The following is a 490,978-nucleotide window of genomic DNA, read 5'->3' on the forward strand; positions in this document are numbered from 1 at the left end:
CTGAGTGTTTGGAGCAGGAGCTGTGTTCAGTGCTGAGTGTTTGGAGCAGGAGCTGTGTTCAGTGCTGAGTGTTTGGAGCAGGAGCTGTGTTCAGTGCTGAGTGTTTGGAGCAGGAGCTGTGTTCAGTGCTGAGTGTTTGGAGCAGGAGCTGTGTTCAGTGCTGAGTGTTTGGAGCAGGAGCTGTGTTCAGTGCTGAGTGTTTGGAGCAGGAGCTGTGTTCAGTGCTGAGTGTTTGGAGCAGGAGCTGTGTTCAGTGCTGAGTGTTTGGAGCAGGAGCTGTGTTCAGTGCTGAGTGTTTGGAGCAGGAGCTGTGTTCAGTGCTGAGTGTTTGGAGCAGGAGCTGTGTTCAGTGCTGAGTGTTTGGAGCAGGAGCTGTGTTCAGTGCTGAGTGTTTGGAGCAGGAGCTGTGTTCAGTGCTGAGTGTTTGGAGCAGGAGCTGTGTTCAGTGCTGAGTGTTTGGAGCAGGAGCTGTGTTCAGTGCTGAGTGTTTGGAGCAGGAGCTGTGTTCAGTGCTGAGTGTTTGGAGCAGGAGCTGTGTTCAGTGCTGAGTGTTTGGAGCAGGAGCTGTGTTCAGTGCTGAGTGTTTGGAGCAGGAGCTGTGTTCAGTGCTGAGTGTTTGGAGCAGGAGCTGTGTTCAGTGCTGAGTGTTTGGAGCAGGAGCTGTGTTCAGTGCTGAGTGTTTGGAGCAGGAGCTGTGTTCAGTGCTGAGTGTTTGGAGCAGGAGCTGTGTTCAGTGCTGAGTGTTTGGAGCAGGAGCTGTGTTCAGTGCTGAGTGTTTGGAGCAGGAGCTGTGTTCAGTGCTGAGTGTTTGGAGCAGGAGCTGTGTTCAGTGCTGAGTGTTTGGAGCAGGAGCTGTGTTCAGTGCTGAGTGTTTGGAGCAGGAGCTGTGTTCAGTGCTGAGTGTTTGGAGCAGGAGCTGTGTTCAGTGCTGAGTGTTTGGAGCAGGAGCTGTGTTCAGTGCTGAGTGTTTGGAGCAGGAGCTGTGTTCAGTGCTGAGTGTTTGGAGCAGGAGCTGTGTTCAGTGCTGAGTGTTTGGAGCAGGAGCTGTGTTCAGTGCTGAGTGTTTGGAGCAGGAGCTGTGTTCAGTGCTGAGTGTTTGGAGCAGGAGCTGTGTTCAGTGCTGAGTGTTTGGAGCAGGAGCTGTGTTCAGTGCTGAGTGTTTGGAGCAGGAGCTGTGTTCAGTGCTGAGTGTTTGGAGCAGGAGCTGTGTTCAGTGCTGAGTGTTTGGAGCAGGAGCTGTGTTCAGTGCTGAGTGTTTGGAGCAGGAGCTGTGTTCAGTGCTGAGTGTTTGGAGCAGGAGCTGTGTTCAGTGCTGAGTGTTTGGAGCAGGAGCTGTGTTCAGTGCTGAGTGTTTGGAGCAGGAGCTGTGTTCAGTGCTGAGTGTTTGGAGCAGGAGCTGTGTTCAGTGCTGAGTGTTTGGAGCAGGAGCTGTGTTCAGTGCTGAGTGTTTGGAGCAGGAGCTGTGTTCAGTGCTGAGTGTTTGGAGCAGGAGCTGTGTTCAGTGCTGAGTGTTTGGAGCAGGAGCTGTGTTCAGTGCTGAGTGTTTGGAGCAGGAGCTGTGTTCAGTGCTGAGTGTTTGGAGCAGGAGCTGTGTTCAGTGCTGAGTGTTTGGAGCAGGAGCTGTGTTCAGTGCTGAGTGTTTGGAGCAGGAGCTGTGTTCAGTGCTGAGTGTTTGGAGCAGGAGCTGTGTTCAGTGCTGAGTGTTTGGAGCAGGAGCTGTGTTCAGTGCTGAGTGTTTGGAGCAGGAGCTGTGTTCAGTGCTGAGTGTTTGGAGCAGGAGCTGTGTTCAGTGCTGAGTGTTTGGAGCAGGAGCTGTGTTCAGTGCTGAGTGTTTGGAGCAGGAGCTGTGTTCAGTGCTGAGTGTTTGGAGCAGGAGCTGTGTTCAGTGCTGAGTGTTTGGAGCAGGAGCTGTGTTCAGTGCTGAGTGTTTGGAGCAGGAGCTGTGTTCAGTGCTGAGTGTTTGGAGCAGGAGCTGTGTTCAGTGCTGAGTGTTTGGAGCAGGAGCTGTGTTCAGTGCTGAGTGTTTGGAGCAGGAGCTGTGTTCAGTGCTGAGTGTTTGGAGCAGGAGCTGTGTTCAGTGCTGAGTGTTTGGAGCAGGAGCTGTGTTCAGTGCTGAGTGTTTGGAGCAGGAGCTGTGTTCAGTGCTGAGTGTTTGGAGCAGGAGCTGTGTTCAGTGCTGAGTGTTTGGAGCAGGAGCTGTGTTCAGTGCTGAGTGTTTGGAGCAGGAGCTGTGTTCAGTGCTGAGTGTTTGGAGCAGGAGCTGTGTTCAGTGCTGAGTGTTTGGAGCAGGAGCTGTGTTCAGTGCTGAGTGTTTGGAGCAGGAGCTGTGTTCAGTGCTGAGTGTTTGGAGCAGGAGCTGTGTTCAGTGCTGAGTGTTTGGAGCAGGAGCTGTGTTCAGTGCTGAGTGTTTGGAGCAGGAGCTGTGTTCAGTGCTGAGTGTTTGGAGCAGGAGCTGTGTTCAGTGCTGAGTGTTTGGAGCAGGAGCTGTGTTCAGTGCTGAGTGTTTGGAGCAGGAGCTGTGTTCAGTGCTGAGTGTTTGGAGCAGGAGCTGTGTTCAGTGCTGAGTGTTTGGAGCAGGAGCTGTGTTCAGTGCTGAGTGTTTGGAGCAGGAGCTGTGTTCAGTGCTGAGTGTTTGGAGCAGGAGCTGTGTTCAGTGCTGAGTGTTTGGAGCAGGAGCTGTGTTCAGTGCTGAGTGTTTGGAGCAGGAGCTGTGTTCAGTGCTGAGTGTTTGGAGCAGGAGCTGTGTTCAGTGCTGAGTGTTTGGAGCAGGAGCTGTGTTCAGTGCTGAGTGTTTGGAGCAGGAGCTGTGTTCAGTGCTGAGTGTTTGGAGCAGGAGCTGTGTTCAGTGCTGAGTGTTTGGAGCAGGAGCTGTGTTCAGTGCTGAGTGTTTGGAGCAGGAGCTGTGTTCAGTGCTGAGTGTTTGGAGCAGGAGCTGTGTTCAGTGCTGAGTGTTTGGAGCAGGAGCTGTGTTCAGTGCTGAGTGTTTGGAGCAGGAGCTGTGTTCAGTGCTGAGTGTTTGGAGCAGGAGCTGTGTTCAGTGCTGAGTGTTTGGAGCAGGAGCTGTGTTCAGTGCTGAGTGTTTGGAGCAGGAGCTGTGTTCAGTGCTGAGTGTTTGGAGCAGGAGCTGTGTTCAGTGCTGAGTGTTTGGAGCAGGAGCTGTGTTCAGTGCTGAGTGTTTGGAGCAGGAGCTGTGTTGAGTGCTGAGTGTTTGGAGCAGGAGCTGCGTTCAGTGCTGAGTGTTTGGAGCAGGAGCTGCGTTCAGTGCTGAGTGTTTGGAGCAGGAGCTGTGTTCAGTGCTGAGTGTTTGGAGCAGGAGCTGTGTTCAGTGCTGAGTGTTTGGAGCAGGAGCTGTGTTCAGTGCTGAGTGTTTGGAGCAGGAGCTGTGTTCAGTGCTGAGTGTTTGGAGCAGGAGCTGTGTTCAGTGCTGAGTGTTTGGAGCAGGAGCTGTGTTCAGTGCTGAGTGTTTGGAGCAGGAGCTTTGTTCAGTGCTTACTGTTTGGAGCAGGACTTGTGTTCAGTGCTGAGTGTTTGGAGCAGGAGCTGTGTTCAGTGCTGAGTGTTTGGAGCAGGAGCTGTGTTCAGTGCTGAGTGTTTGGAGCAGGAGCTGTGTTCAGTGCTGAGTGTTTGGAGCAGGAGCTGCGTTGAGTGCTGAGTGTTTGGAGCAGGAGCTGCGTTGAGTGCTGAGTGTTTGGAGCAGGAGCTGCGTTGAGTGCTGAGTGTTTGGAGCAGGAGCTGCGTTGAGTGCTGAGTGTTTGGAGCAGGAGCTGCGTTGAGTGCTGAGTGTTTGGAGCAGGAGCTGTGTTGAGTGCTGAGTGTTTGGAGCAGGAGCTGTGTTCAGTGCTGAGTGTTTGGAGCAGGAGCTGTGTTCAGTGCTGAGTGTTTGGAGCAGGAGCTGTGTTCAGTGCAGAGTGTTTGGAGCAGGAGCTGTGTTCAGTGCTGAGTGTTTGGAGCAGGATCTGTGTTCAGTGCTGAGTGTTTGGAGCAGGAGCTGTGTTCAGTGCTGAGTGTTTGGAGCAGGAGCTGTGTTCAGTGCTGAGTGTTTGGAGCAGGAGCTGTGTTCAGTGCTGAGTGTTTGGAGCAGGAGCTGTGTTCAGTGCTGAGTGTTTGGAGCAGGAGCTGTGTTCAGTGCTGAGTGTTTGGAGCAGGAGCTGCGTTGAGTGCTGAGTGTTTGGAGCAGGAGCTGCGTTGAGTGCTGAGTGTTTGGAGCAGGAGCTGCGTTGAGTGCTGAGTGTTTGGAGCAGGAGCTGTGATCAGTGCTGAGTGTTTGGAGCAGGAGCTGCGTTGAGTGCTGAGTGTTTGGAGCAGGAGCTGTGTTCAGTGCTGAGTGTTTGGAGCAGGAGCTGTGTTCAGTGCTGAGTGTTTGGAGCAGGAGCTGTGTTCAGTGCTGAGTGTTTGGAGCAGGAGCTGTGTTCAGTGCTGAGTGTTTGGAGCAGGAGCTGCGTTGAGTGCTGAGTGTTTGGAGCAGGAGCTGCGTTGAGTGCTGAGTGTTTGGAGCAGGAGCTGCGTTGAGTGCTGTGTGTTTGGAGCAGGAGCTGTGTTCAGTGCTGAGTGTTTGGAGCAGGAGCTGCGTTGAGTGCTGAGTGTTTGGAGCAGGAGCTGTGTTCAGTGCTGAGTGTTTGGAGCAGGAGCTGTGTTCAGTGCTGAGTGTTTGGAGCAGGAGCTGTGTTCAGTGCTGAGTGTTTGGAGCAGGAGCTGTGTTCAGTGCTGAGTGTTTGGAGCAGGAGCTGTGTTCAGTGCTGAGTGTTTGGAGCAGGAGCTGTGTTCAGTGCTGAGTGTTTGGAGCAGGAGCTGTGTTCAGTGCTGAGTGTTTGGAGCAGGAGCTGTGTTCAGTGCTGAGTGTTTGGAGCAGGAGCTGTGTTCAGTGCTGAGTGTTTGGAGCAGGAGCTGTGTGCAGTGCTGAGTGTTTGGAGCAGGAGCTGTGTTCAGTGCTGAGTGTTTGGAGCAGGAGCTGTGTTCAGTGCTGAGTGTTTGGAGCAGGAGCTGTGTTCAGTGCTGAGTGTTTGGAGCAGGAGCTGTGTTCAGTGCTGAGTGTTTGGAGCAGGAGCTGTGTTCAGTGCTGAGTGTTTGGAGCAGGAGCTGCGTTGAGTGCTGAGTGTTTGGAGCAGGAGCTGTGTTCAGTGCTGAGTGTTTGGAGCAGGAGCTGTGATCAGTGCTGAGTGTTTGGAGCAGGAGCTGCGTTGAGTGCTGAGTGTTTGGAGCAGGAGCTGTGTTCAGTGCTGAGTGTTTGGAGCAGGAGCTGCGTTCAGTGCTGAGTGTTTGGAGCAGGAGCTGCGTTGAGTGCTGAGTGTTTGGAGCAGGAGCTGTGTTCAGTGCTGAGTGTTTGGAGCAGGAGCTGTGCTTCAGTGCTGAGTGTTTGGAGCAGGAGCTGTGTTCAGTGCTGAGTGTTTGGAGCAGGAGCTGTGTTCAGTGCTGAGTGTTTGGAGCAGGAGCTGTGTTCAGTGCTGAGTGTTTGGAGCAGGAGCTGTGTTCAGTGCTGAGTGTTTGGAGCAGGAGCTGTGTTCAGTGCTGAGTGTTTGGAGCAGGAGCTGCGTTGAGTGAGTGTTTGGAGCAGGAGCTGTGTTCAGTGCTGAGTGTTTGGAGCAGGAGCTGTGTTCAGTGCTGAGTGTTTGGAGCAGGAGCTGTGTTCAGTGCTGAGTGTTTGGAGCAGGAGCTGCGTTGAGTGAGTGTTTGGAGCAGGAGCTGTGTTCAGTGCTGAGTGTTTGGAGCAGGAGCTGCGTTGAGTGAGTGTTTGGAGCAGGAGCTGTGATCAGTGCTGAGTGTTTGGAGCAGGAGCTGTGTTCACTGCTGAGTGTTTGGAGCAGGAGCTGTGTTCAGTGCTGAGTGTTTGGAGCAGGAGCTGTGTTCAGTGCTGTGTGTTTGGAGCAGGAGCTGTGTTCAGTGCTGAGTGTTTGGAGCAGGAGCTGCGTTGAGTGAGTGTTTGGAGCAGGAGCTGCGTTGAGTGAGTGTTTGGAGCAGGAGCTGTGATCAGTGCTGAGTGTTTGGAGCAGGAGCTGTGTTCAGTGCTGAGTGTTTGGAGCAGGAGCTGTGTTCAGTGCTGAGTGTTTGGAGCAGGAGCTGTGTTCAGTGCTGAGTGTTTGGAGCAGGAGCTGTGTTCAGTGCTGAGTGTTTGGAGCAGGAGCTGTGATCACTGCTGAGTGTTTGGAGCAGGAGCTGTGTTCAGTGCTGAGTGTTTGGAGCAGGAGCTGTGTTCACTGCTGAGTGGTTGGAGCAGGAGCTGCGTTGAGTGCTGAGTGTTTGGAGCAGGAGCTGTGTTCAGTGCTGAGTGTTTGGAGCAGGAGCTGTGTTCAGTGCTGAGTGTTTGGAGCAGGAGCTGTGTTCAGTGCTGAGTGTTTGGAGCAGGAGCTGTGTTCAGTGCTGAGTGTTTGGAGCAGGAGCTGTGTTCAGTGCTGAGTGTTTGGAGCAGGAGCTGTGTTCAGTGCTGAGTGTTTGGAGCAGGAGCTGTGTTCAGTGCTGAGTGTTTGGAGCAGGAGCTGCGTTCAGTGCTGAGTGTTTGGAGCAGGAGCTGTGTTCAGTGCTGTGTGCTTGGTGCAGGAGCTGTGTTCAGTGCTGAGTGTTTGGAGCAGGAGCTGTGTTCAGTGCTGAGTGTTTGGAGCAGGAGCTGTGTTCAGTGCTGAGTGTTTGGAGCAGGAGCTGTGTTCAGTGCTGAGTGTTTGGAGCAGGAGCTGTGTTCAGTGCTGAGTGTTTGGAGCAGGAGCTGTGTTGAGTGCTGAGTGTTTGGAGCAGGAGCTGTGTTCAGTGCTGAGTGTTTGGAGCAGGATCTGTGTTGAGTGCTGAGTGTTTGGAGCAGGAGCTGCGTTGAGTGCTGTGTGTTTGGAGCAGGAGCTGTGTTCAGTGCTGAGTGTTTGGAGCAGGAGCTGTGATCAGTGCTGAGTGTTTGGAGCAGGAGCTGTGTTCAGTGCTGAGTGTTTGGAGCAGGAGCTGTGTTCAGTGCTGAGTGTTTGGAGCAGGAGCTGTGTTCAGTGCTGAGTGTTTGGAGCAGGAGCTGTGTTCAGTGCTGAGTGTTTGGAGCAGGAGCTGTGTTGAGTGCTGAGTGTTTGGAGCAGGAGCTGTGTTGAGTGCTGAGTGTTTGGAGCAGGAGCTGTGTTCAGTGCTGAGTGTTTGGAGCAGGAGCTGTGTTCAGTGCTGAGTGTTTGGAGCAGGAGCTGTGTTCAGTGCTGAGTGTTTGGAGCAGGAGCTGTGTTCAGTGCTGAGTGTTTGTAGCAGGAGCTGTGTTCAGTGCTGAGTGTTTGGAGCAGGAGCTGCGTTGAGTGCTGAGTGTTTGGAGCAGGAGCTGTGTTCAGTGCTGAGTGTTTGGAGCAGGAGCTGTGTTCAGTGCTGAGTGTTTGGAGCAGGAGCTGTGTTCAGTGCTGAGTGTTTGGAGCAGGAGCTGTGTTGAGTGCTGAGTGTTTGGAGCAGGAGCTGCGTTGAGTGCTGTGTGTTTGGAGCAGGAGCTGTGTTCAGTGCTGAGTGTTTGGAGCAGGAGCTGTGATCAGTGCTGAGTGTTTGGAGCAGGAGCTGTGTTCAGTGCTGAGTGTTTGGAGCAGGAGCTGCGTTGAGTGCTGAGTGTTTGGAGCAGGAGCTGTGATCAGTGCTGAGTGTTTGGAGCAGGAGCTGTGTTCAGTGCTGAGTGTTTGGAGCAGGAGCTGTGTTCAGTGCTGAGTGTTTGGAGCAGGAGCTGTGATCAGTGCTGAGTGTTTGGAGCAGGAGCTGTGTTCAGTGCTGAGTGTTTGGAGCAGGAGCTGTGTTCAGTGCTGAGTGTTTGGAGCAGGAGCTGCGTTGAGTGCTGAGTGTTTGGAGCAGGAGCTGTGTTCAGTGCTGTGTGTTTGGAGCAGGAGCTGTGTTCAGTGCTGAGTGTTTGGAGCAGGAGCTGTGTTCAGTGCTGAGTGTTTGGAGCAGGAGCTGTGTTCAGTGCTGAGTGTTTGGAGCAGGAGCTGTGTTCAGTGCTGAGTGTTTGGAGCAGGAGCTGCGTTGAGTGAGTGTTTGGAGCAGGAGCTGTGATCAGTGCTGAGTGTTTGGAGCAGGAGCTGTGATCAGTGCTGAGTGTTTGGAGCAGGAGCTGTGTTCAGTGCTGAGTGTTTGAAGCAGGAGCTGTGCTCAGTGCTGAGTGTTTGGAGCAGGAGCTGTGTTCAGTGCTCAGTGTTTGGAGCAGGAGCTGTGTTCAGTGCTCAGTGTTTGGAGCAGGAGCTGCGTTCAGTGCTGAGTGTTTGGAGCAGGAGCTGTGTTCAGTGCAGAGTGTTTGGAGCAGGAGCTGTGTTCAGTGCTGAGTGTTTGGAGCAGGAGCTGTGATCAGTGCAGAGTGTTTGGAGCAGGAGCTGTGTTCAGTGCTGAGTGTTTGGAGCAGGAGCTGTGTTCAGTGCTGAGTGTTTGGAGCAGGAGCTGTGTTCAGTGCTGAGTGTTTGGAGCAGGATCTGTGATCAGTGCTGTGTGTTTCGAGCAGGAGCTGTGTTCAGTGCTGAGTGTTTGGAGCAGGAGCTGTGTTCAGTGCTGAGTGTTTGGAGCAGGAGCTGTGTTCAGGGCTGTGTGTTTGGAGCAGGAGCTGTGTTCAGTGCTGAGTGTTTGGAGCAGGAGCTGTGTTCAGTGCTGAGTATTTGGAGCAGGAGCTGCGTTGAGTGCTGAGTGTTTGGAGCAGGAGCTGCGTTGAGTGCTGAGTGTTTGGAGCAGGAGCTGCGTTCAGTGCTGAGTGTTTGGAGCAGGAGCTGCGTTGAGTGCTGAGTGTTTGGAGCAGGAGCTGTGTTCAGTGCTGTGTGTTTGGAGCAGGAGTTGTGTTCAGTGCTGAGTGTTTGGAGCAGGAGTTGTGTTCAGTGCTGAGTGTTTGGAGCAGGAGCTGTGTTCAGTGCTGAGTGTTTGGAGCAGGAGCTGTGTTCAGTGCTGAGTGTTTGGAGCAGGAGCTGTGTTCAGTGCTGAGTGTTTGGAGCAGGAGCTGCGTTGAGTGCTGAGTGTTTGGAGCAGGAGCTGCGTTGAGTGCTGAGTGTTTGGAGCAGGAGCTGCGTTGAGTGCTGTGTGTTTGGAGCAGGAGCTGTGATCAGTGCTGAGTGTTTGGAGCAGGAGCTGCGTTGAGTGCTGAGTGTTTGGAGCAGGAGCTGTGTTCAGTGCTGAGTGTTTGGAGCAGGAGCTGTGTTCAGTGCTGAGTGTTTGGAGCAGGAGCTGTGTTCAGTGCTGAGTGTTTGGAGCAGGAGCTGTGCTCAGTGCTGAGTGTTTGGAGCAGGAGCTGTGTTCAGTGCTGAGTGTTTGGAGCAGGAGCTGTGTTCAGTGCTGAGTGTTTGGAGCAGGAGCTGTGTTCAGTGCTGAGTGTTTGGAGCAGGAGCTGTGTTCAGTGCTGAGTGTTTGGAGCAGGAGCTGTGTTCAGTGCTGAGTGTTTGGAGCAGGAGCTGCGTTGAGTGCTGAGTGTTTGGAGCAGGAGCTGCGTTGAGTGCTGAGTGTTTGGAGCAGGAGCTGCGTTGAGTGCTGTGTGTTTGGAGCAGGAGCTGTGTTCAGTGCTGAGTGTTTGGAGCAGGAGCTGCGTTGAGTGCTGAGTGTTTGGAGCAGGAGCTGTGTTCAGTGCTGAGTGTTTGGAGCAGGAGCTGTGTTCAGTGCTGAGTGTTTGGAGCAGGAGCTGTGTTCAGTGCTGAGTGTTTGGAGCAGGAGCTGTGCTCAGTGCTGAGTGTTTGGAGCAGGAGCTGTGTTCAGTGCTGAGTGTTTGGAGCAGGAGCTGTGTTCAGTGCTGAGTGTTTGGAGCAGGAGCTGTGTTCAGTGCTGAGTGTTTGGAGCAGGAGCTGTGTTCAGTGCTGAGTGTTTGGAGCAGGAGCTGTGTTCAGTGCTGAGTGTTTGGAGCAGGAGCTGTGTTCAGTGCTGAGTGTTTGGAGCAGGAGCTGTGTTCAGTGCTGAGTGTTTGGAGCAGGAGCTGTGTTCAGTGCTGAGTGTTTGGAGCAGGAGCTGTGTTCAGTGCTGAGTGTTTGGAGCAGGAGCTGTGTTCAGTGCTGAGTGTTTGGAGCAGGAGCTGTGTTCAGTGCTGAGTGTTTGGAGCAGGAGCTGTGTTCAGTGCTGAGTGTTTGGAGCAGGAGCTGTGTTCAGTGCTGAGTGTTTGGAGCAGGAGCTGCGTTGAGTGCTGTGTGTTTGGAGCAGGAGCTGTGTTCAGTGCTGAGTGTTTGGAGCAGGAGCTGTGATCAGTGCTGAGTGTTTGGAGCAGGAGCTGCGTTGAGTGCTGAGTGTTTGGAGCAGGAGCTGTGTTCAGTGCTGAGTGTTTGGAGCAGGAGCTGCGTTGAGTGCTGAGTGTTTGGAGCAGGAGCTGTGTTCAGTGCTGAGTGTTTGGAGCAGGAGCTGTGTTCAGTGCTGAGTGTTTGGAGCAGGAGCTGTGTTCAGTGCTGAGTGTTTGGAGCAGGAGCTGTGTTCAGTGCTGAGTGTTTGGAGCAGGAGCTGTGTTCAGTGCTGAGTGTTTGGAGCAGGAGCTGTGTTCAGTGCTGAGTGTTTGGAGCAGGAGCTGTGTTCAGTGCTGAGTGTTTGGAGCAGGAGCTGTGTTCAGTGCTGAGTGTTTGGAGCAGGAGCTGTGTTCAGTGCTGAGTGTTTGGAGCAGGAGCTGTGTTCAGTGCTGAGTGTTTGGAGCAGGAGCTGTGTTCAGTGCTGAGTGTTTGGAGCAGGAGCTGTGTTCAGTGCTGAGTGTTTGGAGCAGGAGCTGTGTTCAGTGCTGAGTGTTTGGAGCAGGAGCTGTGTTCAGTGCTGAGTGTTTGGAGCAGGAGCTGTGTTCAGTGCTGAGTGTTTGGAGCAGGAGCTGTGTTCAGTGCTGAGTGTTTGGAGCAGGAGCTGTGTTCAGTGCTGAGTGTTTGGAGCAGGAGCTGTGTTCAGTGCTGAGTGTTTGGAGCAGGAGCTGTGTTCAGTGCTGAGTGTTTGGAGCAGGAGCTGTGTTCAGTGCTGAGTGTTTGGAGCAGGAGCTGTGTTCAGTGCTGAGTGTTTGGAGCAGGAGCTGTGTTCAGTGCTGAGTGTTTGGAGCAGGAGCTGTGTTCAGTGCTGAGTGTTTGGAGCAGGAGCTGTGTTCAGTGCTGAGTGTTTGGAGCAGGAGCTGTGTTCAGTGCTGAGTGTTTGGAGCAGGAGCTGTGTTGAGTGCTGAGTGTTTGGAGCAGGAGCTGTGTTCAGTGCTGAGTGTTTGGAGCAGGAGCTGTGTTCAGTGCTGAGTGTTTGGAGCAGGAGCTGCGTTGAGTGCTGTGTGTTTGGAGCAGGAGCTGTGTTCAGTGCTGAGTGTTTGGAGCAGGAGCTGTGTTCAGTGCTGAGTGTTTGGAGCAGGAGCTGTGTTCAGTGCTGAGTGTTTGGAGCAGGAGCTGTGTTCAGTGCTGAGTGTTTGGAGCAGGAGCTGTGTTCAGTGCTGAGTGTTTGGAGCAGGAGCTGTGTTCAGTGCTGAGTGTTTGGAGCAGGAGCTGTGTTCAGTGCTGAGTGTTTGGAGCAGGAGCTGTGTTCAGTGCTGAGTGTTTGGAGCAGGAGCTGCGTTGAGTGCTGAGTGTTTGGAGCAGGAGCTGTGTTCAGTGCTGAGTGTTTGGAGCAGGAGCTGTGTTCAGTGCTGAGTGTTTGGAGCAGGAGCTGTGTTCAGTGCTGAGTGTTTGGAGCAGGAGCTGTGTTCAGTGCTGAGTGTTTGGAGCAGGAGCTGTGTTCAGTGCTGAGTGTTTGGAGCAGGAGCTGTGTTCAGTGCTGAGTGTTTGGAGCAGGAGCTGTGTTCAGTGCTGAGTGTTTGGAGCAGGAGCTGTGTTCAGTGCTGAGTGTTTGGAGCAGGAGCTGTGTTCAGTGCTGAGTGTTTGGAGCAGGAGCTGTGTTCAGTGCTGAGTGTTTGGAGCAGGAGCTGTGTTCAGTGCTGAGTGTTTGGAGCAGGAGCTGTGTTCAGTGCTGAGTGTTTGGAGCAGGAGCTGTGTTCAGTGCTGAGTGTTTGGAGCAGGAGCTGTGTTCAGTGCTGAGTGTTTGGAGCAGGAGCTGTGTTCAGTGCTGAGTGTTTGGAGCAGGAGCTGTGTTCAGTGCTGAGTGTTTGGAGCAGGAGCTGTGTTCAGTGCTGAGTGTTTGGAGCAGGAGCTGTGTTCAGTGCTGAGTGTTTGGAGCAGGAGCTGTGTTCAGTGCTGAGTGTTTGGAGCAGGAGCTGTGTTCAGTGCTGAGTGTTTGGAGCAGGAGCTGTGTTCAGTGCTGAGTGTTTGGAGCAGGAGCTGCGTTGATTGCTGAGTGTTTGGAGCAGGAGCTGTGTTGACTGCTGAGTGTTTCGAGCAGGATCTGTGTTCAGTGCTGAGTATTTGGAGCAGGAGCTGTGTTCAGTGCTGAGTGTTTGGAGCAGGAGCTGTGTTCAGTGCTGAGTGTTTGGAGCAGGAGCTGTGTTCAGTGCTGAGTGTTTGGAGCAGGAGCTGTGTTCAGTGCTGAGTGTTTGGAGCAGGAGCTGTGTTCAGTGCTGAGTGTTTGGAGCAGGAGCTGTGTTCAGTGCTGAGTGTTTGGAGCAGGAGCTGTGTTCAGTGCTGAGTGTTTGGAGCAGGAGCTGTGTTCAGTGCTGAGTGTTTGGAGCAGGAGCTGTGTTCAGTGCTGAGTGTTTGGAGCAGGAGCTGTGTTCAGTGCTGAGTGTTTGGAGCAGGAGCTGTGTTCAGTGCTGAGTGTTTGGAGCAGGAGCTGTGTTCAGTGCTGAGTGTTTGGAGCAGGAGCTGTGTTCAGTGCTGAGTGTTTGGAGCAGGAGCTGTGTTCAGTGCTGAGTGTTTGGAGCAGGAGCTGTGTTCAGTGCTGAGTGTTTGGAGCAGGAGCTGTGTTCAGTGCTGAGTGTTTGGAGCAGGAGCTGTGTTCAGTGCTGAGTGTTTGGAGCAGGAGCTGTGTTCAGTGCTGAGTGTTTGGAGCAGGAGCTGTGTTCAGTGCTGAGTGTTTGGAGCAGGAGCTGTGTTCAGTGCTGAGTGTTTGGAGCAGGAGCTGTGTTCAGTGCTGAGTGTTTGGAGCAGGAGCTGTGTTCAGTGCTGAGTGTTTGGAGCAGGAGCTGTGTTCAGTGCTGAGTGTTTGGAGCAGGAGCTGTGTTCAGTGCTGAGTGTTTGGAGCAGGAGCTGTGTTCAGTGCTGAGTGTTTGGAGCAGGAGCTGTGTTCAGTGCTGAGTGTTTGGAGCAGGAGCTGTGTTCAGTGCTGAGTGTTTGGAGCAGGAGCTGTGTTCAGTGCTGAGTGTTTGGAGCAGGAGCTGTGTTCAGTGCTGAGTGTTTGGAGCAGGAGCTGTGTTCAGTGCTGAGTGTTTGGAGCAGGAGCTGTGTTCAGTGCTGAGTGTTTGGAGCAGGAGCTGTGTTCAGTGCTGAGTGTTTGGAGCAGGAGCTGTGTTCAGTGCTGAGTGTTTGGAGCAGGAGCTGTGTTCAGTGCTGAGTGTTTGGAGCAGGAGCTGTGTTCAGTGCTGAGTGTTTGGAGCAGGAGCTGTGTTCAGTGCTGAGTGTTTGGAGCAGGAGCTGTGTTCAGTGCTGAGTGTTTGGAGCAGGAGCTGTGTTCAGTGCTGAGTGTTTGGAGCAGGAGCTGTGTTCAGTGCTGAGTGTTTGGAGCAGGAGCTGTGTTCAGTGCTGAGTGTTTGGAGCAGGAGCTGTGTTCAGTGCTGAGTGTTTGGAGCAGGAGCTGTGTTCAGTGCTGAGTGTTTGGAGCAGGAGCTGCGTTGAGTGCTGAGTGTTTGGAGCAGGAGCTGTGTTCAGTGCTGAGTGTTTGGAGCAGGAGCTGTGTTCAGTGCTGAGTGTTTGGAGCAGGAGCTGTGTTCAGTGCTGAGTGTTTGGAGCAGGAGCTGTGTTCAGTGCTGAGTGTTTGGAGCAGGAGCTGTGTTGAGTGCTGAGTGTTTGGAGCAGGAGCTGTGTTCAGTGCTGAGTGTTTGGAGCAGGAGCTGTGTTCAGTGCTGAGTGTTTGGAGCAGGAGCTGTGTTCAGTGCTGAGTGTTTGGAGCAGGAGCTGTGTTCAGTGCTGAGTGTTTGGAGCAGGAGCTGTGTTCAGTGCTGAGTGTTTGGAGCAGGAGCTGTGTTCAGTGCTGAGTGTTTGGAGCAGGAGCTGTGTTCAGTGCTGAGTGTTTGGAGCAGGAGCTGTGTTCAGTGCTGAGTGTTTGGAGCAGGAGCTGTGTTCAGTGCTGAGTGTTTGGAGCAGGAGCTGTGTTCAGTGCTGAGTGTTTGGAGCAGGAGCTGTGTTCAGTGCTGAGTGTTTGGAGCAGGAGCTGCGTTGAGTGCTGAGTGTTTGGAGCAGGAGCTGCGTTGAGTGCTGAGTGTTTGGAGCAGGAGCTGTGTTGAGTGCTGAGTGTTTGGAGCAGGAGCTGTGTTCAGTGCTGAGTGTTTGGAGCAGGAGCTGCGTTGAGTGCTGAGTGTTTGGAGCAGGAGCTGCGTTGAGTGCTGAGTGTTTGGAGCAGGAGCTGCGTTGAGTGCTGAGTGTTTGGAGCAGGAGCTGTGTTCAGTGCTGAGTGTTTGGAGCAGGAGCTGTGTTCAGTGCTGAGTGTTTGGAGCAGGAGCTGCGTTGAGTGCTGAGTGTTTGGAGCAGGAGCTGCGTTCAGTGCTGAGTGTTTGGAGCAGGAGCTGTGTTCAGTGCTGAGTGTTTGGAGCAGGAGCTGCGTTCAGTGCTGAGTGTTTGGAGCAGGAGCTGTGTTCAGTGCTGAGTGTTTGGAGCAGGAGCTGTGTTCAGTGCTGAGTGTTTGGAGCAGGAGCTGTGTTCAGTGCTGAGTGTTTGGAGCAGGAGCTGTGTTCAGTGCTGAGTGTTTGGAGCAGGAGCTGTGTTCAGTGCTGAGTGTTTGGAGCAGGAGCTGTGTTCAGTGCTGAGTGTTTGGAGCAGGAGCTGTGTTCAGTGCTGAGTGTTTGGAGCAGGAGCTGTGTTCAGTGCTGAGTGTTTGGAGCAGGAGCTGTGTTCAGTGCTGAGTGTTTGGAGCAGGAGCTGTGTTCAGTGCTGAGTGTTTGGAGCAGGAGCTGTGTTCAGTGCTGAGTGTTTGGAGCAGGAGCTGTGTTCAGTGCTGAGTGTTTGGAGCAGGAGCTGTGTTCAGTGCTGAGTGTTTGGAGCAGGAGCTGTGTTCAGTGCTGAGTGTTTGGAGCAGGAGCTGTGTTCAGTGCTGAGTGTTTGGAGCAGGAGCTGTGTTCAGTGCTGAGTGTTTGGAGCAGGAGCTGTGTTCAGTGCTGAGTGTTTGGAGCAGGAGCTGTGTTCAGTGCTGAGTGTTTGGAGCAGGAGCTGTGTTCAGTGCTGAGTGTTTGGAGCAGGAGCTGTGTTCAGTGCTGAGTGTTTGGAGCAGGAGCTGTGTTCAGTGCTGAGTGTTTGGAGCAGGAGCTGTGTTCAGTGCTGAGTGTTTGGAGCAGGAGCTGTGTTCAGTGCTGAGTGTTTGGAGCAGGAGCTGTGTTCAGTGCTGAGTGTTTGGAGCAGGAGCTGTGTTCAGTGCTGAGTGTTTGGAGCAGGAGCTGTGTTCAGTGCTGAGTGTTTGGAGCAGGAGCTGTGTTCAGTGCTGAGTGTTTGGAGCAGGAGCTGTGTTCAGTGCTGAGTGTTTGGAGCAGGAGCTGTGTTCAGTGCTGAGTGTTTGGAGCAGGAGCTGTGTTCAGTGCTGAGTGTTTGGAGCAGGAGCTGTGTTCAGTGCTGAGTGTTTGGAGCAGGAGCTGTGTTCAGTGCTGAGTGTTTGGAGCAGGAGCTGTGTTCAGTGCTGAGTGTTTGGAGCAGGAGCTGTGTTCAGTGCTGAGTGTTTGGAGCAGGAGCTGTGTTCAGTGCTGAGTGTTTGGAGCAGGAGCTGTGTTCAGTGCTGAGTGTTTGGAGCAGGAGCTGTGTTCAGTGCTGAGTGTTTGGAGCAGGAGCTGTGTTCAGTGCTGAGTGTTTGGAGCAGGAGCTGTGTTCAGTGCTGAGTGTTTGGAGCAGGAGCTGTGTTCAGTGCTGAGTGTTTGGAGCAGGAGCTGCGTTGAGTGCTGAGTGTTTGGAGCAGGAGCTGTGTTCAGTGCTGAGTGTTTGGAGCAGGAGCTGTGTTCAGTGCTGAGTGTTTGGAGCAGGAGCTGTGTTCAGTGCTGAGTGTTTGGAGCAGGAGCTGTGTTCAGTGCTGAGTGTTTGGAGCAGGAGCTGTGTTCAGTGCTGAGTGTTTGGAGCAGGAGCTGTGTTCAGTGCTGAGTGTTTGGAGCAGGAGCTGTGTTCAGTGCTGAGTGTTTGGAGCAGGAGCTGTGTTCAGTGCTGAGTGTTTGGAGCAGGAGCTGTGTTCAGTGCTGAGTGTTTGGAGCAGGAGCTGTGTTCAGTGCTGAGTGTTTGGAGCAGGAGCTGTGTTCAGTGCTGAGTGTTTGGAGCAGGAGCTGTGTTCAGTGCTGAGTGTTTGGAGCAGGAGCTGTGTTCAGTGCTGAGTGTTTGGAGCAGGAGCTGTGTTCAGTGCTGAGTGTTTGGAGCAGGAGCTGTGTTCAGTGCTGAGTGTTTGGAGCAGGAGCTGTGTTCAGTGCTGAGTGTTTGGAGCAGGAGCTGTGTTCAGTGCTGAGTGTTTGGAGCAGGAGCTGTGTTCAGTGCTGAGTGTTTGGAGCAGGAGCTGTGTTCAGTGCTGAGTGTTTGGAGCAGGAGCTGTGTTCAGTGCTGAGTGTTTGGAGCAGGAGCTGTGTTCAGTGCTGAGTGTTTGGAGCAGGAGCTGTGTTCAGTGCTGAGTGTTTGGAGCAGGAGCTGTGTTGAGTGCTGAGTGTTTGGAGCAGGAGCTGTGTTCAGTGCTGAGTGTTTGGAGCAGGAGCTGTGTTCAGTGCTGAGTGTTTGGAGCAGGAGCTGTGTTGAGTGCTGAGTGTTTGGAGCAGGAGCTGTGTTCAGTGCTGAGTGTTTGGAGCAGGAGCTGTGTTCAGTGCTGAGTGTTTGGAGCAGGAGCTGAGTTCAGTGCTGAGTGTTTGGAGCAGGAGCTGTGTTCAGTGCTGAGTGTTTGGAGCAGGAGCTGTGTTCAGTGCTGAGTGTTTGGAGCAGGAGCTGTGTTCAGTGCTGAGTGTTTGGAGCAGGAGCTGTGTTCAGTGCTGAGTGTTTGGAGCAGGAGCTGTGTTCAGTGCTGAGTGTTTGGAGCAGGAGCTGTGTTCAGTGCTGAGTGTTTGGAGCAGGAGCTGCGTTCAGTGCTGAGTGTTTGGAGCAGGAGCTGTGTTCAGTGCTGAGTGTTTGGAGCAGGAGCTGTGTTCAGTGCTGAGTGTTTGGAGCAGGAGCTGTGTTCAGTGCTGAGTGTTTGGAGCAGGAGCTGTGTTCAGTGCTGAGTGTTTGGAGCAGGAGCTGCGTTGAGTGCTGAGTGTTTGGAGCAGGAGCTGTGTTCAGTGCTGAGTGTTTGGAGCAGGAGCTGTGTTCAGTGCTGAGTGTTTGGAGCAGGAGCTGTGTTCAGTGCTGAGTGTTTGGAGCAGGAGCTGTGTTCAGTGCTGAGTGTTTGGAGCAGGAGCTGTGTTCAGTGCTGAGTGTTTGGAGCAGGAGCTGTGTTCAGTGCTGAGTGTTTGGAGCAGGAGCTGTGTTCAGTGCTGAGTGTTTGGAGCAGGAGCTGTGTTCAGTGCTGAGTGTTTGGAGCAGGAGCTGTGTTCAGTGCTGAGTGTTTGGAGCAGGAGCTGTGTTCAGTGCTGAGTGTTTGGAGCAGGAGCTGTGTTCAGTGCTGAGTGTTTGGAGCAGGAGCTGTGTTCAGTGCTGAGTGTTTGGAGCAGGAGCTGTGTTCAGTGCTGAGTGTTTGGAGCAGGAGCTGTGTTCAGTGCTGAGTGTTTGGAGCAGGAGCTGTGTTCAGTGCTGAGTGTTTGGAGCAGGAGCTGTGTTCAGTGCTGAGTGTTTGGAGCAGGAGCTGTGTTCAGTGCTGAGTGTTTGGAGCAGGAGCTGTGTTCAGTGCTGAGTGTTTGGAGCAGGAGCTGTGTTCAGTGCTGAGTGTTTGGAGCAGGAGCTGTGTTCAGTGCTGAGTGTTTGGAGCAGGAGCTGTGTTCAGTGCTGAGTGTTTGGAGCAGGAGCTGTGTTCAGTGCTGAGTGTTTGGAGCAGGAGCTGTGTTCAGTGCTGAGTGTTTGGAGCAGGAGCTGTGTTCAGTGCTGAGTGTTTGGAGCAGGAGCTGTGTTCAGTGCTGAGTGTTTGGAGCAGGAGCTGTGTTCAGTGCTGAGTGTTTGGAGCAGGAGCTGTGTTCAGTGCTGAGTGTTTGGAGCAGGAGCTGTGTTCAGTGCTGAGTGTTTGGAGCAGGAGCTGTGTTCAGTGCTGAGTGTTTGGAGCAGGAGCTGTGTTCAGTGCTGAGTGTTTGGAGCAGGAGCTGTGTTCAGTGCTGAGTGTTTGGAGCAGGAGCTGTGTTCAGTGCTGAGTGTTTGGAGCAGGAGCTGTGTTCAGTGCTGAGTGTTTGGAGCAGGAGCTGTGTTCAGTGCTGAGTGTTTGGAGCAGGAGCTGTGTTCAGTGCTGAGTGTTTGGAGCAGGAGCTGTGTTCAGTGCTGAGTGTTTGGAGCAGGAGCTGTGTTCAGTGCTGAGTGTTTGGAGCAGGAGCTGTGTTCAGTGCTGAGTGTTTGGAGCAGGAGCTGTGTTCAGTGCTGAGTGTTTGGAGCAGGAGCTGTGTTCAGTGCTGAGTGTTTGGAGCAGGAGCTGTGTTCAGTGCTGAGTGTTTGGAGCAGGAGCTGTGTTCAGTGCTGAGTGTTTGGAGCAGGAGCTGTGTTCAGTGCTGAGTGTTTGGAGCAGGAGCTGTGTTCAGTGCTGAGTGTTTGGAGCAGGAGCTGTGTTCAGTGCTGAGTGTTTGGAGCAGGAGCTGTGTTCAGTGCTGAGTGTTTGGAGCAGGAGCTGTGTTCAGTGCTGAGTGTTTGGAGCAGGAGCTGTGTTCAGTGCTGAGTGTTTGGAGCAGGAGCTGTGTTCAGTGCTGAGTGTTTGGAGCAGGAGCTGTGTTCAGTGCTGAGTGTTTGGAGCAGGAGCTGTGTTCAGTGCTGAGTGTTTGGAGCAGGAGCTGTGTTCAGTGCTGAGTGTTTGGAGCAGGAGCTGTGTTCAGTGCTGAGTGTTTGGAGCAGGAGCTGTGTTCAGTGCTGAGTGTTTGGAGCAGGAGCTGTGTTCAGTGCTGAGTGTTTGGAGCAGGAGCTGTGTTCAGTGCTGAGTGTTTGGAGCAGGAGCTGTGTTCAGTGCTGAGTGTTTGGAGCAGGAGCTGTGTTCAGTGCTGAGTGTTTGGAGCAGGAGCTGTGTTCAGTGCTGAGTGTTTGGAGCAGGAGCTGTGTTCAGTGCTGAGTGTTTGGAGCAGGAGCTGTGTTCAGTGCTGAGTGTTTGGAGCAGGAGCTGTGTTCAGTGCTGAGTGTTTGGAGCAGGAGCTGTGTTCAGTGCTGAGTGTTTGGAGCAGGAGCTGTGTTCAGTGCTGAGTGTTTGGAGCAGGAGCTGTGTTCAGTGCTGAGTGTTTGGAGCAGGAGCTGTGTTCAGTGCTGAGTGTTTGGAGCAGGAGCTGTGTTCAGTGCTGAGTGTTTGGAGCAGGAGCTGTGTTCAGTGCTGAGTGTTTGGAGCAGGAGCTGTGTTCAGTGCTGAGTGTTTGGAGCAGGAGCTGTGTTCAGTGCTGAGTGTTTGGAGCAGGAGCTGTGTTCAGTGCTGAGTGTTTGGAGCAGGAGCTGTGTTCAGTGCTGAGTGTTTGGAGCAGGAGCTGTGTTCAGTGCTGAGTGTTTGGAGCAGGAGCTGTGTTCAGTGCTGAGTGTTTGGAGCAGGAGCTGTGTTCAGTGCTGAGTGTTTGGAGCAGGAGCTGTGTTCAGTGCTGAGTGTTTGGAGCAGGAGCTGTGTTCAGTGCTGAGTGTTTGGAGCAGGAGCTGTGTTCAGTGCTGAGTGTTTGGAGCAGGAGCTGTGTTCAGTGCTGAGTGTTTGGAGCAGGAGCTGTGTTCAGTGCTGAGTGTTTGGAGCAGGAGCTGTGTTCAGTGCTGAGTGTTTGGAGCAGGAGCTGTGTTCAGTGCTGAGTGTTTGGAGCAGGAGCTGTGTTCAGTGCTGAGTGTTTGGAGCAGGAGCTGTGTTCAGTGCTGAGTGTTTGGAGCAGGAGCTGTGTTCAGTGCTGAGTGTTTGGAGCAGGAGCTGTGTTCAGTGCTGAGTGTTTGGAGCAGGAGCTGTGTTCAGTGCTGAGTGTTTGGAGCAGGAGCTGTGTTCAGTGCTGAGTGTTTGGAGCAGGAGCTGTGTTCAGTGCTGAGTGTTTGGAGCAGGAGCTGTGTTCAGTGCTGAGTGTTTGGAGCAGGAGCTGTGTTCAGTGCTGAGTGTTTGGAGCAGGAGCTGTGTTCAGTGCTGAGTGTTTGGAGCAGGAGCTGTGTTCAGTGCTGAGTGTTTGGAGCAGGAGCTGTGTTCAGTGCTGAGTGTTTGGAGCAGGAGCTGTGTTCAGTGCTGAGTGTTTGGAGCAGGAGCTGTGTTCAGTGCTGAGTGTTTGGAGCAGGAGCTGTGTTCAGTGCTGAGTGTTTGGAGCAGGAGCTGTGTTCAGTGCTGAGTGTTTGGAGCAGGAGCTGTGTTCAGTGCTGAGTGTTTGGAGCAGGAGCTGTGTTCAGTGCTGAGTGTTTGGAGCAGGAGCTGTGTTCAGTGCTGAGTGTTTGGAGCAGGAGCTGTGTTCAGTGCTGAGTGTTTGGAGCAGGAGCTGTGTTCAGTGCTGAGTGTTTGGAGCAGGAGCTGTGTTCAGTGCTGAGTGTTTGGAGCAGGAGCTGTGTTCAGTGCTGAGTGTTTGGAGCAGGAGCTGTGTTCAGTGCTGAGTGTTTGGAGCAGGAGCTGTGTTCAGTGCTGAGTGTTTGGAGCAGGAGCTGTGTTCAGTGCTGAGTGTTTGGAGCAGGAGCTGTGTTCAGTGCTGAGTGTTTGGAGCAGGAGCTGTGTTCAGTGCTGAGTGTTTGGAGCAGGAGCTGTGTTCAGTGCTGAGTGTTTGGAGCAGGAGCTGTGTTCAGTGCTGAGTGTTTGGAGCAGGAGCTGTGTTCAGTGCTGAGTGTTTGGAGCAGGAGCTGTGTTCAGTGCTGAGTGTTTGGAGCAGGAGCTGTGTTCAGTGCTGAGTGTTTGGAGCAGGAGCTGTGTTCAGTGCTGAGTGTTTGGAGCAGGAGCTGTGTTCAGTGCTGAGTGTTTGGAGCAGGAGCTGTGTTCAGTGCTGAGTGTTTGGAGCAGGAGCTGTGTTCAGTGCTGAGTGTTTGGAGCAGGAGCTGTGTTCAGTGCTGAGTGTTTGGAGCAGGAGCTGTGTTCAGTGCTGAGTGTTTGGAGCAGGAGCTGTGTTCAGTGCTGAGTGTTTGGAGCAGGAGCTGTGTTCAGTGCTGAGTGTTTGGAGCAGGAGCTGTGTTCAGTGCTGAGTGTTTGGAGCAGGAGCTGTGTTCAGTGCTGAGTGTTTGGAGCAGGAGCTGTGTTCAGTGCTGAGTGTTTGGAGCAGGAGCTGTGTTCAGTGCTGAGTGTTTGGAGCAGGAGCTGTGTTCAGTGCTGAGTGTTTGGAGCAGGAGCTGTGTTCAGTGCTGAGTGTTTGGAGCAGGAGCTGTGTTCAGTGCTGAGTGTTTGGAGCAGGAGCTGTGTTCAGTGCTGAGTGTTTGGAGCAGGAGCTGTGTTCAGTGCTGAGTGTTTGGAGCAGGAGCTGTGTTCAGTGCTGAGTGTTTGGAGCAGGAGCTGTGTTCAGTGCTGAGTGTTTGGAGCAGGAGCTGTGTTCAGTGCTGAGTGTTTGGAGCAGGAGCTGTGTTCAGTGCTGAGTGTTTGGAGCAGGAGCTGTGTTCAGTGCTGAGTGTTTGGAGCAGGAGCTGTGTTCAGTGCTGAGTGTTTGGAGCAGGAGCTGTGTTCAGTGCTGAGTGTTTGGAGCAGGAGCTGTGTTCAGTGCTGAGTGTTTGGAGCAGGAGCTGTGTTCAGTGCTGAGTGTTTGGAGCAGGAGCTGTGTTCAGTGCTGAGTGTTTGGAGCAGGAGCTGTGTTCAGTGCTGAGTGTTTGGAGCAGGAGCTGTGTTCAGTGCTGAGTGTTTGGAGCAGGAGCTGTGTTCAGTGCTGAGTGTTTGGAGCAGGAGCTGTGTTCAGTGCTGAGTGTTTGGAGCAGGAGCTGTGTTCAGTGCTGAGTGTTTGGAGCAGGAGCTGTGTTCAGTGCTGAGTGTTTGGAGCAGGAGCTGTGTTCAGTGCTGAGTGTTTGGAGCAGGAGCTGTGTTCAGTGCTGAGTGTTTGGAGCAGGAGCTGTGTTCAGTGCTGAGTGTTTGGAGCAGGAGCTGTGTTCAGTGCTGAGTGTTTGGAGCAGGAGCTGTGTTCAGTGCTGAGTGTTTGGAGCAGGAGCTGTGTTCAGTGCTGAGTGTTTGGAGCAGGAGCTGTGTTCAGTGCTGAGTGTTTGGAGCAGGAGCTGTGTTCAGTGCTGAGTGTTTGGAGCAGGAGCTGTGTTCAGTGCTGAGTGTTTGGAGCAGGAGCTGTGTTCAGTGCTGAGTGTTTGGAGCAGGAGCTGTGTTCAGTGCTGAGTGTTTGGAGCAGGAGCTGTGTTCAGTGCTGAGTGTTTGGAGCAGGAGCTGTGTTCAGTGCTGAGTGTTTGGAGCAGGAGCTGTGTTCAGTGCTGAGTGTTTGGAGCAGGAGCTGTGTTCAGTGCTGAGTGTTTGGAGCAGGAGCTGTGTTCAGTGCTGAGTGTTTGGAGCAGGAGCTGTGTTCAGTGCTGAGTGTTTGGAGCAGGAGCTGTGTTCAGTGCTGAGTGTTTGGAGCAGGAGCTGTGTTCAGTGCTGAGTGTTTGGAGCAGGAGCTGTGTTCAGTGCTGAGTGTTTGGAGCAGGAGCTGTGTTCAGTGCTGAGTGTTTGGAGCAGGAGCTGTGTTCAGTGCTGAGTGTTTGGAGCAGGAGCTGTGTTCAGTGCTGAGTGTTTGGAGCAGGAGCTGTGTTCAGTGCTGAGTGTTTGGAGCAGGAGCTGTGTTCAGTGCTGAGTGTTTGGAGCAGGAGCTGTGTTCAGTGCTGAGTGTTTGGAGCAGGAGCTGTGTTCAGTGCTGAGTGTTTGGAGCAGGAGCTGTGTTCAGTGCTGAGTGTTTGGAGCAGGAGCTGTGTTCAGTGCTGAGTGTTTGGAGCAGGAGCTGTGTTCAGTGCTGAGTGTTTGGAGCAGGAGCTGTGTTCAGTGCTGAGTGTTTGGAGCAGGAGCTGTGTTCAGTGCTGAGTGTTTGGAGCAGGAGCTGTGTTCAGTGCTGAGTGTTTGGAGCAGGAGCTGTGTTCAGTGCTGAGTGTTTGGAGCAGGAGCTGTGTTCAGTGCTGAGTGTTTGGAGCAGGAGCTGTGTTCAGTGCTGAGTGTTTGGAGCAGGAGCTGTGTTCAGTGCTGAGTGTTTGGAGCAGGAGCTGTGTTCAGTGCTGAGTGTTTGGAGCAGGAGCTGTGTTCAGTGCTGAGTGTTTGGAGCAGGAGCTGTGTTCAGTGCTGAGTGTTTGGAGCAGGAGCTGTGTTCAGTGCTGAGTGTTTGGAGCAGGAGCTGTGTTCAGTGCTGAGTGTTTGGAGCAGGAGCTGTGTTCAGTGCTGAGTGTTTGGAGCAGGAGCTGTGTTCAGTGCTGAGTGTTTGGAGCAGGAGCTGTGTTCAGTGCTGAGTGTTTGGAGCAGGAGCTGTGTTCAGTGCTGAGTGTTTGGAGCAGGAGCTGTGTTCAGTGCTGAGTGTTTGGAGCAGGAGCTGTGTTCAGTGCTGAGTGTTTGGAGCAGGAGCTGTGTTCAGTGCTGAGTGTTTGGAGCAGGAGCTGTGTTCAGTGCTGAGTGTTTGGAGCAGGAGCTGTGTTCAGTGCTGAGTGTTTGGAGCAGGAGCTGTGTTCAGTGCTGAGTGTTTGGAGCAGGAGCTGTGTTCAGTGCTGAGTGTTTGGAGCAGGAGCTGTGTTCAGTGCTGAGTGTTTGGAGCAGGAGCTGTGTTCAGTGCTGAGTGTTTGGAGCAGGAGCTGTGTTCAGTGCTGAGTGTTTGGAGCAGGAGCTGTGTTCAGTGCTGAGTGTTTGGAGCAGGAGCTGTGTTCAGTGCTGAGTGTTTGGAGCAGGAGCTGTGTTCAGTGCTGAGTGTTTGGAGCAGGAGCTGTGTTCAGTGCTGAGTGTTTGGAGCAGGAGCTGTGTTCAGTGCTGAGTGTTTGGAGCAGGAGCTGTGTTCAGTGCTGAGTGTTTGGAGCAGGAGCTGTGTTCAGTGCTGAGTGTTTGGAGCAGGAGCTGTGTTCAGTGCTGAGTGTTTGGAGCAGGAGCTGTGTTCAGTGCTGAGTGTTTGGAGCAGGAGCTGTGTTCAGTGCTGAGTGTTTGGAGCAGGAGCTGTGTTCAGTGCTGAGTGTTTGGAGCAGGAGCTGTGTTCAGTGCTGAGTGTTTGGAGCAGGAGCTGTGTTCAGTGCTGAGTGTTTGGAGCAGGAGCTGTGTTCAGTGCTGAGTGTTTGGAGCAGGAGCTGTGTTCAGTGCTGAGTGTTTGGAGCAGGAGCTGTGTTCAGTGCTGAGTGTTTGGAGCAGGAGCTGTGTTCAGTGCTGAGTGTTTGGAGCAGGAGCTGTGTTCAGTGCTGAGTGTTTGGAGCAGGAGCTGTGTTCAGTGCTGAGTGTTTGGAGCAGGAGCTGTGTTCAGTGCTGAGTGTTTGGAGCAGGAGCTGTGTTCAGTGCTGAGTGTTTGGAGCAGGAGCTGTGTTCAGTGCTGAGTGTTTGGAGCAGGAGCTGTGTTCAGTGCTGAGTGTTTGGAGCAGGAGCTGTGTTCAGTGCTGAGTTTTTGGAGCAGGAGCTGTGTTTTTTGCTGAGTGTTTGGAGAAGGAGCTGTGTTCAGTGCTGAGTGTTTGGAGCAGGAGCTGTGTTCAGTGCTGAGTGTTTGGAGCAGGAGCTGTGTTCAGTGCTGAGTGTTTGGAGCAGGAGCTGTGTTCAGTGCTGAGTGTTTGGAGCAGGAGCTGTGTTCAGTGCTGAGTGTTTGGAGCAGGAGCTGTGTTCAGTGCTGAGTGTTTGGAGCAGGAGCTGTGTTCAGTGCTGAGTGTTTGGAGCAGGAGCTGTGTTCAGTGCTGATTGTTTGGAGCAGGAGCTGTTGTCAGTGCTGAGTGTTTGGAGCAGGAGCTGTGTTCAGTGCTGAGTGTTTGGAGCAGGAGCTGTGTTCAGTGCTGAGTGTTTGGAGCAGGAGCTGTGTTCAGTGCTGAGTGTTTGGAGCAGGAGCTGTGTTCAGTGCTGAGTGTTTGGAGCAGGAGCTGTGTTCAGTGCTGAGTGTTTGGAGCAGGAGCTGTGTTCAGTGCTGAGTGTTTGGAGCAGGAGCTGTGTTCAGTGCTGAGTGTTTGGAGCAGGAGCTGTGTTCAGTGCTGAGTGTTTGGAGCAGGAGCTGTGTTCAGTGCTGAGTGTTTGGAGCAGGAGCTGTGTTCAGTGCTGAGTGTTTGGAGCAGGAGCTGTGTTCAGTGCTGAGTGTTTGGAGCAGGAGCTGTGTTCAGTGCTGAGTGTTTGGAGCAGGAGCTGTGTTCAGTGCTGAGTGTTTGGAGCAGGAGCTGTGTTCAGTGCTGAGTGTTTGGAGCAGGAGCTGTGTTCAGTGCTGAGTGTTTGGAGCAGGAGCTGTGTTCAGTGCTGAGTGTTTGGAGCAGGAGCTGTGTTCAGTGCTGAGTGTTTGGAGCAGGAGCTGTGTTCAGTGCTGAGTGTTTGGAGCAGGAGCTGTGTTCAGTGCTGAGTGTTTGGAGCAGGAGCTGTGTTCAGTGCTGAGTGTTTGGAGCAGGAGCTGTGTTCAGTGCTGAGTGTTTGGAGCAGGAGCTGTGTTCAGTGCTGAGTGTTTGGAGCAGGAGCTGTGTTCAGTGCTGAGTGTTTGGAGCAGGAGCTGTGTTCAGTGCTGAGTGTTTGGAGCAGGAGCTGTGTTCAGTGCTGAGTGTTTGGAGCAGGAGCTGTGTTCAGTGCTGAGTGTTTGGAGCAGGAGCTGTGTTCAGTGCTGAGTGTTTGGAGCAGGAGCTGTGTTCAGTGCTGAGTGTTTGGAGCAGGAGCTGTGTTCAGTGCTGAGTGTTTGGAGCAGGAGCTGTGTTCAGTGCTGAGTGTTTGGAGCAGGAGCTGTGTTCAGTGCTGAGTGTTTGGAGCAGGAGCTGTGTTCAGTGCTGAGTGTTTGGAGCAGGAGCTGTGTTCAGTGCTGAGTGTTTGGAGCAGGAGCTGTGTTCAGTGCTGAGTGTTTGGAGCAGGAGCTGTGTTCAGTGCTGAGTGTTTGGAGCAGGAGCTGTGTTCAGTGCTGAGTGTTTGGAGCAGGAGCTGTGTTCAGTGCTGAGTGTTTGGAGCAGGAGCTGTGTTCAGTGCTGAGTGTTTGGAGCAGGAGCTGTGTTCAGTGCTGAGTGTTTGGAGCAGGAGCTGTGTTCAGTGCTGAGTGTTTGGAGCAGGAGCTGTGTTCAGTGCTGAGTGTTTGGAGCAGGAGCTGTGTTCAGTGCTGAGTGTTTGGAGCAGGAGCTGTGTTCAGTGCTGAGTGTTTGGAGCAGGAGCTGTGTTCAGTGCTGAGTGTTTGGAGCAGGAGCTGTGTTCAGTGCTGAGTGTTTGGAGCAGGAGCTGTGTTCAGTGCTGAGTGTTTGGAGCAGGAGCTGTGTTCAGTGCTGAGTGTTTGGAGCAGGAGCTGTGTTCAGTGCTGAGTGTTTGGAGCAGGAGCTGTGTTCAGTGCTGAGTGTTTGGAGCAGGAGCTGTGTTCAGTGCTGAGTGTTTGGAGCAGGAGCTGTGTTCAGTGCTGAGTGTTTGGAGCAGGAGCTGTGTTCAGTGCTGAGTGTTTGGAGCAGGAGCTGTGTTCAGTGCTGAGTGTTTGGAGCAGGAGCTGTGTTCAGTGCTGAGTGTTTGGAGCAGGAGCTGTGTTCAGTGCTGAGTGTTTGGAGCAGGAGCTGTGTTCAGTGCTGAGTGTTTGGAGCAGGAGCTGTGTTCAGTGCTGAGTGTTTGGAGCAGGAGCTGTGTTCAGTGCTGAGTGTTTGGAGCAGGAGCTGTGTTCAGTGCTGAGTGTTTGGAGCAGGAGCTGTGTTCAGTGCTGAGTGTTTGGAGCAGGAGCTGTGTTCAGTGCTGAGTGTTTGGAGCAGGAGCTGTGTTCAGTGCTGAGTGTTTGGAGCAGGAGCTGTGTTCAGTGCTGAGTGTTTGGAGCAGGAGCTGTGTTCAGTGCTGAGTGTTTGGAGCAGGAGCTGTGTTCAGTGCTGAGTGTTTGGAGCAGGAGCTGTGTTCAGTGCTGAGTGTTTGGAGCAGGAGCTGTGTTCAGTGCTGAGTGTTTGGAGCAGGAGCTGTGTTCAGTGCTGAGTGTTTGGAGCAGGAGCTGTGTTCAGTGCTGAGTGTTTGGAGCAGGAGCTGTGTTCAGTGCTGAGTGTTTGGAGCAGGAGCTGTGTTCAGTGCTGAGTGTTTGGAGCAGGAGCTGTGTTCAGTGCTGAGTGTTTGGAGCAGGAGCTGTGTTCAGTGCTGAGTGTTTGGAGCAGGAGCTGTGTTCAGTGCTGAGTGTTTGGAGCAGGAGCTGTGTTCAGTGCTGAGTGTTTGGAGCAGGAGCTGTGTTCAGTGCTGAGTGTTTGGAGCAGGAGCTGTGTTCAGTGCTGAGTGTTTGGAGCAGGAGCTGTGTTCAGTGCTGAGTGTTTGGAGCAGGAGCTGTGTTCAGTGCTGAGTGTTTGGAGCAGGAGCTGTGTTCAGTGCTGAGTGTTTGGAGCAGGAGCTGTGTTCAGTGCTGAGTGTTTGGAGCAGGAGCTGTGTTCAGTGCTGAGTGTTTGGAGCAGGAGCTGTGTTCAGTGCTGAGTGTTTGGAGCAGGAGCTGTGTTCAGTGCTGAGTGTTTGGAGCAGGAGCTGTGTTCAGTGCTGAGTGTTTGGAGCAGGAGCTGTGTTCAGTGCTGAGTGTTTGGAGCAGGAGCTGTGTTCAGTGCTGAGTGTTTGGAGCAGGAGCTGTGTTCAGTGCTGAGTGTTTGGAGCAGGAGCTGTGTTCAGTGCTGAGTGTTTGGAGCAGGAGCTGTGTTCAGTGCTGAGTGTTTGGAGCAGGAGCTGTGTTCAGTGCTGAGTGTTTGGAGCAGGAGCTGTGTTCAGTGCTGAGTGTTTGGAGCAGGAGCTGTGTTCAGTGCTGAGTGTTTGGAGCAGGAGCTGTGTTCAGTGCTGAGTGTTTGGAGCAGGAGCTGTGTTCAGTGCTGAGTGTTTGGAGCAGGAGCTGTGTTCAGTGCTGAGTGTTTGGAGCAGGAGCTGTGTTCAGTGCTGAGTGTTTGGAGCAGGAGCTGTGTTCAGTGCTGAGTGTTTGGAGCAGGAGCTGTGTTCAGTGCTGAGTGTTTGGAGCAGGAGCTGTGTTCAGTGCTGAGTGTTTGGAGCAGGAGCTGTGTTCAGTGCTGAGTGTTTGGAGCAGGAGCTGTGTTCAGTGCTGAGTGTTTGGAGCAGGAGCTGTGTTCAGTGCTGAGTGTTTGGAGCAGGAGCTGTGTTCAGTGCTGAGTGTTTGGAGCAGGAGCTGTGTGCTGAGTGTTTGGAGCAGGAGCTGTGTTCAGTGCTGAGTGTTTGGAGCAGGAGCTGTGTTCAGTGCTGAGTGTTTGGAGCAGGAGCTGTGTTCAGTGCTGAGTGTTTGGAGCAGGAGCTGTGTTCAGTGCTGAGTGTTTGGAGCAGGAGCTGTGTTCAGTGCTGAGTGTTTGGAGCAGGAGCTGTGTTCAGTGCTGAGTGTTTGGAGCAGGAGCTGTGTTCAGTGCTGAGTGTTTGGAGCAGGAGCTGTGTTCAGTGCTGAGTGTTTGGAGCAGGAGCTGTGTTCAGTGCTGAGTGTTTGGAGCAGGAGCTGTGTTCAGTGCTGAGTGTTTGGAGCAGGAGCTGTGTTCAGTGCTGAGTGTTTGGAGCAGGAGCTGTGTTCAGTGCTGAGTGTTTGGAGCAGGAGCTGTGTTCAGTGCTGAGTGTTTGGAGCAGGAGCTGTGTTCAGTGCTGAGTGTTTGGAGCAGGAGCTGTGTTCAGTGCTGAGTGTTTGGAGCAGGAGCTGTGTTCAGTGCTGAGTGTTTGGAGCAGGAGCTGTGTTCAGTGCTGAGTGTTTGGAGCAGGAGCTGTGTTCAGTGCTGAGTGTTTGGAGCAGGAGCTGTGTTCAGTGCTGAGTGTTTGGAGCAGGAGCTGTGTTCAGTGCTGAGTGTTTGGAGCAGGAGCTGTGTTCAGTGCTGAGTGTTTGGAGCAGGAGCTGTGTTCAGTGCTGAGTGTTTGGAGCAGGAGCTGTGTTCAGTGCTGAGTGTTTGGAGCAGGAGCTGTGTTCAGTGCTGAGTGTTTGGAGCAGGAGCTGTGTTCAGTGCTGAGTGTTTGGAGCAGGAGCTGTGTTCAGTGCTGAGTGTTTGGAGCAGGAGCTGTGTTCAGTGCTGAGTGTTTGGAGCAGGAGCTGTGTTCAGTGCTGAGTGTTTGGAGCAGGAGCTGTGTTCAGTGCTGAGTGTTTGGAGCAGGAGCTGTGTTCAGTGCTGAGTGTTTGGAGCAGGAGCTGTGTTCAGTGCTGAGTGTTTGGAGCAGGAGCTGTGTTCAGTGCTGAGTGTTTGGAGCAGGAGCTGTGTTCAGTGCTGAGTGTTTGGAGCAGGAGCTGTGTTCAGTGCTGAGTGTTTGGAGCAGGAGCTGTGTTCAGTGCTGAGTGTTTGGAGCAGGAGCTGTGTTCAGTGCTGAGTGTTTGGAGCAGGAGCTGTGTTCAGTGCTGAGTGTTTGGAGCAGGAGCTGTGTTCAGTGCTGAGTGTTTGGAGCAGGAGCTGTGTTCAGTGCTGAGTGTTTGGAGCAGGAGCTGTGTTCAGTGCTGAGTGTTTGGAGCAGGAGCTGTGTTCAGTGCTGAGTGTTTGGAGCAGGAGCTGTGTTCAGTGCTGAGTGTTTGGAGCAGGAGCTGTGTTCAGTGCTGAGTGTTTGGAGCAGGAGCTGTGTTCAGTGCTGAGTGTTTGGAGCAGGAGCTGTGTTCAGTGCTGAGTGTTTGGAGCAGGAGCTGTGTTCAGTGCTGAGTGTTTGGAGCAGGAGCTGTGTTCAGTGCTGAGTGTTTGGAGCAGGAGCTGTGTTCAGTGCTGAGTGTTTGGAGCAGGAGCTGTGTTCAGTGCTGAGTGTTTGGAGCAGGAGCTGTGTTCAGTGCTGAGTGTTTGGAGCAGGAGCTGTGTTCAGTGCTGAGTGTTTGGAGCAGGAGCTGTGTTCAGTGCTGAGTGTTTGGAGCAGGAGCTGTGTTCAGTGCTGAGTGTTTGGAGCAGGAGCTGTGTTCAGTGCTGAGTGTTTGGAGCAGGAGCTGTGTTCAGTGCTGAGTGTTTGGAGCAGGAGCTGTGTTCAGTGCTGAGTGTTTGGAGCAGGAGCTGTGTTCAGTGCTGAGTGTTTGGAGCAGGAGCTGTGTTCAGTGCTGAGTGTTTGGAGCAGGAGCTGTGTTCAGTGCTGAGTGTTTGGAGCAGGAGCTGTGTTCAGTGCTGAGTGTTTGGAGCAGGAGCTGTGTTCAGTGCTGAGTGTTTGGAGCAGGAGCTGTGTTCAGTGCTGAGTGTTTGGAGCAGGAGCTGTGTTCAGTGCTGAGTGTTTGGAGCAGGAGCTGTGTTCAGTGCTGAGTGTTTGGAGCAGGAGCTGTGTTCAGTGCTGAGTGTTTGGAGCAGGAGCTGTGTTCAGTGCTGAGTGTTTGGAGCAGGAGCTGTGTTCAGTGCTGAGTGTTTGGAGCAGGAGCTGTGTTCAGTGCTGAGTGTTTGGAGCAGGAGCTGTGTTCAGTGCTGAGTGTTTGGAGCAGGAGCTGTGTTCAGTGCTGAGTGTTTGGAGCAGGAGCTGTGTTCAGTGCTGAGTGTTTGGAGCAGGAGCTGTGTTCAGTGCTGAGTGTTTGGAGCAGGAGCTGTGTTCAGTGCTGAGTGTTTGGAGCAGGAGCTGTGTTCAGTGCTGAGTGTTTGGAGCAGGAGCTGTGTTCAGTGCTGAGTGTTTGGAGCAGGAGCTGTGTTCAGTGCTGAGTGTTTGGAGCAGGAGCTGTGTTCAGTGCTGAGTGTTTGGAGCAGGAGCTGTGTTCAGTGCTGAGTGTTTGGAGCAGGAGCTGTGTTCAGTGCTGAGTGTTTGGAGCAGGAGCTGTGTTCAGTGCTGAGTGTTTGGAGCAGGAGCTGTGTTCAGTGCTGAGTGTTTGGAGCAGGAGCTGTGTTCAGTGCTGAGTGTTTGGAGCAGGAGCTGTGTTCAGTGCTGAGTGTTTGGAGCAGGAGCTGTGTTCAGTGCTGAGTGTTTGGAGCAGGAGCTGTGTTCAGTGCTGAGTGTTTGGAGCAGGAGCTGTGTTCAGTGCTGAGTGTTTGGAGCAGGAGCTGTGTTCAGTGCTGAGTGTTTGGAGCAGGAGCTGTGTTCAGTGCTGAGTGTTTGGAGCAGGAGCTGTGTTCAGTGCTGAGTGTTTGGAGCAGGAGCTGTGTTCAGTGCTGAGTGTTTGGAGCAGGAGCTGTGTTCAGTGCTGAGTGTTTGGAGCAGGAGCTGTGTTCAGTGCTGAGTGTTTGGAGCAGGAGCTGTGTTCAGTGCTGAGTGTTTGGAGCAGGAGCTGTGTTCAGTGCTGAGTGTTTGGAGCAGGAGCTGTGTTCAGTGCTGAGTGTTTGGAGCAGGAGCTGTGTTCAGTGCTGAGTGTTTGGAGCAGGAGCTGTGTTCAGTGCTGAGTGTTTGGAGCAGGAGCTGTGTTCAGTGCTGAGTGTTTGGAGCAGGAGCTGTGTTCAGTGCTGAGTGTTTGGAGCAGGAGCTGTGTTCAGTGCTGAGTGTTTGGAGCAGGAGCTGTGTTCAGTGCTGAGTGTTTGGAGCAGGAGCTGTGTTCAGTGCTGAGTGTTTGGAGCAGGAGCTGTGTTCAGTGCTGAGTGTTTGGAGCAGGAGCTGTGTTCAGTGCTGAGTGTTTGGAGCAGGAGCTGTGTTCAGTGCTGAGTGTTTGGAGCAGGAGCTGTGTTCAGTGCTGAGTGTTTGGAGCAGGAGCTGTGTTCAGTGCTGAGTGTTTGGAGCAGGAGCTGTGTTCAGTGCTGAGTGTTTGGAGCAGGAGCTGTGTTCAGTGCTGAGTGTTTGGAGCAGGAGCTGTGTTCAGTGCTGAGTGTTTGGAGCAGGAGCTGTGTTCAGTGCTGAGTGTTTGGAGCAGGAGCTGTGTTCAGTGCTGAGTGTTTGGAGCAGGAGCTGTGTTCAGTGCTGAGTGTTTGGAGCAGGAGCTGTGTTCAGTGCTGAGTGTTTGGAGCAGGAGCTGTGTTCAGTGCTGAGTGTTTGGAGCAGGAGCTGTGTTCAGTGCTGAGTGTTTGGAGCAGGAGCTGTGTTCAGTGCTGAGTGTTTGGAGCAGGAGCTGTGTTCAGTGCTGAGTGTTTGGAGCAGGAGCTGTGTTCAGTGCTGAGTGTTTGGAGCAGGAGCTGTGTTCAGTGCTGAGTGTTTGGAGCAGGAGCTGTGTTCAGTGCTGAGTGTTTGGAGCAGGAGCTGTGTTCAGTGCTGAGTGTTTGGAGCAGGAGCTGTGTTCAGTGCTGAGTGTTTGGAGCAGGAGCTGTGTTCAGTGCTGAGTGTTTGGAGCAGGAGCTGTGTTCAGTGCTGAGTGTTTGGAGCAGGAGCTGTGTTCAGTGCTGAGTGTTTGGAGCAGGAGCTGTGTTCAGTGCTGAGTGTTTGGAGCAGGAGCTGTGTTCAGTGCTGAGTGTTTGGAGCAGGAGCTGTGTTCAGTGCTGAGTGTTTGGAGCAGGAGCTGTGTTCAGTGCTGAGTGTTTGGAGCAGGAGCTGTGTTCAGTGCTGAGTGTTTGGAGCAGGAGCTGTGTTCAGTGCTGAGTGTTTGGAGCAGGAGCTGTGTTCAGTGCTGAGTGTTTGGAGCAGGAGCTGTGTTCAGTGCTGAGTGTTTGGAGCAGGAGCTGTGTTCAGTGCTGAGTGTTTGGAGCAGGAGCTGTGTTCAGTGCTGAGTGTTTGGAGCAGGAGCTGTGTTCAGTGCTGAGTGTTTGGAGCAGGAGCTGTGTTCAGTGCTGAGTGTTTGGAGCAGGAGCTGTGTTCAGTGCTGAGTGTTTGGAGCAGGAGCTGTGTTCAGTGCTGAGTGTTTGGAGCAGGAGCTGTGTTCAGTGCTGAGTGTTTGGAGCAGGAGCTGTGTTCAGTGCTGAGTGTTTGGAGCAGGAGCTGTGTTCAGTGCTGAGTGTTTGGAGCAGGAGCTGTGTTCAGTGCTGAGTGTTTGGAGCAGGAGCTGTGTTCAGTGCTGAGTGTTTGGAGCAGGAGCTGTGTTCAGTGCTGAGTGTTTGGAGCAGGAGCTGTGTTCAGTGCTGAGTGTTTGGAGCAGGAGCTGTGTTCAGTGCTGAGTGTTTGGAGCAGGAGCTGTGTTCAGTGCTGAGTGTTTGGAGCAGGAGCTGTGTTCAGTGCTGAGTGTTTGGAGCAGGAGCTGTGTTCAGTGCTGAGTGTTTGGAGCAGGAGCTGTGTTCAGTGCTGAGTGTTTGGAGCAGGAGCTGTGTTCAGTGCTGAGTGTTTGGAGCAGGAGCTGTGTTCAGTGCTGAGTGTTTGGAGCAGGAGCTGTGTTCAGTGCTGAGTGTTTGGAGCAGGAGCTGTGTTCAGTGCTGAGTGTTTGGAGCAGGAGCTGTGTTCAGTGCTGAGTGTTTGGAGCAGGAGCTGTGTTCAGTGCTGAGTGTTTGGAGCAGGAGCTGTGTTCAGTGCTGAGTGTTTGGAGCAGGAGCTGTGTTCAGTGCTGAGTGTTTGGAGCAGGAGCTGTGTTCAGTGCTGAGTGTTTGGAGCAGGAGCTGTGTTCAGTGCTGAGTGTTTGGAGCAGGAGCTGTGTTCAGTGCTGAGTGTTTGGAGCAGGAGCTGTGTTCAGTGCTGAGTGTTTGGAGCAGGAGCTGTGTTCAGTGCTGAGTGTTTGGAGCAGGAGCTGTGTTCAGTGCTGAGTGTTTGGAGCAGGAGCTGTGTTCAGTGCTGAGTGTTTGGAGCAGGAGCTGTGTTCAGTGCTGAGTGTTTGGAGCAGGAGCTGTGTTCAGTGCTGAGTGTTTGGAGCAGGAGCTGTGTTCAGTGCTGAGTGTTTGGAGCAGGAGCTGTGTTCAGTGCTGAGTGTTTGGAGCAGGAGCTGTGTTCAGTGCTGAGTGTTTGGAGCAGGAGCTGTGTTCAGTGCTGAGTGTTTGGAGCAGGAGCTGTGTTCAGTGCTGAGTGTTTGGAGCAGGAGCTGTGTTCAGTGCTGAGTGTTTGGAGCAGGAGCTGTGTTCAGTGCTGAGTGTTTGGAGCAGGAGCTGTGTTCAGTGCTGAGTGTTTGGAGCAGGAGCTGTGTTCAGTGCTGAGTGTTTGGAGCAGGAGCTGTGTTCAGTGCTGAGTGTTTGGAGCAGGAGCTGTGTTCAGTGCTGAGTGTTTGGAGCAGGAGCTGTGTTCAGTGCTGAGTGTTTGGAGCAGGAGCTGTGTTCAGTGCTGAGTGTTTGGAGCAGGAGCTGTGTTCAGTGCTGAGTGTTTGGAGCAGGAGCTGTGTTCAGTGCTGAGTGTTTGGAGCAGGAGCTGTGTTCAGTGCTGAGTGTTTGGAGCAGGAGCTGTGTTCAGTGCTGAGTGTTTGGAGCAGGAGCTGTGTTCAGTGCTGAGTGTTTGGAGCAGGAGCTGTGTTCAGTGCTGAGTGTTTGGAGCAGGAGCTGTGTTCAGTGCTGAGTGTTTGGAGCAGGAGCTGTGTTCAGTGCTGAGTGTTTGGAGCAGGAGCTGTGTTCAGTGCTGAGTGTTTGGAGCAGGAGCTGTGTTCAGTGCTGAGTGTTTGGAGCAGGAGCTGTGTTCAGTGCTGAGTGTTTGGAGCAGGAGCTGTGTTCAGTGCTGAGTGTTTGGAGCAGGAGCTGTGTTCAGTGCTGAGTGTTTGGAGCAGGAGCTGTGTTCAGTGCTGAGTGTTTGGAGCAGGAGCTGTGTTCAGTGCTGAGTGTTTGGAGCAGGAGCTGTGTTCAGTGCTGAGTGTTTGGAGCAGGAGCTGTGTTCAGTGCTGAGTGTTTGGAGCAGGAGCTGTGTTCAGTGCTGAGTGTTTGGAGCAGGAGCTGTGTTCAGTGCTGAGTGTTTGGAGCAGGAGCTGTGTTCAGTGCTGAGTGTTTGGAGCAGGAGCTGTGTTCAGTGCTGAGTGTTTGGAGCAGGAGCTGTGTTCAGTGCTGAGTGTTTGGAGCAGGAGCTGTGTTCAGTGCTGAGTGTTTGGAGCAGGAGCTGTGTTCAGTGCTGAGTGTTTGGAGCAGGAGCTGTGTTCAGTGCTGAGTGTTTGGAGCAGGAGCTGTGTTCAGTGCTGAGTGTTTGGAGCAGGAGCTGTGTTCAGTGCTGAGTGTTTGGAGCAGGAGCTGTGTTCAGTGCTGAGTGTTTGGAGCAGGAGCTGTGTTCAGTGCTGAGTGTTTGGAGCAGGAGCTGTGTTCAGTGCTGAGTGTTTGGAGCAGGAGCTGTGTTCAGTGCTGAGTGTTTGGAGCAGGAGCTGTGTTCAGTGCTGAGTGTTTGGAGCAGGAGCTGTGTTCAGTGCTGAGTGTTTGGAGCAGGAGCTGTGTTCAGTGCTGAGTGTTTGGAGCAGGAGCTGTGTTCAGTGCTGAGTGTTTGGAGCAGGAGCTGTGTTCAGTGCTGAGTGTTTGGAGCAGGAGCTGTGTTCAGTGCTGAGTGTTTGGAGCAGGAGCTGTGTTCAGTGCTGAGTGTTTGGAGCAGGAGCTGTGTTCAGTGCTGAGTGTTTGGAGCAGGAGCTGTGTTCAGTGCTGAGTGTTTGGAGCAGGAGCTGTGTTCAGTGCTGAGTGTTTGGAGCAGGAGCTGTGTTCAGTGCTGAGTGTTTGGAGCAGGAGCTGTGTTCAGTGCTGAGTGTTTGGAGCAGGAGCTGTGTTCAGTGTGCTGAGTGTTTGGAGCAGGAGCTGTGTTCAGTGCTGAGTGTTTGGAGCAGGAGCTGTGTTCAGTGCTGAGTGTTTGGAGCAGGAGCTGTGTTCAGTGCTGAGTGTTTGGAGCAGGAGCTGTGTTCAGTGCTGAGTGTTTGGAGCAGGAGCTGTGTTCAGTGCTGAGTGTTTGGAGCAGGAGCTGTGTTCAGTGCTGAGTGTTTGGAGCAGGAGCTGTGTTCAGTGCTGAGTGTTTGGAGCAGGAGCTGTGTTCAGTGCTGAGTGTTTGGAGCAGGAGCTGTGTTCAGTGCTGAGTGTTTGGAGCAGGAGCTGTGTTCAGTGCTGAGTGTTTGGAGCAGGAGCTGTGTTCAGTGCTGAGTGTTTGGAGCAGGAGCTGTGTTCAGTGCTGAGTGTTTGGAGCAGGAGCTGTGTTCAGTGCTGAGTGTTTGGAGCAGGAGCTGTGTTCAGTGCTGAGTGTTTGGAGCAGGAGCTGTGTTCAGTGCTGAGTGTTTGGAGCAGGAGCTGTGTTCAGTGCTGAGTGTTTGGAGCAGGAGCTGTGTTCAGTGCTGAGTGTTTGGAGCAGGAGCTGTGTTCAGTGCTGAGTGTTTGGAGCAGGAGCTGTGTTCAGTGCTGAGTGTTTGGAGCAGGAGCTGTGTTCAGTGCTGAGTGTTTGGAGCAGGAGCTGTGTTCAGTGCTGAGTGTTTGGAGCAGGAGCTGTGTTCAGTGCTGAGTGTTTGGAGCAGGAGCTGTGTTCAGTGCTGAGTGTTTGGAGCAGGAGCTGTGTTCAGTGCTGAGTGTTTGGAGCAGGAGCTGTGTTCAGTGCTGAGTGTTTGGAGCAGGAGCTGTGTTCAGTGCTGAGTGTTTGGAGCAGGAGCTGTGTTCAGTGCTGAGTGTTTGGAGCAGGAGCTGTGTTCAGTGCTGAGTGTTTGGAGCAGGAGCTGTGTTCAGTGCTGAGTGTTTGGAGCAGGAGCTGTGTTCAGTGCTGAGTGTTTGGAGCAGGAGCTGTGTTCAGTGCTGAGTGTTTGGAGCAGGAGCTGTGTTCAGTGCTGAGTGTTTGGAGCAGGAGCTGTGTTCAGTGCTGAGTGTTTGGAGCAGGAGCTGTGTTCAGTGCTGAGTGTTTGGAGCAGGAGCTGTGTTCAGTGCTGAGTGTTTGGAGCAGGAGCTGTGTTCAGTGCTGAGTGTTTGGAGCAGGAGCTGTGTTCAGTGCTGAGTGTTTGGAGCAGGAGCTGTGTTCAGTGCTGAGTGTTTGGAGCAGGAGCTGTGTTCAGTGCTGAGTGTTTGGAGCAGGAGCTGTGTTCAGTGCTGAGTGTTTGGAGCAGGAGCTGTGTTCAGTGCTGAGTGTTTGGAGCAGGAGCTGTGTTCAGTGCTGAGTGTTTGGAGCAGGAGCTGTGTTCAGTGCTGAGTGTTTGGAGCAGGAGCTGTGTTCAGTGCTGAGTGTTTGGAGCAGGAGCTGTGTTCAGTGCTGAGTGTTTGGAGCAGGAGCTGTGTTCAGTGCTGAGTGTTTGGAGCAGGAGCTGTGTTCAGTGCTGAGTGTTTGGAGCAGGAGCTGTGTTCAGTGCTGAGTGTTTGGAGCAGGAGCTGTGTTCAGTGCTGAGTGTTTGGAGCAGGAGCTGTGTTCAGTGCTGAGTGTTTGGAGCAGGAGCTGTGTTCAGTGCTGAGTGTTTGGAGCAGGAGCTGTGTTCAGTGCTGAGTGTTTGGAGCAGGAGCTGTGTTCAGTGCTGAGTGTTTGGAGCAGGAGCTGTGTTCAGTGCTGAGTGTTTGGAGCAGGAGCTGTGTTCAGTGCTGAGTGTTTGGAGCAGGAGCTGTGTTCAGTGCTGAGTGTTTGGAGCAGGAGCTGTGTTCAGTGCTGAGTGTTTGGAGCAGGAGCTGTGTTCAGTGCTGAGTGTTTGGAGCAGGAGCTGTGTTCAGTGCTGAGTGTTTGGAGCAGGAGCTGTGTTCAGTGCTGAGTGTTTGGAGCAGGAGCTGTGTTCAGTGCTGAGTGTTTGGAGCAGGAGCTGTGTTCAGTGCTGAGTGTTTGGAGCAGGAGCTGTGTTCAGTGCTGAGTGTTTGGAGCAGGAGCTGTGTTCAGTGCTGAGTGTTTGGAGCAGGAGCTGTGTTCAGTGCTGAGTGTTTGGAGCAGGAGCTGTGTTCAGTGCTGAGTGTTTGGAGCAGGAGCTGTGTTCAGTGCTGAGTGTTTGGAGCAGGAGCTGTGTTCAGTGCTGAGTGTTTGGAGCAGGAGCTGTGTTCAGTGCTGAGTGTTTGGAGCAGGAGCTGTGTTCAGTGCTGAGTGTTTGGAGCAGGAGCTGTGTTCAGTGCTGAGTGTTTGGAGCAGGAGCTGTGTTCAGTGCTGAGTGTTTGGAGCAGGAGCTGTGTTCAGTGCTGAGTGTTTGGAGCAGGAGCTGTGTTCAGTGCTGAGTGTTTGGAGCAGGAGCTGTGTTCAGTGCTGAGTGTTTGGAGCAGGAGCTGTGTTCAGTGCTGAGTGTTTGGAGCAGGAGCTGTGTTCAGTGCTGAGTGTTTGGAGCAGGAGCTGTGTTCAGTGCTGAGTGTTTGGAGCAGGAGCTGTGTTCAGTGCTGAGTGTTTGGAGCAGGAGCTGTGTTCAGTGCTGAGTGTTTGGAGCAGGAGCTGTGTTCAGTGCTGAGTGTTTGGAGCAGGAGCTGTGTTCAGTGCTGAGTGTTTGGAGCAGGAGCTGTGTTCAGTGCTGAGTGTTTGGAGCAGGAGCTGTGTTCAGTGCTGAGTGTTTGGAGCAGGAGCTGTGTTCAGTGCTGAGTGTTTGGAGCAGGAGCTGTGTTCAGTGCTGAGTGTTTGGAGCAGGAGCTGTGTTCAGTGCTGAGTGTTTGGAGCAGGAGCTGTGTTCAGTGCTGAGTGTTTGGAGCAGGAGCTGTGTTCAGTGCTGAGTGTTTGGAGCAGGAGCTGTGTTCAGTGCTGAGTGTTTGGAGCAGGAGCTGTGTTCAGTGCTGAGTGTTTGGAGCAGGAGCTGTGTTCAGTGCTGAGTGTTTGGAGCAGGAGCTGTGTTCAGTGCTGAGTGTTTGGAGCAGGAGCTGTGTTCAGTGCTGAGTGTTTGGAGCAGGAGCTGTGTTCAGTGCTGAGTGTTTGGAGCAGGAGCTGTGTTCAGTGCTGAGTGTTTGGAGCAGGAGCTGTGTTCAGTGCTGAGTGTTTGGAGCAGGAGCTGTGTTCAGTGCTGAGTGTTTGGAGCAGGAGCTGTGTTCAGTGCTGAGTGTTTGGAGCAGGAGCTGTGTTCAGTGCTGAGTGTTTGGAGCAGGAGCTGTGTTCAGTGCTGAGTGTTTGGAGCAGGAGCTGTGTTCAGTGCTGAGTGTTTGGAGCAGGAGCTGTGTTCAGTGCTGAGTGTTTGGAGCAGGAGCTGTGTTCAGTGCTGAGTGTTTGGAGCAGGAGCTGTGTTCAGTGCTGAGTGTTTGGAGCAGGAGCTGTGTTCAGTGCTGAGTGTTTGGAGCAGGAGCTGTGTTCAGTGCTGAGTGTTTGGAGCAGGAGCTGTGTTCAGTGCTGAGTGTTTGGAGCAGGAGCTGTGTTCAGTGCTGAGTGTTTGGAGCAGGAGCTGTGTTCAGTGCTGAGTGTTTGGAGCAGGAGCTGTGTTCAGTGCTGAGTGTTTGGAGCAGGAGCTGTGTTCAGTGCTGAGTGTTTGGAGCAGGAGCTGTGTTCAGTGCTGAGTGTTTGGAGCAGGAGCTGTGTTCAGTGCTGAGTGTTTGGAGCAGGAGCTGTGTTCAGTGCTGAGTGTTTGGAGCAGGAGCTGTGTTCAGTGCTGAGTGTTTGGAGCAGGAGCTGTGTTCAGTGCTGAGTGTTTGGAGCAGGAGCTGTGTTCAGTGCTGAGTGTTTGGAGCAGGAGCTGTGTTCAGTGCTGAGTGTTTGGAGCAGGAGCTGTGTTCAGTGCTGAGTGTTTGGAGCAGGAGCTGTGTTCAGTGCTGAGTGTTTGGAGCAGGAGCTGTGTTCAGTGCTGAGTGTTTGGAGCAGGAGCTGTGTTCAGTGCTGAGTGTTTGGAGCAGGAGCTGTGTTCAGTGCTGAGTGTTTGGAGCAGGAGCTGTGTTCAGTGCTGAGTGTTTGGAGCAGGAGCTGTGTTCAGTGCTGAGTGTTTGGAGCAGGAGCTGTGTTCAGTGCTGAGTGTTTGGAGCAGGAGCTGTGTTCAGTGCTGAGTGTTTGGAGCAGGAGCTGTGTTCAGTGCTGAGTGTTTGGAGCAGGAGCTGTGTTCAGTGCTGAGTGTTTGGAGCAGGAGCTGTGTTCAGTGCTGAGTGTTTGGAGCAGGAGCTGTGTTCAGTGCTGAGTGTTTGGAGCAGGAGCTGTGTTCAGTGCTGAGTGTTTGGAGCAGGAGCTGTGTTCAGTGCTGAGTGTTTGGAGCAGGAGCTGTGTTCAGTGCTGAGTGTTTGGAGCAGGAGCTGTGTTCAGTGCTGAGTGTTTGGAGCAGGAGCTGTGTTCAGTGCTGAGTGTTTGGAGCAGGAGCTGTGTTCAGTGCTGAGTGTTTGGAGCAGGAGCTGTGTTCAGTGCTGAGTGTTTGGAGCAGGAGCTGTGTTCAGTGCTGAGTGTTTGGAGCAGGAGCTGTGTTCAGTGCTGAGTGTTTGGAGCAGGAGCTGTGTTCAGTGCTGAGTGTTTGGAGCAGGAGCTGTGTTCAGTGCTGAGTGTTTGGAGCAGGAGCTGTGTTCAGTGCTGAGTGTTTGGAGCAGGAGCTGTGTTCAGTGCTGAGTGTTTGGAGCAGGAGCTGTGTTCAGTGCTGAGTGTTTGGAGCAGGAGCTGTGTTCAGTGCTGAGTGTTTGGAGCAGGAGCTGTGTTCAGTGCTGAGTGTTTGGAGCAGGAGCTGTGTTCAGTGCTGAGTGTTTGGAGCAGGAGCTGTGTTCAGTGCTGAGTGTTTGGAGCAGGAGCTGTGTTCAGTGCTGAGTGTTTGGAGCAGGAGCTGTGTTCAGTGCTGAGTGTTTGGAGCAGGAGCTGTGTTCAGTGCTGAGTGTTTGGAGCAGGAGCTGTGTTCAGTGCTGAGTGTTTGGAGCAGGAGCTGTGTTCAGTGCTGAGTGTTTGGAGCAGGAGCTGTGTTCAGTGCTGAGTGTTTGGAGCAGGAGCTGTGTTCAGTGCTGAGTGTTTGGAGCAGGAGCTGTGTTCAGTGCTGAGTGTTTGGAGCAGGAGCTGTGTTCAGTGCTGAGTGTTTGGAGCAGGAGCTGTGTTCAGTGCTGAGTGTTTGGAGCAGGAGCTGTGTTCAGTGCTGAGTGTTTGGAGCAGGAGCTGTGTTCAGTGCTGAGTGTTTGGAGCAGGAGCTGTGTTCAGTGCTGAGTGTTTGGAGCAGGAGCTGTGTTCAGTGCTGAGTGTTTGGAGCAGGAGCTGTGTTCAGTGCTGAGTGTTTGGAGCAGGAGCTGTGTTCAGTGCTGAGTGTTTGGAGCAGGAGCTGTGTTCAGTGCTGAGTGTTTGGAGCAGGAGCTGTGTTCAGTGCTGAGTGTTTGGAGCAGGAGCTGTGTTCAGTGCTGAGTGTTTGGAGCAGGAGCTGTGTTCAGTGCTGAGTGTTTGGAGCAGGAGCTGTGTTCAGTGCTGAGTGTTTGGAGCAGGAGCTGTGTTCAGTGCTGAGTGTTTGGAGCAGGAGCTGTGTTCAGTGCTGAGTGTTTGGAGCAGGAGCTGTGTTCAGTGCTGAGTGTTTGGAGCAGGAGCTGTGTTCAGTGCTGAGTGTTTGGAGCAGGAGCTGTGTTCAGTGCTGAGTGTTTGGAGCAGGAGCTGTGTTCAGTGCTGAGTGTTTGGAGCAGGAGCTGTGTTCAGTGCTGAGTGTTTGGAGCAGGAGCTGTGTTCAGTGCTGAGTGTTTGGAGCAGGAGCTGTGTTCAGTGCTGAGTGTTTGGAGCAGGAGCTGTGTTCAGTGCTGAGTGTTTGGAGCAGGAGCTGTGTTCAGTGCTGAGTGTTTGGAGCAGGAGCTGTGTTCAGTGCTGAGTGTTTGGAGCAGGAGCTGTGTTCAGTGCTGAGTGTTTGGAGCAGGAGCTGTGTTCAGTGCTGAGTGTTTGGAGCAGGAGCTGTGTTCAGTGCTGAGTGTTTGGAGCAGGAGCTGTGTTCAGTGCTGAGTGTTTGGAGCAGGAGCTGTGTTCAGTGCTGAGTGTTTGGAGCAGGAGCTGTGTTCAGTGCTGAGTGTTTGGAGCAGGAGCTGTGTTCAGTGCTGAGTGTTTGGAGCAGGAGCTGTGTTCAGTGCTGAGTGTTTGGAGCAGGAGCTGTGTTCAGTGCTGAGTGTTTGGAGCAGGAGCTGTGTTCAGTGCTGAGTGTTTGGAGCAGGAGCTGTGTTCAGTGCTGAGTGTTTGGAGCAGGAGCTGTGTTCAGTGCTGAGTGTTTGGAGCAGGAGCTGTGTTCAGTGCTGAGTGTTTGGAGCAGGAGCTGTGTTCAGTGCTGAGTGTTTGGAGCAGGAGCTGTGTTCAGTGCTGAGTGTTTGGAGCAGGAGCTGTGTTCAGTGCTGAGTGTTTGGAGCAGGAGCTGTGTTCAGTGCTGAGTGTTTGGAGCAGGAGCTGTGTTCAGTGCTGAGTGTTTGGAGCAGGAGCTGTGTTCAGTGCTGAGTGTTTGGAGCAGGAGCTGTGTTCAGTGCTGAGTGTTTGGAGCAGGAGCTGTGTTCAGTGCTGAGTGTTTGGAGCAGGAGCTGTGTTCAGTGCTGAGTGTTTGGAGCAGGAGCTGTGTTCAGTGCTGAGTGTTTGGAGCAGGAGCTGTGTTCAGTGCTGAGTGTTTGGAGCAGGAGCTGTGTTCAGTGCTGAGTGTTTGGAGCAGGAGCTGTGTTCAGTGCTGAGTGTTTGGAGCAGGAGCTGTGTTCAGTGCTGAGTGTTTGGAGCAGGAGCTGTGTTCAGTGCTGAGTGTTTGGAGCAGGAGCTGTGTTCAGTGCTGAGTGTTTGGAGCAGGAGCTGTGTTCAGTGCTGAGTGTTTGGAGCAGGAGCTGTGTTCAGTGCTGAGTGTTTGGAGCAGGAGCTGTGTTCAGTGCTGAGTGTTTGGAGCAGGAGCTGTGTTCAGTGCTGAGTGTTTGGAGCAGGAGCTGTGTTCAGTGCTGAGTGTTTGGAGCAGGAGCTGTGTTCAGTGCTGAGTGTTTGGAGCAGGAGCTGTGTTCAGTGCTGAGTGTTTGGAGCAGGAGCTGTGTTCAGTGCTGAGTGTTTGGAGCAGGAGCTGTGTTCAGTGCTGAGTGTTTGGAGCAGGAGCTGTGTTCAGTGCTGAGTGTTTGGAGCAGGAGCTGTGTTCAGTGCTGAGTGTTTGGAGCAGGAGCTGTGTTCAGTGCTGAGTGTTTGGAGCAGGAGCTGTGTTCAGTGCTGAGTGTTTGGAGCAGGAGCTGTGTTCAGTGCTGAGTGTTTGGAGCAGGAGCTGTGTTCAGTGCTGAGTGTTTGGAGCAGGAGCTGTGTTCAGTGCTGAGTGTTTGGAGCAGGAGCTGTGTTCAGTGCTGAGTGTTTGGAGCAGGAGCTGTGTTCAGTGCTGAGTGTTTGGAGCAGGAGCTGTGTTCAGTGCTGAGTGTTTGGAGCAGGAGCTGTGTTCAGTGCTGAGTGTTTGGAGCAGGAGCTGTGTTCAGTGCTGAGTGTTTGGAGCAGGAGCTGTGTTCAGTGCTGAGTGTTTGGAGCAGGAGCTGTGTTCAGTGCTGAGTGTTTGGAGCAGGAGCTGTGTTCAGTGCTGAGTGTTTGGAGCAGGAGCTGTGTTCAGTGCTGAGTGTTTGGAGCAGGAGCTGTGTTCAGTGCTGAGTGTTTGGAGCAGGAGCTGTGTTCAGTGCTGAGTGTTTGGAGCAGGAGCTGTGTTCAGTGCTGAGTGTTTGGAGCAGGAGCTGTGTTCAGTGCTGAGTGTTTGGAGCAGGAGCTGTGTTCAGTGCTGAGTGTTTGGAGCAGGAGCTGTGTTCAGTGCTGAGTGTTTGGAGCAGGAGCTGTGTTCAGTGCTGAGTGTTTGGAGCAGGAGCTGTGTTCAGTGCTGAGTGTTTGGAGCAGGAGCTGTGTTCAGTGCTGAGTGTTTGGAGCAGGAGCTGTGTTCAGTGCTGAGTGTTTGGAGCAGGAGCTGTGTTCAGTGCTGAGTGTTTGGAGCAGGAGCTGTGTTCAGTGCTGAGTGTTTGGAGCAGGAGCTGTGTTCAGTGCTGAGTGTTTGGAGCAGGAGCTGTGTTCAGTGCTGAGTGTTTGGAGCAGGAGCTGTGTTCAGTGCTGAGTGTTTGGAGCAGGAGCTGTGTTCAGTGCTGAGTGTTTGGAGCAGGAGCTGTGTTCAGTGCTGAGTGTTTGGAGCAGGAGCTGTGTTCAGTGCTGAGTGTTTGGAGCAGGAGCTGTGTTCAGTGCTGAGTGTTTGGAGCAGGAGCTGTGTTCAGTGCTGAGTGTTTGGAGCAGGAGCTGTGTTCAGTGCTGAGTGTTTGGAGCAGGAGCTGTGTTCAGTGCTGAGTGTTTGGAGCAGGAGCTGTGTTCAGTGCTGAGTGTTTGGAGCAGGAGCTGTGTTCAGTGCTGAGTGTTTGGAGCAGGAGCTGTGTTCAGTGCTGAGTGTTTGGAGCAGGAGCTGTGTTCAGTGCTGAGTGTTTGGAGCAGGAGCTGTGTTCAGTGCTGAGTGTTTGGAGCAGGAGCTGTGTTCAGTGCTGAGTGTTTGGAGCAGGAGCTGTGTTCAGTGCTGAGTGTTTGGAGCAGGAGCTGTGTTCAGTGCTGAGTGTTTGGAGCAGGAGCTGTGTTCAGTGCTGAGTGTTTGGAGCAGGAGCTGTGTTCAGTGCTGAGTGTTTGGAGCAGGAGCTGTGTTCAGTGCTGAGTGTTTGGAGCAGGAGCTGTGTTCAGTGCTGAGTGTTTGGAGCAGGAGCTGTGTTCAGTGCTGAGTGTTTGGAGCAGGAGCTGTGTTCAGTGCTGAGTGTTTGGAGCAGGAGCTGTGTTCAGTGCTGAGTGTTTGGAGCAGGAGCTGTGTTCAGTGCTGAGTGTTTGGAGCAGGAGCTGTGTTCAGTGCTGAGTGTTTGGAGCAGGAGCTGTGTTCAGTGCTGAGTGTTTGGAGCAGGAGCTGTGTTCAGTGCTGAGTGTTTGGAGCAGGAGCTGTGTTCAGTGCTGAGTGTTTGGAGCAGGAGCTGTGTTCAGTGCTGAGTGTTTGGAGCAGGAGCTGTGTTCAGTGCTGAGTGTTTGGAGCAGGAGCTGTGTTCAGTGCTGAGTGTTTGGAGCAGGAGCTGTGTTCAGTGCTGAGTGTTTGGAGCAGGAGCTGTGTTCAGTGCTGAGTGTTTGGAGCAGGAGCTGTGTTCAGTGCTGAGTGTTTGGAGCAGGAGCTGTGTTCAGTGCTGAGTGTTTGGAGCAGGAGCTGTGTTCAGTGCTGAGTGTTTGGAGCAGGAGCTGTGTTCAGTGCTGAGTGTTTGGAGCAGGAGCTGTGTTCAGTGCTGAGTGTTTGGAGCAGGAGCTGTGTTCAGTGCTGAGTGTTTGGAGCAGGAGCTGTGTTCAGTGCTGAGTGTTTGGAGCAGGAGCTGTGTTCAGTGCTGAGTGTTTGGAGCAGGAGCTGTGTTCAGTGCTGAGTGTTTGGAGCAGGAGCTGTGTTCAGTGCTGAGTGTTTGGAGCAGGAGCTGTGTTCAGTGCTGAGTGTTTGGAGCAGGAGCTGTGTTCAGTGCTGAGTGTTTGGAGCAGGAGCTGTGTTCAGTGCTGAGTGTTTGGAGCAGGAGCTGTGTTCAGTGCTGAGTGTTTGGAGCAGGAGCTGTGTTCAGTGCTGAGTGTTTGGAGCAGGAGCTGTGTTCAGTGCTGAGTGTTTGGAGCAGGAGCTGTGTTCAGTGCTGAGTGTTTGGAGCAGGAGCTGTGTTCAGTGCTGAGTGTTTGGAGCAGGAGCTGTGTTCAGTGCTGAGTGTTTGGAGCAGGAGCTGTGTTCAGTGCTGAGTGTTTGGAGCAGGAGCTGTGTTCAGTGCTGAGTGTTTGGAGCAGGAGCTGTGTTCAGTGCTGAGTGTTTGGAGCAGGAGCTGTGTTCAGTGCTGAGTGTTTGGAGCAGGAGCTGTGTTCAGTGCTGAGTGTTTGGAGCAGGAGCTGTGTTCAGTGCTGAGTGTTTGGAGCAGGAGCTGTGTTCAGTGCTGAGTGTTTGGAGCAGGAGCTGTGTTCAGTGCTGAGTGTTTGGAGCAGGAGCTGTGTTCAGTGCTGAGTGTTTGGAGCAGGAGCTGTGTTCAGTGCTGAGTGTTTGGAGCAGGAGCTGTGTTCAGTGCTGAGTGTTTGGAGCAGGAGCTGTGTTCAGTGCTGAGTGTTTGGAGCAGGAGCTGTGTTCAGTGCTGAGTGTTTGGAGCAGGAGCTGTGTTCAGTGCTGAGTGTTTGGAGCAGGAGCTGTGTTCAGTGCTGAGTGTTTGGAGCAGGAGCTGTGTTCAGTGCTGAGTGTTTGGAGCAGGAGCTGTGTTCAGTGCTGAGTGTTTGGAGCAGGAGCTGTGTTCAGTGCTGAGTGTTTGGAGCAGGAGCTGTGTTCAGTGCTGAGTGTTTGGAGCAGGAGCTGTGTTCAGTGCTGAGTGTTTGGAGCAGGAGCTGTGTTCAGTGCTGAGTGTTTGGAGCAGGAGCTGTGTTCAGTGCTGAGTGTTTGGAGCAGGAGCTGTGTTCAGTGCTGAGTGTTTGGAGCAGGAGCTGTGTTCAGTGCTGAGTGTTTGGAGCAGGAGCTGTGTTCAGTGCTGAGTGTTTGGAGCAGGAGCTGTGTTCAGTGCTGAGTGTTTGGAGCAGGAGCTGTGTTCAGTGCTGAGTGTTTGGAGCAGGAGCTGTGTTCAGTGCTGAGTGTTTGGAGCAGGAGCTGTGTTCAGTGCTGAGTGTTTGGAGCAGGAGCTGTGTTCAGTGCTGAGTGTTTGGAGCAGGAGCTGTGTTCAGTGCTGAGTGTTTGGAGCAGGAGCTGTGTTCAGTGCTGAGTGTTTGGAGCAGGAGCTGTGTTCAGTGCTGAGTGTTTGGAGCAGGAGCTGTGTTCAGTGCTGAGTGTTTGGAGCAGGAGCTGTGTTCAGTGCTGAGTGTTTGGAGCAGGAGCTGTGTTCAGTGCTGAGTGTTTGGAGCAGGAGCTGTGTTCAGTGCTGAGTGTTTGGAGCAGGAGCTGTGTTCAGTGCTGAGTGTTTGGAGCAGGAGCTGTGTTCAGTGCTGAGTGTTTGGAGCAGGAGCTGTGTTCAGTGCTGAGTGTTTGGAGCAGGAGCTGTGTTCAGTGCTGAGTGTTTGGAGCAGGAGCTGTGTTCAGTGCTGAGTGTTTGGAGCAGGAGCTGTGTTCAGTGCTGAGTGTTTGGAGCAGGAGCTGTGTTCAGTGCTGAGTGTTTGGAGCAGGAGCTGTGTTCAGTGCTGAGTGTTTGGAGCAGGAGCTGTGTTCAGTGCTGAGTGTTTGGAGCAGGAGCTGTGTTCAGTGCTGAGTGTTTGGAGCAGGAGCTGTGTTCAGTGCTGAGTGTTTGGAGCAGGAGCTGTGTTCAGTGCTGAGTGTTTGGAGCAGGAGCTGTGTTCAGTGCTGAGTGTTTGGAGCAGGAGCTGTGTTCAGTGCTGAGTGTTTGGAGCAGGAGCTGTGTTCAGTGCTGAGTGTTTGGAGCAGGAGCTGTGTTCAGTGCTGAGTGTTTGGAGCAGGAGCTGTGTTCAGTGCTGAGTGTTTGGAGCAGGAGCTGTGTTCAGTGCTGAGTGTTTGGAGCAGGAGCTGTGTTCAGTGCTGAGTGTTTGGAGCAGGAGCTGTGTTCAGTGCTGAGTGTTTGGAGCAGGAGCTGTGTTCAGTGCTGAGTGTTTGGAGCAGGAGCTGTGTTCAGTGCTGAGTGTTTGGAGCAGGAGCTGTGTTCAGTGCTGAGTGTTTGGAGCAGGAGCTGTGTTCAGTGCTGAGTGTTTGGAGCAGGAGCTGTGTTCAGTGCTGAGTGTTTGGAGCAGGAGCTGTGTTCAGTGCTGAGTGTTTGGAGCAGGAGCTGTGTTCAGTGCTGAGTGTTTGGAGCAGGAGCTGTGTTCAGTGCTGAGTGTTTGGAGCAGGAGCTGTGTTCAGTGCTGAGTGTTTGGAGCAGGAGCTGTGTTCAGTGCTGAGTGTTTGGAGCAGGAGCTGTGTTCAGTGCTGAGTGTTTGGAGCAGGAGCTGTGTTCAGTGCTGAGTGTTTGGAGCAGGAGCTGTGTTCAGTGCTGAGTGTTTGGAGCAGGAGCTGTGTTCAGTGCTGAGTGTTTGGAGCAGGAGCTGTGTTCAGTGCTGAGTGTTTGGAGCAGGAGCTGTGTTCAGTGCTGAGTGTTTGGAGCAGGAGCTGTGTTCAGTGCTGAGTGTTTGGAGCAGGAGCTGTGTTCAGTGCTGAGTGTTTGGAGCAGGAGCTGTGTTCAGTGCTGAGTGTTTGGAGCAGGAGCTGTGTTCAGTGCTGAGTGTTTGGAGCAGGAGCTGTGTTCAGTGCTGAGTGTTTGGAGCAGGAGCTGTGTTCAGTGCTGAGTGTTTGGAGCAGGAGCTGTGTTCAGTGCTGAGTGTTTGGAGCAGGAGCTGTGTTCAGTGCTGAGTGTTTGGAGCAGGAGCTGTGTTCAGTGCTGAGTGTTTGGAGCAGGAGCTGTGTTCAGTGCTGAGTGTTTGGAGCAGGAGCTGTGTTCAGTGCTGAGTGTTTGGAGCAGGAGCTGTGTTCAGTGCTGAGTGTTTGGAGCAGGAGCTGTGTTCAGTGCTGAGTGTTTGGAGCAGGAGCTGTGTTCAGTGCTGAGTGTTTGGAGCAGGAGCTGTGTTCAGTGCTGAGTGTTTGGAGCAGGAGCTGTGTTCAGTGCTGAGTGTTTGGAGCAGGAGCTGTGTTCAGTGCTGAGTGTTTGGAGCAGGAGCTGTGTTCAGTGCTGAGTGTTTGGAGCAGGAGCTGTGTTCAGTGCTGAGTGTTTGGAGCAGGAGCTGTGTTCAGTGCTGAGTGTTTGGAGCAGGAGCTGTGTTCAGTGCTGAGTGTTTGGAGCAGGAGCTGTGTTCAGTGCTGAGTGTTTGGAGCAGGAGCTGTGTTCAGTGCTGAGTGTTTGGAGCAGGAGCTGTGTTCAGTGCTGAGTGTTTGGAGCAGGAGCTGTGTTCAGTGCTGAGTGTTTGGAGCAGGAGCTGTGTTCAGTGCTGAGTGTTTGGAGCAGGAGCTGTGTTCAGTGCTGAGTGTTTGGAGCAGGAGCTGTGTTCAGTGCTGAGTGTTTGGAGCAGGAGCTGTGTTCAGTGCTGAGTGTTTGGAGCAGGAGCTGTGTTCAGTGCTGAGTGTTTGGAGCAGGAGCTGTGTTCAGTGCTGAGTGTTTGGAGCAGGAGCTGTGTTCAGTGCTGAGTGTTTGGAGCAGGAGCTGTGTTCAGTGCTGAGTGTTTGGAGCAGGAGCTGTGTTCAGTGCTGAGTGTTTGGAGCAGGAGCTGTGTTCAGTGCTGAGTGTTTGGAGCAGGAGCTGTGTTCAGTGCTGAGTGTTTGGAGCAGGAGCTGTGTTCAGTGCTGAGTGTTTGGAGCAGGAGCTGTGTTCAGTGCTGAGTGTTTGGAGCAGGAGCTGTGTTCAGTGCTGAGTGTTTGGAGCAGGAGCTGTGTTCAGTGCTGAGTGTTTGGAGCAGGAGCTGTGTTCAGTGCTGAGTGTTTGGAGCAGGAGCTGTGTTCAGTGCTGAGTGTTTGGAGCAGGAGCTGTGTTCAGTGCTGAGTGTTTGGAGCAGGAGCTGTGTTCAGTGCTGAGTGTTTGGAGCAGGAGCTGTGTTCAGTGCTGAGTGTTTGGAGCAGGAGCTGTGTTCAGTGCTGAGTGTTTGGAGCAGGAGCTGTGTTCAGTGCTGAGTGTTTGGAGCAGGAGCTGTGTTCAGTGCTGAGTGTTTGGAGCAGGAGCTGTGTTCAGTGCTGAGTGTTTGGAGCAGGAGCTGTGTTCAGTGCTGAGTGTTTGGAGCAGGAGCTGTGTTCAGTGCTGAGTGTTTGGAGCAGGAGCTGTGTTCAGTGCTGAGTGTTTGGAGCAGGAGCTGTGTTCAGTGCTGAGTGTTTGGAGCAGGAGCTGTGTTCAGTGCTGAGTGTTTGGAGCAGGAGCTGTGTTCAGTGCTGAGTGTTTGGAGCAGGAGCTGTGTTCAGTGCTGAGTGTTTGGAGCAGGAGCTGTGTTCAGTGCTGAGTGTTTGGAGCAGGAGCTGTGTTCAGTGCTGAGTGTTTGGAGCAGGAGCTGTGTTCAGTGCTGAGTGTTTGGAGCAGGAGCTGTGTTCAGTGCTGAGTGTTTGGAGCAGGAGCTGTGTTCAGTGCTGAGTGTTTGGAGCAGGAGCTGTGTTCAGTGCTGAGTGTTTGGAGCAGGAGCTGTGTTCAGTGCTGAGTGTTTGGAGCAGGAGCTGTGTTCAGTGCTGAGTGTTTGGAGCAGGAGCTGTGTTCAGTGCTGAGTGTTTGGAGCAGGAGCTGTGTTCAGTGCTGAGTGTTTGGAGCAGGAGCTGTGTTCAGTGCTGAGTGTTTGGAGCAGGAGCTGTGTTCAGTGCTGAGTGTTTGGAGCAGGAGCTGTGTTCAGTGCTGAGTGTTTGGAGCAGGAGCTGTGTTCAGTGCTGAGTGTTTGGAGCAGGAGCTGTGTTCAGTGCTGAGTGTTTGGAGCAGGAGCTGTGTTCAGTGCTGAGTGTTTGGAGCAGGAGCTGTGTTCAGTGCTGAGTGTTTGGAGCAGGAGCTGTGTTCAGTGCTGAGTGTTTGGAGCAGGAGCTGTGTTCAGTGCTGAGTGTTTGGAGCAGGAGCTGTGTTCAGTGCTGAGTGTTTGGAGCAGGAGCTGTGTTCAGTGCTGAGTGTTTGGAGCAGGAGCTGTGTTCAGTGCTGAGTGTTTGGAGCAGGAGCTGTGTTCAGTGCTGAGTGTTTGGAGCAGGAGCTGTGTTCAGTGCTGAGTGTTTGGAGCAGGAGCTGTGTTCAGTGCTGAGTGTTTGGAGCAGGAGCTGTGTTCAGTGCTGAGTGTTTGGAGCAGGAGCTGTGTTCAGTGCTGAGTGTTTGGAGCAGGAGCTGTGTTCAGTGCTGAGTGTTTGGAGCAGGAGCTGTGTTCAGTGCTGAGTGTTTGGAGCAGGAGCTGTGTTCAGTGCTGAGTGTTTGGAGCAGGAGCTGTGTTCAGTGCTGAGTGTTTGGAGCAGGAGCTGTGTTCAGTGCTGAGTGTTTGGAGCAGGAGCTGTGTTCAGTGCTGAGTGTTTGGAGCAGGAGCTGTGTTCAGTGCTGAGTGTTTGGAGCAGGAGCTGTGTTCAGTGCTGAGTGTTTGGAGCAGGAGCTGTGTTCAGTGCTGAGTGTTTGGAGCAGGAGCTGTGTTCAGTGCTGAGTGTTTGGAGCAGGAGCTGTGTTCAGTGCTGAGTGTTTGGAGCAGGAGCTGTGTTCAGTGCTGAGTGTTTGGAGCAGGAGCTGTGTTCAGTGCTGAGTGTTTGGAGCAGGAGCTGTGTTCAGTGCTGAGTGTTTGGAGCAGGAGCTGTGTTCAGTGCTGAGTGTTTGGAGCAGGAGCTGTGTTCAGTGCTGAGTGTTTGGAGCAGGAGCTGTGTTCAGTGCTGAGTGTTTGGAGCAGGAGCTGTGTTCAGTGCTGAGTGTTTGGAGCAGGAGCTGTGTTCAGTGCTGAGTGTTTGGAGCAGGAGCTGTGTTCAGTGCTGAGTGTTTGGAGCAGGAGCTGTGTTCAGTGCTGAGTGTTTGGAGCAGGAGCTGTGTTCAGTGCTGAGTGTTTGGAGCAGGAGCTGTGTTCAGTGCTGAGTGTTTGGAGCAGGAGCTGTGTTCAGTGCTGAGTGTTTGGAGCAGGAGCTGTGTTCAGTGCTGAGTGTTTGGAGCAGGAGCTGTGTTCAGTGCTGAGTGTTTGGAGCAGGAGCTGTGTTCAGTGCTGAGTGTTTGGAGCAGGAGCTGTGTTCAGTGCTGAGTGTTTGGAGCAGGAGCTGTGTTCAGTGCTGAGTGTTTGGAGCAGGAGCTGTGTTCAGTGCTGAGTGTTTGGAGCAGGAGCTGTGTTCAGTGCTGAGTGTTTGGAGCAGGAGCTGTGTTCAGTGCTGAGTGTTTGGAGCAGGAGCTGTGTTCAGTGCTGAGTGTTTGGAGCAGGAGCTGTGTTCAGTGCTGAGTGTTTGGAGCAGGAGCTGTGTTCAGTGCTGAGTGTTTGGAGCAGGAGCTGTGTTCAGTGCTGAGTGTTTGGAGCAGGAGCTGTGTTCAGTGCTGAGTGTTTGGAGCAGGAGCTGTGTTCAGTGCTGAGTGTTTGGAGCAGGAGCTGTGTTCAGTGCTGAGTGTTTGGAGCAGGAGCTGTGTTCAGTGCTGAGTGTTTGGAGCAGGAGCTGTGTTCAGTGCTGAGTGTTTGGAGCAGGAGCTGTGTTCAGTGCTGAGTGTTTGGAGCAGGAGCTGTGTTCAGTGCTGAGTGTTTGGAGCAGGAGCTGTGTTCAGTGCTGAGTGTTTGGAGCAGGAGCTGTGTTCAGTGCTGAGTGTTTGGAGCAGGAGCTGTGTTCAGTGCTGAGTGTTTGGAGCAGGAGCTGTGTTCAGTGCTGAGTGTTTGGAGCAGGAGCTGTGTTCAGTGCTGAGTGTTTGGAGCAGGAGCTGTGTTCAGTGCTGAGTGTTTGGAGCAGGAGCTGTGTTCAGTGCTGAGTGTTTGGAGCAGGAGCTGTGTTCAGTGCTGAGTGTTTGGAGCAGGAGCTGTGTTCAGTGCTGAGTGTTTGGAGCAGGAGCTGTGTTCAGTGCTGAGTGTTTGGAGCAGGAGCTGTGTTCAGTGCTGAGTGTTTGGAGCAGGAGCTGTGTTCAGTGCTGAGTGTTTGGAGCAGGAGCTGTGTTCAGTGCTGAGTGTTTGGAGCAGGAGCTGTGTTCAGTGCTGAGTGTTTGGAGCAGGAGCTGTGTTCAGTGCTGAGTGTTTGGAGCAGGAGCTGTGTTCAGTGCTGAGTGTTTGGAGCAGGAGCTGTGTTCAGTGCTGAGTGTTTGGAGCAGGAGCTGTGTTCAGTGCTGAGTGTTTGGAGCAGGAGCTGTGTTCAGTGCTGAGTGTTTGGAGCAGGAGCTGTGTTCAGTGCTGAGTGTTTGGAGCAGGAGCTGTGTTCAGTGCTGAGTGTTTGGAGCAGGAGCTGTGTTCAGTGCTGAGTGTTTGGAGCAGGAGCTGTGTTCAGTGCTGAGTGTTTGGAGCAGGAGCTGTGTTCAGTGCTGAGTGTTTGGAGCAGGAGCTGTGTTCAGTGCTGAGTGTTTGGAGCAGGAGCTGTGTTCAGTGCTGAGTGTTTGGAGCAGGAGCTGTGTTCAGTGCTGAGTGTTTGGAGCAGGAGCTGTGTTCAGTGCTGAGTGTTTGGAGCAGGAGCTGTGTTCAGTGCTGAGTGTTTGGAGCAGGAGCTGTGTTCAGTGCTGAGTGTTTGGAGCAGGAGCTGTGTTCAGTGCTGAGTGTTTGGAGCAGGAGCTGTGTTCAGTGCTGAGTGTTTGGAGCAGGAGCTGTGTTCAGTGCTGAGTGTTTGGAGCAGGAGCTGTGTTCAGTGCTGAGTGTTTGGAGCAGGAGCTGTGTTCAGTGCTGAGTGTTTGGAGCAGGAGCTGTGTTCAGTGCTGAGTGTTTGGAGCAGGAGCTGTGTTCAGTGCTGAGTGTTTGGAGCAGGAGCTGTGTTCAGTGCTGAGTGTTTGGAGCAGGAGCTGTGTTCAGTGCTGAGTGTTTGGAGCAGGAGCTGTGTTCAGTGCTGAGTGTTTGGAGCAGGAGCTGTGTTCAGTGCTGAGTGTTTGGAGCAGGAGCTGTGTTCAGTGCTGAGTGTTTGGAGCAGGAGCTGTGTTCAGTGCTGAGTGTTTGGAGCAGGAGCTGTGTTCAGTGCTGAGTGTTTGGAGCAGGAGCTGTGTTCAGTGCTGAGTGTTTGGAGCAGGAGCTGTGTTCAGTGCTGAGTGTTTGGAGCAGGAGCTGTGTTCAGTGCTGAGTGTTTGGAGCAGGAGCTGTGTTCAGTGCTGAGTGTTTGGAGCAGGAGCTGTGTTCAGTGCTGAGTGTTTGGAGCAGGAGCTGTGTTCAGTGCTGAGTGTTTGGAGCAGGAGCTGTGTTCAGTGCTGAGTGTTTGGAGCAGGAGCTGTGTTCAGTGCTGAGTGTTTGGAGCAGGAGCTGTGTTCAGTGCTGAGTGTTTGGAGCAGGAGCTGTGTTCAGTGCTGAGTGTTTGGAGCAGGAGCTGTGTTCAGTGCTGAGTGTTTGGAGCAGGAGCTGTGTTCAGTGCTGAGTGTTTGGAGCAGGAGCTGTGTTCAGTGCTGAGTGTTTGGAGCAGGAGCTGTGTTCAGTGCTGAGTGTTTGGAGCAGGAGCTGTGTTCAGTGCTGAGTGTTTGGAGCAGGAGCTGTGTTCAGTGCTGAGTGTTTGGAGCAGGAGCTGTGTTCAGTGCTGAGTGTTTGGAGCAGGAGCTGTGTTCAGTGCTGAGTGTTTGGAGCAGGAGCTGTGTTCAGTGCTGAGTGTTTGGAGCAGGAGCTGTGTTCAGTGCTGAGTGTTTGGAGCAGGAGCTGTGTTCAGTGCTGAGTGTTTGGAGCAGGAGCTGTGTTCAGTGCTGAGTGTTTGGAGCAGGAGCTGTGTTCAGTGCTGAGTGTTTGGAGCAGGAGCTGTGTTCAGTGCTGAGTGTTTGGAGCAGGAGCTGTGTTCAGTGCTGAGTGTTTGGAGCAGGAGCTGTGTTCAGTGCTGAGTGTTTGGAGCAGGAGCTGTGTTCAGTGCTGAGTGTTTGGAGCAGGAGCTGTGTTCAGTGCTGAGTGTTTGGAGCAGGAGCTGTGTTCAGTGCTGAGTGTTTGGAGCAGGAGCTGTGTTCAGTGCTGAGTGTTTGGAGCAGGAGCTGTGTTCAGTGCTGAGTGTTTGGAGCAGGAGCTGTGTTCAGTGCTGAGTGTTTGGAGCAGGAGCTGTGTTCAGTGCTGAGTGTTTGGAGCAGGAGCTGTGTTCAGTGCTGAGTGTTTGGAGCAGGAGCTGTGTTCAGTGCTGAGTGTTTGGAGCAGGAGCTGTGTTCAGTGCTGAGTGTTTGGAGCAGGAGCTGTGTTCAGTGCTGAGTGTTTGGAGCAGGAGCTGTGTTCAGTGCTGAGTGTTTGGAGCAGGAGCTGTGTTCAGTGCTGAGTGTTTGGAGCAGGAGCTGTGTTCAGTGCTGAGTGTTTGGAGCAGGAGCTGTGTTCAGTGCTGAGTGTTTGGAGCAGGAGCTGTGTTCAGTGCTGAGTGTTTGGAGCAGGAGCTGTGTTCAGTGCTGAGTGTTTGGAGCAGGAGCTGTGTTCAGTGCTGAGTGTTTGGAGCAGGAGCTGTGTTCAGTGCTGAGTGTTTGGAGCAGGAGCTGTGTTCAGTGCTGAGTGTTTGGAGCAGGAGCTGTGTTCAGTGCTGAGTGTTTGGAGCAGGAGCTGTGTTCAGTGCTGAGTGTTTGGAGCAGGAGCTGTGTTCAGTGCTGAGTGTTTGGAGCAGGAGCTGTGTTCAGTGCTGAGTGTTTGGAGCAGGAGCTGTGTTCAGTGCTGAGTGTTTGGAGCAGGAGCTGTGTTCAGTGCTGAGTGTTTGGAGCAGGAGCTGTGTTCAGTGCTGAGTGTTTGGAGCAGGAGCTGTGTTCAGTGCTGAGTGTTTGGAGCAGGAGCTGTGTTCAGTGCTGAGTGTTTGGAGCAGGAGCTGTGTTCAGTGCTGAGTGTTTGGAGCAGGAGCTGTGTTCAGTGCTGAGTGTTTGGAGCAGGAGCTGTGTTCAGTGCTGAGTGTTTGGAGCAGGAGCTGTGTTCAGTGCTGAGTGTTTGGAGCAGGAGCTGTGTTCAGTGCTGAGTGTTTGGAGCAGGAGCTGTGTTCAGTGCTGAGTGTTTGGAGCAGGAGCTGTGTTCAGTGCTGAGTGTTTGGAGCAGGAGCTGTGTTCAGTGCTGAGTGTTTGGAGCAGGAGCTGTGTTCAGTGCTGAGTGTTTGGAGCAGGAGCTGTGTTCAGTGCTGAGTGTTTGGAGCAGGAGCTGTGTTCAGTGCTGAGTGTTTGGAGCAGGAGCTGTGTTCAGTGCTGAGTGTTTGGAGCAGGAGCTGTGTTCAGTGCTGAGTGTTTGGAGCAGGAGCTGTGTTCAGTGCTGAGTGTTTGGAGCAGGAGCTGTGTTCAGTGCTGAGTGTTTGGAGCAGGAGCTGTGTTCAGTGCTGAGTGTTTGGAGCAGGAGCTGTGTTCAGTGCTGAGTGTTTGGAGCAGGAGCTGTGTTCAGTGCTGAGTGTTTGGAGCAGGAGCTGTGTTCAGTGCTGAGTGTTTGGAGCAGGAGCTGTGTTCAGTGCTGAGTGTTTGGAGCAGGAGCTGTGTTCAGTGCTGAGTGTTTGGAGCAGGAGCTGTGTTCAGTGCTGAGTGTTTGGAGCAGGAGCTGTGTTCAGTGCTGAGTGTTTGGAGCAGGAGCTGTGTTCAGTGCTGAGTGTTTGGAGCAGGAGCTGTGTTCAGTGCTGAGTGTTTGGAGCAGGAGCTGTGTTCAGTGCTGAGTGTTTGGAGCAGGAGCTGTGTTCAGTGCTGAGTGTTTGGAGCAGGAGCTGTGTTCAGTGCTGAGTGTTTGGAGCAGGAGCTGTGTTCAGTGCTGAGTGTTTGGAGCAGGAGCTGTGTTCAGTGCTGAGTGTTTGGAGCAGGAGCTGTGTTCAGTGCTGAGTGTTTGGAGCAGGAGCTGTGTTCAGTGCTGAGTGTTTGGAGCAGGAGCTGTGTTCAGTGCTGAGTGTTTGGAGCAGGAGCTGTGTTCAGTGCTGAGTGTTTGGAGCAGGAGCTGTGTTCAGTGCTGAGTGTTTGGAGCAGGAGCTGTGTTCAGTGCTGAGTGTTTGGAGCAGGAGCTGTGTTCAGTGCTGAGTGTTTGGAGCAGGAGCTGTGTTCAGTGCTGAGTGTTTGGAGCAGGAGCTGTGTTCAGTGCTGAGTGTTTGGAGCAGGAGCTGTGTTCAGTGCTGAGTGTTTGGAGCAGGAGCTGTGTTCAGTGCTGAGTGTTTGGAGCAGGAGCTGTGTTCAGTGCTGAGTGTTTGGAGCAGGAGCTGTGTTCAGTGCTGAGTGTTTGGAGCAGGAGCTGTGTTCAGTGCTGAGTGTTTGGAGCAGGAGCTGTGTTCAGTGCTGAGTGTTTGGAGCAGGAGCTGTGTTCAGTGCTGAGTGTTTGGAGCAGGAGCTGTGTTCAGTGCTGAGTGTTTGGAGCAGGAGCTGTGTTCAGTGCTGAGTGTTTGGAGCAGGAGCTGTGTTCAGTGCTGAGTGTTTGGAGCAGGAGCTGTGTTCAGTGCTGAGTGTTTGGAGCAGGAGCTGTGTTCAGTGCTGAGTGTTTGGAGCAGGAGCTGTGTTCAGTGCTGAGTGTTTGGAGCAGGAGCTGTGTTCAGTGCTGAGTGTTTGGAGCAGGAGCTGTGTTCAGTGCTGAGTGTTTGGAGCAGGAGCTGTGTTCAGTGCTGAGTGTTTGGAGCAGGAGCTGTGTTCAGTGCTGAGTGTTTGGAGCAGGAGCTGTGTTCAGTGCTGAGTGTTTGGAGCAGGAGCTGTGTTCAGTGCTGAGTGTTTGGAGCAGGAGCTGTGTTCAGTGCTGAGTGTTTGGAGCAGGAGCTGTGTTCAGTGCTGAGTGTTTGGAGCAGGAGCTGTGTTCAGTGCTGAGTGTTTGGAGCAGGAGCTGTGTTCAGTGCTGAGTGTTTGGAGCAGGAGCTGTGTTCAGTGCTGAGTGTTTGGAGCAGGAGCTGTGTTCAGTGCTGAGTGTTTGGAGCAGGAGCTGTGTTCAGTGCTGAGTGTTTGGAGCAGGAGCTGTGTTCAGTGCTGAGTGTTTGGAGCAGGAGCTGTGTTCAGTGCTGAGTGTTTGGAGCAGGAGCTGTGTTCAGTGCTGAGTGTTTGGAGCAGGAGCTGTGTTCAGTGCTGAGTGTTTGGAGCAGGAGCTGTGTTCAGTGCTGAGTGTTTGGAGCAGGAGCTGTGTTCAGTGCTGAGTGTTTGGAGCAGGAGCTGTGTTCAGTGCTGAGTGTTTGGAGCAGGAGCTGTGTTCAGTGCTGAGTGTTTGGAGCAGGAGCTGTGTTCAGTGCTGAGTGTTTGGAGCAGGAGCTGTGTTCAGTGCTGAGTGTTTGGAGCAGGAGCTGTGTTCAGTGCTGAGTGTTTGGAGCAGGAGCTGTGTTCAGTGCTGAGTGTTTGGAGCAGGAGCTGTGTTCAGTGCTGAGTGTTTGGAGCAGGAGCTGTGTTCAGTGCTGAGTGTTTGGAGCAGGAGCTGTGTTCAGTGCTGAGTGTTTGGAGCAGGAGCTGTGTTCAGTGCTGAGTGTTTGGAGCAGGAGCTGTGTTCAGTGCTGAGTGTTTGGAGCAGGAGCTGTGTTCAGTGCTGAGTGTTTGGAGCAGGAGCTGTGTTCAGTGCTGAGTGTTTGGAGCAGGAGCTGTGTTCAGTGCTGAGTGTTTGGAGCAGGAGCTGTGTTCAGTGCTGAGTGTTTGGAGCAGGAGCTGTGTTCAGTGCTGAGTGTTTGGAGCAGGAGCTGTGTTCAGTGCTGAGTGTTTGGAGCAGGAGCTGTGTTCAGTGCTGAGTGTTTGGAGCAGGAGCTGTGTTCAGTGCTGAGTGTTTGGAGCAGGAGCTGTGTTCAGTGCTGAGTGTTTGGAGCAGGAGCTGTGTTCAGTGCTGAGTGTTTGGAGCAGGAGCTGTGTTCAGTGCTGAGTGTTTGGAGCAGGAGCTGTGTTCAGTGCTGAGTGTTTGGAGCAGGAGCTGTGTTCAGTGCTGAGTGTTTGGAGCAGGAGCTGTGTTCAGTGCTGAGTGTTTGGAGCAGGAGCTGTGTTCAGTGCTGAGTGTTTGGAGCAGGAGCTGTGTTCAGTGCTGAGTGTTTGGAGCAGGAGCTGTGTTCAGTGCTGAGTGTTTGGAGCAGGAGCTGTGTTCAGTGCTGAGTGTTTGGAGCAGGAGCTGTGTTCAGTGCTGAGTGTTTGGAGCAGGAGCTGTGTTCAGTGCTGAGTGTTTGGAGCAGGAGCTGTGTTCAGTGCTGAGTGTTTGGAGCAGGAGCTGTGTTCAGTGCTGAGTGTTTGGAGCAGGAGCTGTGTTCAGTGCTGAGTGTTTGGAGCAGGAGCTGTGTTCAGTGCTGAGTGTTTGGAGCAGGAGCTGTGTTCAGTGCTGAGTGTTTGGAGCAGGAGCTGTGTTCAGTGCTGAGTGTTTGGAGCAGGAGCTGTGTTCAGTGCTGAGTGTTTGGAGCAGGAGCTGTGTTCAGTGCTGAGTGTTTGGAGCAGGAGCTGTGTTCAGTGCTGAGTGTTTGGAGCAGGAGCTGTGTTCAGTGCTGAGTGTTTGGAGCAGGAGCTGTGTTCAGTGCTGAGTGTTTGGAGCAGGAGCTGTGTTCAGTGCTGAGTGTTTGGAGCAGGAGCTGTGTTCAGTGCTGAGTGTTTGGAGCAGGAGCTGTGTTCAGTGCTGAGTGTTTGGAGCAGGAGCTGTGTTCAGTGCTGAGTGTTTGGAGCAGGAGCTGTGTTCAGTGCTGAGTGTTTGGAGCAGGAGCTGTGTTCAGTGCTGAGTGTTTGGAGCAGGAGCTGTGTTCAGTGCTGAGTGTTTGGAGCAGGAGCTGTGTTCAGTGCTGAGTGTTTGGAGCAGGAGCTGTGTTCAGTGCTGAGTGTTTGGAGCAGGAGCTGTGTTCAGTGCTGAGTGTTTGGAGCAGGAGCTGTGTTCAGTGCTGAGTGTTTGGAGCAGGAGCTGTGTTCAGTGCTGAGTGTTTGGAGCAGGAGCTGTGTTCAGTGCTGAGTGTTTGGAGCAGGAGCTGTGTTCAGTGCTGAGTGTTTGGAGCAGGAGCTGTGTTCAGTGCTGAGTGTTTGGAGCAGGAGCTGTGTTCAGTGCTGAGTGTTTGGAGCAGGAGCTGTGTTCAGTGCTGAGTGTTTGGAGCAGGAGCTGTGTTCAGTGCTGAGTGTTTGGAGCAGGAGCTGTGTTCAGTGCTGAGTGTTTGGAGCAGGAGCTGTGTTCAGTGCTGAGTGTTTGGAGCAGGAGCTGTGTTCAGTGCTGAGTGTTTGGAGCAGGAGCTGTGTTCAGTGCTGAGTGTTTGGAGCAGGAGCTGTGTTCAGTGCTGAGTGTTTGGAGCAGGAGCTGTGTTCAGTGCTGAGTGTTTGGAGCAGGAGCTGTGTTCAGTGCTGAGTGTTTGGAGCAGGAGCTGTGTTCAGTGCTGAGTGTTTGGAGCAGGAGCTGTGTTCAGTGCTGAGTGTTTGGAGCAGGAGCTGTGTTCAGTGCTGAGTGTTTGGAGCAGGAGCTGTGTTCAGTGCTGAGTGTTTGGAGCAGGAGCTGTGTTCAGTGCTGAGTGTTTGGAGCAGGAGCTGTGTTCAGTGCTGAGTGTTTGGAGCAGGAGCTGTGTTCAGTGCTGAGTGTTTGGAGCAGGAGCTGTGTTCAGTGCTGAGTGTTTGGAGCAGGAGCTGTGTTCAGTGCTGAGTGTTTGGAGCAGGAGCTGTGTTCAGTGCTGAGTGTTTGGAGCAGGAGCTGTGTTCAGTGCTGAGTGTTTGGAGCAGGAGCTGTGTTCAGTGCTGAGTGTTTGGAGCAGGAGCTGTGTTCAGTGCTGAGTGTTTGGAGCAGGAGCTGTGTTCAGTGCTGAGTGTTTGGAGCAGGAGCTGTGTTCAGTGCTGAGTGTTTGGAGCAGGAGCTGTGTTCAGTGCTGAGTGTTTGGAGCAGGAGCTGTGTTCAGTGCTGAGTGTTTGGAGCAGGAGCTGTGTTCAGTGCTGAGTGTTTGGAGCAGGAGCTGTGTTCAGTGCTGAGTGTTTGGAGCAGGAGCTGTGTTCAGTGCTGAGTGTTTGGAGCAGGAGCTGTGTTCAGTGCTGAGTGTTTGGAGCAGGAGCTGTGTTCAGTGCTGAGTGTTTGGAGCAGGAGCTGTGTTCAGTGCTGAGTGTTTGGAGCAGGAGCTGTGTTCAGTGCTGAGTGTTTGGAGCAGGAGCTGTGTTCAGTGCTGAGTGTTTGGAGCAGGAGCTGTGTTCAGTGCTGAGTGTTTGGAGCAGGAGCTGTGTTCAGTGCTGAGTGTTTGGAGCAGGAGCTGTGTTCAGTGCTGAGTGTTTGGAGCAGGAGCTGTGTTCAGTGCTGAGTGTTTGGAGCAGGAGCTGTGTTCAGTGCTGAGTGTTTGGAGCAGGAGCTGTGTTCAGTGCTGAGTGTTTGGAGCAGGAGCTGTGTTCAGTGCTGAGTGTTTGGAGCAGGAGCTGTGTTCAGTGCTGAGTGTTTGGAGCAGGAGCTGTGTTCAGTGCTGAGTGTTTGGAGCAGGAGCTGTGTTCAGTGCTGAGTGTTTGGAGCAGGAGCTGTGTTCAGTGCTGAGTGTTTGGAGCAGGAGCTGTGTTCAGTGCTGAGTGTTTGGAGCAGGAGCTGTGTTCAGTGCTGAGTGTTTGGAGCAGGAGCTGTGTTCAGTGCTGAGTGTTTGGAGCAGGAGCTGTGTTCAGTGCTGAGTGTTTGGAGCAGGAGCTGTGTTCAGTGCTGAGTGTTTGGAGCAGGAGCTGTGTTCAGTGCTGAGTGTTTGGAGCAGGAGCTGTGTTCAGTGCTGAGTGTTTGGAGCAGGAGCTGTGTTCAGTGCTGAGTGTTTGGAGCAGGAGCTGTGTTCAGTGCTGAGTGTTTGGAGCAGGAGCTGTGTTCAGTGCTGAGTGTTTGGAGCAGGAGCTGTGTTCAGTGCTGAGTGTTTGGAGCAGGAGCTGTGTTCAGTGCTGAGTGTTTGGAGCAGGAGCTGTGTTCAGTGCTGAGTGTTTGGAGCAGGAGCTGTGTTCAGTGCTGAGTGTTTGGAGCAGGAGCTGTGTTCAGTGCTGAGTGTTTGGAGCAGGAGCTGTGTTCAGTGCTGAGTGTTTGGAGCAGGAGCTGTGTTCAGTGCTGAGTGTTTGGAGCAGGAGCTGTGTTCAGTGCTGAGTGTTTGGAGCAGGAGCTGTGTTCAGTGCTGAGTGTTTGGAGCAGGAGCTGTGTTCAGTGCTGAGTGTTTGGAGCAGGAGCTGTGTTCAGTGCTGAGTGTTTGGAGCAGGAGCTGTGTTCAGTGCTGAGTGTTTGGAGCAGGAGCTGTGTTCAGTGCTGAGTGTTTGGAGCAGGAGCTGTGTTCAGTGCTGAGTGTTTGGAGCAGGAGCTGTGTTCAGTGCTGAGTGTTTGGAGCAGGAGCTGTGTTCAGTGCTGAGTGTTTGGAGCAGGAGCTGTGTTCAGTGCTGAGTGTTTGGAGCAGGAGCTGTGTTCAGTGCTGAGTGTTTGGAGCAGGAGCTGTGTTCAGTGCTGAGTGTTTGGAGCAGGAGCTGTGTTCAGTGCTGAGTGTTTGGAGCAGGAGCTGTGTTCAGTGCTGAGTGTTTGGAGCAGGAGCTGTGTTCAGTGCTGAGTGTTTGGAGCAGGAGCTGTGTTCAGTGCTGAGTGTTTGGAGCAGGAGCTGTGTTCAGTGCTGAGTGTTTGGAGCAGGAGCTGTGTTCAGTGCTGAGTGTTTGGAGCAGGAGCTGTGTTCAGTGCTGAGTGTTTGGAGCAGGAGCTGTGTTCAGTGCTGAGTGTTTGGAGCAGGAGCTGTGTTCAGTGCTGAGTGTTTGGAGCAGGAGCTGTGTTCAGTGCTGAGTGTTTGGAGCAGGAGCTGTGTTCAGTGCTGAGTGTTTGGAGCAGGAGCTGTGTTCAGTGCTGAGTGTTTGGAGCAGGAGCTGTGTTCAGTGCTGAGTGTTTGGAGCAGGAGCTGTGTTCAGTGCTGAGTGTTTGGAGCAGGAGCTGTGTTCAGTGCTGAGTGTTTGGAGCAGGAGCTGTGTTCAGTGCTGAGTGTTTGGAGCAGGAGCTGTGTTCAGTGCTGAGTGTTTGGAGCAGGAGCTGTGTTCAGTGCTGAGTGTTTGGAGCAGGAGCTGTGTTCAGTGCTGAGTGTTTGGAGCAGGAGCTGTGTTCAGTGCTGAGTGTTTGGAGCAGGAGCTGTGTTCAGTGCTGAGTGTTTGGAGCAGGAGCTGTGTTCAGTGCTGAGTGTTTGGAGCAGGAGCTGTGTTCAGTGCTGAGTGTTTGGAGCAGGAGCTGTGTTCAGTGCTGAGTGTTTGGAGCAGGAGCTGTGTTCAGTGCTGAGTGTTTGGAGCAGGAGCTGTGTTCAGTGCTGAGTGTTTGGAGCAGGAGCTGTGTTCAGTGCTGAGTGTTTGGAGCAGGAGCTGTGTTCAGTGCTGAGTGTTTGGAGCAGGAGCTGTGTTCAGTGCTGAGTGTTTGGAGCAGGAGCTGTGTTCAGTGCTGAGTGTTTGGAGCAGGAGCTGTGTTCAGTGCTGAGTGTTTGGAGCAGGAGCTGTGTTCAGTGCTGAGTGTTTGGAGCAGGAGCTGTGTTCAGTGCTGAGTGTTTGGAGCAGGAGCTGTGTTCAGTGCTGAGTGTTTGGAGCAGGAGCTGTGTTCAGTGCTGAGTGTTTGGAGCAGGAGCTGTGTTCAGTGCTGAGTGTTTGGAGCAGGAGCTGTGTTCAGTGCTGAGTGTTTGGAGCAGGAGCTGTGTTCAGTGCTGAGTGTTTGGAGCAGGAGCTGTGTTCAGTGCTGAGTGTTTGGAGCAGGAGCTGTGTTCAGTGCTGAGTGTTTGGAGCAGGAGCTGTGTTCAGTGCTGAGTGTTTGGAGCAGGAGCTGTGTTCAGTGCTGAGTGTTTGGAGCAGGAGCTGTGTTCAGTGCTGAGTGTTTGGAGCAGGAGCTGTGTTCAGTGCTGAGTGTTTGGAGCAGGAGCTGTGTTCAGTGCTGAGTGTTTGGAGCAGGAGCTGTGTTCAGTGCTGAGTGTTTGGAGCAGGAGCTGTGTTCAGTGCTGAGTGTTTGGAGCAGGAGCTGTGTTCAGTGCTGAGTGTTTGGAGCAGGAGCTGTGTTCAGTGCTGAGTGTTTGGAGCAGGAGCTGTGTTCAGTGCTGAGTGTTTGGAGCAGGAGCTGTGTTCAGTGCTGAGTGTTTGGAGCAGGAGCTGTGTTCAGTGCTGAGTGTTTGGAGCAGGAGCTGTGTTCAGTGCTGAGTGTTTGGAGCAGGAGCTGTGTTCAGTGCTGAGTGTTTGGAGCAGGAGCTGTGTTCAGTGCTGAGTGTTTGGAGCAGGAGCTGTGTTCAGTGCTGAGTGTTTGGAGCAGGAGCTGTGTTCAGTGCTGAGTGTTTGGAGCAGGAGCTGTGTTCAGTGCTGAGTGTTTGGAGCAGGAGCTGTGTTCAGTGCTGAGTGTTTGGAGCAGGAGCTGTGTTCAGTGCTGAGTGTTTGGAGCAGGAGCTGTGTTCAGTGCTGAGTGTTTGGAGCAGGAGCTGTGTTCAGTGCTGAGTGTTTGGAGCAGGAGCTGTGTTCAGTGCTGAGTGTTTGGAGCAGGAGCTGTGTTCAGTGCTGAGTGTTTGGAGCAGGAGCTGTGTTCAGTGCTGAGTGTTTGGAGCAGGAGCTGTGTTCAGTGCTGAGTGTTTGGAGCAGGAGCTGTGTTCAGTGCTGAGTGTTTGGAGCAGGAGCTGTGTTCAGTGCTGAGTGTTTGGAGCAGGAGCTGTGTTCAGTGCTGAGTGTTTGGAGCAGGAGCTGTGTTCAGTGCTGAGTGTTTGGAGCAGGAGCTGTGTTCAGTGCTGAGTGTTTGGAGCAGGAGCTGTGTTCAGTGCTGAGTGTTTGGAGCAGGAGCTGTGTTCAGTGCTGAGTGTTTGGAGCAGGAGCTGTGTTCAGTGCTGAGTGTTTGGAGCAGGAGCTGTGTTCAGTGCTGAGTGTTTGGAGCAGGAGCTGTGTTCAGTGCTGAGTGTTTGGAGCAGGAGCTGTGTTCAGTGCTGAGTGTTTGGAGCAGGAGCTGTGTTCAGTGCTGAGTGTTTGGAGCAGGAGCTGTGTTCAGTGCTGAGTGTTTGGAGCAGGAGCTGTGTTCAGTGCTGAGTGTTTGGAGCAGGAGCTGTGTTCAGTGCTGAGTGTTTGGAGCAGGAGCTGTGTTCAGTGCTGAGTGTTTGGAGCAGGAGCTGTGTTCAGTGCTGAGTGTTTGGAGCAGGAGCTGTGTTCAGTGCTGAGTGTTTGGAGCAGGAGCTGTGTTCAGTGCTGAGTGTTTGGAGCAGGAGCTGTGTTCAGTGCTGAGTGTTTGGAGCAGGAGCTGTGTTCAGTGCTGAGTGTTTGGAGCAGGAGCTGTGTTCAGTGCTGAGTGTTTGGAGCAGGAGCTGTGTTCAGTGCTGAGTGTTTGGAGCAGGAGCTGTGTTCAGTGCTGAGTGTTTGGAGCAGGAGCTGTGTTCAGTGCTGAGTGTTTGGAGCAGGAGCTGTGTTCAGTGCTGAGTGTTTGGAGCAGGAGCTGTGTTCAGTGCTGAGTGTTTGGAGCAGGAGCTGTGTTCAGTGCTGAGTGTTTGGAGCAGGAGCTGTGTTCAGTGCTGAGTGTTTGGAGCAGGAGCTGTGTTCAGTGCTGAGTGTTTGGAGCAGGAGCTGTGTTCAGTGCTGAGTGTTTGGAGCAGGAGCTGTGTTCAGTGCTGAGTGTTTGGAGCAGGAGCTGTGTTCAGTGCTGAGTGTTTGGAGCAGGAGCTGTGTTCAGTGCTGAGTGTTTGGAGCAGGAGCTGTGTTCAGTGCTGAGTGTTTGGAGCAGGAGCTGTGTTCAGTGCTGAGTGTTTGGAGCAGGAGCTGTGTTCAGTGCTGAGTGTTTGGAGCAGGAGCTGTGTTCAGTGCTGAGTGTTTGGAGCAGGAGCTGTGTTCAGTGCTGAGTGTTTGGAGCAGGAGCTGTGTTCAGTGCTGAGTGTTTGGAGCAGGAGCTGTGTTCAGTGCTGAGTGTTTGGAGCAGGAGCTGTGTTCAGTGCTGAGTGTTTGGAGCAGGAGCTGTGTTCAGTGCTGAGTGTTTGGAGCAGGAGCTGTGTTCAGTGCTGAGTGTTTGGAGCAGGAGCTGTGTTCAGTGCTGAGTGTTTGGAGCAGGAGCTGTGTTCAGTGCTGAGTGTTTGGAGCAGGAGCTGTGTTCAGTGCTGAGTGTTTGGAGCAGGAGCTGTGTTCAGTGCTGAGTGTTTGGAGCAGGAGCTGTGTTCAGTGCTGAGTGTTTGGAGCAGGAGCTGTGTTCAGTGCTGAGTGTTTGGAGCAGGAGCTGTGTTCAGTGCTGAGTGTTTGGAGCAGGAGCTGTGTTCAGTGCTGAGTGTTTGGAGCAGGAGCTGTGTTCAGTGCTGAGTGTTTGGAGCAGGAGCTGTGTTCAGTGCTGAGTGTTTGGAGCAGGAGCTGTGTTCAGTGCTGAGTGTTTGGAGCAGGAGCTGTGTTCAGTGCTGAGTGTTTGGAGCAGGAGCTGTGTTCAGTGCTGAGTGTTTGGAGCAGGAGCTGTGTTCAGTGCTGAGTGTTTGGAGCAGGAGCTGTGTTCAGTGCTGAGTGTTTGGAGCAGGAGCTGTGTTCAGTGCTGAGTGTTTGGAGCAGGAGCTGTGTTCAGTGCTGAGTGTTTGGAGCAGGAGCTGTGTTCAGTGCTGAGTGTTTGGAGCAGGAGCTGTGTTCAGTGCTGAGTGTTTGGAGCAGGAGCTGTGTTCAGTGCTGAGTGTTTGGAGCAGGAGCTGTGTTCAGTGCTGAGTGTTTGGAGCAGGAGCTGTGTTCAGTGCTGAGTGTTTGGAGCAGGAGCTGTGTTCAGTGCTGAGTGTTTGGAGCAGGAGCTGTGTTCAGTGCTGAGTGTTTGGAGCAGGAGCTGTGTTCAGTGCTGAGTGTTTGGAGCAGGAGCTGTGTTCAGTGCTGAGTGTTTGGAGCAGGAGCTGTGTTCAGTGCTGAGTGTTTGGAGCAGGAGCTGTGTTCAGTGCTGAGTGTTTGGAGCAGGAGCTGTGTTCAGTGCTGAGTGTTTGGAGCAGGAGCTGTGTTCAGTGCTGAGTGTTTGGAGCAGGAGCTGTGTTCAGTGCTGAGTGTTTGGAGCAGGAGCTGTGTTCAGTGCTGAGTGTTTGGAGCAGGAGCTGTGTTCAGTGCTGAGTGTTTGGAGCAGGAGCTGTGTTCAGTGCTGAGTGTTTGGAGCAGGAGCTGTGTTCAGTGCTGAGTGTTTGGAGCAGGAGCTGTGTTCAGTGCTGAGTGTTTGGAGCAGGAGCTGTGTTCAGTGCTGAGTGTTTGGAGCAGGAGCTGTGTTCAGTGCTGAGTGTTTGGAGCAGGAGCTGTGTTCAGTGCTGAGTGTTTGGAGCAGGAGCTGTGTTCAGTGCTGAGTGTTTGGAGCAGGAGCTGTGTTCAGTGCTGAGTGTTTGGAGCAGGAGCTGTGTTCAGTGCTGAGTGTTTGGAGCAGGAGCTGTGTTCAGTGCTGAGTGTTTGGAGCAGGAGCTGTGTTCAGTGCTGAGTGTTTGGAGCAGGAGCTGTGTTCAGTGCTGAGTGTTTGGAGCAGGAGCTGTGTTCAGTGCTGAGTGTTTGGAGCAGGAGCTGTGTTCAGTGCTGAGTGTTTGGAGCAGGAGCTGTGTTCAGTGCTGAGTGTTTGGAGCAGGAGCTGTGTTCAGTGCTGAGTGTTTGGAGCAGGAGCTGTGTTCAGTGCTGAGTGTTTGGAGCAGGAGCTGTGTTCAGTGCTGAGTGTTTGGAGCAGGAGCTGTGTTCAGTGCTGAGTGTTTGGAGCAGGAGCTGTGTTCAGTGCTGAGTGTTTGGAGCAGGAGCTGTGTTCAGTGCTGAGTGTTTGGAGCAGGAGCTGTGTTCAGTGCTGAGTGTTTGGAGCAGGAGCTGTGTTCAGTGCTGAGTGTTTGGAGCAGGAGCTGTGTTCAGTGCTGAGTGTTTGGAGCAGGAGCTGTGTTCAGTGCTGAGTGTTTGGAGCAGGAGCTGTGTTCAGTGCTGAGTGTTTGGAGCAGGAGCTGTGTTCAGTGCTGAGTGTTTGGAGCAGGAGCTGTGTTCAGTGCTGAGTGTTTGGAGCAGGAGCTGTGTTCAGTGCTGAGTGTTTGGAGCAGGAGCTGTGTTCAGTGCTGAGTGTTTGGAGCAGGAGCTGTGTTCAGTGCTGAGTGTTTGGAGCAGGAGCTGTGTTCAGTGCTGAGTGTTTGGAGCAGGAGCTGTGTTCAGTGCTGAGTGTTTGGAGCAGGAGCTGTGTTCAGTGCTGAGTGTTTGGAGCAGGAGCTGTGTTCAGTGCTGAGTGTTTGGAGCAGGAGCTGTGTTCAGTGCTGAGTGTTTGGAGCAGGAGCTGTGTTCAGTGCTGAGTGTTTGGAGCAGGAGCTGTGTTCAGTGCTGAGTGTTTGGAGCAGGAGCTGTGTTCAGTGCTGAGTGTTTGGAGCAGGAGCTGTGTTCAGTGCTGAGTGTTTGGAGCAGGAGCTGTGTTCAGTGCTGAGTGTTTGGAGCAGGAGCTGTGTTCAGTGCTGAGTGTTTGGAGCAGGAGCTGTGTTCAGTGCTGAGTGTTTGGAGCAGGAGCTGTGTTCAGTGCTGAGTGTTTGGAGCAGGAGCTGTGTTCAGTGCTGAGTGTTTGGAGCAGGAGCTGTGTTCAGTGCTGAGTGTTTGGAGCAGGAGCTGTGTTCAGTGCTGAGTGTTTGGAGCAGGAGCTGTGTTCAGTGCTGAGTGTTTGGAGCAGGAGCTGTGTTCAGTGCTGAGTGTTTGGAGCAGGAGCTGTGTTCAGTGCTGAGTGTTTGGAGCAGGAGCTGTGTTCAGTGCTGAGTGTTTGGAGCAGGAGCTGTGTTCAGTGCTGAGTGTTTGGAGCAGGAGCTGTGTTCAGTGCTGAGTGTTTGGAGCAGGAGCTGTGTTCAGTGCTGAGTGTTTGGAGCAGGAGCTGTGTTCAGTGCTGAGTGTTTGGAGCAGGAGCTGTGTTCAGTGCTGAGTGTTTGGAGCAGGAGCTGTGTTCAGTGCTGAGTGTTTGGAGCAGGAGCTGTGTTCAGTGCTGAGTGTTTGGAGCAGGAGCTGTGTTCAGTGCTGAGTGTTTGGAGCAGGAGCTGTGTTCAGTGCTGAGTGTTTGGAGCAGGAGCTGTGTTCAGTGCTGAGTGTTTGGAGCAGGAGCTGTGTTCAGTGCTGAGTGTTTGGAGCAGGAGCTGTGTTCAGTGCTGAGTGTTTGGAGCAGGAGCTGTGTTCAGTGCTGAGTGTTTGGAGCAGGAGCTGTGTTCAGTGCTGAGTGTTTGGAGCAGGAGCTGTGTTCAGTGCTGAGTGTTTGGAGCAGGAGCTGTGTTCAGTGCTGAGTGTTTGGAGCAGGAGCTGTGTTCAGTGCTGAGTGTTTGGAGCAGGAGCTGTGTTCAGTGCTGAGTGTTTGGAGCAGGAGCTGTGTTCAGTGCTGAGTGTTTGGAGCAGGAGCTGTGTTCAGTGCTGAGTGTTTGGAGCAGGAGCTGTGTTCAGTGCTGAGTGTTTGGAGCAGGAGCTGTGTTCAGTGCTGAGTGTTTGGAGCAGGAGCTGTGTTCAGTGCTGAGTGTTTGGAGCAGGAGCTGTGTTCAGTGCTGAGTGTTTGGAGCAGGAGCTGCGTTGAGTGCTGAGTGTTTGGAGCAGGAGCTGTGTTCAGTGTTTGGAGCAGGAGCTGTGTTCAGTGCTGAGTGTTTGGAGCAGGAGCTGTGTTCAGTGCTGAGTGTTTGGAGCAGGAGCTGTGTTCAGTGCTGAGTGTTTGGAGCAGGAGCTGTGTTCAGTGCTGAGTGTTTGGAGCAGGAGCTGTGTTCAGTGCTGAGTGTTTGGAGCAGGAGCTGTGTTCAGTGCTGAGTGTTTGGAGCAGGAGCTGTGTTCAGTGCTGAGTGTTTGGAGCAGGAGCTGTGTTCAGTGCTGAGTGTTTGGAGCAGGAGCTGTGTTCAGTGCTGAGTGTTTGGAGCAGGAGCTGTGTTCAGTGCTGAGTGTTTGGAGCAGGAGCTGTGTTCAGTGCTGAGTGTTTGGAGCAGGAGCTGTGTTCAGTGCTGAGTGTTTGGAGCAGGAGCTGTGTTCAGTGCTGAGTGTTTGGAGCAGGAGCTGTGTTCAGTGCTGAGTGTTTGGAGCAGGAGCTGTGTTCAGTGCTGAGTGTTTGGAGCAGGAGCTGTGTTCAGTGCTGAGTGTTTGGAGCAGGAGCTGTGTTCAGTGCTGAGTGTTTGGAGCAGGAGCTGTGTTCAGTGCTGAGTGTTTGGAGCAGGAGCTGTGTTCAGTGCTGAGTGTTTGGAGCAGGAGCTGTGTTCAGTGCTGAGTGTTTGGAGCAGGAGCTGTGTTCAGTGCTGAGTGTTTGGAGCAGGAGCTGTGTTCAGTGCTGAGTGTTTGGAGCAGGAGCTGTGTTCAGTGCTGAGTGTTTGGAGCAGGAGCTGTGTTCAGTGCTGAGTGTTTGGAGCAGGAGCTGCGTTCAGTGCTGAGTGTTTGGAGCAGGAGCTGCGTTGAGTGCTGAGTGTTTGGAGCAGGAGCTGTGTTCAGTGCTGAGTGTTTGGAGCAGGAGCTGTGTTCAGTGCTGAGTGTTTGGAGCAGGAGCTGTGTTCAGTGCTGAGTGTTTGGAGCAGGAGCTGTGTTCAGTGCTGAGTGTTTGGAGCAGGAGCTGTGTTCAGTGCTGAGTGTTTGGAGCAGGAGCTGTGTTCAGTGCTGAGTGTTTGGAGCAGGAGCTGCGTTCAGTGCTGAGTGTTTGGAGCAGGAGCTGTGTTCAGTGCTGAGTGTTTGGAGCAGGAGCTGTGTTCAGTGCTGAGTGTTTGGAGCAGGAGCTGTGTTCAGTGCTGAGTGTTTGGAGCAGGAGCTGTGTTCAGTGCTGAGTGTTTGGAGCAGGAGCTGTGTTCAGTGCTGAGTGTTTGGAGCAGGAGCTGTGTTCAGTGCTGAGTGTTTGGAGCAGGAGCTGTGTTCAGTGCTGAGTGTTTGGAGCAGGAGCTGTGTTCAGTGCTGAGTGTTTGGAGCAGGAGCTGTGTTCAGTGCTGAGTGTTTGGAGCAGGAGCTGTGTTCAGTGCTGAGTGTTTGGAGCAGGAGCTGTGTTCAGTGCTGAGTGTTTGGAGCAGGAGCTGTGTTCAGTGCTGAGTGTTTGGAGCAGGAGCTGTGTTCAGTGCTGAGTGTTTGGAGCAGGAGCTGTGTTCAGTGCTGAGTGTTTGGAGCAGGAGCTGTGTTCAGTGCTGAGTGTTTGGAGCAGGAGCTGTGTTCAGTGCTGAGTGTTTGGAGCAGGAGCTGTGTTCAGTGCTGAGTGTTTGGAGCAGGAGCTGTGTTCAGTGCTGAGTGTTTGGAGCAGGAGCTGTGTTCAGTGCTGAGTGTTTGGAGCAGGAGCTGTGTTCAGTGCTGAGTGTTTGGAGCAGGAGCTGTGTTCAGTGCTGAGTGTTTGGAGCAGGAGCTGTGTTCAGTGCTGAGTGTTTGGAGCAGGAGCTGTGTTCAGTGCTGAGTGTTTGGAGCAGGAGCTGTGTTCAGTGCTGAGTGTTTGGAGCAGGAGCTGTGTTCAGTGCTGAGTGTTTGGAGCAGGAGCTGTGTTCAGTGCTGAGTGTTTGGAGCAGGAGCTGTGTTCAGTGCTGAGTGTTTGGAGCAGGAGCTGTGTTCAGTGCTGAGTGTTTGGAGCAGGAGCTGTGTTCAGTGCTGAGTGTTTGGAGCAGGAGCTGTGTTCAGTGCTGAGTGTTTGGAGCAGGAGCTGTGTTCAGTGCTGAGTGTTTGGAGCAGGAGCTGTGTTCAGTGCTGAGTGTTTGGAGCAGGAGCTGTGTTCAGTGCTGAGTGTTTGGAGCAGGAGCTGTGTTCAGTGCTGAGTGTTTGGAGCAGGAGCTGTGTTCAGTGCTGAGTGTTTGGAGCAGGAGCTGTGTTCAGTGCTGAGTGTTTGGAGCAGGAGCTGTGTTCAGTGCTGAGTGTTTGGAGCAGGAGCTGTGTTCAGTGCTGAGTGTTTGGAGCAGGAGCTGTGTTCAGTGCTGAGTGTTTGGAGCAGGAGCTGTGTTCAGTGCTGAGTGTTTGGAGCAGGAGCTGTGTTCAGTGCTGAGTGTTTGGAGCAGGAGCTGTGTTCAGTGCTGAGTGTTTGGAGCAGGAGCTGTGTTCAGTGCTGAGTGTTTGGAGCAGGAGCTGTGTTCAGTGCTGAGTGTTTGGAGCAGGAGCTGTGTTCAGTGCTGAGTGTTTGGAGCAGGAGCTGTGTTCAGTGCTGAGTGTTTGGAGCAGGAGCTGTGTTCAGTGCTGAGTGTTTGGAGCAGGAGCTGTGTTCAGTGCTGAGTGTTTGGAGCAGGAGCTGTGTTCAGTGCTGAGTGTTTGGAGCAGGAGCTGTGTTCAGTGCTGAGTGTTTGGAGCAGGAGCTGTGTTCAGTGCTGAGTGTTTGGAGCAGGAGCTGTGTTCAGTGCTGAGTGTTTGGAGCAGGAGCTGTGTTCAGTGCTGAGTGTTTGGAGCAGGAGCTGCGTTCAGTGCTGAGTGTTTGGAGCAGGAGCTGTGTTCATTGCTGAGTGTTTGGAGCAGGAGCTGTGTTCAGTGCTGAGTGTTTGGAGCAGGAGCTGTGTTCAGTGCTGAGTGTTTGGAGCAGGAGCTGTGTTCAGTGCTGAGTGTTTGGAGCAGGAGCTGTGTTCAGTGCTGAGTGTTTGGAGCAGGAGCTGTGTTCAGTGCTGAGTGTTTGGAGCAGGAGCTGTGTTCAGTGCTGAGTGTTTGGAGCAGGAGCTGTGTTCAGTGCTGAGTGTTTGGAGCAGGAGCTGTGTTCAGTGCTGAGTGTTTGGAGCAGGAGCTGTGTTCAGTGCTGAGTGTTTGGAGCAGGAGCTGTGTTCAGTGCTGAGTGTTTGGAGCAGGAGCTGTGTTCAGTGCTGAGTGTTTGGAGCAGGAGCTGTGTTCAGTGCTGAGTGTTTGGAGCAGGAGCTGTGTTCAGTGCTGAGTGTTTGGAGCAGGAGCTGTGTTCAGTGCTGAGTGTTTGGAGCAGGAGCTGTGTTCAGTGCTGAGTGTTTGGAGCAGGAGCTGTGTTCAGTGCTGAGTGTTTGGAGCAGGAGCTGTGTTCAGTGCTGAGTGTTTGGAGCAGGAGCTGTGTTCAGTGCTGAGTGTTTGGAGCAGGAGCTGTGTTCAGTGCTGAGTGTTTGGAGCAGGAGCTGTGTTCAGTGCTGAGTGTTTGGAGCAGGAGCTGTGTTCAGTGCTGAGTGTTTGGAGCAGGAGCTGTGTTCAGTGCTGAGTGTTTGGAGCAGGAGCTGTGTTCAGTGCTGAGTGTTTGGAGCAGGAGCTGTGTTCAGTGCTGAGTGTTTGGAGCAGGAGCTGTGTTCAGTGCTGAGTGTTTGGAGCAGGAGCTGTGTTCAGTGCTGAGTGTTTGGAGCAGGAGCTGTGTTCAGTGCTGAGTGTTTGGAGCAGGAGCTGTGTTCAGTGCTGAGTGTTTGGAGCAGGAGCTGTGTTCAGTGCTGAGTGTTTGGAGCAGGAGCTGTGTTCAGTGCTGAGTGTTTGGAGCAGGAGCTGTGTTCAGTGCTGAGTGTTTGGAGCAGGAGCTGTGTTCAGTGCTGAGTGTTTGGAGCAGGAGCTGTGTTCAGTGCTGAGTGTTTGGAGCAGGAGCTGTGTTCAGTGCTGAGTGTTTGGAGCAGGAGCTGTGTTCAGTGCTGAGTGTTTGGAGCAGGAGCTGTGTTCAGTGCTGAGTGTTTGGAGCAGGAGCTGTGTTCAGTGCTGAGTGTTTGGAGCAGGAGCTGTGTTCAGTGCTGAGTGTTTGGAGCAGGAGCTGTGTTCAGTGCTGAGTGTTTGGAGCAGGAGCTGTGTTCAGTGCTGAGTGTTTGGAGCAGGAGCTGTGTTCAGTGCTGAGTGTTTGGAGCAGGAGCTGTGTTCAGTGCTGAGTGTTTGGAGCAGGAGCTGTGTTCAGTGCTGAGTGTTTGGAGCAGGAGCTGTGTTCAGTGCTGAGTGTTTGGAGCAGGAGCTGTGTTCAGTGCTGAGTGTTTGGAGCAGGAGCTGTGTTCAGTGCTGAGTGTTTGGAGCAGGAGCTGTGTTCAGTGCTGAGTGTTTGGAGCAGGAGCTGTGTTCAGTGCTGAGTGTTTGGAGCAGGAGCTGTGTTCAGTGCTGAGTGTTTGGAGCAGGAGCTGTGTTCAGTGCTGAGTGTTTGGAGCAGGAGCTGTGTTCAGTGCTGAGTGTTTGGAGCAGGAGCTGTGTTCAGTGCTGAGTGTTTGGAGCAGGAGCTGTGTTCAGTGCTGAGTGTTTGGAGCAGGAGCTGTGTTCAGTGCTGAGTGTTTGGAGCAGGAGCTGTGTTCAGTGCTGAGTGTTTGGAGCAGGAGCTGTGTTCAGTGCTGAGTGTTTGGAGCAGGAGCTGTGTTCAGTGCTGAGTGTTTGGAGCAGGAGCTGTGTTCAGTGCTGAGTGTTTGGAGCAGGAGCTGTGTTCAGTGCTGAGTGTTTGGAGCAGGAGCTGTGTTCAGTGCTGAGTGTTTGGAGCAGGAGCTGTGTTCAGTGCTGAGTGTTTGGAGCAGGAGCTGTGTTCAGTGCTGAGTGTTTGGAGCAGGAGCTGTGTTCAGTGCTGAGTGTTTGGAGCAGGAGCTGTGTTCAGTGCTGAGTGTTTGGAGCAGGAGCTGTGTTCAGTGCTGAGTGTTTGGAGCAGGAGCTGTGTTCAGTGCTGAGTGTTTGGAGCAGGAGCTGTGTTCAGTGCTGAGTGTTTGGAGCAGGAGCTGTGTTCAGTGCTGAGTGTTTGGAGCAGGAGCTGTGTTCAGTGCTGAGTGTTTGGAGCAGGAGCTGTGTTCAGTGCTGAGTGTTTGGAGCAGGAGCTGTGTTCAGTGCTGAGTGTTTGGAGCAGGAGCTGTGTTCAGTGCTGAGTGTTTGGAGCAGGAGCTGTGTTCAGTGCTGAGTGTTTGGAGCAGGAGCTGTGTTCAGTGCTGAGTGTTTGGAGCAGGAGCTGTGTTCAGTGCTGAGTGTTTGGAGCAGGAGCTGTGTTCAGTGCTGAGTGTTTGGAGCAGGAGCTGTGTTCAGTGCTGAGTGTTTGGAGCAGGAGCTGTGTTCAGTGCTGAGTGTTTGGAGCAGGAGCTGTGTTCAGTGCTGAGTGTTTGGAGCAGGAGCTGTGTTCAGTGCTGAGTGTTTGGAGCAGGAGCTGTGTTCAGTGCTGAGTGTTTGGAGCAGGAGCTGTGTTCAGTGCTGAGTGTTTGGAGCAGGAGCTGTGTTCAGTGCTGAGTGTTTGGAGCAGGAGCTGTGTTCAGTGCTGAGTGTTTGGAGCAGGAGCTGTGTTCAGTGCTGAGTGTTTGGAGCAGGAGCTGTGTTCAGTGCTGAGTGTTTGGAGCAGGAGCTGTGTTCAGTGCTGAGTGTTTGGAGCAGGAGCTGTGTTCAGTGCTGAGTGTTTGGAGCAGGAGCTGTGTTCAGTGCTGAGTGTTTGGAGCAGGAGCTGTGTTCAGTGCTGAGTGTTTGGAGCAGGAGCTGTGTTCAGTGCTGAGTGTTTGGAGCAGGAGCTGTGTTCAGTGCTGAGTGTTTGGAGCAGGAGCTGTGTTCAGTGCTGAGTGTTTGGAGCAGGAGCTGTGTTCAGTGCTGAGTGTTTGGAGCAGGAGCTGTGTTCAGTGCTGAGTGTTTGGAGCAGGAGCTGTGTTCAGTGCTGAGTGTTTGGAGCAGGAGCTGTGTTCAGTGCTGAGTGTTTGGAGCAGGAGCTGTGTTCAGTGCTGAGTGTTTGGAGCAGGAGCTGTGTTCAGTGCTGAGTGTTTGGAGCAGGAGCTGTGTTCAGTGCTGAGTGTTTGGAGCAGGAGCTGTGTTCAGTGCTGAGTGTTTGGAGCAGGAGCTGTGTTCAGTGCTGAGTGTTTGGAGCAGGAGCTGTGTTCAGTGCTGAGTGTTTGGAGCAGGAGCTGTGTTCAGTGCTGAGTGTTTGGAGCAGGAGCTGTGTTCAGTGCTGAGTGTTTGGAGCAGGAGCTGTGTTCAGTGCTGAGTGTTTGGAGCAGGAGCTGTGTTCAGTGCTGAGTGTTTGGAGCAGGAGCTGTGTTCAGTGCTGAGTGTTTGGAGCAGGAGCTGTGTTCAGTGCTGAGTGTTTGGAGCAGGAGCTGTGTTCAGTGCTGAGTGTTTGGAGCAGGAGCTGTGTTCAGTGCTGAGTGTTTGGAGCAGGAGCTGTGTTCAGTGCTGAGTGTTTGGAGCAGGAGCTGTGTTCAGTGCTGAGTGTTTGGAGCAGGAGCTGTGTTCAGTGCTGAGTGTTTGGAGCAGGAGCTGTGTTCAGTGCTGAGTGTTTGGAGCAGGAGCTGCGTTGAGTGCTGTGTGTTTGGAGCAGGAGCTGTGTTCAGTGCTGAGTGTTTGGAGCAGGAGCTGTGTTCAGTGCTGAGTGTTTGGAGCAGGAGCTGTGTTCAGTGCTGAGTGTTTGGAGCAGGAGCTGTGTTCAGTGCTGAGTGTTTGGAGCAGGAGCTGTGTTCAGTGCTGAGTGTTTGGAGCAGGAGCTGTGTTCAGTGCTGAGTGTTTGGAGCAGGAGCTGTGTTCAGTGCTGAGTGTTTGGAGCAGGAGCTGTGTTCAGTGCTGAGTGTTTGGAGCAGGAGCTGTGTTCAGTGCTGAGTGTTTGGAGCAGGAGCTGTGTTCAGTGCTGAGTGTTTGGAGCAGGAGCTGTGTTCAGTGCTGAGTGTTTGGAGCAGGAGCTGTGTTCAGTGCTGAGTGTTTGGAGCAGGAGCTGTGTTCAGTGCTGAGTGTTTGGAGCAGGAGCTGTGTTCAGTGCTGAGTGTTTGGAGCAGGAGCTGTGTTCAGTGCTGAGTGTTTGGAGCAGGAGCTGTGTTCAGTGCTGAGTGTTTGGAGCAGGAGCTGTGTTCAGTGCTGAGTGTTTGGAGCAGGAGCTGTGTTCAGTGCTGAGTGTTTGGAGCAGGAGCTGTGTTGAGTGCTGAGTGTTTGGAGCAGGAGCTGTGTTCAGTGCTGAGTGTTTGGAGCAGGAGCTGTGTTCAGTGCTGAGTGTTTGGAGCAGGAGCTGTGTTCAGTGCTGAGTGTTTGGAGCAGGAGCTGTGTTCAGTGCTGAGTGTTTGGAGCAGGAGCTGTGTTGAGTGCTGAGTGTTTGGAGCAGGAGCTGCGTTGAGTGCTGAGTGTTTCGAGCAGGAGCTGTGTTCAGTGCTGAGTGTTTGGAGCAGGAGCTGTGTTCGGTGCTGAGTGTTTGGAGCAGGAGCTGTGTTCGGTGCTGAGTGTTTGGAGCAGGAGCTGTGATCAGTGCTGAGTGTTTGGAGCAGGAGCTGTGTTCAGTGCTGAGTGTTTGGAGCAGGAGCTGTGTTCAGTGCTGAGTGTTTGGAGCAGGAGCTGTGTTCAGTGCTGAGTGTTTGGAGCAGGAGCTGTGTTCAGTGCTGAGTGTTTGGAGCAGGAGCTGTGTTCAGTGCTGAGTGTTTGGAGCAGGAGCTGTGTTCAGTGCTGAGTGTTTGGAGCAGGAGCTGTGTTCAGTGCTGAGTGTTTGGAGCAGGAGCTGTGTTCAGTGCTGAGTGTTTGGAGCAGGAGCTGTGTTCAGTGCTGAGTGTTTGGAGCAGGAGCTGTGTTCAGTGCTGAGTGTTTGGAGCAGGAGCTGTGTTCAGTGCTGAGTGTTTGGAGCAGGAGCTGTGTTCAGTGCTGAGTGTTTGGAGCAGGAGCTGTGTTCAGTGCTGAGTGTTTGGAGCAGGAGCTGTGTTCAGTGCTGAGTGTTTGGAGCAGGAGCTGTGTTCAGTGCTGTGTATTTGGAGCAGGAGCTGCGTTGACTGCTGAGTGGTTCGAGCAGGATCTGTGTTCAGTGCTGAGTATTTGGAGCAGGATCTTTGTTCAGTGCTGAGTGTTTGGAGCAGGAGCTGTGTTCAGTGCTGAGTGTTTGGAGCAGGAGCTGTGTTCAGTGCTGAGTGTTTGGAGCAGGAGCTGTGTTCAGTGCTGAGTGTTTGGAGCAGGAGCTGTGTTCAGTGCTGAGTGTTTGGAGCAGGAGCTGTGTTCAGTGCTGAGTGTTTGGAGCAGGAGCTGTGTTCAGTGCTGAGTGTTTGGAGCAGGAGCTGTGTTCAGTGCTGAGTGTTTGGAGCAGGAGCTGTGTTCAGTGCTGAGTGTTTGGAGCAGGAGCTGTGTTCAGTGCTGAGTGTTTGGAGCAGGAGCTGTGTTCAGTGCTGAGTGTTTGGAGCAGGAGCTGTGTTCAGTGCTGAGTGTTTGGAGCAGGAGCTGTGTTCAGTGCTGAGTGTTTGGAGCAGGAGCTGCGTTCAGTGCTGAGTGTTTGGAGCAGGAGCTGTGTTCAGTGCTGAGTGTTTGGAGCAGGAGCTGTGTTCAGTGCTGAGTGTTTGGAGCAGGAGCTGTGTTCAGTGCTGAGTGTTTGGAGCAGGAGCTGTGTTCAGTGCTGAGTGTTTGGAGCAGGAGCTGTGTTCAGTGCTGAGTGTTTGGAGCAGGAGCTGTGTTCAGTGCTGAGTGTTTGGAGCAGGAGCTGTGTTCAGTGCTGAGTGTTTGGAGCAGGAGCTGTGTTCAGTGCTGAGTGTTTGGAGCAGGAGCTGTGTTCAGTGCTGAGTGTTTGGAGCAGGAGCTGTGTTCAGTGCTGAGTGTTTGGAGCAGGAGCTGTGTTCAGTGCTGAGTGTTTGGAGCAGGAGCTGTGTTCAGTGCTGAGTGTTTGGAGCAGGAGCTGTGTTCAGTGCTGAGTGTTTGGAGCAGGAGCTGTGTTCAGTGCTGAGTGTTTGGAGCAGGAGCTGTGTTCAGTGCTGAGTGTTTGGAGCAGGAGCTGTGTTCAGTGCTGAGTGTTTGGAGCAGGAGCTGTGTTCAGTGCTGAGTGTTTGGAGCAGGAGCTGTGTTCAGTGCTGAGTGTTTGGAGCAGGAGCTGTGTTCAGTGCTGAGTGTTTGGAGCAGGAGCTGTGTTCAGTGCTGAGTGTTTGGAGCAGGAGCTGTGTTCAGTGCTGAGTGTTTGGAGCAGGAGCTGTGTTCAGTGCTGAGTGTTTGGAGCAGGAGCTGTGTTCAGTGCTGAGTGTTTGGAGCAGGAGCTGTGTTCAGTGCTGAGTGTTTGGAGCAGGAGCTGTGTTCAGTGCTGAGTGTTTGGAGCAGGAGCTGTGTTCAGTGCTGAGTGTTTGGAGCAGGAGCTGTGTTCAGTGCTGAGTGTTTGGAGCAGGAGCTGTGTTCAGTGCTGAGTGTTTGGAGCAGGAGCTGTGTTCAGTGCTGAGTGTTTGGAGCAGGAGCTGTGTTCAGTGCTGAGTGTTTGGAGCAGGAGCTGTGTTCAGTGCTGAGTGTTTGGAGCAGGAGCTGTGTTCAGTGCTGAGTGTTTGGAGCAGGAGCTGTGTTCAGTGCTGAGTGTTTGGAGCAGGAGCTGTGTTCAGTGCTGAGTGTTTGGAGCAGGAGCTGTGTTCAGTGCTGAGTGTTTGGAGCAGGAGCTGTGTTCAGTGCTGAGTGTTTGGAGCAGGAGCTGTGTTCAGTGCTGAGTGTTTGGAGCAGGAGCTGTGTTCAGTGCTGAGTGTTTGGAGCAGGAGCTGTGTTCAGTGCTGAGTGTTTGGAGCAGGAGCTGTGTTCAGTGCTGAGTGTTTGGAGCAGGAGCTGTGTTCAGTGCTGAGTGTTTGGAGCAGGAGCTGTGTTCAGTGCTGAGTGTTTGGAGCAGGAGCTGTGTTCAGTGCTGAGTGTTTGGAGCAGGAGCTGTGTTCAGTGCTGAGTGTTTGGAGCAGGAGCTGTGTTCAGTGCTGAGTGTTTGGAGCAGGAGCTGTGTTCAGTGCTGAGTGTTTGGAGCAGGAGCTGTGTTCAGTGCTGAGTGTTTGGAGCAGGAGCTGTGTTCAGTGCTGAGTGTTTGGAGCAGGAGCTGTGTTCAGTGCTGAGTGTTTGGAGCAGGAGCTGTGTTCAGTGCTGAGTGTTTGGAGCAGGAGCTGTGTTCAGTGCTGAGTGTTTGGAGCAGGAGCTGTGTTCAGTGCTGAGTGTTTGGAGCAGGAGCTGTGTTCAGTGCTGAGTGTTTGGAGCAGGAGCTGTGTTCAGTGCTGAGTGTTTGGAGCAGGAGCTGTGTTCAGTGCTGAGTGTTTGGAGCAGGAGCTGTGTTCAGTGCTGAGTGTTTGGAGCAGGAGCTGTGTTCAGTGCTGAGTGTTTGGAGCAGGAGCTGTGTTCAGTGCTGAGTGTTTGGAGCAGGAGCTGTGTTCAGTGCTGAGTGTTTGGAGCAGGAGCTGTGTTCAGTGCTGAGTGTTTGGAGCAGGAGCTGTGTTCAGTGCTGAGTGTTTGGAGCAGGAGCTGTGTTCAGTGCTGAGTGTTTGGAGCAGGAGCTGTGATCAGTGCTGAGTGTTTGGAGCAGGAGCTGTGTTCAGTGCTGAGTGTTTGGAGCAGGAGCTGTGTTCAGTGCTGAGTGTTTGGAGCAGGAGCTGTGTTCAGTGCTGAGTGTTTGGAGCAGGAGCTGTGTTCAGTGCTGAGTGTTTGGAGCAGGAGCTGTGTTGAGTGCTGAGTGTTTGGAGCAGGAGCTGTGTTCAGTGCTGAGTGTTTGGAGCAGGAGCTGTGTTCAGTGCTGAGTGTTTGGAGCAGGAGCTGTGTTCAGTGCTGAGTGTTTGGAGCAGGAGCTGTGTTCAGTGCTGAGTGTTTGGAGCAGGAGCTGTGTTCAGTGCTGAGTGTTTGGAGCAGGAGCTGTGTTCAGTGCTGAGTGTTTGGAGCAGGAGCTGTGTTCAGTGCTGAGTGTTTGGAGCAGGAGCTGTGTTCAGTGCTGAGTGTTTGGAGCAGGAGCTGTGTTCAGTGCTGAGTGTTTGGAGCAGGAGCTGTGTTCAGTGCTGAGTGTTTGGAGCAGGAGCTGTGTTCAGTGCTGAGTGTTTGGAGCAGGAGCTGTGTTCAGTGCTGAGTGTTTGGAGCAGGAGCTGTGTTCAGTGCTGAGTGTTTGGAGCAGGAGCTGTGTTCAGTGCTGAGTGTTTGGAGCAGGAGCTGTGTTCAGTGCAGAGTGTTTGGAGCAGGAGCTGTGTTCAGTGCTGAGTGTTTGGAGCAGGAGCTGTGTTCAGTGCTGAGTGTTTGGAGCAGGAGCTGCGTTGAGTGCTGAGTGTTTGGAGCAGGAGCTGTGTTCAGTGCTGAGTGTTTGGAGCAGGAGCTGTGTTCAGTGCTGAGTGTTTGGAGCAGGAGCTGTGTTCAGTGCTGAGTGTTTGGAGCAGGAGCTGCGTTCAGTGCTGAGTGTTTGGAGCAGGAGCTGTGTTCAGTGCTGAGTGTTTGGAGCAGGAGCTGTGTTCAGTGCTGAGTGTTTGGAGCAGGAGCTGTGTTCAGTGCTGAGTGTTTGGAGCAGGAGCTGTGTTGAGTGCTGTGTGTTTGGAGCAGGAGCTGTGTTCAGTGCTGAGTGTTTGGAGCAGGAGCTGTGTTCAGTGCTGAGTGTTTGGAGCAGGAGCTGTGTTCAGTGCTGAGTGTTTGGAGCAGGAGCTGTGTTCAGTGCTGAGTGTTTGGAGCAGGAGCTGTGTTCAGTGCTGAGTGTTTGGAGCAGGAGCTGTGTTCAGTGCTGAGTGTTTGGAGCAGGAGCTGTGTTCAGTGCTGAGTGTTTGGAGCAGGAGCTGCGTTGAGTGCTGAGTGTTTGGAGCAGGAGCTGTGTTCAGTGCTGAGTGTTTGGAGCAGGAGCTGTGTTCAGTGCTGAGTGTTTGGAGCAGGAGCTGCGTTGAGTGAGTGTTTGGAGCAGGAGCTGTGTTCAGTGCTGAGTGTTTGGAGCAGGAGCTGTGTTCAGTGCTGAGTGTTTGGAGCAGGAGCTGTGTTCAGTGCTGAGTGTTTGGAGCAGGAGCTGTGTTCAGTGCTGAGTGTTTGGAGCAGGAGCTGTGTTCAGTGCTGAGTGTTTGGAGCAGGAGCTGTGTTCAGTGCTGAGTGTTTGGAGCAGGAGCTGTGTTCAGTGCTGAGTGTTTGGAGCAGGAGCTGTGTTCAGTGCTGAGTGTTTGGAGCAGGAGCTGTGTTCAGTGCTGAGTGTTTGGAGCAGGAGCTGTGTTCAGTGCTGAGTGTTTGGAGCAGGAGCTGTGTTCAGTGCTGAGTGTTTGGAGCAGGAGCTGTGTTCAGTGCTGAGTGTTTGGAGCAGGAGCTGTGTTCAGTGCTGAGTGTTTGGAGCAGGAGCTGTGTTCAGTGCTGAGTGTTTGGAGCAGGAGCTGTGTTCAGTGCTGAGTGTTTGGAGCAGGAGCTGTGTTCAGTGCTGAGTGTTTGGAGCAGGAGCTGTGATCAGTGCTGAGTGTTTGGAGCAGGAGCTGCGTTGAGTGTTTGGAGCAGGAGCTGTGTTCAGTGCTGAGTGTTTGGAGCAGGAGCTGTGTTCAGTGCTGAGTGTTTGGAGCAGGAGCTGTGTTCAGTGCTGAGTGTTTGGAGCAGGAGCTGCGTTGAGTGAGTGTTTGGAGCAGGAGCTGCGTTGAGTGAGTGTTTGGAGCAGGAGCTGTGTTCAGTGTTGTGTGTTTGTAGCAGGAGCTGTGTTCAGTGCTGTGTGTTTGGAGCAGGAGCTGTGTTCAGTGTTGAGTGTTTGTAGCAGGAGCTGTGCTGAGTGTTTGTAGCAGGAGCTGTGCTGAATGTTTGGATCAGGAGCTGTGTTGAGTGTTTGTAGCAGGAGCTGTGCTGAGTGTTTGTAGCAGGAGCAATGTTGAGTCTTTGGAGCAGTAGCTGTGTTGGATACTCGGAGCAGAAGCTTTGTTGAGTGCTCGTTGCAGGAGCTGCGTTGAGTGTTCGGAGCAGGAACTGTGCTGAGTGTTTGGAGCAGCAGCTGTGCTGAGTGTTTGGAGCAGGAGCTGTATTGCTTGTTCGGAGCAGGAGCTGTGTAGATTGTTTGGAGCAGCATCTGTGTACAGTGCTGGGGGCTACAGCTGTATTCACTGCTGAGTTTGGAGCAGGAGCTGTGTTCAGTGTTTGGAGCAGGAGCTGTGCTGAGTGTTTGGAACAGAAGCTGTGCTGAGTGCCTGGAGCAGGAGCTGTGCTGAGTGTTCGGAGCAGGAGCTGTGCTGAGTGTTTGGAACAGGAGCTGTGCTGAGTGTTTGGATCAGGAGCTGTGCTGAGTGCCTGGAGCAGGAGCTGTGCTGAGTGTTGGGAGCAGGAGCTGTGTAGAGTGTTGGGTGCAGCAGCTGTGTAGAGTGTTGGGTGCAGCAGCTGTGTAGAGTGTTGGGTGCAGCAGCTGTGTAGAGTGTTGGGAGCAGGAGCTGTGTAGAGTGTTGGGAGCAGCAGCTGTGTAGAGTGTTGGGTGCAGCAGCTGTGTAGAGTGTTGGGTGCAGCAGCTGTGTAGAGTGTTGGGAGCAGCAGCTGTGTAGAGTGTTGGGTGCAGCAGCTGTGTAGAGTGTTGGGAGCAGCAGCTGTGTAGAGTGTTGGGAGCAGCAGCTGTGTAGAGTGTTGGGAGCAGCAGCTGTGTAGAGTGTTGGGTGCAGCAGCTGTGTAGAGTGTTGGGAGCAGCAGCTGTGTAGAGTGTTGGGAGCAGCAGCTGTGTAGAGTGTTGGGTGCAGCAGCTGTGTAGAGTGTTGGGTGCAGCAGCTGTGTAGAGTGTTGGGAGCAGCAGCTGTGTAGAGTGTTGGGAGCAGCAGCTGTGTAGAGTGTTGGGAGCAGCAGCTGTGTAGAGTGTTGGGTGCAGCAGCTGTGTAGAGTGTTGGGAGCAGCAGCTGTGTAGAGTGTTGGGAGCAGCAGCTGTGTAGAGTGTTGGGAGCAGCAGCTGTGTAGAGTGTTGGGTGCAGCAGCTGTGTAGAGTGTTGGGTGCAGCAGCTGTGTAGAGTGTTGGGAGCAGCAGCTGTGTAGAGTGTTGGGAGCAGCAGCTGTGTAGAGTGTTGGGTGCAGCAGCTGTGTAGAGTGTTGGGTGCAGCAGCTGTGTAGAGTGTTGGGTGCAGCAGCTGTGTAGAGTGTTGGGTGCAGCAGCTGTGTAGAGTGTTGGGTGCAGCAGCTGTGTAGAGTGTTGGGAGCAGCAGCTGTGTAGAGTGTTGGGTGCAGCAGCTGTGTAGAGTGTTGGGAGCAGCAGCTGTGTAGAGTGTTGGGTGCAGCAGCTGTGTAGAGTGTTGGGAGCAGCAGCTGTGTAGAGTGTTGGGAGCAGCAGCTGTGTAGAGTGTTGGGAGCAGCAGCTGTGTAGAGTGTTGGGAGCAGCAGCTGTGTAGAGTGTTGGGAGCAGCAGCTGTGTAGAGTGTTGGGAGCAGCAGCTGTGTAGAGTGTTGGGAGCAGCAGCTGTGTAGAGTGTTGGGAGCAGCAGCTGTGTAGAGTGTTGGGAGAAGCAGCTGTGTAGAGTGTTGGGAGCAGCAGCTGTGTAGAGTGTTGGGAGAAGCAGCTGTGTAGAGTGTTGGGTGCAGCAGCTGTGTAGAGTGTTGGGTGCAGCAGCTGTGTAGAGTGTTGGGAGAAGCAGCTGTGTAGAGTGTTGGGAGAAGCAGCTGTGTAGAGTGTTGGGAGAAGCAGCTGTGTAGAGTGTTGGGAGCCGCGGCTGTGTAGAGTGTTGGGAGCCGCAGCTGTGTAGAGTGTTGGGAGCAGCAGCTGTGTAGAGTGTTGGGTGCAGCAGCTGTGTAGAGTGTTGGGAGCAGCAGCTGTGTAGAGTGTTGGGAGCAGCAGCTGTGTAGAGTGTTGGGTGCAGCAGCTGTGTAGAGTGTTGGGTGCAGCAGCTGTGTAGAGTGTTGGGTGCAGCAGCTGTGTAGAGTGTTGGGTGCAGCAGCTGTGTAGAGTGTTGGGTGCAGCAGTTGTGTAGAGTGTTGGGAGCAGCAGCTGTGTAGAGTGTTGGGTGCAGCAGCTGTGTAGAGTGTTGGGAGCAGCAGCTGTGTAGAGTGTTGGGTGCAGCAGCTGTGTAGAGTGTTGGGAGCAGCAGCTGTGTAGAGTGTTGGGAGCAGCAGCTGTGTAGAGTGTTGGGAGCAGCAGCTGTGTAGAGTGTTGGGAGCAGCAGCTGTGTAGAGTGTTGGGAGCAGCAGCTGTGTAGAGTGTTGGGAGCAGCAGCTGTGTAGAGTGTTGGGAGCAGCAGCTGTGTAGAGTGTTGGGTGCAGCAGCTGTGTAGAGTGTTGGGTGCAGCAGCTGTGTAGAGTGTTGGGTGCAGCAGCTGTGTAGAGTGTTGGGTGCAGCAGCTGTGTAGAGTGTTGGGTGCAGCAGCTGTGTAGAGTGTTGGGTGCAGCAGCTGTGTAGAGTGTTGGGTGCAGCAGCTGTGTAGAGTGTTGGGTGCAGCAGCTGTGTAGAGTGTTGGGTGCAGCAGCTGTGTAGAGTGTTGGGAGCAGCAGCTGTGTAGAGTGTTGGGTGCAGCAGCTGTGTAGAGTGTTGGGAGCAGCAGCTGTGTAGAGTGTTGGGTGCAGCAGCTGTGTAGAGTGTTGGGTGCAGCAGCTGTGTAGAGTGTTGGGAGAAGCAGCTGTGTAGAGTGTTGGGTGCAGCAGCTGTGTAGAGTGTTGGGAGCAGCAGCTGTGTAGAGTGTTGGGAGCAGCAGCTGTGTAGAGTGTTGGGAGCAGCAGCTGTGTAGAGTGTTGGGAGCAGCAGCTGTGTAGAGTGTTGGGAGCAGCAGCTGTGTAGAGTGTTGGGAGCAGCAGCTGTGTAGAGTGTTGGGAGCAGCAGCTGTGTAGAGTGTTGGGAGAAGCAGCTGTGTAGATTGTTTGGAGCAGCATCTGACTTCAGTGTTGGGAGCTACAGCTGTATTCACTGCTGAGTTTGGAGCAGGAGCTGTGTTCAGTGTTTGGAACAGGAGCTGTGTTCAGTGTTTGGAACAGGAGCTGTGCTGAGTGCCTGGAGCAGGAGCTGTGCTGAGTGTTTGGAGCAGAAGCTGTGCTGAGTGTTTGGAGCAGGAGCTGTATTGCGTGGTCTGAGCAGGAGCTGTGTAGATTGTTTGGAGCAGCATCTGTGTACAGTGTTGGGAGCTACAGCTGTATTCACTGCTGAGCTTGGAGCAGGAGCTGTGTTCAGTGTTTGGAGCAGGAGCTGTGTTCAGTGCTGAGTGTTTGGAGCAGGAGCTGTGTTGAGTGCTGAGTGTTTGGAGCAGGAGCTGTGTTCAGTGCTGAGTGTTTGGAGCAGGAGCTGTGTTCAGTGCTGAGTGTTTGGAGCAGGAGCTGTGTTCAGTGCTGTGTGTTTGGAGCAGGAGCTGTGTTCAGTGCTGAGTGTTTGGAGCAGGAGCTGTGTTCAGTGCTGAGTGTTTGGAGCAGGAGCTGTGTTCAGTGCTGAGTGTTTGGAGCAGGAGCTGTGTTCAGTGCTGAGTGTTTGGAGCAGGAGCTGTGTTCAGTGCTGAGTGTTTGGAGCAGGAGCTGTGTTCAGTGTTTGGAGCAGGAGCTGTGTTCAGTGCTGAGTGTTTGGAGCAGGAGCTGTGTTCAGTGCTGAGTGTTTGGAGCAGGAGCTGTGTTCAGTGCTGAGTGTTTGGAGCAGGAGCTGTGTTCAGTGCTGAGTGTTTGGAGCAGGAGCTGTGTTCAGTGCTGAGTGTTTGGAGCAGGAGCTGTGTTCAGTGCTGAGTGTTTGGAGCAGGAGCTGTGTTCAGTGCTGAGTGTTTGGAGCAGGAGCTGTGTTCAGTGCTGAGTGTTTGGAGCAGGAGCTGTGTTCAGTGCTGAGTGTTTGGAGCAGGAGCTGTGTTCAGTGCTGAGTGTTTGGAGCAGGAGCTGTGTTCAGTGCTGAGTGTTTGGAGCAGGAGCTGTGTTCAGTGCTGAGTGTTTGGAGCAGGAGCTGTGTTCAGTGCTGAGTGTTTGGAGCAGGAGCTGTGTTCAGTGCTGAGTGTTTGGAGCAGGAGCTGTGTTCAGTGCTGAGTGTTTGGAGCAGGAGCTGTGTTCAGTGCTGAGTGTTTGGAGCAGGAGCTGTGTTCAGTGCTGAGTGTTTGGAGCAGGAGCTGTGTTCAGTGCTGAGTGTTTGGAGCAGGAGCTGTGTTCAGTGCTGAGTGTTTGGAGCAGGAGCTGTGTTCAGTGCTGAGTGTTTGGAGCAGGAGCTGTGTTCAGTGCTGAGTGTTTGGAGCAGGAGCTGTGTTCAGTGCTGAGTGTTTGGAGCAGGAGCTGTGTTCAGTGCTGAGTGTTTGGAGCAGGAGCTGTGTTCAGTGCTGAGTGTTTGGAGCAGGAGCTGTGTTCAGTGCTGAGTGTTTGGAGCAGGAGCTGTGTTCAGTGCTGAGTGTTTGGAGCAGGAGCTGTGTTCAGTGCTGAGTGTTTGGAGCAGGAGCTGCGTTCAGTGCTGAGTGTTTGGAGCAGGAGCTGTGTTCAGTGCTGAGTGTTTGGAGCAGGAGCTGTGTTCAGTGCTGAGTGTTTGGAGCAGGAGCTGTGTTCAGTGCTGAGTGTTTGGAGCAGGAGCTGTGTTCAGTGCTGAGTGTTTGGAGCAGGAGCTGCGTTGAGTGCTGAGTGTTTGGAGCAGGAGCTGTGTTCAGTGCTGAGTGTTTGGAGCAGGAGCTGTGTTCAGTGCTGAGTGTTTGGAGCAGGAGCTGTGTTCAGTGCTGAGTGTTTGGAGCAGGAGCTGCGTTGAGTGCTGAGTGTTTGGAGCAGGAGCTGTGTTCAGTGCTGAGTGTTTGGAGCAGGAGCTGTGTTCAGTGCTGAGTGTTTGGAGCAGGAGCTGTGTTCAGTGCTGAGTGTTTGGAGCAGGAGCTGTGTTCAGTGCTGAGTGTTTGGAGCAGGAGCTGTGTTCAGTGCTGAGTGTTTGGAGCAGGAGCTGTGTTCAGTGCTGAGTGTTTGGAGCAGGAGCTGCGTTAGTGCTGAGTGTTTGGAGCAGGAGCTGTGTTCAGTGCTGAGTGTTTGGAGCAGGAGCTGGGTTCAGTGCTGAGTGTTTGGAGCAGGAGCTGTGTTCAGTGCTGAGTGTTTGGAGCAGGAGCTGCGTTGAGTGTTTGGAGCAGGAGCTGTGTTCAGTGCTGAGTGTTTGGAGCAGGAGCTGCGTTGAGTGCTGAGTGTTTGGAGCAGGAGCTGTGTTCAGTGCTGAGTGTTTGGAGCAGGAGCTGTGTTCAGTGCTGAGTGTTTGGAGCAGGAGCTGCGTTGAGTGAGTGTTTGGAGCAGGAGCTGCGTTGAGTGAGTGTTTGGAGCAGGAGCTGCGTTGAGTGCTGTGTGTTTGGAGCAGGAGCTGTGCTGAGTGTTTGGAGCAGGAGCTGTGATCAGTGCTGAGTGTTTGGAGCAGGAGCTGTGCTGAGTGTTTGGAGCAGGAGCTGCGTTGAGTGAGTGTTTGGAGCAGGAGCTGTGTTCAGTGCTGAGTGTTTGGAGCAGGAGCTGCGTTGAGTGCTGAGTGTTTGGAGCAGGAGCTGCGTTGAGTGCTGAGGGTTTGGAGCAGGAGCTGTGTTCAGTGCTGAGTGTTTGGAGCAGGAGCTGTGTTCAGTGCTGAGTGTTTGGAGCAGGAGCTGTGTTCAGTGCTGAGTGTTTGGAGCAGGAGCTGTGTTCAGTGCTGAGTGTTTGGAGCAGGAGCTGTGTTCAGTGCTGAGTGTTTGGAGCAGGAGCTGTGTTCAGTGCTGAGTGTTTGGAGCAGGAGCTGTGTTCAGTGCTGAGTGTTTGGAGCAGGAGCTGTGTTCAGTGCTGAGTGTTTGGAGCAGGAGCTGTGTTCAGTGCTGAGTGTTTGGAGCAGGAGCTGTGTTCAGTGCTGAGTGTTTGGAGCAGGAGCTGTGTTCAGTGCTGAGTGTTTGGAGCAGGAGCTGTGTTCAGTGCTGAGTGTTTGGAGCAGGAGCTGTGTTCAGTGCTGAGTGTTTGGAGCAGGAGCTGTGTTCAGTGCTGAGTGTTTGGAGCAGGAGCTGTGTTCAGTGCTGAGTGTTTGGAGCAGGAGCTGTGTTCAGTGCTGAGTGTTTGGAGCAGGAGCTGTGTTCAGTGCTGAGTGTTTGGAGCAGGAGCTGTGTTCAGTGCTGAGTGTTTGGAGCAGGAGCTGTGTTCAGTGCTGAGTGTTTGGAGCAGGAGCTGTGTTCAGTGCTGAGTGTTTGGAGCAGGAGCTGTGTTCAGTGCTGAGTGTTTGGAGCAGGAGCTGTGTTCAGTGCTGAGTGTTTGGAGCAGGAGCTGTGTTCAGTGCTGAGTGTTTGGAGCAGGAGCTGCGTTCAGTGCTGAGTGTTTGGAGCAGGAGCTGTGTTCAGTGCTGAGTGTTTGGAGCAGGAGCTGTGTTCAGTGCTGAGTGTTTGGAGCAGGAGCTGTGTTCAGTGCTGAGTGTTTGGAGCAGGAGCTGTGTTCAGTGCTGAGTGTTTGGAGCAGGAGCTGTGTTCAGTGCTGAGTGTTTGGAGCAGGAGCTGTGTTCAGTGCTGAGTGTTTGGAGCAGGAGCTGTGTTCAGTGCTGAGTGTTTGGAGCAGGAGCTGTGTTCAGTGCTGAGTGTTTGGAGCAGGAGCTGTGTTCAGTGCTGAGTGTTTGGAGCAGGAGCTGTGTTCAGTGCTGAGTGTTTGGAGCAGGAGCTGTGTTCAGTGCTGAGTGTTTGGAGCAGGAGCTGTGTTCAGTGCTGAGTGTTTGGAGCAGGATCTGTGATCAGTGCTGAGTGTTTGGAGCAGGAGCTGCGTTGAGTGCTGAGTGTTTGGAGCAGGAGCTGTGTTCAGTGCTGAGTGTTTGGAGCAGGAGCTGTGTTCAGTGCTGAGTGTTTGGAGCAGGAGCTGTGTTCAGTGCTGAGTGTTTGGAGCAGGAGCTGTGTTCAGTGCTGAGTGTTTGGAGCAGGAGCTGTGTTCAGTGCTGAGTGTTTGGAGCAGGAGCTGTGTTCAGTGCTGAGTGTTTGGAGCAGGAGCTGTGTTCAGTGCTGAGTGTTTGGAGCAGGAGCTGTGTTCAGTGCTGAGTGTTTGGAGCAGGAGCTGTGTTCAGTGCTGAGTGTTTGGAGCAGGAGCTGTGTTCAGTGCTGTGTGTTTGGAGCAGGAGCTGTGTTCAGTGCTGAGTGTTTGTAGCAGGAGCTGTGTTCAGTGCTGTGTGTTTGGATCAGGAGCTGTGTTCAGTGTTGAGTGTTTGTAGCAGGAGCTGTGTTCAGTGCTGTGTGTTTGGATCAGGAGCTGTGTTCAGTTTTGAGTGTTTGTAGCAGGAGCTGTGCTGAGTGTTTGTAGCAGGAGCAATGTTGAGTCTTTGGAGCAGTAGCTGTGTTGGATACTCGGAGCAGAAGCTGTGTTGAGTGCTCGCTGCAGGAGCTGCGTTGAATGTTCGGAGCAGGAACTGTGCTGAGTGTTTGGAGCAGCAGCTGTGCTGAGTGTTTGGAGCAGCAGCTGTGCTGAGTGTTTGGAGCAGCAGCTGTGCTGAGTGTTTGGAGCAGCAGCTGTGCTGAGTGTTTGGAGCAGGAGCTGTGCTGAGTGTTTGGAGCAGCAGCTGTGCTGAGTGTTTGGAGCAGCAGCTGTGCTGAGTGTTTGGAGCAGCAGCTGTGCTGAGTGTTTGGAGCAGGAGCTGTATTGCTTGTTCAGAGCAGGAGCTGTGTAGATTGTTTGGGGCAGCATCTGTGTACAGTGCTGGGGGCTACAGCTGTATTCACTGCTGAGTTTGGAGCAGGAGCTGTGTTCAGTGTTTGGAGCAGGAGCTGTGCTGAGTGTTTGGAACAGAAGCTGTGCTGAGTGTTGGGTGCAGCAGCTGTGTAGAGTGTTGGGAGCAGCAGCTGTGTAGAGTGTTGGGAGAAGCAGCTGTGTAGATTGTTTGGAGCAGCATCTGTGTACATTGTTGGGAGCTACAGCTGTATTCACTGCTGAGCTTGGAGCAGGAGCTGTGTTCAGTGTTTGGAGCAGGAGCTGTGTTCAGTGCTGAGTGTTTGGAGCAGGAGCTGTGTTCAGTGCTGAGTGTTTGGAGCAGGAGCTGTGTTCAGTGCTGAGTGTTTGGAGCAGGAGCTGTGTTCAGTGCTGAGTGTTTGGAGCAGGAGCTGTGTTCAGTGTTTGGAGCAGGAGCTGTGTTCAGTGCTGAGTGTTTGGAGCAGGAGCTGTGTTCAGTGCTGAGTGTTTGGAGCAGGAGCTGTGTTCAGTGCTGAGTGTTTGGAGCAGGAGCTGTGTTCAGTGCTGAGTGTTTGGAGCAGGAGCTGTGTTCAGTGCTGAGTGTTTGGAGCAGGAGCTGTGTTCAGTGCTGAGTGTTTGGAGCAGGAGCTGTGTTCAGTGCTGAGTGTTTGGAGCAGGAGCTGTGTTCAGTGCTGAGTGTTTGGAGCAGGAGCTGTGTTCAGTGCTGAGTGTTTGGAGCAGGAGCTGTGTTCAGTGCTGAGTGTTTGGAGCAGGAGCTGTGTTCAGTGCTGAGTGTTTGGAGCAGGAGCTGTGTTCAGTGCTGAGTGTTTGGAGCAGGAGCTGTGTTCAGTGCTGAGTGTTTGGAGCAGGAGCTGTGTTCAGTGCTGAGTGTTTGGAGCAGGAGCTGTGTTCAGTGCTGAGTGTTTGGAGCAGGAGCTGTGTTCAGTGCTGAGTGTTTGGAGCAGGAGCTGTGTTCAGTGCTGAGTGTTTGGAGCAGGAGCTGTGTTCAGTGCTGAGTGTTTGGAGCAGGAGCTGTGTTCAGTGCTGAGTGTTTGGAGCAGGAGCTGCGTTCAGTGCTGAGTGTTTGGAGCAGGAGCTGTGTTCAGTGCTGAGTGTTTGGAGCAGGAGCTGTGTTCAGTGCTGAGTGTTTGGAGCAGGAGCTGTGTTCAGTGCTGAGTGTTTGGAGCAGGAGCTGTGTTCAGTGCTGAGTGTTTCGAGCAGGAGCTGTGTTTTTTGCTGAGTGTTTGGAGCAGGAGCTGTGTTCAGTGCTGAGTGTTTGGAGCAGGAGCTGTGTTCAGTGCTGAGTTTTTGGAGCAGGAGCTGTGTTTTTTGCTGAGTGTTTGGAGCAGCAGCTGCGTTGAGTGCTGAGTGTTTGGAGCAGGAGCTGCGTTCAGTGCTGAGTGTTTCGAGCAGGAGCTGTGTTCAGTGCTGAGTGTTTGGAGCAGGAGCTGTGTTCAGTGCTGAGTGTTTGGAGCAGGAGCTGTGTTCAGTGCTGAGTGTTTGGAGCAGGAGCTGTGTTCAGTGCTGAGTGTTTCGAGCAGGAGCTGTGTTCAGTGTTTGGAGCAGGAGCTGTGTTCAGTGCTGAGTGTTTGGAGCAGGAGCTGTGTTCAGTGCTGAGTGTTTGGAGCAGGAGCTGCGTTGAGTGCTGAGTGTTTGGAGCAGGAGCTGTGTTCAGTGCTGAGTGTTTGGAGCAGGAGCTGTGTTCAGTGCTGAGTGTTTGGAGCAGGAGCTGTGTTCAGTGCTGAGTGTTTGGAGCAGGAGCTGTGTTCAGTGCTGAGTGTTTGGAGCAGGAGCTGTGTTCAGTGCTGAGTGTTTGGAGCAGGAGCTGTGTTCAGTGCTGAGTGTTTGGAGCAGGAGCTGTGATCAGTGCTGAGTGTTTGGAGCAGGAGCTGTGTTCAGTGCTGAGTGTTTGGAGCAGGAGCTGTGTTCAGTGCTGAGTGTTTGGAGCAGGAGCTGTGTTCAGTGCTGAGTGTTTGGAGCAGGAGCTGTGTTCAGTGCTGAGTGTTTGGAGCAGGAGCTGTGTTCAGTGCTGAGTGTTTGGAGCAGGAGCTGTGTTCAGTGCTGAGTGTTTGGAGCAGGAGCTGTGTTCAGTGCTGAGTGTTTGGAGCAGGAGCTGTGTTCAGTGCTGAGTGTTTGGAGCAGGAGCTGTGTTCAGTGCTGAGTGTTTGGAGCAGGAGCTGTGTTCAGTGCTGAGTGTTTGGAGCAGGAGCTGTGTTCAGTGCTGAGTGTTTGGAGCAGGAGCTGTGTTCAGTGCTGAGTGTTTGGAGCAGGAGCTGTGTTCAGTGCTGAGTGTTTGGAGCAGGAGCTGTGATCAGTGCTGAGTGTTTGGAGCAGGAGCTGTGTTCAGTGCTGAGTGTTTGGAGCAGGAGCTGCGTTCAGTGCTGAGTGTTTGGAGCAGGAGCTGTGTTCAGTGCTGAGTGTTTGGAGCAGGAGCTGCGTTGAGTGCTGAGTGTTTGGAGCAGGAGCTGTGTTCAGTGCTGAGTGTTTGGAGCAGGAGCTGTGTTCAGTGCTGAGTGTTTGGAGCAGGAGCTGTGTTCAGTGCTGAGTGTTTGGAGCAGGAGCTGCGTTGAGTGCTGAGTGTTTGGAGCAGGAGCTGTGTTCAGTGCTGAGTGTTTGGAGCAGGAGCTGTGTTCAGTGCTGTGTGTTTGGAGCAGGAGCTGTGTTCAGTGCTGTGTGTTTGGAGCAGGAGCTGTGTTCAGTGCTGAGTGTTTGGAGCAGGAGCTGTGTTCAGTGCTGAGTGTTTGGAGCAGGAGCTGCGTTGAGTGCTGAGTGTTTGGAGCAGGAGCTGTGTTCAGTGCTGAGTGTTTGGAGCAGGAGCTGTGTTCAGTGCTGAGTGTTTGGAGCAGGAGCTGTGTTCAGTGCTGAGTGTTTGGAGCAGGAGCTGCGTTGAGTGCTGAGTGTTTGGAGCAGGAGCTGTGTTCAGTGCTGAGTGTTTGGAGCAGGAGCTGTGTTCAGTGCTGAGTGTTTGGAGCAGGAGCTGTGTTCAGTGCTGAGTGTTTGGAGCAGGAGCTGTGTTCAGTGCTGAGTGTTTGGAGCAGGAGCTGTGTTCAGTGCTGAGTGTTTGGAGCAGGAGCTGTGTTCAGTGCTGAGTGTTTGGAGCAGGAGCTGTGTTCAGTGCTGAGTGTTTGGAGCAGGAGCTGTGTTCAGTGCTGAGTGTTTGGAGCAGGAGCTGTGTTCAGTGCTGAGTGTTTGGAGCAGGAGCTGTGTTCAGTGCTGAGTGTTTGGAGCAGGAGCTGTGTTCAGTGCTGAGTGTTTGGAGCAGGAGCTGTGTTCAGTGCTGAGTGTTTGGAGCAGGAGCTGTGTTCAGTGCTGAGTGTTTGGAGCAGGAGCTGTGTTCAGTGCTGAGTGTTTGGAGCAGGAGCTGTGTTCAGTGCTGAGTGTTTGGAGCAGGAGCTGTGTTCAGTGCTGAGTGTTTGGAGCAGGAGCTGTGTTCAGTGCTGAGTGTTTGGAGCAGGAGCTGTGTTCAGTGCTGAGTGTTTGGAGCAGGAGCTGTGTTCAGTGCTGAGTGTTTGGAGCAGGAGCTGTGTTCAGTGCTGAGTGTTTGGAGCAGGAGCTGTGTTCAGTGCTGAGTGTTTGGAGCAGGAGCTGTGTTCAGTGCTGAGTGTTTGGAGCAGGAGCTGTGTTCAGTGCTGAGTGTTTGGAGCAGGAGCTGTGTTCAGTGCTGAGTGTTTGGAGCAGGAGCTGTGTTCAGTGCTGAGTGTTTGGAGCAGGAGCTGTGTTCAGTGCTGAGTGTTTGGAGCAGGAGCTGTGTTCAGTGCTGAGTGTTTGGAGCAGGAGCTGCGTTCAGTGCTGAGTGTTTGGAGCAGGAGCTGTGTTCAGTGCTGAGTGTTTGGAGCAGGAGCTGTGTTCAGTGCTGAGTGTTTGGAGCAGGAGCTGTGTTCAGTGCTGAGTGTTTGGAGCAGGAGCTGTGTTGAGTGCTGAGTGTTTGGAGCAGGAGCTGTGTTCAGTGCTGAGTGTTTGGAGCAGGAGCTGTGTTCAGTGCTGAGTGTTTGGAGCAGGAGCTGTGTTCAGTGCTGAGTGTTTGGAGCAGGAGCTGTGTTCAGTGCTGAGTGTTTGGAGCAGGAGCTGTGTTCAGTGCTGAGTGTTTGGAGCAGGAGCTGTGTTCAGTGCTGAGTGTTTGGAGCAGGAGCTGTGTTCAGTGCTGAGTGTTTGGAGCAGGAGCTGTGTTCAGTGCTGAGTGTTTGGAGCAGGAGCTGTGTTCAGTGCTGAGTGTTTGGAGCAGGAGCTGTGTTCAGTGCTGAGTGTTTGGAGCAGGAGCTGTGTTCAGTGCTGAGTGTTTGGAGCAGGAGCTGTGTTCAGTGCTGAGTGTTTGGAGCAGGAGCTGCGTTGAGTGCTGAGTGTTTGGAGCAGGAGCTGTGTTCAGTGCTGAGTGTTTGGAGCAGGAGCTGTGTTCAGTGCTGAGTGTTTGGAGCAGGAGCTGTGTTCAGTGCTGAGTGTTTGGAGCAGGAGCTGTGTTCAGTGCTGAGTGTTTGGAGCAGGAGCTGTGTTCAGTGCTGAGTGTTTGGAGCAGGAGCTGCGTTGAGTGCTGAGTGTTTGGAGCAGGAGCTGTGTGGATTGGGGATTCTGCTGAAGGTCACAGTCTCTCTCTCTCTCTCACTCACACACACACACACACACACACGGAGCTGGAGCTCAGCGCAGCGCATGCGTTCCCCCCGCCCCGCAGCGGCTCCGACTCACAATGGCGAGAATGCCTGCGAGCGGCGAAACGGCGGCGCAGGGCGGCCTGGCTGCCCCGCACTTGCGCCGCTGTTTCCGCCAGCGCCGCCGGGAGGAAGAGGCGGAGGAGGAGGAAGAGGAGGCGGAGGAGGAAGAGGAAGAAGAGGGTGAGGACGAAGAGGAGGCGGAGGAGGAGGAGGAGGCGGCGGTGGCAGCAGCAGCGCAGCGGTTTGCGCCGGGCGGAAGGGAAAATCCGGCGCAGCCCAGCGGCCGCCTGAGCGAGAACACCCGGCTGGCCACCCGCTACGCCGTGAAGATTTTCCGGGACTACCTGAGCGAGAAGGAGCAGCCGGCGGAATTCGAGCGGCTGGGCAAGGAGGAGCTGTGCCGGGCGCTGCGCTCGTTTTACGCCGAGGCCAGGTCCAAGAGCGGCCAGGTCTACAGCAAGTCGTCCCTCATCAGCATCCGCTCGTCCCTCAACCGCTACCTGAACGAACCCCCTTACAGCCGGACCCTGGACCTCACCAAAGACCCCGAGCTCCGCAGCGCCAATCTTACGCTGGCCGCGGTCATCAGGAAACTGGAGGAGCAGGGAGCGGGACCCGTCATCCAGAAACAAGCCATCACCAGGTAGAACACCTCAACCGGAGCCATCCAGGGGAACTGAGTTCCCTTCATCCAACAACTAAACCCCCCACCCACCCACCCACCAACCCATCCTACCTACCTCCTCATTCAGGGCATTCCCTCTTCCCAGAGATTATTATGCATTTTGGTATTTTCATGTGTACTTCACTCATGGCAATCAGGGATCAGTCTGCAAAGTTTCCTTTTGATGCTCTGGTACCTGCAGAGTTGTCCAAAAAAAAAGGTGCTGCATTCAACCAGCCAAGACCCCCCCTCCCTACCCTACCCTACCCTCCTCCCCCCTTCGGTGGACCGGTTCAGAACCAGCCGGTGTAGATTTTTGGTGCTAACGGTTGGGGGGGGTGGGGTGAGTTTTTTGTTTTCACCCAGAGGGTTTGGGGGTTCTGGAGCTCGGCGCCTGAAAGGGCGGTCGGGGACAACAAAAATAACCCCCCCCCCCCCCCACTCGGAGATGTTTGAACAAAACACTCGACCGTATGCTCGGGGTGCTGTAAACCAACACGGCTGCAGACCGGAGGCTGTGGTGTGGGATTAGGCTGGACAGCCCTTTATTGGCTGGCACAGGCGCGATGGGCTGAATGGCCTCCTCCTGGGCTGTTAACTTTCACGTTTCTCTGATGGAGGTCAGCACTTCAATGTTGGAATCTGGGTGAATTTTAAATCACCCTGAGTTAGCTGTATGTGGGTGTATAGACTATTAATGTACGTACACACACACACACTCATTTCTAACGTTGAAGCTTAGGCTGTGCACTAACTCCCTAACTTGTTGAATCTCATCGATTCTGTGCCAATATTTGACTGTGACCCCTTGCGCCCCCCCCCCCCCCAACCCCAAGTGGAAATCACGATGCTGACCACTGGTTCCCTAATAACCCAGCTCATTATCGTTTAATTTTTCTTTTGTTCTGCCCTTTTAGGTAAAAGCATTTCAATTTATTACCCTGATGGGGACGCAACCACTTGCCCAGTTCACATTTAGTAATGTCAGTTCAATGGATTGGAATTTGGAGGGTAATTTCCCTTCCTTGGCCAAATTGACACAAATTGCTATTTTTACTACAATGGGAAATGCTGAATTAATCCGTATGCCTTGTCTGCCGGCGAGAAGTAGAAACATTAAATAGCTGGAGGTGAAATATTTTTGATATTTTCAGCAATAACATGAGAATCTCCGACCACCGTTATATGTTTTATAACGAGTCTTTAAATTGTCAGTAGCTTAAGTCCCTCCCCTCCCAGAGTGGGTGTCAAGAGAACAAAAATTACACCTTTTAAGTCCTTCCAGGAACCTGCAAGGGAAAATTTCAGGGTCATTTGTAGGAAATAGCATTTGGAGTGTAAGGGATAGCTATAAATTATGATACTGAAGCTGTTGTTGAGTTGCACCTACACAGTCGCCTAAAATTGGCTGGCTACTGATCTTGACAAATTCCTCAGTAAAATCCAAGTATTCCAAGATTGTGATATGACAGCCCAGGTTAGCTTCTGTTTTCCTGTTGTTGATAATCAGAAAGTGCGATTATCATCCAGATCAATATGAGACAATGCGTGAAGTACCATGATTTCAAAGCATTCTTTCTTTTTAACCCATTAGCACCTGGCCAAATGCTTCTGTTCCATAAGAACTGTCAAACGCAGATGTTGCTGGACCTTCCAGGGATGGGTGTCAGTCTATGGTGGCTATTTCAGGTGCTAATTGGTAATATGTAGAGAGTTCTATTACTGTGGCCATGTCACCTTATTGTACATATAAAGGATGCAATAGTTTTGGCAGAAGCAAAATGCAAACCAATTTAAAGCATGGTAATGTTCCGTGATGTATGCACCTTTTTACATGAACGCTACCAGGACCATTGCAGGAAAATGAGATGGTGGTGGCCAGTATTGATTAGCACCTAGTGATTATCTTTTTTTAAAAAAAAAAGAAATCATACTCTTTTTCCCAACAATTACTGTACCATGTCATCAAGACAAATCATATCGTGACATCCCTATCACCAGGTCCGACCTGAGGAAACTCTACACATCCAACGCCTTCGATACGAACGCTCCATTTGGATTACTCAATAAGGTCTGGTTCGAGATCTGCATGTACTTCTGCACAAGGGGGAGGGAGAACCAGAGAGAACTGGAGGAGGACTCCTTTGGCTTGGCCGCCGATGAGGATGGGCGAAGATTTGTCTATTATAAAGCGTGTGGACCTTACCATAAATCTCGCTCGGTAACTTGGAGCAAGAAAAGAATGGTGAATGATGAGGAGAACTTCCCTAGGATGTATGAAACGGGCACAGAGTTCTGCCCTTACTCCAGCTTTGTTAAGTATATTTCAAAACGTAACCCTCTGTGTAAGGCTTTCTTTCAAAGACCAAGGGATCATTGCAGTGAAAGTGATGTGACCTGGTATGAGAACAAAGCCATTGGCAAGAACCTGCTGGGCACGCGAATGCAGATGTTGTCCAAAGCAGCTAAGCTGTCCAAGACGTACACTAACCACTGTATAGGAGCAGTATCCATAGCCACTCTGAGCAGCATTGCAGGTATTGGCAGCAGGTTGGTCCCTCACAGATCTCCCCCGAACACAAACGGGTCCCACCAGCACCTCCAGCAGTCATGCCCGTACGCCCTCCAAAACCATGACGGAGAGGTTGTAGGGGTGAAAGTGGAGCAAGTCATCACCCCCGCTCTTTATGAACCTATGCACTCAGATGAGCCGTGTTCACCTTCACCAAAAAGACTATGTATTCGATCCTCTGTAAATTCCCAGACTGTGATTCCAAAAAGAAACAACTCTCAGGAATCTATGCTTCAGGAATCCACTAACCAGCTTGGGACCACTGCATCCGTAACCATATCAACAAACCAGGTAATGCTTTGCAATCATAGGTTTATTATATCATCTGAATTCTCTCAACTACGCTTTGAATTTTTTTATTAAAAAGCTGTGATATGTCTTGTATAGTATTTGTTTTATAAAAATTGTCGTCTTGGTTTAAAGTAATTTAGGAGGTGAACATCTATATTTGTTTTAGGGCAATCATTTTTTAGCATTGCAGCTTAAGCGTGAGATTGCTGTATTTCACCCAGTGTCCGATATCAGTTTAACTTAGTCTCCAGGGGCATGTTTGTTTGAAAGCCTTTTGGAAGGTTTAAGAATGTCATAGGTACATTTTGCAACAATTGGTAACTTGATCGGGTAAACTTATTGCGATTTAAATCTGGATGAGTTTTTTATTTTCAGCTTGTAGTTTTAGATTCCCGTGAGAAGCATCTCGTTCCCGTCTCTGGCTGAGAAAATCTGCGTAGTAGCAGGAGGTGGGCGTTCAGTCCATCGAGCTTGTCCTGCCGTTCAAATCTGATCTATTTTTTTTTTTAGGTACCTCTGTTTTGTTTACACGCCTTTGGGGGCACATGTAGGTTATCGGGGGGGGTAGGTGGGAATGTGGAGTTGGGGGCCACAGTCAGATCAGCCATGATCTTCTGGACTGGCAGAGCAGGCTCGAGGGGCCGAATGGCCTACTCCCACTGCTAATCTGTATGTTCTTATCTCTCTGGCTACTTCCAGCTGAATAGAAATCTGTCAATCCCAGCCCTGAAAATTTCAATTTGCCCAGAATCCACAGCCTTCGTGGGGACAAGAGTTGCAGATTTTCACCCTCCTTTGTGCATGGAAATAGCTTTTCTCGTTCATTCACGGGATGTGGGTGTCGCTGGCTGGGCCAACATTTATTGCCCATCCCTAATTGCCCCTTGAGAAGATGGTGGTGAGCTGCCATCTTGAACCGCTGCAGTCCATGTGGCGTAGCTACGCCCACAGTTGGGGGGGGGGTGGGGGGGGCGATGGCATAGTATTGTCACGGGGCTCGTAACCCAGAGACCCCAGGGTAATGCTCTGGGGACCCGGGTTCGAATCCCAACCACGGCAGCTGGTGGGATTGGAATTCAATAAAAATCTGGAATTAAATGTCTGATGTTGACCACAGGAACCATGGTCAATTGTCGTAAAAACCCATCTGGGTCACTAATGCCCCTTAGGGAAGGAAATCTGCTGTCCTTACCTGGTCTGGCCTACATGTGACTCCAGATCCACAGCAATGTCCTTAAATGCCCTCTGAACTAGGGGGCAACTAGGGATAAATGCTAGTGATGCCCACATCCCATGAATGAATTTTTAAAAAATACACCCCCCCCCACCCGCCCCCCAGCCAAAAAGCTCCCTAACAGCACTGAGCATGGAAGACTGAGTATAAATCAAAAAGCAAAATACTACGGATGCCGGAAATCTGAAATAAAATCGGAGAAGGCTGGAAATACTCAGCAGGTGAAGAAAGTGGAGAGAGAGAGAGAGAGAGAGACAAGAGTTACTGTTCCTCTCAACAGAGAGGGCCACAACCTGCTGGGTATTTCCAGCATTTTCCATTTTTTATTATGTAAAAAGTACTTCCTGATTTTACCCGTGAGAAGTACCATTCGAGACTGGATGGATGGATGAGGAGTGAGCAAAATGGCATTTACTTGTATTGAGAATACTGTTGACTGTGAAATTTTAATGCAGGGACCTTGTTATCATACTTTAATAAACATATTCATATATAAATAAATGCATTTTTTTCCCCCCACAAGAGAACAAGTTCAGCCTATTCCACTCCATGGTAAACTGATAGAAGGATTAGAGGGTAATTGAGCAGGAATCTTTTCACCCAGTGGGGTTATGGGGGGGGGGTCTGAAATGGTGGTAGATGCTGAAACCTTCATCACATTTTAAAAAAAACTTGGAGAGACACCTTGAAGTGCTGTAACCTGCAGGGCAATGGATCAAGAGCTGGAGTGTGGGATTAGGCTGTGTTGTTCGTTCTTAATGCAGCACAGATATGAGAGGCTGAATGGCCTCCTTCTGTGCTGCAGCTTTCTCTATCTTTCCGTAATGTTAAGATAGAGAGACTTCCATTTATGTAGCTCCTTTCACGACGGCCAGAGGTCTCAAAGCACTTTACAGTCAAAGAAGTACTTTTCGAGTGTAGTCACCGTTGTGATGTATGAAATGAGGCAGCCAATTTGCAGACAGCAAGATCCCACAATGTGATAATGACCAGATAGTCTGTTTTTGTGATGAGGGACTGGCCAGGGCACCAGGGTTAACTCCGCCTGCTCCTCTTCTTCCAAGTAGTGCCATGGAGCCTTCTAGATCACGAGTGCCCGAGTTTTTTGTGTGAGGGGTCACGCTTCAATATTTTTCTCATTCACAGGGGCCAGTAAGCCAATTTCAGAAAGAGAAGGCATCTCTCTCTCTCTCTCTCTCTCTCTCTCTCTCTCTCTCTCTCACTCTCCTCGCCTTTCCCACTCTGTCTGTCTCTCACTCTCTCCCTTCCCATTCTTCCTCCCACTCGCCCTCTCTCCTCCCCCACTCGCCCCCCTCCTCCCCGCCCCGTCTCCGTTCCCCACTCTCTCCCACTTACTCTCTCTCCATTCCCATTACCCAGCACATGCCAAAAATTAATCTCTCTAACCTCCAAAAATCGCCACCAGCGCCGTCACCCCTGACTGTTGCATGTTCAAAGTCGCCTTGGGGATCAGTGAATTTTTTTTCTCTCTCTGAGCTGATATTTATCCCCCACACAGTGTCACCAGCAATTTCCATTCAGTTCAGCAAAAGGAGATTTCTCCTTAGCCAAGCACATTCTTCCAAACAGGAGCTCCATTACGCCATGTACACGCTGGAGCACATTCAAACTGAAGTATCCCTGATTGTCTATTCTGTCAAAACGTTCCCTTTGATACACCTTTCAGCGCCCCGATTAGCCAATCAGGGCAGCAAAAAGTTGTCCTATTGCGTACCCTTTGGGGCGAAAAAATTTTGTTAGTGGGTTGGATACAAACATTTTGGCAGGCTGGATTGCAGCAAGGCCTGGACAATATCCAGGCTTGGTCTGACAAGTGACAAGTAACATTCACACCACACAAGTGTCAGGCAATGACCATCTCCAACAACAGAGAATCTAACCTTTGCCCTTTGACATTCAATGGCATTACCATCACTGAATCCCTCACTATCAACATCCTGGGCGTTACCATTGACCAGAAGCTGAACTGGACCAGTCATATAAATACTGTGTCTACAAGACCAGGCCAGAGGCTAGGAATCCTGCAGCGAGTAACTCACCTCCTGACTCCCTAAAGACTGTCCGCCATAGACAAGGCACAAATCAGGAATGTGATGGAATACTCTCCTCTTACCTGGATGAGTGCAGCTCCAACAACACGCAAGAAGCTTGACACCATCCAGGATAAAGCAGACGTTTGATTGACACCCCATCCACAAACATTCACTCCCTCCACCATCGATGCACAGTAGCAGCAGTGTGTACCATCTACAAGATGCACTGCAGAAAATCACAAAGGCTCCTTAGACAGTGTCTTCCAAACCCATGACCACTACCATCTAGAAGGACAAGGGCAGCAGATAGATGGGAACACCACCACCTGCAAGTTCCCCTCCAAGTCACTCATCATTCTGACTTGGAAATATATCACCGTTCCTTCACTGTCACTGGGTCAAAATAATGGAACTCCCTCCCTAACAGCACAGTGGGTGTACCTACCCCATACATACAAAATCCTGGAACTCCCTACGTAACAGTGCTGTGGGTGTACCTACACCACATGGACTGCAGCGGTTCAAGAAGGCAGCTCACACCATCTTCTCAAGGGCAATTTAGGATGGGCAATAAATGCTGGCCTGACCAGCGAAGCCCCCATCCTGTGAATGAATAAAACAATAACTTTGGACAGCCCTGTTTTACATCCTCCTGAGGGGGCAGGTGGGGCCTCGTTTTAACGTCTCATCCAAAAGACAGCACCTCCTGCAGTGTGGCATTCTGTCTGCACTGGACTGGAGTGTCAGCCTTGATTTTTGTGACGATGTTTAGGGCTTGCACTACAACAACATCTTGTATTTATATAGCAGCGTTGATGTAGCAAAGTGTCCCAAGTGCACCTGTGAGTATAAACCCTAGGTCAGATGCTATAACATATACAAACAGGAGAAAATTGACCTTCCAATTTGCTATCTGCATGTTGCTTGAGGAAGGGCTGATGGAAGAGGATTGCAGTTGACTTGTGTTGCTTAGAGTGGTGTTTTCCAGCTGTTGTGGAGTTTCATCCGTCCTAAGTGTTCAACATGGGGAAAGAAGGGAGGGGGGATTAAAATAACCTAAGATTTGTGTGTGTTATATTTTTCCCTCTTATTATCAGTAACGAACAATCCTGGGTGCGCCCTGTGCTCTTTTCTTCACAACATATGAGAGAGGGAATGTAAGCATCGTCCCGGACTGAAGAGCAGCTCAAATGAAGCAGAAACCAGGTCCTGTGCTAGCCATCGCCTTTTCCCCTTTGAGAAGCCTGTGACCGGGCCATTAACACATGACTCCGTCTGGGATCTTGCTGTGTGCGATTTGGCTGCTGCATTCCAACAAGGTCTGCACTTCAAAACAGTAACCTTCGGCTGTAAAGTACTCTGGGATGCCCTTGGGTCTTGTGAGGTGCTATATAAACTCAATTTCTTTCTTTCTTTCCCGTCCCTTTCATGCTGACTTTTGCAGAGCAGGGTGGCTCTAATTCTACACCTCTTGCGTTATTATCACACACAACTTTTCTGAGATATGCTGAACTGAATTCAATTCAAAGAGGTTTCTTCTTGCATTGTTAGCCTGCACAGGCTTTGAAATCGGGTATCAAAAGAGGAAGGGCTTTATTCTGTAGCTCACTCCAGTATAGCCATATAAATACTGTGGCTACAAGAGAAGGTCGGAGGCTCGGAATTGTGTGACAAGTAACTCACCTCCTGACTCCCCAAAGCCTGTCCATCATCTACAAGGCACAAGTCAGGAGTGTGACGGAATACTCCCCACTTGCCTGGATGAGTGCAGCTCCAACAATATTCGAGAAGCTTGACAGCATCCAGGACAAAGCAGCCCACTTGATTGGCACCCCATCTACAAACATTCACTTCCTCCACCACCGACACACAGTAGCAGCAGTGTGCATGATGCACTGCAGGAACGCACCAAGGCTCCTTGGACAGCACCTTCCAAACCCATGACCACTATCATCTAGAAGGACAAGGGCAGCAGATGGATGGGAACACCACCACCTGGAAATTCCCCTCCAGGTCACTCACCATTCTGACTTGGAAATATATCGCCGTTCCTTCACTGTCGCTGGGTCAAACTCCTGGAACAGCACTGTGGGTGTACCTACACCACAGGGGCTGCAGTGGTTCAAGAAGGCAGCTCACCACCACCTTTTCAAGGGGCAATTAAGGATGGGCAATAAATGCTGGCCCAGCCAGCGAAACCCACATCCAGCAAATGATTTTAAAAAAGCAGTCATTCTGGTCACTCCGTAGACCCATTGGGCTTGATTTTGTCTCTGTGCATGTGGATGGGTTTTGAATGAGTTAAAATTGGGCCCATTGTCTTTCTGGCGTGCTGCAACGATAGAAACCAACTGAGCCAATCTGGAACTCTGTTTTCATTCTTGGATTCTGTTGTCTGCTATGTTATTTATCCATTGCAACCGGTTAAGGGGAGACAATGGCACTGGACTAGTAATGAAAAGGCCCAGACCAATGCCAAGTCCCACCAAGGCAGCTGGTGTAATTTAAATTCAGATAATTAATTTTAAAAAATCTGGAATTGAAAGCTAATTTCGGTAATGACGGCCATGACAACTGTCATCGATTGTTGTAAAAACCCATCTCATTCACTAATGCCCTGTAGGGAAGGAAATCTGCTCTCCTTGGCTGATCTGGCTTACATGTGACTCCAGACCTACAGCGATGTGGTTGACTCTTAACTGCCCTCTGAAGTGGCCTAGCCAGCCACTCAGTTCAAGGGTGTTTAGAGCCAGACAAGTGCTGGCCTTGCCTACACTCCAGCAAAGAATAAAAAAAGATTGAGTAGGTATAAAGGAGCATTTTTGATTGACTGAAAGCCTTTTCTCTTGTTCGTTCGCAGGATGTGGGCTTCGCTGGCTGGGCCGGCATTTATTGTCCATTCCTAGTTGCCCTTGAGAAGGTGGTGGTGGTGATCTGCCTTCTTGAACCCCTGCAGTCCATGTGGTGTAGGTACACCCACAGTGCTGTTAGGGAGGGAGTTCCAGGATTTTGACCCAGCGACAGTGAAGGAACGGCCGATATATTTCCAAGTCAGGATGGTGAGTGACTTGGAGGGGAACTTGCAGGTGGTGGTGTTCCCATCTTTCTGCTGCCCTTGTGCTTCTAGGTCAGGGATGGGGAACCTTATTCTTACCAAGGGCCATTCACACATCGACAAAATCAGTCACGGCCCCACACACACAAAAACCAACTTAATTTACTTTTTTTCTAAGAGAGAATGCAGAAATGTTCAACTCACACGCACACCACTTTAATGCGGTGGCTAAGTTTGCTTTTCCTTAATAACAAGCACGGCTTCTGCATCTCAATCGCAGCCCTCCTGAAATTCAGCCCCACTTTTTGCTTGCTTCCCTTTCTCACTCCTTTCTTTCTTTCTTTCTTTCTTTCTTTCTTTCTTTCTTTCTTTCTTTCTTTCTTTCTCTCTCGCTCCCTTCCCATTTTTGGCTGTGTCTCTGTCTCTCTCCCTCTCCTTTCCCACTTCCTGTCCTGGTTGTCCCGCTCCCTAGCTCCCCCCGCCCCTGGTCGCTCACAGTTCATCACCAGAACGGCAGCCGGCAGCCTCCCTGCTCGGAGCTCCGGCTCCTGGATCTCGGGCCTCGTTCTCTCCACGCAGCCTGGGCCTCGGGTGATTGCAGCTGAGGCTCAGGCATCTGAACGTGGCAGTGGCTGGCCCAGAGTGTGGCGGGCGCCGGTCGGCGGGGCGAGGTTTTGGAATCTCCCCGTGGGCTGGATGAAAAAGTTCATGGAAAAGACCTGGCCCCCAGGTCAGAGGTTCCCCACCCTTGTTAGAGGTAAAAGACGGGGGTTTGGAAGGCACTGTCGAAGGAGCTTTGGTGAGTTGCTGCAGGGTATCTTGTAAGTGTACCTGCTGCTGTCCCAGTGCGCTGGTGGTGAATGGGGTGCCAGTCAAGTGGGCAGCTTTGTCCTGATGGTGAGTACTTATCCAGGCAAGTGAGGATTATTCCATCACATTCCTGATTTGTGCCTTGTAGATGATGGACAGGCTTTGGGGGGTCAGGAGGTGAGTTACACGCGTCAGAGTTCCCAACCTCTGACCTGTTCTTGTAGTGTTTGTATGACTGATCCAAAACAGTTTCTGGTCAATGGTAACCCCCCCCAGAATGTTGATACTGGGGGCTTCAGCGATGTTAATACCGTTGAATGACAATGGGAGATGTTTAGATGCTCTCTTGTTGGAGATGGTCATTGCCTGGCACTTGTGTGGCATGAATGTTACTTGCCACTTGTCAGCCCAAGCCTAGATATTGTCCAGGCCTTGCTGCATTTGGACATGGACTGCTTCAGTATCTGAGGAGTTGTGAATGGTGCTGAACATTTTGCAATCATCAGCGAACATCCCCACTTCTGACCTTATGATGGAAGGAAGGTCATTGATGAAGCAGCTGAAGATGGTTGGGTCTAGGACACTACCCTGAGGGACTCCTGCAGTGATGTCCTGGAGCTGAGATGATTGACCTCCAACAACCAGAACCATCATCCTTTGTGCTAGGTATGACTCCAACCAGCGGATAGTTTTCCCCCTGATTCCCGTTGACTCCAGTTTTGCTGGGGCTCCTTGATGCCACACTCAGTCAAATGCTGCCTTGATGTCAAGGGCAGTCACTGTTTTGCATGTTCAGTGTTAGCTGTGACTCGGTTGGTAACACTCTCACCTTGGTGTCAGAAGGTTGTGGCTTCAACTTTCACTCCAAGGACTTGATGCCTAACCTGGATGGTTGCCTCAGTGCCAGCCCAGGGAGAACCACACATCTCCCCCAAGCCTGAAGTTGCTGGATCCTTTATTCATTAATAATGGTTCGTGCCAATAAACCTCAGTTATTTTGACAGCAAAATTTGACCTATTATTTTTGTTTCTTTAGTTGGCTGCAGCAGCAGCAGATTATGAGGAAGTAGTTATTTTTCAATGGGGAGGATCCCATTCTCTTGCTTGGCATGTTCATTTCACAACCGGTCCTGTTACTTCGAGGGTAATCCTCCTTGTTTTGGGAAAATGACGATGACCTCAGCAACACGTCCATGGACCTTGCTCACCAGGAGCTTTTTTAAACGCACAGGCTCTGTTTGGTTAATGTGTAACCAGAAGCTGTGGTGTTCTAAAAGCAGTCCCCACTCGGTTAAATTCCATCAGCCCACTGACTCGCACAGTTACCGTGACTACACTTCCTCACACTCTTCCCGTAAAGACTCGATTCCGTTCACCCAGTTTCCCCCTCTCCGACAGGTCTGCTCTCACTTTGCTTTACCAGTCCAATACGTTTTCCTTCTCCCTCAACCAAGGGTTCCCTTGAAGCGTGATTGTCAGCGTCCTCCAACGTACCAGTTCCATTTCGCACCCTTCTGCTCTCAGCCCTTCCCCGGAATGTGCTAGGGTTCCGCTCGTCCTCAACATGCACCCAACCGGCCTTCACCAGTCTTCCCACTTCCACCACCATTCCAGCACTTCACCTTCCAGCGTTCCAAAGGATCCGGAGATTGTCACATCCACAGCAAAAATAATCCGCAGCTCGGTCACCCCCAGCACCCTGTCCCCTGCCCAGTGGCACATTGCCGTGCGAGTGAAGGACATACAGCACCTGCCATCTTATCTCCTCCCCTCTCATCTTCCAAGGCCCCAAACACTCCTCCTAGGTGAAGTCCATGTTCAAATGCAGCAAGACGTGGACAATATCCGAGCTTGGGCTGATAAGTGGCAAGTAACATTCGCACCACACAAGTGTCAGGCAATGACCATCTCCAACAAGAGAGAATCCAACCATCGCCTCTTGCTATTCTATGGCGTTACCATCACTGAATGAATCCCCCACAACAACATCCTGGGGGTTACCATTGACCACAAACTGAACTGGGCCAGCCATATAAACACTGTGCCTGCAAGAGCAAGTCAGAGGCTGGGAATCCTATAGTGAGCAACTCACCTCCTGACCTCCCCGCCCCGCCCCCAAAGCCGGTCCACCATCTACGAGGCACAAGTCAGGAGTGTGATGGAATAATATCCACTTGTCTGGATGAGTGCAGCTCTCGCAACATTCAAGAAGCTTGACACTGTCCAGGACAAACTAGCCCAGTTGATTGGCACCACATTCATAAACATTCATTCCCTCCACCACTGACACACAGTAGCAGCAGTGTGTGTACCATCTACAAGATGCACTGCAGAAATTCACCAAGGCTCTTTAGATGGCACCTTCCAAACCCATGACCACTACCATCTAGAGGGACAAGGGCAGCAGATACATGGGAACACCACCGCCTGGAAGTTCCCCTCCAAGTCACTCACCATCCTGATTTGGAAATATATCGCCATTCCTTCACTGTCGCTGAGTCAAAATCCTGGAACTCCCTTGCTAACACCACATGGACTGCAGCGGTTCAAGAAGGCAGCTCACCACCACCTTCTCAAGGGAAGCTAGGGATGGGCAATAAATGCTGGCCCAGCCAGCGATGCCCACATCCCATGAATGAAAAATTTAAAAAAAAAATTGTCCTTATGAGTGAAAGGCAAAAAGCTCCGACAAAAAAAATGTATTCTTTCTGCCACATTCCCATGTACACCTCCTCTAGACCCATCTATTGTTACTTGTTCCATTCCCACCTGCACCATCATCCCATTTCTCACTTAATCCCTCCTGTATCCCACCCTGTCACAGGCCTTCCCTTTTGTTCTCCCCTCCCCAGTCCCTGAACTTGCTTCCAATCTGTTACTTCTCTAATATTTCCAAGTCCGATGAAAGGTCATTGACCTGAACGTTTAACTCTGTTTCCCTCTCCAGAGATGTTGCCCGTCCTGCTGAGTACTTTCAGCTCTTCCTGGTTTTAATGAAGTAGAATTCTTTGTTTGAAAGCCAAAAAAATGAACTTGAATTTATATTTCACAACCTCGTGGCACCCCAAATTTCTCTTCAGTCAATGTTTACCTTTTAAATGCACTTTTTTGAAATAATATTTTATGGGATCGCTGGCAAGGCCAGCATTTGTTGCCCATCCCTAATTGCCCTTGAACTGAGTGGCTTGCTCGGCCATTTCAGAGGGCAGTTCAGAGTCAACCACATTGCTGTAGGTCTGGACTCGCATGTAGGCTGGACCAGACCAGGTAAGGATGGCAGATTTCCTCCCCTAAGGGGCATTAGTGAACCAAATGGGTAAAGTGTAACCAATGTTGTAACGTAAGAATTGTGGGAGCATGATCCCAGAGACAGCAACCTGATAATGGCCAGATCGCCTGCCTTTCCTCTGCCTCCATACTTGAGCGTTGGCCGCACTATGAACAATCTTTCTCCACTGATCTCTAGCCTCTGCTGCTCTCTCTGCCTGCCCATAGAGAGGCCAGTCCACATTCCGATATTATCCGTCCAGGCCATCTTGGGTCTTCCCTGTGTACGTTTTCCAGGTGTGTTTGCCTCGTATTACCCCCTTTTCCAAACACTGCCCCGCTGTTCACATCGCGTGTCCAAAATATATGAGAGCTTCCTTGATATCACTGCCGCAAACAAGTTCCTCTGAACACCAGCTTTCTCCAGCACCCACTCGTTTGCATCCAGCTCATCTATTTTTAGTTATGTTGCTTGAGGGATTAACGTTGGCCAGGACCTCAGGCAGTTGTGGAATCTTTACATCCACCTGAGAAGGCAGGCTTGGTTTCAGCTGAAGAATGGCACCTATGGCAGTGCTACAAATCCAACAATGCAACGCTCCCTTGGTACTGTCCTTCCAGCAGTGCAGCACTCCCCCCATATTGACCCTCTGATAGTGCACTGCTCCCTCAGTACTAATAGTCTCTGACAGTGCAGCACCTTCTCTGTACTGTCCCTCTGACAGTGCACTGCTCATTCAGTACTTGCCCTCTGACAGTGCAGCGCCCCCCTCGGTGCTGACCCTCCGGCAGTGCAGCGCCCCCCTCGGTGCTGACCCTCCGGCAGTGCAGCTCCCCCCTCGGTGCTGACCCTCCGGCAGTGCAGCGCCCCCTGGGTGCTCACCCTCCGGCAGTGCAGCGCCCCCCTCGGTGCTGACCCTCCGGCAGTGCAGCGCCCCCCTCGGTGCTGACCCTCCGGCAGTGCAGCTCCCCCCTCAGTGCTGACCCTCCGGCAGTGCAGCGCCCCCTGGGTGCTCACCCTCCGGCAGCGCAGCGCCCCCCTTGGTGCTGACCCTCCGGCAGTGCAGCGCTCCCCTCGGTGCTGACCCTCCGGCAGTGCAGCGCCCCCCTCGGTGCTGACCCTCCGGCAGTGCAGTGCCCCCATCGGTGCTGACCCTCCGGCAGTGCAGCGCCCCCCTCGGTGCTGACCCTCCGGCAGTGCAGCGCTCCCCTCGGTGCTGACCCTCCGGCAGTGCAGCGCTCCCCTCGGTGCTGACCCTCCGGCAGTGCAGCGCCCCCCTGGATGCTGACCCTCCGGCAGTGCAGCTCCCCCCTCAGTGCTGACCCTCCGGCAGTGCAGCGCCCCCTGGGTGCTCACCCTCCGGCAGCGCAGCGCCCCCCTTGGTGCTGACCCTCCGGCAGTGCAGCGCTCCCCTCGGTGCTGACCCTCCGGCAGTGCAGCGCCCCCCTCGGTGCTGACCCTCCGGCAGTGCAGTGCCCCCATCAGTGCTGACCCTCCGGCAGTGCAGCGCCCCCCTCGGTGCTGACCCTCCGGCAGTGCAGCGCTCCCCTCGGTGCTGACCCTCCGGCAGTGCAGCGCCCCCCTGGATGCTGACCCTCCGGCAGTGCAGCGCCCCCCTGGGTGCTGACCCTCCGGCAGTGCAGCGCCCCCTGGGTGCTGACCCTCCGGCAGTGCAGCGCCCCCTGGGTGCTGACCCTCCGGCAGTGCAGCGCCCCCCTGGGTGCTGACCCTCCGGCAGTGCAGCGCCCCCCTGGGTGCTGACCCTCCGGCAGTGCAGCGCCCCCTGGGTGCTGACCCTCCGGCAGTGCAGCGCCCCCTGGGTGCTGACCCTCCGGCAGTGCAGCGCCCCCCGGGTGCTGACCCTCCGGCAGCACTGCGACTGTCATGCTGGGTCATGGGCTGAAGTACCTTGTGGTTGTTTTGAGTCCACAAGGGAGCTACCCACTGAACCGTGTCTGACCCTGTAGCTGTAACTGTTGGTTGCATCATCGTACAGATAAAATCTCTCAAAAGTTTTTCTCTTCAGATAATTGTCCAATTCTCTCTTGAAAGGCACACTTCAGTCTGCCTCCACCACTCTCTCAGACAGTGCATTCCAGACCCAACCACTTGCTGCACAAAAGTGTTTTTGCTCATGCCTAGTCTTATTTCTTGTGTCACTTTTGATTCTTTTGCTATTCAACTTAAATCAGTATCTTCTGGATCTCGAATCTTCCACTAATGGGAACAGTTTATCCCCATCTACTGTGTCCAACCCCCTCATGATTTTGAATACCTCTCTCATATCTCCTGGCAACCCCAGCTTCTCCAATCCAAGTAACTGAAGACTCTCATCCTCTGAACCATCCTTGAAAATCTTTCCTGCACTCTTTAATGCCTTCACATTTTTCCTGAAATGCCCTGCCCAGAATTGGACACACTATTCCAATTGAGGCCGAACCAGTGTTTTATAATGTTCCAGGGCGCTTTGCATGAGTGTTATCAGGCAGTGAGCCGAATGAGGAAATATTATGACAGACTTGGAGCCAAAGCCTGGCCACCATTTACGAGGCATGAGTCTGGAGTGTGATGGAATACTCTCCGCTTGCCTGGATGAGTGCAGCTCCAACCACATTCAAGAAGCTTGACACCATCCAGGACAAAGCAGCCCGTTTGATTGGCACCACATCCACAAACATTCACTCCCCCCACCATCGATGCACAGTAGCAGCAGTGTGTGTGTACCATCTACAAGATGCACTGCAGGAATTCACCAAGGCTCCTTCGACAGCATCTTCCAAACCCACGACCACTACCATCTAGAAAGACAAGGGCAGCAGATACATGGGAACACCACCACCTGCAAGTTCCCTTCCAAGCTACACAAAATCCTGACTTGGAAATATATCGGCCATTCCTTAACTGTCGCTGAGTCAAAATCCTGGAACTCCCTCCCTAACAGCACTGTGGGTGTACCTACACCACATGGACTGCAGCGGTTCAAGAAGGCAGCTCACCACCACCTTCTCAAGGGCAACTAGGGATGGGCAATAAATGCTGGCCCAGCCAACGACACCCACATCCTGTGAACTAATAAATGTTTAAAAATGTGTCTCTGCTGGAATTGAGGACCGTATTACCTGATGCAGGCAGTATTTACAGACCTGTAGTGAATGGGGGAACTACCTTGGCCTTTGACCATGACACAGCTTTATCTTAGCATTGCTGAGTAAAGCAGCCTTTATCTTGGGCACGGGTACCTGAAAGAGCAGCGGTGTCATCGCTGGTTTGTGCCACCTGCAATGTCTACAGTGTCACAGCACCCAAGCCAAGCGAATGTTAGAGAATTGTCGTTTAAAGAGAAGTTTTGAAAAAAAAAAAAATTGCGTTGCATAGGAGGTTAATACCAAGAGTGTGAAGGTGAGATGAGGAGAGAATCTTTATGCAGTGAATTGTTGTGATTTGGAATGGATTGCCCGAGGCAGATTCAATAGTAATTTACAGAAAGGGGATTTGGACAGATACTTGGGTGAGGATAAATGGGGTCATTTTCAAGTTGGCAAACTGTAAATGGGGTGCCACACATCAGTGCTGGGGTCTCAGCTATTTACAGTCTATATTAGTGTCATATTAAAGGAAGGATATACTTGCATTACAGGCATCTCAGAGAAGGTTCGCCAGGTTAATGTTTGTGATGAAGGCATTGCCTTATGAGGAAAGGTTGAGCTGGTGGTGTTTAGAAGAACGAGAGGTGACCTTATCAAAATGTATAAGCTTCTGTGGAGGATTGACAGGGTGGATGTTGAGAGGACTTGCCCCCCACCCCCCCCCCCAACCCCACGGGGGAATCTAGAAACGGGGACATAATGAGTCTCCCGTTTAAGACAAAGATGAATCGTGGAATTGTTTACAGAACCGAAGGAGGCCATTCGAGCCATTGAGTCCATACCAGCTCCCATGGAGCAATCCCACTCCCTCACCCGAACCCCGTAGCCCTACTGGTTTATTTCCTTCAAGTGCCCGGCCAATATCTTTTGAAATCGTTCACTTGTCTCTGCTTCCACCGCCCTCATGTGCAACAAGTTCCAGACCATTGCCACTTGCGTTGTAAAAGATAAAAAAAAGTTCTTCCTCCCATCCCCCTGCATCTCTTGCCCAAAATATTAACTCTGTCTCCCCTAGTCCTTGTACCATCAGCCAATTTGAAGAGTTGTTCCTTGTCTACTTTATCTCGGCCTGTCATAATCTTGTACACTACTCCAAGGAGGACACACACCCCCCCCCACCGCCACCTTCCCCCCCCCCCCCCCCAGCTTCTCCAACCTAACCTTGTGACTAAAATCCCTCATCCCTGGGACTATTCTGATAACACTGTCACTCTTCCTAAAGCCTGATGACCAGAACTGGATGCAGTACCCTGCTTTTGGCCTGACCAGAGCTTTATAAAGGTTCAGCATAAATTCTCTGCTTTTGTTCTTGATGCCTCTATAGTTTTGATCTCCTTAGTTAAGAAAGGATGTAGGTACATTTCAGAGAAGGTTCACTTGACTGGCTCCTGGGCTGGGGGTGGTGAGGTGGTGGGGGGGTGGGGGGTGGGGGGAGGTGCGCAGTGTGGCGGGGTTGGTTTATTGGACAGCCTGGGCCTGTATCCATTGGCGTTTACAGGATTGAGAGGTAATCTTATTGAAACACTTAAGATTCTGAGGGGAGTTGACAGGGCGCATGCTGAGTGGATGTTTACCCTTGCGGGAGAGACTAGAACTAGGGGACACAGTTTCAAAATAAGGGGTCTCCCAGATAAGACTGAGACGAGGAGAAATTATCCAATTCTCATGAGTCTTTGGAATTCTCTTCCCCCAGAGAGTGGTGGGGGGGGGGGGCGGGGGCTGTTTTGGGGGTCATTGAATATTTTTTAAGGCAGAGGTAAATACATTCTTGACTAACAAAGGAGTCAGAGGTTATCAGGGGTAGGTGGGAATGTGTAGTTGAGGCCACAATCAGATCAGCCATGATCTTATTGAATGGCGGAGCAGGCTCGAGGGGCCGAATGGCCTACTCCTGCTCCTAATTCGTACGTTCGTATTTGTGAAGCCCCAAGATCCCAGGATCTTGGAAGAGGAATTTCTCTCACAGGGTCATGAACCTTTGGAATTTTTTACTCCAGAGAACAATGAAGGCTGAGTCAAGACTTAAGATAGACCGGTTCTTGACTAACAAAGGGGTCAAAGGTGACCGGGGGGGCAGGTGGGAACCTGGAATTCAGGCCACAATCAGATCAGGCCATGGTCTTATCGAGTGGTGGAGCAGGCCCCAAGGGCTGTATGCCCTACTCCTGCTCCTAATTCCTCCTGTTCTCATATTTTGGGAAAAGGTTTAAAGGGGTATGGGGAAAGGGCAGGAGATTGGGGCTAATTTGCTAGCTCTTTCCCAGAGCTGGCACAGGCGTGATGAGCTCACCTCCGTGTCATTCCATATTTACCTTTCACTTGGAAAATTTTGGGCGACAGCTCCATTTTCAAATATACCTTTGTTAATTAAGGGTTGAAAACTGGAATGTCTTAAATTATACTCGATTGCTTTTCACAAAGAATGTTCCATCACAGGGTTTGAGAGCTGATTAAAGCACAAAGGCCCATATTCTGGACTAAAACACACTGGAATGATTAGTTATAACCACTTCTAAACTTGTTCTGCAATATGTGATCTGCTTGTGGAAAAGAAAACTTTCACCATAATGCAGGACTGGTTGTCTCCGCCGTTGCTCAGTGTGTAGCATCAGCAATTCCTCATGTCGAGGATGATTCATTCTTGAGGAAAGCTGGGTGGCAGAGAGATCTCGGTGTTGGTTTACGAGTCCTTTCTTGGCCTTACTTGCTCTCCCACAGTGAGGACATCAGTTATCGGCCGATAGAGATGGTGATGGATAGTTGGCTCAGGTTGCTGCCTCCTCTTGCCATGTCTCTTGCTGTTCTCTCTCTCTCCGTGGCTGCTGTTGTTGACTGGAAGGTCTTGGCACCATTTTTGATGATGAGTCACCATCTTGGCCATGATTGGGCATCTGCTTCCCATGTGTTGATGCTAACAGAGCAGACCTTCATGGAGGCTTCCGGATTGTCCTTGAAATGTTTTGTTTGGTCCCCGTGTGAGCGGATTCCCTGGTGTAGCCCTGAGTAGGGCACCCGATTGGACAGCTTCAAGTCGGACATCCTGACAATGTGACCCGTCCCCCTCAGCTGATGTGAGGTTATCATGGTGTCTCTACCGGGCAGATCTGCCTATTGGAGGACGCTCATGTTTATTCTTTTGACACCCCCACTTGATCTGCAAGATCCTTCTAAGATAGCATTGATCTCTGGCCTTGATATGGTGTCTTTAACTTGTCTCAGCTTCAGCATCATAAAGATTCGTGGGGAGAATCACTGGCCAGAAGACTTCACAAGTTTCACTCCTGTAGCACTCTCACCTCAAGAGTCAGGACTGTGGGTTCAAGTCCCAGGCCAGAGACTTGAGCGCGTAATCCAGGCCTGCACTCCCAGTGCAGGGATGGGGGAGTGCTGCATGTTGGGAGGTGCCATCCCTTGGATGAAACTCAACCATCGGCCCTCGCTGATGCCAAGGCCACTATTTTGGAGAAGGCAAGGGAGCTTGTAGAGTCATAGAATTGTTACAGAACAGAAGGAGGCCATTTGGCCAAATGTGTCTGTGCCTTGGGCCTGTGGCGTCTATGTCTTGCTCTCTGCAAGAGCAACTCACCAAGGCCCCCAACCCCGCCATTTCCTCATATCGCTGCAAATTTTTTTTATCTTCAGACATCCAGTTCTCTTTGATTGAATCTGCCTCCACCATACTCTCAAGACAAAAGATAGGAGCAGAAGTAGGCCCACTGAGCCTGCTTCACCTTTCATTATGACTAGACTGATCTTGGGCTTTAGCTCCACTTTACTGCCCTCTCCCCATATACCTTAATTCCCTGAGATACCAAACATCTGTAGCCCAGACTTAAATACGTTCAACAATGGGGCAGAGACAACCCTCTGGGGTAGAGACTTCCAAAGATTCATAACCTTTTTGAGTGAAGAAACTTCTCCTCGCCACAGTCCTAAATGATCACCCTGTTACCCTGAGACTGTGCTCCTGGGTTTTAGGTGCTGCAGTCAGCGAAAACGATCTCTCCGTTTCTACCCCCTGTCAAGCCGCTTCAGAATCTCATATGTTTCAATGAGATCATCTCTTCTAAACTGCAGAGAATATAGGCCCAATTTACTCAACCTCTCATCTCAGGGATCAATCTAGCAAACCTTTACTGAACCACCTCCAATGCAAGTATATCCTTCCTTAAATATGGCAACCAAAACTGCACACAGTATTCCAGATGTGGTCTCACCAAAGCCTTATTCTTGAACTCCAATCCCAATGTAATAAAGGCCAATATACAATTTACCACCTTCATTGCTTGCCGCATGTACATGTTAACTCTGAGTTCCTTGTACAAGAACACCCAAGTCTCTCTGAACATCCGCATTTACAAGCTTCACACCTTATAAAAAAAATTGCTACTTTTCTCTTCTCACGACCAAAGTGAACAACTTCACACTCTCCCCCCCCCCCCCCCCCCCCCCCCAATTAAACTCCATCTGCCATCTTGTTGCCCATTCTTTTAACTTGTCTATATCTCTTTGCAGCCTCTCTGTGTCCTCCCCACAACTTACCTTCCTCACCTAGCTTTGTATCATCAGCAAACTGAGGTACGTTACTCTCTGCCTCTTCATCTAAGTCATTAATATAGATTGTAAATAGTTGAGGCCCAGCACTGATCCTTGTGGCACTGCACTATTCACTGCCTCCCAACTTAAAAAAGCCCCATTTATGCCCACCCTCTGCTTTCTATCCATTAACCAATGCTCTACCCATGCTAATATATTACCCTAACTCCATCAGCCCTTATCTTGCCCATAAACCTTTTGTGTTGCACTTTAAAAGGCTGTGCATTCCAGACCCTAACCACTCACTGGCACAGTGTAAAAGTGAGAGGTCTGCCATTTAAGACGGAGACGAGGAGAAATATTTTCTCTCCAAGGGTCTTTAGTATGTGGAATTCTGTCTCCCAGAAAGCAGTGGAGGCTGGGTCAGTGAATTTACTCAAGATTGTCTTTTGATCTACAGGGGAGTCAAGGGTTATGGGGAGGGGCAGGCAGCACAGTGGAGTTGAGGCCACAACCAGATCAGCCATGGTCTTATTAAGTGGTGGAGCAAACTGGAATGGCTCCTGTTCCTAACTCCTATGTTTCTTTTAAAAAAAAAGTTTTTCCTCCTCATCTTGCCATTGCTATTTTGTCAGTCACCTTCTCCCCAATGCCCTGGCCAACATCATCTTAAGTGACAAGAAAAAAGATAATCTGCTCATTATCGCCTTACTGTTTAGGTGACCTTGCTGTACACGAATTCACAGAATCACAGAACTGTTGCAGTGCAGAAGAAGGCCATTCGGCCCATCGTGCCTGCATCGGCTCTCCAAGCGAGCAGGTCGCTCCGTACCACTCCCCCGTCTTCTCGCAGGAAACCCTGCACGTTTTTCCTTCATAGGTAACCGTCCAATTCCCTTTCGAATGCTTCAAGTGACCCTGCCCCCACCATATTTCCTGCATTGCGACAGCGTACATTTCAAAAGTGTTTCATTGGTTCTGAAGCATTTTGGTGGGTTCAGAGGTTGTGAAAGTTGCTGTAGAAATGTTTTCTTTGATGCCCTTCCTTGCTCCAGCCTTTTACCAGCTATTACTGCCTAAACTAAAATGCTGGTCGGATCACTTTCCACCAAAAGTATTCAAAAGCCGCTCGATGCAGGCCCGACTGTCTAAAACGTTACTGTACTTAACCATTTCACACCCTCTTGCTCCTAAAGGATTTTCCAAATAGCATTGCCCATTTTGTGTCAAACGCAACGTAACAGAGAGGTAGACAGGCAGGTGCCGGGATGTACTGACCTTGATATCCATTACTGAAAGGTGACTCAATCCGTTAGTCTGGGCTGGGTTAGCATCCTGACTCAAAAAGATGCAATGGCACCACAACAAACAAAGAAACAAACAAACACACACACACACACACACACACACACACACACACACACACACACACACACACACACACACACACACACACACACACACAGTTCCGTTCCTGTAATTACTGCCACATCAACAAAGACTCAGTCCTTTCAACATTAACTGGAGCCTTCTGACATGTGAAATCTATCTTAGTGGCATTAGAAATATTGACTTAAAGGATAAGTCACTGTTTTGCTGCAATGATTTAATTAGTTTTACCGATATTTACACTGGTGGCTGATTTGAACATAAGCTGATGGATAACTTTAGTTCAGGTCCCCTGTAAGGGGTTAGAATCTTATGTGCCCTTATCCTGTTAGTAAATGATTCTTGTATAACGATGAGATGATTGAACTTCCATCAGTGTCTATTCATTAAAAACAATTTTGGAAAAGACTTGCATTTCTTTAGCACCTTTCATGACCTCAGGATGTCTCCAAAGTGCTTTATAGCCAATGAAGCGTTTTTGAAGTGTGGTCACTGTTGTGTTGTACGAAATGTGGTGACCAATCTGTGCACAGCAAGCTCCCACAAACAGCAATGTACAATGACCGGATAATATCTTATTTTGAAGAGATTGTTGCTTGAAGGATAAATGTTGGCCTGGAAGAATTCCACTGCTCTTTTTCAAAAAAGTCCCATGAAATCTTATACATCCACCTGAGAGAGCACCTGAAAGAGGACACCTCCAACAGTGCAGCTCTCCCTCAGTAGCGCACTGGAAGAGTCAGCCTACATTTTGCACTCAAGCCTCCGCTGTGGGGTTTGAACCCACGACCCTCTTGAGTCGGAAGCAGGAGTGCGACACACTGAGCCACGATTGACAGCTTGAACGGCTTGATAATATTTTATGATCCATCGATAAATTTAATAGAAAATGAGGAGGTTGGTGATGGGGAGTATTCTGGTGAAAGTTTAGGACAACCCCAATAGAGTGCATTCTCCTCCTGTCAAATGTTTGAGTGTACTAGCTGGACGGGTGCACCTGTTAACAGCGTAAGTGGAAAATTGGCAAGTGATTTCATTTTGGACTTCCTCATGGTTAAGGAAGCACGCTGTGCAAACCAACTCCCTTTCCAAGTTTGTTAGAGTCAACAGTGCCTCAGTGGGTAGCACGCTCATCTCTTAGTCAGAAGGTTCTTAAGGATCCTTGGTGAGTTGCTGCCATGCATCTTATGCATGGTAAAAATGTCTACCACTTTGTGTTGGTGGTGGAAGGAGTTAGTCTTTAAGATGGTAGATGGAATGCCAATCAATTGGAGTCACACTCCTGACTTGTGCCTTGTAGATGGTGGACAGACTTTGGGGAGTCAGGGGATGAGTTACTTGCTGCAGAATTCCCAGTCTCTGACCTGCTCTTGTAGCCACAGTATTTACATGGCTGGTTCAGTTCAGTTTCTGGTCGATGGTAAGGCCCCCCCACCCCCCACAGGGTGTCATTGGTTGGAGATTCCGTAATGATAATGCCATCGAATGCCATGGGGAAATGGTTCGATTCTCTGTTCAGCTCTAAAGAGAGTGCAGGAACAGAGGGACCTAGATGAACCTGCACCTGAAGTGCTGTAACCTGCAAGGCTACGGACCAGGCACTGGAAAGTGGGATTAAAACGAGCGGCTAGTTTCTTTTTTCTCTTTTTGACTGGCGCAGAGATGATGGGCTGAATGGCCTCTTTCTGCACCGTTACCTTTCTTTGGTTCTGTGGGTGTATAGGTGCATAAATCATTGAAGGCAACAGGGCAGGTTGAGAGAGTGGTTAAAAAAATACAGTATCCTGGGCTTTATTAATAGGTCCATAGAGTACAAGAGCAAGGAGGTTATGTCAAACTTGTATGAAGCGCTAGTTCTGCCTCATGGAGTATTGTGTCCAGTTCTGGGCACCACACTTTAGGAAGGAGGTAAAGGCATTGGAGAGAGTGCAGAAAAGATTCACCAGAATGGTTCCAGGGATGAAGAACTTCAGTTATGAAGATAAATTGGAGGAGTTAGGATTGTTTTCCTTGGAGAAAAGAAGGCTGAGGGGAGATGTGACAGAGATGCTCAAACTCATTAGGGGTCTGGAGAGAGTAGATAGGGAGAAACTGTTCACACGTGAAAGGATTGAGAACGAGAGGGCACAGATTTAAAGTCGTTAGTAAAAGAAGCAAAAGCGATATGAGAAAAAACCTTCTTCATGCAACGAGCAGTTAGGGCCTGGAACACGTTGCCTTGAGGCAGGTTCAACTGAGGCATTCAGAAGGAATTAGACTGTTATCTGAAAAGGAAGAATGCAGGGTTACAACAGGGAGAAGGTGGGACAATGGCAGTAGATGACAAATACGGCATAGAGGTAAGATAGCAGCCTTTATGCCACTATCAGCACCTTCTTTAGTCTTTAACACCACCATTATCACTCCCTTTGCCTTGCCTCCATGACACCTTTGTCAAATATCTCCCGAGCTCCCTGACCTATTTTGCTCCACCTGCTCCAACCCCCCCGCTCCCTTCAACAGTATAAAATCCATCACATTTCTACCCCTCTTTTAGCTCTGAAGAAGAGTCATACGGACTCGAAACATTAACCCTGTTTCTCTCTCCACAGATGCTGCCAGACCTGCTGAGTTTTTCCAGCATTTTCTCTTTTCATTTCCAGTATCGGGCAGTTTTTCGCTTTTCTTTTAATTAAATATAAAGCTAGTCTCATTAACGGCAACCACAAAACTATCCTCGATTGGCATAAAAACCCCATCTGGTTCACTGATGTCCTTTAGGGAAGGAAACCTGTTGTCCTTACTTGGTCTGGCCTACGTGTGACTCCTGACCCACGGGCAATGCGGTTGACTCGGAAGTTGGCCTGGCCAGCCACTCAGTTTTATGGAGGTGGGTCACAAACGCTGGCTTTGCCAGCAATGGCCACGCTTTGTGAATAAGCGAAAGGACAGCGTTTAAGGTCCAAGTGGTTATGACTTTCAACCGTGACTGTTGCGTCACGTGAGGATCCAGAGCACACCAGGAAGGCTTCTTCACGGGTGCAAGTTTGTTTATGTCAAAATAAATACGAGGCAGTTCCAACTGATGGAGTTAATCCCGTTTCTGTGTCTCCTTCAAACATGACTATTGTGCCAACCTGCAACACTGTAATAAAACAGCAGTCAGCTGAGGAAGGGTGGGAAGATCTGGTTTGAAAGCGGAGCAGCACTGCTGTATAAGTAATATTAAACCAACACTACAGAGACTATCATGCACAGTGATACTGTTCCATTGTTTTTGGAACCTTGCAGCCACTCCCTCAGGTTTTTATTTCTGGTCTGAGAGGCAACTCATTTGACTGTCCTTAATTAATCTGTGCTTCTCTAAAAGATGGTTTATATTGTCTCAGAGCGCTTTCCAATGATTAGGGCCATCGCAGAGTTGGGACTTTTCAACCTGAGTGTCCTACCACCCCGCCTTGCAGCTTGGACAAGCTTCCCTCAACTCCTTGTTTCAGTAACCGTAAAATCACTTGACGCTTGTAAGTCGTTCAATAGAAATCTACAGCAAAGAAACCGGGCATTCGGCTCAACTGGTACATGCTGCACACAAACCTCCACCAACCTGTTTTCCCCTTATGTACTCACCTCCCTTTCCCTTAAATTCATCTATGCTGGGGGGGAAATGGGGGACAGTGGGGGGGCCATGAAAGGTGGTGGCGTAACGGTAATGTCACTGGACTAGTAATCCAGAGGCCCAGGCTAATGCTCTGGGGACAAGGGTTCAAATCCCACCACAGCGGCTAGTGGAATTTAAATTCAGTGAATAAAATTTGGAATATAAAGCTAGTGTCAGTAATGGTGACCATGAAACCATTGCAGATTGTTGTTAAAAAAAAACATCTGGGTCACTGATGCCTTTTAGGGAAGGAAATCTGCCGTCCTTACCTGGTCTGGCCTACATGTGACTCCAGACCCACAGCAATGTGGTTGACTCTTAACTGCCCTCTGAAATGGCCCAGCAAACCGCTCAGCTCAAGGGCAATCGGAGATGGGAAATTGATGCTGGCCTTGTAAGTGACACCTGCATCCTGTGAAACAATAAAGAAAAAAAAACCTATGCTATTCACCTCAACCACATTCTGACAACACGTAAATTAAGTCCATAGAACCATAGAAAAGTTACAGCACAGGAGGAGGCCATTTGGCCCATCTTGTCCATGCCAGTCCTAGGACACCCAGGTGCCCTTTCTAATCCCACCTTCCTGCACCCGGCCCATAGCCCTGCAGCTTACAGCACTTAAGGTGCAGATCCAGGTCCTTTTTAAAAGAGTTTAAAGTTTCTGCCTCTACCACCAACTTGGGCAGCGAATTCCAGACACCCACTACCCTCTGTATAAAAAAGTTCTTCCTCATGTCCCCCCTACACCTTCTGCCACTTATCTTGAATCTATGTCCCCTGGTTCTAGAATTCTCCACCAAGGGAAACAATTTTATCCTGTCCACTCTATCTATTCCCCTCATAATTTTGTACACCTCAATCAAGTCACCTTTCAGCCTTCTTTGTTCCAAGGAAAATAATTCAAACCTATCCAATCTCTCCTCATAGCTACACTTTTTTCTAACCCTGGCAACATTCTTGTAAACCTCCTCTGCACTCCCTCCAGAGCTATTACGTCCTTCCTGTAATGTGGTGACCAGAACTGCACACAATACTCCAGTTGTGATCTCACCAGTGTTTTATATAATTCCAAAATTATATCCTTACTTTTATATTCTATACCTCTGCCAATGAAGGAGAGCATTCCATATGCCTTCTTTACAACCTTGTCTACTTGAACTGCTGCCTTCAGGGACCTGTGTACTTGTACGCCAAGATCTCTCACTTCATCTACCCCTCTTAGTATTTATTGTGTAATCCCTATAACTGTTTGACCTCCCTAAATGGATGACCTCACACTTCTCTATGTTAAAATCCATCTGCCACTTTACCACCCACTCCTCCAACCCATCTATATTATTTTGGACATTATGGCTATCCTCTACACTATCCACTACTCAGCCAATCTTTGTGTCATCTGCAAATTTCCCAATCGTGCCCCCCAGGTTCACATCCAAATCGTTAATATATAACATAAACAGCAAGGGTCCCAACACTGAGCCCTGTGGAACGCCACTTGAGACAACTTTCCATTCACAAGGGTATTCATCGACCATTATCCTTTGTTTCCTGTTACAAAGCCAACCTGTTATCCAGTTTGCCACATTACCCTGAATCCCATGGGCTTTTACTTTCCTGATCAATCTGCCATGTGGGACCTTGTCAAATGCCTTGCTAAAATCCATGTACACAACATCCACTGCACTACCATCATCAACCCTTCCTGTCACTTCCTCAAAGAATTCAATCAAATTTGTGAAGCAAGACCTTCCTTTAACAAATCCATGCTGACCATCCCTGACTGGTCCACGCCTTTCCACATGACAGTTAATCCTCTCTCTCAGGATTGATTCTACTAACTTGCTCACCACCGATGTAAGACTAACTGGCCTATAATTGTTTGGTGTTTCCTTTGACCCCTTTTTAAACAATGGAACTACGTTTGCATTTCTCCAATCCTCCGGTACCTCCCCTGTATCTAGTGAAGATAGGAAAATCATCCTCTGAGCATCTGCTATCTCCTCCCTGACTTCCTGCAGCAGCCTCGGAAACAATCCATCTGGTCCTGGTGACTTATCAACTTTCAAGGATTTCAACCCTTCGAGTACTTCCTCTCTCTTTATGACTATCCCGTCCAATATCTCGCAGTGTTCCTCCTGGACTACTATATCTACATCCTCCCTTTCCTTTGTAAACACTGAGACAAAATATTCATTCAAAACCCTTCCCACAGCCTCTGCGTCTACACACAAGTTTCCATCTTCATCTCTGATAGGTCCCACTTTTTCCTTAACTAACCTTTTAGCACTAATGTATTGGTAAAACATCTTTGAGTTATCTTTAACTTTAATTGCTAATCTTTTTTCATGCCCTCTCTTTGATTTCCTTATTTCATTTTTTAATTCATCCCTGCACTTCCTATATTCGTCTAGGCTATCTGTAGTGCTTAGTTCTTTGTGCCTACCGTACTTAAAATTATTGACCCACTAAAATATTTCATCTATGCCTGGGCTGGCCATTTTTTCTTTATTCATTCATGGGATGTGGGTTTCGCTGGCTGGTCCAGCATTTATTATCCATCTCTAGTTGCCCTTGAGAAGGTGGTAGTGAGCTGCCTTCTTGAACCACTGCAGCCCATGTGGTATGGGTACACCCACAGTGCTGGTAGGGAGGGAGCTCCGGGATTTTGACCCAGCGACAGTGAAGGAACAGCGATATATTTCCAAGTCAGGATGGTGAGCGACTTGGAGGGGAACTTCCAGGTGGCGACATTCCTATCTATCTGCTGCCCTTGACCTTCTAGTGGTCGTGGGTTTGGAAGGTGCTGTCTAAGGAACCTTTGTGAGTTCCTGCAGTACATCTTGTAGATGGTACACACTGCTGCCACTGTGCGTCGATGGTGGAGTGAGTGAATGTTTGTGGATGTGGTGCCAATCAAGTGGGTTGCTTTGTCCTGGATGGTGTTAAGCTTCTTGAGTGTTGTGGGAGCTGCATCACACTCCTGACTTGTGCCTTGTAGATGGTTTGACTGCTCCAATGGATAATACAGCAGGAAGATCAAGCGACTGCACTCTTTATGATCCTTCTCAACCCTCAAGAGTCTCATTACTGCCTTTTGCCTTGCTCAGCCAGGTAATGAGCACCCCGGGGGTAGCAATGGCCAGAATGCCCTCCAAAGTGATGATATCATCGCATTTGTAAAGTTTCCTTTAAATCTGGCTTTCAGTTTCAGTTTATTCTTGGGCGTTGGGGGTGGGGGGGTGGGTGAGGGGGGTGGTGTCTGGCCTTTTGGTTGAAAGAGTTTGTCAGTCTGCAGGGAGAATCCCACTCATGTTTATGCATGGTCGAATTAAGCAGTGAGCAATACTCACTGACCACTATCTGCTCGCAAAACATCAGCGAGCCGGAGCCAGGATGGAAATTTTCCCCGTTTCCTGGACCTCCCAGGTGTTTATTTTAACATGCCCTCCAAAATCGACCTGTCTGCGCGCCATCCCTCTTTACAGCGAAATTAGATTTGAAGAGGAAACTTGCATTTTTCTTTTTGCCATATCTAATTCAAATAAAACGTTGGGGCAATGAGCGGGCCTCCTCGCCCATTTTTGAGTTAATTCCCCCCCCCCCCCCCCCCCACCTTCCACAATCTGGTGCTGCGCTTGGCTTCGAATCTTCTTGGGGAAGGGGAGGAAAGGCACAGCTCGGACTGGCAGCCTGGCCGGCTAAACCCTGGGTCGTGAATGGGAAACGCCGCCTCTCGGGGAGTTGAACTGCGCGCCAAGTATATCTCTCCTTGCGTTTCCAACTCTTGTCTCCTGGGGACGTGCTCAGTGTACCAGCGGATAAGTGTGAATTGTAGCACCCGAGCAAGGACACCATAATGTAGCAAAAGAGTTTTTAAGGAGGCCGTGCCTCCATTTGTTTTGTTCCCGCAGAAGCTGCTTTCTTTTAATCGTGAAAAATTACATCTATTTTTCATTATGTCTGCTATTTATAACAATTGTGAAACCAAATGCGTACAGCATCCAGCTTTTGAAATTCATTTTGTGTACATGCCCATAGGCATGCAAGTAATCTATTGGGTGTATAAAAAAAAACAAAACACAGACAAGACTTGAGACGTTGGTGGGGAGTGAGTTTCAGCTATCGACACATGATGTGAAGAAACAGGCCATTTGGCCCAACTTGTCTATGCTGGTGTTCGTGGTCCATGTCAGCCTCCACCCCCTCCTCCCACCCTATTTCACTCATCTCTTTACCAGTATACCCTTCTATTCCATCCCCCCCCCCACCAATCATGTACTTATCCAGCCTTATCTCAGGAGCAGTAATAACGAGCTAGCCACTGGCCGAATGCGATAAGGAACTTGGGAGAGATTTCTTTACCCAGAGAGTGTTGAGAACGTGGAACTTGCCGCCGCAGGGAGTGGTTGAGGTGAATAGTATAGATGCCTGAAAGGGGAAGCTAACTAGCTTTGTGAGGGAGAAAGGTATTTAAGGATGTGCTGATTGGGTTAAATGAAGAGGGAAGTGAGGAGGCCGATATGACTCTCCTTCAGAACTGGACTACTGGGCGAACTGTCCTGTTTCTGTTGTGCACATAGTTTGTAATACTTTCCCTTAAATGCATCATTGCTATCCTCCTCAGTCACTCCCTGCGGTAGTGAGTGCCACATTTTACCCAATCTCTGGGCAAAGAAACTTCTCCTGAATTCCCTGTTGGATTTATTAGTAACGGTCCTGTGCTTATGACCCCTGGTCCTGGTCTACCGCACGTCTACTTTATCAAACCCCCTTCGTAAGTTTAAAGGGCTCTATCAGTTCGTCTTCCAATCTCTACTTTTCACAGAATGCCCGAGCACCAGAGGAGGCCATTCAGCCCAATGTGCCTGCTGCTGGCACAACCTAGGTGGAGGTGGAGGGTGGGGGCAAAAAAAACATTGAGGTAATACCAAAAATTATGTTTTTTAAAAGAAAATCTTTGAACAGTTTGGTTAGTAATGATTTAAAAAGAAACCTGATATGGCAAAAAAAACAAAATCTGTTTGACTGACGGTCAAGAATCATCCAATCAGGTAAAGGCGAGTCTATTCGCTTTCCAACTTGCCAGGAGAAAGTGGGTCATTACGAGAGTGTGGGTGTTGAGTGACTAATGGGGGGGGGCGGGGGGGGCTGCAGGAGGGGATGGGGGGGGTGGTTGTTGCCGAGGGTGGGAGGGATGGTGGTGGTGGTAGGGTGTTTGGAATCCAGAAGTCATATGGTGAGACCTCCAGGGACATGGCCTGCCCGAGTTGGCAACCTGAGTGGCAAGGTGCATTTTTCTAAATGGTTGGGAGCTCGGAACTGTGCAGGAGCAGAGGGTATTTTCTGTACTAAAACAAAAGTACAAATAAAATTAAAAAGGCTAATGGAATATTTGCCTTTATCTCAAGAGGCTTGAAAGCCTTACAACAGCTGTACAAAGCACTGGTTAGCCGCTGCCTGGAGTGCTGCATCCAGTTCTAGGTACTACATCTCAAGAAGCATATATTGGTTTTGGAGGAGGTGCAGAGCACACCGAGGTCAACGGGGTTAAATGGTGATGACCAGTTTAATGGACTCTGCCGGTATTCTTTTGAATATAGAAGATTTACGGGTAATCTAATTTATTTTTTATTCATTCATGGGATGTGGGCTTCACTGGCTGGGCCAGCATTTATTGCCCATACCGAGTTGCCCTTGAGAAGGTGGTGGTGAGCTGCCTTCTTGAACCGCTGCAGTCCATGTGGTGTAGGTACACCCACAGTGCTGTTAGGGAGGGGGTTCCAGGATTTTGACCCAGTGACAGTGAAGGAATGGCCGATATATTTCCAAGTCAGGATGGTGAGTGACTTGGAGGGGAATATGCAGATGGTGGCGTTCCCATCCATTTATCTCCTGCCCTTGTCCTTCTAGATGGTAGTGGTCGTGGGTTTGGAAGGTGCTGTCGAAGGAGCCTTGGTGAATTCCTGCAGTGCATCTTGAAGATGGTACACACTGCTGCTACTGTGCATCAGTGGTGGAGGGAGTGAATGTTTGTGGATGTGTTGCCAGTCAAGTGGGCTGCTTTGTCCTGGATGGTGTCAAGCTTCTTGAGTGTTGTGGGAGCTGAACTCATCCAGACAAGTGGAGAGAATTCCATCACACTCCTGACTTGTGCCTTATAGATGGTGGACAGGCTTTGGGGAGTTAGGTGGTGAGTTACTCTCCGCAGGATTCCCAGACTCTGACCTGCTCTTGTAGCCACAGTATTTATATGGCTCATCCAGTTCAGTTTCTGGTCAATGGTAAACCCCCCCAGGATGTTGATAGTGGGGGATTCAGCGATGGTAATGCCATGAACAGCAAAGGCGATGGTTAGATTCTCCCTTGTTGAGGCACTAAGATGATCAAAAGAGTTGTTTCCTCCAGAACACGGAGGAATAACCTTAAAATTGGAGCTAGGCCTATTAGAAGTTATGACGGGCAGCACCTCTTCACACAAAGGGTAATAGAAATCTGGAACACTCTTCCCTCATTGAGCTGTTTAATTTGGTGGTCAGTTGAATATGTCGTGCAGAATTTTGCTTCGGGATTTGGGAGCCTGACGTCTGGACCCATTGGACTCCTGAACCTACACGTTGACGCTGGCAGTCAAACCCGGGCTCAGCGGTATTCCTGCAATCGTTTTCCTGATCGGCCACCTCAAGACTTGGCGTCCAATTTAGGATGGGTAGGCGGAGGGTAGATGCTGCCCGCCCAACGAGAAGGCCAGCCCCACACGGGAGGAGGTGAGCACTGCCGGGGCAGGTAGAAGATCAAGAGAGCGCGCCTCGACATGCAGGTGCTCTCGGAGAGGTAAGTTACAAATTAAAGTCCGAGGGGCCAGGCAGGCGGGCAGGCCCCCTTGAAAAGGCCCCTTCGGCCTTCCCTGCCTGCGGCCCCCTTTTAGCCTACAGCTTCTGTGGGCCCTCCCCGAGTCCGTTCACAAGGAAGCTGCCAGCGGCCCCCGTGTGTTGGGAGTCCGCTTGCTATCGGTAAATCCCGGCAGCCTGCGGCGATCCCCTTAGTTGGACCTTTAATTATTTATATAAGCCGCCTGCCGCCAGACAACTGACCCGTGTCCAGTCCCACCGCTGGGGAACACTGCGGTGGCAGCACCACAGTAACGAGCTGTCTCGACAAGGCTCCCCCACTACTTTCCTGGCCCGGCCCAGCCCAGCGTCCAGGGGCCAGGAAAATCCTGCCCATCACATTTGAGATGAATTGATTTCTATCAGGTGGGGGTGTTAAAGGTTACAGACCCAAGGTGGGTAAAGTACAGGTCAGCCATGATCTTATTGAATCTTGGAACAGGGCTGGAAGGGGCTGAATGGCCTCCTGCTTGTTCCTATTATTGGCCTCTTGTGCCTCACGCCATCGCTGGCTGTACCTTCAGCTGCCTCAGCCCTGAGCTCTGGAATTCCATCCCTAAAACTCTCCTTTTAAGACGTTCCGTAAAACCGACCTCTGTGGCCCAGATTTTGGCCCCCTTTCCTAATATCTCTCTACTTGCGCTCTGTGTCGAACTTTGCTTGAGGAAGCGTTCGCGTGAAACACTTTGGCAAATTTTGCCGCCTTGAAGGGTTGCTGTATGAATGCGCGTTGGTGGTGTCGATACACCTGTGCTTTTGCAAGCAAGCCAACGCAGAGCAGCCACATCTTTTTAATTCACTGTGCACCGACTTACCCTGTTCTGGAGTGGGCCCTTGGGAGGTCATTCTAAGATCGTACTCCAAGGTCATTGCTGACAGTATAAAACATTTACACTCTTCCACACTGCTCATTAACCCTAAACAGGAAACCTAATCCAGACATACCGTGCCACTTTGGAGATGCTGGTTGAAGGTGCTTTTATTTATTTATTTATTTATTTTTGACAGTTTGCGCAATGATACGCTATCTTTCATCTCGTTCATTTCCATGTGGTCTGCCCAAAGGCAGGTCCTCGGCTCGCTGTCTGCGGATGCTTCATCCTGAGCTGCTTTCTTGGCCAGTTGTGGTTTGCCGCGCTGTCTGTCTGCAGATGCTGCCTTGGCCCTTTTTGCCAGTTGTGGTTTGCCGTCCGCTCTCGGGGAGGTCCCTCAGCCGGAACGGGGATTGAACTCGCCATGGCTGCCGCTGTTCTGAGCCACGCAGCTGGTCTCCTGGGCAACTGAGGTACGTTTATCTTAGCCCCGATATGTAATCTTTCGAGTACATAAGGTATCACATTTTATCATGTTTTTTTGAGTTCTGCTATTGAAGTGAAGACTTTGCACCACTGAGTGCGTCACAGAGACAGGCCATTCAGCCCCGCTGGTCCATGCTGGTTATCTATGCTCCACCTTAGCCTCCTTTCACCCTACGTCATCTTACCCCATCAACTTATTCTCTATTCCTTTCTCCTTCATGTACCTGCTTAGCTTCCTTTTAAACGGATCTGTGCTATTAGCCTCAAATACCCCATGCGCCAGCAAGTTCCACTCTGTGTAAAGAGGTTTCTCTTGAATTATCCCAGTGCCCTGCACAAATGTATACAGAAATAGGATGGTAAAGCGGGTGACTGAGTGGATTGAGAGATCATGCATGAGCGGAGGTCCTGGGGCATTGGGATCAGCTATGGGGGAGATGGGAACTGTGTAGGTGGGACACCTAAGTGAAGCCGGAACCAATTTCCTTCCTTGGGAAGGATTTAAACTAACTTGGCAGGAGCGTGGGAGACAGGAGGTAATACTAGAGAGGAACATCGAGGTACACAGGATTTTATCTGAAAAGGAAAAACGTGCAGGGATACGGGGAGAAGGCAAGGAAGTGGCGCTAGGTGAATTGCCCCTTCAGAGAGCCAGCACAGACACGACGGGCTGAATAGCCGCCTTCTGAGCTGTAATCATTCTGTGATTCTATGAACCCCCTGTTGGATTTATTAGTGACTATCTTATATTGACGCCTTCCAGTTTTGGACTCCCCTTCAAGTAGAAATACCTTCCCTACATCTAAAAGCAAAAAAGGACTTGCATCGAAATAGTAACTTCCACAACCACGTGACAGTGCGGTACTTTTGAATCCATGAGCCCCTGTCAAACCCTTTCGGAATTTTAAAGGCCTCTCTCAGGTCAGCCTCCAGTCTCTCTCTTCTGGAGAAAGGAGCCTCAGCCGTTGTGATCTTTCCTAATAGCTATACTGTCTTTAGTATGTTCTGGTAACATTCTTGTAAACCTTCTCTAAACTTTCTCCACTGCTTTCGTATCCTTTTATAAAGTTGAGAGTAGACGGTAACTCCCAGGGTGATCTAACTGATACAAATCTAACATAACTTCTCCACAGACTTGCCTTTGATCTTCCAGATTGCAAGTTCTAGCCTTTTAATGACTTGATCTGTTTTCTTTTAGATCCTCTCTGTACCACCTGATTGCCCACGCATTCTATGTTTGTTTTGTCTCCTTACCTCAGTCACAGTGCAGTGTATTCTGATTCTGGCTAGCCATAGAATGGTTACAGCACAGGAGAAGGATATTCAATCTGTTGTCCCCCATGTTGGCTCTCTGAAAGAGATACCCACCTGGTGCCATCCCTCTGCCTTTTCCCCATGGCCCTGTGACTTTTCATTTTCAGGCAATGGTCAGAATCCCTTTCGAAAGCCTCGGTTGAACCTGCCTCCACACGCTCACGGGCAGTGTACTCCAGATCCCAACCACCCGCTGCGTGAAAAGGCTTCTCCTCGCGTTGCCGGTGCTTCTTTGGCCAGTCGCCTTAGATCTGTGCCCTCTGCTTCCCAATCAAGTTTGTAGAAGAAAAGCCTGAATTGGGATCAGTTAGTGCAAATTAACCCAAACCTAAAGCAGACAGGTTCTGCTATTGCACAGAGTGTGGGAGCACAGAGTGCGAAGAGGAGCGAGTGCGAACTTGGGAATTCGGTACAGAGAGGGAAGGAGTTGCTGCTTTTTGTATTTTTTTTTCCCAGTCTCCAAAAACTGGCTAGTGTTCGAAGCTTTAATTAGGTGAGCAAATAGATATTGCTTGATAAGCTTTTAAGGGTTTATCCCTCTAAATGCAGGCAGTGGCTTAAACCAGGACTGGGGAGATGTAAGTATTGTATTAAATTTATAGCATAACTAGTTAAACTTCTTGGTATAACTACAGACAACAATTGAATGATATTTCTAGACTTGAAACCTAATTAGTTAGGTTAAACGCAACAAAGATGGCAGGGCAGGTGATGGGTTGCAGCTGTAGCATGTGGTGGGGCTGGTGGACACCAGTATGATCTCGGACAACCACATCTGCAGCTCGAGGAACTTCGGCTCCAAGTTAGGAAGCTATACTTCCAAGTTGGACCATAAGACCATCATCAGCATAAGACATATTCGTCCCATCGAGTCTGCTCCGCCACTCAATGAGATCATGGCTGATCTGATAATCTTCAGCTGCATTTTCCTGCCTTTTCCCCGTAAGCCTTGATTCCCTTACTGATTAGAAACCTGTCTATCTCAGCCACGAATATACTTAGCAACCCAGCCTCTACAGCCCTCTGCAGTAAAGAATTCCACAGATTGACTACCCTCTGAGAGAAGAAATTCCTCCTCATCTCTGTTTTAAATAGGTGATCCCTTACTCTGAGATTATGCCCTCTGGACCTGGACTCTCCCACAAGGGGAAACAGCCTCTCAGCATCTAGCCTGTCAAGCCCCCTAAGAATCTTACATCTTTCAATAAGGCCACCACTCATTCTTCTAAACTCCAATGAACACAGGCTTGACCGACTCAACCTCTCCTGATAAGAAAATCCCTCCGTACCCATGAAGGAGGGGGAAAGTTAACCGGAACACTTTGTTCTGAGAGGCAGATGTGACGACTATTGAGGCAGGTGTGGGGAATCCAGGAGATAGATTCCTCCAGAAGATGGAGGAGCCTCAGCTGTTGCAGTTGTCCCACAGGTTCAAGGCTCTTGTAGCTGGTGTGGATGAGAGACAGGATTGCAGGGAGGATAAGCAAACTGATCACAGCGCCGTGGTGCGGAGAGCCATTCGATTGGAGGAGCAAAAAGGAACATAGTGGTAGTAGGGGATAGTACATAGTTATGGCAGATACTGTGCTCTGCAGCCGTGAGCGTGAGTCCCGAAGGCTGTGTTGCCTGCCCGGTGCCAGGGTTAAGGACACCTCCTCAGGGCTGGAGAGGAACTTGGAGCGGGAGGGGAAGGATCCAGTTGTCGTGGTCCACGTGAGTTCCAACGACATGTGTAGGGCTAAGAAAGTGGTTCTGCTGAGGGAGTATGGGCAGCGAGGGGACAAAATTAAAAAGCAGAACCACAAAGATAATAATCTCTGGATTACTACCTTATCCCGAGCAAATTATCTGCTAATTTCGCAGGGAGTTGGCTCAATTTCCTTGTTTGCTACTTACAAGCAGTGTCGTAACAGTACAACAACAACTTGCTTTTACATAGCACCTTCAATATAGTTAAAAACGTCGCGTTTTCACAGGACCTCCTGTCCACTAATTGTGCATCTTCCCAAATCTGGCAGATGCCGTGGGCATTATCTCTTTAGAATTCTGAGGAATTTTGTGAGGAGATGTGAGAAATCATTTCCAGTGGCCGGAGGGTCAGTAACCAGAGGACACAGATTTAACATGATTGACAAAGTATCTACATTTGGTGGGGGTGTGTGGTGCGCGGTTACAGGAATGAGGAGAATTTTCTTTTTAAGGAACAAGCTGTTGCGATCTGGAATGCGTTGCCTGAAAGGGTGTTGGAGGCAGATTCAATAGTGACTTTCCAGAGAGAAAGAGACAGGTGCGTATTTGACTAGAGGAAGTTTGCATAGCTTTGTGGAAAGAGCAGAGAATTGAGAATGCTTACAATTATATCAAATAAACAGCAAAGAAACAGGCCATTCAGCCCAACTGGTCCATACTGGTGATCATGCTCCACAAAACCCACCTCCTCCCCCCCCCCCCCCCAATCTGTCTCCATCGGCAAAACCCTCTCTTCCTTGCTCCCTCATGTGCTTTCCCTTTAAATGCATCCAAACAATTCATCTTAACCACTCCCTGTGGGTAGTTGAGTTTCACATTCTCACCATTCTCTGGATAAAGAAGTTTCTTCTGAATTCCGAATGGGATAACAAGGTGACTATCTTATATTAATGGGCCTCTAGTTTTGCTCCCCCACCCCCAACCCCACCTCCAGTGTAACGCACTCTCTGCAATCGCTCTTGTCAAAACGTTTCATAATTTTATTAAGTCCCCCACCTTGGCAGCCTTTTTGTTCAAGGGAGTAGAGATCCAGCCTCTTCATCCTACTAATTTGGTAGCTCTTTCAAAGAGTCGGTCTCTTTCTGTGCTGATTCATTCTGTAAACTGATTTCCAAAAAGGTACAGCAGCCCCACTCTGATCCTGTAAATGGATTTCCAAGCACCCCTCTTATTGTGCTTTGTTAATCCAACACAATGGGGAGGATTTTAACCACAGCCCTCAGGAGTCCCTGATGTCAGGACCAGAACAGGAGTCCTGAGATAACCCCTCCCCCCAACCACCAGTGCAATCGCAATCCCCCAGCTAGGCGGCGTCCTTATTGGGTCACCTCTGTGCTCCTCTGTCCTATTAAGGATAGCAGGCGGTACTGCCGTCCAGTCAGAGGGCCAGCGGCTCTGGAGTCCCCACACCCCCCTTGGCAGCCCTGCCGGGGAAAGGTGGCCGCTGCCAAGGCAGGTCGGCGATCGCGAGGGCACTCTCGACATGGAGGCTCCCTTGGGAGTCATACGGGCAAGTCACAAATTCGGGGGGCTCTCGAACGAGCCCGTTCACTCGTTGGAGCGAAAGGGGAAGGTCCTCCGGCTGGACCGTTCGGGCGAGAAGCCTCAAGCTCCAATATCCTCCCTTGTCCGGCACAGGGAGACTGCCTCCATTGAGCTGGAGCGCTCCACACGTGGTGGTGGGGGGGGAGGACTCTGCCACCAGAGAATTGCCACTGAGAATGCAGAATGATCCCTAATTGCGGCCATAGCTATGTTAATTGGCTGCCCCCCCCCCCCACCCCACCTCCAAACAGCCAATCAGCTTCCCTCTCCGCTCCAAGAAAGTTCCCTGACCTCAGGAGCGAGTCAGGGAATCATCCTGGTACGGCTCCCCCTATCTTCCTGGCATCCAGGCTCTTGGCCATGTTTTGGGGATGGGGTGGGGGGGCAGAAAAATTCAGCCCCTATACTTACTGACAGGACGTGAGATCGTGATTTGAGAGCCCAGAAATAAAATGATGAGAAAAATCTTAAAGGCTGAAGATCTGAATTAAAAACAGAAAATACTGAGATACTTATCAGCGTCCGAGAAAGAAAAGGTGGATTAATGTTTCAGATAAAGGCTCTTAATCAGAACTGGGTTGAACTGGCTTTCCTGATGAATTAACAGTCTAATAACATCAATAACTAATGGCACCGCCACACAAAAAGCACAAGTTCAAAAAAACAGTCCTTAAATATCAGTCATTTATTCTAATTTACATTTTTCAATTTCCTGAACTTCACGTTTAAAAATTGGAGGGTAAAAATCTGTTGGGTAAGATCCCTACTGCGTACTTCCTCTGTATTCAGTCTTGTCTCAGTGGATGGCACTCTCCCCTCCGAGGGACATTCGCCATGCCGGCACTGCAGGAGTGCTGTGTTGTCAGAGGTGCTGTCTTTGGGTTGAGGCGGTAAACTAAGGCCTCTCTCTCTCTGCCTGCCCTCTCAGTTGGACGTCAAGGATCCCGTGGCCACTATTTCGAAGAACAGCAGGGGAGTTCTTCCTGGTGTCCTGGAGCCAATGTTTACCGTCCAACTGAAGTCACAAAATGGCGTCTCGCTGCTATTTGGGGGCGCTGGCCGTGCACAAATTAGTTGCCACATTACGACAGTCACCACAGTTCAAAAATAGTTCGTCGGCTGTTAACCTGCTTTTGGAAGTTCTGAATTTGATCTCGTTTAATAGGATAGATAGGTAGATGTTCCCCTCCCCCCTCGTTTTTTTTTATATTCGTTCATGGGATGTGGGCGTCATTGGCTAGGCCAGCATTTATTGTCCATCCCTAATTGCCCTTGAGAAGGTGGTGGTGAGCTGCCTTCTTGAACCGCTGCAGTCCATGTGGTGTAGGTACTCCCACTGTGCTGTTAGAGAGGGAGTTCCAAGATTTTGTCCGTGTGGTATAGGTACTCCCACTGTGCTGTTAGGGAGGGAGTTCAAGGATTTTGTCCGTGTGGTGTAGGTACTCCCACTGTGCTATTAGGGAGGGAGTTCCAGGATTTTGACCCAGCGACAGTGAAGGAACGGCCAATATAATGCCATTGAATGTCAGGGGGCAATGGTTAGATTCACTCTTGTTGGAGATGGCAATTGCCGACAAGAGAGAATCTAACCAAGTTTCCCTTCGTGGGGATATCTAGAACTCGGGGGGGCGCGCGGGTTCTCAGTTTAAAAATAAGGAGATGATAATGACAAAGATGAGGAGGAATTTCGTCTCTGAGGGTCATTAGTGTTTGGAATTCTCTTCCCCAGAGAGTAATGGAGGCTGGGCCATTGAAGATATCAAGGCCAAGATAGACAGATTTTTGATTGACACGTGAGTCGAGGGTCACGGGGTGGTGGGGGGGGCGGGCAGGGGCGGTGTTCAGACAGGAAAGTGGAGTTAAAGCTAAAAATCAGATCAGCCATGATCCTATTGAATGGCGAGTCAGTTCGAGGGGCCGAATGGCCTACTCCTCCTATTTCTAATGTTCTCGTGTTCCAAGGCACAATTGTTCTTGTTGCCTCTTTTACTTGCTTATCATTTGCAGTCCTTTATAAATTTTGAAAACAGGCCAATATTTTAGGCTGTTCTGTATTCCCTTGACAGCCTGAGCCTGTTCTCAGTCCATCCATATTCGAATTGTAACAGAATAAACATGTTTACCTCAGATATTTTGATCAGCTTTTGTTTGGGAAAAAAAAAACAGAAACATTCTGCTTCTATTATCCCTTAAATTGCTGAATGCATAAATGTTCTTCTCTCCAAAGGGCATTCGTCCCTCCAGGCCAAGTAAGCCTTGTGTGCCTGTGTTCTATGAGGCTTGGAGTAACAAAGCCAACGGGTTACGTGCACAGCAACCAGCATTTATAAGTCTCAGTTCCCTTGGTGATTAAAGAATAAGTTGGACTGAAGTGCCGCACAATAGATGCAATAAACCATCTCTTGCGAGGAAAACTTTCTATTGAGGCTGGGGAGAAGTTGGTCTCTGAGTGTAAGACGGGGCTCAGTTGGGTGGCATTCTCTCACCTCCCAGCCAAGGGGTCGTGGGTTCCGGTCCCACTCCGGAGACTTGAGTACACAATCGAGGCTGAGGCTCCGAGCGCAGTACTGAAAGAGCGCTGCACTGTCAGAGGTGCTGTCTTTCAGGTGAGGTGCAAAAGCCAAGGAGCCAGAAGGATGTACGGCATTACTTAAAAATTTGGGGGAGTTATCCCGCGTATCCTTCCCAACATTCATGCCTCAACCAACAGCACCAAAACAGATTATCTGGTCGTTATCACATTGTTGTTTGGAGGAGCTTTCTGCGTACAAATTGGCTCTCTTTCTCCTGCATCACAACAGTGACTCTGCTTCAATAGGTAGTGCACAATAGAGTTGTAGGCTTAACTAAGCTTGTGTACCCTTTGTTCTGCAGATCTAAAAGGACTGTCCGATATTTATTGCATAATTTGAAGTGTACGGTGTAATCTATTGTGGTTTATCATCCCCCATTGCAGACCTTGGTTGCCGGGAGTTCAGTAGTGTCAGTGGGATACCCTGACTGGTTCAAGGCCTGTGCCTTGTTGGCAATTTGCCATTGGGCTGCAGGTGAAAAATGAGTGTGCCTTCAGCCTGCCAACAGCACTCTCGCAAGGTGCAGCTGGCCTGGAAGAAGATATATCTGTAGTCGCCTTCTCTGTTCTCCTCCCCACCGTGCCCCCCCCCACCCCCCACCACCCCCCCACCACCCCCAATATCCTAACTCGCACCAAATCCCAGTCACCCTGTACTCACTGACCAACTTTGACTCCTGGTCCAGCCATGACTCAAATTTAAAATTCTTATCCTTGTTTCCTTCCTCGGCTTTGCCCTTCCCTATATCTGTAACCTCCCGCAGCCCAAAAATCCTCTGGGATATCTGCACTTCTGGCCTCTTGCACACCCCCCCCCAGTTTTCATCACCCCACCATTGATGGCTCTACCTTTAGCTGCCTGGGCCCTAACTGGAAGTAAATTGATGCCCAGCGCCAGCATAAAATGAACACAACTGATGTACAATTAATGGTAAGCTCTTGAGCTTCCTCTCAAACTCTCCACCTCTCTCCTTTGAAGGTGCTCCTTAGAATGCACCTCTTTGACCAGACCTTACCTGATGTCCCCTTGCGTGTCTTAGTATCACGTGTTGTCTGCTAACGCTCCTGTGAAGCACCTTGGAATGTTTTGCTGCATTAAAGATGCTATATAAAAGCTAATTGTATTGCTCTGCTGTGGCACACTTTTCATGCACTGTGCTTATATTGTTCCTGAACAGCATCAGGCCCATAATGTCAAGCATTCTCCGCACGCTAATATATATCATCATCTCTGTATCATACTAGACAAACCGAGGGTGTGCCACTTCTGGGAAGAGATTTGTTTTACAAATGAGAAATAAATTGACTCTACTGTTTCCATAAAGCCGTACAACCTCCTCATGTCATTTCGTTCCAATCGCTCCTGGTACTTTTTCTTCGGTGTACTCCAGTGAAGTGACCCTGTTACCCGGTTCATAATTTTCGGTGCCCTGAATAATATTTGAGGGCAAGACGTGTGGATTCTCACATTGAACCGCATCAAGCCCACGGCAGCCTGTTCAACTTTCTACACCGGTGCTCCTGCCGCACGCCAGCCTCTGCCCATCCCTCTTCATCAAACTCTATCAGCATGTCCTTCTATTCCTTTTTCCCTCATGAGTATGTCTAGCTTCCCTTTTATCTTGCTGCAGCTGATCTGTGGAAGTACAAACAATGACGAAGGATGAGCCAAGTTACCTTTATGTGACCTCTTTCACATCCTGAGGATGTTTCAATGAGCTCCACGGCCAATCAATTACTTTCTGAAATGCTATTTAATATTATTTTATCAAATACTGTAGACTGTTTGTGTGCAGCAGGGTCCTGCACACACCAGTTTTATTCTATTATATCACAGATGTGGGCATCGCTGGCTGGGCCAGCATTTATTGCCCATCTCAAATTGCCCCTTGAGAAGGTGGGGGTGAGCTGCCTTCTTGGAACGCTGCAGTCCGTGTGGTGTAGCTACACCCACAGTGCCGTTAGGGAGGGAGTTCCAGGATTTTGACCCAGCGACAGTGAAGGAACGGCCGATATATTTCCAAGTCAGGATGGTGAGTAACTTGGAGGGAAACTTCCAGGTGGTGGTGTTCCCATGTGTCTGCTGCCCTTGTCCTTCTAGATGGTAGTGGTTGTGGGTTTGGAAGGTGCTGTCAAAGGAGCCTTGATGAGTTGCTGCAGTGCATGTTGTAGATCGTAAACACTGCTGCTACTGTGCATTGGTGATGGAGGGAGTGAATGTTTGTGGATGTGGTGCCAATCAAGTGGGCTGGTTTATCCTGGACGGTGTTGAGCTTCTTGAGTGTTGTGGGAGCTGCACTCATCCAGGGAAGTGAGAGTATTCCATCGCACTCCTGACTTGTGCCTTGTAGATGGTGGACAGGCTTTGGGGAGTCAGGAGGTGAGTTACTCACCGCAGGATTCCTAGCTTCTGACCTGTTGGGATATGTTGATCAGCTTTTGCTGATGACGATTGAGGGAACAACGTTCTTGGAGTATTGCCATAGGATCTTTTACATCCACCTCATCATGTAGTCATAGCCTTCAGTTTAATTAAATGAAAAAGCTTTTGATCCTTGGATGAAAAATACACAGGAACAAGAGGAAACAATTCAGCCTCTCAATTCAATTAGATCTTGGCTGCTCTGTATCTTTGCTCCATCTACCCACCTTGGTTCCATAAACTTCAATACTCTTATCCAACAAAAATCTATCAATCTCAATTTTGCAATTTTCAATTGACCTCCAGCCTCAGCAGCTTTTAAGTGGACAGAATTCCAGATTTCCACTCTCCTGTGTGGAAAGCAGTGTTTCCTAACTTTACCCCGATCGTCCTGGCTCTAATTTTAAGATTTTTCCCCTCGTTCTAGACTCCTCTCCTCCCACCACCCACCGCCCCCCCACCCCTCCTCCCCCATTCGCTGTTCAATTCCTATGTGGGGTGTGGTCACAAGAACATGATAGGAACAGCATTAGGCCACAAAGCCCCTCGAGCCCACCTCAACTCCAATTTTCCGCCCTTTCCTCATATCGCTTGATTCCCTTCATGTCCAAAAATGTAATTGAGTTGGTCACTAGACAACCAATGAGTTTAGAGTCCTTGTTCGTTCAGACTCTTCAGTGTGGTAGGGCTAAGTATAAACACCTTGAACTTTACTTGAGGTTCCCCTTGCTAATTGTATTCAAGTGATTGTCATTAACTGGGGATTAGCTTATGTTCAAAAGAGTATATAGGAATTGTGGTTGTTGGGTTTGGAGTTGCATGTTTATAATGTGTGTCTCCATAAATAAAAAACAGTAGGTGTGTAAAGATTGGCTCCTGTTCTATCCTTCAAGGCTTGGGTACCTCGTCATCAGCCATCGTGACTTCAGATTGGCATGTATATGCAGTCTTTGCACTAAGGTTACAGTGGCCTGTCATCAGAGACGTCAAGGAAAGTCCCAGTGAAAATGTCTTCCAAATCCTGACCACGTTCCATAACCATCAAATCTTAAATTTAGAGGGGAAACATTTTTGGCAAAGTAGAAATTGACTTTGAAGCGATAATGAACATTTGGGGGAGGCGATGGCATAATGATATTGTCGCTGGACTAGTAATCCAGAGACCCAGGGTAACGCTCTGGGGACCAGGGTCCCGCCACAGCAGATGGTGGAATTTGAATTCAATAAAAATCTGGAATTAAAAGTTCATGATGACCATGAAACCATTGTCGACTGTTGTAAAAAAAAATAAACCCACCTGGTTCACTAATGCCCTTTAGGGAAGGAAACCTGCCATCCTTACCTGGTCTGGGCCTACATGTGACTCCAGACCCACAGCTATGTGGCTGACTCTTAAATGCTCTCTGAACAAGGGGCAATTAGGGATGGGCAATAAATGCTGACTTACCCAGTGATGCCCACATCCCATGAATGAATAAATTAAAAAAAATATATATCAACCTCCGACCCAGAAAGTAAATGTGGAGACTCATTCTTTCAGGTTGGGAATTGTTGTTGGAGATTTTAAAAATGTCAATTTTTGATTTTTTTTTCTTACTGTTCCTTTCTGCCCCTTTTTCTTAGACCAATTTTCCATTCCTTTATTTCTCTTCCTGTACCCTCTTCTGTTGTTCCTCTGTTTATCTCTGATTCATTAAATCTCATTGTTAAAGTAGACGGACTATTTTCACGCTTTGTGTCTTTTTTTTTAATTAATGAGGAGCTTGGGGAGCCTATCGTTCTCCGTTGCTTTCTCCGTGGAAGTGCCTCAGCCAGTCAGAGTCGATTTTCCAACCAATCAGCATCCTTTTTCCCTGCGGTACGCATTTTTTTGTGATGGTTTAAAATTTGGCATTCTTGCGTTTGTCCCGATGAGTACAAGACACAAAAGCTTTAGCAACGCGTCTCTCTCTTCAGCAATATTGAAGACAGAACTATTGCCCCCATAGTTCATCGGCTTTGCCCTTGCCCTTTGCTGCACCATTATCATTTCATATTTCCCACTTTGGAGGGGGCGGGGGGGGGGGGGGGGGGGGGGGTGCGCGGGGGTGGCAGGGGGGCAAAAACTTATGTAAAGCCCCCCCCCCCCCCAACAAACGTGCATAAGCGAGTCTAGCTCTTGGGGCGGGCTGCAAGATGAACCAGCTTTGGCAGCGTGTGTTAGATTGGGGCGTGAGAATGGAAGCGCGTCTCGGGGGAAATCGTGTACGCCACCCCCGCAAGCCTGACGTTGTTGCTGCTGCTCGGTGACAAGCCTTGTACTCCTGCGCTGTCGGGATATTTCCTTTTAGCACTGTCAGCCCAGAAAGAAAAGGGTTTTCTTCGACATGATGATCATCATCATCTTCAAGGTGCAGCAGTTTGCTTACCACCCTGGTGTATCACCCTGCGCATCAGTTACAATGCACATCCACCAGTCCGTGCTACTTGAACATCACCGACTCCCAAAAGCCCAGAAAGCAAGTGCGTACCTGCAGGTAATCTACCCAGTGGGATTTGAAAAGTGTATAGACGTTCTGCAGTGGTGCTGGCTTTCAGAATACTAATAGTTCCGGCTCTAATCGTGGAAGCAACAGAGGCCCCTTTGGGCTCGTTATATTTTAGCTGCAGGGATTTTCCACCCTACCTGCAGAGATTAAGAACTAGTTACCAACGGTACATTGGGTCAGTGCAAGCAAGTTACAGTGTGAAATATTGCGTAGTGTTTTAAAATACTGTGTCATTTTATCTTTGTTCTCTGAACACTGTATCTCTACCTTCTAATCTCACCCAGCAGCCCCCCCCCAACTCCCCCCCACCGCCCCTATTCAATTCAGAGACGATGAATGGTTCCTGTCTGGCTGGCTCTGTCTCTATCCAGTCAGAGACTGGGAATGTGGACAATGTCTAAAATTATCCATTCAAATGTCAGTGAGCCTTATGTTGCTGAAATTTCAATGGGAGGAGGTGCAATTTTCAAGTTTCTTTCTCTACCGTTGGTTTCTCCCGAAACTGTCACGATGGGCACCACGTGGACCGTGGCACAAGGCGGAGACGGTGGCATTGCAGTAATGTCACTGGACCAGTAACCCAGAGGCCCAGCAGATGCTCTGGGGACGTGGGTTCAAATCCCACCACGGCAGCTGGTGGAATTTAAATTCAATTAATAAAATCTGGAATTGGAAGCTGCTACTCTGGACCATGATGACTGCCCCGCTGATTGTTGTAAAAACCCAACTAGTTCGCTAATGTCCTTTGGGGAAGGAAATCTGCCATCCTTACCTGGTCTGGCCTACATGTGACTCCAGACCCACAGCAATGAGGTTGATTCTTAATTGCCCTCTGAAATGGTCTAGTCAGCCACTCAGTTCAGGGGCAGTTAAGTTTTGGCAACAAATGCTGGCCTTGCCAATAATGCCCACGTCCCGTCAAAGAAATGTTATAAGTTGCTGTTTGAAGATAATCGTACTTGAGCACCACAGGTACATTTCCACCAAACTTGATCAGTTACATTGCCTTCATCAAGCTCTCAGCTTCGTGCCGCACCTTTTCACATTAATTCACGGGATGTGGGCGTCTCTAGCGAGGCCAGGATTTATTGCCCATCCCCAATTGCCCCTTGAGAAGGTGGTGGTGAGCTGCTGCCTTGAGCCGCTGCAGTCCATGTAGTGTAGGTGCACCCACGGTGCTGTTAGGAAGGGAGTTCCAGGATCTTGACAGTGAGGATTGGCCAATATATTTCCAAGTCAGGCTGGTGAGTGACTTGGAGAGGAACTTGCAGCTGGTGGTGTTCCCATCTATCTGCTGCCCTTATCCTTCTAAACGGTAGCAGTCATGGGTTTGGAAGGTGCTGCCTAAGGAGCCTTTGTGAGTTACTGCATCTTGTAGATGGTACACACTGCTGCTACTGTGCGTCGGTGGTGGAGGGAGTAAATATTTATGGATAGGGTGCCAATCAAGCGGGCTGCTTTGCCCTGGATGGTGTCCAGCTTCTTGGGTGTTGTTGTTGCTGCACTCACCCAGGCAAGTGGGGAGTATTCCATCACACTCCTGACTTGTGCCTTGTAGATGGTGGACAGGCTTTTGGGGGAGTCAGGAGGTGAGTTACTTGTCTTAGGATTCCTAGCCTCTGACCTGCTTTTGCAGCCACAGTATTTTTATGGCTAGTCCAGTTCAATTTCTGGTCAATGGCACCCCCCAGGATGTTGATAGTGGGGGATTCAGCGATGGTAATGCCATTGAACGTCAGAGGGTGATGGTTAGATAAAGTTGGCATATTAAAACTTCAAAGTGTTGTACAAATGCAGGGTACTGTTTACATTGAGTGTACAGCAGAGAAACAAGCCACTCAGCCATTCCATTGTTCATGCTGCACACTCTCTTCCTGCTTCCGACTTTGCCTCGCCCCCAAGATCGTACCCTTCCGTTCCTTTCTCCCTCATGCTTATGTAGTTTTTCCTTAAAGGCATCCGTTCGAGATGCCTCAACTGCACCAGTTGATAGCGCATTCCACATTCTTCAAGGAAAGAACCCGAGTCTCTTTCAAGCCATCGAGTTGCAAAGCTACGGGAGGGAGGCTGTTTGGCCCTTTGCTTCCGTGCCAACTCTCTGTTGAGCAGTCGGGTCAGTCCCGTCCCCTGCTCCATCCCCATAGCCCTGCAAGTTAATTTCCCTCAAGCGCCTGTCCAGGTTCCTTTTGAAACCATTGATTGGTGTCAACCGTGGCTCAGTTGGGTAGCTTTGTGAGCTCAAATCGCACTCTAAATTTTAGCTTGAATTCACTGCTGGTGCAGCACTGAGAGTGCGTTGCACTGTCAGAGGTGCCCGTCTTTGGGATGAAACATTAAGCTGAGACCCTGTCTGCCGTCTTATGGGGCCATCTGGTCATTATCATAAGGCCATAAGACATAGGAAATTAGGCCATGGCTGATAAGTTTCTCAACCCCATTCTCCCGCCTTCTCCCCGTAACCTTTGATCCCCTTACCAATCAAGAACCTGTCTATCTCAGTCTTAAATACACTCAATGACCTGGCCTCCACAGCCTTCTGTGGTAATGAATTCCATAGATTCACCACTCTTCAGCTAAAGAAGTTTCTCCTCATCTCTGTTCTAAAAGGTCTTCCCTTTACTCTGAGGCTGTGCCCTCGGGTCCTAGTCTCTCCTACTAATGGAAACACCTTCCCTACGTCCACTCTATCCAGGCCTTTCAGTATTCTGTAAGTTTCAATCAGATCCCCACTCATTATCACTAATCTGTTTGAGGGATCTTGCTATGCACAAATTGGCTGCCACGTTTCCTGTGTTACAACAGTGGCTACGTTTTGAAAGTTCTTCATTTGGCTGTAAGATGCTTTGGGATGTTGTGAAAGGCACCATGTAAATGCAAGTTCTTTTATTAATGTTCTTTGGCATTGTTTTCATTGACTCAGTTTTCTCTAAAAATCACTGTAAAAGGTACAGTTATCTTGTGTTGGACTGAAGGCTGCTGAAATATGATGTGGGAGCTGACAGCACCTTCAGAGTTTCTAGTCCTCAGTTTAAAACTTGCTCCTTTCTGAGTTGCATCTCCAGTTAATAATATTAAATCTGCTTAAGTTTGCTATTTGCAAAAGTTGCCACAATTCTAAGGCAGCAAACCTGTCAGTGGCTCTATTAATACCTTTTAGAGGAAACAACTTAAGAGGTTTGTTTAATGCAGAACAGGGCAGGGTTTGAGTAAATTTTGCAAAGTTACCTAGTGAGTATAACCTGTCCTTTTTCATTTAAGCCTCGAGTGTTGTTAATCTCACGTTAAAACGCTTTGCTCTGAATTTGCAGCTCTAACTTAGCCAGGTGGGTTTGACTGACTGACTGTGACCATTTCCTTACAGGACAGTCGACACAACATGTCAAGACCCCTGCTGACCAGGTCTCCCGTATCTCCGCTGACTAATCAGGGGATCCCAACCCCAGCGCAACTCACCAAATCCAACGCCCCGGTGCACATTGATGTGGGAGGTCACATGTATACCAGTAGCTTGGCAACGCTAACTAAGTTTTCTGATTCAAGGTAAACATGGAAAAAGATTGTAAAGTGGCACATATTTGCTTACAACTGACTGTTTGGTAGCACAGAGCTTAAATATTGCTGAAAAGAGGGACCTGTCGTCAAAGCTTTTCACCTTGCCCTCATCAGGACAAATGCAAGAATGCCAAATTTCAAACTATCACAACAATTTATACTACAAGGGAAGAGGGTGCTGAAGTTTCAGCAACATGTCTGTCTCTTTAGCAATATACATATTTGTTTCTTTAAAATCGTTATGATGTATGTTCTGGGGTGAACCATGCCACCCTTAGAATAAAATTAGGAACAGGAAAGAGGCCATTTAGCCCCTCGAGCCTGTTCTGCTATTCACTGAGATCATGACTGATCTGTAACCTAACTCCATTGTCCCTTATCCCTTAATACTTTTGGTAACAAAAGTCTATCAATCTAAGTTTTAAAATGAACGCTTAATCTAGCATTGGTTATGGCTTCTGGAAGAGAGTTCCAAATTTCTACCCTCCTTTGCATGTAGAGGTGTTTCCTAGTTTCACTCCTGAAAGGCCTGATTTTAACTATGATCCCCCTAATCCTAGATTCCCCAGCCGGTAGAAATAGTTTCTCTCTCTCTGTTCTCTTTAAAACCATGAAAACTATGATCAAACCACCCTGTTAGCATTCTGAATTCCAGGGAACACAGCCCTAATTTGTGTGATTTCTCTTCGTAAAATAACCCTTAAGATAACAGGTATCATTCTGGTAAATCGACACTGCACTCCCTCTGAAGCAAAAAAAAATATCCACCCAGACCCCATTTTCTCATCCTCACTGCGAGCTGGGAATTGATAACTGTAGCTACCTGCATTTATATAGCACCTTTTGCTAAAAACGTCCCAAGGCATTCCACAGGAGTAGTTATCAGACAAAATTGGATGCTGAATCACACAAGATGATGTTAGGATAGATGACCAATGACCAATAAGCTTGGTTGAAAAGGTGGGTTTTAAGGGGGTAGAGAGGGAATTTTAGATTTTGGGCCTTGGCAGCCCAGTGAAGCGAACAAAGTCCACAATGTGCAAGAGGCCGGAATTCGAGGAGCGCAGAGATATGGTAGAACTGATGAAGATCACAGAGATAGGAAGGGAGTGGGGCTCCAGAGAGGTTTGAAAACAAGGATGAGAATTTTAAAATTGAGGTTATGCCAGACTTAGTGGGAGGTCAGCGAGCACAGGTGGTGGGGTGGGCGAGGGGGGTGATGGGTGAACAAGACTTGATGCGAGTTAGGAGATGGCATCAGAGCTTCGGATGAGATTATCTCTGGAGAAGGTCAAAGATGAGAGGCTGGCCTGGGAGATCCAGAGTGTAGACGTGGAGTTCGTAGTCCAGTACATATACTTTGTGGGTTCCTGAATGGAGATTTCTACAAACTAGATCCAACTAATTTGGACTTCCAGGAAAATAATTTTTTTCCAAGGTTTTTCAGATCTTCCTGTGGCCACAGCATCAATCCAGACAGAAGACCTGCTGGTATAAGGTCGGTTTGTATGGTGTCAGCCGCCCTCAGTTAGGAAGCCGTGGGTTCAAGCTGCACTCCAGAGGCTTGAGCATAATCCAGATGATCTCAGTGCCAGGACTAAGTGAGTGCAGCACGATGAGGGGCATTGCCTTTTGAGTTGAGATTTGAAACCAAGGCCATGAATGCACTCCCAGGTGGACACAAAGGCTCCACAGCACAATCTTGAGTAAGAGTAGAGGGAGATCTCCCCAGTGTCCTGACCGATAGTTATCATGTTGCTGTTTGTGGGATCTTGCTCTCTGTATATTGACTACCACATTTCCTATATTAAGACGTTGTACACACCCCAAGAGTACCTCACTGGCTGTGTAGTGCTTTGGAGCATTGCAAGGCTGTGCAAGGGTCTATATAAATGCCAGTACCCCCTTTCTTTCTGTATGTGCTTTCCCAAGTGTCTCTCTCTCCTTTTTAAATCATAGAATGGTTACAACACAAGGAGGCTATTCAGCCATTGCATCTATGCCAGCTCTAAGAGCTCCACCTCCCATATTTTCCCTGTGGCCCTGTGACTTTTTTCTCTTCAGATAATTACCCCGTTTCCTTTTGAAAGCCATGATCAAACCTGCCTCCACCACACTCTCAGGCCATGCGTTCCAGACCCTATAACCATTCGCTGCATAAAAATGTTTTCCCTCATATCACCCTTCATTCTTTTGCCAATGACCTTAATTCTGTGTGCTCCGATTTTTGACCCGATCTACTCTGCCCAGACTCCTCCATGGTTTTGAACACCTCGAACCAATCTCCTCTCGGCCTTCTCTAAAGCAAGCCACCCTCCCCAGTCTAACCACACAACTCCTCATCCCTGGAAACGTTCCCATGAATCATTTCTGCACCCTCTCTAATGGCCTTGACATCCTCCCTAAAGCATGCTGCCCAGAACTGGGCACAGTGCTCCAGTTGAGGCTGAAACCAGCCTGAGAGATTAACCATGACTCCCTTGGTATTCATGCATATACGTAAACCCAGATCAGCCATGATCTTATTGAATGGTAGAGCAGGTCTCGAAGGGCCGAATGGCCTACTCCTGCTCCTAAGCCCTATGTTCCGACAGATGAGTGATCTTACAGATGCTCCGGTGATTTTTAATGTGTCCCCCTTCTATCTTGCTTTTCTTACACATTGCTGTCCAATGTGATCACCTTTAAAGTTATTGATGCAAAATAGAAGCTGCAAGATGTGTACAACCTTGTACTGATTTTTCATTTTGCGTAAATGTCATCTGTGCCCTTTGTGTGCATGATTTAAACACAGCCCATTTCTCTCTGAGAATTGGGAATCATTCGTCAGTTGGTTGTTTCACTGTTGAGAAGACTACAGGGGGCTCCTCGAGAATAATGTTCCCTCAGACGAAACCCACTTAACTTGGTAACTGGGCTGGAGGATCCAGACAAGGGCTAAGCTAGCGCGTTATAAATCAGTGGCTCAAAGCGCAGCCAGAGTCCTGCACCAAATTTTGGGAGCCACGCTCTAGAACAAAATGTCAAGGCCTTGGAGAAGGTGCAGAGGAGATCGACTAGAAGGGAACCAGGATGAATGACTGCACAGAAAGCCAGATGGTCTGCCCTGGAGATGATGATAGCTGAGGGCACTGGGGAGAACTCCCCTCCCCTCCCTCCTCCTCTTCACAATAGTGTCCATGGGGTCTTTTGCATCCACCTGAGAGGGCAAATGGGGCCTCGGTTTAACACCCCATCTATTAGTGCGGCACTCTCACTACTGCCCCTCGGGCAGTGCTCCCTCGACACTGGCCCTTCGGGTGGTGCTCCCTCGACGCCGGCCCCTCACGTGGCGCGCCCTCAACACCGGCCCCTCACGTGGCGCTCCCTCGACACCGGCCCCTCACGTGGCGCTCCTTCGACACCGGCCCCTCACGTGGCACTCCCTCGACACCGGCCCCTCACGTGGCGCTCCCTTAACACTGGCCCCTCACGTGGCACTCCCTCGACACCGGCCCCTCACGTGGCGCTCCCTCGACACCGGCCCCTCACACGGCGCTCCCTCGACACCGGCCCCTCACACGGCGCTCCCTCGACACCGGCCCCTCACACGGCGCTCCCTCGACACCGGCCCCTCACACGGCGCTCCCTCGACACCGGCCCCTCCCATGGCGCTCCCTCGGCACTGGCCCCTCATACGGTGCTCCCTCGGCACCGGCCCCTCACGCAGCGCTCCCTCAACACCGGCCCCTCACACAGCGCTCCCTCAACACCGGCCCCTCACACGGCGCTCCCTCGGCACCGGCCCCTCATGCAGCACTCCCTCGGCACCAGCCCCTCACACGGCGCTCCCTCGGCACCAGCCCCTCACACGGCGCTCCCTCAACACCGGCCCCTCACACAGCGCTCCCTCAACACCGGCCCCTCACACGGCGCTCCCTCAACACCGGCCCCTCATACAGCGCTCCCTCAACACCGGCCCCTCACACGGCGCTCCCTCGACAAATGCCCAGAATTTATTTATTTTTTTTACTTAAAGCTATGGGTTTGAACTTGAAGCCATGACCTTCTGACTCCGAAACCAGTGTGTTAGCCACTGAGGTGGGGCTGAGATCAGCTTTGGACAGACAGGGCTTACAGTTTGAAGACCCCTGCTCTGCCTTGCAGGAGCAACCAATCCACAGTGACCATGGCTCCTTCCCAAAACCAGGAGTGGGCATCTTTTCCTTAGCAGATGGGTTATTTCTATTGTCCTTGGGAGATCTGGCTCTGAGGGTTGGAGATTTCAGACTGGCTGCTCGTTGCTAACCTGATCGCCAGAGATTACTTGCAGGCGAGAAAAAGTTATCTAGCAGTGGCCCTGTTAGAAAGCCAGCCATTGGCAGCTTTTGTGGGTCCCACTTCTGGTCAAGGTTGGTGGGGGGGGGGGGGAGCATGAGAATGTTTTTCTAAGCCGCGAGGTGTTTGTGATCCGGAATGCACTGCCTTGGTGGAAGCATATTCAATAGTAACTCTCAAAAAAAAAGCATTGGACGAGTACTTGGAGGGGTAAAAATGCAGGGCCGTGGGGAATGAGCAGGCGGGAGTGGGGCTAATAGTGTAGCTCTTTCAAAGGGGCAGCACAGGCTCAGCGGGCTGAATAGTCTCCTCCTGTGCCGGTACCATTCTGTTAACGGAATGAAAGAGTTTAAGGCTTGAACAAATAATTAAGAAACAGGTGACGCAGCCCGACGTTAACTTAAGAGCAACTCCTTGCCAACTTGCCTTTGCTTTTGTGAAATATTCTGCCCCGTTTCTGTTGCCTCCCCCAATAACTTGTCATCAGCCTAAGTTTGTCTTTAGGCACCATCCGGATGTCCAACGCTTGAGTTCTCTCGTTGCAGGATTGGTCGTCTCTTCGATGGAACCGAACCCATCGTCCTGGACAGCCTGAAGCAGCATTACTTCATTGACAGGGATGGTCAGATGTTCCGTTACATTTTAAACTTCCTTCGCACTTCAAAACTCCTCATTCCTGACGATTTCAAGGTACGTTGCCACGCCCAGAAACCTCCGCTAACGTACAAAGATGCAGTTTTAGAATTGGGGACCTGGCGGTGAAATTCTCCCCACAATTTCCATCGAGCTACAGCACTGGCAATAAGCTCACTGGGGGTAATGGACAGGGTGGATAAGGAGCAGCCCTTCCCCTTAGTTGAAGGGTCAGTCACGAGGTTCAAGGTGAGGGGCAGGAGGTTTAGGGTGGGGGGGGGACATGAGGGAAAACTCTTTTACCCAGAGGGTGGTGACGGTCTGGACTGCGCTGCCTGGGAGGGTGGTGGAGGCGGGTTGCCTCACATCCTTTAAAAAGTACCTGGATGAGCACTTGGCACTGTCATAACATTCAAGGCTATGGGCCAAGCGCTGGTAAATGGGATTAGGTAGGTAGGTCAGGTGTTTCTCACGTGTCGGTGCAGACTCGATGGGCCGAAGGGCCTCTTCTGCACTGTGTGATCCTGTAATGTTTGACTTTATTTATTCAGGACTTCAGTTTATTTCGGAGTTTAGAAGAGCAAGAGGCAACTTGATTGAAACCTTTAAAGCCCTGACGGGTCTCGACAGGGTGGGGGTGGAGAGAATGTTTCCTTTTGAGGAAGAATCTAGAACGAGGGGGTCACTGTTTAAAAATAAGGGGTCACCCATTGGAGCAGAGATGAGGAGGAGTTTTCTTCTCTCAGAGGATGGTGAGTCTTTGGAACTCTCTCCCTGAAAAGGTGGTGGAAGCAGAGTCCTTGAATATTTTTAAGGCAGAAGTGGATAGATTCTTGGTTAGCAATAGGTTATCGGTAGGGTAGGTGGGATGCAGATTTCAGGTTACTATCAGATCAGCCATGATCATATTAGAAACAGGCTCGCGGGGCTGAATGGCCTACTCCTGCTCTTTATTTGTATATTCGTAAATCTCCTATCTCTCCTGTGCCATAAGATCCTAAACAGGAAATCAGCTCCAGTGGTCTCAGGTCTCAGAGCTACGGCTCTGAACGTGTAATACATTAACAACTTAATGTAAAAAGTATCCCATTACAGGAGCAGTACATGCAGTGTTATTACGGCACATGGCCAGAAGCTTGGTCAAAGAGCTAGGTTTTGAGGAATGTCTTAAAGGAAGAGAAAGAGATGGAGAGGCAGAGAGGCTTGTGGAGGGTGTTTCAGACCTTAGGGGCTGGACAGCTGAAGGCATGAGCTCCAATGTTGGAGCGATTAGAATTAGGGATAGAGAAGAAGTCAGAATTAGATGAGTGCATATATGTCAGAGGATTATGGGGCTGGAGGAGATTAATCATGTACAACCACACGAATACCTGTTGTAGGAAAATGAAACATCTCTGCTCTTGTGTTTGCCAAAAGCTGGTTTTCGATGCATTGTTGAAGCCATGGAGATGGATTTTGATTCTACATCTGCCCATGATATCCTAACCTGGAAGCATCTGATGTTGACGCTGGTTGACAAAAATAGGATAATGTTTCATTCACTGGTAATATCTGTCAAATCGATAAGAATAAATATTTTAACATAGAATTGTTTCATGCACAATTCTGGGACATGCAGAGAAATCTCAACAAGTCAGTTTTACAGTAAAGATAAACACCCAGGAACAGGTGAAGGCCCTTCAACCCACCAAACATGTCCTATTATTCAATTAGATCATGGCTGATGTGTATTTTAAATCCAATTACCCGTCTTGAATCCATAACAAAACTCTACCAATCGCAGTTTTAACATTTTCATTGGACCCCCAACCCCAGTCTAAAGCTTGTTGTGGGGAAGAGTTCCAGATTTAAAATACTCTTTGTCTGGGGAGGTGTTCCCTGGTTTCACCCCTGAATGACCTGTCTCTAATCGTAATGTCATCCCCCCCCCTTGTTCTGGACTTCCCAAGCCCCTCCTATCCCCACAAGAGGAAATAGTTTCTCTCTATCTACCCTATCAGTTACTTTAATCATCTCAAGCACCTCAATTCAATCACCCCTTAATATTCAAGGGAATACAAGCCTTGTTTTTGCAACTTGCACTCAGAACCCCAACCCTAATGCACCCTTTAAACGCTCTTATCAGTGAATCTGCATTGCACCCTCTCCAAGGCTAGTGGAATCCTTCCTGAGGAGTGGTGCCCAAAATGGAACACAGAGCTCCGAATGGATCCAACCAGAGCTTCACACACCTTCAGATAACTTCTACCCTTAGCATTGCAGCCTTCTTGAGATAGAGGCCAACATTCCAATTCACTTTTTTTTCTGAACCTGCTCAAGTCATTTTCATCATTTCTCTGCATGGATCCCTCAATGTCTCTTTTCTCTGCTCAGAACACACTGATCTTTCTTTCTCAGGTCTGTTTTTATTTCTGATTTCCAGCATCTATAGTGTTAGGCAAAAGCACTCAGGGTTATAGAACCAAGGCGAGCAAATGGAGTTAAGATACAGAGCAACCATGGTCTAGTTGAATGATGGAAAAGATTTGAAGGACTGATTGGCCACCTCCTGTTCCTATCCAAATATGAGTGTTAATTACCCCTTTGTTAATTTGTAAAAAGATGCTTCCTTAACTCTCAAACAAATAGATGTATTTTTCTACTTTTTAAAATTTATTAATTCTTAAGATTTGGGTGTCGCTGGCTGGGCCAGCATTTATTGCCCATAACGAGTTGCCCTTGAGAAGGTGGCGGTGAGCTGCCTTCTTGAGCCGCAGCAGTCCATGTGGTGTAGGTACACCCACAGTGCTGTTAGGGAGGGAGTTCCAGGATTTTGACCCAGCGACAGTGAAGGAACGGGGATATATTTCCAAGCCAGGATGACTTAGAGGGGAACTTCCAGGTGGTGGTGTTCCCATCTATCTGCTGCCCTTGTCCTTCTTGATGGTAGAGGTCACGGGTTTGGAAGGTGCTGTTGAAGGAGGCTTGGTGAGTTGCTGCAGGGCATCCTGTAGATGGTACACACACTGCTGTCACTGTCAGTTATGGAGGGAGTAAATGTTTAACGTGGTTCCAATCAAGTGGGCTGCTTTGTCCTGGATTGTGCCAAGCTTCTTGAGTGTTGTTGGAGCTGCACTCATCCGAGCAGGTGGGGAGTATTCCATCACACTCCTGACTTGTGCCTTGTAGATGGTGGACAGGCTTTGGGGAGTCAGGAGGTGTTATTGGCCGCAGATGTCCCAGCACCTGACCTGCTCTTATAGCCACAGTATTTATATGGCTAGTCCAGTTCAGTTTCTGGTCAATGGTAACCCCCAGGATGTTGATAGTGGGGGGATTCAGTGATGGTAATGCTATTGAATGTCAAGGGGAGATGGTTAGATTCTCTCTTGTTGGAAATGGCCATTGCCTGGCACATGTGTGGCACAAATATTTCCTGCCACTTGTCAGCCCAAGCCTGGATGTTGTCCAGGTCTTGCTACATATGGAGATGGATTGCTTCAGTATCTGAAGAGTTCGAATGGTGCTGAACATTGTACGAACACTCCACTTCTGACCTTAAGATGTTGGGAAAGTCATTGATGAAGCAGCTGAAGATGTTTGGGCCCAGGATACTACCCTGAGGAACTCCTGCAGTGATGTCCTGGAGCTGAGATGATTGACTTGCAACTACCACAACCATCTCCCTTTGTGCTAGATATGACTCCAACCAGTGAAGAGCTTTTCCCTCTGATTCCCAACTCGGTCAAATTCTGCCTTGATACCAAGAGCAGTCACTCTCACCTCACCTCTGGAGTTCAGCTCTTTTGTCCATATTTGGATCAAGGCTGTAATGAGGTCAGGAGCTGGGTGGCCCTGGCAGAACCCAAACTGAGTACCAGTGAGCAGAATATTGCTGAGTAAGTGCCGCTTGATAGCCCAGTTAACAGCCCTTCCATCACTTTACTGGTGATTGAGAGTAGACTGATGGTGTGGTAATTGGCCGGGTTGGATTTGTCCTGCTTTTTGCGGACAGGACACACTGGGGCAATTTTCCACGTAGCTGGGTGGATGCCAGTGTTGTGGCTGTACTGAAACAGCGTGGCTAGAGGTGTGACAAGTTCTGGAGCATGAATATTCAGTACTATTGCCGGAATGTTGTCAGGGCCCATAGCCTTTGCAATAGCCAGTGCCTTCAGCAGTTTCTTGATATCACATGGAGTGAATCAAATTGGCTAAAGATCTGTAATGCTGGAGACCTCAGGAGGCTGAGATGGATCATCCATTCGGCACTTATGGCTGAAGATTGTTGCAAATGCTTCAGCCTTGTCATTTGCACTGATGTGTGAGGCTCCCCCATCATTGAGGATGGGGCTATTTGTAGAGGTTCCTCCTCTATTTAGTTGTTTAATTGTTCTCCACCATTCACGACTGGATGTGGCAGGACCACAGAACTTAGATCTGGTCAGTTGGTTGTTGGATCACTTAGCTCTCTCTCTCGCATGCTGCTTCCAGTGTTTGGCATGCCACTGGTCCTGTGTTATAGCTTCGCCAGGTTGACATCTCATTTCTAGGTATGCCTGGTGCTGCTCTTGGCCTAGTCCTGCTCCTGATTCTGGTGTTCGTATGTATGCCCTCCTGCACTCTTCACTGAACAAGGGTTGATCCCCCGGCTTGATGGTAATGGTAGAGTGGGGGATATTCCTGTCACGAGACTACAGATTGTGCCTCGTGTGCCCACTTTTGAGTTGTTAGGTCTGTTTGAAATCCTATCTGATGGGGATGGTAAGTTCTCCCAGTGTCCTGGCCAATATTTACCTGTCAAGCAGCATCTCTTAAAAAAAAAATAAACAGACCTGGTCACCATCTCTTTGGTGTTTGTGGCATCTTGCTGTCTGCAAACTGTTTACCACGATTGCTACTTACAACAGTGGCTACACTTCAAAATGTCACTGACTGCAAGAAGCTTTGGGACTTCCTGAGGTGGTGAAAGGCCTTAATCTAAACGTACCCCTGTTCCAGCCGCTGAGTTGGAGGCAAGGCAGAGCTATCAGCCTAGGGAGACTATTTACAGAGTCGACTGAAGATTCAGCAGCAAACATTACCAAAGTTGCCGCAATGCCTCCCAATAGATGATTGTTGCAGGGATACAAATTGATCATTTCTCCAGTAAAGTGCGTCAAGTGGAGATTGTGTAGAATCAAGGCTGGTAACCCTGACTGACAAAGGAGGCAAGAAATAAGAGCAGGAGGAGGAGCTGTGGCCCCTCGAGGCTGCTCCACCCTTCATCACGATCGTGACTGACCTTCTGCCTCAACTACCTTCCACACCATCTCCATATCCCTTAATTCTTTTAGTGTGGAAAAAATCAATCGACCTCTGGCTTGAATATATTCCACCACAGTAGCACACTGGGGTAGAGAATTCCAAAGATCCACAACCCTTTGAGTGAAGAAATTTCCCCTCATCTCAGTCCTATAGGGCCGACCTCTTATTCTGAGGCTGTAACCCCAGCCAGGGGGAAACATTTTCTCGGCATCTGTCCTTAAGAATGTTATATGTTGCAGCTAGATCACCCCTCGCTTCTAAACTCCAGAATATGCCTTGTTTACTCGATCTCTCCTCTGGAAACAACCCCCTCATCCCATGAACAAGTCTGTGAAGGGGAGTCATACGGACTCACAACGTTAACTCTGTTTCTCTCTCCACAGACGCTGACAGACCTGCTGAGCATTTCCAGCATGTTCTGTTTTTGTTTCTGATTCCCAGCATCCGCAGCATTTTGCTTTTATCTGAAGAACCCTCATTGCACTCCCTCTAGGGCAATGTAACCCTTTTCAAGAACATACATACGTAGGAATTAGGAGCAGGAGTAGGCCATTCGGTTCCTCAAGCCTGCCCCGCCGTTCAATAGGACCATGGCTGACCTGATTGGAGCCTCAACCCCACTTCCCTGTCTACCCCTGATAACCTTTGACTCCCTTGTCAATCAAGACTCTATCTAACTCAGCCTTAAAAATATTCACAACAGCCTCCACTGCTCCCTGGGGAAGAGAATTCCACAGGCTAATGACCCCCCGCAAGAGAAAAATTTCCCTTCATCTCCATCTTAAATGGGAGCGCCCTTATTTTTAACCGAGGTCCCTAGATCCGGTCTCTCTCAGGAAGGGAAACACCCTTTTAGTATCCGCCCTGTCAAGTCCCCTCTGGATCTTTTTGGATAAGGAGACTAAAACTGTACACGTTACTCCAGGTGTGTGGCCTTATCATTGTAAGTATAATAAAATCTTTATTCCAATGCTCCAACCCCATTGTAACAAATACTACGATATCATTTTGTCTTTCAAATTGCTTGCCACACCTGTTTGGCGCTTTACGTATAAGGACACCCAGGTCCCTCCAAATGCAAGCGTTGAGCACAAAAATCGAGGCTGACACTGCAGTGCAGCACTGAGGGAGTGCTGCGCAGCTGGGAGTGCCGTCTGTCGGATGAGACGTTAAACCGAGGCCCCCTCTGTTTGCTTGGGTGGATGTAAAAATTCATGGCACTATTTTGAAGAGTGTCCTGCCCAAAGATTTATCTCTCGCTCCACATCACAGAAACCGATGATCTGGTCATTATCATATTGCTATTTGTGGGAGCTTGCTGTGCACAAATTGGTTGCTGCATTTCCTGCCTCGCAACAAGGGCTAGACTTAATTGGCTGTAAAGTGCTTTGAAACATTCGGTGGTCATGTAAAGCGCTATATAAATGCAAGCCTTGACTTTTTTCTCTTTCAATTACCTAACCACCTCCATTCAGCTGGGACCAGGTATGTCACTGATTGGAGCCTTAACGTAAATGCAAGTCTTTCATTTTTTTTTTATGTGTATCTGTGGTGTCAGTAAGTCTATCACTGCATGTAGTGCAAATGCCTGAGGATGTATTTTAGTATTAGCCAACTTTCTAAAGCACCTTTTGTTGCTTGTGCTGTGTTTAGGATTACAGTTTGCTATACGAAGAGGCCAAGTACTTCCATTTGCAGCCCATGCTAATTGAGCTGGAGCGGTGGAAACAGGAGAGGGAGCTGGGCCGGTTCTCACGGCCATGTGAGTGTCTGGTGGTGCGAGTGGCCCCCGACTTAGGGGAGCGGATTACTCTGAGCGGAGACAAGGCCCTGATCGAGGAGGTGTTCCCGGAAATTGGGGACGTGATGTGTAACTCCATCAACGCTGGCTGGAATCACGACTCCACACATGTCATCCGCTTCCCCCTCAATGGCTACTGCCACCTCAACTCTGTCCAGGTATGGTTCGTTTCGTTTCTTCACACGTACTTTTCCTTCGCTCTTTAGGGAATAGTGGGGAAATGTTGGACGAATTAGGAGGCTGATTGTCAGAGCTGTTTGAACCGTGTCATGGACACTCCTTCTGCGGCCAACGAGTCCTGGAGCGGGACTTGAACCCTGAGCTGAGAGACAGGGACGCCACCCAGTGACCCACAAGACTTTCCAGGTATAGTTAAAACTGCTGATGGACAAATATTGTATGTTGGAAGGAGTAGCACTAAATTCAGGCCTTGCAGTTGAATCATTTCTGTAAACTTGAGCTCATCCAAAACTGCTGCCCTGTGTCTTAACTCGCAGCAAGTCCTGTTCCCTTATCACCCTTGTGCTCGCTGACCTACATTGAACCCCCTGTCAAGCAGTGCCTTGATTTTAAAATTCTCAACCTTGTTTTCAAATCACCCCAGGGCCTTGCCCCTCCCTATCTCGGTAATCTCCTCCAGCTCCACAACCCTCCGAGATATCTGTGCTGCCCTAATTCTGGCCTCCTGTACATTCCGAATCATAATCATTCCAACATTGGCTGTTCCTTTAGCTGCCTAGGTCACAAGCTTTGGAAGACCCCCCCCCCCCACCCCCATGCACCTCTCCACCTCATGTTCCCCCCTTTAAAAGATTCCTGAAAATCCACCTCATTGATTAAGCTTTAGAACCTCTAACCTGATTATTTCCTATGTGGCTCAGTCTCATACTTGGTTTTCTAATGCTCCTGTCAAGTGCTTTGGGGCATTTTATAATGCTAAAGACTTCATAACGATACATTTCTATTGTTCACCCAATCACAGAATGGTTACAGCACAAGAGAAGGCCATTCCGCCCATCGAGTCTGTGCAGGCTCTCCAAAGGAGCAGTTCACCTGCTGCCACTTTCCTGCCTCCTCCCCATAGCCCTGTGCATTCTTCCTTTTCAGATAATAATCCTTAATTGAACCTGCCTCCCACCACACTCTCAAATGGCGCATTCCAGATCCTAACCACTCACTGCACGAAAAGTTTTTCCTCATGTCTCTGTTGCTTCTAGTAGTGTAAGGGTATCTGGCACAGCAAGGGTTAACGTGGGACTGGGGAACAATACCGCACACAGTGTCTTGTAAAGAGACATATGACCTGAGGCTAGAAAGTTGTGGACTCGACAGAGACCTATGTACAGGCAAGCAGGAGTTAGTTCATAGCTTGGGCTGTACCCTGAATGTACGTACATAGATATGTGTTATCAATAAACATTTAATGTTCAACCAAGTAAGACTCTGACCCTCTTCATGAGACCTACTGCACAGACATACAACGTGGTGCATACGAATTAGGAACAAGAGGAGGCCACTCTGCCCCTCGAGCCTGCTCCACCGTTCAATAATACCATGGCTGATCTAATTGCAACCTCAACTCCACCTTCCACCGACCCCTGATAACCTTTCACCCCCTTGCTTATCAAGAATCTATCTACCTCTGCCTTAAAGAATGTCAAAGACTCTGCTTCCACCGCCTCTTGAGGAAAGGAGTTCCAAAGACTCTCCGCCCTCTGAGAGAAAAGAGTTCGCCTCATCTCTGTCTTAAATGGGCAGCCCCTTATTTTTAAACAGTGACTCTTAGGTCTAGATTCTCCCACAAGAGGAAACATTCTCTCCACATCCCCCCTGTCAAGACCCCTCAGGATGTTTTGATCAAATCGCTTCTTACACTACTAAACTCCAGTGGATACAAGCCTAGTCTGTCCAACTTTTCCTCGTAAGACAACCCACCCATTCCAGATATTATTGTAGTAAACTTTCTCTGAACTGCTTCCGACGCATTTACATCCTTCCGTAAATAAGGAGACCAACACTGTACACAATACTCCACATGTGGTCTCACCAGTGCCCTGTATAACTGAAGCATAACCTCCCTACTTTTGTATTTAATTCCCCTCACAATAAACAATAACATTCTATTAGCTTTCCTAATTATCTGCTGTACCTGCACACTAACCTTTTGTGGTTCTTTTTTTTATTTATTCATGGGATGTGGACCTCACTGGCTAGGCCAGCATTTATTGCCCATCCCTAATTGCCCCTTGAGAAGGTGGTGGTGAGCTGCCTTCTTGAGCCGCTGCAGAACATGTGGTGTAGGTACACCCACAGTGCTGTTAGAGAGGGAGTTCCAGGATTTTGACCCAGCGGCATTGAAGGAACGGCCGATATATTTCCAATCAGGATGGTGAGTGGCTTGGAGGGAAACTTGCAGGTGGTGGCGTTCCCATGTGTCTGCTGCCTTTGTCCTTCTAGATAATAGTAGTCGTGGAAGGTGCTGCCTAAGGAGTCTCTGAAGCGCACCTTGTAGATGGTACACACTGCTGCTACTGTGTGTCGGTGGTGAAAGAAGTGAATGTTTGTGGAAGGGGTGTCAATCAAGCAGCTGGTTTGTCCTGGACAGTGTTAAGCTTCTTGAGTGTTGTTGGAGCTGCACTCATTCAGCCAACTGGGGAGTATTCCATCACACTCCTGATTTGTGCCTTGTAGATGGTGGACAGGCTTCGGGATGTCAGGAGGTGAGTTACTCACCATGGGATTCTGAGCCTCTAACCTGCCCTTATAGCCACAGTATTTATATGGTTGGTCCAGTTCAGTTTCTGGTCAATGGTAACCCCCACTCCAGGTTGTTGATAGTGGGGAATTCAGTGACGGTAATGCCATTGAATGTCAATAGACAATGGTTAGATTCTCTCTTGTAGGAGATGGTCATTGCCTGGCACTCCTGTAGCGTGAATGTTACTTGTGACTTATCAGCCCAAGCCTGGATATTGTCCAGGTCTTGCTGCATTTGGACATGGACTGTTTCAGTATCTGAGGAGCCATGAATTATGCTGAACATTGTGCAATCATCAGTAAACATCCCCACTTCTGACCTTATGATGGAAGGAAGGTCATTGATGAAGCAGCTGAAGATGGTTGGGTCGAGGACACTACCCTGAGGAACTCCTGCAGTGATGTCCTAGAACTGAGGTGATTGACTTCCAACAACCACAAGCATCTTTCTTTGTGCTGGATATGACTCCAACCAGCGGAGAGTTTTCCCCCTGATTCCCATTGACTCCAGTTTATCTAGGGCTCCTTGATGCCACACTCGGTCAAATGCTGCCTTGATGTCGAGGGCAGTCACTCTCACCTCACCTTGGGAGTTCAGCTCGTTTGTCCATGTTTGAACCAAGGCTGTAATGAGGTCAGGAGTTGAGTGGCCCTGGCGGAACCCAAACTGAGCAGTTCAGTTATGCAGCTCACTAGATCACTGGTCCCAGCACGGCTCAGGTGTAGACCATCCCAATGGTATAGCCCTTGCTTTTCCCAATACTGGTGCCAGTGCCCCAGGAACCGGAGCCCACTTCTCCCATGCCAGTCTTTGAACCACACATTCATTTGCACATGGCTCAGGTAAAATTCCAGAACCTTTGAGGTTCTGACTGTTTCTTTGGTGCTTAGCTCCTCATACTGACTATGCACAATCTTGTTTCTTGTCCTGCCTATGTCGTTGAAGTTGAATCCGAAACTAGGGTCTTGGATCTAAATAAAGGGAACTACGAGGATGTGAGACGCGAGTTGGCAATGATGGATTGGGGAACCTTACTGAAAGGGTTGACAGTGGATAGGTAATGGCTAATATTTAAGGAACGTATGCTTGAGTTACAGCAATTATTCATTCCTGTCTGGCGCAAAAGCAAAACAGGAAAGGTGGCTCAACCATGGATTACAAAAGAAATTAAGGGTAGAATTAGATCCAAAGAGGAGATGTATAAAATTGCCAGAAAAAGCAGCAAGCCTGAGGATTGGGAACAGTTTAGAATTCAGTAAAAGTGGACAAAAAGATTGATCAAAAAGGGGAAAATGGAGTATGAGAGTAAACTTGCAGGGAACATAAAAACTGACTGTAAAAGCATCTATAAATACGTGAAGAGAAAAAGATTAGCAAAGACAAGTGTGGGTCCCTTACAGTCAGAAATGGGGGAAATTATAATGGGGAACAAAGAAATGGCAGAAGAACTGAACACATATTTTGTTTCTGTCTTCACAACAGGGGACGCATAACTTCCCAGAACTGTTGGGGAACCAAGGGTCTAGTGAGAGGGAGGAATTGAAGAAAATCAGTATTAGTAAAAAAAAATGGTGCTAGAGAAATTAATGGGGTTAAAGGTTGAAAAATCCCCAGGGCCTGATAATCTACATCCCAGAGCACTAAAGGAAGTGGCCCTGGAATTATTGGATGCATTGGTGGTCATCTTCCAAAATTCTATAGACTCTGGAGCAGTTCCTACAGATTGGAGGGTGGCAAATGTAACCCCACTATTTAAAAAAGGAGGGAGAGAAAAAACATAGAATTACAGACCAGTTAGCCTAACATCAGTTAAAAACAAAATACTGCAGATGCTGGAAATCTAGAACAAAAACAAAAATACCCGGAAAAGCTCAGCAGGTCTGACAGCCTCTGTGGAGAGGGATACAGTTAACGTTTAGAGTCCGAATGACTCTTCATCAGAACTAAGGAAAAATAGAAAAGAGGTGAAATATAAGCTGGTTTAAGGGGGGGTGGGACAGGTAGAGCTGGATAGAGGGCCAGTGATAGGTGGAGATAACCAAAAGATGTCATAGACAAAAGGACAAAGGTGTTGACGGTGGTGATATTATCTAAGAAATGTGCTAATGGGGACATTAAAGGTGGAAGCAGCATTTCACTTGCACTTCCCTCAATTTAGCCTACTGCATTCGCTGCTCCCAATGTGGTTTCCTCTACACTGGAGAGACCAAACGCAGACTGGGTGACTGCTTTGCGGAACACCTTCGGTCTGTCCACAAGCATGACCCAGACCTCCCTGTCGCTTGCCATTTCAACACTCCACCCTGCTCTCATGCTCACATTTCTGTCATTGGCTTGCTGCATTGTTCCAGTGCAACTCAACGCAAACTGGAGGAACAGCACCTCATCTTCCGACTAGGCACTTTACAGCCTTCCGGACTGAATATTGAGTTCAACAACTTTAGATCATATACTCTCTTTTCCTTCCCCACCCCCTTTCCGATCCCCCATTTTCCAATAATTTATATATATTTTTCTTTTCCCACCTATTTCCATTATTTTTAAATGTATTTCCATCCATTGTTTTATCTCTACCTTTTAGCCTATTTTGATTCCCACCCACCCCACCCCCACTAGGGTTATCTGCCCCTCGCTCGTCGGAGAGAATCGGCTGTAGAACTGGCAGCTGAGACAGCATTTGGGCTGAGATGTCCGATAACATGTAGAATTACATTGGAGATACAGCACAGAAACAACCCATTTGCCTCAAATGGTCTAAGTTGGTGTTTATGCTTCACATGGAGTTTCCGCCAACTTTACTTCATCCCATCCCACTGACGCAACCTTCAATTCCTTTCTCCTTTGTGCACTTAGCTTGAGTGTATCTATACTTTTCGCCTCAACTACTCACTATGGTAGCGAGTTCCATTTTTCTCATCACTCTGTATAAAGAAGTCCCCCCTGAATTTCCTTCAGGATTTTACAGTGCCTCCTTATATTTATGGCCAAAAGCTTCCCAAGCAGGAGCATCTTCCCTATCTCTATTCTTTGGAATACCTTTCAGAATTTAATTCAAGCGTCTGCCCTTCCCAGCCTTCTCTTTTCTAGAGAAGAAGTGATGTTGCTCCATAAAGACAGGCCTTTTGAAGACCTGGGGCCAATTTGAGGACCCATTGAGAAATATTCCCAGGTCTTCAAAGCTACATCATCGTCCTTTAAACAACGGCCTCCCTGTGCGGTGCCACCACAAGTGTCCAACTGAGTAGCTTCCTCACCTTCATTGAAGAGCCTCTCTCCGAAGAGCGGTTTTCACCAGCACATGGAATCGGTCTGAGCTGAAAAAGCAAATCAGAGCTACAGAAGAATCAGTCTCCCAACCCTCCCCCCACCACCTCATAACATCCCCCATCCCCAAATTCAGGGCAAGAGGGTTATCTGGTTGTTGAAGTAAAAATGGAAAATTACTGGACTGGATTTTGGATTGCTTTTGCCCAGTAATTCTCAACAGGACAATTGCTGATGAATTTGAGAACTAGGGCGTTACTGTTTAAAAGTAAAGAGTTGCCCATTTAAGACAGAGATAAGGAGAAATTTTTTCTCTTGAGTCTTTGGAACTCTTGTCCTCAAAAGGCAATGGAAGCAGAATCTTTGAATATTTTAAAGGCAGAGGTAGATGGATTCTTGACTAACAAGGGGGTGAAAGGTTATTGGGAGTAGTCAGGAATGCGGGGCTGAGGTGACATTCGGATTAGCCGTCATCTTATTGAATGGCGGAGCAGGCTTGAGGGCCGAGTGGCCTACTCCTTCTAATTCGTATGTTCGCATGGATTGATTGTGCTGATTGGGTGCAATGAAGTAGGGAGGGCGATGGTCAATTGTGGCGTAAACACCAGTGTGGACCAGTTGGGCCCGAATGGTCTGTTTTTGTGTTGGTCGGTTTCTATGCTGTGAATTCTATGTAAATGGAATGAGGATTTGAATTAGAAGAATTGGTGCAATTTTCCCACATCCGCCCCCGCCCCCAAGAAACTTCTGAGTACTTTGTACTTGGAATCTATTTAGCTTTCTTGGTCAGCAAGAATATTTCCCAAACATTTAGGTAAGTTTTTAACATATTCAGTAGCAACACGAGTGGTGTTTTCCACTAACAGGATGCTGCCATTGAGCCAAAAAGACATTCTGCCTATCACACAAATGAGTAATATGGCGTGTGAATTTCAGTGCCTGTGTGGTCAGGATACATAGGCAGTATGTCCCAGTCACTAGTGGGTCGTGTCAAACAGCACGTCCCTTCTGCTGTTCGCAGTAGGCAGAGTACTGACCGTGTTCAACCAACCTGTGCTTGCAAAACTCAGAACATAATGTCCACCATTCGGTGTGATCCTACACTTGGTTAGCACTTGTTAAACAGCCCCGAGTCTGCTAAGAATCTAACAACTAATTTAAGATTATCGGTTGTGATTGGTTGAGGCGTTGTCATGGAGAATGTACCAGGGAACTTTTGTGCCCCATGCTTTTGTTTAATTGGAAAGAAGGGCAATGCCATAATATCAAATTATATGGGGCATGGATAGGGTAGACAGGAAGGAACTTTTCCCCTTGGTGGAGGGATCAATAACCAGGGGACATAGATTTAAGGTAAGGGGCAGGAGGTTTAGAGGGGATGTGAGGAAGAATTTTTTCACCCAGAGGGTGGTTGGAATCTGGAACTCACTGCCTGAAAGGGTGGTTGAGGCAGAAGCCCTCATAACATTTAAGAAGTGTTTGGATGTGCACTTGCGATGCCATGGCAAACGAGGCTATGGGCCTAGTGCTGGAAAATGGGATTAGAATAGTTAGATATTTGTTTGACCGGCCCAGACTTGATGGGCTGAAGGGCCTTTTTCTGTTCTGGAGTCCTCCAGGACTCTGGTGTGCTGACAATGTGGCTCACTTGTGCTTGCCATTCATATACAGGATCCTGTCCTCTCCAGGCAGAAGGAACATGTCCAGGCATTGCGCTTCTTTCGAATTCAACAAAAGCATGGGGGCACAATAGTTCCCTGGCAGATTCTCCATGACAATGCCTTGACCAATCAGAGTCGACTTGCCAACCAACCAGCACCCCTTTTCTCATGCAGTATAAATCATTGTTCCCTTTAAAATTTGATATTCTTGCGTCTGACCTGATGAGTACAAACAAAAAGGTTCAATAGCTTATCGCTTTTTCAGAAATACTCAATTTCTGTGCTATCAAACGACTGTTAAGGGTTATGCTCATTTGATACCCAAGTACGCAAACTATAAAAACTGTTTTAAAATTGGGAAGTGATCAAATGCACTTCAGCATCTCAGTGCCACAACTGAAGGGACAGCACCTCACCTTCCGGATAGGCACTTTACAGCCTTCCGGACTTGACGTTGAGTTCAACAACTTCAGACCATGTACTCGCTCCTCTTGCTTCACCCTTTCTTTTTATCCCTTTTTAAAATATTTTTTTTTTTATCTACTCGTTTTTATTTTTACCTATCATTGTTTTATCCCCCCTTTATCCCCTTTTCTATCCTTTTTTCCCCAACCACCGCTCCCTCCCCCACCCCCAAAAGACCCATCTGTTACTTGTTCCATATTGTTATTTCAAAGAACCCTGACCAGTGTTCCGCTATTAACACATTCTGCTTTCTTACCTTTATGCTACTATTAGCACCTCCTTTAGTCCTTACCACTACAATTAACACTCCCTTTGTCTTTCTATTCATGACAACTTTGTCAATCTCTTCTTAACCCCCGCATATCGCTGACCTTCTATCCACTTTCACCTGCTCCATGCCCTTAAACTGTATAAATTCTGTCATGTTTCTACCTCACTTTAGCTCTGAAGAAGGGTCATACAGACTCAAAACATTAACTCTGTTTCTCGCTCCACAGATGCTGTCAGCTCTGTTTCTCGCCCCACAGATGCTGCCAAACCTTCTGAGTTTTCCTAGATTTTCTGCTTTTATCTCAGTGCAGTTGTGCTGCAAGTGTGTGAAGACCCAGAGGACATCTCTTAGGTTTAAATTCTTCACCGGTTTTTAATCAAGTTTCATATTACTTTCCCTGTCAATCACTGGGTTTACAGTCAAATTAGATCATCATCTTCTCTCACACTCCATTGTAGAACCATAGAAAAGTTACGGTCCAGAAAGAGGCCATTCAGCCCATCATGTCTGCACCCGCCAAAAAAGAGAAAAAAATTAGCCGGCCATTTTAATCCCATGTTCCAGCGCCTGGTCGGGAGCCTTGCAGGTTCCAGCACTTCAGATGCAGATCCAGGTACCTTGTAAATGTGTTGAGCGTTTCAGCCTCACCCACCAACTTAGGCAGCGAGTTGGTGTTGCAGACACAATGGGCCGAATGGCCTCCTTTTGCACCGTAACAAGTCTGTGATTCTGATCCCAGAGAGTTGTCGGGCTGGAGGGGATAACAGAGACAGAGAAGGACAAGGACACGAAGGGATTTGAAATGGATGAGAATCTTAAAGTTGTGGCATTGCTTAACCAAGGGCCAATGTAGGTCATCAAACAAGGAATGATGGGTGAACAGTACTTGGCGCAAGTTAGGACATGGGCAACAGGATTTGGATCGTCCAAGGTTTTGAGGTTGGGAGGGCACCCATGGGAATAGTCAAGTCTTGGAGGTATAGCATAGAATAAGGGTTTCGACAGCAGTGGGAGAGTAGAGTCGGGAGATGTTACAGAGGCAGTCTTTGTGATGTCGTGGCTATGTAGTCAGAAGCTCATCTCAGGATCAATATCTGGGCGTCCATGAGGCACTGTGGGACATCAGCAGCAGCATTGCATATACCACAATCTGTAACCTCATAGCCCTGCATATCCCCAACACTCCCATTCCAACCAAGCCAAGGAATCAACCCTGGTTCAATGAAGAGTGCAGGAGGGCATGCCAGGAGCAGCACCAGGCATACATGAAAATGAAGTGTCAACCTGGTGAAGCTATAACACAGGATTACTTGTGTGCCAAACAGCAGAAGCAGCAAGTGATAGACAGAGCTAAGTGATCCTGTAACCAACGGATCAGATCTAAGCTCTGCAGTCCTGCCACATCCAGTCGTGAATGGTGGTGGACAATTAACCAACTCACTGGAGGAGGAGGCTCCATAAATATCCCCATCCCCAATGATGGGGGAGCCCAGCAAAAGGTAAGGCTGAAGCATTTGCAACAGTCTTCAGCCAGAAGTGCCAAGTAGATGATCCATCTGGGCCTCCTCTTGAGTACCCCAGCATCACACATGCCAGTCTTCAGCCAATTCGATTCACTCCACATATCAAAAAGCAGCTGAAGGCACTGGATACTGCAAAGACAATGGGCCCTGACAATATTCCAGTACAGCCACAACACTGGCACCTACCCAACAAAGTGGAAAATTGCCCAGGTATGTCCAGAAAGCAGGACAAATCTAACCCGGCCAATTACTGCCCCATCAGTCTACTCTCAATCTTCAGCAAAATCATGTAGGGTAGGGAAACTTCTAGAAACAATAATTAGGGGCAAAATTAGTCATCATATGGATGAATGCGGGTTAATAAAATGAAATCAGCGTGGATTTCTTAAGGGAAAATCATGTTCAACTAACTCGCTGGAGTTTTTTGAAGAGATAACAGAGAGAATTGATGAAGGCAATGCTGTCGATGTGGTGTGTGCATGGACTTCCAAAAGGCATTTGATACAGTGCCACACAACAAACTTGTGAGAAAAGTTATAGCTCATGGGATAAAAGGGTCAGAAACAACACGGATACAAAATTAGCTGACAGGAAACAGTGAGTAGTGGTTAATGTATGTTTTTTGGGCAGGAGGAATGTTTGGAGCAGAGTTCCCCAAGGGTCAATTTGGAACCCTCGATTTCTGGATATATATTAATGACCTGGACCTTGGTGTACAGGGCACAATTTCAAAATTTGCAGACCATACAGAACTTGGAAGCATGTGAACCATGAGGAGGATAGTGTAGAACTTCAAAAGGACATCAACACGTCGGTGGAATGGGCAGACAAACGGCAAATGAAACTCAACGCAGAGCAGTGGGAAGTGATTCATTTTTGTGAAAAGAACATGGAGAGACAACATAAAATAAGGGGTACATCGCTAAAGGGGGTGCAGGAGCAGAGGGACCTGGGTGTATATGTGCATAAGTCATTGAAGGTAGCAGGACAGGTTGAGAGAGCAGTTAATAAAGCCAACAGTATCTTAGGCTTGATTAATAGGGGCATGGAGTACAAGAGCAAGGGGGTTAAGTTGAACTTCTATAAAAAAAAATTTCAGCCTCAGCTGGAGGATTACTTCCAGTTCTGGGCACCGAATTTAGGAAGGAGGTGAAGGCATTGGAGAGAGTGCAGAAAAGATTCACAAGAACAGTTCCAGGGATAAGGAACTTCAGTTGTGAAGATGGATCAGAGAAGTTAGGACTGTTTTCCTTGGAGAAGATAAGGCTAAGAGGAGATTTGATAGAGGTGTTCAAAACCATGAGGGGTCTGGACGGAGCAGATAGGGAGAAACTGTTCCCACTCATGAAAGGATTGAGAATGAAAGGGCACAGATTTCAAGTAATTGGCAAAAGAGGTAAAGGTGAAATGAGAAAAGACTTCTTCACACAGCGAGCATTTAGGGTCTGGAATTCACTGCCTGACAGTGTGGTTGAGGCAGGTGCAATCGAGGTATTGCAAAGGAAATTAGACCGTTATCTGAAAAGGAAGACTATGCAGGGTTATGGAGAGAAGGGAACTAAGTGAAATGCTTGTTCCGAGAGCCAGTGCATTTACGATGGGACAAATGACTCCCTTCTGGACTGCAGCAATTATGAAATTCTATGTCATCGAGAGGGTATCAAGCAGCACTTACACAGCAATAACTTGCTCACTGACACTCAGTTTGGGTTCCGCCAGGGTCACTCACCCCCTGACCTCATCACAGCCTTGGTCTAAACATGGACAAAAGAGCTGAGCACCCGAGGGGTGGTGAGAATAACTGGCCTTGACATCAAGGCAGCATTTGACCCGAGTGTGGCATCAAGGAGCCCGAGCAAAACTGGAGTCAATGGGAATCGGGGAAAACTCTCCACTGGTTGGAGTCATACCTAGCACAAAGGAAGATGGTTGTGGCTTTTGGAAATCAATCAACTGAATCCCAGGAAATCACTGCAGTGCACTACCTTAGGGTAGTGTCCTAGGCCCAACCATCTTCCGTTGCTTCATCAATGACCTTCCTTCCATCATAAGGTCAGAAGTGGGGATGTTCGCTGATGATTGCACAATGTTCAGCACCATTCGCGACTCCTCAGATACTGAAGCAGTCCACGTCCAAATGCAGCAAGACCTGGACAATATCCAGGCTTAGGCTGACAAGTGGCAAGTTACATTCGCACCTCTCAAGTGCCAGGCAATGACCATCTCCAACAAGAGAGGATCTAACCATATCCCCTTGACATTCAATGGCATTACCATCACTGAAACCCCCACTATCAACATCCTGGGGATTACCTTTGACCTGAAACTGAACTGCACCAGCCACAACCAGTACTGTGACTACAAGAGCAGGTCAGGCCTGCGGTGAAGTATGAAGATGGTTGTGCCTCAGACACTACCCTGAGGAACTCCTGCAGTGATGTCCTGGGATTGAAATAATTGACCTCCAACAACCACAACCATCTTCCTTTGTGCTAGGTATGGCTCCAACCACTGGAGAACCTTTCCATTGACTCCAGTCTTGCTGGGGCTCCTTGATGCCACACTCTGTCTAATGCAGACTTGATGTTAAGACCAGTCACTCTTGCCTCGCCTCTTGAGTTCAGCATTTTTGGCCAAGTTTGAACCAAGGCTGTAATGAGGTCAGGAGATGAGACCTTCTGGCAAAACCCAAACTGAGTGTCAGTGAGCAGGTTATTGCTGAGTAAGTGCCGCTTGATAGCACTGTTGATGACCCATTTCATCACTTTACTGATGATCGAGAGTGGATTGATGGGGTGGTCACTGGCCGAGTTGGATTTGTCCTGCTTTTTGTGTACAGGACATACCTGGGCAATTTTCCACATAGCCAGTTAGATGCAGGTTTTGTAGCTGCATTGGAACTAGTGGCGCGGCAAGTTCTGGAGCACAGGTCTTCAGTATTGTTGCTGGAATTTTGTCAGGTTCCATATCCTTTGCAGTGTCCAGTGCCTTCAGGTTTTTGTTGATGTCATGTGGAGTGAATCAAATTAGCTGAAGACTGGCATCTTCTGCAGGGGGCCTCTGGAGGAGGCTGAGATGGATCATCCACTTGACACTTCTGGCTGAAGATTGTTGCAAATGCTTCAGCCTTATCTTTTGCACTGATGTTCTGGGCTCCTCCATCATTGAGGATGGGGATATTTGTGGAGCCTCCTCCTCCAGTGAGTTGTTTATTTGCCCACCACCATTCACAACTGAATGTGGCAGGACTGCAGATACTAGATCTGACCCGTTGGTTGTGGGATCGATTAGCTCTATCACTTGCTGCTTATGCTGTTTGGCACACAGGTAGTCCTGTGCTATAGCTTCACCAGATTGACACCTCATTTTTTAGGTATGCCTGGTGCTGCTCCTGGCTTTTGCACTCTTCACTGAACCAGGATTGATGCCCTGGCTTGGTGGTAATGGTAGAGTTGGGGATATGCCAGGTCATGAGGTTACAGATTGTGGTTGTATATAATTCTGCTGCTGCTGATGGCCCACAATGCCTCATGGATGCCCAGTTTTCTTTTGCTAGATCTGTTTGAAATCTAGCCCATTTAGCACGGTGGTAGTGCCACACAACACGATGGAGGGTTTCCTCAACGTGAAGACGGGACTTCGTCTCCACAGTGACTGTGCGGTGGTCACTCTTACCGATACTGTCATGGACAGATGCATTTGTGACAGGCTGGTTGGTGAAGATGAGGTAATCAGGGGAGGCGATGGCACAGTGGCATTGTCGCTGGACTAGTAATCCATCGAGCCAGGGTAATGCTCTGGGGACCTGGGTTCACATCCCACAAAGGCAGATGGTGAAATTTGAATTTAAAAAAATCTGGACTTAAAAGTCTAATGATAATTAGATTGTTGTTCATTAATGCCCTTTAGGGAAGGAAATCTGCTGTCCTTATCTGGTCAAGGCCTAGATGTGACTCCAGACCCACAACAATGTCATTGACTCTTTAAAAAATGCCCTCTGAAATGGTCTAGCAAACCACTCAGTTGCTACCACCTCCTTCTCAAGGGCAACTAGGCCAGCCTGCAAAGCCAGAAGCCCATATCTCATGACTGAATACTAATAATGGTTTCCTTGCCCATGTTTGACCTGTTGTCATGAGACTTCATGGGGTCCGGAGTCGATGTTGAGGACTCCCAGGGCAATTCCCTCCCGACTGTATATCACTGTGTCACCACCTCAGGTGGGTCTGTCCTGTCGGTGGGAGATGGTGGTGTCTCGGACATTGTTTGTAAAGTATGATTCCGTGAGGGTGACTATGTCAGGCTGTTGCTTGACTAGTCTGTGAGACAGCTCGCCCAATTTTGGCACAAACCCCCAGGTGTTAATGTGGAGGACTTTGCAGAGTCAACAGGGCTGAGTTTGCTGTTATTGTTTCTGCTGCCAAAGTCGATGCTGGGTAATCCATGGAGCTTCTTGTGTCTCCAGATCCAAAGCAATGTGGTTGGCTCTCAAATGCCCTTTGAAATGGCCTAGCAAGCCGCTCTGTTGTATCAACCAGCTATAGAGTCTAAAAGGAATGAAACCAGACGGACCGCCTGGCATCGACCTAGGCACTGGAAGCGACAATAGCAAACTCAGCCTTGTCGACCTGGAACCCCGCCTCCCTTACAGCACTGTGGGTGTAAGGGCAATTCGAGATGGGCAATAAGTGTTGGCTGGCCTAGCCAGTGACACCCACATCCCATGAACGAATAAAATAAAAATTAGCCTGGGCCTCTGAGTTACTGATCTGGTGCCATTGTCAATACGCCACCACCTCTCCCAACACTCTCGACTTGCATGAATGAATGTGGCTTCAATAGCACACAAGAATCTCGACAAACATCCCATCCACCACCTTAAACATTCACTCCCTCCACGACCGACGCACAGTAGCGGCAGTGTATGTACCATCGACAAGATGCACTGCAGCAACTCGCCAAAGCTCCTTCAGCAGCACCTTCCAAACCCATGACTGCTACCATCTAGAAGGGCAAGGGCAGCAGACACATGGGAACACCACCATCTGCAAGCTCCCCTCCAAATCACTCACCATCCTGACTTGGAAATATATCGGCCGTTCCTTCACTGTCGCTGGGTCAAAATCCTGGAACTCCCTCCCTAACAGCACTGTGGGTGTACCTACACCACGTGGACTGCAGTGGTTCAAGAAGGCAGCTCACTTAGCCAGGGATGCCCACATCCCATGAACAAACTTTCAAAAAAAAATGCTCTCCGGCTGATTGAGTGTGCGCCAGCTCTTTCGAAGAGTAATCTAATCAGATCCACTCCCACCCTTTCCCCAGATCTCTGCAGTTTGTTTGCCCTACAAATATTTACCCAGCTCCCTTTTGAGAGCTACTATTGAATCTGCTTCATCAGTAACATAAAAGCAGAACACTGCGGATGCTGGAAATCTGAAAAAAAAAACAGAAAATCCTGGAAAAACTCAGCAGGTCTGGCAGCAACTGTGAAGAGAGAGAAACGGAGCTAGTATTTCAAGTCCGTGTGACCCCTTCTTCAGATCCTTTTTAATCTGCTTCCACTGTCCTGTCAGGCAGCACTTCCCAAATACTGTACAATCACCCTCTCCTTCCCAAAGGAGCCAATTACTAATGAATTCAGGGAAGCCTTCAGTGGCCAATTTAGAGGTCTTAGCCAAAATAGTCCCGTATTAGTTGAGGTTTGTGATATTTGCTGTTCATCTCAGGGGAAATGCATCAAAAAGTGTCTTGTGATGCCTTGGAAGGGTGTTTTTTCTCTTTCTGTTACAAAAATAGCAGCTTGGATTCATTATATTCTGTGATTTGCCAAAAGTCAGTTTAAGATGACGACTTTCCCAAACATTGAATGAATAATAGAAATTGTTAACATAAGCCAATCTTTTGGGTGGCCTGGAGCTGTAGTGGTGGCCCTGGCGACGGAAAGCTGGCTTTGAGATCTGCAGCGTTTCTCTGGCGCGATGAGGACATGTAAATTTAATGCGGTTGTGTGCTTCACATCTCTTAATTTCCTTCGGCAGGTCTTGGAACGATTACAGCTGAAGGGATTTGAAATCGTTGGCTCCAGTGGCGGTGGCGTTGACTCTTCCCAGTTTAGCGAATATGTACTGAAGCGGGAAATCAGGCGATTATCCCGTGTGCCACCTGTCATTCGAATAAAACAGGAACCACTGGACTGAACGGACACAAACACGTCGAGAGAAAGAGAGAGAGAGAGAAGAGAGCAAAAATTAAAAAAAAATTATAAAAAAAATAAATTAATTAAAAAAAAACACATTTCCTGTGCATTTGGTTAAAGATATTAACTGTTGGTCACCAAACTGGATATGGCAACATGCCATTTCCAGAGACTGCATCTAAATCCACTGTTGAAGCTTGTGGGACATCTATGAAATATTTATCATTTTGTTGGAAGAGGCTTTTTTTTTTGTTCATGAAAGTGACTTGGCATGTCTTCAGGCAACATTCTTCCCCCCCCCCGACCCAGAACAGAAATCTTTGCGTTTGAAGCTGTCCATTCCTGAAACCTCTTTTTTAAAAAAAAATATAATTTTCTATTTTGTCAATTTGGAAAACCTCGGAATAGAACGGTTTGCTCGCTGCGCGTTTCGACAAAGCCAGGGAAACGTGTATAAATCGCTTTCAGGAGCATTAGCCCATCCGAAGCTGGAAGTGGGAAATGGGTCCTGGATTTTTCCGAGGGTTATCGGTGGGGGAGGGGGAGGGGGGTGGGGGGATGCAGTCAGGGAAGCGGAATCGGGGCCATGATCAGATCAGCCTGGCAGAGAAGGCTCGAGGGGCCGAATGGCCCACTCCTCCCGTTCCGGATGTTTTTATGGGTCATGTTTTTGTAGCTGCAGTAATAAATGCTCGACTGCTTTCTGCCTAAAGGGAATCAGTTGGGGTAAATGTCATCTTGGAAAATATCACCGATCTCATCCAGGTCTCAAGATTTAACTGCTTGAGGCTTGTTGTTGCATTTTCTTTGCTAATAGCAGTTCCCAATTTATTGAATTTTAATGTGTAGAAAATAATTTTTTTTACTTTTTAAAGTTGCTTTCAGATCTCATTGTTTTGTCCTAGAATATCCAGATACAAGTAAGCTTTTGCTATTTGATGCACAGAAGTCTTTATTACAGCATAGTAGGAGCCCTGCCTCAATATTCTGCTATTTCAGTCAAATAAGGTTTGTTAATACACACAATTGGGGGGGGACATGATTTGAACCTAACGCACCCATTGGTGGAATTGGGAGAGGGTCTGCACTGATTTTACATCCCGCTCAATTTCACACTCAGTAGAAGTTGACACTAGAGAGCGCGATCGAAAATTGTGTAAATTCAGCCTTCCACCTGACCTCTGGTCTCCCCCACCAAACTGCTGCTTTCCAAAGAGTCATGCCCTGAAGCACTCGGCGATTATGTAGCCTTGATCCACGGTGCTGAAGACGTGGCATTCTCGGGAACAAAGGATTGAAATTCCAATGATACACCAGCCTTTCAGTCTTTTATAGCTTTCATTTAAAGCTATACCAGGGATTAAAAGAAAGGCTTGCATTTATATAGCGCTTTTCAGCCAATGAAGCACTTTTGAAGTGTGGTCACTGTTGAAATATAGTCAATATGCATGCAGCAAGCTCCCACAAACAGAAATATGATAACAACCACATAAATCTGTTTTTGTGATGTCAGCTGAGGGATAAATAGAACTCCGGCTCTTCTTCAAAATAGTGCCACAGGATCTTTTTCATCTGCCCACACAGGCAGATGGTTCCTCGATTTAACATCTGATCTGAAAGAAGGCACCTCCAGCAGTGCAGCATTCCCTCTGAACTACGCTGGGATGTCAGCCTTGATCTTCATGCTCCGGTCTCCAGGGTGGGGCTTGAACCTGTGACTTAGAGGTGAGAGTGTTTACCAACTAAGGCACAGTTGACACTGGGCTTGAAATGTAGCCAAATAGATAAGGAAGCAATGTGTGTAAAGAATCAAGCTGTGGGGAGGCGTAAATTTCTATATCAAAAGTACATCCCCAACGAGCTGCAATTCCTTCTACAGCTTGTGGCGAAACTTCCTTGAACATAATTCGAAGGGCAGCTCCCTCATTCAACTGCCTTAGTGGGGACATCAGGTAGTCTAACTTAGTTTCATAGAATAGTGCAACACAGAAGGAGGTCTTCCACTCTTTTGAAGAGCCATTCAGTTAGTTCGACCCCCAGCCCCTCTTCCCTAAGTCCTGCATTATTTTTGAATCCTGTACCCACCACCCTTTCAGATGGCGAATTCTAAATCATAACCACTCAGTGCGTAAAAAAGCAGGTCACCTTTATCTATTGGAAACAGTTTCCCTTTATTGACTTCATCTGAATCCCGAATGATTTTAAGCACCTATGTCAAATCTCCTCTTGGCTCTCAGGAGAAGATGGTAGTTTAGTGGGAATGTCACTGGGTTAGTCATCCAGAGGACCAGGCTAATTCTCTGGGGGCATAGGTTCAAATCCCGCCACGGTGGCTGGTGGAATTTAAATCTGGAACTATAAAGCTAGGCAACTGACCATAGCAACCATCATTGATTGTTGTAAAAACCCACCTCGGAAATCTGCCTTTACCTGGTCTGGCCTACATGTGACTCCAGACCCACAGCAATGTGGCTGACTCTTAACAGCCCCCTGAGAATGGGCCTAGTAAGCCAATCAGTTCAGGGGGCAATTAAGGATGGGCAACAAACACTGCCCTTGCTGGTCACACCCACATCCTATGGAAGAATAAGGGGAGAGAAAGGGTAAACCTCAGCTTCTCCAGCTGACCTGTGTTTGCTTGAAAGCAGTCAACAAAAAGTACAAACTAGATGTAGGAACCTTTATTCAGATTAAATCCATGGATGGGACCAAATAGGTCACTTGTGCTCTATGATTCTGTAAGTACACTTTGGACAAGGAAATGTTATTTCTTCATTTGCATACAGAATTCATTTTAAGAAATGTTTGAGACAAAGTATGCAGGGTAAAGATCCTCTCCTGGATTATTGCTATGAGCGAGTATATTACTTCCTTACGTGACAACGTTTCAAAATTACTTCATTGGCTGCAGTCTTCATTCAGACATCCTGAGGTCATGAGAAGTAGCTCTATAAATACAAAATTCTTTTAATTGAGTGTATGCACTGAACCTTATGATTCGTTACATCTTTCAAAAAAATTTCTTTCTTCCCTGCATCCCATCTTTAGTCTCCCTCATTCACTCAACGAGCAATCAGACCAGCAGATCAGTCAATAACTGAGCACAAGGAGATGAACTAATGAGCCTTTTGTGATTCTTCATTCCACCACAACCCAGCCACTTCCCTCTGGTGAAATAGGAGCAGGGGCAGACCATTCAGCCCTGCTGAGGCTGTCCCACTATTCAGCTAGATCGTGGCTGATCTTGTATCTAAACTCCACATACCCATCTTAGTTCCATAACTTCAAGGTAAGTGGCAGAAGGCGTAGGGGGGACAAGAGGAAGGACTTTTTTACGCAGAGGGTAGTGGGTGTCTGGAATTCGCTGCCCAAGTTGGTGGTAGAGGCAGAATCTTTAAACTCTTTTAAAAAGTACCTGGATCTGCACCTTAAGTGCTGTAAGCTGCAGGGCTATGGTCCGGTCCGGGTGCAGGAAGGTGGGATTAGAAAGGGCACCTGGGTGTCCTCGGGCTGGCATGGACAAGATGGGCTGAATGGCCTTCTTCTGTGCTGTAACTTTTCTATGGTCCTAACTCTTAACCTCACCTAGCAAAAACCTATCAGTCTCAGTTTTGAAATTTTTAATTGATACCACAGCCTCGACAGGTTTATGGGGGAGACGGTGCCAGATTTCCACCATGCTTTTTGTGAAGAAGTGCTTCCTGACATTACCTGTGAATGAATGTCCGGTTGGCTTCCTTCCAGCCTGACTGCAATTGAGATCATGGAAAGGTACAACATTGGAGGCCATCTGGTCCATAAAGTCTGCAATGGCTCTTTCAAAGAGCAATCCAGTTCGTCCCACTCCCCTGTTCTTCCACCATATCCCTGCAATTACTTTCTCCTTCAAGTATTTACCCAATTCCCTTGTCACCCTGTCATGTTGTCCAAATCGTTACTACTTGTTGCCTGGAAAGGTTTATCCACATGTCGTCTCTGGTTCTTTTGCTAATCACCTTAAACCTGTACCCTCTGGATATTGAGCCTTCAGCCATGGGGAACAGTATCTGTTTATTTACTCTCATCTAAACTATTCATGATACTAAATGCCTATACCAAATCTCCTCTTAGCCTTTGCTGCTCTAAGGAGGACAACTCTAGCCTTTTCCACTCTATCCACATAACTGGAACCCTTCCTCCTTGGGACCATCCTAGTAAATCTCTTGTGCCCCCTCGCCAAATCCTTCTCCTGAATTCCTTGCTGGATTTGGGCTTGGATTCCTCTGAAGAGTGGGAACCGAACTGCGTCGGTCACTGAATTGAAGGCGCCTTTTATACAACATTCTTGTCAAGCCAGCAGAATCCTGTTGAAATGCATTTTACACAGGCAGCCAGGAAACCTGGGTTGTGCTTATAGGATGAGATTCTGCTGGCTATCAGTCCCATTGCATATTCGCTGCTGTGAGGTTATCAGTGTAACTGTTGGACACAAATTACACCACAGCTTTTCAGATTTACACCAGCCCCCTCTGTTGTCAAAATGGACTGGCTGATCCAGAGGTTTAAACCTCTGCAGATTGCAAACTCTTAAGGTATATTGTACCTTGAGCGGAACCATGCACTGGAGCTCTACCATTGCATTGCAGTAAATTGCAATTCGATCAGAACTGTGGTTTTCTACAGTAATTACAGCTTAAGCTGATACTTAGTGTCTGAAATTAATGACTTAAAATGTATCAGTCAAATTAATTGAAAGTAGTATTAGAAGAATGCTCTATTTACGTTAAACTGATTATTGTACAAGACTGTTTTTGACCATTTTTGATGTACTTCTGTACAAAGAGGAAAATAGGTCAGCGTTGGTGTCACAATTTTCACGTTCATCGATTATCTTTAAACTTAAGTCTTGCCTTTTGCATATTGTAATGTATGGTCATTTTTGGGTATAGCATATACTTTGAACTTGAAAAAAATGGGTTTATTAGAAAATTGGCTCCAGTGTCATTAAATCACATCTTACCACTATCAGCCCAACATGGGAGAGTAACGCAGTGCATTGATTTATAGAGAATATTTAGCCGAGAAATCAGTCCAACTGGTCCATGCTGGTGCTTCCACTCCACATGAACCAATTCCCAATTGAATTCATCCAACCCTGTCAGCATCTCCTTCTATTCCGTTCTCCATTGTGCACTTATCTAGCTTCCCCTTAAATACCTTCACAACTCCCTGTGGTAGTGAGTTACACATCCTCAACACGCTCTGGGTAAAGGAGATTCTGATAGCTATCGGTCCTGTTGTGCATTCGCTGCTGTGAGGTTTTCAGTGTAACTGTTGGACACCAATCACACCAGCCTTTCAGATTTACACCACCCTCCCTTGTCAAAATTAATTGCCTTTTTCTTTTGTTGGAAAGAATTGTGTAGACATAACTGAGTAATTTTCTAAAATAGTTCTGCAATCTATGTTTCAGAATTCCTTTCAGTGAAAATGGATGTATGCTTATGTTTGTCGAGTATGAAATACCGATGTTTCTGGAAAGCATTCAAAGGTGTTTTTGAGCAGCAAGTTTAGTCTTTTTTTTATTCATTAAGCGTTGTAAGTTGAGCTCAGTTTAATGAAATGCACACTAACTCCACATCAGAAAACCTTACGATGACAGGATCCGAGCATTAAGTTTGGCAGAGTTTCAGCTAAACTCTCCTTAACTTAAGGTATTCTCCGCCGAGTGAAAATTGTCTGCTTGGGCTTTAGTTTCCTTTTTTTTTGGTGTGTATGTCTCAGCAAATGCAAAGCTTCTGTACCTGAATATGCCAGGACATGACAATGACTTAATTGTGTATCATTATCTAACATTCCAACTGTAAAGCAACAGGCATGCCAAAATACTGTGGGTCTAGAACTGATTTTCTGAGTGGCCAGACCATGCACTTTCATAGATTTATAATTGCTTTCCTTTTTCTCCTAAACTACACCAAAACTATATTATATTCACTATTTCAATTTTGAATTTGAAAACCGGCCAGGAACGTAGTATATCATTCACAGTCAATAAAATGGTACTTGGAAGATTCTTCCACTTACTCTGCTGTAGCAATGCAGACCCAACAATTGCCATTTTTAGGAACCAGCAACAAACTCTGCACTTTGTAAAGACTCCAAAGATGTGTAACAAGTTATTATTCTGTCATAGTCACGACATATTCTTAATAAATGTTTCATTTGATTGAACATTTTGGGTAACATTGCCAGCACTGATTTTATATGCGAGCGCGATGCAGAGCTGATAATCCTTGGCAGAGAAAATAAGCATTATAGGTTAAAAGCAAAATACTGCGGATCCTTTAACCAAAACAGAAAATGTTGGAAAAGCTCAGCAGGTCTGGCAGCATCTATGGAAAGAGAAAGAGTCCGCATGACCCTTCTTCAGAGCTGAAGAGAGGTAGAGATGTGATGGATTTTATACTGTGTAAGGGTGGGGGGCGGCTAGAGCAGGATAGGAGGTCAGGGATAGGTGAGGGCTAAGGAGAGATTGACAAAGATGTCATGGGCACAAGACAAAGGAAGTGTTCATGGCAGTGTTGAAGACTAAAGAAGGTGCTGATAGTGGCATAAAGGTAGGAAAGCAGAATGTGTTAATAGCAGGACAAGGGCCAGCACTCTGGCATAATTTGTTTTCCCACTTCTCTGTCAAATTGTACAAAATCCCATTTTGCAAAGTTTTATCATAGAATCTTACCCTTTAATATCTGTGAATGTTGCCCAATATTCAGTATTTCTAAAGTCACAATGATCTTCACTCGCTAGCAATGTGTTTAAAAGAGAGTGTCCATTGAGAGGAGACTACCTGTCAACATTCTTAATGGAAAACTTTTACAGCGCCTTATTTTATGTCAGTAATTAACATGTAATTTCATTAACAATGCCATTACTGAGGTAGCTCAAACAGAAGTTTAGATTTATGTGCCTCCAGCCACCCATCCATCCATTCACACGTTGCTTCTCCTGGTGAGGGTAGCGGAGGCAGTAAACTGAGCAGAACCGACCAGACTTCCCTTCCCTCAGCCACAGGTTCCAGCTCCTCCTGGGAATCCCTCCAGGCGTTCCCAAGAGAAGTAACCCCCCCACCCAGGGTGTCTGGGGTCGGCCTCGAGGTCTCCACCCTGTGGGCCGTGCCCGGTAAAGCTGCAGCGGGAGCCTGCCAAGAGGGGGGGGCACACTTAATGATGCCCAAAGCGCTTCAACTGGCCCCCTCTCGATCCGAAGGAGCAGCAGCTCCACTCCGAGGCTCTCCCTGGATTGCTGAACCCCCTCACCCTGTCACGGGAGAATACACCCAGCAACTCTGCGGGGAAACCTCATTTCCGCCGCTTGTACCCGCAACCTTATCCTTTCGGTCATCACCCACAGTTCGTGACCAAAGGTGAGAATGGGGACATTGACCGACCGGTAAAACCGAAAGCTTTGTCCTAAAACTCAGCTCCCGCTTCACCTCCACGGACTGGTAAAGCATCGGCAGAACCACAGCCACTGCACCAATCTGCGGATCAACCTCACGTCCCCCGCACCCTCACTCGCGAGCAAGATCCCGAGATACTTCAACTCCTCCACTAAGGGAAGCTGCTCCTCCCCACCCACCCCCCCCCCCCCCACCCCCTCCCCCTCCTCACCTGGAGGGAGCAACCCACTCTTTTTCCGGGAGAGAACCATGACCTCAGATTTGGGAGGCGCTGATCCCTGTCCCAGCCACGCCTCACTCGGCAACTAAACATTCCGAGTGCGCGCTGGAGATCCCAGCCGAATGAGGCAAGAAGCACAACATCATCTACAAACAGCGGCGCTACCACCCTCAAGTCCCCAAACCGGATACTCTCCGTACCTGGGCTGCACCTTGATATCCTGTCCATGAAAATCCCAACAACAGGAGTGAAGATACGACGCACACCACTTGGAGGAGTCCAACGCCCAACCTTGAACGAATTTGACGTAACGCCGAGAATGCGGACACAACTCTCGCTCCGTGAATCGAGGGCCCTGACAACATGCAGGAGTGACACTAACAACTCATAATCCCCCGCAGCACCTCCCACAAAATGCACCAAGCAACATGGCCGTGTGCTGTCTCCAAGTCTCCAAAACAGAGGTCGACCGGATTAGCAAACTCCCACAAATCCTCAAATATCCATGAGAGGGCAAAGAGCTGGTCCCACTGTTCCACAGCCGGGCCAGAATCCGCGTTGTTCCTCCTGAATCCGAGGTTCAACTGACGGATGTCGCCTCCTCTCCAGCACTCTGGCATCGGCTTTGCCGGAGAAGCTGAGGAGTGCGATCCCTCGATAATTGGAACCCACCCTCTGGTCCCCCTTTCTTAAAGATGGGGGGTCCCAGTTTGCCAATCCAGCGGTATTGACCCGGCTTCCACACAACATTGAGGAGGCGCGTTAACCACGACACCCCAACATTGTCCAGCGCCTTCAACATCTCCGGACGAATCTCGCCCACCCCTGCCACCTTACCGCTACGGAGGCCCTTGACCACTGCAGTGACCTCAGCAACGGCGATAGATCCAATCTCACCGGAGGGCTCTGGCGCTGCCTCCTGTAAGGAGGCCGTGTCCGCGGGGTTGGTTGCGGAGGTCCTCAAAGTGCCCCTTCCACCTCTTGCCGATCTTCCCGGTTGCGATCAGAGTTTCCCCCACCCTTGCTGAGAACAGCTTGGATGACATCCCACCGACCCCTCCTAAGGTGTTGAGTGGTTTGCCAGAACAACTTTGATGCCGTCCAGTGGTCAGTCTCCACGGCTTCACTAAATTCCTCCCAAGCCCAAGCTTTCACTTCAGTGACTGCCGCTGCTGTAACCTTCCCAGCCTGCCGCTACCTCTCAATCCAATCAGTAGACCCATCCACGAGCATTGCCCAGAAGGCCTCCTTCTTCAATTTGCCAGCCTCCCTCAACACTGGTGTCCACCAACGGGTCCTAGAGTTGCTGCCATGACAGGCACTGACCACCTTCAAGCCAGAGCCTTTCACAGCCGCCTCAACAAATCCATTCAGACGCAATGTCCTTGATCTTACCCAGGGTGCAAGAGAAATTCTTCCGGAGCTGGGAGTTGAAATAATTTCACACAGAAATGTCCGCCACAAGTCCCAGGTGACCTTCATGTTTGGGCCTCCCATGATTGTCTGGCCCGTGTCCTGCGCACCGCATCCAACTCAGCACCGAGCGGTGATCAGTTGACAGCTCCACCCCTCTCTCCGCCTGAGTGTCCAGAACATATGGCCTTAGGTCTGACGACACAGCTAAAAAGTCAATCATTGACCTTTGACCCAAGGTGCCCTGGTACCAGGTACACTTATCAGCATCCTCGTGTTCGAACATGGTGCTCTCTATAGACAATCCATGATTAGCACAGGAATCCAATAACAACCGACCACTCGGGTTCAGATCTGGGAGGCCATTCCTCACAATCACCCCTCTCCAGGAATACCCATTGTTCCCCAGGTGAAGTCCCCCAGTAAGACGACAGAGTCGGTGGGTGGCACCCTATCGAGCACCAATCCCACCGTCTCTAAACAGGCCGGGTACTCCAAGCTGTGGTTCGGTGCATAAACACAAACAACAGTCAAAACTTTCCTCTCTGAGACCCGAAGCCTCATTGGGGGGTGACGCACTGGTCCACTGGGACAAACTCCAACTGTGTGACACCCAAGCCAGGGGCTTGTGGGTATCCCCACACCTGCCCAGGGTCTCTCACAGAGGTCCACTCCAGTGTAAGAGAGAGACCGCCCTCAATCAAGAAGTTTGGTTCCAGAGCTAACGCTAAGCATGGAGGTTAAGAAGGCAAATGCAACCTTGGCATTTATTTCGAGAGGACTAGAATATAAAAGCAGGGATGTGCTGCTGAGGCTTTACAAGGCTCTGGTCAGACCACATTTAGAATATTGTGAGCAATTTTGGGCCCCATATCTCAGGAAGGATGTTCTGGCCCTGGAGAGGGTCTGGAGAAGGTTCACAAGAACGAGCCCAGGAATGAAAGGCTTAACATATGAGGAACGTTTGAGGACTCTGTGTCCATACTCGATGGAGTTTAGAAGGATGAGGGGGGGATCTGATTGAAACTTACAGAATACTGAAAGGCCTGGATAGAGTGGACATGGGGAAGATGTTTCCATTAGTAGGAGAGACTAGGACCCGAGGGCACAGCCTCAGAGTAAAGGGAAGACCTTTTAGAACAGAGATGAGGAGAAACTTCTTTAGCCAGAGACTGGTGAATCTATGGAATTCATTGCCACAGGAGGCTGTGGAGGCCGGGTCATTGAGTGTATTTAAGATCGAGATAGATAGGTTCTTGATTGGTAAGGGGATCAAAGGTTACGGGGAGAAGGCGGGAGAATGGGGTTGAGAAACTTATCAGCCATGACTGAATGGTGGAGCAGACTCGATGGGCTGAATGGCCTAATTTCTGCTCCTATGTCTTATGGTCTTATGGAGGTGAGACCAACCGTATCTAATTGATGCCTCGCCACCTCCTCCACCAGCTCCGACTCCTTCCCCGCCAGTGAGGTGACCTTCCACGTTCCAAGAGCCAGTTTCCATTGCCGAGGCCTAGTCTTGATCTATCTCGCTCTCACTCACTGCCAAACTGGCATCGCACCCGACCCCCACCCTTCGCCTTGTGGGTGGTGGATCCACGAGGCAGTTTCACGAAGTCACTTCAGGCTGAGCCCGGCTGGGTTACGTGGGCGGCCCAGTCAGCAGACATCACCAGCGAACACCACCCCCCAGGCCTGGCTCCGGGAGTGGGTCCCCATACCCCTGTTCCAGGTGAGGTTCTCCCTGTTATTTCTAGAACCAGCATGGGGTGGCGTGGGTGGTCTTTGGTGGATCACTCTTTGTCTGGAACCTCACCTTAGACCTGTCCGCTGAGGGGGACCCTGCCAGAAGTTCTAGCCTGCAGACCATAGAACCATAGAAAAGTTACAGCACAGAAGGAGGCCATTTAGCCCATCTTGCCCATGCCAGCCTGAGGACACCCAGGTGTCCTTTCTAATCCCACCTTCCTGCACCCGGCCCATAGCCCTGCAGCTTACAGCACTTTAGGTGCAGATCCAGGTACTTTTTAAAAGAGTTTAAAGTTTCTGCCTCTACCACCAACTTGGGCAGTGAATTCCAGACACCCACTACCCTTCGCGTAAAAAAGTTCTTCCTCATGTTCCCCCCTACACCTTCTGCCACTTATTTTGTATCTATGTACCCTGGTTCTAGAATTCTCCACCAAGGGAAACAATTTTATCCTGTCCACTCTATCTATTCCCCTCGTAATTTTGTACACCTCAATCAAGTCACCTCTCAGCCTTCTTTGTTCCAAGGAAAATAACTCCAACCTATCCAATCCTCGTCGCTACACTTTTCTAACCCTGGCAACATAGCTCCAAGGTTCATTGGATCACACATGCCCCACTCCCACCACAATAAGGTTATGATCCTCTGTGGGGTGTGCCTCCAGCTCCGATTGTAACGTTTGATTAAATTATTCCCCTCTACCCTCTTGGAAGCTAAACCTGCCAGGATGGCTCATCGATCATGGTAATCTGTTAATCGCGCTGGGAAACACTGGCCCTACTTTTGTGGCCTGTCTGGTACACTTTCACCTGAAGCTATGTTGTGACTTTTCATCTGCTCATGTAGCCCTTGTCCGTCCAGTTTCAAACTGCAGACTCAATTACTCCAATGAGTTCCTGACCAGCTTTCCACCTCGAATCTTCTGTTAACTGAATTGTGGAGAAAAGATTCACAAGAAAGGTTCCAGGGATGAGAAACTTTAATTTATAGGTAGGTTGCAGAAGTTGGGGTTGTTCTCCTTGGAGAAGAGAAGGCTGAGAGGAGATTCGATAGAGGTGTCCAAAATCATGAGGGGTCAGGGCAGAGTCGATAGGGAGAAACTGTTCCCACTCGTGAAAGGATCAAGAACGAGAGGGCAAACATTTAAATTAATTGGCAAAAGAAGCAAGAATGACATGAGGAAAAACTTTCACACAGCAAGTGGTTAGTGCCTCGAAGGCACTGCCTGAGAGTGTTTTTTTTAAAGTTTTTCATGGGATGTGAGCATCGCTGGCTGGGCCAGCATTTATTGCCCATCCCTAATTGCCCTTGAGAGGGTGGTGGTGAGCTGCCTTCCTGAACCTCAGCAGTTATGGTGGGTTGGGGGCAGGTTCGTTCAGGGAATTCAACTGTTTTCTAAAAAGGAAGTATGTGCCGGGTTACAGTTGGGGGAGGCAAGGGAATAGCACTAGGTAAGTTGCTCATTCGGAGAGCCGGTGCAGACAGGATGGGCTGAATGGCCTCCTTCTGTGCTGTGATTCCGTGAACTTGAGCTCATGCAAACTCTGCCCTCCCTCTCTCCCGGCTCCTGTTCACTGCTGCCCCTGTGCTCACTGACCTCCGGATCTGGATTTTATAATTGTCTTCCCTATGATGGAGCGTACCCGGTCCTATACCTCTCCTGGATCTCTGCAAGCCTCCAGTTCTGGCCTCCTACACATGCCTGATTTTAATCACCGAACCATTGGCAGCCATGCGCTCAGCCGACACAGCACTAAGTCATGGAAGTCCCACCCTAAACCTCCCCAGGCCTATTTCCTCCTTAAGACTTTTCTCAAAACGTAGCCCTTTGACCAGGCTTTTGCCTCTGGAGAGTGGGGCATCTGCCAGACCCCAAACAAAACCTCTTCTGAAAGAGACATTGAAGCACAGTTGGGGAGAGTGTAGCGTAGTGGTGATATCACTGGACTGTTAATCTAGAGACCCAGCCTAATGCTCCAGGGACCCAGGTTCAAATCCCACCATGGCTGCTGGTGGAATTTAAAGTTGATTAATTTTTAAAAAAATCTGGAATATAAAGCTAGCCTCAGTAATGGTGACTATGAAACTATCATTGATTGTCATAAAACCCATCTGGTTCACTAACACCCCTTTAGGAAAGGAAATCTGCTGTCCTTATCTGGTCTGGCCTACATGTGACTCCAAGCCCACACCAATGTGGTTGACTTCTTAATTGCCCACTGTTCCAGGGTAAGCAGGGGGGTGGACAACAAATGCTGGCCTTGCCAGTGATGCCCACATCCCATCAAAGAATAAGGGGGGTGGGGGGAGGAAAAGAAAGCAAAGACGTTTGAAGTGTTGATGTAGTGGTATTGTCACTGGAGACCCAGGGAAATTGCTCTGGGGTCTCAGGTTCAAATCCCACCATGGCAGAAGGTGAAATTTGAATTCAGTAACACAAAACCTGGATTGAAAAGTCTAATAGTGATGGTGAATGTCATTGTTGTAAAATCCCCATCTGGTTCACTAATGCACCTTGGGGAAGGGAAACCTGCTGCCCTTACCGGGTCTGGCCTACATGTGACTCCAGACCCACAGCAGTGTGGTTGACTCTCAAATGGCCGAGCAAGACTCTTGGTTCTCAAGGGCAATTAGGGATAGGAATAAAATAAAAACCTCAGCACATTCCCTCCCCATCATTTCCCAGCCAGGCATCTGGAGTTGCCAACTCTGGTTAGGTGCATTTCTGGGAGTTTCATCTCATGACCTCCCAACTTGAACAATCATGCCATTGGTTGATCCTCCACGTGCTGCTGACAATGGGAACAGGAACAGATTCTTTCATTACCGAATCACGATAAACTTTCTGGGACAAGCTGTATTTCCCCCATCGGCAATATTTTTAGAACTAATAAAGAAAAGCATCCAAAGAAAATTGAAAATGAAACATGATATCTCTCCTGCGGGTTACCATCAGTATCCTGGGTGTTGGCGCTCAATTCCAGGAACCTCAAGGGTACACCTGGAGAGTTGGCTGTCTTCCAGCCCTCTAGCAAATGGGTATCAGGGATGCAAATCTGGAACATTGCTGAAAAGAGAGATCTGTCACCAGAGCTTTTTGTCTTGCACTCATCAGGACAAATGCAAGAATGCCAAATTTCATAGTATCAGAACAATTTCTACTACAGGGGAAACGGGCACTGATCCAGAAATGTCCCTCCTCCTCACCCTAGACTTCACTAATTGTGTCGATGGGCATCCATCATATAATCGTTTTGCAGTAAAGAACTTGAGTACTGCTGAAAAAAGAGACATGTTGAAGCTTTTCATCTGGTACTCATCAGGACATGTCGCAAGAATTTACTAGGCTTTCCTCTTAAAACTTATTTCATACAAAATTAAATGTTAGTTTTACAACCTATAGCACTGTCACGAGAATGGTGCCAGCAAATCTTTCTCCAGCTCCACTATCTCTAACATCTTTAGGTAATGACTGCCCAATCCAGCGCTAGTACATGTTACATAAGAACAGAATTAATAGGAGCAGGAGTAGGCCATTCAGCCCATCGAGCTTGCTGCGCCATTCAATGCGATCATGGCTGATCTGATCATGGCCTTAACTCCACCAACAATGAAAACTGCGATTCTATTAGCACTCCCGGCCTTCTGCAAAAGAAAACCGACAGCGTCAACAGAGATGAAGACTCGCTTAGCCTCAGCTGTGGCTCTGTATCATGGGACTCGGGTGAGCAGTGAGTTTCAAAATAAATACAGAAAATTGCTGGAAATACTCAGCTGTTCAGGTAGCATCTGAAGAGAGAGGAACCAGAGTTAACATTTCAGTTCCACAGCATACAGCAAAGAATTAGGAGCAAGAGCAGGCCATTCAATCCTTCCAGCCTGCTCATGGTTGATCGTTGACCTCAAAGCTACTGACCCACCTAATCCGATATCCCTTTATTTCTCCCTAGAATCCAAAAATCTGTTGATCTCTGTCTTGAATGTACTCGATGACTGAGTACACGTAGCCTCCTGGGGGTAGAGAATTCCAGAGGTTCACAGCCCTCTGAGTCCGAGAAACCCGACTCTGCGCCCGAATAAATGGTGGCCTGAGCTCGCTCCGGACAATGAAAAGAAAACAACTAATTAAAAATTAATCACGACTGAGCAGGAAGCTCTAAAAACTCAGCAAAAGCCGGGACTGACTCTTCCAAGACCCGAGGACATTGCACTAAAGCGAGAAGACTCTAACCAGTCAACCCAGACAGCCATTGTTGCAAAATTTAAACGCTGAGATCAAAAACACCATTGCTGCAGGAGCCCACCAAAACCAGCAAGCAAGGGTAAACTCTTTGTGCAGAATCTTTGGAATTCTCTACCCCAGGAGGCTACGTGTGCTAAATCATCGAATACAGCGGAGCCATCTTTGATTTTTGGAAACGTCTTAAAGCCGAACGTGCAATTTAAAAATTTTAACCATGGATCAGAAATACACCCTTCCAGATCAATTTCGGCTTATCCAAGGCCTGGATCAATCACTATTACCATCTCTGAGTCCCCCACATCCCGTGAATGAATAAGAAAAAAAGATCAGTCACAAAATTGGAGACTTTGGAGAAAGAGATTCCTTGGATGCATGATTGCTTCAAGTCTGGGTGAAAAGATAGAAGCTGAACAAGTTAACACGCTGCTTTATTCAGTAGGCCCAACAGCCGATGATATAATAGCTCGACAAGGACTCAACAAATCACCTGCAAAATTTGATGACATTTTAAAATCATTCAACACTTATTTTAACCTCATTAATGATATCCGTGAAAGGGCTACATTTAATAAACGTGTCCAGCAGCCAGGAGAACCTGCCAACTCCTTCGTTAACGAACTGTACAGAATGGCTGAAGGCTGTGATTATGGTGACCTTAAATCTGAGCTAATCAGGGGAAGGATAGTTGGAGGGCGATGCACTCTCAGACATGCTTCAAGTGAAGTAAGATCTAACCCTCGAGAAGCCATCCAGATCGTCAGGCAGTCTGAAAGCGCTTGCAGCACAGACCCATATTAAGGGAGTAAACAAACTGTGGTACAAAGGAAACCCCATTGCCTTGTTAGTGAAACAGCAAAGAAACAGGGACACTCCAGGCCCAGGGAAGTAATACCCTAGCCGACCAGTCGGGTAGAGCTGTGGAGTAAAGTGCCCCCACAGGCGTGATCGAGGTTCAGCATTTTCAGTCCAGTGCTTTCAGTGTAACCTACAAGGGCGCTTGGGAAGCTGTGCAAAGTCAAAACATCAAAATGCACAGAATATCCTAACAGGATTCATGAGGCCGAGACTACACAGCAAGAGGACACACAGCCATGCTTCTTAGGCGAGGTCAGAGATCCTGGATTTTCATTCCGGAATGCGGACATCTCTCTCGGTTAATGGCCATCTCACAAACTTTAAATCAGACACGCAAGCCAGTGTTAACGTGCCTATTGGACAAAGAACTATGGCTGAGAGACCTCTGGCGACGAACAACGGACAGACCGCTCTATGGGCCCCAAGGAATCTGACTTCCAGCCATAGGTATGATCCTGGAACCTTTAAGGTATGGCAGCAAGCAAACCTGTGACCTGATGGACGTCATCCGTAACGAGTCTGTTTGTCTCTTGACTGGAGATGCCTGTGTAGCCCTGAATCCCCCCAAAACAGCATCAGATGTCAAGACAGCCACACAGAATACACACACAACTGCAAACTCCCGAGAGCCCCAACAAGAGAAACTTTCTCGACTGGGACTTCAGCTCTGAATTCTCTTTTTGCAGAGGAAGTTAGCCAACTTTCCAGAAGCCCCTCATTGGTCAGACCAGCCAACCATTCAGATGGTTACCAAGACACCTCTGTGAGATAACAGTCAAGAGAGGAGCCAGCAATGAGGCCTAACCTCCCTACTTTTGTAATCAATCCCCCTCGCAATAAATGATAACATTCTATTAGCTTTCCAAATTACCTGCTGTACCTGAATACTAACCTTTTGTGATTCATGCACTGGGACACCCAGATCCCTCTGCGTCTCAGAGCTCTGCAACCTCTCACCATTGAGATAACAAGCTTCCCTTTTCAGTCCAGGGAGGAACCAGCAATGAGGAGAACCTCGGCCTTCGACTCCCGACGCCAAGTTGGAGTGATAAAACCAGCAGCTGCAACCCCAGCCAGCTACTGGAACCCAGGAGCGGCCACCCAATGGCAACAGCACACACACAGCCAAACGCAGAGGTGAGCTTCCTGCCAAATCACACCCTCACGACAGGAAGAGTCCTCCTCCATCCCAGCATCCACCATGGCCAGCCACACATGAAGGAAGAAGAGAAATAAAAAAAACACTATAGAGTCTGTCTGCCCATGTGAAGAGCGGGATAAACCAACCGCTCTTCAACAAGTGGCGAGTGAGATAGTTGATGCGTTGGTTTTGATTTTCCAAAACTCCCCTAGATTCGGGGAAGGTTCCGTTAGATTGGAAAATAGTGAAGGTAACTGCTTCATTCAAGAAAAGGGAGGAAGGCAGGAAGCAGGAGACTATAGGCCAGTTAGCCTAACACCTGTCGGAGGGAAAATGTTAGGAGCTGTTATTAAAGATGTTATATATTTACAGTGCAGAAGGAGGCCATTCAGCCCATCGAGTCTGCACTGACTGTCTGAAAGAGCATTCTACCTACTCCCCTGCCTTATTCCCATAACCTTGCACATTCTTTCTTTTCAAGCCTTGTGGTTTTGCAAGAGGGAAACCCTGTTTAACCAACTTATTGGAGCTCTTTGAAGAAACAACATGTGCTGTGGATAAAGGGGAACCGGCGGACGTGGTGCACTTGGACCTCAAGAAGGCATTTGATACGGTGCCATATCAAATATTATTGTGGGAAATAAAAGCTTATGGTGTAGGGGGTAACATATTCACATGGAGAGAAGGTTGGCTGACTAACAGGAAACAGAGAGCTGGCGTAAATGGGTCATTTTTGGTTGACAGGATGTGGCGGGTCACAGGGATCAGTGCTGGGGCTACAAACTTTTACAATTTATACAAATGACCTGGATGAAGGGACCAAAGGTGTGGTTGCTCAATTTGCTGATGACACGAACATAGGTAGGAAAGTAGTAAGTTGTGAAGAGGACATAAAGAGGCTACATGGGGACATAGACAGGTTAAGTGAGTGGGCAAAGATCTGGCAAATGGAGTACAATGTGGGCAAATGTGAAATTGTTCATTTTGGCAGGAAGAATAAAAAAGAAGCTTATTATCTAAATGGTGAGTGTTTGCAGAGCTCTGAGATTCAGAGGGATCTGGGTGTCCTAGTGCATGGATCACAAAAGGCTAGTGTGCAGGTACATCAGGTAATTAGGAAAGCTAATAGAATGTTATCATTTACTGTGAGGGGAATTGATTACAAAAGTAGTGAGGTTATGCTTCAGTTATACGGTAACTAATGAGAGCACATCTGGAATACTGTATACAGTATTGATCTCCTTATTTAACGAAGGATGTAAATGCATCAGAAGCACTTAGGAATAGGTTTACTAGACTAATACCTGGAATGGGTGGGTTGTCCTATGAGGAAAGGTTGGACAGGTTAGGCTTGTGTCCGCTAGAGTTTAGAAGAGTAAGAGGCGACTTGATTGAAACGTACAAGACCCTGAGGGGACTCGACAGGGTGGATGTGCAGAGGATGTTTCCTCTTGTGGGAGAATCTAGAACGAGGGGGTCACTGTTTAAAAATAAGGGGTCGCTCATTTAAGACAGAGATGAGGAGAAATGTTTTCTTTCAGAGGGTCATGAATCTTTGGAGCTCTCTTCCTGGAAAAGCGGTGGAAGCAGAGCCTTTGAATATTTTTAAGGCAGAGCAAGATAGATTCACAGAATCACAGAATCTTTACAGTGCAGAAGGAGGCCATTCGGCCCATCATGTCTGCACTGGCTCTCTGAAAGAACATTCTACCCACTCCCCTGCCTTATCCCTGTAACCTTGCACATTCTTTCTTTTCAGGTAGAAATCCAATTCCCCTTCGAACACCTCGATTGAACCTGCCTCCATGACCCTTTCAGGAAGTTCATTCCAGACTCCAACCACCCTCTGGGTGAAAATTTTTTTCCTCACATCACATTTATTCCTTTCACCAATTATTTTGAATCTGTGCCCTCTAGTCCTTGATGCTTCCTTGAGCGGGAACAGTTTCTCACTATCTACCCTCTCCGTACCCCTCAGGATCTTGAATTCCTCTATCAAGTCTCCTCTCAGCTTCCTTTTCTCCAGCACAGAAAGCAGGAAACTACAGGCCAGTTAGCTAAACATCTGTCTTAGGGAAATTGTTCGAAGCTGTTATTAAAGACGTTACAGCAGGGCACCGACTGGCCTGTAGTTGCTTCCTTTAACCTTGCAACTCTTTTTGAACAAGGGTGTGATGTTCGCAATTCTCCAGTCCTCTGGCACCTGCCCTGTGCCTAAGGAAGATTGGAGATTATCACCAGTGCCTCTGTAATCTCCACTCTCACTTCCCTCAGTACCCTTGGGTGCACCTCATGCTGTCCTGGTACCTGATCTATTTTAAGTAAAGATGGCCTTTCTAACACCTCCTCCTTCCCAATTGTAAGTTCTTCTAGTGTACCAGTTACCCCCTCTCTCACATCGGCGTGAGTAGCATCTTCTTCCCTTTGTAAAGACAAATGCAAAGTACCTGCATAGTACCTCCGCTATTTCTCCTACCTCCACGTGCAAGTCCCCTTTTTATTTTATCCCTAATCAGCCCTACTCTTTCTTTTACCACCCGTTTATAAGCAAGGGGGTGAAAGGTTATCGGGGGTAGGTGGGAATGTGGAGTTGAGGTTACAGTCGGTTCAGCCACGAAGGACGGAGCAGGCTCGAGGGGGGCTGGGTGGCCTGCTCGTATGTCCGGCATCTGTCACTACAACTGGGGCATCGACAAAGAGCGAGTCAGTGCCAAAGAACGGAAAAAGAGGATGAAAAGACACCCAGATGCTAGAACAATCTCCCACTCCACAAAGTTTAGCTGCAGCGACAGAGACTACCACTCCTCCGACACTAGTGAGAACAAGAAATGGAAGGGTTACAAGGCCTCCAGACCGCCTGAACCTGTGAACTCAGAGACCCGAGGCGGAGAGATGGGGTAGTAGTAATAACGTAAATACATGGGATAAACTGGGAGAACTTGTAAATATGTTGAATAAAGACTTGGGGGTGGGGGGGGGGTGTAGTATAAGGGTCTGGCACATGAAGGGTTAATGCGAGACTGAGTACAGTACTGCCAACAGTGATGTAAGAGAACACGTGACCTGCACCTAGAGGTCAGTGTGGAGCGTTGGACAGAGCCATATGTAGAAGCAAGCATGGAGACAGCTCCTAGCTTGGACTTTTACTCTAACTATGCATATACTTTCTAGCAATTAATAAATACTTACCGTTGAACCACCTAAGACCACAAATACCTTAATAAGACCTATCAAACTACGTTCAACACCTTACCACAAATACCTTAATAAGACCTATCAAACTACGTTCAACACCTTACCATAAATACCTTAATAAGACCTATCAAACTACGTTCAACACCTTACAACAATTAGGTTGAGTGACCAAAAACTGGGTCGAAGACCTAGGTTGTAAGGAGAGTCTTAAAGGGGGAGAGAGAGGCTTAGGGAGGGAATTACTGAAAAAAACGGAAGAGGTTAAGGAAAGGAAGGAATGAAGAAATATATTTAAAAGATTAGTACCAATAACCTGAGAAATCCCTGGCCTATGTCAGGATGGTGGGGTAACAATGTCAATTATCATCCTTCCACCCAACCATCAAACTCAGATGTTTAGTAATATTGCATTTTCCCTTGTTATCACTTAAGCAAAAGAATGTGTCTGCTTTCCTGAGGTTGAAAGTGCCGCATCTGAATGCTAATTCTAATCTTTAGCCCCAAGGTCAGTAATAATAGGAAATAGAAAATGAAGAGATTAGATGCGAAATGGCCAGGCTGGAGGTGTACTCACCAGATCTATAGACCGAATGGGGGAGCGGAACCTGGGCTTTTGAAAAATTATACACTTTAACAGAATGGACAGATATTCCCTTGCTGAACTCTACAGTGATCCACCAATTTAAGCTCTTGTTGCTTTGACGATGCTAATATTTTTCTATTTTTTGCAAAGAATTCTACATGGTTGATTTTTTTTTATTCATTCACAGGATGTGGGCGTCACTGGCTGGGCCAGCATTTATTGACCATCCCTAGTTGCCCTTGAGAAGGTGGTGCTGAGCTGCCTTCTTGAGCAGCTGCAGTCCATGCGGTGTAGGTACACCCACCGTGCTATTAGGGAGGGAGTACCAGGATTTTGACCCAGCGACAGTGAAGGAACGGCCGATATATTTCCAAGTCAGGATGGTGTGTGGCTTGGAGGGGAACATGCAGTTGGTGATGTTCCCATCTATCTGCTGCCCTTGTCCTTCTAGGGATAATTGATGGAGCAACAGTTCCAGGCATTACTTGTACAGGCAAACTTTTATTTCACCCACATTCAACAACCATGACAGAGCTAGCACACAGCAATAGGGTTGCCAACCCGCCAGGATTTTCCTGGAGTCTCCTCAGGAATTTTACAGCTAACCTCCTGGACATGGCTGAGAGCTAAATCTCAGGGGGGAAAGGTTGGACAGGCAATAAAAAAAATTGTGTGATTTGTTTTCGATTTCTTTTGAGGCTTTCACTCACTAGTTATGAAAATCATGGAGGTGGTGGGGGTGGTGAAAGGCTATTCAACTGGGTGAGGTGGCTGGAGGCAGGAGGCCGGATGATGAAACCTCCAGGAATGAGTCCAACCACAGTTGGCAACTCCTGCGCAACCACCTCCAAACAGAACAAATTGTCATGGTCATTCATGTCAAAGCCCACTCGACTCCTTTTAGAGACGGCAGAAGAAATGAGCTGGCAAAAATGATTATATTGTTTGGATCAGTGCATAATATATGTGCTCCATGGAAACAGGCCATTTGGCCTGTCTAGTCTGTCTTGGCGTTTATCCTCCACACAATACCCCTCCAACCCTGTCAACGTGCCCTTCTACTTCTTCCTCCCTCATATGTTTATCTAGATTTCATTCCCCTTAAATGTATCTCTGCCATTCACCTCAACCACTCTCTGTGGTAGTGAGTTCCACATTCTCATCACTCTCAGGGTAACGGTGTTTTCTCGAATTCCCCGTTAGATTTATTAGTGACTATTTCTTATCTTTGGCACCCAGTTCTGGCCCTCACCCCCCACAAGTCTTCTTTCCAGCTACCTTATTGAACCCATTCAAGATGACTTCAAGACTTTGTTCGGTTCACCCATCAGCCTTCTCTTTAGAAAGGAGCCTCAGCCTTTCCTGATAGGGTTAACCTCTTCGTTCTGCTATCCTGGTTGTTAATGCTTTTAGCAGACTCCACCGAACTTTACGGCTTCACTTTGCTACCATTCCACCCACAGCCTGGGGCTCATCGTGGCTCGGTATCTCTGTCGAGGCTTTGTGTGAAAGCCCATTCATAATCTGTAGTAACTGTAGCTTTAAGGAATGTAGTGACTGTAGCTTTAAGACTTATTGTACTGTGTAGTATCATGTGACAGTGTGAATGAATCAGCCCTAAGCGGGGGATCCTTTAGGGGCGAATTTTGTGTCTAGTTGTGGATCTTGATGGAAGCATGTAACTGCTGCTGAAGCCCTGTAAATAAAGTTCATTGTTTCTTATGAGAAATCTATCTGAAGATCAAGTTCATGACATAATACTTGCTTTTTCAGCCCACCCAACTCGTCCCTAACTCATCCCACACACCACACACCTCCCCACCCCATCCCATCTCCAATCGCTCTCCCAAACAACACAACTGTGGAAACTTTCTGTCTTTAGCCATCTTCCTGATTAACTATTATCCAAAAATACATTTTTAATTACCTCTCAAGTAATTGGAAACATTTCACGTCTGCATTATAATACATCTGCACTTCTAATCCTACTCGACTCAACCAAATAATGAATGTGCTTAAGTGAGGTATTTATGGTGTGTGTGATTGAGTCCGGGGACACTTCAAAGCATAAAAGGGCTATAAAGGAGAGGGAGGAATGCAGACATTTCATCCTGGTTTCTTCAAACTGAAGGTTCTCTCAGTTTGCAGGCTGAACTGATGGCCAACGATTAACCTCTAATTGACTTCAAGATATCCTGCCCGCCGCAGATTTGACCATACGACATTACAAGGTGGACAGAAATAAAACAAAGCTGCACCTTAGCAGCAGAATAATGCACTGTCCAGGGTACAATATTCATGGTGTTATGGATCATCTCAGGTGAAACCACAGGGGAACTGTTCAAACCCATTGAAATACTAGAACATTAAGACAGCGGGAGAGACTTGCCATTTATATAGCACCGTTCATAACCCAGGATGTCCCAAAGAGCTTTACAGCCAATGAGATAGTTTTGAAGTTCTGTCAATGCTGTAATGTGGCAGCCAATATACGCACAGCAAGATCCCACAATCAGAAATGCGATCATCTGTTTTGTCAGTGTATCAACTGAAAGACAACATCTCCGGCAGTGCAGCACTCCCTCACTATTATACTGGAATGTTTAATCCTTTTTTAAAAATTCTTTCATGGGATATGGGCATTGGCATTTGTTGCCCTAAGCTAATTGCCCTTCTTGAAATGTTGCTGTGTGGTGTAAGTACACCCAAAGTGCATTTTTCTGTAGCAGTTTGATACAACTGAGCGGCTTGTGAGGCCATTTCTGGGGCAGTTAAGAGTTTGGAGTCACATGTAAGCTAGACTAGGTAACAACAGATTTGAATTTAAACTCCCCATCAACACTCCCCCCCTGCCCCCTCCACCGTTGCAATGGTGGGATTTGAACTTATCTCTCCAGATCATTAGTCTAGGCATCTTGTGGCGCAGTGGGTAATGTTCCTGCCTCTGGGTCGGAGTCCCACTATGGAGCTTGTTGACCAAGGGAAGTGCGCTCATAACATGGCCAAACAGGTTGAGGGTCAACCTGAAAATCCTTCCAACACGTGCAGTGCCAGGCGGTAAGAGCTGGGGAGATTCCTGGTCAGCCATGTAATGGAAAGGAATTGGAGCCTCTACCATCACTGTCCATAGCTCCAGGCTACAACATGCATGTAAAAGCACGTGTTGCCAAAGCAACTCAGGCCCCCTGAGTGAACTGTAACACGCCGCCAACATAATCATAATCACTGCACCCATGATTTTTAAAGATTCATTCTGTCATGGGGTTGTGGGTGTCACTGGCAAGGCAAGCATTCATTGCCCGTCCATAATTGCCCACGAACTGAGCGGCTTGCTAGGTCATTTCAGAAGGCAGGTGAGCGTCAACCCTATTACCAAGGGTCTTGAGTCACATGTAGGCCAGGCCAGGTAAGGTCGGCAGATTTCCTTTCCTGACGCCTTTAATGTTGAGGTTACTCTTGGCCATGGCCATCAGCCTGAACAAACTAAAACTGAGGAAATGTGGATGAAATTATAATCATCCAAAAGGTGCCTGAGTTAGTGTACCGTGCACCGTTCCAGCCTCTATTTTATACAAAGGATTTAGAGGGCCTGGAAATGGTGCAAAAACTAACCAGAAAGATGATACCAGAACTGAGAGGTTATCTGTATCAGGGAAGATTTTCTCTAGAAAAGAGAAGTCTGATAGAGGCCTTTCAAATTTCAAAGGAATTTGATGGGATAGAGGTAGAAAAAATGTCTCCATTTGCAAAGCAGTCCAAAACTATGGCCTATAAATGTAAGCTCGTCGCTCATACATCCAACAGGGAATCGAGGTGCAGCTTCTTTACCCAGAGAGTGGGCGAGAATGTGGAACTCGCTACCACATGGTTGAGGTGAATAGTGTAGATGCATTTATGGAGAAACTGGTGAGGGAGAACGGAAGGCCTTGCTGGTAAAGTGAAATGAAGTAGGATTGGAGGAGGGTCATGTGGAGCATAAACACTGGCATAAACCCGTTGGGCTGAATGGCCTGTTTCTGTGGTGTAATTTCAATGTAGTTGAAAGAGCGAACACAATGGTTTCTTTAAAAAGAAATCCTGTAAATAAGCCTTAGGGTTACTTGCGGACAGTAGATTTCAGTCTCCCTCTCATCTACATTCAGTCACCAACACCATCAATCCAATTAGGCTGATGACTTCTGGCACAGGTCTAGCTCTGTCTGCTCGATGGAAATCCAAGGATATTGCTACAGCACCCACAGGACAAAGTGCCCGTAGAGAAGGAAATAATGAATCAACTCATGTTCCAAGCAGATTATCACCTGCTCTCCCACGTGACACATTTCTATTCCCACTTGTCAAGCTAAGTACGTTTCTTGCGAGGAGCTTTGTAAATGGAAATAAAACTGATATCATTCAGGGGGACAAGAGACACTCTCACCTCTTTTTTCTCGTTTTGTACCATTTTTGTCTTTTTCCTGCTAATATTTCTTCACCTGGGTTTCAGCTGAAATGCTAACACAGCTGCGATTGGTTCAATTTGTTCCTAAATTATATTATTTGCATTGGGTGAAAAAGTGAAGACTTTTAAGAATCATGTCATGGATACATGGAGGATACATACAGCACAGAAGGCGTCCATTCCAGCCCATCGCAGCCTGCTGGCTCTCTGCACCAACAACTCAGCCGGCCCTACTCCCCTGCCTTTTTGTCATAGTCCTGCAAACTTCTCCTCTCTTCAGGTTCTCATCCCAATTGTCTGTTGAAAGCCTTGATTGAATCGGCCTCCACCACACTCTCAAGCAGCCCACTCTTTCCCCTTCCAGACACAATGGGCCAAACGATGCTGTATCCATCTGTGATTCTAAATGCCTCACTTCTCAGTGAAGTTCGTTTTTGGCTACAGTCCTTTTCCTGAATCGTAACAATTCCAAAAAAAAAGGATTTACCTTTGATGTCGATGAGTCAGTAGACGCTACACTTTTCCAATTTTATCTTGCAAAGATTTTGAGTACCTTGTCTTATTGAGTTGAAGGTATGTTGTTAATTTAATGAGATTTAGGTGTGCGTTTAAATCTTTAAGTTTCAATTATTTTCATTTCATCTATTTTCTGATGTAATTAGTATCTTCATTTGGTGTCTATTCAAGATATACAGGAAAATGGATCAAAATTGCATCCTTTGTATATAGGTTTGGACATGCTGTCTATGCACTGTTAAATGGATTATGTTCATATTGTGTAAAGCAAAACCCAAAGGGTTTTTTTTTACGGCCCACTTTGGTAGCTTAATTCTTGCAGGAGATTTGCCTGAATTTTATCAATTTTGTTTTCCTCCAAGTTCCTCCATGACCCTGCCTCTCCCTATCTCGGTAACCTCCTCCAGCCCAACATCCCTCGAGGGCTCAGAATGGAAAGCTAGTACGCAACGTTGAGTGAATTGTGCTTGACTAACTTGATTGAGTTTTTTTTTGATGAGGTAACAGAGAGTGGCGTTGAGGGCAATATAGTTGATGCTGTACTTATGGACTCCCAAACACGGTTTAATAAAGTACTATACTTCAGGCTTGTTCGCAAATCCGAAACCCACGGGATGAAAGCAACAGCAAGATTACAAAATGGTCAAGGGGTAGAAAATAGAGAGTCATGGTGAATGGCTGTTTTTATGACTGGAGTTGTGCTCATCCTGGATGAGTGCAGCTCCAACAACACTCAAGAAGCTCGACACCATCCAGGACAAAGCAGCCCACTTGATTGGCACCCCATCACCACCAACGATGCACAGTGGCAGCAGTTTGCCAAGGCTCCTTAGGCATCACCTTTCAAACCCACGACCACTACCATCTAGAAGGACAAGGGCAGCAGATAGATGGGAACACCACCACCTGCAAGTTCCCTCCAAGTCACTCACCATCCTGACTTGGAAATATATTGGCCATTCCTTCACTGTCGCTGGGTCAAAATCTTGGAACCCCCCTCCCTAACAGCACTGGGGGTGTACCTACACCACAGGGACTGCAGCGGTTCAAGAAGGCAGCTCACCACCGCCTTCTCAAGGGCAATTAGGGATGGGCAATAAATGCTGGCCTGGCCAATGATGCCCGGATCCCAATTAATAAAAGGAGAGGTATGCAATGGAGATCCCCAAGGTTCAGTGCAAGGACAATGCTGCTTTTTTGATATACATTACTGACTTTAACGGTTACAGGACACAATTTTGAAATTTGCAGATGATACAAAACTTGTAAACGTAGTAAATATGTGGAAGAAATTAATAGACTTCAAGAGGACAGAGGTGGGCTGGTAGAATAGGCAAACAAGTGGCAGATGAAATTTAATGCAGTGAAGAGGGGCAGGAAGTGTTTCCCAGCTGATCCGTGCAGTATCACGTGACCCTGGTCTCATTAATTACGCAGTCAGGGGTTTCACAATGGTTTTCACAGCGGGGCAGGTTCATTGTTATGCCGCTTTGTCGTCATATATCCGGGCACCATATTTAAAAGGTGCCCGGACTGTAACTTACCCACTGCTGAAGGAGGAGATGGCCAGAAGAGGAACCTCAGCTCTGGCAGCCAAGTTCAGCAACGCCCTTCCTGGGGATCCTTCTCCATCAAGCGGAGGCCAAGAGGGCGTCCTCCATCTAGGGGGAGGGGACGGGGGTGAGGGTGGGGACGGGGGTGGGGGCAGGAGAGAGGGTGTCCTCTATCCAGGGGGAGGGAAGAGGAGGCTGAGCAGGGAGAAGGACTCGGCACGGGAGCAAGTCTCCAGGGCAGCCAGTGCCCAGGGCCTCCAGTGGAGGACTGGCCTGCAATACTGGCAAATGGACGAATGGCCTCATCCGGTCTACCAGGGTAAGTGAACCCTCAGCTGCTCACACTCACCTCACTGAATGATACAGGGGGCATCAGCCTCAGTGGCAACGTGATAAGGCCCACTGCAGTCCATCTACTCTGCAGGTGGAGAGGCCCCTGGGGTCGCTCACACTTCCACCCAGAGAGCCCTGGAAAGATAGAAGGTGGCGGGAAGTGGGGGAGAATGGGGGTGTGGGGGGAGGTGGGGGGAAGGGGCTCAGGCATTGAGGACACCAGCAAGCACTGCAAATAACATCCCTCTCTGAGCCTTATCCTTCAATCTGTATGGGCTGCCTGCTCTGGACAGTGTTGGCCCAGAATGTGGACAACCTGCTTTTCATCAATCAGATGGCACACAATCCAGTGAGTTATTTGTTAGTCTGGAAGCATGGGAAAGATAATGAAACCCAATTGCTCTCATTCCCATCTTCTCTCTTTGCGCAGAAGTTAAGCCATAATCATAGAGAGAGGGAGAAGATGGAGGGGGTCATCCACACTTAAAAGAAATGACTGACTTCGAGGAGCAGGCGGTCCATGGGTGGAGCGGGACAGATCCATCAGCGATGGATGATTGGCCTGCAGCCTCCATCCAGTAAGGGTCCATGCATGTCACAGAAACCTCAGGGTCAAGGGTGCCCCCATGTTAGAGGCAGCCCAGGCAGTCACTCGCTCTCTCTCCTCTCTCGCTGACAGGTGACACCAGGAAGACGGCAAGGCCAGAAAGTGAGGAAGCCCTGTCGAGCTCGAGGACAAGCCTGGAGAGGAGCGAGGACATCGCTGATGACCTGTAGAGGCATCACAGCAGACACCTGCACATTCCGCCAACCCAGAGACACACACCTCGGTGGGTATTCGTTCCGGTTTAGGAAGGTTATCACATTCTGATGGTCACTGCACGGGCACTTGTCCGCAGCAGGAGCAGACAGGGTCAATGAAGCTCACCGGCACTTGGAGGATGCTGGGGAAGAGGCATCTGCGAGGCTTGCCCCCGATGACAGGCCTCTGGAATTAGCCTTCCAGGAGATGCAGGAGAGGCAGCAAGAGACGGGGGGAAATCAGGAAGAGATGTCGGAGGCCCTCAACAGAATGGCACGCAAGGAGGAGGAGTTCGTCCGCCTGCTCTCTGATGAAGTGGTGCCGAGCTGTGCAACGTGTGGAGGTCTCCATGGGGAGGGTGGTGGCCTCCATGGAGAGCCTGGTCCAGCAGATTCTGCCAGAGGTGCGCACAGACCTGCACTCCATCGCTGTAGACATGGGTGAGCTTCGGCAGCGGCAACGCAAAAGGGGGATGGGCACATTGACCTCCCACCAGGTGCCCCTTATGCTCAAGGAGTCAGGCAGGGACCTTCTGGCACTTAAAGGGTGGAGGAGCAGCAGCTGAATATCCCAGGACCTCCACTCTGGACTCTCCGAGGTTGTCCGGCCACTCCAAAACCCCTTTGCCTGTGACCCCTTCAGTGTCGTCCTCTGTGACTGCAGGGGGAGAAGCTGCCCCACAGCAGGACAGCCATAGTAAGCCCTCCAGGCCTCAGGTCTTCAGAGGACGGCTGCCAACAGGACAAACTGGTCAGCAGGCTGCCTCCACTCCTGCTGCGGACATCAGGGGAATAGTTTGAAGAATTGGTAGGGAGAGAGACGTTTCGGAGTTCTGAAGTCGCAAATGATTGCAGGGTGCACAATGAATGTCACATGTATCAAACCTTTGTAAATATAGTTCACTCGTGTCTGATGTGGTTTATCTGCAATAGTCCTTAAGCCTTTGTGCACCCCCCACTTCATCTTCCAAGGAGCACCCCATGTCCCCCAGAATCATATATGTGTAGGGGGGCAAAGTTCTTAGGCAGGGCCCTCACGTGACGTGTGCAAGAAGCCTCCAGCGCACACTGAGCATTTGTCCTTCACACTCTCATCCATCCCAGGGTCCTGGCATTGTAAAAATGACATGCTGCCTGAAGATCCGAATTCCGGGAGAAGTTTCTGGTTGACATTCCGAACCCTGGGAGAGGTTTCTGGTTGAAGATCTGATCCCTGGGTGAAGTTTCTGGTTGAAGATCTGATCCCTGGGTGAAGTTTCTGGTTGAAGATATGAACCCTGGGAGAAGTTTCTGGTTGAAGATCCAAACCCTGGGTGAAGTTTCTGGTTGAAGATCCGATCCCTGGGAGAAGTTTCTGGTTGAAGATCCGATCCCTGGGTGAAGTTTCTGGTTGAAGATCCGATCCCTGGGTGACGTTTCTGGTTGAAGATCCAAACCCTGGGAGAAGTTTCTGGTTGAAGATATGAACCCTGGGAGAAGTTTCTGGTTGAAGATACAAATCCTGGGTGAAGTTTCTGGTTGAAGATACGAACCCTGGGTGAAGGTTCTGGTTGAAGATATGAACCCTGGGAGAAGTTTCCGGTTGAAGATCCGATCCCTGGGAGAAGTTTCTGGTTGAAGATCTGATCCCTGGAATAAGTTTCTGGTTGAAGATCCGATCCCTGGGTGAAGGTTCTGGTTGAAGATCCGAACCTTGTCCTTCGAGGTGGTAGACGTTTTTGCGCCTTGGTGAATTGCTGCAGTGTATCTTGTAGATGAAGTACCAAAACCTTTGTGAAGGTTGGATTGAAGTTATCGTTTCAGCAATATCTCACAACACAGGAGCCACTGCAGAAGGAGCAGTATTCCTGTTCAGCCCTTTGATGGAGGTATACCTTCGATCTGTAGGTACACTTAAGGTACAATGTCTGTTCCAGCATTCTCTGGCAACCCAGTGGTCACCATTAATCCTAATCCTAACCTCCTACAGCCTACACAAAAGCATAGGAAATGGCCAGATGGCCCTCTGAGTCCGCTCCACCATTCAACAAGACCGAGGCTGCCTCAACTCCACTTTCCCACTCTATCCCTTAATTCCCTTAGTGCTCAAAAATCTACCAACCTCAGTCTTGAGTGCACTCAGCAGCTGAGCATCCAGAACTCCCTGGGGTAGAGAATTCCAAAGACTCACAGCCGTCTGAATGAAGACATTTCTCCTCATCTCCGTCCTAAATGACTGACCCCTGACCCTGAGACTGTTACCCCTGAGTTCTAGACTCTCCACCCAGAATTGTTGAGGTTTACTGAAGATTTGTGTCACCAACACAATGGCAAGGATTGGTTTCTTGGGCTGTAAAGAGCTTTAAGTGTTCCCAAGGTCGTGAAAGGTGCTAGACATGTACAGCCTCTTAATTTTTCATTTGCATGAATGAGAGGCTGAGTAAAGAAATAGGTTTGTTTCATTTACTGATAATGCTAAAGAGACAAAGGGAAACATTTTTTACTTAATGGACAAGTTCTGATTGTCTAGATGAATGAGGAATTTTTTTTATTAATTCTTGGGATGTGGGCTTCGCTGGCTGGGCCAGCATTTATTGCCCATCCCTAATTGCCCCTTGAGAAGGTAGTGTGAGCTGCCTTCTTGAACCGATGCAGTCCATGTGGTGTAGGTACACCCACAGTGCTGTTAGGGAGGGAGTTCCAGGATTTTGACCCAGCGACAGTGAAGGAATGGCGATTTATTTCCAAGTCAGTATGGTGAGTGGCTTGGAGGGGAATATCCAGATGGTGGTGTTTCCATGTGTCTGTTGTTCTTGTCTTTCTAGGTGGTAAAGGTTGCGGGTTTGGAAGGTGCTGTCTAAGGAACCTTCATGAGTTGCTGCAGTTGCTTCACCTTGTAGATGGTACACACTGCTGCCATTGTACATCGGGAAGGGTGTGATTTTTGAAGGTGGTGCATGGGGTGCCAATCAAGTGGGGTGCTTTGTCCTGGATGGCGTTGAGCTTCTTGAGTGTTGTTGGAGCTACCCAGGCAAGTGGAGTGTAGTCCATCACGCTCCTGACTTGTGCTCTGTAGAAGGTGTTATTTATAAGCAAAACAGAAACAGAAATACCTGGAGAAACTCAGCAGGTCTGCTGGCATCGGCGAAGAAGAGTACAGTTGACGTTTCGAGTCCTCATGACCATTCAACAGAACTAAGTAAAAATAGGAAAGGGGTGAAATATAAGCTTATATAAGCTTTCCTATTTTTACTTAGTTGTGTTGAAGGGTCATGAGGACTCGAAACGTCAACTGTGCTCTTCTCCACCGATGCTGCCAGACCTGCGGAGTTTTTCCAGGTATTTCTGTTTCTGTTTTTGCTTTGGATTTCCAGCATCCGCAGTTTTTTGTTTTTATCTCAATGTTATTTATAAGCCTGTATATTTATCCACGATATTGATATATATGATGAAAAGATGAGGCCCCAGTACAGTACATATTTGCATTGGAATGTGATTCCCCTCCCAGCCAATCTCCAATGATCAGCAATAATCTCCTTTTATTTATTCATTCATGGGGTGTGGGCAATGCCAGGAAGGCCAGCATTTATTGACTGAAACCTCAATCCTGGGCAGCCATCCACAATGAGCAGCTCATAAGGTAGACCTCAGGAATTTGTGTGACTCAGCTTCAGAGCTGAGAATGGAAAATTTACTCTGTCAGGTATCTTGCCAGCATTATTTTTAACTCATTCGCTTACCTCAAATCCTATCCTTTACATTTGTTTCAAACTCTTGGCTTTTATAAACAATAATATTTCTGCCTTCAAGGCACCTTAATCAAAGATGAATGACATCAAGTGTTCGATTGGGTAAGTATTTTCTGAACATGACAAGGAACCATGATAGAGCTCCGTTTACAATGACAGAGGTGAGTAGCAACTATACAGAGCTCCGCAGATGCTGTCAGACCTGCTGAGTTTTTCCAGCTATTTTGGTTTTTGTATACAGAGCTCCTTCAAAGGTGAAGGAACTTGATTGTGATGACCTGGCATTGCATGACTTCGTTCCATCAGTCCACTCACCCAACTATCTCTGTAACCTCCTCCAGCCCTACAACCATCTGAGATCCCTGCGCGCCTCCAATTCTGACATCTTTTCACAGCCCCTGATGTCAATCCCACACCAATGGCGGCTGTACCTTCAAGTGCCTGGGCCCTAAGCTCTGGAATTCTCTCCCTAAACTTACCAGCCTCTCTTTTCCTTAAGTAGTTTTTAAGGATTGTATTAAAGGAGGGAAGAGGAGGGGCTTTAATTTGCTCCCGGAATATGAGGATTGATAACCCTGCTTAAAACCGACCTCTTTTCTGCCCTAACAGGTAAGGTCACCTCTTACCATCATATTATCACATAACAACTGAGCTGCATAAACTGACACCATTCTTCACAAACAGGATAAGATGCTTAGGTAATCTTCCTGTCAAGCACTGCTGTAAGTGACTCTGATTGGTTCTGAATGCAGAATTTGTACAATGCAACAATCCTCCACTGACTGCATTTTGCTGGAGAAATAATCGATCAGTATTACCTAACTTTCTCAAGGTCAGTTGGGGATGGGCAATTACTGCTGGCCTTGCCAGTGAGGCCCACACCCAATGAATAGTTTTAAATAAACTGTGTTTTGCTGGAGAAATAATCAATTTGTATTCCGTTACTATCCTCCACTCACAGCATTTTGCTGAAGAAATCACCCTGCTTTTATCGGGTGGTGTTGCTGCAGATTCAGCACCGAGTTCATTGAGATTCTTTTTATGTAGATTATGCAAACAGACCTTTGCTTGAACATAAAAAATAGAATCAGGGGCTAGCGCCCTTCAAGCCTGTACCACCATTCTTTACTTATACTTTGCAGTCTTCTGCACAACATTCTATTTCTTTCAGGGGATGTGGGCATCACTGGCAAGGCCAGCATTTGTTGCCCATCCCTAATTGCCCTTGAACTGAATGGCTTGCCAGGCCATTTCAGAGGGGCAAGTTAAGAGTCAACCACATTGCTGTGGGTCTGGAGTCACAATTTCTAAGACCAGTTTCAATCCCAGATTTATTAATTTAAATTCCATCAGCTGCTGTGGTGGGATTTGAACCTGGCATTAGCCTGGGTCTACTGGATTACTAGTCCAGCGACGTCACCACCATCTCCCTGTTTCCCATCACTCCTGCTGTAACCGGCCTGGCCTCCAACTTGTTGGCTGAAGCACTGATGTCAATAGTTGCTTCGATGCATTCACAACAAGTTAATCTACCCCAAATTCAACAGCAGGATGTGAATGGAGGAGGCACTGAAAAACTGGACTTTGCAGTTCCTCAGATGTCATCGAGGAGGGAAGAGACTGAGGATTTGCCCTAGGACAGCAAACTCGTACAACAACAATTTGCATTTATCAAGCCCCTAATGCTCTTCAAAGGAGCATTACTAGCCAAAATTTGGCACCGAGCCTCAAGGAGGAATTTGGGCAGATGATCAAATGTTTGGTCAAATAGGTAGTTTTTAAGGATCGTATTAAAGGAGGGGAGGGAGTTTAGTGAGGGAATTCCAGAGCTTAGGGGCTTTAATTTGCTCCTGGAATATGAGGGTTGATAGCAAAAGCAGCATTTATTGCACATCTCTAATTGCCCTTGAGAAGGTGGCAGTGAACCTTGTTCTTGAACCGTTGCAGTCCATGTGTTGTAGATACATCCACAGTGCTGTTAGGTAGGGAGTTCCAGGACTTTGGTCCAGTGACAGTGAAGGAACGGCGATATATTTCCAAGTCAGGATGATGAGTGACTTGGAGCGGAACTTGCAGGTGGTGGTGTTCCCATCTATCCGCTACCCTTGAGGCCCTGGATTTGGAAGGTGCTGTAGAAGGGGCCTTGGAGAGTTGCTGCAGTGCATCTTGTAGGTGGTACAAACTGCTGCCACTGTGCGTCAGTGGTGGAGGGAGTGAATGTTTGTGGCTAGGGTGCCAATCAAGCAGGCTGCTTTGTCCTGGCTGGAGTCAAGCTTCTTGCTTGTGGTTGGAGCTGCACTGATCCAGGCAGGTGAAGCACCCATCCAAAGTATGTTCTGTACCCTTGGTACCCTCAGTGCTTCCTCCCAGTGGTGTTCAATATGGAGAAGCACTGATTCATGAACTGAGTGGGAGTGGAGGGGGCATGGTAAGTGGTAACCAGAAAGAGGTTTCCTTGCCCACGTTGTGCTGATGTCATAGGAACTCATGGGGTCTGGAGTCAATGTTCAGGTCTCTGAGGGCCAAACCCACTTTAGAATTGTACTCTTTATTTCATATTGCATCTCCTTGATCTCTCTCCCTAAATGTATTACTTCACATATCTCTGAATTTCATCTGCCGTGTGTGCATCCATTCCACCAGCCTGTCTATATCCTCTTGAAGTCTATCACTACCCTCCTTACAGTCCACAATACTTCCAAGTTTTGTGTCATGTGCAAATTTTGAAATTGTGCCCTGCGCATCCATCTAGGTTATTAACATAGATTATGAAATGCTGACCCTGGGGAACCCTATTGCTAAACACCTTCCTCAACTCTGAAAAACAACTGTTTCCTGTCACTCAGCCAAGTCCAGCTCGATGCTGTACTGCCTGTTTTATTCCATAGGCTCTGACTTTGCTGACAAGTCTGTTATGAGGCACTTTATCAAATGCCTTTTGAAAGTCCATATACACATGTGTCATCCTCATCAACACTCTGTTACCTATTCATAAAGCTTTGAAGGTCAATCATTTCAGTTCCAGGACATCACTGCAGGATTTCTATAGGGTAGTGCCCTTGGCCCAACCATCTTCAGCTGCTTCATCAATGACCTTCCCTCCGTCATAAGGTCAGAAGTGGGGATCTTTCAGTGCATTTGAGAAAGGGCTTGTGTTTTGTGTCATATTTCAACTAGCTGGAAGTCCCCAAAAAGTTATGCAGAATTCCTCAATCAAGGAGCGACGGAGGTCATCTCACTTTCCAACACTTTACTCCCATCTCTTCATCTACACACAGTACAGGGCAAGCAGTTATTGATACACAAAGGCCTGGTTAACAGTGGCTGCAATTAAACATCACATAAACTGGATTGTCAACAGAAGTACCATCAACATTATTCCCTCAGTAAATTGGACAATAATAAACTCACTGGGTTTATAGCGTTAGGATATTGTGCAGTCGTTATTTTCTTTTCCATATTTGAATTCAGCCGAGTTCCTTCTGCACTCAGTTTGTCAGAACACAATATCATTGTAATTGCTCCATTGTAACAGAATGCTTGCCCAGGGGATTGTGTGTGTGTGGTTGAGATTCTTTCATATACATCTGCTTCTCTTCAGGGACAGAGAGTTTCCCAAATTAGATTCCGTGCAATTTGAGCTGTTGCACATCCCCAGTTTTCAACAATCTTTCTTTGGCAGTCATGTAGCTGCTAGATCTTTAAACCCTCAAATTCCACGCCCCCAAACCTTTCTGCCTCTCCCACTCTTCCCTTTCCCTCATTTAGGACATTCCTTAAAGTCTATTTCTTTGACTGGACTTTTGGTCTCGTATCCCCTCATGTAACACAGTGTCAAATTGTGTTTGACAACCGCCATGTGAAATGCCTTGAGACGTAGATTTCAAGGGACATCTTAAAGGAGGAGACCAAGTAGAAGAGGAAGTTTAGGGAGGGAATTCCAGACCTTAGAGCCCAGGAAGCTGAAGGCACAGCGACTAATGATGGAGTGATTAAAACGGAGGATGCTCAACAGGACGGGATTGGAGGAGGGAAGAAATCCTGGGGTTTTTTTTTAAGGCTGGAGGCCACTAGAGATCAGGAAGAGGTGAGGCCATGGAGGGATTTGAAAAATAGATCAGCAAGATTTCCCTATGGGGAGACAGGTCTGTATTCTCTCGAGTTTAGAAGAATGAGAGGTGACCTCATTGAAGTGTACAAAATTCTTACAGGGCTCGACAGGGTAGATGCAGGAAGTATACTTCCCCTGGCTGGGGGTGGTTTAGAACCAGGGGGCACAGTCTCAGAATAAGGGGTAGGCCATTAAGAACCAAGATGAGGAGGAATCTCTTCAGCCATAGGGTGGTGAATCTTTGGAATTCTCTACCCCAGAGGCCAGTGGAGGCTCAGTCATCGTGTGCAAAGCTGTGGCGATAGATTTCTAGAAACCAATGACATCAAGGGATATGGGGATAGTACGAGATGGTGGCATTGAGGTGGATGATCAGCCACGATCTGGTGGAATGGCTCCTTTCACTTCTTAGGGGAAATAAATGAGCCCGTCTTTTGGATTAATTATCTCGGCTATCATCTAAAACGCAAGAAAATAATCAGGTTCTGACTTGCACGTTCACTCATTACCATAGAAAAGTTACAGCACAAAAGGAGGCCATTCGGCCCATCTTGTCCATGCCAGCCCGAGGACACCCAGGTGCCCTTTTTAATCCCACCTTCCTGCATCCTGCCCATAGCCCTGCAGCTTACAGCACTTAAGGTGCAGATCCAGGTACTTTTTAAAAGAGTTTAAAGTTTCTGCCTCTACCACCAACTTGGGCAGCGAATTCCAGACACCCACTACCCTCTGCGTAAAAAAGTTCTTCCTCATGTCCCCCCTACACCTTCTGCCATTTATCTTGAATCTATGTCCCCTGGTTCTAGAATTCTCCACCAAGGGAAACAATTTTATCCTGTCCACTCTATCTATTCCCCTCATAATTTTGTACACCTCAATCAAGTCACCTCTCAGCCTTCTTTGTTCTAAGGAAAATAACCCCAACCTCTCCAATCTCTCCTCGTAGCTACACTTTTCTAACCCAGGCAACATTTTTGTAAACCTGCTCTGCACTCTCTCCAGAGCTATTACATCCTTCCTGTAATGTGGTGACCAGAACTGCACACAATACTCCAGTTGTGGCCTCACCAGTGTTTTATATAATTCCAAAATTATATCCTTACTTTTATATTCTATACCTCTGCCAATGAAGGAGAGCATTCCAGTTGCCTTCTTTATAACCTTGTCTACTTGAACTGCTGCCTTCAGGGACCTGTGTACTTGTACGCCAAGATCTCTCACTTCATCTACCCCTCTTAGTATTTATTGTGTAATCCCTATAACTGTTTGACCTCCCTAAATGTATGACCTCACACGTCTCTATGTTAAAATCCATCTGCCACTTTACCGCCCACTCCTCCAACCCATCTATATCGTTTTGGAGATTATGGCTATCCTCTACACTATCCATTACTCGGCCAATCTTTGTGTCATCTGCAAATTTCCCAATCGTGCCCCCCATGTTCACGTCCAAATCGTTAATATATAACACAAAAAGCAAGGGTCCCAACACTGAGCCCTGTGGAACACCACTTGAGACAACTTTCCATTCACAAGGGCATCCATCGACCATTAGCCTTTGTTTCCTGTTACAAAGCAAACCTTTTATCCAGTTTGCCACATTACCCTGAATCCCATGGGCTTTTACTTTCCTGACCAATCTGCCATGTGGGACCTTGTCAAATGCCTTGCTAAAATCCATGTACACAACATCCATTGCACTACCTTCATCAACCCTTCTTGTCACTTCCTCAAAGAATTCAAATTTGAGAGGCAAGACCTTCCTTTAACAAATCCATGCTGACCATCCCTGACTAGTCCATGCCTTTCCACATATCAGTTAATCCTCTCTCTCAGGATTGATTCTACTAATTTGCTCACCACTGATGTAAGACTAACAGGCCTATAATTGTTTGGTGTTTCCTTTGACCCCTTTTTAAACAATGGAACTATGTTTGCATTTCTCCAGTCCTCCGGTATCTCCCCTGTATCTAGTGAAGATGGAAAATCATCCTCAGAGCATCTGCTATCTCCTCCCTGACTTCCTGCAGCAGCCTCGCACACAATCCATCTGGCCCTGGTGATTTATCAACTTTCAAGGATTTCAACCCTTCGAGTACTTCCTCTCCCTAATGACTATCCCATCCAATATCTCGCAGTATTCCTCTTGGACTACCAAATTTACATCCTCCCTTTCCTTTGGAAACATGGAGAAGAAATATTCATTCAAAACCCTTCCCGTAGCCTCTGCATCTACACACAAGTTTCCATTTTCATCTCTGATAGGTCCCGCTTTTTCCTTAACTAACCTTTTAGCATTAAAGTATAAAAACATCTTTGGGTTATCTTTAACTTTACATGCTAATCTTTTTTCATGCCCTTTGATTTCCTTATTTACTTCGCCTCTGCACTTCCTATATTGGTCTAGGCTATCTGCAGTGCTTAGTTCTTTGTGCCTATTGTACGCTTTCTTTTTCTGTTTGATCTTCCCCTGTATCCCTCTAGACAACCAGGGGGGTCTAGATTTGGCAGTACCGTCCTTATTTTTGTAGGGGACGTGTCTACTTTGTACAATTAGGATCTAGCGTTTTGGTGCTTTCCACTGGTTTTCCACTGTTTTATCCTCCAGCAGTGCTGTCCAGTCCACCTCAGCCAAGTCCCTTCTCATTTCTGCAAAATTTGCCTTCCCCCAGTTCAAGACTTTGCTCCTGCCTTATCTCTGTCCTTTTCCATGGTACTGCTAAATCCAACTGAATTGTGATCACTGTCCCTGATACGGTCACCAACTGTCACTTCACCCACTTGCCCTTCTTCATTCCCCAAGACTAGGTCTAGAATTGCATCTCCTCTCATTCGGTTTGTCACTAATTGGTTGAAAATATTTTCCTGGACACACTACATAAATTTTTCTCCCTCAGTGCCCCTTGTATTGTTTGAATCACAGTTGATATTAGGATAGTTGAAGTCTCCTACTCTTATTGCCCTTTTGTTCTTACAAGCAGAAATTTGCCTACATATTTGTTCTTCTATCTCCCTTTCACTATTTGGGGGTGTGTAGTATACTCCCAGTCTTGTGATTGCCTTTTTTATTTCTAAGCTCAATCCATAAAGCCTCGTTTGTTGACCCACTTAGTATATCATCCCTTCTCACATCTGGAATTGATTCTTTAATCATAATTGCTACCCCCGCCCCCTCCTTTTTTTATCTCCTATACTCTATAACCAGGGATATTTAGCTGCCAGTTTTGCCCCTCCTTTAGCCAGGCCTCTGTTATACAATGACATGCTGCTGCCATGTGTCTACCTGTGCCCTTACCTCATGCACCTTGTTTGTAATGCTCCTTGCATTGAAGTATAAACAGTTTAACCCCATCAATTTCCCTTGTTGGACACTTTTTAAACTTTGTTTCTCCTGTAGCTCCATATCTATCACAACGACCCTAGCTAATGTTCTACCTCCGTTTTTCTGATCTGAATCTGACCTATCTGATCTTACTCCTGGGATCCATCCCCCTGTGCTCACAGACCTACATGGACTCCCAATTCTGCAGTAGCTCAATTTTAAAATTCTTATCCTAGTTTTCAAATCCCTGCATGGCTTTGCCACTTTCCCTATCTCAGTAACTTCCTTCAGCCCGATTTGATCTTGGACCAGACCCCACAAATGTTTGGGACGATCAAGTTAGGGACCAGTAGCTTTTTTGTTTTGAGCAAGTTTCAGATTCAAAACACTTGCTAAGAAAATAAAGCCAGAAGATAGCTTGGGTTTTGAACAAAAATAAATGTTACACCAGCTCAGAAAGATAAAAACATTTACAATGACTATTTTGTACTCCAACATACAGGATTAATATGAGGTACATGTTAATTATCAGGCAAACTGTGGTTGAACACATCACTTGCAGAATATATGGCAGATGCGGCCAAGACAAATTCCATGGGTTTCTCAACAACCCACCCAGATTTCAGTAAACACTGAATCAACCAATTTTGTTGAAACACTCTCTCTCTCACGGGATTCCAGTCTTCACCTTCAAAGGTCTCGCCTTGGAATTCTTTCCAAAAGTCGCTCCAACTCGGACAGCCTCAACGCTGCTCCACCTCGCAGGGTTTCAAATCTTGGTCTCCTGAAACTTTGTTCTCCTGAATTCCAGAGTCTGCACTCCAACATTAACTCTTAAACCGAACTTCAGCTCTTCAGCCATGCCAAGCAGAATACTATTACTCAAAACGGTTACTTCTGTGTCATCGGCTGCAGCACAGAGTCACCAACCTCCTGCTGCCTTCTTTGACTGCCAGGGCTTTTCCCGAGCCCCCTTCAATTGCCAGGGCTTTCCCTAAGCCATCACCACAAAGTTTGGCAACCGTAGCTCTTTTCAGCCTGGAGCCTCTTTTTTTCTGCTCCTTTCCTCCTTCTTAACTGGCATCTCTCCCCCCATCCCTTCTCCCTGTGCCCAGCCGGGGACTCTTCTTCCAAGCAGCGCCCTGCTTCCGGGTCGCGTTACCAGGGTTTTCATGCTGTTTCTTCTTTTTCTCTCTTCAGGCAGGCACACTGGGCTCAGTCCTCGGTCTGAAGAACCACAAAACACTCTGCTGTGCACGCGCAGCCTGCTCCCAGTCCGACCTTGCACGAGAACTCGAGGCCCGCTGGGAGCTGCAGTTGCCAGCCTTCCGCCAACGAGATCATTCTGGATTTCACAACACCCTACCCCTTGGAAGAACAAAAGCTTCATCATTGTGAAGGTTTCTGTACAATGGCTTTACAATTTATTTACAAGTAGTACTTAACATCATAAATGTCTAAAAAAAATAGATTATCACATATTATACAGGTAACCTTTACATTTTTTTTACACAATTACTCATATCATATTATTAAGTTATAAAGGCTTAACCGAAACAAAAGCCAGTACATGTGACAAATAGGATTAGCAGGATTCAAACATCGCAGATTTACCATAACTCAGAACCTTCCTTCTCCTCTACAGCCTTTCATTAACTCTGGACATCATTAACAATTACAGGTGGTGGTGTTCCCACATGTCTGCTGCCTTTGTCCTTCTAGGTGGTAGAGGTCACAGGTTTGGAAGGTGCTGTTGAAGGAGCCTTGGTGAGTTGCTGCATCTTGTAGATGGTACACACTGCTGCCACTGTGCGTCAGTGGTGAAGGAAATGGATATTGAAGGTGGTGGATGGGGTGCCAGTCAAGCAGGTTGCTTTGTTCTGGATGGTGTCAAGTATCTTGAGTGCTGTGGGAGCTGCACTCATCCAGGCAAGTGGGGAGTATTCCATTGCACTCCTGACTTGTGCCTTGTAGATGGAGGACAGACTTTGGGGAATCAGGAAGTGAGCAGTCAGGAAGTGAGTTACTCTCCACAGAACTCCAAGTCTCCGACCTGCTCTTGTAGCCACATATTTATATGGCTAGTCCATTTCAGCTGTTGGTCAATGGTAACCTCAAGATATTGATAGTGAGGGAGTTTTTTCCATAATCTTTTCAGGGTTAACCAAAGGTCATGACGATAAAGTTTTTTTTAGGAGCATCTTGGCCAGCTTGTATGATGGGTTTTCAACCTTTCTGGTAAAACTGAAAACCATTACTGTGGTGGTCTGCACCTCTTCACATATGGATGCATATCAATCGTGCTATATGCTACAAATGACTTTCATATTTGTTTCTCAACTTTAATATGAAGAACATGGGTTTTTCTTAGCACTCCTCTTAATTGAAAGATGCCTTCATTGGGTCCTTTAGGTTTGCTACAGAAATCATGACAACAGCTTTAAAATCATCATCCTCCATGTCACATTTTATCGTCTCAATATTTTGTTCAACACCAGATGAATAAACCTCCAGCAAGGGAGTTTTTTTTTCAAGTCATTTTCTAGCTTATCTAAGAGATGCACTACCGCCTTCCGCACGTTTGTATTCTTCCTGTTGCTGCTTGAAAAATATTCGCCACAGAATTTCCAGCCCCTGACCTGCTCTTGTTGCCACAGTATTTAAATGGCTAGTCCAGTTCAGCCGCTGGTCAATGGTAACCCCAGGATGTTGATAGTGGGGGATTCAGTGATGGTAATGCCATTGAACATCATGGGGAGATGGCTGGATTCTCTCATGTTGGAGATGGTCATTGCCTGGCACGAATGTTAGTTGCCACTTATCAGCCCAAGCCTGAATGTTGGCGAGGTCTTGCTGCATATTGGCACAGACTGCTTCAGTATCTGAGGGGTTGTGAATGGTGAACAGATCAGCAAACATCTCCAATTCTGATCTTATTATGGAAGGAAGGTCATCGGTGAAGCAGCTAAAGATCGTTGGGCCTAGGACATTACCCTGAGGAACTCCTGCAGTGCTGTCCTGGAGCTGGGGGTGACTGACCAACAACCATAACCATCTTCCTTTGTGCTAAGTATAGCTCCAACCAGAGGAGAATATTCCTTCTGATTCCCACTGACTCCAGTTTTGCTAGGGCTCCTTGATGTCACACTTGGTCAAGTGCAGCCTTGATATCAAGAGCAGTCACCCCTTGAGTTCAGCTCTTTAGTCCATGTTTAGACTAAGGCTATAATGAGATCAGCGGCAGCGTTTCCCTGGCAGAGCCCCAAAATGAGCATCAGTGAGCAGGTTATTTCTGAGTAAGTGCTTCTTGATAGAAAGGGTTGTCAACAGTGCTATCACTCTGAAGATGATCAAGAGTAGACTGATTGGGCATTAATTGGCTGGATTGGATTTGTCCTGCTTTCTGTGGACAGGAACTACCTGGGCAATCCTCCACATTGCTGGGTAGTTGCCCGTGTTGTAGCTGTACTGGAACAGCTTGGCTAGTGGCACAGCTAGTTCTGGAGCACAAGTCTTCAACACTATTGCTGGAATATTGTTAGGGCCCGTAGTCTTTGCAGTATCCAGTGCTTTCAGCCATTTCTTGATATCACGTGGAGTGAATCGAATTGGCTGAAGGCTGGCAGTGATGCTGGGGACATTAGGAGGAGGCTAAGATGGATTGTCCATTTGGCACTTCTGATGGAAGATTATTGCTGCTTCACCCTCCTTGTCTTTTGCACTGATGTGGTGGGCTCCTCCATCATTGAGGATGGGGTTTTTGTGGAGCCTCCTCCTCCTGTTAAGTAGTTTAATTGTCCACCACCATTCACGACTGGATGTGGCAGGACCGCAGAGCTTAGATCTGAGCTGTTAGTTGTGGGATCACATAGCTCTAGCGCACACCACTATCACTATTATACTCTAATGTTCAGGGTTAATATGAAGTACATATAAATGAACTGAAACTATGGTCGAGCACATCACACTACACAATAAATGGCATATGTAACAAAGGCAGATTCCATAGATTTCTCAACCACTCACCCAGAAGTCAGTAGACACTGAATCAACCAATCTTGTTGAAACTTTGTGTCTCTCATGAGGGATTGTAGTCTTCACCTTCGAAGATCTCATCTTGGAATTCTTTCCAAACGTTGTTCCAACTCAAACTGCCCAAATTGCAGGTTTCAGTCTCATCTCCCGAGACTCCATCTCCCTGGGTTCCTGAGTTTGCTCTCCAGCACTTAACTCTCAAACACAACTTCAGATCTTCGGCTTGTTGAGCAGAATACTGCTGCTCCAAAGAATTACCTTTGCCCCAAAGGCCAGCTACACGGAGTCGCCAACTTTCTGCTGCCTTGTTCGATCGCCAGGGCTTCTCCTGAGCCGTCACCGCTTAAAACTCTGCCTTCTGCTTGGAGCCTCTTTCTCTGCTGCTCCTGTTCTTTCTTTCTTAACTGTGGCCACACCCTGTGCCGACTCTTTTTTGAGACCTCTCCCTGTCCCCAGCCTGGGTCTCTTCTCCAAAATGGTGGCTCGCTTCTGAGAAACGTGGCCAGGGTTTTCACGCCTTTTCTCTTAATGCAGCACAAAACTTTGTGCTGTTCATGCGCGGCCCACTCCCAGTCTGCACGTGAGAAAACTCCTGAGGTCCGCTGGGAGTTGTAGTTCTCCGACGATGAGGTGAGTCTGGATTTCATAACAAGCCCTACAAACATCCATGGCTTCTCCAGTTGTGATCTCTGATGCACCCTTTCCCCACTATTTCCATTGGCGGCCACACTTTCTATGCCTAAGCCCTGCAATTCCTTCCCTAAATCTCTCCCTCAACACACTCCTTAAATTCCACCTTTGGCCAAACTTTTAGCCACTTGTTCCAATATCTCACGGAGCTCAGTGCCAGATTTTGCTTTGACAACATTTCCTGTGAAGCACCTTGGAACACGTTATTGTTAAAGGCGCTGCATAAATGCAAATTGTTGTATGGTGCAGCAACATGCATTCCTTTAGACTGTGTTAATACGTTACGGTGTAGGACAAACATGGCCAAGTTACGCACCACGTAACTTATTCTGACCCAAGTTTTCATTTATCATAGATATTAAATGCTAAAAACAAATGTAAAATCATTGGCAGAAGATTGATGGGAGGAACTTTCTTCACTGAACTCTTCACTGATCTGGAATGCTCAAACTGAGAAGGTGGCAGAGCCTGATTCTATAAGTAGTTTTAAAAAGGAAGTTGGAATATTTAAGATTGAGGAACTTAGTGTTATGGACAAAAAGTGAGGATGTGGAAAGGAGTCAGCGCAAGTACAACAGGCCAAATGGCCCTTATGTGCTGTAAGTTTTAAGTTCTATGAATACTCACCCAGCAATTAAAAAACCTGAAAAACATGATATTCACACCATAGTTCAGCACAGTAAAGATTTAAATTATGTACAGACAATAAAAGATATGGAAACATGGTCACAGACTACACAAATGGCATTTACTGCCAATCAGCAGCTGATCAGAATCTCACTCCTGACCCAAGATAGAATCTCGATCCCTGAAGAATCTCTTAGACGGTTAACTGCGATGTCCTGTAAGAGCCAAGTTCACAAAATACGCTACATCCATCCTATTTTAAACTTTGTACAAACTAGAATTGGGGAAATAGAACAGGGGAGGGAGACTAATTGGATCGCTTTTCAAAAAGCTAGCACAGGTACAAAAGGCAGAATGGCCTCACCCTCTGCTATATGATTTAATCTTAATTTGCGTGCAAGTAGTGGGAAACTCATTAAACTAGGCTTCTTCAGCTGAGCTAGCAGTGGGACTGGACTGAAAGGTCAGATGTTTTGTTAAATAAATCCAACATGGCAGAAGCAAACATTTAAGGGTAAAATTAATGTCAAGTTACTGTAGCTTTCAAGGTTCAGTTAGCGACTCAAACATTACAGACTGTACGAGGGGGAAAAAACCCTGGATTGCCATATGCCAATATAGGGTGCCTTTCTTTAAGATGCAAACGATTCCTTTATTTCAGAACCGTGGATTACTTTGGCAATCAACTGCAGGCAAACATTATACAGCTACAATCACTTGTCAAAAAGTCAAAATTTATTTTGTATATGTACTATTAAAAGACAAAAATTTCCAGCTTTTCTTTTAACAAAGGGAATTAAACCACAACATAAATGGTGACCAATATAATCACAGCCACATGTACCAGGGATCAACAGAAGTGAGGTGGAGAATGATTTTCTTTATTCCTTCATGGGAGGTGGGTGTCACTGGCAAGACTAACATTTGTTGCCCATCCCGTCCCTAAATTGCACTTTGTACTTTTTCCCAAAATCCCGGGATGTTCTGAAGCACTTTACAGCCAACGAAGTGCTTTGCTTTGAAGTGCAGTCCCTGTTGTGATGTACAGAAATGCAGCAGTGAAGTTACACACAGCAAGGAGCCGAAAACCAGGCCATCTGCTCTGATGTTGATTGAAGAATAAGGTTGATCAGGAAGTTGGAGAGATATTTAAGGATGAGATAACACATCCTTACTTTTCTTCAAATCATGCTGAGGGATCCAGTACAGGAGAACATAATAGGCAGCCAGACAGCCCCTCAATTCCACTCCACCATTCAATAGCTTCATTCTTTTGTGATAGAGAAGTAGTGTTTAACTAATTTACTAGAATTTCTTTGAGGAAACAACAAGCAAGGTGGATAAAGGAGAACCTGTAGATGTGGTTCACTTGGATTTCTATACGGGCATTTGATAAGGTGCCGCATCAAAGGTTACTACACAAAGTAAGAGCTCATGGTGTAGGTGCTAACATATTAGCCTGGATAAAGGACTGGTTAGTTAACAGGAAGCAGTGCTGCAGCCTTAGTTACTCACTTGATTGAAACATAGAAGATCCTGAGGGGTCTTGACAGGGTGGATGTGGAGAGGATGTTTCCTCTTGTGGGAGAGTCTAGACAGAGATGAGATGAAATTTTTTCTCCGAGGGTCGTGAATCTTGGAACTCTCTTCCTGAAAAGGGTGGTGGAAGTAGAGTCTTTGGATATTTTTAAGGCAGAGGTGGATAGATTCTTGATATGCATGGGAGTGGTAGGTTATCGGGGGTAGGTGGAATGCATATTTGAGGTTACTATCAGATCAGCGGTGATCTTATTATATGGCAGAGCAGGCTCGAGGGGCCAAATGGCCTAATCCTGCTCCTTATCCATATGGTCGTTTGTACTATCTACATCCATTTTTCTCTGAGGGTTGTTAGCCTGTGGAATTCTCTTCCTCAAAAAGCAGTGGATGGCAGGTCATTGAATTTATTCAAGGCTGAATCAGACAGACTTTTGATAGACAAGAGAATCAAGGGTTATGAGGGTAGGCAGGAAAGGAGTTGCGACCATAACCAGATCAGCCACTATTTTACGGAATGGAGGAACATGCTCAAAGGGCCAAATGGCCTGTTCCTACGTGTGATCTAACTCAGCTCCACTTTCCCACTCTATCACCCTATTTCTCAATAGTGTCCAAAAATCTTTAATGTACACATCAACTGAGCACTCACAAGCCTCTGGGATTAAGAATTCCAAAGGTTCACAATCCTCCGAGTGAAAAGGTTTCTCCTAACCTCCCACCTAAATAGCCAACCCCTTATCCTGAGATTTTGACCCTAGTTCTACACTCTCCAGCCAGAGGAAAGAGTCTCTCAACATCTGCCTTTTCAAGTCCTCTAAGAACTTCCCAAGTTTCAATGAGACCCTCGGAGATACAAACCCATTTTATTCTCCCCTCTTGGGGTAATCCTCCCATCCCAGAAATCATGCTCTCATTCCTGAAGCCACTATTGTGAGCCTTCGCTGCACCAACTATGAGGTAAGGTGACTTACCATAGGGAAAAATAAATGGGACCTTGGATTAACATCTCATCTGAAAGACAACACCTCAGAATGTGACGCTCCCACAGTTCCACACAAAGTGGCAGCCCAGATTATGTGAATGCTTTGAAGCAAGGAATGAACCCATGGCCTTCTGACTCAAAAGGAGAGAGCGTTACCCACTGAGCCACAACCGATTCTTTATGCAGCAATGAAGTACCTTAAATGCGTGTATTTTTGGAATTCATCTTGTTACAAATGCAACTATAACCATGCTATGCTTGCTTTCATCTTTATGAATTTTATTTTTTATTTGAGAGTTTATTGATATGCAAATGGAAGTTGTTGTTTACTGCAAGGGGAATGGAATATTAAAGTAGGGAAGCTTTGCTGCAGTCATAGAGGGCCTTGGTGAGATCACATCTGGAATACTGTGTACAGTTTTGGTCTCAGTACTTAAGAAAGGATATACTTGCATTGGAAACAGCTCAGAAGATTCATTCGACTGATTCCTGGGGTGAAGGGGTTGTCTTATGAGAAAAGGTTGGACAGGTTGGGCCTGAATCCATTTGAGTTTAGAAGAATGAGATGCAACCTTATTAAAACATAAGATCCGGATGGGATTTGGCAGAGTGGATGCTGAAAGGATGTTTCCCCTTGTGAGAGAGACTAGAACTAGGGCTTAAAAATAAAGAGTATAAGAGGAAGGGAGGAAAGTTGAGTTGAGGCCACATCTGATCAGTTATGATCTGATCAAATGGCAGAGCAGGCTCGAGGGGCTGAATGGCCTACTCCTGCTCCTAATTCATATTTTATGCAAAACCTGTGTGTAGACACACACACACATACACACACACATACACACACAGACACCCCCACATAGGGGCATCTGAAAATAAAGAAAGTTTTATACAAAAGTTGAAAGCATCAACATAACTACAGTTAAAGAAATGAAGTTTATATACATCACAATAAAAATAATTTTACACAGCATATGCTGCCTGGAAGACTGTACAAATAAAGAAACCTGATACCAGTAATAATGCACAAGGGTCAAAACATTCTTTTATATATAACTTTGGCTGACATCTCGTTTTACTATTTACTGAGCCAATGCCCAGTTTGATTCGGCTCAAAGGTGCTCTAAGTGTTTAAAAAAAAAATTTGCAGGTGACATCATAAGGAACATCATTAGTTTCTTTGTACCTCCTCCAACTTCCAAAAATGTTGAAGGTAACTATAAACTGCCAGAGGCATGAAAACTATTTCACATTTCACACAGTTAACCATCTCTACATTATGGAAAATAAAAATCACTTTCTATATATTACTCAAAATGGCATCAAAATTATATTTCTGTTGCAGAATATCCCCAAGGAACAGAGCTTTTTAATAAATACACATATCAAAAAACTCCATCTACCCTTAACAGAGGAGAAAAACACTCCTAAACATCGCTCTGGATGTGTTAAAGTGGCTGAATAATGTTTTGAACATCAAATTGCCACTGTGCTTTAACATGATTACTGCAACTCTTCCCTCCCACCCCTTCCCAAGTCTAGTTTGCCTGAATATAACAATGGGCTGGGAGGGGAAGTGAGGGAAACCCAACAAGGAACAGAAAAGAAGGTGGCGATATCAAAATGAACATTACTCAAGGATGTCTCTTCCACATGAACAAATTGTTTTGGAAACACAGTCTCTGTGCACAGGAGGATGGGCGCTGGTGGAAGAGATGACAGCCGAAAAGATCCCAAGATGTTCTGGCATTGGTCTGACCAGCTCGTCTTGACACTTGGTGACATCTTGCTCATAGGAGACTCTCTCTGCTGGCATTTCAATCATCGAACACCACAGCTTGGGTAGAAGCCTGTCTAAGCGTTGCACTCATTAGGAGCTGCCTCGCATTGCTGGAATAACCTTGCTGAGAATTTCCTCACGGGTTCTCCCAAATTGGCAGGCGCAACTTTGGTCCCAAGATTGGAGCTGGACACCGTAATCAATCCTGCGATCTTCCTGGCTTCTGAAGAGGAGGACTTACGAGGGGGTTTCTGACGTCAAGCAGAGCACTGCAATTCCTTGTTCTTTCACCCATCTAACCCAAAAGGGGGTGGGAGGGGGCACGTTTGGAAGAGAATTACAAGGATGCCACTTGCTTTCAGACATGTGGGCAGTTCTTTCCCTCCCTACATTATCAAAAAAATGCACTCACCATCGCCAGTATGTCTACTCAAAAAGATATCAGTATGAGATCAATACCAAGTGAGCCTAATGGGAGCGATCATAGCTGGCAGGGGTAAATGTAATTAGCACAGCCATTTATTTACAGATCAGCTATGCTCCTTTGTGTTTATGGACTTGTAGTGGAGAAAAACCACCTGCCCAGACAGGAAAGTTGGAAATATGAGATTTGAGTGCAGTTATTCACAAAATAATGATTCTGAATGTCAAACTAAGTCACCTAATATCGCCTCCATTTGCTATGCTTCAAATACAATGGATAAATAGAATATCAGCTGCTTGTAGGTGGTACAGGGTAGGCGGATGCAAAATCCTGACACGCTGTACTTCTTTCTAGGCAGTTACCCCATGTAAGTAACGGAATGGCTTGTTACAGTTCACCTCCAATTTTTATTTTTCAATTGTGGCCACTGATGCTTTATGAGAAAATATGATTGCACAGGTTCAAAGTCAGTAAATAAATGGCCAGTTAACACGGGTCAGGGTGGACACCAGGGGAACGGCTTCTTCAAATAATGCCCTGTGGACTTTTCACGTCCGCAGACAGACAGACCCCCATGACAATACAGCACTCTCTCGGCATGGCACTGGGTGTAGAGCCAAAGCTTATTTTGCTTAAACCCTGGACTGAATGTACAAACTACTGACTGAAAGGAAAGCAGGTTAACTGCTGAGCCAAACTAACACTTTAATGATTACAAATGGACAACATGCCTGAAATGTGTCTGGATCTAGCATAGAAAATGCCCTAATTCAAATGCTCCGAGATGGTCTCCGACAATCCATCACAAAAGGCCGAATTAGATGGCAAATCCAGAACGCTGGATGCAATATCAAAACATTGGGAATGATGGTCAGTAGCACACCTCAGTTCAACAGCTTCACACATGTGCTGGATGTGAGGTTAAAATGTCAAGGCTCTAATCTCAGTAGCTTATTATGGAAACACGAGGCTATAAAATTTAATACTCTGACAGAGTCAAGTGTAGGTGACTGCTCAAGTCACTATATTGGCTCCTGCGCTCTTCTGGGTGTGTGTGTGCTGGGGGGGTGGTGTGGAGGGGAGGATTTCAGCATGATTGGTGAGTGACTCAGTTTAAGACGTATTTAAGATTGGTCTAAGCCAGTGATTAACTAGTAAGTGTAGCGAGAGGTATAACATCACTGTCTCATCTAACCATTTTTCATATCTGTTGGAATGTGATTTTCTTTTGAATTTCACATTTCTTCTGAAAGCCCACACTAGGCTTCTCAGAAGGCAAAGTTGTAACTGCGACCCTGAGGAAGGCAGACAAAATAACAAGATTGGCCAGGAATAGGAGACTTTTTCTTGCAGTTAGCCCATAAGAAATGAGCACCAGCCTGCTCAAACAGTTAAACACATCATGTAAAATTAACTGGCCTGAGTCCGAAAACCAATACAGTACCAACTATACAGACTTAAATTCTCTGGCCAAGGGGAGCATGACTTAGACCGATGTTAAGAACAAGCACTGAAGAGGAATGGCAGATGCACCTGTTACGTAGGGTAGGAAGAAAAGGATTACAAAGCTGCAAAAACCTCAAAAGAGAAAAAGTAGACACTCGTCCATGAATTTACCCTGAAGGAGCAACACATCCCATAGCAGATGAAGCACGAGGGGAAGTAAACATTTCAAGTTGTTTAACAACGCTCTGTATCATAATCATCAGTTATTAGGGAACTTGGAACAATTGCAGTTTTTTAATAAATAATATATACCTATACCATCCCGGTTTTCCGAATCTTTCAACGGGAGGAAACAAAATTTCACAAGTGATGTTGGAAAATTCTACATAATCAACGCCTCGCCTTTAGCTTCACCCTGAAACAAAAATCAAAGTTTTACCCGTCAGTATTTTTTTTTTAAAAAAAGAAATGTCACGAGAGTAAACAAGGACAACCAAGGTCCAGAATCACAGATTCCTGAAGCAATGTCTAGAAATCATTTCGCAGAACCATCTGTGCAACCAGCATAAAATCCAGCATATACGTTTTCTCCTCTTCACTTGAGATAGGCTCGGTACAAGAGCAGCGAGTGTTTTTTTGCCTGGTCCTGCTCCAAGCAGAGGATGAGATCCCTGAGATTGACTCGCGTTATCCTCTGTCGTAGGTAGGGTCGGGCTTGTGCTGCTCTGAGACCACCAGATGCACTCCCGCTGCCGCTCAAGCCCTGCAGGCAGGAACAGAAAAGGCACATGGTTAGCCGTGAGGTCAGAAAGAGTGGGCTAAGTGGATACACACAATGCTATCAAAAGCAGCGGCCACCATCGTACACAGTCCCTCTCCTCTCATTTCTGTGGCGTCAAAAACATCCAAGTATTACTGAAAAAAAAAGAGATGCCTAAGCTTTTCATCTTGCCCTCAGCAGGACACTCGTAAGAATACCAATATTAGGGGGAAAACAACAATTTATACTGTATGTGAAGAGAGTGCTGATTGGTTGGCAAGTGGCATTGCCATGGAGAATGCACCACTGATGGTGTTAACTGTCAAGCATTGTCTGACATTTAAACTAGGCAGCTTCACCAATTAATCAGCGAATGGCTCACTTATTTCGTTTAGCTCAAACAGGCGCAATGTGTGTACAGGTTTTTTTCGGTCTGCTAAGGACAGGGCCCTGTGTATTAATATATGTGGCCTCCAGTACACACAAATGCACCACATTGTGAGCCCGACTGACAATCTTAAATTGGTTGGCAGCGCAATGCTTGGTGCACTGGCAATTATTTAGCAAATGTTGTCCAACTGCAGATGGGGGTTGGGCATGCTGCTCGATATGATCTGCCAGTCCTTGGGACGTATGGCCTACGTACCTAGCATCACACTGGCACTGCGGGCAGGGCAGCAAGGCAGATCAGCAATACTTCTTTCATCATTTGACTAGATTTTGAATGCAGCTGAGACCAAAGGACACTAAGTCCTCCCTCTCTCTCTCTAGCTAATTGCCTTATATGAAATGAGTTTGAGCAGTCTCAATCTAGTTCTACTGGATGCGGGATACCGTGAATAATTAATAAAGTCTCTCTGTTGTTGGGAAATTCCTAGCATCTATCTTTAACTGTAGACAGTGCCCAAACACAGCCAGCATAGATTTGTAAAGGGTAGCTCATGCCTGATGCACCAGATTGAATATTTTGAAAAGATGCCTAAAGTAGTGGTCAGGGGATGGTCCATGTATGTTATTTATATAGATTGCCAGAAGGTATTTGGTAAAGTCCCTCATAAGAGGTTGATCATTATCAACAATTCCTCATGTCAAGGATGATTCTTTCTTCTTGAGGATAGCTAGGTGGCAGCGAGATCTGAATGTTGTTTGTGGGTTCACTGATGCTTCCTATCTTAGCCTTACAGGCTCTCCCACATTCAGGAGATCAGCTATTAGCTGGTAGAGATGGAGATGGATAGTTGACTTGAGCCACTGCCTTCTCTTTCTGTGTCTTTTGCTGTTCTCTCTCTGTGGCTGCTCTTAATGACTGGAAGTTTTTGACACCATTGCTGAAGATGGATCACCATTTTGGTCACAATTGGGCATCTGCTTCCCTTGCACTGATGTTAATACAACAGACCTTCATGGTCGCTTTGAGATAGTCTTTGAAACATTTTTGCCCCAGTGTGAGCAGATTCCCTGGTGTAGATCTAAGTAGAGCACCTGCATGACATGTCTCACCTCAGCTGCTGAGATTCTCATGGCCCCTATAATCAGGTTTGTCTGCATATTGGACAACACATGTTTGTCCTGTTGCCCTCCCACTTGATTCACTGGTTCCTTCTAAGACAGGTTGATGTTGTTGTTCTAGGACCTTGAGATGATGTCTGCAAGTTGTTCAAGTTTCAGCATGGTAGAGAAGCATAGGGAGGACTACTGCCCAATAGATTTCGACTTTAGTGTCAGATATCACAATTCTCGAAAACCAGAGCATTGAATTCGGAAATTACTCACTAATTTTAAGTGTTTATGGATTGATATCTTTCTAAAATCTAATTCGGGTGTTGCATTTAACATTAATTTAACATTAAGACCGAAAGAAATTATAAGTTAGTCGGTGGTAAACAAACTGCCTGCAAGTGGCAGCTGCACAGTGAGTTAATTAGGTGGCTAGTTAGAACTAAATTCCTTAGTCAATACAGTCCGACTCAGGGATTAAGAATTTCAGTTAGTCTGAACGCAGGAGGTTTTCGCTCATGCACAGACTAAGTAGCATAGATGCCAACTGGATGGAGTAAAGCTTTGACAGAGTACTAAACCTGAGAATTTGGTGAGTGAGGGAATTTGACGCCGTGAGGGAGAGGTGCTGTTCTGATCTTTTACAGAATACAAAAAAAAAGTCTGAGAGAGGGAGGAGGACACAGCGAGACCAGAGAGCTTGAACAGGCAAGCAGGCAGGTGATTGGTTGGTGAGGGTTACAGTTTCTTTTTGTTCCCTAAACTAGGGCAGCAGTTTAAACTAGTACCTGGGGGAAGGGTGGGCAGTAGATAAAAGCCTCGTATTAAAATTATGCTTTAACTAGTTAAACTTAAAATAACAAATTATCAGTGATATTTCTAAATTTGTAGTGCTAAATAAACAAATTACAACAAAGATGTCAGGAGAGGTGATGTATTGCAGCTGCAGCATGTGGGTGCTAGTGTGATCCACATCAACCACAATTGCAGTGGGTGCTGATGTGACCCACATCAACCACACCTGCAGTGTCCACATGAAAACTAAACTATCTCCCACAGTAAATTTTAGCTTTGCTATGAATATCATGATTCAATTTCTGACTACTCTGGTTCTTTTCTACCTTCCCCTCTAAGTTTGGAAACACCAGACTTGAACCTTGTATGAATGCGATGGCTCATCAGTAAACACTGGTGTTGAACCAGTAGTTGCATGAGTCGTTGTATGATAACTGAGAAGAAAACACAAAATTAGAGTTTCTAACATACCTTCGGATCACTTCCTCCTTCCTGATTTGAAAGTTTGCACTGCTCTTTCTGCTAACCCATTGGATGAGGGATGATATGGTGCTGTTTTAATATGTTTAATATGTTTAATTCCATTTAAACCCATGAATCTCTGATTTTCAATAGCTGCACCCGATATCGGTGATCTAACTTCATACACATCCATCCACTTAGAAAGCGCATCGATGACCAATAAAAATGGACCCACATGGTCTACATATAGTCTAACCCAGGGTCGAACAGGCCACTCCCATGGATGCTGTGGAGCTGAAACGGGCAACTTCTGTTGTTACTGACACTGGAGACAGTGTGTGACCATGCTTTCAATGTACTGTCTATACCTGGCCACCAGACATAGCATCACACAAGCTTCTTCATCTTCAATATGCCTGGACGTGCACTGTGAAGCTCTATCAAGAATGGTTCTCTTCCTTGCGAAGGGACGATGACTCTTGATATCCACAACAAGATTTCATACTGACAACTTAAAACTGGCATGGAATGGTCTTATTTCTTCAGACACTGGTGAATTCTAGCATCCTTGCAATTCCTGGTCTCAGACTTTTGACAAAATTGGATCCTGGTTTGTTCAATTCCTTATTTGCTTTGCACAGACCGGCGAAGAGTCCAATAAATTCAACACAAGTACAACTTCTTGTGGCACTGAAGCATGTACAACGCGATCTGGCAATGGAAGACGACTCAGTGTGCCTGCATTTGCTATATGCACACCAGGACAGTGCATAAAGGTGTACTCACACACCGATAAAATCAAAGCCCAACGTTGAATTCTTCCGAGGATATTAGTGGAATGGCTTTATCCTCACTAAATCAACCCTTTAGTCCGACACTATGGTGAAATGTCGACCATGCAGATACTGATGGAATTTCTTTGCTTCAAATATCACTGATAAACCTTCCTTTTCAAGTTGGGAATAACCTTTCTTGGCTGCAGAGAGGGCTCTGGAGACATAGCCTATTGGCCTTTCAAAACCATATTCCATCCTGTGACACAACACCATTTCCACTCCATAGGGAGATACATCACAGGTTAATATTAATTCTTTTGACGCGTCATAATGTACTAGTAGACATGATGAGTGTAATAGCTTCTTGACCTTTACAAAGGCTTCTTCTTGTTGCACCCTCCATGACCAACCATGGTTCTTTTTCCATAGTAAGTGTAAAGACGCTAACACTGTTGACAAGTTTGGAAAGAAGTGACTACAATAATTTATCATGCCCAAAAAAAGACTCGAGTTCAGTGACACTGGTAGGAGAAGACGCTTCTTTGATTGCCCTGACTTTCTCCTCTACTGGATGCATCCACTCGATGACCCAAGTAAGAGGCTTCAGTCGCTTGGAAAGCACACTTCTCTTTCTTCAACCGTACACCAGCTTCTAAAAATCATCTTAAAACCTCTTCTAGGTTGGCCAAATGTTCAGCTTCCGTTAATCCTGTGATCAGAACATCACTCAGATACACTACTACTCAGGGAAGTCCTTGCAATAGGCTTCCCAAGGTCCTTTGGAAAATTGGACAGGAAAATGATACACCAAAGCGCAGGCATGTATATTGATACAGGCCCTTATGGTTATATACCATCTAGATGTGCTATTCAGCTCCAGCTGTCGGTATGCATGGCTCACATCCAGTTTAGCGTAGGATTTTCCTCCAGCTAGCTTAGCATAAAAATCTTCAATTCGGGATAGGATATTTATCCAATTTAGCAGCCTTGCTCACAGTTAACTTGTAATCTCTGCAAATGCGAATAGTTTGATTTGGTTTCATCACAGGGACTATAGGTGCTGCACATTCTGAAAATTGGACTGGCTGGATGATGCCGAGCTTCTCTAAGCGGCACATTCTGCATCCACCTTCCCCTTTAGGGCATACAGCACAGGTCTGGCCTTAGAGGCATGGGGTATTGCCTCTGAGTTTTGCTCGTAAGCCTTTTATCTTTCCCAATTTGACAAAACACGCTGTTGTACTTCCTTAACAAATCAGGAATTCCTCCTGCTCTCACTTGAAACATTTCTGACTGGTTGAGCTTAAATTTTTGTAACCAATCCTGGCCCAGAAGTCGAGGTCCTTCACCTGTTACAATGATGACAGGAAGCTGGGCTGTCTGTTGCTATAGGACACAGTGTGGCAATGCCTTTTACCTGTATTGACTCGCCAGTGTATGTCTCCAGCTGCGCCATGGTTTGTTCCAGATTCCCACCACTGTGGTCGATGCTCTCGTGTCTACCTCTATGACTAGAGGCTTCCCATTCACTTGAAGGGTGACAGCGTTTGGTTCAGTTTTTACTACTTTGACATTGTATAGGGAATAGATATCAGTATCATCAGCTTCTGGTTCTGTTGCATTGTGCACTTCAATCATCTTGGTCTGCTGTCTTATTGGCTGTCTCAATTTTACCCTGTATTGCTTTATTACATGCTCTATTTTGTGGCAGTCATGGCATTCTGCCTCTGGTTTGCGGTACATGGTTACCCCCACATCAGTAACAGATTAATCCGAATTGCTGGTGAGATGCTTCCACTATGCCTTTTCGCTTTTCAAGCAGCAGAGACTGTTTCCCGCTTCGCTGCTGTCTCTCTGGTTTTCACACCACGCCTGGCGGTAGGTTCCCGCCCCAACTGAAGAACAGTGCCTTGTTGCACAATCGGCAAAGCCTGTGAGTCCCTCTCGGCACTCTCCATTGCTAGCGCTAACTCCATGGCGCGCTTCAAATCAATATTAACTTCTGCAAGTAAACGGCACTGGATGGCATCATCAGGTTCTCCACAAACCAAGCAATCTTGCAACATATCATTGAGTGTACCTCCGAAGTCAACAGTACTCAGCCAACTGTTTCAACTTCACGCTGCAGGTTGCGATGGACTCACCCGGGGCCTTTACTCTTAGGTTAAACTTAAACCTCTGCATAATCACTGATAGCTTTGTCTGAAAATGCATTTTCACGAGGCCTACCAGCTCGATAAAAGATTTAGAATTGAGCATGCTCAATTCGTGACGAATTGGGAAAGATAAAAGGCTTACGAGCAAAAATATATGTAGACCCGGGCACTTAAAAGGATTGCTTTCTGCTTCTCCTCTGCTGTTATTTCATTCCCCTTGAAATAAAAACCAAGGCACTATGTACTGGCTCCAGTCTTCCACAGACGAGTCATGAGGGTCGATTCTGCCATAGAGTGGCATACATTTACTTTTCTTTCTTTCCTTAAGAATTGAGGTACTCACATTCATGAGGCGAGGAGCAGCGTCGGAGTTATCCCACCCTCGTCGCCAAATGTAATTAACTCGATGCACCAGACAGGTTTCTTATTTGAAACAAGAGAACTTCACTACAGAGCTCTTTTGGAAGCTACATGCTTGAACCAGGTCCATGACTAGAAAGCTCAGCCGCTCAGATTACCTGCGCTTAGGGCTCATTCGTCAGTACAATCACATGACCCCGAAAGGCAGTAGGAAAGGTTTTACCTACAATCACTGCAGGCATGGTCTAACAAAGCTAGAGCCAGACCTTCCAGAAGTGAAATTAGGAAACACTTCTTCACACAAAGGTAGTAATAGTTTGGAACACTTTAACAAAGAGATCTTGGTTAACCAAAGACTTTAACAAGGGACATGGAGCAAACACAGGTACATGGAGTTAGGTTACAGATCAGCCATGATCTCAATGAAGGCAGAACAGGGTTGAGGGACTGAATGACCTCTAAATGCGCCTATGTTCCATAATGCTAATACTTGAGGGGATGAATAGTGCAGGGAATAGAAAATGTCACATTGATGCAGGGTAAGATATTTTTTATCAGGACACATACTCAGTACTTTAGTTTGCAACGCATCATGACATCTAACCTGTTGTGGACACCCAGTAAGCAGATATCATGTCAAGAAATTCCACAGAACCATAGAAAAGTTACAGTGCAGAAAGAGGCCATTCAGCCCATTGTGCATACAGCAGCCAAAAAGAGAAAAAAGTAAACCAGCCGCTCATGTTAATTCCACTTCCCAGCACTTGGCCCATAGCCTTGCAAGTTACAGCACTTCAGATGCAGTTTTGGCCCACCAATTTGAGTCAGTTTTTTTCTTGTGTTTAAATTCCTTCATGGCCACTCTCCCTATCCCAGTCTGACCCAACAATATTTCCCCCATCTGCCACATCCCAACTCTGTTCGTACCCTGGCCTCTTCAGCGTCCCCGATTTCCATCGCTTCTTTATTGGCAGCTCCTGGGCTCAGGAATTTCTTCCTCAAGCTTCTCTAACTCTTTTCCACTGCCTCCTTCAAATTAAATTGCTGGGCGGCCAGGAGCTGGTGTCAGCCAGCAAGGAGTGACGGGTGTGCAGAACTTGATGCGGGATAGGGTACAGGCCGGAGTTTGGACCAGTTAAAACATACAGTGGGTGGCTGGAGGCAGGAAGGCAAGGGAGACTGGAAGCGGCAAAAGAGTGGTCGAGGGTCTCAGCAGCAGAGAGCCGAGGTGTGGCAGAGATGTGCGGTGGTGGGGAGATGTTGATGGCTGAACTCAGTGACCTTGACTATGGTGAGGCTGGAGAGAGATGGAAATGATTGTGGGATGGTGGGTAGGGATGAAGCAGACTGCTGAGCTAAAACATTAAATATGGGGTACCATTGCCAAATTGTTGCTACTGCTTGAAACACTGGACATTGCACCTCTTTGGGGGAAAAATGAACCATATTGAACTATATTCCCCTCGAGGGTATATATGGGAGACACTTTACCTCAAAGAGCTGAATATTTAATCAAACAGCAAGTGGAATATCTGTCAATGATAAACTTAAGAGGCTGAAGGGATCCCACACATTGGGAACCTACACAACCATCTAATTTTATTTATTTACAAAATATTTTTAAAAGCCTATATATTTTTGATCTTGAAAGTTGTGCATCAGGTTATTAAACACACATGAATTAGGAGCAGGGGTGCTTGTGGTGAATTGTTCCAAATGTGTACGGTAACACGGTTCACAATCACCACTTATAAAGAACCATCGGTCGTCAACCAGCACAAGCATTAACTGCCTAGCTTTGGGCTATAGCCTCCCTGGTAACCTAGTGAGAGGGGGATCTTGGGTGATGACTGAATTTATATTGTCTTAAGTGAAAGCCAGGGTACGTGGTCCATTTTCGGCCACGAGAACAATTTCCTGAGCTTCTGAGTCAACAAATAACTGAGCGGTTTTTTTTTTTGTTGTGCATGTAGGGAGGGGAACTAATCATGAGACTCAGCATGCTACATCTCGCTTCAAAGCTCACAGGAGTTTCTCAAACATCTCAGATTCGCAAGAGGAAGGCCGGTATGTATGTTGGATTGCAGGTAAAATGTACACACGCACACAGAGAAAGGTTGAAGTTCAAGCCAGCGAGTCATGTGACTAACTGGAACACCGTCAATAGAAAACTGCGCTCTGCACAACTGTCAGTGCAGGGTTGAAAAGGAGGTCACTCCAACAGGATGGAGTGAAAGGCCCGAGGCAACGTTATAAATGAAACACAACCACTGGGGATTTTCTGTGGCCCAGCAGCATTGTCCTTTAACAATTCACAGTCGTCGCCCAAACTACAGGGAAGTGAAAGCAATGTTTTTTTTTACAAATGCAACCATTAACTCTGGTTGCAATTTCTCAAAAATTAACCCAGGGTGAGAGAAAGTAATGATAGCCTATCCTATCCAACCCACTGTGGCTTTGCAGCTCAAGTAAGAACAGGCATTTTTTTTTAAATGAGGAAGTGCTAATCATGTCGAACATAGTTCCATTACTTTTACACCACTCACACCGGTGTGTGTGTGTGTGTGTGTGTGTGGAGGGGGGAGAGATAGGAAAAACAAAACAAATCCAAATTGACTGAAGACATTCAAGGCTTCAGACTGTAAAGCTTATTAAAAACTTAACAGTTCAAACCACGCAAAGAATTTCATTAACAGGCTCAGCATCAATTGTGCAGCAAGAAAGATTTGAATCGAGTGACATACAAAGAGCTTCAAATGAAGGATCCTCTTGACCAATTCATGAACTACAAGCTTGAATGAATTAAATCAAATGGTGTCTTCCCCTCCAACCATTAGCAGAGCAAACCTTGCAAGGTCTAGTTAGGAGGATTAACAACAAATAAAGAGATGCAGGCGATATTCCATCAGATTTCGCAGCAGAACAAAGCACAAAAGCTCACTCCATCACAATCCGAAGTACCCTGAAGACTGAACTCTCAAACTATGCCCTTCACACTCTGCTACTACTACTCCTTTTTGAGACCTACATTATTGTATCTTACTGCAGTGTATAACACATCTCTACTCGCAACTAAAGAAATTGCAGCTTAAAGAAAGGGCAGATTTGCATTTATATAACATCTTTCACAACCACTGGATGCTCCAGAACACTTTATAGCCAATGAAGTACTTTGAAATGTAGCCACTGTTGTAACAAGGCACAGCAAGATCCCACAAACAGCAAAATGATAATGGCCAGGGATAACTTCTGTACCAGGCAATCATTTTCATCCACCTGAGAGGTGGTTTAACATCTCACCCAACGTTAAGCATCTCTCTCAGTGCTGCACTTGAGTGTCGGCCTTGATTGTTACGCTCAAGCTCGTGGTGGGACTTGAACCAACACCCTTCTGGCTCAGAAGCAAATACGTCAACAACTGAGTCAGGGCTAACAAAGATGCAAATTGTACTTCAGGTTACATGACAACTTTCTCAAGTTATTCTCATCTCCCCTCAAGTGCTGACACTCAGACTTGTACATTTCTGTGTTGCTGGCAGCCTTGTGGTGCCTCATTTTTACAAAAAAACCCACAGCGAGTGCCTTTTGGCTGTTCACCATGAAGGACATCACAGCTGACCCCCACCCCACAATGAATTGAGCTAAGCTGCGATATCCTACGTTCCATATATTTATATTTCCGAACATGAGTCACTGAATACTGTTTAGGTATAAGAGTCTTGGCTGATTTTCTTTTCCTTTTGCAGAGTTCAGAGGGGAAGCGAACCATTTAATTGGTGCTTCAACATAGTGCAATTCTTGGTTAAGAATGAGTATGCATTCACATCTAGAGTGTCATAGAGGTCTACAGCACAGAAAAAGGCCCTTCGGCCCATCGACTCTGCGCCAGTCAAACAAGTAACTAACTATTCTAATCCCACTTTCCAGCACTAGGCCCATAGCCTTGTATGTCATGGCATCGCAAGTGCACATCCAAACACTTCTTAAATGTTATGAGGGTTTCTGCCTCAACCACCCTTTCAGGCAGAGAGTTCCAGATTCCCACCACCCTCTAGGTGAAAAAATTCTTCCTCACATCCCCTCTAAACCTCCTGCCCCTTACCTTAAATCTATGCCCCCTGGTTGATCCCTCCACCAAGGGGAAAAGTTCCTTCCTGTCTAGCCTATCTATGTCCCTCATAATTTTATACACCTCAATCATGTCCCCCCTCAATCTCATCTGCTCCAGGGAAAATAACCCCAGTCTATCTCTCCTCATAACTAAAACTCTCCAGCCCAGGCAACATTCTGGTAAATCTCCTCTGCACTCTCTCTAGTGCAATCACATCCTTCCTATAATGCAGATTCCAGAACTGCACACAATAATCTAGCTGCGGCCTAACCAGCTTTTTACACTGTTCCAGCATAATCTCCCTGCTCTTATATTCTATGCCTCGGCTAATAAAGGCAGGTATCCCATATGCCTTCTTAACCACCTTATCTACCTGTCCCGCTACCTTAAGGGACTGGTGGACATGTACACCAAGGTCCTTCTGATCCTCAGTGCTTCCCAGGGTTCTACCATTCATCCTGTACTCCCGTGCCTTGTTTGTCCTGCCCAAGTGCATCAACTTACACTTACCCAGATTAAATTTCATTTTCCATTGATCAGCCCATCTGACCAGCCTGTCTACATCCTCCTGTTGTCTAAGGCTATCCTCCTCACTATTTACCAACCCACCAATTTTCGTGTCATCCACGAACTTATTGATCAACCCTCCGACATTCAAGTATAAATCGTTCATATATACCACAAACAGCAACAGACCCAACACCGATCCCTGTGGAACCCCACTGCACACAGGCATCCAGTCATAAAAACACCCCTCGACCATTACCCTCTGCTTCCTGTAGGTTTAAAAGCACATCAAATCAATACAGCCGTTTCTGGAAAGACCCCCTTGGAGGTGACGCAGACAAGATTTACTAGCATGGCACCAAGGATGAGGGCATTAGTCATGTGGAAAGATTGCAGACACTTTCAACACAAATCGCACAGTGATATTTGGCTGGTCAGCATCAGCTGTGGCTCCATTGGTAGCACGCTTGCCTCTGAATCACAGGGCTCCAGCCTCAGGTTCCACTCCAGGGTTGGAACACAAAAGCCGACACTGCAGTGCGGTCCTGAGGGAGCAATACACTGTCAGAGGTGCCGTGTTTTGGGTGCGACATTAAACCAAGGCTTCATCGGCCTGCGTGGGTGGATGTGAAAGATCCCATGGCACTATTGTGAAGAGGAGCAGGGGAGTTATTCCCGGTGTCCTGGCAAATATTCACTCCTCAGTCAACATCGCTAAAAACAGATTATCCAGTCATTATCACAACTGCTGTTTTTTGGGAGTTTGTGAACTATGTTTCCTATATTAAAACACTAGAAAAAGTACATAATTGAATGTACAGGGCACTGAGATGTCCAGTCGTTGCAAAAAGTGCAAGCTTGTCTTTTCTTTACCTTTCTCAATTTTACAAGCACACATGGTTACTCTCTCATGGTTAATATGCAAATATATATATGCCATGAATTGGAAAGAACGTCGTTAGTTACTCCTGTTAGTTTGGTGAGAACCAGTTCATGCAGAATTATATTGCTAATGATAGATTAAAGAGATACGGCCCATAACAATGCATTTCAATATGAATTAACCTTGCTGGAGCTGCAGTTCACTTGTGCCAGCAATATATTTGGTTTTATGGATGCGCAGTTCAGGGCTGTTGTATAATTTCTTTTTATTCATTCTACGTGGTCTGGGCAACACTGGCAAGGCCAGCATTTGTTGCCCATCTCTAACTATTTGAGAAAGTGGTAATGAGTCACTTTCTTGAATACAACTGAGTAGTTTGCTAGGGCTGCCAAAAGTCAGCCACATTGCCGTAGGTCTGAAGTCACATGTAGGCCAGAACAGGTAAGGATGGCCGATTTCCTTCCCTAAAGGACATTAGTGAACCAGATGGGATTTTTAAAAAATAAAACCGGCAGTTATATGGTCACCATTTCTCCTAGTTTCTCCACTGATTTCTTTGCCAATTACTTTATATCTGTGTTCTCTAGTTATTGACCCTCCTGCCACTGGAAACACTTGTTCGTCAACTCAAATCCTTTGTACTTCTGAACACTCCTATTAAAGCTCCACTGAATCTGCTTAGCTCCAAGAACAAAATACAGTAAATCTCCTCTGCACTCTCTCCATGGCTTTGACATCTTTTCTAAAACGTGGTGCCCAGAATTGGACAACAAGCTAGCTGGGGCCTAATGAGTGACTTATACAGGCTCACCATAACTACATCGCTTTTGTACTCTTATGCCTCTTATTTATAAAGCTTAGGGTCACATATTGCAGCCTTCATCAACTTTCTCCATCAAAGGCTTGTGTAAATAATCAAAACATGAGAAACAGAGCTGGAGTAGGCCATTCAGCCCTTCAAGCCTACTCCGCCGTTCAGTAAGATCATGGCTGATCATCTACTTCAACACCATTTTCCTGCACTACCCCCGTAACCCTTAATGTTTTTAATATGTGGAAATCTTTCGATCTGCCTTGAACATACTCAATGACTGAGCCTCCATCACCCTGAGTGAAGAAATTCCTCCTTACCAATAGGCTCTCTCTACTCCTACAACCCGGGGGGTTCCCAAACCATGGGTCACGAGCCCAATGTATTTGGAGTCACAAGCTCGGAGGCAGTAACGGCTGACTACCAAGTGGAGAATCTGGCGAACACTCCTGTGATAGGTACCAAGGCTCCATTTCATGCGGGTGCACGATTCTTGGCTCTGAGGCCTCAGAGTCTTCAGTAAAGTTGAGGGCAAAACTATTGGCCCCTGCTCAACAACTCTCCCTTGGGGTTGCACCAATTTTCAAGCATTAAAATGGGGTCACAGTGGGGGGGAAAAGTTTGGCAAGCACTGCAATGTAGCCTCTTTTAAAATTATACCATTTAGTCTAGAGTGTCTCTGCTCTTTGCTCCTTCCAAAATGCATGAGTTTACACTTTTCTGCCATTAAGCTCCATCTATCATGTTTTCAATCCACAAGAATAAAAACTTTGATTTAATTTCCTTTAAATATGGCCTCCTCCTGTACCGCAAATGGCCCTATAACTACTAAATATCACTCTGACAGCTCTAAGAAATGGGAACTCTCTACTTGCACCCACTAACTCTGCATGGGCAAGGAAACAGTGCAACATTATGAAGGCTGGTATATTATTCAGATGGCTATTGATATCAGCCCCAGAGGGCTCTTACTGGGTTCTTTGTTCGAATAGGGCTTTGAATAGAGATGGATACTGGCTGTTAATGGATATCTAGAGAGAGAAAAAATACATTGCTCTGGCAGGAAACAAGTTCCTCGGGCAATCTGAAACTTAATTCCAAAAACAGAGTTCAATACTTAAGTTGGACGTATCCAGGATATCTCCAGAGTTACCCAGAGGCTCAGCTGTGAGAATGAAGGCTTTTCAGCCCCTTGGTCTACCCCACGCTTCACAACGGGATCCTCACCAGCTACTTACTCATCTACAGCAACATATATAGGGATAAGAAGGCGCTTCACTAGAAAACAAAGACAGACACACAAGAACTAGGAGGAGTAGGCCATTTGACCCCTTGAGTGTTCTCTGCCATTCATGGTTGATCTGATTGTGGCCTCAATTCCACTTTCCTGTCTGCACTACACCTGCTCCACCCCAGACCCCCCCCACCAATAATCCTTGTTGATAAAAAATCTACATAATTCAGCCTCGAATATATGACCCAGCCTCTCTGTGGAAGAGAATTCCACAGACTAATGACCCTGTGAGAGAAGAAATCCTCCTCATCTCCAACTTAGATGGAGGGGGCCCTTAATTTTTTAAAGTGTGTCCCGGACAGTGCGCTACCGAGTGGGCCACTTGGACACCAGGCCACATGAGGAGATATTGGATCAGATGACCAACAGCTTGGTCAAAGGTGAAGGTCTTGGGGCACATCTTGCAGGAAATCGAGATAGAGAGGTGAAGAAATTTAGGGAGGGGATTCCAGAGCTTAGGGCCAAGGCAGCTGAAGGCAGCCATCAATGATGACGTGGTTAAAAATCAAGAATGCTCATGAGGCCAGGGTTACGTAAGAAAGGCAAACACTGTACCTTGAAACGCTCACCATTTAAAAAAGTCTGTGTAGCACACTGACTTTAAAATGTTATCAAAATAATTATTTGGCAAGAATAGACAATTTCTGCTCATTCCACATTCAGGCTGCAGCTCTCCTGAGATGAGGTTTCTGCTTAAGCTGAGGAGCCTGGCATTCAATTATTTTAAAAGAAAATGGGTTTTACATTGTTAATTATTCACTGACATCAAAAAGTTATTTGTAAAACTGAATTCATCTTGATTTTTCACACTTCACAAATCACAGACTGCTTCAAAAGGCAGCACCACACAATGAATAAATGTGCTTGAACTGGAGCGAATCAGTGCCATTCAGCACTTGCATCTTTTTGCACCTGAGCAGAATAGGGTCTAGTTTCTACAAAATGGGTTTGTTTTTGCAGTCCTTGCTATTTTTTTTTTTAAATATGATTTTTAAGAAGTGACAGCAGTACAAATAGAATTGATTGTATTTGCACAAGTTATTTATTATCTAAATAATAAATGCCATTTATTCAGGATTGCCAGAAGTTAATGGCCCATAACTTCCGTGCTCCCCAGCATCGGATTTGGGGGGTGCCCCTAAAGATGGGCTGTGGGGTCCCTCTGGCAAGTTCCTAGGTAGGGTTTGCACGGCAATTGCCCAGAAGTGCTAACCTCCTCCGGACAAATGCACTGCACTGGGAACCATCCAAAAATGCAGATTAAATCACAAACTTCAATGGTTCCGCTGGGGTTATACCATAATTACCTAAAAAAAGTTAGAAGAATTAAAACAGTTTCTAACTTCTAAGCAACTATTGTAAAGACTGACCCCACAGGACTACCCCCCACCCTGGAACTCCCCCCACAACCCCCAGACCTCCGACAACCCCACCTTACCCACCACAACTGATTTCACCCCACCCCGCCACAACCAAACTCAGACCCCCATGCCAATATTTATGCTCCTCATAAGCCTCTACCCACCCTTTTCCATCTCACCCTCTATCTACACATCCTTCTATCCCTTTATCCAGCTTCCTGTTAAATGTATCAGTACTATTCACCTCAACCACTCCCTGTGGTAGTGAGTTCCACATTCTCACCACTCTCCTGGTAACGAAGTTTCACCTGAAACCCCTCTTGAAATTATTCATGACCATCTTATATTTAATGGAAAAAAGCTAGTATTTCACTCTTGATCACTTTCCACTTTCTTTCTGCACAAGGTTGTCAGACATACGTACATCCATCCAGCCGTGCTTGACACAAGAACACGAGAAATAGGAGGACTAGATCAAATAGCCCGTCAACCTTGCTCCGCCACTCAATACGATCATGGTTTACAACATCATGGGGAGATGAGCCCAAATTTCCACCAGTTACATAGAATTCAATTCAACGGGTTGAACCCATGCCAGGGCTTACACCCCACACAAGCCCCCATCAACTCTCCTCTTCATCTCACCCCATCATCATATCCTTCTATTCCTTTTTCCCTTATGTGCTTATCTAGCTTCCCCTTAAATGCATCTATGCTATTCGCCTCAACCAACCCTGTGACAACGATAATAATAAAGGCAAAGTGCTGGAAAAAGTCATCAGACAGTAGAGTGCGTGAGGGAGGGCGCAGGAGAAGAGAGGCGTGAGAGAGAAAGCGCACAAAAGAGAAAGACACACAAACAGAGTTAATATTTTGAGTCCAATATAAAAACCTCTCAGAATTGTGGTAGCAAGTTCAACAATGTAATCTGGAAAAACTCAGCAGGTCTGGCAGCATCGGCGGAGAAGAACAAAGTTGACGTTTCGAGTTCTCTTGACCCTTCAACAGAACTGAGTAAAAACAGGAGAGGGGTGAAATATAAGCTGGTTTAAGGTGGGGGGCGGGGGCGGTGGTTGTAGGGACAAGCAAGCAGTGATAGGAGCAGATAATCAAAGATGTCACAGACAAAAGAACAAAGAGATGTTGAAGGTGGTGATATTATCTAAGAGAATGTGCTAATTAAGAATGGATGGCAGGACACGCAAGGTACAGCTCTAGTGGGGGGGTGGGGCGAAATAAGACTAACAGGGCATAAAAGGTATAGATTTAAAAATAACGGAAATTGGTGGGAAAAGAAAAATCTATATAAAGTTTTGGAAAAAACAAAAGGGAGGGGGAAGAAACGGAAAGGGGGTAGGGATGGGGGAGGGAGTTCAAGATTCCCTCCACCCCTCTCCTATTTTTACTCAGTTCTGTTGAAGGGTCATGAGGACTCGAAACGTCAACTTCGTTCTTCCCCGCCGATGCTGCCAGACCTGCTGAGTTTTTCCAGGTAATTCTGTTCTTGTTTTGGATTTCCAGCATCCGCAGTTTTTTGTTTTTATTTCACAATGTAATCGCTCTCTGGATACACATTCTACCTCCCACTCTCATCTCTGTCCCTGGTCTCGCATACTGTTCTACTGAACGTAAGTTTGAGGATCTGCACCTCATCTTTCTATTAAGCACTTGGCAGCTTACCGGCCTTAAAATTTAGATATTAACCACTGCTCCCATTTTCTTGAATGGCGGGTGCTGGTAATGGAGGATGGCTAATGCCGGCCAGTCTTTTCACAGCTTCATAGCAATCTGTGTGAAAGAAAAATAAGTTTTTCCTGCTTTTTGCCCTGAATCTCTAGGAACTAATCTTTTATCTATGTTCTTTTCATTCTCTTCATTACAGGAAGCAATCTGTTCCCATTTACCATGTCCCATCCCAGAATAACTTTAAATACCACATGGTGCTTCTAATATCTTGTGAATCTCAACACCCAAATCCCTCTGCTCTTTTGCATCAAAATATCATGTTAATATGTTTTTTAACATAAAAAAGGTACCACTTCACCTTTACTGGCATTGAAATTCCATTGTTTTTTTTTGCTCATTTTTATCATCTTATCAAGAGTCTCCCTTCCAGATTTCTTTGGGCCTCAACTATTTACAATGCCTATTTTAGGGTTGCCGCAGAATTTGAGCATCATTGCATTAAGTCATTGATGAAGACAGTGAATGAAATCCTATGGGTTATCGCTACCCACTTGCAACCAATCTGAGGAACTATTCTCAACAACTACCATTTCTCAATGTGGCTTATTTACGCTTGCTAGAAGCGACACAGAGTCATGCACAGGGATCTCTGCAAACAAAAGGAATATGTTCAAGTCTAGCACTTTATTTGAATTACTCGGGAGCTTCGAGACCCAAACGTTTCCCGTTGATTCCTCCAAAGCAACGCCTCAGCCAATCAGACTTCTCTTGCCAACCAATCAGCACCCTTTTTGCCAGTAGTATAAATGATTTGAAATTTGACATTCTTGCGTTTCTCCTGATGATTGCAAGTGCAAAAACTCTGGTAACATCTTTCTTATCAGCCATAGTCCAGTTCTGCACTACCAAATGACTATTTAACTTCTGTTTCCTCCCCTCCAACCAATTTTTAAAATTTAATTTGCCACCCTCTCCCAAAAACAGCACCTTTTGATCTTCTCACAATTTCTTGTTTGGTACCATGTCAAAGTCTGAAAGTCTAGATACACAGCATCCACTGCATTTTACTTATCCACTGTATTGGTCACAGGTCTTTCAGGTCATCAAATACAATCTTCCTTTCTCAACCCATGTTCACTGCACCCCACTGTTTTCTCTTGCATCTAGGTAAATTATATCTTGAATTTTATCTTGAAAGTTGCTCATGCTGGCAACAGGCATGTGCAACACTTAACACCATGAGCTACCCGTAACACAAAGCAGGTACTAATTATAGAGACTGGGCACTCCAATGCTCTTCTAGGTCATTCATGAATATTTTAATAAGCTCCCATTAGCAACAGCATGGGCAGTGTCAGCAAGCCCCAATCTTGACTAAACTGCAGTGAAGTCTTCACAAACAACTAGCATTTACATAGTTCCTAGAACAATAAAATGTCCCAAGCTCTTTCACAGGAACAATTAATTTCACACGGAGCCACACAAGGAGATACATTAGGACCGGCAACCAAAAACTTGGACAAAGAGGTAGGAGTTCCTGAAAAGAGTATAGAGGTGGATAGCTTTAGGGAGGAAATTGCAGGGTGTTTTTTTCTTTATTCAGTTATGGGATGTGGGCGTCACTGGCAAGGCCAGCATTTGTTGCCCATCCCTAATTGCCCTTGAACTGAATGGCTTGCTTGGCCATTTCAGAGGGCAGTTAAGAGTCAGCCGTATTGCTGTGGGTCCGTAGTCACTTGTAGGCCAGGCCAGGTAAAGATGGCAGATTTCCTTCCCAAAAGGACATCAATGAACCAGGCTGGTTTTTGCAACAACCAATGATCGTTGTCATGGTCACCATTATTGAGGCTAGCTTTCATTTTCCCGTGGCGGGATTTGAACCCATCTGCCTAAAGCATTCGCCTGGTCCTCTGGATTACTAGTTCAGTGACATTACCACTATGCCACCATTTCTTCCTAGACTTCAGGCCCAGGGCAGCTGAAAACATAGCTGTCAATGGTGGCAGGGTTGCCTGGAGAAGGCAGGAGAACGTTTAGAAGGGAATTGCTCATTTGGACATCTGCTGTAGACATGATGGGTCAAATGGCCTCCTTGTGCGCTGTAATAATTCTGCGACTGTGATTAAGGCTGGAGATGTTTAAGGGGTGCGAACTCTAACAAACATCATTCTAACAATCACAGAACAGAAGTTGAGCAAATTTAGGGCCAACAATTACATCTTGCAGTCCAGGTTTCCAGAGGTTTGCCAACATTCACTAGTAAGTTTCAGGTTTCCACTTATTTCGATGTGACTACCTGAATGGCATGACGGTGCAATCTAAGCTCCAGAACTTGAGGCTTGACTCTTACTGGCGGATCCAGAGAACTCCCAGTTGCCTTTAAAAGGCCAATCAATTCTTTGCAGTTTTCAACACATCCGTAGATAAATCAAATAAACCCTAATATTACAGCAATAAATCATACTAGAGTGAAAAGTCCACCTAAATATTATTCTTAAATTACACTGCTCCTGGAAAATTTGCCCAGCTCAGTGCTGCACCTTTGAAAGAGGCACAAGTCCCAGCATTTTGAATTTACACGGGTGTCATAATTAACCCCTGGTACAAAGGCCCAGAATTGCTCAGACGAGTTTAAGCAGGCAGGGGCACCTGAAGTATGACTCTGGCTAAACCTATATGACAGGGTAGCAATTATATTAACATGCACTTATCCAGCTTTCCTTCAAAAGCCTTCTGCCACTTGTCTTAATTACTCCATGTGGTAGCTATTTCCACATCTGCTCTCTGGGTAAAAGAAGCTTCTCCTCTGCATTTATTTGGCCTCTTTCACGCCCAGATGTCACAAAGCACCTCTCTGACAATGAACTATTTTTGAAGTGTAGTCACTGTGGTAATAAAGTAATGGAAGGGGTCATCAACAGTGCTATCAAGTGGCACTTGCTCAGCAATAACCTACTCACTGACACCCAGTTTGGGTTTCGCCAGGGCCACTCAGCTCCTGACCTCATTACAGCCTTGGTTCAAACATAGACAAAAAAGCTGTACTTCCGAGGTGAGGTAAGAGTGACTGCCCTTGGATCAAGGCAGCATTTGGCCGAATGTGGCATCAAGGAGCCCTAGCAAAACTGGAGTCAATGGGAATCAGGGGGAAAGCTTTCTACTGGTTGGAGTCATACCTAGCATAAAGGAAAATGGCTGTGGATGTTGCAGGTCAGTCATGTCAGCTCCAGGACAGTTCCTCAGGGTAGTGTCCTTGGCCCAGCCATCTTCAGCTGCTTCATCAATGACTTTCCTCCCACCATAAGGTCAGAAGTGGGGATAAAAACAAAAAACTACAGATGCTGGAAATCCAAAACAAAAACAGAATTACCTGGAAGGGTCATGAGGACTCGAAACGTCAATTCTTTTCTTCTCCGCCGATGCTGCCAGACCTGCTGAGTTTTTCCAGGTAATTCTGTTTTTGTTTCAGAAGTGGGGATGTTTGTTGATGACTGCACAATGTTCAGCACCATTCATGACTCCTCAGATACTGAAGCAGTCCATGTCCAAATGCAGCAAGACCTTGACAGGCTCAGGCTGACAAGTGGCAAGTAATATTCACGCCACAGAAGTGTCAAGCAATGACCATCTCTAACAAGAGATAGTCCAGCCATTGCCCCTTGAAGTTCAATGACATTATCATCACTGAATCCCCCACTACCAACATTCTGGGGGGGGAATTACCATTCATAAGAAACTGAGCTGGACTAGCCATATAAATACCGCGGCTACAAGAGCAGGTCAGAGGCTAGGAGTCATGTGATGAGTAACTGACCTCCTGACTCCCCATAGCCTGTCCACCATCTACAAGGCACAAGTCGAGTGTGATGAAATACTCCACACTTGCCTGACTTATGCAGCTCCCACAACACAAGAAGTTTATCACCATCCAGGACAAAGCAGCCTGCTTGATTGACACCACATCCACAAACATTCTCTCCCTCCACTACCGACACACAGTAGCAGCAGTGTGTACCATCTACAAGTTGCACTGCAGGAATTCACCTTAGAGAGCACCTTCCAAAACCGCAACCACTACCATCTAGAAGGAGAAGGGCAGCAGATAGATGAGAACACCGCCAAGTCACTCACCATCCTGAGTTGGAAATATATTGCCGTTCCTTCACTGTCACTAGGTCAAAATCCTGGAACTCCCTTCCTAACAGCACTGTGGGTGTACCTACACCACTTGGACTGCAGCGGTTCAAGAAGGCAGCTCACCACCACCTTCTCAAGGGCAATAAATGCTGGCCCAGCCAGCAAAACCCACATCCCGTGAATGAATAAAAGAAGGAAATGTAATAGCCCATTATAACGGCGCATAATAAACTACCACTAACAGTCATTTATTTAGATTAGATAATCTTCCCCCCATCCCGCCCCACCCCAGGCCTCATGGTGTTGATTTTAGGATAAATATTGTCCATAGGAACACAGGAGCAGGAGGTGGCCATTTGGCCCATCAAGTTTGCTCCGCCATTCAATTTAACCATGGCTGATCATCCGCCACTTTCCCGTGCTATCCCCATATCCCTTGATGCCATTAGTATCCAGGAATTTATCGATCCCTGTCTAAGACACCTGGTAAAGCCGCTCTGTTTTTCTTCTGAGCAGTGGCACAGAATCTTGCAGCTCCACCTGAGGTGATAGGTGGGGCCTCCATTTAACATCTCATCTGTTTGTTAAGACCGCAGATTCATGGTGCTTTGATGGTTCATTACAATCTAGTGAAATGGTGAGCATCTCTGAATCTAACACTCTTTTGCCCACCTGGCCAGTCAAGGCTTTAGAATTTGGAAGGTTTCTAAAGTAGCATTAAAGACATTTACAAACTTCATCTGCAGAGATCAACAGAGATTATATTTGTAAGTGAATATAACTGCTCTGAAAAACTTTTATCACTTTGTCTCTGGGGTAGGGGTGGGGGAAGAGGCAGGGGAAAGGACTGTCCTTGACTTTCAAACAACAGCTCACTAAGAAAAACGTCTCTCGAGACATTCCCTTAAAAGGAACACTACAATGCCTGCAACTCGAGACATTTCAGGATTCTTTGTGGGACAATCTCTTGCTATACAGGAACGCTGCCCTACCGATTTCTTTTAAAAGTAAGGTTAATTGAACTGGCAGGTTATTCAACATGTTTCGGTTGCGTCATTCGGGTCATAAATCTCACATTCAAGGGTGTTTTACAAAGCTACATAATGAGAAAATATTAAGAATTATTCACAAAAAACTGAAGGTATCAACATTAAGTGTTTGCACTGCACCTTCAAAGAGGATAACTTGCTAAACTGAGCAGTTTATAGATCTTATATATTTAGAAATATGTCAACAATGGCAAGTTACATTTTATGCCTTGCCTGGCACCAAAGGACAAATTCTACACCTGTGGGAATGCAAATGGTACACCATCACCTCCCCATCAAGGAGTTGAAAATCCAAGCTATCGGCTCCACTCCCAATGCTGCACACTGCCCAGTCCTGCATATCTGAGAGAGAGAGGGGAACTAAGTGAAAGTTCTTAGACAATAACACCCTACTCATCAATTCGGTCCAGACAAAATCCTCTCATTTTAGACAGCCCAATGAGCAAAGTTAGCTCATGCTGATTTGGCCAAGAGAAATGTTCAAGGGCAATAGAGATGCAAGTTTGTTCTTCATAGAGCCTTTCGGGACCTCACAATATTCAAATGTGCTTTACAGCCAACGAAGTACTTTTTGAAACCGTCATTTGAAATGTAGAAAATATGGCAACTAACACATGCACAAGTTCCCGCAAACAGCAATGTGGTAATGACCAGTTAATCTGTTTTTTGTGATGCGAGTTGAGGAATATTGGACAACCCCCTGCTCTCCTTTGTAATAGTGGCCCTGACATTTTTTTTTAAACTTTCACCCGAGACTGCAGACAGGGCCTCAGTTCACCATCTCACCCAAAAGATGAGACCTGCGACAGCGCAGCACACTCTCACTACTGCACTGGGAACATCATTTTGTTCTAGTCTCTGGAGTTGGGCCTTGAATCTGCAACCCTTTGGCTCCAGGAGCGCTACTTACTGAACCATGGTTGACATCAAGTCTGTTCTTTATGTGGATAAAAGACAATATGTAAATATGCACAGGAAAGCTCCTCCAGGCTCCACAAAGAAAGCTTGGACCATGACAGGAATTGGGGCTGCTCTTCCAGTCCCCAGCCGAGGACTCTTGCCACCTCAAACCCTGCTCCTACTGGCTAAGGCTTCATTTTTTTCTCTTTTATGGGATCAGGGCATTGCTGGCAAGACCAGCATTTTGGTGCCCATCCCTGATTGTTCTTGAGAAGGTTCTCCACGGGATTCAGGCAGGAGACTTGGCAAGTCAGCAAGCAGCGAGCTTGGGCTTGGGGGGGTGGGGGTGGGGCGGAGGGGAGGGAAGGGACTGTTTGGCACTCAAGCCCATACTGGGAGTTCAAATCTAGGCAGCTGCTCCTTCAATGATTCTTCCCAATGATGTCAAATAAAGGAATTTTAAAAAAATAGTAGCTTTAATAACATTTTAAACCTGTTATTCATCTATGACAGTATTAAGCACGGAGCTCTTCAAAAAGAAGCTGACACTTAAAATCAAGAGAGCTTGCAGCTCAAGGAATACTTTTGAGCTCCAGGTAATGCAAAAAGCAAAACAAAACACTTCCTTAGCAGAACGTTGAAGGATAATTACTCATCGAGGATGGGGCCATCCAGCCCTTCAAGGCAGTTTTACCATTCAGTTAATGGTTAATCTGTTCCTCAACTCCATTTACTGACCTCTGATCCAAAGCAGGGTAACCCTGACCAATAAAATCTGTTGATATCAGTCTGAAAAATTTCAGTTGAACCTCAGCACTTGCAGCCTCGCTTGTGAAACACAAGTGACTCAGCTCTAATTCTATTATACCCACGAGTTAAAGATTCCTTACTAGAGGAATGCTGCTCCGAATCTACTCTATCAAATCCATCTATCGTTTAAAACATAACAAGATCAACCTACGTTCTTATTAGATTCTTGTTAGGCAAGGGAATCAAAGGTTAGAGGGAGATGGCAACGTGGAATTCGAAACACAAGCAGATCCGCCATGATCTTATTGAATGGTGGATCAGGCTCAAGGGGTCGAATGGCCTATACCTGTTCCTATTTCTCATGTTCTAACTCTCAACCTTTTAAACTCAGGGATGGCAGAGCAGTGGGCAAGCAGAGCTGCTCTTGCAGAGAGCCAACACATACATAATGGTTGAAATGGCCTCCTCCTGTACTAATTTTGTTTTCTTGTTCCCAAATCTCACCATGACCTCGCCCCTCCCAATCAATGTAATCTCCTCCAGCCCCACAACTCTGAGATATCAATTCTGGCCTTTTAAGCATCCCCAATTTTAATCACTCCACCATTAGTGGCCATGCATTCAGCTGCCTGGGCTCTAAGAGACAGAGTCAGAGTGTCTGGAATTCCTTCACTACACCTCTCTATCTTGCTTTCCTCCTTTTAGGCACTCCTTAAAACCTACCTCTTTGAGCAAGTTTTGGATCATGTGCCCTAATGTCACCTTCTCAAGGGCAATTAGGGATGGGCAATACATGTTGGCCTAGGCAGCAATGCCCACATCTTGTGAAAGAATTAACGAAATGGCCCAGTGTTAATTTGTGTTATAATGTCACTGTGAAGTGCCTTGAGATTTTATTTTAAAGACACTGAAGAAATACAAGTTGTTGTTATAACCATTCTATAATTTTATGAACCCAAGCCTATGCAAACCTAACCCTTTAAGCTTCCGCTATTTTTCCGGTGTGGGATAAATATGGATCCAGGACACTTGGACATGATAGAACATCGAACCACATAGAGATATTAGATCAGATGACCAAGAGCTTGGTCACACAGCATGGATTTTAAGGAGTGTCTTAACAGAGGAAAGTGAAATAGAGAAGCAAAGAGGGGTAAGGAGGCTATTCCAGAGCTAGGGGCCCAAGCAACTGAAGGCACAGCCACCAATGGTGGGGCAATTATAATTGTAGATGTACAAGAGGCCAGAATTAGAGTGCAGATATCTTAGCAGGTTATGGGGTTGGAGGAGATTACAAAGATAGGGAAGGGCAGGGCCATGGAGGGATTTATAAACAGAAAGATGAGAATTTTAAAATCAAGCCGCTACTTGCCCGGGAAAAAATGCAGGTCAGTCAGCAAAGGGAGCACAGGGGATCGGGACTTGCTGTGAGTTGGGGCAGGGACAGAGATTTGGATGACCTCAAGTTTATGGAGGATAGAATGTGGGAGACCAGCCAGGAGTGTGTTGCAATAGTTGGTTCTCGAGGTAACAAGGCACAAGTGAGGGTTTCAGCATCAGAGGAGCCGAGACGGGGCGGGGTGAGGGGTAGTTAAGGAGGTGGAAATAGGCAGGCTAAGTGATAGCACAAATGAGGTCGTTAGCTCACCTCAGGGATCAAATGCAACACCAAGTTTGCGAGCAGAATTTGGAGGAGGGACCCAAAACAATGGCTTCCTAATATTTAGATATTTAATAATTTAAGACACATCTTAAAACATACCTCTCTGATGAAGATTTAGTCACCTGTCCTAATATCTTATGTGGTTTGATTTTAAATTTTGTCCAATAATGCTCCTGTGAAGCACTCCTTTTTACTGTTAAAGGCACTGTATAGTCAGCTGCTATCGGCTGCAAAAGCAACTGGCCAACCTGGGGCTTGTACTCGTAACCCAGTTCCGCCATGACAGTACCATCAACTGACCTCCAGCTTAAGAGGCGCTTTGGCTGGACTGTACCAAAAATAAGTTTCCTGCACAACCCTCTTCCTGCTCTGCAACATGGTTAAGGCATTGTTTAGAAGAATGAACCATTCCCGAAAAGCTACAGAAAGGCTGTGGCAATGGTGATCGAAGATGAATGAAAATAAAGTCATTTTTTTATTCATTCACGTGATGTGGGCTTTGCTGGCTGGGCCAGCATTTATTGCCCATCCCTAGTTGATGTCGAGAAGGTGGTGGTGAGCTGACTTCTTGAACTGTTGCAGTCCATGTGGTGTAGGTATACCCACAACCCTCTTCCTGCTCAGCAACATGGTTAAGGCATTGTTTAAAAGAATGAACCTGTTCATGAGGGAGTTCCAGGGTTTTGACCCAGCAACAGTGAAGGAACGGTGATATATTTCCATGTCAGAAAGGTGAGTAGCTTGGAGAGGAACTTCCAGGTGGTGGTATTCCCATCTATCTGCTGCCCTTGTCCTTCCAGACGGTAGCAGTTGTGGGTTTGGAAGGTGCTGTCAAAGGAGCCTTGGTGAATTTCTGCAGTGCATCTTGAAGATGGTACACACTGCTACTACTGTGCTTTCGTGGTGGAGGGAGTGAATGTTTGTGGATGTGGTTCCAATCAAGCGGACTGCTTTGTCCTGGATGGTGTCAAGCTTCGTGTGTTATTGGAGTTATTGCACTCATCCAGGCAAACGGGGAGTATTCCATTGTGCTCCTGACTTGTGCCTTGTAGGTGGTGGACAGGCTTTGGGGAGTCAGGAGTTACACGTTGCAGGATTCCTAGTCTCTGACCTGCTCTTGTAGCCACAGTATTTATATGGCCAGTCCAGTTCAGTTTCTGGTCAATGGTGACCCCCAGGATTCAGTGATGGTAATGCTGTTCAACTGCTACCCTAAAACAATCCATTAATTTGTCCTAACTGAAAGCAAAAAGTGCTGGAAATGCTCAGCAGGTCTGGCAGCATCTGTAGAGGGAGAGAAACAGAGTTAATGCTTCAGATCTAATAAGACTCAGAAACTCTTCTGACGAAGGGCCTCGAAATGTTAACTCTCTTTCTCTTTCTGCAGGTGTTGTCAGGCTTGAGTATTTCCAGCACTCAAGTTTTTATTTCAAATTTCCAGCATCCACAAGTATTTAGCTTTTAAATTCATTTGTCCTGTTTCTTTAATGCATTAGGTTTCCAAAGTTTTTTTGACAAGATTCCCACCCACTGTTGTAAATAAGATGCAAGAGAATTACTGGCACATCACCATGAAGGAAGCTTTGCTCGTGGTAGTTTGGCAATCTATCAAGCTTATGTTATTCAGAGTAATTGAGGGGAGAGGGAGAAAGGAATAGAAGGATATGCTGATAGGATGAGGTGTACAAGGTGGGGGGAGGCACGTGTGGAGCACAAACACCAGGATGGACCAATTGGGCCAAATGGCCTGTTTCTGTGCTCTAACTTCTACGTAACAATGTGTAACACTACGTGAACAGTAACTGAGCGGGCAGGAAAGTGGATAGGTGGAAGCTTAAAAATAATGTGCATTTCCCAGTCGGAAAGTAAGCTCTCCGAAAAAAATGCCAAATGACCCACTGTTTTGTCTTGCTAATATTTCCCAATTAGAGATATTAAACACATTATTTACAACCAAGTACCGACTGCCTGCAATTTTATTAAATAAGTGTTATTACACTGCAAGGGCGAGCAGCAATAGTTTGGTCTTAAATGGCCATGGAAGGTAAAGAATAGGATTTCATGGAATGCTTTCTCAACAATTGTATTTTACTTTATAAAGAGGGTCTCATAAAGCTTTTTTTTTTTAAAAAGAGGGCTCAACCGTATGGGTTAAAATTCCCACCCAAGGCTTTCATTAAATACTTTAGTAACTATGGAGAGATTGTTGAAGCAATAGTTCTGGAAGGTGGGTGGAATTGCTCCAGAGACTTGGTCAGTTATTCTGTATCTTCCTTATGCAAAACCTTACAGGTTATGTTTATGAATTCTAAAATAAGAGATTTTATTTAATGTGCTCACAGGACATGAGTGTCAATGGCCAGGCCATTGTTTATTGTTTAACCCTAAATGCCTCAGAGAAGGTGGCGGTGAGCCAAACAATAATTAGGTAATCAGGGGCCAGGATTTCAAAAAAAGAGAGACTGCATTTATATGGTGCTTTTCATGACCAGTGGTCTTCTCAAAGCATTTTAAAGATAACAACACATTTCTGAAGTTGTAATGTAATGTAGGAAACAACGCAGGCATGTTACACACAGCAAGCTCCAACATACAGCAGTGTGATAATGACCAGACACTGTAATCTGTTTTTTTTGTAACGTTGATTGAGAGATAAAACTTTGGTCCAGGACACCAGGAATAACTCCCCTGCTGCTCTTCTTCAAAATAGTATCACGGGGTCTTTTATGTCCACCCAAGAGGGACAGGGCTTCACTTTAATGTCTCATCTGAAAGACAGCACCTCAATGTAGCACTCCTGCAGTGCGTACAGCATTGGAGCATTGATTTTTGTGCTCAGGTCCGGGAGTGGGACTTGAACCCAAAACATTACAGCATTGACTATGCTTCAAAGAAGTACTTAATTGCTTGTAAAACACTTTGGTACATGCTGAGGCTGTGACAGGTGCCATATAAATACAAAAAATGTCTTTCATCTCACCCCATCAGCACAACTTCCTATCCCTTTCTCCCTCCGATGTTTAATTTGGCTTCACCTCACATTCAGAGCAAATAACCTGCTGCATCTGCCTCAAAGGTTGGCTTCCTGGCCTGATTTAGCTTCGAAGATGCCAGAACTCTTGCCAATCCCACTTTTGAATGATGGCTTCCCATTTTAAATAGCACCATCATGAAGGAAAGTAAAAAATATATACCTTAGTTAATCTGCTGTGACACTGTACATGGGGAGTCAAGGCCAAATATCGTGTTCAGGTGATGCAGATTTTCAGGCAACCAGCTAAATGGGCTGGAACCAAAAGTAATTCAATACCCCATTTAAAAAGTCATACACAGAATCCTTAATATTTAATCAAAAGACAAAAATCTACAGCACAGGAGGCGGCCATTAGGCCCATTGTGTCCGTGCTGGCTCTTTGAAATCATGTTTAGTCCCACATCCCCACCGTTTGTCTGTAAGTTCATTATTCCCCAATTCCCTTTGAAAGTTATTTATGGAATCAGCTTCCACTGCCTTTACAGGAAAAGCATTCCAACAGATCAGTGAAAAAAATTCCTCCTCAACTCCCCTCTCGATCTTTTGCCAATGTTTTAAAATTTTTGACCTGTGGTTAATGACCCTCTGTCCCCACGACAGAGGAAATCAGTTCATTTTGAGCCTTAAAACCTCTCATCTTGAAATCTATCAGATCACCTCTTAGCCGTCTCTGTTCCAAAGAGAACAGTCCTAACTTTTCCAACCTCTCCTCATAATTAAAGGCCCACATCTTTGGTAACATCTTGGCAAGCCACCTCTGTACCTTACACATAGTTTTCACTTGGTATCTCTTCGATAGCTCTATACCAAAACTCAACAGTTTAGAAAGCAGAGTGTTTACTGGAGAACAGGAGCTTCTTGGGAAAAGGGTTGAGGAACTGGGAGATGCCTGACAGAGGCGAAATAGCATTCCTTTAGTGGAAGGGCGTAACAACAGTGTGACACGTTTACACAGGAATTTTGTAATAAATGCCGTGGCGAATGTAGAATGAGAAACAGTGAACGCAGAAATGTGCCACTGGCTTGTTGGCAGCCACAAACCACTCATTGCAATGTTATTCATGGTAATTTGCTTTATAGTGTATATTAAACTGCAAAAAGATGTATCGAGGTGCTTCATAGAACTGTAATGGGATCAGGCAAAAATGGACAGCGCCAAAACAACATTGGGGGGAGCAACCAAAAGCTTATCATGAGGGATAGGTTTTAAGGATTGTCTTGAAGGAGGAGACAGCAATGGAGAGGTAGAGGGGCTGAGGAAGGGAATTCCTTGGGGCTAGAAACAGTCTGAGGATAAAGTGACAGTGAAAATGACATGCTTACAGCATCCCAATGAGTCACTGCACACAATAAACTCAGTACCAGTCTCATGGGCACGGTATTGACTCAATGGAGAGTTTTGACCGGACATCTGTTAGGGGTACAGCGTAAATGGCTGTTCTATAAAAATCCATACGTATATAAAGTTTGGATTGAAGATTATTAGGAAGCTCAAAAGAAATCAACACATTTTAATTGCAAGAGATGGTGAAAGATTGGAAAAACAAACATGAGTCAGTCGTCTTGTATAAAAAATGTGATGCACAATTGAGGTGGACACAAATGGGCAAAGTTATACAAAGAACCAGATAAGACAGAGGGAGAGACAACAGGAATGAAAGAACAATCTCGTATTTCTACAGCATCTTTTAAGATGTTTCAGCACACCAAAGCCAAATAAGTACAAGTGAACTACCGTCACTGCTGCAATGTTCCAAATGTAGCAATCAATTCACACGTAGCAAGCTCTCAAAGAGCAATGAAATAAATGAACAGGTAATCTGTTTTTATCAAGTGATGCTATTTGAAGGATAACATAGAAATATAGAAACTAGGAGCAGGAGTAGGCCATTCGGCCCTTCGAGCCTGCTCCGCCATTCATTATGATCATGGCTGCTCATCCAACTCAATAGCCTGCTCCCACTTTCTCCCCATATCCTTTGATTCCTTTCGCCCCAAGAGCTATATCTAACTCCTTCTTGAAAACATACAACGTTTTGGCCTCAACTACTTTCTATGGTAGCGAATTCCACAGGCTCACCACTCTTTGGGTGAAGAAATTTCTCCTCATCTCAGTCCTAAATGGTCTACTCTGTATCCTCAGACTGTGATGCCTCGGTTCTGGGCTCCCCCACCATCGGGAACATCCTTCCTGCATCTACCCTGTCTAGTCCTGTTAGAATTTTATAGGTTTCTATGAGATCCCCGCATATTCTTCTGAACTCCAGCAAATATAATCCTAATCGACTCAATCTCTCCTCATATGTCAGTCCCGCCATCCCAGGAATCAGTCTGGTAAACCTTCGCTGCACTCCCTCTATAGCAAGAACACCCTTCCTCAGATAAGGAGACCAAAACTGCACACAATATTCCAGGTGTGGACTCACCAAGGCCCTGTATAATTGCAGCAAGACATTCCTGCTCCTGTACTCGAATCCTCTGGCTATGAAGGCCAACATACCATTTGCCTTCTTTATTGCCTGCTGCACCTGCATGCTTACCTTCAGTGACTGGTGTTTGAGGACACCCAGATCTTGTTGCACATTCCCCTCTCTCAATTTATAGCCATTCAGACAATAATTTACCTTCCTGTTTTTGCTACCAAAGTGGATAACCTCACATTTATCCACATTATATTGCATCTGCCATGCATTTGCCCACTCACTCAGCTTGTCCAAATCAAACTGAAGCATCTCTGCATCCTCTTCACAGTTCACCCTCCCACCCAGCTTTGTCTCATCTGCAAATTTGGAGATACTACATTTAGTTCCCTCATGTAAACCATTAATATATATTGTGAATATCTGGGGCCCCAGCACCGATCCCTGTGGTACCCCACTAGTCACTGCCTGCCATTCAGGAAAAGACCAGTTTATTACTACTCTTTGTTTCCTGTTTGCCAACCAGTTTTCTATCCATCTCAATACACTACCCCCAATCCCATGCGCTTTAATTTTACACGCTAATCTCTTATGTGGGACTTTGTCGAAAGCCTTCTGAAAGTCCAAATAAACCACATCCACTGGCTCCCCCTCATCAACTCTACTAGACAGAACCAAAGTATGTATTTAGTTGGTCAGCCATTTCTTTGTTCTCCATTATGAATTCCCCTGTTTCTGACTGTAAGGGACCCACAACTGTCTTCATCAAACTTTTTCTCTTCACATACCTATAGAAACTTTTACAGTCAGTTTTTATGTTCCCCGCAAGCTTACTTTCGTACTCTATTTTCCCCTTCTTAATCAATCCCTTGGTCCTCCTTTGCGGAATTCTAAACTGCTCCCAATCCTCAGGTCTGTTGTTTTTTTCTGGCCAATTTGTATGCCTCTTCCTTGGACTTAATACTATCTCTAATTTCCCTTGTAAGCCATGGTTTGGCCACCTTTCCTGTTTTACTTTTGCACCAGACAGGAATAAACAATTGTTGCAGTTCACCCATGCGCTCTTTGAACATTTGCCATTGCCTATCCACCGTCATCCCTTTAAGTAACGTTTCCCAATCCATCATAGCCAACCCACACCTCGTACCATCGTAATTTACTTTATTAAGATTCAGGACCCAAGTCTCAGAATCAACTAGTTCACACTCCATCTTGATGAAGAATTCTATCATATTATGGTCGCTCATCCCCAAGGGGCCACGCACAACTAGATTGCCAATTATTCCTTTCTCATTACACAATACCCAGTCTAGGATGGCCTGTTCTCTAGTTGGTTCCTCAACATATTGGTCCAGAAAACCATCCCGTATACACTCCAGGAATTCCTCCTCTACGGTATTGTTACTAATTTGATTTGCCCAATCTATATGCAGATTAAAGTCACCCATAATTATAGATGTTCCTTTATTACATGCTTCTCTAATTTCCTGTTTAATGCCATTCCCAACATCACGACTACAGTTTGGGGGTCTATATGCAACCCCCATTAACGCTTTTTCCCTTCAGTGTTTCTCAGCTCTATCCATACATATTCCACATCGTCGGAGCTAATATCTTTCCTCACTATTGCGTTAATTTCCTCTTTGACCAGCAATGCAACTCCACCACCTTTTCCTTTTTGTCTGTCCTTCCCAAATGCTGAATGCCCCTGGATGTTCAGTTCCCATATGCCTGGTCACCCTGCAGCCATGTCTCCGTTATCCCGACATATCATACCTGTTTACACCTATTTGCGCGTTTAATTCACCCACTTTATTGCGAATGCTCCTCACGTTAAGGCATAAAGCCTTAAGGCTTGTGTTTTAACATTACTTATTGTGTTCCCACTATTTTTCACTGAGGCTCTGTTTGATTCTTGCCCTTGATTTCTCTGCCTATCGCTTTCCTTATTCCTTTTTGTCTTTTGTTCTTGTCCTTAATTCTTCCTTCTCTGACTCTTTGCATAGGTTCTCATCCCCCTGTCATTTTAGGTTAAACCTTCCTCAACCACTTTAGCAAATATTCCCCCAAGGACATCAGTCCCAGTCCTGTCCAGGTGTAACCCGTCCAGTTTGTACTGGCCCCACCTCCCCTGGAACCGGTCCCAATGTCCCAGGAATCTGAAACCCTCCCCCCCCCCACACCATCTCTTCAGCCACGTATTCATCCGATATATCCAGCTATTTCTACTCTGACTAGCACGTGGCACTGGTAGTAATCCTGAGATCACTACCTTTGAGGTCCTACTTTTCAACATACTTCCTAACTCCCTATATTCTGCTTTTAGGACCTCATCGCTTTTTTTTTTAAACTATGCTGTTTGTACCAATGTGTACCATGACCACTGGCTGTTCACCCTCCCTCCTTCAGAATGTCCTACAGCTGTTCTGAGACACCTTGAACCTAGCACCAGAAAGGCAACATATCATCCTGGAATCTCGTTTACGGCCACAGAAACACCTGTCTATTCCCTTACAATTGAATCCCCTATAACTAGTGCATTCCCACACTATTTACTCCTCCTCTGTGCAGCTGAGCCAACCGTGGTGCAATGAATTTGGCTGTTGCTGCTTTCCCCTGAGAGGCCATTCCCCCCGACAGTATCCAAAGCGGTATACCTGTTTTGCAGGGGAATAGCCACAGGAGATTCCTGCACTGCCTGCCTAGTCCTCTTGCTCTGTCTGGTGGTCACGCATTCTCTTCCTGCCTGTGGACTCAGCTTGCGGTGTGCTCATCTCTCTATACGTGTTATCCACGATACTCTTCACTTTGCGGACGCTCCACAGCGATCCCAGCTGCCGCTCCAGCTCCAAAACCCGGGCTTCCAGGAGCTGCAGCTGGAGACACTTCCCACACACATGCTGGCCTCAGGCACTGCAAATGTTCCCAGCTTCCCACATAGAGCAGGAGGCGCACACCACAACTTTGAGCTCTCCTGCCATGACTTACCCCTTTAAATTAAATTAAACCTTTCGGAAGATATTTAATATCAAATAACATCAATTACTCTAGGGCCCTTCTTCCCTGCTCCTCGCTGTTACAGAATATAGCCCATAAAAATTATAAACCACAAAATAAGACCTTAAAAACTATAAATGATAAAAGGAGTAAATACTTACCTGACCGTACTCACGGTACTCAAAGGATCACCTTGTTCCCTCCTCACCGAACTCCCTCAGCCACCAAACTCCAACTTAAGAACTCTACTGCTGCCCAAAGCAGCACTCCAGTCCAGACAACATCAGCACTGTAAGATTGCCTGTTTTTACACTCTGAAATCTCGCCTCTGAAAACCTGTGTAAGCCAGTTATCTAATTAACTAGTTGTAGCTGCAAGCAGAGCCTGTATAAACCCTGTTTTAAAGCTGGCCTAAAACTCAACTTCTTCCAACCCAAACAGCAACTTTTAGTTAATTACTAAATTAAAGACAGACTAGACCTTAGATAGAAATTAACCTTTAATTTCCCTCAGTCACCAAACTCCAACTTAAGCACTCTACTGCAGCCCAAAGCAGCACTCCAGTGCAAATAAATTGTGTTCTAGACACCAAGAAAGACAGAGGGGGAATCCACCCTTGCTCTTTTTTGAATTGTGCTCAGAGACCTTTAATAGAATCCTTACTCAAAATATGTAATTTTAAAAATCCGGAAACTGAAAACAAAGGGTAGGGAAATAGATTTCAAAAAGTAAGGTCATGCTTGATCAACCCTATTGAATTCTTTGTAGTAACAGAAAGGGTAGACAAGGGTAATATAGTACACTCGATATTTTTGTACTTTCAGAAGATTTTTAAAAAGGGACAAAGTAATAAACTCAGAAGACTCCTAGTGTCCTCTTCACAACTTATTCTCTTACCTAACTTTGTCATCAGCTAATTTAACAACCAGGTATTCGGTCCCTTCATCCAAGTCATTGATATAGATCGTAAATTGTCGAGGCCCCAGCACGGATCCTTGTGGTACCCCACTCCATCTTGCCAACCTGAAAATGACCCATTCATCTCCACTTACTTCCCTGTTAGCTAACCAATCCCCTATCCATGCCAATATGTTACCCCTTACACCAAAAGCTCCTATTTTGTGTAGCAACCTTCTATGTGGCACCTTCTCAAATGCTTTTGGAAATCCAAGTACACCACATCTACACGTTCCCCTTGTTACTTCTTCAAAGAACTCTAATAAATTAATCAAACATGGTTTCCCTTTCACAGAACTCTGTTGATTTTGCCTGATTGCATTAAGATTTTCTAAGTGTCCTGCTATAACCTCCTTACTAATAGATGTTAGCATTTCCCAGTGACAGATGTTAGGCTAACTAGCTCGTAGTTTCCTGCTTCCTATCCCCCTTCTTTCTTGAATAGTGGAGTTAAATTCGCTATTTTTCAATATGATGGGATCTTTCCAGAATCCAGGGAATTTTGGGAGATTGAAAGCTATACTGCTACTATCTCAATAGTGGCTTTTTTCAAGACCCTAGGATGAAGTCCATCAGGACCTAGGGACTTGTCAGCCTTTAGTTCTAACAATTTTCTCAACACTCTTTCCCTTGTGATTGTAATTGTTTTAAGTTCTTCTCTCCCTTTCATGTCATGATTAACAATTATCTCTGGAATGCTATTTGTCTCTTGGTGAAAACAGACCAAATATCTGTTCGATACGTCTGCTGTTTCCTCATTTCCCATTATTAATTCCCCAGACACTCTTTAGAGGACCAACGTTCACTTTAGTTACTCTTTTCCTTTTTAATTACCTGTAGAAACTCTCATTGTCTGTTTTTATATTTCTAGCTAGCTTTCTCTCATTTCTCCATTTTTTTTAAGTCATGCTATGCTGGTTTTGAAATTCTGTCCAACCTTCTCATTTATCACTAATTTTTGCATAATTGTATGGTTGTTCTTTCAATTTGATACTATCTTTAACTTCCTTAGTCAGCCACAAGTGATGCATTCCTCTCCCAGGGTCTTTCTTTCTCTCTTACTGGAGCACAACTTTGCTGAGTGTCATGAAATATCTCCTTAAATATCTTACACTGGATCTCTATTGAACTATCCCTTAACCTAATTTCCAGTTCACTTTAGCCAGCCGACTTCATGTCCTCCTAATTGCCTTTATTTAAATTTAAAACACTAGACTTAGATCCAACTTGCTCTCTCTCAAAGTGAATGTGAAATCCAATGTTATGATCACTGCTACCTTTACTGACATCATTAATTAAGCACGACTCATTGCACATGACCTGGTCTAAACAGCTGGATCTCTAGTTAGCTCTAGAACGTGCTGCTCTAAGAGCCTGTCTGGAAAACACTCTTATGAACTCATCTTCCAGGCTATCTTTGCCACTCTGATTTATCTAACCTATATGTGGATTAAAATGGTACTGCGGATGCTGGAAATCTGAAATAATAACAAAATGCTGTAAAAGCTCAGCAAAGTTTGTATGGCTCTTCTAAGAGTCACACAGACTCGAAACATTAACTCTGTTTCTCTCTCCATTGTTGCTGCCAGACTGGAGTTTTTCCAGTATTTTCTGTTTTTATTTAAAATCATCCATGGTTATTACAGTGCCTTTCTTACAAGCCACCATTATGTCTTCCTGTATACCCTGTCTTAGTGTAGTTACTGCTAGGGAACCTATAAACTACTCCCACAAGTAATATCTTACCTTTGTTATTTGTTATTTCTATCAAAACTGATTCTACATCTTGCTCTTTAGAATGAAGGTCATCCCTCATTATTGTACTAATGTTGTGCCATATTAGCAGAACTACCCCACCACCTTTTCATAGCTTCCTGCCTTTCCAAAATGTCACGTTTGGTTGAATATTAAGGTCCCAGCCTTTGTCGGTGCTGCGATTACTGTTGTTCACCATTTACGTAATGGAGTTGGACTTGGGAAACAGAAGCACGATTTGAAAACAAGCAGACAACACCAAACTGGGAGGCGTCGTGAATGCAGAAGATGAAAGCAACAAAATATAGGTGGGCATTAATAACTTTCCACAATGGGCATATAACAGGCAAATGAACAGTTCTGTCGAAGGGTCATGAGGACTCGAAACGTCAACTCTTTTCTTCTCCGCCGATGCTGCCAGACCTGCTGAGTTTTTCCAGATAATTCTGTTTTTGTTTTTATTATGAATGAACAAGTGTTATTTGGTATCTTTTGGCAGGCAGAATAAAGGAGCCATGTACTCCTTGGAAAATGAGTATTAAATGGTGCAGAGGGACCTGGGGCACAGCTCACAGGCATAATCACAAAATGGTGAAGCAGGTTTAACATGGCAATAAAATAAACTAACTAGGTTTCATTCCTAAGGAAATAGGAGTAAATAGAGATGTGTTAAACTTGCAAAGGACCATGGTTAGATCACTTGGAGTTGTGAACTGTTCTGGTCTCCATGTTATAAAAAGCACATATCGGTGGTGCAGAAGGTACAAAAATGATTTGCTGGAACTAAGAGATTATACCTATCAGGAAAACTTGAGATTGGGAGCTCTTTTCTTTGGAAAAGAAACTGAGTGGTCAGAAAAGACTGACAGAGGTCTTCGGGATCATGAAAGGGTTGAATTAGAGATGACGTTTCCACTTGTGTGGGGGAAGAAAGAGACCATAACTAGGAGTCACAAACATAAGATGCTCATAAATAAATCCAATCAGAATTCAGGGGAAACTTCTTTATCCAGTGGAAAGGTGGAACTTGTTACCGCATGGACTAGCTGAGGCAAAGGGTATAGATGTATTTAAGGGAGAACTAGAAAAGCAAATGGAGGGAATGGAAGGATATGTTGATGGTATTAAATGAAAAAGGGTGAGGATGCGGCCTGTGTGCAGCATGTACACCAGCAAAGACCTTTTAGGTCGAACAGCCTATTTCTGTGCTGTAATTTCTAAGTAACAATTTGTAATAGTAAAATGAAACTTAAAAAAAAAAGCCAGGCCAGGGTGTTTGGAATTTCCCCGAGCAGATGCCTTATTTGAGTACTAATGTTGTCCAGGTTACATTACTAATTAAAGAGCCACCCACTGCGATGCAGGTGTGTATCACTGCTCACAAAAGCTAGTCAGGCAATGAATTCCCATAGTTTGCATTAAATAGAAGTTAAATTTAATAAGGAAGAGAGGTTGGTGCTCTCTGCGACTCCGTTGTTGATAGCAAGATTTACTTCCTCAATAAAGCAGCAGTCTTAAAGAAGCCAAAAGGAGTGACAGATTTTAATCGATTCCACACTGCAACAGTGGCTACATGATCAAAAGTATCTCAATGGCTGTGAAGCATTTTGAGATGTCCTGTAACTGTCAAAGGCTCTGTAGAAATACAAGTCTCCCTTTTTAAAAAAATATATAAACCTACAGCTGCAACACACGATGTAGCACAAAGGCCATGAAATGTACACAAAATGAAAGGAGCCGCTTTTAAATTCCAGTTATAATGGTTAAAAAAACCCTGAAAATATAGCATTTGGATTGAATTATTGACCCCTGAAAGCATTCAGTTCAATGTAAAACTTAAGGTTAATGGATCACAGAGGTTATTTATGACACCTTAAAATTGTCATTCTAACTTTGAATAGATCAAAGAAATATTTATATAGTCTCTTAAGCGTAATAATACATTCCAAGGCACTTAACAGGAGTGCTACAGGGTAAAATTAGACAGCGAGCCACATCAGGCAATATTAGGGCAAAAGACTGGTCAAAGAGGTGGGTATCGCAAAGTGTCTTAAAATAAGGAGGCAGAGAGACAGGGGGAGGGAATTAGAGTTCACGACCCAGGCAGCTGAAGACACGGCCACCAATTGTGGAGCGATGAAAATCATGGATGCTTAAGAGGCCAAAATTAGATGAGTGCAGGGATTTCAGAGGGTTGTAGGGCTGGGGGAGATTACAGACACAGTGTGGTGGGGGAGGGGGGGGCGGTGAGACGACCATGGAGGGACATGAAAACAAGGATGAGAATTTCAACATCACTGCTGAGAAGATAGTGAGAATATTGTCCAATTTCAGGCAAACAAAATTTCAAAAATATTTTCTTCCTGGCTTCCTCTTATGCAATACCTCCAGAGTTAAGACTGCTTACTGGTTGCTTATTTCAAAGCATCTGTACCATGCGTTATAGTTCTACATTAACCATCCACCCCTCCAATTGGAATGCATTCAGTGTTAGAAGCATAAGAATTATTCTAAGATGGAGGTTCTTTATAAAGAATTGACTCAGAACTTAACTTTTTTTTCCCATTGGAGAAGAGGTGGCTGGAGGGAGGGAGGGAGGGAGGGGTGGGGGGGGGGGGTTGATCTAGGTCTTTTAAATGCTGAGAGGCACAGATAATGTAGATGTAAGCAGGTTATTTAATTTGGACTGTGAGCGCAGAACTAGAGGACGAATATAAAATTAGTCAGCCTCAGGCAAGACTAAAGATTTTTCCCACAGAGCAGTAGATATGTGGAACAGACTCCCAGCAAAAGCAGTTAGTGCTTTAGCGATTAACTCCTTCATAATTAAAAAAGAGAAAATTGGACAAATACCTGGTTACTAACAGGACCGAAGGACGTATGAGAGAGATGACTAAATAACCTATGGAATAGGATAGCTCCCAAATTGATGAATGCAGGATGTCATGCTAAAGATGACATCGAACGCGAAGGGTTGCTGCCAATAACTTGCATTTTTATAGCACTTCTAACATTGATAAAAAGTCCCAAGGTCCTTGACTGGAGCAAACTAAAATTGACAGCTAATATCTCCTTATGTGGCTAGCTAGGTCATGGAGGTAAGGTATAAGGTGTGCCTTAAGAAAGAGAGAGAGAGAGAGGGCTAGAGAGGCAATGAGGTTTAAAGAGGGAACAGCAGAGCTTAGGACCCAGGCAGCTGAAGGTACAACTGCCAATGGTGGAGCATCAAGAATCAGAGGTGCAAGAGGCCAGAATTGGACAAGCGCAGAGATCGGAGTGTTGTAGGGCTGGCAGAGGTTACAGAAATGGGGAGGGAGTGAAGACCTGCAGGGATTTGAAAAAAATTATTATTTTTTTTAAATCAAGGCATTGTTTAACTCGGAACCAATGTAGGTCAGCGAGCACAGGGATGATGGGTGAACAGGATGGGCCAGAATTAGCCTGGAGTCTTCAGGAATTAAATATTAATCTCCTGGGCAATGCTACAGGCAGAAGAAAATAATTGGACGTTAATAAGTGTTTTTGTCTATGTTCTTTGAAAGCTTTTGTTTATTAGCCGTAAAAATATTGGAGATAGGATGTTGGTGGGGTGGGTGAGAGGGAAGCCGGCAGTTTGCTTAGGTCAGGCAGCTGGAGGGCCACGCAATAAAACCTCTAGGAATATCAGAAACAGGATAAAAAAGGGACGGGTTGCAAGGATTTTTAGACCTGGAGGTGGTTTGCAGTGACACTGTTCCATCAGGGTCAGTTTTGGGACATTACACATTCCCATTTTTTTCTTTAAAAACAGCTGAGACTTGTGTGTATGGATTAAAAAACATCCTGTGTGGCAGTGGCAAAGGCAAACCTATCCTCATTTTCTCAACCTGTCTGCAGCCTTTGACACGGTCGAACGTATCAGCCTCCTCCAACGCCTTCCCCCACCCCTCCAATGTTGACAAGCTGGGAGGGACTGCTCTCAGTGCGGTTCCATTCTATTTATCTAATCGTAGCCAGAATATCACTTGCAATGGCTTCTCTTCCTGCTCCTGCGCCGTTACCTCTGTTGTGTCTCCAAGGATCCATCCTTGGCTCCGTGTTATTTCTCATCTACATTCTGTCACTTGGTGGTGTCCTCCGAAAGAATGTTAATTTTCAGCGATGACACCCAGCTCCTCTTCATCACCACTTCTACTGAGTACCCTTTCTGTACCCTCAACTTTCTCCTGCTTACTTGAAAGCACTGAGGGAAGGAGGACGATTACCAGCTACTTCTGGAAACAAGGTGAAACTGCAGAGCCTTTCCTTGGCAGGTGCCATTAAATTGGGTACTACCCCTGATGGGGCGAATGTCCTTGCTTGGTGGAAGAACAGGCTGAATGGCCTTCTTCCGTTCCAAGCTTAATGCGGAGAAGAGGCTGGCATCAAATATACCGCAGTCCATGTGGCGAATTTAAATCAAAATTCAGCTCAGTGGATATTTAAGCAACTTCAGCAAGTAAGGAACCAAAGGCATTAAATATCATCTTAAAAGAAAAATCAGGTCAAACTTTTCACAAAAATACAACTGCAATGCGAGCGCCAAGGCAAGTCTAAAAAAGGAACACAAAAGAATTGTTTAGTTATTTTTAGAAAAATGCCGTGCAAAGAAAATAAATTAGAAATTGTGGAACGTGAAATGGACCACAGACTTTAAAAAGAAATTAGAGGGAACAAAAGACGACAGAAAATGAAAAAGATTGCTATCGTGCGCATGCAGCTTCTCTTCATCCCTACATGTTCATCCTTCAAATCTCATTTAAGATCAATTGTTTTTAGACCAAATTTAAAATATTCTTCAGGGTTTCACTGTGCCATTTCAAGAGATATCGGTCTGCTTCAGATTGGCTCAGCAATAACGTTTATCAAACACCGGGTAGTTAAAATATTCACAAGGAGAAAGGAACACTTCTCTCAACTAATAGCAGACACAGCAAAAAAAAAAGGAAAATTGGCTTTGAAGCACTTAAAATATTCAGGGGTCAACCAGATATATTCACATCAAAAATCTCTGCAACATGTTTAAAATATCAACCAATGTAATCCAAGATAAACATTCCTGAAATGCCTTTTTTGTCATTCTTATTTCAGAAAAGGATTATTCTTCTCCTTCCTGAGAGCATTACAACACTGGAATTGAGGAATCAAGCAGTTTATAAATGCCACCCAAAGCCCAACAGTTTAACAGCTCTGATTTTGATCCAATTTGAGCACGTGAAGCAGTTTAGGCTCAGCAAATTTATGCCAAGGGTCATTTAGTGAGACCTACAAATCAAGAAGTTAGTACTTTTTTTAAGTCAAAGGTTCAATCCCTGGTTTTTGCCAAGTTAGTTGATTTCAGCCGGGGGAAGAGGTAGGAGTTGGTAGGGTGTACCATACCCTACTAAAGCATCATTAATGTAGCAAAGTGTCCCAACTGCACTCCAGAAGGAATGGAGGGGGAGGAGGAAATATAGCCAACAGGAACATTAGAAGTGTCAGGGGAGGCAAAGTGATAAGCCCTGAGGCTTCTAAAGATGGGAAGAGATGTGGCAAATTCAAGGATTTTAAGAAAGGTCCTTCAACCATCAAGGAGTTGCAGTCATAGAGTCATTAAACACAGGAGGCCATTCTGCCCATTGTGTCCATGCAGGCTCTCTGTAGAGCAATCCATTCAGTCCCATCCCTGCCGTCACACCCCCACCCCCACCCCCATAGCCTTGCAAGTTTATTTCCTTTAAGTGCCCATTCAATTTCCTTTCAAAATCATTGATCATCTCTGCTTCCACCATCCTCCTAGCCCCTGCCTCCCAGATCATTACCACTTGTTGTGTAAAAAAAGTCCCCTCCCACATAGCCCCCTGCATCTCTTGTCCAAAATCTTAAATCTGTGTCCCCTAGCCCTTGTACCAGCAGCTAATGGGAACAGCTTTTCTTTCTCTACCTTACCCTAAACCTGCCATAATCTTATATACCGCTAGAAAGTCCTCCCCCAAGATCCTCCAAATTCAGTGGCAAGGCAGCATCCTCCCCCAAGCCAACATGCACACCGAAGGCCAGGCAAGCTTGTGTATAACAGACCACTGTCAACAAATAACTGGCACAGATAACTGGACTGGAAGCAGCAGAGCACCAGGGATACATGACTTGCAAAGGAGGAGCAGGGGTTCAAAATCAATACATTGAGGTACAGCAATTCGCACAGGCAGTAGTGGCCCAGTGGCTAGCAATCCCACCTCCAAGACAGATGATTACGGGTTCAAATTCCACTCCAGACACCATGGGATCTTTTAAGTCCACCCAAGTAGGCAGGTAGGGCCTTGGTTTAACATCATATTCAAGACAGCACCTCCAACAGTGCAGCACTCCCTTAGTAATGCACTGGAGTATCAGTCTTGATTTCTGTGCTCGAGCCCTGGGGTGGGGCTTGAACCCTGAACTTTGCGACTCAAGAGGCGAGCTGCTACAGCTAAGCCAATGCTGACACTAAATTTCAAGATGGACAAAGCTCTCACTGGCCCTCGACAACACAGTGACTGACATCAGAATCGAGGACAGAAAGGTGAGGGCAAATGTGGAAAAGCCCTCCTTAACTCCTTGGCGGGTCGGGACAAGAAGGGAGGAGAGAAATTGCAATACCTCGTTTCCCGTTCGGAGACCGGGTGAGTCGGGCGTTTTCCTTTTTCTTGGTCCGATGGCAGCCAGTGCCGCGAGATTTGCTTCCCGCTGCTGCAACTGTGCAAGTTCCAATTGTTGCATCTGTTCAAAAGCAAGGTCACATTTTTATTTCCAAAGCTACATAAAATTTACAGCACAAAAATAGGCTATTCAGCCCAACAGGTCAATTAATTAATCGCCCACACAAGCCTCCTCCCATCTTACTTCACATCGAATCCTATCAACATGTCCGCTATTCCTTTCTTCCTTACGTTCTTACCTAGCTTCCCCTTAAATGCATCTATGCTATTCGCCTCAACTACTCACTCTGTGCCACATTTTCACCACACTCTGGGTGAATAAGTTTTTTCCTGAATTTCTCTATTTGGTTTATTAGTTATTGTCTTATATTTAGGCACCCAGGGAAGTAAAAACTTCTTCGCTACATCAACTGAGCTCCCTTGGTAATTTTAAAGGCCTAGATTAGGCCAACTCTCTTTACGAGAGAAAAAAGCCCCAGTCTTCGCAATCTTTCCCGATAGTTATGTAGTTACTCTGGAGGGGGACGAGATGACAGGCTTGGTTGAGCCTGCAGGCTCTTCTCATTAACAGCACTGGGTGACACACTGTGACAGGGAAATCCAACCTCCGAGCTGTGGGCCACTTCCAACCACAACCGTAAAGTAAATCAGCCCTTTGAGAACAAGGGGACACAATACTAAAGTATACGGGAAGATAATCTGGCCACTTTTTTGTGAAGTCCTAATCAGAGTGGAGAAGATTTCTATAGGTCAAAGTAGAATCACAATTGAAGACAGAATGAATCCTTAACAGGAGCACTTCCACCCAAATTTGGACCGTCAATATACATCGTAACACCACCCTGAAGGACTCAAGTGTTAAATGTATACAGGTGCAGGGCATTAACTGGGGATCCACTTGTGCTCCTATATATAGGAGCAGACTGAAACTGTGGTTTTTGGGTTTGGAGGTGCAAGCTTGTAATCTGTGTATCTCTGTAAATAAAAGCCTCAAGTGTGTAAAGATTAGGCTCCAGTTCTATCCTTCAGCACCTGGCTATTTAGAATTTGCACACAGCTTGACACACATCTGATTCACATTCAATTTACACTGCCATTTGGAGTAATTTTGCACTTAGAAATATTAGCTTAGGCATGCTAGGAGTTATCAAGCAAAAATCTAGCACATGGCAGAAGGTATACATGCATATTGCCACTGCGTTGAAGGCTTATTTGAAGTGGTCGTGCGTGCTGTATCAGAGGTATAACACAAACCACACAGAACAAACTGCAAAGTCTTGAATGTGAACTGTGCCACCACGTCTAAGGTAACTACTCCCTTGTAGGGGTGGGGTAAGGCAGAGTGGGTAGAACAAATGACCGACACACACAGCGATACAGCAGATGGCTCCTGTTTATCATTAGACTGCTGAATTATCAGGTTGCGGGGGTCATAAGATTCAGAAGGAAACTTGTTAACAGCCAGTGACAAAATAAATTTTGGAACAAAGCTTCCCAGACAGTTCTGAAATAGCAGGGTTGCACAAGCAATAAACAGGCAAGAGACCCGAATAGCAGGGTAGGCATGGCAAGCAGCCCTTGGTTAAGTCTGTCCTGATAATGAATAACAAATCAGTGAAAAAGCTTTCTGTCCACCAGGTTCCATTTTCACATGGAGAATGTTAACACAGACAGCTACTTCAAAAAAGTATTAGTTTAAGACACAGTTGTTGTAGTAGCTGGGGGGAGGTGGGGGGAACTACTGGGGAGGGGGTGTCCATGGAAACTAATTCCTTCAGCTCCACAGCCTTCATCAAACACTAGCATTGTCTTTATTAGCATCTGTCGTCAAATCTTTAATCACGAAATGCGAACAGGCTCGATGATTTATTCAGCAGGGAAAAGAATCTGTAGGTCAAGTGAAAAATTTCACACACAGCACGAACATCGGGCACTTTCATTTGCTTCCATTCCCCAACTGCCAGGGGCGAGCACTAGTGAGCTCCAATATTAAGGCTCAATTAAAATAGGGTCCAATTAGTGGAGGTTTTCCTCCCGGGCAACAAGAGTCAGGAAATGGATATTGGGAAAATGTAAAAGTGAGCTACTGCAAGGCGGCAGAAGCAGCAGACATAAATGAACTTATTTGTTGGTTTCTACAGTTGCTGTGCTGGACCCTCTGGGAGGAAAAGCTTAAACCAGTCTAAGCTATAAAATAAAAAAAAACCCTGGAGCTAAACATGAACTGTGTGAAACAAGGGCTCCATCACAGTACAGAAAAAAAAAAACTGCTGGGTTTAGAAAATTAAAAGCCAGAGGCACTTTCCATTTACAACTAAATCCTAGTTCCACCTCTGAGCAGAGGAATTATAAGCAGTAACAGATTTACAAAATGAGCATTTATCCTAAAATATGTAACCCATTGTGATATTCCCAAATAACAAATCCTGAACTTTAATGCAAGAATTGCATTCAGTTCTCAATTATCGAATGTACAGCTGGAATTCTTCAGATAACTTTTTTTTTAAAAAAGAAGAGAAACTGAAGGAACACCCAGCCCCTCCTCCCGCACAATGACCTTGTTTGATGTGTTGCCCTTGCCTTCAGCGGTTCCTGTCCTTGCCCCAGGCTCCGCACAGAAAATGGCATGCAACGACTACACAAATCCTGACCTAAATACCAGGAGGCTGCTGCCAAAAGAAAAAAAAACAACCCTCCAGTCGCAAAAAACAAGCAACAGAGAAAACAAATGAAACAAGCAAAGAGGTAAATCACACTCGGCTCACCTCTTTGGCTCTTTGTTTTAACCTAAGTTGTTCTGGGTCTTCGTGCTTGGCCCGACTCTGGTGGTGATTGAAAGACACGAAAAGTAGAATGAAAAATTAAATCAAATTTTCAACATTCAAACTCCCTCTGTCACCTTCATATTTCTTTCCCCCTTAATGTTTCCTGAATGCAGTCTTTGGAACCAGATTTCTCTGGTAAATTTGTCAAAATCCTTTCAATTAAAAACAAAATGGTCCCCAAGTTAATAGGCTGACTGTACCAATGAGTTTAATATATACATCTATGGATACATGGCAAGAATAAATGCATTCCCATTTAATTTTCACAAAATTTCAGGAACAGGATGCCAGCAATCCCATTCATTTTCCAAAATATTAGAACCAATTCCTCATTAGAAAATGTCATCTGTTCCAGACAATGAAAGAAACCCATGAAATGTAATTTCATTGAAAAAAGCCATCAAGTGGATCTCAGGATTGAAAGGAAACATCGTTGGATTTCAACATTCTCCACAACAAGCAACTGATAATTTCATGCCAAATTAAGTAAATAATTTTTGTAGCATATATGTACTTCATTGTTGCAACTACCTGATAAACAGGTAGGTACAATTCTGAACACTGCTGGGAACCATTAAAGAGTTAATAGCTGGGTGCAAAGCAACTCCAAAAATGCCTATTCTTTTCATCTTATACCACACATTTTTGGATACCTGACATTCTGAGCTGAATACTGCAGATGCAACATACCTTTAGCTGGTAACTGTGCTTCTTATCTTATATACACATATATCAATATGTATGTACACACATGCATATATTGTTATGACACAGCAGTTGGCAAAGGCTGTTATTTAAAATTCCAGAGGGAAACTTGAAACAACTATCATACCTATATTTTCAATTGAGATGCAGCTTTAAATTCAGGAATAAGACCACCAGGTCTCTAGAGGTTTTTATATCCAACTACATGAGACATTTATTGAATTTACACAAGTTAACCATATAGGTATGGCTACAAATTACTACGATGATAGCTTTTAACAAACTCCCAAACTAATCTCCATTAAGGCAACAGCAACCCACAGATTTAACCAGATACCAAACAAAACATTTTCACCTTACAAATTCAAAATGAGGTTCCTTTCACTTTGGTGCCTTTGCAGGCAGTTGTAGGCTTACTACTGCTTTGATGTTACATGCCTTTGCCCTGCACACACAAAAACTCCCTTCTCTGTTATGCGCATCACTTCTCTTTGAACATAAATTCTCATTGTATCATCAGGCCCTTTGAACTCCACCTCTAACAAAATAAACCCTTTCATAGTCTCGATTTTACTAGTAATATAAACATTGCTTGGTGTCTCCTAGCTAGGTGCAAGATTTCACTCCCACTCTTGAATGCTATATTCAACAAAATGCAAATATACCTCTACCTTTACATCTCAAAGCTACTGTACATAAAAGCACCCATACTAGCTGGCTTTAATCCAATTAAGACACACAAAGACACATTAAAACAAATAATTTCCAATAACATTAGGGACAATTCCATTTTGGGAACGGTCACAATACAGGGCTTCAAGGCTACGTGGAAAGTGGGATCGTTGGCCACCTTCTCATTCTTTCAAACTCATTGCATCTGTGCCGCCTCCTTGAAAGAACTTTTCAATTCGTCCCACTCCTCCTGTTCTTTCCCCATAGCCCTGAAAAATTTTCCCCTTCAAGTATTTACAGAATTTCCTTTTGAAAGTTATGATTGAATCTCTTTCCGCTATACTTTCAGGCCTTGCTTTTCAGATCGTAACTTGTTATGTAAAAAAACTCATCTCCCCTTTGCTTCCTTTGCCTATTACCTTAAATGTGTCCTCTGGTTACTGACCCACCTGTCACCTAAAATGGTTTCACCTCATTAACTTTATCAAAACCCCTCTGTCACTCTGAATATCTTCCCTGTTCAAAGGAGAACCCCCTGCCTTCGAAGGCAGTGTTACACAATATCTTTACCTCAACTGGGCTCAGAGGGCATGTACCTCTTGAGGGAATGCTACACTATTGTATGGATGAGATATTTCGAATGAGATATTAAATAGGAGGCCCCATTTATTCGTGGGGGAATGTAAAAGATCCCATGGTCATTATTTCAAAGAGGAGCAGGGAATTATTCTTGTTCAATTTATCCCTCAATCAAAAAAAATGATCTGGCTATGATCACATTGCTGTTTTTGGGATCTTGCTGTGTGCAAATTGGCTGTCAGGTTTCTTGCATTACAACAGCAATTACACTTAAAATAATACTTACTTGGCTGCAAATTGCTTTACATGCTGAGATTGTGAAAGTCGCAAGACCTTTTCTTTTCGGAGAGCAGGTAGCTAGTACCCAGTTTCTGTCATTACAGGGAGTATTTGTTGACTGTCCAGAATTGTCACAAGACCATTGAGAGTCAACCATATAGATAATTTGGATTTGCCAGAACCTGGCCTGATGGAGATGGGACACAGTGAACTAGTTAGGTTCTTGATGACAAAACAGCAACTTCCTGGTCATTTACTTGAATTGGTCCACAAATGGGCAGATTTATTGGATTCAGCTTCACATTTGCCATGGCAAGATCTGAACTTTACTGCCTCTGGGTTATACTAACATTATTATAACTACCCAGTTACTGCATTGCTGCCCTTCAACACATTTCTACTCTTCAACAAACTACAAGAGCAACCAGCTGATGACTCTCTCCAATTTTCCTTCCCTATAGAGAGCGCCAACATGGGGGGGAGGGGGGGGGGAGAATGTGTTTGGTGCCAGACTCAAGTGGGTAGTTCTTTCAAAGAGCCAACACAGACACAACTGGCTAAATGGCTGACATCTGTACTGCACTGCCCCACGGTTCTGAGATTCCACTATTACACAATACAGATCATCTTCCAACCCTTCAACCTCCCTTTATTACAATCATTTCTTTCTTTTAAAGCTTACCTATATCATTTTGCACTCTCCAAACAAAATAATTTTAAGAGTTAAAATTAAATCTCCTGCACCATAAACAAGAGGCTATTCCCCCATCCCCCCGCAAGTGCCAAAAGGGAAGTTTAGTGTATGTATTCAATGTGAGGAAAAGCTGAGCAGCAGTAATTACACCTGCTCCATTTTGACACAAGGTTGTTCGAGTATTTTAGGGTCCTCTGCCCGAAGGTAGGTCCAGCTAGAACAAGGATCAAATCCCATGCTGTTGGCACCAATCTGATCCACACCAGCTGTCCAGCCAACAGCTCCCCAAGGAATCACAGTTGCTATGGCAACAGACTACAACACACATGTAAAGTTGAGAGTTATGGATTGTGATGGTAGAGGCTCTAATTTTCATTCCAACACATGCCTGACCAGGAATCTCTCCCATTCTTGCTGCCTGCAAGATGTTGGGAGGGTTTGCAGGTTGACACTCAACCTGTTTGGCTATGTTACGAATGCACCTCCCTTGGCCATCAAGTCCTAGGGTGGTTCTCAAACCCAGAGCTTCGAGCTCAGAGGTAGGGATCCTGGAACTCCTTTCCTAACAGCACTTTGGGTGTACATGCACCACAAAGCCCGAGTTTCAATTCTACCTCTGGGGAAACAAGGGAGATGGTGAGGGGGTGGCAAAGTGGAGTTGAAGCCCAAGGTCAGCCATGAAGATCTTGAATGGCAGAGCAGGCTCAATGGGCCATGTGGTCTATGCCTACTTCTATTTGTGTGTTGTGTTTCGTGCCCACATAATTTTTGAAGGTGTAATTGAGAACTTACCTTGATACACTAAATGTTAACAGCACAGAGTTAGGTCCAGTGGCCCAACTGTCCCATGCCAGGTGTTTATGCTTCCCATCAGCATCCTCATACACCACCTCATCCCAACCCACCAACGTTACCTTTTTCCAGTTTCGGCCCTGATGAAAGGTCGTTGACCTGAAACACCAAGTCTCTCTCTCCACAGATGCTGCGGGACCTGAGCATTTCCAGCATTTTCTGTTTTTATTCCTTTCTCCCTCACGAGTTTATCTCGCATTCCCACAAACAAATCTATGCTATTCACCTCAACTACTTCATTTGGTGGCGAGCTACCTTTGTCTTAATGAGCTCAATCTACACTCTTCTGCTACAATCACGTTACATCCATCCTTTCTGGAATTCATTAGAGAAGATAAATATGGGAAAGGATATTCTCAGATTGCTTGGTCTTATGGGTAAAAGTATGTTCCAAAGAGAAGTGGGAAACATATTTTTAAAGGGTTTTATTTCTGTTATGGGGAGTTGTACTGGTGTATAGGCTTTCTTATCCGAAGGACATGCATTTTAAACATGTATAACATTTACCACCAATAGCAGGAGATCCCAAATCACTTTACAGCTAATGAAGTACTTTTGAAATCTAGTCGCTGTTGTAATGTAGGAAACACAGCAGCCAATTTGTGCATAAGGCTTCACTAACAGTACCGAGATAATGGCCAGATAGTTTGTTGCAGTGACGTTTATCGAGGGATAAATATTGGCCAGGGCACTGGGAGGACCTCCCCTGCTCTTCACTCGTGCTGCAGAATATTTAGCATCCACCTGACAGGGCAGACAGGGCCTCAGTTCAATCTCATCCAAAAGGCAACACCCCCGACAGTACAAGTCCTCCAGCACAGTAGAGTGCCAGGTTAGACGCTAGGCTTTAGTAAGTCTCTGAAGTGGAACTTGAGCCCACAAGCTTACGGCTGGAGAGTTGAGAGAACGACCCACTGAGCTGGAGCTGACCCATACAACTAGACAATTACTTTGGAACTAAAAGCAAAAATACTGCAGATGCTAAAAATCAAACAAAAACAAAAAGAGCTGAAAAACTCAGCAGGTCTGACAGCATCTATGGAGAGGGAAACAGGGTTAATGGTGAATCCAATATGACTCTTCTTCAGAACTCAGAAGTGGTTTCAAAGAAGAGTTATACTGGACTCGAAACATTAACTACATTTTGGTTCTGGTGTCCCAATTGGAACCTTTGGCTCATTCCAGACACAAGAACCTGAAATCTTTCATTTTAAAGGAAAGATGCAAGTTGTATTGCGCACAGTAACATTACCTAGTAAGACCATTAGACTGCTTGATATTATCTCAAGCTGCGGGGACTATTACCAAAGCACTATAGGAAACAAATCAGAAATATTGCCCATTACATACCCAGCAACACTCAAAATGTTCTCTCTAGACCAGGAGAGCAATCAAGTGTAGAAGTATAAACAGTGAACTACTGCACTGTTAGTGTTTGTGGGATTGACATTAATTGGATCTCTCTTTTGGAGAACTCGCACAGGCATCAGGGGCCGAATGGGCTCCTTCTACGGTATAGAGAAAGTTTACAAACTGGCCCACAATCTTGTGAAAGTTGCTGGGTATAAGCGCAAAAGGTGGGAAAAGTATATAGGAAGTTTTCCACTGAGACTGTTAAATGCTAATGTCAGGCTGACTGGCCTATCGTTCCCGGTTTTCTCTCTCCCTCCTTTCTCGAACAGCAGTTTTACATTTGCTAACATCCAATCCGCTGGGACTGTTCTAGAATCTTGGGAATTTAGGAAAACCACAATCAGTACATCCACTATCTCTGCAGCTTCTTAAAAAATTAATTCATGAGATGTGGGCATCGCTGGATAGGCCAGCATTTATTGTCCATCACTAACTGCCCTCGAGAAAGTGATGGGGAGCTGCCTTCTTGAGCCGCTGCAGTCCATGTAGTGTAGGTACACCCACAGTACTGTTAGGGAGGGTGTTCCAGGATTTTGACCCAGCGACAGGGAAGAAACGGAGATATATTTCCAAGTCAGGATGGTGAGTGGCTTGGAGGAGAAATTCCAGGTGGTGGTGTTCCCATGTGTCTGGTGGCCTTATCCTTCCAGATGGTAGCGGTTGTGGGTTTTGAAGGTGCTGTCGAAGGATCCTGGGTGCACTCCTGCAATGCATCTTGGAGATGGTACACACTGATACCACTGTGCACCAGCGGTGGAGGGAGTGAATGTTTGTGGATGGAGTGCCAATCAAGCAGGCTGCTTTGTCCTGGATGGTGCCAAGCTTCTTGAATGTTGTTGGAGCTGTACTCATCCAGGCGAGTGAGAGCATTCCATCACACTCCTGACTTGTGCCTTGTAGATGGTGGACAGGCTTTGGGCAGTCAGGTGGTGAGTCACCACCGGATTCCGATATATGGCTAGTCCAGTTCAGTTTCTGCTCAATGGTAGCCTCCCAGAATGATGATAGTAGGGGATTCAGCAATGATAATGTCCTTGAATGTTAAGGGGCGATGGTTAGATTCTCTCTTGTTGGAGATGGCCATTGCCTGACACTTGTGTGGCCTGAATGTTACTCACAACTTAGCCTAAGCCTGGATAACATCCAAGTCTTGCTGTATTTGGACATGGATTGCTTCAGTATCTGAGGAGTCACGAATGGTGCTGAACGTTGTGCAATCATCAGCGAACATCCCTACTTCTGACCTCATGATGGAAGGTCGGTCATTGATGAAGCAGCTGGAGATGGTTGGGCCTAGGACGCTACCCTGAGGAGCTCCTGGAGTGATGTCCTGGAACTGAGATAACTTACTTCCAACAACCACAACCACCTTCCTTCCTACTATGTATGATTCCAACCAGCGGAGCGTTCCTCACAATCCCACCCCCGCCACCCAATTCCTATTGACTCCAGTTTTGCTCGGGCTCCTTGATGCCACACTCGGTCAAATGCTGCCTTGATGTCAAAGGCAGTCACTCTCATCTCACCTCTTTTGTCCATGTTTGAACCAAGGCTGTATTGAGGTCAGGAGCTGAGTGACCCTGGCGGAACCCAAGCTGGCAGTCAGTGAGCAGGTTATTGCTAAGCAAGTGCCGCTTAATAGGGGTCGATGGCCCCTTCCATTACTTTACTGATGATTGAGAGTAGACTGATGGGGTGGTAATTGGCTGGATTGGATTTGTCCTGCTTTTTGTGTACAGGACATACCTGGGCAATTGTCCACATTGTTGAGTAAATGCCAGTGTTATAGCTGTACTGGAACAGCTTGACTCAGGGCACATAAAGTTCCGGAGCAGAAATCTACAACTGTACGGTGGTCACTCCTACCGATACTGTCATGGACAGATGCATCTGCAGCAGATAGGTTGGTGAGGATGAGGTCAAATATGTTTCTCCCTCTTGTTGGTTCCCTCACCACCTGCTGCAGACCCAGTCTAGCAGCTATGTCCTTTAGGACTCGGCCAGCTTGGTCTATAGTGGTACTACTGAGCCGCTCTTGGTGATGGACATTGAAGTACCCCACCCAGAGTACATACTATGCCTTGCCACCCTCAAGTGCTTTCTCCAAGTGGTGTTCAACATGGAAGAGCACTGATTCATTGGTGGGTGAGGGCAGTACATGGTTCCTGATGTCATGTGGCTTCATAGACTCCAGAATCTATGTTGAAGACTCCCAGGGCAACTCCCTCCTGACTGTACACCAGTGTGTCGGCACCTTTGCTGGGTCTGTCCTCCCAGCGATAGCGGTGCCTGGAACATTGTCTGGAAGGTACGGTTCCGTGAGTATGACTGTCAGGCTGTTGTTTGACTAGTCAGTGAGACAGTTCTCCCAATTTTGGTACTAGCCCCTAGATGAGGACTTTGCAGGGTTGGAAGGGTCTGGGTTTGCCATTGCCATTTCTGGTGCTTAGGTTGATGCCAGTCCATTCCTTTTAGGCTTTTTAGTGGATTGATACAACTGAGTTTCTTGCTAGGCCATTTGAGGATAAGAGTTAAGAGTCAACAATTAACAGTCAAGCTCTGTGGAAATAAATGAACTAGATTGTTTTTTGTGACAGTTAAGAATGGTTTCATGGTCATCATTAGACTTTTAATTCCAGATTTTTATTGAATTCAAGTTCCATCATCTGCTGTGGTGGGATTCAAACCCGGGTTCCCCAGAGCATTACCCTGGGTCTCTGGATTACTATTCCAGCGACAATACAACTACGCCACCATCTCCCCTGTCAGCTGCCTTTTTTAGAATCCGAGGGCATAGTCCATCAGCTCCTGGCGGCGGCTGGAATAACTGCCACTCCTGGGGATAACTGAAGTCAACGAAGGGATGATAGTGGAGAAATTTGTTTGGAGTTTCCAATGGCTGCTCCAAAGATTTTGTGGCAAGTGTACACTTAGAGAAATTGGTCCATTTGTCTCCCTCCACTGGTGTTACTCAGGTTGCTCAGTGTGCTGGGTTATACTCCCCCACACCAGTTCTCACCAGCTCTTGGTAGCCTTCAGCACATACCCTTTACATAAAAAACAACTGTATTTTTTTGTTTGAAAGCCAGAAAGAGAAACATTCAAAAAGAAATGGGAGAATTTAATGAGGAGCTGTTTGCAGCAGAATTCTAAAAAGGCTAGTGACAGTAGCTCTTCCAAGTTACTCTGCAGTTATTTTTATTCAAAACTAATTGAATCGCTTTGTACCCACCAGACAGAAAGCCTCAAGGGTGAAGAGGAGAAAAACTACAGATGCATTTCTGATTCAGACTGAGCAAAGACAATGAAGTTCCAGCATTGCAGCAGCGAGCAGGAGCCTGTAATAAGCCACAGAGCCCATGGGACTCTCCGACTAAGGTACAGCAAACCAGGCCAGGACACTGTCTGGATGGGACACCATCCGGACGGAGCAGACTGCACATCAGAATAGGGAATGACTGTATGGCACAAAACACAAACTAAGCACATGTTTTCGTAAATTTAATGAGAGCTGCGAGGAAATTTTTACCAACAGCCAAGTCCCAACCTGTCTCTTTCACACATTGCATTTGGGAATAAAGAACAGGCACAAAAAAAAATGTAGAAATAAGGCCCATCCAAAATTAGATTCCTAACTCTAGTCATTAAAGCTGCAAAAGTAAACAGAAGTGGTTGGTCATCCACGTGCCCATGCCTATTACTTTTTGAAGCAACAGTTTTAACAAAATCTATCACTGCATGCCTTAGGCCTTGAAGCATCCCTTTTGGGCAAGCTGACTGGAGAGTAAAGAACTGGGGTCAAAGTCTCATGAAAAGGGGCCAACCATTTAGGATGTACAAGAGGAGAAATTCCTTTGGCATTTGCTACCGCAGGGAGCTGTGGATGCTCCACGGTTGAGTCGCTTCACCACAGGGGCCGGTAGGTATTTTTTTTTTGTTCTCGGCATGCCTCCAGCTGCATAGATGGACAAGTAGCAACTGAAATCCGTCGGGTGCGTGGCGCACTTTTGCTGAAGGCTGAAGAGACCAACTCCACGAGAGGCCGGTTTCTGCTCCAAGTTCCACATGTGAGGCCTTGTTGTGGGCCGTTGTTCCGTGCTGGTGCCCCTTGCTGAGCGGCTGTAGCCACTGAGCATCAGGATGGTGCACACCATTCCACAGGTGGTGGTCATTTTCCTCTGTTGTCAGCTAAGGAATCTGAAGCATAAGGGCATAGTGGAGCAAGGTGGAGATGAGGGAGAGTGCCAGAGCAGGCATGAGGAGCTAAATGGCCTACCTGTTATTATACTCTTCGGTGATTGCTCAATTTTCAGGTGTGTTTTTTTATTCATTCATGGGATGTGGACATCCCTAGCTGCGCGGCTTGCTAGGCCATTCCAGGGGGCATTTAAGAGTCAAGCACATTGTTGTGGGTCTGGACTCACATGCAGACCTGACCAGGTAAGGGTGGCAGATTTCCTTCCCAGGTGTGTTTTTACGACAATCAACAATGGTTTCATGGTCGTCATCATCAGACTTTTAATTCCAGATTTTTGAATTCAAATTTCACCTTCTGCCGATGGTACATTACCCTGTGTATCTGGGATACTAGCCCAGTGACAATATCAACAGGCCACCGCTTTCCTTTGGCTTGGTTTGGCTATTTAAAAAATGATTCCAGAAAAAAACCTCTCAGCTTAAGAGCAGAGGATTTCTAAGTGTCTCGTCACATGCAGCACTGTTTGCACGATGAGAGGTTGAAGCCTGCGTGAGGCTGAAGTCTGCTGAGCAACAGATGAATTATTAGGACAGCAGTATATCAGAATTCTGAAAGAAGTGGTAGATTTTTACCGAATGTCTTTTGAAATCCATGTGCATCGCATCGACAGCATTACCCTCATCGATCCTCTTTGTTGCCTCAAAAAAACTAGTTAAAAGCAATTTGCCTGTCACAAATCTATGGGCGGGGTTTTCTGCACCCGCCCACCGCCGGGATATTCTGGTCCCGCTGCAAGGCGATGGACTTCTGGCTGGGGCGCCGCCTCGCATGTGGCGGGTCCTGCCCACAATGGGGCCAGAAAATCCCAGCCTGTGTTTGCTTTCCTTAGCTAAATCTATATTTATCCAAGTGACTATAATTTTCTCCCAGATTATAGTTTCTAAAAGCCTCCCCACCGCCATGTTTAAACCAACTGGTCGAGAGTTGCTCGACTTATCTTTACACCCTTGTTTGAACAATTTACAATTCTCTAGCTCTCTGGGACCACCTCTATATCTAAAGAGGATCGGATGATTATTGCCAGTGCTTCTGCAATTACCACTTCTACTTTCCTCAGTATTCTCAGATGCATATCGTCAAGTCCTGGTGACTTATCAACTTTAAATACAGCCAGCCCATCTAATATGTTAATCAATTTTTAGCCCACCCCTGTCTCAACTCCCTTCTCTTTCACTATGAATTTGGCAGCTGCATCTTCATCCTTGATAAAGGCAGATACAAAATACTCAATCCGTATTTCAGCCATGCCCTCTGCCTCTTTAAACTGGACTCAGGGCGTGAAGTGAATTTCAAAGCTCGAGATTGAGTTGAAGATCCATTTAGCTCCACATTATTGTGCAGGACAGCTCCTGCACATTTCTAGGAAGGAGGTGAAGGTGAGTGTTGTGGCATTTGTACAGCTGTCCTACATACTTTGCCCTGCAGTTCTGGCAAAAGAAGTCCAAGTGGTAATCGAAAAGCAACTCAACATACTAAGCTGATATGACATTTAAAAAAAAACAGAGACTTTGATCAGCACTCAAAGGACTGTTTGCTCCCTCCCCAGGTGCGCATAATTCCTGCCACACAGTTAACTCACAGAGCAAATGTGCGGCACTGTTACAGCACAACTGGTACAGATGTCAGAATTGTTATAGCGCAGGAGGCAGACATTCGGACCGTGTTTGCACCAGCTCTCTGAATGGCACGTGAAAAGGACATTCTTCTGCCCTCTCCCCCATAACCCTGCACAATGTTTCTTTTCAAATAACAGTCTGAGTCCCTTATGAATGTTTCAATTGAACCTGCCTCCATTACGATCTCAGGCAGTGCATTCCAGACCCTAAACACTCGCTGAGAGAGAAAGCTTTTTTCTCACATCGTTTTTGCTTCTTCTACCAATTATTTTAAATCTGTGCCCTCTGGTTCTTGATTCTTCCACCAATGCAAACAGTTTCTCCATATCTACTTTGTCCTGATCCCTCATGATTTTGAATACCTCTATCAAATTTCCTCTGGACCTTTTTTTCCTAGAGAGACGAAGTCTGAATTTCTCCAATCTGTCTTCATAACTGAAGCTCCTCATCCCTGGAACCATTCTCAAACCTCTTCTGTGTTCTCTCCAATGCCTTCACATCCTTCCAAAAATGCAGAACTATACACTATACTCCAACTGAAGTCTAACTAATGTCTTATACAAGCTCAACATAACCTCCTTCCTCTTGTATTCTATATTTCCCTATCAATAAAGTATAGGATACCGTATGTTTTATTAACTGCTCCCTCAAGCTGTCCTGCCACCTTCAATGACTTATGGACACATACACTCAGGTCCATGCACTCCCTTTAGAGCTGTACTCATTTTATATCGTTTCTCCCCGCTCTTCCCAACAAAATATATCACCTCACATTTCTCCGTATTGAACTTCATTTGCAACCTGCCCTCCCATTCCAAATTGTCTATGCTTTTCTGAAGTACTACGCCATTCCTCCCCATAGTTTACAATGCTTCCAAGTTTTGTACTATTCCCCCTCAGCTGATGAATCAATACTGCATGTTGAACACTTGAAGGAAGCACCAAGGGTGCAGAATGTACTCTGGGTGGGCCGCTTCAATGTCCATCACCAAGAGTGGCTCAATAGCACCACAACTGACCGAGCTAGCTGAGTCCTAAAGAACATAGCTGCTGGACTTGGTCTGCGGCAGGTGGTGAGGGAACAACATTGCTGACCTAATCCTCACCAGCTACCTGCCGCAGACAGTATTGATAGGAGTGACCACCGCATAGTCCTGCCTTCACATTGAGGATACCCTCCATCGTGTTATATGGCATTACCACCATGCTGAACGAGATATATTTCCAACAGGTCTAGCAATTCAAGACTGGACAACCATGAGGCACCATGGGCCATTAAAAGAATTATACTCAAACACAATCTGTAACCTCATGGCCTGGCATATCCCCCACTCTACCATTACCACCAGGCCAGGGAAATCAATACTGGTTCAATGAAGAATGTAGGTACGCATGTCAGAAGCAGCAACAGACATACCTAAAAATGAGTTGTCAACCTGGTGAAGCTATAACACAGGACTACTTGCATGACAAACAGCATAAGCAGCAAATGATAGACAGAGCTAAGCAATCCCAAAACCAACAGACCATATCTACGCTCTGTAGTCCTACAACATCCTTTTATGAATGGTGGTGGACAATTAAACAACTCACTGGAGGAGTAGGCAGCATCACAAATGACACCATCCTCAATGATGGGTGAGCCCTGCACAGTGCAAAAGATAAGGCTGAAGCATTTGCAATAATCTTCAGCCAGAAATACCGAGTGGATGATCCACCTCTGCCTCCTCTGGAGGTCCCCAGCATCACAGGTACCAGTCTTCAGTCAATTTGATTCACTCTACATGATATCACGAAACGGCTGAAGACACTGGATACTGCAAAGGTCCTGACAATATTCTGCCAAGAGTACTGAAGACTTGTGCTCCAGAACCTGCTGCGCCCCTGGCCAAGCTGTTCCAGTACAGGTACAACACCGGCATCTACCCAGCAATATGTAAAATTGCCCAGGTATGTCCTGTAAAAAAAAAAGGACAAATCCAACCCAGCCATTTACCATACCATCAGTCCACACTTGATCATTAGTAAAGTGATGGAAGGGGTCATCAACAGTGCTATCAAGAGGAACTTGCTTAGCAATAACCTGCTCACTGACGCTCAGTTTAGGTCCGCTAGGGTCACTTAGCTCCTGACATCACTACAGCCTTGGTTCAAACATGGTCAAAAGAACTGAACTGCAGGGCGAGGTGAGAGTGACTGCCTTGACATCAAGGCAGCATTCGACCATGCGTGGCATCAAGAAGCCCTAGCAAACTGGAGTCAATGGGAATCAAGGGGAAAACTCAGCTGGGTGGAGTCATACCTAGCACAAAAGAAGATGGTTGTGGTTGTTGGAGGTCAGTTATCTCAGCTCCAGGACATCACTGCAGTAGTTCCTCATGGTAGTGCCCTCAGCCCAACCATCTTCGGTTGCTTCACCAATGACCTTCCTTCCATCATAAGGTCAGAAGTGAGGAAGTTTGCTGATGATTGCACAATGTTCAGCACCATTCACGGCTCCTCAGATAATGAAGCAGTCCATGTCCAAATGCCAGACATTGGCTGACAAGTGGCCATCTCCAACAAGAGAGAATCCAACCATCGTCCCATGACATTGAATGGCATTACCACCACTGAATCCCCCACTATCAACATCCTGGGCGTTACCACTGATCAGAAGCTGAACTGGACTAGCCATATAAATACTGTGGCTATGACAGCAGGTCAGAGGCTTGGAATCCTGTGACAAGTAATTCACTTCCTGACACCCCAAAGCCTGTCCACCATTTAGAAGGCACAAGTCAGGAGTGTGATGGAATACTCCCCAATTGCCTGGATGAGTGCAGCTCCAACAATACTCAAGAAGCTTGACACTGTCCAGGACAAAGCAGCCCCGCTTGATTGGCACTACAGGCAGTGGCGTAGTGGTACTGGCACTGGAATGGTAACCCAGAGGCCCAAGGTAGTGTTCTGGGGACCCGGGTTCGAATTTCACCACAAATTTGAATTCAATAAAACAAAACCTGGAATTAAAGGTCTGATGATGACCACAAAACCATTGTCGATTGTTGTAAAATCCCATCTGGTTCACTAATGTCCGTTAGGGAAGGAAATCTGCTGTCCTTACCTGGTCTGGCCTACATGTGACTCCAGGCCCACAGCAATGTGCCTGACTCTTAAATGCTCTGTGAACGAGGGCAATTAGGGGAGGGTGATAAATACTGGCCTAACCAGCAACGCCCATATCTCATGAACAAATAGTTTTAAAAAAAATTCACTCCCTCCACCACCACATAAAGTAGCAGCAGTGTGTACCATCTACAAGATGCACTGCAGGAATTCACCAAGGCCCCTCAGGCGGTACCATCTAGAAGGAGAAGGGCAGCAGATAAATGGGAACACCACCACTTGAAGCTCCCCTCCAAGCCACTCACCATCCTGACTTGGAAATATATCAGCCGTTCCTTCACTGTCACTGGGTCAAAATCCTGGAACTCCCTCCCTAACAGCGCTGTGGGTGTACCAACACCACATGGACTGCAGCGGCTCAAGAAGGCAGCTCACCACCACCTTCTCAAGGTCAGCTAGGGATGGGTAATAAATGCTGGCCCAGCCAGCGAAGCCCACATCATATGAATGAATTAAAAAAAAAATCGAGTGACAGATGCCACCCGAAGCAGATGATACGGATTTTTCAGCAACTCCTCTAAACACTGGTCACACTGTGAGTCGACTGGTGGCACGGAAACTCGACTTTCACACAAGGGTTTCTAATCGCCACAGTCAAAGAACTCGCCTTGGAATCTTCTCCCAAACGACACGTTCTCTCGGATGCCTTCAACAAGGATCCACCTCCAGGTTTTTGATCTCCCCTTCTGACACTCCTCTCCCCTGCATCACCGCATGCATTCAGCTTCCATGCACTCTGAGACTCAGCCATGCCAACAGAACTCATCTGCTTAACAGGCCTGCAGTAAGGAATCACCAACCTTTGGCTGTCTCCTCTGATATTCTGGCCTTTTGCAAGCCCACACTGCCTTGAATCTGCCCGCTGCAGCTTTGTGCCTTTAATTCGGAGCCTTTTCCTCTGCTCCTTACTTGAACTTCAATGAACAGGACCCGTTTCCGATTCCTGTTCTAGTTCCTTGCCTTAGCCATCTTGCTGGAACTTTCTTCTGTCCCTCTCCCTGGTTTCTGGGACTTTCCTCTTTCCTTCTGGAAACTCTGCCCTCGGTAGCTCCCACATGCCCAACTTCTTCTGTGTCTCTCTGTGTAATGGCGTTTTTCTTTCGAGTCATCTGATCTTTTTGTCCTGTCTCACTTTTGCTTTCGTTTCCTCTTCTGCGCAGGGTTAGCGTTAAATAAAAACAAACGAAAGAAAAACAAACTGCGCCCGTGTACAGGGCCTGAAGACATGAACCTACCCAACTGTGCATGTGCGGCCATTTTCAGGCCGGCACATGCACAGAACCAGAAGGTCGTAAAAAAGAACTATCTACGTATGTGCAGCCATTCTAGCGCCGGCGCACTCGCAGAAACCTCGGAAGCCTATTTGGAACTGTAGTTCCCAGTCTCAGAGGGCCCGAACTTGGTGTTTAAAAGAGTTAAGTTTTCTTTTATTCCTTCTCTCGGACTTGCAACATTGTCCAGAAACTGAACTGGGCTAGCCATATAAATACTGTTCCTACAAGAGGCTGGGAATCTTGTGGCAAGTAACTCACCTAACTTCCCAAAGCCTGTCCGCCATCTACAAGGCACAAGTCAGGGGTGCGATGGAATACTCTGCACTTGCCTGAATGAGTGCAGATCCAACAATGCTTAAGAAGCTTGACAGGGCAAAGCAGCCCCCTTGACTGGCACCACATCCACTCCCTCCACCACCAATACACAGTGGCAGCACTATGTACCATCTACAAGATGCACTGCAGAAATTCACCAAACCTCCTGAGACTGCACTTTCCAAACCCATGACTGCTACTACCTCGGAGGACAAGGGCAGCAGACACATGGAAACACCACCATCTGCAAGTTCCTTCCAAGCAACTCACCATCCTGACTTGGAAATATATCGCCGTTCCTTCACTGTCGCTGGGTCAAAATCCTGGAACTCACTCCCTAACAGCACTATGGGTGCACCTACACCACATGGACTGCAGCGGTTCAAGAAGACAGCTCACCGCCACCTTCTCAAGGGTAACTAGGGATGGGCAACAAATGCTGGTCCAGCCAGCGACACCCACATCCCGTGAATGAATAAAGGAAAGTTTTTGTATTGTCTACAAATTTTGAAATTGCTCCCTATACACCAAGGTCTAGATCATTAACATCTATCATGAAAAGCAGGGTCCCAATACTGACCCCTGGGGAACTCTAGTACAAAATTTGCTCCAGCCCAAGAAACATCCATTAATCAATACTCTGTTCAGTTGTACATCTGCACTCCATTTATATGGAATGCAAGAGAATGACACGGCTCCACTGTACCAAAATGGGCCCACTGCCACTTTCCAGAGCCACCTTGGCCAACACAGAAACACCATCACCTGCAAGTTCCCCTCCAAGTCACTCACCATGCTGACTTGGAAATATATCACAGTTCCTTCACTGTGACTGGGTCAAGATCGTGGAACTCCCTACCCAACAGCACTGGGGGTGTACCTACACCACATGGACTGCAGTGGTTCAGGAAGGCAGCTCACCACCACCTTCTCAAGGTCAGCTAGGGATGGGTAATAAATGCTGGCCCAGCCAGCGAAGCCCGCAACCCTTGACTAAAGAAAAAAATTTATGAGAGGGGTCAAAAGCAATTTTCCACAGACAGGAACCCACGATGCTAAGTTTTCACAGTTTAGATGCCATAACTTCCAAAATGGTGGATTTTTCTGGCAACTACTGTCACATTATCCCTCCTCGCACCATTTTCCACTTCACTTTTATTGTTCAACTTTTGCCATTGGCCTCCCAACTGGCACTTTTAAACTTCTGATTTAAGCATTTGCGAGCTTAACCAGCCCAATGGCTTTCTGGTCAGGTATACCTTTCGTCATCTTTGGGCTTCAGCCTAGCTGGCTGGCCGGCAGGTATTTGACCTTAAAACACTGCAGTGTCCCTTTTGCAACTGTTTATGCAACACTTATTCCCTTTTGTAATCAAAGGAACACATAACATTAACAAATGTTGTCCAGCCAAAATGTAATTTCAGGTGGTGGACAAAAATCCAACTCAAACATTCCTTTTAAACGCTCTTTGCATTGAGCTCCTTTGAGTAGAAGTGCAGCTTGTCCATGAGCAGTTTACATTTTGAAAGGTCACTGCTATCGTTAATTTCTCCCAAGGAAACTAACAGGCCTCTCAACTTCAAAGTGCAAGACAGCCCAGGTTGCTGGTGCCTATGCATCCGCTTATCTTAGAGGAGCGTTGTTCAAGACAGACAAATTAACCGCAAAACAGAGTCAGGAGTACAGATACACCACGACACAGCAAGTCACTGAAGCCTGTCAGTATCTAGATCAACTAAAAGCTATCCTTACCTTTGCTAATCTCAGCAGCGCTTCTCTTTCATCTTCATCTTTCCGCTGCTTCTCCAGCCGATCCAACTGCTCGAAAAACTTCAGCTGTGACCGGGTATCGTTCAACAGGCTGTATCGGTCATCATCCTACAGGAAAAAGATTAACAGCGAGTGAGTCAAGCTGTGAAATGCTACTCTTATTGAATATAGGTTGCTTAAATTAATTTGGGAGTGAATTTTATTTTCCAACTCATTCATGGGGTGTGGCAGTCGCTGGCAAGGCCAGCATTTATTGATCATTGCCCTCAAGGGCATTTCAGAGTCAAGCACATTGCTGTGGGTCCAGAGTCACATACAGACCAAACCAGGTAAGGACAGCACATTTCCTTTCCATAAAGACATTAATAAACTGGATGGGTTTCCACAACAATCCAGTACTTGTCACAGTCACCATTCCTGAGATTAGATTTTTATTCCTAATTTTTTTAATTAATTGAATTTAAATTCCCTGAGCTGCCATGGTGGGATTTGAACTCATGTTCCTGGGTCATTAATCCAGGCCTCTGGATGACTGTACCCATGCAATACAAGCACATTATCTTATAATTAACCACAAAACAAGCTACTTAACCTCTATTCATCACATTCCAATCTAACAATGCCTCTTTTTTAAAAAAAAAAGCACAAAATTGTCGAGACGCTTAATGGAGATTAAACGACCTGGACCAAAATCCATTTGCACTGCCTTCTGGACTACAATGTCAGTCTAGGATTGTAAACTCAGAGTACTGCTCCCTGGTTTCATAATGGGATGTTAGTGATCTCAACTTGGGTTCTGACATGCCCTCGCTTAGTGCCTATGGGAAGCCTGTGAAATACAATTTTGCCAGCAATATAGCAGAGTTGAAATAGGAGGACATCGTTTAGCCACCCAAGACTGTTCCACCGCTCAATGGGATCATGGTTGAACCATATCTCCACTCAATCCACCCATCTTGACTTCATATCAGATAGTACCCTTGGCTTGTGAAAAATGTGTCAAACTCAGATTTAGAATTGCTATTTCAGTTTGTATTTATTGGGGTTTTTTTTTGGAGGTTGCTTCTCTTTTTAAAAGCACTGTCCTTCCCACAAACTGAATTATTCATCATGGTAAATTTCCTCTAACTGAGCGCCTTTGCAGGCCTTTGAGAAGGATCTTGAAATTGCTTTATTTGCAATCCCCCACCCCCCAGCCTTTGAGCTAATGTTGATATCAAAGATCAATTTTATTTAATAACATGATTTTTCCGGAAAACTGAAACCAGTGAGGTAATTACTTCCCCACTACTTGCTTCTACTTAGCATACTGCTTCCTCTGTCTCCCATCAGCAATCCTCACTATCGGCCAAGAGGGTGCATTTCATTCAGGAATGTGAGACGCTGTCACAATGGCACCTTTCTTTTGTTGCCCATCCCTAACCGCCCTTGAGCCAGGTGGCTTGCTAGACGGCAGCTAACAGTCAACCACGTCACTGTGGGTCGAGAGTCACGTAGGTCAGACCAGGTAAGGACGGCAGATTTCCTTCCCTCAAGGACATTAGTGAACCAGATGGGGCTGTTTTTTTTTTTAAAACGACAATCGACGATAGTTTCGCGGTCACCGTTACAGAGGTGAGCTTTCAATTCCAGATTTTTATGAATTGAATTTGAACTCCACCAGCTGCCAGGGTGGGATTTGAACCCATGTCCCCAGAGCATTAGCCAGGGCCTCTGGATTATGAGTGCAGTGACATCACCACTGTGCCGCCGTTCCCCCCCACCGCCTCCCCGACCCCCCTTAAGTTCCAGCTCGTGATACAACACAGGAGTGGGCCATGTGGCCCATCGTGCCTGTGCTGGCTCTCTGAAAACGCTATCAACTTTCTCTTTGTCCACAGCTCTGTATTTTTTTTTCCCCTCTAAGTACGTATCCACTTCCCTTTTGAAAGCTATTAATCGCTTACTCCACCCTTTCAGGCAGTGAATTCCAGATCATAAGTCAGCTTTTAAAAAAAAAATCATCAACCCCCTGGCTTTATTGCCAATTATCTTAAATCTGTGTCCTCTGGTTACCAATTCTCCTCCTTCTGGTTTTCTGTCGAAATCAAAATTGGTTCTGTGTCTGGTTTTGGGGATTAGAGATTTCCTGATATCCTTTATATAAAATAAAACCCAAGTAAAAATATATTAGTTACTCCCAAAGGCTATAATTAGAACTAAAGAACATATGAGTTTGCCCAATGGCTGTAGATAAATGGAGTGCATGATGCAATACGGAGTCACGTAGACCAGAAAGCTTTGCATTTAGTTTAGTAGTCTGAGAGAAGTCAGGTGATTTACCTGAAGCAGGCGTGGTGTTTATATGCCTGACCCCATGATTCTAAGAAAAGATGGGAGCCAGAAGGAGGACGACAGAGGAGCGATATTGGATGTTGTGAAAAAATTAACGCCCAGAGGACACAGTTATTAGTCACTTGGCAAAAGAACCACAGGGCACACAGGGAAACCTTTATTGCTCTTGAACTGAAAGGTAAAAGGAGTGACTGTGGATGCACTGCCTGAAAAGAGGCAGCAGAAGCAGATTCAATAACAACTTTCAAAGGGGAATCGGATAAATATCTGAAAAGGAAAAGGAAGCATAGATTGGGGGAGGAGCAGGGGTTATAGTATTAATTGAATAGTTCCTTCAAAGAGCCAGCACAGGCACAATGGGCCAAATGGCCCTCAATGCTGTTGTATCATTGGATGATCTTAAAAGGGACTTTTTGGAGGGGGTGGTGGGATGTGGGTGGTCAGTGGGGCGAAGGGGAAGTGAAGGAAGAGAGGACAATGTGAATTCTCTTCCTGCTTGCTATCCAATATCCTCTGCTGCTAGTCAGCCTGTGTGATACTGGGAAAAGCCTTAGCTGTGATGCACAGTCCTTGCTTAGACCAGAGGCCTGGGCACTTGAGCACCGATGCCTAAATTTCCCTGCATCAATCACTGCCTTTCGGAGTGGTAAAGGGGCAAAATATTTGAGGGAATAAAAAGACCATGGGGAGAAACACACAACTTCTGCACATCCTTACCATGAAAGTAAACCAGGCAATCAGTCCAACCAGTCCAGGCTGATGTTTATCTACCACTCAGGCAGTTAGTCCTACCTCTTGTTTACCCAGCATGTTCCCATATCCTTTCATCCTTGGCTTTCATCCAGTCTCCAAATGTTGACAGCCATTAAACATTAAACCAGGAAGTGAATTCTCAACTAGGGAACTTCCGGCTCCCCTCAGTTCTGAACCCCTTTCCATTTAGTTTTCTGTCTAGGTCCCTTGCTCTTGATTCCCCTGCACCAAGTACTGGAAATGGACATTTTTTTTCAATACAAAAAAAACTATCCGTCCTTTCAGCGTTTTAATCAAGCTGAGAAGAAAAACCACCCCATTTAGCTGAGCTAACTTTTCCTTCTGCCACAGGACTTGCACAGGTCATTTACATTTTCCTCTCACTGGGAAAGAGAACATCAACAGCTTCCAGTAACTTAGGCTGCACACTGAATTAGGGCTCCCACAGTAATGAAAACCCAACAGTGACATTTCCAAATTGGATGGAGAAGTGCAGAGACATAACTCATCAATTGTGCACCGCACACAGTCAAAAATTAGATTTACACAGAATTTTAAAGTACAGAAAAGGCCACTTGGTCCTACAGATCTATCCCCATATAAATGTTCCAGACAAGCCTCCTCCCACTCTTTCTCCTCTCACCCTGATAAGAGCATCCTTCCATTCCTTTCTCGCTCATGTGTCTATCTAGCTTCCACCGCCCCCCCACCCAAATAAAATGTATCTATGCCATTTTCCTCAACCACTGGTAGAAGGTTTAACCGGTCTCTGGGTCAAGAAGTTTCTCTTGAATTCCTTACTGGATTTATTAATGACCACTGTGTGTTCATGGCCCCGAGTTTTGGGCTCTCCCTCAAGTGGAACCGTCCCCTGTTAAACTCCATAGTTTTGACGATAAATTAGTACAGCTGCTGCATTAAGAGTTCAGATTTTATTTATTTTCTCCTGCCAAGTTCAGTCGATACAGCAGCACATCAAATACACATTATTGAGCCCTGGTAGCAGATACAACAAAATTCATGAGTTGCTCGAAGGCAATTAACCTCCCTTTGGAAATTACTTAATTTTACTAATCTTTCTCTTTATAAATTATTTCAGCAGGATGTCGGCCCTCAAACATATAATTGTCTGTGTGGTTTTGGAGTTAAACTTAAAAGCACATTGCTCTGGATTGGAGAATTGCAGCCTGTGGTTGAAGACGATATGTAATATGTTGCTAGCTCGGACATGAATTTTAAAAACTTCAATGAAGCTTAAAGTCATAAAAAAAAGGATAGTTTTTAATGTAAAAAAATAAAAGACGAGGTGGATTTTTGAGATATCTGACACAAGAGATCTTGACCAGAAAAATTCACTTTGTGATGACCACATGTCAAAACAGCAGGCTCCCAACAGCTCAGTCCCATCGTCCACTGACGGCAATTTGAGACACCCCCACCAAAGCAGACAAAAGTCACAGTTTAACACCGTAAATTCAGCATCCCTGGCCTCTGGCACATTCACTATTTGCACCATCCTGCTTGGGGCAGCTGGGCTTTCAGTGGCCTGGGTCACTGAAAGCACAAGATAAGATCACACGGAGTTAGAGGTAATGTATTAGGTTGGATAGAGGATTGGCTAACCAACAGAAAGCAGAGAGTCGGGATAAATGGGTCTTTTTCTGGATAGCGAGCTGTAACTAGTGGGGTGCCATGGGGTTCGGTCCTTGGGCCCTACTATTTACAATCTATATTAATGACTTGGATTCAGGGATAGAAGGTACTGTAGCTAAATTTGCAGGTGACACCAAAATAGGTGGGAAAGTAAATTGCAATGAGGAAATAAGAAATTTACAAATGGATATGGACAAGTTAGGTGAATGGGCCAAAATTTGGCAGATGGAGTTTAACGTGGTTAAGCGTGAGGTTATCCATTTTGGTCGGAAGAATAAAAAGGCAACTTATTATTCAAATGGAGAGAAACTTCAGAATGTTTCAGTGCAGAGGGATCTGGGTGTCCTTGTGCATGAATCACTGAAAGCTAGTATGCAGGTAACAAGGAAGGCAAATGGAATTTTGGCATTTATTGCTAAAGGAATAGAGTATAAAAATAGAGAAGTGTTGTTGCAACTGTACAAGGCATTGGTGAGACCGCCCCTGGAGTACTGCGCACAGTTTTGGTCCCCTTACTTGAGGAAGGATGTAGTTGCATTGGAGGTGGTTCAGAGGAGGTTCACTAGATTGATTCTAGAAATGCGGGGCTTGTCTTATGAGGAGAGGTTGAGCAGTTTAGGCCTACACTTGCTAACTTGCTACAGTTTAGAAGGATGAGAGGAGATCTAATTGAGGTATATAAGATGATAAAGGGGATAGACAAATTAGACGTGAGGCGGATGTTTCCCCTTGCGGGGCATTCTAGAACGAGAGGCCATAGTTTTAGGCTAAGGGGTGGTAGATTTAAATCGGAGATGAGGAGGAATTACTTTTCTCAAAGGGACGTGAATCTGTGGAATTCAGTACCTCAGAGTGCAGTGGATGCCGGGACGCTGAATAAATTTTAGGAGATAGACAGATTTTTAACCAGTACTGGGTTGGAAGGTTATGGGGAGAGGGCGGGAAATTGGAGTTGAGGCCGAAACGAGATCAGCCATGATCGTAATGAATGGCGGGGCAGGCTCGAGGGGCTGAATTGCCTACTCCTGCTCCTAGTTCTTATGTTCTTGGTGCTAAACTTTGGAATTCGCTCCCTAAACCTCTCAAGCTCCCTCTCCTCCTTTAAGGTGCTTCTTAAAATCTACCTCTCTGACCACACTTTGGGTCACCTGTCCTAATATTGCCTTATGGGGCAACGTGTCAATTTTTTTGTCAGAAACCCTCCCACGAAGCACCTTGGGTGCGTGTTACTATGCCAAAATAAATTCAAATGGTTATCAAGGAAATGAGCCCCCCTGATTAAATTAGCATCCATAAAATAGATGGTGATCTTCGGAATTCTCTACCCAAGAGGGTATGTGGATGCTCCATCACTGAATATATTCAAGGCTCAGAAGAGATATTTCTGGTCACTCAGAGAACCATGGGATATAGGTGGGCAAAGAGAGTTGAGGCAGAAGATGAGCCAAGATTGTACTGAATGACGGAGCAGGCTTGAGGGGCCATATGACATACTCCTGCTCCTATTTTTATGTTCTTATCCATTCCAAAAGTAAATGGCAGTGACTAATTGGCTCAGTAGTTTATTCCATTGAAGACCAAAAACTCGGACCCATCCGTGGCTCACCCATGAATTTAAAGATAGTATTAGATTAAAAGAAGAGGCTTACAGTGTTTCAAAAAAAAAAGTAGCAAGTCTGAGGATTGGAAGTGCTTTAGAAACCAGCAAAGGGCCACCAAAAATTGATAAAATGGGGGAAAAATGAGTAAATTATTTAGAAATACAAAAACCAGATTGTAAGAGCTTTTATAAGTACATAAAAAGGAAAAGAGTAGCTAAAGTAAATGTTGGTCCATTAGAAGCAGAGGCAGGAGAAACTATCAAGGGGAATGAGGAAATGCCAGAGGCACTGAATAATTTTGTCTGGCTTCACAGTAGAATACAGGTTTCATTCCAGAAACGGACAATGACCTAGGGGCTAAAAACTGTGAGGAAAGTAAGGAAGTTAATATCAGCAGAGATAAAGTACTGGAGAAACTTAAGGGACTAAAATCCAACAAATCCCCAGGACCTGACACCTATAGCCCAGGGTTTTAAAAGAGACAGCTGCAGAGATAGTGGATGGGCTAGTTACAATTCTCCAAAATTTCTTAGATTCAGGAACAGTCCCACTAGATTGGAAGCTGGAAAATGTCGCACCACTTTTCAAGAAAGAAGGGAGAGAGAAAACAGTGAGCTACAGGTCAGTTAGCCTAATATCAGTTGTTGGGAAAATGCTGGAATCTATTAAAGAAGTCTTAACAATGTGCTTAGTAAGGCATAGTATGATTAGAACAAGTAAACATGATTTTACTAAAGGGAAATCCTGTTTGACAATTTTATTAAGAGTTTTTTTGAGGATGTAGGGACTGGAGGAGGTTCCAGAGATCGGGAGGGTTGTAGGGGTTGAGGGAGGTTTCAGAGATATGTAGGGATTGTGGAAAGTTACACAGATAGAGAGGGGTGAGGCCATGGAGTTATTTTAACACAGGGATGAGAATTCCAAAACTGATGCACAGCAGGTTTTTAAAGTGAGGAGAGTCAAATAGGAAACAAACAGGGAAGTGTTCCATATGATAAAATGTTTTCACCCAGAGGGTTGTGGGGGTGTCTGGAACTCCCTGCCTGAAATAGTAGGGGCAGAAACCCTCAACTCATTTAAAAGGTGTCTGGATGTGTACCTGAAGTTCTGTAACCTCCAGGGCCAAGGAGGAAGTGCTGGAAAATGGGGTGAGGCTTGGTTGGGGGGTTGCTTTTCAGCTGACATAGGCACAATGGGCAGAGTGGCCTCATTCTCTACTGCTAACTTTTCTACATTTTATAAATGTGGGGAGGAGGAATGTGCAGGGATGTGGGGAAGAGGGTGGCAGAGTGACAGTATGCTCCTGAGCAGAGCCAGAATGGACATGATGGACTGAATGGCCTTCTTCTATGCTGCAACAATTCTATGTAACTAGTCGGGTAGATAAGGGGAACTAAATATAGTGTACCTTGATTTCCAAAAGACATTTTATAAGGGGCTGCACAAAAGGTTAATAGGTAAGATAAACTCATGGAGCTGGGAGATGACATTTTAGCCTGGACAGAGGATTGGTTAACGGATAGAAAGCAGAGGGTGGGCATAAACGGGACCTTTTCAAGTTGGCAGGCAGTGAATAGTGAAGTGCCATAAGGATCAGTGCTGGGGCCTCAGATATTTACAGTCCATAGAGGGATGCTGTGGCATAGTGATATCGTCACTGGACTGGTATTCCAGAGACCCGAGCTCAAATGCCACCACGGTAGATGGTGAAATTTGAATTTAATTAAAAAAAATCTGGAATTAAAAGTCTGATGATCACCATGAAACCATTGCCGATTGTCGTTAAAAAAAACCATTTGGTTCACTAATGCCCTTGCTTGGTCCGGCCGACATATGACTCCAGGCCCCACCAGCAATGTGGTTGACTCTTAAATGCCCTCTGAACAAGGGCAACAAATGCTACACCCACATCCCATGAGCTAATAAAAAAAAAAATCTATATCAATGACTTAGATACATTGCTCTTGATCTATTTGTCTAAGTTGCTGATGACACCAAGCTGGGTGGAAAGGTAAGCTGTGGGGAGGACAGAGAGAGGCTGCAGAGAGATATAGACCTGTTAAGTGACTGGGCAACAAGATGGCAGATGGAGTATATGGGTGAGGGGACCAAATTAGTGAACCTTCGCTGCTCTGCCTCCAATGAAAGTACATCCTCTCTTAAATGCGGAGACCAAAACTGCGCGCACAACTCCAGATGCCAAAACATTGGTCGTAAGAATAAAAAAGCAGAATGTCTTTTAAAAGGTGAGAAATTTTTAAGTGCCTTGGGCGTGCTTGTACAAGGAACGCAGAAGGTTAGCTTGCAGCTGTAGCAAGCAATTAGGAAAGCAAATGGCATATTGGTCTTTACTACACGGGGATTGGAGTACCGGAATAAAGACTTGCTACAATCCTACAGGGTTTTGGCGAGGCCGCATCTGGAGTTGTGCGCGCAGTTTTGGTCTCCACATTTAAAAAAGGATATACTTTCATTGGAAGCAGAACAGTGAAGGTTCACTAATTTGGTCCCTGGGATGAGGGGTTTGTCCTATGACAGGCCGAGTAAATTGGGTCTATATTCTCTAGAGTTTAGAAGCATGAGAGGCAATCTCGACGAAACCTACAAAATTCTGAAGAGGCTCGATAGGGTGGACACAGAATTTGTTTGCGCCTGTCGGGGAATCTAAAATACGGGGCACAGTGGCTCTCTCAACTTGAAAAAGCCCCACTTTATGCCCAATCTGTTTTCTATCCATTAACCAATCCTCTATCTACGCTAATATATTACCCCAAAGTGGCTCTGAAGACAACTCATACGGGCTCAAAACGTCAGGTGCTGCTAGACCTGCTGAGTATTCTCTCAGAATTTTCTGTTTTCCTCTGGGAGCAGAGTCTCAGGATAAGGGGCAGATCATTTAGGACTGAGATGAAGAGAACTGACTTCACTCAAAGAATTATGAATCTTTGGAAGTCTATCCCGGAGGGTCGTGGATGCTCCATCATACATTTAAGACTGGGATAAACAGATTTTTGGTCTCTCAGGGAATTAAGGGATATGGGGAGCGGGAGGAAAAATGGAGTTGAAGCCCAAGATCAGCTATGATCGTATTGAATGGGGGAGCAGGCTCGATGGGCCGTGTGGTCTATTCCTGCTCCCAAGTGTTCCAGTGAGACTCAAATAACGTCAGTTCACATGTTAAAGACATGCTGGAAGAATTGAAAAACCACCAGGATGAATGTGACCATCTCAAAGGAAAAAAATTCACCACTGGTGTCACATAGGATACCAAAAGGCAATATTCCAGTTTACAGACAAGCCTCAAATCCCTCTCTAAAATTTACAATTCGCAATTTAGTTTTCAAATTGCTCCATGGCCTTTCTCCCTTCCTATCTCCAACCTGCACCACCCCAACACCCTCCAAAATCTGTGTTCCTCAATTTCCGGCCTCATGCACATCACCCAATTTTCATCACTGCACCTTCAGTTGCCTGGGCCCATAATTTTGGAATTCCCTCCCTAAACCTTACCACTCATCTTCTCCTTAGACCTTGCCTGACCTGTCCTAATGGCTTACACAGCTCTGTGAAATTGTTTTTGATAAGCACTCGTGGAGAATTACTAATACTCAAAATAAAAGTGGAAACCTTAAGCACACGCGGCTTTCTTCAGGCTCAGGTGATGCCAGGAGCCTGTAGCTGCCCGGGAAGCTGAGCTGGGTTGAGCCGTCACCCGGTGGCAAAGAAATCCCATTCTCCAAACAGCATCTGGGACTAGGTTTCCCTGACCAAATTAAGACGTAACGATAAGCAGATAGCAAAGAAAGCAAGGTAGAGATTTATAAACAAATCAAGATGAACTACTTGAAATCAAATCATAGAACGATAAAGCACAGGAGGTCATTCAGCCCAGTGTGCCTGTGCTGGCTCTTTGAAAGAGCTAATTAGTCCCACTCCCCTGTTCTAGACCTCAAGCCTGCAAATTTCCTTTCAATCGTTTATCAAAATTATCCTTTCGATACTATTGATTCTGCTTTCACCGCCCTTTCAGGGAGTGCATTCTGAATCACAACAACATTTCGCTGTGTGAAAACTCTCTCGTTACATTTTGTGCTTTTGCCATTTACCTACTGTCCTCTGATTACCAAGCATTCAGCCACTGGAAACTGTTTCTCCTTACTTGTTCAACTCAAAACGCTTCATGATTTTGAACACCTGTATGAAATCTTGCCTTAACCTCCGCTGCTCTAAGGAGAACAAGCCCAACTTCTCCAGTCTCTCCATGTTACCTCAAAAGTTCCTCATCCCTGGTACCATTCCAGTCAATCCACTCTGCACCCTCTCCAAGGCCTTAAAGTGTGGTGCCCAGAATTAAAGGAGGACTTACATTTCTATTGTGCTTTACATGACTACCAATATCTCCAAGTGCTTTACAGTCAATGCAGTCACTGTTGCAATCTAGAAAACACCAGTTTGTGCACAAGCTCCCACAAACAGCAATGTAATAATGACCAGATAATCTGCTTTTGTGATGTGTTGATTGAAGGATAAACATTGGCCAGGACACTGGGAATAATACCCCAGCTCTTCTTTTACCATGGAATATTTTACATCCATTTCAGCAGGCAGATGGAGGTCTCAGTTCAACATCTCAACCAAAAGACACTCTCAGCTGACAGTGCAGCACTCCCTCAGCACTGCACTGGAATGCCAACCTACATTTTTGCACACTTTCCAAATTCTTCAGGCGGGGTCTAATCGGTGATCTGTAAATGTTTTGTATAATTGACTAGCATTTGCACTCTGCACTCTTATTTATAAAGCCATGGATCCCTTATGCAAATTCTCAGTAGATGCTTAAGTGGGCTCTTTACCATCGATACAAACATAAGATGGCAAACCTTGTATGTCGCCATCCGATGCTGTGCAATTACAGTGAGCTTTTCCACGAGTTCCCGTAAATGCTCTTGCGTTGCGTGAGATATGGTGCTCAACACGTCAGAATTCACCTCTGTCACACCGTGTTTCTTCCCTGCAGGAGGAGGAGGAGCAATGCGTCATTTATTACTGCACGACTCAAAGCAAAACCCCAGCATTAACTTCCCTTCAAGCCCTGGTTCCTTGGAAAATGGCAAACTCAACGCCTCCTATTATTAACAACTTACATTCATAAGGAAACAGAAAACGCTGGTAAAACTCAGCAGGTCTGGCAACATCTGTGGAGAGAGAAAAACAGAGTTAACATTTCGAGCCCAATATGACTCTTCTTTGGAAACGTTAACTGTGTCTCTCCCCTCAGATGCTGCCAAACCCACTGAGTTTTTCCAACACTTTTTATTTCAGATCTCCAGCATCCGCATTATTTTGGTTTTACACTGCATTTATATAGCATCTTTTAACTTGTTAAGATGTCCCAAGATGCTTCATGGGAGCGACTATCAAGCAAAATTTGACACCGATTCCCCCATAAGGAGCTACGAGGACAGATGACCAAAGACTTGGTCAAAGAGGTTGGTTTTATGGAGCATCTTAAAGAAGGGGAGAGGAGGTAGAGGTGTGGAGAGGTTTAGGGAGGAAACGCCAGAGTTTAGCGCTAAGGCAATCGAAGGTTCTGCCGCCAATGGTGCTGTGATTTTAATCAGGGATGCACAAAAAGCACAGTTCTCCTGAAAATGAGAATCATAAAATGCTATGCCCTGATACAAAAAGTATGTCATTGATTGAAAGGGCAGAGGATCAGGATTCTTATAACGATACAGCTTCAAATAACTATTCATCTCACAACCAAAAAGCTGGCTCTAAGCACTGGGAAATATACATATTTTATTTTGCCTTAAGCACTCTATTTCGAGGTCACTTGGAAGGCGAGTATGGTATTAAAATGATCACAAGAGGAAAAGCATAGCTTGGGTGGAAATGGGTAAAGAGAGCATCAGAAACAAGTATTTATTTAAAATGGTTGCAACTAATTTTTTTTTATATATAATACACAGAAACACACCCCATGTTACCAACATTGAGATGAAATGTTTAAAAAACAATTAAAAAGCAAAAAACTGTTCCTGAAACAGGAATTACCTCAGACAATTTATTTCTAAAGTATGGGGTTTTAGCTTAGTGGAATAAATTGACAAGATGACAAAAACAGCAAAAATAAAAAGATATCACAGTGGGCATTTTAGCTCTGGCACCATGCGGCTGACCTCATGTTAAAAGTTATTTTTAGCCCTATTTACTGTTGTGGAAGCTGGTTTATTTACAGCAACAACTTGTGTTTATATAGTTTTCTTAATGTCTTAAAACATTCCAAGGCGCTTCACAGAAGCGTTAGCAAACAGAATTTGACACGAAGCCATTTGAGGAGATATTAGGATGGGTCATCAAAAGCTTAGTCTAAGAGGTAACTTTGAGGGGGAATTTTAAAGGATGAGAGAGAGAGACAAGAGCCAGAGAGGCTTAGAAAGGGAATAACAGAGCTAAAGGCCTTGGCAGCTTAAGGCACGACTGCCATCAGTGGAGCGATTAAAAACAGCGATGCACAGAAGACCAGAATTGGAGGAATGCAGAGATCTCGGAGGGCGGTAGGGCTGGTGAAGGTTACATAGATAGGGAGGGACAAAGTGATGGAGGGAGCTGGGAATGAGGATGAGAATTTTTTATCAAGTAAGTACTGCCAGACTAGGAGCCAATGTGTGTCAGTGAGCATGGGGTATAGGGTGAGTGGGACTTGGTGCTAGTTAGAATATGGGCAGCAGAGTTTTAGATGAGCTCAAATTACAGAAAGCTGCTACAGGATAACATAGATTGAGACCTGAACCTGGATATTGAAGGGTATGTGACATTTAGGAAAGAAAAGAAGTTAGGAAAAGGTGGAAGGGTAGTTCTGTTAATTCATGATGCTATTAGCATGAGAGAGAGGGATGACCTAAGTTTTGGAAACCAGGATGTAAGAGCAGTTTGGGTTGAGATGAGGAATGATAAAGGCAAGAAGCCACTTGTGGGAATGGTGCACAGGCCCCCTAATTGTAACTACCCAACAGGACAGAGTATAAAAGAGATAAAGGGAGCTTGCCAGAAAGGTATAGCAATAATCATGGAACATTTTAATCGACATGTAGGCTGGAAAAATCAGATAGACAAAGATGAGGACTTCATGGAATGTTTTAAGATAGTTTCTGAGAACAGCACGTTCTGGAGCCAACCAGAGAGCAGGCCTGGTAATGAGCAATGAGATGGGATTAATTGATAATCTCTTAATGAAGGCACCCCTAGTTAGCAGTGATCATAATATGATTGAATTTTACATTCATTTTGAGGAAGAAATGAGTGCTTCCAAGACTACTATTTTAAACTTATATAAGGGCAATTATGAGGGCATGAAAGTAGAGCTAACTAAACTGAACTGGCAAATGAGGTTACGGGATAAGTCGACAGAAGTTCAGTGACAGACATTTAAAGGGATATTTCAGAATACACGGAACATTTATATTCCAATGAGAAAGGAAAATTCCAAGGGAAGGGCCCACCATCCATGGTTAACAAAAAAAGTTAAAGACAGTACCAAACTTAAAAGAAAAAGCATATAATTACGCAAAGATGGGTGGCAGGTCAGAGGAGAGTGAGAGGAGGACAACCCTGGGACAGGCAGTCAGCAGCGACCTAGAAGATACAGTCTATTGAGAGGATCTATCATCTAGACTATACTCAAGTAGGAGCAAGGGAAAAATAAAAGCAAGGGTCCATATTCTATTTAGTTAAGATATGTCTGGGGAGCTCAGTCCAAAACCTTGCACATCCTGAGCTATGTGGGAAATCCTAGACACTCCTGGCAGTCTGAATGACTGTGTGCAGGAGGCTACTTGAGCTCCCGGTTTCGGAGCTTAAGTGGCAGCTGGGATCTCTACAGTGCATTCACGAAGCTGAAAAGTTCATGGACAGCATGTTTCAGGACGTGGTCACCCCGCAGCTTAAGGAAGTGCAAGCAGAGGGGGAATGGGTGACTGCCAGACTGAAGGGGACCAGGCAGGTAGTGAGGGAATCTCCTGAGTGTATCTCACTCACAAACCGTTTCTTGGCCTTGGAAAACGGTGAGATGACGATTTTCTGTTGAGGCCTACCAGAACAAAGGCCATGGCACTGTGGGTGGTCCAGCTGCTCAGGGCGGGAAATGTGGAAGGGCAATAGTGGTAGGGGATTCGTTAGTGAAGGGAGTAGACAGGCGCTTCTGCAGCCATAGGCATGGCTCCAGGATGGTATATTTCCTCCCGGGTGCCAGGGTCAAGGATGTTATGGAACGGCTGCAGAACGTTCTGAAAGGGGAGGGCAAACAGCCAGAGGTCGTGATCCATGTTGGGTCCAATGGCATAGGAAGAAAGAGAAATGAGGTCCTGCAAGCAGACTTTGGGGAGTTAGGCAGGAAATTGAAAAGCAGAGCTTCAAAGGTAGTAATCTCCGGATTATTCCCGACGCCACACAGTAGTGAGTATAGGAACAGAAGGATAGAATGCATGGCTAGAGAGATGGTGCAGGAGGGAGGGCTTTAGATTCCTGGGGCATTGGGACTGTTTCTGGGGGAGGGTGGGACCTGTACAAGTTGGACAGGTTACATCTGAACAGGAATTGGACCAACATTCTTGCGGGGAGGTTTGCATGTTGGGGCGGATTTAAACTAAATTGGCAGGGAGATGGGATCGTGAAAAGTAGTTCAGAGGGGAGAGAAGCTGAGATGGAATTAGAAGTTAAAACACTAGTAAGTGGGTCTGGCGGGCAGAGGAAACATAGGCTAGATAAGAAAGTGAGTTCGGCAAGGCTAAATGGAACAAATTTTAATATGCAAGGTGCCTGAGGAGAAAGACAGGTGTGCTGAGGGCACAGATAGGCATGTTGGTGTATGATATCATAGCTATGACCAACACTTGGCTAAAAGGGCAGGATTGGCAGCTCAATATTCCTGGTTATTCAGATGATATAGAGTGGGACAGAAGAGGCAGCCCAACCAAAGGAGGGGGGCAGTTCAGGACCTAATATTCAGAAATGAGCCTGGGCAGGTGGAAGGTGTATCAGTAGGGAAGCATTTTGGAGATAGTGAACACAACTTAGTTAGATTTAGGATAGTTATGGAAAAGGATAAGGTTGGGCCAGGAATAAAAGTTCTAAACTGTGGAAAGGCTAATTTTACTAAAATGAGATATGATTTGGCTCAACTGGACTGGGAGCAGCTACTTGCAGATGAAACTGTCTCAGAGCAGTGGGAGGCATTCAAGGAGGAAAGAGCTCGAGTACAGGGCAAATATGTTCCCGTAAAGACAAAGAAGGGAACCAAGTCCAGAGAACCCTGGATGTCAAGGGACACAAAGATTAGGATTAAGTAAAAAAGAGAAGCTTATGGCAGATTCCGAGGGCTCAATATGCCAAAATCCTTAGAGGAGTATAAAAAGTGCAGAGGGGAACTTAAAAAGGAAATTAGGAAAGCTAAGAGAGTGCATGAGAAAGCATTGGTGGGTAGAATAAAGGAAAACCCAAAGGGTTTATTTAAATATATACAGAGCAAGAGAATAACTAGGGAAAGAATAGGGCCAATTAAGGACCATAAAGGTAATTGGTGTGTGGAGCCAGAAGACATGGGTGCAGTCTCAATGAATATTTTGCGTCGGTCTACACAATGGAAAAGAATGACATCAGGATGGAGGAGTGTGAAATATTAGAGGAGATTAGCATGGAGAGGAGGTACTAGCGGGTTTATTGGTCTCAAAAGTGGATAAATCCACAGGCCTGGGTGAGATGTATCCTAGGCTGTTGAGGGAGGCAAAGAAAGAGATATTAGGGGCCCTGCCAGTAACTTTCAATTCCTCTCTGCCCACAGGTGAGGTGCCAGAGGATTGGAGGACTGCTAACCTTGCCCCATTACTAAAAAACGAGAGGAAGGGACAGTCCAGGAAACTACAGATCAGTCAATCTAACCTTGGTCGTGGGGAAGTTACTAGAAAGAATTCTGAGGGACTTGTTAAGGGAAGGTTGTGTTTGACAAAATTGATCGAACTTTTTGAGGAGGTGACCATGACTGTTGATGAGGGTAATGTGTTTGATGTGGACTACATGGACTTTAGCAAGGCTTTTGATAAGCTCCCTCATGGCAGACTGGTCAAGGAAGAAAAAGCCCATGAGATCCAAGGCAAAGTGGCATGTTGGACCAAAATTAGCTGAGAGGCAGGAAGCAGAGGGTGATGGTAGAGGGATGTTTCGGTGACTGGAAGTCTGTTTCCAGTGGGGATCCGCAGGGCTCAGTGCTGGGACCCTTGCTGTTTGTGGTGTACATAAATGACTTGGACTTAAATGTAGGGGGTATGATCAAGAAGTTTGCGAATGGCACGAAAATTGGTCGGGTGGTAAATAGTGAGGAGGATAGCTGTCAACTGCTGGAGGATATCAATTGGCTGGTCAGGTGGGCAGAGCAGTGGCAAATGGAACTCAACACGGAAAAGTGTGAGGTAATCACTTTGGGGAGGACTAACAAGGCAAGAGATTATACTATGAATGGCAGAGCCCTGGAAAGTACTAAAGATCAGAGGGACCTTGCTGTGCATATCCATAGATCCTAAAGGTAGCAGGGCAGGTAGGTAATGTGGTTAAGGTGGCATATGGGATACTTGCCTTTATTAGCCGAGACATAGAATACAAGGGCAGGGAGGCTATGCTGGAACTGCATAAAACGCTGGTTAGGCCACAACTGGAGTACTGTGTATTCTGGTCACCACATTATAGGAAGGATGTGATTGCACTGGAGAGGATGCAGAGGGGATTTCCTAAGATGCTGCCTGGTCTGGAGGGTCTGACCTACGTGGAAAGATTGGACAGGCTGGCATCGTTTTCCTTGGAGCAGCCAAGATTGAGAGGGGTCCTGATAGAGGATTATGAGGGGCATAGATAGGGTGGATAGGAAGGCACTTCATCCATTAGTAGAGGGATCAATAACCAGAGGGCATAGGTTTAAGGTAACAGGCAGTAGGCTAAGAGGGGCATTGAGGAGAAATTTTTTTCACCCAGAGCATGGTGGGAGTCTGGAACTCACTCGCCTGAAAGGGTGGTTGAGTCAGAAACTCTCGTAACATTTAAGAAATATTTAGAAATTCGCTTGCGTTGCCATAGCCTCCAGGGGTATGTGCCAAACGCTGGAAAATATCAGTGTCGTCAGATCTTAGGTGACCGGCGTGGACACGATGGGTTGAACGGGCTCCTTCTGTGCTGTAGATGTCAATGAGTCAGAAGATTAGGTAGAATATAAAGAACAGCAAAGAGTGACAAAAACATTAACAAGGAGGGAAAAAATAGAGTATGAGAGAAAGCTAGCTAGTAATATAAAGACGGATAGTAAGGAGTTTCTATAGATATTTAAATAAGAAAAAAAGTTAAAGTCAGCTTTGGTCCTATAAAGTGCGCATCTGGGGAATTGATAATGGAAAGTAGAGAGATGGCAGACGAATTAAACAGGTATTTTGCTTCAGTCTTCACTGTAGAGGACAAAAGTAACATCCCAGAAATAGCTATAAATCAGGAAATGGAAGGAAGGGAGGAACTCAGGAAAATTACAATCACCACGGAAGAGGTATTGAACAAATTGTTGGGGCTGTGGGATGACAAATCCCCAGGTCTAGGTTCACTTCACCCTAAAGTCATGAAAGTGGCTAGAGGCAGAGTTGATGCATTTTCCAAAATTCCCTCGATTCAGGGAAGGTTCCATTAGATTGGAAAATAGCAAATATAACTCCTTTATTCAAAAAGGGAGGGAGACAGAAAGCAGGAAACTATAGGCCAGTTAGCCTAACATCTGTCATCAGAAAAATGTTAGGAGCTATTATTAAAGATGTTATAGCAGGGCACTTAGAAAAAGGCAACCAGACAGAGGCAACATGGTTCTGTAAAAGGAAAATCATGTTTAACCAATTTAATGGAGTTCTTTGAAGGAGTCACATGTGCTGTGGATAAAGGGGAATCGGTGGATGTGCTGTACTTAGATTTTCAGAAGGCATTTACATCAAAGGTTATTGCAGAAAATAAAAGCTCATGGTGTAAGGGGTAACATTGGCATGGATAGAAGATTGGCTAGCTAACAGGATGCAGCGGGATGGCATAAATAGGACTTTTTGTGGTTGGCAGGATGTGATGAATGGTGTGCCACAGGGATCAGTGCTGGGGCCTCAACTTTTTACAATTAAATAAATGACTTGGATGAAGGGGCCAAAGGAATGGTGGTTAAATTTGCTGATGACACAAAGATAGGTAGGAAAGTAAATTGTGAAGAGGACGTAAGTGACATAGATAGGTAAAGTGAGTGGGCAAAGATCTGACAAATGGAGTATAATGTGGGCAAATGTGAAATCATTCATTTTGGTAGAAAGAATAAAAAAGAAACTTATTACCTAAATGGTGAGAGATTGCAGAGTCAAGGATTCAGAGGGGTCTAGGTATCCTAGTGCACGAATCACAAAAGGTTAGTATGCAGGTAATTAGGAAAGCCAATAGAATGTTATCATTTATTGTGAGGTGAAATGATTACAAAAGAAGGGAGGTTATGCTTCAGTTGTACAGGGCATTGGTGGGACTGTTAGGAAAGAGAGTTATATTTGAATTTGTGGGTGTTAGGAATGAGTTTTAGCTTTAAAGTTTAAGTTTGATTTGTATTTCTGCATCTGTGGATTAAAAGAGGTCAAATGGAGTTTTAGTTAGGATCTATCAGGCTGGGTTCCATCTTGGGATCAGGCTTGTCCAGGGGTAATCTCGGCTGGGGATCATAACAGGGGCCACATCTGGAGTAGTGTACACAGTACTGGTCTCCTTATTTAAAGATAGATCTAAATGTGTTAGAAGCAGTTCAGAGAATATTTACTAGACTAATACCAGAAATGGGTGGGTTGTCCAATGAGGAAAGGCTGGACAGGTTAGGCTTGTATCCACTGAAATTTAGAAGAGTAAGGGGTGACTTGATTGAAACTTTTAAGATCCTGAGGGGTCTCGACAGGGTGGATGTGGAGAGGATGGTTCCTCTTGTGGGTGAATCTAGAACCAGGGGTCACTGTTTAAAAGTAAGGGGTCGCTCATTTAAGACAGAGAAGAGGAGAATTGTTTTCTCAGAGGGTTGTGAGTCTTTGGAATTTTCTTCCTCAAAAGGCAGTGGAAGCAGAGTCTTTGAATATTTTTAAGGTAGAGCTAAATAGATTCTTGATTAACAAAAGGGTGAAAGGTTATCTGGGGTAGCCAGGAATGTGGTGTTGAGGTTACATTCAGCAATGACCTTATTGAATGGCAGAGCAGGCTCGAGGGGCCGAAAGGCTTACTCCTGCTCCTAATTCGTATGCAGTACAAAGGGATATGGGTGTCCTTGTATATGAATCACAAAAAGTTAGAATGCAGGTACAGCAAGTAATTAGAAAGGTAAATGGAATGTTGTCCTTTATTCAAAGGGGACAGAGTATAAAAGCAGGGAAGTCTTGCTGCAACTGTACAGGGCATTGATGAGGCCACACTTGGAGTACTTTGTACAGTTTTGGTCTCCTTAAGGAAGGATATACTTGCAATAGAAGCAGTTCAGAGAAGGTTTACTAGGCTGATCCTGGGATGAATGGATTGTCTTATGAAGAAAGATTGAGCAGTTTGGGCCTATACTCTATGCAATTTAGAAGAATAAGAGGTGATCTAAAGATTCTGCGGGGACTTGACAAAGTAAATGCCGGGAGGATGCTTCCCCTCCTGGGGGAATCTAGAGCTAGGGGGAACGGTCTTAAAATAAGGGGTCTCCCTTTAAGACAGAGACGAGGAGGAATTTACTCTGATTAGTCTTTATAATCCTCTTCCCCAGTAAGCAGTGGAGGCTGGGTCATTAAATATATTCAAGGCTGAGTTAGACAGATTTTTGATCTACAAGGGGGTCGAGGGTTATAGGGGACAGGCAGGAAAGTGGAGGTGAGGCCAGAATCTGGTCATCCATGATCTTACTACATGAAGGAGAAAGCTTGAGGATCCAAATGGCTAATCCTGCTCCTATGGCTTCTGCTCTAATGTTTACTTTTTATATTGAGCACACAGCATTTAGGTGAGAGGCAGTCAATAGTAGAGGCGTGGGACCAATAGACAGAAGGTGAACCGGGCATGGGGCAGAATGTGGCTGGGAGGGGAGTAGAGCAAAAGGAAGCACTCATGTAACAGTAAAGGAGCTGGTGGGGTACAGAGAAAAAACTATTGCCTCTAGAAGCAAAGCCTAGAACAGGGGAACATAACCTTCAAATCAAAACTCAACCATGGAGGGGTGAAATCAGAAAGCATTTCTTCACACAAGATGGTAGCAGAAATGTGGAACTCTTCCCAAAAAAGCCCCTGAAGGCTTTTCTGCCATTCAATGACATCACAGCTGATCTGTTTCTAAGCTCCATAGTATTTTATGCTCTTATCCAGCAAAAATCTATCAAGTTATTAGAATTGATCATTAAGGAGGTTACAGTTGGGCACTTAGAAGAGCACAAGGCAATTGGGAAGAGTTAGCATGGTTTTGTGAAAGGAAAATCATTTTTAGCCAATTTATTGGAGGTTTTTTTTGAAGGAGTAACATGCGCAGTGAATAAAGGGGAGCCTGTAGATGTACTATACTTGGATTTCCAGAAGGCATTTGATAAGGTGCCACATCAAAGATTACTACAGAAAATAAAAGTGCATGGTGTTGTGGGTAACATATTATCATGGACAGGAGATTGGCTGGCTGGCAGAAAGCAGAGAGTATGCATAAATGGGTCTTTTCCTGATTGGCAGGGTGTGATTAGTGGCATCCCACAGGGAACTGTACTGGGGCCTCAACTTTTTACGATTTACATCAATTACTTAGATGAGGGGAGTGAAGACATGGTAGCTAAATTTGCAGATAACACAAAGATAGGTAGGAAAGTATGTTGTGAAGAGGACATGAGGAATTTGCAGATGGATATAGATAGGTTGAGTGAGTGGGCAAAGATCTGGCAAATGAAGTTTAATGTGCGAAAATGTGAAGTTGTTCACTTTGGCAGGAAGAACAAAAAAGCAGGGTGTCACTTAAATGGAGAACAGCTGCATAATTCTGAGGTGCTGAGGGATCTAGGTGATCTAGTAGATGAGTCACAAAAGGTTAGTATGCAGGTACAGCAAGTAATTAAGAAGGCTAATGAAATGCTGCCCTTTATTACAAGAGGGACTGAACATAGGAGTAAAGATGTTATGCTTCAGTTATACAAGGCGTTGGTGAGACCGCACTTCGAATGCTGTGTGCAGTTTTGGTCTTTTTATTTAAGGAAGGATGGAAATGCTTGGGAGGCAGTTCAGAGGAGGTTTACTAGATTGATACCTGGAATGAGTGGGTTGTCTTATAAGGAAAAGTTGGACAGACTGGGCTTGTTTCCACTGCAGTTTAGAAGAGTGAGGGGTGTTTTGATTGAAGTATACAAGATCCTGAACGGCCTTGACAAGGTGGACGTGGAAAGGATGTTTCCTCTTGTGGGTGAGTCCAGAACAAGGGGGCACTGTTTTAAAATTTGGGGTTACCCTTTTAGGACGGAGATGAGGAGAAATTTTTTCTCAAGAGGGTTGTGCGACTTTAGAATTCTGTATCTAGAAGGTGGAGGAGGCGGGGTTATTGAATATTTTTAAGGCAGAGGTAGATTAATTCCCTTGCCTAACAAGAATCTAAGGTTATCATGGTTAGATGGGAATGTGGAAGTCGAAACACAAGATGATCAGCCATGATCTTATTGAATGGCGAAGCAGGTTCGTGGGGCTACTTCTGTTCCTATTTCTTATGTTCTTGTATCTCAGATTTAGAATTATTTTGAGCCTCAGCATTTACTGCTTTCTGCGGGAGACAGTTGCACATTTCTACCACCCTTTTTGTGAAGAGCGTTTCCTAGCTTCACCCTCGAGTGGCCTGGTTCTGATTTTAAGACTACATCCCCTAATCCTAGACTCCCTGGCCAGCAAAGGTTCTTACCCTACCCCAGCAGTTTTAACTCAAAGACCTAAAAACTCAATTAAACCCACTGTTAGCCTTTCCTACTTCAGGGTGTGAAGGACATGAACAAAGGTGGGTTAGGGTTATGATACAGTCAGCAAGGATCTAACTGAATGTGGAACAGGCAGAAGGATCTGAACGGCCTCGTCCTGTTCCTGTGCTCTAACCAGCAGCTGAAGATTCGAGCACTCAACTCTGCTTTTCTCAGTCGCCAGGCAGACTGAAGATCTTGACAAAGTAGCAATTATGTCTTTGACATTGCTACATGATTAATTAGTCACTTGGTAGTACATAACTTGAGTTATTGATGAAAAGAGAGACATGCTGTCAGAGTTTTTGGTCTTGCACTCATCAGGACAGATGCAAGAATACCAAATTTCAAAGAGAGCAACAATTTATACTGCATGAGAAAAGTATACCGATTGGTTGGAAAGTTGATTGATTGGTCAAGGCATTGCCATGGAGAATATGTACAATATAATTCATACGCAATGATATATGATCAAGACGGGTAGCAGGAACTACCAAACTGAAGGAAGGAATAAATGAATGTAATATTGTATTTGTGCCATTGGAATTTGTTGGGAACTATCTTTGGGGTGTAGGCTCCTCTAGTATTACCAGCTATCTCTGGTAACTGTACAGGCCACTTCTACACTTGCTTCAATTTACACATTTAGTACAAATGTAATATTCACCTTAAACGTGTGGAACACAGATTCCTTGAGGAGCAAGGCATAGATTTGTTTAAGGGGAACCTGGATAAGCACAGGAGCAAGTAAAGAGAAGGAGGTGCTGATGGGGTGAGATGGAGGGGGATGGAAGGAAGGGGTGGAGCACGGAACCAAAAGCAAAATACTGTGGATGCTGAAAATCTGAAATTTAAGAAAAAAAATGCTGGAAACGCTCAGTAGGCCAGGCAGCACTGGTGGATAGGAGGGACAGAATTAAGGTTTCAGGTCAATGGCATTCCGTCAACACCGGCATTGACCAGATGGACTGAATAGCCTGTTTCTGTACTGCAAAATTCTATGTGGTACAATTGATAACCGACACAGGTGGGAAAACCAATGAGAAAAAGACAAACCATGAAAAAAAGAAAGGAAATAAGGCACATTAAAAATAAAATTGCTGCAGTGATAGATAAATGCTGATGGATTTCCCAGGATGCTGCTTATAAATTATTCAAGGCACAGCAAGGACAAGAATGTTATGCTTTGTGATGCATAATGCATTATCCTGCTGCTAAGAAGCTTAAAGGTTCGAAGAAGAACCTTTAGGACTACAGGTTCAATTGTCAGTTAAGTGAAAGCTGGGCAAGCTCACAGTTCAATTGGGCCAAAATCCTTGCTTTGATTTTTTTTTTTAAGTTTGATTGGCAGGGTCAATGATGAGGTTGCAGATATTCAAACTCTGGTATATTCTGTTACAAAGGTAACGCGGGAGAAAAGGGAGTGGATGGAAGTTTAGATCCCTTCCCCAAACCCTGTAAGCACAAGAGATTTACAATAAAAGGCCTCCTGTAGCCAGGCGACCTGCGGGTGGGTGACTGGCAGAATAAGGTCAGATGGGCCTGCAGACCAGCTGAGTGCATCGGGGCCCAAAAGGGCACAATCAGGTAGCGGAGAGATCGTGAGGTCAAGGTGGTTAAAATAGGAGGATGCGAGCAGAGGGGGGAAAGAAAAGGAACGCCACTGGGTGTGAGGTTGGGTCTAAGGTCAATGGAGGAAGATAATGGGAAACAGAGTGCTCCCGAAAATTTGAGGGTAACTGTGCGTTAAAAAATGAGAAACATTTTAACAGAGTGTTTCTGTCCCATTTTACCGTACACAGACCAGGGCTCCCCATCAGTAAGAAGTCCCAGAAGCACACCCCATCCCTGAAATTGCTGCACTATGGCTTGAACTTGCTCAGAATTTCTCCCCAGATCATTGCACTCTGCATGGAAAGTTTTCCTTTACTTCCACTTATTACACATGCATGCATGCTCTGTTTCTAAATTCTGATCTCCCAGCAGACGCGCCATGAGAACACAGTCCAGCAGCCAGCAAGCTGAGAACGCCAAGAGAGTGTTTTCCCTAGTGGGCGAGTCTAGAACTAGGGGCCAGAGTTTCAAATTAAGTGGTTTCCATTTAAGACAGAGGTGAGCAGGATTTTCTTCTCAGAGAGTAGTCAGTCTTTGGAATGCTCCCCCCATCCACAAACAGTGGAGGCTGGGTGATTGAATATATTCAAGGCTGAGTTGGACAGATTTTTAATTGACAAGGGAATCAAAGGGGAGGAAGAGAGGCCGGAAAGTGGAATTGAGATCATAGATCGGCCATGATCTCACTGAAGAGTGGAGCACGTTTGATGGGCCAAAAGGCTTATTCCTGCTCCTAATACTTATGTTCTTACAATGTCCCCAGGTCAAAACCTCTTATTTGGGGAAATGTCCTGGCACCTCTGGAGACCTGGGGTTTGGAGTGACCAAAGCAGAAATTTACAGCACAGAAACGGTCCATTTGGGTCAATTGGTTTATCATCTATGTGAGCCTCATCCAACTACTGGAGTGTCCCCAATGGACAGCCTCTTCCCCAGCAATCCTAAGTATTACGGAGTGGTGGGGGAGCAGGTGGAGAAACAAAAGACGGATGTCAAAGTCCCACTCAGAGGTCCTCTGATTACTCCTCCACACTGCAGGTGACCAAACACACAGCCCGTGCTGAGGGAATGCAGTGACTTAGGAGAAATGAAGAGGGGCTGGAAACTCTGGCAGACGGCATAACCAACAAGAATTATTGACTATCGGAGATGGTCCAGTTTGGCATGCAACGTAAACCTACCGGTGCACACAAGGCCTGCTTATCCACCAACAAAAAAACGGCAAAGAGCGTCATAGCTAAAAAAGGATAGCTTCACTCCACTTGGTCAAGCCTGAAGAGTTAAATAACAGCGATGAATTGATTTTATTTTGGCCGGTGGCTCAGGACGTACCAAGGAAGTTGGGGAAAATCTGCTGCTCCTCAGGCAGTTTATTAGTGTGAACGAATTACACACAGACAAACCACCCTCCCAGCAACAAGCTACACGCCTTTCAGTCAACGGAAGCAACACTCGGGATCAAGCAGGTGCCCTTGGGGAATTCCACAAACTCTGTTGAGCCAATTGTTTCTGCTGGGGGTTGGGGGTGGGCAGCTAATGAAACACCATGGGTGGGTGGGGAGTGAAATAATTGAAACCTGCATCATCTTAACTGGAAGGGTCACTCAAGTAACCATTTAAAATCAAGTTCCATGATATACAAAAAGCCAATGTCTACAGATAAAGAGCATTCACTTCTCCCTTCCAGATTGCTGCTATACAGTTAAGCAATTACATGAAAAGCAGTGTGAAAATGAGAACAGTGGGCCTAAAGAAACACCAACATAATAGATGGGGGTGTGGGGGGTGGGGGGAGGGGGCAGGGGGGCGGTGCAGAAACAACTCATTAAACTGGCACCTTGGGCATTTGCTGTTTTTCACAGGCTCCACAAAAACTCGCTCAGGGGAAAAGTGAGATCAAGCTACAGTCAAAGAAGAAAGCTGTAAAGCATACCAGAACAAATCAGACTTCCCTATTCAGTTACCACTTTGTTAAAAGCCAAGTATACAGGAACAGTTTGCAGACTTAGTACATGCAATACACTCGCAAGTCAACTTTACTTTCTTTTTTTGAAGAAAAAAAAATTCCTGGAAGAAATGGAATAAAAAAAAACAAGTTGACTTTTGAAAACAAAGGCCTCTGTTTTAAAATTAACTTTTCCTTTTTGGCACAAGGTGAGAGGCAAACCACTGCAACTCTTCCTTTATTTACTGGTTTATAAATCAAAAAATTGCAACTGAATTAAATATGTATTCAAACCTGCCTCGCATAAAACAAGGGCAGGATTTTTTTATTAACAAATTACCTGGGCAGAACTCAGCTGGAATTAAATTAGCTCCAGTTACAGGGGCCACATTCACTCAAGGCTTCAAAAAAAAAGTAAAGGGCCACTGGGAGATTCTGAAGTCACACCCATAGGCTTAGTGTGGGATGAAGCCAAAATAAAGACAATAACAGCACATTCTATCTATTATCAGGGCTGTTAAAATAAGGCTTAAGGCCTTAGACTTCAGCACTTTCAGCTGTATTAATTCAAGAACGCTCAAAACAATTCTATATTCATCGTGCTTTTAATCACAACCTTTGGAAAGCAAGAGCAAACTACTGCAAATACTGGAAATCAGAAATAAATACAGAAAATGCTGGAAATGCTCAGCAGATCTGACAGCATCAGTGGAGAGAGAAACAGAGTTAACGTTTCAGGATCCTGGCCTTTTACCAGAACGGGAAAAAAAAGTTAGAAATGTACATAAGACTTAAGAACAGGAGTCAGCCATTCAGCACGTTGAGCCCAATCCGTCATTCAGAAAGATCACAGGTGATCTAGTTGTGACCTCAATTCTACTTTGCCATCTGTCCTCCCACAAACCCCGGTGTCTCCATTTATTAAAAACCTAACTCCGCCTTAAATAAATTCAATGATCCAGCCTCCAATGCTTTCACATACAAACGACCCTCAGAAAAAATTCTCATCTTCATCTTAAATAGTATACCTGTCATTCTTAAACCGTGTCCCCTGGTCCTAGTCTCTCCCACAAGTGGAAATATCTTCCCTGTATCTACTCTATCAAATCCCCTCAGGACCTTCTGCGGTTTAATATGTAAAAAATAGTAATAAAAATAATAAATCTAATAATAAGTGCAATAAGTTTTAAGCAAATGAAAGGGGATGGGTAAGGGAAAAGGAACAAAATCAGGGGTCTGTGATCAGGTGGAAGATTGGAGAGATTAAATAACAAAAGGCTTCATGGTGCAAGGCCAAAGGGAGGAGTAATGGGACAAGTCAAGAACCAAAAGGTGTGTTTAGAGTAGGTATGAATGGCAGAACGATGAACCACTGCTGTCTAAGAGCAAAAATAAGGGTAAAGTCAAAACCTGCATAGTAAAAGGAAGCAAAATGGGGACAGAGGTTGCAGTCTGAAATTGTTGAACTCAACAGCAATTCCAGAAGACTGATGAAGGTACTGTTCCTCGAGTTTGCATTGAGCTTCACTGGAACATTGCAGGAGGTCAATGACAAAGAGGTCAGAGTGGGAGCTTGGTTGAGAATTAAAACAGCAGGCAACCGGAAGCTCAGGACTGAACAGAGGTCAGCTGCAAAGCAGTCACCCAACCTGCATTTGGTCTCCCAAATGCAGGGAGCATTGCATTATGAGCAGTGAATACAATATACTAAATTGAAAGGAGCATACGTAAATCAATTCTTCACCTGGAAGGAGTGTCTGGAGCCTGGGACAGTGAGGGGGCAGAAAGTAAAAGAACAAGTGTTGCATCTCCTGCATTTCCATGAAAAGGTACCGTGGGAAAGGGAGGGGCTGTTGGGGTAATTGAGGAGTGGGCCAGAGTATCGCAAAGGGAATATGCTAGAAGTGGAAGGCAGAGGATCAGGTGCTGTTGGTGGCATCATGCCAAAGGTGGCGCAAATGACAAAGGATGATCTGTTGAATACAGAAGCCAGTGGGATGAAAGGCGAGGACAAAGAGAGCCTGATCATGGTTCTGGGAGGGAGGGTAACAGGTGAGAGCAGAAGTGTGGGAAAAGGGACTGACATGGTCCCCTTCTGATGAAAGGTCACCAACCTGAAATGTTAACTGTTTCTCTCTCCACAGATGCCACCTGATCTGCTAAGTACTCATTGTTACTTTGGGAAATAGATATTTATATGCACTGTGTATACATAGTGCGGCATATAACAAGCATATTGAGGCATTGTTGAGGTTGCAAAAAGATTTAGGAGGATGGTACGACAATGGTTTATACATATCAAGTAAGTCTGAACAGGCCTGGGCTCCTCTGTAGGGAAAAACAATGAGAGAAAAAACTAAGCAGTGACCTGATATAGATCAAGATTATGAAAGGGTTTCCTATATACACGCAGAAAAGGTGTTTCCACTTGTGGTGAGGCCAGAATTAGGGGACCATAAATAAAAGAAAGTCACTAACAAATCCAGGAAGAAGAATCACCATCACACGAACACCTTCTAAAAGACAATTAAAGATGGGCAACAAATGTTGGCCATGCCTGTGACGTTTACATCCGAAGAATTAATAAAGAAATCTTCACCCAGAGGGAGGCTACAATGTGGAACTCATGGCTACAGGGAGTAGTTGAGTTGAAGAGTAGGCCACAGGTGTATTTGGTGAAGCTAGATGAGGAGGGAGAAAGGAATATGAAATGTTGATCAGGTTAGACAGAGGGCTGTGAGAAGGCTCATATGAGGCCAAAACATACGGTGATGCCAGTTTCTGTACTGCAAATACTGTGCAGATCAAAATTACATGGTTTCATTGCCAAAATGAAAAGCATGTCCAACATGACACTTGGACAAGTTCAGATTACAAGGCAAATCACAGAAGTCACAGCTGCAGTAATGTGTGCTTATCAGCAACACCAAGTCAGTTGTCCTCTTGTTGCCTCCAACAAAACCAAAGGCCAATTCTCAGCCAAGCATTTCAAACTCCCTACTGGCTGTGGGTATGAAGGAAGTCAAAGAAAGGAACCACAAGCAGAAGAGACAAAATACAAAATAAGCACATTTCCTGACCTCAGGGCATCCCAAAATGTTTTATAGCCAATGAAGCACTTCTGAGATGCAGTCACTGCTGTAACAAAGGAAATGTGTCAGCCAACTTGCATACAGCAAGCTCCCACAAACAGCAATGCAATAATGACCAGATATTGTGTTTGAAGTGACGTGGATTCAAGGTTAAATATTGGCCAGGGCAATTGGAAGAAATCTCCCATTATATCAAGGCATTTCAAAAAACGTCAAGGTGCAAAACAAATTGATTTGCAGGTAAGGCTACTATTTTGTATTTAGATAATTAGGTCACATGATGGGAGGAATGTGGGGGCATTATCCTATCAAAGTTAATGACAGATTTTTTTTTTTTTCTTTTTCTTTCATGGGATGTGGGCGTTGCTGGCAAGGCCAGCATTTGTTGCCCATCCCTAATTACCCTTGAACAGAGTGGCTTGCTCAGCAATTTCAGAGGGCAGTTTTAAGAGTCAATCGCATTGCTGTGGGTCTGGAGTCACATGTAGGGCAGACCTGGTAAGGACAGCAGATTTCCTTCCCTAAAGGACATAAGTGAAACAGATGGATTTTTACAACAATCAATGATAGTAATGGTGATCATGAAACTGAGGCTAGTATTCAATTCCAGGCTTTATTAATTGAATTTAAATTCCACTAGTTGTCATGATGGACTTTGAACCTGCGTCCCTAGAGCCTGGGCCTCTGGACATGACCATATATCCCAGTGACATGACCATATATCTCCCCATAAAAAGAATCAGATGTGCAAACCTAGACACTCTCATTAAATCCAGTGAAAAGTAGGCCTCTTGGAAAAGTCCGAAGGTAACTGTAGTTAACTTTGGATGAGAAGGCGTGTTTGTAGTTATATCGGAGACCAACATTAGTATCAAATGCCTTCTCGTAAATAAGCATGAATTGTTCCAAATTCGCTAACAGTTATCCCTACAGCCTCTAATTTAAGTGGACAATTTAATACCAAATTAATGCAAGACCTGGATTTAAAAAGTTACATGCAAAATCTCACCGACATTTATACGGCACCTTTTTAAAGAAATATTCTTTCATGGGATGTGGGAATCACTGGCAAGGCCAGCATTTGTTGTCCATCCCTAATTGGCCTTGAACTGAGTGGCTTGCTGGGCCATTTCAGAGGGTAGTTAAGAGTCAACCACTTTGCTGTGGGACTGGAGTCGCGTGTAGGCCAGGCTAGGTAAGGACGGCAGATTTCCTTCCCTGAAGGACATTATTGAACATGATGGGTTGTTTTTTAAAAAGCGACAATTGGTGGTAGTTTCACGGTCACCATCAATTCCAGATCTATTAATTGAATTTAAATTCCACCAGCTGCCATGGTAGAATTTGAACCTGTGTAATGTCCCAAGAGCCTGAGCCTCTGGATTTCTACTCCTGTGACCTTATCACTATGGCTCCCAAAGTAGTAAAAATAGCAGTAAGTAGCACTTCATAGGAATGTCCCTAGACAGCATTTGACACAGTGGGGAGAATTTTCTCTCCCCATCGGTGGGGGGGGCGGGGGGCGCTGAGTGGGAGCAGGCTTGCAGCTGATCGCTGTCCAGGATTGGCTGGGCCCTGCCATTTTACGTGGGTGGGCCAATTAAGGCCCGGCCAGCGTGACACGCGGCCGGAATGTGCTGAGCGCTCCGTGTGGGCCTGGGGGAGGAGGCGCAATCAGGGCCTGCGCTCTTTCACACGGTAATCTCCGAGGCATGGACCCTGCCTCAGGGAGTTTAATTTCACTGCTCAAAATTGAAATAAAGGAGGGGAAAAATTATTTATTTATTTTTTACAGCGTGTCACATGACCTGGGACATGTCAATGAACTCGAATAAAAAATTTTATTCATTTTGTTAACACTTCATGGAACCTCATCCCACCCGTGGATGAGGTTTCACAAAAAATGCAAAGGCCGCCTGGGCTCTTTGCCTGCCGCCGCCAACCCCAAGGTTGGATGGGCAGCTCCATTAAGTATTTTAATTAGTTTTTAAAAAGGCCTTAACAGGCCTTTGACAGTTTGGCAGGCACGCAGCCGACTCCAGTGCACGCCTGCCGAACTGAAAATCGGAATGCCGCATCCCGACCTCACCGTGCGTCATTTGACGTGTCAGTAAACGGGGCCCACTCCCGCATGCCGACCCGAAGATTCTGGCCAGTGATGTTGGGACAAAAAAGTGAAAAGCCTGGTCAGACAGTTAGGTTTTAAAAAGTGTCTTTAAACAGGAGACAGGGGTACAGGTGGAGAGACTTAGGGAGGGAATTCCAGAGCTTACTTAGCACCTCAGGAGCCCAAATTGGGGAAATAGAAATCCGGCTGATCGAAAGTCAGAACTGGAGGAACCCAAAGATCACAGAGGGTTTTTTAAAATTCATTTACAGGATGTGGGTGTCGCTGGCTGGGCCAGCGTTTCTTGCCCATCCCTAATTGTCCTTGAGAAGCTGGTGGTGAGCTGCCTTCTTGAGCCGCTGCAGTCTATGTGGTGTGGGTACACCCACAGTGCTGTTAGGGAGGGAGTTCCAGGATTTTGACCCAGTGAAGGAACGGCAATATATTTCCAAGTCAGGATGATGAGTGATTTGGAGGAGAGCTTCCAGATGGTGGTGTTCCCATCTATCTGCTGCCTCTGTCCTTCTAGATGGCAGTGGTTGTGGTTTTGGATAGTGTTGCCTAAGGAGCCTTGGTGAGTTTCTGCATTGCATCTTGTAGGTGAGGCACACTGCTGCCACTGTTCATTGGCGGCAGAAGGAGTGAATGTTTGTCCAAGTTATGCCAATCAAACGGGCTGCTTTGTCCTGGACGGTGTCAAGCTTCTTGAGTGCTGTTGGAGCTGCACTCATCCAGGTAAGCGGAGAGTATTCCATCACACTCCTGACTTGTGCCTTGTAGGTGGTGGACAGGCTGTGGGGAGTCAGGTGGTGAGTATTTGTATGGCTGGTCCAATTCAGTTTCTGGTCAATGGTAACTCCCAGGATATTCATAGTGGGGGATTCAGTGATGGTAATGTCAAGACAAGATGGTTAGATTCTCTCTTGTTGGAGATGTTCATTGCCTAACACTTGTGTGGCGCAAATGTTACTTGCCACTTGTCAGCCAAAGTCTAGATATTGCCCAGGTCTTGCTTCATATGGACATGGGCTGCTTCAGTATCTGAGGAGTCGCGAATGGTGAACATCGCAAAATCATCAGCAAACGTCCCCACTTCTGACCTTATGCAGGGCTGGAGGAGATTACAGAGATAGGGCAGGGCAAGAGCCATAGAGGGATTTGGAAACAAGGGTGAGAATTTTGAAACAGAGGCATTGTCAGGCCAGAGTACAATGTAGGTCAGCAAGCACAGGGGCTGATAGGGGTTTGGAACTTGGCACAAGTTAGGATACATGCAGATTCAGGGCTGAGCTCAAGCTTATGAAGAGTGTAAGGCGAGGTGCAACAAATTGGAAGAGTTGAGTGTGGAGGTAACAAAGGCATGCAGTATCCACCTCCTACCTGTTGAAGTCAATTGTGTAACAGGCAGTTGATCTAATTCCACCCATTCCTGTGCTCCCAATGGCGAATCTTACCACCTATACCTCTTGAAAATTGTGCTGGGATTTAGTTACCTACCTATTTCTAAAGCTTTTTTCTGAAGGGATACAGAGGAGAGAAACGCTTCATCTTTACAGGATCGGATTATAGTGCCCACCAACTCGGAGTTTGTTGCAAGGATGCGGGCATTTTCTTCACTGATGTTGACACCGGCCATAGAGGCCACATCATTGATGTCATCCTCATCCCTGGAGAATTAAAACAGACACTTAGTTGAGGAGGGAGAAGGCTATTACCTACCACACACACACAACAAAACAAAAATGTCAAACCCAATTGCAAGTCCCTTTTGTGAAGAAAAATGTATAGAATTACATAAAATAAACAGCACCTAGTGTGCTGTTTATTTTTAAGTTTATTCTTTGATGGGGATCTGGGCATTGCTGGCAAGGCCAGCATTTGTTGCCCAACAGAAACAGAAAATGCTGGGAAAACTCAGCAGGTCTAACAGCATCTGTGGAGAGAAAGACAGAGTTGACATTTCGGGTCCTTATGACTCTTCTTCAGAGCTGAAGAAGAGTCATAAGGACCTGAAACGTCAACCGTGTTTTTTTCTTTCCACAGATGCTGTTAGACCTGCTGAGTTTTTCCAGCATTTTCTGTTTTTTGTTTCAGATTTCCAGCATCCGCAGTATTTTGCTTTTATCTTATTTGTTGCGTAGCCCTGGCTGCCCTTGAACTGAGTGGCTTGCTGAGCCATGAGGGCAGAGGGCAGTTAAGAGTCAACTGCATTGCTGTGGGTCTGGAGTCACAACTAGGTTCAGACTGAGTAAGGACATCAGATTTCCTTCCCTAAAGGACATTAGTGAACCAGATGGATTTTTAGGTCAACTGATGATAGTTTCATGGTCACCATTACTGAGACTAGTTTTATATTCCAGATTTATTAACATAATTTAAATTCCACCAGCTATCATGGTGCGATTTGAACCCATGTCCCAATTATTAGCCTGCACCAGTGACATTACACTGTGCCACCAATCTACCGCTAAACACCATATTTCTCCAATTCCATTCCCTTCATCTCAACCCTTCAGCATTTCTTTCCATTCCCTTTTTCTCTCATCGACTCAACTAATTTTATTTTTGAAAGCTTCTAATCTATTTTGCCTCAACCACTTCCTATGGTAGCGAGTTCCACATCTAACCACCGAGTAATGATATTTCTCCTCGGTATTCTATTGAATTTATTAGTCACTATCTTGGATTTGCTTGGTTTTGAATTCTCCCACAAATAGAAACATTCTCCCCACATCCATCCAACCCATTTATGATTTTAAAAAATCAAAAGGCAGATTGACTTGTATTTCTATAATGTCAAAGTACTTTACAGCCAATTAAATAAGTTTTGAAGTACAGGCACTGTTACCAAATGAAGTGTGGCAGCCAATTTGAACAGAGCCAGCTCCCACAAACAGCAACGTGATAATGACCAGATAATCTGTTTCAAGTTGGTTGAAGGATAAATATTGAACTGAACAAATGGGGAAACCTCCCTTGCTCTTCCTCACAATAGTGCTGTGACAGGTCAGTTTAACATCTCATCCAAAAGGCACCCCCGTGCAGTACTCCCTCAGTCCTGCACTGGGTGTCAGCCTAGATCTTGTATGTGCTCAAGTATCTGGAGTGGGACTTGTGCCTACAGCTCTTCTGACTCAGAAGCATGAGCCAAGGGTGGTAAATCAACACTTTGCAGTGGCCTTGAAAGAAGTACTTTTAAGATAGCACCTTCTCATGACCTCAGGACATCCTCAACACTTTACAGCCAATTAAATATTTTTGAAATGTAATGTGGAAATGCGGCAGCCAATTTCTGCACAAGGTCCCATAAACAGCAACAGGATAATGACCAGTTCATCTGTTTTAGTGATGTTGATTGAGGGACAAGTATTGGCCAGAACAGTGTTCTTCAAAATAGTGACCCTGGGATACTACACAGCCACAGAAGGCTGCAGACTCGTACAAATAAGCCCTTGGGGTTATTTCAGACTTTTCACCAACACAAACAAAACTGGACTTGAAACCAACAGGACCAACCAGAAGAATATAAAGCCTCGTAGAACCTTACAGCAAAGGAGGCCAGTCAGCCCCTTGTGCTGGCTCTTTGAAAGAGCTATCCCATTAGTCCCACTCCCTCCTGCTCTTTCCCCACAGCCTTGCAAGCTTTACGTTTTTAAGCAAATCTTCAATTCCCTTTTCCCAAAGTTACTGCTGAATCTGCTTCCAGCACCCTTTGAGGCAGAGTGTTCCAGATGATAACAGGCTGAGTAAAAAAAATAAATAAATTCTCACCTATCCTCTGGATATCTAAACAGACCTTCAGAATTTGTTCTTGGGGGGGGGAAAAAAAATGCTGAGTGGCCCCCTACTGCTTCACTAAGGTAATGCTAGAGAAAGGTGGAAACTCAAAATGACATATTTATCGTCACTGTATACTGTGGCACCCCTTAGTGGTTGATCACAGCATATTACTTTCCAGCAGCGATTTTTCTACTTTGCAAAACACTTCAAAATAAGCAAACTTTGGGAGAAAGAGGAGAAAATATATCCAGTTAGCTCCACAGCACAAAATGCTCTAGCAGCAATAGTGGACTGTAGGAATTTAAGTCATTCACTATACTTTTAAATCACTAAGGAAAAGTAAAGGAACACAGGTTTATTTTCACGTCTTGGCAATGTATATAGAATTAGGTATGATTTTACAGCACAGAAATAGGCCATTCAACCCAACTAGTCTGTGTTGTCTTTATGCTCCACAAAAGAATGGTGAGAGATTGCAGAGTTCTTAGATTCAGAGGAATCTGGGTGTCCTATAAGACATAGGAGCAGAAATTAGGCCATTCGGCCCATCAAGTCTGCTCTGCCGTTCAATCATGGCTGAATAATTTCTCAACCCCATTCTCCCGCCTTCTCCCTGTAACCTTTGATCCCCTTACCAATCAAGAACCTATCTATCTCAGTCTTAACCACACTCAATGACCTGGCCTCCATAGCATTCTGTGGCAATGGATTCCATAGATTCACCACTCTCTGGCTAAAGAAGTTTCTCCTCATCTCTGTTCTAAAAGGTCTTCCCTTTACTCTGAGGCTGTGCCCTCGGGTCCTAGTCTCTCCTACTAATGGAAACATCTTCTTCACGTCCACTCCATCCAGGCCTTTCAGTATTCTGTAAGTTTCAATCAGATCCCCCCTCATCCTTCTAAACTCCATCGAGTATAGACCCAGAGTCCTCAAATGTTCCTCATATGTTAAACCTTTCATTCCTGGGATCATTCTCATGAACCTCCTCTGGACCCTCTCCAGGGCCAGAGCATCCTTCCTGAGATACGGGGCCCAAAATTGCTCACAATATTCTAAATGTGGTCTGACCAGAGCCTTATAAAGCCTCAGCAGCACATCCCTGCTTTTATATTCTAGTCCTCTCGAAATAAATGCCAACATTGCATTTGCCTTCCTAACTACCGACTCAACCTGCAAGTTAACCTTGAGAGAATCCGGGACTAGGACTCCCAAGTCTCTTCAGAATTCTCTCCCCATTTAGAAAATAGTCTATGCCTCTATTCTTCCTACCAAAGTGCATGACCTCACACTTCCCCACGTTGTATTCCATCTGCCACTTCTTTGCCCATTCTCCTACCCTGTCCTAGTGCATGATCACAAAATGCTAGTATGCAGGTACAGCAGATAACTAGGAAAGCTAATATAATGCTATCATTTACTGAAAGGGAATTGATTACAAATATAGGGAGGTTATGCTTCAGATGTCCAGGGCATTGGTGAGACCACATCTGGAGATTTGTGTACAGTACTGGTCTCCTTATTTAAGCAAAGCTGTAATTGCGCTAGAAGCAGTTCAGAGAAGTTTTACTAGACTAATACCAGATATAGGCGGGTTGTCATGAGGAAAGGTTGGACAGGTTAGGCTTGTCTCCACTGGAATTTAGAAGGGTGAGAGGCGACTTAATTGAAACCTTTAAGATCCTGACAGGGGGGATGCGGAGAGGATGTTTCCCCCCCTTGTTTGCTGCTGACAGGCTCACTAGTGCAAGTCGACCTGGTGACCAGTTTCAGGTTTCTCGCTCACTCTCACCATCACACACCGACACATACACATGCACTCACTCACTCAGTGGGTGAGGGTGAGCAACTGAGCACCGAGGCTGGAAGTGAGCCAGGGTCACACACTCGTCATTTTTATTAATTATTCTTTTTTTAGTTAACAATTTATTGCTATGACATTGCTGTACTTTTGCTCAGCAATTGCTTCTTTCCTTAAAACCTCAATTTTTTTTTTGAAATTCAGTTTATTGTTGTGCCAAACCTCATCTTTCTGAAACTTGCTCATTGGCTTGTTGGGTGAGAAAAATATTCAAATATAGCCCACCAAGCAAAATTGTTGGACAAGCCTGCTCTCCACCCTCACCAAGGCCATGACATCCTTCCTAAATTGGATATAATACTCTGGCAAACATGTAATCAGTGATTTATTAAGGCTGAGGGGCGGAGGGGCCTCAGACTTTGCAATTGTCAAACAGGTTTGAGGTGTTCAAAACTTGTGGACGAAAGCGAGATTTACAAGGTGGATGAGCAGGCTGACCCTGGCACAGGAAGCCATTCAAGCAGCAGGAGTAAACAGCAACGAAGCAGTGGCAAGGGACAGTATAGTGAGGGGGATTGACACTGTTCTCTGTAGCAAAGAGCAAGGGTCTAGACAGCTGTGTCGCCTGCCCAGGGCCAGACTTCGGGACATCTACCCAGGGCTGGAGAGGAACTTGCAGTTGGGGTCGTCATGGTCTGTGTAGGTACCAATGACTTAGGTAGAACTAGGAAAGAGGTTCTGCATAGTCAGTATGAGGAGCGAGGCATCAAATTGAGAAGTAGAACCTCAAAGGTAATAATCTCTGGGTTATTACCTGAGCCACGTGCAAAATTGGCATAGGGCAAATAGGATTAGACAGATGAATGCGTGGCTCAAAGACTGATGTGGGAGAAGTGGGTTCTGGTTTGTGAAGCACTGACATCAGTACTGAGGAAAGTGGGGGCTGTACCTTTGGGACGGTCTACACCTGAACCATGCCAGGGCTGAGGTTCTAGCAAACCACATAACTAGGGAAGCAGATGGGGCTTTAAACTAAATGAGGTGGGGGGGGGTAATGGGGGATCAAACTTGGGTAGATGTTGCAAATCATGAGATAGAGTTAGTCAAAGCAGGAGAGTAAAATAGTCATATGGGAAATGAGGGTTAGAGAATGGCAGGAAGGGGAAGGGAAAGTGAGAAAAACCTAAGAATGCACCAGTAGTCAAGATTAGATGTTACAAAGACAACAAGGTAACAAAACTAAAGGCTCTGTATCTAAATGCACAGAACATTCATAACAAAGTAAATGAATCGATAGTGCACACTGAAGTAAATAAATGATCTGATAGCCATTACAGGGACCTGGCTGCTGGATGACAAGGTTTGGGTCCTGAATATTGAAGGGTATATGATATTCAAGAATAATAGGAAGCTAGGTAAAGGTGGAGGGGTAGCACTGTTAAACAAAGGTGGCACTGATGCTATAGTTAGAGATGACTTTGGTTCAGGATATAGAATCAGTTTGGGTAAAGATGAGGAATAGTAGGGGAAACAAGTCACCAGTGGGAGTGGTCGACAGGCTCCCCAACAGTAGCCACAATGTAGGACAAAGTATACAAGAAGAAATATTGGGTGCTTGTGATAAAGGGACTGCAATAATCATGGGTGATTTTAATCTACATGTAAACTGGAAAGATCAGATTGGCAGTAGCAGCCTGGATGAGGAGTTCATGGATGCTTTCAAAATAGTTTCAGAGTAGCACATTCTGGAACCAAGCAGAGAGCAGGTTATATTAGAGTCGGTATTGGGGAATGTGACAGGGTTAAAGACCTCAGAATAAAGGCACCCCTAGGTAGCAGTGTCCACAATATGCTGAATTTTACATCCAGTTTGAAAGAGAGAAGAGTTGATTTAAGATTAGTATTTTAAAAAGGGCAACAATGTGGGCATGAAAGCTGAGCAAGATGAACTGAATTGGGATACTAGGCTAGGGAATAGATCAATAGAGGAGCAGTGGGAGACATTTAAGGGGATAATTCAGAATACTTAGAATAAGTATATTCCTACTATAAAGAAATATTCTAAGGGGAGGGTCCACCATCCCTGGTTAATTAAAGTAGTTAAGGAAAACACCAAACTTAAGGAAAAAGCATACAACTGTGCAAAGATGAGTGGCAGGTCAGCTGATTGGTCAGAATATAAAGAACAGCAGAGAATGACTAAAATGTTAATTAGGAGGAATAAATTAGTGTGAGATGATGCTAGCTAGAAATGTGAAAACAGAAAGTAAGAACTTCTTCAGGTATTTAAAAATGGAAAGATTGAAATTGATGAAATTACAATCACGAGGGAAGCTTTAACTGAGCAAATTGTTGGAGCTGTGGGCTGACAATCTACAGGTCCTGATGGACTTCATCCTAGGGTCTTAAAGGAGGTGGCTAATGAGATAGTCGATGTGTTGGTGTTAATTTTCTAAAATTCACTAGGTTCTGGAAAGGTTCCATCAGACTGGAAAGAAGCAAATATAATCCCTCCATTCAAGAATGGAAGGAGGCAGAAAACAGGCCAGTTAGCCTGATGTCTGTAGTGGGAAGGGTGCTAGAATGGATCATTGAGGAGGAAGAACTCAAGGTAATTTGGGAAGAGTCAGCATGGTTTTGTGAAAGAGAAATCATGTTTAACCAATTTATTGGAGTTCTTTGAAGGAGTAACTTGCCCCATAGATAAAGGGGAGCCTACAGACATGCTGTACTTGGATTCTCAGAAGGCATTTGATAAGGTGCCACGTCAAAGGTTATTGTGGAAAATAAAAGCTCATGAGGATAACACAATAGCACAGATGGTAGATTTGCCGGCTGGTAGAAAATAGAGTATGCATAAATTGGTCATTTTCTGATTGGTTGGATGTAACAAGTGGAGTCCTGCAGGGGTCTGGGGCCTCAACTTTTTACAATTTATATCAATGACTTAGATGAGGGGCGAGAAGCATGGTAGCTCAATTTGCGGACGACACAAAGATAGGTAGGAAAATATGTTCAGGAGGGGGCATAAGGAGGTTGCAGACGAATATGGATAGGTTCAGTGAGTGGGCAAAAATCTGACATATGAGTATAATGTAGGAAAATGAGAAGTTGTTCATTTTGGCAGGAAGAATAAAAAAGCAGAGTATTACTTAAATGGAGAAATACTGAAGAATTGAGGTTCTAGTACACGAGACACAAAAAGTTAGTACACAGGTACAAGTAATTAAGGCAGCTAATGGAATGCTATCCTTTATTACTAGAGGAATTTAATATAAAAGTAAGGATGTTATGCTCGAGTTATACAGGGCATAAGTGACACTGCATCTTGAATACTGTGTGCAGTTTTGGTCTCCATATTTAATAAAGGATGTACATGTGTTAGAGACGGTTCAGGGGAGGTTTACTAGATTGATACCTGGAATGAGTGGGCTGTCTTAAGAGGAAAGGTTGGACAGACTGGGCTCGTTTCCACTGGAGTTTAAAGAGAGAGGGTTCACTTGATTGACGTATATAAGACCCTGAATGGCCTTGACAAGGTGGACTCAAAAATGATGTTTCCTCTTGTGAGTGAGTCTAGAACAAGGGGCCACCCTTTTAGGGGGGAGATGAGGAGATTTTTTTTTTTCTCTGAGGGTTGAGACACTTTGGAACGCTCTGACTCAGAAGGTACTGGAGGCGGGGTCATTCAATATCTTTAAGGCAGAGGTAGCTAGATTCCTGTTAGGCAAGGGAATCAAAGGTTATCAGGGGTAGATGGGAATATGGAATTAGAAGTACAAACAGACCAGCCACAAACTTATTGAATGGCACAGCAGGCTCGAGGGGCCAAATGGCCTACTTCTACTCCTATTTCATATGTTCGTATGAGTTCTCCCTGGTGTCCTGGCCAATATCTATCCATCAATCAACAGAACATGAAAACCTAGCTCATTGGCTGTAAAGCAGTTTGTGAAGTCTGGTGGTTATTAAAAGCGTTATATAAATAACAATACCTAGACCATAAGACATAGGAGCAGAAATTAGGCCATTCGGCCCATCGAGACTGCTCCGCCATTCAATCATGGCTGATAAGTTTCTCAACTGCATTCTCCCGCCTTCTCCCTGTAACCTTTGATCCCCTTACCAATCAAGAACTTAATCTATCTCAGTCTTAACTACACTCAATGACCTGGCCTCCACAGCCTTCTGTGGCAATGAATTCCACAGATTCACCACTCTCTGGCTAAAGAAGTTTCTCCTCATTTCTGTTTTAAAAGGTCTTCCCTTTACTCTGAGGCTGTGCACTCGGGTCCTAGTCTCTCCTACTAATGGAAACATCTTCCCCAAGTCCACTCTATCCAGGCCTTTCAGTATTCTCTAAGTTTCAGTCAGATCCCACCTCATCCTTCTAAACTCCATCGAGTATAGACCCACAGCCCGCAAACGTTCCTCGTATGTTAAGCCTTTCATTCCTGGGATCATTCTCGTGAACAGAATTACCTGGAAAAACTCAGCAGGTCTGGCAGCATCGGCGGAGAAGAAAAGAGTTGACGTTTTCTTCTCCGCCGATGCTGCCAGACCTGCTGAGTTTTTCCAGGTAATTCTGTTTTTGTTTTGGATTTCCCGCATCCGCAGTTTTTTTGTTTTTATCATTCTCGTGAACCTCATCTGGACCCTCTCCAGGGCCAGAGCATCCTTCCTGAGATACGGGGCCCAAAATTGCTCACAATATTCTAAATGTGGTCTGACCAGAACCTTATAAAGCCTCAACAGCACATCCCTGCTTTTATATTCTAGTTCTCTTGAAATAAATGCCAACATTGCATTTTCCTTCCTAACTACCAACTCAACCTGCAAGTTAACCTTAAGAGAATCCTGGACTAGGACTCCCAAGTCCCTTTGCACTCCAGATTTCTGAGTTCTCTCCCCATTTAGAAAATAATCTATGCCTCTGTTCTTCCTACCAGAGTGCATGACCTCACACTTGCCCACGTTGTATTCCATCTGCCACTTCTTTGCCCATTCTCCTAACCTGTCCAAATCCTTCTGCAGCCTCCCTGTCTCCTCAATACCACCTGTCCCTCCACCTATCTTTGTATGATCTGCAAACTTAGCCAGGATGCCCTCAGTTCCTTCATCTAGATCATTAATGTATAAAGTGAAAAGTTGTGGTCCCAACACTGACCTCTGCAGAACTCCACTAGTCACCGGCTGCCATCCTGAGAAGGACCCCCTTTATCCCCACTCTCTGTCTTCTGCCGGACAGCCAATCTTCTATCCATGCTAGTACCTTGCCTCTAACACCATGGGCTCTTATCTTACTGAGCAACCTCTATTTATAAAGCCCCCATGCATAACAAGCAAATATCTAGATATTTGAGGTATGGAAAGTATTCTACATAGTTCTAAAACTATACATTACAACTTAAGTTTGGATAACTTTGGATGATGGCTCTATCGTCTGATAACTTATCACCACTATTACCAATCCGGCAGCCAGTAAACCAATTCTGGAAATTATTTGAAACTACATTTTGTGGCATCGCACACTTGCAGCGCACAAGTCCAGAAATAAAACTTGCCTCAATTGATGGCCTCATAGCTGTTTAATAACTTGGAAAACAATATCATGCAACTTACAACTTTTCCTGTCAACCATCCTCTGTTCAGTTACATCAACAACTTCAAAAGATGCTTTACATTGTGATGTCAGAGTACAACAAATCCATTATTGCAGCACTCAAGTTAAAAATATACCCAGCACTTTTCATGACCTCAGGATGTCCCAAAGTGATTTACAGCCAGTAAAGTACTTTAGTGAAGTCACTGTTGTAATGTCAGAAACACAGCAGCCAATTTGCTTACAGCAAGCTCCCACAAACAACAATGACTAGATAACCTGTTTTGGTGACACTGATTGAGGAATAAATATTAACCAGGACACCAGGAACGCCAGCCTTCAGACAATTTGATTCACTCCTTGTACCATTACGAAACAGTTGAAGGCACTGGATACAGCAAAGGCTAGCGGCCCAGACAACTTCACAGCTATAGTACTGAAGACGCGTGCTCCAGAATTAGCCACACCCTTAGCCAAAATGTTCCAGTACAGCTACAACACTAGCAGCTACAGGACAATGTAGATAATTGTCCATTTATATCCTGTACACAAACAATAGCTCAAATCCAATCCTTCTAATTACCACCCTATCAGTCTACTTTGAATCATCGGCAAAGTGATGCAAGGTGTTGTTGACAATGCTATCAAGTGGCACTTACATCGCAAAAACCTGCTCACTGATGCTCATTTTGGGCCACAGCTCCTGACCTCATTACTGCCTTGGTCCAAACTTGGACAAAAGAGGTGAATTCTAGAAGGCTACAGGAAGATTTAACAGAAGTGTTCACAATTATGAGTGTTCTTGATGTAATACGCCAGAGGACTCCAGACCCCATGAAGTCTCATAGCATCAGGTCAAAAATGGGTAAGGAAACCTCCTGCTGATTATCATGTACCACCCTCCCTCAGCTGATGAATCAGTGCTCCTCCATGTTGAATATCACTTGGAGGGAATACTGAAGATGCCAAGGGCGCAGAATGTATTCTGGATGGGAGACTTCGATGCCCACCACCAAGAGTGGCTCAGTAGCACCACTACTGACCAAACTGGCCAAGTCCTAAATGACATGGTTGGGTCTTCGACAGGGGGTGAAGGAACCAAGAGGAAAAACATACTTGACCTCATCCTCACCATCCTGCTTGCCGCAGATGCATCTGTCCATGACGGTATTGGTAGGAGTGACCACCGCATAGTCATTGTGGAGACGAAGTCCCACCTTCACATTGAGGATACCCTCCATCATGTTGTGCGGCACTACCACCATGCTAAATGGGATAGATTTCAAACAGATCTAGCAACTCAAGACTGGGCATCCATGAGGCGCATTGGGCCAGCAGCAGCAGCAGAATTGTACTCAAACACAATCTGCAACCTCATGGCCTGGCAAATCCCCCATTCTACTATTACCATCAAGCCAGGGGGTCAACCCTGGTTCAATGAAGAGTGCAGGAGGGCATGCCAAGAGCAGCACCAGGCACACCTAAAAATGAGGTATCAACTTGGTGAAGCTATAACACAGGACTACTTGCGTGCCAAACAGCATAAGCAGCAATAGACAGAGCAAAGTGATCCCACAACCAGTCGTGAATGGTGGTGGATAATTAAACAACTCACTGGAGGCGGCAGCTCCACCAATACCCCCGTTCTCAATGATGGGAGAGCTCAGCACATCAATGCAAAAGATAAGGCTGAAGTATTTGCCACAATCTTCAGCCAGAAGTGCCGAGCGTATGATCCATTTCAGCTGTCTCCAGAGATCCCCAGCATCACAGATGCCAGTCTTCAGCCAATTCAATTCACTCCACGTGATATTAAGAAATGGCTGAAGGCAGTGGACAGTGCCTTGGTTCAAAATGGACAAAAGAGCTGAACTCCCGAGGTGATCTGAGAGTGACTGCCCTTGTATCAGGGGGAAGCTCTCCGCTGGTTGGAGTCAAACCTAGCACAAAGGAAGAAGCCCGTGGTTGTTGGAGGTCAATCATCTCAGCTCCAGAACAAAACTGCAGGAGTTCCTCAGGCCCTCGGCCCAATCATCTTCAGCTGCCTCAGCAATGACCTGCCTTCCATCATAAGGCCAGAAGTGGGGATGTTCGCTGATGATTGCACTATGTTCAGTACCATTCATGGACTGCTTCAGTATCTTAGGAGTCATGCCCAAATGCAGCAAGCCCTGGATAATATCCAGGCTTTGGTGACAAGTGGTAAGTAACATTTGCGCCAGAGAAGTGTCAGGCAATGATCATCTCTAACAAGAGAGAATCTAAACATCGCCCCTTGACGTTCAATGGCATTAGCATCATTGAATCCCCCACTAGCAACATCCTGGGGGCTTACCATTGACCAGAAACTGAACTGGATTAGCCATATAAATACTGTGGCTACAAGAGAAGGTCAGAGGCTAGGAATCCTGCAGCGAGTAGTTCACCTCCTGACTCCCCAAAGCCTGTCCACCATCTATACAGCGCAAGTGTGATGGAATACTCCCTACTTGCCTGGATGAGTGCAGCTCCAACAACACGCAAGAAGCTCAACACCATCTAGGACAAAGCAGCCTAGCTTGATTCACAGCATATTCACAAACATTCACTCCCTCCTTCACTGACGCACAGTAGCAGTAGTGTGTACCATCTACAAGACGCAATGCAGGAATTCATCAGGGCTCCTTAGACAACACCTTCCAAACCCATGACCACTGCCATCTAGAAGGATAAGGACAGCAGATAGATGTAAGGAACACACCTTCTCATTTCTGTTGTAAAGAACATATCTTTTTATTTTCTGCTGACTGCAGATTAGAATTACAATGTCTGCAGATTGAAAGACATGACCAGTGGAACAGGATGTGATATATATACAATTTTGCAGTCCTGGAACAGTGTGCGCCATGAAAGCCAGGATGGTGCCAGAAAGGAGTGCTGGACCAAGGGAGCTGCCTGACAACAGCAGTTTAATTGGCTCCTGATTAGGTGACTAGGGGTTGTGTAAAGAGCTGTGCAGCCAAATAGCTCCTAGCCTGAAAGGAACAAATCTAAAACCTCTCTCTCCTGTGTATGGAAGATTCCAATAATTCCACAGTAATAGCAAGTTGTTTTTTTTTCTCCTCATATCTCTATAGCATGCTCTCTCTCTCTCGGAAAACCCCTGTCAAGAGGCAAAGGGGAAATCACTGTTAGAGACATTGAAAAACAAGTTCTCAACCAGTGAACTAAATACTGAAAGTGCTGGAAGACCACCTCATGTCATCAACAGGAACTGAAAGGAATTTGGAAGGCATCAATCAAAATCAACCCATCAAATCCTATACTCCAGAATTGGTGCTATTGAACTGTTTTATCCCACCCATAAAATCCATGCTTTTGTGTGTCTTATGTGTCTTGTATGTGTGTGTATAGGGATTTAAGGAGTAGAGTTTAAGTTATAGTGTTAGAAATTAGCAGCTCATTTTTTTTTTGCCACTGGTTAACGACAGTTTGTTCAATAAACCGTTGTTTACCTGTTAAGTTTACAAACCTGGTGCTCGTATTCTGTTAACCTAAATTAAACAATTAGGTAGAATTGGGGCAATCTGGCAGAATGATCAAACTTTTTCACGTTTGTTGGCTCAGGGAACAGTGGGACTTTGCATTAAAGCGCAATACCTGAGTCGCGATAAGTTAGTCACCATCCTGACTTGGAAATATATCGTCGTTCCTTCACTATCGCTGGGTCAAAATCCAGGAACTCCCTCTCTAACAGCACTGTGGGTGTACCTACACCACATGGACTGCAGCGGTTCAAGAAGGCAGCTCACCACCACCTTCAATGGAAATTAGGGATGGACAATAAAGGCTGGCCCAGCCAGCGAAGCCCACATCCCGTGAACGAATTTTTTTTTTAAAAATCTGCTTCCGATGGCAGGAGAGTCAGTCACTAGAGGCAACAGATTTAAGGTAATCAGGGGAGAATTTTTTAGTCCACACAGCAGGTTATAATAATTTGAAATGCACTGCCTGAAAGAATGGCAGAAGCAGATTCAATAGTAACAAGCTCATGAATGACAATAAATGCAGATGCCGTGCAGAGGAATTTTTGTCTAGGGTCATCAAGGCTTAAGTTCGCCACCTCTGCTTCAGAAGAGAGCCCCATCAAGGGTTACTACTTCTGCTATAGGATAATCTGGAATGGATACAGCTCTTCCCAGAAAGCTGTCATTTACCACAGCAGAAAAAAGAGTTGGAATTACTATGATCAGTGGGTGGCGGAAATCTGGAACACTCCCACTCAAAAAGCTGGGGAGTCAATTAAAAATCTAACAAGCTCAAGTTTTAAACTTGAGTGTTGTTGGAAAGAGAGATAAGTTGCTGAAGCTATTCATCTTGCACTCATCAACTACAAGTAGCTATACAAATCCCAAAGCAAATACTGGCCGGTGAACGTAGGCCTGCAGTAGATAGTAGTAGTGGAGATCCCATTAGCAGATCCCTCAACTAGCACATTGAAAAAAGGGAGCATATTAGACTGCTCCATCTCAAAAGCAAATCTAAGTGTAGGGTGAAGCGTCTTAAACATGTGTGAGGAAATCCTTCCACATGGCTGTAGATTCAAAGATCGTTAATGTATGACCCACCTATCAGAAACATACACTGGGTAGGTGGATCGGGCTCATTCCATGAAAAATACGTTTCTCATGGTAATTGATGAAAATACTAGCAAGCGATGTACCTAGAGGAGCGCTCATGGTTACACCATTGATTTGAGGACACATGGTGTCATTGAAAGCAAACTTGCCAGCCCTTTCCTCCTGTAATATAAATTGTAATAGTTTGAAATTTGGCATTCTTGCATTTGTCCTGATGAGTGGAATACGAAAAGCTTCAGCACCATGTCTTCCTTTTCAGCAAAGACAGGAGAAAGCTTTTGTATGGGACGAGAGACATCTAAGCCACCACAAAGAACATCTACCACTGCCAGATTGTAACGCACACACAGATCAAGATAACAGTTTGCTCGCAAGATGCAGTATTTTCATTAATTTCCTCAAGTTAAAAAAAGAGGCACCAGGTGAGCCACGTGCATGCCTTGCACAGGTGGTAGTGTAACGTTAAAACAGGTAATGGTCCTCCAGCCCCTCGAACATATTCTGCCTTTCATTCAGATCAGGCTATCAGTATCTTAATTTGATTGATCTGCCTTGGTTCCATATTCTTCAATACCCTTATTCAACAAAAATCTATCCATCTCAAGCTTTGACATTTTCAGTTGACTCCTCAGCCTCAACAGCTTTTTGAGTGCGAGTGTTCGATTTCTACTACCCACTGATCATAGCAATTCCATGACTTTTGTCTTGTTACTGACAAACAGTCCGTGTGAAATAAAAGTATCTTAACCATTAGTATCTGGCCTCAGTATCCAGGTGTCCAACAGGTTAATACGATGTGTCTAGTGTGTGGGTGAAGAGAGTTCTGTTTTTTTGCGTGCCAGATTGCTTCTCACTTGCAACTTATACCGCTGGCTAGCAGCAATGTGAAAAGACAGTGTCATTTGTAGGTCTCCCTCTATCAGTACACAGCATCTCCAACGACAAGTCAACTGTGCTTCCTCATGGCGACACACAGAAACTGGGTCCCTCATGGCCCCAGGTTAATGCTTCAGAGGAACTCAGAGGTTTGACCACCAGACATGCAGTGCGCCAGTCAACTGGCATGTGGACACACCCTGACACACAAAATTCCCAGCTATGGGCAAATAGTTCTACTGCTTTGTGGACACCCTGGGAGGGCTGAAGGCTATAGGAGTAAACATGAAGAAAAAAATCTGAAGTGGAGCCAAAGGCGGACTGATGCCTAACTCTTATCACCTTTCTGCCAACGCCTGCAACCAAGCTGGTGCAAAATGTGGTGCGTGGCATTCCTTTGGAGCCATCCAGGGAGGCCAAGAGGGGGACCATGATGATTGGACAATTCAGGGTTTTCAAAAATTGCGCCCTGGAGAGGACACTAATATCATTGAACACAGTCGGCCACCAAGAAACAAACAATCGCCTCATGAAATGGATGGCAGCCAAAGGGAGTATCCGGTCTCATCTCCACAAGTGGGTTCACAGCCCACCTTCAAAAAGAAAAGGATTCATGGGATATGTGGAGGATTGTATGAGAGACATGAATAACTGGCTCAGAACAAGAGGGTACCACTGCAACACTCCTGGATTATGTCCTTCTGTAGAAAAATATCATGCTGCCAGAGCGAACTCCAGTACACAAAGGAAGTGGTATTTACTTTCCTGAGCAACTGACACCAGTGAACCAAAAGAGAATTTGATGCACACTAGAACATAAGGAATAGAAGGGGTAAACATGGCCCCTGCAGCCTGCTTCATCATTTATTACGATTACGATTGATCCTCTACCTGAACTCAACATGTCCACCCCATCCCTGCATCCCTCACCAAAGATCTTTCGATCTCAGCCTGGACTATACTAAACAACTGAGCAGCCACAGCTCTCTGGGGTAGAGAATTCCAAAGATTCACTAACTTCTACGTGAAGAAATTTCTCATCTCAGTCTGAAATGGCCGACGCCTTATCCACAACCCCTATAGATTCTCCAGCCAGAGGAAACACAGTCTCTCAGCATTTACCCCTTCAAGCCCTCTCGGGATTTTATGCATTTAAATGAGGTGAAAAGGAAAGTTTTACAGGACTTTGAGGAAAGAGCAGTGAAACTAATTGGACAAGAATGATGGGCTAAGAGGCCTCCTTCTGGTCTGCAAGATGCTAAGTGTTAAGCTGAGGCCCCATCACTACTCAGGTAAAAGATCCTATGATACAAGGAGCACAGTGGTCTCCTAATGTCCAGAGGCTAAAATTCCTCATCCAAACTTGCACATGCACCCACTGTACTGTGGGTTCAGCCATACAAGTCTTGTGAAGATGCCTCTGAAAGTGCTTCAGAAGATACCTCAATCCAATAAATACTGCATAATTCCACATGTTTTATTGTTTTACGCTATACACTCAGATTAAATGGACCAATTCAGTCGCAGGTGATCATAAACACATGCACAGTTTAAAATCAGGTTTATGGCTTTCAAAGGGCTGATGCAGACCAGCACAAACACAGCTGGTTAAAAGGCCAGTTTTCATTACGTGAAAGGAATTTTAGTCTTAAGGTTCTGCTCTCCTGCTGTTGCACACCAAGCCAGAAGTATATACAGGTGTTCTAACCACCAGCCCCACAACAATTACAGATTCTCGGAATCATTTCTCATTGAGCAGGCCTCGATTTGGCAATTCCACAAGCGCAAATATAAAACATATCGTGCTTCCATTTTGAGAGCTCTAACTCTGGATCAGGTTCAAAGGGGCTGAATGACCTCTTCTGTGTGGTCATTTCTAGTGATTCTCTAAAGCTGATGTCAACCCAGCGCACTCATCAGAAAATGGGCTTACCGGCAATTAAAATCACCTGTGGGGCATCACGGTAGCAATCCGCCTGGTGCCCATGAGTTAAGATAAAGAGCAGGTTAGAGAGATGCTGAATTAAAATATCTGGACAGTAATGAAGTATTCCGCATTTAATGATTGCCCATCATTTGTGACAGTCTCTAGGACCAGGCTTCACTATATCCTAAGGTCATTCACAGCTAGCTGCTACACTGTACTCAAATATGACAGTCACATCAGACCCTGCAGCAGTCATTCTGACTTGTGGTACAATTAATTGTGTGAAATTAAAAGCATAATTCCATTACATGCTTTGGCACATGCAATGATCATTTTTGAGACACTTGTTCTAACAGTTTTTACCTGAAGGTGATGCCTCCAGCTTCTTTTTTGATTATTTGACCAGGTGAGGTTTGCAGTAGAACACTTGTTGGATTCTTGTTCACTTGTGCGAGCGATACTTTTGTAACCAAAGTTGCAGCACCTGGTTAAGGAAAGCAAAGTTTATTCTTTTGAGCAGGTAACAGCTCTCACCTGGAAAACACAGCAGATAAATTGTCAGCCCACTATTATGCTCATATCTCTTTGCACTTTCTGGACAAATTGCGATATACTGGACTTACGAATAAATGCAAATGAAACATTTTCTAAAACTTAGCGAAAGATTTGCATTTGCAACCAAAGAAGCGATTTTTGACGTGCAGTCAGTATGGCAACGCAGGAAACACAGCAACTGATTTGCACACAGAAAGATCCCATAAACAGCAAACAACCAACCATCCAGATAATCTGGTTTTAGGTATTGGTCAGGGCACTGTGGAGAACTTTTAAATAGTGACCCAGGGTCCTATACATCCATTTGAGGGGGCAGACAGGAGCCTCAGTTTAACCTATCAAAAGGCCAGCGCCTCCAACAGTTTAGCACTCCCTCAGCTCCAGAACAGGGAGGATCAATCTAGATTTTTGTGCTCAAGCATCTGGCGGTAGGTTTGGAATCCACAACCTTCTGACTCAGGTGAGGATGCTACCCACTAAGCCACAGCTGGAGCTCAACAGGACAAGCCTGGCTACAATGGTGGAGATGGAGTGAACAATTCTGTCATGGTTGCAATGCACACAGGGTATGCAGACAATTAGTTTTTGTCGCATTTATATTTCAGTGGCCAAAGTGTTGCATTGTGATGTCAACAATTATTTTACGTTCCATAAATCATGCCTGTATGTCTTGGGCTGCTAACTACAGGTTATTATTTGTAACGTGTTTTAGTGATCAGTCAGATATACAAACCAAAATAAAACAAATTAACAGAACAAATGCCATGCCTGCTGTTGTGCGCGCCAAACTTCAGAACGTAATTGGATTGCACTTGTTCCGAACGTAACTGCATTTGCCGATACATATCAGAGAAGAGGACATTCAGCCTGTCATGTCTATGCTGGCTCTTTGAAAGAGCTATCCAGTTAGTTCCATTCCCCTACACTTTCCTCAATGCCCTGTATTTTTTTCCCTACAGGTATTTATCCAATTCCCTTTCCAAAGTTACCACTGAATCTGCGTCCGCCACCCTTTCAGGACACGTTCCAGATCATAGCAATTCGCTGCATAAAAAAATTCCTCACGTCATCTCTGGTTCTTTTGCCAATCACCTCAAATCTGCGTTATATCACCCCTCTGCCACTCGAAATAGGTCCTTCTTATTTACTCTAAAAAACCCTTATTGATTCTGGACACCGTTAATCAAATTTCGTCATAACCTTCTCTGCTCGAAGGAGAACAATCCAAACTCCTCCAGTCTCTCCATGTTCCTGAGGTCCCTCATCTTTGGTACCATCCTGATAAATCTCTGCACCCTCCCAGAGGCATCAACAGCCTTCCCAAGTTAAGGAAAGTTCAGCATAATTTCTTTGTTTTTATAGCTTATTCCCCTCTAGTTGTGACAAAGCAAGCAATTCCTTTTAAAAAAAGCCGCCTTCTCAATCTATCAGCCACCTTCGAGGATCTGTTATGCACACACCCAGATGTCTCTATTCTTACAGCCCCTCATTTAGCTCATAATGCCTCTCCTCAAAATGTATCGTGTAAAATGTATCGTGTTACACTAGTATAAATTTTTGTCTGTCATCTTCCTCATTGTTTACCCATTGTGTACCCAACTCCAGGTCATCAGTACATGTCAAATCTTGAACAGAACAGGGAAATCTTTCAAATCAGCATTAAAGCACTCGGCCAAGCGTTGTTGTCGTCGTCGTCGTGGGGGGGTGGTGTGGTGGTGGTGGTGGCGGTGGTGGTGGTGGGGGGGGGGTGTTGTTGGAGAGTAGGAGAACATTTTAAAATTAAATCAAGTCAGAATCTTTATGGAATGGGAGGGTGCCATTTGGCCCATCGAGTCCATGCTGGCTTTCGAAGGACCAATCCAGTCCAGTCAGTCCCAGTCTCTCGCTCTATCCCAATGTCCTGCAGGTTTATTTCCCCCAAGTACCCATCCAATTCCTTTTGAAATCATTCATCGTTTTCACTTCCACCACCCTTGTAGGCAGCGAATTTCAGGTCATTAGGCACTTGCTGCATCAAAAAAGTTCTTCCACTCATTCCTCCCCACATCTCTTGCCCAAAACCTTAAATCTGTCTCTCTTGGCCCTTGTACCAACAACTAATGGGAACAACTTTTCTTTGTCTACCTTATCCAAACCTGCAATAATATTGTACATCTCTATCAAATCGCCCTTCAATCCGCTTAGCTCCAAGAAAAACAATGCCAGCTTCTCCAACCTAACCTTGTAGCTAAAATTCCTAATCCTCGGAACCATTCTGGTAAATCACCACTGCACGCTTTCACATACATACGAACATACAAAATGAGAGCAGAGCAGGCCATTCGGCCCCTTGAGATTGCTCCACCATTCATTAAGATCATGGCTGATCTGGCTGTTTCAAATTCCACATTCCCATCTACCCCCAATAACCTTTGATTCCCTTGACTAACAAGAATCAATCTACTAAGATAAAAGCAAAATACTGCGGATGCTGGAAATCTGAAACAAAAACAAAAATTGCTGGAAAAGCTCAGCAGGTCTGACAGCATCTGTGGAAAGGAAGACAAAGTTAATGTTTCGAGTCCACATGACTCTTCATCAGAGCTAAAGAGGAATAAGAAATATGGTGAAAAAAAGCTGTTAAGGGGTAGAGCTGGATAGGGCCAGTGATAAGTGGAGGCAAAGAAGAGATTGCCAAAGATGTCATAGACAAAAGGACAAAGGGGTGTTGACGGTGATGATATTAGCTGAAGCATGTGCTAATGGTGACATTAAGGGTAGAAAGCAGGACGAGCAACTGACAGATGGCCCTAGTGGGGGTGGGGTGGGAAGGGATCGAAATAGGCTAAAAAGTATGGATGGAACAATGGATGGAAATACATTTTAAAAATAATAATGGAAATAGGTGGGAAAAGAAAAAAAATATATTGTAATTATTAGAAAAAAGGGGATCAAAAAGGGGTGAGGATGGAGGAAAGAGAGTTCATGATGTAAAGTTGTTGAACTCAATGTTGAGTCCAGAAGGCTGTAAAGTGCCTAGTTGGAAGATGAGGTGTTGTTCCTCCAGTTTACGTTGAGCTTCACTGGAACATTGCAGCAGGCCAAGGACAGACATGTGGGCATGAGAGCAGGGTGGAGGGTTGAAATGGCAAGCGACAGGGAGGTCTGGGTAATGCTTCCGGACAGACCGAAAGCATTCAGCAAAGCGGTCACCCAGTCTGTGTTTGGTCTCTCCAATGTAGAGGAAACCGCATTGGGAGCAGCGAATGCAGTAGACTGAGTTGAGGGAAGTGCAAGTGAAATGCTGCTTCAATTGAAAAGAGTATTTGGGCCCTTGGACGGTGAGGAGAGGGGAAGTAAATGGGCAGGTGTTGCACCTTCTGCGGTTGCATGGGAAGGTGCCAGGGAGGAGGTTGAGGTGTATGGGGTGACGGAGCAGTGGACCAGGGTGTCCCGGAGGGAATGGTCCCTATGGAATGCCGACAGGTGGGGTGAAGGGAAGATGTGTTTGGTGGTGGCATCATGCAGGAGTTGGTGGAAATGGCGGAGGATGATCCTTTGAGTGCAGAGGCTGGTGGGGTGATAAGTGAAGACAAGGGGGACCCTATCATGGTTCTGGAAGGGGGAAGAAAGTGTGAGGGCAGATGCACGGGAGATGGGCCAGACACAGTTGAGGGCCCTGTCAACCACTATGGGTGGAAAACCTCGGTTAAGGATGAAGGAAGATATGTCAAAAGAACTGTTTTGGAAAGTAGCATCATCGGAACAGATGCGACGGAGGCGAAGGAACTGAGAGAATGGGATGGAGTACTTACAGGAACGGGGTGTGAGGAGTTGTAGTCGAAGTAGCAGTGGGAGTCGGTAGGCTTGTAATGAATATTAGTGGATAGATTATCACCAGAAATTGAGACAGGGAGGCCAAGGGAGGGAAGGACCATGTGAAAATGATGGAAGGGTGGAAATTGGAAGCAAAATTAATACATTTTTCCTCTTTTTATCTAATAATTATTATATATTTATATATTTTTTTCTTTTCCCACCTATTTCCATTATTATTTTTAAAATGTATTTCCATCCATTGTTTTATCTCCACCTTTTAGCCTATTTCGATCCCTTCTCCCCACCCCAACCCCACTAGGGCCATCTGTCACTTGCTCGCCGCTTTCTATCTTAATGTCACCATTAGCACACCCTTTGGCTAAAATCACTGCCGTCAACACCCCTTTGTCCTATTGTTTATGACATCTTTGGCAATCTCTCCTTTGCCTCCACCTATCACTGGTCCTCTACCCAGCTCCACCTGTTCTCCACCCCCCGTCCCCACTTAAACAGCTTATATTTCACCACATTTCTTATTCCTCTTTAGTTCTGATGAAGAGTCATGTGGACTCAAAGTGTTAACTGTGTTCCTCTCCACAGATGCTGTCAGGCCTGCTGAGTTTTTCCAGCAATTTTTGGTCTTGTTTACCTCCGCCTTAAAGATATTCGATGACCCCACCTCCACCGCCTTCTGAGGCAGAGAGTTCCAAAGTCACACAACCCTCAAGAGAAAAATTCTCCTCGTCTCTGCCCTAAAAGGACAACCTCTAACTTTAAAACGAGGAGTTGAATCCTTCTTAAAAAGTGTGACGACCAGTACTGGAGATAATACTCTGGCTATCTATGCTCATATGCCTCCACCTTTCCTGACATAACTGTTCCTCTTTAGTCCCTTTTGAGGCATGTCATTTGCAGCCAGGAGCAGCGAATTCCACGGGTGCAGGCAATGCCACTTTAGTTCAATATCTCTTCACAGCAATATAGCAGGGATTAGAAACTCAAACTGGGAGACCATCAAACTCAACATTTCCCCCCACCCCCCCCCCCCCCCCCCCCCCCTCCCCCCTCCCCCCTTCAGGCCATGATAGCTTGAGTTGGTGCTTTACAGGACCACTTAATTATGGAGGAACCATTTGGCCTTTATTTTCTCCCTGTTCAAGTTCTAAAAATAACACAGTCAGTAGAAGCAGCTCATCAGTGTGTGACATGTTTAGCAGATTAACAAGTGAAGAATAATGATACCAGCACCAATGAAATTAATGCCATTATTTGGTGTTTGGAAACTATTTTCGCACATGTCCTTACCTGCTTGAGTTTCTTTGACCTGATTTTTTGATACAGGCACAATGATGTGGTTTGGGGTCCTTTGTAAAGTCACTGTTTGAGTCCTTGGCAGGGTGCTTGCTTGTGACTTTATAAGTACTCCAGACTGTTGGACGACCTACAAGTGAAGCAAATTACAGCAGCTAGCAGGCAGACAAACTTGGTTTGGCTGCTGTACAGAAACTTCCTTATAATAAATTCTATTGCTTTGGTAGCTTCTCTATAACAATGAGAACCTAAGAGTCTGGCACCATAATCACATCTTTTCATGAAATAATGTATATTTCTCCATCAGTTCACATTTTGCATTTTTAAAAAATTGTCAGATTACTGTACACAAAGACAGAGTCCTACAGAAGAGGCCATTTGCCCCATCATGCCTCTGCCAGCTCTTTGAAGGATTGGCTAATTAGCCCACCATTCCCCTGCTAAGACACATTTCTTCTTTTTAGCTATATGTCCAATTTTCTTTTACCACCCTCTCTTTTTTTTCCTTGTCCGTTACTTTTAAAGGTGATATGGAATTTCTGTATAATCCTACTTGCTCGAAATGGTTTCTAACTAGCATCCCCAACAATTCAATTGATATATACTGGCATTAGGGTGTAACAGGAATGTGTTTGTTTCTTACCATCTGTGGCGATGGCAAGGTCTGCAGGACTTTTGCCTGCTGTGAAGCACTAGTTACTGTGATGGTCTTTGTTGCCTGCCCTGGGTTGGCTTGTTTCGATGCTCCAGATACAGCTGCAAGAGTAGAGGCTGGAGTTGCAGGTTTCTGTAGGCACTGTTGAATGAAAGCCTGGGAGTTCGGCATCAACTTCCGCAAGGCAGGTAAACTTCGCTAGGGAAAATTGAAATACGCAAGGCAATAAAATTGTTTTCCTTTAATGGAATCAAGAGCTCTAAAAGCGAATCCTTTCAGCATTAATTCCTTAAAATAGATCCCTTTCTACCCAAACCTAAAACACACATCTAAAATACAGATGCAGCAACTTCAGGGATATTCAACTCATCTATCGGATGACATTCATTTCACCTGAATTAGGAAATAAAACCTTAATTCTTAAAGCCTCTATCAGGTCACTCATATTTTAAACCACTTGCTGTTTATGGGATCTTGCTGTGCATAAGCTGGCTGCATTTGCTTGAACAGTGACCGCACTCAAAAAAGGGCCGAGGTAAATGCAAATTCTTCCTAAACTCAGGGTCATCTTTTAGTCACGTCTATCACCCGAATGTTTTTTCCTTTTTTTAAAAAATTCATTCAGGAGATGTGGGCATCGCTGGCTGGGCTAGCATTTATTGCCCTTGAGGAGGTGGTGGTGAGCTGCCTTCTTGAACCGCTGCAGTCCATGTGGTGTAGGTACACCCACAGTGCAGTTAGGGAGGGAGTTCCAGGATTTTAACCCAGCGAAAGTGAAGGAACGGATGGTGAGTGACTTGGAGGGGAACTTGCATGTGATGGTGTTCCAATCTATCTGCTGCCCTTGTCCTTCTAGGTGGTAGTGGTCGTGGGTTTGGAAGGTGCTGTCTAAGGAGTCTTGGTGAGTTCCTGCAGTCTTGTAGATGGTACACACAGCTGCTACTGTGCGTCGGTGGTGGAGGGAGTGAATGTTTGTGGATGTGGTGCCAATCAAGCGGGCTTCTTTGTCCTGGACATTGTCAAGCTTCTTGAGTGTTTTTGGAGCTGCACTTATCCAGGCAAGTGGGCAGTATTCCATCACACTCCTGACTTGTGCCTTGTAGTTGGTGGTCAGGCTTTGGGGAGTCAGGTGGTGAGTTACTCGTCACATGATTCCTGGCCTCTGACCTGCTCTTGTGGCCCCATGTATTTATATGGCTGGTCCAGTTCAGTTTCTGGTCAATGGTAAGCAGGTCTCGAGGGGTTTAATTATGAAGAGAGAGTACATAAACTAGGTTTCCATTCCTTGAACATAGAAGGTTAACTGGTGATTTGATGGAGATGTTTTTGTAGGTTTTGAAAGGAATTTGCAGTTCAGAAAAGATTCACTCAACAGACTCCTGGAGTGAAGGAGTTATCTTGGGGAAAGATTGAGCAGGTTGGCCCCAACCCCACTGGAGGTTAGAAGAATGAGAGGTGATCTTATAGAAACGTAAGACAGAGTAGATGCTGAAAGGATGTTTCACCTTGTGGGAGAATCTAGAGCTTGGGGGCAGGGGGCGGGGACGGGGGCGGCGTGTGTGTGTGTGTGTGAGGGCAGAGTTTAAAAATTAGGAGAATTTCTTCTCTGAGGGTCATTAGTCCGTGAAATTCTCTTCCTAACGAGCAGTGGAGGCTGGGTCATTGAATATATTCATGGCTAAGTTAGATTTTCGATCTGACAAGGGAGTCGAGGGTTATGGAGGGGCAGACAGGAAAGTGGAGTTGAGCCCACAATCAGATCAGCCATGATCTTATTGAAAGGCACGCAGGCCTGTGGGCCCGAATGGCCTACTCCTGCTCCTAGTTTGTGTGTGTTCTTCATAGGGTAGATGCAGAGAAACCTTTTCCCCCACTGGTGGGAGAATCTCGGGCAATGGACATAACAATACAATCAGAACCACTGAGGAGTTAGAAAACACTTCATGCTAAAGCGTGGTAACAATGTCAAACTCTCTACCATGTTAAAAAAAAAACAAAAGGATGCTAGCTTAATCCATAGCTTTAAATCAGAGATCAATAGATCTTTGCTAGCCTAAGGGTATTAAAAAGAATACAGGACCAAAGTGAGTGGATGGAATTCAGATGTAGATCAGCCATGATCTGCATGGCAGAACAGGTTCAAAGCGTTGAATGGTCTGTTCCTGTCCCTACGTGTCTTTTGTGGATTACGTTTCCCCAGCACGTTCCCAACAGAGAGGGGGATTAAATCAGTTGCTTAAGGCAAGTACATGTGGAACGAGTAGAAGGTTAGGAACATATATTACATGACTCGGCTTTGTATTTCTCACCTCTCCTAAGCACGTCTCATTTGCAGATTTAAACCCAGTCTTTAACGAGATGCAAAATTTGAGTCTCTCTTAAATTTCCTTACTTTCACATCCACCCCATGTAAAGTGGATCAACTGCAGGAACGGCAACCGGGACCCATTCAGTTTCAGCAACGGAATGTTCATTAGTTACTTTTTTTATTATTCATCCATGGGATGTGGGTGTCGCTGGTTTGGCCAGCATTTATTACCCACCCACAATTGCGCTTGTTCAGAGGGCATTCAAGAGTCGCCAGGCCAGGTAGGGATGACTGGTTTCCTTCCCTAATGGACATTAGTGATGGGTTTTTATGACAATGAGCAATGGTTTCATAGTCATCATGATATTTCTAATTCAGGATTTTTACTGGATTCAAATTCTGTCGTGGTGGGATTTGAACCCGGATCCCCAGAGCATTACCTTGGGTTTCTGGATTACTGGTCCAGTGCAATACCACTACACCACCGCCTCCCCTGCATGCTGTAGTGCTGGATCTCCACCACTGACTATTCTCAGAACAGACAGAGAGACACTTGGTTACACTGAAATCAAAAAGCACTCAAGGAAAAATCCATTCACCTATCATCCTGCTCTCTTCGTTGCCTGTACCCTCTTCCCCAATATGTTCCCGGATTAGTAACCCACTGGCTAGGACTAATCATCCAGAGAATCTCACTATGGCGATGAAACAATTTGAATTTAGTACTTTTCCACCCACCAAGTGACCACAAAGCTATCAGATTTTTCTTAAAACTACAACTGGTTCACTAAATTCCTTTAGCGACTCACCCAGTTGCATTGAAATGCAACACAGCAGTTCAGGAAGGTGGCTCACACCACAACTTCTCAGGGAAACCAATGCTGATCTCATCATGATGTTCACGTCTGGAGATGGAAATAAACCTCTCTAGTTGTGAACTTCCTCTCTCAGGAAATCAAGTGGATGGAGCTAAGTTCTACCACCAATACTTCCTGATCCCTAAACTAAAAATCAAACAAATCTCCGAGATTTGAGGCTGTTGAAACTTCATTTGTAATGGGAAAGGCTTGTGACCTTAAAGAATCAATGGCTTTCCATAAATTTGCTGCGAGAATTAATTTTTTGACGAAAGATGTGTTCAAAGAGTCAGAAACTCAGCCTAATTGTAAAAAGATATTGGGAACATCAGGCTGAAAAGAAAAAGTTAATGGCAGTTAGAGGCGAGTTAAAGCCATGTGAATGAAAAATGCAGGAAAACATGAGCAAGGTGTAGCAAAGCAGGTAGCAACAGTACTCAAAGGAAAGGGGCGCTTGAAAGAAGGTGGGGGGGGGGAAGTTTGAAATCCGTGCTGACACTAAGAGCGGAATTTTACAGCCCTTCTCACTGGTAGGATCCTCCAATCCTGAAGTCAATGGCGTTTTGAACAGTTGGCCACATTGGGGCTGTAAAGTTCTACCCTACAGAGCTGTAAGGAACGATACATGTCCTTGAACACAAATTAAAACTTCAGAATGAAGAGGCAATTTCTCTTGCTAGAAAGGAATTAGGCAAGGCTCGAATTCAATGAGAGGACAGACAGAAATGATAAAAATTCATGAAATAAAAAAAAGAGTAGCAGGCTCTCTTAGCTAGGCATCAAAATAACCTTACCCAAGTTCTTAAAGCAGCTACAAAGGATTTTACTCAACAGAAAATGAACTGCTTGCACAAAAGGAGGCAGTGTTAAAACTGTGTCTCCTGGAAAGAAAACCCAAGTATTAAATCAGGGAAAAGAACATAAAGTTAAAAATGATACAGAATTTAGACGGGATGAGGTGAATTCAATTGTTATGAAGGACTGGTTGAAACTTTATTCAAAGCACTGGACATTAAAAAAACCATGCAGACACAGAAGAAAATGGAGATCACAAATTTAAAAACTGAACAGAGTGGGTCAGAGTCAAAACCCTGATGATAATTTAGTGTCTGGCTTTAAAGAAGGACAAAGGAAATTGCTGAATCCAGATGGTAAGAAGCCATACAACAGGGGGTTTCTCCTTGGATTCCAATTCACAGTCACCAGTACTCAAAGTAAGATGGTTTGCCAGTAATCAGTAATGTTGTTCTTAGCAAAATTAATCAGATCAAACAAATTGTGAAACCTTGAGGCCCATCACAATTACTATCCTGGGGTCCAGACTTTGCATAGTCCAACAGAGATTTTAAACAGCAACATGAAGAATGTATAACCAGGGCACCATCTTGTAACCAAGGACATGAAAAAACTATACAGGCTACTCAAAACAAAAAAAGAGGATTTTTTTTGTATTTATTAGAAGAAAGTGAATAGATCAGTAGTAAAATAAAGCTTCATTTACAAGAACTCTCTCGAATTGGACTTGAAATCCCAATTGTTGCATTCGGTTGGTTTTGGTGTGGGTTAAGCCTTAAAATATTGCCAAGACAATTTTTAACAGTGAAGTTATGACAAGAGGGAAACTGTTAACTGTGCCTGTGTAATCAGTTAGTTGTTAAAATGTTAAAATTGTTGTGTTTTGATAGTTAAATAATTTTTAGGGGGAGGAGTTATGAACATCGAACTTCGCAAAACGATTATTTTTCAAAATATCCCCTTTAACTTAAGGTAAAATGAAATGTTCTGAAAAGGAATTGGGGGGGGGGGGGAAGCGGGATTGGATTGTGAATTCCTGATAAACACCTCAGTTCTGGGAAATGCCCAAGCTGACCCAGTTGCCACGGGCAGAGAGACACAAACGGAGACAGTTTAACACCTTTCACAGTCTCACAGGAAAACGACATCTATTGTTTGAGAGGCAGACAATGGAGCTAGTGCTATGGGAAAGCCGGGTGAACTGTTATGTTAACAGCCAAGCAGGATGCTTTTGAGAGTTCGATTTCTTTCCAAAGAAAATGAAATAGAGCAGACGAGGCTCCTGAAGATTTAAAGAACAGGGAATTGTTGAAGTGTGCCTTGATGGTGTTAACTGTGCTTGGAAAAAGACAGCCTGATTAGACAGAAGCTTTGAGCCGGTGTGGCGAGGAGAAATGAAATTCCACTGGTGAGCTGAGAATGACTGTGAGGCTACTCCTGTAATGTTACATATCTGCCAGAAGCATGGTGCACAATGAAAAGGTTTCTTTCGGCATATTTAAATTACATTCGTTGGTTAATGCAAAAGTGTCTCTTTAATTTGAGGTATTAGGAGCCGTTAAATTATTTATGTTGATTTTAGTTTGCTTGCCACAGTAAAAGTCTTAGAAAGTGAAACCTTGTTTTTCGATTCTTTCCATTGGTCGTTAAGAAATTAATCTAAAAGTCATTGGTCTCCAGGGGGACTGTAACACCACACGACCCATCGAGCCTGCTCTGCCATTCAGTACAATCAGAACTGATCTTGGGCTTCAACTCCACTTACTCACCTGCTCCCCGTATCCCTTGATTACCTGAAACACCAAAAATCTGTCTATCACTGCCTTAAGTAAACTCAACGATGGAGCATAAAGATGAGAATTCCAGATTCACAGCACTCTTGAGTGAAGAAATTTCTCATCGCTTATGATGAGCCCCTTATCCTGAAACTGCATCCCTGCATTCTGGATTCCCAGTCAGAGGAAGCAACCTCTCCACCTGTCTAAACTATCAAGCCCCTTTAGAATCCAGCATACTTCAATGAGATCACCCCTCATACTTCTAAATTCCAGAGAATATAAATCCAATTCTGAACCCCATATAATAAAGAGGATATAGAGGCATTGGTCAGTGTGCAAAAAATCTTTACTAAGGTGAGACCAGAACTGAAAAAGTACAACGGCTGGAGCTCTTTTCTCTCGAAATATGACATGATAGAGGTCTATAAAAATATGGGTGTGTTTGATAGGATAGATGTCAAAATTTCCACTTGGGTGAGAGCATGAAACCAGGAAATATAAATCCAAGGCAGGCATTAATAAATCCAAAAGGGAATTCTGGAGAAACTACCCAAAGAGTGGTTAGAAAGTGGAACCCCCTACCACATGGAGTGGTTGTGCTGAATAGCAGATGCATTTAAGAGGAAGCCAGACAAATACATGAGAGAAAAAGGAGTAGAAGATTATGCTGATAGGGTGAGGTGAAGTAGGGTGGGAGGAGGCTTATGTGGAGCAGAAATGTTCATGTGAAGCTGAAAGGCCGCTTCTATCTGTAAATTTTATTGAATTATGGTTTTAATTAAAATATAATTGGAACTTGTGGTGCTTGATTTTCAAAGATGCCTAAAGACGATTGTAATGACATAGAATGTTTTTGGTTAGTCAATGTGCACATTGCACAAAACAGTGAGTCATAAAGCACTTCCTTCTTTACCTGTGGCTCAGGACAACAGCACTGTGCCCAAGGATTCTGTCCCTCTCCAACCACACCACAAAACTTTGCACTGATTTTTATTTCTCAAGTCAAAACTATTGGCAGAACTGAACACTTGACTTAATGTTTGTACATAAAGTTCATACTTTAATCTATTCTTCAATGGGTGCATGGGAACAATGTAGAGAATCATTTGTCATCTAACCACCTATGTCATATAAATACATACAAACATACAAATGCAGGAGCAGACCACTTCCAATTCCTGATTCACAGCTATTTCTGGGATGTTATTTGTATCCTCTATAGTGAAGAGCAATTCAAAATACCTGTTCAGTTCATCCACCATTTCTATTTTTCAATATTAATTCCCCAGACTCACTTTCTATAGGATCAATGCTCACTTTGTTAATTCTTTACTTATTTAAGTATCCATAGATACTATTCTCGCCCCCTCCCCATGTCAGTAAAATCCTCCGAGACCACTGAATTTCTCCAATTCTGGCCTCTTAAGCATCCACAATTTTCATTACTACCACCAATGGAGGATGCTCCTTCAGCTGCCTGGGGACTAAGCGCTGGAATTCCCTCCCTAAACCCCTCCACTTCTCTCCTCCTTTTAAGACTATTTAAAACCTACCCCCTAGCCACATTTTTGGTCACTTGTTCCAATATCTCCTTCTGTGGCTCAACGTCAAATTTTGTTGGATAATTGCTTCAATGATGTGCTGTGGAGCTTTTTAACTAGGTTAAAAGGTGCTATAGCAATATAAGCTGTTGTTCAAAAGTGAAACACTGCAGATGATGGAAATGTGAAATAACAACAGAAAATGCTGAAAAGACTCAGCAGGGGCTGAGTAAACCCTTGGCACTTGGTTACAGAAAGAGTAACTTGTAAACTACACTGGAGAACCTATATTTAAGTTTAAGGAAAGCTTGCACAAAGGATTGTTGACAGATTCAGTATGCATCCTTGGGAGGCGAGCCTTCAGCAACTTTATTTAAACGGCGCTTCAGGCTTTGGCACGGACTATAGAGGCTCAAATTACAGAACAAAATGAAGGTCTATGACTGTGTACAGGTTATCTCACAACCAAAGCGAGTTAATGGTCTCGCACATTTCACATAAATCCAACTGTTTCAATGTTCAAATTGCTCGACAATTAACGAAAGTATGATGATACATCACAGGATGGTCTGTCTCATTTGCCAAATGGAGTTATACCACTCGCCTCGGAGCTCAAACCACTAGGTGACAGTTTTGTGCAGAGGGCAAAGTGCCTCATGGTTTCAGCTCACTCTGTGGTCTCCATTATGGAATAGGAAGCAGCCATTCGGCCTGTCAAGTCTGTGCTGGTTCTTATGAAGAGCAATCCACTTGATCCCACTGCCTGCTCTTTTGTGTGGAAAAATGTGAAAGTTATCCATTTTGGTTGGAAAAAGAGAAATGCAGAGTATTTCTTAAATAGGGAGAGATTGAGAAGTGTTGATGTCCAAAAGGACTTGGGGGCTTTTGTTCAAGTCACTGAAAGCTAACATGCAGGTGCAACAAGCAAGTAGGAAGGCAAATAGTATGTTAGCAAGTGATTCAAGTATAGGAGTAAGGAAATCTCGCAGTTGTATAGACCCATGGTAAGACCACACCTGGAACAGTGTGTGCAGTGTTAGTCTCCTTACCAAAGGAAGGATATACTTGCCATAGAGGGAGTGCAACAAAGGTTCAGCAGACTAATCCCTGGGACGGCAGGATTGTTTTATGCAGAAAGTTTGAGGAGACTGGGCCTGTATTCTCTAGAGTTTAGAAGAAAGAGGTGATCTCATTGAAGTGTACAAAATTCTTACAATGGACGCTTCCCCTGTTTGGAGGGTCTAGGACCAAGGAACAGAGTCTCAGAATAAGAGATAGGCCATTTAGGACCGAGATGAGGAAGAATTTCTTCACTCGGTGGGGCGGTAAATCTTTGGAATTCTCTACCCCAGAGGGTTGTGGAAGTTCATTCATTGAGTATGTTCAAAGCAGAGGTTGATACATTTCTATACATACCAATGACATCAAAGGATATGGGAATAGTGCAGGAAGATGATGTTGAGGTAGAAGATTAGCCATGATCTAGTTAAATGGCAGAGCAGGCCTGAGGGGCCGAATGGCCTGCTCCTGCTCCTGTTCCTATTTTCACGTTTCCCTGCAAACTTTTCTCCTTCCAAGCATCTAGTTTTCACCTGGAAGCTACTACCCAATTTGTATCCATCACTTTATCAGGCATTGCATTCCAAATCCTAACCACTCATTGGCTCTTTTGCCAATCAACTTAAAATTAATATACAATGAAAGCTGCTTTCCATCCATGCAAAGGGGTTAGTGTAAGTGGAATCACAGAATGGCTTGGGAATAGGTGGTGGCCAGTCAGCCCATTGTGTTTATGTCTGTTCTTCGCAAGAACAACTGATCTGATGCCACTCCCCCACCCTTTACCCATAGCCTGCCAGCTTTCCTTCTCAGATAATGATCCAATCCTCTTCTGAAGGTCTTGATTGACTCTATCTCCACTACACCGCTACAGCAGTGCATTCCAGATCCTAACCACTCGCTGCATAAAAGCTATTTTCTTCATGTCACTGGTCATCTTAAATAACCACTCCCTGGTTCCTGACCCTTCCATCAACGGGAACAGTTTGTCCCCATCTATCCTGTCCAAACCCACCCCCTATGATCTTGAACGCCTCTATCAAATCTCGTCTCAGCTTTCTCTTCTCCAAGGAGAACAGTCTCAGCTTCTCCAATTTATCCATGTAGCTGAAGTGTGATATAATAGCTTCAAGCTTTAAAATCTGCCACATCATAGCAAGCTAATATTATGGTTACCTTAAGAAAAGGCACAAGGTAAGGCTGTGGTGAAGACTTGAGTTCTTTGTATAACTGGTTTGTGAACTCCTCTACTTCCACCTTCCCATCCTGAAGGAAAACAGATTGCATTCCACAATTATACACTTTATGATGGCATAATAAATTGACTAAAACTTTGCTCAGATCTATTTATTACTTCAACAAGAATGCTGAAAGAGAACAGCATGGAGATTTGGGTACTCCAACCTACAGCAGCAAAATCAGAGCCTAAGCAGCGCAACACAAATTGTACCGTATGTTTAATATCAGATGAAATAGCCTTAGTGAAAATCAAGTTTGTTCGAGCTTCCCACATATAACAGATTAACAAATTAGATTGGAGGCTCTGCTTTAAAGATAGTCCTGCAGTCAAATTTCAGAACTGATGTGTAAGTTTACAATACTGCAGTGACTGCACTTCAGAAGCACTTCATTGGCGGTGAAATGTTCTGAGGTTTTAAAAGGCACTATAAAATGCATTTTTTTTTAAATTGCTACTCTCAACATAGAAGGTTCATGGCTAGGTTAATGGAAAACTTTAAAACCAAGATTGATAGAATTAGTCGGTTGGTAGCACAGAACTGGAGTATTGCTTATAAAAGAGACACGTCAAAGCTTTTCATCTTGCACTCATCAGGACACTTTACAAGAATACTAATATGAGAGGAAAATAATTTATACTGTATGTGAAGAGAGTGCTGACTGGTCGACAAGTAGACTGATTGGCAGATGCATTGCCATGGAGAATGCACCACTGACGATGACTGACAGTTAACTGTCAAGCACTGTCTGAAATTTAAACCCGGACAGCTTGACCCTGAATTCCTCAGGGCAATGCCTTGACTAATGAGTCAGCGAATGGCTGTTACTTATTTTGTTTAGCTGAAACAGGTGCAATGTGTGTACATGTTCTTTCTGTCTGCAAAGAACAGGGCCCTGTGTATGAACATATGTTGCTTCCACTTCACACAAATGTGCCACACTACAAGCCCGAGTGAATCTTAAATTGGTTGTCAGTGTACTTCTTAGCACATTGAGGATTATTTAGCAAATGTTGCTCAATCGTGAAATCATAACTAATGTCAGACACTGTCTTTCGAGTCTTGCAAGCACGGGCTGGTTGGATACAGTCTGTACCATTGTGAACAGGGGCTGGGACATGCTGTTTGAGTTGAACGGCCAAATTTTTGAGATAGATTACCCTGGAAGGGCAAGGTGAGGTAGACTGGGCACTTTTCAGGGCTGAACGTGACGGCCTTAGGCCATTCATGAGTTTGCATATGTCAAAAATTTGAGCAACAAGTGAGACTTGCTGTTTCACACTGCTACTACGCAGTAGCAACAAGTGGTATTTGCCACTAACAGGATGCTGCCATCAAGCCAAAAAGACAGTGTGCTTACCACACAAATGAGTAACGCGGTATATGAATTTCAGTGCCAGTGTGATGCTAGGTATGTAGATCGTACACCCCAAAGACAGGCAGATCATGTCAAACAGCATGTCCCACCTGCTGTTCATAATGGGTCAGGTACAGGCCGTACCCAACCAGCCCGTGCTTGCAAAACTCAAAACACACTGTACAACATTAGATGTGATTCCACATTTGGATGACATTTGCTGAATAATCCTCAGTGTGCTAACAATCACGCTGACAACCAATTTAAGATAGTCAGTCGGGCACGCAGTATGGTGTAGTTGCATGTATTGGAAGCTACATATTAATACACAGGGACCTGTTCTTTGCAGACAGAAAGAACATGTATATACATTGCACCAGTTTCAGCTAAACAAAATAAGTGACAGCCATTCGCTGACTCATTCCTCATTCCTTGACCAATCAGCATCAAACTACCTGGTTTAAATTTCAAACAATGCCTGACAGTTAACCGTCAGTCACTATCACTGTTGCATATTCCATGGCAATGCCTCTGCCAATTGGATTCCAATCAGCACTCTCTTCACATACAGTGTAAATTGTTTTTTTCCCCCTTGTATTGGTATTCTTGTGAAGTGTCCTGATGAAGACAAGATGAAAAGCTTCAACATGTCTCTTTTTTCAGCAATAATCGATAGATTTGTTAGACAAGACAATTCAGGGTTATGGACCCAAAGCTGATAGATGAAGCTGAGATATATCAGCCATGCTCTAATTCAGCAGAACAGGTTGGAGGGGCTGAATGGCCTACTTGCTTTCCTGTGTTCCTTCTTACTTTTGTCAGTAGCCTACATCAGTTTTTCTGCACAAAAAATCTCACTGACTCTTTTGCCACTGGACCTGTTTTTTAAAAAAAAATCTCACTCTAGTTTTCATATCCCAAGGCCTTACCTCCTCCATGTCTCTGTACACAACCCTAGCCCCACAACCCTCCAAGATCTCTGTGCTCCTGTAATTCTGGCCTCTTGTGCACCCCTGATTTTTATTGCTCCACCATGGACGGTCATGCCTCAAGCGCTGGAATTTCCTCTCTAAGCTTCTTTACCTCGCCACCTCACTTTTTTCCTTTAAGGCACTCTCCTCAAAGTCCAACTCTTCGACCAAGCTTCTGGTCATGTGACCCAATATCACTGAGTGGCTTGGTGTCACACTGTGTTTTATAAAGATCCTGTATGTGTCGTGGGACATTTTATTATCCTAAAGGTGCTATAATGAATATAAGTTGTTGTTCCCAAGCTTGGCGTAATAGGCAAAAAAATTTCATTTCAATCCTGCCAGGTCTGCTTAATCTTCAAAATCACACTGAAATCAAGAATTTGCCTCCATGCCTTTGGGACTGCAATCTGGATACAGGGTCACCTCCTAAAGGAGTACCATCAGGAAAACTAACTCCTCATTAACATAATTTATTTGCCCTGCTACGTATCTTTATTTCCACCTATGTCTACGAATGTGGTAGAGCTCCAAAGTACAATGAAGTTACATTGCTCTGTTAGAGAATAAGCAATTGCTCAGTGGGTACTGCAAGCCCCACTGAAACACGGCTTTTGCGCAAAAGCACCAACAGCTCGCCCACATATGGGTGAGGGTGTGTAAGATACACGCGCAGAGAGACACACAAAACTTACGTCCCACAGTCCCATTCAATTCGATAAGAGACATACTGCCAAAGCTTTTCAAACTATCACAACAATTTATACTACAGGGGGAAAAAGGCACTGACTGGTTGGCAAATCAACTCTGATTGTTTCTCCATGACAACACCCTGGCCAAACAGGGAACTAGGGGCTCTGCAAGCTCCTGGGTGATTCAAAACAGGTACAAGGCTTGAGGGTATTACTTTCATTTATTGAAATTAGGTCTCGGCATATGAATGTACGCTGCTTCTAACCAGCGTAAATGAGGCGCGTTACAAAATTCTGCATTCTGGTGTGTTTGCCCTGATGAGTACAAGATGGAAAGCTTCAGCAACATGTCCCTCCTTTCAGCAATATCCAAATTATTTATCTGTTGAAAAGTTATCAAAAAGAGCAGACGTAGATAATGTTAAAGGGAAACTAATCTCACCAGTAATTTCTGCACTAAAGTCTTCACGTTACCAGACATTTGTGGTGAGTGGGATCCACTGGAAGCCAGTTTAATTAACGTTGCAAGGAAGTTCTTGCATTTCTTCACATTTTCCAAAGTTTCCTACACGAAGCAAAGGAATTACATACAACTGCATTAAGACAAATTGAAGAAAGAGAATACTTGACAAAAGACTGCAAGTCTTGTGCCACTCTTGGTCTGGGTTCCCCCAGCAGAAGAAATAACGTCTCTATGAACCTCGTCCTTCCTTTTAAACCATCTTAAAATACCTCAACTAAATCACCTCTTTTCAACATGCAAGTGAATACAAGTCAAGTCTATGCTCTTAATTTAACCCTTTTAGACCCAAAAGCCTCACACTTTAAATGGAGACAGACTGCAGAACTTGGTGGTACAGAGGGATCTGGGAGTCCTGGTACATGAATCAAAAAGGTTAGTCTGCAGGTTCCGCAAGTGGTTAGGAAGGCAAATGGAATGTTGGCATTTATTGCAAGGGGAATGGAATATAAAATTAGGGAAGTTTTACTGCAGCTGTATAGAGGCTTGGCATCTGGAATACTGTGTACAGTTTTAGTCTGCTTATGCACTCAAAATTGTTCCCATAAAGTTTATTGGACTCAATTCCTGGGATGAAGGGCTTATGTTATGAAAAAGGTTGAACAGGTTGGGCCTATACGCATTGGAGTTTAGAAGAATGAGGTGCGATCTAATTGAAACATATAAGATCCTGAGGGGGTTTGATAGGGTAGATACCAGGATGCCCCCACTTGTGGGAGAGACGAGAACCAAGGGGCACAGTTTAAGCATATGAAGGTCTACCATTTAAGACGGAGAGGAGGAGAACATTTTTTTCTGAGGTTCATTAGTCTGTGGAATTCTCTTCTCCAGAAAACTGGAGGCTAGCTCATTGAATTTATTCAAGTCTGAGTTAGACAGATTTTTGATAGTCAAGAGTTATGGGAGTGGAGTTCAGACCACAAGATCAACCATGATCTGGCTGAATGGTTGAGCAGGTTCAAAGAGCTGAAAGGCATGTTCCTTTTTTAAAAATAATTCATTTTCACGATGTGGGCTTCACTGGCTAGGCCAGCATTTATTGCCCATCCCTAGTTGCCTTTGAGAAGGTGAGCTGCTTTCTTGAACCACTGCATTCCATGTGGTGTAGGTACACCCACAGTGCTGTTAGGGAGTTCTAGGATTTTGATCCAATGACAGTGAAGGAATGGCCGATATATTTCAAAGTCAGGGTGGTGAGTTACTTGGAGGGGAACATCCAGAGGGTGGTGTTCCCATCTATCTGCTGCCCTTGCCGTTCCAGGTGGTAGAGGTCATGGGTTTGGAAGGTGCAGTCTAAGGAGCGTTCGTGAATTCCTGCAGTGCATCTTGTAGATGGTACATACTGCTGCTACTGTGCGTCAGTGGTGGAGGGGGTGAATGTTTGTGGATATGGTGCCAATCAAGCGGGCTTTGTCCTGGACGATGTCCAGCTTCTTGAGTGTTGTGGGAGCCACACACATCCAGGCAACTGGGAGTAATCCGTCACACTCCTGACTTGCGTCTTGTGGATGGAGGACAGGCTTTGGGGAGTCAGGAGGTGAGTTACTAGTCACACGATTCCTAGCCTCTGACCTGCTCTTGGCTAGTCCAGTTCAGTTTCTGGTCAATAGTAACCCTCAGGATGTTGATACTGGGGGAATTCAATGATGGTAATGCCATTGAACATCAAGGGGCTATAGTTAGATTCTCTCTTGTTGGAGATGGTCATTGCCTGACACTTGTCAGCCCAAGCCTGGATATTGTCCAGGTCTTGTTGCATTTGGACATGGACTGCTTCAGTATCTGAGGAGTTGCGAATGGTGCTGAATATTGCGCAATCATCAGGGAATATCCCCATTTCTGACCTTATGATGGAAGGAAAGTCATTGATGAGGCAGCTGAAGATGATTGTGCCTAGGACACTACCCTGAGGAACTCCTGCAGTGACGTCCTGGAACTGAGATGACTGACCTCCAACAACCACAACCATCGTCCTTTGTGCTAGGTATGACTCCAACCAGCAGGGAGTTTTCCCCATAATTCCCACTGACTCCAGTTTTAGGGCTCCTTGATGCCACACTCTGTCAAATAATTTCAAAGGCAGTCACACTTACCTCTGCTCCTATGTTCCTAAAGTTCTGGTGAAATCTGCACTGCGCACACTTCCAGGAAACTATCTCCCCTTGCCAATGGGTCAGTAACCTGGCATCATAACTTTAAATTCTGGGTGAAATCCGGGAACTCCCTTAACAGCACCATGAGTGTACTTACACCACATGGACTGCAGCGGTTCAAGGTGGCAGCTTACCACCACCTCCTCAAGGGCAACTAAGGGCGGGTGATAAATGCTGGCCCGCATCCCGTGGATGAATTTTAAAACTAATAATAATAATTAGAGCCGTTGGAAAGCAGAGACGGACGGCAGTGCTACCAGGGAATGGGTTGTCAAAAAGGAGACGACACATATTGGTGAAACCAGCTAAATGGGGATACTCGATAGACTGAAGATGGAAAAAAAATAGTAAGAAAGCCTCTAAATGTCCTCAGCAGATTAGAATAATGAACAGTTACCAAGCACAGTCTAATAAACCAGAAGGAAACAGGTTACATGTAAAGTCAAGAGAAAGTACCGTGGACAAAGATGCAGACCAGAAAGCACAGTCACAGCTTACTCATCGTTGAGGAAAGTGGAGAACCATGTGAATGACATATAATAGAATGGTGCTTTTTTTTTTTTAATATTCATTCCTGAATTAAAACCAAAAGCCTGGGAGGCAATAGCTCCCTGGTGCATTCTCCATGGTGACGCTTTGACCACAATCAACTTGCCAACCAATCAGCACCTTTTCACGTGCAGTATAACCTGTTGTGCCCTTTGAAATTTGGCATTCTTGTGCCTGCCCTGATGAGTTTCAACAGCATGTCTCTTCAGCAATTCTTGCATTTACAGAGCACTTTAATGACCTCAGCATGTACAGCCCAATGAATTATATTCACTGCTGTAATGCAAGAAATGCAGCAACCAGTTTTTTTTTAAAAACAGATGATTGAGGAATAAATATTGGCCAGGACACTGGGCACTGAACTTCTCTGCCGTCCTTCAGTCTCCACCTGGTGCTATCTTCTCCTTAAATTGTGCAGCTCTTCCTCGATACGGCACAGAGCTATCAAGTGGGTTTTTTTGTGCTCAGGTTTCTGGAGCTGGACTTGAACTTGCAACATTCTTGATTCAGAAACAAGAATGCTAACCACTGGCACAATCAGATGAAATGCAACATGCACAAGCATGACATCTTCCGCAAAGGAACTAAGTGGACACACTGTGAATGGTGTCAAAATGGGACACTGAAGTTGAAAGAGATCTGGGGGCACAGTTTAGACAGCTATGCCAAAACATCTAAATTCACTTGCCTCCCCTGTGGCAGAATATTCACTCAGCCAACTTTACATCGGTCGTGGCTCAACTGATCGTACTCTTGTCTGAGTCAGAAGGCTGTTGGTTCAAGGCCCACTCCAGGTGATGAGCATAAAAATCAAGGCTGATATCTCATGTTAGCACTGAGGGAGCACTGCACTGCTGGAGGTGTTGTCTTTCAGATAAAATGTTGTAACCGAGGCCTGGCCTTAGTGCCCTCTCAAACAGATGCAATAGAGTCCGTGGCACTATTCCGAAGAGGAGCGGTAAAGTTCTCCTTGGTCACCTGGTCAATATTTATTTAAATATCATTTATGGGATGAGGGCTTCGTTGGCTAGGCCAGCATTTATTATCCATCCCTCAGTGCCCTTGAAAAGGCAATGAGCTACATTCTTGAACCGCTGCAGTCCATGTGGTGTAGGTACATCCACAGTGCTGTTAGGAAGGGAGTTCCAGGATTTTGACCCAGCGACAGTGAAGGAACGGCGATATATTTCCTTTTCAGGATGGTGAGTGACTTGGAGAGGGACTTCCAGGTGGTGGTGTTCCCATCTATCTGCTGCCTTTGTCCTTCTAGATGGTAGTGGTCGTGGGTTTTGAAGGAGCCTTGGTGAGTTTCTGCAGTAAATCTTGTAGATGGTACACACTGCTGTTACTGTGTGTCGGTGGTGGAGGGAGTGAATGTTTGTGGATGTAGTGCCAATCAAGCAGGATTGCTTTGTCCTGGATGGTCTCAAGCTTAATGAGTGTTGTGGGAGTTGCACTCATCCAGGCAAGTGGGGAGTATTCCATCACACTCCTGACTTGTGCCTTGTAGATGGTGGACAGGCTTTGGGGAGTCGGGAAGTGAGATACTCAATGCAGGATTCCTAGCCTCTGACCTGCTCTTGTAGCCACAGTATGTATAGAGCTAAGGTAATTCAGTTTTTGGTCAATGGCAAGGGATTCAGTGGTGGTAATGCCATTGAATATCAAGGGGCAATGGTTAAATTCTCTCTTGTTGGAAATGGCCATTGCCTGGCACTTGTGTGGCATGAATGTTACTTATCCCTCAATCATCATCACAAAAAACAGGTTATCAGGTCATTATCACACAGCTGTTTCTGGAGGTTTGCTACGTGTAAACATTACAACAGTGACTGTTTGTCCACAAAAAGGAAGACAAACCCAACACAGCCAATTACCACTCCATCAGTTTACTCTTGATCATCAGCAAACTGACGGAAGGGGTCGTCAACAGCGCTATCAAGCAGCACTTATTCAGGAAAACCCACTTAATGATGCTCAGTTTGGGTTCTGCCAGGGCCACAACTCCTGACCTTATTACAGCCTAGGTCCAAATCTGAATTCCAGAGGTGAGGTGAGTGTGGCTGCTCTTGGTATCAAGGCAGCATTTGACAGAATGTGGCATCTAAACTCCTGTTTTGCTGGGGCTTCAACGGGAAGCGGGGGGGGGGAATGGGGGCTCTCCATTGGTTGGAGTCATACCTAACACAAAGAAAGATGGTTGTGGTTGTTGGAGGTCTGTCATCTTAGCTCCAGGACATCGCTGCAGAAGCTCCTCATGGTAGTGTCTCGGCCCAACCATCTTCAGCTGCTTCCTTCCATCATAAAATCAGAAGTGAGGATGTTCAATGATAATTGTACAACGTTCAGCACCATTTGCGACTCCTCAAATGCTGAAGCTGTTCATATGCAGCAAGAGTTGGACAACATTCAGGACTGGGCTGATAAGCGGCAAGTAACATTCACGCCACACAAATGCCAGGCAATGGACATCTCCAACAAGATAATCTAACCATCTCATCCTGACATTCAATGGTATTATCACTGCTGAATCCCCCACTATCAACATCCTGGCAGGTTACCACTAAACAGCAGGTCAGAGGCTGAGGATTCTGCAGAGAGTAACTCACTTCCTGACTCCTCAAATCTGTCCACCATCTACAAGGCATAAGTCAGGAGTGTGATGGAATACTCTCCACTTGCCTGGATCAGTGCAGATCCAACAACACTGAAGCTCAACACCATCCAAGAAAAGCAGTCCACTTGCTTGGCACCCCATCATCACCTTCAACATTCACTCCCTCCACTGTCAAGGAATGGTCATATTTTTCTTAATATTACTGTGGGATACTTTAAAGCAGGCGAGTGTGTGTGTGTGTGTGTGTGTGTGTGTGTGTGTGTGTGTCAGTGTGAGACAGTGTGTGCGTCAGTGTGAGAGTGAGGCGCTAATTTAGTTAAACTATGGTTAGACTAAGGGCTATATTAGCAAAAGAAGTGAAGTGTAAAACAGGCATTTAAAATGGAGATGAGTAAGATGATGATATCTCAGCAGAGACAGTGAGAATGAAATCTGCATTTTTAGATACCTGGAGGAGTATTTGATTTTCAAAAGGGGCATGAAAAATATTCACAACTGACAAGATAAGGCAAAGTGATTATGTTGACTTTTCCCAAAAGTGCTGGCCGTAATGATAAGATGAAAGATTCTATATTCTGGGAAAAGTAGCTTCTAAAGGCAAGCTAAAACAATGGGATTTACAGATCAAAAAAGGGAGAAATATATTTAAAGAAGGATGGAAGGCTATGTGAGGTGTGGCCACCTGAGATCTTGAAAGACGACTGTGTGAAAGACTTGAAAAGCCTCTAGCCACGCTGAAGAAGTTTGCTATTCCAGTAACCAAAATTGTGTTAAAAGCTTTTGGAAATCCATTGCCAAGGGGGTGCTTGTGGTAATATTGCTAGATGACTTTATAAATTTGGAATCTATTTGGACTGTTGCCTTAAAGGGGGTGTAGAGTTGGGAGTTTGGTTAAGTAAAAATTTTGTGAACTGTAATTTTGTGTTTGTTTTTTCCTTTTGTTAATAAGTGTTTTAACTTAATCTTTAAAATCGCTAATGGTGGCAGTGGACTCATTACTTCTGGCTTCAGTGCACAAGCCTTCTCGTAATAAATACAAATTCTAAAATCGTTGTAATCGCGTGGCCAAATTTCCCTCATGGTTTTGGTCAGCCAGGTAAATACCACCTGCCATATCGCCACAAAATTGGGGGCTCTTTGCTGGATTTTTAATTCTTTGATTGGTTTGGAGTTGTTAAGTTTTAAGGCTACAATTATAAGAACATTGAACTCAAGAGTTAGTGTTGAGAGATTTTAAAAGTGGTTTCGACTGAAAATATGGTTTTATCCATAGCTAAGACTTTTCTGGGAGTAGATGATGTAAACCTGATTGATTTACAAAAAGTAACTAAGGCACAGTTAACAGAATTGGCAGACAGGTTGCAGTTGGGCTTAACCACAGGGGCCAAGAAAGCGGACATAGTTGAAATAATAGCACAGCATTTGAAATTGGAAGGGATACCTGAAACTAGTGAGTCACAGCTGGAGGTAGTGAGACTTCAGCTGCAAATGAAAAAAAAATTTGAATTAGAGGCAAAAGAAAAGGAAAAGGAATTGCAATTTAGAAGGCTAGAGGTAAAGGAAAAGGAAAGAGAGCATTTCAAAGAGAGATAGAAATGAGAAAACTTGACCTCCAGAGGGAGAAGTTAGCAATAGAGGAAAAGGGAAAAGGAAGGGAATATCAGCTTAAAAGGCTGAGGATGGGTCTGATGTGGAAACAGCCACCTCTAACCTAAAGCCAAGTGGGGAAATGTTTAAATATGTGCACAATCTTCGGAAGTTTGAGGAAAGGGATATAGGGGCATTCTTTATTTCGTTTGAGGAGATAGCTGAGCGAATGGAATGGCCGCAAGAAACCTGGGCATTGCTTTCACAGTCTAGGTTGGTAGGTAGAGCTCCAGGTATATGCATCGCTGTCAGAGGGAGTATCAGTGGATTATGAAGCAGTAAAAAGGCTACTTTGGGTGCATACGAGTTGGTTCCTGAGGCGCACAGGCAGAAATTTTGGAATGTAAGGAAACAGCCTGGTCAGACATATATTGAGTTTGAGAGAGTAAAGCACAGTAATTTTGACCAGTGGATACAGGCATTAAAAGGTAGAGCAACTTATGCAGCTCTTCAAGAAGTAATTCTTTTGAAAGAATTTAAAGGTTCAATTCCTTCAGCGGTGAGAACTCATGTGGAACTATGGACTAGGTGCAGGTCAATGGGACTAACGGAATAATATTTCAGCACAGACTAGAAGGGCCGAAGGTTCTGTTTTCTGTGCTGTAGTGTTCAATGGAAGGACAAAAGGGTTAAAACAGCTAGGCAAGCAGCAGAGACAGCTGATGATTATGAGCTAGGCCATGGGTCAAAACCTTTTTTCCGTCACCTTTTTAAATCCGAGGGTAGAAAGAGGGAAGGTGAAAGGAAGGCAGTTAGTCAGGGAAGTGGAGCAGTCGAAAGTTTTCAGGAAGTTTCTCCTCAGACCAGAAAGGAAGGTGCTGAGGGAAGAAGTGACACTCAAAGACTTCAATGTTTTCACTGTAATGTGAGGCACATGAAGTCAATGTGTTGGGAGGTTACAGGGAAAACTTAATGCAGAAGTTGGAACGCAGAAATGGCAGTACTGTGTGCTCTGAGATCCAGGAGCAAAAAAACCAGTGGTTTGTGTACAGGTGAAGCAGGAAGACTCAGTGGTAGGTAAAGAATTGGGAATGTGTTCACAATTTACCCAAGGGGGATCTGAAGGGCAGGTTACGGAAATGTTTAAAGATTTTGTGTGTGGAGGGAAAGTCTTTCCATGTGTACACGGTGGGACAGGCAAAGATATTAAAATTTTTAAGGGAAATAGGGGCCAGTCAGTCCTTAATGTTATAAGATAGTGCTATTTGTTGTCCAGGGGAGTATTGCAGGAAAGAATTGCAGGAAAGAGCGGTAATACATGGAATTCATGGAGATACTAAACCACTGTGGAAGGTAAATTTTAAAAGTAAATTGAAAACAGGTGAGGTGATGATTGGGAGTAGTGGAAAAATTGCTCATTGCAGTGGTTCAATTTATCTTGGGAAATGATATAGCTGGGTCACAGATACTGGTGATGTCTACTGTAGCTGAGCAACCTGTGGAGATGCATTCAACAGGGGTGTTACAGAAAGAACATCCTGAATTGTTTCCAGGTTGTGTAGTAACAAGGTCACAAACTCACTGGTTGAAACAGGAGGAACAGGAATCCAAAAGGCAGGGGAAGGATGCTGACATCCAGTTAGCTGGATCTGTCCTTGAAAATAGTGTGCAGGAAGAGAAGGTTGAAAAGAATGAGGCAGAAATGTTTAGCTCAGTGAAATTGGTAGAGTTACAACAAAAGGATCCACAAATAAATAAGTTATATCAGAAAAGCTCGTTCAGAAACAGAGGCAGAATGGATTCCAGAATGTTATTACCTTAAAAGTAATGTGTTAATGAGCAAATGGAGGCTGCCTCTTTTTCCAGCAGGTGAGAAATGGGCAGTAACACATCAAATAATTATACCATCTGGATACAGAAAAGAAATATTGAGAGCAGCTTTTGAAATTCCAATAGCTAGACATTTAGGAATTAGAAAAACTCAGGCAAAACTACAAAAACATTTTTATTAGCCTGGAGTAGTGGTGCTACTGAGCCACTCTTGGTGGTGGGCATCGAAGTCTCCCATCCAGAATACATTCTGTGCCCTTGGAATCTTCAGTACTCTCTCCAAGTGATATTCAACATGGAGGAGCACTGATTCATCAGCTGAGGGAGGGTGGTATGTGATAATCAGCAGGAGGTTTCCTTACCCATTTTTGACCTGATGCCATGAGATTTCATGGGGTCTGGAGTCCTCTGGCGTATTACATCAAGAACACTCATAATTGTGAACACTTCTATTAAATCTTCCTGTAGCCTTCTAGAATTCACCTCTTTTGTCCAAGTTTGGACCAAGGCAGTAATGAGGTCAGGAGCTGTGGCCCAAAATGAGCATCAGCGAGCAGGTTTTTGCGATGTAAGTGCCACTTGATAGCATTGTCAGCAACACCTTGCATCACTTTGCTGATGATTCAAAGTAGACTGATAGGGTGGTAATTAGAAGGATTGGATTTGTCTATTGTTTGTGTACAGGATATAAATGGACAATTATCTACATTGTCCTGTAGCTGCTAGTGTTGTAGCTGTACTGGAACATTTTGGCTAAGGGTGTGGCTAATTCTGGAGCACGCGTCTTCAGTACTATAGCTGTGAAGTTGTCTGGGCCGCTAGCCTTTGCTGTATCCAGTGCCTTCAACTGTTTCGTAATAGCACAAGGAGTGAATCAAATTGTCTGAAGGCTGGCGTTCCTGGTGTCCTGGTTAATATTTATTCCTCAATCAGTGTCACCAAAACAGGTTATCTAGTCATTGTTGTTTGTGGGAGCTTGCTGTAAGCAAATTGGCTGCTGTGTTTCTGACATTACAACAGTGACTTCACTAAAGTACTTTACTGGCTGTAAATCACTTTGGGACATCCTGAGGTCATGAAAAGTGCTGGGTATATTTTTAACTTGAGTGTTGCAATAATGGATTTGTTCTACTCTGACATCACAATGTAAAGCATCTTTTGAAGTTGTTGATGTAACTGAACAGAGGATGGTTGACAGGAAAAGTTGTAAGTTGCATGATGTTGTTTTCCAAGTTATTAAACAGCTATGATGCCATCAATTGAGGCAAGTTTTATTTCTGGACTTGTGCGCTGCAAGTGTGCAATGCCACAAAATGTAGTTTCAAATAATTTCCAGAATTGGTTTACTGGCTGCCGGATTGGTAATAGTGGTGATAAGTTATCAGACGATAGAGCCATCATCCAAAGTTATCCAAACTTAAGTTGTAATGTATAGTTTTAGAACTATGTGGAATACTTTCCATACCTCAAATATCTAAATATTTGCTTGTTATGCATGGGGGCTTTATAAATAGAGGTTGCTCAGTAAGATAAGAGCCCATGGTGTTAGAGGCAAGGTACTAGCATGGATAGAAGATTGGCTGTCCGGCAGAAGACAGAGAGTGGGGATAAAGGGGGTCCTTCTCAGGATGGTGGCTGTTGACTAGTGGAGTTCCACAGGGGTCAGTGTTGGGACCACAACTTTTCACTTTATACATTAATGATCTAGATGAAGGAACTGAGGGCATCCTGGCTAAGTTTGCAGATGATACAAAGATACGTGGAGGGACAGGTAGTATTGAGGAGGCGGGGAGGGTGCAGAAGGATTCGGAAAGGTTAGGAGAACGGACAAAGAAGTGGCAGATGGAATGGAACATGGGGAAGTGTGAGGTCATGCACTCTGGTAGGAAGAATAGAGGCATAGACTATTTTCTAAATGGGGAGAGAACTCAGAAATCTGGAGTGCAAAGGGACTTGGGAGTCCTAGTCCAGGATTCTCTTAAGGTTAACTTGCAGGTTGAGTCGGTAGTTAGGAAGGCAAATGCAATGTTGGCATTTATTTTGAGAGGACTAGAATATAAAAGCAGGGATGTGCTGCTGAGGCTTTATAAGGCTCTGGTCAGACCACATTTAGAATATTGTGAGCAATTTTGGGCCCTGTATCTCAGGAAGGATGCTCTGGCCCTGGAGAGGGTCCAGAGGAAGTTCACGAGAATGAGTCCAGGAATGAAAGGCTTAACATATGAGGAATGTTTGAGGGCTCTGGGTCTATACTCAATGGAGTTTAGAAGGATGAGGGGGGATCGGATTGAAACTTACAGAATACTGAAAGGCCTGGAAAGAGTGGACGTGGGGAAGATGTTTCAATTAGGAGAGACTAGGACTCGAGGGCACAGCCTCAGAGTAAAGGGAAGACCTTTTAGAACAAAAATGAGGAGAAACTTCTTTAGCCAGAGAGTGGTGAATCTATGGAATTCATTGCCACAGAAGGCTGTGGTGGCCCAGTTTTTGAGTGTATTTAAAACTGAGATAGAAAGGTTCTTGATTGGTAAGGGGATCAAAGGTTACAGGGAGAAGGCAGGAGAATGGGTTTGAGAAACTTATCAGCCATGATTGAATGGCGGAGCAAACTTGATGGGCCGAATGGCCTAATTTCTGCTCCTATGTCTTATGGTTATGGACTGCATAAAGATACAGTCAAATTCTGTAGATCATGTCACACATGTCAGATGACAGGAAAACCTCAAGCAGTGATTAAACCTGTACCTTTAATTCCGTTTCAAGCATTTGAGGAACCTTTTACCAGCCTGACTGATTGTGTAGGGCCCCTTCCAAAGACCAAGAGGAAATCAGTACTTGCTGACAATCATGGATGTGTCTACTAGGTTTTTGGAAGTGATATCTTCACAAAATATTATAGCAGAGAATTGTAGATGAGTTGACCAAGTTTTTTTATATATGTTTACATAAGATACAGGTTACCAAAATAAATACAGCCAGATCAGGGTTCGAATTTCATGCCACAGCTGTTATAGGAAGTAATGAACGGCCTGGGAATAAAACAGTAAGTCATCAGCTTATCACCCTGAATCACAAGGTGCTTTAGAGAGGTAGCATTTCAAAATTTTCAAAACTATGATGAGGGCTTATAGTCAATAATACCCACAGGACTGGGTTCGGATGATTCCATTCTTGTGATTTGCTATTAGGGATACCCCTAATGAATCGACAGGGTTTAGTCCGTTTGAATTAGTCAATGGTCATGAAGTAAGGGGACCACTGAACTTGATTCAGGAGAAGCTAGTGGGTCAGAGTTCAGGAATTACTCTCCTGGATTGTGTGTCAAAATTTCGAGAAAGATTGAACATGGCATGAGAGTGAGCTAAGGAATGTTTAAAGATATCAAAGCTGGTGATGAAGTCAAAGACAGATATGAGGGCAAAAGCTTGTAGTTTTGTTGCTGGGGAAAAGATGTTAGTTTTGTTACCAGTGGCAGGTGAACCATTAAAGGCAAGATTTAGTGGGCCTTACAGGACTAAAAAGAGACTGAGTGAAGTAAATTTAATAAACACCCCAGATAAAAGAAAGAAGCAGAGGGTGTGTCATGTAAATATGCTTCAAAAGTAATTGGACAGGGAAGATAACCAAAAGTAGGTATTAGTGGTGATAGATAAAGAGAAAGGTAGAAATGAAGGATTCTGAAATTGATTTTCCTCTAATCAAGTTGGACAATGAGGAGGTACTTAAAAATTTAAATGTAATATTGGAGTTACCTTCTAGGCAAGTGTCAAAATGATTTGGAAAAGCTATTGCAATCACACAAAGCTATTTGTGGGAATAAGCTGGGGAAAACACATTTAGCTACACAAGACGTGGATGTGGGAGATTCACTTTCAATAAGACAATATCCGCAGAGATTAAATCCAGTAAAGTTAGTTTATGTAGAAAAAAATTGAATTCATGCTTCAGAAATGACATCATGCAGTCTAGCTGCAGTAACTGGAGTTCACCTATTGTGAAGGTGCCGAAACCAGATGGAACACTAAGATGGTGTGTGGATTATCAAAAAGCGAAAGCAGTAACAAAAGCGGATTCATATCCTATTCCACGGCTGGAAGGTTGTATTGAGAAAGCAGGACAGGCAGAGTTTATCACAAAGACTGACTTGCTGCGAGGATATTGGTAAGTACCCTTATCGGAAAGAGCAAAAGAGATATTGGCTTTGGTAACACCAGGTGGACTGTGTCAGTTTAAAGTTATGCCATTTGGTAACAAAAATGCACCAGTGACATTTCAAAGGCTAAGAAAGTAATTGCAGGATTGAGCAATTGCGCTGTTTATATTGATGACTTGGTAGTTTTCAGTCAAACACGGGAGGTACATTTACATCATATGAAAGAACTGTTTGATTACTGCAAGAAGCTAATTTGGTGGTTAACTTGGTGAAGAATGTTTTTGCAAAAGTGCAAGGTACATATCTAGGCCATACCATTGGACATGGTCAGGTGGCTCCAAGAGATAAGAAAGTAAAAGCCATCATGTATTTCCCAGTGCCTACAACAAAACTGGAAATTTTGAGATTTCTGGGCATGAGTGAGTTTTACCAGATATTTGTACCAAATTTTGGCAGCGCGGTTGCTCCATTTAATTAAAAAAGAGCAAGAAATTTCAATGGGCACAGGAGTGTCAGAATGCATTTGACAGTTTAAAAGCTGTGTTGACTACTACACCAGTTTTGGCAGTACCTAATTATGCCAAGCAGTTCAAATTGGCAATTGATGCAAGTGATTTGGGTATTGGCGCTGTGTTGTTACAAGATGATATTTTTCACAGAAGCTGACTGTACATCAGAAAAGATAGCCAACCATTGAGAGAGACTCTAGATCTGGTGTTAGCATTGCAAAGCTTATGTTGCAAGCAATTCTTCAGAAATAATTATTTATGCAGACCACAATCCTTAAAAATTTCTGGACAAATTGAGACCGAAGTGCAAGACTGTTCAGATGGAGTTTATTGCTGCAACAGTTTAATTTACAGATTATACTTGTGGCTGGACAAGAAAATTTAATTGCAGATGCGCAGTCAAGAGTTTAAGACTCAAAGGAAATTGGGCAACTGAAACATTGACATGAAATTGAAAATACCTCTTGTGCAATAGTTTTGTGTATATAACCAATATAAGATGGGCTGAGACAATAAAGCTTTTTTAAAATTACGACAGTTCATTTTTCCATTAAGAATGGAGGTGCAAAGGAACTATCATATTTTTCTTAATGTTACTGTGGGATACTTTAAAGGAGGCGTATACACACACAGTTGTGTGTTTGGGGCTAATTTAATTAAACTGAAGACGATTAGACTGTAAGGTTTAAATTAAATTATCACAAGAAGTTAGGCGTTAAATGGGTATTTGAAATGGAGGATGAGATTTCAGCAGAGACAGTGTGAATGATACATGGAGAAGTTTTAGATACGTGGAGAAGTGTTTGGTTTTCAAAAGGGGCATGGACATGAAAATGTTTACAACTGGCAAGATAAATGAGACAAAGTGATGGCATTGATTCTTCCTCAAAAGTGCTGACCATAAAGATAGCATGAAAGGTTTCTGTATTCTGGGAAAAGTAACTTCTAAGGCCAAGCTAAAACAATGGGATTTACAGATCAAAAAGGGAGAATATATTTAAAGAAGGCTGTGAGGGATGTGGCCATGCAAGACCTTGAAAGATGACTGTGAAACAGGCTCAGAAAAAGTCTCTAGCCACAAGAATTTTTCTTTTCCTGTAACCAAAGTCGCATTAAAAGCATTTGGAAGTCCATTGTTCAATGGGTGCTTGTGGTCATATAGCTGGGTAACGTTATAAATTTGGAATCTATTTGGACTGTTGCTGGGTAGCTAGGAATTTGGTTAAGTAGAAATTTTGGGAACTGTTATAATTGTGTAACTGTAATCTTGTGTGCTCGTTTAAGTTTTTTTCTTCTTTTGTTAATAAATGTTTTAATTTAATCTTTAAAATCTCCAATGGTGGTAGTGGACTCATTACTTCTGACTTCAGTGCACCAGCCTTCTCGTAATAAATACAAATTGCAAAATCGTTGTGATAGCTTGGCCAAGCTTTCCTTGTGGATTTGGTCAGCTGGGCAAATATCACTTGCCATATCATAACACCACCACCAATGCACAGTGGCAGCAGTGTGTACCATCTACAAGATGCACTGCAGCAACTCACCAAGGCTCCTTCGACAGCGCCTTCCACACAGACAGCCTCTACCATCTAGAGGGTTTAGGGCAGCAGGTGCATGGGAACACCACTACCTGCAAGTTCCCCTCCAAGCCACATGCCATCCTGACTTGCAAATATATCGCTGTTCCTTCACTGCCGCTGGATCAAAATCCTGGAACTCCCTCCCTAACAGCACCCTGGGTGTGCCTACACCACATGGACTGCAACTGTTCAAGAAGGCAGCTCACCACCACCTTCTCAAGGGGCAATTAGAGATGGACAATAATTGTTGGCCTACCCAGCAACACCCACACCTGTGAATGAATAAAAATACTTCAAAACCGCATAATTGGCTGTAAAACAGTGATATCTGATGATGAAAAATGCTATACAAATGCAAATCTTTATTTTTTAGTCACAAAAAGACTGCCTTCAATTTCCATTCCCTTCGATAACTCTTACCGGCGATGCACTGGCCTGCACAACTGGCACAGTGGCTGAACGGTCTGCTGGTGCCGATGCTTGCTTTTGGGTGACTGTTGATATGGCCTTTGGTGCAATTGCTCCACCCGCCGTCTGTGGCTTAATGATATTAAAAGTAGCAATTAAAAGCTGGCGCACATACCATGCTGTGCATTTAATTGTTAGAAATAAATTTCATCATGCATTAAGAAACAAGATAACGTTCATCACAAAAAGCAGGATAATTATTAGCAGACACATGAGAACACCACCACCTGCAGGTTCCCCTCTAAGTTACACACCCCATCCTGATTTGGAACTATATCTCTGCTCCTTCGCTGTCGCTGGGCCAAAATCCTGGAACTTGAACTTACTTTCCAGTGGCACTGTGGGCATACCTACACTTGCTCATTTAGAATCATAGACTAGTACAGCACAGAAGGCGGCCGTTCAGCCCAACAGGTCTGCACCGACTCTTTTGAAGAGCAATCCAATTGGTCCCATTGCCCTGCTCCTTCCCCAAATCTCTGCAATCTTTTCTCTCTCAAATATTCATCTAATTCTCTTTTTGAAATTTACAATTGAATTTATTTCCACCACCCTACCAGACAGAGTACTCCAAATCCTAACCACCTGTTGGATAATTTATGTCGATTCAATTTCACTTCGGTATACAACGGGAAATTCATAAGGAAATTAAATTTAGGTAACACTGCTTGTTTGTCAAAACAAATGACACAATAAATAAATAATAACAATCAAACAAAATTACCTTATCACAGCAATCTAATGCAAATTAAATGCGTATTAAAAACTACTCAAATGCATTAGAATAATCAGTCGGAGTGTCCCATCCCGAATATATAGCTTTGCCCATATCAACCTCCTGTTAAAATTTCTTATGTAGAGAAGGGTACAAACGGATTCAAGAACTGATTTGTCCTGCATCTGAGGGATTGTAGCCTTTTCCCCTGAATGCAACACCACATGGGCAGAGGCTCAAGAAGGTGACTCTCAACCACCTCCTTGTAGGAGTGGACAGCAAATGCTGGGCTGGGCAGGGCAGCAACACACACACCCCATGAACGCACATGTATGTTGGACTACATGTATTAGACTTAAGTAGGTCTGGAGATGCACAAAGTACTTCTATAAAAAAAATTACAAAGCAATAATTTGGAACCAGTAGTAAAAACAGAGAGAGGGCAATGCTTTTTCATCAGAACTGAAAAAGGTTAATGAAACATTAACTCTGTTTCTTTCTCCATGGGTGCTGCCTGGCCTCCTGAGTTTTTCCAGGACATTTTGTGTTTTATTATTATATGCTGCCACAATTTGATTTGAACCATGGTGGCAACAAATGGGCTAAAACAAAGAAAAAAAAATCAGAATTTGACACATTACTGCAATTTTTTATAAAAATAGATCGTCTTCAAAATGGTGAGACTGAGAAATGTTGGTATTCAGAGGGGCCTGGTTGTCCATGTACGTGATCACAGGAAGTTAACATGCAGGGACAGAAAGCAATTAGGAAATCAAATGGTATTATAAAAGGGATCAGAATATGAATGTGAAGAAGTCTTACTTCAATTACAAAGGGCCTTGGTAAGACCACACTTGGAGTATTGTGCACAATTTTGGTCTCTTGCCTAAGGAAGAATTATACCTGCCCAAGAGATAATGAAATGAAGATTCACTAGACCAATTCCTGGGGTAAAAGGGTTATCCTGAGGAAAGATCAAGTAGACTAGGACTATATTCACTGGAGTTAAGAAGAATGAGGGGCGATCTCATTGAAACATGAAATTCTTTCAGGGGCTTGACAGGGTGGATGCTGGGTGAATGTTTCCTCTGGCTTGGAAATTTAGCATACAGGATCATAGTCTCAAATAAGGGGTCAGTCATTTTGTGCTCAGATAAGGAGAAATTTCTTCACTCGGGAATGTGAATCTTAGAAATTCGCTACCCCAGAGAGCCTGTGGATCCTCAGTTAAGTATATTAAAATCACAGACTAATAGGCTTTCGAGGCAACTGCGATATGGAAATTGTGCAGGAAGGTGGAGTTGGGATATATCAGCCATGATTGCACCGAATGGCAGAGCAGACTTGAAGGGAAGTAGGGTCTACTCCTAATCTTATTTCTTAAAAGCTTTATAGCAATCCTTTTTTTAAAAAAGTTCTCACCTGTACGACTGTGATGCGTGGTGATGCAGCACTTGTCTGGCCTCCAGCTTGTATTTGATTTACCTGCTGGACAGCAGGTGGCCTCACTTGATTGGGAGTTCTCTGGGCCCCAGCTGCCTAGTATCAACAATCACCCCCAAAGAGAAAGAAAAATCAGCCAAATTTTAAAACAGTCGACAACGATTTAAGATGGATCACAGGAATTGTCAATACGCTTACCTGTACGGTGGAAATTCGGACCAAAGATGCGCCACTAGGTGCTGCAGACGAGGTGTTCCCAGCTCCTTGAGCCCAGGCTTTGGCCTGAGCAATGGCTTTCTGTGGAACTAGCACTAGCTGTCCACTGTCACTTCGAGCAAGCACCATGCCTGTAGGGCAACACAGACAAGTTACAGAACGCCACAAGTAAAATGGAACTGAATCGGACTGTTGAAAACTCATCTCTTTTCAAACCATTCCTCGACAATGGGCAGCTGCAACATCCTTGTACTATTAGATCACCCTGGACAGGACATGAGCTCAGCTGTCTGTAGGTGCAAACTTTTACATCACCCTGTCCCAAAACTTGCAACGCTCCATAAACGTAAATAATGACCGTCATGGTTAGCTTATGATCGGCACAGTATCTGACAGCATCAGATTCTCATTTTCAGTTCTTATTATGCTGACTATTGTAATGAGAAAAACTTATTTACAGAGCACCTGGCACAACGCCCCAAAATGCTTTCCCACCACTGAAGTGTGTTTTTCCTGTAAGTCTAGTCACTGTTGTAATATAGGAAAAGCTGCACCCAATTTATGCACAGCAAGCTCCCACAAACAACAATGTGATAAAACAATCAAATATTCTATTTTAGTGATGTTGATTGAATGATAATCATTGGCCAGCACACTGGGGATAACCCCTGCTCTTCTTTGAAATAGTGCAACGGGATAGGATACTTTAGCTCCATCTCAGTGGGCAGCGGAGACCTCCGATTAGCGTCTCTGCTGAAAAACAGCGCTCTCAACAGTGTAGCACACCCTCCATATTGCACTGCAACCATAAACCTAGATTTCTGTGGTCAAGTTTGTGGAGTGGGGCTTAAATCCACAACCTTCCGATTCCAAGGTAAGAATTTTACCCACCAGGTCACAGCTGACACTGAGAAATTCACATCAACATGTGCAGCAAGTCAATGACGGAGCTGACTCAGCTTTCCTTCAGTAGCTCTTTCAAGCGGGCACCTTTCATACAAGTCTAAATAACAGCAGCCAGTATATTAGGAATAGTGGTGGGGGGGGGGAAATCAGAATCCACTCCTGTTCTCAATGGCAATAACCAAACTCTTCACAGGTCACAAGATCTAATCAGAAACAGAATCAGTACTCCTTTTTAATGAGAAACAGAATCAGTACCCCTTTTTAATGAGGTCAGCTGGTTAAGTTTGGACCAGGGATCAAACTCAAAACTCTGATTTACGCAGCTCAATTTTACAGTGAGCACTGCATGCAAAACGTCAGCAAGTGCATTAGTTTGTACTTTAGAACAATTTTGTCAATAAATGTCAAAATGCGGGGATTTCAGGACAGAAGGGAGACTTTGGCCCAATATTCTGATTTAAATCAGAGACTTCGGATGAATCCAATTCTCTTAACAGAATAGTTACTGAGGAAAAGTTACAGGTTAAAACCACTTCAAAATCCTGGATAACTATAGTAGTGCCACTCCTCACAACCCACAGCCCTATACTCCCCACAACTCCGACCACCGCCCCCCCCCCCCCAATCCTACCCACCTACCTTCTCCCGGCTTCTCAAAGTGACTGGGACCTTTAAATGTACCTGGTTTATGATAGTTAGTGCTGTAAAAAGGAGGCTTGGCTTCACTTCCCCCAATGCTGCTGGCCTGTACAAAAGAGTCCCAGGCCTGACTTAGAAGGTCAGGGGAGAAATGTGCAGCTCCTGATTAAGTAAACTGGAGCAGGGTGGCAATCAGGCTGTGATTGCCAGTCTTCAGAGGCCCTTTATTACTACCTTTCCCTGTCAGTTTCCAACGGCAAAAACACTTTTCAAATTTATTAGCAATCGCCGTGTGTGTTCCTGGCCAGTATTTATCGCTCAATTAGCAATAAGTAGGAGGCGATGGCCTAGTGGTATTGTCGTTGGGCTATTAATCCAGAGACTTGGGTAATGCTCTGGGGACCTGGGTTCGAATCCTGCCACAACAGATGTTGGGTTTTGAATTCAATAAAAATATGGAATTGAAAATGAAACCATTGTTGTAAAAACCCATCTGGTTCAATAATGTCCTTTAGGGAAGGAAATCTGTTGTCCTTGCCTGGCCTACACCCAACTCCAGACCCACAACTATGTGGTTGACTCCTAACTGCCCTCTGAATAAGGACATTTAGGGATGGGCAATAAATGCTGGCCTAGCCAGCGACTCCCACATCCCATGAGTTAGTTTTTTTTTAAATCATTGAAATAGGTGGTCCGGTCATTATCACATTGCTGTTCATGGGAGCTTGCTGTGTGCAAATTGGTTGCTGTGCCTTCTACAACAGTAACTACACTTCAAAAAGCACTTTGTAACACCTCCCATTAAAAGGTATCCCACATTGGCATTTATGGCATCTCCATCCCATTAATGAACACCAACATCATGTAGAAAATACCAAATCATGTACGTTTCCAATGCAGTAATCTATTTTAATGACAGGATGCCTGTCTAGCTTTGTTCTGCTCTAGAGAAAAAGATAGGAAGGCAGTCTGACTCCCATCAGAATGTGAAGGGCAAGCTACACAATGACTTGGTTTGCTGTAATTACGACCAGTATGGTACAAACAAAATACTATCAGCTACTTTCTCGTGGACATATAGAGTGTTTCTAACAGCTGTCAATCACAGGACCATGTATACACTCAAAGCTCATCATACTCCCATTTCACAACAACTGTGAACTGCAGCTAAGAGGGGTAAGACTATTTCCCCAAAGCCTGTCCACCACTTACAAGGCACAAGTCAGGAGTGTGGCCGAATACTCCCCACTTGCCTGGATGAGTGCAGCTCCAACAACACTCTAAGCTTGACAACATCCGGACAAAGCAGGCTGCTTGATCGTTTGTGGAAAGGGTGCCATTCACGCCTTCCACCACTGATGCACAGTAGCAGCAGTGTGTGTACCATCTACAAGATGCACTGCAGGGACTCACTAAGGCTCCTTAAGCAGCAACTTCCAAACCCACGACCACTACTACCTAGAAGGACAAGTGCAGCAAATAGATGGGAACACCACCATCTGGAAGTTCCCCACCAAGTCACTCACCATCCTAACTTGGAAATATATCGCCGTTCCTACACTGTTGCTAGGTCAAAACCCTGGAACTCCCTTCCTAACAGCACTGTGGGTGTACCTACACCACATGGACTGCAGCAGTTCAAGGAGGCAGCTCACAACCACCTTCACAAGGGCAACGAGGGATGGGCAACAAAATGCTGGCCTAACCAGTGACACCCACGTGGCACTACTTCAAAGAGCAGGGCTGTTATCCCCAAAGTCTCTCTTTCTGTTGTATGGTGTGTAAATGGACTTGAGTCTTTATATGGTAACAGATAGGAGATTATTAGAGAAGATTAAAGATATTAATTGAGGAGCGGGGAGCAGGAGGAAGAGAATAAGAGATTGATCAGAAGTGAGAAAATAGAATAACAGGCAGTTTTGAAGTGACTAGTGGTGTCCACAGGGTCAATTCTGGTGTCACTACCACTCCCACTCACCATTTAGACTATTTTCCAAATGGGAAGAGAATTCAGAAATCTGGAGTGCAAAGGGACTTGGGAGTCCTAGTCCAGGATTCTCTTAAGGTTAACTTGCAGGTTGAGTCGGTAGTTAGGAAGGCAAATGCAATGCTGGCATTTATTTTGAGAGGACTAGAATATAAAAGCAGGGATGTGCTGCTGAGGCTTTATAAGGCTCTGGTCAGACCACATTTAGAATATTGTGAGCAATTTTGGGCCCCGTATTTCAGGAAGGATGTTCTGGCCCTGGAGAGGGTCCAGAGGAGGTTCACGAGAATGATCCCAGGAATGAAAGGCTTAACATATGAGGACCGTTTGAGGACTCTGGGTCTATACACAATGGAGTCTAAAAGGATGAGGGGGGATCTGATTGAAACTTACAGAATACTGAAAGGCCTGGATAGAGTGGACATGGGGAAGATGTTTCCATTAGTAGGAGAGACTAGGATCCGAGGGCACAGCCTCAGAGTACAGGGAAGACCTTTTAGAACAGAGATGAGGAGAAACTTCTTTAGCCAGAGAGTGGTGAATCTATGCCACAGAAGGCTGTGGAGGCCAGGTCATTGGGTGTATTTAAGACCGAAAAAGATAGGTTTTTGATTGGTAAGGGGATCAAAGGTTACGGGGAGAAGGCAGGAGAATGGGGTTGAGAAACTTAGCAGCCATGATTGAATGGCAGAGCAGACTCGATGGGCTGAATGGCATAATTGCTGCTCCTATGTCTTTAGGTCTTCAATGTCCTGGCATATAATTAACAAGCAATATCGCAAAAACAGTTTATCCAGCTGTCGTCGCGTTGTTGATTATGGGAGCTTGCTATGCTCAAATGGGCAGCCACGTTTCCTATGTTACAACAGCAACTATGCTTCAAAAGGATTTGATTGGCTGAGACATCTGGTGATCGTGAAAGGCGCTATATAAATCTAAGTCTCTCTTTCTGTTGTATGGTGTGTAAATGGACTCGAGTCTTTATACGGTAACAGCTAGGAGATTATTAGAGAAGATTAAAGATTTTAATTGAGGAGCGGGGAGCAGGAGGAAGCGAATAAGAGATTGATCAGAAGTGAGAAAATAGAATAACAGGCAGTTTTGAAGTGACTAGTAGTGTCCACAGGGTCAATTCTGGTGTCAATCCCACTCACCATTTTCCCCAATGATTTCAATATGCGCCCAAGGGGTAGCTGTGTTAAATTTTGCAGATGATTCCAAAATATGGGAGGTATAAATAATTCCTTGGAGGACCAAACAAAACTGTGGAAGATGTCCACAAGATAGGGCATTGGGCTAAAAAGTGGAATTCAATGTCTGCATGAGACGATACATTTTCGTCAATGAAACAGCAGCATTAAATATACCCTGATTTTTTTTTTTCCCTTTTACAGGGTGTGGGCCTCGCTAACCAGACCAGCATTTGTTGCCCATCCCTAATTACCCAACACCACCTCTTGAACCGCAGCAGTCCATGTGGTATATGTACACACACAGGTCTGTTAGGAAGGGAGAGTACAAGCAGGCTTAATGCTGTGCAAAAGCAGTACAACTAGGGGTGCGGATGGGGGTGGGGGTGCAGGTTTCACTGTGCAAGTAGTAAATGGAATTGAAGTTCTTTTACCGTAAGAATTACAAAACATAAAATCCCAGAGGTAGTGGTCAACCTATCAAAAGCCTTAATAAGGTCTCATTTAGAGCAGTGTGTGAAATATTGGGTACCGCACTGTAGCCAGGATAGAGCACAGCACAGACTCACCATTATGTAGTTTGGTACACTGGTACAAGACAATGAAAATATGAAAAGTTGGCACTTTTCCTATTGGAACACAGATGACAGGGTGATAATAGTTTTTTTTTAATTCGTCCATGGAATGAGGGCCTCACTGGCTAGGCCAGCATTTATTGCCCATCTCTAATTGCCCTTGAGAAGGCGGTGGTGAGCCGCCGTCTTGAACCACTGCAGTCCATGTGGTGTAGGTACACTCACAGTGCTGTTAGGGAGGGAGTTCCAGGATTTTGACCCAGCGACAGTGAAGGAACGGCGATATATTTCCAAATCAGGATGGTGAGTGACTTGACGGGGAACTTCCAAGTGGCGGTGTTCCCATGAGTCTACTGCCCTCGTCCTTCTAGATGGTAGCAGTCATGGATTTGAAAGGTGCTGCCTAAGGAGCCTTGGTGAATTCCTGCAGTGCATCTTGTAGATGGTACGCACTGCTGCTACTGTGCACCAGTGGTGGAGGTAGCAAATGTTTGTGGATGGGGTGCCAATCAAACAGGCTGCTTTGTCCTGGATAGTGTCAAGCTTCTTGAGTGTTGTTGGATCTAGGCAAGTGGGGAGCATTCCATCACACTCTTGACTTGTGCCATGCAGATGATGGAAAGGTTTTGGGGAGTCAGGTGATGAGTTACACCCCACAGAATTCCCAGCCTCTAAACTGCCCTTCTAGCCACAGTATTTATATGGCTAGTCCTGTCCATCATCAATTATGTTGATAGTGGGGGGATTCAGTGATGGTAATGTCGATGAATATCAAGAGCCGATGGTTAGATTCTCACTTGTTGGAGGTTTAAATGGACAAAAACTTCAGAATGTTTCAGTGCAGAGGGATCTGGGTGTCCTCGTGCACGAATCGCTGAAAGCTAGTGTGCAGGTACAGTAGGTAACAAGGAGGGCAAATGGAATTTTGGCATTTATTGCTAAAGGAATAGAGTATAAAAATAGGGAACTGTACAAGGCATTGGTGAGACCGCACCTGGAGTACTGTGCACAGTTTTGGTCCCCTTACTTGAGGAAGGATGTAGTTGCATTGGAGGTGGTTCAGAGAAGGTTCACTGGATTGATTCTAGAGATGCGGGGCTTGTCTTATGAGGAGAAATTAAGCAGTTTAGGCCTATACTTGCTAGAGTTTAAAAGGATAAGAGGAGATCTAATTGAGGTATAGAGGTATATAAGATGCTAAAGGGGATAGACAAAGTAGATGTGGAGCGGATGTTTCCCCTTGTGGGGCATTCTAGAACGAGAGGCCATAGTTTTAGGCTAAGGGGTGGTAGCTTTAAATCAGAGATGAGGAGGAATTACTTTTCTCAAAGGGTCGTGAATCTGTGGAACTCACTACCTCAGAGTGCAGTGGATGCCGGGACGCTGAATAAATTTGAGGAGGAGATAGACAGATTTTTAATTAGTAACGGGTTGAAAGGTTATGGGGAGAGGGCGGGAAATTGGAGTTGAGGCCAAACTGAGATCAGCCATAACCGCATTGAATGGAGGGGCAGGCTCGGGGGGTTGAATTGCCTACTCCTGCTCCTAGTTCTTATGTTATGTTCTTATGATCATTGCCTGGCACGAATGTGCTGAAATATGCTTATGAATGGGATAGGGTGACAAGCAAGGTGCCTTGTTAAATGCAAGACATTTAAACAGAAGACAGTGGAAACTTCTTCGGAATAACAAGGCTGTGGAATTCACTTCAATTGATGCTGAAGTTTAAGTTGGACAGGTGGTGAAGTAGTGGATTAGACACAGGAACAGGGTGGGTAAATATGATTGGAACCATTTACTCTTACAGGAGGTAACTGCCAACACAGACCCAGTTGGACTAAATGACTTCCCCCCCCAACCCCTCCCCAAGTCTCATCTTAAACTTACATTATGTAAAAGTTGGAATTCCACCAAATGGTGGAAACTTCTCATCCCTCAAACATAGCCAAAAGGGCTGAATTCAAGAGGTGAGGGGAGCGTGACAGCCTTTGACATCAGGGCAGCATTTGACCGTGTGGCATCAAGGAGCCCCAGCAAAACTGTAGTCAATGGGAACTGGGAGGAAAACGTTCTTGGGGTTGGAGTCATAGATATCACTGCAGGAGTTCCTCAGGGTAGTGTCTGAAGCCCAATCATTTCAGCTGCTTCATCAAGGAGCTTCGCTCCATTACATGGTCAGAAGCGGGGATGTTTGCTGATGCTTGCATCAAGTTCAGCATAATTCGTAACTCTTCAGATTCTGAAGCAGTCCACATCCAGATACAGAGAGACCTGATCAACTGCAGACTTGGGTAGCCAGTAGCATTTGTGCCAGGCAATGACCAGCTCCAACAACAGGTAATTCAGCCAACTCCCCCTACCCCCCATTAACAACATCTTGGGGTTACCATTGACCAGAAACTGAACTCGATCAGCCATATAAACACTGTGGCTACAAAAGCAGGTCAGTGGCTGGGAGCTCTGCAGCCAGTAACTCACCTCCTGACTCCCCAAAACCTGTCCGCCATCTACAAGGTGCAAGTCAGGAGTGTGTGGAATTCTCTCCACTTGCCTAGATGAGTGCAGCTCCAAAAACACAAGCAGCTCAACACCATCCAGGACAAAACAGCCCGCATAATCAGTACCCAGTCCATCACCTTGAACATTCACTCCCTCCACTAACATCACACAGTGGCAGCAGTGTATATCATGTACAAGATGCACTGCAGCAACTCACCAAGCCTCCTTTGACAGCACCTTCCAAACCCACAACCTCTACCATCTAGAAGGGCAAGGACAGCAAATGCTTGGGGACACCACCCTCTAAGTTCCTCTCCAAGCCACTCACCATTCTGACTTGGAAAATCCTGGAACTCCCCCCCCAACAGCGCTGTGGGTGTACCTACACCACATGGACTGCAGCAGCTCATCACCACCTTCTCGAGGGCAATTAGGGACGGGCAATAAATGCTGGCCTAGCCAACGACACCCACAACCCATGAACAAAAGAAAAGGAACAACCCTATATAACCACCAGGTGTATAAAATCTGTTCTTGGGATGCAGAAATCTCTGGCAATGCCAGCATTTAGTACCCATTCCTTGCTGCTTTCAACGCAGCGCTTTGTTGAACTATTGAGGTCCATGTGGTGAAGGTGTTCCCACAGTACTGTTAGGTTAGGAAGGTCCAGGATTCTGACACAATGAAGAAGAAATGGCTGATACACATCCAAGCCAGGACGGTCTAGTGATCTGCGGGGAATTCTATGTAAGGGATTGAAACAAAGGGCTGCAATTAAAACTTGGATCATCTTCAACTTAGTGAAGTCGCAATCTTGCTTTATCCTTGACTTGGACTGTTCCATTAAGTTACAGCTCTATTAACTTACTATGAGGCCGTACGTTAATCTTAGTGCTTATAAATTACCCAAAGTAAAGTTTCACTGATGCAAAATGCCTGATAAAATACATGCACAAAAGACATCAAGACTGAAATAAGACAATCAGTAACAGCAAGTGTTTAGCTTTCTGGCAGCGCATAACTGCAGATAAAGCAAAGGTTTCATAAATTACAGTTAATACGAAAGTCAACTGCCCTATTGGCTCTTCGTTATCCTTAAAGGATAACTGAATGCTGTTTGAATGGAACACTTCAGGCATGTGCCTCTTGAACACAAAGCAGGGAGTCAGCACTCAGTTCTGTCAAGGCCCCACTTATAACATTTAACCGTCCTAACCCACGTGCAATTTCCATGCTCCATCATTTCTGCATTTGCTGAACAATTGGTCACAGCAGGAGAATCCCAGGGAACAGCAGAAACACTTTAGGGATGTCCTCAAAGCATCCCTGAAGTCATCAAACATTCAAATCATGGGAGACCCTGCCTTGTGACCAAGCAAAATGGAGAAGGCTCATTCAGGAAGGCACCAAACACATCGGGAGACTTTGTTGGAAGCGTGCAGAGGCGATGTCGAGGCATCGGAGGGAGCGCACGAACCTCCAAACAACCCATCTACCCAAGCATCCAAGCTCCCCCTGCCCCATCATGTGGGATCACACATTGGGTTCTGAGATAGCTGATAAAAATGTTATAAACACTATACAAATCCAAATTGTGGTACATCTAATAGAACTGCGGACTTGGTTTTACTCTGATCAAAAAAATCATTGCAAAAATCAAAATTGTCACAGCACAGGAGGCGGCCAGTCAGCTTCTGTCTGCACTGGTTCCCTGAATGAGCAACTCACCTTGTGTCATTCATCTACCTTCACCTCATAACCCTGCACATTCTTCCTTTTCAGATAACAATCTAATTCCGTTTGGAGATGCTTTGATTGCACCTGCTCCACCACGCTCAGGCTGTGGAAGCAACTCAACCCCGATCCCATGGCACTGCCTAAACAGCAGCTTGCTGAAGGTCCATCCAACTCCCTACATCCTTCCAAGATCATTGTTCAAAGTTGCACCTTCAGCTGTCTCAGTCCCAAGTTCTGGAATTCCCTAAATCTCTCCCCTTCAAGATATTCCTTAAAACCTACTCGGTTGTTGTCTTAATATTGCCATAGGAGACGGTAGCATGGTGATAATGTCGCTGTGCTAGTAATACAGAGGCGCAGGCTAATGCTCTGGGGACACAGGTTCAAATCCCACCATGGCAGCAGCTGGTGCAATTTAAATTCAGTTAATATAAGGCTATTCTCAGTAATGATGAGCATGACAACTACCACCAATTGCTGTAAAGGCACATTTAGTTCACAAATCCCTTCAAGGAGGAAATCTGCCATCCTTACCCAGGCTGACCACGGCAATGTGCTTGGCTCTTAACTGCCCTCTGAAATGGCCTAGCTAGCCACTCAGTTCAAGGGCAATTAGGGATGGGCAACAAATGCCTTGCCAGCAATGCCCACATCCCATAAAATAACAAAATCACAGAATTGTTATGGTGCAGAAGGAAGCCATTCAGCCCATCGCATCTGCACCACTGTCAAATATTGTTCAATAAACTCCTGGGGAAGCACCTCAAGACTGTTTAAAATGTTATAAACACTATACAAAGCCAAATTGTAGTACAGCTAATAGAACTGTGGCCTTGGCTTTACTTTGATCTAAAAACATCACTGCAAAAATCAGAATTGTTGCAGCACAGGAGGCGGCCATTCGGCTTATGAGCAACTCACCTTGTGCCATTCATCTACCTTCACCTTGTAACCCTGCAAATTCTTCCTTTTCAGATAACAGTCTAATTCCCTTTGGAGTTGCTTTGATTGAACCTGCTCCACCACACACTCAGGCTGTGCATAACCGCTCGCTCTGAAGTTTCTCCTCTCATTCTCAATCGTTTCACAAGTGGGGACAGTTTCTCCGTAACTATTCTGTCTGGACACCTCACGATTTTGAATACCTCTCGACCTTCTCTTCTCCAAGGAAAACAGTCATAACTTATCCAGCCTACCGTCATAACCGAAGTTCCTTGTCCCTGGAAGTACTCTCTCGAATCTGTTCCACACCCTCTCCAATGCCTTCACATCCTCCGTATAAAGTGAAGCTCCCAGAACTGGGTGCAATACTAATTCAGCTGAGGCTGAATTACTAACTTAGACAAATTCCCCGCACTGCACTGCTCCGCTCTTCTACCCTTTGCCCCTATTAATAAAGCCCAGGATACCGTATGCTTTATTAAATGCTCTCTCTCTCCACCTGTCACTTTCACTGAACCTATGCAAGTATACACCAAGGCGAAGTCCTCGACACAAATTCAAGCTATTGTCGGTGATACAGAATGGTGCGTTTTTGATTTAAAAGCCCCCCCTCCCCCCCAAAAAAGCGTGTCAAAGATAGCTCTTATAAGAGATGAGTTTCCAACTTGAGCGGGTGCAGAGCTGCAGCCCTCGCACACGCCCACCTTGCGACCACGTGTGGGGAGGGCAGTGCAATATTAAAAGATGCCAGGAGCCTTTCAGGCAAGAGGCGCTTCTCCTTACCTGCTGGGACCTGGAAGTTTTGCAGAAGGGGGACAGTCGTCTGGCCGAGCTGAGGGGCTTTGACGTGCGGGGAGGAGACGGTGATCCTTTGGACGGTGGCGGCAGGGGTGCGGGAGGCTGGCAGCGGGTGGTTGCCTGGGGCTGGGGTCGGGGCCGGGGCCGGAGCCGGAGCCGCCGCCGTCTTCACCATCGCCGCGGGCGTCGGCGAGGCCAGGAACCCGCCGGCCCCCTGGCTGGGCCGGGGCTGACCGCCTGCGCCGGTGCTGGGCCCCGCCTGACTCTGGCGCAGGTGCTCGGGCAGCAGGACGACTTTGAGCGCGGGGGAAGGGCAGGCGGACGAGGGGCCCGGGGCCGCCGGGGCGCTGACCGGCTCCGCGGCCGAGGCGCAGGCGGCGGCGGCGGCGGCGGGCGGGACTCCCGCCCCGCCGTTCACCAGCGGCTCGCCCGGCACCAGCCCGTTGCTGGCCGCCGCGGGCCGGGGGCTGGGCTGGGGGTTGGAGGAGGAGGAGGAAGGGGCAGGCGGCTCGGCGCTGACCGTCGAGGCGGGGAGTCCGCCGCTCCCCGGGGTCTGTTGGCCCGCCGGCCGCGCGATATTGGCGGGTTCGGGGGTGGGCATGATTGAAGGAGAGGGGGGTGGTCGGCGGGCTCCCCCGCGCCGCCGCCTCTCCCCTGTCACTTGGTGCCCACTCTGGCTCTCTCCCGGAGAGTCAGGGCCCGGCCTGGATTCGCTGCCATGGCCGCTCGGGCTTCTCCTCAGCCAAACCGCCGTGCCGGCGCCGCCATCTTGTTAGTGACGCATGGCAGCTTGCTGCGCATGCGCCGCCCGCCCCTTCGCCGGCTGGAGGCTCGATGCGCATGCGTCCCTCTACGCCTCTGGTCGTGTGGGAAGCTGGACGCGCATGCTCTGCCCTCGGGGCCCCCCCCACTTTCGGGGCGTTTGGTGGGTTCGGGCGCATGCGTAATGATGGCGCTTGGATTCGCGACTCAGGCCCCGCCCCTCGTTCCCATTGGTCAAGAAGAACGAAGCAGCAGCAGTAGCAAGGAGCATGCGCCCTACAGTCAGCACCTACCACAGAATAGTTATATTTACATGGTAAAACATTCCAATTGCTCATTACCACATGCACAAACTGTGTGAAATCAACTTCCAACAAGATTTGCATTTATGATAGCATATTTAATTGAGCAAAACATTCCAATTGCCCAGCACTGCAAGCACAAACTGTTCAGGCAACTTCCAGCAACCTGGGTTTAAATGTCACACTTTTAACTTAGTAAATGCCCCAATTGCCCAGCCACACGTGCACCAGTTGTATTCTTTTCGAAAATAAGACTTGAGCATAAAATGGGCTGCCCTATTTGTTTTTTCATGATTCAGGGGAAGGGTGGTGCAGTGGTAGTGTCAGTGGACTAATAATCCTGAGACCTCCCCCCCCCCCCCCACCAAATTAATGTCCTGGGGAATGTGGGTTCAAATCCCGCCATGGTGTCACGATTCACTGAGGATAGTGAGCTGCAATATCGCGGCCCAACTGCTTCCCCGAGCCTTGACAAATGTGAAAAAGTTTGATCAACCCACCCTCTAACGTCTGCTTGTGGTATTACTTTGACCTCTGGTAATGGACTTTGTTTAGCCATTGCCCTGGCCACCAGACATGACAGAAAAGTACCAGGAACTTGTTCTTGTAACTGCTCCATCTCTTTAGCCTCTCTCAGACATTCCGTAATGATAGCAAAGCTATAACCTTCACTCCTGCCAAGTTATTACCCAAGAATAAATCAACTCCATCCACAGGTAATTTATTAACCACGCCTACAACCACCGATCAAGACAACAAATCACACACCAATTGCACCTTGTACAACGGAACCAGGATATACCCTCCACTTATCCCATTTGCCAATAATTTAGCTTTAATTGAACTCTCTGGAGGGAAACCAAGTCCTTCTCCAGCAAAAGAGTTTGAATGTGTCCCTTTAAAAAGTTATGGATTTAGCTGCATCATTTGATGAAAAAGGGGTTATTTTTCCTTTATACAAAAATTGTTTATATCTCTCATCTACCTTATTCACTTTGCCTGCTTTCACAGCAATGAACTCCAGAACTTATTTGTAGTTAAAGCTACAATTTGATCTTTGGCATTTTCTTTTTGAGTTCCCTTTTTAAACTCACTCTTACGAACTACAATAAGTCCCATGGGCTTCCCTCACAACTTCCAATATTCTGAATGAATGTGTCCCACTTTATTACAACTTTATTACTTAGGCCTTCGAGTTTCACCTCCACCCTCAGTACCTTCCTTCCTGATATGGGGAGGAGATCGCAAGGTATCGCCAACTATCCATTCTTTACCCTGGTTACTTGCCTTCCTTTTACTGTCCCACTCTATTCTTTTCAAATTTATGGGGGTGATGGAAAAAATGTTTAGTTTTATGGATCAACTCATAACCATCAGCTGTTACTGCTGCCTGTCTAGCAGTTCACAGAATCACAGAGTGCAGAAGAGGCCCTTTGGCCCATCGAGTCTGCACCGACATGTGAGAAACACCCGACCTACTTACCTAATCCCATTTACCAGCACTCGGCCCATAGACTTGAATCTTATGACGTGCCAAGTGCTCATCCAGGTACTTTTTAAAGGATGTGAGGCAACCTGCCTCCACCACCCTCCCAGGCAGTGCATTCCAGACCGTCACCACCCTCTGGGTAAAAAAGTTTTTCCTCTCAACCTCCTGCCCCTCACCTTGAACTTATGTCCCCTCGTGACTGATCCTTCAACTAAAGGGAACAGCTGCTCCCTGTCCATGTTCCTCATAGTTTTGTACACCTCGATCAGGTCGCCCCTCAGTCTTCTCTGCTTCAACAAAAACAACCTAAGTCTATCCAACCTGTCTTCATAACTTAAATGTTTCATCCCAGGCAACATCCTGGTGAATCTCCGCTGCACCCCCTCCAGTGCAATCACATCCTTCCTATAATGTGGTGACCAGAACTGCACACAGTACTCCAGCTGTGGCCTCACCAAGGTTCTGTACAACTCCAACATGACCTCCCTACTTTTGTAATCTATGCCTCGATTGATAAAGGCAAGTGTCCCATATGCCTTTTTCACCACCCCACTAACGTGCCCCTCCACCTTCAGAGATCTATGGACACAAATGCCAAGGTCCCTTTGTTCCTCAGAACTTCCTCGTGTCTTGCCATTCATTGAATACTTCCTTGTCAAATTATTCCTTCCAAAGTGTATCACCTCACACCTTTCACGGTTAAATTCCATCTGCCACTTATCTGCCCATTTGACCATCCCTTTGGTCTTCAGCATGGGCTCTTATTACAGAAGGTAGGGATTTTTTAAATTCTTCCAGGAGAATGGTCTCTGAGAACTTCAGAGGTAGTTTCAACTCTTAATGCTCATATTCACTTGTTCAAAACAACTGTACTTAATCTTTTCAAATTCAATGTAAGTTTTGCCCAGGCTGTTTCATTTAGTTTTGAAACTTTTGTCTGTGTGCTTCAGGGACCAACTCATATGCACCCAAAATGGCCTTTTTCACCAGCTCATAATCGCTAGAAACCTCCTCTGAAAGTGAAGCATAAATTTCCTGTGCTCTACCCGTCAATTTGTTCTGCATGGGCGATGCCCAGTTTTCCTTTGGCCAGTTCGTCTGTTTAGCTATCTTCTCAAATGAAATAAGGAATGCTTCAACGTCACTTTCCTTAAACCTTGGGAGGGCTTGTACAAATTTAAACATCTCCCCATTGGGATCTGAACTGGAAATAAGTCCTGCCTCACTTACTGGTGTCTCTTTTTTAACTGCCAGCATTCCAAGCTGAAACTCTTGTCCTTTTTTTTTTCCCTTTCTGTTCTTTTGTGTTCAAGTTTATGTTTGTCCATTTCTAACCTCACAATTTCTAATTGCCTCTGGAGATCGAGTTTTTGCATTTCCATTTCTCTTTCCTTTTCTGCTTCCTCTAGTTCCAATTTTTTTTTTATTTGCAACTGAATTTGAGCCCATTCCAGTGAACCACCCCTTGGAGCATTCGATCTCTTGGGCATTCCTTCCAGTTTTAAATGCTGTGCCATCTCTTTGATTATCTCTGCCTTCCAAGCTTTGGCAGGCAATCCTACTCTTCGTTTACTTGCCAAATCAATTAACCTGCCTTTGGGGATCCTTTATAAGATCGTCAGGGACATCTCTTCCATTTACAGGGAAGTTTTAGCAGTTTCCAGTGCAATCTTAGTTTTGATAAATTAACCTGGGCTTTCCTTTTAGCTTTTATTACTTACTAAATCTACACGCAACTAGTCGTTGTCTCGTGTTCCAAAATATCCTGGACCCGAGCCCCCAAACTTTGTCATGACTCACTGGGGATAGTGAGCTGCAATATCGAGCCCCACTGCTCCCTGAGTCTCGACAAACATGAACAAGTTTGCTCAACCTACCTAATTGTTTAGGTTAACAGAATATGAGCACCAGGTTTGTAAAGTACATAACTGTTTATTGAACAAACTGTCTTTAACCATTGGCAAAATAAAGGAATATGAACAGCTAATTTCTAACTCTATAACCTAAACTCTATCCCTTCTTAAATCCCACACACGAGACACAAAAACATGGATTTCAAGGGTGGGATAAAACAGTTCAATAGCACCAATTCTGGAGTACAGGATTCGATAGGTTGATTTGGATTGATGTCTTCCAAATTCCTTTCAGTTCTTTGTTGGTGACATGAGGTAGTCTCCCAGCATTTTCAGCCTTTAGTTTACTGGCTGAGCACTTGCCTTTCAATGTCTCTAACAGTGATTTTCCCCATTGCCTCTTGACAGGGGTTTTCAGAGAGAGAGAGCCGGTTATCGAGGTATGAGGAGGAAAAGCCAGCTAGCTATTATTGTAGAATTACTGGAATCTTGCACAGACATGAAAGAGAGAGGTTTTAGGTCTTTTTGCTTTCAGGCTAGGAGCTATTCCTGCTGCTCTGCTCTCACAAACCCGGGTCACCTGGTTAGGAACCAATTAAAATGTTGTTACCAGGCAGTTCCCTATTAGACCAGACTCTTCCTCGGCACCATAAAAGTTATGTTATTTACAATAGCCGCTCATAAAGTTCAACTTCAATTAACAAATCTGGAATATAAAGTTAGTCTCAATAATGGTGATCGTGAAACGAACATTGGAGTTCAACAATTTTAGATCTTAAACTCCCTCTTCCATCCCCACCCCCTTTCCATTTCTTCCCCCTCCTTTTTGTTTTTTTCAATAATTTAGATAGATTTTTTTTCCCACCTCTTTCCATTATTTTTAATGTATTCCACCGATCATTTATCTATACCTTTTTTGCCCTTTTAGTTTTATTTCACCCCACCCCCACTAGAGCTATCTGTACCTTGCTTGTCCTTCATCCATTCTTAATTAGCACATTCTTTTAGATAATATCACCACCTTCAACACCTCTTTGTTCTTTTGTCTGTGACAGCTTTTGGTAATCTCCTCCTATCACTGCTTGCTTGTCCCAACAACCACCACCACCCCACCTCCCCCCCCCCCCCCCCCCCCCCCCCCCCCCCCAAGCCCCCGGCAAACCAGCTTATATTTCACCCCTCTCCTATTTTTACTTAGTTCTGTTGAAAGGTCATGAGGACTCGAAACATCAACTGTACTCTTCTTCGCCGATGCTGCCAGAGCTGCTGAGTTTTTCCAGGTATTTTTTATTTTTTGTTTTGGATTTCCGGCATCCGCAGTAATTTGTTTTTATCTCTGTGTTTAATTGACTGCCTGCCACTTCTCTTCAAGATATGCTTACCTTGAAGAAGTTTTGTTCTACTCTCCGTCAGGATTTTCGAATCTCTCTCTTGCCTTGTTCACCTTCATTGCTTTCCATTTCTCTCCTGGTGTTTGACAAGGTGTTTACTAAAACCCGCTTTCACAGCCATATCTCCTTTCACAGTGACTGTCTCCGTCTCTGACTTACCCCACGTGGATTTCAATTGAAGTTCCATCCCTCATGTTTCCAACCCACCCACGATTACAGGTATCCCCGGGACATACAACGTTCCTGGGATTGCTGTTCCCGACGCATCCTGAGATCCACACTCAGTGCCATGCGCCGCCATATGAACACACTCGACCTCTCCCTCCAGCAGCACCGCCGTACCCTTTTTCAAAGCTGCACGTGCCCCCAGTTTCATTTTATCCTTCGGCTCATCCGACGCTTCAACAAGAAACTTTTTCTCTTTCTCTCAAGTGCTGAGGAACGCAAGCTCCAACAACTCATCGACACCAACACCCATCTAGGACCCTCCACCCCTGCCTGTCCCTCCGTCCCCACCCCATCTTCCAATCCCAGCCCCAGCCGGGTATTCACTATACCCCCTGACCTTCCCCTCTCCGATGCTGAACGTTCAGTGCTCAGCAAAGGACTTAGTTTCATACCCTTATGCCCTCATCTCAATGAATTTCGGGCTCGGCACGATGCTGAACTCTTCTTCCACCGTCTTCGTCTCCATGCTCACTTCTTTGGGCAGGAGTCCTCTCCCCGTTCAACGGATCCCTTTACCCACCTCCAATATTCTCCCTCCACCTGGACCCCTCCCTCTGGATTCTTACCTTCTCTTGATCTTTTCATTGAGAACTGTTGGCGTGACATTAGTCGTCTCAATTTTTCTGCTCCTTTCACCCATTCTAACCTGTCTCTCTCTGAACTTACTGCACTCTGTTCTCTCAGGTCCAACCCTGACATTGTCGTCAAACCCGCTGACAAGGGTGGTGCTGTTGTTGTCTGGCGCACTGACCTCTACCCCATGGAGGCTGAGCATCAACTTGCAGACACTTCCTCCTACCTCTCCCTGGACCATGATCCCACCACTGAACATCAAGCCATTGTTTCCAGGACTGTTACTGACCTCATCTCCTCTGGAGAGCTTCCTTCCACAGCTTCCAACCTGATAGTCTCCCAACCTCGGACGGCCCACTTCTACCTCCTACCCAAAATCCACAAACAGGACTGTCCTGGCAGACCGATCGTGTCAGCCTGTTCCTGCCCCACGGAACTCATTTCTCGCTATCTTGATTCCCTTCTCTCTCCCCTTGTCCAGTCCCTTCCCACCTACATCCATGATTCCTCTGACACCTTACGTCACATCAACAATTCCAGTTCCCTGGCCCCAACCACTTCCTCTTCACCATGGACGTCCAATCCCTCTACACCTCCATCCCCCACCGGGATGGTCTGAGGGCCCTTAGCTTCTTGCTCGAACAGAGGCCCGAACAATCCCCATCCACCACTACTCTCCTCCGTCTGGCTGAACTTGATCTCATACTGAACGATTTCTCCTTTAACTCCTCTCACTCCCTCCAAATAAAAGGTGTGGCTATGGGTACCCACATGGGCCCCAGCTATGCCTGTCTCTTTATGGGGTATGTGTAACATTCCTTGTTCCAGTCCTACTCCGGCCCCCTTCCACAACTCTTTCTCCGGTACATCGATGATTACTTCGGTGCTGCTTCATGCTCTCATTGGGACCTGGAAAAATTTATTAATTTTGCTTCCAATCTCCATCGATTTCACATGGTCCATCTCTGACACTTCCCTTCCCTTCCTTGACCTCTCTGTCTCAATTTCTGGTGATAGACTGTCCACCAATATCCATTACAAGCATACTGACTCCCACAGCTACCTCGACTACAGCTCCTCACACCCCGCTTCCTGTAAGGACTCCATCCCATTCTCTCAGTTCCTTCGCCTCCGTCGCATCTGTTCTGATGATGCCACTTTCCAAAACAGTTCCTCTGACATGTCCTCCTTCTTCCTTAACCGAGGTTTTCCACCCATGGTCGTTGACAGGGCCTCAACCGTATCCAGCCCTTCTCCCGCGCATCCGCCCTCACGCCTTCTCCTCCCTTCCAGAAATATGATAGGGTCCCCCTTGTCCTCACTTATTACCCCACCAGCCTCCGCCATTTCCGCCAACTCCAGCATGATGCCACCACCAAACACATCTTCCCTTCACCCCCCCTGGCGGCATTCCGTAGGGATCGTTCCCTCCGGGACACCCTGGTCCACTCCTCCGTCACCCCCTACACCTCAACCCCCTCCTATGGCACCTCCCCATGCGAACGCAAGATATGCAACACCTGCCCCTTCACTTCCTCTCTCCTCACCGTCCAAGGGCCCAAACACTCCTTTCAAGTGAAGCAGCATTTCACTTGCATTTTCTTCAACTTAGTCTACTGCATTCATTGCTCCCAATGCGGTTTCCTCTACGTTGGAGAGACCAAACGCAGATTGGGTGACCGATTTGCAGAACACCTTCGGTCTTTCCGCAAGAATGACCCAGAGCTCCCTGTCGTTTGCCATTTTAACACTCCACCCTGCTCCCTTGCCCACGTGTGTCCTCGGCCTGCTGCATTGTTCCAGTGAAGCTTGATGCAAACTGGAGGAACAGCACTTCATCTTCTGACTAGGCACTTCACAGCCTTCCGGAATGAATATTTGAGTTCAACAATTTTAGATCATGAAATCTCTCCTCCATCCCCACCCCCTTTCCGTTTCTTCCCCCTTCCTTTTTGTTTTTTCCAATAATTTATATAGATTTTTTTCCCACCTATTTCCATTGTTTTTAATGTATTCCACCAATCATTTATCTATACCTCTTATGCCCTTTTAATCTTATTTCACCCCGACCCCACTAGAGCTATTATACCTTGCTTGTCCTGCTATCCATTCTTAATTAGCACATTCTTTTAGATAATATCACCACCTTCAACACCTCTTTGTTCTTTTGTCTGTGACAGCTTTTGGTTATCTCCTCCTATCACTCATTGCTTGTGCCAACAACCACCATCCCCCCACCCTTCGCCCCACCCCACCCCTCCCCTTAAACCAGCTTATATTTCACCCCTCTCCTATTTTTACTTAGTTCTGTTGAAGGGTTATGAGGACTCGAAATGTCAACTGTACTCTTCTCCGCTGATGCTGCCACACCTGCTGAGTTTTTCCAGGTATTTTTTTTGTATTTGTTGTTAAAAACCCATTTTGCTCACTTTACAGAAGGAATTCCATGATCCTTATTTGGTCTGGCCTGGCCCAGGTGTGACTCCAGACCCACAGCAACATGGTTGACTCTTAACTGCCCTCTGAAATGGCCTGGCAAGCCACTCAGTTCAAAAGAAATTAGCAATGGGCAAGAAATGCTCGTTTTACCAGCGAACCCCACATCCCATGAACAAATAAATAAAAATGTGGCTGTCACTGGTTGTTATTTGTTGCCAATCCCTAACTGTCCTTGAGAAAGTGGTGGTGAGCTGTCTTCTTGAACCGCTGCAGTCCAGGAAGAGGAGGTACACCCACACTGGTGTTAGGGAGAGAGTTCCAGAAGTTTGATCCAGTGACAGAAACAATGATTCTCGTTCCAAGTCAGGAAGGCGCCTCCCTTGGATTTCTAGCATCCGCAGTTTTTTGTTTTTCTTACTTAAATTCTGTACTCCAGAGGTTATTAACCTGGAGCTTTTTAATTTAATTCCTAACTCCTCAGTCTTGATATGTTTGAGCACTGAGGCCACCTATCATTCCTGTCACAATGTCTTTCTTTGTCCCATACAATAACCCCATAACCACTGAACTTGTGTCTCCTCTATGTTGGAGACACCAAACACAGACTGGGTGACCGCAAGCCTGACCCAGACCTCCCTATCGCTTGCCATTTCAACACTCCACCCTGCTCTCATGCCCACATGTCCGTCCTTGGCCTGCTACAATGTTCCAGTGAAGCTCAATGCAAAGTGGAGGAACAGCATCTCATCTTCCGACTAGGCACTTTACAGCCTTCCGGACTTAACATTGAGTTCAACAGCTTGAGACCATGAACGCTGTCCTCCATCCCCAGCCCCCTTTTTTCCATAGTCAGTTTTATACTTTTTTATTCTTTTTTTAAAAATATTTTCATTAATTTTTTTGCCCCACTCATTTTCATCATTATTTTTAAAATTTATTTCCATTTTCATTCATTGTTTTATCGCCAGCTTTTAGCCTATTTTCGAAGTTTCTGCCCCCACCCAATCCCCACTAGGGCCATCGGTCAATTTCTAGAGTGCTTACCCTGGTCCGGCCATTATCACATTTTGCTTTCTTAATATCACCATTAGCACCTCCTTTAGTGCATACAACCACCATTAATAACCTTTTGTTTATGACATCTTTTGCCATCTCTCCTTTGCCTCGACCTATCGCTGGCCTTCTATCCAGCTTCAACGGTACCAACCGCTTAATCTGTATATATTTCACATCTCTACCTCCCTTTAGATCTGAAGGAGAGTCATACCGACTCGAAACTTTATCTGTCTCTCTCTCCACAGATGCTGTCAGACCTGCTGAGTTTTTCCAGCATTTTTTGTTTTTGTTTGAACTTTTGACAGACTCGGAACTGTCACAGACCCTACACTCAATCCGCAAAGTGCAAGTTGAATTGCCAGCACTGAGCGCCTCGTGCTCATTTGCAAAAACTCCTAGCAAATCCCAAGAAAAGCTGTGCTCCAAACTGTGCAGGGGCAATTTGCCACACCACTATTCCAGACACTCAGCGTTGTCACCTACCATTTTAACAGCTGCTGAATCATTCAAAGCGTGAATCGGCTCTCACTTACTGATGGTTTGCCTGCAATTATAATTCTTCAATTGGCAGACTGCACAAAGAATTGTTTAATGAATTCGTATAAACAAATTAAAATTTTCAAAGAGAGTCCTGGAGTCATTGACATCCTGCAAGCAAAATTCAATATTTATTTAAACCAATGCACAATTGTAACAACAACTCAAAATGTATGCACAGCAAAAGTGTGCCGATCACTAAATTAACACTAAAGTTAACAAACCATACAACCTTCCAAGTTTTGAAATACTTTTTTTGTAAACAGGCATAATACTGTGCTTTCTTTTGAGATACCATTTAAAAGGCTGACGCTACAACATTACGTTATCCCCATCTTTCTCCCTTCTTCAACTGAAGGTCGTGATTTGGGACAGAGTAGAGTTCCAGATCGGTAACATCTCTGGAAACCCTTACCCAAATAGTGTTATTTCCCTAGTGAATACTGGCTGTCTATTTGTTCACTCATTTACAGCACTTTCAATAGCAATCACTGGATAGCTATAAGAAATGTGCGCCCAGGCTAATTTCCACCCCTTCCCAGCCAGAGACAACTGCAATGCCCTCCAACAACAGGGATAATCGAGCTCAACACAGACTGGGGCCTGAACACTGATGAGCGTCTTGTCTCAGTGCATTTGGCCACTTCATCAGGGAAAGGGGGCAGGAAAGGAAGAGAGATCCTTTTAATTTTTTTGTCCCCATCACCACCTTGCTGAGGTCAAATCATGTTGCACAGCTTCCTGCTCACAATCGTTCAGCTCCTCATTGAACCTTCAGGAGGGCTCTGATTTCTTTTGCAAGCCTTCACGTATAGCCTAATACTTATCACTGCAGTTCTCATTCAATATAAGGGTCAGGACTAAGACCATTTGATGCAAATGAAAAGGAGCTTGCATCTTTATTGTATCCACATCACTGACAAACCGTCTTTTGTTCGTTAAAAAAAGGTGAATATAATTAAACTACAGCTTCCTGGTATTTTTACACAGTGATGAAAATGTCCCGTTGGAGCACCTTTTTATTCAGTCTTCAGATGCCATGAAATGTAGTTACCTGATCACATTCAGATAAGGGTTCTCTGATGGGCTGCTGCTAAGAGCAGTATTGGCTGTGTCTCGCCCCCAGGGAGTTCAGCCACACCACAAGTGCAGGCATCACAGGAGGGGTGAGCAAGGAAGAGGGAAAATTCAGCCTTTAATGTTTTGCAGCACTCCACGTGCCGTTTGGATCAAAAACTAAAGTCTAATTTGCAGCATTAACAAAGTTACTATTTCATTTCTTGTAAGAATTAGGTTTTCTTTTGCTTTTTCTTTTCAGTTTCTTCCTCCTTTTCCTTTTCAATTTCTGCAACAAGGTGTTCAATTTCTTTTGCATCTAGGAGCTGTGGAAAGGAAATATGGCATCCTTAGTTACAACTGAATAACATAAATAGTAGTCACTTTACAATATTATGCAGAGGACTGCACCACCTTCTGTTCCAAAACAGTTTTCGCTGCTGTCGCTGCACTGTCGCTAATACGAGTGATAAACACCAGATTAAGCGATTCAAAATCTAATCCTGCGGCTGCAGACCTTCAATCTTTATTCGGTTCAAATACGACCTGCATGTTTTATAGAATCTTAAACTGGTTATGGCATAGGAGGCCATTCGGCCCATTGTGTCAGTACCAGCTCTCCGCAAGAGCAACTCAACAAGTCCCACTCCCCTCCCCTTTCCCTGTAGCCCCTGCTGATATTTTTTCTTCTTCTTCAGATTATTATGAATTCTCTTTGGAAACTAGGCTGGTTCCGCCACACACTTGGGCAGCGCACTCCAGATCCTAAGCTCATGCTACGTGAAAAGGCTTTTCCTCATGTCTTCAACGCTTCTTGAATCTTTGCTCTCTGGTTCTCGATCCTTCCACCACCGGGAACAGTTTCTCCCCATCGAATTTGTCTAGGCCCCTCGTGATTTTGAATACCTCCGCTCAACCAAGAAAACAGTCTCAGTTTCTCCAATCTATCCACGTGACTGAAGCCCCTCATCCCTTGGGGGGGGGGGGGGGGGGGGGGGGGGGGGGGGGGTCAGTGAAGCGATGGTAACATCACTGGACCAGTAATCCAGAGACCCAGGCTAATCCTCTGGGGGAATGGGTACAAACCCCACAACAGCATTTGGTGGAATTTAAATAAAATTAATTAAAAAAAATCTGGAATTGTGAGTTAGTTCATGGTGACCATGAATCACCGATTCTTATAAAAAAACCTTTTGGTCATTCATGTCCTTTAGGGAAGGAAATCTTCCATCCTTACCTGATCTAGTCCACATGTGATTCCAGACCCGCAGCAATGCGACTGACTTTTAACTGCCCTCCGAAATGGGCCAGCAAGCTATTCAGTTCAAGGGCAATTAGAGATAGGCAACAAATGCTGGCCTTGCCAGCGGTGTCCGCCATTGCAAGAAAGATTAAATTTTTAAAAAATTCTCGTAAATCTTTTCTGCACCCTCTCTCGTGCCTACACATCCTTCCTAAAGTGTGGTGCTCAGAATTTTTTTTTTTAATCATTCACAGGATGTGGGCTTCGCTGGCTGGGCCAGCATTTATTCCCCAACCCTCGTTGCTCTTGAGAAGGTGGTGGTGAGCTGTCTTCTTACACCGCTGCAGTCCATGTGGTGTAGGTACAGCCACAGTGCTGTTAGGAAGGGAGTTCCAAGATTTTGACCCAGCGACAGTGAAGGAACGGCGATATATTTCCAAGTCAGGATGGTGAGTGACTTGGAGGGGACCTTCCAGGTGGTGGTGTTCCCATCTACGTGCTGCCCTTGTCCTTCTAGATGGTAGTGGTTGTGGGTTTGGAAGGTGCTGTTGAAGGAGCCTTGGTAAGTTGCTGCAGTGCATCTTGTAATGGGTACACACTGCTGCTACTGTGCATTGGTGGTGGAGGGAGAGAATGTTTATCGATGGGGTGCCAATCAAGCGGGCTGCTTTGTCCTGGATGGTGTCCAGCTTCTTGAGTGTTGTGGGAGCTGCACTCATCCAGGCAAGTGGAGAGTATTTCATCACACTCCTGACTTGTGCCTTGTAGATGGTGGACAGGCTTTGGGGAGTCAGGTGGTAAGTTACTCATCACAGGATTCTTAGCCTCTGACCTGCTCTTGTAGCCACAGTATTTTTATGGCTAGTCCAGTTCAGTTTCTAGTCAATGATAACCCCCCCAGGATGCTGCTAGTCAGAGATTCAGTGATGGTAATGCCATTGAATGTCATGGGGCGATGGCTATATTCTCTTCTGTTGGAGATGGTCATTGCCTGACACTTGTGTGGTACGTGTGTTACTTGCCATTTGTTGGCCCAAACCTGGATATTGTCCAGGTCTTGCACTTGGACATAGACTGCTTCAGTATCTGAGGAGTCGCAATTGCAATTATCAGCAAACACCCCCATCTCATGCAGTGGTATTCTAGAGCTGAGATGACTGGCCTCCAACAACCACAGTCATTTGCTTTGTGCTAGGTATGACTCCAACGAGTGGAGAGTTTTCCCCCTGATTCCCATTGACACCAGCTTTTCTAGGGCTCCTTGATGCCACACTTGGTCAAATGCTGCCTTGATTTCAAAAGCAGTCACTCTCACCTCACCTCAGGAATTTAGCTCTTTTGTCTTGTTTGAACCAAGACTATATGGAGGTCAGGAGCTGAGTGGCCCTGGCAGAACCCAACCTGGTTGTCAGTGAGCAGGTTATTGCTAAGCAAGTGCCGCTTGATAGCACTGTTGATGACCCCTTCCATTACTTTACTGATTATTGAGAGTAGACTGATGGGGCGGTAATTGGCCGGGTTGGATTTGTCCTGCTTTTTATGTACAGGACACACCTGGGAAATTTTCCACATAGCCAGGTAGATGCCAGTGTTGTAACTGTACTAGAACAGCTTGGCTAGAGGAGTGGCAAGTTCTGGAGCACAAGTCTTCAGTACTATTGCTGGAATATTGTCACGGCCCATAGCCTTTGCAGTATCCAGTGCTTTCAGCCGTTTCTTGATATCGCGTGGAGTGAATCGAATTGGCTGAAGACTGTTATCTGTGATGCTGGGGACCTCCAGAGGAGGCAGAGATGGATCATCCACTCGGCACTTGTGGCTGAAGATTGTAGCAGATGCTTCAGTGTAAACTTTTGCACTGATGTGCTGGGCTCCCCCATCATTGAGGATGGGGATATTTGTGGAGCTTCCTCCTCCAGTGAGTTGTTTAATTGTCCACCACCATTCATGACTGGATATGGCAAGACTGCAGAGTTTAGGTTTCCAAATTATGTTGGTTATGGGACCACTTAGCTCGGTTTATCACTTGCTGTTTATGCTGTTTGGCACTCAAGTAGACCTGTGTTATAGCTTCACCAGGTTGACACCTCATTTTTAGGTATGCCTGGTGCTGCTCCTGGCACTCCCTCCTGCACTCTTCATTGAACCAGGGCTGATCCCCTGGCTTGACAGTAATGGTAGAGTGGGAGATATACCTGGTCATGAGGTTACAAATTGTGTTCGAGTACAATTCTGCTGCTGTTGATGGCCCACAGCACCTCATGGATGCCCAGTCTTGAGTGACTAGATCTGTTTGAAACCTAGCCCATTTAGCACCCAGTGCTAGTTCCACGCAACACAATGGAGGGTTTCCTCAATGTGAAGGCAGGACTTCATCTCCACAATAACTGTGCGGTGGTCACTCCTACTGACACTGTCATGGACAGATGCATCTGCCGCAGGCAGGTTGGTGAGGATGAGTCAAGTATGTTTTTCGCTCTTGTTGGTTCCCTCACCACCTGCCACAGACCCAGTCTAGCAGCTATGCCCTTTATGACTCAGCCAGCTCGGTCAGTAGTGGTGCTACCGAGCCATTCTTGGTGATGGACATTGAAGTCTCCCACCCAGAGTACAATCTGCACCCTTGCTGCCCTCAGTGCTTCCTCCAAGAGATGTTCAACATGGAGAAGCACTGATTCATCAGCTGAGGGAGGGCAGTACATGGTAATCAGCAGGAGGTTTCCTTGCCCATGTTTGACCTGATGCCATGAGACTTCATGGGGTCCGGAATCAATGCTGAGGGCAACTGCCTCCCGAACGTATACCCCGAATGTGCCACCACCTCAGTTGGGTCTGTCCTGCCGATGGGATAGGACATACCCAGGGATTGTGGTGTCTGGCACATTATCTGTAAAGTATGATTCTGCGAGGATGACTATGTCAGGCTGTTGCTTGACTAGCCTGTGAGACAGCTCTCCTAATTTTGGCACTAGCCCCCAGATGTAAGGAGGACTTTGCAGGGTCGACAGGGCTGAGTTTGCCATTGTCGTTTCCGGTGCCTGGGTCGAAGGCGGTTGGTTCATTCCTTTTTTGAGGCTTGCTTTACCTTTTCAGAGGGCATTTAAGAGTCACACGTAAGCCAAATCTCCTTCCCTAAAGGACAATAGTGGACCAGATAGGTTTTTACAACAATCGACAATGCAAGTCTCATGATGACTGTGAAACCAATTTCAGATTTTCTTAAAACTCAAATTCCACCATCTGCCGTGGTGGGATTCGAACCCAGGTCCCCAGAGCGTTAACCTAGGTCTCTGGATTACTAGCCCAGCGACAATGCCACCATGCCATCGCCTCCCTTGTAATATTCCCTTTGAGGCTGAACCAGTATTTTACAAAGGCCCCCTGTAATTTCCTTGTTTTTGTACTCTGTGCCTCCATTCACAAAGCGGGATCCGCTGTGCCTTATTATCCGTTTTCTCAACCTGTCTGTCCGTGTTCCAACTACCTGCGCACACATACCGCCCATCTCTCTGCTCCTGCACCCCCTTGAGAATTGCAACCTTTATCTTACATTGCATCTCCTCATCTTTCCCTCCAAAATCTATCACTTTTTACTTCTCTGCATTAAGTTTCACCTGCCACGTGTCCGCTCATTCCACCAGCCTCTGTCCATGTCCTCAAAGTCTATCACGACCCATATCACAGCTTACAATTCTTCCGAGTCTTCTGTCATCGCAAATTTTGAAATTGGACCCTGCGCAGCCAAATCTGGGTCATTAATACAGATAAAGAAGAGCAGAGACCCCCCCTGGGGACCCCCAGTGCATACCTTCCTCCAGTCCAACAAACAACCGTTCATCGGTATTCTAACGCTTCTCAAGTTAATGGGATGAGATTTGTTACAGATGCATTGCGGTATTCCTTCTGCACAAGTAACCCACAATACCAAGAAGTGTTTTCACTTCGCTGTACAGGATTCTCGGAGCAAGCTCAAGGGGTCGAGTGGCATCTCCCTGCTCCTATTTCCAATGTTCTGTACCACATCCAGGTTTTCCACCTACCTTGAGTGGCTGATTCCTCCTTATTATGGCCAGTTCAATATTTTTCCCGCCAGACTGTACTACCTAAAACAAGAGTAGAAATAATAGGTCATATTCAAAAGCAAACTATTGAGATAAAATGAAGCAAATCATACTTACTTCAATGTAGAAAAACTCTCAGTGCGCTCCAGAATTATAATCAAAAACAGGCCCACCTAAAGAATGAAATATTTGTGGAAACCACCAGAAGTGTGGTCGAAGTGGGTTTCAGCAAGCGTCTAAAAAGGAGGAATTGGAGACGCAGAGGAGCTGAGAGAGGAAATTCCAGAGCTTGGTTAAAATTATGGCTATTGATGATGGTACAAAGGGAGGTACAAACAGAATGAGGGGAACAGTGTGTTTGGGGGGGGGTGTCTGTGTGTTGCATTCTGTAGGGTTGGAAGAGGTTAAAGAGAGGGGACCATGAAGTGACTAGCAGACAGTGTAGGTTAGGGGTGAAGGACAAGCTCCTGGTTGATTAGGACGTGGAGCTTGTGAACAATCAAGTTCAGCCTGAGACTGTGGCCAGGGAAGAGGGGGTACAAGTCATTGGCGAAAATCCAGTGTTAGTGGTGGGAACTGAACACAATGGCACAGTCACATTGTTTAGCTGAAGGAAGTGTTTATTTCTGTGTTTTTAAATACAGAAAAGCATTCCAAACTCTGCAGTCAGGATAACTTGTTAGCTAGATGGTCGTAATTATTTTCCAGTCTCTCTCTTCTCTCCGTTTTCTTTCACTACCCTTAATTTAGTCAAAATCAACTTAGTAAATACGAGGAAACATTCTTTAGACTCCCAACTTTTGCTTGATATTTTCTGCTGGTCAGGGCCCTTACAGAATGATCCAGCACCAAAGGAGGCATTGGGCCCATCCTGTCTGTCCCATCCCCTTGCTCTGGCCTCAGAGCCCTGCAAATTTCTCCTTTTCAGGTAAATTTCCGATTCCCTTTCCCAAAGTTCCTCTTGAACCTACTACCATTCCGGCCGTGCTTTCCAGGTCAAAACAATTGTGGCCCAAATGCTCAGAGCATTCTTGAGAATCGGGTGAAGCCACTAACATTTTAACTGTCCACTTGCACTGATCTAGAATCTGAGAAAACGGTTGGGTGCAGGAAACTTGGATTTTCAAAATGACAAAGGGAAGGACTGTCTGAGGGATGGAAAAGAAAATACAGCAAATTCAGCAAACTGTCCACGTCGTTTAAAGGCCTGTTCCATACCTGCAGCCACTACGCACCACTATTTGAGAGACCCCCCCCCCCAAATATCTCTGAAACTTCAACCCACAACAAACATTTAACAATATCAGCAAACCAGCAGGTCTGGCAATGTTGCAAGTACCGAAGAATGCACAGCACAGAAACCGCCCCCTCACCCTATCCACGATAACTGGGAGCTGACAGCTTAATCGCAACCAGAGCCACTGGCGTACAATGTCAGGAGTAAGACAAATTTCATTTTAATTGCAAGATTTTTTTTTTTTAAATCCCCAGTTTTTAAAAACTGCGTTTCAGTCACTTCACAATTTGGGGCCAATGGTTGGTAGTGACTGAACACAGTCACATTCAGTTTTAATTATGGCATTCTAGGACTTTTACCACTATACATGGAAGATTTTGATGGTCCTGTGCCTTCTTTTTGCAAAGACTGTTAATCAGTCTGATCCTGACAACACTATATTTCACTTACTTCTAGTAAAGCCTTAATTGCCAGCTTGATGGTGTCATTGTCTGTTGCAATCGCTTCGTCAGTGTAGTTCTTTTCCAGGAATTCTCGGACTGTCTTGGCACTGCGACCAATTGCATTTGCCTGTTCAGACAACAATTATATAGTTATGTTCCCACTCCTTCAGCTGCGGGGTGCTCAGGTGGTCTTTTTAGAGGAAAAAAAAAATCACTTTCACATCTCAATTCGCTCCTTATACATGCAAAGGGATAATTTCTACACTCCAAAAAAAAAGGGGGAAGAAATTATTTAGATCATTATGGCCCATCTGAGCTTCAAGAAAACCCCAGGGTTAATGATTTGTAAACTACATAGCAAACTGTTCATACATGAGCAACCGCACTACCATTGATCAGCGGGTTAAACGTGCCACGTTAATGTAGCCGAATGGACAGCGGCCGCATCCCCAAAGATATGTTCTGCGGTGAGCGTGCTATCAGCACAAGACCAACATATCACCCACGCCTACAACACAAGGATGTCTGCGAAAGAGAGATCTGAGGTTGACTGGGAGCCCGTAGGAAGGGAAAAAAACATCAGTCGACATTGGGCCAATTCTATTCATCCGTGCCAACTGCAGAAGGGACAAGTTGGCTTCTCCAGTCACATTAGACGATGTGCAGTCCAGAAGTGGCATGTACCCGGGACCCAGTCGATCGTCTCCAGAGACAGACGGATGACAATAATAATAATAATGTGGCGCTGAAGCAAACGAACCAAGAGTTTTGTAGGTTTAATTCCCAGTCTCTACTGAACATTACAGGCGAAGCAACTTGGGGAGAGTACGTACACTTGTCCGTTAAGAGAAAATAAAATGTCAGGATTCCCACTTGCATTTGTCATTTAAAAGCCCTTTGTTCTGCCCTCAGATGGTGTGTCTGGCTGGGTGGATCCCAATTCATGATAGCCCACTGATATTCACGGGGCTCACATGTAGAAATAGCCATTTAGACAAGGTGCCAGAGGGTCAGCAACAGCTCAGTGGGCAGCACTGTCAACTCTTGTGTCAGCTCATGGGTTCAAGTCCAACCACAGAGACTTGAGCACACGAATCCAGGCTGTCGCTCCACTCCACTCCAGGACCGAGGGAGTGCTACGACGCCAGGGGTGCCAGCTTTTGGACGAGACCTTAAACCGAGGCTCTGTCTGTCCTCTCAGCTTGATGCAAGACATTACGTAGCCATCATACCAAAGAGGAGCAGGGAAGGGGTGGGGGGGATGCTGTTCCCCCTGGTATCTTGGCCGATATTTATCCCTCATACATAGCCACAAAAACAGGTTTCCTGGTCCTTATCGCATTGTTGAAAAAAAGAGACATGTCTAAGATTTTCGTCTTGCATTCATCAGGACACTCGCAAGAATACCAATATAAGGGGGAAAACAACAATTTACATTGTATTTGAAGAGACTGCTGATTGATTGGCAAGTGGTGTTGCCATGGAGAATGCACACCTGATGCTGACTGACAGTTAACTGCCAAGCATTGTTTGAAATTTAAACTAGGCAGCTTGACCTTGATTGGTCAAGGCATTGCCCCGAGGAATGAGTAAGCTAACGGCTGTCACTTATTTTGTTTAGCCGAAACAGGCACAATGCACATACACGTTCTTTCTGTCTGCAAAGAACAGAGCCCTGTGCATTAACACATATAGCTTCCAGTACACGCAATGTGCCACATTGTGAGCCCAACTGACAATCTTAAATTGGTTGTCACCCTAATTCTTAGCACATTGAGGATTATTTACCAAATGTTATCCATTGCAGAATCACATCTAATGTTGGACACTGTGTTTTGAGTTTTGCAAGCCCAGGCAACAGCCCATTGTGAACAGCGGCTGGGACATGCTGTTTGGTGCGAACCTGGAAAGGCAAGGTGTCTCAAAAATGGAGCAACAGGTGAAGCTAGCTGTTTCACGCTGCTACTATGCAGCAGCAACATGAGTGGCATTCACCTATAGCAGGATGCTGCAATCAAGCCAAAAAGACGTTCTGCCTTTCACACAGATGAGTAAAGTGGTATATGAATTTCAGTGTCAGTGTGATGCTAGGTATGCAGGCCATACATCCCAAAGACTGGCGGATTGTACCAAACAGCATGTCCCAGCCCCTGTTAGCAATGGGCAAGGTACAGACCGTACCCAACCCGCCCACGCTTGGAAAACTCAAAACACAGTGTCCAACATTAGATGTGATTCCACGATTGGACAACATTTGCTAATTAATCCTCAGCGTGCTAAGAAATACTCTGACATCCAACTTAAGATTGTCAGTCAGGCTCTCAGTGTGGTGCATTTGTGTGTACTGGAAGCTACGTGTAATTCACAGGGCCATGTTCTTTGCAGACAGATAGAACATGTACACACATTGCGCCTGTTTCAGCTAAACAAGTGACAGTCATTCACTGACTCATTCCTTAGGGCAATGGGCAATGCCTTGACCAATCAGGGTCAAGCTGCCTGGTTTAAATTTCAAAAATGGTTGGCAGTTAACTGTCAGTCACCATCAGTGGTGCATTCTCCATGGCAACGCCACTTGCCAACCAATCAGCACTCTCTTTACACACACAGTATAAATTGTTGTTTTCCCTCGATATTGGTATTCTTGCGAGTGCCACGATGACGGCAAGACGAAAAGCTTAGACATATTGCTTTTCTCAGTGATACTCAAGCATTGCTGTTTGTGGAAATTTGCTGTGTCTAAATTGACATTTGCCTACATTAAAACAGTAACTTCATCTCAGAGGTAATTATATCACTGGAAAGCACTTAGGGTGTCCTGAGTTCATAAAAGGTGCTATAGAAATTAAGTTTTGTTTTTGTTTCATTGCTATATGGGTCACTGTAAGCCAGTACTGTCCACAGCAGAGAAAAGGACAAGGGAAGAAAATGGAGGGAGAAAAAAAATGCGAGAAAGGATTTTATTGTTTACAAAAGAGACAGTAGAAAGAGAAACATTTACCTTCCAAGCTTGATATGTCCCAGATGGATCAGTCTGGTACAAACGTGGCGTGCCATCATAATCAAACCCCACAATCAATGCAGAGATTCCAAAGGGCCTTCGTCCATTGCTTTGTGTGTAGCGCTAAACAAAACATTAAAGTATAAAATTCATCAAACAATTGCATTTGTTAATTCTTTCTCGCTGCATACAAGTGACCAGCAAAACACTAGAGTAACGAGTATTGCTGCTACGACCAGTACAGCGAAATTGACAGGCAAATGCATGTGTTTGAAGTTCGGTGAAAAGGGGCTAACTGAAAAGGAATTTAGCACTGCAGCAAGAGAATAGAATTAATTACATTTTATTTGCTAAAAGCATGTTTTATTCTTTCTGTCACTGGATGTCAGGATCGCTGGCAGCATTTGTTGCCCATCCCTAATTGCCCTTGAACTGAGTGGCTTGCTGGGCCATTTCAGAGGGCGGTTTGAGAGTCAGCCACATTGCTGTGGGTCTGGAATCACATGTAGGCCAGACCAGGTAAGGACAGCAGATTTCCCTCCCTAAAGGACGTTAGTGAACCAGATGGGTTTTTACAACAATCAATCATAGTTGTAATCATTACCACTACTGAGACTAGCTTTCAATTCCAGGTTTTATTAATTATATTTAAATTTCACCAGCTGCCGTGGTGGGAGTTGAACCCATGTCCCCAGAGCATTAGCCTGGGCCTCTGGATTACTAGCCCAGTGATATCATCACCAGGCCACCCACCCCCGGCCCATGTATTGTTGAACATGGTATCTGTCTGCTCTCAAATATTTCCTTCAACCCACCCCTCCTCTTTTGCAAGTAGCAGGCACCAAGGGGAACGAATCACAAACTATTTCATGTCCAAGTTTTACGGGGATGCAGAACTCCGTCAACCATTCGCACAACATATAGGCAAAAATGATGTGCTTGCCAAAATAACATCCACCTCTCACAGTACCAGTTTTAATAAGTTTTCACCAACAGCAGGTCAAGACACCTTATATTTCGCTACTTAATAAACGGGAGGCCCCGCGATCCTGCTCCACCCATCAAGAAGACTGATCCTCTAAGTGGACTCTAATTTCTTGCCCTATCCCCCTATCTCTTGGTTTCCTTAACGTCCAAAAATCTGTCAAACTTAAACACACTCATCAATGGAGTAACCACAATCCTCTGCAGTAGAGAATTCCAAAGATTCACAGCCTTCACAGGACATGGGTGTCGCTGGCTGGGCCAGCGTTTATTGCCCACCCCTAGTTGCCCTTGAGAAGGTGGTGGTGAGCTGCCTTCTTGAACCGCTGAAGTCCATGTGGTGTAATAACACCCACAGTGCTGTTAGGGAGGGAGTTCCAGGATTTTGACCCAGTGACAGTGAATTTTGATTGAACGCCATCTTAAGTGGTCCACCCCTATCCTGAGACTCCAGCCCCTAGTTTAAGACTACCCAGTCAGGGGAAGGCGGTGGCATAGTGGTATTGTCACTGGTCTAGTATTCCAGAGACCCAGGGTAATGCTCCGGGGGGCCCGGCAAGTGGTGAAATTTGAATAAATCTGGACCACGAAACCATTGCTGATATTTGTAAAAACCCATCTGGTTCTCTAATGGAAGGAAATCTGGCCTACATGTGACCACAGGAATGTTGTTCACTCTTAAAAATGCCCTTTGAACAAGGGCAATAAATGTTGGCCTAGCTAGCGACACCTACATCCCATGAATGAATTAAAAGAAAAAAGAGACTTTCCACCTAACGTGTCAATGATATGAATTTTATATTTTTCAAATCCAGAGAATCCACTCAGTCTTCAGAGGACAATCAATCTGGTGAATACCCTTTGCACCCCCTCTAAGGCAAGGATATTTTTAGACCATACTGTACACATAGATCACCAGGGGTGATCTCAAGAAAGCCCTACATAATCGCAACAAGACTTCCTTACTCTTGAGCTCCAACCATTTACAATCAAGGCAACATACCATTTGCTTTCTTAATAGCTTGCCAGAACTGCAATTCCAGTAAAAGAACATCCAGGTCCCTCTGCATACCAACGTTATTTCTTTTCCTCGTACCAAAGTGAATAATTTTACACTTCCCCACATTAAACTCCATCTGCCACCTTCTTAGCTGATTACCTCACCTGTTAATACTCCTTTGCAACCCTCTACATCCTCCTCACAGCTGACTTTCCCATCTAGCTTTGCATCAGCAGCAAACTTAATTACATTACACTCAGTCCCACCATCTAAGTCACTGATACAGTTTGTAAACAGTTATGGTCCAAGTGGTAAAAGCAAAAAACTGCGGATGCTGGAAATCCAAAACAAAAACAAAAATACCTGGAAAAACCCACCAAGTCTGGCAGCATCAGCGAAAAGGAACACAGTTAACGTTGAGTCTGAACGACCCTTCAGCATTTCTGTTGAAGGGTCATTCGGACTCGAAACGTTAACTGTGTTCCTCTTTGCAGATGCTGCCAGGCTTGATGGTCCAAGTGGTGATCCTCCGAGGCACTCCAGTAGTCACACCCTGCCATCCCAAAAATAAATGACCTGTTTATTCCGACTGTTTTTTGCCCTTTAACCAATCCTCAATCTATGCTAACTTAATATCCCCAATCCCTTGAGCCCTAATCTTGAGTAGCAAAGGAGGAGACAGTGGCGAGTTGGTAATGTCACTGGACTTGTAACTTAGAGGATAAAAGCAAAATACTGCGGATGCTGGAAATCTGAAAACAAGAAAATGCTGGAAAAACTCAGCAGGTATGGCAGCATTTGTGGAGAGAGAAACTGAGTTAACGTTTCGAGTCCTAATGACTCTTCTTCAAGCTAAAGAGAAGTAGAAATGAGATGGATTTTACACTGGTGAAGAGAGGGGGGAGCAAAACAGAAGGTCAGGGATAGGTGGGAGATCAGGTGAGATTAACAAAGATGTCATGGACACAAGATAAAGGGAGTGTTAATAGTCGTGTTAATGACTAAAGAATGTGCTGATAGTGGCATAAAGCTACGAGCAGAATGTTTCAATAGCAGAACAAGGTAGAAACGAGTGACAGATGACCCTGTGGGGTGCAGGGGTGAAAAAGGATGAAAAAATATATAGACTGAAATAAAAAAAATGAATAAATAAATTTAAAAATGGATGAAAAAAGGGGTAAAAATGGAGGAGAGTGTTCATGGCCTGAAGTTGTTGAACTCAATGTTAAATCCTGAAGACTAAAAGTGCCTAATCAGAAGATGAGGTGTTATTCCTCCAGTTAACGTTGGGCATCACTGAAACACTGCAGCAGGCCAAGGATGGACATGTGGGCATGAGAGAAGGATGGTGTGTTGAAATGGCAAAGCAGTCACCCAGTCTGCATTTAGTCTCCCCAATGTAGAGGAGATTGCATTGGGAGCAGCGAATACAGTAGGCCAAATTAAAGGTGCAAGTGAAGCACTGCTTGACCTGAAAGGAGTGTTTCGGGCCTTGGATGGTGAGAAGGGAGGTGGTCAAGGGGCAGGCGTTGCATCTTCTGCATTTGCATGGGAAAGTGCCATGGGAAGGGGATGATGAGTTGGGAAGAGTAGGTCTGGGTGTCACCGAGGTAACGGTCCTTATGGAATGCATGACAGGAGTGATGAGGGGAAGATGTGATTAGTGGCAGCATCATGCTGGAGTTGGCGGAAATGGCGGAGGATGGTCCTTTGAATGCGGAGGCTGGTGGGGTGAAAAGTGAGGACAAGGAGGACCCTATCATGGCTCTGGGAGGGAGGGGAAGGGGTGAGGGCAGTGGTGTGGGAGATGTGTCAGACACAGTTGGGGGCGTTGCCAACCACAGTCGGGGGACGGGGGACGGGGAACGACCCTCGGTTAAGGAAAGAGAAAGACATGTCAGAAGAAGTAATCTAGAGGCCCAGGCTAATTAACAAAATGTGCAATGAAATGCTAGTCTCAGTAATGGTGCCATGAGAGCCATCATTGATTGTTGTAAATACACATCTGGTTCACTAATGTCCTTTAGGGAAGGAAATCTGCCATCCTTAACTGGTCTGGCCTAGATGTGACTCCAGACCCACAGCAATGTGCTGGACTCTGACCTGCACTCTGAAATGGTCCAGGAATACACTCAATTCAAGCGCAATTAGGGATGGGGCTTGGTCTTGATGGCCACATTCAAGGAATGAAAATAAGCAACCTCTTGTATGGTACTTTATTGTATAGTCCTCTTCTACATTCACCAGTTTCCCTTTCTCTATCCTGCTACTTACACCTTCAAACGAAAACTTTAGTAGGTTTGTCAAACACAATTTCCCTTTCGTAAAACGGCGTTGACTATACCGAATCATCCTGCAATTTTCCATCAGCTCCAATTTCCTTTACTGCAGTATCAAAAGCTTCCAGAAAATCGGGTTGAAATTAACCTTCTACAGGATCGCTAAGTGGGCGGTAGTGAATCACTACATGGTTGATATCGCACTGTACTGAAGGTCAGTTTCACCCACCCCTCCCCGCCAAGCTCCATGTCTATTAATTTCCTTTTATCCACTAATTGCTCTCGCTGAAATCCTATTGACCCTCGGACATGACTTCCAGTCAGAAAGTGTGCAAGATTATGACAGGTTTGGATCAGATAGAATAGGAAGAAATGATCCCATTAGCTGACGGTACAAGGACTAGAGGACACAGGTTTCAGGTTTTGGGCAAGAGAGGCAGAGGGAAATGCGAGGAAGATCCTTTTTTTAAGTAATGAGTGATAACGTCCTGCAACTCGTCACCTCCAAGGGTGGTAGAAGTGGAGACAATCAATGGTTTCAGAAGGAAGCTGGATGGACACTTGAGGGAAATGAACTTGCAGGGCTATGGGGATAGAGCAGGGGGAAGGCGGGCTGACTGGGTCAATCTACACAGAGCTGGCATGGACTCAATGGGCAGAATGGTCCTTCTGTGCCATAATGACTCTAAAGTTATGCTGACTCCCTACATTGGTCTACATCTTTCTGGATGCTTCATTATTTCATCTTTCAGGGTTTTCCCCAGTGCAAAAGACGTCAGGTTCACTGGGTTATCAAGAGTTATATTTATGACCTGTTGCAAGTTTAGATTGAGTTTTACTTCTCTGGCAGGCAGGGAGGAAAGATGATGCGCGTTTACCTGCTTCAAAGTCGCAATGAAACGCGTGATGTACTCAACAGTCACCGGATCTTCCACAGTAAGTTTATGACTTTGACACTCCACTCGGGCTCGATTAATCACTATCCTAGCATCAGCAGTTAGACCTGAAATTAAAAGCAGAATTAATCAGTCAAGCAATTTTCCCGGCTGTGTGGCGATTTTAACTGTTATTTGGCAGCTCATGCACAGAGACATCACGAGCAATAAAAGTTCCACATATCAGAGTGAATTCAAATTGGTTCAGGTATTGCCATCAAAAACATTTAATCACATCAGGAAATGAAGGATTTATAGATTTGGACCAAGCAAGTAGAAATTCCAAAGTTATACTCTCTGAATTCAGTGAGTTGCACCTAACAAACATGTTTTGAATGCCAGCATTTCAGTCTACCTTATGATTACTTTTAAATATAAAGTCCAGACAAATCAGGGAGTCTTATTAGTGAATTTACATATCATACAATAAACGCTGCTTCAAAGGTGTTGCACATCTCCATGCTGCAGTTGGACAGTTGTGAGATGCTCTGTTTTGCCAAATGTGACCTTGTTTGCGATAATTTTTTAAACTGTGCATTTTGAATAATATACAAAAGATAGTCTGCACATATTAATCCACAACAGTGCAAGGGAAATATTAATCATTTATAAAATTAACTGTTGTATAACTACACAAGTAACACCACTGTAAATGTAAAGTGTGTTACCAGGCTGGAAGGTACTGCAAAAAAAAAATTAATGAAATCGTATATTCATAATAAACATTGTTTTTTTATATATAAGTCACATGAAGAGACTGAGCACTTGCATAGGATGGAAAAAGCAGACGGGTCCATATAATCACATTCTCAACATCTTTTAGATTCATTATTTCTGTCGAGCTAATAATTGAACAAGAAAAGTATGATTTAGCTTGGCAATGTCCTGAGCAGATCACACGCTGTTAAATAATATTTTTCAGATTAAACAAGTACACATGGGTAAAAACAAAAAACTGCGGATGATGGAAATCCAAAACAAAAACAGAAATATCTGGAAAAACTCAGCAGGTCTGGCAGCATCGGCCTAGAAGAACAAAGTTGACGTTTCGAGTCCTCATGACCCTTCAACATAACTAAGTAAAAATAGGAGAGGGGTGAAATATTAGCTGGTTTAAGGTGATGGTGGGGGGAGGTGGTGGTGGTGTGTGGGAGGAAGAGAAGTGGTGAGGGGGGTGGTTGTAGGGACAAGCAAGCAGTGATAGGAGCAGATAATCAAAAGATGTCACAGACAAAAGAACAAAGAGGTATTGAAGGTGGTGACATTATCTAAAAGAATGTGCTAATTAAGAATGGATGGCAGGACATGCAAGGTACAGATAGCTCTAGTGTACACATGGGTGCTGGGTAGCTGCTGACTTATTCACATCGGCACTTTGTATGCAGGCATTATAACTAATCATTTCATAACAATCGGTGTGTTTTTTTTTGTCCATTTAACATGATAGGTTTCTTTCAGGTTTGATTTTTAGTGGGTTGGTGGAGGTGCAGGGTGGGGGGAGAGGGGCGGTGGTGAAAGAGAAATAGTGAGAAAAAATTTGAATGGAACATGTCAGGTAAATTTGGAGAAAATCAACAAAAGGAAAAGCTCCCACACTGATTGTGCATCCTGACCTTTAGATTACTAACGAAACAACTTCTGTTTGCAACCATTACTTTTCTGTGGCTCCCGGCTGCTTCAGGGTTTCTGGGTGAAATGGGGGGAGGTGACAATCTCAGATCGTGGCATTGCAAGGCCCAGCAGTGAGCTGGGGCCCTGTCTTTTCTGGGAGGTCCAGGGAAAAATATTCCTGCTCCTCCAGGGTCAAGCAAAATAAAACCTAAAAGGGAACGGAAGAATATGGGGATGGAATGGGAAAATGGAGATGAGATAAAAGGTCAGTCATGATCATACTGAATAGTGGAGCAGGCTCGAGGGGCTATTCCTATTTCTCATGCTCCTTCCTCAGCCATTTTCCCTTAGAAAGATCGCAAGTTAGCCAGCTGCGCCCTCACCTTTAAAGAGGCAGAATGCACTTGGTGCAGGATCAACCCATTTATGCTCAGCAAGCCTCCCTTGACAGCACCTTCCAAACCCACGAGCTCTACCACCTAGAAGGACAAGGGCAGCAGACACATGGGAACACCACCACCTGCAAGTTCCCCTTCAAGTCACCCACCATCTTGACTTGGAAATATTTCGCCGTTCCTTCACCGCTGCTGGGTCAAAATCCTGGAACTCCCTCCTTAACAGCTCTGTGGGTGTACCTACACCACAGGGACTGCAATGATTCAAGAAGGCAGCTCACCACTACTGTCTCAGGGACAACTAGGGATGTGCAAAAAATGCTGGCCTAGCCAGCATTACCCAAACGCTGTGAAATAAAAAAAAACTGAAAAATATTGCAATGGGGGGTGCTGTAACAGGTGTGGGACAAAACCCTGTTGGCTTGTTGAAGCCACCCGCTTGTTTCATGCAAGCAGGTTCTTCCTCCATTCCCAGGGTTGCCTGAAAATTGCGTCCCACCCAGTTTCAAATACTGTCTGCCTCTTTTCTCAGGCAATAATCGAGCATTCATCTGTTGAAACTTGACCCCCAGAGGCAAACTTCACTTCAATCTTAGGTTTCTCATGGAAACCGTCGTGAATCTTTGGAATTCTCTTCCCCAGAGAGTTGTCGATGCTCAGAGTACATTCAGGGCTGAGAGAGACAATTTTTTAGTCTCTCAGAGAATCAAAAGGAATGGGGAGTGGGTGGGAAAGTGGAGTAAAAGCAGAAGATCAGCCATGATCTTACTGAATGGCAGAACAGACTCGAGGGGCTATTGGGTTTACTCCTGCCCCTATTTCTTATGCAGAATCCAAGGTTATTGTTATGCAACAAATTTCACTTTCCACAATGATGCTGATAGTAAAAATAAAAGGTGGCTATGCCAAGAGTACAGTTTTTGATCTTGAGTAATAAAGCAACGTTTTCTGCAAGCAAGTACATAAACTGGAGGAGTGGGTTATACAGCCCAGCTTACCCTGGCCCATGAGGGACAGTAGTTGGCCCATGCAACATTGCAGTAATTCCTCACGCGAGTGTCTTTGGCCCAACTACATTCCACTTGCTCCGTCAATTACCCTTCCACCATCAAAAGGTCACGATCACAGACAATTGCAAAGTGTTAAGTCATGTTTACAAACTGCGTGATAATGAAGCAGCTGGGAGGTACAACAGTATGCTAAAGGTGCTAGATAAATGCAAGTTGGTGGATTGGTAACCGAGAAACCTGGACCAATAACCCAGGGAATCCAATTGCAGACTGCACTTTGGTAATTGAGAATTTGATTTTGGTTTAAAACAAAATCCGGAAACATAGAGCTGACACCAGTAAAAGGGACCACGAAGCTGTCAGATTGTCATTAATACCCAACTGATTGACAGAAGTCCTTTAGGGAAGGAAACCTGCTCAGCTTACCCGATTTGGTTTATGTGCGACTCCAGTCCAACACTGTGGTCATAACTGCTCTCTGACATGGCCCAGCAAGCCACTCGATTGTATTACACTGCTACAAAGAACAAGAATGCAGTTCATGAAGGCAGCCCACTAACATCATCTCAGGGCAACTACAGGTGGGCAATAAAAGCCAGCCTTGCCAGCAAAGTTCAGGCCAATAACTTTTTTGCCACCTAAATGCATGGGTTTTAATAATAATAGCCTTAAACAAGACGCTCCAGTCAGCTCACCTTTCCCAAGTCCCCCACAATCAACACCTGCAGGATTACTATTGACCGAAAGCTTAATCAGTCCATGGTTACAAATGCATGGCAGAGGCAGGGTATTTAGAGGCAAGTGGTTCACTTGCCAACACCTCAAAGCCCCTCCACCATCTACAATGCTCAATGTACGGAACACTCAACACTCACCTGGATCGGTGCAACTGTGACAATATTCATGAGGCTCTGTGCTGTCTAGGACACAGCAGTTCACTTAGAGAGTGTCCCTGCCACTGGACTCAATATTCACTCCCTTCATCAGCAAGTATGCATGATCTACAGGAATCACTGCAACTCACTCAGCTTATCTCTCCAACACCTCTTCCCCTCTGCAACCTCTACCACGAAGGTGGACGAAAGCAGAAATGTTGTGGAAAAACTGCTCAAGCCACACACCATCCTGCCTTGAACATTTATCACCATTGAGTTTACTGCTGCCGCCGATTCCATTAATTAACGTGGAGTTAAAATTAAACTCAAGTCCACTGTTGTCAGTGTCTGTTTTGGTCACTACATGAGGGCAACACATTGGTCGGTTTTCATTCCATCAGGCACCACCCCAAGTGTTTTGTGGCTTCCTCAGAATGCTCATCAACAGGCTAGGTTTTCAAATTGCCATCCATTGTGGATGCAACTCCCACCTCTCCCTGGGAAAAGAGCAGATGAACAACCAGCTCTGGAGAATCGGCACAATCGCCATGTTCTGATTGAGTGAGAGCAGAGCTGAGCTGAGCTTCTTGGCTTTCTTTATGTCTGTCATCAAGATTCTTCTGGAACATGATCCACTTGTACCCTCCACCTAACTGCTGCTGCTGCTGAAATTTTTCCACAGCTTCCAGTGCATTGAGCACCAATTCGAATGTGAGTTATTTTTCTGGTAAAATGAAGATACAAGACACCTAAAGACAACAATTACAGTTGTCATCACCAGGCGAGTCAAGCTCGAGGCTTTCACAGAATCACAGCCAAAAACGATTTACTAATGAATATTTCTTTGGCATAGTCTGCACTTTTTAGCTAGAAATGCAAAATGATCACAGGCAATTAGTTTGTACTGAAAAGCAGAAGGAGGAAATCTCACAGCGTACCTGCAAATGCCATGCAGACATGGTCATCAAGTGCACAGATTTTTCTCACTGTTCGTTCCTCCTGAAGTTTTGCGACAGACTTTTTCTCCACACCGAGGACAACTATGTCTTTACCTCGAATCCCAACCTTAAAAAAAAAAATTTGTAACATGAAGTAAAAGCAAACGAGTAAATACAGGATGTGAAGATCAACATAAAGTAAGTAACTGAAGGGAAAATATTTACAGGGCTACACGAAGGAGTGGGGGAGGAAGTGGGGCTAATTACAGGGCTACAGGAAGAGTGGGGGGAAGGGGGGAAGAGAGACGGCTAGTGGAATTAATTGGATATAATTTCACCAAAGAGCTGGCGCAGGCATGATGGGAAGAATGGCCTCCTTCTGTGCTCTATGGTTGGACTAACTTGGGTCTTGGGTCAACTTTATTCACTCATTCAAGGAACGAAGGTATAACTGCCAAGGCCAACATTTGTTACCCATCCCCAACTGCACATATAACTTGACATATAACTGAGAGGCTTCCTGGGCCATTTCAGAGGGCAAGTAAGAGTCACCAACATTGCTGTGGGTCTGAAGTCACATGTATGCCAGTAAGGACTGCAGGTTTCCGTCCCTAAAGGGCATTAATGAACCAAATGGGGTTTTTCCTAACAATCTAGTGGTTTCAAAGTCACCATTATGGATAATAACTGTTGTCCTTATAAACTTGGAAAATTCAAGATTTATTTAATTAATTGAACCTAAACTCCCTAACTGCGGTAGTGGGATTGAAACTCGTGTTTCTGGATCATTACTCCAATGACATAACCACTCTGTACTGAGTTTACAAAAACCAGCAACATGGCAAACATCCATCACTGTCTGCTTTTATTAACAATTTTGCTAATGCTCAGTCAGAGGATGAGAGGGGATCTCATATAAAATTCTGACAGGAATAGACAGACTGGATGCAGGGATGATGTTTCCTGTGGCTGGGGCGGGGGGGGGGGGGGGGGGGGGGGGTGGGGTGGTTTAGAACAAGGGGTCAGAGTGTCAGGATATGGTGTAGGCCATTTAGGGGCTGAGATGAGGAGGAACTTCTTTACTCAGAGGGTGGTGAACCTGTGGAATTTTCTACCACAGGGGGCCAAGTCACTGAATATATTTGAGGAGGAAATAGATAGAATTCTAGACTCTAAAGGTATCAAGGGGTGTGGGGAGAGAGCAGGATTATGGTGTTGAGAGAGGGTCAGCCATGATCATATTGATTGGTGGAGCAGGCTTGAAGGGCCGAATGGCCTACTCCTGTTCCTATTTTCTACGTTTATAAGGTCAACAGTTATTATCCATAAAATACACAATGTGTTATTTGCTGCTGATGGGATCCTGTCTCCTCTTTTCAGACCCAAAAGTCTAATTAAGTAAACAAACCCTCAAGTAGTTCAGTGTTGAACTTGTGGTTTGGTCAGGGAACTACGGAAATGTCATTCTGCTTGGAATTTTCAGACACAACACTGAGTCTTAAAATGGATTTGAATCCGTAAAAATAGGATCTCATTTACCCTTCCAGGAGCTGCATTTTTAATATGTTACTAGGGATTGGCTGGTGGCACTTATAATGCTCAAAGGATGACCAAGAACACTACACCACAAGAAACACAAGGCTCTAGTTTGCTGCTGCAGCATACTAGGTGTGCTAGTTTGACATTGCAAACTCAAAAAAAAAACATACATTTATATACTACATCTGAGGGCATCCAGAAACACCTGGCAGCCAATGAGCCACTTTTGAAGTGTCACCAACTTTGGTAATGTACAAAACGAAGCAACCAATTTGCGCACAGCAAGCTCCCACAAACAGCGATGTGATAATGGCCAGCTAACCTGCTTTTGTTTTGAATGACGTGACTGAGGGATAAATATCGGCCAGGGCATCGGGGTCCTTCTTCAAAACAGTGTCACGACATCGTTACATTTGCCCGAGAACAGACAGCAGTTCAACGGCACCTTGAACAGCGCCTGCACTCCCTCAGTTTTGGAACTGGGATGCCATCGTTGATTTTTGTGCCCAAGCCCTGGAATGGGACTTGAACCCAGAATCTTGCAAACTCAGGAGGTGAGGGGGCTGCCAACTGAGCCACAACCAACATAGCAACGTTGGTGTAAAAGCAAAACACTGCAGTTATCAATTGCAACTGTGACTACAATTACAGAAGTAAATGCAGGTCTGTCCTTCTATTTTTGACAGAAGGGTCAGGAACCAGAGGGCAGATTTAAGATAATTGGTAAAAGAACCATGGGGATGGGGGTGGAGGTGGGAGATAAGGTGGATTGTTTCTCGCGTGGCAAGTGATGACAATTTGGAATGCGCTGCCTGACAGGGTGGTGGAGGCTGATTCAATAATAACTTCCAAATGGGACAATTATCGGAAGGGAGAACATTTTCAGGGCAGCAGGGAAAGAGCAAGGGAGTGGGATTAATTGGACAGCACTTTCAAAGAGCAAAATGTTGGTGTGGAGGGAGGCGTGCAAGTGAGCAGGCAGGTGCAGCAAGCAATCAGGAAGGCAAGTGGGATGTTGGCCTTTATTGAAAGGGGAGCGGAGTGCAAGAATAAAGAAGTCTCGCTACAATTGTACAGGGGTTTGTTGGGGTATCTGCAGCGGTGCGTACAGCTTTCGTCTCCATATTTAAGAATATACTCCATCCAAGGTGGTGAAGCGAAGGTTCGCTGGATCAGTCACTGGAATGAGAGGCCGAATAAAATGGTCTTATTTCTTTCTGGAGTTTAGGAGAATGAGAGGCCATCTGATTGAAGCCTAAAAGGTTGGGAAGGGGCTGGAGAGGGTGGACACAGAGTTTGTCCTCGCTGGTCAGGGGACATGGAAACACAGTCCCATGGTAAGGGGCCGGTCGCTTAGGGCTGAGACCAGGAGAAATTTCCTCACCCAGAGGGTGGTGAATCTTTGGATTCTCTGCCCCAGAGGGTTGTGGAGGCTCCATTATTCAGTGTGTTTACGGCGGGCTTCAAGGGGCGCTCACGGCCGGCTTCAAGGGGCGCTCACGGCCGGCTTCAAGGGGCGCTCACGGCCGGCTTCAAGGGGCGCTCACGGCAGGCTTCAAGGCGCGCTCACGGCAGGCTTCAAGGCGCGCTCACGGCAGGCTTCAAGGCGCGCTCACGGCAGGCTTCAAGGCGCGCTCACGGCAGGCTTCAAGGCGCGCTCACGGCAGGCTTCAAGGCGCGCTCACGGCAGGCTTCAAGGCGCTCTCACGGCAGGCTTCAAGGCGCGCTCACGGCCGGGTTTAAGGCGCGGTTACGGCAGGGTTTAAGGGGCGTCTACGGCGGGGCTTAAGGGGCGTCTACGGCGGGGCTTAAGGGGCGTCTACGGCGGGGCTGAAGGCGCGTTTACGGCGGGGCTGAAGGCGCGTTTACGGCGGGGCTGAAGGCGCGTTTACGGCGGGGCTGAAGGCGCGTTTATGGCGGGGTTTAAGGGGCGTCTATGGCAGGGATAAGGCGCGTTTACGACGGGGTTTAAGGGGCGTTTACGGCGGGGTTTAAGGGGCGTTTACGGCAGAGTTTAAGGCACGTTTACAACGGGGTTTACGGCATGTTTACGATGGGGTTTAAGGGGTGTTTACGGCGGAGTTTAAGGCGCGTTTACAACGGGGTGTACGGCGTGTTTACGATGGGGTTTAAGGGGTGTTTACGATGGGGTTTAAGGGGTGTTTACGGTGGATTTAAGGCGCGTTTACGGCGGAGTTTAAGGCGCGTTTACAACGGGGTTTACGACGGGGTTTAAGGGGTGTTTACGGCGGGGTTTAAGGCGCGTTTACGGCGGAGTTTAAGGCGCGTTTACAACGGGGTTTACGACGGGGTTTAAGGGGTGCTTACGAACGGGTTTTGGTCTCTCGGAGATGGGGGGGGGGGGGGGTCGGGCGGAATCCTGGGGTTGTAGCCCGAGTTCAGCCCTGATCCCGCCGACTGGCGGAGCCGGGAGTCCCGCCCCCCCGGTACTTACGGCGGTGGAGCCTTTCTTCACCGCTTCTTGCGCGTACTCCACTTGGAAGAGGTGTCCGTCCGGCGAGAAAACGGTAATGGCTCGGTCATACCTGGCCGCCATCGTTTCAGGGCCTGTCGCCGGGGCCGCCGCTCCTCCTCCTCCCGCCCCCTCCGCGCGTCAACCGGCTCGGCCCTCAAACGCGCAGAACCCCATCACGCCGCCAACGCGCACGCGCAGATTCAACCACATTGTCACTGCGCACGGGCGAACTCCACCAGTCGCCCACGACGCACGCGTCGATCTCGTTCGGCACCGCGCACGCGTCAACTGTGGGCGCTCGTGCGTCACCTGAAGGCGCTCATGCGCATGCGCCCGTTTTTTTTCCCTATGAGGCGTTAGGCAACGCGTCGGGTTTCACCAATTCCATCCTGGATTTGGGGAGAAACATCTAATTTCATTGTTTAGTATCAGCGAAAAACAACAATTAAAAAGCCTACTACTAAGCAGTTTCAATTTAATTTTAAAGATATCCTTTAAACTTTCGCTTGCTGCTCTTGAAGCTTGCCCTGGAATAGTTTTTAAATCCCTTCCTTTTTGGAAACTAACCCGTTACATTGGTTTGCGCTGGTCTGGCGAGGAGGGGAGGGGTTAGGGCTTAAAGTTGGAAGGAACCATATCTCAGAGAGAGGGGGGGGTGTTTGATAAACTCCGGGTTCACAAATACAGGACAGTTTGGCGCCTTCTACTGCCATTCCTCTCATCTCGGAGGAAAAATGATTAACTTACTGTTCCAGCACACAAACATCAGCCCAGCTAACTTCACTATGGAGCCTATATCAGGGGAAACCCCCCCCCTCCTCCTCCTCCTCCTTTTCCTCCTCTGACCTGCACCAGGTTCGCTGCGAGGGAATGAGCCATTGTCTGGGTTACCCGGGGGGGGGGGATCTGAGTTCAACCCAGCAGACATGGGGGCTTGGAATGGTTAACTTCATGGATCAGTAAAACACACAGGGGGGCACATCAATGGCACACGTTAATATTTCACCCCATTCCAACTCTCACTCGCTGCTTTACCTTCTGCAGCGATTGTTTGCAGTGGCACCACCTCCATCCCCAGCTGTAGTCTGGCTTTGGTGTAACTGGCTGGAGTTTCAGAGGGAACTCTTCATTCATTGATGGGGAGATTCTCAGCTCAGTGTTAAATCAGAAATTGCATCCAAATACAGCACTGCCTCCCCTAGTTACTAAAATGCAATGGGTCAGAACAATGCGTGCACTTCAATCCCTCTTTGTCTTTTTATAAAGCTGCTGACAACTCTTTGCTGCAGCCTTGTTTGCATTTTCTAACCCCCTCCCCCCTCCCTTTCATTATATATTTTTTTGTGCTGGGGCGGTTGGGAACTCTGCCATTTCCCCTTCCCTTTTCCCTTTCCACAGTCGCTCCAACAGAGTTTGGCAGGGAATCCAGTTTCTCTTAATTCCCCTTTCCAACCCCACCATCATCTCTCATTTAAAAAAAAATAAGCATTGCCTGTATCCAAAAGGAGGAGTTGATACAGTATCTGCTGCTACATTTTTTTTTGTTGTGTGTGTGGAGGAGGAAGAAGAAGAGGGGAGGGGGATAAATAAAAGAGGGGGGAAATATCCCCCCCCCCCCCCACATACACAGAATCAGAGAGAGAGAGCACGATGTCGGTTGCATTTGCTACTCCCCGACAGCGCGGGAAAGGTGAAATTACACCTGCCGCCATTCAGAAGGTAAAGTAGCGAGTTTTGGAACGTTGCGACAGTGTATCCGCTCAGATTGTTACATTGTAGCGGGAACTCGACACTGCTCACTTCACACACACACAGAGAGAGAGGGGCCTGAGCATTGAGTCTTTGTGTCTTCCTACTGGCTTCTAGTTCACAATATTAATCTTCAGCAGAAGCAGAAATCATCGTTTCCTCTTTCTATATGCGGATATATTTTTTAAAAATATGTAATAACCCTCGGATTCCTTTGCACTCAAGCCATCTGCAAATATAAAAAGTCAGTGAGCGAGAGAGAGAGAGAGAGGAGGGGGGATTTTTTTTTGCTACAGCGGCCATGATGATGAAGGTCTTTCTTTGAGCTGTTTGGAGAACATTTTTTCTCTCTCTCTCTCAATGCTTCTTGAAGCTTTTACAGCCTCTCTCAAACTCCAACCTTCTCTGCTAGTTAAAACTTACAGTGAACGAATGAATAGAACAGAAGTAATGGTTCATCTCCCGGCAATAGAACTCGGTTTGCCCTCAACTTTTAACTTAATCCGTCCCCAGTTTTAGCTTTTGCAATGGCTTGGGTTTCCTTTTTTTAAAACCTACCCGGGGGTGGGGGGAAGAACAACTTTTTGCTAAGTTGATGGCGTGGATTTTGTTTTCAACCGTTTTGAGTTGATGTTTTATGTAGCCTTCGATGAGTATCGAGCAAGGTCTTTCTTTTTTTGGAGTTCTTGAGATGCCCCATGGAGTTTTCCACTTCTGCCTGATCCCACTTTTTACTGGTTTTCTCTTTTTTTTTAAGCGCTCGTTAATGTGTCGGGAAATTCCCAGTCATGTGGAGAGCAATGACTTCATGTCGGTTTTTTTTAATCAGTTTTAGTTTCAAAACGTTAACCCCCGCCAAGTTCCCAAGGTATTTTGCAAACTGCAAAGTCACGGGGCACGATGTATTATTACCAGGGTGATGTTGCTGGGGTAATTAATCCAGAGAACCGCCTTTGGGGAGCACACACATCCCATCACCGGCATCTAGGGGACTTTCAATTCAATCAATTAAATAATCCTGCAAATCTGACTTAGACTTGGGTAGATGGAGCTGGATTTCAAAATTTTCAGATGGTACAAAATTTGGAAGCACTTTGTAAGAAAGGTCGTGATGGGCTGATTCAAGAGGGCATGGACATAGATGGGTGGAACGGGCATGCAGATGGAGTTTAATGCAGAGAAATGTGATACATTTTTGGTAGGAAGAACATGGAGAAGCAGGATAAAGTCGGTGATTACAACTCTAAAGCACGTACAGGAGCAGAGGGACCTGGGTGCACATCTGCACAAGTCGTGGAAGGGTGGCAGGACAGGTTGAGACCACGGTTAATAAAGCATATACAGCATCCCGGGCTTTATTAATAGGGCCATAGAGGCCAACGACAAGGAAGTAGTTATGGTAAACCGTTTATAGAACACTGTTTCAGCCTCAACTGGAGTTCTGTATCCAGTTCTGGGCTCCACACTTTAGGGGGGCGAAGGCATCGGAGAGGGTGCAGAAAGGATTCTTGGGAGTGGTTGCAGGGATGAGGAATTTCGTGGAGATAATTGGAGAGGTCGGGACTGTTCTCCTTGGAGAAGAGAAGGTTGGGGGGTTGGGGGTGGGGGAGGATTTGATAGAGGCGTTCAAAACCGTGAGGGGTCTGGACAGAGTAGAAGGGAGAAACTGTTCCCATTGGTTCGAGAACCAGACAGTTCTAATTAAAGTAAGTGGCCAAAAAAAAACAATGGCAGCGTGAGAAAACCATTTTTTTCCCCCCCAAAGCGAGCAGTTAGGATCTGCAATACACTGCCTGAGAGTGTGGTGGAGGCAGGTTCAGTTGTGGCTTTCAAAAGAGAATTGGATGAACACCAGAAGGAAAATGATTTGTAGGGTTACAGGGAACAGACTAGCAGGACTGGGTGAGTGGAATCGCAGGGAGCTGACATGGACACAATGGGCTAAATGGCCTCCTGTCTGTAATCATTCAATGCTCTTTAATATTACTATTGGTGACTACTGGACTGTTGTGTTTTCAAAAGAAAATGTTAACACCCTTTAGAGAAAGAAATCTGCTGTCCTTACCTGGTCTGGCCTTTATATAACTCCAGACTCTCAGCAATGTGATTGACTCTTAACTGTCCCCAGAGATAGCCTAGCAAGCCTCTTAGTTGCATCAGACCTGCTATAAGGGCAATTTCGGAATGAGCAATAAAAGCTGGCCTTGCCAGTGATGCCCACATCCCATGAATAAAGGCTTGGCTATGTCCCTGTAGGCAAGGGAGTCGAGGGTTATGGGGGACAGACAGGAAAGTGGACTTGAGACCACAACCAGATCAGCCATGATCTTATTGAATGTTGGAGCAGGCTCGAAGGGCTGAATACCCTACTCCTGCTCTTAAGTTTTGAAAAAAATTTACATCGTGTAATGAAACAACTGAAATTTCTCCATTGATTCCCCACGAGACACCTCCCCATGACAGGGAGAAAGTGGAGACAATTTGGAGAGATAAAAGCAAAATACTGCGGATGCTAGGAATCTGAAACAAAGAAATGAAAATGCTGGAAAAACTCAGCAGGTCTGACAGCATCTGTGGAGAGAGAAAAACAGCTATCATTTCGAATCCATATGACCCTTCTTCAGAGTTCTGAAGAAGGGTCATACAGTCTCGAAATGTTAATAATTTGGAGAGAGGTTGGGAAGCAGACAAAGAGGGTTGTGACAGGGTAAAATCAGAGTGGAACCAGATATAGTAGGGGAAATAGAAACATGGCTGAATAAAGAACAGGATTGGCAATTAGATACTGTATATAGACAGATATATGAAATGAGTGGAAGAGTTGAGTAATAATCGGGCATTTCAACTAAACATAGAAATGTAGAAAATAGCAGGAGTGGGCCATTCAGCCCTTCAAGCCTGCTCCACCATTCATTATGATCATGGCTGATCCTCTATCTCAACGCCATACTCCCACTCTCTCTCCCTATACCCCTTGACTTATCCACTCTCCAATAAACTAGAAAGTTGAAGTAGTGAAAAGGGAAATAGTTTTTTTGTTTTGTAGCATTCCTCAGGGAAGGTTCCGTTAGATTGGAAAATAATGAATGTAACTCCTTTATTCTAAAAAGGGAGGGAGACAGAAAGCAGGAAACTACAGGCCAATTAGCTTAACATCTGTAATAGGAAAAATGTTAGAAGCTATTATGAAAGATGTTATAGCAGGGCACTTAGATAAATTCAAGGCAGAGACAGCACGGTTTTGTAAAAGGGAAATCATGTTTAACCAGTTTATTGGAGCTCTTTGAAGAAGTCACATGTGCTTTGGATAAAGGTGGATGTAATGCACTTCAATTTCCAGAAGGCATTTTATAAAGTGCCTCACCAAAGGTTACTGTAGAAAATAAAAGCTCATAGTGTGTGGGGGGTGGGGGCAGGAACATAGGTGTCTGGCTAAGAGGAAAGAGAGAGTAGAGAATAGGGGTCACTTTCTGGTTGGCAAGATGTAATGAGTGGTGTACCATAGGATTTAGTGCTGAGGCCTCAGTTTTTTATAATTTATATGGCTGGCTTGGATGAAGGGACTGGTATGGTTGCTAAATTTGTTGATGACATAAAGGTAGAAAGATAAGTTGTGAAGAGGACATAGAGGCTACAAAGGGACATAGACAAGTTAAGTGAGTGCACACAGATCTGGCAAATGGAGTATAATGTGGGGAATGTGAAATTGTCCATTTTGGCAGGAAGAATTTTTAAAAACTTATTATCTAAATGGTGAGAGATGTCAGAGCCCTGAGATTCAGAGGAATCTGGGTGTCCTAGTGCATGAATCACAAAATGTTAGTGTGCAGGTACAGCAGGTAATTGGGAAAGCTAATGGAATGTTATTGTTTATTGCGAAGGGAATTGATTACAAAAGTAGGGAGGTTATGCTTCAGTTATACAGGGCATTGGTGAGTCCACATCGAGAGGACTGTGTACAGTATTGGTCTCCTTATTTAAGGAAGGATGTAAATGTGTTGGGAGCAGTTCAGAGAAGGTTTATTAGACTAATTACTGGAATGGGCAGGTTGTTTTATGAGGAAAGGCTGGACAGACTAGTATCCACTGGAGTTTAGAAGAGTAAGAGCTAACTTAATCGAAACACACAAGATCTGAACGGTCTTGACACCGGTGGATGTGGAGAGAATGTTTCCTCGTGGGAGAATCTAGAACTGGGGGTCACCCATTTAAGACAGAGATGAGGAGAATTTTTTCTCAGAGGGTTGTGGGTCTTTGGAACTCTCATCCTGAACAGGCAGTGGAAGCAGAGCCTCTGAATATTTTTAAGGCAGAGCTAGATAGATTCTTGATAAGAAAGGGGATGAAAGGTTATCAAGGCTCGGTGGGAATGTGGAGTTGAGGTTACAGTCAGATCAGCCGTGAGGTTACAATCAGGCTGGAGGGGCAAAGTGTCCTGCTCCTGCTCCTAATTTGTATGTTTTTTTATGTCCTTCCTTACTAGTACCTAAGAAACCCAACAAGAGAGGAATCACTGCTGAGTTTTGTAAATGGGAAATTAACCAGGGCAGGTAAGAGAAGTTAAGAATAGGGGAGCATCTAGACAATTGCAATTAGAACAAAGATTGAGAGAAACAGAAGTGAGCTGAAAACCAAAGTGATAGATTGGAAAAGTAGCTAAAGATGAGGATTTGGGGATGGAAATAGAAGATAACCTAGAAGAATATTTTTGAAAATTAGGAGAACAGCAGTAGGAAGTTTTTTTTTTAAAAAAAAAGTGTGACAAGCACAGTTCAGGAGAACTGTATTTAGCTAAGAAAAAGCTGTCCAAGAATGAAACTCTGATCAATGAGGTAAACTGGAACCTGAAGAAAAGGGCCTCAATTAAATATGAGTAAGGGAAACATGGGAGAGATTAGGAATTAGGTTTTTAAGAACAATTCGAAAGGCAAAGAGGGATTATGACCTCAAAAGAAATAACGAAAAAGTCTGTGGTGATGGTTATGGTTCACTCGGAGTCCGAGTTGCTGTGGCAACATGTACTTTTACATGCGCGTTGCAGCCTGGAGCTATGGGTAATGATGTTAGAGGCTCCAATTTCCTTTCTATCATACGGCTGACCAGGAATCTCTCCTGCCCTTACCGCCTGCCATTGGCGTGTGGTGGAAGGTTTATTCTCGACCTGTTTGGCCACATGATCAACTTGATCCTTGGCCATCCAGTCCTGGGGTGGAGATGTGAACCTGGAACTCCTGGCTCAGAGACAGGGAAGCTACCCACAAGACACATGATCTTTGAAATATCTGTAGAATATTTTCAATCAGAAAAGGAAAATTTAAGGTACGGATTGGACCACTTGCCGGGGCGGTGGGGGGTGGGGGGTGGGAGAGAGAGAGAGAAGATAATCTCATAGGTAATGGTAGTAACATGGCAGCAATATTGAGGTTATAATTGATAAACTAATCAAATTTAGAGTAAAAGCTCTGGTCCAGGTGGATTACATCGGCACCCACTGAAAGAAGCGAGGTAAGAGATAGCAGGGGCATGATTAAAAACAAAAAGGAATAATGCCAGAGGAATGTTGGGCCGTTACTGTGATTCTGATATTCCAGAAGGGACAGGAATCCCAGGACACATTAGATCAGTTTGCTTACCATCAGCGGCAGGTACCATTTTTACTCAGAAGTCGAGACCCCCAAATAGGAAAAATTAGTCAAAGCGGGTTTCAAAAGGAAAGCACGTGCTTCACCAGCATCATTCGGTTCTTTCAAGAAGCAGCACCATGTGGACAAGTGTAAACTTATTTATTTTTATTCTTTCATGGGATGCGAGGGTCGCTGCCACATCCAGCGCTTGTGACCCATCCCTAATTGCCTGGGATGGGTCATTGCCATGGCTTGCCCAGCCATGTCAGAGGTCGGTTGAGAGTCGGCCACGTTACTGTGGGTCTGGAGTCACACATAGGCCAGACCGAGTAAGGACGGCAGATTTCCTTCCCATGAGCCAACAGATGGGTTTTTTTTTTTGCGACGATTGATGATCGTTGTCACGGTCACCATTGCTGAGACTAGCTTTATATTCCAGTGTTCATGAATTGAACTTAAATTCTATCACTGCCTTGGTGGGGATTGAACCCATGTCCCCAGAGTATTAACCTCCGTCTCTGGATTACTAGTCCAGTGACAATGCTACTGTGCCACCTGAAGTGCATTGGTTGTGATGTACATGGGCTTTCAAGAGACGCATGTTAAAGATATCGCATCATCGACATAGGGCTAAAGTCAGAGGGTGTGGAGTTGGGACAAGCAGCAGAATGGATAGCAAACTGGCTATGAAACAGGAGAGGTTAAACGTAGTTACAGTCCAGTGGAAGGTGGGATGTGCTGTTCAACAGGAATTGGTGTTGGGACTGCTGCTGTTCATCATTCGCATAAGAGGTTTGGACTCCAGGATCCTAAGTCCGATGTCAGGATTTCCTGATGATAGGGGATTAAGGGAAGTTGTAGTTACTACAGAGGAGACTTTGACAAAATACAAGAGGATGTTAATAAACTTGCAGAAGGGATGTGTAAATGGCAAATGGGATTGGAATTGAGTTAATTGTGGGAGGTGGTGCTTCCTGGCAGGAGGAATGAGGAGGCCATCCCCTTGGAGAATGGAATTCTAATTTGGGGGAGAGGCACAGATGGATCTAGAGGTGTAGTTGCACAAGTCAGTAACTGTCGTTTTTGGACACTTGTTCTGATCTCTCCTGTGGTTTATTTGATATCGCTTCTATGATGTGCTGTGTTAAAGGTACTATACAAATGCAAGTTGTGATGCATTTCTGCCTTCCCTATATCTATTTGAATTTTGATTTTTTTTTAAAAAAAAGATTTATTCAAATGACATATGAGCTGTAGAACAGTCCTCAGTACTGTTTTGGTACTGAATTTTGATGGTGGTATGGTACGAACAAAATAGTGTCAAGAGAAAGGAAAACTTGCATTTCTATAACGCTTTTCATGACCATTAGACACCCCAAAGCACGGTACATCCAGCCAATTACTTCCGAACCATCATCGCTGTTGTAGTGTCGCAGCAGCCAGTTTGTGCACAGCAAGCTCCCACAAACAGCAATGTGGTAATGAGCAGATAATCCATTTTTATGGCGTTGATTGAGAGATGAGCATTGGCTGGGACACCGGAGGGGGAACTCCCCTGCTCTTCTGCGAAATGGTGCCACAGGATCTTTTACGTCCACCCAAGAGGGCAAACAGTTGGGCTCAGTTTAATGTTTCATTCGTCAAAAGATAGCACTTTTGACAGTGCAGCACTCTCTCAGTACTGTACTGGAGTGTCCAGCCTAGATTTTTGTGCTCAAGGTCTGGAGTGGGTGAAAAGATCTACTTTGGCAAGTTGCAACTTTTGCGCCTCTGCTTGCCTAGGCAAGAACCAAGTGCCACATGGTACATTTGACAGCACCGTCACTGTGGAAGAATATAAGTATGGACTGTAACTGATAGTTTGTTGGGACAGTTTTAAAACCATGTTAATTAAGATGAGATTTTTGAAGAGTTGAGCCTGTTGGTGTGCAGGAACTCTGTCTGAGCACACCCGGTGAACTTATTTCTGTTGTACTGACTTCCTCGTTCCCATTCTTTTCTTAGTTACTGGATGAAAACAACCAGCTTATCCAATGCATAATGGATTACCAGAGCAAGGGGAAAACTGCCGAATGCTCCCAGTAAGTTGATCTTTTTTAGTTTTTTTGCAACTAGGGTGATGCCTGAGTCACGTGAACTTTTTTTTAGTCATTGTATCTAATTTGAGGGGGGGGGGGAAGTAAGTGAAATATCGCAAGCCGTGACACAGTGCAAAGGAATAAAGATGTGGAACACAAACACATGCAAGATTGTACAGGCCGAGGCTCTTTACTCTAGAAAAGAGATGACTGAGAAGTGACCTGATGGAGTGCTTGAAGATTATGGAAAGGTTTGATAGGGCCGATGGAGAGAAGATGTTTCCACTTGTGGGGAGACCAGGACTTGAGGGCTATAACTATAAGACAGTCACTAATAAATTTAATAGGGAATTCAGGAGAAAGTTCTTTACTCCAGAGTGGTGAGAATGTGGAACTCTATCACAGGGAGCAGTTGAGGCAAATAGTATAGATGTATTTAAGGGAAAACTAGACAGGATTACACTATGAATGGTAGGACTCAGGAAAGTACTGAAGATCAGAGGGACCTTGGTGTGCATATCTACAGATCCCTGAAGGTAGCCGGGCAGGTAGATAAGGTGGTTAAGAAGGCACATGGGATACTTGCCTTTATTAGCCGAGGCATAGAATACAAGAGTCAGGGAAATTATGCTGGAACTGTATAAAATGCTGGTTAGGCCACAACTAGAGTACTGCGTGCAGTTCTGGTCACCACATTACAGGAAGGATGTGATTGCACTGGAGAGGGTGCAGAAGAGATTTACCAGGATGCTGCCTGGGCTGGAGGGTCTGAGCTATGAGGAAAGATTGGATAGGCTGGGGTTGTTTTCCTTGGAGCAGCGAAGGTTGAGAGGGGACCTGATAGGGGTGTATAAGATTATGAGGGGCATAAATAGGGTGGATAGGAAGGCACTTTTTCCATTAGTAGAAGGGTCAATAACCAGGGGGCATAGATTTAAGGTAAGAGGTAGAAGGCTAAGAGGGGAGTTGAGAAGAACTTTTTTCACCCAGAGGGTGGTGGGAGTCTGGAACTCACTCGCCTGAAAGGGCGGTTGAGACAGAAACTCTTGTAACATTTAAGAAGTATTTAGATATTCACTTGTGTTGCCATAGCCTCCAGGGCTATGTGCCAAGCGCTGGAAAATGGGATTAGTGCAGTCAAATTTTTGTTGACTGGTGTGAACATAATGGGCCTAATGGCCTCCTGTGCTATAAACTTCTGAGTCTATAAGGACATGAGGGAGAAAGGAGTAAAAGGATTTGCTGACAGGGTGGGAAGATGTTCATGTGAAGCATGAATACCAGCATGGATGAAGTGGGCCGAGTGTCCTCTTTCTGTGCTGTGATGATGGATACTGTTGTTGCATTGACAGATGGGTGTTCAGCCAGGAGACCAGTTGTTCACATTCACAGTCGGTGTCGTCTTGTATGTGGTGTTAAACCAAATTTTGATTTGCAGATCCAATTGCAAATATTACAAAGGAAGTCACTATTGGAGGGGGCGGGCGAGGTACTAGCTTTGTACTGTGCTCGCTCGTCCTGTGACCCCTGACTCTGTTCTCCTCAAATGTTAGAATTGTTTGATAGCAGGGACTTCTCCAATCAGATCGATCCAGCGTTTCCCGTATGTCCCATGTTGCGGCGTGCAACTTAACCGGCCCTGAGACTGGCTTTCAGAACGTCTTTGTATCCGAGTTTGGGGAGTCCTGTGGTGCGGGGTTCCTGTGTTCAGCTGGCTGTAGAGTACCGCCTTTGGTCTGTGGAAATCCACCATGTCAATCAAATGGCCGACTCTGCAATGCTGAGCTCTAATGAGCCTGCTCTCGATACCAGGTATGCGATGCCTTGCAAGATCTTCAGCGTGAGGGATTTTGTCCTGCCACTTGATGTTGCAGGTGGATCTTAAGCAAGGTGGAATTTATATAGTTGCTTTAGGTGATGCTGGTAGGCTGCCTAAGCATCGCAGCCATAGAGAAGTGAAATCAGAACCACTGTCCTGATAAGCCTTTAATCTTTAGTTGTTTGGTAGTACAGAGCTTGAGTGTTGCTGATGAAAGACGTTTTGTTAAAGCTTTTTGTCTTGCACTCATCAGGACAATCACAGGAATACCAGCGTCAGGGGAAGCAACAACTTCAGATAAACAAAATAAGTGACAGCCATTCGGTAGTTCATTCCTCAGGACAGTGCCCTGACCAATCAGAGTCAAGCTGCCTGGTTTAAATTTCAAACAATGCTTAGCAGTTAACTGTCAGTCACCGTTAACTTGTGCATTCACCATGGCAACACCTCTACCAATCAGTGTCCACTTGCCAACCAATCAGCTCTCTCTTCTCATAAAGTATAAAGTTGTTGCTTCCTCTGACATTGGTTTCCTGCGATTGTCCTGATGAGTGCAAGACAAAAAGTGTCAACAAAGTGCCTTTTCTCAGCAATACTTTGATCTTTGTTTTGAGACAAACCCCATGCTCTCTGTAAATCCAGTGGGTGCAGAATGCATGCTGAATGCAGATGATGGGCAATTCCATCATCGAACATGGCGTTGGAGAGGATTAGCCCCCAAGACAGCAGAGCTTCTGAACTGAGTTCAGGGGGCGTATTGTTGATTGTGAGAACGTGGTCTTGGAGATTGTGGCCGGGGCAGGTTGGTATAAGATCTGTGTCTTTTTCGGCCTTATTGGAAGCCAGAGTGATCTGAGGCTTTGGTAAAGTGGTTAGCAAGCAGCTGGATGTCCTCTGGAGTGTGAGCTCCAAGAACCCAGCCATCAGCAAACGAGTTCAGGTAGTAGCTGGCCTGTAGCCTGGCCTGTGCGTGAGCTTAGCATTTTTGCAGATTGAAGAGGCCTGTCTCGAACTGAATGTGTATCCCTGTGTTGACGCCTGTAACCAGAATTGGGGTGTGGCTTATGTTGAGGCCTATGAGTACATACAAGAGCATGGCCACAAAGCCAAACAACTGGAGCCATTGCACAGTCTTGCTTTGTGTCATTGGCGACAGGAAAGATATGAGGTAGCTCATCACGAAATGAGTGGATGTCTCTGATCATAATTTCAGGGCAGCCCTATTTGTACAGCACCTTCCACGGGCCTCCACTGTTTTACTGTGTCGAAGGCCTTGGTTAGGTCAGTGAACGCCATGCTCTGTTCACTAGATACTTCTCTGATTTGACTTGCCAGGAAGCTCATGTCGACCACCCCTCGTCCAGCATGAAAGCCGCCCTCTGATTCTGGTTATAGCGAGTCTATACGATGAGTGACGATCCTGTTGAGGATAACCTTTGCAAGAATGTTTCCAGCTGTGGAGAGAAGTAAGGTTGTCCCAGATGGATTTGCTTCCTTTCCATTTGTACAGGGGAGTTATATGTCCTTGTAACCTTGGGGCACAATGCCCTGGTTCTAGATTAAGCAGAAGAAGTTGGTGAGTTTCCTGAGCGCGTGAGCTAATTTGTCCTCCAATACTTCAGGTGGAATACCATCGGCTCCCGGACACTTGCCCACAGACAGTTGCTTTGAGGATTTGCTGACTTCGGGATTGTGGGAAAGCTCGCCCGGAACCCCATGCTTGTAGGGTTGAGTCAACGGCACCATCGTGCTCTGTCCAACAAGGGAGAATCTGACGCTCGTTCATTAAGAGCTGTCTGCTGAGTGGATGGATGTCGCACCTTTGGGTTTTGGGGTCCAGAGACCTTCAAAGAGAGGCTTCGGGTTGTGCTTATCAGCACTTCCTGCTGCTCTGCTGCCTTGTCCTCCCACGGTTGGCTTCTCATGTCTCTTGTTTCAGCCCCGCAACATGTGCTTTGCTTGATGGTATCTGGCTCTTCTTGCAGGTGGTGTTTTGTGTTTTTTGTAAAATATGTTGGATCCGTGAGCGTTGTGTACATCATCTGGCAACTTGGCTACATCTCGGGGAGGTTGATCCCTTTGCTTTTGCATTTTGACAATTTGAACTAAGCTGGCTGGCCGCACAAACCATTTTTCATCATTGAATCTAATTTTTTTTTGGGGGGGGGGGGGGGGGGGTGGTTGGAAATAGGTAAGATTGTTGCATGCTTATTCATCCTGTGTGACATAGTGGAACACAAAACACATGAGGATGTGAAGGCCTTAGAGAGGGTGCAGAAAAGATTCACGAGAATGGTTCCAGGGATGAGGGACTTCAGTTGTTCAGTCCATGCGGCTTCAGTGATGATTGAGGTGCTGAAAATCATGAGAGGCTGGGACAGAGTGGATGGGGAGAAACTGTCCCCATTGGTGGAAGGATCGACGAGAGGGCGCCAATTTAAAGTAATTAGCAAAAGTTGACGTGAGGAAAAGCTTTCTTACGCAGTGGGTTGTCGGGGTTGGGAACACACTGCCTGAGAGTGTGGTGGAGGCAGGTTCAACTGGAGCATTCTACAGGGAATTAGACTGTTGTCTGAAAAAGGAGGGATGTGCAGGGTTACGGGGAGAAAGTGGGGGAATGGAACTGGGTGAGTTGCTCCTTCAGACAGTCGGTACAGACATGTTGGGCTGAATGGCCTTTTCCTGCCACATAACAATTCTAGTGATTCACACACAAGATCGAACAGGCATGAGGCCCTTTACTCTAGAAAAGAGATGATTCAGAGGTGACCTGATTAGAATGCTTTTAAGATTATGAAGAGTTTGAAAGGTAGTCACGGAGAAGATGTTTCCACTTGTGAGCGGACCAGAACTTTTCCCTTAAATGTACCTATACTGTTCGTCCTGAACCACTTGTCATGGTAGTGGGTTCCACATTCTCACCAGGCTCTGTTATAAATGATTCTCTCAAAGTGAAAGCAAAATTTCCACACGTTAACTGTTACACAAAATGTGGAATTAAATACGTTTGGAGTGCTGCTCAGAGACAGGGAGGGTTGTAGGGGCTGGAGGAGGTTACAGAGATAGGGAGGATTGTAGGGGCTGGAGGAGGTTACAGAGATAGGGAGGGGTGTAGGGGCTAGAGGAGGTTACAGAGATAGGGAGGGGTGTAGGGGCTGGAGGAGGTTACAGAGATAGGGAGGGGTGTAGGAACTGGAGGAGGTTACAGAGATAGGGAGGGTTGTGGGGGCTGGAGGAGGTAACAGAGATAGGGAGGGTTGTAGGAGCTGGAGGAGGTTACAGAGACTGGGAGGGTTGTAGGGGCTGGAGGAGGTTACAGAGATAGGGAGGGGTGTAGGAACTGGAGGAGGTTACAGAGATAGGGAGGGTTGTAGGGGCTGGAGGAGGTTACAGAGATAGGGAGGGGTGTAGGGGCTGCAGGAGGTAACAGAGATAGGGAGGGTTGTAGGAGCTGGAGGAGGTTACAGAGACTGGGAGGGTTGTAGGGGCTGGAGGAGGTTACAGAGATAGGGAGGGGTGTAGGAACTGGAGGAGGTTACAGAGATAGGGTTGTAGGGGCTGGAGGAGGTTACAGAGATAGGGAGGGTTGTAGGGGCTGGAGGAGGTAACAGAGATAGGGAGGGTTGTAGGGGCTGGAGGAGGTTACAGAGACAGGGAGGGTTGTAGGAGCTGGAGGAGGTTACAGAGATAGGGAGGGGTGTAGGAGCTGGAGGAGGTTACAGAGATAGGGAGGGCTGTAGGGGCTGGAGGAGGTAACAGAGACAGGGAGGGTTGTAGGAGCTGGAGGTTACAGAGATAGGGAAGGGTGTAGGAGCTGGAGGAGGTTACAGAGACAGGGAGGGCTGCAGGGGCTGGAGGAGGTAACAGAGACAGGGAGGGTTGTAGGAGCTGGAGGAGGTTACAGAGATAGGGAGGGTTGTAGGGGCTGGAGGAGGTTACAGAGACTGGGAGGGTTGTAGGAGGTTACAGAGCGGGGGAGGATTGTAGGAGGAGGTTGGAGAGAGGGAGGTTGTAGGGGCTGGAGGAGGTTACAGTGCCTGGGAGGGTTTTGGGGCTTAGACTGCGTTATTTCTGGCCCCGAGTTCTGGGCTCCCCACAGGTGGAAACATTTTCTCTATGACTACCTTTCAAACTGTTCCATAATTAAATGCTGGAAGGTCGTAGCAAGTATGTCTGTGTTTCAGAGAAAGCTGTGTTTAAGCTTTGGGCAGAATTCTGATGTGAGGTATCTGCTCAAAATGTGAGCCTGTCTCTTGTTCTTTTCAGGTGCTGCTCAGCTTGTTGTGTAGCTGCAGTGGCCTGTGCAAAAAAAAATGTTTAGTAGATGTTAAATAAGGACAGATTGAATTGAGCAATGAGAGTGTTACAGCTCACCTGTACTGAGGTAAAAATCAGCTTCTTCCCACATCTCCTCACCTTTTTGAGGGATTCTTTGAAAATCCCTCCACGGCCTTATCCCTGTCTAGCTCTGTAACCTCCTCCAGCCCCTACAACCCTCCCTATCTCTGTAACCTCCCCCAGCCCCTACACCCCTCCCTATCTCTGTAACCTCCTCCAGCCCCGACAACCCTCCCTGTCTCTGTAACCTCCCCCAGCCCCTACATCCCTCCCTATCTCTGTAACCTCCAACAGCCCCTACAATCCTCCCTATCTCTGTAACCTCCCCCAGCCCCTACACCCCTCCCTATCTCTGTAACCTCCTCCAGCCCCTACACCCCTCCCTATCTCTGTAACCTCCTCCAGCCCCGACAACCCTCCCTGTCTCTGTAACCTTCTCCAGCCCCTACAACCCTCCCATCTCTGTAATTACCCCCAGCCCCTACAACCCTCCCTATCTCTGTAACCTCCTCCAGCCCTTACAACCCTCCCTATCTCTGTAACCTCCTCCAGCCCCTACACCCCTCCCTATCTCTGTAACCTCCTCCAGCCCCTACAACCCTCCCTATCTCTGTAACCTCCCCCAGCCCCTACAACCCTCCCTATCTCTGTAACCTCCTCCAGGTTCCTACAACCCTCCCTATCTCTGTAACCTCCTCCAGGTTCCTACAACCCTCCCTCTCTCTGTAACCGCCTCCAGCCCCTACAACCCTCCCTATCTCTATAACCTACTCCAGCCTCCACAATCCTCCCTATCTCTGTAACCTCCTCCAGCCTCCACAATCCTCCCTATCTCTGTAACCTACTCCAGCCTCCACAATCCTCCCTATCTCTATAACCTCCCCCAGCCTCCACAACCCTCCCTATCTCTGTAACCTTCTCCAGGTTCCTACAACCCTCCCTATCTCTGTAACCTCCTCTAGCCCCTACAACCCTCCCTATCTCTGTAACCTCCTCCAGCCTCCACAACCCTCCCTATCTCTGTAACCTCCTCCAGCCCCTACAACCCTCCCTATCTCTGTAACCTCCTCCAACCCCCACAACCCTCCCTGTCTCTGTAACCTCCTCCAGCCTCTACAACCCTCCCTGTTTCTGTAGCCTCCCCCAGGCTCCTACAACCCTCCCGGTCTCTGAGCAGCACTCCAAACATATTTAATTCCACGTTTTGTTTAACAATTAACGTGTGGAAATGTTGCTTTCGCTTTCAGGGAATCATTAGTGTTCCAGCTCTTCAATCTAATTTTAGGTACAGCCATTATATTACATAGCCAGCGTCATTAACAATGCTATGTCCATACTTAGAAGGTTGTGTGTGCAGGGAGTTGAACACCTAATCTGACATTCTTCCCTCACCACCACCACCACCACCACCATCACGTTACCATGCCCACCCCCACCCCACATCGAACCCTCAGTACCAGTACCAAGGGAGTGCTGCACTGTTGGAGGTGATGTCTTTTGGTTAAGACAAAACCAAGGCCCTGTCTCCATTCTAAGCTGGACCTAAAAGGTCCCGTGGCACTACTGCTAAGAGGATCGGGAAAGTTCTACCTGATGTCCTGGCCAATATTTATTCCTAAACATCATTATTAATCATTATTCAAGAACATAAGAAAAAGGAACAGGACTGGACCCCACGGCCCATCAAGCCTGCTCCCCCATTCAATACGATCATGTCTGATCTTGGGCTTCAACTCCATTTTCCCGCCTGCTCCCCATATCCCTTAATCCCCTGAGACCCCCAAAAATTTCTGTCCCAGTCTCAAATGAATTCAGTGATGGAGCATCCACAGCCCTCTGGGGTAGAGAATCCCAAAGATTTACAACCCTTTGAGTGAAGTAATTTCTCCTCATCTCAGCCCTAAATGATCGGCCCTTATCCTCAGACTGTGCCCCCCGTGTTCTAGATTCTCTGACCAGCGGAAACAATCTCTGTGTCCACCCTGTCAAGCCCCTTCGGAATCTTGTAGGTTTCAATGAGATCGCCTCTCGTTCTTCTAAACTCCAGAGAATATGGACCCAGTTTACGCAGCCTCTCATCATTGGACAACACCCTCATCCCAGGGATCAATCTAGTGAACCTTCACTGTACCGCTTCCAATGCAAGTATATCCTTCCTTAAATATGGAGACCAAAACTGCACACAGTACTCCAGGCATTGTCTCACCAAAATCCTGTGCAATTGTAGCAAGACCTCTTCAATCCTGTACTCCAATCCCCCAGCAGTAAAGGCCAACATGCCATTTGCTTTCCTAATTGCTTGCTGCACCTTCATGCTAACTTTCTGCATCCCTTGTACAAGAACACCCAAGTCTCTTTGAACATCAACACTTACAAGTTTCACGCCTTTTTAAAAAAAAATTCTGCTTTTTTTGTTCTTATGACCAAAGTGAATAACTTCACAGTTCCCCACATTATACTCCATTTGTCATCTTGTTGCCCACTCACTTAACCTGTCTATATCTCTTTGCAACCTCTCTGTGTGCCCCCCCTCCCCACAGCTTACCTTCCCACCTAGCTTTGTATCATCAGCAAACTTTGGTACATACATATTGAAGAAGGGTCATACAGACTCTTTCCACAGATGCTGTTAGACCTGCTGAGTTTTTCCAACATTTTCTGTTTTTATTTCAGATTTCCACCATCTGCAGTATTTTGCTTTTATCTTTGATATATTACTCACTGTCTCTTCATCTAAGTCATTGGTATAGATTGTAAATATCTGAGGCCCCAGCACTGAACCTTGTGGCACTCCACTATTCACAGCCTGCCAACTTGAAAAGGCCCTGTTTATGCCCACTCTCTGCTTTCTATCCATTAACCAACCCTCTATCCATGCTAATATATTACCCCCAACTCCATGAGCCCTTATCTTGCCTATTAACCTTTTGTGCGGCACCTTGTCTGATGCCTTTTGGAAATCCAGATATACTACATCTACTGGTTCCCCTTTATTTACCCTACTTGTTACATCTTCAAAAAAACTGTTAATAAATTTGTCAAACAGGATTTCCCCTTAGTAAAATCAGGTTGACTTGTTCTACGCTTTCCCAAGTGCACTGCCTGCTGTTTGTGGGATCTTGCTGTGCCCAGATCGGTTGCTGTTTCCCCTACAGTGCCGACACTTCAAAAATACTTCATTGGCTGTAGAGTTCTCTGGGACCTTCTGAGGTAGTGAAAGATGCTATAGAAATGCAAGTTCATTATTCCTTGTTCAGTTTGTTAGTTGTATTCCCGTTCTTGCATTTTTGGAAATTTTATGATTGACTGAAAGATGTGTTGATGTAAATCAAGTTGAAAAATAGTCAAATGAAAGTTCCTCTTGAGTGCCATTGAATGTACAATCTGTAAGGGCTGGGCACTTTGAGCTCCCCTTACATCAGTCAGATAATTGCACGGTAATCAGTGGGAACTATTTTTAAAGGTGTAACAATGGTTGCAAACTGTATTTTACACTGTGGACCTTTCGTCATCTGCTCAGCTGGGGGTAAATAAACAGAACGCTTGATGCTAAAGCTGAAAATGCTGGAAGCATTCAGCAGGCCAGGCAGCACCTGTGGCAGGAGCAGAGCTCATGACTTGTGTGTGTGGAGTCTTCATGTGAACTGGAGGATATTACAGACCAGCCTCTTTTAACAGGGAACAGAGGGAGGTAAACCGTGGGTACAGGGCAAGCAAACGAACAGCATTTCTACAAGAGAAACGGCCATGAATTAAGTAATATTAAGAAGACGCCAAAAAGACAGCAGGTGCTGGAAATCTGAAGCAAAACCAAAAAAGGGAGACTGAAACTACAGTCAGTTGGCGGTGGCTCAGTGGGTAGCAGTCTCGCTTCTGAGCCAGCATGTCATGGGTTGAAGTTCCACTCCAGAGCCCTGTGCACGAAAATCTAGGTTCACACACCCAGTGCTAGTACTGAGGGAGTGCCGCACTGTCGGAGGTATCATTTCTCAGCTGAGGCATTGATTGAGTTACCAACTGTGATTAAATGTATTCGTGAAGGTTTTTCATCACACGACTTGCCACCACACTCTTGCTATTGGTCGCATCCATCCTTGTGACGCACTGCCTTCCCACACCAATTGGAAAGCCAAAAGACTTATTACCCAATTGGATGATGCTTGACTGTTTTTATTCGTTCATGGGATGTGAGCATCGCTGGCTAGGCCAGCATTTATTGCCCATCCCTAATTGCCCTTGTTCAGAGGGCATTTAAAAGTCAACCACATTGCTGTGGGCCTGGAATCAGACCAGGTAAGGACAGCAGATTTCCTTCCCTAAAGGACAATAGTGAACCAGATGGATTTTTACAACAATCAACAATGCTTTCATGGCCATCATTAGACTTTTAATTCTTGATTTTTAATTCAATTTTCACTATCTGTTGTGACAGGATTCGAACCCAGGTCCCCAGAGCATTAACCTGGGCCTCTGAATTGCTAGTCCAGTGACAATACCACTATGCCACCGGCTCCCACCCTATCAGCCAAATGGCACCCCCATCTCCCACCCCTCCCCATTTTCAATATTTTTATATCTGGTAAAGAGAAATGTTCAAAGAGTTTTTTTTTAAATAGCTTTTGAATATTCCGATGATTTGTCTCCGGGGTTGCACACAGCATCGTCCTGGCGATTGCTCTTCAATTCCTGGAGACTTCAGGCCAACCCTGGAGGGCTGGCAACCCAAGAAGTTGAAACAAGGGCCTGCCAGTTCTTTTAGGTGAAGGTAAAAAGATTCTATAGCACTGTTCTCCGTATCCTAAATCTATATTTATCTTCCAACCAACATCATTAAAAACAGGTTATCTGGTCATCATCTCATTGCTGTTTGTGAGAGCTTGTTGTGTGCAAATTGGCTGCTGTTACCCCTACACAGTGCTGCACAATGACTGCACTGCAAAAAGTACTTTGTTGGCTCTAAACGCTTTGGGATGACCTGAGGTCATGAAAGGCGCTATAGAAATGCAAGTCTTTCTTTCAATATAGTCAGCAAGGAATTCAGGTGAAGCTTCTTTACCCAGAGAGTGGTGAGAAGATGGAACTCGTCACCACAGGGAGCGGTGTTGGCCAATAGTATAGATGCATTTAAGAAAAAAAACTAGATAAGCACATGGGGGACAAAGGAATAGAATGCTACGTTGATGAGTTGAGCTGAATGGGTGGTGGGGAAGGCTCATGTAGGGCATAACATCAGCACTGGCTAAAAACAGAAAGTGCTAGAAAAACTCAGCAGGGCTGGCTGCTTCTGTGGAGAGAGAAACAGAGTTAGTGTTTCGAGTCCAATATGACTCTTCAGAACTGAATAAGAATCATATTTGACTCAATAGTAGATTTCTAGATAGGATGTTTTCCCCTGGCTGGTGAATCTCGAACCAGAGGAGACAGTTTCACTCACACTCTTTATTTCAGATTTCCAGCATCCGCGTTATTTCGCTTTAATTTTACCAATGTAGATGAGTTGGGCCCAGTGGCTTGTTTCTGTGCTGTAAACGCTGTTGTAAAAGGACAAAACTGGACAGACTCGAGCCAGTCAGGCAGCATCTGTGGAGAATGGGAAAAGTTAACGCTCTGGTTTTGGATCCCTTCTGTACAAATTGGTTTGATTCTCCCGAGTTGAATCATGTGCCTTGAAAACTTTGGAAGCAAGTGACCTCTGTTGCAGAATGCGACAGTCTGGTCTGTTTAGCATAATGTCAGGAGTGGATTCTCTGGAATTCTCTTATCTGGAGACGTGAGTTCATACTGGGTTACGTTGCAGCTCTTCTGTTGTAAGCTAAGTCTGTGTTAGAGCGAGCGAAGCTGCATTTCTTTTTCCGAGTTTTACTCGGTACCCTGAACAACCTCTCTGTTTCAAAAACTTTTAACACAGCACGGACATTGGCGCTGCCAACTCTCCATTATTACCCTGGAGTCTCTGGAACTGACGATTACTTTCCAGGGCACTGCTGTGAGCAAACTGGAGAAGAGTCTCATTTTAAGATTCGTTTTGACCTGTGGTCTCCCATGTTTCGAGCTTTGTGCAAGTCGGTAACTGGTGTGTCAGTCTATTTAGAGTGCAGGCCTGGACTGGAGCAAAGGCTGTGGCTAATTGATGCCAAGTCCTTTTATTGTTATTCAGCTTCTCATTAGCCCTGCTTTTTGGTTAGCAAGCTGATTACTAAAGATGTTTTAATATCATCATCCTTTAGTCGTTTGGTAGTAGAGAACTTGAGTATTGTTGAAAAAAAAGAGACATGCTGTTGAATCTTTTCATCTTGCACTAATCAGGCCAGATACAAGAATGCCAAATTTCCAAGGGAGCAGCAATTTATACTGCAGCCCATGCTTGCGCAACCCAGAGCATGATGACTAATGTTAGATGTGATCCTATGATTGGACAGCACTTGCTGAACGATCATGTGTGCTAAGAATTACACTAACAACCAATTTAAGATTATCAGTTGGGCTCGTAATGTGGCTCACCTATGCTTGCTAGATGCTACACGTATTCGTACACAGGGATGTGTCCTTTGCAGGCAAAAGGAACTTGACCAGGCATTGTGCCCTTTTTAAAAAGAAAATTAAATAAAAGCTTGGGGGAAACAACTGTTTCCCCGGTGTATTCTCCATGGCAAAGCCCCAGTCGATCAGAGGTTGGCAAGTCGACTCTGATTTCATTGTATATGTTGTTGTGGCATCAGGTTAGCCACAGACCTCACTGCTGATGTATGTGACTAGACAGATTCCGACGTATCCAGTACAAGGAGCCCAGCCTGGGAAACCATTCGATGTGCAGTACAGACCACCCACCTCAAAACTTACAAAAATACAGCATGAAAACTAGTTACTACCCAGAAACTGGGCCTTTGGCCCAGCTGCCTCCTCCCACCCCTCCTTCATTTAAACCCCATCAGCACATCTTTCTATTCCTTTTTCTCCGTTATCCAGCTTCCTCTTAAATACGTCTATGGGAATTCAGCCATCCCATGCGTGTTTCGCAATCTCGCATTGTCTGGGTGAAGGTGTTTCTCCTGAATTCCTTATTGGATTGCACTTATAGCCGCGAGTTCAGGTCTTGCCCGTAAGTCGAGACGCCTTCACTGCACCTACCCTGCCAAACGCTTTCATGATTTAAAACTTTCTGTTGGGTCAGCCCTCGGCCTTTTCTTTTCGAGAGAAAAGAGCCCCAGCCTTTCTCTCCTGAATGGTATGACCTCTCAGTTCTGGTATGGTTCCGGTGAATCTTTTTTGCTCCTTCTCCAGTGCCTCTGTATCTTTTCCATAAAAATGGCGGGGGGGGGGGGTTGGGGGGCGGGGTTGGTTGGTTGGGGGGTGCGTTAAGCGCTGCTCGCAGTATGGTCTGTGTGGTTTCTCTCTACTCACTGTTTCCAGGGGCTGGAGGGTCAATAACCAGGGGGCACAAGAGATAAGGGGCCTGGCAGGAGAACCAAAAAGCAGCCCAAGGAAAATCTTTTCTTGTGCAATGAGTGGTTAGGATTCGGAATGAGCTGCCGGATAGTGTGTTGGATACAGACACAGTTATAGCCTATAGAAGGAAATTGGATAAATAACTTGAGGAGGAAAAATCTAATTTTTTTAATTATTTCACGAGACGTGGGCATTGCTGGCTAGGCCAGCATTTTTATTGACCATACCTAACTGCCCAGGTGCAGGACCGTGGGGAAAGACCAGGACACTGAGACTAACTCAGAGGCTGAGGAGACTGGGCCTGTATTCTCTGGAGTTTAGAAGAATGAGAGAGGATCTCATTGAAACTTGTGTGTTGGAGGCGGTTCAGAGGAGGTTTACTAGATTGATACCTGGAATGAGTGGGTTGTCTTATGAGGAAAGGTTGGACAGACAGGGCTTGTTTCCACTGGAGTTTAAAAGAGTGAGGGGTGATTTTTTTTTTTTTGAATTATGTAAGATCCTGAGTGGTCTTGACAAGATGGACATTGAAAGGATGTTTCCTCTTGTGGGTGCGTCCAGAACTAGGGGGCACTGTTTTAAAATTAGGGGTCGCCTTTTAGGACCGAGATGAGGGGAATTTTTTTCTCTGAGGGTTGTGCGAATATGGAACTCTCTGCCTCAGAAGGTGGTGGAGGCAGGGTCATTGTTTTTAAAGCAGAGGTTGATAGATTCTTGTTAGGCAAAGGAATCAAAGGTTATCAGGGTTAGATGGGAATTTGAAACACAAGACGCTTAGTCATGATCTTATTGAATGGGGGAGCAGGCTCAAGGGGCCGAATGGCCTACTCCTCCTATTTCTTATGTCCTTATCTACAAAGGGCTCGACAGGCTAGATGCAGGAAGGATGTCTCCCCTGGCTGGGGGAGGGGGTCTAGATCCAGGGGACACAGTCTCATAGTAAGGGCTAGGCCGTTTAGGACTGAGACGAGGAGGAATTTCTTCGCTCAAGAGAGTGGTGAATCTGTGGAATTCTCTATCCCAGAGGGCTGTGGAGGCTCTGTCAATGAGTATGTTCAAGGCAGAGATCCATATATTTCTACCTATTAAAAACATCAAGGGATACTGGGATAGTGCAGGAAAATGACATTGAGGTAGAAAATCAGTCATGACTGACTTTAATGGTGCAGCGGACTTGAGGGGCCGAATGGCCTCCTCCTGCCCCTATGTTCCAAACTGGATTGCTCTTTGAAAGAGCTTGTGCAGATGCGATGGATAAAATTGCCTCCTCCTGTGCTGCACTCTTCTATGATTCTGTAAATGCGGGCTAATCATGGTTCAATACAAGTTCAACATTGGTCTGCTTCTAGAAATTACTATTTTCTTATAACTGCGTGGGCCTGTCGAGTGACTCATCGTGCTGTCTCTTCCTTGCCTTAATCTTTCCCGGGAAGCTCAGAACTGTGGTTCTTGAGAGTAGGAGAGAACAGAGAGGACTATAACCAAGGACCTTACATTTAAAGTACTTGTGAAAGCATTATAGAGGAGTTTGGGAGAATTGTTTTCACCCAACGGGCGGTGGGGATCTGGAACTCTCTTCCTGAAATGGTGCTAGAGGCAGAAATCCTCATTACATTAAAAATGCACTCTCATATGCCTCTGTGGTGCCAAAACCTAGACCAAGAACTGGAACTGAACCACTTTCGACATTCTGCCTTAACAGCACATTCACATTAAACACCCAATCACACACATTAAAAACAATTAATGGCTCTTTGCACATTTTTAATATTTCAGATGAGGATTTAGCTGGATAGCTCTTTTTTGGCTAGCAAAGACAAGATGGGCCAAATGGCCACCTCCTGTGTTGTAATGTTTCCATGTTTCAATGTGATATTCCTTGCATCCCTCAGTTGCCAGCCTCTTCAACCGCAAGGATTTCAAGATCTGGTCTCGCCACTACTTCCCTCCTCCTCAAGTTGCAATGGCTTGCAACTTAAGAACACAAGCAATAGGAGCAGGAATAGACCGCACGGCCTGTCGAGCTAGCTCCGCCGGTCAGTCCGATTTTGGCTGACCTTGGGCTTCAACTCCACTTTCCTGCCTGCTCCCCATATCCCTGAATTCCCTGAGAAACCAAAAATCTGTCTATCCCAGCCTTAAATGTATTCAACGATGGAGCATCCGCAACCCTCTGGGGTGGTGAATTCCAAAGATTCACAACCCTCTGAGTGAAGAAATTACTCCTCACCTCAATTGTAAATGATGCTGAGACTGTACCCGCACCACCCCCCCCCTCCATGTTTTCAATTTCCTAACCAACAGAAACAAGCTCTTAGCGTCCACCCTATCGAGCCCCTTCAGAATCTTATATGTTTCAATGAGATCACCTCTCCATTATTCTAAACTCCAGAGAATATAGACCCAATTTACTCAGCCTCTTGTCATAGGACAGCCCCCTCCTTGCAGGACTCAAACTAGTGAACCTTCATTGTACCGCCTCCAATGCAAGTATATCCTTCCTTAAATATGGAGACCAAACTGCGCACAGTACTCCAGGTCTGGCCTTGCAAAAACCCTGTACAACTGTTGCAAGATGACTTTATTCTTGTACTCCAATCCTCTAGCAAAAAAGGTCAACACCTGCCCCCCCCCCACCCCACCCCACCACACACACACACACACACACACACACACACACACACACACACACACACTCACACACACCTTAAACCAGCTTATATTTCACCCCTCTCCTTGGATTCACCTAGTTCTGTTGAAGGGTCATGAGGACTCGAAACGTCAACTCTTTTCTTCACCGCCGATGCTGCCAGACCTGCTGAGTTTTTCCAGGTAATTCTGTTTTTGTTTTCTCTTGAGTAAATTCATTGGCTTTTTCTAATCATCCTGTACTTTTCTAAGTGCATTTCAGAAACTTCAGCAGAGTGGTTGCTGAACTAGGAATCTAGAGGCTCACATTAGTGATATTGAAACGCAAGTTCTAATCCTGCTATAGCGGCTGGGGTTTTTAAGTTCAGTTAATTAAATAAACCTGGGATCAAAAGCTAGTTTTGGTAATGGTGAATGTGAAACTATTAGATTGTTGTAAAAACTAATATCAAATTTGAGGGAAAAATATAGTTCGCTAAGATCAGACGGAAATCTGCTGTCCTTATCTGGTCTGGCCTACATGTGACTTCAAACCCACAGTAATGTGGTTGATCCTCAACTGCCCTCTGAAATTGCAGAGCAAGCCATTCAGTTCAGGTTGAGCAATAGATGCTGTCTGTCCTCGCTAGCAAAACCATGACCTATGAATGAAAAGCTGTGACCTGATTGGTTGGTAGGAAACCTGCACCAAATTTGAAAAAAAAACACTGCAAGCTAATTAATAAATTAATTATCTAAGTCGAGATGGCTGGGCAGGTGATATGCTGTAGCTGTATGATGTGGGAGCTGGAGGATCCCATTGCGAGCTGCAGTGACCACATCTGCAGCAAGTGTTGGTTGCTGGAGGAACTCCGGCTCAGAACTGATGAGCTGGAGTCTGAGCTCCGGACACTGCGGCACATCTGGGAGGGGGAGAGTTACCTGGACGCTTTGTTTCAGGAGGCAGTCACACCTGGTAGATTAACTACCTCAAGTTCGGTCAGTGGTCTGGGTCAGCAGGGTGTGACTGCAAGTGAGGCTGGTAGAGGGATCCTGTGTTCAGGAACAGAGGAGCTTCAGCTCTTGACCTTGACCAACAGGTACGAGGTACTTGCTCTCTGTGTGGATGAGGAACAGGGTTGTAGGGAGGATGAGCCAGCTGACCACGGCACCTTGGCACAGGAGGCCATTCAAGAGGGGGGAGCAAAAAGACGAGTGGTAGTTGTTGGGGATTCTATAGTTAGGGGAATTGATAGCATCCTTTGTAAGCAGGATCGAGAGTCCTGCATGGTATGTTGCCTGCCCGGTGCCAGGGTGAGGGACATCTCTGACCGGCTTGAAAGGATATTGGAGAGGGAGGGGTAGGATCCAGTTGTTGTGGTCCACGTCGGGACAAATAACATAGGTAAGACTAGGAAAGAGGACCAGTTTGGGGATTATCAGGAACTTCGGAATTAAATTAAAGAACAGGTCCTCAAGGGTTATAATCTCCAGATTACTACCCGAGCCACTTGCAAATTGGCATAGGGATGCGAGAATGAGGGAAGTAAACATGTGGCTAAAGGAGTGGAGCGGGGAAGAGGGGTCCCATTTCGTGGGGCACTGGCATCAGTATTGGAACAGGAGGGATCTGTACCGTTGGGACGGTCTCCACCTGAACCGATCTGGGACCAATGTTCTAGTGAAAAGGGTAAATAGGATGGTCAACAGGACTTTAAACTAGAAAGTGGGGGGAAGGGAAGGGTAAAACTCCAAGAAGTATGACTAATGGGAAACAAAGCAGCAGGTTAGCATTCAACTTCATGGAAAATTATGAAAAAACTGAAAAGAAAGGAGAGGCTATTAAAGTCTCCTGAACACAAAATAGGACAGAGTGTTTGGAAAGGGCTAGGAATCTAACTTCAAGCACATCATATAAAGGGACGACAGTGAGAAAGGGGATGGGAAATACAGGACTGAAGGTGTTGTATCTGAATACACGCAGATACGAAATAAGGTAAATGAGTTTGTGGCGCAGATTGAAATTGGCAGGTATGATGTGGTGGGCATCACGGAGACATGGCTGCAAGGGGATCAGGACTGGGAGCTAAATATCCAAGGATATACATCCTATCGAAAAGATAGGCAGGTTGGCAGAGGGGGTGGGGTTGCTTTGTTTGTAAGAAATTAAATTGAATCGATAGCAAGAAATGACGTAGGGTCAGATGATGTAGAATCTGTGTGGGTAGAGTTGAGGAACCGCAAAGGTGAAAAAACCATAATGGGAGTTATGTACAGGCCTCCGAACAGTAGTCAGGATGTGGGGCACAAGATACACCGGGAGATAGAAAAGGTGTGTAAGAAAGGCAAAGTTACAGTGATCATGGGGGATTTCAATATGCAGGTAGACTGGGAAAATCAGGTTGGTAGTGGATCCCAAGAAAAGGAATTTGTGGAATGTCTACGAGATGGCTTTTTGGAGCAGCTTGTGGTGGAGCCACTAGGGAACAGGTAATTCTAGATTTAGTGATGTGTAATGAGGCAGATTTGATAAGGGAGCTTAAGGTGAAGGAAACCTTAGGAGGAAGTGATCATAATATGATAGAATTTACCCTGCAATTTGAGAGGAAAAAGCTGGAATCAGATGTAACGGTATTACAGTTGAATAAAGGCAACTACAGAGTCATGAGGGAGGAGCTGTCCAGAATTGACTGGGAGATGAGCCTAGCAGGAAAGACAGTGGAACAGCAATGGCAGGAGTTTCTGGGAGTAATTTGGGAGACAGAGCAAAAATTCATCCCTAGGAAGAAGAAGCAGACTAAAGGGAGGACGAGGCAACCATGGCTGACAAGGGAAGTCAGGGACAGTATAAAAGCTAAAGAGAAAGCATACAATGCGGCGAAGAGCAGTGGAACCAGGGGATTGGGAAGCCTACAAACACCAACAGAGGACAACTAAAAAAGAAATAAGGAGGGAGAAGATTAAATATGAGGTTAAACTAGCCAGTAATGTAAAAGAAGATTGCAAGAGTTTTTTTTAGATATATAAAGGGTAAGGGAGAAGCAAAAGTGAACATTGGGCCTCTGGAAAATGACACTGGAGAAGTAGTAGTGGGGAACAAAGAAATGGCGGAGAAACTGAATAGGTACTTTGTGTCAGTCTTCACGGTGGAAGACACGAGTAACATCCCCAAAGTTCAAGAGAGTCGGGGGGCAGAGGTGAGTATGGTGGCCATTACCAAGGAGAAGGTGCTAGGAAAACTGAAAGGTCTGAAGGTGGATAAATCACCTGGACCAGATGGATTACACCCCAGAGTTCTGAAGGAGATAGCTGAAGAGATAGTGGAGGTGTTAGTGATGATCTTTCAGGAATCGCTGGAGTCAGGGAGGGTCCCAGAGGACTGGAAAATCGCTAATGTAACCCCCCTGTTTAAGAAGGGAGTGAGGCAAAAGATGGGAAATTACAGGCCGATTAGCCTGACCTCGGTCGTTGGTAAGAATTTAGAGTCCATTATTAAGGATGAGATTTCAGAATACTTGGAAGTGCATGGTAAAATCAGGCAAAGTCAGCATGGTTTCATCAAGGGGAGGTCATGCCTGACAAATCTGTTAGAATTCTTTGAGGAGGTAACGAGTAGGTTAGACAAAGGAGAGCCAATGGATGTTATCTACTTGGACTTCCAGAAGGCCTTTGACAAGGTGCCGCACAGGAGGCTGCTCAGTAAGATAAGAGCCCATGGTGTTAGAGGCAAGGTACTGGCATGGATAGAAGATTGGCAGGAGGCAGAGAGTGGGGATAAGGGGGTCCTTCTCAGGATGGTGGCCGGTGACCAGTGGAGTTCCACAGGGGTCAGTGTTGGGACCACAACTTTTCACTTTATACACTGATGATCTAGATGAAGGGACTGAGGGCATCCTGGTTAAGTTTGCAGATGATACAAAGATAGGTGGAGGTACAGGTAGTATTGAGGAGGCGGGGAGGCTGCAGAAGGATTTGGACAGGTTAGGAGAATGGGCAAAGGAGTGGCAGATGGAATACAACGTGGAGAAGTGTGAGGTCATGCACTTTGGTGCATGAATAGAGGCATAGACTATTTTCTAAATGGGGAGAGAATTCCGAAATCTGGAGTGCAAAGGGACTTGGGAGTCCTAGTTCAGGATTCTCTTAAGGTTAACTTGCAGTTTGAGTCGGTAGTTAGGAAGGCAAATGCAGTGTTGGCACTTATTTCGAGAGGACTAGAATATAAAAGCAGGGATGTGCTGCTGAGGCTTTATAAGGCTCTGGTCAGACCACATTTAGAATATTGTGAGCAATTTTGGGCCCCGTATCTCAGGAAGGATGTTCTGGTCCTGGAGAGGGTCCAGAGGAGGTTCACGGGAACGATCCCAGGAATGAAAGGCTTAACATATGAGGAACGTTTGAGGACTCTGGGTCTATACTCGATGGAGTTTAGAAGGATGAGGGAGGATCTGATTGAAACTTACAGAATACTGAAAGGCCTGGATAGAGTGGACGTGGGGAAGATGTTTCCATTAGTAGGAGAGACTAGGACCTGAGGGCACAGTCTCAGAGTAAAGGGAAGACCTTTTAGAACAGAGATGAGGAGAAACTTCTTTAGCCAGAGAGTGGTGAATCTATGGAATTCATTGCCACAGAAGGTTGTGGAGGCCAGGTCATTGAGTGTATTTAAGACCGAGATAGATAGATTCTTGGTAAGGGGATCAAAGGTTACGGGGAGAAGGCAGGAGAATGGGGTTGAGAAGCTTATCAGCCATGCTTGAATGGCAGAGCAGACTTGATGGGCTGAATGGCCTAATTTCTGCTCCTATGCCTCATTAAAATAAAAAGCCAGGAGACTGACCAGGAGAGCGTTTTAAAGATACTGTTATCGAATTTATCTCTCATCCCACCTCTACATTTTTTTTTAGGTGCTGTATTTTGTAGATTAAATATTTCGCTTTGATGCATTTGGAAAGTTCCCCGTGTGTGTTCCAGCAGAATGCTGCTGCACATTCTCAAACACCTTACCATTTTTTTCTCTTAGACCAAAGCCAAATACTGCGGGTGCTGGAAACCGGAACAGAAAATGCTGGGAAAAATCTCAGCAGGCCTGACAGTGTCTGTGGAGAGAGAAACAGAGTTTCTCTCAGAGCCCCTCTGAAGAAGGGTCACTGGGATTCGAAACGTTAACTCTGTCCTTCTCTCCACAGACGCTGTCAGACCTGCTGAGTTTTTTCCCAGCGTTTTCTGTTCTCACACCATCTTTCTCTTTTTCTCTGCATTTGAAGTTTTTTTCTTTGATTTCGCTTTTTAAGTTCCGTTGTGCAATCTTCTTGATTCAACCTTTGGCCTTGTCGTACCTCAATATTAAAAATGTGCGCCAAGAGCTGGTAATCGTTTATTAATTTGTGTGCCACCATGCGGTGGTATTAACACAGAATGGAGGTGTTCAGTTCTGACTCCTCTTCTGTAGTTCAGGGTCCACGTTTTAAGGTAACAAAGCCAAATTTTGATTTTTTTTTTAACTATGTGGAATTCCCAAAGATTTGAGAGACCATGGTGCGAATCGGCCCGGAAATGGAAACACTTGCCTAAAAGGACTGCTGTTTTATTGTGACTTGAATAAAGTAGGTTATGTTTTCATCATATCCAGTCCATAGCACAGAAATGGGCCATTTGGCCCCATTCGGTCCAAACTGGTGTTTATGCTCCACACAAGCATCCTCGTCTAACCCCATCACTGCCCCATTCTATTCCCTTCTCCCTCGTGTGTCTATCTGGCTTCCTCTTCAAGTGCATCGGCGCTGTTCACTTCAACTGCTCCCTGCTGATGTGAGTTCCGCCTTCTCACCATTGTGAGTAAAGCAGTTTCACCTGAATTCCTTTTTTTGGGTTTATTAGTCACTATTATATTTATGTCATCTAGTTTTAAACTCCGCATTATGTAGAAGTTTTAGAATTGTGTTCTTAAAAAAGAAAAGAGGCCTTTGTCAAGGCATAATTACTCACCACCCACTCCACTGCTGATCTCTGAAAGATTTGAACAAGTTCTCTTTGTCACTAAACAGACGAGAAACTGATGAAGAAATTCAGCACACGTTAAAGAGAAATGTAATTGTGCTGCCACATCTTCCAATTGCTCATCTGATACTGAATGCCCACCATTTCACGGACAATGTGTAACTTTGTTCCCTTCATGTTCCATCATGCGATGTGTACAAAACACATTCTCTGTACCTTTTTATAATGTCTTTTTTTTTCCAAAGAGTGAAACTCTGCACTGCCATAATCCAACAAGGAGACAGTGGCCTGGAATTTGGGGTTAAGCAGTGAAGCAAAGGTATTCAGCACAGACCTTGAATAAAGTCATGCTGAGAGATCTAGCCATCTCTGCGGCAAGGACTTTATCCCTCTCCTCCATGCAGCGGATCTCGGTGTTCTCCAGTGGGGATTCCCAGCAGTGAGCTGTCCAAGCAGCCAATCACATTAAAGAATTCTCACACAGCCAATCAGAAAATGAAATGCATGGATAAACCCAATCGCATTTTTAAATTTTTACCGAGCATAATGGAGGTTCGGACAGATAAATAGGGTGATGGTAGAAATATCATGAAGTAACTTTAAAAATTATTTTTAGTTATTTGAAGAAAACTATTTGAAAAGGAGAAATTTGCAGGGCTGTGGGGAAAAGGCAGGGGAGAGTAGCACTAGGTGCATTACTCTTGCAGAGAGCTGGCACAGATGTGATGGGCTGAGTGGCCTCTTTCTGTGCAGTAACCCTTCTATGATAATGACCACGAACACTGACAGTTCACCACCCAAATCCCCAGCGAAGTCCGGGCCATTAGTACAAGCCTGTCTCTGTAAGTGATAAGAAATTGTACCCCTGTAAAACCATTTCCAACCTCCAAAGCAGCAACCATTTTTAAAGGAACTGGGATGTTTGAGTTAAAGTCTGATATTAGGGAATTCTAAATTTAAATGTATCAGTATACTTTTAAAATAGTTCTACCAGGGTAGGAATGTGAGTGGCCATAATGTGTAGGCAATAGAGCTAGGGTTGTTCTCCTGGGATCCAAAAGATTAAGGAGAGAATTTAATAGACATTTTCAAATTCCATTGGGTTTTAGTGATATATAAATAAGGAAAAGCAGGAGGGTCAGTTACTAGAACTTGCAGATTAGGACTGGAAAATTGCAGCGATGAGGAGAGATTGGATAGGCTGGGGCTGTTCACCTTGGAATAGAGGAGGCTGAGGGGAGATTTGATTGAGATGTACAAAACTGTGAGGGGCCTGGGTAGAGTGGGTGGGAAAGACCTATTTACTTTAGCAGAGAGATTAGTGACTAGGGGGCATGGATTTGAAGTGATTGGAAGAAAGGATTAAAGAGGGGAGATGAGGAAAAACCTCATCACCCAAAAGGTTATGGGTCTGGAACTCTCTGACTGAAAGGGTAGTAGAGGCAGAAACCTTCAACTCGTTTAAGAAGCATCTGGATGTGTACCTCAAATGCTGGAACCTGCAGGGCTATGGACCAAATGCTGGAGAGTGGAATTAGGCTATGTGGCTCATTTCTCGACTGGTGCAGACACGATGGGCTAAGTGGCCTCTTCTCGCGCTGTAAACTTTCAATGATTAGATTGACAAGCGAACCAAAGAGGAAAATGAAGATAATTTTTTTTTACACACCGTGAGTTGTTGTGTTCTGGAACACTCCAGCCCAAAGGGCGGTAGAAGCAGATTCAATAGGAACTTTCAAAAGGGGAATTGGATAAGTCGTCAAAAAGGGGGGAAAAAATTGCAGGGCTATAGGGTAAGAGCAGGGGGAGTGGGGCTAATTAGATGGCTCTTTCAAAGAGCCGGCACAGGCACCATGGGCAGAATGGCCTCCTGTGCTGTATTATTCTGTGGGAATTCCTGGAAGGTGACCTAGGGAAGGTTTGGCTTTGATAACTCTAAACGACGAAAGAATGAACTTGCATTTCCATAGCACTTTACAGGCAATGAAATAATTTCACAGCGTTGTCACTGTTGTAATGAAGGGAGTGCAGCTATCAGTTTGCGCACAGCAAGCTCCCACAGGTAGCCATGTGATAATGGGCAGATCATCGTCTGCTTTTGTGACGTTGATTGAGGGATAAATATGGGCCAGGACACTGGCTGCTCTTCATGATGGTGGCTGTGGAGTCCATTGAGCCCAACTGTAGAGGGTGGAGTGGGCCTCTGTTTGAACGTCTCATCTGAAGGTCAGCATCTCTGACTGTGCAGCACCCCCGCACTGCAGCGCAAGCCTTAATTTTGTACCCTGGTCTCTGGAGTAGGACATGAGCCCACGACCTTCTGACTCAGTGCTACCCACTGAGTCTGAAGATGACACTATGATTCAACAGGCTTGTTCACATTTGCATGAGTGTTAAGCAGACACAGGCATAAATTGAAGCTTTTAGAGCGAAGACAATAAAAATAATTCTCTGGTTGTGGTTAAAAGGCCGCAGGGGGAGTAATTAATCCTTTGATAAAATTGTTGTCTTTATTCTTCCAGGTACCAACAAATGCTTCATAGAAATTTGGTTTATCTGGCAACAATAGCAGATTCCAATCAGAATATGCAGTCACTCTTACCAGCTGTAAGTATCCTTTTTAAACGTTTTTTTTCAAAAAAAATGGAAGTTTTCAAACTTGCAGAATCTCTGATATGCAGGTGATGAAACCCTTTCAGAAGTGGGAATCAGCAGCAATATCAATTTGGAGTTAATTATTTCTGTCGTTTGTACATTCACAGCAAGTTTTTAATAAAAACGAAATCAATAAATTCAGAGCGAGGTTTAATGGAACTGGTTCCCCAAGTCACTGCACATGAACACAATAAATAGGAGCAGGAATAGACTCTATGGCCTGTCGAGCCTTCTCCGCCACTCGATGTGATCATGGCTGATCTTGGGCTCCATTTTTACCACCCGTTGCCGATATCCCTTGATTCCCTGAGAGACCAAAAACCTGCCTATCCCAGCCTTAAATGTATTCAGCGATGGAGCATCCACAACCCTCTGGGGTAGAGAATTCCAAAGATTCACCATCCTCTGAGTGAAGAAATTTCTCCTCATCTCAGTCCAAAATGACCGGCCCCTTATCCTGAGACGCTGCCCCCGTGTTCTAGATTCCCCAGCCAGCGGAAACAATCTCTCAGCATCCGCCCTGTCGAGGCCCCTTCAGAATCTTGTATGTTTCAGTGAGATCGCCTCTTACTCTTCTAAGCTCCAGAGAATTATCGGCCCAACTTACTCAGCCTCCCATCACAGGGCGACCCTCTCGACCCAGGGACCAATCTAGTCAACAAATTGCAAGCAAACAGAAGTAAATTTTGCAGATTGGGCGTATAATATAATGGGCAAATGAATTTTCACATAGGTAAGCTTGAGTGTGGTCAGAAAAACAAGGAAGCTTTATATTAGATACGAGCATACGAATTAGGCCACTTGAGCCTACTCCGCCATTCAATAAGATCATGACTGATCTGAATGTAACCTCAGCCGCACATTCCTGCCTAACTCCGATAACCTTTCACCCCCTTGTTTATCAAGCATCTATCCACCTCTGCCTTAAAAATATCCAAAGACTCTGCTTCCACCACTTTTTTGAGGAACAGAGTTCCAAAGACTCTCAGGCCTCTGAGAGAAATTTTTTTTTTCCTCATCTCTGCCTTAAATGGGCGACCCCTTATTTTTAAACAGCAGAGGAAGAAACAACGTCTCCACGTCCATCCACCCTGTCAAGTCCCGCCAGGAACTTCATAGGCTTCAATCAAGTTGCCTCTTACTTTTCGGGAGTTTAGAAAACGAGAGTCTCAGTGACGCAGGGGAATAAGGGGTCTTGGGGGGGATGGGGGGGGGGGGGGGGTGGGTGGGGGGCTGGGGGGGGTGGGGAGGTGGGCGGGGGGGTGGGGAGGTGGGCGGTGGGCGGGGGGGGTGGGGTGGTGGTTGGGGGGGGGGGTGGCGTTTTGGTGGGGGGGGGGGGCAGGGAACAAAGACGCCATTCACTAAAAGCAGCAATGCAGGTTAACAAGGCAGTGAAAACGTAAACTGAGTACTTGGGGTTTGTTTCTAGAAGGATAGAATTGAAAAGGTAAACCTGTATTGAATCTTAGTTAGACCACACTGTGTACAGCTCTGCTGTTTAGAAAGGATGTATTGGGCCACGGCGAGATTAGGTGCATCTATACTTTTCTGTTCATTCATGGGATGTGGGCGGCACTGGCAAAATTTTGTGCCCACCCCTAATTGTCTACTCAAGGTTAAGGAAACAGATGAGATCCTGGCCTTTTACAAACAGAGGGACAGAGTACAAAAACCAGGAAGTAATTTTAATCCTTTCTAAAAACTCTCGTTCAGCCCCAGCTGGAGTATTGTGTTCGATTCTGAGCACCGCACTTTAGGAAGGACGTGAAGCTCTTTGGTCAGGGTATGGAAAAGATTTACTGGGATGGATCCAGGGCTGAGGGATTACTCGGAATTGCGGAGTAGACCAGCTGGAGAAGCCAAGGAGGTCAAGGGATGATATGACAGGGGTGTTCAAAATGAAGGAGGGCTTCGACAGAGTAAGTGAAAAGAAATTGTTTCCAGTGGCTGAAGGGTTAATATCCAGAGGGCCTAGATTTAAGGTGATGGTGAAAGAACCAGAGGTGACATGAGGAAAACCCTTTTTACACAATGGGTGGTTAGAGCTTGCAATGCCCTGCATGACAGATTCAATAGTAACTTTCAAAAAGAGATTGGATAAATACTTGAAGAATAATTTCTTCTGGGCTTGCCCTATGGAAGTCAGACCAGATTCGATGGGCCAAATGGCAGCCTGGGGCCCTAATATTCTATGAATCTATCATTTTGGAAAAAGACTCTTATTTAAAATCTCTTGGCCTTCTCTAGCGCAGTGGAAATGATCCCTGTATTGCGGGTCCTCCTTATTACTGTAGCTTCCCATTTGCAGCTACACCCTGATAACTTGACTTTGCAAACTCTCTATGGGATGCTTTGCTCTGTCTACAATGTGTAGAATGGGCTGCCCAAAACTGTGGCCAGTACTTTTGTGAGCTTAGCAATGTTTTATACAGGTATGGAGTTTAAAAAAAAATTACTGAGCAGGTTATGGATCAGTTATACAAAGCCTTGATCAGAACTAACTAGAATACTGTGTTTAGCTTTGAGCAACAAGTACAAATTTATGAAGTTCTTTTGATACATCAGGTAAGGACGTTTCCAGTGACAGGAGCGTCAGTATCCAGAGTTCACCGATTTAAGATAATTGGAAGAGGGGTTGGGGGTGAGGGATGATGAGGTTTTTTCTGGTGACTTGAGAGTTGCCGTGATCTGGAACACGCTGCCTGGATAGGCGGTGGGAGCAGATTCAGTAGTAACTTTCGAAAGGGAACTGGATAAATAATTGAAAGGGAAACATTTGGGGGCTATGGGGAAAGAGGGAGGGCAAGTGTGACTAATTGGAGAAGAGCCAGCAAAGACATGATGGGCTGAATGGTATCCTGTGCTATATAATTCTATAAAACCTCCAGAAAGGTACATGGATCTTGAATGGGAGTAGAATTCAGGTTTGCTAGAATTATGCCAGGGCTTAAGGACTTAAACTATGAGGCCTATTGCATTCTTCTGTTTATTGCAAAGGTACCAATCGTACCACAAGGATTGACAAAACAATAATGCGTGTTCTTTATTTGAAGATAAGGGATAAACAAAGATACACAGACAAAGATAACTGGGAGGCTGTGTAGACACAACTGTTGCTTCATCCTGTCTACAGAGTCATGGGATTAAACATCACATACTGTCCCATGTTGGGCAGTGATGGACAACTGTTCCTTTTTTATTTATTCTTTCTTGGGATGTGGGCCTCACTGGCAAGGCCAGCATTTGCTGCCCTTCCCTAATTGCCCTTGAACTGAGCGGCTGGCTAGGCCATTTCAGAGGGCAGTTAAGAGTCAACCACATTGCTGTAGGCCAGACTGGGTAAGGACAGCAGATTTCCTTCCCTAAAAGACATTAGTGAACCAGATGGGTTTTTACGATAATCGGTGATTAGTTTCGTGATCACGGTTACTGAGACTCGTTTTTCAAACCCAGATTTATTAATAAACTGAGTTTAAAGAATTCAGTCAACTTTTAATGTCTTGATTAGATCACCCCGGAATCTTCTACATTCCGGAGAATATAAGCCTAGACTGTACACCGTATCCTCATAATTTAACCATTTTAGCCTCATGACAACCGATCAATGTCACCTGCCCTATGCAGGAGCCATTAAGGGATGAACAGGGGTGGTTTCCACGTTGGTGACTGCAGCTCTGAAGAGTTAAAGTGAGGGGCTAAACGGGTGCAATTCTGTTTTCTTTTTTGTTGTTTCAATTCACTTTTTACTTCTCTGCCCTGCTTTAGCCTCCCACACAGACCATGGCAATGGGACCAGGGGGAATGAACCAGGGCGGAATGAACCAGCTCCCTCACGGACACGCAATGGGCTCGGACAGTATGGTAGGAGGGGGTCCACCTGCTTCTCACATGCAAAACCAGATGAACGGACAGCTGCCTGGTGAGCTTCTCTTGATGCGCTATTAGGCGCCAGTGTAACTGATCATTTGGATTCACAATGAACCGGAGAGAACATCTTGTGTTTGAGAGTTCTGGAGCCTTCTGGAACCAAGTTCAGTGTTGAGCAAACTGCCCTCAGACTGCTTCAGCTCAGACAAAATATTTGCATAACCATAGTTTCTTAATTCTTTCCTGGGCTTTGAGCATTGCTGGGAAGGCTAGCATTTATTGTCCATCCCTAATTGCCTTTGAGCAGGTGAAAGAGTTAGGTTTCAAAGAATCTCTTGAGAGAGGCAGGTGGAGAGGTTGATGGAGGGAATTCCTGAGCTTAGGGCCCAGGTAGCTAAAGGCATGATCACCAATGGTGGAGCGCTTAAAATCAGGTATGTGCAAGAGGCTAGAATTGGAGGAGCACAGAGATATCAGAGTGTTGTGGGGCCAGAGGGAAACATAGAGATTGGGAGGTTGTCAAGGCCATGGAGGGATTTGGAAACACAGATGAGAATTTGAAGATTGAACCAATGTAGGCCAATGAACTCGGGGGTGATGGGTGAACCGTACTTGGTGCAAGTTACGATATGGGCGCAAGAGTTTCGGGCAATTCCTAGGTTTTGGGAGCATGACAGAAGAAATTAGAAGTCCAAAGTTCTGACTGTTCAATCATGTCAGCTTGGGCAGATAAATGGTAACTCTTCTTATCGTGTCCACAGACAGTCTATACATGGCCCAGCCAGAACTGGACACATTTTTGTGGCTTGTTGCTGAACTTGGCAAGATCTGCAACAGTGCAGGGTTCCTCTAGCGACAGGCATTGCAGGAGATGTTGTATAGTCTGTGGCTCAGTTCCACATTCACAAGTTGTCAGGTAGGTTGTATATCCCCATTTACTTATTGACACCTTTGAATGACCTACACCAGTCCTAAGTCTGTTAAGGCACTTCCAGGTTGCCCAGTTGCAATTAGCTCCTGGGGGAAAGCTTTCATCTAGTAGAATTTCCAAAGCTGGGGGTTGTTCGAGACTGGCGAGCTGGTCTTTCCACAAGGTGTTGCATGCTTCAGATGTGGTTGATTGTAATGGAACAACACTGTTCATGAAGCTCTTCCTTGACCTTAGGCGACTGAGTGTAGGTATATGACCATGTAGAGGGTGCCTCTCATCTGATGTCTGACGGAGTTGCTCTTTCTTGCTGGCTACCATTCTTCTTATATCAGTGAGAGTGATACCCGCCAGGATATATGGGCTGTTGGTGTTTGTTGGTTTTAAACAACTTGTGATAAGTCGGCAGCTTGCATTCAGAATGTCATCCATCTTCTTAGCATGAGTAGATCTTTCCCATGCAGGGCAGGTGTATTTGGCAGTGGAATAACAAAGAGCAAGTGCACTGGTTCGCAATGTTTTCCAGCTTGCTCCCCATTTTGTGTTAATGAGCTTATTCAGGATGTTGTTTCGTGCGCTCACTTTAGCCTTTGTCTTTTCGATGTGGTTCTTGATGGTGAGGCATCTGTCAAGGGTGACTCCTAAGTAGATAGGGTGCTCGCAATGCATCAGTGTTGCTCCACACCAGGTTACTTTAAGCTGGCATTTGGCGTCACAGTTTCTGAGGTGGAATGGACAAACTTGCGTCTTTGATGGGTTTGTGCGAAGGTGGTTTTCTTCATAGTAGGATGTTAGTCCCTCCAAGGCCTCAGAAAGCGTTTTCTCCACGGTGTTAAAATCGGTGCTTTGGGCAGTGACAGATAAGTCATCAGCAGATATAAAACGGCGCGTGACACCATCTATAGGTTGTTCATTTGTGTAGATGTTGTATAGCAGCAGTGCAAGCACGCTTCCCTGAGGAAGACCATTCATCTGAATACGCCACCTGCTGCACTTCCCACCTAGTTCAACATAGAACCGGCGATTCTGAAGCATGCTTTCTAACAGCTCTGTTAAGTGAATATCTTTTGTCATCTCTAGGATCTTGCAGAGGAGACGTCTATGCTTCACTGTATCGGATGCTGCTGACAGGTCTACAAAAACAGCACCTGTTACCATCCCTTGCTCAAAACCATCTTCAATATGTTGTGTGAGGTTGAGCAGTTGGCTTGTTGTTGATTTGCTGGGGTGGAAACCTGCTTGCTCTGGAATGATCTTCTCTTCTACAGTTGGTGCTATCCTACTGAATATCAGGCGTTCAAACAGCTTATTGGTGTGGCAAAGCAGTGAAATTGGCTGAAAACTCTTAGGATCTGGTGCCTTCTGCCAAATATTAGGTAACTTGTGTGTTGCCAGACAGGTTGAACAATTGTAGGAGCCATTTCTTTGCTTGCTGTCCAAAATGCTTTATCTGCTCCATTGATATGTTGTCAAGACCAATGGCTTTCCCATGTTTTAGACTAGATATACCAGTTTCCAGCTCTTCCATGGTGCATGGTACAGTGAAGCCAGGGTCATCAGTGTACTTCTTCCTATCTAGTTGTGCTCTTGGTTGTTTCTTGTTGGTTTTTCCATTTAGGAGCAACTGGTGTGCAACTTGGTTTGTAGATACATTTAGATGTTGGGCAGCTTTCTTGGGATCGCCTCCAAGTTTACATATGAGAGACCATGCCTTCTTGCTGTTTTTTGTAAGATCTGTTGTCTCTATCAAGGTGTCCCAGGTGTTTTGACACTCTTGAGAGATACTTAACATCGCCCTCTCACCGGTAGATATTGTTTCCACTGAGAAGGGGTCAGATTCAAACATTGAGACATACTCCCAGTAGAGTTCAGCATGTTAAGTAATAATTGTGCCAGGCAATGACCATTTCCCCTTGAAATTCAATGGCATTACTATCACTGAATCTCTCATTATCAAAATCCAGGCGGCTACCAGAAGTGCACTTGGACTAGCCATATAAATACTGTGGCTACAAGAGCAGGTCAGAGGCTGGGAATCCTGCGATGAGTAACTCACCTCCTGACTCCCCAAAGCCTGTCCACCATCTACAAGGCACAAGTCAGGATTGTGATGGAATACTCCCCACTTGTCCAGACGAGCGCGGCTCCAACAACACTCGAAAGCTTAACACCGTCCAGGGCAAAGCAGGCCGCTGGAGGAGCACTGCATCCACCACCTTCAGCATTCACTCCCTCCATCACCGTCGCACAGTAGCACCATCTACAAGATGCACTGCAGCAACTCACCAAGACTCCTTTAACAGCACCTGCCAAGCCCGCGATCTCTACCACCTAGAAGGACAAGGACAGCCGGCACATGGGAACACCACCACCTGCAAGTTCCCCTCCAAGTCATTCACCATCCTGACTTGGAAATATATTGGCCGTTCCTTCACTGTCGCTGGGTCAAAATCCTGGAACTCCCTCCCCAACACCACATGGACTGCAGCAGTTCAAGAAGGCAGCTCTCCACCACTTTAAGGGCAATTAGGGATGGGCAGCAAGTGCTGGCCCAGCCAGCAACATCCACATATCCAAGACTGAATTTAAAAAAAATCTAAACCAGCTCCGTGACTTTTAATTGGCATATCCCACCACAGTGAAGCACCATCGTTCTGCCTCCTGGGAGAATAATGTGTGTGAATTTCATTTTTTTTTTCGTTCATTGGATGTGGGCATCAGTGGCTAAGCTGGCATTTATTGCCCATCCCTAATTGCCCTTGTTCTGTGGGTCTGGAGTCACGTGTAGGCTAAATCAGGTAAGGATGGCAGTTTTCCTTCCCTGAAGGACATTATTGAACCAGATGGGTTTTTACAACAATCAGCAATGGTCTCATGGTCACCATCAGACTTTTATTAATATCCAGATTTTTATTGAATTTAAATTTCACCATCTCCCATGGTGGGATTTGAACCCGAGTCCCCAGAGCATTACCCTGGGTCTCCAGGAGTACTGGTCAGTGACAATGCCACTATTCCAGTGACAATGCCTCCCCTTTCTTTGCTATGAGGAGGACACTGTTAGGAACCACGTGTCCATTTAAATTTAATTTATATTTGTGCATTAAAAAAGCTTTTAGTTTCATTTAGGTTTTTTTTGTGAGCTTGGTACCTGGAAGTCTGGAGGGCATCCTAACAAAAATGCCAGGTTTACTGCATTTGTTTGTGTACGTGCATTTTTAATAAGGTTTTACAATCCACGCAGTTAAGAGACGGGTTAAAAGGAAGTTAAAGGGTTTAGTGAATTTGGGGGGGGGTGGTGTGGGGGGGTGGAAACACACAGTAGATAAAACTGTGCTGTTGCATAGCAAGAGGGTCCAGTCACACACACACGTACACGTACATGTACACACGCACGTACATGTACACACACACGTACACGTACACACACACGTACATGTACACACACAATTACACACACACACAAATAGAAAAGAAGTGCAGAGTGTGTATGTCAGAGAGAGAAGACGAGAGTTCTGTGCTCCCTGATAAGAAATTCTACAAGTTTGCTGGGGCATTGAGCTTAGGAAGCTCGTGTGTTTGCTCTGCGGTTGTAGCGATAGTGAGTTTAGGGCATGGTTTTGGATGTCTCAGGGAGAGATACCAGCTGGGACAATACTCAGAAATCCATCGGAAGAAAAACCATTCGTAACTGGGTCAGCCCAAGCAAGATGCCTTGGTGATAAGATAGTGGTAAACCTTCACTGGCTTTTTGTGTCTGTCAGGGTTATTGCTGGGGAAAAAAAGGAATGGTGCGAGTTTGAATCATTTTCTTGCATTTGTGTTGAGAGCTTTCTAACCTTTCAGTCTGGTTGAAATATAGTTCATTTTTTCGTGTTTAATCAATGCTTTATTTTGCATGTTAAAAGTTCATCGGTAAGCTCCTGTGAATCTGTTCAGTAACTGCCCTCCATAGTTTCTGGGAGAGGGGATAAAAAAAGTAGTTAGGACCTATGAAGCCAGGTTTCACTCTGGGACCTGACTTGCCCAGTATTAACATCGGCTGGGATTGTAACAACGTTCCCTTGTTACGCCTCCCAGCAACACGTTCTTGTTGTCAAACCAGCTATCAGGGAGTGAAGGCAAACTGCCAATCATACCAGGTGTGGAATTCACTCATGGGAAACCATTGAACCAAACCCAAGAGGCAACATTAAGAGCTGGCCTAAGATTTATAACTCTTGTTACGATCTCTGCAGATATGGAGCTTTTGAAGATTAAGTTCCACTCTCCTCCCGGTTTTTCGGTAGGCTTGCTTCTCGCTGCCACTCTGAGGCAAGTCTTCCAGTCTCCTATGAACAACGTTTCACTCAGTCTTCTGAGTGTCCCTGGCTGACTTCCAGCGGCAAGGCCCACTCGGATGACTCCTTAATCCTTAAATCTCCCCAAGTCCTGTCCCTTTGAACAGAGAATTAGTTCTCACCAGCACCCTGCTTGGTGGTTAATACAGGGGTAAAAATAGCCTTTTTCTCTGCTTTTCACAGCAGCAACTGATTCAGCCTCCCTCTCATAGAAACGTACACATAGCAACATAGAAACTAGGAGCAGGAGTAGGCCATTCTACCCTTGGAGCCTGCTCCACCATTCATCATGATCATGGCTGATCCCCTATCTCAACGCCATTCTCCCACTTTCTCCCCATACCCCTTGACACCTTTAGAATCCAGAAACCTATCTATTTCCTTCTTAAATATGTTCAGTGACTTGGCCTCTCTCTGGTAGAGAATTCCACAGGTTCACCAGCCTCTGAGTGAAGAAGTTTCTCCTCATCTCAGTCCTAAATGGCCTACCCCATATCCTGAGATTGTGACCCCCTTGTTCTAGACCCTCCCAGCCAGAGGAAACTTCATCCCTGCATCCAGTCTGTCCAGCCCTGTCAGAATTTTATACGTTTCAATGAGATCCCCTCTCATTCTTCTGAACTCCAGTGAATACAGGCCTAGTTGGCCCAATCTCTCCGCATATGACAATCCTGCCATCCCAGGAATCAGTCTGGTGAACTTTCACTGCAGTCCCTCTATGGCAAGTATATCCTTTCTTAGGTAAAGAGACCAAAACTGCAATCCTGGAACTCCCTCCCTAACAGCACTGTGGATGTATTTACATCAAATGGACTGCAGCGGCCCAAGAAGGCAGCTCACCACTACCTTCTCAAGGGCAGTTGGGGATGGACAATAAATGCTGGCCCTGACCAGCGATGCCCGCATCCTGTGAAAGAAAAGAAAGGGAGGTTGTGGATTCAAGCCACAATCCAGAGGTGTGAGCACAAAAATCAAGACTGACAATCTAGTGCAGTTCTCAGGGAGTGCTGCACTGTTGGAGGTGCCAAGTTTGGGATGAGTTGTGCAGCTGCTGTAAGACATCCTTGGTCCTGTCAGACTCTGTGTCCAGAAAGCCAGCTGCCCCTCTTTTCTTAAACAAAAACAAAAATACCTGGAAAAACTCAGCAGGTCTGGCAGCATCTGCAGAGAGGAACACAGTTAACGTTTCGAGTCTGCAAGACTCTTCAACAGAACTAAGTAAAAATAGGAGAGGTGAAATATGAGCTGGTTTAAGGAGGTGGGGTGGGACAAGAAGAGCTGAATAGAGGGCCAGTAATAGGTGGAGATAACCAAAAGATGTCACAGACAAAAGGACAAAGAGGTGTTGAAGGTGTTGATATTATCTAAAGGAATGTGCTAATTAAGGGTAGAAAGCAGGACGAGCAAGGTACAGATAAGCCTCTTTTTTTGTGTCAAGGTGTGAAAGCAGTCATTTGAATTTCAATAGGGGATTTTTTTGGTTACAGATCACATGGGCCTATCTCCAGGCAGAATTGCTATGATCAGACCATGTCCCTGCCCCCACCTTTCACGGTGTCCAGGACATATTCTGCCCCACATTCAGTTAAAGAGACATTGTAAAACCATAATCGTCTTGTAAAGTCCCACATCCATGAGATAATTGATAACAGTTATCTGGAGTTTACTTATGACAACTGCAGTTCTAAATTTTAAAGTGAATTTTTTTTTAAAAATTGCACTTTGGCAGTCTCTTTCGATGATGTCAGATTACCCTAAATGAGGTACTTTCTGAAGTGCAATGGTATTTTATTCAAGAAACATCTTCACAGCCCAAAGGCTGAATTGTAGTGAGACTTAGATCAAAAAAATATATAAACTGTGGCGATCAGATTAAAAACGTGCACAAAGTAATGAACATGCTATAGCAAAAGTAGTATCAGAATACTTCATAATTCATATGCTTTAGAATATAACTCTTAGTTTTAGGATTATGGCTTATAGGTTGAAGGTTAAAGGCAGATAAATGCACATCTGGCTAAGAAATTGATAAACAGCCCCGAAGTACAGGTAATTCGAACAAGCTTTAAATTAATTGCACTTAAAAGCTAATGTGTATTTATCTTCCAAAGTCAGAGAGGGGTGTAAACACTTTAAACATGGATGACCCTTTCTTAAGCTTTAAATAAAGGGCTGAGTTGCCTTGTCAACCAATCAACACCTTTTTCTCCTGCAGTATAAATTGTTGTGATTGTTTGAAATTTGGCATTCTGGTGTTTGTCCTGATGAGTGCAAGATGAAAAGCTTCGACAACATGTCTCTCTTTTCAGCAATATTCAAGCTCTGTATTACCAAGTGACTGTATTTGTAGCCAGTGACTCTGGTTAACTAAAACGAAGATTTACACTTATATAGCACCTTTTATGACCACTGGATGTCCCAAAGCATATAACAGCCAATGGAGTATATTTTGAGGTGTAGTCACTGTAATGATGTAGGAAACACAGCAGCCAATTTGCACACAGCAAGCTCCCATAAACAGTAATGTAACCTTGACCACATGATCTGATTTGCGATGTTGGTTGAGGGATAAATATTGGCCAGGACACCACAGATAACTCAAAACAAAAACAAAAATACCTGGAAAAACTCAGCAGGTCTGGCAGCATCTGCGGAGAGGAACACAGTTAATGTTTCGAGTCCGAATGACCCTTCAACAGAACTAAGTAAAAATAGAAGAGAGGTGAAATATAAGCTGGTTTAAGGGGGGTGGGACAAGTAGAGCTGGATAGAGGGCCAGTGATAGGTGGAGATAACCAAAAGATGTCACAGACAAAAGGACAAAGAGGTGTTGAAGGTGGTGATATTATCTAAGGAATGTGCTAATTAAGGGTAGAAAGCAGGACGAGCAAGGTACAGATAGAAAACAAAAACAGAATTACCTGGAAAAACTCAGCAGGTCTGGCAGCATCGGCGGAGAAGAAAAGAGTTGACGTTTCGAGTCCTCATGACCCTTCGACAGAACTTGCGTTCGAGTCCAAGAAAGAGTTGAAATATAAGCTGGTTTAAGGTGTGTGTGGGGGGGCGGAGAGATAGAGAGACAAAGAGGTGGAGCGGGGGGGCGGGGGTGTAGTTGTAGGGACAAACAAGCAGTGATAGAAGCAGCTCATCAAAAGATGTCAACGACAATAGTACAATAGAACACATAGGTGTTAAAATTAAAGTTGGTGATATTATCTAAACGAATGTGCTAATTAAGAATGGATGGTAGGGCACTCAAGGTATAGCTCTAGTGGGGGTTTTTTTTATTTATATAATGGAAATAGGTGGGAAAAGGAAAATCTTTATAATTTATTGGGAAAAAAAAAGGGAAGGGGGAAACAGAAAGGGGGTGGGGATGGGGGAGGGAGCTTACGACCTAAAGTTGTTGAATTCAATATTCAGTCCGGAAGGCTGTAAAGTCCCTAGTCGGAAGATGAGGTGTTGTTCCTCCAGTTTGCGTTGGGCTTCACTGGAACAATGCAGCAAGCCAAGGACAGACATGTGGGCAAGAGAGCAGGGTGGAGTGTTGAAATGGCAAGCGACAGGGAGGTTTGGGTCATTCTTGCGGACAGACCGCAGGTGTTCTGCAAAGCGGTCGCCCAGTTTACGTTTGGTCTCTCCAATGTAGAGGAGACCACATTGGGAGCAACGAATGCAGTAGACTAAGTTGGGGGAAATGCAAGTGAAATGCTGGTTCACTTGAAAGGAGTGTTTGGGTCCTTGGACGGTGAGGAGAGAGGAAGTGAAGGGGCAGGTGTTGCATCTTTTGCGTGGGCATGGGGTGGTGCCATAGGAGGGGGTTGAGGAGTAGGGGGTGATGGAGGAGTGGACCAGGGTGTCCCGGAGGGAGCGATCCCTACGGAATGCCGATAAGGGGGGTGAAGGGAAGATGTGTTTGCAGATAGCCCTAGTGGGGGTGGGTGGGGTGAAGGAATCGAAAAAGGCTAAAAGGTAGAGATAAAACAATGGATGGAAATACATTTAAAAATAATGGAGATAGGTGGGAAAAGAAATATCTATATAAATTATTAGAAAAAAGGGGGGGATCAGAACGGGGGTGGGGATGGAGGAGAGAGTTCATGATCTAAAATTGTTGAACTCAATATTCAGTCTGGAAGGCTGTAAAGTGCCTAGTCGGAAGATGAGGTGCTGTTCCTCCAGTTTGCGTTGAGCTTCACTGGAATATTGCAGCAGGCCAAGGACGGACATGTGGGCAAGAGAGCAGGGTGGAGTGTTGAAATGGCAAGTGACAGGGAGGTCTGGGTAATGCTTGCGGACAGACCGAAGGTGTTCTGCAAAGCGGTCACCCAGTCTGCGTTTGGTCTCTGCAATGTAGAGGAGACCACATTGGGAGTAACGAATGCAGTAGACTAAATTGAGGGAAGTGCAAGTGAAATGCTGCTTCACTTGAAAGGAGTGTTTGGGCCCTTGGACGGTGAGGAGAGCGGAAGTGAAGGGGCAGGTGTTGCATCTTCTGAGGTTGCATGGGGAGGTGCCGGGGGAGGGGGTTGAGGTGTAGGGGGTGATGGAGGAGTGGACCAGGGTGTCCCGGAGGGAACGATCCCTGTGGAATGCCGCCGGTGGGGGGGGAGGGTGAAGGGAAGATGCATTTGGTGGTGGCATCATGGCTGGGGTTGGCGGAAATGGCGGAGGATGATCCTTTGAATGTGGAGGCTGGTGGGGTGATAAGTGAGGACAAGGGGGACCCTATCATGTTTCTGGGAGGGAGAGGAAGGTGTGAAGGAGGAGATGAACCACAGATAACTCCCCTGTTCTTCAAAATAGTTCCAATGGGATCCAATGAGAGGGCAGATGGGGACTTGGTTTAATATCTCATCGCAAACTTGGCACGTCCAACAGTGCAGCACTCCCTCAGTACTGCACTGGATAGTCAGCCTCAATTTTTGTGCTCATGCCCCTGGATTGAGGCTTGAACCCACAACCTTCCTTTTTTAAATTCCTTCACAGGATGTGGGCTTCGCTGGCTGGGCCAGCGTTTCTTGGCCATTCCTAATTGCCCTTGAGAAGGTGGTGGTGAGCTGCCTTCTTGAACCGCTGCAGTCCATGTGGTGTAGGTACACCCACTGTGCTGTTAGGGAGGGAGTTCCAGGATTTTGACCCAGAGACAGTGAAGGAACGGCGATATATTTCCAAGTCAGGATGGTGAGTGACTTGGAGGGGAACTTCCAGGTGGTGGTGTTCCCATCTATCTGCTGCCTCTGTCCTTCTAAGTGGTAGAGGTTGCGGCTTTGGAAGGCTCTGTTGTAGGTGGGTTGCTGCAGTGCCTCTTGTAGCTGAACACACTGCTGCTACTGTGCGTCGGTGGTGGAGGGAGTGAATGTTGAAGATGGTGGATGTGGTGGATGTTTCGAAGAGGAGCAGAGGAGGTCTCTCTGGTGTCCTGGCCAATGTTTATCCCTCCGTCAACATCTCGAAAACAGATGTTCCGGTCATTACCCCGTTGCTGCTTGTGGGAGCTTGCTGTGCAAAAATCAGCTGCTATGTTTCCTACCTTACAACAGTGACCACACTTTAAGAGTACTTCATGGGCTGTAAAGCACTTTGAGGTGTCATGCGGTCATGAAAAATGCTACGTCTTGATGTATTTTTCTCTGACGGTGAAATATCCTGTGCACTCCGGTGCAAACACATTACCCTTGAGGAGAGGGGAGGGAATAATAATAATTTGGGTTTCTGTGTGACCTGTTTGTTTCTCCCAAATTTACCAGGTCCAAATCACATGCCAGTGCAAGGACCAGGACAGCCTAGCATGGCGAATGCCTCGGTGAACATGCCAACGAGTAGCCATGGCTCCATGGGAGGCTACAGCCATTCAGTACCATCTTCACAGGGCATGCCAGCGCAAAACCAGATGAGTATGAACCCGGGGCAGTCGATGGGCAACTACGGCCCCCGAGCGAACATGAACATGCAACCAAACCAAGGTAATTAAAACTCTCGTGCAATCCACTTAGCGCCAACAGCAACTCGCGTTTATATAGCACCCTTCGATGCAGTTAAAACATCCCGGTGCTCTTCACAGGAACAAGATTATTAAGCAACTGGGGCGCACCGGGTGATATTAGGATAGGAGATCGCAAACTTGTTCATTGGGGTAGCTTTAAAAGCGGTGGGGGGGGTGTGCGGGGGGGCGGGTGGAGAAAGGGGTTTAGGGAGAGAATTCCAAGTCAGCTGAAGACATTGCCATCAAGGGTAGGGCAATAGAAATCAGGGATGGTCAAAAGGCCTGAATGTGGTAAAACGCGGAGATCTCCGGAGGGCTGTGAGGCTAGAGGAGATTGCAGAGATAGGGAAGGGAGAGGCCATGGAGGGATTTGGGAAAACTCCTGCTTCTAATTTGTATATCCTGCATAAATTTTAAAATCGGTGTGTTGGCAGAGGGGAACCAGCGTAGATCGGTGAGCACACTAGGTCATCGAGGAATGTGATGTGGTGTGAATTGGGATTCAGGCGGCAGGATAGCATTGAATCGTGGAGAACAAAAGGAGGAATTAGGGGTTTCAGCAGCAGATGAGCTGGGGCTGCTGTCTCCGAGTCAGAAGGTTATGGGTCGTTACTTGAGCACAAGTTCCAGGCTGATGTCCCAGTGCGCGACTGGGGGAGTGCTGCACTGTTGGAGTTGTTGTTCTTTCAGATGAGACATTAAACCGACATCCCGGTGGCCATCTTGGGTGTGTGTAAAAGATCCCCCATGGCGCCGTTTTGAAGAAAGGGAGTCCTGTGATTAAAACACACAATGCTGGAAAAACCCAGCAGGTCTGGCAGTGTCTGTGGAGAGAGAAACAGAGTTAACGTTTCCTGTCATTGACCTTTCATCAGGACTGAAATAAGGTGCTTTAGGAGGCACTATCTGGAAAGGTCTGCATTTGTACAGCTGGAAGAGACCAAGCAGTCGAGAGAACTGGAAGTGACATGAGGAAACATCGGGTTCTTGTGATCTACAACAATACACTGCCTGAACGGGTGGTAGAAGTTGGTTCAGTGGAAGCATTTACGTGGGGTGGAGGCAGATTCAACTGAGGCATTCGAGAGGGAGTTGGATTATTATCTGAAAAGGGAGAATGTGCAGGGCCGCAGGGAGAAGGCGGGGGGAGCGGCACTTGGTGAATTGCCCCTTCGGAGAGTGGCGCAGGCATGACAAGCCGATTTCTATGTTAGAACAATCACGTGACTTTGAGAATTGGATAAATGCTTGAAGGCAACGCAGTTATGGGGCTATGAGGAAAGAGAAGCAGGGAGTGGGGTTAATTGCATAGGTCTCCCGGGGAGCTGGCAAAGAAATGATGGACCAAATGGCCTCTTTTTTTTTTCTATTTATTCATGGACGTCACTGGAAAGGTCAGTATTTGTTGCCTGCCCCTAATTGCCCTTGAGCTGAGTGGCTTGCGAGGCCAGTTAAGAGTCAACCACGTTGCTGTGGGTCTGGAGTCACATGTAGGCCAGACCAGGTAAGGACAGCAGATTTCCTTCCCTGAAGGACATTAGTGAACCAGATGGGTTTTTGCGACCATCTGACAGTTTCACAGTCACTTGTACTGAGGCTAGCTTTTTATTCCAGGTTCAGTTAATTAATTTTGTTTAATTATTTATTTAATGAACCCTTCTGGGCTGACATTCCTTGCCACAGAAGTGCCAGGCAATGACCATCTCCAACAAAAGGGAAACTAACTATCGCCCCTTGACGTTCAACGATATTACTATTGCTGAATTCCCCACTATCAACATCCTGGGGGTTACCATTGACCAGAAACTGAACTGGACTAGCCTTATAAATACTGTGGCTACAAGAGCAGGTCAGAGGCTAGGAACCCTACAATGAGTAACTCACCTCCTGACTCCCCAAAGCCTGTCCACCATCTACAAGGCAGAAGCCAATAATGTAATGGAATACTCTCCACTTGCCTGGATGAATGCAGCTCTAACAACACTCAAGAAGCTTAACACCATCCAGGGCAAAGCAGCCTGCTTCATTGGCATCCCATCCATAAACAGTCAGTCCCTCCACCACTGATGCACAGTAGCAGCAGTGTGTGTACCATCTACAAGATGCACAGCAGCAACTCACCAAGGCTCCCTCGTTAGCACCTTCCAAACCCACGACCACTACCACCTAGAAGGACAAGGGCAGCAGATAGATGGGAACACCACCACCTGGAAGTTCCCCTCCAAGTCACTCACCATCCTGACTTGGAAATATATCACCGTTCCTTCACTGTGGCTGGGTCAAAATCCTGGAACTCCGTCCCTAACAGCGCTGTGGGTGTACCTACACCACACGGACTGCAGCGGTTCAAGAAGGCAGCTCGCCACCACCTTCTCAAGGGCAATTAGGGATGGCCTAGCCAGCGATGCCCACATCCCATTGATGAATAAAAAAAGAAAAGTGAATTTAAATTCCTTGGCTGCCGTGGTGGCTTTTGAACCTGTGTCTCCAGGTCACTTGTCCCAGGCCTCTGGATTAATTGTCCAACAACATTCCCACGAGCCCCCTGTCCCTCCTGCGCTGTATCATTCCCTTCTCAGGATATGGAACTTGAAACTCTTCCCTGAACAACCTGGAGTACACAATTGCTTAACTTGCTTCAGTACCAGTTCCCCAGTTATTGAGGAGCTTTGATTGAGTAACTAAGGAGAAAATGCTTTCACTGGCAAGGGAATCGGGTTAAAATAATTGGCAAAAAAAAGCCAAGGGATGGGGAATAGAAATCAATTTTTTTCTTTTACACAGTTGTTGTGACCTGGAACACTCGGCCTGAAAGGGCGGTGGAAGCAGATTCAGTAGTAGTTCACAAAAAGGAACCGGTTAAAGACTTGAAAACGAGGGAAATCGCCAACAAATCCAACCAGTAATTCAGGAGAAACTTCTCGACCTAGAGTGTGATGAGAGTGTTGAACTGACTACCACAGGCAGTTGTTGAGGCGATTGGCTTATATAAAGGAAGCTGGGGAAGTGTATGAGGAAGGAAGGAGTAGAAGGATATGCTGATGGGGTGAGATGAAGAGGGGTGGAAGGAGGCTTGTGTGGAACAGGAACACCATGGACCAGCTGGGCCGAATGGCCTGTTCCTGTGCAGCAGATTCAAGGTAATTTGCAGGGGCGATGGGGACAGAGCCGGGGAGCGGCCCCCCTTTATTTTTTTTAGAAAAGAGCTAGCATGGCTCTGAAGGGCCGAGTGTCCGCCGCCGCCTCCTGCACTGTAAGGTGGTAGATGTGGCGGACCGTCTTTAACGATGACTGTGTACCTTCCAGGTCCCATGATGCATCAGCAACCATCTGCCTCGCAGTACAACATGCCCCAGGGAGGGGGCCAGCATTATCCCAACCAGCCACCCATGGCCATGATGAATCCAGTTAACCAAGCAAATCACATGATGGGACAGAGACAGATGCCTCCATACAGACCAGCTCAGCAAGGTGAGTTCGACAAGAAATGTTACACCGGGTATTGTAACAGCATGGCCGCTTACCGGCTTCAGTCTGTTCCAACGGATTGATCAGAGTACGCCCGTGTCCATGTGCGTGAGCCTGTTGCCTGTGTGTGTGTATTATTGAATAATTCATACTGCAAATGCATTACGGAAAGCGTTTCTTGAAATCCCAGTGGTAATTAGCTCTCAGCTGTTAGATTTGCACTTTTCCACACCAATTGTGAACTCACGGCCACAGCTGTTGTGTGTTTATGATTGTGTTGAAACCTTGTCCTTCATTTGTCACATCAGCGCTTAGCTGATGTCACTGATGAGCCTTCAACCTATCTTTATTATCATTTATTGCTTTGGGGCAATTTAAATCATGGAATAAGTGGTGATGTTTCCATTTGAAGTTTGCCGGTACAGGTCTCCGGAACAAATCCAATTGGGAATTCAGGAGAAACTTCTCACCCAGAGAGTGGTGAAAATGGGAAACTCACTACCACAGGGAGTGGTTGAGGTGAATAATATATATGCATTTAAGGGGAATCTGTATGAGACAACCTCCCCAAAGTGAGTCATTTTTCCCTGCCACAAATCTTTAATGTGTTCACTCCTCCCCCACACCCTCACTGCTCTTCCAAACTGAGTAAATGAAAAGATTCAGTTTTTGAAAGTTTAACTTTGTCATAGTTGACAATAGTCTTTTCAGACATCCAAGCAATCGTTAAAACCAGCAATACTGTAGTCTCCTGTGGAGCTACTGTATAACTATGGACAAGAGAGAATTTAACCATCGCCCCTTGATGTTCAATGGCATTACCATCACTCAATCCTCCACGATCAACATCCTGGGGGTTACCATTGCCCAGAAACTGAACTGGACTGGCCATACAAATACTCTGGCTACAAGAGCAGATCAGAGGCTAGGAATCCTGCAATGAGTAACTCACCTCCTGTCCACCGATAACAAGGCACAAGTCAGGAGTGTGATGGAATACTCCCCACTTGCCTGGATGAGAGCAGTTCCAACAACACTCAAGAAACTTGACACCATTCAGGACAAAGCAGACTGTTTGATTGGCACCCCATCCACAAACATTCACTCCCTCCACCACCAATGTAGATTGGCAGTAGTGTGTACCATCTACAAGATGCACTGCAGCAACTCACCAAGGCTCCTTCAGCAGCACCTTCCAAACCCACAACCTCTACCATCTAGAAGGTCAAGGGCAGCAGATACATGGGAACACCACCACCTGGAAGTTCCCCTCCAAGCCACTCACCATCCTGACTTGGAAATATATCACCATTCCTTCACTGTCACTGGACCAAAATCCTGAAGCTCCCTCCTTAACAGCACTGTGGGTACACCCACGCCCTATGGGCTGCAGCGATTCAAGAAGGCAGCTCACCACCACCTTCTTAAGGGCAATGAATGCTGGTCTAGCCAGCAAAGCCCACATCCCTTGATCAACGTTTAAAGGATTGAAGCAATTAGGACTTTTTAAAGGGGTCAAGTCTCATAGGGATGTTTCGTAATAAAACTACCCAATGCAGATTAAGAATGTGTAATAAAATTGTTTGCTTGCTTGTTTCTTCATGTGAAAATCCCCCTCCTCCTAACGCGCGATCTGATGTGTGCTTTTTCTCAAAACCAGCAATTGTGTATCTGTGAAAGCCAGGACTATTTGATGCAAATCAAGAGGTTGTTTGCTATTTATATTCTGAAGAAAGCATCCTTTGAATGTGCACCTGTCGTGTACACAGTATACCAAGTTTCATTTTTACCAGCTCACTCTACCTGTGTGTTTTTGTATATATTCATCACATTTATAAAGAAATACCAAACAGCAAAGGCCACACTTAACACGAGACTGTTCCTATTTCCAGGTCCTCTTCAGCAATATGCAGGGCAGGAAGAATACTACAATGAGCAGTTCAATCATGGGCAGGGTACCCCAGAGAGCATGAACCAGCAGTATTATTCTGATGGTAATATTTGCCTATAACTTTTTATTCGGTGTTTTTTTTTTCTCTTGCTGTGTCCTGTTGCATACGCGCAGGGAATGCTAGGGTCTAATCTCCAGACTGCTCTTTGCTTTTACTGTTGGGCTAGTTTCAGTGGTAGGAGATTGACAGCTGAGGTTTTTGATGAGGATAGTCAGAGATGCTTTCAGCTTGGTCTGACAGACTATGTGGGATGTCACAACAGAGAAATGGGCTCCACGTGAGCCTCTCCAAGCTCATCTCTCACCTGAATCACCTGACTGAAGCATATAAGATGAGGGGTCTTAACAGGGTGAATGCGGAGAGGATATTTCTTCTTGTGGGAGAATCTAGAGCTCGGGGTCGCTTTTTAAAAATGAGGGGTCGCCCGATTTAAGACAGAGATGAGGAAAAAAATTTTTGAGGGGTTGTGAGACTTTTGGATTTCTCTTCCTCAAAAGGTGATTGAGGCATATTCTTTGAATATTTTTAAGATAGATTCTTGACAAGCAAGAGGGTGAAAGGTTATTGGGGGTAGGCAGAAATGTGGAGTTCAGGTTAAAATTAGATCAACCATGATCTTATAGAATGGCAGAGCAGTTTTGAGGCATCGAATGGTCTACTCCTGCTCCCAATGGTGAGAGTGACTGCCCTTGACATCAAGGCAGCATTTGACCGAGTGTGGCATCAAGGAGCCCTGGTAAAACTGGAGTCAATGGGAATCGGGGGGGGAAACTCTCCACTGGTTGGAGTCATACCTAGCACAAAGGAAGATGGTTGTAGTTGTTGGAAGTGACTCATCTCAGTTCCAGGACATCAATGCAGGCATTCCTCAGGGTAGTGTCCTTGGCCCAACCATCTTCAGCTGCTTCATCAATGACCTTCCTTCCATCATAAGGTCAAAATTGGCGACGTTTGCTGCAATATTCAGCACCATTCGCGACTTCCCAGATACTGAAGCAGTCCATATCCAAATGCAGCAAGACCTGGACAATATCCAGACTTGGGCTGACAAGTGGCAAGTAACATTTGTGCCACACAAGTGCCAGGCAATGACCATCTCCCACAAGAGAGAATATAACCATCGCCCCTTGACATTCAATGGCATTACCGTTGCTGAATTCCCCACTATCAACATCCTGGGGATTACCATTGACCAGAAACTGAACTGGACTAGCCATATAAATACTGTGGCTACAAGAGCAGGTCAGAGGCTAGGAATTCTGCGGCAATTAACTCACCTCCTGACTCCTCAAAGCCTGTCCACCATCTACAAGGCTCAAGTCAAGAGTGTGATGAAACAATTTCCACTTGCCTGGATAAGTGCAGCCCCAACAACACTGAGGAAGCTTGATACTATCCAGGACAAAGCAGCCCACTTGACTGGCACCACATCCACAAACATTCACTCCCTCCATCATCGATGCAGAGTGGCAGCAGTGTGTGCCGTCAACAAGATGCACTGCAGGAACTCACCAAGGCTCCTTAGATAGCACCTTCCAAATCCATGACCACTACCATCTAGAAGGACAAGGGCAGCAGATAGATGGGAACACCACCGCCTGGAAGTTCCCCTCCAAGCCACACACCATCCTGACTTGGAAATATATCGGCTGTTCCTTCACTGTCGCTGGGTCAAAATCCTGGAACTCCCTCCCTAACAGCACTGTGGGTGTACCTACACCACAGGGACTGCAGCAGTTCAAGAAGGCAGCTCACCACCACCTTCTCAAGGGGCAATTAGGGACAGGCCTAGCCCACATCCCATGAAGGAATAAAATAAATAAATTTGTATGTTCACACGCTCTCTCTGTCCGCATATTCTCATTCTTTTCTCCCTCTCATATTTTAAATATGCTAATGTACACTGAAGTTTTTTAAAAAGAGCTTCATTTAAGAGAGCTTCAAATTGGAAGGATTTCTAAGTAATGTAGAGCAGGTTGGATGACTTCCATGCAGTTTAAGTAAATTCCAATTTTTGGGGCTGGAGTGGTAATAAATCACTTGCTAGCTATGATCAACATTGGAACAATTTTGCAAGGAAACAAGTCTCTTTCAGATTAATGAACTCTTTTAATGGAGTAAATAAGGAGGAGCTGTTTCCACTGTTTGGAAGATCAGTAACCTGAGGAGACACGTTTAAGGTGATCGACAAAGGAACCAGAGGGGGAGATTAGGAGAATTTTGCTTTTCGCACAGTGAGTTGCGATCTGGAACTCGCAGCCTGAAGGGGCGGTGGAAGCAGATTCAATGGTAACTTTCAAAAGCAAATTGTGATAAATAATTGAAAATATTTGCAGGCTATGAGGTAAGAGCAGGGAGAGTGAGATTAATGGGGATTGCTCTTTCAAAGAGCCAGCACATACAATGGGCTGAATGGCCTCCTTCTGCGTTGTGTGATTTTACGATTCTGAGTGACATGCGCAAATACTTCTGAAGTTTCTCAATGTTTTATGTCCTGTTTGAGCCTCTTCATCTTACCAGGTAGATCCTCACTCCACAGGCTGATAGGGAAATGAAGGGAAGAAAATTCTTCTAAATTCCTTATTGGAATTATTGGTGACTATCTTATATTTGTGTTTATCATAACTTTGGTCTCTTTGATCTAGCAGCGATCTAACTGACCACTAGTACTGGTGTCACAGAATTCCTCCCTATTAAGAGAAACAAAGTGTAGACAAATAGAAAATCCTAACACACAGGACACCGTCCTGGCATTTCTGTGGCTTGTATCTGGTTTGTGGATTCCTGTCCCAGCCTAACACAGGACTGTTATTATTTTAATGTCAGGATTACTCACTTCAGAATAAAGCACTTCGGTTTTTCCACTAAATCATGAAATGTCGTCTCCCTTGACCATCCCTCACAAGTTGGCAGATTTTGGGTATATCATATTGTATCATATTGAGGCAATGCGCTCTTTCCTCCTTCATGCTTTTGATGTAACTGACAGTATCCAAAGTTGCGAGCGGGAAAGTCTAATATTCCCTGGTGTTTGTTACCACCTCTTGTCACTTGTGCCCTGCACAGTTCAGGTAGGTAGGTTGTGAATTGAACGTACAGAACTACAGGTGGCAAAATCAACCCTGAAAGTCAACATGGAGAATGTAACAATTGCTGCATCTCTCCCTGTTCTTTTCCTACATAATTTAAGTGAGTTATTTGTCTTTTTTTTGCAGTGCATTGGTAGATTTTTCCTGATAAACTTGCAGCATAATCCAAGCCACTGTTGTTCATTACTCGTGGAATTGCAATCAGAATCGCCAGAAGGAATTCCAATATATCAGCAAAAATACTAGAATTCCATGTCATGAAATTTCACTTATTCAGTCAACATAAATCAGCCAATGAAGTAATTTTTTTGGAAGTTTAGGAAGCGGGGCAGCCAATTTGCACATAGCAAGCTCGCGCAAACATAATATAACAATAACCTAAGTAATTTGTTTTGTGGTGTTAGTCGAGAGATAAATGTTGGCCAAGGTACCACATATAATTAGGAGAGTCTTTTACTTAAACTCCATGCATCATTTGTTGGATAGGTTGGGGTTATTTTCCTTAGAACAAAGAAGGCTGAGAGGTGACTTGATTGAGGTGTACAAAATTATGAAGGGAATAGATAAAGCGGACAGGATAAAATTGTTTCCCGTGATGGAGAATTCTAGAACCAGGGGCCGTAGATTCAAGATAGGTGGCAGGAGGTGTAGGGGGGAAATGAGGAAGAACTTTTTTTACGCAGAGGGTAGTGGGTGTCTAGAATTCGCTGCCCAAGTTGGTGCTGGAGGCAGAAACTTCAAACTCTTTTAAAAAGTACCTGGATTTGCACCTTGAGTGCTGTAAGCTGCAGGGCTATGGGCCGGGTGCAGGAAGATGGGATTAGCAAGGGCACCTGGGGTGTCCTTGGGCTGGCATGGACAAGATGGGCCGAATTGCCTCCTTCTGTGCTGTAACTTTTCTATGGTTGTGGAGGGATTCTGAACCCCTGGTTGTTATGGGAACAGCCTGGCCAAATGTTCATTTGTGAGACTACTTTAATGCGATATGGTCAGAACAAGTCCATTAAATTTTCAGATAAGCTGAGCAATAAACTCAGGCAGTGACTCACAGTGTAACACGGGCTATATATATCCTGCATTACGTCTGGACAGGGAGCACAAGATGACTTTCTCCTCTTGAAGCTTCTGACCTTTAGGCTCTTCACTATTTCTCTCTCTCTTATCTCTCTCTCTCATCTCTCTTTTCTCTCTCTCTCTTTCTCTCTCTTTCTCTTATCTCTTGTTTGTTCTTCTCTTGCACTTTTGTCTCTAGATTCCTCCACCGCACAGAGACAAAGTCAGGGCCTCTTTTATCCGGGCTCTTATCCAATTAACTCCTCCCTCACCCCAATCATCTTCAGCCCCATGTTTCAGCGTACTGTCCTTGGCCAATCAGGTATCTTTCCTGTGACCGTCACACCATGGCATAATGTTTTTCACAACCATCTCTGTTCCACTGTCTCTGATCTCAAAGCTTCAAGGTCTTGCATCTTAGAGGGGCCGAGACATTCCCCAATCCTTTGTTTGTATATGCACCAGCAATTCCCACAGACAGCCTCAAGGCCTTGGCTTTTTGCTGCAAGTGTGCTCTTTCATACTTGATACAGTTGTCCCTTGGCCCCGGTACCTTGGCATCTTTTCTACATCATGTCCTACTTCTACGTTTTCCCACTTTCTCACCGAGCCAAGTTTCTAATTAAGTTAGCTTTTAATCATTTTGGTTGGTAGATGATGGTGTGGTGGGCTATGTGTTATGATGTGGTAGGTGGTATTTGCCAGGCTGACCAAATCCCATAAGGGAAACTTGGTCAGTATACCACGACGCTTTTGCAATTTGTATTTATTATGGGAAGGCTTGTGTACTGAAGTCAGAAGTAAAGAGATCACTGCCACTTTTAGAGATTTTAAACATTGTCCAATTTGTTTAGAGGAAAGTGAATTTCAGAATCCTTCATTTCTACCTCCATTTACCACTACTAATACCTCCTTTTGGTTATCTTCCCTGTCAATTAAAGTTCTGTTGAAGAGTCATGCGGACTCAAAACGTTAACTGTGCTCCTATCCGCAGATACTGCCAGACCTGCTGAGTTTTTCCAGGTATTTTTGTTTTTGTTACCTTTTTAAACATATTTGCATGACACATCTTCTGCTTCTATCTTCTATCTGGAGCATTTATTAAATAATTTGCTTCACTCAGTCTCTTTTTTTCAATCCAGTACGAACCACTGAACCTTGCCTTTAATGGTTCGCCTGACACTGGAAACATGACTAACATCACCTTTTCAGCAACAAACCTACAAGCTTTTGCCCTCTTATTTGCATTTCTCCCTATCACCTGCCGTGATATCTTTAGATGTTCCTCAGCTACCTCACATGCTTTGTTCAATCTTTCTCTGAATTTTGTCACAATCCAGGAGAGTAAGTTCTGAGCTCTGACCCACTGGTTTCTCCTGAATCAGCTTCAGTGGCCCCCTTACCTGACCATAGACTAATTCAAAAGGACTAAATCCTGTCAATTTGTTAGGGCCATCCCTAATAGCAAATAACAAGAATGGAATCCATTGATCCCAGTCCTGTGGGTGGTCTTGACTATATGCCCTCATCACAGTCTTTAAACTCAGTTTTTTTTTTTATTCATTCGTGGGATGTGGGCTTCGCTGGCTGGGCCAGCATTTATTGCCCATCTCTAGTTGCCCTTGAGAAGGTGGTGGTGAGCTGCCTTCTTGAACCGCTGCAGTCCATGTGGTGTAGGTGCACCCACAGTGCTGTTAGGGAGGGAGCTCCAGGATTTTGACCCAGCAACAGTGAAGGAATGGCGATATATTTCCAAGTCAGGATGGTGAGTGGCTTGGAGGGGAACTTCCAGATGGTGGTGTTCCCATCTATCTGCTGCTCTTGTCCTTCTAGGTGGTAGTGGTCGTGAGTTTGGAAGGTGCAGTTTAAGGAGGCTTGGTGAGTTGCTGCAGTGCATCTTGTAGATGGTACACATTGCTGCTACTGTGCATCGGTGGTGGAGGGAGTGAATGTTTGTGGATGGGGTGCCAATCAAGCGTGTGCTTTATCCTGGATGGTGTCAAGCTTCTTGAGTGTTGTGGGAGCAGCACTTATCTAAGCAAATGAGGAGTATTCCATCACACTCCTGACTTGTGCCTTGTGGATGGTGGACAGGCTTTGGGGAGTCAGGAGGCGAGTTACTCGTCACAGGATTCCTGGCCTTTGACCTGCTCTTGTAGCCACAGTATTTATATCACTAGTCCAGTTCAGTTTCTGGTCAATGGTAACCCCCAGGATGTTGATAGTGGGGGATTCAGTGATGGTAATGCCATCAAACCTCAAGGGGCGATGGTTGGATTCTCTCTTGTTGGAGATGGTCATTGCCTGACACTTCTGTGGTGCGAATGTTACTTGCCTTTTGTCAGCCCAAGCCTGGATATCGTCCAGGTCTTGCTGTATTTGGACATGGACTGCTTCAGTATCTGAGGAGTTGTGAATGGTGCTGAACATTGTGCAATCATCAGTGAACATCCCCATTTCTGACCTCTGACCTTATGATGGAAGGAAGGTCAATGATGAAGCAGCTGAAGGTGGTTGGACTAAGGACACTACCCTGAGGAACTCTTGCAGTGATGTCCTGGAGCTGAGATGACTGACCTCCAACAAGCACAACCATCTTCCTTTGTGCTAGGTTTGACCAGTGGAGAGTTTTCCCCCGATTCCCATTGACTCCAGTTTTGCTCGGGCTCCTTGATGCCACACTCGGTCAAATGCAGCCTTGATGTCAAGGGCAGTCACTCTCACCTCACCTCGGGAGTTCAGCTCTCTTGTCCATGTATGAACCAAGGCTGTAATGAGGTCAGGAGCTGAGTGGCCCTGGTGGAACCCAAACTGGGTGTCAGTGAGCAGGTTATTGCCAAGCATATGCCGTTTGATAGTACTGTTGATGGCCCCTTCCATTACTTTACTGATGATTGAGAGTAGACTGATGGGGCGGTAATTGGCCGGGTTGAATTTGTTCTGCTTTTTGTGTACAGGACATACCTGGGCAATTGTTCACACAGCTGGGTAGATGCCAGTGTTGTGGCTGTACTGGAACAGCTTGGCTAGGGGCACAGCAAGCTCTGGAGCACAAGTCTTCAGTGCTATTGCCGGAATGTTGTCAGGGCCCATAGACTTTGCAGTATCTAGTGCCTTCAGCCGTTTCTGGATATCATGAGGAGCACCTTGTGATTCAGGGTAATAAACTGAGGACTTAAACTGTTTTATTCCCAGGCTGTTCATTACTTCCTTAAATAGCTATGATGTGAAATTTGAACCCTGATCCGGCTGTGTTTCTTTTGGTAACCCATACCTTGTAAAGAATTTGGTCAACTCCTCTACAACCGTCCTTTGCTGTAACATTTCGTAAAAGTATCACTTCCGGAATTCTAGTGGACACATCCATGATTGTCAACAGGTACTGATTTCCACTTTTAGTTTTAGGGCGGAACCCTACATAATCAATCAGGACCCTAGTAAAAGGTTCCCCAAATGCTGGAATCGGAATTAAAGGTGCAAGTTTAATTACTGCTCAAGGTTTCCCTATCACCTGACATGTTTGACAGATTTTGACTAAATCTTTATGCAGTCCAGGCCAATAGAAATGTTTTTGAATTTTAGCTGAGTTTTCCTAATTCCTAAATGTCCAGCTGTTGGAATTTCATAAGCCAATCTTAATATTTAATTTCTGTATCCAGATGATATTACTATTTCACGTACTACCACCCACTTTTCATCTGCTGGAACATGAGGTCTTCACTTCCTCATTAATACTTTCTGTTTAAGGTAATAACAGTCTGGAATACATTCTGCCTCTGTTTCAGAATAAGCTGTCTAGTATAACTGCTTCATTCATGGATCTTTCTGCTGTAACACTACTAGTTTCTCTGAACTCAACATTTCAGCCTCACTCTCTCCTACCTCCTCTTCCCGAACAATCTTTTCAAGGACAGTTCCAGTTAACTGGAGGTCAACATCCTTTTCTTTGTCTCTTAGATTCTTCCTCTTCCTGTTTCAACCTGTGAGCTCGTGACCTTGTTACTACACAACCTGGAAACAATCCAGGATGTGCTTTCTGCAACATCTCTGTTGATTGCGTCTCCACAGGCTGCTCGGCTACAGTAGGCATCACCAACCTCTGTGACCACCCCCCGCCCCCCAGCCCTATCCTTTCCCAGGATAAATTGAACCCCTGCAATGGGCATTTTTTTCCCTCTACTCCAACAATCACCACTCCTGCTTTCAACCTGCTTTTTAAATTTACTTTGCTCAGTGGAATATGTTGAGTGTCTCCTTGAATCCCACTTGTGAATACTCTTTCCTGCAATACCCACTCTGGACAACAAAATATCACTAAGGACTGACTGGTCCCTGTGCCCATTAAAATGTTGCTATCTTTGCCTGCTCTAGATGGATAGACTTTCCCTTCGCATTTAAAATCTTTAAATATTTCTGTAGCCGGCCCTTCAGAACTCCCTTGGGTAAGTTGCAAACACGTTCCCACTTCTTTGGCTACCACTGACCCTTCCTGCTCCGCCTGTCCACAAACCACTTTTTTTTCCCTGCCTCTGGGGTCTCCAAACCCACGGTACTCTTGTTTCCAGAACTTTCCTGAGTTCCAATTACTGCACTAAGGTTTTCGTCGTAACCTCCAACAAATTGACTTTTGTGTGCCCAGCCTTGTTACAACGGAATCATTTAAGTATTCGAGTGTCACTTCCACCCTCAGCACCTTCCTTTTCTGGTCTCGAGGAGAAATTTCCTGAGAATTCCCAGCTGTCCCTTCACTTCCCTGATTAACTCGCCTTCCTTTCGCCTTCCCACTTCCTATCCTTCTCCCTTTAAAAGGGTGATGAAAAACATGTTTTGATCTGTGGACCAGTTTATAATCTCCAGCTATCTCTGGCTGCTTGCCTAGCTGTTTTAAACCTCTGTTCCTCCACATGAGTTCTCACTGCCAAAGGAATTGAATCTTTAAATTCTTCCAAAAGGATTACTCCTCGAAACGCCGCATATGGTGTCTCTTTCTCCAATGCCTGTATCCGCCGGTCAAAATTACTTTGCTTTACTCTCTCAAACTCAATATACGTCGGACCAGGCTGTGTCCTTACATTACGAAATTCCTGCCTGTGCTCCTCAGGAACCAACTCATACACACTCAGAAAAGCCTCTTTTTACTGCATCACAATCCACAGGTACCGTCTTCTGACAGCGATGCACATACCTCCATAAGCTCCACACGCAAACCTACTTTGTAAAAGCAATGTCCAGATTTCTTACGGCCATTTTGTTTGTTTAGCGACCTTTCTCAAATGAAATAAAGAATGCCTCTCTGTCCCTTCCCCCCAAACTTCGGAAGGACCCTGCACAAATTTAAACATCTCCCCACTGGGTTTTGGGGTGAAGGTGGTCGTTTCGCCATCAGAACCTTCCTCAGCATCTGAGGCCCCCCCCCAACCCACCCCCACACCCCCCCCCCCCCCCCCCCCAACCCACCCCCCCCCCCCCCCCCCCCCCCCCCCCCCCCCCCCCCCCCCCCCACCCACTTTTTTTTTTGAAAGTCCGGCCTTTTAAGCCAATCTTTCCTTCTCACTTTCCTCCATTACTAATTTCTCCCTCTGGAGATCGAGCTTTCACATTTCTATTTCTCTTTGAAATGCTCTCTCTCTCTCTTTTTCCTTTTCTTCTCTTTCCCCTTCATTTTATTTTTCCATTTGCCTCTAATTCAATTATTTTCAGTCCTGTTGCTTGTTCGATTACAAGCTTCTTCTTTTAGAACTGAAGTCTCACTACCTCCAGCTGTGACTCACAAGCTTCAGGTGTCTCTTCGATTTCAAATGGTGCGCTGTTACTTCAATTACATCCACTTTCCTCGCCCCCTGCAGTCCATCCTAACTGCATCTTATCTGTTATCAATCCCCTTAACTAAGCGCTGGTCACTTTTGTAAACACATCTCCCAGTCCCAGAAAAGTCTTAGCAATTGCTAAAGCCATATTCGCACTCTTAACCACTTTAAAATCCACCCCCCCCCACCCACACACACACACACCACCCCCCCATACCAATTCCTATGTTCAGTGTTCTTCTCATGTTCGTAGCCTTCAGATTCACCGACTCCAGACCAATCGAGCAATCTTTGTTTTTAATGGCACATGATATTTGGCAGGCTGACCAAATCCCAAAGGGAAACTCGGTCAGGCTGTCACAACGGATTAGCAATTTGTATTTATTGCGAGAAGATATGTGTACTAAAGTCAGAAGTAAAGAGTCCTCGATCACAATATTAAATGATAACATTTATTAATAAATGACAAGAAAACTCAAACACGCAAGTTTGCGATTACACAGTTAGAATTATTCTTATAACATTTGCCAAAAGATTTCTACCTGGCTGGACTGACAAATAACCACCTTTTCCCAGGGAACCATCCCTATGGATTCTTAATCTAAAAAGCATCCAATAATATCACCACAAACACCCACTGTTGCTATTGCGAAGGTATTTCAGAAGCTTCTTTCTCCCTCTCACTCGACAGTGGAAATCCAAGACTTGTAACAAAACCTTGCTTTCTGGAACAATCGGACACTTCTCTGGGGTGGCTCAAAGCTGCTTCGTGCTCAGACTGCGCTCGCACAACACACTGTTTAAGATCTCACATGGCCACACACCCCTCGTACAGCTTTCCAATCTTTCCTTTAAATATATTCCTTCCCTTTCACCTTTACCCATTGTTTTAACTTTCTTTTGACAGTTACCTTTCCCCGAATTTAAAAATCTTTCATTTTGTCTTTATAGCCAGCAAATAAAAGAAAAATAAAAAAATCTAAATAAAATAATATCTTAAATATATTGATTTTAATAAAATAAAAATAAACTTTGCCTTATTTATTTATGATCTTTGCCAGTTGTAAAATTTCCTTTTATGTCTCTTTGAAATTCAACAGCCAATAATTCAACTCCTTATCTATCTGCAAATGCAAATTCTGATTCATGCTGTATCTACTGGTATCCCATCTTAGCTCACGCCTTCGTTTTACACCTAATCCTTTGATGATTTAAACCTTGTCTGTCCTCCGTCTAATTAAATTAGTCTCTCCCACGCACACAACATACATACAGCCTCCACAAGCCTGCTTCGCACTATCCCACAGTAATATTGGAAAAAAAATGATATTTTCTTTACAAATGTCACTGGACTAGTAATCCAAAGGCCCAGGCTAATGATCTAGGGACATGGGTTCAAATCCCACCGTGGCAGCAGGTGAAACTTAAATTCATTTAATAAAACCTGGAATTGAAAGCTAGACCCAGTAATGGTGACCACGAAACTATCGTCAATTGTTGTAAAAACCCATCAGGCTCACTAATGCCCTTTTAAGGAGAGAAATCTGCCGTCCTTCCTTGGCCTGACCTACGTGTGACTCCAGACCCACAGCAATGTGGTTGACCCTTAACAGCCCTTTGAAATGCCCTATCAAGCCACTGAGCTCAGGAGCAATTAGGGATGGGTAATAAATTCTGGTCTTGCCAGCAACAGCCACATCTCATGAAAGAATAAAGGAAAATTAGTACTCTGGCTCGTAACCTAATAACCTCTCGCGTTAGAGTTTGGGCCACTAGTTTATGGTGAATGAGTAAGATTCAGGGACTCCAGTAAAGGGGGAGTTTCCATTGGCAGAAGACTCAGTAACCAGAGGAAACAGCTTGAAGATAAATTTGCAAAAGAACCAGAGGGAGGAGATGATAATTTTTTTTTTTTTACAGAGCTAATTGTTAAAAGAACATAAATAGGAAGCAGGAGTAGACCATGACAGCCTGTTGAGCCTGCTCTGCCATTCACTGCAATCATGGCTGATCTCAACTGACCTCAACTCCACTTTCCCACCCGCTCCCCCATACCCCTTCGATAGCCTCAGAGATCAAAAACCTATCTTAAATGTATTCATGGAGCAGCCACAGCTCCCTGGAGTAGAGAATCCCAGAAATCCACAAACAACTGAGTGAAGACATTTCTCCACAGCTCAGTCCTAAATGGTTGGCCCTTTATCCTGAAATTACATCCCCATGTTCTAGGTTCCCCACCCAGGGGGGAAGAAACCTCTTGGAGTCCACCCTACCTCTCATTCTTGTATGTTCCAGAGAATATAGACCCAGTTTACTCAGTCTCTCATCGTAGAACAATCCCCCACTCACCCCAGGGATTAATCTAGTGAACCTTAGTTGTTCCGCCTCCAATGCAAGTGTATCCATCCTTAAATTTGGGGACCAAAACTGCACACACTACTCCAGGTCTGTTCTCACCAAAGCCCAGACAATTGTAGCAAGACTTTCATCTTTTACTCCCCTGATGATCTGGAAGGGCAGGGGGAAGCAGACTCGATGGTAACTTTCAAAACGGAATTGGATAAATATTTGGAGTGGAAAATTTGTGGGCAATAGGGAAAGGGCAGGGCAGTGGGACTAATTCAATACGGGACAGATATGATGGGCCGAATAGCCTCCTCCTCCTCTGCCGTTTCACTCTATGAAAGTGAAGGTGCTGAATACAAAAGCAGCATTAATGATTTATTACTTATGAAGGGGAAAAATATCGAAAGCTGATGTGAATGCACCCTGTCACTGAGAACTGAATGATAAAATGCAGCCTTCTGATTCCTGATGTAGAATCCCTCTTGTTAAATATTTTCAGCTCGTAATGCTGTACTTGCATCCTGCTGCAGGAAAGCAGGAAGGGGCTGGGTTCTTAAAAGCCAAGAGAAACATCTTGCATTTAAGAAGCACCTTTAACATAGTAAAACACCCTAAACCGTTGTCAGACACACTTGATTGGAGGTATTAGGGGTAAGTTTTAAGGAGTATCTTAAAGGAGGAGAGAGGGGGAGGTGGGAGGGGAGGTTGGGGTGGTGGGGGTGGGGGGAGGAGGCTTAGGGAGAGAATTCCAGAGCTTAGAGCCCAGGCAGTTGAAGGCAAGGCTGCCAATAAGGGAGTGATTAAAATCAGGGATGCTGAAGAGGGCGGGGAGGGGTGGGGGGGTCAGACGGACGGCTTTGGGCGGGGGGGGGGGTCGGAGGGCTATGGGACTGGAGAAGGTTATCAGAGATGGAGAGCGGCAAGGCCGCAGAGGATTTAAAAAAAAAAACGATTTTAAAACTGATTTCCAGTCTACTAATACCTCAGTGTCGCTTAGTGTGGGTGAGTGGGACTCGGTGCATGTTCGGATACAGGCAGCAGAGTTTTGGATGAGCTGAATTTCCTGGAAGTTGGAAGGCTGGTTCAGAGAGTATTGGGAAAAGCCAGGCCTGGACTTAAGAAAAGAATATCCAAACCCAGATAATGTGCTGGGCTGGGGATATTTGTGGAGTCTCCTCCTCCAGTGAGTTGGGGTTAATTGTCTACCACCATTCATGGATGTGGCAGGACTGCAGAGCTTAGATCTGATCTGCTGGTTGTGGGATCGATTAGCTCTGTCTATCACTTGCTGCTTATGCTGTTTGGCACACAAGTAGCCCTGTGTTATAGCTTCACCAGGTTGACACCTCATTTTAAGGTATGCCTGGTGCTGCTCCTGACATGCCCTCCTGTACTCTTCATTGAACCAGGGTTGATCCCCTGGCTTGATGGTAATGGTAGAGTGGGGGATATGCTGGGCCATGAGGTTACAGATTGTGTTCGAGTACAATTCTGCTGCTGCTGATGGCCCACAGCACCTCATGGATGCCCAGTCTTGAGTTGCTAGATCTGTTTGAAATATATCCCATTTAGCACAGTGGTAGTGCCGCACAACACGATGGAGGGTATCCTCAATGTGAATACAGGACTTCGTCTCCACAATGACTGTGCGGTGGGCACTCCTACCGATACTGTCATGGACAGATGCATCTGCAGCAGGCAGGTTGGTGAGGATGAGGTCAGGTATGTTTTTCCCCCTTGTTGGTTCCCTCACCACCAGCCGCAGACCCAGTCTAGCAGCTATGTCATTTAGGACTCGATCAGTAGTGGTGCTACCGAGCCACTCTTGGTGATGGACATTGAAGTCCCTCACACAGAGTACATTCTGTGCCCTTGTCACCCTCAGTGCTTCAAGTCTCCAAGTGATGTTCAACATAGAGGAGCACTGATTCATCAGCTGAGGGGGTGCGGTATGTGGAAATCAGCAGGAGCTGATTACCCAGGGGTGGTGATGGTGGAATCTAGGACATTATCTGTCAGGTATAATTCCATGAGGATGACTAAATCAGGCTGTTGTTTGACTAGTCTGGGAGAGAGCTCTCCCAGTTTTGGCACTAGCCCCCAGATGTTAGTAACAAGGTCGACAGTGCCTAGATCGATGCCGGGTGGTCCATCCTGTTTCATTCCTTTTGTGTGCCTTTGTCGCGGTTTGGTACAACCGAGTGTCTGGCTAGGCCATTTCAGAATTGACCAGATTGCTGTGGGTCTGGAGTCACGTGTAGGCCAGACCAGGTGAGGGCAGCAGATTTCCTTCCCTAAAGGAACTAGATGGGTTTTTACAACAATCGACAATGGTTCCATGGTCATCATTGGACTGTTAATTCCAGGTTTTTCATTGAATTCAAATTCCACCATCTGCCATGGTGGGATTCGAACCCAGGTCCCCAGAGCATTACCCTGGATCTCTAGTCCAGTGACAATACCACTGGTTACAGCACAGGGGAGGGAAGGAGGGGTTCATTTCTTCCTGTTGTGTCCATGCCAGCTCCCCTGCAAGAGCGACCCCGTTAATTCCACTCCCATGCCTTTTCCCTCTGGTCCCTGCAATTTTTTTCCTG

The 490,978-nt window shown here is 46.7% G+C and overlaps 5 protein-coding genes across 6 annotated transcripts; 3 read left to right on the forward strand and 2 right to left on the reverse strand.

Moving 5' to 3' along the window:
• The first annotated feature begins 93,176 nt into the window (after positions 1-93,176).
• LOC121278864 (cell division control protein 45 homolog) lies at positions 93,177-93,815 on the forward strand. The gene has a single exon (XM_041189321.1). The coding sequence runs from the start codon at positions 93,177-93,179 to the stop codon at positions 93,777-93,779; it is 603 nt and encodes a 200-aa protein (XP_041045255.1). The 3' UTR covers positions 93,780-93,815.
• Positions 93,816-94,650: 835 nt separating this feature from the next.
• Positions 94,651-171,877, forward strand: LOC121278750. Its single transcript, XM_041189145.1, has 5 exons — positions 94,651-96,659; positions 143,468-143,646; positions 148,521-148,665; positions 155,548-155,853; positions 171,679-171,877. Exons 1-5 carry the CDS (start codon positions 95,886-95,888, stop codon positions 171,835-171,837), a joined length of 1,563 nt encoding a protein of 520 aa, XP_041045079.1. The 5' UTR covers positions 94,651-95,885; the 3' UTR covers positions 171,838-171,877.
• Positions 171,878-221,963: 50,086 nt separating this feature from the next.
• On the reverse strand, positions 221,964-386,096 carry LOC121278865 (transcription initiation factor TFIID subunit 4-like). The gene is made up of 15 exons (XM_041189322.1): positions 385,481-386,096; positions 374,205-374,353; positions 373,986-374,102; positions 371,801-371,914; positions 356,325-356,447; positions 352,801-352,890; positions 343,275-343,484; positions 342,626-342,761; positions 337,331-337,451; positions 319,863-320,032; positions 298,457-298,587; positions 287,218-287,343; positions 269,581-269,637; positions 266,757-266,876; positions 221,964-223,762 (listed from the first exon to the last, which is right to left on the reverse strand). The coding sequence occupies exons 1-15, from the start codon at positions 386,094-386,096 to the stop codon at positions 223,595-223,597; spliced, it is 2,448 nt and encodes an 815-aa protein (XP_041045256.1). The 3' UTR covers positions 221,964-223,594.
• A 10,138-nt stretch (positions 386,097-396,234) lies between these two features.
• On the reverse strand, positions 396,235-422,394 carry psma8 (proteasome 20S subunit alpha 8). Of its 2 annotated transcripts, none has more exons than XM_041190299.1 (7): positions 422,244-422,394; positions 417,194-417,320; positions 412,308-412,432; positions 407,167-407,289; positions 404,173-404,292; positions 402,465-402,527; positions 396,235-397,507 (listed from the first exon to the last, which is right to left on the reverse strand). In XM_041190299.1, the coding sequence occupies exons 1-7, from the start codon at positions 422,340-422,342 to the stop codon at positions 397,415-397,417; spliced, it is 750 nt and encodes a 249-aa protein (XP_041046233.1). In that variant the 5' UTR covers positions 422,343-422,394; the 3' UTR covers positions 396,235-397,414. The 2 variants fall into 2 exon arrangements, with proteins under 2 accessions (XP_041046233.1, XP_041046232.1); XM_041190298.1 differs by lacking the exon at positions 422,244-422,394 and adding an exon at positions 421,188-421,385.
• Positions 422,395-422,590: 196 nt separating this feature from the next.
• Positions 422,591-484,314, forward strand: LOC121278866 (protein SSXT-like). Its single transcript, XM_041189323.1, has 9 exons — positions 422,591-422,927; positions 430,586-430,662; positions 455,413-455,497; positions 459,311-459,464; positions 470,431-470,646; positions 473,973-474,137; positions 476,027-476,128; positions 478,423-478,430; positions 484,186-484,314. The coding sequence occupies exons 1-9, from the start codon at positions 422,859-422,861 to the stop codon at positions 484,312-484,314; spliced, it is 1,005 nt and encodes a 334-aa protein (XP_041045257.1). The 5' UTR covers positions 422,591-422,858.
• The last annotated feature ends 6,664 nt before the right edge of the window (positions 484,315-490,978 follow it).

This window comes from Carcharodon carcharias, chromosome 6 (assembly GCF_017639515.1).
Source record: "Carcharodon carcharias isolate sCarCar2 chromosome 6, sCarCar2.pri, whole genome shotgun sequence".
Classification (NCBI taxonomy): Eukaryota; Metazoa; Chordata; class Chondrichthyes; order Lamniformes; family Lamnidae; genus Carcharodon; species Carcharodon carcharias.

Coding starts and splice junctions, on each gene's coding strand:
- LOC121278864 (XM_041189321.1), top strand. CDS start 93,177: ATGCCTGCGAGCGGCGAAACGGCGGCGCAGGGCGGCCTGGCTGCCCCG.
- LOC121278750 (XM_041189145.1), top strand. CDS start 95,886: ATGTACTTCTGCACAAGGGGGAGGGAGAACCAGAGAGAACTGGAGGAG. Junction 148,666..155,547: donor TCATTCCTGACGATTTCAAG/GTACGTTGCCAC, acceptor TGCTGTGTTTAG/GATTACAGTTTGCTATACGA. Junction 155,854..171,678: donor GCCACCTCAACTCTGTCCAG/GTATGGTTCGTT, acceptor TTCCTTCGGCAG/GTCTTGGAACGATTACAGCT.
- LOC121278865 (XM_041189322.1), bottom strand. CDS start 386,096: ATGCCCACCCCCGAACCCGCCAATATCGCGCGGCCGGCGGGCCAACAG. Junction 371,915..373,985: donor CACGCATCACAGTCGTACAG/GTGAGAACTTTT, acceptor ATTAAGCCACAG/ACGGCGGGTGGAGCAATTGC. Junction 298,588..319,862: donor GAAAAAAGCTTTAGAAATAG/GTAGGTAACTAA, acceptor CTCCTCCTGCAG/GGAAGAAACACGGTGTGACA.
- psma8 (XM_041190298.1), bottom strand. CDS start 421,289: ATGGCGGCCAGGTATGACCGAGCCATTACCGTTTTCTCGCCGGACGGA. Junction 412,433..417,193: donor TGTCTGCATGGCATTTGCAG/GTACGCTGTGAG, acceptor TTTTAATTTCAG/GTCTAACTGCTGATGCTAGG. Junction 402,528..404,172: donor CAATTAAGGCTTTACTAGAA/GTAAGTGAAATA, acceptor CTCTTGTTTTAG/GTAGTACAGTCTGGCGGGAA.
- LOC121278866 (XM_041189323.1), top strand. CDS start 422,859: ATGTCGGTTGCATTTGCTACTCCCCGACAGCGCGGGAAAGGTGAAATT. Junction 455,498..459,310: donor TGCAGTCACTCTTACCAGCT/GTAAGTATCCTT, acceptor GCCCTGCTTTAG/CCTCCCACACAGACCATGGC. Junction 474,138..476,026: donor ATACAGACCAGCTCAGCAAG/GTGAGTTCGACA, acceptor TCCTATTTCCAG/GTCCTCTTCAGCAATATGCA.